Here is a 526,280-nt window from a genome sequence, read left to right on the forward strand (position 1 = left end):
TAAGCAAGTCTTCCTCTCAGGATCACCCTTATATCTGAGTCCCTTAAATGTGTCAAGTTCTGTGTTGGCCCCAGGGTCTTTGCACATACTACTGCCTCTACCTTGACTATTATTTTGTCCCCAGCCTCTTTGTCTGCAACCTATCTTTATTTTTGATTATTATTCAAATACTTCCAATCTCTGCTTAAACATCCAATTCTCAATAAAGTCTTCCCCAACAATGCTACCCATCACTACCAACATCTGTTAGGTGACCCTCTTGTACTTGCACAGTACCCTGTATTTCCCTCTTTATAGCATATACTTATCCATATCCCCCAGTAAGCACTAAGACAACACAGACCAACTCTATCCACTACATAGGAATATTGTGGTATTGCTAATACTTTGCATAGTCCCTGACAAAGATATTCTCAATTACATATTTGAAAATGAATAAATCACCAAAACCTGAAGTAGATGGAGTACTGATTAGTAGAGTATGGCCTGAGAGATAAAAAAAAAAAAAAAAAAGTGGCTCTTAAATACTCCCAGTTTTTATGGAATGGCTTTGATCATTCTGCAGTTCCAAAGTTTCAGGCAAAAGCCCATAGCACCAACTGAGGTACAGTCATTTACATTGCTGAAACTGAGAATAACATTGAGGGCATAATTACCTCTCAGGCTTTCCATGAAGTTATCTCATCCCACACTAAGATCATAAAAATTTTTCCTAACTCAGGTTGAAATAACCTAGGAGTCGCAGAGACATTGGTTTAAATTTCAGCTCCAACACTTCCTAGTTGTGTGCGATTGAACAAGTCACTTAACTTCTCAAATCCCAGATTTACTTGTGCTTTAATACCTACACCTAATGGATGTGGGGGATCAAAAGAGAAACTGTATTCAAAAGGACCTGGTGCATAATCCAGTATATAATACATGCCCAATAAAATTTCCACAATAATTGTTTAGGGAGAAAACATGAGTAAGACTTGGGCCCTTTCTTTGAGAAGCTTATAGGTCAGTGTAAGTAAATCATTACAATTCAATAGAATAAGAGTAAATGATTATACCAAATGATAGGAGATCACAAATAATATATTCATTTGCTGGCAAGAACACATGAAAGAAGAGGTATTTGAGATGGATGATAAAAGATATGAAGATGTTAGCAGATAAATAAAAGAGTTGGAGGGAAATTGGAGGATAAACATTTCAAGAAGTATATCCAGAAACAAAGAGGTATGGCAGAGCATGGCACATTTAAGGAAAGGTAAATTGTTTGATATGATTGAATGTAGTAGGTAGTGAGGATAGGGAAAGGGAATAGCAGATGTGTCATAAATGGTCTTGCATGCTAGGCTAAAGGTCTTAAAATAGGGACAGCATGATCAGATTTGTGTTCTAGTATGTTAATTTACAACGATGTAGATGATGAACCAGAGGAGACAGCTATGAGAGGTATAGAATCAAGTTAGTTTAGAATACATTGCATTAATAGGGGTGATAATTTATAAAGTCTGAACTAATGTAGTAACAGGAAAAACAATAAAAAACAGATTCAGGAGATAGTGAGACAGGATTTGGTGATGTGGTAGAACAGAACGATGGTCCCCCAAAAATGTGTATGTCCTAAGTCCTAGCACCTGTGACTGTGTTATCTTAAATAGCACAAGGGAATTAGGTTGCTGATTGAATGAAGGCTTCAAATCAGCTGAACTTAAAATATGGAGATTATCTTGGATAATCTTGGTGGGCCCAATATAATCAGAGGGGTCCTAAAAAGTAGAAGAGAAAGTCAGAGTCAGAGTTAGAGGGATACATAACTGTGGAAGAGTGTCAAAGTTATGCAATATGAGAAAGACTATGCCAGCCATCACTTGATTTGAAGACCAAAGGAGACCACAAGCCAAGGAACATGAGTAGCACCTAGAAGCTGGAAAAGGCAAGAAAATTGATTCTTCCTTAAATCTTCAAGAAAGAAACACAGTCCTGCCAAAACCTTGATTTGATCACCCAGTAAGGGATTTTAACCTCCAGAACCGTAAGATAATAAACTTGTGTTGTTTTAAACCACTAAATTTGTGCTAATTTGTTACAGGAGCAATGGGAACCAACTAATTGTGAGTGTGAAGAAAAGAACAGGATTGAAGATCAATTCTGAGTTTCCAACCTAGGTGATAAGATGGTGCCATCAATCAAGATAGAAAATACAGAAAGGTAATAAGGTTTGGCAATAAAGGGAATGAAAATAGAAGAGTAGAAAAAAATATAATGAGTTTGGTTAAGGGTATGTTGACAAATATTTATATAACATATAGGAATACTTGTCTAGAGGGTAACTGATGCATGAATCAAGATCACAGAAAAGAGAAATTGCTGGACATACATACTGGGTAATGCTATTATATGAATGGTATGAGAAATCAGGAGGAGTATCACAGGGAGAGAGAAGATAAGTGAGAAGAGAGAGGTGATGATGGAACATTGAAGAACACAGTATTTAAGGGGGGAGGGTGTCAAGGAGTTCAGTTAAAAGAAGCTGAAGAAATGAAAGAAGGTGGCCAAGAATCAGGAGGTAGTGTAATAGAAACACAGGGAAAAGAGTGCTTCAAAAGGAAGTGAGCAAGAAATCCAAAGGACACAGAGAGATCCAATAACATGAGACTGAAAATTGGCCATCTCCAGGACAAAAAGCAACTGTGATCCTAAGGACCAAACTAGGAATATGGACAGTTTGAATCCCTCTGCTGGTTCAGTGTTCCCCAAAATGTTTACAGTTTAAGCCCAGCAAGGGCTTATAACATAGGACGTTATATAGCTGATTATTGTAAAAATTATATGTGACCTATCAAGTTTTCTATAAAACTTCAATCAGGTTCACTTGAAACAAAGCCCTAAGCAAATTTTATTAATTGTTCCTTCCTAAATTAATCATTTGTATACTTGCCTTCACTTTGAAAACATATTAGATGACTATATCACAGATTAACCCATTATTATGATTTATATTTATTTATTATAATTTCCTAATTTCCCTATTTATTTTTTTCTGACTCAAGCTGTATTTGGTCATTCTGTACTCACAGTTTATCTATCATGCTGAATCACTGCACTAAAATATGAAATTTCTTCCTCTCAGGTAAAGAAAAAAGTTACTAGTTTAATTAACTAAACCCAAGCCACCAACATGGCTTAGTAAAGATATGCACAGAAGATAATTTTCTTGTTGCTCCTGGAACAGTGTAGCACACCAAACTGAAGAAAAGCAAAAATTAAAGGGACAGTGATTTATCTTGTTAACATGACTCTTGCTTAGTAAAATCAGTCTTGTATTCCTGGGATTGCAACTTGTGGTGAAAGGCTCTCAGTTATCAAAAAAAAAAAAAAAAAGTACAGATTAATGCACAGTGACTTAAATATTAAAAATAAAACATTTAATGCTCAATTTTTACTAATTCCAGGAGCAATGTGTTTAAATGGTGGCTAATTTATATGCATGGAGAAAAAGCAAATAAAGCCAAAGAAAACATTTAAAAACTGTCCCATAATGGGAAGAATAATCCATATAGTAAATACTCCTGTATAAAAAGATCCAGGTTAAAATTTACAGTGAAAATAATTAAAAGAAAATATGTTTGTGGTTATGTTCACACACCAGAAGTACACATAAACAGAATACATTGCCCGTGTGAAGTATAATTTACTTAAAAGTTTTGTCTAAAATAATCACACATTTGGCAGCATCTAATTGATGGGATTTTTAAAAGGTTTGGCAGCTGTAAACAATAGAATTGAATATAACTCAGATCTACATGGTACTGAACTAAACAAACAAACAAACAAACAAATAAGAACTTCCACCTTTATTTTGGATGCACCTGATGAGATCAGTTTTGGGAAGGTATACTTGAAGAAATTATTCAGAATGCTTCAGAGTGAGAGATGGAAAATAGGAAAGAGTGGTTAAGAGATATGGAGAACAAAATGAGCACTTGTAATATTCCTCCAGCCATCCTTCCCAAAGGAGAAAAGAAGAGTGGGAGAGATAATCAAAAAGCTTTTTGAAAAGATAATGGTTCAGTATTATCCATAAAGAATGAATAATATGAATCCTCACATTCAAAATACCAAATCTCAGGTAGCATAAAAATAAATCCACATCTAGACATATCTTAGTGAAACTGAAGAACACATAAGTGAAAGAGAAGATCTTCAAAGCAACAAGAAAAAGAGAATGTAACACACAAAAGAACAAAACTTAGCATGTCAGTTGACTTTATAGAAACATCAGAAGCTGGAAAGCTGGGGAAATTCTTCAAAGTGGAGAGTAAAATGATCTGTAATAGACTGACTCAAATAATGATCACAATTTTTTATACCACTTTATATCAATTTCCTTTGTGGTACCCTCCCATATTGACTCTGTTTGTATGAGTGGCTTCGGCAAAGGAGTAGTAGCAAACTTTATACAAGCAGAAAATTGATAAAGAATTTCCATGTTTCTTCTCTCTCTCTCTCTCTCTCTCTCTCTCTGTGTCTCCATCACAAGCTCCATAACAAGATGCCTGGTCTGGACTTCTGGACTGATATAGAATGACATGGAACAGAGCCTGTCATCCTAGCTGAAGCTATCTTAGATCAGCCAACAAACATCCAGTGATAAGACATAAATGAACCCAAGTGGAAAAGAGAAGAATTGAGCAGACAAGTTCATCCAAAATAATCCAAACCCTACAAGTGATATGTATAATAATAAATGGTTAGTTTATAGATCACTGTGTCCTGGGTGGCTTGTTATGCAGCATCATTGTGTCAATAGATAATTGATACAGAAAATGGTACCAGATTGATATATTGGTGCTGTTTCAAAAACTTAAAGTAAGGGCTTATCAGTTAAAACAGTGGAATTATGATCTCTGAAAGTGATCTCCTCCATAAAAGCAACAAAAATGCTGAAGAAATTATCAAAATCAATGTTTTTAGAACCATAGAAATTAACCAATGCTTTGTAGAAATTGAGGAATTATTTATTTATTGAGGAAAAAATACCTAAATCATGGAACTAACAGTCAGCTTTGTTGCATTATAACTTTCTCTGTTCCTACCGCCTCTGTTCCAACTCCATAATATTCATAAAAAATAACAGTCCACAATCACAGTGAAAACCAGCATCCTAGCAGGCACTGGAGAGGACAGAACAGAGTTCAAGATCTGTTAAAACCTGAAAGTTTTAAAATTCATATGTTCAAGCCCAAATTGCTAATTTGGCTATACTTAGAGACCAAGCCTTTAAGGAAGAAATTAAGGTTAAACAAAGTTATAAGGATAGGGTCCTGATCCAAGAGGATCAGTGTCCTTTTAAGAAGAGACATCGGAGAGTTCACTCACTTTCACTCTCTACATGCACACAGACAGCAAAGACCATGTAAAAGTCCAGCAAGAAAGCAGCCACCTACAAGCCAGAAAGAGAGTTCTCACCAGAAACCAAAGTTGTCAACACCTTCATCATAGACTTCTAGACTCCAGAGCCATGAGAAAATAAATTTCTATTGTTTCAGGCACCTAGTCTACAGTATTTTGTTATGGCATCCCAAGCAGACTAATACAAGATCCTCCAAAGACTCTTCTCAGAGAATATTCTTATTTGACCTGTCTGGTATTTCCATGAAAGACTACATTCCAAGGATGTCTTTCTTTGACCTGTCTCAAAGATCACCCATAAATATCAGACTTTTCCCCAAGGGTGTCTTTAAAAAATACTTTGAGCAAGTACTGCACATTACAGCTGCCCAAAGTGGAATATAACAATTGGGGCAAGCAAGAGGCTAACCAAAAGGTTGGGAAATGAGATGTTCATAGAGGGTTTTGCAATGTTCCAATGTATTCCAGAGTATCTAGAAATCACATACATGCATAAGGCTACAAACATGCCCATGTCTATGTATCTGTTTGGGAAAGACCTAAGAAGTCTTTAAGCTCTCATCTCTGGCTAATCCTGAGGTAATATATAAGCATTAAGTGAAGGATAATCTTTAGTTGTAAACTACTTGTCTGAATGTTGAAAGCATGTTCCAAGACACACATAGAGCCCTTTGGCAAAGAAAGATTTATTGCTTTCAGGCATTTAAGGAAATAACTGTCCAGTCATTAGTTGACAGGTTAACCTAATCAAACAGAAACTTCAGTGATTACACATGACAAAAAAAAATACAGACTTGACTAAATTCATTCTGGAAAATCATTTAGTCAGTAAATAAACCAACAGCAACAAAGAGAAAAAAAATCTGGGGAGGGGATCTGATTTCCAGAGTTGCCACATTATATTATTTGATATGTTGAGTTCTCAAAAAAAAAAAAAAAACACTTATGAGACATGGAAAGGAATAGGAAAATATGGCCCTTACACACAGGAAAAAAGCAGTCAATATAAACTATCCTTGAGGAAGGCCAGACATTGGACTTAGTGGACAAAACCCTAAATCAGTTATTTTAAATATGGTCAAATAACTAAAGTAAACCATGTCTAAAGAATTAAAAGAAAGTATGAAAACAATGTCTTACCAAATAGAGAACATTCAATAAAGATATATGATATAAAAAAGAATCAAATAAAAATATGGAGTTGAAAAGTACAATATTTGTAGTGTAAAGCTCATTAAAGTATCTCAACAGCAGATTTGAGCAGGAACAAGATAAAATTCATGAACTTGAAGATGTATCAATTGAGATTTTTCTGGTCTGAGGAACAGAAATAATAGATTTAAAAAAATAACAGAGCCTTAGAAATCTGTCAGACATCATAAAGCATACCAATATATCAATAATGGTAGTTCAAGAGAAGAATAGAGAGATGAGGCAGAAAGAATATTTGAAAAAATAATGGCCAAAATCACCCTAAATTTGATGAAAAAAATATTGATCTATATATCAAAGCTCAGTGAATTCTAAATAGGATATATTCAAAGGCATCAACACTAAAACACATTACAACCCAATTATCAAAAGCCAAAGACAAGAATGATCCTTGAAAACAGCAAGAGAAAAAAACTCATCACATACAAAGTATCTTCGATAATATCAACATCCAATTTCTCATCACAAAACACAGTGGACAGAAGGCAATGGGATGCATTAAAAGCAGTCTTCTAGTGTTCAACATCACTTGGCATCAGGGAAATCCAAATCAAAACCTCAGTGAGCCAGTCAGAATGGCTAAAATTAACAAGTCAGGAAACGACAGATGTTGGCGAGGATGCGGAGAAAGGGGAACCCTCCTACACTGTTGGTGGGAATGCAAGCTGATGCAGCCACTCTGGAAAACAGTATGGAGCTTCCTCAAAAAGTTGAAAATAGAGCTACCTTACGACCCAGCAATTGCACTACTGGGTATTTACCCCAAAGATACAAATGTAGTGATTTGAAGGGGTACATGCACCCCGATGTTTATAGCAGCAATGTCCACAATAGCCAAACTATGGAAAGAGCCAAGATGTCCATCGACAGATGAATGGATAAAGAAGATGTGGTATATATATATATATATATATATATATATATATATATATATATACACACAATGGACTATTATGCAGCCATCAAAAAACACGAAATCTTGCCATTTGCAATGACATGGATGGAACTAGAGGGTATTATGCTAAGCAAAATAAGTCAATCAGAGAAAGACAAGTATGATATGATCTCACTGATATGAGGAATTCTTAATCTCAGGAAACAAACTGAGGGTTGCTGGAGTGGTAGGGGGTGGGAGGGATGGGGTGGCTGGGTGATAGATATTGGGGAGGGTATGTGCTATGGTGAGTGCTGTGAAATGTGTAAGACTGATGAATCACAGACCTCTACCTCTGAAACAAATAACACATTATATGTTAAAAAAGAAAAAGATAGTAAAAAGGGAAAATGAAGGGGGGGGAATCAGAGGGGGAGATGAACCATGAGAGACTATGGACTCTGAGAAACTGAGGGTTTTAGAGGGGACGGGGGTGGGGGGAAGGGTTAGCCTGGTGATGGGTATTAAGGAGGGCATGTATTGAATGTTATATGCAAACAATGAATCATGGAACACTACATCAAAAACTAATGATGTAATGTATGGTGACTAACATAACATAAAAAAAGTCCTCTAGGTCAACCAATCCAGTAACTTTTCCTTCCAAAATGAAGGAGAAATTAAGACAAAAACAGAGTATTCTTTTCTAGAAGACCTGCCCTAAAAGAAATCCTAAAGTGAGTTCTTCAGTCTGAAAGGACACAAGACAGTAACCCAAATCCATATAAAGAATAATAAAAAAAAAACACTGATAAAGATAATTACATAGGTAATGTAAATACACTATAACTGTATTTTTTGTAATTCTGTTTTTCTTGTTTCTTATTTTAAAGACAACTGCATAAAGAAATAGCTATAAATCTCTATTGATGGGCATACAATGTGTAAAGTTGTAATTTGAGTGTCAATAATAATACAAAAGAAGGGGGAATGAATGAATCTATACCAGAGCAAAATTTTTGTTTATTACAGAAATTAAGTTGGTATTAATTTGAAATAGATGGTTATAAATTAGGATGATAAATGTTACCCTCAGTACAATACTAGCAAAATAACATTTTAAAATACTACCAGAAAAGATGGCAGAGGAGTAGGAGCCCTATTCCAACTGGTCCCCGGAATTGAGCTGGATATCTACCAGACGATTCTGAGCACACACGAAATCAGCCCGAGATGTAAGAAGATCTGGATCTCTACAAACAGAAGATTTCAGGCAGTGGGTTTTAAGGTACAAAGTGGGGGCCATGATTCTGTGGGCAGATATCAGAGGATAAATGGAAGAGGGAGGGAGCCAGCCACTGGGATCCTACACCGCTGGTGAGCAATAGCCTCCCGCACTGGGGAACTGGCATAGACTCGCAGACCAGTAGTGGCATGGAAAGGACTTTAGAGCAGCCCCCCAGATGGAAACCCAGAGTGGTAGGGCCACAGGTGCGAACTGAGGGTGGCTGGCGATTTTAAAGCACAAAGGGCAGAGACGTGCCTCGCCCCTGGAGGCGAGGACTGGGAATGCTGCTGAAGGGCGCACATCTCAGGACACTGCAGTCTATAGCAGCACAGACAGAAATGGAGATAGTGTGGTCTGGAGAGCTCACTGAAGAACAGACTGAAATCTCTCTGCTCTGAGGCAGAGGGTTGGAAACAGTCTCTTCTGCTCTGACTCTCAGAAGAGACATGGAAAGCCGGAGAGAACAAAAGCCCCCAAAAAACAGTTTTCACTGAGCCCATCCCCTGCCACAGGAGGTGAGCAAATCTGCCCAACCAGGGTTTCCAGAGTAACAGTGCAGCAGGCCCCTCCCCCAGAAGACAGGCTGGGAAAACAAGAGGCCAGCAACCCTAAGGTCCCTAGAAAACAGGTGCATCTTGTTTGGGTTGTGGTCAATAATTTTGACTCTATACACTCCCTCAACCACCCCTCAACAGAATGACTAGGAGGAGGAACACCCAAAATAGGAAAGACTCAGAGATTATGATTTATGCCACAGATTTACAAATGGATTCAGATATAACCAAAATGTCAGAGATGGAATTCAAGCTAGCAATTGTGAAGACAATAGCTAGAATGGAGAAATCAATTAATGGCAACATACAGTCTCTAAGGGCAGAAATGAAAGCTGAATTGGCAGAATTTAAAAATGCTATCAATGAGATCCAATCTAATCTAGATAATCTAACAGCTAGGGTAAGTGAGGCAGAAGAACAAATTAGGAACCTAGAAGACCAATTGATAGACAAAAAGGGAAAAGAGGAGGCCAGGGAAAAACAACCCGGAATCCACAAAAATAGAATCAGAGAAATAAGTGACACCATGAAACGTTCCAATGTCAGAATTATTAGAATCCCTGAGGGGGTGGAGAGAAAGAGAGGACTAGAAGATATATTTGAGAAAATCATAGCTGAGAACTTCCCCAATCTGGGGAATGAAACAAACATTCGTGTCCTAGAGCCAGAGAGGACCCGTCCCAAGATCAAGGAAAACAGGCCAACACCCTGATATGTAACAGTAAAACTCGCAAATCTTAGAACCAAGGAAACCATCTTAAGGGCAGTTAGGGGGAAGAGAGTCCTTACGTACAGAGGGAAGAACATCAGAATAACGTCAGACTTATCCACAGAGACCTGGCAAGCCAGAAAGGCTTGGCAAGACATATTGAGGGTACTAAACAAGAAGAACATGCAGCCAAGAATATTTTATCTGGCAAGGCTGTCATTTAGAATGGATGGAGAGATGCAGAGCTTCCAAGACCAGCAGAAACTGAAAGAATATGGGACCACTAAGCTGGCCCTGCAAGAAATATTAAGGGGGGTTCTAAAAAAGGAGAAAGACCCAAGAGTGATATACAACAGAAATTTACAGGGACAATCTATAAAAACAACATCTTCACAGGCAACATGACGACAATTAATTCATATCTTTCAATAATCACTCTCAATGTTAACGGCCTAAATGCTCCCATAAAACGATTCCATTTCCAATAGCACCAAAAACAATAAGATACCTCGGAATAAACCTAACCAAAGAGGTAAAGGATCTATACTCTAGGAACTACAGAACACTCACGAAAGAAATTAAAGAAGACACAAAAAGATGGTAAAACATTCCATGCTCATGGATTGGAAGAATAAACATTGTTAAAATATCTATGCTACCCAGCGCAATCTATACCTTAAATGCCATCCTGATCAAAATTCCAATGACATTTTTTCAAAGTGCTCAAACAAACAATCCTGAAATTTGTATGGAATCAGAAAAGACCCCGAATCGCCAAGGAAATGTTGAAAAAGAAAAACAAAGCTGGGGGCAGCACGTTGCCCAATTTCAAGCTATATTAGAAAGCAGTGATCACCAAGACAGCATGGTACTGGCACAAAAACAGACATATAGACCAATGGAACAGAATAGAGAGCCCAGATATGGACCCTCAACTCTGTGATCAAATAATCTTCAACAAAGCAGGGGGACAAAATGCAATGGAAAAAAGACAGTCTCTTCAATAAATAGTGCTGGGACAATTGGACAGCCACATGCAGAAAAATGAAACTCGAACATTCTCTAATACCATACACAAAGATAAACTCAAAATGGATAGAAGACCTCAATGTGAGAAAGGAATCCATCCAAATCCTAGAGGAGAACATAGGCAGTAACCTCTTTGACATCGCCCACAGCAACTTCTTTCAAGATACATCTCCAAAGGCTAGTGAAACAAAAGCAAAAATGAACTTTTGGGACTTCATCAAGATAAAAAGCTTCCACACAGCAAAGGAAACAGTCAACAAAACAAAGAGGCAACCCACAGAATGGGAGAAGATATTTGCAAATGACTACAGATAGAGGGCTGATATCCAAGATCTGTAAAGAACTTCTCAAACTCAATACCCAGAAAACAAATAACAAGTCAAAAAATGGGCAGAAGACATGAACAGACACTTCTCCAAAGAAGACATACAAATGGCTAACAGACACATGAAAAAAATGTTCATCATCATTAGCCATCAGGGAAATTGAAATCAAAACCACACTGAGATACCACTTTACACCAGTTAGAATGGCAAAAATGGACAGGGAAAGAAACAACAAATGTTGGAGAGGTTGTGGAAAAAGGGAACCCTCCTACATTGTTGGTAGGAATGCAAGGTGGTACAGCCACTTTGGAAAACAGTGTGGAGGTGCCTCAGAAAATTAAAAATAGAGCTACCCTATGACCCAGCAATTGCACTCCTGGGTATTTACCCCAAAGACACAGATGTAGTGAAAAGAAGGGCCATATGCACCCCAACGTTCATAGCAGCAATGTCTGCAATAGCCAAACTGTGGAAAGAGCTGAGATGCCCTCCAACAGATGTTTGGATAAAGAAGATGTGGTCCATATATACGATGGAGTATTACTCAGCCATCAGAAAGGATGAATATCCAACTTTCCAATCAACATGGATGGGACTGGAGGAGATGATGCTAAGTGAAATAAGTCAAGCAGAGAAAGTCAATTATCATATGGTTTCACTTCTTTGTGGAACATTAGGAATAGCATGGAGGACATTAGGAGAAGGAAGGGAAAATGAAGGGGGGCAGTCGGAGCGGGGTAAATCAGAGGGAGAGATGAACCATGAGAGACTATGGACTCTGAGAAACAAACTGAGGGTTTTAGAGGGGACGGGGGTGGGGGGATGGGTTGGCCCAGTGATGGGTACTGGGGAGGGCACGTACTGCATGGAGCACTGGGTGTTGTGCAAAAACAATGAATCGTGGATCACTACATCAAAAACTAACATGTGACTAACATAACATAATAAAATTTTAAAAAATAAATAAAATACTACCAAAATTATGAGGGAATTAAAAATTGCATACTAGAAAATATCTACCTATAAAAAAAGAAAGCAGTAGAACAGAAACAGAAAGGAAATTACATATAGAAAACAAACAGCAATATGGCAGTGTAAATCCTACTTTATCAGTAATTGCATAAGATGCAAATGGATTAAACACACCAATTAAAAGGCAGAAGTTGGAAGAATTTTTAAAAACCCATAATTGAATCATTTACTGCCTACAAAAGACACTTATTCAATCCAAAGACACAAGTGAGTTGAATGTAAAAATGAAAATATATACAATGCAAAAAGTGACCAGAGAAAGCTGGCATGTATATACTGATGTCAGACAAAATACACTTTAGAAAAAAAATTGTTACTGAAGAATTTCAGGAGGTTAAATGTGGACCTTTCATAATAATAAAAGGGTCAATCTATGAAGAAGATGTAAGAATTATAATTATACATGTACCTAAAAAAAGAACCTTAAAATAGATGAAGCAAAAACTGACAGAATTGAAGGAATAGACAACACAATAGTAGGGACCAAATTCCCTTATATAGTCCCCCAAATCCTCAACAAAATGCTAGAAAACCAAATATATATAAGGATTATACACCATGCCCAAGTGGGATTTATCCAAGGGATAAAAAGTTAAACAAATGAAAATCAGTGACTAAAGTAAAAAAAAAAAAAAAAACAAAAACAAAAACATGATCATCTCAATAAGCAAAAAAAAAAAATTTGACAAAACCTAACACCCTTTCATGATAAAAATATTCAACAAACTAAGGATAGAAGGGAGCTTCCTCAACCTGATAAAAGGCATCTATGAAAATCCCACAGCTAACATCAATCATACTTACCAACAAAAGCCTGAACATTTTCCCCCCAAGATTAGAAACAAAGAAAGGATGTTTGTTCTTTCCACTTGTATTCAGCACTGTAATAGAGGTTCTAGGTATGGCAAATAGGCAAGGAAAAGAAATAAAAGGCATCCAGATATGAAAAAAAAATTAAATTTTCTCTATTTGCAGATGGCATGATCTCGTATATAAAAATTCTAAGGAGCTTGCAAAGAAACTGTTATAGCTAATAATTTCAACAAGTTTTCAGGATACAAGATTAATGCAAAAACCTCAGTAGTATTTCTATACATCAGCAGTGAGCAACCTAAAATGAAAATTAAAAAAACAAGTCTATTTACAATAGCATCAAAAGTAATAAAAAACTTAATAAATGTAACAAAACTGTAAAACTTGAACACTGAAAACTATGAACTATGTTGAAATAAAGAATACCTAGAAGACTGTAAATAAATCCTGTGTTCGTAGATTTGAAAAGTAATCAATTAGATGGCAACTCTTCAAAAATTGATCTATAGATTTACTGCAATCCCTATCAAAAATCCCAGCTGTCTTTTTAACAGAAATTGACAAGCTGATCCTAAAATTCATATGGAAAGACAAAGGAACAAGAAAAAAAACAAAGTTGGAAGAAACACTTTCCCATTTCAAAACTTACTGTAAAGCTACAGTAATCAATACTGTGTGTTATTGGCATAAGTATAGACATAGATAGATAGAATAGAATTGGAAGTCCAAAAATAAACCCATACATTTCTGGTCAATTGCTTTCTGAGTGGCAGGTCAATTCAACTGGGAAAGAATAGTCTCTTCAACAAATGTTCTGAGATGATAGCATATACTATGCAAAATTATTAATTTGGACCAGCTTATAAAAAAGCTTACCAAAAAAACCCCTCATACACATACACACACCTGCGCGCGCACACACACACACACACACATTCTGAATGTTAAGGAAAATCCCTACTATCTTTCAACTCTTCCCCTGAACTCCTCTCATCCAGACAGCCTGCAAATACTTGGTCCAGGAAAAACTTTCTTCATTCAAAATGTGCTCAAAAAATAGCAGGCCCAAACCTATAAAAAGTATACTGTCAGGGAAAAAAAAAAAGAGTAATGGAACAGAAAAAAAAAATACTATCATATGAAGAATACTAACTGCTAAAGGCTGTCACAGAGGAGACAAAAAAAAAATTCACCAACTTCTGTGTTCCATAATGGCATCTGAGGTTATTTGGACCCACTCCTCCAATGAAACAATTCTAGACAGAAGGAACTTTAATAGTATTGAAAACTGGCAGGCTGGGAAGGAATGATCAGCCTCATATATCAAGAGAAACTGTAACCCAAGGCCCAGGGCTTTACCTAAGAAAAGGAGTTTAATAGCAGACTATCTTCAAATGGATCTGGGGTACCAAAGGACCCCATCTTCAAGGTAAAGGTGAAACAAAGTAAACCTATTCCCTTTTCCAATCTCAAGGAACTTCAGCGAAATTTGCCTTGGTGTTGAGCAGAGCAAGCAGGGGAAACGGCAAAAATATGCATCCCTGACGAGTCCTGGCCACAGGCTAATTGTCACATATATTTACAGTACAGTTCCATAGTACTCAAGTACTACAGTAAACCTCAAGATAGGAATTTTTGTTGGATTATCCCAGAATAGCAGTGATCCTGGACGTGTGGCAGAAGCAACCTTCATCTTAAACCTCGAAGAATTCACACAAATGCTTTTACATTTGTAATTTTACTGTTTGTCTCATGGATAAGGATGGAGTATAAGTTTAATATCTTTTTTTGTACTTTGTGTGGTATTGGTATCGAAGTTCTGCTAACCTCATAGAATAAGTTTCAGATTTTCCTTTTTAGAATTTGTCATATAAATTTGAATCCTCTATTTGGAAAAGAAAATCTGTATCTAGTGTTTTATCTGTTGGACCAACTTTAATTAATCCTTCATTCCTTTAATATTTATGACTATTCAGATTATATATTTCTTCTTGCATCAACTTTACTAAGTTACATATTTATAAAACTTTCCATTTGATCTAAGTTTTCAAATTTTTGGTATAAAGTAGTATATTCTCTTATTAGCTTCTTAATCTACACTATAGTTATGTACTCCTTTTCTTTTTTAAAAAAATTTTTATTTATTTTTGAGAGAGAGAAGGCATATGAGTTGGGGGAAGGGGCAGAGGGAAAAGCAGACTCCCTGCTGAGCAGGAAGCCCGATGCAGGACTCCATCCCAGCACCCTGGGGATCATGACCCGAGCTGAAGGCAGATGCTTAACCGACTGAGCCACCCAGGGTCTCCCTTCTTTTAATTCTTAATTTTATTTTTGCTTTCTCTCTTTTCTTAATTCATCTTGCCTGAGATTTGTCCATTTTATTATTTTTTCAAAGAACAAATTTTGGCTCCTGATTCTATTTCATTTTATTAATTTCCACTACATTTTTATTATCTCTTCACTTTAGTTTCTCAGAATTAATTCTGCTGTTTCCTTTCTAATTCTTGAGGTAGATACCTGGCACATTAATTTTCAAGTTTTTTTTTCTTTTCTAGTAAAAACATTTAAGTCTATAAATTCCTAATAAAATACCACTTTTGTTGCCACTCACAAGTTTAGCCTCTAATTCTTTCAAAATCACTAAGTTCTAATTATTCCATTATGATAATCCATGAACTGCTGAGATGTATTTAGTGATTTTGTTATCAAATTCCAACTTAATTGTGCTGTTATTTTCACTAATTCAATCACAAACTTTTTACTAATCATCTAAATCTCTCCCCAAGACTTTCGTTTCATCAATTGTTCTATCAATGTTATTCATCTTGAAGAATACTCCTGAAGGCTCTTGACCTGCAACAGTCTTGATTGGCTTCTCTATGTCAGGTTCAAATTTGTCATCCTAGGATCTCCCTTCACCACCCTTGTAGGGATTTCATTTCTCTCTCTTAGATTATGCCTCATATTTTTTGCATCCCACATCTTCCTCTTTCTTCATTTACTTCTTCCTTTTGGTGGAGAAAAATCTCCTATAGCTTCCTGAAAAAAATGTGCACAGGGAGACAAAATCTTTGAGAGCTCATATATCTGAAAACCTCTGTTTCCTATTTATATATTTATTTGCTCTTGTATGGCCAGAATAATTTTCCTTATGAATTTTCAAAGCATCACTCCATTGCCTGGTGTTGAAAATTCTTAAGTCATACTGATTCTTGACCTATTTTTACCCCTCTAGAAACTTGTACAATTTTCTCTTTGTTTCCAGTGTTCTGCAATTTCACAGTAATGTATCTTGGCATGAGTCTATTTTCATCTGTTTTGCTGGGTGTTGGTCTTTTATTTATTTATTTATTTATTTTTAAAGATTTTTTTTATTAATGAGAGGGAGAGAGCACAAGTGGGGGGGAAGGGCAGAGGGCGAGGGAGGAGTAGGTTCCCCATTGATCAGGGAGCCTGACTTGGGGCTCTATCTCAGGACCTGGAGATCATGACTGGAGCCGAAGGCAGACACTTAACCAACTGAGCCACCCAGGCGCCCCAACTAATCTTTTAATCTATAAATAAACATCTTCAAGTTCTAAGAATTTTTCTTGAGTTATTTTCCAGACAATTTCTTCCCCTCCATTTTATGTATTTTTTTTCTTTTTAGAACTCATATAATTAAAATACCAAAGAAGGGGCACCTGGGTGGCTCAGTTGGTTAAGCATCAACTCTTGGTTTTGGCTCACGTCATGATCTCAGGGTCATGAGATCGAGCCCCAGGTCGGGCTTTATGCTCAGCAGGGAGTCTGTTTGAGAATCTCTTAATCTCCCTCTCCCTCTCCTTCTCCTTCTGCCCTTCCCCTTGCTCATGCTCTCTCTCTCTCAAATAAATAAATAAATCTTTAAAAAATAATAAAAAATAAAAAAAAAATAAAATACCAAAGAAAATATTCTGAGTGGAGAGCCACAGATTGTTATATATATACTTTATATAACATATAGCATATATATATAACTATATATTATATACTGAATATTATATTAACTAATCATTATATGTAATATATGTTAATATATTAACTGTATTAATACTTTATATTTTATATATTAATATTTTAAATTTATATATGTTATATGTCTATAATTATATAACTATGTTATATTATATATTATATACATATATGCATATATTATATTGTATTGCACATATATTGTATATTATATATATGTCAATAATGTTATCTTGTATATGATATATATAAGACATACATGCCCTGGAAATCAATGTATCATAGCTCAAGATTTTCATATTTTATTAAGCAGAAATATTGTATTTCTTGGTGTCCACATTGTGACCTGAAAAAGGAAATGACTGGTCAAAAATTGAACCATATGGGTAACAGTTGGAAGACACAAGCACTAGCTCCTCTTAGAACTTCAGTGTATGAACACTTTAAATTCCAGGCAAGTTAATCTGAGCTTCAACATTATCTCCAGCTGTATACAAATAAATATGTTTGTACTAAGCTTTGGGAGCAAAAATGAATGTCATTTTTCCTGTCTTCAGTGAGCTCCCAGTCCAATGTGAGATAAGTAAAAATGATATAAAAAGAGGGACAATTAAATTGCTATGGGAACCCAGAAGAAGTACAGAGTAACTGTGACAGGGAACTTGGTTGGAACAGTTGGAGACAAGGAAGTCTCAGAATGTGTTTCCACTGTGTCACATCTGAGCACAAGCAAGAGGAATGGATTTTAATCTTTACGAGGTCACAGACCATTTGGGGGATGTAATAAAATCTATAATATCCCTTCCAATAAAAATGCATCTAACACAAATACACAGATATATATTTTGCTTACTAACTCAGAATGTGCACCGTTAAGAACTCTCGGTATAGAAGGATGAGTAGGAAATTTTGGACAGACAAGAAGAGAGAGTCCAAACAGAGGAAACAGCATGAGCAAAAGCCTGCAGACATAAAAAACGTGTGCATTACTGGAGTAGAGGGGACTGTAAAATCATTCAGTGTGATTGCAGCATAAGCTGGAAAGAGAATCAGGCACAGCAAAAGATGAAAACAGAAGATAAGAAGATAAACAGGGATAAAGTATGACGTATCTCAAATGTCAGTCATGCACTTTGTTTACTCAGAGACTAGACCATGATTGAAAGCGATTACATATGGCATGTCAACCCTCTCAACTCTTAAAAAATATAACTGGACAGCTAGTGCCTAATGGAATACTAATTGATATTCTATGAGTGTGGAGTTTCGCTGGCATTCATGGTAGGTGTTGAGTGTGAAGTACTCACATCTCAAGCTTGTAGCTTTATGAGAGAAAAAACAGTGTTAGAATGAAACCAAAAGTCCCTGAATATCAATTATTTTACTCCTTAATAACCTACAGCTGACTGCCAATCTTTAATGAGTTGCAATGGTTCTCAACAATGGCAGCACATTAGATTTACCTAGGGAACTTTCAAAAAGCCTCCCATGCCTGGATCCACCCCAGACCAACTAAATTAGAATATGTAGGGATAGGGCCTGGACATCTGAATTTTTGGAAGCTCTTCAGATAGCTTTAATGTACAGCTAGAATTGAGAACTACTATGTTAAGAAAAATACTCCACAAAGTAAATGCCTACCTACTAATTTAGCCTTAATTCTATTACATTGTTTCCATGCAGCATTATAGAACTCAAAAATAATTTTTAAACAAAATTTAAAAATATATGTTTTGCTATTTGAATTCCTTTGCTAAGCTGTCAAGATTGTCACATGAGGGACTAAGGGGGTGGTGAAGGTAGTCTAAACAGTGTACTTAGGTGTCAATATCAGGACCTGCAGACAGCCAGTCTGTGCTGGAAATGTTCAGAGTGGACTTTTTCACATTTTACAGTCTCACCTCCTGAGTGTGCTGCCTGAGGCTATTGTTCTCTTCATATCTTGCAGATCTGTCTGGCAAAAAGGCTACATGCATCAACAGTTTTTGCTAAGGGTCCTGTGATTAATTGGATAGCCTTTTAGTTGGACAGCTTCTGAGGACAAGTTTTTTTTTTTCCTATTTTGGCTCAGGAAGCCACAAAGATTAGTTGTGCGAATATATTTAACTTTACCGCAGCTAATAAGTCATCCGTTGCTTTAACCAAAATATACAGTACTCATTTTAATCTGTTATACCTAAACATTATATGGGTTTGCAATCAATTATTTCTTATATTCTGTAGTCTGTTTGATCGTGAACATAGAACTGCAAGATGAGGGTCATGCAATGATTTATAAAAACAAATATTTATAAATCTTACTGTGTATCAAGATATTTTATATTAACTATGCTATGAGATTAGAAAATATAACATGTATTGGCCCTCAAGGTGTTCTCATTCTACTAAAATGGCATAGTAACTCCACATTGGTTCATAAAAGTTCCACAAGAACTTCATAAGTACAGTAGTCTCTCCTTATCTGCAGGGGATACATTCCAAGATCCCCCGTGGATGCCTGAGACCATGGATAGTACCGAACCCTATATAGACTCTGGTTTTCCCTAGACATACATACTGTGATATACTTCAATTTATAAATTAGGCACCGGAAGAGATTAACAATAATAAAATAGAACAATTATAACAATATACTGCAATAACAGTTATGTGAATGTGATCTCTCTCTCTCTCAAAATACCTTATTGCGTTGTACTCTCCCTTCTTCTTGTCCTGATGTGAGATGATAAAATGCCTACATGAGGAGATGTAGTGAGGTGAATGACATAGGCATTGTGACATTGTGTTAGGCCACTACTGACCTTCTGATACTGCATCAGAACGGGGATCATCTGCTTCCAGACCAAGGTTGATGGTGTGTAACCATTGATGGTGTGTAACCATTTTCACATTGATGGTGTGAAAAGAGAGACCATGGATAAGGGCAGACTCCTGTATATTAAAAAGAGGTGAACTCACGAGATGTCATGATCACTTACAGCTGAGAGAGGTTAGAGCCAGGTCTTCGAGGGCCATAAATGCCAGGATACAAAGTTTAGAAGAAACTCTCTAGACAAAGGGGAGGCTTTTTTTTTCTGCATAGAAAAATGGTAAAGTCTGAGGTTCAGGAAGGTTATAAGGTTAACTGCAATATATAGTGTGGATTAAAGTTTGGTAAGAGAAGAGGTAAGATGAGTTATATAGGTTTTATTAAATGGTAAAGTAAGAAGTGATGGCGACTTGAGCAAGGGAAGTGGAAGTAAGGATTGAAAGGAAGAGAGAGATGGTAGGATTATTGCAGAGAAAACACAAAGGCCTTCTTATGCATTTTCAAGTGAGACTACTGAACAGACTGTGGGACTATTAGCATTCATCTATCCATCAAATCATTCAACAAGTCTTTATTAAATAACTATTATGCATAAGCATTGTGTTGGGTTCTGGAGGTACAGCAGTGAATATAGCAATGAATGGTCCCTGCCTTCATGTAGCTTCAGTACTGGGAGAAGCAGACAGTAACTAAAAGACACAAATAATTAACAAACACTTATAAGTGCTATGAAGGAAGTTTTGGGATGCTGAGAGAGAATAACAGGCAGCAGTAATGGTTGGAATGGACTGAACTACTTTATTTTTTTTTTTAAAGATTTTATTTATTTATTTGAGAGAGAGAGACTGAGAGAGAGAGCACATGAGAGGGGGGAGGGTCGGGAGGGTCAGAGGGAGAAGCAGACTCCCTGCCGAGCAGGGAGCCCGATGTGGGACTCGATCCAGGGACTCCAGGATCATGACCTGAGCCGAAGGCAGTCGCTTAACCAACTGAGCCACCCAGGCGCCCTGAACTACTTTAAATTGAGCATTAAGTGAAGTCCTCTCTAAGGTATTATTTCAGAGGAGATCTGAAGGATTTATCAGAAAGAGCAAGCACTGAAGAAGAGGGAAAACCTAGTGCAAAGGCTCTGAAATGGGACAATTTTGGTAGATTTCTATGTTTGAAGACGAGGGAACTGCCAATGTGTTAAATGGTGCTGAGAAGTTGAGTAAGATGAAAATGGTAAATTGACCATTGGTTTTAGTAGCACAGATGTTACTGCTGACCTTGCTGAAAGCAGTTCCACTTGAATAAGGACAAAATCAAATTGAGGTGAATTGAAAAGTGAGTGGGAAGAAAGGGAGAAGAGAAGAATGTGTTTAGTAGAGAAAAGAAATGAGCTGGAGGGGGATATAAAACGGGGGATGTTCCAATTCATTAAAGCGATATAAGAATTTAGATCCCACCTATATACTGAGCTGGTAGAGATGGAAAGATCCATGCACGTGAGAGAAGAAAACTGGGAGCAGGAGATGATACCTCCTAACACCTCCAGTTCACTCTCACTTTGCAACTGAGTTAAATAAATGACTCAACGCTAATTCTTTCAAAGTTAGGCTCTATTTAGAGGAAAATGGGGTAGAACATTGTGGACTACACCAGAAAGTAAAGATATTAAGTACTGCAGAGGAAAAGAAGGGTGCAGGAAAGCTGAGATCTCGGTCACCAAACTGAATGCTGTCTAATTTCTAGTGTAGCTTCACATGAGCCCTGCCCCAAATTCCAAAAGAATAGAGATTCTTGACTCCAGGAAACAAACTGAGGGTTGTGGAAAGGGAGGTGGGTGAGGGGGATGGGGTAACTGGGTGATGGGCATTAAAGAGGGCACGTGATATGATGAGCACTGGGTGATATACTCAACTAATGAATCATTGAACATTATACTAAAAACTAATGATGTACTATACCTTGGCTAATTGAATTTAATAAAATAAAATAAAATAAATTAAAATAAATAAAAAAAGTATAGAGATTACTTCATCTGATCTAACCAAGTATTAAGTGGTGAGGTAGAGAGCATATTCTATGTCTCTCTCTCTACGTTTAAAATCCAGTGTAGGGGTGCCTGGGTGGTTCAGTCAGTTAAGTAACTGACTCTTGGTTTCGGCTTAGGTCCTGATCTCATGGTTTGTGAGATCGAGCCCCATGTTGGACTCTGCACCCAGTGGGAATCTGCTTGACTATTCTTTCATTCTGCCCCTTCCCTCCCCCCCTCTCTCAAATGAATAAATCTTGGAAAAAAAAAAAAAAGCCAGTGTAGCAGCCCCAGAATGTTATTTTCACCATTCAATAGAATTTATAAAATATATGGGGGAACCACTAATGTTTCCTTTTGTCAACCAAGGACATTATAAACATCCCACCATGTGCACCCATCATCTCACAAAAGAAATAATATTTTAGGCCCAAGAAGTAGGAAGAACATAATACCAGGATTAAAGACAAATAACAAATCTAGCTTCATAGAAAACCTCTCTACACTGTTTTCTTACTTTATTTCTAAGTCTGTCATGGATTGGTGAAAATACCATCCCAGTCATGTGTCAGTATGGAAATTAGTGTTAGGAAATCACTGGACCAGATGACTTATAAAATCTCTTCCAATTCAAATTCTATGATTCAGTTAGTAGTAACAAAAAAGTATCATATTTGAAGTAAAATAGTTTCCTTTTCATATTCTGTTCAATGATCTTATAAATAACTTTCCCCTGAGTCACCTTTGCAGTTCTCTCAGCCTTAGGGATCTAAAGCAACGCTCCACCATTCGCCTCAGTTTCAGAGGCCTCTTTCCCCAAGTCTTCAGAGAGCCCAGGGCATTACAATAAACACCTCTCTCAGCACAAAAGATAATAGCAGATGCAACTGTTTTCTGTTGGCTTAAATGTTGATGAAGACTTCAGTAACCACTCCACTCTGTACAAATCCAAAATCAAAAATGCAGGTTAATTTTCAAAGAACAGAAAGAACTGAAAGAAGAAAAACCACAAAACTGCCTTGCTGAACAAAAAGAAAATATGAAAGAAAGCTCACCGGCTAGCTTTTTTTTTGGATATTTTTATTTCTAAAGTATTCACATATCCTAGTAGTTTTTGAGCACTCTTAAAGAGACATATTAAAATATTACATCAAAGAGGATATTTTAAAAAATGACTTTAGTTACTAAAGGCGAACTCAGAACACCAGAGTTGTTACTTGCTCAGTGAGAGCTCTGATCTGTGGGCCTGTGCCTGATGACACCTTTCCAATTCCACCAGCAAGGTCCTGGAGCAAAGTTTCTTCCACTGAAGGGTCTGCTTTATTGAATTCCCTACCTGTCCTAATTCTATATATTTCCAATTAGCTACCTTCGAGGCTGACATTGGTGGAAGGGAATTGTTTTCTGACAAGCTAACATTTTAAGGCTAATGTTTTTTTAATAAGCAATTGAATTTGCAGCATTCAGCTCTTGTTATGTTTTATTGGTTTCTGTGCTTTAATTTGGTATGTGTGTTTTGGCATGACTCCATGGCAGGTGCAATTTTAAAAATGGAATCAATAAAATTCACTGTGATGTATGATATGAGCATTCCAAGCTTAGCTTTCAAAACAAAATACTAGGCTTGGCTCTTTCCAGAGCCCTGCAAGGAAAATGTGCTGATTCCTTAGGGCTTTCCTCACTCTAGCTTTTTGAAATCTTGTTCACACTCCTCAAATGTCCAAAAATGCCCTCCTCTAAACAGCTCTTACTCGGAGCCCATGACCTCATCTTCTCGTTCTTGAAGAGATGAAGTTCATCTTAGCAGGAAAGCCTAAGTATAGTTTGTTTTCCTCTTTAAAATCTCTCTATGTGCTTTCTACAGCATTGTCAATCAATAGGGACTTAATAAATCTTTGCTAAATAACTAGTTGAATAAATTTGTCCTCCCTTCCTTCTTCTCTGACTAAAAAGAAGAGAAACTCCTCCTTTCCAAGATTAACACCTCATAATGATGTAGAATTTATCTTATTCTATCCTCCCCTGCCTTCTTCAAGACCTTGTTTCATCATGTCTTCTTTCTCAGTTCTAAGTGTCTTTGATCCTGATTTCTCCATTGGTCACTTTGTGGCTTCCTATAAACACAGATATCTTCATTTTGTTAAAATATGGTCTGAGGGAGGGAGTGGTGATTTGGAGAGGGGGCACGCAGGAGGATATGACATTGGGTGACAATGTTTTACTGCTTGATAGCCGGGTGGTAGAGATAAAGTCATATGCTCATTTTGTACACTTTTTTATCTTTGTTTTATTTGACAACAAAAAGTTCAAGGAAAGAAAAAGAAAACCACCTCAAGGGCAAGAGGATAATTAGAAATATTGATAATGGACTTGAGAAAGTGAACAACTCTAAAGACTATTTAGCAAATCCTTTTTGCAAGTCAGCTAATTTCCAATGTTTTGTTTTCAACAAAATTAAAGAATGCCTTGTTGTAGTCATATAATTATATATAATATATAATTTTAATATATAATGTGTAAAATACATAATTTTGAGTATGTAACTCACAAAAAGTTTAAAGAATTGAGTGAAATGACTATAAAAGGAAAACACCTCCATCCACTCTCATGTACTTATTTATGAGAACAAAATCTCTTTGGTATTTTCATCTAAAAAAGAAAAAAAAGACAGAATTGATAATGAACCCTGTCTCATTCTAGCAATTAGTAATAATCATCTTTGTGTATAAGAATGAATGGGAAGGAGACAGAAAAAATTCCATGCATCTCATTAAGAAATGCATTTTTGGCAAATGTTAACATTTTATATTTAGTAATTATTTTCCAAAGTTTTTAATATATTAATTTCAATCCATTGTATGCTGCTATTACTTGCAAAGCTAATTCAACTCAGAAGAAATTTAACACTTAGAGCATGATGGTCACTTGGTAAAAAAAAATCAATGTGTACACATTTTTCCTGAAATTCATAATACAGTGATCCTTTTGGGCTTTTAAGCATTAGAAAACAATGGCCTGCTGTGGATGAATCTTACAAATAAAATGTTGAAGGGGAAAAAAGCAAGTCACAAAGAGTATATACTGTGTGAGTCTTCTTATACAAGCAAAACTCATCCATATCAGGGATCAGCAAAGCTTGCCTATAAAGGGATAAATAGTAAATAGTTTAGATCAACAACTCTAACAACTCAATTCAGGCACCATGATAGCAAAAATGCCAGAGCCATAATCAAAAGGGTGTGGCTCTGTTCCAATAAAGCTATTTACAAAAAACAAGTGATGGGGGGTGGGAGGATGGGTTAGCCTGGTGATGGATATTAAAGAGGGCACATTTTGCATGGAGCACTGGGTGTTATGCACAAACAATGAATCATGGAACACTACATCTAAAACTAATGATGTAATGTATGGTGATTAACATAACAATAAAAAATTTAAAAAAAAAACAAGTGATAGGCCAGATTTGGTCCATGATCTGCAATATGGTGATCCCTGGTCTATATTGTTCAGGCATTCATACATTCATGTAACACTATCATAAAGCTATGATTACCACTGGGGGAGATGGGCAGAGTTACAATTGGCCAGGGGGTACAGGAGGAAAGTCTTAGGCGAAAGTAATACTTTGTTTCTTAACCTCAGTAGGTTATTATAATGCTGTTCACTATACAAACATTTGCTAAATTTTACATATATGTTTTATGTCTTTTTCTTTGTTTCTTATTTTAAGATAATTCTGTTTTATTACATATTATTAAATAATACTCTATAAAAATTATATTAATTTACTTGTGTGCCAGTAATGAATAAAAATACTTTCTTTACACACTCAGCAAAACATGTTACTAGTTTTCTGACCTCAAAATCTCAAGTCTAGGAATTTATCTCAAGAAACTAATTGCACAAGGGAAAAACTATATGCACAAGGAAATTTCCCCCAATGTTTACTTGTTTACCATGTTGGTAAAAACCTGGAAACACCCACAAGTAGCCACCAATAAAAGGTTTATGAAATGAATTATGGAACACCATGTTCCCACTAAGAGTAATAATGTAAATCTATATTTATTGACGTAGAGATACCATGAAATGAAAATAAGCAGGTTATCAAATAATATACAGTATGATTCTACATGTGTAATAATATATGCATATACTTATATAAAAATATTCCTTAAAGTTCTGTTTGTTATTATCTAACCTCAAGAATTGGAATAAAAACACGGATGTAGGTTCCAGCCTGTATAGGAGCTTCTTTCTCTTCAGTCTAATACAGTCAAAGGCAAGTGTTCAGAGAACAATGATTTGGATCAAAATACTGCACTGTATGTGGTCAAGAGGACCCTGCCAGAAGAATGTTCTGATTTATTAAACTTGTCTCCCCTAAGCATGATGAAGTAGCTAAATCATCAATACATGAAGACACCATCGTCTCTGCCTGGATCTTAGGAGGCAATAAGCCAGTATGTATGGTCCCCACTTTTGATATGGCAGCCTTGGGGAAAAGGACCAGTGAAAAGCTAGTTCTACTCTGAGTACATGAATATGACCCAACACTCACACTGGAAGAACTGCTAAAAATGTTTTGAGTCCCTGGTTACAGCTTGAAGTTTAGAACACACCCATAACCTCAGGATGATCCCCTGAAAGCAAATGCTACTCCTCTTGATCACCCTGAGACAGAAAAAAAAAAAAAAAAAAAAGGCTGGGTTATGGAGATCCATACAACTGAACCATGGTCCAGAGTGAGACAGTGACTTTGTATTAACAATAAATAACATTCATCCCCTTGGAAAGGATTTTCTTTTTTTTTTAAGATTTCATTTATTTATTTGACAGAGAGAGACACACAGAGAGAGGGGACACAAGCAGGGGGAGTGGAAGAGGGAGAAGTAGGCTTCCCACTGAGCAGAGAGCCTGATGCCGGGCTGGATCCCAGGACCCTGGGATCATGACCTGAGCCAAAGGCAGACGCTTAATGACTGAGCCACCCAGGTGCCCCTGGAAAGGATTTTCAACCCATGAGTCTTCTATCAAGGGCCAATAGGTAGGGAGAAAGATGAAAAAATTGTGTGATTGATGCCACTTCTATCTTTCCTTTTTCCCCATATGCATAACAAATGGGATTCTGTTTTCATGTCTGGTGTTAAGATTTGAACCATGCAGATAAGGTATAGTGAACTTAAAAAAATCATAAATATATGCATAGATAATTATCTGCAGGTATGTATATCAAAACAATAATGGTGGTTATTTTTCTGTATTGTTACTTTTCATATTTTTTTATACTTTCTCATCCACACTTTATTTTTTTAATCTTTACAAGAAGTGTGTATCATATTCCCACAAAATAAAACAGTATTTTTAAAATGCTTTCCCCTGAAAATGCCACCCCCTACAGCTATTTCTCTTTTTCGCATATTGACTCATCTCTTTTTCACTAAGACTCTCACCCCTACCACTTCACTGAAAACATACTCCTCAAAGTCAAACTTATCATTGCAAAATCCTCAGTCTTTATTTTCTCTGATAGCTCTAGGCCATCATTCAGCATAGTCAACCCCTCCCTGCTTTTCAAAATGTTTTCTTGGCTATTCATTCTCTTGTTTTTTTGCTTGCTTGTTTGTTTCCCCTACCTTTCTGTGGGCATCTCATCTGTCTCTTTGATTGGCTTAATATCCTCTGCTGGCTGTGAAATATAATCCCCAGCCTCAATCCTTAGAACACTGCTCCTAGCTATGTCTCAGGGCCATTACACTCTGATGAATTACTGTCCAGACTGACTTCACCATTCAGAGTGTTCCCTAAACTCGAGCTCCATCTTCATAACTGTGATTTCCACTGGGATATCTTGACATCACCTTAAACCTAACATGTTTGAAACTACATCTATTGGCCCAAACCAGTTTTCCCTCTAGACCTTCCTCTTTCTGCCCACAGAACTAGGTCATAATTTCATTGCTTTTGCAATACCTTTGGCCAAAAACAAAGAAAAGGCACAAAGGGATCTTTAGCTACAGTAGAAAAATCAAAACAGAACAAAGAGTGAGTCTGAATACAAGAATTTTTTCAGAGCTGATTTCATAAAAGAAATCAGACCAATGTACCATGTCAATTTAAGTGGAGCCATAAGAGTAAATTTAGCTCCAATTTTGAAGTCAGTCAGTCCCTAGAGAGAATGTTTTCATTACCAATATTAACACCTCATCCTCCAAATCATGTGGATTAAGTATCATGAAGAGAGGTACTCTTCTCTGTTCTTATTCAATCACTCACCAACTCTTGGTGTGCCTGGGTGGCTCAGTCATTAAGCGTCTGCCTTCGGCTCAGGTCATGATCCCAGGGTCCTGGGATTGAGCCCCACATGGGGCTCCTTGTTCAGTGGGGAGCCTGCTTCTCCCTCTTCCACTCCCCCTGCTTATGTTCCCTCTCTCGCTGTGTCTCTCTCAAATAAATAAATAAAATCTTTAAAAAAAAAAATCATTCACCAACTCTTGTCAAATCTTCTTTCCTGTCTTTCTTTGTCCATTACTTTGTTATAGTTCCACTCTCACAAAATATCTAATTCAGGTCCTGCTCACCCTGCATCAAGATATTACAATGCTCAACTTCATGACTTTGTAACTGATACGCTTTGCTTCTCATATTCTGTTCCTGTTTTCATAAATTTAACCCGCTGAAAAAATTATCCTTGGTACTTTGCTGACCACAACATAGAGTCCATAAAGCTGAGTATATAAGGCCTGTAAAAGCTGATCAAAAACCGCTTTTCCAATCTTATCCATCACTCCATTCCTTCACAAACAATTTCTGATCAGCTTTTGATAACTGCTATGTATGAAAGAAATAAAAAAAATAGTACATGGATAGGAAAAAATCCTGGGAATCAGAGATTGAGTGAGATCTAATGAATATAGAAAAAGAGTAGAGAGCCTAGGACCAAGGTTTTGGGACTGAATAAAGTAGGAGACAGTAAAGGAGCATAAGAAAGAGAAGTCTGTGAGCTAGAAAAATACCCAGGTTAAATGTGAAGTACAAAAGACAAGGGAAGAAGTTGTTCAAACCAAGACGGAGTGGCCAACTATTTAAGAAAAGACTGATGGTTGATCATTAAATTCGGAACATGGATGGCTAGAGACCTTGATGAAAGCAAAATCAGTGGAGTAGACAGAGTGAAGTCTGGAGTGGGATAAAGAGAGAAAGGAATGCTGGGAGGGAGGAACAGTGAGTATTGACAGCTCTTGCATGGTTTTGCAGTAAGGAGAGCAGAGAAATTGGATTATTCATGGAGAGATAAGTAGCGTGAAGAAAATATAGCATGTGTGTATAACAAATAATCAAATAGAGAAGGAAAAACTGATGTTGCAAGAGAAAGAAGGTATAAGTGAAAGAGCAAAACACTTGGTTAGGTGAAAGAGAATGGGATTCAGTGCAAATGTGAAGGGACTGCTCTTTTTTTTTTTTTTTTTTAAGATTTTACTTATTTATTTGAGAGAGAGAGTGACAGAGAGAGAGAGATCACATGAGTAGGGGCAGAGAGAGAAGCAGACTCCCCACTGAGCAGGGAGCCCAATGCAGGGCTCAATCCCAGGACTCTGGCATCATGACCTGAGCCAAAGGCATATGCTTAACCTACTGAGCCACCCAGGCATCCCGGGACTGCTCTTTGACAGGAATAGGAACACTTCCTTGGTGGTAAGAGAGAGGATATGCAAATGTGAGGTGTAGAGATTTTTCAGTAAAAAGACGGAGCAGGCTCCTCTCCATGGCTTTTTGTTTCTCAGTGAGGTATAGGACTGGAAATATGGGAATGGGGATGGTATATAAAGTTTATGAAGAGAGAAGGCATTAAAATGAGGTCTCAGGGTGCCTGGGCAGCTCAGTTGGTTAGGTGACTGCCTTTGGATCAGGTCATGATCTCAGAATCCTGGGATCGAGTCCCACATCGGGCTCCCAGCCCATCGGGAAGTCTGCTTCTCCCTCTGACCCTCTCCCCTGTCATGCTGTTTCTCTCTCTCTCAAATAATAAAATCTTTCAAAAAAAACGAAGTCTCAGAGGGTAGAAAAATGAGCTTACTATAGAGAAACAGTTGAAATTCCAGGCAGTATTGAGACCTAATTTGAGTTTTGAGAGCATTACTTTAAAGTGAAATTCACTTTAACTTAAAGTGAAATCAGGGTGCCTGATGGGTTAATTTTCTCCAGGTATGAAAAAAGGGTAATTAATGCACAGGACAGAAATAGGACTCAGCCCATGATTTCTGACTCTAAGAACAATGTTCTTTCCATTAAATTATTTTTCCAGTGGTATTTTTTCATAATTTCCTCTAGAAAAACTATAGCTCAGATTATAATTGAGTAAAATATTTTCTTTGAATTAAAAACAAATCTAAGAGGATGGTGAGCAACAATACCTATGGGGAAAAAACTGAAGAGGCTTCCAACATGAAACCATTTGTAACCTCTATGCCAGTCAGCATACATTTCCCCCTGTAAATATTGCAAAATGTCCATATGCTCATGCTGCAAAAACCCTCTTGGATCCTTGTAATCAGGCCAGTGGACCATATTGTTATGCACAATCTAACGTCTTTCCTTCTTGGCCCCCAACAAAGGACAGCAGGCTGACAGGGCTAGAACTAATTAGCACCCTGTTCATCTTGCCTTATGCTTAGAATGCCTAAAGGAAGCTTCTCTTTCCTGGCTGATGATAAAACAGAATCAGTCTCTGCTCTCTGAGCTGGGTCATTTATCAATCATGATTTTGCAGACACATTGAGAAGCAAAGAAGATAGAGACAAAGACATAGAGACATACATTCCTATATTTAAAATGTCTTATGTGGGGCGGCTGGGTGGCTCAGTCGTTAAGCATCTGCCTTCAGCTCAGGTCATGATTGGGATTGAGTCCCGCATTGGGCTCCCTGCTCCGAGGGAAGCCTGCTTCTCCCTCTCCCACTCCCCCTGCTTGTGTTCCCTCTCTCGCTTTGTCTCTCTCTGTCAAATAAAATAATAAAATAAAATAATAAAATGTTCTGTTGTGTATGTATGTGTCTATTTGTACATATGTATATTTAGTAGCACAGTATAATGAAAAAAAGTGGACATAAATGGGGAAAGGTTGAGGGAAGAAAACTCAGGAAACTGTGACTAAGGCTATTCCTGGAGAGGCAGAATAGTATGGCGTTAAAAGCGTAGACTCTCAAGTCAAAACTCTAGGGTCAAATCCTGGCTCTGACACTTATTAGCCACGTGGCCCTGGGCAAGAAACTTACCTTTTCTGGACCTCAGTTTCCTCAGTTGTGAAAGATGAATAACAACAATAGCTAAATTAAAAGGTTATTGGGAGGATTAAATGATAAATTGCTGTTCGCAATTCTAGCACTTCGTAGCTGGTGATCCCGAAGACACCATTCAACCACCTGAAGTTCAATTTCTTTGTGAGTAAACTTATGTGGTTTTGTGCAGTTTTTCCTCTTACAAGATCCTACATTTTCTGGTATTTGGCAATATATTTTGCCAGATTTGTGGGGAAATAAATATTGTATTAGTCATGGAACTTCTTAAAAATTCTCTCTGTTACCTATGCCTATGTTCCCATCAGTGGCCAGATAAATCTATCATTTATATTTGATTGGGGGATGTCATATATGAACCTAGAAAGCAGATATGTCTTCCTAAAAATGCATCTACATTAATATTCAAGTTGGCTTGCATTCCATGAAGACTTATCAAGGGATAGCAGAGGTACACAACTGAGGAAGCTCAATCTGCAAGAAGCACTGCATAGAAAATGCCTCACCTACAAAGCTGAGAGAAGCTATAGAACTCTCAGTACCAAGAGACAGTACTTAGTCTCCTTGCTGTGTCTTCTGGTTCTTACTTCATTAAGAAGCTCTGCTATAGGGGCACCTGGGTGGCTCAGGCGGTTAAGCTGCCAACTCTTGGTTTTGGCTCAGGTCATGATCTCAGGTTCCTGGGATTGAGCCCACCTCGGGCTCCACACTCAGCTGGGAGTCTGCTGGTGGATTCTCCCTCTCCCTCTGCCCCTTCCCCCCCTCAAATAAATACATAAATCCTTAAAAAAAAAGAAGTGTTGCTATAGCTCCATAAAGGCAAACCCATGTCTTCTTCACTCTGTATTCTCAGGTTGAGAACAGTGACTGTCACAAAACAGGTCTCCAAAATATGTGAAAAGTAAGTGTCTCATTTGTCTCATTTTTCATCTGCTTTGAAGTCAGTTCCCATAATCTAAATCCTTTGGGGTTAGGTTATAGTAAGCATTTATTCTAATATGATAGAAGCAGAGTAATAAATATGTTTGTGTAATCAATGCCTGGGCAATGTCTAAAAGGTTCACAAAAAAATTCCCAATTATTTACAATGCCTAGATTACCATCTTTGCCTGCTGCATAAAATGTTGCTTCTTACAATGATTTTGGTACCCCCTCAATCTACTTCACACACACACATACACATACCCCACAATCTCTTTCTATAATAAAGACTTCATGTCAGCAGCAATTAAAAAGACACATACTCAAAATGCTAAGGGGGAAAGCAAAACAACAAAATGTTGGTTCATACTTAAGGCCCTGGGCTTTTGTGTTCCATATGGTTACTGAGCTTGCAACATAGCAAATACAGATTCTGAAAGATCTTTTTATCCCTCTGTTTTGTGATTTGTGCAGTCAAGCATGTTAGAAAGAATAAGTAACCAGAACAAAGAGCTGACTGGCAAAGAGATAGCAATTTGTAATCAGTGAAGAGAATACTTTCCCCAGGTTCCAAGATTATTTTTTTTTCTTTTTTTAAACCTTGTATTGCAAGGCAGAACAAACACAATTGTATAACACCCAGTTATAACCAGGTGAAACCACCATCAAATAAGACCCTGAATCTTGGTTAGACAAAGAGAGTCAATGTATTAAAAAAAAAAAAAAAAAAAAAAAAGGTGGGGGTTAATTCCAAAAGAATCATTTGGATGTGAAAAGATTGGCAATTATTTTTTAAATACATGTTTGTGGCTTAAACATAATCCCATAAATACCCTGAAGCCTCTAATGCTGCAAATTGTTTGGGGGATTCAGAGGAGTTAATCTCAAAGATAGAGTCATCTCAAAAATCATTAGATAGATCAATTTTTGTTATAGAGAAGCAAAGAAAGAAAGAATAAAAAAGAAAAAAATATTTCATTCAATAGAAAGGATGATAGACTCAAAGTTATAAGATCTAGAATCTAATCTCAAGTCATCCCCCAAAGATGCTTTATGATCTAAGGCAAGCCAATTCTCTGTGTTTTTTGTTTCCCATGAATAAAACGAAGCGAAGGGAGATTTGCATGCAATCAGTTCCCTTCCAGCTCTGACATTCAATTTGTTTAAAAGTCCTTCATATTTACAGGACATGTCTTAGCTTACAAAAGCCTCCATATACTTTATATCATTTGATCCTCACAACAACCTTATAAAACTTATTATCTCCATTTGCAGATGAGGAAATCAAAGCTCAGAGAGATTAACAAACTTCCCCCAAACCATCCTGCTAGTATGTTGCAAATTCAGATCTTCTCATATCAAAACCACAGTGCTTTTTCAACCACAGTACACTGACTCCCTGATACTTATTATTTTGCCCTAATGTACATAGTATCTCTGAAAGTTTAAATTATATGACTGAAAAATGACCTTTTCTATTAAAACATAAAGCAGTTAGACTATGAGCCACAACACTTTCATAATTCTTCTTTCAGAGTCCTTTAGCCAAAGACCAACAAGGACACACCACATTTGCCCATGTTGGGCTGATTACTCACTGCAGTGAGCGAGAACAGACGTGACAGGGAACTGGAGCATGTCTCAATAAGATGACAGAAAGTGCTTGTTATAGGATTTGGGCTTACATAAGGTGATTTGGGGGAAATTTTAAGAAGGCCGTGTTTTGGTCTGAATTGGATGCTGTCAGGAAGTAGGGGTAATGGGATGACTAGGTATCTTAATAAATCTTATCTCTAGGGAGGCCAGTCTAAAGCAAAGGTAAAACTGTAACTGGTAAGCGGCATTCACTCCTATCAGCCAGCCAGCACAGGGTAACAGGGTAATGTGGAGTCATTTGTTTGTGACTTGCACAGTGTTCACCATTTCTCTATGTTCAGTCATGATTTTGGAGTGGTCTTTTTGTTGTTGTTGTTGTTGTTCTTGATTCATCAAAGTCACAGAGGGGCCTGGTTTGATGATAATGTTCTATGGAAGTGTTTATGTTCAATACAAGCTATGACTGCCAGGCCAGCTTGTAGCAATACCCAGGCCTAGTTCCTGAATGTCAGAGGCTGCTTTTCTTTTTCTCAAACCCAGTTAACCATTTTAGGGCTTTGCTCTCCAGCTGATGGATGAGGGGGAATTTTCAAAAGAGAAAAAAGAAAGAGGTCTATTCTTTTACAGGAGACATTTTTTTCATATGGCAAATAGTGCTTTATACAAAGTCAAGACATAAACAACAGCCTGAAAGAAAATAATCACAATGTAATAATAGAAAAATAAAAATATAAAATTCTCACATAAATCAAAAAGAAAAAGAAAATAACCTAATTGAAAAAGACAGTGGATAGGAAGAGGCAATTCATAAGTTAATAACCACAAATGGGTAAGAATAGGCATCCAATGTCACTATGCATGAAGTAAATATAAATTAAAACAAAGGGACAATTTTCTTCCATCAGATTGACAAAAAAAAAAAAAAAATGTGGGAATAGGAAGCACTCCTACACTGTTGGTTAGGAATGTACAAAGTACAACTACTTTGTAGGATATTTTATCAAATCCTATCAAACCTTAAAAAGTACATTACATTTTTAGGAGTATTTTCTACAGAAATGATAACACATATACAAAGACATATGGTTCAAAAATGTTCATTGTAACATTTGTGATAGTGAAAATTAGGTAAAAATCCTTATGTATATCATTAAAGGAATAACTAAATTTTAAAAAATGGTGCATCCATACTATAGAGTTCTATGCAGACAATTAAAATAATTAGATGGGTCTGTATGACATATTCCAAAAACCCACAGTTACAGAGCAAGAAATCCAATTTATAAAATAATAACTAATATCTCATTTTTGTCAAAATATCTATGTATAATGTTTGCATATGTATATGGTTATACACATATATGATGTATGCATGTATATATTTTTTTTAAAGATTTATTTATTTATTTGAGAGAGTGAGAATGAGAGAGAGAGAGAGAGTACATGAGAGGGGGGAGGGTCAGAGGGAGAAGCAGGCTCCTCGCTGAGCAGGGAGCCCGATGCGGGACTCGATCCCGGGACTCCGGGATTGCATGTATATATTTTTATATGAATATAAAATTATCCGTAAGTGAACATACCAACTATAAAATGTTTCCTCTGAAGAGCACGAATGCAGTTGTTTTGGGAGAATACAGGGTGGGGAGAATGGTGGAAATGCAAATTTTCCTGTATACATGTCTGTTTTGTTAGAAAAATTTATAAGAAAATATCATTTTCATAATAAAAAGTTAAATAATAAAATAATCTCTTAGGAAACATATAGCTGAAATGGCATAACAGAGAATGGAATTATCCTCCTGGCAGAAACAACTAAAAACACTGGACTATATATGAAACAATGGTTTTCACATATTGGAGATGAGGTATAGCAAGACACAAAACAAGCAAAGTGAAGCCTTATTATCGTCCTAATTACTGCCTGGAAGGAGAGTTTAGGCTGCATCACAGGGAGGGAGAATTCAAGTGGAACCTAGTGGCCTCCCTATGTTAAGAGGACAGAGCTGGGAGTCTAAGGAGGGAAATGCAGCTAGAGTTCTCAGGGCAGAATATAAGAGAGGAGAGACCTGCACAAAAATTTGTAGAGGGTCCACTCAACTCCTTAGCTGAGCACTCATTGGTACATAAATGTGAGGCAACTACCTGAGGGTAGGGAAAGAATCACATAAAAAAAGAAGGAACAATTCTCGGAGCTCAACCAGAACAGGAAACATTTCATATTCCCAAAAGTCAGAATGGAAAACCCTGTATTTCACATGGCATCAGGTAGGATGCTCAGAGGGCCTCTGTAGTGGACAAAAATTAGTCCTACATTAATAGTTAGTCCAGTCCTGTTTAATGAAGATTAAAATCAAGCCTCAAAAAAATCACACTGTTTCCAAATAAGTTAAAAGCATTGCAGATTTAGGTTTGAGAATAATTTTAGGGAAAAAATACACCAAAAAACAATCCAACATTATCTGGCATCAAATAAAAAATTACCAAAAATGCAAGAAAGCAGGAAAATAGGAGCAATAATGAACAGAAAATCCTTTCAACTGAAACAGACCAGAAAATGGCACATATGATCAAATAAGTAGATAAGAACATTAAAATAGCCATTATAACTATATTCTACCTGTTCAAGAAACAAGAGAAAAGATTGAACATGTTATGCAGGCATATGAAACATATAAAAAGTACCCAAATTAAACTTCTAGTACTGTAAATTACAGGTCTGAAATGAAAAATACACTGGATGGTATACATAGCATATTAGACACTGCAGAAGGAAAAAAACAATGTTATAGGTTGAATTGTGTTCCCCCATAATTCATGAGTTGAAGTCCTAACCACCATTAGAATGACCATAGTTCATGAATTGAAGTCCTAACTGCCATTAGAATCACCTTAGAATGTGATCTTATTTGGAAATAATATATATAGATATAATAATTATATATAATTATAATAGATATAATTTGCTAAGATGAAATCATGAGGGTGGGTCTTAATCCAATATGACTGGTATCTTTATAAAAAGGGGAAATTTGGACACAGAGCTATACACACAAGGAGAATACCATGTGAAGATGAAGGAGGAGATTGAAATGATGCTTTCACAAGCCAAAGAATGCCAAAGATTGCCAGAAAATCACCAGAATCTGGTTGAGAGGCATGGAAAAATTTCTTTCTCACAATTCTTAGAAGGATCCAACTCTGTTAACACTTTGATATTAGAATTATAGCCTCCAGAACTGTGAGAGAATAAATTTCTCTTAAGTCCCCCAGTGTGTGGTACTTTGTTATGGCTACTGTAGCAAATTAAAACTACCAGCAGCCTTAAAGACACTGGAATGATAACTACCTGAATTTAGGCAAAGAGGAAATACTGACCAAAAGAAAGCTAGAATACCTACATTAATATCAGATAGATTTCAGAGGCAAGAATATCACCAGGCAAAATGAGGGAAATTATGAACTTTCTAGTTTATAAACTTCCAATTTTCTAAGGCACAACTCATTAAAGGAACATGAGAATTTAAATAGTTAGGCAACCAAAGTAATAGAGATTCAACATCCACAATGTAAGGAACAAATAAATATGCAAGGAGAAATAGACAATTCATAATTATTATTAGATATTTCAAAATCCTTCTTCCAATAATTGGTACAAGAAACAGAAAATCAATAAAATATATCAACCAAATCAATATCAAACTACCACACTTATTTGACTTTCATGGAACACTCAGCCCAAAACAGCAGAACACAGAGTCTTTTCAAGTCCACACAAAACACTTAGCAAGATAGAACTATATACAGTGTCATAAGATGAGTCTGAATAAATATAAAATGATTCAAATCATACAAGGCATGTTCTCTGATCACTGTGGAATTAATTAAATTAGGAATCAATATCAAAAAAATGTCTAGGAAATTCCCAATTAACTGAATATTAGATAACACACTTCTAAAGAGCATATGGGTCAAGAAAGTAATGAAAGGAAATTAGAAAGTATTTTGAACTGAATGGGGATGAAAACTCAATCTTATCAAAATTTGGGGAATTCAGCTTTAGCAATTTTTAGAGGTAAATCTGTAGTACAAAAATTCCTGTATCAAAAAAGAATAATGGTCTTGCGGCACCGGGGTGGTTCAGTCGTTAAGTGTCTGCCTTTGGCTTGGGTCATGATCCTGGGGTCCTGGGATCGGACCCCGCATCGGGCTCCCTGCTCAGCCTGAAGTCTGCTTCTCCCTCTCCCACTCCCCCTGCTTGTGTTCCCTCTCTCGCTGTGTCTCTCTCTGTCAAATAAATAAATAAAATCTTTAAAAAACATAAAAATAAAAAAATAAAAAATAATGGTCTCAATGCAATGGCCTAAGCTTCTACATTTAGAAACTAAGACAAAGAGCAAATTAAATCCAAACTAAATGGAATCAAAAAAATAATAACATTGAAACAGAAATAAATCAAATAGAAAACAAAAATAATATGAAAAATCAGTGAAACAAAAGTTCTTTTAAGAGATCAATATAACTAATACACATCTAGCCAAACCAATCTGGAGAAAAATGGATACTAGGAATGATGGAGATGGCATTACTAAAGGTTCCATAGATTTAATTAGATAATAATTGAATGTTATGAACAACTTTATGGCAATAAATTCAGCAACTTAAATGAAATTATAAATACCTTGAAAACACAAGCTACCCAAGCTCACAAAAGAATAATGTAAAAAGTACTATATTTATAAAAAGAAATGGAAGTTTAAGATAAAAACTTCACACAAAGAAAATTCCTGACCCAACAAACTTCTAATGAGAATTCTAACAAATATCAAAAGAAGAAATGATACCAATTCTACACAAAGTCATCCACAAAATTAACAGGAGAGAATGCTTCCTCATTATATAAGTCCACCATAACTTTGATACAAAAAAACAGACAAAGGTATTACAAGAAAACAAAACTGCAGACCAATGTCCTCCATGAACAAAAATTCAAAAAGTATTAACCAATTTTAAAACAAACAATATACAAAATATATAATATACCATAACCAAGTGGATTTTATGTAATATTAGATAAACATTTAAAAAATAATGTTATTTACCAATTAACAGACTATAAAAGAACAAAACACATGATCATCTCAATAGCAGCAGAAAAAGCACTTGACAAAATCCAACAGATATTCCTGACATTTAAAAAATAACAAAACAAAAGAAAACCTCTCAGCAAATTAGAAATAGAAGGGGACCTCCCCCATCTAATAAAAGACATTTATGAGAAAACTAAAACTAACACAATAAATGACAAAATATTTTCCCTCTAAAATAAAGAAAAGGTAAAGATATTAGTGCTCACCACTTCTCTTCAACATTGTATTAGAGGTTCTAGCCAACATAATAAGGGGAAAAAAGAAAAGTCATCCAGAATAGAAAGAAGAAGTAACAGTTAAGTTTTTACCTAAGTAGAAAATATTTTAAAATCCACAAAAAAGATTCTAGAACTAATAAGTGAGTTTAGCAAGGTTGTGGAATATAAGATCAATATATAAAAATCAATGGTATTTCTATATGCTAACAGTGAAAATTAGAAAAGACTTCTTACATGTCACATCAAAGACACAAGCAACAAAAGAAAAAATAGATCTATTGAGCTTCACCAAAACCTTACACATGAAACCTAAAGCGTAAGTGACAAAAGAAAAAAATATATTAATTAAACTTTATCAAAATTTTAAAAATTTGGGCTTCAATGGATACCATTAAAAAAGTAAAAAATACAAATCACTGAATGGAAAAAATATTTGTAAATCATACATCTAATAAAGACTCACAGAATATAAAAAGAATTATTACAACAATAAAAAACCCAATTAAAAATGGACAGAGAATCTGTAAAAAAATCATTTCTCTAGAAAAAAGATATACAAATAATATGTACATGAAAAGTTGCTCAACATCATTAGTCATTAGGAAAATGCAAATCAAAAGTATGAGATACCACTTCACATCCACTATATGGCTATATTTTTTTTTTTTTAAAAAGCAGACAATAAGAAGTATAATGAGGATATGGAGAATTTGGAACCCTCAAACATTGCTTATGAGAATGTAAAATGGTGCAGCTGCTTTGGAAGACATTTTGGCAGTCTTCAAAATATTAAACATAGAGCTACTATATGACTTAGCAATTCTAGTTCAAATATATACCTCAGAGTATTCATAACATATGTCCACATAAAAATGTGGACATGAATGTCCATTGTAGTATTATTCACAAGATCCAAAAAGTGAAAACAATCCAATGTCTTCAGCCAATGAACAGACAAAACAGGGAAAATCTATATAATGGAATATTATTCAGCCATATAAAGGGATGAATTACTGATGTTACTACTGGATGAACCCTGAAAGCATTATGCTAAGTCAAAGAGTCCAAACACAAAAGCCCACACATTGTCTGAATCCATTTATAAAATGGAATAGGCCAGTCCATAGAGATAAAAAGTAGGTTGGTGGTTGCCAGGAGCTGGGGAAAGAAGCAATGGGGGATGACTTCTAATGGATATGGGGTTGCTTTCTAGAATGATAAAAATGTTCTGGAATTAGATTGTGGTTATGGTTACATAACTTTGTGAATATATTAAAATAAAATACTTCAGTGTACACATCACAGTGTGAACTTCATGGTATGTTAATCATACCTGAATAAAGTTGTTATTTTAAAAATAGCCATCTACAGATGTTTAACAAATTGTGGTATATCCATATAATAGAATACTACTCATTAATAAAAAGGGATTCTATTGATAAACACAAAACATTGAAGAATCTCAAAATAAATTATGCAAACTGAAGAACTCAGACAATAACAAATATATATTGTGTCTTTGTGTTTATGTAAAATTCTGGAAAATAGAAATTATTCTATGGTGCTATAGTGACAGCAGATCTGTGGTTGCTTGGGGACAGGGTGAGGGCAGGGAAGAGTGGAAGGGAAGGATAACAAAGGAATTACCTCACAAGGAATCTTTTGAAGGTAACAAATATGCTCACTTTATTGATTGTGATGCTTTCATGGCTATGTACATTTTTCAAAACATATCAAATCATACACTTAAAAGGTGTGCAGTTTACTGTATGTCAAGTATACTTGAATAAAGCTGTGAGAAGGATACTAGAAGTAAATATAAACTAGATAAAAATCTGTATCTTGTGTTGAGTAGATAATAATCTATACATCGTCAGTCCGTATTTTAAAACTCTTCAATGGCTTCCCTTTATCTTTAGAATCAAATCTAAATTTCTTAACTGGCCTATATTGTCCCACATCCCAGATCTTATTAGCTCTCTGACATCCTCTACTACTCTTTCTCTAGTTTACTCTGCTCCAGAAACCCTGGTCTTCTTTGCCTCTTCCTTTGACATTTCAAACTCTTTCACACTGTTGCACTTGTTATTTCTTTCATCTAGGACACATTCTCCCAGGTATTTACTTACATCATTCCTTATGTCACTCAAATATCACCTCCTTGTAGGGGTATTCTCTACACCAATTCCTTCTTCCAACTCTCTACTTCCTTTATTTTAGTCAAAGAACTACCTGAAATTATATATTTGTTTATGATCTGTAAGCTCTATCAGGACAAAGACATTTGGTTGGTTTTATTCACCCTGAATTACTCAGTGTCTGGAAGGGTACTTCACAAATGGGAATCTCTCATTAAACACCTGTTGAAATGACTCTATGAATAAATGTTGGTTGATTTAATATGCCAAAAAAGTAAAGAAATAAAATATTAGGTGTTAAGGCAAAAAGGCTTTCATATTAGAACTTCATGCAAGAGGGGAGGGCCAGATGGCAGAGGACTAGGAGACTTAAATTTCATCTGGTGACAGGAATCCAGCTAGATAGCTATCAAACCACTCTGAACACCTACAAACTCAACAGGAGATCAAAGAAAAGAATAGCAGCAACTCTTTGAACAGAAAAGCGACCACTTTCTGGAAGGTAGGACGTGCGGAGAAGTGAATCCAAGGTAATATTTTGAGAAAGACCATGGGGGAAGGGAGTCTCAGTCAGCCGCTTCTGGCAAGTGATCGAGCCACGGAGCACAAAATCTGAACTTGTAGAAGTCTGCTCCGCTGAGGGACGTCGCTCCAGTGGCTAAGCGGGTGGTGGAACCCTCGCTGGGACAGTGTGGTCTCGGGACCCTCAGGGTCACAGAAAGACCGGGGGTGCCTGAGTGCGGCAGAGCTCCCAGGTATCGGAGTGGGGAAGCCAGCTGCAGAGACGGAGCCGAGGAGTGGGCTCTCAGCTCAGGGTTGCCACAAACTGTGATCCGTGGCACAGTCAGGCCACTGCTCTTCCAGCAGGGACCCAACAAGCAGCAGATCCAGGGAGACTCCCCTTCCTCCCCCGGGAGGAGTGGCACCGGAGCGCACCACAGGAATCTGCTTCGTTTGGAGACTCCAAAAGGGGTCGGGGGCCGGAGATAGAAACACTCGGTCACAGGCCGGGTGAGCACAGAGTGTGGCCAGAGACTGGGGAGATGGGAGTGATTGACTGCTTTTCTCTGGGGACGCACTGAGGAGTGGGGCCCCAAGTTCTCAGATCATCCAGGGCGGAGATTGGGAGGCCGCCATTTTCACTCTCGTCCTCCAAAGCTATAATGAAAGCTTGCAGGGAACAAAAGCTCCTGAGAGCAAACCCTAGCAGATTACTTAGCCCGCCCCCGACAAGGGTGGGGCAATTCTGCCTCCAGCAAAGACTTTTGGGAACCATGGCAACAGGCCCCTCCCCCAGAAGATCAGCAAGAACAGCCAGCCAAGACCAAGTTGACCAATCAATGAGAACAGCAAAACCCCAGCTCAAGGGGAATACAACACATTGAATTCATGGCCTTTTCCCCATGATTATTTAGTCTTTCAAACTTAATTTTTTAAATTTTCTTTTTCTATTTTTTAGTTGAATTTTTCTTCTTTCCTTTTTCAACTAACATCTTATCAATTCCTTTTTTTAAAATCTTTTTAACTTTCATTTTTACAGTCATATTCTATCCCTTCATTGTAGTTAACCTTATTTTTTGTATATATAAAAGTTTTTCTTTCTTTAAAATTTTGGGATCCAGGGCGCCTGGGTGGCTCAGTTGGTTAAGCGACTGCCTTCGGCTCAGGTCATGATCCTGGAGTCCCTGGATCAAGTCCCGCATTGGGCTCCCTGCTCAGCAGGGAGTCTGCTTCTCCCTCTGACCCTCTTCCCTCTCATGTGCTCTCTCTCATTCTCTCTCTCTAATAAATAAATAAAATTTTAAAAAAAATAAAAATAAAAATAAAATAAAATTTTGGGATCCAATTTCTTCTAACAGACCAAAATATACCCTAAATCTAGTGTATGATGTTGTCCTAGTCTCCTGCCTGATCAAATTCTCTTTTTTAAAAAATTTTTTTCATTCTTTTTTCAACCAACTTATCAATTCCTTTTTAAAAATCTTTAATTTTCATTTTTACAGTCATATTCCATCTCTTCATCGTATTTACCCTTATTTTTGTATATATATAAGGTTTTTTTCTTTAAAATGTTAGGAGGCAATTTCCTCTAACAGACTAAAATACACCCAAAACTAGTGTGTGGCTCTGTTCTATTCATCAGCCTAATCATATTCTTTTTTTTTTTTCTCTTTCTTTTCCTCCCAGTTTCGGGTCTCTTCTGATTTGTTTAGTGTATATTTTTCTGGGGTCATTGTTACCCTGTTAGTATTTTGTTCTCTCATTCATCTATTCTCTGGACAAAATGACAACACAGAAAAACTCACCTCAAAAAAAGAACAAAAGGCAGTACCGACTGTCAGGGACATAATCAATACAAACATTAGTAAGATGTTGGAACTAGAGTTCAGAATGACGATTATAAAGATACTAGCTGGGCTTGAAGAAAGCATAGACAATATTAGAGAATACCTTTCTGGAGAAATAAAAGAACTAAAATCTAACCAAGTCAAAATCAAAAAGGCTATTAATGAGGTGCCATAAAAAATGGAGGTGCTAACTGCTAGGATAAATGAGGCAGAAGAGAGAATTAGTGATATAGAAGACCAAATGGTAGAGAATAAAGAAGCTGAGAAAAAGAGAGATAACTACTGGATCATGAGGGGAGAATTCAAGAGATAAATAATACCATAAAGCAAAACAACATTAGAATAATTGGGATCCCAGAAGAAGAAGAAAGAGAGGGGTAGAAAGTATATTAGAGCAAATTATAGCAGATAACTTCCCTAATTTGGGGAAGGAAACAGGCATCAAAATTCAGGAGGCACAGAGAACGCCCCTCAAAATCAATAAAAATAGGTCAACACCCCAACATCTAATAGTAAAACTCAAAAGTCTCAGAGACAAAGAGAAAATCCTGAAAGCAGCTTTGGACAAGAGGTCTGTAGGCTACAATGGTAGAAATATTAGATTGGCAACAGACCTATCCACAGAGACCTCGCAGGCCAGAAAGGACTGGCACGATATATTCAAGAGCACTAAAGGAGAAAAATATGCAGCCAAGAATACTATATCCAGCTAGGCTGCCATTGAAAATAGAAGGAGAGATAAAAAGGTTCCAGGACAAACAAAAATGAAAAGAATTTGCAGATACCAAACCAGCCCTGCAAAAAATATTGAAAGAGGTCCTCTAAGCAAAGAAAGAGCCTAAAGGTAACATAGACCAGAAAGGAACAGAGACAATATACAGTAACACCTTACAGGCAATACAATGGCACTAAATTCATATCTTTGAATGTAAATGGGCTAAACGACCCAATCAAAAGACACAGGGTATCAGGTTGGATAAAAAAAAAAAAAAAACAAGACCCAGGGGCACCTGGGTGGCTCAGTCATTAAGCGTCTGCCTTCGGCTCAGGTCATAATCCCAGAGTCCTGGGATCGAGCCCCGCATTGGGCTCCCTGCTCAGTGGGTAGCCTGCTTCTCCCTCTCCTACTCCCCCTGCTTGTGTTCCCTCTCTTGCTGTCTCTCTCTGTCAAATAAATACACATAAAATATTTTTAAAAATTAAAAAAAAAGACAAATGGTTCATAAAAAAAAAAAAGACCCATCCATATGCTGTCTGCAAGAGACTCATTTTAGACCCAAAGACACCTCCAGATTGAAAGTGAGGGGGTCGGAAATGATTTACCATGCTAATGGACATCAAAAGAAAGCTGGGGTGGCAATCCTTATATCAGACAAATTCGATTTTAAACCAAAGACTATAATAAGAGATGAAGAAGGACATGATATCCTACTTAAAGGGTCTATCCAACAAGAAGATCTAACAATTTTAAATATCTATGCCCCTAACATGGGAGCAGCCAATTATATAAGGCAATTAATAACAAAAGCAAAGAAACACATGGACAACAATACAATAATAGTAGGGGACTTTAACACCCACCTCAATGACATGGACAGATCATCTAAGCAAAAGAACAGCAAGGAAAAAAAGTCTTTAAATGACACAATGGACTTCACAGATATATTCAGAACATTCCATCCCAAAGCAACAGAATATGCATTCTTCTCTAGTGCACATGGAACATTCTCCAGAATAGATCACATCCTGGGTCACAAATCAGGTCTCAACCAGTACCAAAAGATTGGGATCATTCCCTGCATATTTTCAGACCACAGTGCTTTGAAACAGGAACTTAATCACAAGAGGAAAGTTGGAAGGCTAAAGAGCATTCTACTAAAGAAAGAATGGGTCAACAAGGAAAGTAAAGAAGAATTTAAAAAATTCATGGAAACAAATGAAAATGAAAACACAACTGTTCAAAATCTTTGGGGTTCAGCAAAGGTGGTCCTAAGAGGAAAGTATATAGCAATATAAGCCTTTCTCAAGAAACAAGAAAGGTCTCAAATACACAACTTAACCCTACACCTAAAGGAGCTGGAAAAGAACAGCAAATAAAGCCTAAACCCAGAAGGAGAAGAGAAATAAAAAAGATCAGAGCAGAAATCAATGAAATAGAAACCAAAAGAACAGTAGAACAGATCAATGAAACTAGGAGCTGGCACTGCTGCTATGAACACTGGGGTGCATATGGCTCTTCTTTGCACTGCATCTGTGTCTTTGGGGTAAATACCCAGTAGTGCAACTGCTGGGTCATAGGATAGCTCTATTTTTAATTTTTTGAGGAACCTCCACACTGTTTTCCAAAGAGATGCCCTTCAACAGATGAATGGATAAAGAAGATGTGGTCCATATATACGATGGAGTATTACTCAGCCATCAGAAAGGATGAATACCCAACTTTTACATCAACATGGATGGGACTGGAGGAGATTATGCTAAGTGAAATAAGTCAAGCAGAGAAAGTCAATTATCATATGGTTTCACTTATTTGTGGAACATAAGGAATAGCATGGAGGACATTAGGAGAAGGAAGGGAAAAATGAAGTGGGGGGAATTGGAGGGGCAGACGAACCATGAGAGACTATGGACTCTGGGAAATAAACTGAGGGTTTTAGAGGGGAGGGGGGTGTGGGGATGGGTTAGCCTGGTGATGGGTATTAAGGAGGACGCATATTGCATGGAGCACTGGGTGTTACACGCAAACAATGAATCATGCAACACTACATCAAAAACTAATGATGTACTGTATGGTGACTAACATAATAAAATTTAATTTAATTTAAAAAAAAACTAGGAGCTTGTTCTTTGGAAGAATTAATAAGATTGATAAACCCTTGGTTTAGACTTATCAAAAAGAGAAAGGACCCAAATAAATAAAATCATGAATGAAAGAGGAGAGATCACAACCAACACCAAAGAAATACAAACAATTATAAGAATATATTATGAGCAACTATATGCCCGCAAATTAGAAAATCTGGAAGAAATGGATGCATTCCTAGAGACGTATGAACTACCAAAACTGAACCAGGAAGAAATAGAAAACCTGAACAGACCCATAATCACTAAGTAAATTGAAACAGTAATCAAAAATCTCCCAACAAACAAGAGTCTAGGGCCAGATGTCTTCCCAGGGGAATGCCACCAAACATTTAAAGAATTAATACTAGTCTTCTGAAACTGTTCCAAAAAATATAAATGGAAGGAAAACTTCCAAACTCATTTTATGAGGCCAACATAACCTTGATCCCAAAACCAGACAAAAACCCTGTCAAAAAGGAGAATTATAGACCAATATCCCTGATGAACATGGATGCAAAAATTCTTACCAAAACACTACCCAATAGGATCAAACAGTACATTAAAAGGATTATTCAATGACCAAGTGGGATTTACTCCTGGGCTGTGGGGTGGTTCCACAGCTGCAAGTCAATCGATTTGATACACATTAATCAAAGAAAGGATAAGAACCATATGGTCCCCTCAACAGATGCAGAAAAAGCATTTGACAAAGTACAGCATCCTTTCTTGATTAAAACTCTTCATAGTGTAGGGATAGAGGGTACATACCTCAATTTCATAAAAGCCATCTATGAAAATCCCCACAGCAAGTATCATTCTCAATGGGGAAAAACTGAGAGCTTTTCCCCTAAGGTCAGGAACACTGCAGGGATGTCCACTATCACCACTGCTATTCAACATAGTACTAGAATTCCTAGCCTCAGCAATCAGACAACAAAAAGAAATAAAAGTCATCCGAATCCCAAAGAAGAAGTCAAACTCTCACTCTTTGCAGATGATATGATACTTTATGTGGAAAACCCAAAAGACTCTACCCCAAAACTGCTAGAACTCATACAGGAATTCAGTAAAGTGGCAGGATATAAAAATCAATGCATAGAAATCAGTGACATTCCTATACACCAACAACAAGACAGAAGAAAGAGAAATTAAGGAGTCAATCCCATTTACAATGGCACCCAAAACCATAAGATACCTAGGAATAAATCTAACCAAAGAGGCAATGAATCTGTACTCAGAAAACTATAGAATACTCATGAAAGAAATTGAGGAAGACACAAAGAAATGGAAAAATGTTCCATGCTCATGGAATGGAAGAATAAATATTGTGAAAATGTCTATGCTACCTAGAGCAATCTACACATTTAATGCAATCCCTATCAAAATACCATCCACTTTTTTCAAAGAAATGGAACCAATAATCCTAAAATTTATATGGAACCAGAAAAGACCCCGAATAGCCAGAGGAATGTTGAAAAAGAAAAGCAAAGCCGTTGGCATCACAATTCCAGACTTCAAGCTCTATTACAAAGCTGTCATCATCAAGACAGTATGGTACTGGCACAAAAACAGACACATAGATCAATGGTACAGAACAGACAGCCCAGAAATGGACCCTCAACTCTATGGTCAACTAATCTTCAACAAAGCAGGAAAGAATGTCCAATGGAAAAAAGACAGTCTCTTCAACAAATGGTGTTGGGAAAATTAGATAGCCACATGCAGAAGAATGAAACTAGACCATTTCCTTACACCACACACAAAAATAGACTCAAAATGGATGAAAGACCTAAATGTGAGACAGGAATCCATCCAAATCCTTGAGCAGAACACAGGCAGAAACCTCTTCGACCTCAGTCGCAGAAACTTCTTCATAGAAATATCGCCAAAGGCAAGGGAAGCGAGGGTAAAAATGAACTATTGGGACTTCATCAAGATAAGAAGTTTTTCATAGAAAAAGAAACAGTCAACAAAACCAAGAGACAACCGACAGAATGGGAGAGGATATTTGCAAATGACATATCAGATAAAGGGCTAGTATCCAAAATCTATAAAGAACTTATCAAACTCAACACCCAAAGAACCAATAATCTAATCAAGAAATGGGCAGAAGACATGAACAGACATTTCTGCAAAGAAGACATCCAAATGGCCAACACACACATGAAAAAGTGCTCAACATCACTCGGCATCAGGGAAATACAAATAAAAACCTCAGTGACATACCACCTCATACAAGTCAGAAGGGCTAAAATTAACAAGTCAGGAAACGACAGATGTTGGTGAGGATGCGGAGAAAGGGGAACCCTCCTACACTGTTGGTGGGAATGCAAGGTGGTATAGCCACTCTGAAAAACAGAATGGAGGTTCCTCAAAAAGTTGAAAATAGACCTATGCTATGACCCAGCAATTGCACTACTGGGTATTTACCCCAAAGATACAAATGTTGTGATCTGACGGGGCACTTGCACCCCAGTATTTATAGCAGCAATGTCTACAATAGCCAAACTATGGAAAGAGCCTAGATGTCCTTCAACAGATGAATGGATAAAGAAGATGTGGTATATATATACAATAGTATATCATGCAGCCATTCAAAAAAAAATGAAATATTGCCATTTGCAATGACGTGGATGGAACTAGAGGGTATTATGCTAAGCAAAATAAGTCAGAGAAAGACAAGTATCATATGATCTCACTGATATGAGGAATTTGAGAAACAAGACAGAGGATCATAGGGGAAGGGAGGGAAAAATGAAACAAGACGAAACCAGAGAGGGAGACAAACCATAAGAGACTCTTAATCTCTGGAAACAAACTGAGGGTTGTTGGAGTGGAGAGGGGTGGGAGGGATAGGGTGGCTGGGTGATGGACAATGGGGATGGTATGTGCTATGGTGAGCGCTGTGAATTGTTTAAGACTGATGAATCACAGACCTGTACCCCTGAAACAAGTAATACATTATATGTTAATAAAAAAATAATAAAAAATAAATTCTTATAAAAAAAAAACTTCATGCAAGAAATGCAGAGTGAGTCTGATTACAGAGATATTGAATCCAACAAGGGAGGAGAAACTTGAAAGTTTGAAACTCAGATTAGTAAAATCCAAAGATTCTGAAGATTAGAAATGTGTCTTTTGCCTCCAGTATCTTATGGCTTGAAGGATGTATGAATATTTCCCTTAGGAAAGTATGGGGAGTGGGAAAGTGATGTAATAATTAGATATATCCCATACATATAATTATTATATGTAATTACTGGTATGTCTTAATTTATTCCTTGATATGCCTAGCTTTCACCCATTCTCCATTGATTTACTTCTGAGTTCCCAGTATGCTGGACAGTTGAATAGTTCTGATCTGTTTATTGAAATATGAATACCTTCATTTAATGTAATATACTACATGCATTCCTGCTGAATTTATGTTCAGTTTAACAATAATTTCTTTGTCCACCTCTTTAAAAAGTAATCAATATTTTGAGAAAAACATAATTAAGATATTTATGTCAACTACTGAAATTAACTATTCTAAGTATTACTAAGTGGGTCACTTCATCCTCTCCAAAAAGGGTTTGTTCCAGAAATCACAGGGACAAATAAGCACACATTATTTTCACTTCTGCAATGCTGTATATTGTTGGCATTCATTGGATTCTCTTACAAAGAAATTATTAAGAGAAATTAGCATTAATTATTAATTATATTAAAATACGTATACTTTTATTTTTTATTTTTTTTTAAAGATTTTATTTATTTATTTGAGAGAGAGAGAACGAGAGACAGAGAGCACGAGAGGGAGGAGGGTCAGAGGGAGAAGCAGACTCCCCGCTGAGCAGGGAGTCCGATGCGGGACTCGATCCCGGGACTCCAGGACCATGACCTGAGCCGAAGGCAGTCGCCTAACCAACTGAGCCACCCAGGCGCCCCAAATATGTATACTTTTAAACAGATAAATGTACCCAGAGACTAATGGAAAGAAACAAAAAACAGAAACACTTAAAAACAGTAAATTTTCAAAAAAAAAATAAAAACAGTAAATTCTTCTGAAGCATAGTAAAATATATTCTGAACATAAATTAAAAAAGTCCCTCCCCCCCCAAAAAAAAACCCCAGGAAGGTGGTTATTTTAAGAATTCTCATAAATAAATTTTATCTTCACTAATATCTTCATTTATACCAGTAGGCTATAACAAAGTCATTTCAAAATCTACATTGAAGAAATGAAACAATTCAGCCTGTGTTTTTTTAATCCATGTAAATATATTTACAAATAGATTTGAAGATGCTTCCCAGATGTTTCTCATGTGATTTTTTTTTTTCAGACACAGAAAGCAAATCAGAGTTTTCACAGAAAAGTTGTTTTTTAATAAGTTGGTAGCTGATTGTGCAGGTGTATGAATGAATTTCAAGAGGCTCCCAGCATTCCTTGAGGTCAGTCCTCCAGGGGATATATTGTGGGGTACAAGAACAGGGCTGGGGCCTCTGACTCCCTTTTCAATATCAAAACCTGAAAGTACTTGATCTGCCCACAGCCAGCCACACAAGGCCTTAGCCTATAAAAATAATTCTAAAATGATCCAACTGTGATTGCTATTTTTGTCAGAACCAGCACTAAAGTAATGCTCAGAATGTTTTGTCCTCTAAATTCTAATAGTCAATGTTTCTCGTAGACAAAGCCCCAGAATGTGGTGGGGGTTTTTTTGTTTTGTTTTTTATTTTTTGTTTGTTTGTTTGTTTGTTTTATGAAGCTTGAGTAGAGATTTACAAAGCACCCACACAAAGCTGTTTCAATATTTTGGAAGAATATGAGTTATATTATAAAAAATATATTAAATTCAAGGTAGTTTTTGAGTAATGAAGGGTCTTACCTCACTTGATTCCAGTTACCTCATTTTATAGATTTTACACACAAGAGGAAGGAAATGACTTCTGGAGATTCATCTGCCAAATAGTGAGAATACAACTATAGAAGCCAGGTCTCCTGCCCACACTCCCACTACTACCGCATCCCCTGATCTTTCCACTATACCCCTCCATCTACTTTTGAATTCAAAGTAGAAAAAAATAGCTGAAATGTACCCTAGTTTCTTGATTTTTGAATTAATTATTCAATTTAAGCCTAGGAAGAGTATAAGAAGGGGCATTTTATTTTATAGCTAATACACAAAAAAAATATATTTTTTTCTTAAGTAGAAAGGCAAAAACCAGGTTGACAAGTCTGGTGCACAATATCATTTTCAAGCATATCCCCGATGAAAAAAACTGAAAGGAACATAAACAACACTGACTGTTACATGAAGCATATGACAAGTTGGTAAATGCTTTTGATCCTTCTGGCGGGAAGGAAAAATGGAGTATATGACCTCTATAAAATTGTGGAAATATACCCACCCCCTCCACCGTGGGAACCTGCTTTCTGCATTCAAAGAGAAAAGGAAAGCAAAATAAAGTAAGCAGTTCACCCATGTATAGCTAAGCTGAAAATATGTAGTATATGGTGCTACATATTTTCAGTATGAAGTCAGTGTGAAGTCAGTCACCACAAGAAGAGAGCCAGCTAACTGAATCAGGGAGAAAAATGGAATGAGGATGTCTTGAATAGCACAATTATAATAGACTAAGTGAGCATATATGCAGGTTGACAGAGACAAACATAAGGTCCTGAACTGGGCTCCAAAACTCAACTGTACAAGCGGGAAAGCAGTGCCTTACCACCAGTCCATTCAAATAAGACTTGGGGATTTTAGTTGATAGTTAATATGAATCAATTAGAAATTAAAGAAGAACTAACATGGTCCTAGGTGCATATACTGAAATATGATAGAAATAATAAATAATAAATTCTAGTTCTACTCTGTTCAGTGCAGTCTTGGGTAAATTACTTAACTGCCATGGGCCTCAGTCTCCTCATTAGTCAAATGAGGGAGGAAAAGCCCAACACCTAGTATTGTTATAAGGATTAAATGAATTGACACATGTAAAATGCTTGGCACAGTACTTGATGCTCAAAAAAGGTCAATTTCTATTATTGTAAGCATCACTATTCATTATTATTATTATTATTTAGTAAATTCTAAGGTATTGAATCCAGCAACACATTTTTTGTGTGCTCCAATAAAGCTTTATTTCTAGAAATGAAAATTTGAATGTCATATAAATTTTACTTGTCATAAATACATTATTTTGTTTTCAACCATTTAAAAATGTAGAAAAACATTCTTAGCTTATGTGCCATATAGAAGCAGGTCCAAATTTGGTCTGCCGGCCTTAACATGCCTCTCCCTGAGTTAAGAGAAAAATGTTTGGTTCTCTGAACTTTTTAGATTTTGGAGTTGTGGATGAGGAATTGTGAACTTGAAGTCCCCTCATTTTAGGGTCATCCTCATGATGGAAATTGCTAAGCTTTTAACTAAGTGCCAAATAAATACTACTGCTGGTGTAAAGCATTACTATGTGGGGAATGGTGGCCTGTTGTTATCTTGATGGCTGTTTCCTGCCACGTGTCTGGGGCTAAGCTTTGTGTCCTGCCCTCAAAAGGAGCAACAGCCACACCCCTTGACCTGATGAATCCAGAAATATGCCTGTCTCCCTCCCTGCTCTCAACCCCTTAAGCCTGAGGCTCCCACCCACAAGACTAGAAGTTTTCATGTTGGAAGAGAACGCTCAGTCCAATGACACATTTTTTTTTATAAACGGGACATGGATAAACTAGGAATTGTTCAACAGAAAGTAGCCAAGAAGGTGGGGGGCAAACCCTTAAAAACACATGAAATAAGGATCATATGGGAACTAGTGTGTTTGACATGGAGAAAAGATGACTTGAAGTACTATAGAAACTGTCACCACATATCAGAAAGGCTGTCGTGTGGAAGAGGAGGCAGATTTGTTCTCTGAACTCAAGACAGTGGATAGAAACTACAGGGAGACAATATCTGGTTTAATGCAAGAAAGACTGTTCCAATTAACAGAACCATCCACTGATGGAGTGGGCTGCCTCAAGGGGCACAGTTCAAGCATTAGTTGTACACTTGTTCAGCTAGGAATTTGAAGACAGAGTTTTCACATCAGGTGGTTGGGTAGGACTGAATGACAGCTAAAATTCAGTTCTTTCCAGAATGAGGTTCTGTAATTCCATGTCAGTTCTCCAAGTACACTTCAGTGGACAAGCCAGTCCAATGATATCTAACCCAAAAATTCTCTAAAGGAAGAAGATTCTCATTGTCATGCCACTATTAGCACTCTACAGTGTAACACTGAGACCATGGTCATCCATATTAACCACAGAGCCAAATACTTAGAACTGCAGAATATGGCGATCATGGGGGGGGAAAAATCACAAATATATTAAAAAAAAAAAAAAAACCTGCTCAATATCCCCCCAAATCACAGAAACGTGCATATAAAACAATAATTCAGTTGTTAACTTTTTTAAAGTTTAATGATATTAAGGGCTGACAAGGGATGTGGTGAAATAGGAACCCTCATGCATTGCTGAAAAGCTATAAATTGGAATTCCTTGATATTTTAGAACACTCACACAAAACAAATATAGACAGGACTGTCCACTGTAGTTTGTTTGTCATAATGAAAAACTGCGAACTACCCATCTACATGTTATGGATAAATAAAATATGGTAGGATGATAGCATGGACAAATTGAAAATAAAGTAGATCTATATGCACTTACTTGGTAAATCTACATGACTCATAGTAAAATGATAAAAGTAAGCTGCATGACAATGCATGCAATATGAGACAATTTAAGTTAAAAATACACATAAAGACACAAACTAAATCATTCTACAGAAACATCCATATTTATGTTACATACACATAAAAATTCCTAAAGGATAGACACTAAACTGATGGGAAAGGAAGAGGAATTAGCTCAGTGGTCAAAGGTACTTTAGTTTAATATGTAATGTTTGGGGGGGCACCTGGGTGGCTCAGTTGGTTAAGCGACTGCCTTCGGCTCAGGTCATGATCCTGGAGTCCCGGGATCGAGTCCCGCATCGGGCTCCCTGCTCAGCAGGAAGTCTGCTTCTCCCTCTGACCCTCATGATCTCTCTATCTCATTCTCTCTCTCAAATAAATAAATAAAATCTTTAAAAAAAAAAAATATGTAATGTTTGGAATGTTGACAATGGGAATTTTTCATGGTTTACTTATTTATTTCTTAATTCTTTTAAAATTCTTTTTAGATTTTATTTGTTTATTTGAGAGAGAGAGACAGAGATAGTGAGAGAGAGCACAAGTGGGGAGGAGAGAGAGAAGCAAGCTCCCTGCAGAGCAAGGCGCCCAACGCGGGACTCGATCCCAGGACCCCGGGATCATGACCTGAGCCGAAGGCAGATGCTTAACTGACTGAGCCACCCAGGCACCCGGTTTCCTTATTTAATTAAAATAAATACATAAATTGGAAAATAAGTGAAAACTAGGGCTGCAGAGGAAACTAGACATCATTGATCCAGCTACTTCATTTTAAAAATGAAGAAAACAGAGGCTTAGAATAGCTAAGCAATTTGATCAAAGTCCTACAGGTATTTAAAGATAGAGCCAGAATTATAGAACATTTGTGTAATAAGAAAACAAAGGCTTTCAGTCGAGAAGCCTGGATCTGGGTCCTAACTCTACACACATAGGTATATGACCTTGGGAAGCACACTCATTTTACTCTTCTGTACATTGGGGGCTGTTCATTCAGTTGCAAGGAACAGAAGCCCAACTAACTCTCACATAAAGGAAGTATGTCATCATAAATATAGAAGAATGGAGCAGACCTCAGGCAGGACTGCATTCAGGGATGCAAAGCATGTCCTCAAGACTTCTTCTATCCTTCCTCAAACATTACTAATTACGTGTTTGTTTATTCTCCCCCACTGTAGAACCATGCGGTTCTTGTGGAATGGTCAATCAGGATACCTTGCATCCCTCTAGATACTGGGGATGTGGTATTTCCCCAAAGAAAAAGAGTTGCTATAACAAAAAAATGGGGGAAAATTTTTGGCAGGTATAAACAACAAAAACAAAATCAAGTGTTTTTAGCCACCTCATAGTATTGATGGGAGAAGCAAACAAGAAAACTTAAGAGATGGTATGGCACACACTATATGATGTTATGCAAACAAGAAGGGTTATTAAATCATGTGTCTAACCTCCTAGCAGCCTGTAATTTCCACTCTTCCATGTCGTGTCTTCATTCTAAAACTTTGATAAGTGATCATTACTGATATGCTCACAATGGTCCTCTTCTTCCCCAATGTCTGTGTCTTACGTACAGTACTTTGCCATTGTTCCATAATGGCCACTGTATTTCTATTAAAATAGTCAGAAAACATTCAGTATAAAATGTTCCTACTTCAAAGCTTTGGAAGTGGAGGAGGGAAGACTATGCAAATTCAGTAGCTATTAGCAACAACACTGAGACAAGTTACCAGACTGCAATTTTATTTCTAAAATAACAATGTGGAGGAAAATAATCTTAAAGCTGTACCTTCTCCTGTCTTTGCTGCTCCTGCAATTAGGAGGCCATGCCAATAGCACTATAGCCTTACACTGTCTGGAGGAAATGTCTGAATAAACATCAGCATATGCAATAAACATAAATGTCTTGCAACTTCTCTAAGAAGAAAGCCTGTGAAGACCTAAAAGTTTTGCTTTCCCTTTCCTCCATGTGCACTACACAGTAGTAAAGTTTTCATCTATATTTTTCAAATCATCTCCTTCTTACTGATATTCCTCAGATCTTTACATTTTGAGGGAACATAAAGAGCCCTAAACTAAGGTTCTCTATAACCTTTACAACTCTTAAAAGCCTCAAAACTATCATTTTCTTCAGGCACATTCTAGCATTTTAAAGTGTCAGTCCCAGTCACTATTAGGATAGTATGTTGAAAATATAACAACAGGGGTGCCTGGGTGGCTCAGTTGGTTGAGTGTCAGACTCTTGATTTCAGTTCAGGTCATGATCTCGAGGTCCTGAGATCAAGTACCCACCCCCCCAACACCCGGCACGGGCTCCATGCTCAGTGGGGACTCTGCTTAAGGTTCTCTCTCTCCCTCTCCCTCTGCCCCTCCCCCTGCTCATGATCTGTCTCTTTCTCTCAAATAATCTTTAAAAAATATATAACAACAAATAAAAGATAGCTCAAAAGAAAGCAACCAGAATGATAGAAGATTCAAAGCTAACATGTTAACTTTAATTTCTCAGCCTCATTTCCCATTTTGTGCTACTTCTTCCCTTCCCAATTTAAAAATAACTTTCTAGCGCTTATCTGGTTGGTCAACAATGGCTATAACAGGAATGAGAAAAATTTGCAGTCTTGTATTTACAAAGCTCATTTATCCCCATGGTAAGATTCAATGAACTAGTGAGGCAGAGATTACTGTTCCTACTTTGAGATGAGGAAATTGAAGCTCATATAGATGAAGTGACTTGTGTAAAGTCACAGGGGTAGTAAATACAAGGGCCAGAACTTGGATCCCACTCTAGTATTTTTTTGTATGACATCACTACACCATTGAACAAACATAAGTATCCATTGTGCCCAAAACATGGAGAAGAATAAATGGTATATATATATGAGAAATTGCCATATATTCCTCAGCACCTAGGGGACACAGTTTAAATAGCAGAAAGTTCTGAAAAATTAGCAGTGAAGGAAACCTTATTTACCACAGTATGCCCAGTGCCTAGCATATGCCTGACACACATTAGGTGCTCAATAAATATTTATGAAGTATATGAATATACTAATGAATGAGAGATCACATAAAGGTCAAGGTGACAATAAATACAGAATATTACAGTGTCAAGTATATAAGTGCTTGGGACACTGTCATTCTTCAAAATCTTCCTTAAAACAGACTGTGCAGTATGACACTTAAGAAGTTTAGACTTGGTGTCTCACAGAATGCCACTTAAGATCTATGGGACTTTGGGAAAGTTATTGCAGCTCTTGAACATTAATTAATTCCTCTATTCAACAGATGTTATGTTGTCAGAAACTAATAATAGGCTCAAAGAGTTGTTATGATGATAAAATGAAAGAAGACATAAAAAATGAGTAGCATATATTAAGAATACAATATAGGGTATATTTTATTTTTATTATTATATCTTCCAATAGTCCCTTTCTTGAAACACCCTTAGACAGTTAAACGGTTGAGGTGACAGAATGAGCAGAATACTGTATCTTCTCAATTCCAGAGCAAAATAAGCAAAAATCCATGATCAAAAACCCAACACAGATTTGCACTTGGAAACAAGTGCAACTAACAAACCAGTTCTACTTGTGTGGGATGGGGGACATCTGACCTAGCAGCAGCCACCATTACTGAAGGAGACAGAGTCATAATAAAATGTTTTAGGTAAAAGGAATCAAACACTTCTTGAAGGAAAAGTTTGACAGAAACTAGGGATATTTAGCTTGCAGACGAGAAGACTGCCATGTGGGAGTGGAGAGACATTGGGGCAGACAGAACAGACAACATGTGAGCCCTTCTTAAGCACTTATTAAGGGGAAAGGGACCTCAAGTTGTTCATGATTACCCCCAAGGAGGGCAGATCTAAGTGACAGCTTCATGGAGGAAAAGTTGGATTCATAAAATATGACAAGACTGAATTTTAAGCAGACACATTAAGGAAAGAAAAGGCTGGAAGGGAGGACAGAGTGGCCCACAAAGACAATATTAAAAAAAAAAGTTAGATGTCCTTTGAATAGTGCTGTGGTATTAGAAGGCAGGTGCACTAGGCTGAAATGAGCACCTGGGAGCTGGCCTGGGTCAGATTTTGGTATAACACAGACACTAATAAGAACATGTGACTGCCACAAACTAATTTAAGCAACCAAAGTTAGGTGCTGCTTGAATGAAGAAAAGTTATAAAAACCCAATAAATAGAAGTCAACATCTATAGTCTGTCTTGTCTTAATTTGGGAGGAGGGGGCTGAGGTGGGGAGGAGGTGTGGTGATAGCAGCTTGAATAATGAATAGCTTAATGATGATAATTATGATGACTCACATACACTGGCACTTCGCAGTTTTCTGCATATTCACATATATCTTCTCATTCAGCCTACAGCAAAATGGTTACACTGTAAATATTATTTAACATGAAATGTAACTGCTTCACAAATCTGCTTTTATTAAGCAATCCATAACAACAATTCAGTTACTCTCTTTCACTGCTCCATTAATCCTTCACTTCCCCACCAGGAGAGCAGAGAGTTAAAGTTTTTTCCTACACGTTGCCAAATCTTATCTGAGCATCTCTGTCCTTGGGAATAGGTGCATCATAAAAGCACCTGTAGAAAATTAACAGCTTTAGAAAACTGTAGGGGAAATAAAATCTGAAGGAGAAATAAGATAAAGTCTCCCAATACTGAGGAACATGTCATAAACAAGCCAAATCAATAATCTTCATTAATCATGAGAAAGGACAGATGCCAGTTAAAATGCAGCAGGAAAAGTTGCTTTAAAAATGACTTTCAAATTTATTTTGCTTCATAAAGATGTTCATGAAATTAAAAGAAACGGGCTATATATGATACCCAATGAGAAGAACATTTTGTTTTAAAAAGTATTTTGGTGGAAAGAAAAATCTCAGATTTCTCACGCTCTAGAGATATCTTTCTCAAAAGCATTCTCTTGAGCTAGAAAGAATTTATTTGGTAATAGCAAATTTTCATATGAAATGCAAATCAGAGATCTACTAGTCCTCAAGATTCCAACTTGGAATCTTATGCTAGACATCATTGTATGGAATGTATATATCAATCTTGAGTGTATTCTTTATAGGCAAAAGTCAGATAGAATATGAAAACTTCCTGATGTCAGTGAAACGTCTTGAGATTATGACCAGAAATATCTGCAAGTCCACTCTGTGCCTTTATTCATCTCAACACATATTTGTTGAATTCAAAGGAGATATTAAGGAAGTGGCTTGTGCTTAGTACCAAATACCCCATAGAGATGAATAATTCATGCATCCATCCCTTGAGGAGTGCTAATATAATGTGAAATGGGCACATATTGAGAACCGGTATACTATGGTGAGTTTCATAACGAAGGTACAACAAATTCATATCTGTCAAATGCTACATGAAGGTAAAGTCAAATTATAAACCAATAATTACAAAGTTCATGAAGATGTTGACAAGAAATAGTGTGCTAAGAAATATATAATATCGAATTAGCAAAGAAAAACCATATGCAGAGGTTGAAGTAAAGCATGGATGCTTCTAAATTTTAGCACTGACATCCAACTTACTTTGGGAAATTAAACTGACTTTCTTAAAAATTACATCACCCACAGAGTTGTTAGTTTTAGAAAATGTAAAAAGACAAATGTCACACAATTACTGGAATCTCTGTTACACACATTTCCAAAATATAAAATAGAATTATCTTTGCTTTCAGTCATGGATCATTTGCCTAATGAGGATCATCATGAAAGATGGGTGGTTGTCACATTATATGCACTACCAAAAGAACCAAAAGAATACTTGGACAGTCTAAGGACAGAGATTCTAAAACAGAAACCTAAGATAAAGTAACTGACAATTACCCAGAAAATACATCTTGTTGTTTAACCCTTATTTGATTTTCTTGGATATCACTTTATTACCCTCAGTAACTGTTATACCCATTTCACTTGAACCATGAGAGACTGCTGAGCATAGTGCTTATGAGGATTGGCTTTGGAATCAGACAATCTTAAGTTCCAATCCAGACTCAGACATCTAACAGCTATGTGACCTTTAGAAAAGGAACTTTATTTCTCAGAGCCTTGTTTGCCTTATCTTTAATTGTTTTCTGGATATTTTGTAGTTCCCTCGTTCCTTTATTCCTCTCTTGCTGCCTTAGTTTGTGAATTGAATGGTTTACAGAGTGGTATGCTTAGATTCCCTTCTGGTTATCTTTTGTAAACCTACTGTCGGTTTTTGCTTTGTGGTTACCATGTGGCTTACCTAAAAGTTCTTATTGCAATTTATAGTTGACCCTTGAACAACACGGGTTTCAACTCATTTAATCTTCACAACTCTACTTTGTAGATATTATAGATACATTTTGCAAGTGAGGAGACTAAAGCTCATAGACATAAAGGGACTTGGGAAAAAAATCATATTGCTATGAAATAGTGGGGCCAGAACTTGAAAAGACAGCTGTCTAAATGTAATACCCAAGCTCTTAAATTCTATACCAGTGTTTCCCAACGTGTAATACAAGAAATGACCATGCATATCAGAATCTATGGTGAGGAATGAGAATGGGGTGGCAGGAAAAGTTGCTTTTTTAATGAAGAGGAAGTCTAGGAGAAAAATCCATGTTATCCTGGGTGAAATGATGAGTTTCTAGACACGAACCAAAAGCATAATCCATGAAAGAAAAAAAATTGATAAGTTGGATTTTATTAAAATTTAAACCTTACACTTGCAAACAATACCATTAAGGCCACAGAAAGATAAGCCATAGACTGAAAAAAAAATATTTACAAAACAACTACCTGATAATACATATCTGATAAAGGACTGTTGTCTAAAATATATAATTAATTCTTAAAACTCAACAATAAGAAACAAGCTAATTAAAAATGGACTAAATATCACAATACATCACCAAAGAAAATGAGCACATGAAAATGCTCAAGATCATTTTGCATTAGGGAAATGCAAATTACAATGACATACTACTATACATCCACTAGAATGGATAAAACCTAAACACAATATCAACTGCTGGTGAGGAACTCTTATTCATTGGTATGAATGCAAAATGGTACTTTGGAAGACGGTTTGGCAGTCTCTTACAAAGCTAAACATAGTTTTACCATATGATCTAACAGTTGTGCTCCCAAGTATTTACTCAGTTGATTTGAAAGCCTATGTTCACACTAAAACCTGAATGTAAATGTTCATGGTAGCTGCATTCAGTCACTCAAAACCAGAAGCAACCAAAATGCCCCTTAATGGGTGAACAGAGTTTTAAAAACCGCTGTATTTTTATGCAGTGAAATGTTATTCTGTAATAAAAAGAAATGAGTTATAAAGCCATGAAAAGACATGGGGAAACCTTGAAAGCATACTGGTAAGTGAAAGAAACCAGTCAGAATGGTTACATGCTGTATGATTCAAATTATATGCTGTTCTGAAAAAAGCAAAACTATAGGGACAATAAAAAAGATCAGTGGCCAGAGGTTTGCATGGCATGGGGCTAGGGGAGGAAGGTTAAATGGCGGAAGCACAGAGGATTTTTTAAGGTGGTGAAACTATTCTGTATGATACTGTATTTGTGGATTCATGACACTATACATTTGTCAAAACCCATATAACTTCATAACACAAAGTGCATCTTAATGTATGCAAATTTTAGAAGTCATTTATGAAGTCTAAAATCCCAGGATGGAATACAGAGTATGACAAAACCATCTAACCATATTATACAAGTGTGAAACAACTTCACTGAACGGGACAGTGGGGGAAAAGATGGTAACCTAAGTAACTTTGGAAATGACTTGTTACTGTAAGATTAAAGGCAAAAGGAACTATATATAAAAGTAAAGTTGGTAAAGTCATTTCCCATGATAGTACAAGTTAACAATTCTGAAACACTGAACATGTATACTGGAATTGAAGAGTTAAGTAAATGGATAGAGGATTGTGGGAGCCAGGCTTCTGACTCTCAGAATGAGAGATTACAGCAAGCAAAGGGGAAGGCTAGAATGATCCATGTAATAATGGTTAAAGGTGAAGAATTAGCATGAACTCATGTTTATCTTAATATAGAAAGAGATGTACATATAGACAATATAGACGACATCTATCTAGCCAGCTGGATATACACACATATGTTAGTATACAACATATATTCCCTTGCTCTGTCAGGTGAGAGGATCTGGAAACAATGACACCCCAGTAGCAATAAACGTATCTAATACCCAGATAAGAAGAACAAAGGATCCTTGGAGAAACGGATGATTGTAAGGCTGGGGCCAGAAATATACAAGTGCCTGAAGCACTAGACAGAAAGTGAGGAAGTACTGAAAAGAAAGAAAAGAAGAGGAAAAAACACAATGATGGGGGTACGGCAAAGGGGCATGGGTCCCAATAGTCTAAACTGGAACAATATGAATAAAATAAGGTAGCATTACATTATAGACCAAAGTATAAAATAAGTAACACTGAATCCATACTGATATAAATAAATGATGAAATAAATAAGAATAAAATAAGACAAATCTCCCCTGCAGACAAATTCTAAATACTTTATGCAGATATTCCACCCCCAAAGAGGTGGAGCCTAACTTCCCATTTTTTTTTTTTTTTTTAATTTATTTATTTGACAGAGAGAGCACAAGTAGGCAGAGTGGCAGGCAGAGGGAAAGGGAGAAGCAGGCTCTCTGCTGAGCAGGGAGCCTGATGCGGGGCTTGATCTTTGGACCCTGGGATCATGACCTGAGCCGAAGGCAGCCGCCCAACCGACTGAGGCACCCAGGCGCCCCCTAACTTCCCATTCTTTAAGTGTGGGCTGTACATAGTGACTTCGTACCAAAGAGGACAGTATGGTAAAGGGGAAAGAGGGATAACTTTACAGTGGAGAAACGTGATGAAGACTACCTCTGCCATGTGAGCAAGACTAATGTAAATCATGATAATTCATGTTGATAATATATACCCTTCATATGATGTGATGAGAATGGTAATTCACCTCTGTGGTCTTCTTCCCCCAAACCCATAACTCCAGTCTAATCATGAGAAAAACATCAGAAAAATTCCATTAGACAGGTTTCCTAAAAAAGTATTTGACTAGTACTCCTCAAAATTGTCAAGGTCATAAAAAACATGAGAAATCTGACAAATTGTCATGGTCAAGAAGAGGCTAAGGATATAACAACTAAATGTAATGTAGTACCGTGGATGGGCTCCTGGAACAGAAAAAGGAAATTAGGTAACAACAAAGGAAATCTGAATAAAGTATGGAGTTTAGTTAATAATAATGTATCAATATTAGCTCATTAACTGTGAAAAATGTACCATACTAATGTCAAATGTTAAAAACAGAGGAAATGAAACTGGGTGTGTAATATAAAGAACTCTTATGTTTTATCTTCACAGGTTTTCTGTAAATCAGTGATTCTGTAAAGAATTTCTGTAAAGAAATGATTCTTTTCTTTAAATATTTTATTTATTTATTTGACAGAGAGAGCAGGAGAGCACAAGCAGGGGAAACAGCAGACAGAGGGAGAGGGAGAAGCAGGCTCTCCACTGTGCAGAGAGCCCAATGCAGGGCTCGATCCCAGGACCCTGGGATCATGACCTGAGCCGAAGGCAGAAGCTTAATGACTGAGCCACCCAGGTGCCCCTGAATCAAAATGATTCTAAAATTAAACATTTATTCTTTAAAAAGATACCCAAGGTTAGACCTTGGGTCTTAGACAACTGAAACAGTTTTCAGAGTGGGAACTGGGACTCTGCATACTAATAATTGCTCCTAGATGAGTCTTATGGATACTGGAGTTTGAGAACCACTGCTCACAATTTATGCGTACCTTCTGGGGACGATGGCCAACAACTGTAAATGCAAACTTCCACATTTTTGTGAAGAAATGATATACATTAGAAGAAAGGGAGGAGAACTGGCTGAGATGCTATTCCTTCAGGCAAGGATCCGGGACTTTCACTCGCCAAGAAGTCAGTCAGAAATTTGAGTCAAAACTGTGCCTGGAAGTGTGGTGCCCAGAGAGTAAAAGTTCACTACACTGTATTCCGTATGTGCTAGAGCAAAATTGGTCTACCACATTCCACTCTTCTGGGGCAACATCTTTAGGGTGGGGATATCACAGCCTAAACCAGAAGTTCTTAATCTGGAATCTTCACATATATGTCAAGAGCATCATCAATGACCTGAAAATTTCTGCAAATTTAATGTTTATGTCCATATGTTCATTTTATTTAGGGAGAAAGTCCTTACATTTCCCTGCTCTCCAAAGGATTCCGTACTTTCATGATAGTTGACAACCACTGGTCTATTGTATGTCCTGGGTAGTGCAATCAAGACAGTGACTATCTAGAAATCTTTCTTTGATCAACAATAGGAAGCACACTCCTACTATATGCATTCTACCTTTGTGGAAATTCTAGGTAATATCCAGGACCATCAAGTCCACACCAGACATTCCTCTTCCACTACAGACATTTAATATAACAGAAATAAAAAATATATCAGGAAAACTTATCTGTCAAAAAATGTTCACTAAAAATGCAATACATTATTTGATTATGAAAAAAACATTTAGTGTTTCCTTGATTTGCTTGGTCCTTATAGACATAATTATTCCCAATTTCCCAAAAGTTAATATAAATAATTAGGAGGTTCTGGGATTTGTTTTGCACTTTCAGAGCTAGACAATGGATACTACAGATGCTGGTGGGAATGTAAATTGGCAAACCCTTTAAAAATCAACCTGACAGTAGGCATCAAGAGCCTGAAAACAAACAGGTTTCTCTGCTGGGAATCTATCATATGGGTTGGATATGTTCATCACAAGATTACTGGCTACTTTTAAAAAAACAGAAAAGAAAAATAATTTCAATTCACTTAATTGGAAAGTATTTACAAAAACTGATAAATCCACTTGATGGAAACATATGCAGTCATTAAAATGTTTATAAAGCATTTACAAGCATTAGGATTAAAAAGGCAGATATAAAGACAGACATAATACATCATTATAATTATGTAAAAGTTATATACAATAAAAAGACTAAAAGGATATACACCAAGAATATTTATGAGAGTTGTCATTTTAGTTTTGTGTACTTTCCAAAATGTTCTAGAGTCAGCATGTTATTATGGCTGAAGTCAAATAGAATGTGTGTCTGATTAGCTGCCTTCCTCCAGCAGTACAACCACAACAATGGAATGCCCAAGAGCTTACCAGAAGATATCACCAGGGAAGTATTTTAGTGATATTGCTGACTGCATAAAACTGTTATGGACAAACCACCACTGAGCCCCTTTCATATCATGGAGAAAATGTTGAGAACAATATGGGTTTGATTGTTCTGTTGCATTTTATTCTTACTATTCCTGAATCTCAACTGATTTAGCATTTTGTCAAACAGACTAACAGATAGTAAGGAGATAAAGGGCCCAGATAGATTCAGTTTGTTACCTACATAGACAGCAAAAGCAAGACCAACATGGTGTCACCTTCATGCATCACTTGACTTACAGGATGACAACAAATCAAAGTGGCCAGATGAAAGACCACATGAGCAGAAGGTTGCTCAGCTGCTGGGGAGTCCATCCAGACTTCAGCTAAGTGGTCTGATAGAATGCAGCTCTACTCGAAGGAGAGGGGAGTGAGGTGGAATATCCTATGCCTCATCAAAACCAGGAAGGCAGATGAGAAACTGCCTCCTAGTAGCCTCTCACAAGATAAGGGGTCAAATGAGAAATGCCTTGTGACATCTCTTCACAAGGCTGCCAATTTTGCCCTGTTCCTGGGAGAATCACAGGGCATTCTACTAAGACTCAGGCCAGTCTGTGTTTGAGCCTCACCTATATGGCCCGTGTGGAGGTATGCAAGGTTGTCAGAGTACCAGTGTGGAGCTACTGCCCTACACAGTTGTCCTACCCTCTTTCACTCTTAAAAGTATCCTGGTTTGGACATTAAATTATATGGTCACCCTACATACCTAAAGATGATAATCACTTATCCTTTCCATGACATACAAAACACTGCACACATAACCTTATTTATAGATATAGAGTGAGAACAATTGGAAGAGTGAACACCCACCTTTAATTTATTTGATGTGGTTTTTAGAACAAAAATGATTCTGAGGATTACATACAATAGCTGGACAAGATTAAGTAGAGCAAAAAAAAAGGAGGGGGGACTCACATATTAGTATGCATTATAAAGCTACAATAATTAAACAGTTTAATACTGATAAAGGATTAGGTAGGTGAATAATTGGAACAGAAAGAAGAAATCAAAAAATAAAACTATGTGTCCATGTTTACACCCAGGAGGAGTACATCGTGAAACTGGCATGACAAATAGGTGGCAGAATGGATTCCTTAAATAAGTGGTATTGAAACAACTGGCTAAGTGTTTGAAAAGAAAGAAATTAGGTTCCCTGTCTCACACCAAATATCAAATACATTTCAAGAAGATCAGAGAGATAAATGTAAAAAGTAAAACAATACAAGAACTATAAAAGATAGATTGGGTAAATACTCATTGATCTGATTAGGGCATGGTCTTGCCTGTATGAGACAAAGGCAAAATAGTAGAGGGAGAAAAACTACCAGGTTCAGCTATGCAAATATGAAAAACAGTATGTCAAAATAATAATAATGCCTAATCCACAGCATTATTAATCCCATTTGTCAGATGAGAGAACCGAGAATGTTTAAATTACTATAATTCTAGTACCACGGCACCAATTTGAGGTATAGCAATGTATCTCTTAGTAGACATCATGCCCTGATTTCCCCATGAGTACAGAGGTCATATCTTCTCCAGGAATCCCCAAGTACTTAAATCCACGCTTCTGCTACAACTCTGTGAGTTTAGTTAATAACCACAGGTAATTGGGGTATCAACTAAAATTCCAGGAAGGTTTGATACAGCCAAATGTATCCCAGAGAGAATCTACAGGAAAAAGAAGTAATAAGCATATGTAGCCTCTGTTACTGGCTCAAAGATATGTTATGACTTAGGCTGGAAAAAGATAGCGGAGAAGTAGGGGACCCTATTCCAACTGGTCCCTGGAATTGAGCTGGATATCTACAAGACCACTCTGAACACCCACAAAATCAGCCTGAGATGTAAGAAGACAGATCTGGATGTCTACAAACAGAATATCGAGGTTTCAAGGTATGAAGTGGGGGATAAACGTAAGGGGGAGGGGGCTCGGCCATTGGGATCCTACACCACCGGTAAGCGATAGCCTTCCACGCTGCGGATGGGGCACAGACTCGCAGACCGGTAGCGGCGGGGAAAGGATTTTAGGGCAGCCCCTGGCTGGAAACCCAAAGCGGTGGGGTCACGCATGTGAACTGGGGGTGCCTGGCCGTTTTAGAAGCATAAAGGACAGAGACATGCCCCGACCTGGAGGCGAGGACTGGGAGCCCTGCTGAGGGGCGCACAACCCAGGACTGCAGTTTATAGCAGCACAGACAGAAACAGAGACAGTATGGCCTGGAGAGCTCACTGAAGAACAGACTGTGATCTCTCTGCTCTGAGGCAGAGGGTTGGAAACGGTCTCTTCTGCTCTGACTCTCGGAAGAGATGCAAAGCCAACAGGGAAGGCTGCCAGAGAACAAAAGCCCCCCAAAACCGGTTTCCACTGAGCCCATCCCCCGCCACAGGGGGCAGGGCAACTCTGCCACAGTGCAGCATGTACCTCCCCCAGAAGACAGGCTGGGAGAACAAGAGGCCAGCAACTCTAAGGTCCCTAGAAAACAGGTGCATCTTGCTTGGGTTGTGGTCAGTAATTTGGACTCTATACATTCCCTCAACCACCCATCAACAGAATGACTAGGAGGAGGAACACCCAAAAATAGGAAAGACTCAGAGATTATGATTTATGCCACAGATTTACAAATGGATTCAGATATAACCAAGATGTCGGAGATGGAATTCAGGCTACCAATTGTGAAAACAATAGCTAGAATGGAGAAATCAATTAATGGCAACATACAGTCTCTAAGGGCAGAAATGAAAGCTGAATTGGCAGAACTTAAAAATGCTATCAATGAGATCCAATCCAATCTAGATAATCTAACAGCTAGGGTAAGCGAGGCAGAAGAACGAATTAGTGACCTAGAAGACCAATTGATAGACAAAAAGGGAAAAGAGGAGGCCAGGGAAAAACAACCCGGAATCCATGAAAATAGAATGAGAGAAATAAGTGACACCATGAAATGTTCCAATGTCAGAATTATTGGAATCCCAGAGGGGGTGGAGAGAAAGAGAGGACTAGAAGATATATTTGAGAAAATCATAGCTGAGAACTTCCCTAATCTGGGGAATGAAACAAACATTCGTGTCCTAGAGCCAGAGAGGACCCCTCCCAAGATCAAGGAAAACAGGCCAACACCCTGGCATGTAATAGTAAAACTCACAAATCTTAGAACCAAGGAAACCATCTTAAGGGCAGTTAGGGGGAAGAGACTCCTTACATACAGAGGGAGGAACATCAGAATAACGTCAGACCTATCCACAGAGACCTGGCAAGCCAGAAAGGCCTGGCAAGACATATTCAGGGTACTAAATGAGAAGAACATGCAGCCAAGAATGCTTTAACCAGCAGGGCTGTCATTTAGAATGGATGGAGAGATGCAGAGCTTCCAAGACTGGCAGAAACTGAAAGAATATGAAACCCCTAAGCCGGCCATGCAAGAAATATTAAGGGGGGTTCTATAAAAGAAGAAAGACCCCAAGAGTGATATAGAAAAGAAATATACAAGGACAGTCTATAAAAACAAGGTCTTCACAGGCAACATGATGACAATTAATTCATAACTTTCAATAATCACTCTCAACGTGAATGGCCTAAATGCTCCCATAAAACAGCACAAGACTGCAGATTGGATAAAAAGACAGGACCCATCCATATGCTGTCTACAAGAGACTCATTTTGAACCTAAAGATACATCCAGACTGAAAGTGAAGGTATGGAGATCCATCTTCCATGCCACTGGACCTCAAAAGAAAGCTGGGGTACCAATTCTTATATCAGACAAATTAGATTTTAAACTAAAGTCTGTAATTAAAGACACAGAAGGACACTATATCATTCTTAAAGGGTCTATCCAACAAGAAGATTTAACAATTGTAAATATCTATGCCCCCAACATGGGAGCAGCCATCTACATAAGCCAACTGTTAACCAAAATAAAGAGTCATATTGATAACAATACGTTAATTGTAGGAGACCTCAATACTCCACTCTCAGCAATGGACAGATCATCTAAGCAGAAAATCAACAAAGAAACAGCTTTGAATGACACACTGGACCAGATGGACCTCATAGATATATAGAGTACATTCCACCCTAAAACAACAGAATACTCATTCTTCTTGAGCACACATGGAACTTTCTCCAGAATAGACCACATACTGGGTCACAAATCAGGTCTCAACCGATACCAAAAGACTGAGATTATTCCCTGCATATTCTCAGACCACAATGCTCTAAAACTGGAACTCAATCACAAGAAAAAATTTGGCAGAAATTCAAACACTTGGAAGCTAAAGACCACTCTGCTCAAGAATGTTTGGGTCAACCAGGAAATCAAAGAAGAACTTAAACAATTCATGGAAATCAATGAGAACGAAAACACATCGGTCCAAAACCTATGGGATACTGCAAAGGCGGTCCTAAGGGGGAAATACATAGCCATCCAAGCCTCACTCTAAAAAACAGAAAGATCCCCAATTCACCAACCAACTCTACACCTTAAAGAACTAGAGAAAAAGCAACAAACGATGCCTAAGCCACACATTAGAAAGGAAATAATTAAGATTAGAGCAGAGATCAATGAATTAGAAACCAGAAACACAGATCAGATCAACAAAACTAGAAGTTGGTTCTTTGAAAGAATTAATAAGATTGATAAACCACTGGCCAGACTTATCCAAAAGAAAAGAGAAAGGACCCAAATTAATAAAATTATGAATGAAAGGGGAGAGATCACGACTAACACCAAGGAAATAGAAACAATTATTAGAAATTATTATCAACAACTACATGCCAATAAACTGAGCAATCTGGATGAAATGGAGGCCTTCCTGGAAACCTATAAGCTGCCAAGACTGAAACAGGAAGAAACTGACAACCTGAATAGGCCAATAACCAGTAACGAGACTGAAGCAGTGACCAAAAACCTCCCAAAAAACAGGAGTCCAGGGCCTGATGGATTCCCTGGGGGAATTCTAACAAACATTCAAAGAAATAATTCCTATTCTACTGAAGCTGTTTCAAAAACAGAAACAGAAGGAAAGCTTCCAGACTCATTCTATGAGGCCAGCATTACCTTAATCCCCAAACCAGGCAAAGACCCCATCAAAAAGGAGAATTTCAGACCGATATCCTTGATGAATATGGATTCCAAAATCCTCAACAAAATCCTAGCTAATAGGATCCAACAATACATTAAAAGGATCATCCACCACGACCAAGTGGATTTATCCCCAGGATGCAAGAGTGGTTCAACATTCACAAATCAATCAGTGTGATAGAACACATTAATAAGAGGAGAGAGAAGAACCATATGGTCCTCTCAATTGATGCAGAAAAAGCATTTGACGAAATACAACATCCTTTCCTGATTAAAACTCTCCAGAGTATAGGGATAGAAGGAACATTCCTCACGTTCATAAAATCCATCTATGAAAAACCCACAGCGAATATCATCCTCAATGGGGAAAAGCTGAGAGCCTCTCCCTTAAGATCAGGAACATGTCAAGGGTGCTCACTCTCACCACTACTGTTCAACATAGTACTAGAAGTCCTAGCAACAGCAATCAGACAACAAAAAGAAATAAAAGGTATTCAAATTGGCAAAGAAGAAGTCAAACTCTCTCTTTTCACAGATGACATGATACTTTATATGGAAAACCCAAAAGACTCCACCCCCAAATTACTAGAACTCATCCAGCAATTCAGTAATGTGGCAGGATACAAAATCAATGCACAGAAATCAGTGGCTTTCTTATACACTAACAATGCAACTGTAGAAAGGGAAATTAGAGAAACGATTCCATTTACAATAGCACCAAAACCCATAAGGTGCCTTGGAATAAAGCTAACCAAAGAGGTAAAGGATCTATACTCTAGGAACTACAGAACACTCATGAAAGAAATTGAAGAAGACACAAAAAGATGGAAAAACATTCCATGCTCATGGATCGGAAGAATAAACATTGTTAAAATGTCTATGCTACCCAGAGCAATCTATACCTTCAATGCCATCCTGATCAAAATTCCAATGACATTTTTCAAAGTGCTGGAACAAACAATCCTGAAATTTGTACAGAATCAGAAAAGACCCCGAATCGCCAAGGAAATGTTGAAAAAGAAAAACAAAGCTGGGGGCATCATGTTGCCCGATTTCAAGCTATATTACAAAGCAGTGATCACCAAGACAGCATGGTACTGGCACAAAAACAGACATATAGACCAATGGAACAGAATAGAGAGCCCAGATATGGACCCTCAACTCTGTGATCAAATAATCTTTGACAAAGCAGGGAAAAAATATGCAATGGAAGAAAGACAGTCTCTTCAATAAATGGTGCTGGGAAAATTGGACAGCCACATGCAGAAGAATGAAACTCGACCATTCTCTAACACCATACACAAAGATAAACTCTAAATGGATGAAAGACCTCAATGTGAGAAAGGAATCCATCAAAATCCTAGAGAAGAACATAGGCAGTAACCTCTTTGACATTGGCCACAGCAACTTCTTTCAAGATACATCTCCAAGGGCAAGTGAAACAAAAGCAAAAATGAACTTTGGGACTTCATCAATATAAAAAGCTTCTGCACAGCAAAGGAAACAGCCAAGACAACAAAGAGGCAACCCACAGAATGGGAGAAGATATTTGCAAATGGCACTACAGATAAAGGGCTGGTATCCAAGATCTATAAAGATCTTCTCAAACTCAACACCCAAAAAACAAATAAGTCAAAAAATGGGCAGAAGATATGAACAGACTCTTTTCCAAAGAAGACATACAAATGGCTAACAGACACATGAAAAAATATTCATCATCATTAGCCATCAGGGAAATTCAACTCAAAACCACATTGAGATACCACCTTACACCAGTTAGAATGGCAAAAATTGACAAGGCAAGAAACAACAAATGTTGGAGAGGTTGTGGAGAAAGGGGAACCCTCTTACACCATTGGTGGGAATGCAAGGTGGTACAGCCACTTTGGAAAACAGTGTGGAGGTGCCTCAGAAAATTAAAAATAGATCTACTCTATGACCCAGCAATTGTACTCCTGGGTATTTACCCCAAAGATATAGATGTAGTGAAAAGAAGGGCCATATGCACCCCAGTGTTCATAGCAGCAATGTCCACAATAGCCAAACTGGAAAGAGCCCAGATGTCCTTCAACAGACGAATGGATAAAGAAGATGTGGTCCATATATACGATGGAATATTACTCAGCCATCAGAAAGGATGAATACCCAACTTTCCCATCAACATGGATGGGACTGGAGGAGATGATGCTAAGTGAAATAAGTCAAGCAGAGAAAGTCAATTATCATATGGTTTAACTTATTTGTGGAACATAAGGAATAGCATGGAGGACATTAGGAGAAGGAAGGGGAAAATGAAGGGGGGGAAATTGGAGGGGAAGATGAACCATGAGAGACTATGGACTCTGAGAAACCAACTGAGGGTTTTAGAGGGGAGAGGGATGGGGGGGATGGGTTAGCCCAGTGATGAGTATTAAGGAGGGCACGTACTGCATGGAGCACTGGGTGTTATACAAAAACAATGAATCGTGGATCACTACATCAAAAACTGATATATTGTATGGTGACTAACACAACATAATAAAATAAAATTAAAAAAAATATATATTATGACCTAAACCCAAAGCAAGGGGATTATATATTTCCAGTCTTGGTCTTACATTGCTCATCTCACTGCTACTAATGCCATAACTAATTATAAGGAGAAAATTTAGCAGCAAAGCAATGACCTAGGACATTTTGGGAGGAAAATTTACCTTTGTGATGTTTAAGTGTATTATCTGATATTACTCCTTTGCAAAGACTAAGTGAATCTCAAAGCAAAAAACGATGGCTTGAAGAAGTGACTAGGCTAATTCAAGGTGATAATCACAAAACACTTCTAAGCAACAAAACCCGAGCAACTTGGGGATAAAGATGTAGAATATTATTATGTTGCCTAACAAGAAAACAACTTGAGAAACACAGGCAAAAGATATTAAATTTTTGCAAATAAATATGTCTTTATTCATTCAAACTCTATTGAGGGCCTACAATATGTCAGACATTATGCTAGGTACTAAGCCAAAAAATCATTCAATAAGTCCTCATGAAGGTTGGAAAAGGAAATAAACCTCACTAATACAAAGGAAGAAAATACCCAAAATCACACAAAGCAGATAAGATAATGGAATAAAGTAAACAGCCCAGAAGGACACAGAGAAGTTTGTTAAGACTTTGGTTTTACTGATAACATAATGTCTAGCCAAACAGTGAGAAAGGAGCTTTCATGTTTATGTTTCACAGCAGGTTTCATGGACTTTCCTAAGTAATGTTTATGCTTTGGGAAGCTTTCTTTGGACACTGGGGTAATTACAATACCATGTGCCCTTCAAAACAAATGCTTTCAGACTCTACAGGATGCAGAAAAATCATGTTGATGAAAAGCAAGCAGCTTGTAAAAACTCCTGTATCAGAGAGTGATATTCGGATGTCTTATTCTTTAGTGTGCCCCCTCTTACTTCCTCACATAGGTAGTGCTAAGTGGCCTTCTCTTTTAGGTAAAGAAAACTCAAACTATAACATTTACACCCAAATTAAAGTCATTGAAACAAGTGGATTTTTTAATATAAAAACTTTGAAGGCATCACAGTCAGGAAAAAGCAATTACAGGGCTTGACTTCTATCCATGGTTCCCCAAATCTTCTTCCTTTGAATTCTAAATAATCTTGAGAGTTTTCTCTCATAATTCACTCCTCCATGATGGAATTTTGACCTATGAATATAATTTGGTCATTCATTCAACAAATACTCATGGGACCCCAAATATGTGCCAGGTCCTGTCTTAGGAGGTAGGTAGACAAAAATGCACACCTCATGGAGTTTCTATTTGAGTATGTGTGTTAAGTAGGTACAGTAAGTAAAGCACAATTTTTGTCAGATGGTGATAAGTACTATGGGGAAAAGCAGGGGATGTAAGTAGTGATTGCTGCTAGTGGCATTCAAATTTTAAACAGGATGGTCAGGGAAGACCTAACTGAGAAGGTAACATTTGAGCAGAGTCCTGAAAGAAGTCAGGGAGAGAGAGACACAGCTATCTGGGCAAAGTCCATTCTAGGCACAGTGAAGCAAATGGAAATATATCCTGGTGGAAGCATGTCTGGCGTACTCAAGGAAAAGCAAGGAGGCCAGTCTTGATGAGTATAAGTAAAGGGGACAGTCATAGGAGGAGCCTAAGGAGGTAGGCAAGAGCAAGATCATGAGGACCTTATGGGAAGGCTTTTGGCCTAGTGGAGAGAGGAACCACTAGAAGGTTTTGAGTAGAGAAGTAATATAATCCTTTAGTAATATCACTGTGGCTACTATGTGGAGAACAAACTGTTAAGACAGTCAATTGTGGAAGTGGCGAGTCTAGTTAGAAAGATACAGCTACAATCCAGGCTAGAAACTGTATCTCGGACCAGAGTGGTAGTAATGGGATTGTTGAATAATGAATTCAGAGAAGGCCCAAGGATGGATCCTTGGAGCAGTCCAAAGTTTGCTGGAGATTTATTGTCTCACAGTTTTGGAGGCTAGTAGTCCAAGATCAAGGTGCTGGCAGGTTTGGTTTCTTCTAAAGCCTTTCTCCTTGGCTTGCTGCCTCTCACTGTGTGCCTTTCCTCTGTGCCCATGTGCACCTGGTATCTCTCTATGTGTCCTAATTTTCTCTTTTTATAAAGATACCAGTCCTATTGGATTAGCGCCCACCCCAGTGACCTCATTTTAAATTAATTACCTCTGAAAAGACCCTATCTCCAAATAAGGTCACATTCTGAGGTACTAAGGTTGAAGACTCCTACATATGAATTTGGGGAGGACACAATTCAGTCTACAACAGTAACTTTGTAAAAATCAATTGTGCATGGAGTGGTAAGATTGAAAGCCTTTAAGAACAAGTTGGAGAAGAATCGAAGACAATGACCCTACACTACTCTTTCTCAAAGGCTCTCACTGTAAAAAGGAAGGAGAAAAGGGGCAGGGGCACCTGGGTGGCTCAGTCGATTAACCGAGCCTTCGGCTCAGGTCATGATCCCTGGGTCCCAGGATCAAGTCCCGCTTCTGGCTCCCTGCTCAGTGGGGAGTCTGCTTCTCCTCCCTCTGCCCCTCCCACTGCTCGTGCTTTCTCTCTCTCTCTCTCTCTCTCTCTCTCTCTCTCTCTCACACAAAAATAAATAAAATCTTAAAAAAAAAAGAAACGGGGCAGCAGCCAGAGATGAAAATAAAACCAAGAGAGCTATTTTTTGTTTTATTAAGATGGGAGAAAGATTGGTAGGTTATGTTTATGAGAAAGATCCAGGGAAAAATTAATGGTACAGGAAAGGAAGAAGAGAATTGCAGGAGAGAGATCCTGCAGTCAGTGAGCAGGGATGGGATTAAGTGCAATGGTTTTCGCTGGGAATACAGAGAGTTCATCCCTGGTAACAGAAAAGAAGGCTGAATATATGGGCATAGAAGTTGGTTGGTGGGAACATGTGGTGATAGTAGCTTGAGAAAAATTTCTTCTGATTATTTCTATTTTCACAGTTGAACAGGAAGCAAGTGGAGGGAGTGAATATTTGAGTTTTGAAAAGGGACAAGGCATGAAATAGTCATTGAGAGTGCTAATGGAATGGCAAAGATAGCATAATTGCCAGGCAGCGTTAAGGACCCACTTGAGGCTGGTGATCTTGAATTTAAAGTGAGACCACTTAGCATGATTGTATGGGTTTCTCCAACCACAGTTTGATTTAACTGGGCTTGGGACTTTGTCAAATGAGTATGATTAATAAGAGAAAGGCAAGGGAGTTTAACATAATAAACAATGGGCTCTGAGCCCAATGTGGAGAGAAGTGAGGATATGTTTGCGGGGGGGATGGGAAAAAATTAGTAGAGTCACTATTTTGAAGGCCCCAGTGGGGTAAAATGATTGTCATCAGGTACCAGAGGGAGTGAGTCGATAGTCAAGCGGGATACTTAACACTGAGGTTATGGAGGGGTTGCAGTTATTAATAATGACAAGATAAGTTATGGCCATGGGAACAAGTGACAAACCTGGTGAAGAAAATAAAACTGAAAAAAAAAAAAAGTCATGGAACTGAGAGGCCAGGGTGTTGGAAGGATCCTACACATGGGTATTAAAGTCACCAAGAATTGAAACAGGAATGGTATTGACAAGAGCGATATTGTGCCATGAGGTCAAACATCTTCAATGACTGAAGAGCAAACTAGAAGTCAGGAGATGACTGTAATCAAGTCAGGGTTCTCCAGAGAAACAGAACCAATAAGATTTAAAGAGATTTATTAGAAGGAATTGACTTGCACAGTTATGAAGGCTGTCAAGTACCAAGCTCTACAGTCAGCAAGCTGGATACCCAGGGGAGCTGATGATGCAGTCCTGGTCCAAGTCCAAAGGCCTGAGGACCCAGAGAGGTGAAGGTGTAATCCCAGGCTCAAGGGCCAGCAAGAGCCAGTGCTTCAATTTAAGTAAAAAGGCAGAAAAATACAAAAACAAAAAAACAATGTCCCAGCTCAAAGACGGTTAGGGAGGAGGAATTCTGTTCTATTTAAGGGAGGTCAGCCTTTCTGTTCTATTCAGGCCTTCAACTGATCGGTGAGACATATCCACATTAGGGAGAGCAATCTGCTTTATTCAGGCTATCAATTTTAATGTTAACTCAACTAAAAGCGCCTTACAGACACAGCCAGAATAATGTCTGACCAAATATCTGGGCACCCTATGGCCCAGTCAAACTGATACATAAAATTAACCATCAAAAGCAGTAACAGGAGATCTATAATCTAATGACATAAGACTTCAAGCTGGGAGGAGGAGGAAGAGAGAACAGTCGGTCTTTAGCAAGGAGGAACAAGGAAAATACCTATCCTAACTCCAGGATGAACAGCAGTTGGGCTGTGTTAGAGAAAAAAATAATCAACTATTTAAAAAGGCTGCAGTGACAGCCATTAAGGTAGAGCCAGATTTCAGTTAGAATAAGGAGGTGTAGGAAATATTGAGAGAAGTTATTGAGACTAGGATTTTACTGAACACTGACCCTGATTTTCAGAGGGCATAGGAGCTGAGAAATAGGGTAAAAGTGAAGATGTACAAGGCAAATATGGAGATCAGGGGACCTGGGATACCTGTGGGACCGACATACAAAGGGTAAAAGGGCAAGGTGAAATTAGTCCTCACAGCTCCACAACAAACCAGTGGTGGCAGAACCCTGTTTACTGCTGGCCAGAGAGGAAGGGTGGTAGTTTTGTCTGAGAACAGGCCTGTTCAGCTTTATTCTGCTCTTCATGTTTTTCCCCCAGTATGGTGATTTCTTCACTTAACACTTATTTTTTTGCTGTGGAATTTTATGAAAAAATCCAGCATCTGATGAACCGTTATGATAGACCCACCCTTTATTCAATAAACTGCCATCCTGCCTAGAATTTAAGTCCCTTGAAGACAGGGTCTCCACACTGAACATTCGCTCTAAAACTATTTTATCCCATAGCATCTTCCAACTTTTCTATCAATGATTTCATGTTGGCTGGTTCAAGGCCATAGGAATAATCCTGCTACACTGCTTCAACATTCCCCTGTCTGTTCAATTTATCTGACCTATCCATCTCCTCAGGCCTTTGAGAGGGCTCCAACAATCCCATCTCCTCCAGGAAACCAAAACTGGGAGAAGTGGGGGGAGAAGGCCCTGGTGCAACTCAGTCTGACCACAGAAATCCATTACTCACTGCAGTAAGCCAAATAGTACCCCACCCACCCCCACCCCCCACCAAAAAGCATGTCTACATTCTAATTCCTGGAAACTGTGAAGGTTACTTTATTTGGAAAATGTATATTTGCAGATGTAATCAAGTGAAGAGTCTTTAGACAAGGAGACCATTTTGGCTCATCCTGATGATCCCTAAACCCAATGACAAGTGTTCTTGGAAGAGTAAGGCTGAGGGAAATTTGACAGACAGAAGAGGAGGCAATGTGACTACAGAGGCAAAGATCAGAGTGATACAACCACAAGCCACCAGAAGCTGGAAAAGGAAAAAATGAAACAAAACAGTCTCTCCACTAGAGCCTCTAGAGGCAGCCTTGCAGCCCTGCATACAGTTTAATTTCAGACTTCTGGACTCAAAAACTGCAAGAGAACAAATTTATGCTGCTTTTAGTCACCAAGTTTGTAGTAATTTGTTACAGTAGCCACTCATCTTTCAAATGTCACCTCTCCTTTATACACTCACTACTCTATTACATGATATATTCATTTGATGCATCTGATTATTCATACAGAATCATGGTGTGGTGGTGCCTCTGGGATCACATAAAATTGACTTTAAATCCTGGCTCGGGCACTCACTAGTCATAAAATTTGGGCAAGTATTTATAACTCACTGAGCCTCAATTTCCTGTTAAATAAGAATAATACTATTTTTGAAAGATTGCGATAAAAGTTAGAGATAATGATATGTTGTACGTAGCAGAGTTTGGCATACTGTACGCATTCAGAGATGTTATCAGCTTCAGTACTCCATGGGGCCACATCAGGGATGCCTAACATTAAAATGTCCAAAGGACTGATAACCATATCTACTTAAGCAAGTCCACCCAAGACCCAGCACACACCTCACTTCTTGCAAACTGCCACCATGTACACTTCCCTTTATCCCTATTTTTTAACAAAAGCAAGAACCCAGGGATTCTAAATTCTAATCTCAATTCTGAGGTAGGCTTATGACTGTAATCCTAGGTACTTCCAACAGTCTTTTCCTCAGTGTTGGTGTCTACAAAATGACTTAATATGCCTGAGATACACAAAGATCTATAAACAAATAAAATACCATAAATATTTTCATCCTTCCTTGATGTGAAGTGTGTCATCATTGGGCCATTATCTGCAGTGACACTGGACCTCTATTCAAACAGTTTTTGCAAAAGAGAATTATTTATCCTGAGGATTTAAAAACTACTTTAGCAACAGTTGAAGCACTGTATCAGCAAAACTAAAGCCACATATTGTATGTGTGACCAGAAACCAAAATGGGTTTCAGAATATTGTTGTATTTTTTAAGTGCATCTCCAGGTATTTTTAAAGTATTGAGCAGATACATAATTGACAATGGCCTACCATTCAATGATTTTGAGGAGTTGATTTATGTTCTATAGGCATTTTTCAAGTTCTATCTAGCAATGCCTTGATATAAGAGGATATCAAGACATTATTCACTGAGATGACTACCATGAAGAGCAGGAAATTTTCCAGTATTGTGTTAGCTTCAGGACTACATGTCCACGAAACTGTTTCTCTCAAAGGCAGGGCTGTGTTATTGGTATTATTAGAGAAAGGGCAAAGTAAACCTCAGTAAATACATACTCTCCTCCCTCTTCTGTCCCTAACTCCTAAAAATGTGTTGACTGCCATGCAACTGATCAAAACATTTCCCTCAGGTCCTCTGGAATAATCCAATTTAAGTGCTAAAGGAATATGAGGAAAGGGCAAGATTGATATGTATATATATGAGTTCAGGGGAAAGAGGCAGAGGCTTGGGAAAGCTTCATTGAGGAAGTAAACATTTGAACCAGACCACCAACAGCTATACAGTAGAATATCATGCAAATATAAGATATCAAATAAATATTTCTATCACAATTTCCAACTGCAAATTTAGAAATTACTGTCAATGATGCTTATGTTTTCCACGGGCACTTCTGACAAAAGAAATGTTAAAAATAACCAAAAAGTAGTAAATATGCAATGCTTAACAGATAAGAACACATAAATAAAATATTCTCTCAAATTCTATTGTTCCATTCATATGTATGAGGGTAGCTACCATCCCAGAGGCAATTATACCAAGTTCACTGCAGAGTGGGATGTTGCATCCAGAATTCCTTTTCTTGTACTTTTACAAATCTTAGACCTAAAGGTGTACAGGCTGAGTGTACTTACAAAAACTACATTAACTATTCCACGGTTGACTGATCAGTCAAGGGAAGCGGGAAGTATAGAAAAAAGAAAAGGACATGGAAATAAGAAGGTATGAAAGAAGAAAAGTAACTTCAAAACAGTTAACTGCTGTATGCATACAGACATGGCTCTTGTATTGACATTTTTAAAAACCCATTATCTTTCTTTCTCCGAAAGTGTCCTTTAACCTAAAACTTAAATCTGTGGCATTTTGCAATGTCCCTAGGGTGGCAACATGAATCCAGCATTCTCAATGATGATGACTTTTTTTCCCCAAATGCACTTATATCTCCAGCAGAGCAGCAGAAGCTGTGTACATCATTGATAAAACTCAGAAACATTTCCACTCCCAGCTGTCTTTGCTTACTACTTTTCATTTGTAAATTAAATAAGGAAATGATAATGGCACATAAAGTACTGAAACACTTTCCAAAAAGAGCTCCATGCCGTCCCGCTTTTGCAGAAAGGCTTACTTTCTCTCTTATGGCATGCTCATGCCAGTCTCCTCCTTCCATTCATATTTGCTAAGGTAATGGTACTTGAATTTCTGATTTCCCCAGACCTGTCTCGTATAACAACTTCTTTCACAATTCTTATTTAAAATAATTCATTCATTTATATGACAAATATTTACTAGTGACTACTAGATGACCTAGATACTAGGGATATAGTGGAGAATGAGATAAGCAAGGACCCTGACCTCACAGAGCTTGCATTCTAATAGGGGACACTAAAAAAAAAAATACACAAACAATTATTTAACATATATTTCAAGGGAAAAGGATAGTATATTGAGAGGTTATAACAGGGTAAAATGGTGTGATTTGAGAAGGGGGGGGGCACTGGCCAGCTAAGATCACTCTGAAAAAATTATATTTGAAGTGAGATCAGAAGAATGTTGGCATTAGCTAGGTAAAGAGAGGTAGGAAAAATTGTTCCAGGCAGAGAAACAGCATGTGGATGTCCTTGTGGAAGGAAAAATTGTGGCAGTCCTGAAACTGTAAAAAGCCAGTCAAGCTGGAGCTCTGAATGAAGAATAGAAAGGGAAAGATGAATTCAGAGATGAGAAGTGGGAGGAGGGGGGCATCTTGTGCACAGCCATGGCAAAAAGTTTACATTTGATAAAGTATTCCAGGTGCTGGAGAATTAGATGAAATAAAGACAATCATGTTAACTAACTTGCTAGAACTCTTTGTACAAATGAGTCTGAAGATAAATGTACATCAAAATGAAAATGCTTCACAATCTACACATTCAATGCAATCCCTATTAAAATACCATAGACATTTTTCACAGAGCTGGAACAAACAATCCTAAAATTTGTATGGAACCAGAAGAGACCCCGAATAGCCAAAGTAATGTTGAAAAAGAAAACCAAAGCTGGAGGCATCACAATTCCGGACTTCAAGTTATATTACAAAGCTATAATCATCAAGACAGTATGATACTGGCACAAAAACAGACACACAGATCAATGGAATAGGATAGAGAACCCAGAAATGGACCCTCAACTCTATGGTCAACCAAAGCTGGAGGCATCACAATTCCAGACTTCAAGCTCTATTACAAAGCTATAACCAAGATAGTATGGTACTGGCACAAAAACAGACACACAGAACAATGGAACAGAATAGAGAACCCAGAAATGGACCCTCAACTCTATAGTCAACTAACCTTTGACAAAGCAAGAAAGACTATCCAATGGAAAAAAGACAGTCTCTTCAACAAATGGTATTGGGAAAATTGGATAGCCACATGCAGAAGAATGAAACAGGACCACTTTCTTACACCATACACAAAAATAGACTCAAAATGGATGAAAGACCTAAATGTGAGACAGTAATCCATCAAAATCGTAGAGGAGAACACAGGCAGCAACCTCTTCGACCTCAGCTGCAACAACTTCTTGCTAGACCTGTCTCAAAAGGCAAGGGAAACAAAAGCAAAAATGAACTATTGAGACTTCATCAAGATAAAAATCTTTTGCACAGCAAAGGAAACACTCAACAAAACTAAAAGGCAACCTACGGAATGGGAGAAGATATTTGCAAATGACATATCAGATAAAGGACTAGTATCCAAAAATCTATAAAGAACTTCTCAAACTCAACACCCAAAAAACAAATAATCCAGTCACGGAATGGGAAGAAGACATGAACAGACACTTCTCCAAAGAAGACATACAAATGCCTAACAGACACATGAAAAAATGCTCCACATCACTCGGCATCAGGGAAATACAAATCAAAACCACAATGAGGTATCATCTCACACCAGTCAGAATGGCTAAAATGAACAACTCAGGAAACAACAGGTGTTGGTGAGGATGTGGAGAAAGGGGAACCTTCTTTTACTGTTGGTGGGAATGCAAACTGGTGCAGCCATTCTTGACGACAGTATGGAAGTTCCTCAAAAAGTTAAAAATAGAACTACCCTACCACCCAATAATTGCACTACTAGGTATTTACCCCAAAAGATATAAAAATAGTGATTCAAAGGGGCACCTACACTCCAATGTTTATAGCAGCAATGTCCACAATAGCCAAACTATGGAAAGAGCCCACGTGTCCAACAACAGATGAACAGGTAAAGATGTGGTATATTTATACAATGATATATTACTTAGCCATCAAAAAGAATGAAATCTTGCCATTTGCAACAACGTGGTATTATGTAGTAGGTATTATGCTAAGTGAAATAAGTCAGTCAGAGAAAGACAAATACCATAGGATTTCACTCATGTGGAATTTAAGAAACAAAATCGATATCAAGATAAAATTGAATGAAGTGAAAAACTAGCTAATATGGGGCATAAATCCATAAAACATATATGTGGAAAAAATAAAAGTTGAGAAGTGACTTAAAAACATAGGTTGGGAAATAAGAATCTATTTGAAATGGGAGCAGGGTTAAAAAAAAAAAAGAGTAAGAAAAGAAACTGAAAAAGAAATGTAAAATTTTAGCCTAAAGTATAAGCGAGTCGTGAGAGGGAACACCTGAAGCTCCCTATATTATCTTCCCCTGGTGCTGGAGTTTTACAATCCTGTGGGAAATAAGCATAGCATTCACCTGTTCTTCCAGTCTGTCTTCTGGGAAAGAGGCCTGCTGCTCGGCTTCTCAGGTGTCTTTGCCTGGGTGGAGTTGCCTCCACCCCGCTTGTCAGGGGAATGGGCTTAATGTGAGCTGGTTGGCTGCGTGGCTTTTGTTCCCGGGTGCCTTTCTGCTTCTCTTTAGAAGGTCAGAGCAAACCTGGCCGTGGGGAAATCTCCGGCCCAGAGCTGCAATGTTGCGGCCCACTCCCCTCAACAGATCCTCCAGATCAATCTGTCTCCACCTCTGTGCGTACCAAACTCCACCCACTCACGCATTTTCTGGCGGAGGGGCTTGCGGCGTTGATTCTCAAATGTCTTTGCCCCCTCGCGGAATTACTCCGCCCTTGCCTGGGGCTGGGCTACATAATCTGCTTGGGTTTGCTCTCTGTGGCTTTGGTTCCCTGAAGGCTTTCTGCACAGCTTTAGAGGATGACGATGAGAATGGTGGCCTCCAATCTCCAGCACCGGAGCCAAGAGCTCGGAGCCCCACTCCTCAGTGAGCCCCCAAAGAAAAGCAGTCAATCACTCCCATCTCCCCGGTCTCCGGCTGCACTCCGTGCTCACCAGACCTGTGACTGAGCATTTCTATCTCTGGCACACGACCCCATTTGGAGTCTCCAAACCCAGCAGATTCCTGCGGTACACTCCCACACCGCTCCTCCTGGGGGAGGAAGAGGAGTCTCCCCAGATCTACCACTTGTTGGGTCCCTACTTGAAGAGCAGTGGCCCGACTGTGCCACGGATCACAGTTTGTGGCAACCCCGAGCTGAGAGCCCACTCCTGGGCTCACTCTTTGTGGCTGGCTTCCCTGCTCCGCTTCCCTGCTCTGAAACCACACTCCCTGCTCTGCCACACTCAGGCACCCCCGGTCTTCCTGTGACCCTGGGGATTCTGAGACCACAGTGTCCCTGCGAGGGTTCCACCACCCTCCCGCTTAGCCTCCTGAGCAATGTCCCTCACTGGAGCAGACTTCTAAAAGTTACAATTTTGTGCTCTGCTGCTCTATCACTTGCCGGTAGCCGGCTGGCGGAGGCTTCCTCCCTGTCATGGTCTGTCTTCCCATATATCGCCTTGGATTCACTTCTCCTTTGCAATTTTGAGATATAGTGTCTTCTAACACACAGACCAAAAATCAAGCAGGGACAGGCAGATCACCCTGCTTTGTCCACCCTGAGAGATTATAATGTCTCTCCCCACCCCCCCCTTTTTTTTCTTTCTTTTTTCTTTTTTATTGTTTTGGATCATCTTGGCTTTGGTGGCATATCTGTGGTAGCTTTTGACCACTTCAGATTTTTTCTAAGGTGCATTTTGCTTGGCTCATAGTTGATATTTTAGACTCTGTACATTCCCTCAACCATCCTGCAACAGAATGACTAAGAGGAGGAACTCCCAACAAATAAAAGAACCAGAGACAATGTCCTCTGCCACAGATCTAATGGATATGGATATAAGCAAGATGTCAGAGATAGACTTCAGGGTAGCAATCATGAAGTCAATAGCTAAGCTTGAAAAAACCATTAGTGACAATATAGACTCTCTAAGGGCAGAAATGAGATCTAATCATGCCGAACATAAAAATGCTATGAATGAGATTCAGTCTAAACTGGATACTCTAAAGGCCAGGGTAAATGAGGCAGAAGAAGGAATTAGTGATCTAGAAGATATGGTGATAGAAAGGAAGGAAGCTGAGGAATAGGCAGCTAGTAGCCCATGAGAATAGACTTAGAGAGATGAATGACACCATGAAACGTTCCAATGTCAGAATTATTGGGATCCCCAAGGGGGTGGAGAGAGAGAGAGGACTAGAAGGTATATTTGAGCAGATCATATCTGAGAACTTCCCTAATTTGGGGAAGGAAACAAGCATTCATGTCCAAGAGGCAGAGATGACCCCTCCCAAAAATCAATAAAAATAGATCAACACCCTGACATATAATAATGAAGCTTGCAAATCTTAGAGCCAAGGAAGCTATCCTGAGAGCAATGAGGGGGAAGAGATTTCTTACGTATGGAGGGAGGAACATCAGAATAACCTCAGACCTATCCATAGAGAGCTGGCAAGCCAGAAAGGGCTGACAAGACATATCCAGGGTACTACACGAGAAGAACATGCAGCCAAGAATACTTTATCCAGCAAGGCTGTCACTCAGAATGGAAGGAGAGATAAAGAGCTTCCAGGACAAGCAGAAACTGAAAGAATATGTGACTACCAAGCCAGCCCTGCAAGAATATTAAGGGGGATCTTTCTTCTATAAGAGAAGAAAGACTCCAAAAGTAATACAGACCAGAAATTAACAGAGACAATCTATAGAAATAGGGACTTTACAGGCAATACGATGGCACTAAATTCATATCTTTCAACAGTTACTCTCCATATGAATGGGTTGAATGCTCCCATCAAGAGACACAAGGTTTCAGATGGGATAAAAAAGCAGGACCCATCCATATGGCTGTCTACAAGAGACTCATTTTGAACCTAAAGACACCTCCAGATTGAAAGTGAGGGGATGGAGAACCATTTACCATGCCAACAGACATCAAAAGAAAACTGGAGTAGCAATCCTCATATCAGACAAATTAGATTTTAAACCAAAGACTGTGGTAAGAGATATATAGGGACACTATATCATACTTAAAGGGTCTGTCCAACATGAAGATCTAACAAAGAAACACACTGATAATAATACAATAATAGTAGGGGATGTTAACACCCCACTCACAGCAATGGACAGATCGTCTAAGCAGAAGATCAACAAAGAAACAAGAGCTTTGAAGGACACATTGGACCAGATGGACTTCGTAGATACATACAGAACATTCCATCATAAAACAATAGATTACTCATTCTTCTCGAGTACACACAGAACCTTCTCCAGAATAGATCACATACTGGGTCACAAATCAGGTCTCAACCGACACCAAAAGACTGAGATTATTTCCTGCATATTTTCAGACCACAATGCTTTGAAACAGGAACTCTACCACAATGAAATATTTGGAAGGAACACAAACACTTAGAGGTTAAAAAGCATCCTGCTAAAGAATGAATGGGTCAACTAGGAAATTAAAGAGGAACTTAAACAATTCATGCAAACCAATGAAAATGAAAACATATTGGTTCAGAACCTATGGGATACTGCAAAGGCGGTCCTTAGAGGGAAGGACATAGTCATCCGAGCCTCTCTCAAAAAAATTAGAAAAATCCCAAATGCACAAACTAACCTTACAGCTAAAGAGATCTGGAGAAAGAACAGCAAATAAAACCTAAACCAAGCAGGAGACGAGAAATAATAAAGATTAGAGCAGAAATCAATGAAATAGAAACTAGGAGAACATTAGAACAGATCAATGAAAACAGAAGCTGGTTCTTTGAAAGAAATAATAAGATTGATAAACCACTGGCCAAACTTATCCAAAAGAAAAGAGAAAGGACCTAAATTAATAAAATCATGAATGAAAGGGGAGAAATCATGACCAATACCAAGGATATAGAAACAATTATTAGGACTTATTGCCAGCAGCTATATGCCAACAAACTAGGCAAACTGGAAGAAATGGATGCATTCCTGGACACTTATAGACTACCAAAACTGAAACAGGAAGAACAGACAATCTGAACAGACCAATAGCCAGCAAGGAAATTGAAACAGTAATCAAAAACCTCCCCAAAAATAAGAGTCCAGGGCCAGATGGCATCCCAGGGGAATTCTACCAAACATTTAAAGAAGAAATCATACCTATTCTACTGAAGCTGTTCCAAAAAAATAGAAATGGAAGGAAAACTTCCAAACTCATTCTATGAGGCCAGCATTACCCTGATCCAAAAACCAGACAAAGACCCCATCAAAAAGAATTACAGACCAATATCCCTGATGAACATGGATGCCAAAATACTCAACAAGGTCCTATCCAATAGGATCCAACAGTACATTAAAAGGATTATTCACCATGACCAAATGGGGTTTATTCCTGGGATGCAAGGGTGGTTCAACATTCACAAATCAATCAATATGATAGATCACATTAAAAAAAGGAAGAGACAAAAACCATATGATCTTCTCAATTGAGGCAGAAAAAGCATTTGACAAAATACAGCATCCTTTCCCGGTTAAAACTCTTCAAAATACAGGGATAGAGGGAACATACCTCAATATCATAAAAGCCATCCTTGAAAAGCCCACAGCGAATATCATTCTCAATGGGGAAAAACTGAGAGCTTTTCCCTTAAGGTCAGGAACAAGACAGGGATGCCCACATTCACCACTTTTGTTCAACATAATACTAGAAGTCCTAGCCTCAGCAATCAGACAACAAAAAGAAATTAAATGCATTCAAATTAGCAAAGAAGTCAAACTCTCTCTCTTTGTAGATGACATGATACTTTATGTGGGAAACCCAAAAGACTCCACCTCCAAATTACTAGAACTCATACGGCAATTCAGCAACATGGCAGGACACAAAATCAATGCACAGAAATCACGTTGCATTTCTATACACTAACAATGTGACTGAATAAAGAAATTAAGGAATCAATTCCATTTACAATAGCATCAAAAACTATAAGATACCTTGGAATAAACCTAACCAAAGTGGTAAAGGATCTGTACTCTAGAAACTACAGAACACTTATGAAAGAAATTGAGGAAGACACAAAGAGATGGAAAAACATTCCATGCTCATGGATTGGAAGAATAAACATGGTGAAAATGTGTATGCTGCCCAGAGCAATCTGCACTTTCAATGCCATCCCTATCAAAATACCACCGACATTTTTCACAGAGCTGGAACAAACAATACTAAAATGTGTATGGAACCAGAAAAGACCCCGAATCGCCAGGGGATTGTTGAAAAAGAAAACCAAAAGCTGGGGGCATCACAATGCCTGACTTCAACCTATATTACAAAGCTGTGATCAACAAGACAGCATGGTATTGGAACAAAAACAGACACATAGATCAATGGAACAGGATAGAGAGCCCAGAAATGGATCTTCAACTCTATGGTCAACTAATCTTCAACAAAGCAGGAAAGAATATCCAATGGAAAAAAGACAGTCTCTTCAATAAATGGTGCTGGGAAAATTGGACAGCCACATGCAGAAAAATGAAACTGGACTACTTTCTTACACCATACACAAAGATAAACTTGAAATGGTTGAAAGACCTCAAGGTGAGACAGGAATACATCAAAATCCTAGAGGAGAACAACAGGCAGCAACCTCTTGGACCTCAGCTGCAACAACTTCTTGCTAGATATGTCTCCAAAGGCAAGGGAAAAAAAGCAAAAATAAAAAACTATTGGGATTTCATCAAGATAAAAAGCTTTTGCACAGCAAAGGAAACAGTCAACAAAAGGGCTGGTATCTAAGATCTGTAAAGAACTTCTCAAACTCAACACCCAAAAAAACAAATAACCCAGTCAAGAAATGGGCAGAAGACATGAACAGACACTTCTCCAAAGAAGACATACAAATGGCCAACAGACACATGAAAAAGTGTTCAATATCACTCGGCATCAGATACCACCTTACATCAGTTAGAATGGCCAAAATTAACAAGACAGGAAACACCAAGTGTCAGCGAGGATGTGGAGAAAGGGGACCCCTCTTACACTGTTGGTGGTAATGCAAGCTGGTACAGCCACTCTGGAAAACAGAATGGAGGTTCCTCAAAAAGTTAAAAATAGAGCTACCCTAGGACCCAGCAATTGCACTACTGGGTATTTACCCCAAAGATACAAATGTAGTGATCCGAAGGGACACCTGCACCCCAATGTTCATAGCAGCAATGTCCACAATAGCCAAACTGTGGAAAGAGCCGAGATGCCCTTCAACAGATGAATGGATAAAGAAGATGTGGTTCATATATACAATGGAATATTAGCCATCAGAAAGGATGAAACCCACTATTTGCATTGACATGGATGGAACTGGAGGGGATTATGCTAAGTGAAATAAGTCAAGCAGAGAAAGACAATTATCATATGGCTTCACTCATATGTGGAACATAAAGAATAGCACAGAGGACAACAGGGGAAGGGAGGGAAAACTGAATGGGAAGAAATCAGAGAGGGAGACAAACCATGAAAGATTCTGGACTCTGGGAACCAAACTGAGGGTTACAGAAGGAAGGGGGTATGGGGGATGGGGTAACTGGGTGATGGGCATTAAGGAGGCACATGTGGTGATGAGCACTGGGTGTTATACGCAACTAATGAATCATTGAACACTACATCAAAAACTAATGATGTACTATATGCTAGCGAATTGAACATAATAAAAAATAAATAAAATTAAATGTAAAAAGAACAGTCAAAACTGATGAATATAGGGTAAGGGATGGGAAAAGAAAATAAGAAGAAAACAGAGAGGGAGACAAACCATAAGAGACTCTTAACTATAGGAAATAAACTGAGGGTTGCTGGAGGGGAAGTGGGTGGGGGGACGGGGTAATTGGGTGATGGGCATTAGGAGGGCACTTGATGTAATGAACACTGGGTGTCGCATTCAACTGATGAATCACTAAATTCTACCCCTGAAACTAAAAATACACTATATGTTAACTAAATTGAATTTAAAATTTAAAAAATGAAAATGCTTCATATCAGCAAAATGTATATATTTTTGTATCAATATACTATTGAATTTATTGATTGCAATATATTTTCTTATATTATTTTACACTTATATTTTCCCATTCCTAGTTACTTTAGTACAAGTAGTCGACTTTAAGGTACAAAAGATTACGTATTATGCTTGTTTCTGGAATTTCAATATATTGTAGAAAGTATCTGACATCACATTAAATCTGTTCTTATAGATATTTGGAGTTTTTGTTTGTTTTTATTTTTAATAGGACTGTCTTCAAAATGGCTGGTAACATAGAGCCAATCTAATCTCTTCATTAAGCAGATGAGTAAACTGAGGATATACTATGAAATGAAAGTATGTTCCCTAAATAATAACAACTCTGTATGCCAAAAGCCTATTTGGATTTTATGAATCAGTGGTTTAAGGTAATCTGCTCCCATGATGTCCTTAAAGGTTCTGTGTGTGTGTGTGTGTGTGTGAGAGAGAGAGAGAGAGAGAGAGAGCGAGAAATAATATCCAAATAGACATACATATATTACTACCTTCCATCACCAAGGATACTACTTGTAGCAAGAACTGGTAGTGTCATAGTACAACAAAAATAGATTCAAAACCAAGGATGTTTTCCATTACTAAATACACATGTAAGCTGATTTGTGGGTTAAAATGTTTGGCCAACTACTGACATAAAGACAGTGAACTACATTTCATGGAAGCAGTACAGAATGAACAGAGTATATGGGTTTAAGTTCTTTCATTGCTGCTCACTAAGTATGTGGCTTGCACGAGCTACTAAATCCTTCTGAGCCTCAGTTTTCTTATCCAGAAAACGAGTATAAAACATTCATAAAACTGAAGTGCAGACCAAACTATACAATATAAAATTATTTATTAAACCATGATATTAACTATTATCAAAAATTAACTATGATTAACTATTATTAAACTTTTTTTAAAAAGATTTTATTTATTTATTTGAGAGAGAGAATGAGATAGAGAGAGCATGAGGGGGGGAGGGTCAGAGGGAGAAGCAGACTCCCTGCCGAGCAGGGAGCCCGATGCGGGACTCGATCTCGGGACTCCAGGATCATGACCTGAGCCGAAGGCAGTCGCTTAACCAACTGAGCCACCCAGGCACCCTATTATTAAACTTCTAATAAACTATTTATTAAACAAAGTATGTTCAAATATCACTTTTTTTTCCACTGGAGAATTTCGATGTACTAATCTTCCAATGACTATTTTGTTCATATAGATTTAAATTGAACCTGGATATGACAATCTCACTGCTATTTAAATTGTTCCAGAGCACAGTAAAAAGAAAACTTTCATTTTGTTGATGAATGAAGCATAATGTTGATACATTAACCTGATAAAAACACAAACATGACAACTACAGACCAATCTCATGAATAATGATAGAAAACTTGGAATTATATGTACAAGCAGATTCCAATTACACATTAAAAATAAAAAGATATTATGACCAAATGAGATTCATTCCAGAAATGCAGGGAGGGTTTAAAATGAGAAAATTCCTTATCCATCATTTTAATAAATATAAGGGAAAAAACTATTAGATTTTCTCCATAGATGCTGAAAACAGGCTATACAAAATTTAACACTGTGAGGTAACATGATTCTCTCTCACACACACACACACAATACACAAATATATATTTATGTGTTTATAAATATGGAGGTAGGGAAACACTATGAGCACTGTCACTAAGGAGTAGAACAAGGAAAGAATTCCCTCCACCTCAACTACAATTTCACAAGAGAAAACAATTGTAGGCATGAGAATTGGAAAAGAAGTTTTACATATAATATTAATAATAGTATATATGGAAAAACAAAAAAAATAAATACAAAAATTAAAGTTTTTTTGGCATGACATAAAATTAGCACAGAAAAACAATAGCATACACACACACATACAGAAAGAGAAATCAGTTAGAAGCTACTTAGGAAATACAGTATTCAAAACCTATATAAGAAAATATTAAAACTGGGGCACCTGTGTGGCTCAGTCAGTTAAGCATCTGCCTTCAGCTTAGGTCATAATCCCAGGGTCCTGACATTGAGCCCCATGTCAGGCCCTCTGCTCAGTGGGGAGCCTGCTTCTCCCTCTCCCACTCCCCCTGCTTGTGCTCTCTCTCTCTGTCAAATAAATAAATAAAATCTTAAAAAAAAAGAAAATATTAAAACATTCCTGAAAGGTCTGAAAATAAATCTGAACAACTGAAAAGGCACTCTTGTACTTGGATAGTATAACTCCTTTGTAAAGATGTCTTCCCAATTTAATATACTAATTTAATGCTATCTCATCAAATATAATAAGTTATTTTTTATAAAGCTAGACATGTGGATTCTGAAATTCACATGGAAAAATTAACATGTAAGAACCCTGAGAAAAAAGAGCAATAAAAGGCGGACTAGTGCTACCAGATGTTAAAACATGCTCTACAGTTTCTATAATGAAGATTCTGCGGTAATGGCAGATAAACAGGCCTACAGACTAATTTTACTGAATAGGAAGTCCACAGATAGACAAAATGATATATGGAAATTTAGTATATGATAACTATATCACATAACTGAGAAAAAGATGAATGTTTTAACAAATGGCATGGGACCCCCTATGTAGCTATTTGGGAAAAAAGTTAAATTGGATACATCATACACTAGAATAAACACCAAATAGAACAGAAATGTAAGAGTTCAAAAACTGAAACCACATATATATTAAAAGAAACATTGGGGGGAATTTGTTTACAACCTGGATGTGGGGCAAGTCTTTTAACTATAACTCAAAATCTAGAAGCAACAGAAGAAAAGAATTGTGACTTTATCTACATAAGAATGCAAAACTTCAGCACTGCAGAAAATAGATACCATAAAAAAAGGAAAAAGACAAATGAAAAACTGGAAGAAAATGCATGCAACTTATATCATAAGCAAAGGGCTATTTCCCAAGTATGTAAAGAGCTTTTAAATGATGAGAAAAACAAGATAGGAAGAATGGTCAAAAGACATGAACACACAATTCATAGAAAAAGAAATAAAAATAGCCCTCATCATAGGAAAAAATACATCATTCACAATAAGAGAAGTGCAAATTAAAACTAAACTGGGATGCAATTTTTTAAAAACCTATCAGATAATTCAAAATAGCCCTTATCCTGGTAATGCTACAGGGTAACAGGCAGTCTCATCCATTTCTGATGGGTATGTAAAATGGCAAAACCACAGTAGGAGGGAATTTAGAAATACCTCACAAACTGCATATGAACTTCCTTTTTGATCTAGCAATCCTTCTCCCAGGAACTTACAGTAAAGGTATACCTCCACAAATATAAAAATAAAATATGCACGTTGTCATTAATGGTGAAACTTATTTTTGTCATAACATACATACATACATAGCACCATACATAAAAGAATTATGAATAACTAGAGCAAATCCCCAAAGTTAATTATGCTACTGTACAAAAATGAGGACGGTATCTATGAATTGACAGTTACTTCTGAATTTACAATTAAGTGAAAAAACCAAGTGCAAAGGAAAGTACATAGAAAACTTCCCAACTCATTCTATGAGGCCAATATTATCCTCATACCAAAACTAGACAAAGACATCACAAAAAAATTACATGACATTATTCCATATGAATACAGACAAAAATCATCAAGATATTACCAAACCAAATCTAGAAACATATAAAAAGGGTTATATTACATGACTAAGTGTGATTTATTCCGGGAAGGCAAGATTGATTCAACATATAAAAATCAGTCAGTGTAATACCCCATATTAGCAGAATAAAAAACAGAAACCACATGATCATCTCAATACATACAGAAAGAGCATTTAACAAAATTCAACATCCTTTCATGATAAAAACACAACAAACCAGGAGTAGAAGGGGATTTCCTCATTTTGATAAAGGACATCTATGAAAACCCACAGCTACCCTTAGACTTAATGGTGAAAGACACAAAACTTTCCCTCCAAGATCAAGAGCAAGACAAGGATATCTGTCACCTCTATTCCACATAGTACTAGAGGTTGTAGTCAGAGAAATTAGGCAAGAGGGGTGCCTGGGTGGCTCAGTTGGTTAAGCGACTGCCTTCGGCTCAGGTCATAATCCCAGGGTCCTGGGATCGAGCCCCGCATCAGGCTCCCTGCTAGGCAGGGGGCCTGCTTCTCCCTCTCCCTCTGCCGCTCCCACTGCTTGTGCTCTCCTGCTCTCCCTCTGTCAAATAAATAAAATCTTTAAAAAATTAAAAAAATAAAAAATAAGAAACTAGGCAAGAAATAAAAGGCATCCATATTGGAAAAGAAGTAAAACTATCTCTATTTGCAGATGACATAATCTTGTATAGAGAATCCTATGCAATCTGCAAAATGAACTATTAGAGCTAACAAACAAGTTCAGCAAAGTTGCAGGATACAAGACCAATAAGCAAAAACCAGGTGTATTTCTATACACTTGAAACAATCTGAAAATGAAATTTTATTTTATTTTTTTTAAGATTTTTATTTATTTATTTGATAGAGAGTGAGAATGAGAGAGCACAAGCAGGGGGAGCTGCAGAGGGAGAGGGAGAAGCAGGCTCTCAAGTGAGCAGGGAGCCTGATGCGGGGCTCGATCCCAGGACCCCAGGATCATGACCTGAGCCGAAGGCAGATGCTTAACCAACTGAGCCATCCAGGTGCCCCTGAAAATAAAATTTTAAAAATTCAATTTTGAGTAATAGCAAAAAGAATAAGAAACTAAGGAATAAATTAAAATAAGTGGAAAACATACAAATAAAAAGAGCGAAACATCACTGAAACAAATTAAAGAAGACCTAAATTTAGTGGAAAGATAATGTTCATTAATTGAAAGACTTAATATTGCTAAGATGGCAATACTCCCCAAATTGATCTAGATTCAATAGAATCCCTATTATATCCCAGTGGCCTTTTTTTTTTTTTTTGAAGAAATTGACAATCTGAGCCTAAGATTCATATTAAAATGCAAGGGATCCAGAATAGCCACACACACAAAAAAAAATCTTGGAAGAAGAAAAAAGTTGGAGGACTCACGCTCTGCAATTTTAAAACTTACTACAAACTTACTGTAATCAGGACAGCTTGATACTGGCATAAGGATATACAGCTCCATGAAATAGAATGGAGATTCCAGAAATAAACCTATACATCTATGGTCAATTGATTTTCAGTAAGGGTGCCAAGACAATTCAATGGGGAAATAGTAGTCTTTTCAACAAACAGTGTTGGGACAACTTGGTATCCACATGTAAAAGAATGAATTTATGCTACTATTTCATACCATCTATAAAAATTTAACTCAAAATGGGTCAGAGACCAAAATAAAAGAGATAAACTTAAAACTTTGAGAATTTTGAAAACATAGATGTAAAACATAACTATGAAAACATAGGTGTTAATTGTTGTGACCCTGGGTTAGGAAATGATTTCTTAAATATGACACCAAAAGCAGAAAGAACCAAAGAGAAAACAGATAAATTGGACTTCATCAAAATTAAATACTTCTGTGTACCAAAGGATACTATCAAAAAAATGAAAAGACAACCTACTGAATGGGAGAAAATATTTGTAAATTATATATCCGATAATACTTAGGCCTAGTGTGCATAAGTATTTCTAACAACTCAACAATAAAAAAAATCAACCCAATTAAAAAGTGGGCATTTCTCTAAAAAAAGATACACAAATGGTCAATGAGCACAAGACAGAATACTCACCATCATTAATCATTAGGGAAACACATACCAAAATCACAATGCTATAACACTTCATGCCAACTAGGATGGCTACGGTTAAAAACATGGACAACAATAGGCGTTGCTGAGAAGGTGGAGAAATTGTAAAACCCATATAATACTGGTAGGATTATAAAATGGTAAATCCACTTTGGAAAACAATCTGTCAGTTCCTCAAAATGCTAAACACAGAATTCCATGTGACCTAGTAATCCCAGTCCTAGATATAAACCTAAGAGAATTGAAAACAGGTGTTGAAACAAAAAATTGTACATGAATATTATAGTCAACAGTATTTATAATAGCTGAAATGCGAGATAACCCAAATGTCCATTAACTGATGAATGGATAAACAATATTTGGTACATTCATATAATGGAATATTATTTAGCCATAAAAAGGAATGAAGTACTGATACATGCTGCAACATGATATAATTATATAACATAATATAAGATATTATAGTAAGTGTAAGAAGTCAAACACAAAAGGTCATATATTGTATCATTCCATTTGTATGAAATGTCCACAATACGCAATCAATCCATCGAGACAGAAATTAGTGGTTTCCAGGGATAGGGGGAGGAGACGGAGATGGGGCAATGGGGAATAACTGCTAATGGGTATGGAATATCTTTTTGAGATGACGAAAATGTTCTGGAATTAGATAGCAGTGATGGTTGCACAACTTTGTGAATATTCTAAAAGTACTGAATCAACCACATAAAAGGGTGAATTTTATGGTATAATAATTATAACTCAATAAAATTTAATTTTTAAAAAGAGTAATCCAGACATAAATGTTATGTTAAGGAATTCCAAAATTTTCTGACTGTGGGGATCACTGAAGGATTTTGAATAAAAATATGGTAAATTAGATTTAGGTTTTAAAAAGACAACACTAACAGCAATGAGAAGAACAGGTTAGAAGGAAGAGAGCCAGTAAGAAGAAGGATCATCTAGGAGTCCATTCAAATAAACCTGGCAGGCAATGAGCATCTGAACTAAGGCAACAGTAGCTGAAAAGGAAGGGACAACCTGAAGAGATATTAGGGGAATGTACTGGTATCCAACTGTACTGACCTGAGTTATCACTAAAGTAAATGTTCAAATATAGCTTGTTTTCCTGATAAAACAGAGTTTTATTATCAACTGTTCAGTAGAATTAAAATAACATAACAGAATTTACAAAACCAATTATCTATATTTTCTAACAAGCTGTGAATCAGTTTATGGTTCCTACAATATGAATTGTTGTTTCCAAAAGAGCACTATTTTATAATAGTGCCAACAACTGTTTTTCATTTTCACCATAACTTTTCAAGAATAAGTGCTAATTCTATTTGTTTTCAGTTACATTAGTACTCATTGTAATAAAGATGAGAAATATAGAGTAAAAGAGCAAAAAGATTCCTTTCATGCTACTCCCTTCTCTAAGGTAAACACTTTAAAACTTGGCATTTATCATTCTGTTCTTTTCACCTTTTGTACGTGTATGTATACACACACATGCATACACACATTCATACACATGTAAGTTTTAAAATATTTGTAAATGATGGGGCACCTGGGTGGTGCAGTCAGTTAAGCATCCAACTCTTGGTTTCGGCTCAGGTCGTGATCTCAGGGTCGTGAGATGGAACCCCATGTCGCACTCAACATGGAGTCTGCTTGGGTTTCTCTCTCTCCTCCCTCTGCCCCTCCCCCCTAAAATAAATAAATAAATCTTAAAATATTTGTAAATGGCATCATACTCTACATGTATCTGTGAATTACTTTTATCCTTAACAATTCCTATCAGAACTTCCCCTCATAAATATAAAGAAAATACTAGTTTTACCCCAGCATTGTAGCTCATAGAGGGATGTAATTTATCCTAATTTATCTATCTCCTTTGATAAACATTTTGGCATCGTTGTTGTTGTTGTTGCTGTTAAAAAATAAAAGAATAATCCCAGCGCCTTTTTCAAAGTTCGTACCAGTTCCTGCAAGTACCAGTGTTTGTATAAAATGGGGATGGAATCACAGAAATTCAGAGTTGGAGGGGACAGGGGCTGTTGCTCATTCTAAGGGGTATTTTCTTAAATGAGAGAAGGACCTGCAGAGTTACCAGCTAATGAAAATACTTCAGGTTACAAAGAAGCAAAGATCTATGATAAGCAACTTGAACAAGCATTACTTTCAAAGCTAACATGAAATTATAAAAAGAGCACTGGACTTGGGGTGGAGATTTCTGGCCCAAATTCTGACATTTTCTACCATGAACAAGTCCTTGCTCAAGGACTTTCTATCCCAAACTGTAAAATGTAAATAAAACTCCTTCTCCACTGAGTTGGTGTGAGTCTCAAAGAAGAAAATGAATACAAAAATGACTTTTATAGTGTCAAATGCTGTTCACATGTTAATTAATCTTTAATATCTATTCCTGTGAATTTCCCTCTGGTATTACTGTTGATTTTAATGTGTTAGATAGCTTTTCTCCTGATACTCCACATCTCCCAATATAAGTGTCTCTCTGCCAGAACACGCAAGTCTACCATAACAGTCAATCTTACATTCCTATTTTACTAAATAATATCTATTAAAGAAAAGAAGAATGAAGTTAACATTTACTGACTACCAGATAAGATACTAAGCAGTCTTTTCTTTTTTCTTTTCTTTTCTTTGTTTTCTTTTCTTTTTTTCTTTTCTCTTCCTTTTCTTTTTGAGAGAGAGAGTGGCAGAGAACACAGGTGGGGAGGAGAGGGAGAAGCAGGCTCCCCACTGAGCAGGGAGCCCGACATGGGGCTCGATCCCAGGACCCTGAGACCACAACCCGAGCTGAAGGCAGACACCCAACCGACTGAGCCATCCAGGTGCCTCCTAAGCAGTTTTTCTTATATTAGTCCTGAGATATAATTATTCCCATGATATAGGTACAGAAGTTTAGAATCAAGTAAACTGTCTGGGGTTGGCAGATAAAATCTGTAGCAAAGCCACAACAGGGATCAAAAGTCTGATCACTGACACATTCTCACTGAACTCAAAGTTTAAGAACAATCTATTCACAACTCACAACAAACCGATCTTTCCATATATACTTGTCTATCTCTTCTAAGGTCCATTTTCTGATACTAATTTCAACCTTCCCAACTTTTCTACCAATGAATAACAGATTTCTTTCTTTTTCCCATATACATATTGATCAGATTTCTACACAAAGCAGCTCCTCTACTGCACAGATGTCTAAAACCCTTTCATTTGTCTTCTTGCTACACAGGGGAAGAAAAAGTTGTTCCAAAACTTGATAGTAAAATTGATTTTTGAAACACACACATGAGCGCGAGCACACACACACACACACACACACACACACACACACCATTATAATGAGGAAGTATTCTAAGTCATTAATATTTTAGTTACCTTCCAGGTTCCTCTACTCCCAGAGCGGAATCTTTTTCAATCCCTCTCAAAATTTAGCTTGACACTTCCCAGGAACATAGACTACCTTAGGTGATTGAGATATCAGAACTACTGAGCAGCAGGGGTAAGAACAGAAAGTACAGAATGTTGACTCTGAAAATAATATCAGAAATCATCTAGGTACATTCAAGTACAATGGAAACATGAGAGTGCTATTGAAGTGACCCGTGAAATGTTAAAACAAAGGGGTAGGGGGTCAGATTTGTCTCATCTCTGGAAAGTGGGAAGTATGCAAGGTACAAGCCACTTGACTTATCTGTGCCAGAGAAAATTATTTTGGGACTGGACTGAAGAAGACAAAGAAGGCTGACTATCCTTACTGAGGAAGAGTAGCATTACTAGGAAGTAGACAAGATCCTGAAAGGATTCTTGGAACACTGCCACAGGGGAGAAAATGGCAGATAACACTCCATGGAAAAATATTGCCAGGAAACCGATGTGACTTATCGTATCACTGACATATTGTATCATAATATATCACCATCAACTTTAAAAATAAAAAGGAGTCATAGCTACACAACAAGAGAACAAATCAGAGATATGAGCTTCAGGAATATGCAGGAGTTAATAGAAGCTAAAACATGAGCTGGCAACACCGGGCAAAGAAGTGGAAGAAAAACAAAACTTTCACAGAAATGAAGCCAAATTGGAAGCAACACAAATAATGATAGATACTCTTGAAACCACTGTAAAGCACGCATAAAACAGGATTGATAAAATTAAGCATAATAAAAATAAAGATGAAGAAAACATTTTAAAACCTGAGAACAGGGGCACCTTGGTGGCTCAGTTGATTAAGCGTCTGCCTTTGGCTCAGGTCATGATCTCAGGGTCCTGGGATCGAGCCCCGCATCGGGCTTCCTGTTCAGCAAGGAGTCTGCCTCTTACTCTTACTCTTTCTCTCTCTTTCTCTCTGCTCCTCTCCACCACTAGTTCTCTCTCTCTCTCTCTCTCAAATAAATAAAATCTTAAAAATATTAAAAGCCTGAGAACATTTAAAGTATTGAGGATAGGTAAAAGGGGAAGTCAACATAAATAAATATCAGTATATATTATATGTATTTAAAGAAATAATTCAGACAGCTTTGCATAAATGAATCAGGCCTTGAACCTACGTATTAAGTGGTCATACAAGGTTCCACAAAATATGACAAACAATAAATAACACTCAGATATACCCTATTCAAATGTAAAGAAAAATACCTGGGAACTCAGTAAAAATATCAAATCGATTATGAGTGAAAAATATTAGGGTGACCTCAGACTTCTACAAAATAACAGTCAATGCTAAAAGTTAGTAGAGCAATGAAAGAAAAGAAAGTGTGTTCCATCAACTCTACCCATAACAAAACTGCTCACCTTCAAAAACTCAGAGCACATAGTTCCAGGAGGTTCTTTTTTTAAAGAAACAACTAAAAAAGGCAAAAAAAAAAAAAAAAAAACCTTGGCTAACCAAAAGAGGTTGTGAAAATTGAACAAGATAATAATTATTTCATTTATTAGATATATTAAGATTACAAGTGGGGATGATGATCACAGAAAAATATGTAAATGTTACAAACACAAACAACATAGAAATGACACAACTTACAAAGTTGATAGGGAAATAGAATTAGTGCATATGTTGAGTTCCTCATCTTTCATGGCTGAGAGTCAAAACAGATCATTCATATCTGAAAAATAACAGAGGTATATACACTATTTAAAGGTACAAACACTAAGGGAAAGAAATGTAAGCACATAAACTGGGAAGCACAGAAATGAGAGTGGAAAAAATGGAAATATATTAAACATTTTCATAAAAGCATGAAATATAAAGAAAGTAAAAAGGTAAATGACAAACTGGACATAAATATTTGCAACATATATCACAGATCCCTAACAAATAAGGAGCTTCTAAAAAAACTGAGAAACATCAACAACTCAAGAGAAAATTGGACAAGGATATGAAAAAAATAAAGCAAATCCAGAATATAAAAAATTCCATAGGACAAATGATCCAGTTTCCTCAACAAATAAATTACAGGGGAAAAAAAAGGGTGGAGGGGAATTGTTACCAATTAAAAGAAGGTTAAGAGATATATAAACCAAATGCAATGTGTTGACATTTTTTGAAAACTAATTCAAGCAAATAATTAAAATAAAAAGACATTTTTATTTATAATTTAAAAGATTTGAATATGGATTGAGTACTAAATATTAAGGAATCATTGTTAATTTTAGTACATGTGATGATGATGTTATGGATTGTTTTTAAAACCTTATCTGCTAGAGGAACATACTGAAGTATTGAAGTTACCCTTCAAATTGATGTGTCTGGGATTTGATTTAAAATATTCCAGGGGCGCCTGGGTGGCTCAGTCAGTTACGCATCCAACTCTTGACTTCGGCTCAGGTCATGATCTCAGGTGTGAGATCAAGCCCCCATGTCTGGCTCCGTGCTAGGCGTGGAGCCTGCTTAGGATTCTCTCTCCCCCTCTGCTCTCCCTCTGCCCCTCCCCACTCCCAGTCTAAAAAAATAAAATAAAATAAAATAAAATATTCCATAAAAATTATAAGGAGAAAAGGGATAGATGTAGCAAAAATGTTCATAGGTTTTGAATCTGGAGATGGGTTTAAGGGGCTCATTACACTATTCTTTCTACTTGTGTATATGTTAAAAATTTAACATACATTAGAATGAACATTTCTTTTTTTTCTTCAAATGAACATTTCTAAAAGTCCTGTATGGCAATGCAATTATCTGTGTCTAGAGAACAGACAAATCAGAAATATCATAATTATTTCAGGTACTATTGAAATATAATTCCCTTTGCTTTCCTTTACTGGTATTATTTGTTTTAAAACTAAAGATTTAAAATGAGGCACATAAAAAAATAAATAAATAAAATGAGGCACATAAACAGCCATGTGACAGTTTTTTATTTTGAGCTGACTGGTTGACTCTGAATTGGCTGTTCAATTAAACTAACTGTACAAAGACTTTGGTTAAAATATAAGACATATTACTGCAATTTTGCTGATGAAATAATTTATCATTTAGGGAGGGGAGGAAGTATGTAAATGTTGTGAATAGTATGATAAGAAAAATAAATTTGTTATAGATCACACCTCAGACACCAGCCCAAGGGGATAAAGGGAGATACACAAACACTATTCTATCTGGCTATTCTGAAATCCCCTTTGCAGAACCTCGCCAGCACCCCCCCCCCCCATATACTCATCCCGGGGAGGGCTTCTGCTCTATGAACAAATCTTACTATGATATTCATAATTACTTCAAGCAAGTCTTCCATCCCAGGGTAATTACATCATTAAAAAAAAAAAAAAAGTCTTTGGACAACAGAACATCTGAAGATAAAACAAAACAAAACAAACACACACACAAAAAAAATATCCTAAGAGGAATTTCAGACAGGAGGGGAAAAAAATGCAAGGGCCATGATAGGATTTTCATTAAGGGAAGTACGTGGTTACCAGCACTGTCAAAGGACACCAACCAGTTCATTGTATCTACCTTTAGACCTAAGTAGTCATAAGACTGCAAGGAATATACTTAAACTATTCAGTAATGCAAACTACCATATACTTTAAACACACCTTTAACAAAATTCAGATTTCATAGCAAATAATAAATATGCTCCATGCAATTATCTCACCCTAATCCAGGACCTTGAATTGATGCCCCTTTATTAGCTTTAATTGCTTTAAGAACCTAGAAATTTTCTTGTAATTCATTTGTTAAAAAGCAAATGTTCCACTATTTTCAACAAGACATCTCCCTCTTCTTCCCCCTATTCTGCCTACTTTCAAATTGCTGAGGTTTTTACTACATTGTAATAGCAGAAAATAACCAAACACAATGTACATAATGTACCTCTAACTTAATATACCATCCTGCAAAACACAGCAACACACAAGTAAGGGATAGCAGTGTTTACCTACTCAAATGATTAAAGAACTCCAAAATACGTTGATAAATTTAATATGATTAATTGATTATGACCTTTAATATGATTAATTTCATTTCCTTGATAGCATAATGTCAGCGACCATTTTAAGGCCAGTATGACCAATATGAGAATTCAGGAGTCTGAAGTTCATATTTGCTATTTCAACATTTCTACCTACATTTAACAGTTTGCATCCAAGTGATGCTTTTATCGTTAGGCGTGTTTATTTACTTATGCCACTGCCATGAATTTCATCCTGAGTGGTAGAGTCCTTGCCAAAAAACATGCTTTTTTGCAGAATCTGCACCCGAAGTAGCCAGATTCTCACACTGTCCTCTACAGCTCACAACATAACCTGCTCTTCCATGATACAGGAAGGACATCCCCCCTGCCCCGCCCCACCACACATATCCACACACTCAGAGCAAGGTTATGCACACACACATACACACACACACACGCATGCGCACACCCAGGATTTGTGCATTTCAAATCTCAGAAACTCCTTGGCCTAGCTTTTGTGGATGCTACTCAGATGCTGCCTTGGCATGGCAGCCTCACTGTGCAGAAATCCCTTCCCCACAGAGCATGTGCTCACTTGATTTGGTGGCAGGGAATGAATCTCATCTACTCGTCTTCAACTCCCCCCCACCCCCAGGAAGTTCACTCCCAGATCTAATCACAGTCCAGATTCTCTTTCTGGACCTTACCTGTAGCTAGATACCATCCCAGTTCTGGCTCAAGGCACCATAAAAGCAACAAACTGGAATCACTGTGAGGGCAACCACCTTTCATTCACCACTCTATCTTTAACTCCTCTCAGTATACCTGGACCTCTGGTAATTTTGAATGACTGATTTTTGGTCTTCCTGGGTCCTTTACCTAGCTTTCAGCTTTTGCCTACCACTTTCCCACATCTACCCCTCCTTTGCTAAACCATATCCACCCATCCTTACCCTCCAGAAACAACTTTCCTAGGCCAGAGAAATCACTCCTGCCCTAAACATTTTCCTGTTGACCAAGTAAACTTTCTACGTGACTTTATGTCAGATCCCAGTGAGTAAATGATGTCTCACCGTGCTCTCATTTCCACTCTCCCTGAGCCGGTTCCGTTCCTGTTCACCACTGACATTTTCCTACTGAAGCGAAACTCACAGCAAGATACCTGCTTCCCAAGTTAGACTTCCAATCCCAGTTCTGGGAGTAACAGCCCATGTTTACTGAGTGCTCACCATGGAGTAAGGACAACTGTAAATACCTCATGGGTGTGATCTCAATGAATCTATGCCTGTGAGGTGACCAGTATGATGACCAGTATCTTATTTAAACCACACTGTGAGGTTTACCAGTAAAAATAAAAGAATAACCAGCCTCAAAAGGTCTTATGTAATAGGGAAGTTTATTACCTAAATTAGAGATCTTAAGGTAGGGCTGACTCCAGTTATGGTACAATGAGTACATTTGGGCAGATATAGATGAGAACTCTGAACCCCTCAAATCCTCCTAAATGTTCTTGGTTGGCAGAGGTGGCTCCCATAAATTCCACAACCAAACTTCTCTGATTTAACATTTCAAAGGGTTCTTCTCAGCACCCACCCCATTCCCTCAATGCTTCTAAGCCCTCCAGGCCCACAAAGAGGTCTCAGCATAGCCCAGATAGCAGGACAAGGTCTAATTCAGGAGATAGCCAGGCATCTTGCCAATTTCCATAGGCAGGAATCTGGGACATATGTATGGGTGGGGATTCTAACAGTGTTCACTGGGGGTGACAAAATGTTAAGGTCACTATTTACTATGGGTACACTCACCCAAGAACCAGGATTTAATGTTAACTCAAGCACCTGAAAGGGGCATTAAAACAATATGCTACGTTGTTAATTGAAGTCTGAACTCAATAGCACCCCACAGGCAATAAGAATTAAGGGACAGAATTTCCCTGGCAGTGTTGAGGAAGGAACCAAGAGGCTCAGGAAGATAGTAATATTATATGTGTCCAGATTTATGCCTGTTGTCCCAGTCTAATTTTTAGTAGTGTCCCCTTTCACTCTCTAGTGTCCCAGTTTGGGATGGTGTGCCACCTGCTCTACCACCCCTTACCCATGCCACCCTGGAGGCCCCAGAGGACACTCACTCCTCTTGCCAGGGCTTTAAGAAATGCCTTGGTGAGGAGAGTACCAGAATCCCTATAAAACCCTGTGGTAGCTGTCCTCTGTAGCCCAGAGATGACAGTGGTGAATACTGGGATTGAACTAGGTTCTCTGATCTCAGGGGAAAGAATGGGAGTCAGAGTGAGATTGGTAGAGGCCAACGATAGCACTTAACCATTAAAAGACACTCCTTTCTTCTCTTTTTTTTTTTTTTGTAGTGCTTGATATTTATTGAAAAGAATGTAAATGCTTTTTCCAGGTGGTATTGAGGAGCTGGGCTGAGTGCCTGTTTTTGTTTGTTTGTTTTGTTTTTAGTATTTTTGTCCAAATGCACACATCTGTTGGGACTGCTGCAGTTTTGAAAGAAAAAGGACAGCTGTGCAAAACTGGTGCATAGGAGAAAAGAAATATCAACAATTTGGCTGCCAGGCACTCTAGGCCCCAGCAGCAATCTGGTGGGGAAAGGGAGGACTCTGGGAGTAGGTAGGGAACTAACCAGGTTGAAAGATTGGCCCCTTCAGGGGTTGGTGAGCTGTCCAAATTAATGTCCGAGGAGGAGATACAGCCAACTCAGGCATCTTCTAGGTTGGTCCTTATTTTCAAAGGCTGTGGTCTGTCGCTGGAATGTGGTGGATGGGGTGAAGTGGCGGCGTAGGTCTCTGGGCAGATGGAGGCCTTGCAGTCGGCAGGGCAGGGCTGGCGTAGTCTGATCAGTTTGTAACAGGGACCTGCCCTATAGCTGGGGCTCAGGACACAGTCCAAATTAGCAGGGGAGGGTCCTGGGGCTGGCCAAAGTCGGTGGCGGCGCGCTTCAGAGGGAAGCCCCAGCAGCAGGTAACTGCAGCACTATTCCTGGAACAAAGGCAAGCACTACGGGGGGGATGAGGGAGAGAACCGGAGGGCAGGGGTAGGGAAGGGGATCCGAGGATGAAAGGGAGCTTGGAGGCTCCGGGCCGGGCAGGGGAGGTGGGGAGAGGATGGCGGCGTGCAGGGCCCCCCCCCCCCCGGGCCCAAGGGTCTCCCGGCCTAGTAATCATCATCTTCTTCTTCGTCGTCGTCGTCGTCTTCTTCGTCGTCATCCCAGCCAAAACACTGTTTCATCTCATCGAGGAAGGCCCGGTAATCACCTAGGATGGGGCTATCCATCTCAATGTAGGGCACCACCCACTCCTCGGCTTCCCCGGTGAGCAGGCTGATTAGGAATGCCACCTTCATGGCGTCGTTGCAGAATCGGTTCTCGTTGACGAGCATGTAAGACGCCGTCTGCACGATAAACTCGGGGAGCCGGGAGCTCTCGCCGCTAAACGTTTCGGGGAAGGGCACCGGGCAGCTCGGCGGACGTACCTGGCGCAGCAGGGTGGCCCTCTCGCACACCAGCAACCGTAGCTGTTCCATGAGCTGGCTGTTCTCGATGCTCAGGGCGCGGTGCCGCATCAGGAGCGCGTGCAGCAGCAGCACCAGCTCGTCCACCATGGCGAACGACTTGGAAGTGCAGGGCTGGGTTCGGCTCGGTTCGGCTAAGGTGCACACGGAGGCCTCGCAGGAAGTGCGTGTCCGCGGAGGCTCACGGTGGCCAGGGGCGGAGGGAGGTGCGAGCAGAAGTCCGGCGGCTGCGCAAGCTCCGCCCGCACAGCCACTAGGGCGGCCGGCGCGCCGGCGCGGCCCGGGTCGGGGGGCGTGGCCAGGGTGGCTACCGGCACCGCGTGGGGGCGTGGCCGGCGGGGGCTGGGGCGCGGAGACTTAGTCGGGCGAAGGGGCGGGCAGGGTTTCGGGATGACGGGCCGGTAGTTGTCAAGGCCGGCGCGTGTAAAGGCAGGGGACCGTGGTAGAGCCCCGGATGTGGGCCCAGCTTTAGCCAGGAACGAGTGAGTCTAAAACCCATCTCTCAGAGAGGGACAACCTGCTCAAGTTTAAAGGATTAATCACCCTTCCACTCAGCTGACTCACACAATTCAGTGTTCCTTGGTGGGTCTGTGGCTACTAGATTCCACTTCTGTGTTTTGTTAACACGTTTCTTTGCTTATTTAAATTTCACTTACCCAGAGAACTATTAGCACTGCAGACTGCACCGCGGGAGTCACACATCCTTTCAGAGTTATGAAAGACCCTTAGGGCTCCTCTTTCAAAACAAAACAATATTTAAACGGGGATTTTTCTTTAGTTGGGAAATAATATTGTGTACCTACCTCATTTTTAAAAAATTATTTTTCTCAACAGTGAAGTATAAAAAGTTCTGCAAAATCAACATCGGAGAACCATTTGCAGGCTCTTGCCTATCTTTGGCCCTCTATTTCATGTCCTAAAGTTAGTGTCCCTTGGCCATCATTCATACATTATTTGTTGCTTAACAATGAAGACTTATGTTTTTAAATGGTTTTGGTTTTCTACTTTGAACTTGATTATTCAAATAGTTGCTGACAGCTAAGTTGGGCCCAGGACCTTAGAGCTGACATTATGTTGGCTCTGCTTTTAAAATACATCCCAAGTTCAATCACTTCTTGTCACTTCTACCACTACCACCCTGACCCAGCCTTCCTTTCTCACCCAGACTGATGCAACTGCTTAGCTTTCACTCTTGTCTTCCTACAGTATGCACAGGAGTTTTGCTTTCTGGTGGTTTCAGTTACCTGTGCCAATGGTGGTTTGGCCTGGAATCAGTTGACCCTCCTTCTGACCTACCATCAGAAGTTCAACAGTAGCCTGATGCTGCGTCACAGCGCCTACATCATTCACCTCACTGCGTCTCATCACTAGACATTTTATCATCTCACATCATCACAGGAAGGGTGAGTACAGTACAATAAGATATTTTAAGAGATATTTTGAAACTTGTAGTAAAGTGTTATAAACATTCTATTTTATTATATTAGTTGTTAATGTCTTACTATGCCTAATTTATTGAAACTTTATCATAGGTATGTATGTATAGGAAAAAACACAGTCTATGTAGAATTCAATACTATCCTCAGTTTCAGGCATCTACTGGGGATCTTGGAACGGATCCCCTGTGAATATGGCCAGGGAAGGGGTGGGTGGTGTCTCCGGGCAGTGTCTCGTGTTTCTCAGTGCCCACAGATAAAGGCAGAGGACTTCTCCCCAGAGTAGGCACAGGAATCCTTTAGAACAAAAGTGAGAACTTTTTACTCCCCTGCTCAAAATCCTCCCAACAGGTTTTTCCCTCTCACTTGAAATAAAAGGCGAAGTCTTGGTCATGCCCCGCTGCCTCATCTCCTGTGCCTATTCTCATGGTCACATTATCCTTCTTGCTTATTCTCACCACACATCTGGCCTCTGGATCTTTGCATTTTCTACCTTACGAGGCTCTCTCCCCAGTTAGCTGCCCGACTCCTTCTCCCACTGTTTTCAGAGAAGACTTTCCTGACCACCTCATCTATCAGAGCACCCCACTGTCTATCAGTAATCTCTAACCCCTTACCCTGCTTCATTTTTCTACGTAGCATTTATCATACTAGCAGCCATCATATCCTATAGCACTTTGTTCATCAGTCGGCCTCCACTTTAGAATGTAAAGTGTATGTGAACAAAGACTTTGCTTTGTTAGCTGCTCTATGCTGAATGCCTGGAAAAGTGTCTGGACCACAGAGTAGAAGATCTGGAAATGTTTGGTGGGTGAAAGAATCTCAGGGTGCAGATGTTGGGATAAAAAATAGAAGTGGTGGCTGCACAAAGTGTTCAAAATACTCTTCAAATTGTCCAAAATGATCTCTCTCTGATCATGTAACAGTAAAATGATGACTGACATAATAAAAATGGCAAAATAATTTTTAAAACACCCTATTTAGTATTTTTACAGTAGAATTGAGTGGGCATCTATGGAAGTGAGAGGCTGAGAGGAGAGAAACAGGGCAAGGTCCAAGTGGGAAGAGGGGGACAGATCACATTACTGAGAGAGTGGACAGGGAAGAGAGCATGTAGGAGGGACTGTGAGCCTTGGACTCTCCTGTGACATGAGCTCCCACACTAGATGAGAAGCCCCTGGGGGCCAAGAAGAGACCCTCTCTGTCATCTGTTCATCTTCAGCATCTCAAAGTATTTACCTGGCACCCCATAAGTGTTCAGTGGATGGAATGAAGGGACAGGAAATGTCAGAGGCATGTTTCTGGCCATTCTGCCCATTCACAGCTCTAGGTGGAGTGTGGACTTGCTGGGCTATGGTGAGTGTCCAGCTCTGCTTTCCATGTCCAGACCCTAATACAAGAAGAGATGCCCAGGGTTCTATTCCCAGTAGCAGACGTTCTGTGGCGGGCGCCAGATCTGGTAATTGAAGTGAGCTGCCTCAGTGACACTTGAACAAGGACTCTGCACAAGGACGAGCACTCTAGGAGCCTAAGACCCAGGAGAGCAACACGTTAGTGGCACAGTACCACAGTCTCAGCTTCTTGGACTCTGATGCACATGCCCTTCCGCGGAACAATTGTTATACACTGGACTTCTGTGAATGAGGCAGGTCTGCTGGGGAGCCAGAGATAACTAGGCTCATGCTGCCCTAGTCCTCTTCCTTATAACCCTGTGACAGAGGGAGTCTGGAAGGAAAACAGAGGAGGCAACCACTAGTATCACCTCTGAGGGGGCTCTCAGTTCCGAGAAAACAAGAAGTGTCCTGACCAGAACTGATCACAGAGCTGAGCAGTGACTTTGAGAAGTACTTCCCAACTTGGAGGGATGGGAGGAGAGACAGGCAGTTCATCAGTGACCCAAGGGGGAAGCAGCTGGGAAGAGGTGAGTAGTATCAATAGCTAAAATGTGTAGACTCATAATGTTCATGGTAACCAGCTTCCTGGTACCTATGATGCTCTCCCACCAATGCTAAGGCCTGCTAGCCCTTCCTTCTCCATTCACCTTGCTTAGGGCTGCACGTCACTTTCCTTACTCCCTCTCTCCCCTCAAGTGACCCCTGAATGTTCTTTTCAACTGTGCGAAGATGCTGGGGGCAGAGGCAAAGTACACTGAGTGTCTTATCTCAGGCTCAGGAACTTAATCAGAACAGCTCTGGCTCAGAATGTCCTGTAGTGTGTCAGACCCCAGTATTTAGCAGGAGCAGTGGCCCAAGGCCAAGGGAGTGATCTCTAGTGCTTATCTCTTCCACCAGCTCCCAAGCCTTAAACCCTGCCCTGGTCTAAACTAGCAGCCAGACTTGTAACATTCCCTTGAAACAAACATGAAAGTGTCCCTTGGTTCTTTAGCCTCCAGAGGGGTGTGCACAGCTTGGGTAAACCAACCTGGCACTTGAATATGCAGCCAGGTGCACAAAGCCGCTTTGGGGGGGATGTTTGTGAAAGGGTCACATGGGTACCACTAAGATCCAGGCTTCTGCCCATAGACCTCTCCCCCTTCTTCTCCTTAACCAGGTACACCTTGGACTACTCTTTACAATAACCACATCAAGAGGGCTATGGAGACCTCTGGCCTAGAGAGAGGAATGAAAAGGTATAGCTTCACCCTCTCCAGCTTACCAAATGTCCTAAAACATTTTTACGTGTTTATTTAAGTACTAAATTAATATATTCTCATGGTTAAGAGAAATTAATACTGGTGTGTTAAAATAAAAAGGAAACATTCCTAGTACCTCTCCTTCTCCCTACAAAATCTCACTTGAAAATTCAAAATTCAGTTTGTCTCCTTCCAGAAAGATACATGGGGTTCACAGAATCCAAATACGTATAGTTCGACTAACAAATATGTCGAACGAGTCATGTTGAGTGATCAAGATACATGTCAGGAGACACAGATAGGATACACAGATCTGTCTTCTTCATGATTGCATAATACTCCACCTGAATTTCTCAGGTACACTCCTGCCTCAAAACTAAAGAGACCCAACTTTGTTCAGATTCTCACATGATGCAGGAGAAGGATAGTGCCAAATACACTCACAGTCCCAAAGATACAGAACTAGAAGATCAGATTTCTATAACTAAATGATTTCTATAAATTAATGTCTTATCACTGAGTAATTTGTATTATTCATGTATGTGTTTCCATTGTGCTATAGTCTAGACTTTATCTCCTTCAATATATTGCACTAGATTTTTATTCCCATTTTTTCTTAATCCTAATTATTTTAATATAATTAGTCACCTTGAACATACAAGAACTTATATACTTGGTTTGTTTCCAGCATTTTAATACATTTTAGAAAGTATCTGGCATCATGATAAATCTAAGGAGACTGCATGTGACACATGCGTCATTGTTTGAGCAGTCGTATCCAAGTGGGCATGTGCATATTGCTGCCCTCTACCACCAACAATGCTACTTGTAATGAGAACCGGCAGGGTCACAGTATGGCAAAAATAAAATAAAAACTGGCCGTGTTTTCTCTAAGGGATATATATGTTACGTAAAAGGAGTGAAGCACATTTCAGGGCAGCATCAGGGAAAGAAAAGAATTTTTGAAATTTGGGTTCAAATCGTCATGCTCTTGTTTACTATGTGAATTGAGCAAGTCACTTAATTCTTCTGAGCCTCGGTCTCCTTTTTAATAAATGTGTATAATAATAAGATCTAAATCATAAGACTGCAGTGAAGAGCATGATAAAACATAAAAGTATTTGGCAAACCACAAAGTGCTATACACAGATTGCATATTATTTTTTGCTGGAGAATTGCATTTTAAGTTTAATGTGTAGTTAGTTCACCTCTCCTATTTTATCCTAGTATCTATAAATTTAACGATAAAACTTAAATTAAAAAATGTTTACTCTTGAATAAGAAGTAGTTGGAAGAATAAAATAAGGTTTCATGTTGGTCTTGCTTTCTGTCAGTTCAAAATATGCTACTCTCATAATGATGAGACATGCTTTTTTAGGGAAAAAAGTGTCCATTGTAACATTTTGAGGGCTACCTTGTAACATTTTCTGTTTTCTCTCTCAATCATGGGAGAATTCCTGCTACATCTGGGTTTGGATATATCATGCTCTCCCAGAGTAAAGAGGCAACTGTACTTCCAGAAACCTTCCTTCATCACTGTGCCACCATGGTGGTCCTCCTGGGAGAGACCAACAGTCCTAGGGGCATCTGAGAGAAGAAAACAGCATTTCTCTCAGCTCTAGGAGCATCTCTAGTTGGCCCTTAGCTGAGTTCCAGCACCCTCTCCTCTCAGGTTCCCTAAGCTTTCCTGCTAGCCTCCTTCGGCACCCTTGGCCCCTCCTGTCCACTCAGTGCCTAGTTCTCTCGATATGGAAAATGGGCTCTTTGAGTAAAAATCCTCCCTAGGTAAGAGCAGGTGTATATCTTTCTCAAATCTCATACTGGTTCCCACAAGTACCCCGGTGTTTGTGAAAAATGGGGCTGGAAGCACAGAAGTTCAGAGTTGGAGGGGACAGTGCTAGTTGCTCATTCTAAGGGCTATTCTGTTGTTAAATGAGAGAAGGACCTACAGAGTGGCCTGCTAATGAAAACCAATCATAGATGAGGAAATGAAGTTCCAGAGGAGATGAGTAACTTGCATAAAGCAAAAATAACATGAGCAGGAGGGATAGGGCAGAGTGAGAAGGAGAGAGAGAATCTTAAGCAGGCTCCAGGCCCAGTGTGGAGCCCAATGCGGGGCTCCATCTCATGACCCTGAGATTATGATCTGAGCCAAAGTCGAGTCGGATGCTTAATGATTGAGCCACCCAGGTACCCCCATAGAACATTATCTTTAAAGGCAGCATGGAATTGTAAAAAGAAAGTTGGACTAGGGGTGAGAATACCTGGTCCAGGTTTTACATCTGACATGTTCTTTCATAGATAAGCCATTGAGCATCTCTGAAACCCAATTTCCTTATTTGTAAAAAGTGAATAAAAATGCCCTCTCACAAAGTTGGTGTGAGTCTCAAGTGAGAAAATGAATATGAAAGTAAATTTTAAAGTGTAAAATGTTTTTCACATTAATTCTTTTTTGAATTTAATTTTATTTAAATTCAATTAATTAACATGTAGTGTATTATTACTTTCAGAGGTAGAGTTCAGTGATTCATAAGTTGCGTATAATACCTAGTGCTTATTACATCATGTGCCCTCCTTAATGCCCATCACCCAGTTACCCCATCCCTCACCCACCTCCCCTCCAGCAACCCTGTTTGTTCCCTAGAGTTAAGGATCTCTTATGGTTTGTCTCCCTCTCTGATTTTGTCTTACTTTATTTTTCTCTCCCTTCCCCTGTGATCCTCTGTTTTGTTTCTTAAATTCCATATATGAGTGAAATCATATCATAATTGTCTTTCTCTAATTGACTTATTTTGCTTAGCATAATACCCTCTAGTTCCATACACATCATTGCAAATGGTAAGATTTCATTCTTTTTGATGGCTGAGTAATATTCCTGTCTCTCTCTGTGTGTGTGTGTGTGTGTGTGTGTATCATATATTACATGGATATATATATATGTGTGTGTGTGTGTGTGTATATATATATATATATTCATCTGTTGATGATATATATATCTCGATATGGAAAATGGGCTCTTTGAGTAAAAATCCTCCCTAGGTAAGAGGAGGCGTATATCTTTCTCAAATCTCATACTGGTTCCCACAAGTACCCTGGTGTTTGTGAAAAATGGGGCTGGAAGCACAGAAGTTCAGAGTTGGAGGGGACAGTGCTAGTTGCTCATTCTAAGGGCTATTCTGTTGATATATATCATCTGTTGATGATATATATATCATTCATCTGTTGATGGACCTCTGAGCTCTTTCCATCGTTTGGCTATTGTGGATATTCCTGCTATAAACATTGGGGTGCAGGTGCTCCTTCGAATCACTATGTTTGTATCCTTTGAGTAAATATCTAGTAGTGTAATTGCTGGGTCGTAGGGTAGCTCTATTTTTAACTTTTTGAGGAACCTCCATACTGTTTTCCAGAGTGGCTATACCACCTTGCATTCCCACCAACAGTGTAGGAGGGTTCCCTTTTCTCCGCATCCTCGCCAATATCTGTCGTTTCCTGACTTGTTAATTTTAGCCATTCTGACTGGTGTGAAGTGGTATCTCACTGTGGTTTTGATTTGTATTTCCCTGATGCTGAGTGATGTTGAGCATTTTTTCATGTGTCTGTTGGCCATTTGTATGCCTTCTTTGCAGAAATGTCTGTTCATGTCTTCTGCCCATTTTTTGACTGGATTATTTGTTTTCTGGGTGTTGAGTTTGAGAAGTTCTTTATAGATCTTGGTCACACATTAATTTTTAATTTCCATTCTTTTAAAACTTGTTTTGAAATAATTTCAAATGTATAAAAGACTTTTAAGATTTTTATGAATTCCTAGATATGCTTCCCTCAGGTGGACCAGTTGTTAACATTTTACCCCATTTGGTTTATCTTTTTCTCATAGTCAGTGTGTGTGTCAGAGAGATCTTTTCTCCTAAACTGTTTCAGACTTGCAAACATGAAGACTCATTTCCACTTATTATTACAGCATGCATTTGCTATAAACAAGTACACTGTCCTACAAAACCACAGCCTTATCAAAATCAATGAGATTAACGTTGATATAATGCTACTTTTTAATCCACTGACCCCATTAAGATTTTCTCCAGTTGTCACCAAAAGGAAATTTTTAGGTCGAGCATCCAATCCTGGATCATGTGTTACATTTAGCTGCCATGTCTCTTTAGTCTTCTTCAGTCTGGAACAGTTCTTCAGTCTTTCTTTGACATGACCTTGATAGTTTTGAAAAGTGCAGGCTTTTTAGTAACTTTACGAAGTGTCCCTCAATTGCTAGTGTTTCTCCATCATTAGGTTTATTTTATGCATTTTTGGCAGGAATACCACAGAAGCATCACTGTGTTTTTCTCAGTGCATCATATCAGAAAGCACACAATGTCCTTTTGTTCCATCACTGGTGGTAATAATTTTATCGGTTGGTTAAGAGAGTTCCTGCCAGGTTTCCTCCCTCCAAAGTTAAGATAATTACTTTGTAATTATTAAGAAATAGTTAATATTAGTTTACATTCTACTCTAAAAGAGAGTTTTTCATCTTCTTTTATTCATGTCTTTATTTTTATCAGTATGGACCTTTGAATTCTTATTTTATACAGATCCATTAGTATCTTTATTCATGCTGATGTTCAAATTTCCCAGATTTGAAGTGGGAACCATTTTAAGCTGGCCCCTCTATCCTTTTAACATGCTTACTTTATTCTTTAGCACTTTCTTTCTTTCTGAGACAATAAGATATTCCTGGCTCATCTTGTACTTTTCCTGCCCCAGCTCTGGAATCAGCCATTTTTCAAGGAACCCTCATTACTTGTAGTGGAGAATGGTTTTCAGAAATAAAGATATCGGTTTTAGGAATACAAATTGATATTATAGATTTTTCACTTCTAGAACAACTATATAACCATATGGGAAAGAAAGATGAGCTTCAAATCTTACCTCATTTCTTATATAACCATTAACTTGAGATAGACAGACTTAAAGTAAAAGCTAAAACTAAATGAAGCTTCTATCCATAAAATAAAAACTCATAAATTAGGTTCATAAAAATGAAAAATATATTGCTCATCAAAAGATGCTAAGAAAATGAATAATGCATTAGAACTTAAGAGAGTATCAATTTAAAATTGACTGCTATATACATCAGGTGTTGTATATGAACATCACAGTAACCACAAACCAAAAGCCTATAACAGATACATAAAAAGCAAAGAGAAATGAATTTTAACATAACACTAAGGAAAGTCATCAAATCAGAAGGAAAGAGAGCAAGAGAAGAAGAAAGAAACAGAGAAGAACTACAAAAATAACCAGAAAACAATGAACAAAATAGCATCTTTTCTGACCACAACAGTATGAAACTAGAAATCAAATACAAGAAAAAAAAACTGGAAAAAACACTAACATGTGGAGGCTAAACAACACACTACTAAACAACTAATGGGTCAATGAAGCAATCAAAGAGGAAATCATAAAATATCTTGAGACAAATGAAAATGGAAGCACAATGTTCCAAAATCAATGGGACACAGCAGAAGCAATTCTAAGAAGGAAGTTTATAGTGATACAGGCCTACCTCCAGAAACAAGAAAAATCTCACATAAACAATCTAATTTTATACCTAAAAGAACTAGAAAAAGAGCAAACAAAACCTAAAGTTAGTAGAAGGAAAGAAACAATAAAGATTAAAGCAGAAATAAGTGAAATAGAGACTTTAAAATGGAAAAAAAATAATGAATCTAAGAGGTGGTTCTTTGAAAAGATAAAGAAAATTGATAGAACTGTAGCCAGACTCATCAGTAAAAAAGAGAGAGGGACCAAATAAATAAAATCTGAAATGAAAGAGGAGAAACTACAAATGACACCACAGAAATACAAAAGATTGTAAGAAACTACTATGAACAATTATGTGCCAATAAATTAGACAACCTAGAAGAAATGGATAAATTCCTAGAAGCATAAACTACCAAAACTGAAACTGGAAGAAATAGAAAACTTGAACAGACCAATTACCAGCAAAGAAATTGAATTAGTACTCCAAAACCTTCCAACAAACAAAAACCCAGGACCAGACAGCTTCACAGGTGAATTCTACCAAACATTTAAATAAGAGTTAATACCTATCCTTTTCAAACTATTCCAAAAACTGAAGAGGAAGGAATGCTTCCAAATTCATTCTATGAGGCCCACATTACCTTGATACTCAAACCAAACAAAGACACTACAAAAATTACAGGCCGATATCCATGAAGAATATGGATGCAGAAATCCTTAACAAAGTATTAGCAAACTGAATTCAACAATACATGAAAATGATCATGTACCACAATCAAATGGGATTTATTTCAGGGATGCAGGGATGGTTCAATATCCACAATCAATCAATGTGATAACCCACATTAACAAAATGAAGGATAAAAGTAATACGATCATCTCAATAGATGCAGAAAAAGTATTTGACAATATTCAAAATCCATTCATGATAAAAATTCTTAACAAAGTGGGTATAGAGGGAACATACTTCAACATAATAAAGGCTGCATATGACAAAACCACAGCTAACATCATACTTAATGGTGAATTGCTGAAAGCTTTTTTTCTAAGATAAAAACAAGACAAGGATGCCCACTCTCCACTTTTATTTGACATAGTACTGGAAGCCCTAATGATAGCAATCAGATAAGAATAAGAAATAAATGGCATCCAAATTGGTAAGGAAGAACTAAAACTGTCACTATTTGCAGGTGACATAGTCTATATGGAAAACTGAAGACTCCACAAAAAAATTATTAGAACTAATAAATGAATTCAGTAAAATTGCAGGATACAAACTTAATATACAGAAATATGTTGCATTTCTATATACAAATATCAATCAGAAAGTGAAATTAAGAAAATAATCCCATTTACAATTACATCAAAAAATAAAATCCCCAGGAATAAATTTAACCAAGAGGTAAAAGACCTGTACTCTGAAAACTATAAGACAGTATGAAAGAAATTGAAGATGACACAAATAAATGGGAAGATTTACCATGTTTATTCATGGATTGGAAGAATTAATACTGTTAAAATGTCTATATCACCCAAAGCAAATCTACGGATTCAATGTAGTCCCTATCAAAATACCAATGACATTTTTCACAGAATGTGAACAAATAATCCTAAAATTTGTGTGGAACCACAGAAGACTCCAAGTAGCCAAAGTAATCTTGAAAAAGAACAGAACTGGAAGTATCACATTTCCATTTCAAACTATGCTACAAAGCTATAGTAATCGAAACAGTATGGTACTGGCACAAAAACAGACACATAGATTAATGGGACAAAATAGACAGCCCAGAAATCAACCCATGCTTATATGGTCAATTAATCTACAAGAAAGGAGGCAAAAATATACAATGGGGAAAAGACAGTCTTTTCAATAAATTGTTTTGGGAAAACATGACAGTCACATGCAAAAGAATGAAACTGGACCACTTTCTTGCACCATGTAAAAAATAAACTCAAAATGGATTAAAGACCTAAATTTTGACCTGAAATCATAAAATTCCTAGAAGAAATATGGACAGTAGACTCTTGGACATTGGTCTTTGAAAATATATATATATATATATATATATATATATATATATATATTTATTTATTTATTTATTTTATCTGTCTCCTCAGGCAAAGGCAATAAAAGCAAAAAGAAACAAATAGGCTACTTCAAACTAAAAAGCTTTTGTGCAGCAAAGGAAACCATCAACAAAACAAAAGGCAACCTACTGAATGGGAGAAGAGATTTGCAAATGATATATCTGGTTAATATACAAAATATATAAAGAACTCATACAACTCAACACCAAAAAAAAATCCAATTAAAAAATGGGGAGAGGACCTACATAGACTTTTTTTCAACAAAGACTTACAGATGGCCAACAGACACATGAAAAGATGCTCAACATCATCAGGGAAATGCAAATCAAAACCACAGTTAGATAGGAAAATATAAATTAACATGAATCAGTAAAAAACAAACAAAAAACCTATGATGAGATATTACGTTTCACCTGTCAGAATGGCTATTATCAAAAAGACAAGAAATAAATGTTGGAGTGGATGTGGAGAAAGGGAACCTTTGTGTACTTCTGGTGGGAATGTAAATTAGTGCAGTGGAATATAGTATGGAGGTTCCTCAAAAAATTAGAAATAGAAATACCGTACAAGCTAGCAATTCCACTTCTGGATATTTACCCAAAGAAAATGAAAACACTAATTTGAAAAGATATATCTATCCCTACATTCATTGAAGCATTATTTATAATATCCAATATATGAAAGCAACCTAAGTGTCCATAAATAGATGAATAGATAAAGACATAATATCTCACACACACATACACAGAGTGGAATATTACTATGCAGCCATAAAAAAATAATGAAATCTTATCTTGTCATTTGCAACAACATGGCTGGACCTAAAGAATATTATGCTAAGTGAGATAAGTCAGACAGAGAAAGACAAATACCATATGATTTCACCTATACGTGGAATCAGAAAAACAAAACAAATGAAACAGAAACAGACTCATAAATACAGAGAAAAAACTGGTGGTTGCCAGAGGAAAGGGGGATAAAGAGATGGGCAAAGTAGGTGAGAGGAATTAAGAGGTACAAACTTCCATTTATAAAATAAATAATTCATGAGGATGTAAAGTACAGCATAGGGAATATAACCAATAATATCATCATAACTTTGTATGGTGACAGATGGTAACTAATTGTGATTATTTCATAATTTGTGTACATGTTGAGTCACTATGTTGTATACCTGAAACTAACATAATGTTGCATGTCAACTAAACTACAATAAAAAATGTATATTTTACAAAGCTTGCTTTTATTTGGAAGCTAATATAAATAAATTTCAAATTATCAGAAAAAAATGAATAGACAAGCCACTGAACATATATATACACACATGTACACACCAAGGACTAATATATATAATAGGTAAATATATTTTAGAATATATAAATAGGACATATGTATCAGGAATATATAAGTAAGTAATTCCTAAAAATCAAGAATAAAAAGATAACCCTTAGGAGATGGTTTGATGGTTTCTTATAAAGCTAAACATATTCTTAGTTAATAATAATGTATCACTATTGGCTCATCAATTGTAACAAATATACCACACTAATGCAAGGTGTTAATAATAGGAGGAACTTGTGAGATGATGGTTGAGGGAAAATATGAAACTCTGTACTTTCCATTAAATTTTCTGTAAACCTAAAACTGCTCAAAAAATAATTTACTGAAAACAAAAGGCAAACAACTCAATTTTTCTAAATGGGCAAAAGTCTTGAATAAACTAATTTGCAAAAGAAGACATAGGAATGGCTAATAGGTATATGAAAGGATGCTTATTATCATTAGTATAAGGGAAGTAGAGTAAGATACTCTTTTATACTCATTAGATGACTTTTAAAAAAAAACCTGATAATTCCAAATGATATTGAGAATGTAAAATGATTGCAATTCTTATACACTACTGGTAAGAATGTAAAATGGTACAGCCACTCTTGAAAACTGTACTGTTTGGTAATTACTTATACAGTTAAATGTATATCTGTTCCTAAAATAAAAATATATGCTCACAAAAGATTTCTACTGGAATGCTCATAAAGCATTGGAAACAACCCAAATGTCTATCAACAGAAGAATGGATGAAACAAATTGTGACATATCCCTATAATCAATACCATTCAGCAAAGTACTAAAACACACAGCACAAAGATGAATCCCCAAAGCATTATGTTGAATGAAAGACCAGCCATACTTGTGTGGTTCAATTTATATAGAATTCAAAAACAGAACTGCTCTGTGGTGATAGAAATCAGAACAAAGGTTGCTTGGGGCTAGATGTGCAGGGGAGATTGACTGCAAAGAGACACAAGGGAAATTTTGAGAGTGATTAAAGGGTTCTAATATATTTTTTTGGGGGGGGTGTCCTTGGTAACTCCTTTTCTTTTTTTTTTTTTTTTTGTAGTTTTTAATTTTATTATGTTACGTTAGTCACCATACAATACATCGTTAGTTTTTGATGTAGTGATCCACAATCCATTGTTTTTGTATAACACCCAGTGCTCCATGTAGTACGTGCCCTCCTTAATACCCATCACCGGGCTAACCAATCCCCCCTCTCCCCTCCCCTCTAAAACCCTGTTTGTTTCTCAGAGTCCATAGTCTCTCATGGTTCATCTCTCCCTTCAATTCCCCCCGCCCATTTTTCCCTTCCTTCTCCTAATGTCCTCCATGTTATTCCTTATGTTCCACAAATAAGTGAAACCATATGATAATTGACTTTCTCTGCTTGACTTATTTCACTTAGCATCATCTCCTCCAGTCCCATCCATGTTGATGTAAAAGTTGGTATTCATCCTTTCTGATGGCTGAGTAATATTCCATCATATATATGGACCACATCTTCTTTATCCATTCATCTGTTGAAGGGCATCTCGGCTCTTTCCACAGTTTGGCTATTGCGGACATTGCTGCTGTGAACATTGGGGTGCATATGGCCCTTCTTTTCACTACATCTGTGTCTTTGGGGTAAATACCCAGGAGTGCAATTGCTGGGTCATAGGGTAGCTCTATTTTTAAATTTTTGAGGAAGCTCCACACTGTTTTCCAAAGTGGCTGTACCAACTTGCATTCCCACCAACAGTGTAAGAGGGTTCCCCTTTCTCCACAACCTCTCCAACATTTGTTGTTTCTTTCCCTGTCCATTTTGGCCATTCTAACTGGTGTAAGGTGGTATCTCAGTGTGGTTTTGATTTGGATTTCCCTGATGGCTAATGATGATGAACATTTTTTCATGTGTCTGTTAGCCATTTGTATGTCTTCTTCAGAGAAGTGTCTTTTCATATCTTCTGCCCACTTTTTGACTTGATTATTTGTTTTTTGGGTGTTGAGTTTGAGAAGTTCTTTATAGATCTTGGATACCAGCCCTTTATCTGTAGTGTCATTTGCAAAATCTTCTCCCATTCTGTGGGCTGCCTCTTTGTTTTGTTGACTGTTTCCTTTGCTGTGCAGAAGCTTTTTATCTTGATGAAGTCCCAAAAGTTCATTTTTGCTTTTGTTTCACTAGCTTTTGGAGATGTATCTTGAAAGAAGTTGCTGTGGGCGATGTCAAAGAGGTTGCTGCCTGTGTTCTCCTCTAGGATTTTGATGGATTCCTGTCTCACATTGAGGTCTTTCATCCACTTTGAGTTTATCTTTGTGAATGGTGTTAGAGAATGGTCGAGTTTCATTCTTCTGCATGTGGCTGTCCAATTTTCCCAGCACCATTTATTGAAGAGACTGTCTTTTTTCCATTGCATGTTTTTTCCTGCTTTGTCAAAGATTATTTGACCATAGAGTTGAGGGTCCATATCTGGGTTCTCTATTCTGTTCCATTGGTCTGTATGTCTGTTTTTGTGCCAGTACCATGCTGTCTTGGTGATCACAGCTTTGTAATATAGCTTGAAATCGGGCAACGTGATACCCCCAGCTTTGTTTTTCTTTTTCAACATTTCCTTGGCGATTCGGGGTCTTTTCTGATTCCATACAAATTTCAGGATTGTTTGTTCCAGCACTTTGAAAAATGTCATTGGAATTTTGATCGGGATGGCATTGAAGGTATAGATTGCTCTGGGTAGCATAGACATTTTAACAATGTTTATTCTTCCGATCCATGAGCATGGAATGTTTTTCCATCTTTTTGTGTCTTCTTCAATTTCTTTCATGAGTGTTTTGTAGTTCCTAGAGTATAGATCCTTTACCTCTTTGGTTAGGTTTAATCCGAGGTATCTTATGGTTTTTGGTGCTATTGTAAATGGAATCGTTTCTCTAATTTCTCTTTCTACAGTTGCGTTGTTAGTGTATAAGAAAGCAACTGATTTCTGTGCATTGATTTTGTATCCTGCCACATTACTGAATTGCTGGATGAGTTCTAGTAATTTGGGGGTGGAGTCTTTTGGGTTTTCCACATAAAGTATCATGTCGTCTGCGAAGAGAGAGTTTGACTTCTTCTTTGCCAATTTGAATACCTTTTATTCCTTTTTGTTGTCTGATTGCTGTTGCTAGGACTTCTAGTACTATGTTGAACAACAGTGGTGAGAGTGGGCACCCTTGATGTGTTCCTGATCTTAAGGGAAAGGCTCTCAGCTTTTCCCCATTGAGGATGATATTCGCTGTGGGTTTTTCATAGATGGATTTTATGAGCTTGAGGAATGTTCCCTCTATCCCTATACTCTGGAGAGTTTTAATCAGGAAAGGATGTTGTATTTCGTCAAATGCTTTTTCTACATCAATTGAGAGGACCATATGGTTCTTCTCCCTCCTCTTATTAATGTGTTCTATCACATTGATTGATTTGCGAATGTTGAACCACACTTGCATCCCGGGGATAAATCCCACTTGGTCATTGTGGATGATCCTTTTAATGTATTGTTGGATCCTATTAGCTAGGATTTTGTTGAGGATTTTGGAATCCATATTCATCAGGGATATCGGTCTGAAATTCTCCTTTTTGATGGGGTCTTTGCCTGGTTTGGGGATTAAGGTAATGCTGGCCTCATAGAATGAGTTTGGAAGTTTTCCTTCTGTTTCTATTTTTTGAAACAGCTTCAGTAGAATAGGTATTATTTCTTCTTTGAATGTTTGGTAGAATTCCCCAGGGAATCCATCAGGCCCTGGACTCTTGTTTTTTGGGAGGTTTTTGATCACTGCTTCAATCTCGTTACTGGTTATTGGCCTATTCAGGTTGTCAGTTTCTTCCTGTTTCAGTCTTGGCAGCTTATAGGTTTCCAGGAAGGCCTCCATTTCATCCAGATTGCTCAGTTTATTGGCATATAGTTGTTGATAATAATTTCTAATAATTGTTTCTATTTCCTTGGTGTTAGTCGTGATCTCTCCCCTTTCATTCATAATTTTATTATTTTGGGTCCTTTCTCTTTTCTTTTGGATAAGTCTGGCCAGTGGTTTATCAATCTTATTAATTCTTTCAAAGAACCAACTTCTAGTTTCGTTGATCTGATCTACTGTGTTTCTGGTTTCTAATTCATTGATTTCTGCTCTAATTTTAATTATTTCTCTTCTAATGCGTGGCTTAGGTGTCATTTGTTGCTTTTTCTCTAGTTCTTTAAGGTGTAGAGTTAGTTGGTGAATTCGGGATTTTTCTATATTTTTGAGTGAGGCTTGGATGGCTATGTATTTCCCCCTTAGGACCGCTTTTGCAGTATCCCATAGGTTTTGGACCGATGTGTTTTCGTTCTCATTGATTTCCATGAATTGTTTAAGTTCTTCTTTGATTTCTTGGTTGACCCAAACATTCTTGAGCAGAGTGGTCTTTAGCTTCCAAGTGTTTGAATTTCTGCCAAATTTTTTCTTGTGATTGAGTTTCAGTTTTAGAGCATTGTGGTCTGAGAATATACAGGGAATAATCTCAATCTTTTGGTATCGGTTGAGACCTGATTTGTGACCCAGTATGTGGTCTATTCTGGAGAAAGTTCCATGTATGCTTGAGAAGAATGAGTATTCTGTTGTTTTAGGATGGAGTGTTCTGTAAATATCTATGAGGTCCATCTAGTCCAATGTATCATTCAAAGCTCTTGTTTCCTTGTTGATTTTCTGCTTAGATGATCTGTCCATTGCTGAGAGTGGAGTATTGAGGTCTCCTACAATTAACATATTGTTATCAATATGACTCTTTATTTTGGTTAACAGTTGGCTTATGTAGATGGCTGCTCCCATGTGGGGGGCATAGATATTTACAATTGCTAGATCTTCTTGTTAGATAGACCCTTTAAGAATGATATAGTGTCCTTCTGTGTCTCTTATTACAGACTTTAGTTTAAAATCTAATTTGTCTGATATAAGAATTGCTACCCCAGCTTTCTTTTGAGGTCCGCTGGCATGGAAGATAGATCTCCATCCCTTCACTTTCAGTCTGGATGTATCTTTAGGTTCAAAATGAGTCTCTTGTAGACAGCATATGGATGGGTCCTGTCTTTTTATCCAGTCTGCAACCCTGTGCTGTTTTATGGGAGCGTTTAGGCCATTCACGTTGAGAGTGATTATTGAAAGATATGAATTAATTGTCATCATGTTGCCTGTGAAGACGTTGTTTTTATAGATTGTCCCTGTAAATTTCTGTTGTAGATCACTCTTGGGGTCTTTCTCCTTTTATAGAATCCCCCTTAATATTTATTGCAGGGCTGGCTTAGTGGTCACATATTCTTTCAACTTCTGCCAGTCATGGAAGCTCTGCATCTCTCCATCCATTCTAAATGAAAGCCTTGCCGGATAAAGTATTCTTGGCTGCATGTTCTTCTCATTTAGTACCCTGAATATGTCTTGCCAGGCCTTTCTGGCTTGCCAGGTCTCTGTGGATAGGTCTGACGTTATTCTGATGTTCCTCCCTCTGTACGTAAGGACTCTCTTCCCCCTAACTGCCCTTAAGATGGTTTCCTTGGTTCTAAGATTTGCAAGTTTTACTATTACATGCTGGGGTGTTGGCCTGTTTTCCTTGATCTTAGGAGGGGTCCTCTCCGCCTCTAGGACTCGAATGTTTGTTTCATTCCCCCGATTAGGGAAGTTCTCAGCTACGATTTGCTCAAATACATCTTCTAGCCCCCCCCCCTTCTCCACTCCCTCCGGGATTCCAATTATTCTGACATTGGAACGCCTCATGGTGTCACTTATTTCTCTGATTCTATTTTCATGGATTCTGAGTTGTTTTTCCCTGGCCTCCTCTTTTCCCTTTTTATCTATTATACTGTCTTCCAGATCGCTTATTCTCTCTTCTGTCTCAGTTACCCTAGCTGTTAGATTATCTAGATTGGATTGGATCTCATTGATAGCATTTTTAAGTTCTGCCAAATCACCTTTTATTTCTGCCCTTAGAGACTCTATGTTGCCATTAATTGATTTCTCCATTCTAGCCATTGTCTTCACAATTGCAAGCCTGAATTCCATCTCCAACATCTTGGTTATATCTGCATCCATTTGTAAATCTGCAGCATAAGTCACAATCTCTGAGTCTTTTCTGTTTTGGGGGCTCCTCCTCCTAGTCATTCTGTTGATGGGTGTTTGAGGGAATGTATAGAGTCCAAATTATTGACCAGAACCCAAGCAAGATGCACCTGTTTTCTTGGGACCTTAGGGTTGCTGGCCTCTTGTTTTCCCAGCCTGTCTTCTGCGGGAGGGGCCTGCCGCACTCTTACTCAGGCAACCCTGTTTGGGCGGAGTTGCCCTGCCCCCTGTGGCGGGGGATGGGCTCAGTGGGACTCAGTCTTTGGGGCTTTTGTTCTCTGGCGCCTTTCCCTGGCGGCTTTCCATGTCTCTTCCGCGAGTCAGAGCAGAAGAGACCGTTTCCAACCCTCTGCCTCACCACAGTCTGTTCTTCAGTGAGTTCTCCAGGCCACACCGTCTCCGTTTCTGTCCGTGCTGGTATAAACTGCAGCATCCTGGGTTGTGCGCCCCTCCGCAGCGCTCCCAGTCCTGCCTCCAGGTTGGGGCATGTCTCTGCCCTTTGTGCTTCTAAAACCGCCAGGCGCTCCCAGTTCGTGCGGGCGCGCACCTCTGACGCTTGGGGTTTCCACCCCCGGGGGTTGCAGTTCACCGGTACAACCCCGGCGCACCGGGTTTCCGTCTAGGAGGCTGCAGTTCGCGTGCGCGCGACCGTCGCTCTGGTTTCTGTCGGGGGGGAGGGGGGGGCTGCGGTTCGCGTGCCCGTGAACCCACTGGTCTGGTTTTCCACCCCGGGGGCTGCCCTGAAGTTCTTTCCCGACGCTACCAGTCTGCGAGTCTGTGCCCGTCCGCAGCACGCGAGGCTGTCACTCACCGGCGGTGTAGGATCCCCACAGCCAGGCACCCTCCCGCCGCCGTTTATCCTCCGATATCTGCCCGCAGGATCAGGGCTCCCCGCTTCATACCTCAAAACCAACCGCCTGCGATATTCTGTTTGTAGAGATCCAGATCTTCTTACATCTCAGGCTGGTTTCGTGGGTGCTCAGAGTGGTCTGGTAGATATCCAGCTCAATTCTGGGGACCAGTTGATATAGGGTCCCCTACTCCTCCACCATCTTTCCCCCGTCCCAAGGGTTCTAATATTTTAACTGTGGTGGTTGTTACATGGTTCTATACAATTGTTAAAGCTCATCAAACTGAACACTTGAGATCTTTGCCTCCTAATTTATATAAATTTATATAAATATAACTAAATTTAGGGGCAAAACATTGGAGCGTTCAAAGATCTTAAAAGAAAAGTTGATATAAGAATTCTAAGCATAACAAATCTGACATTCAAATATAAAGACACAGAGTGTTTTTAGCACTTGGGAAAAACTAATGGAACATATTTCCCATGAGTCATTTTTGAAGATATGCTAAAATTCAAAATTTAGCTATATCTCTGTAAGGGTCTGTTCAGGTAAACAAAGGACACTCTCTTTTCATAGTATTTGTATATGCACAAATTTCAGTTACTGTGTGTTGTGGGCTGAATTGTATTGCGCCCCCCCCCCCCACCAAATTCATATGTTGAAGTCCTGAGTCCATACCTCAGATTATGACCTTATTTGGAGATAGGGAATTTAGAGAGGAAATTAAGTTACAATGAGCTTATTAGGGTGGGTCTTAGTCCAATATGACTGGAAAATTTGGTTGCAGACACGTAGAGAGGGAAGATGATGTGAAGACATGGAGAAGATAGCCATCTACAAGCCATGGAGAGAGGTCTGGAACAGATCCTTTCCTCATGGCTCTCAGAAGGAACCAGCCCTGCTAACATCTTAATCTTGGACTTCTAGCCTCCAGAACTGTGAGAAAATAAATTTCTGTTATTTAAGCCACAAATCCGTGGTACTTTGTTATGGTAGCCCCCAAAAAACTAATGGACTGTGATTTAATTAGCACCACCGCTCAAAAAATGGTTCAAATGTTAGTTACCATAGTATATCAATTGAATAATTGCATAAAGTACAGATTTTGCTGCTAACTCTTCAGTCCACATATGACTATGTAAATAACAAGTAGGCATCATGATGAATGACCAGTCATACTACTTCTTACCCAGCTGTCAGTGATTGGTCACTATACACTTGATATTCAGTTCAGACACAGACAGCAAAGCCTGCTAATTGTGTTCATACTTTCCTTCCATTGATAAAGCTATGTGACATTTTACAAAAATGGATAATAGATGGAACTGACCAACAAATGACAGTATATCAAAGAAACAAACAAACAAATAACACTTAGCATGAAATGGGAAAGTGGTTGTAATGAGAAAGATAAAAATGTCATGAAGAAGTGACATGGGCAAAACCCCTCACATTAAAGGAACTCTTAAAGAAATTTCACAATATTGAAAATGCAAAGGATAAAATGTTGGGAGCCAATCCATACTTAGAAAGGAGTATGATAATTTGCCAAGGTATAGAAAAGATATTTGTTTTATATCATCAATTATATTACTCATATGCTGGGAAGTTATTGTGATTTTTCAAGAATCTTGAGGAATCTCCCAGTATCTATCTCTGTCTGCCACTACAAAGCAGATGTCTCTCAAGAGCTTACTAGGAAGCTCCTGTAAATCTCACATCTGCCTGTGCATCTGGCTGCAACTGCTGGTACAGTATAATAAACTGATGTGTTCCACCTTCTAAATCTCATGCAAGTGCCTCTCACAGGCAAACTTTAATACAGAACCATTTAGGAAAGGGAATTCTGGGAAACTTCTCTCTGGCTTCTCTTCTATGATACGAAGAAAACCTTAAAATGGTGTGATGGTTGTAGTAGGCAGAATAATGGCCACCCAAAGATGTCCAGTTCCTGGAACCTGTGAATAGATTACTTTTCATGTGAAAAAGAACTTTGCAGGTGAAATTAGGGTTACCTTAAAATAGGGAGATTATCCTTGATTATCTGTGTGAGCCCAGTGTAATCATATGAGCTCATATTAAAACTGGAAGAAGGAGGTAGAGGAGTAAGTTGGAGAGATATAGGAGAGATTCAGTGTGAGAGGGACTCCAAACCACCATTGCTGGCTTTGAAGATGGAGAAAGGGAACCAGGAGCCAAGGCATGCAGATAGCTCTACAATTTGTCAGCCAACAAGGAAACAGGAACCTCAGCCCTACAATTACAACAACTTGGAGGTACAAGGAAACAATTGTCACTTAGAGCATTCAGCAAGGAATGCAGCTCTTCTGATTCGCTGATTTTTACCTAATGAGAAACTTGTCAGACTTTAGACCTACAGAACTATAGGATAATAAATTTGTGTTGTTCAAGCCACTGAGTCTGGTTATTTGTTACAGCAGATACAGTGGTCATGCTGCATTCATGAGGAGATGAGTGAAAAATCTGGCAAAAAGACTAATAATAAGTATTGAATCCATTGAAATGTAGGGCTAGAAGTAAAACAAATGTGGAAATTATAATTATAGATAAAAAAATACAAATTCCACAAACCCTGATAATGTAGAAAAGAGGTAATTAAGGAAGAGAAGAAAGGACTGGAGTAAAATGGCTTGTGTTCTTTATAGTAGCAGGTTCATCATTCATAACTGAGGTCAAATCATAGTATTCTAATTTGATAAAGTAATTCGTGTATTCAGATATTTTAAAAGATAATGATAAATACTTGGATAAATAAGATAACTAAAATTTGAGTAATAGGTAGAAAAGAAAGATGGAGAAAGTGAAAATACACTAATTCCACCAATGTTCATTATCAGCAATGAATACTACCTGAAATAGCAGAATATTAACTGTATTCTTTATATTTAAGGAAAACTACTAGATTAAAAATGTAATCCTTTGAAAGTATCAGAAGAAATACACAAAAATCAAAGAAAATATATTAAAGGCAGTAAAAATGGAAAGCATAGCATACAATAATTTGACAAAACTAAGTCCATATATGCTTGCCATTTCAATAAATAAAATCGGCTAAATTCACTTATTAAAAGATGAAAGCTTTCTTGGGGCACCTGGGTGGCTCAGTCAGTTAAGTGTCTGCCTTCAGCTCAGGTCATGATCCCAGGGTCCTGGGATCGTGTCCTGCATTGGGCTCTCTGCTCAACAGGAAGTCTGCTTCTCCCTCTCCCTCTCGGTCCCCCTTACTCGTGCGCTCTCTCTTTCTCGTGCGCTCTCTCTCTCGCTCTCTCTCAAATAAATAAATAAAATGTTTAAGAAATGAAAGCTTTCCAATAAGACCATATAGGAAAATCCAATGTACATAAAGTGACTCAGAAACATTGATATTAAATGAGGGGCAGAGTTAAACTATGCAAACACAAGCAAAAGTAAAGCAGGGTTCATAATTTTAAAATCAGGCATGTTGAATTTAGGGCAACAAACATTAAAATAGAAAAATTGTGGGATGCTTTGTAGTGATAAAGGGTGAAATTCTTAACAAAGACCCAACAATTATGAAAATCTGTGTGCCAAATAATACAGCATTAATTTTCATAAAACAAAAAATAGCAGAAAATAAAATGAGAAAGACAAAAACATAAGAGTAGTGCAGGTTTTAATTCATCTCTATCAGACCATGATAGATCTAAGTGGACAAAACAATAAAATCAAACACGTAGAAGACCTTGGTATTATAATAAGTAAAGTATATCTAATTGATAAATATTGAACCAGACATATTAGTGGCAGGAAAAGAACTGAACTTCAGGTTCACAGAGTCCCAATTTGCTGCTTTGTTGCCTTTAAAACTGTGATCTCCCCTAAGACAGTAACATGCAAAAGAATGAAGTTGGACTCCTATACAGATATATACAGATAACTCAAAATGGAACAAAAACCTTAATATAAAACCTAAAACTATAAAACTATTAAGAGAAAACCTAGGTACAAATCTTTATGACCTTGATTTGGCAACAGTTTCTTAGAAGTAACACCATTAAACACACAAGTGACAAAAGGAAAAAAGTTAGATTTCATAAAAATTAAAAATTTTCTATCTCAAAGGACACTATCAATAAAAAGAACAGAGAGCACACAGAGTGGGATAAATTATTTGCAAGTCATGTATCAGATAAGTGATTAATATACAGAATATATAAAGAAATTATACAACTCAACACAGAAAGAAAAAGATCTTAAAAAATGGACTTGAGGGGTGCTTGGCTGGTTCAGCGAGTAGAGCATGTGACTTTTGATCGTGAGTTCAAGCCCCACGTTGGGCATGGAGCCTACTTAAAAAAATAATTTAAAAAAATGGGCTTAAAAAAAGGGGGGGCTTGAATAGACATTTCTCCAAAGAAGATATATAACTAGCCAATAGGCACATGAAGAGATGTTCATCATTAATCATTAGGGAAATGCAAATAAAAATCACAATGAGATACCATGTCACACCAACTAGCATGGCTATAATAATAACAATAATAAAAAACACTAAGTGTTGCTGAGGATGAGGAGAAACTGGAACCCTCATTTATTGCTGGTAAAATTGTAAAGAACAATGTAGCTGCTTTGGAAAATCTGGCATTTCTTCAAATGGTTAACCATAAAGTTACCATTTGATCCAGCAACTGTATTCCTAGGTATATACCTCTGAGAAATGAAAACATATGTCCACACAAAAATATATACACTATTGTTCATAGAAGCATTATTTATAATAGCCAAAAATGGAATTAACTCAAATGCCCACCAACTGATTAGATAAGTAAAATGAGATATAGCCATACGAGGGAATAATATTCTCCAATAAAAAGGAATGCAGTACCGATACATACAACATGGATAAACCTTGAAAATACAACATTAAAGAAAGAAGCCATTCAAAAAAGACCATGTATTATATGATTTCATTTATATTAAATGTCCAAAATAGGCAAATGCATAGATATAGAAAGTAAATTAGTGGTTGCTTAGTGCTGGTGGGATGGCGAGGATGGATGTGACTGCTAGAGGATATGGGGTTTCATTTTGGATGAAAATGTTTTAAAATTGATTGTGGCAATAGTTTCACAACCTTGTGAATATAATAGAAACCATTACATTGTACACTTTTAGAGGGTGAATTTTATGGTATGTAAATCTCTCTCTCCCTCTCCTCTCTCTCCCTCCTTCTCTCATATATATACACTCATAGTTACACTCAGTTTAGTGTAGGATTATGCAGTGTGGCAGTCCATGCACATCGTCACAGATCTACTTCCTCATCTTACTGGCATAGGTATTAGAGTCAGGCTTGTAGCCCCTTCAGCTCCTGCTGGACCTTCAGCTTCAGCTTCTCTGACTTCTGGATCAGGTGTATGTTCAGCTTCCTGATGAAAGACATTGGCTCCTCTTGCAGTTTATCTGCATCATCAAAGAGGTGGAAGGAGACTAGCATGGCTTCTAGCTTATCCTTGCAGATTCTGGTTTCTCCTTTCTTCCTTCCATTTTACATGCATCTTTCCTTCCTAACTACCTGCCCTTCTATCTTCAGGGAAAACACAAGACTCAGAAACAACAGATGAATAGATATCACTTCACCAGTCCCCACATTAACACACAATCAAATAATTCCTATAATGAGTGCTTTATTCTATATCGCTTATAGAGGTTCTGATGCAATTGCCATATAAGTCTGGTTCATAGCATTTGTGTCACTGACATCTCTCGGCCTGAGCAATATGATTGCACGCTTCCCTTACCCACATTGCTAAACTAGGTGGTGGTTCTCTCAGACGGCTTTTATCTTATGACAATATTCTCTCAAAGCAACAGATGATACCCTAGCTGCTCCCTTAAATCACATTTTGCCTCTCTCAGTCTCCTCCACAAGAGAGCAATATGAAAATAATACTTATTATTTTATTGATTTAGATGTACATTATCAGATCATTTTTTTGTACTCCAACTGTTTTCTGCTCTGTCTTATAAGAGTTCCCAATCTATGAACTTTTTTATTTGAAATGAGAATTTTTTATGTCAATTGTTTTTCATTAAAAGACCATGTCCTGAATCAGAGTGGAGGTGGGGGATATTAGTGTCCACACATACAGATTTTCACACCCGTGAAAACCTGATAATTTCTGCTAGTTTTGGACAGATTTATTTTGGCAGCCTGGTAGTGACTCTTAGAAATAACACAAGCCTTTTAGATATGGCAGAAAGTAGAGATAACACTCTGGGGTTTAAGCTAATCTCCTGTGAAATATGGCTTCTTCTTTCATTTAAGAACTGCTATTTTGCTTGGCATCAAAAACAATAGAAAATCATCATTTAGAGGAAGAAATGATCAAAATGAAACAAAAAGCACTCGGTTTCTCTGTATTGAAAAGCCTGGTCTTGCTATTACAAAAAGAATAGCTAATAAACCCTTGAGTTAATTGGCCCCATTTTGTGAGCAAAGTAAAACAGAATTGGAGTGTGGAGAATTCAGGACTACTTGTTCATATAACAAATTAAACTAGATATGCACATTATTTCAGTGAACAACTGCCTTAAGTGATTCTTCAGATGATCAGTTAATTATAAACAAAGAGATAAAATATGAAAGTAGCAGAAACTGATAATGATTTTTCAAAATAACACTAACTCTTATCAGACTTTCAGAAGAAACCACTGCAGACAATGATAAATCATAACTTTTCAATAGCAGGTCCCTAGGCTTTCAGAGAAAACAGGATGGATACACTGAAAGTAAAATTAAAGTTTGCATTGCTGTTAACTTTTTATTAAGCAATTCCGCTACCTACATCTGAAAACATAATAGCACTGTATAGACAAAACCTGTGTGTTACTTCTGTTGTGATGAGACCTGTAATCACATCAGAGCAGCTCAATGCCAAAAGGAGCTTTGTGACTTAACCAGAACTGAGGACAAAGGCATTTAAGTAAACGCTGTGTTTCACTAGGGTTCTAATGAAGGAGTGCTCTTGGGCATTCAGATGATTTGGAAATGCATTGCCTCATTATCTCGTGGAAGCCTATAGTTCTTTTTATTGAAATATATTTGACACAACATTCTGTAAATTTAAGGTGTACAACATGTTGAGTTGATACATTTATATATTGTAATATGACTGCCATTGTAGTGATAGTTAACACTTCTATCATGTCACATAATTATCATTTCTTTTTGGTGATGAGAATAATTAAGATCTAGACTCTTAGCAAGTTTGATGATTATAATACAATATTGTTGTCTGTATTCATTGTGCTATGTGTTAGATATCCAGGATTTATTTGTTTACTAGTTGCAAGTTTATATCTTTAAAGAACATGTCTCCTATTTCCCTACCCTGAGCCCGACATATAAGGGATATCATACAACCTTAGTGCCCATCAATGGATAAAGGATTAAAGAGGATGTGGCATATATGTACAATGGAATATTATTTATTCATCCATAAGGAAAAAGGAAATCCTTCCATTTTTGATGATGTAGATGGACCTTGAGGACATTATGTTAAGTTTCATACATCAGAGAAAGACAGATACTAGAAACCTATAGTTTTAGATCTGGAAGGACCTTGAAGGTCACAAAGTCCAAGGCCTAGAGTTTTTAGATTTGTTCCATTAAGAAAGGTAGAGGGCAAAAATTACTAACATAGTAAGAAGTTGTAGGCACTTGTGAGGAGATAACCACAGGACCAAGTGAAGGTAATTGGAGGATGGTTTTGAGTCTCAGTACTTTCTGACATTGCTGCTATGTACCAGGAAAAATATAGGGTTACCTTATGCACTTGGGCCTAAGCCATCAACATTATGATCACTCTACTTCCAATATACTCAAGATCTATTGGAAAGGACCTTCAGAATGAATGGGAGACTTTTCTGAGCAAGGTTCTTATTTTACATGTGGACCTTCTCAACAAATCCTTATCTATTCAGATCAGAAAACTGTACTTGAGATAAGACTATTTTTCTGATTTTTCCTTTCTTTTAGTTTTTTTTCATTTTTCTTTCTAGTTTTAGTAAAATTGTTTTGTTTTGAAAATCCCAGTTTGTCATACCTTTGTTAAAAGAAGCAAAAAAAAAAAAAAAAAAAAAAAGACAATTTTTGAAAACGCTTTTGTTGTTTATTCTTTGGCCAGAAAGAAAGTGGGTATATCTTTCTCTTGACATGGGGTATAACGAGACAGTAGGAAGAGAGAAATGCCAAGGGGAAGGCACAAACTCAGAGCGAAAGAAGAGAGGCCCACCAGCCCAACCTCTCACAGGGACTTTGTGAAATTGCTTTAGGAGTATCTCTTGGCTCCAGCCATGAAGAGCTTATAAAAGGTGGCAGCAGGGGTGCCTGGGTGGCTCAGTCAGTTGGGTATCTGGCTCTTGATTTCGGCTCAGGTCATGATCTCAGGGTTGTGGGATCAAGCCCTGCACCAGGCTCTGTGCTCAGTGTGTAGTTTGCTTGTCCCTCTCCTTCTGCTCCCCCCCCCCACTCTCTCTCTCTCTCTCAAATAAATAAATAAATAAATAAAATCTTTTTTAAAAAGGTGGCAGCAGTAGAATAATGGTAAGAACCCTGGGGATAAAATAGACAGGTTTAAGTTAAGGCACTGGTGCTGCCATCTGATTTTAGGTAAGCCACTTGACCTATTTACTACAGCTTCCCCTTTGGAAAAATGTAGATAATATTGCCAAACCTGAAAAATTATTATATATGTTAAATAAGATAATATATATTAAAATAGCTTACAGATAATAAGCATTCAGTGGATGTTTATTACTGTCACTATTTGAGTGTGGGTTAAATAGAGTATTTCTTCTGAACATGTTATATTAGTTTCTTGGGCAGGTTGTTCTTTATTTAAAAAAGATTTATTTATTTATTTGAGAAAGAGAGAGAGTGTGAGCATGAGCAGGGTGAGGGGCAGAGGGAGAGGGAGAAAGAATCCTCAAGCAGACTCCCTGCTGAGCACAGAGCCCGACTTGGGGCTCAATCCCAGGACCCCGAGATCATGACCTGAGCTGAAGTGGATGCTTAACCAACTGAGCCACCCAGGAGCCCTGGGCAGATTCTCTTAACACAGAAATGTTTGGGGTTTTTGGATTCTCATTTATGTTTTTAAATATCAATTTTGGACATTGGCCTTCCATCTGATTTTTGTTGCAATGGAAGCAGTCTTCCATTAGATTTTGTAACTCTCTGTGTTCATTAAAATTTGTGACTATTGTAGATATTCACAATATAACTGACATGCCTACTACCCACAGAAATATAATCTGAACTACCCAGTTGAGCTGGAACTAAATCAACTTTTCCAAAAATGAATCATAATCCTTACTAATATGCTTTGACTGCTGTTCATTATGCTTGTAATTGTGGCTGATACATTTATTGAAATATTTCCATCTAATTGGACACTCTCTGAACCAGTTAGCATATGATAGATACTCCTTCCCTATCTACTCTTCTAATACTGAGCAAGAGTGAGGAACTAAATGCCAAGAAAGTTCTAGGTTTAATACTCATGGTCCTTTGTATAAACCACAAAAGAAATTCTCTCTTAGGAAGGAAAGAGTATATTTTCTATCACTTTTGTAAATTAATAGATTTTTTTTTTTATTTTAGAGCAGCTTTATGTTTACAAAAACATTGAGCATAAAATACTTCTCTCTCATTTTTCTATGTTGTGAAAACCTGATGTTGAACCATTTCAGGTGAGAAGTTTATTGTCTGTCCTTTCACTCCTGAAGAATTCAGTTTCAATCCTGCTCCAAAATGAAATGGCATTCAATAATCACATTTTACTTCCTATTATGGGCTCATCAGAAGTGTAACTTTCTACTACTGATGGCTAGTTCCAAAGAAGAAAAAGAATGAAAAATATAGGATTTGCAGTTCTGAATAAGAAAACTATCCAAAAGAGATTTCTGTGAAATCTTCCTGTGCCAATAAAAACACCAACTTCAGTTTGAGGACCATAACTGACCCTGTGAGGGGAAAAAGTCACTTTACCTGGCTGTCTCACTTTCCTCAGCTGCGAAATGAAGTGAGACCAGCTCTGTGGTTCTCAACCTTTGCTGTGGCATATTGTAGCCTTCTAAAATGTTCCTCAGTCTCACTGTGGCTGGGCATCAAAAACAGTTTGTATAATATAGGATCATCTCTTCCTTAAAGGTTTGACAGAACTTGACTGGGATGTGTGCATATGGGTTTGTGTGTATGTGTTGGTGGAGTTTTCACAGGTCGATTTTAATCTACTGATTCAGTTTCTTTAGTGATTATAGGTTTATTCAGTTTTTCAATGCTTTGTGAAATACTTTTGAGAAGTCTTATTTTTCTAAGAAATCATCCATTTCATGCATGTTTACATGTTTTTTGGCATAAAGTTATTAATAGTACTCCCTTATGCTTTTTGAATCTTCTCTATTTTCAGTAATGTTCATATTTTCACTCTTAATATTGTTTATTTGGCCCCTTTGTCATTCTTTTTGAGATGTATTTCCAGAGTTTTATCTGGTATATTTGCTTTTTATTAAAAAAACAACTTTTTGTTGTTCCTCTCTGTTTCTCAGTTTTCTTTTTCTTTGTTTCTGTTTTTATATTTCTTTTCTTCTTTCTTACTTTCTTTACTTTTATTTTGCTGTTCTTTTTATAATTTCTTGTATTGCTAATTTTGCTTACTGATTTGAAGTCCTTTCTCTTTTCTGATATATGCATATGAGTCTACAAATTTTCCTCTTACTACTGCTTTGGCTATATCTCACAACTTTTGATATGAACTGCTTTCATTGTCATTCAGTTTGTCACATGAATTATTAGAAATGTATTTTAATATTTCTAAATATATTGGGAGTTGGTTATCTTTTAGTTACTTATTTCTGTTATTTCATCTCATATTAAGCAAAACAAATACTGTCTGGTCTATATGATATTGGTTGGCATTTATTAACATCTTTCTGGCATAAAACATGGTTAATATTTTTTCTTGACAGAATCCCCTTTATTTATTTATTTATTTATTTATTTATTTATAAATAAGTTTCCATCTTTTATTGAGGTATAATTGATAAATAAAAATTATATATATTTAAGGTATACAACTTGATATTTTGATATACATTGTGAAATCATCAATACGATCAAGCTAATTAACATGCCTACTACCTCACATAATTACCAGTTTCCTTTTTTTCTTTCTTTCTTGCTTTTTTTTTTTTTAACATGGATGAACTTGGAGAACATTAAGCTGAGTAAAATAATCCAATACTGCATGATCTCACTTGTATGTGGAATCTAAAAACAGCAAAACTCATAAAAGCAGAGAGTAGTAGAGTGTTGGTTACCAGGGGCTGGGGTGAGGTGGAGAATGGGGAAATGTTGCCCAAGGAGTACAAAGTTTCAGTGATGCAAGATGAATAAGTTCTAGAGATCTAATGTACAGCAATGTGAATATAGTTAACAATATTTTATTGAATACTTGAAATCTAAGAGGGTAGATATTGTTATCACCAATAAAACTATTTTTTAAAAATAAATGTTCCAGGGGCACCTGGGTGGCTCAGTCAGTTAAGCGGCTGCCTTCGGCTCAGGTCATGATCCCGGGGTCCTGGGATCGAGCCCCACATCGGGTTCCCCGCTCTGCGGAAAGCCTGCTTCTCCCTCCCCCACTCCCCCTGCTTGTGTTCTTTCTCTGTCAAATAAATAAATAAAATATTAAAAAATAAATAAATAAATGTTCCATTTGTGCTCTGAAAAAAGAATTTATTCTCTAATTGTGGGGTGTAAGATTCTAAAAATGTCCATTATGTAAACCTTGCTAATTTTGCTGTACAAAATGTTATAGCCTTAATACTTTCACTGCTTGCTTCATGAATTTCTTAGAGATAAATATTAAAATCTCACTATGGTCATGGATTTGTGATTTTTCTCTTTGTACTTCTGATATTTTTGGTGCAATGTGTTTTGATGCTATGCATTATATGATTATAAATCCCCAATAATATATCTTTAGTATAACTTTTAGCATTATCTTATCCCTAATAATACTTCTTTCACCTTAAAATTTATTTCTTTTTATATTGATATTTCCATGGCATATGAATCCTGATGTATTTTCTTCCATTTCTTTATCTTTAGCCTTTCTACGTCTTTGCATTTTAGGCATATCTCCTATAAACAACATATGGTTAAATGTTTCTATATGCAGTATAAGAACCTTGATTTTAAGCAACAATTATAGACATTTACATTTATTGTGATTACAGATATATTTGGATTTATTTCTATCATATTTTTGCTTTTCTTCTTTTCTGTACTCTTTCTTTGCTTTAGTTTACCTCTCTCTTCTCCTGCATTCTCTTTACTAATCCACTCTTCTTTGTTTACCTTTTCCCCTTCTACTAGTACAGTTGACCTTTGAACAATACAGGGTTAGGTGTGCCGACCCCCTGTGCAGTCAAGAATCTGTGTAACTTTTGATGCCCCAAAAACTTAACTACTGATAGCCTACTGTTGACCAAAAGCCTTACCAATAACACAATTGATTATATGTATTATATACTGTGTTCTTACCATAAAGTAAGCTAGGCAAAAGAATATGTTAAGAAAATCATAAAGAAGGGAAAATATATTTACAGTACTGTACTGTAAAGAAATCCATGTATATATAAACCCGTGCAGTTCAAACTCATGTTAAGGGTCAGCTGTATATAAAGAAATCTTTTTTTTTGTTGTTATTTTAGTTGTTAACCTTAACATTTTAAGGAAATGATTTATTTTTTTAAAAGATTTTATTTATTTGACAGAGAGAGACAGCGAGAAAGGGAACACAAGCAGGGGGAGTGGAAGAAGGAGAAGCAGGCTTCCCGATGAGGAGGGAGCCCGATGCGGGGCTCAATCCCAGGACCCTGGGATCATGATCTGAGCCGAAGACAGATGCTTAACAACTGAGCCACCCAGGCGCCCTTAAGGAAATGATTTAAACTGTAAATTTTAGCAGTATCTCTGCCCACCTTTTGGACAATTCAAAAACCTTAGAACATTCTTACAGAGATCATTTTCTTTCATTCTTAGATGTCTGGTATTTTAACTCCGTTTGGCTTTATACCCCATCTGAAATTAGCCATTGGCTTTATACCCCCTCTGAAATTAGCCATAATTATTATTATATATACTCCTTGCTTAGATTACCCACTTATTTATCACTTTCTTTTTCACCATTGCTCCTTAAATCTTACTCTTTCTGAGTTCAATTTCTATAATATGAAGTACTTCTGTTAATAGTTATTTTAGCAAGTGTCTATGACTGGTGAACCCTCATTCTTTATTTCTTTGAAAGTATGTTCATTTTTACATTACAAATTAGCTAGTTTATAGAATGCTAGGCTGACAGTTACTTTCTTCCTTCTATTACCTGCAGTAATGATTTCATTGTCTTCTGGCCTCTATTACTGCTTTTGAGAAGTTTATTGCGTATCTAATGGTCTGTCATTACTTTGTAGGTAATCCTCCTTCCTCTGGTTGCTCTTAAGATATTTCCCTGTTGTTGGTCTACAGCTTCACTATTATATATCTACAAGTAGTCTCAGTTTTATTTATCTTCTTGTGATTCATTATACTTCCGGAGTCTAAAGATTTATATTCATAAATTCTAGAAAAATATTTGAATATTGCCTCATCCCTATTCTATTTTCTCTTTCTGGAACTTCTGTGAGATATATATTGAAATGTCTCATTCTATCTTCCATGTCTCTTGATATCTCTTTCACATTTTCTATTTCCTTACCTCTCTGAAATGAACTCTAGATAATCTTTAAATGTCTGTATTCTAGTTCCTGAGTTCTAAATGGATTATAGACAGTTAAGCCCAATATATTGTGATTTTGTGTTCAAAGACCATATTATTTATTTCTGGAAGTGCTATTTGGTTATTTTCCAGATATACTCATTCCTTTTCTTTTTCATATCATCTTGTTATTTCTTATGGTTTTTATTCTAACCAGATCTTTAATTACCATAAACATATTTATTTTAGAGTCTTTCAGATTATTTTAAGATCTGAGTGGATGGAGGAATGAAGGAAAAGTAGGAAACCTCTATTTTGCTGTTTCTGCTGATTCTCACTCATGATGAATTATTTCCTCCTGTGTTCTTAAATTTTGGATTGTGAGTTATTTTCTGTAGAGCTCTGTATGAAGAAATTGTGGGTCACTGGGCTGGAGGCATATCCATTCAGGATGGTTTATGTTTGCTAATGTCCAGGGATAGTTGCAGCCCACCCCCAATCTTATGCTTATTTCTTTTCTTGGAGTTTCTTGCATCACACAGGTGGAGCATAGAGCTCTTAACCCAAATCCACATGTGGTACAGACCTAGAGTTTTGAATTATTTTTTTTAAATATTTTATTTATTTATTTGACAGAGAGAGATACAGCGAGAGAGGGAACACAAGCAGGGGGAGTGGGAGAGGGTGAAGCAGGCTTCCCGCCATGCAGGGAGCCCGATGTGGGGCCTGATCCCAGGACCCCAGGATCATGACCTGAGCCAAAGGCAGACGCTTAACGACTGAGCCACCCAGGTGCCCCTAGAGTTTTGAATTATTAAAAGAGATATTTTGATATTTTTCTACCCAGGTATATAGAGACAAAAATTCTTCCTCATCATATCCCTGGGCTGTTGGGAACCTTAATTTGTTTTCCTTCTTTTTTTTCCTCATAATTCATCAGTTAGCTGAAAATGCAGCTCTTCAATGGTCCTAGCTTTCAACCAGCTTTTTACTTTAAATTATTTTTCCTGTGTGGACCCAAGGCCTAATCTCCTGTCCTCAGGTAGATGTTAAAAACCCCAGCCCTTAGATTACTGATACTCACAACCCCTTATCATTTCTATCCCTATAATAGTTAAGGTATTAACTCATGTACTTCCTGCTCTGGTTTTCAGTTTTCACTTCATTTCTGATGCTAGAAACTATGATCTCATCTATGTACATGAAAGAATTTTTATATCCAACTCAGCATTACTAGGTGTTCATTACAGGAGTATTTTTTATTTTCTTTATTTGTCATTTTGCCACAGTCAAAAGACTATTTTGGATTTCTGTCTTCTACAGTAGACTGAGAGCTTCTCCAGGTTACAATTAGAGTCAATACTTCACGGAATGTGTGGCAGGGGCATTCCAAGCAATGATAACAGAATATTCAAAAGCATGGAATTAAAAAGTCTGTGCTGTTTTCTGGGAATAGTCCAGTGTAGTTTATCATTTGGTTATGTGAGGATAGATAGAGGAAGCTATGATAGGTACCAAAGATGGTGGTCATTTCATTTCATAAGAAGAATTTGGATTTATCCAACAGTAAAATTGAAGCCATTAAAGAGATTTAAACAGTGGGATGTCATAATCAGATTTATGTTACAGGTTGATCACTCCAATTTCTCAGGCTGAATTGAGTGTAAGAGACAGTAGATGTGAGGAGACCAATGAGATTACCACTACAGTCCAGGAAAGAGTGAATTTTTAATCAGTTTATTTTCAGTAGCACAGTTTGACCTCTAGATTTCTGGGGAGCAGAGAAGATACTTTATAGAAGTGTATTGTGCACACATATATATCCACCACTTCCAACTTGAAATAAAACTTGGCTTGTTTACACACTCAATAAGTCATTAATTACTAATTGATTTGACAAAGCAATCTATTCCATAGCCTCACCCCAGCTACAATATCAAGCCCTTATGAATCATATTAATCTTCCAAGTAGCATGAAAAGAAACTAAAGTTTAAAATGAATAAAAGATAACGAAATCCCTGAGAAAACCCAAGTCAGAAAAGTGGCTGTATGCTTATCTGTGGGAACAGTGCTTGCTCTATTCTGGAGACGTTCAGCTAAGCTGTATCACTATGCTGGCATACTGTGGCACTAAATCAATTGTTTGTATGGATAATTAGTTCCTTCTATCAGTGAATTAGCAAGGGTGTGAGAGTTCACCCTCCTATAAAGTTACTCTAAGACCTAAAATAAAATCCCTCCTTATATAAAAACTTACTGTCTTCTCTAAGTAACCCACAGTGAATGATTTCTGTAGGAGAGAAGCTGGCTGTCAAGATCGGTCTGTTTTCTGAATCTCCCATCTATCCTCTAGTGAATACCTTTCAGCACATACTCAGGCTTGCCTTTCTCAACCAATTCCCTAGGTTGTCTGATGGCACAGAGATCTAGTGGTGTCTAAACCTGTTTTAGTCTCATCAAACAGCTACTGAAGACAGGTGGAGTCCATACTGGTCAGCCAGAAGGAAAAAAGATGTATAAAAATATACCCAGGTGGGCGCAACATGACATTTTCTTTCAGATATTCTGTACTTGTGGTCTACCAAACATTTCAAGAATATTTTTCTATCTTATTTGGATAAAGTTTTTCTGAGTAAATGAGCCATATAAAAAACACAATGAATAGAATAAGAGATTGATAAGGTATTGAGAATTAGTAAGCAAGCTGTACTCCTAACACTATCCATATACTGTTTACTCAGCTATGAGTAGTGTGACTTTTTTTAATTTTTGATTTTGCTGAGAAGATACCCTTTCTATCTCTCATCCTTATTTATCTCATTCATGATTTTTAAAGTTCATGAGCAATTCATCGTTTTCTGATTTACAATGATGGTCTGTTGCTTTCAGATATGAATACTGTGTCAGGAACAGGAAAGTTTCCTTGAGAATACGCCATCAACAGTGATGCACAGTTCTTCCAGGAAGGAAGAATATGGAGACACACAGCTAGTTGTGATGATCATGGAGAAACATCAGGCATCTGTGGCCGTCTGTATTTTCAGTGGGGGCAGGCATTGCCTGCTGACACAGGGTCTCGTTAGCCTCTCTTGAAGAGGTTCTCTTCCATAAGTGCCATCCACTGAGCCTATGTGTGCCCAATCCTTTGTGCATTCATTTAGCAAACACGTATTGCACTCTTAACATTCGCCATGCTCCAGAGACAGTATAACATGATGGTTTGGAGCAAGAGCTCTGGATCTGGACAGTCAGGTTAGGTTCAAATCTTGGCTCAGGGAATTATTGCTTTGTGACCTTGGGCAATTTGCTTAACATCTGTGCTTGCTCTTTTCATCTGCAAATCAGAGAGTAATAATACCTCTTAGAGTTATTTGTTAGGATTAATCACTTAAGATATAGTCAGTGCTTAGAAAAGTACACCAACACTAAAACACTGGTTATTATTGCCAGACACTGGCCTAAGCACTGAGGATATGCCTAACAGGGTCCCTGTTCTCAGGAACCACAAAATCCACCTGGAGAAACAGATACCTAAACTGGTATAACAAGAGTATGGCAAGTGCTTTAAGGTGGAAGTTCAGGGGGTTATAGAAACTCCTATGAGGAGGACATAACAAATTCTCAGGTGAGTCACAGACAACTTAAGTGGCGCTGAAGCTAAGATCTCTAAAGGATGATTAGAGTTAAAAGACTATGCATGTAGGAGTGTGTGCTCTCTTTGGCTTGAGGGGGGAGTTCAAGCAGACAGAAGCTCATGTATCAAAATCTGAAGGAGGTCTTGATATGGTGCAGAGTAGGAAATGAGAAAGTTTGACTGGGCTAGGCCATAAACTGTGAGTGAGTTTGGGTGCTGGGGAACATGTAGGGGTAAGGGCAAGGAATGAAAACGGAGATGAAAAACAGATAATGCAAAGCCTTATAAATCTTGTAAGACATGCAAACTCCCGATTAGCCATTAAGAGTGCCCTGGGAGCAATGGGGAACCCCTGAAAGATTCTAAGCAAGGAAATTATATAGTTCTTTTTTGAATGATAGGAATATTGTTTTGGCTGAAGTGGCAGGATCCATTCATTTATTCAACAATTTTTTAAATTTAAATCTTCGTGAACATACAGTGCAATATTGGTTTCTGGAGTAGAATTCAGTGATTCATCACTTACATACAACACCCAGTGCTCATCACAAGTGCCCTCCTTAATACCCATCCCCCATCTAGCCCATCCCCTACCCACCTCCCTCCATCAACCCTCAGTTTGTTCTCTGTCTTAAGAGTCACTTACAGCTTGTTTGCCTCTCTCCTTTTTTTCTTTTATCCCTTCCTGTATGTTCACCTGTTTTGTTTCTTAAATTCCACATATGAGTGAAGTCATATGGTATTTGTCTTTCTCTAAATTATTTCACATAGCATAATACACTCTGGCTCCATCCACATTGTTGCAAATGGCAAGATTTCATTCTTTTTGATGGCTGAGTAATACTCTGCGTGCTGTGTGTGTGTGTGTGTGTGTGTGTGTGTGTGTGTGTGTGTGTGTGTATAAAGATAGAAGCACCATGAAATTTTAAATGGGCCTCATTTTACAAAGTGATATTTGAGCAAAGGCTTGATCGTGAAGAGGAAATGAACCATGTGTCTATAGGGGAAGGGTCATTCTAGGCAAAGGAGATAACCAATGAAAAGGCCCTGAGGCAGAAGTGTGCCTTGCATGATAGTGTGAAAGTCTAGAAGACAGTAAGTAAACTAAGAGGGGTCATAGGAGATGAGGGGGAAATATAATGATGGGGTATGGAACCTTCATAGGCCATTGTAAAATTGGCTTTGATGACATAAGGAACCTTTGAAGGGTTTTGAATATAAGAGTGATTCAATCTTACATTTCAACAGAAATGTTATGACTACTTGGTTAAGAGTAAATGGTATGGTGACATGTAAGCAGGGAATCCAGTTAGAATATTACTGCAATAATTCAGGTGAGCAATGAAGGTGGCTTTGAACTCAGTGGGATCAGTCTTAGGCTACCCTAAAATGTGTGGTGCTCAGGGAATGAGTTTAAATGAAAGCCCACATGTGTTAAATATGACATAGTCTATCTTTTTATCTTACAAATATGCCTTCATATTGAGAATTTTTTAATGCATAAATATATGCTTTTTTAAATAACTGAAAGCTGGAAAATGTCAAATATGACCAAAGGTATATATAATTGTGTGTATCTGGGAGTTCTGTTGGTGGACTAACAGTGTATGTGCTTATTAATAGCATAAAACATATATTTCATGGTTTATTATATATCTATTCTATATATATATCTATTCTATGAAATTTTTCTTGTCTTTATTTCAGCAAAATCATGGTTGTTATAATCAAGATTTTAACGTATTTGTTCTGCTCATGACAATGGCAGATATCCTTTTTTGAGTCATTATATTATTAATATATTGTTAATAACTTCAATTTGGGGAAACTTTATCTGTGAGGCAGTAGCAACTGCAATTACAAATAAAATTTTTTGTGTGTGTTTATTTTTATTTTTATTTTTTATTTTATTATGTTAGTCACCATATAGTACATCATTAGTTTTTGATGTAGTGTTCCATGATTCATTGTTTGTGTATAACACCCAGTACTCCATTCAATACATACCCTCCTTAGTACCCATCACTGGGCTAACCCATTTCCCCACCCCTCCCCCCTCTGAAACCCTCAGTTTGTTTCCCGTAGTCCATAGTCTCTCATGGTTTTTCTCCCCCTCTGACTTCCCCCCTTCAGTTTTCCCTTCCTTCTCCTAATGTCCTCCGTGCTATTCCTTATGTTCCACATATAAGTGAAACCATATAATAATTGTCTTTCTCTGCTTGACTTATTTCACTTAGCATAATCCTCTCCAGTTCCATCCATGCTGATGCAAATGGTGGGTATTCATCCTTTCTGATGGCTGAGTAATATTCCATTGTATATATGGACCACATCTTCTTTATCCATTCATCTGTTGAAAGATATCTTGGCTCCTTCCACAGTTTGGCTATTGTGGACGTTGCTGCTATGAACATTGGGGTGCCTGTGGCCCTTCTTTTCACTACATCTGTATCTTTGGGGTAAATGCCCAGTAGTGCAATTGCTGGGTCATAGGGTAGCTCTATTTTTAATGTTCTGAGGCACCTCCACACTGTTTTCCAAAGTGACTGTACCAACTTGCATTCCCACCAACAGTGTAAGAGGGTTCCCCTTTGTCCACATCCTCTCCAACATTTGTTGTTTTTTGCCTTGTCAATTTTGGCCATTCTAACTGGTGTAAGGTGGTATCTCAGTGTGGTTTTGATTTGAATTTCCCTGATGGCTAATGATGTTGAACACTTTTTCATGTGTCTGTTAGCCATTCATATGTCTTTTTGGAGAAGTGTCTGTTCGTCTTCTGCCCATTTTTTGACTTCATTATTTGTTTTTTGGGTGTTGAGTTTGAGAAGTTCTTTATAGATCTTGGATACAAGCCCTTTATCTGTAGTGTCATTTGCAAATATCTTCTCCCATTCTGTGGGTTGCCTCTTTGTTTTGTTGACTGTTTCCTTTGCTGTGCAGAAGCTTTTTATCTTGATGAAGTCCCAAAAGTTCATTTTTGCTTTTGTTTCCCTTGCCTTTGGAGACGTGTCTTGAAGGAAGCTGCTGTGGCCGATGTCGAAGAGGTTACTGCCTATGTTCTCCTCTAGGGTACTGATGGATTCCTGTCTCACATTGAGGTCTTTCATCCATTTAGAGTTTATCTTTGTGTATGGTGTAAGAGAATGGTCGAGTTTCACTCTTCTGTATATAGCTGTCCAATTTTCCCAGCACCATTTATTGAAGAGACTGTCTTTTTTCCATTGGATATTTTTTCCTGCTTTGTAACTGTAGAAAGAGAAATTAGGGAATCGATTCCATTTACAATAGCACCAAAAACCATAAGATACCTTGTAATAAATCTAACCAAAGAGGTAAAGGACCTATACTCTAGAAACTACAGAACACTTATGAAAGAAATTGAAGAAGACCCACAAAAAGATGGAAAAACATTCCATGCTCATGGATCAGAAGAATAAACATTGTGTTTTTTTATTATGTTGTTAATCACCATACATTACATCATTAGTTTTTGATGTAGTGAATCATGGAATGCTACATCAAGAATAAACGTTAAAATGTCTATGCTGCCTAGAGCAATCTACACTTTCAGTGCCATCCCTATCAAAATACCATCGACATTTTTCACAGAGCTGGAACAAACAATCCTAAAATTTGTATAGAACCAGAAAAGACCCCACATCGCCAAGGAAATGTTGAAAAAGAAAAAGCTAGGGGCATCACGTTGCCTGATTTCAAGCTATATTACAAAGCTGTGATCACCAAGACAGCATGGTACTGGCACAAAAACAGACACACAGATCGATGGAACAGAATAGAGAGCCCAGATATGGACCCTCAACTCTGTGGTCAACTAATCTTTGACAATGCAAATAAAATTGTTAAAACAATACTTAGATTCATAAATGAACCATAGATTTTACTTACCACATTCAAATGCTGTAATAGAGTGCATTTGGCAAGTTTTCATTATTGCAGAAAATATTACAATGTATTAAATTTCATAATTTAGTTCTCCAGGACATATACAAATTTCACAAACACTTAAAGTAATATATAGGTGTGTACAGTAATTTTAAAAATTGGTTTCATGCTTCCCACAAGTTAGTGGAAATTTAAATAAATTTACACTTTATATTTAAGCAAATAAGAATTGTTTAATATGAAAAAATATTCCTCAGATGCCATGTCCCATTGTGAATACTGAACTAATTTATAACTCCCTCTGGAACCATGAACTAGAACTCAAAAGAAAGCAAGAAAGTGGACACTTAGCACTGCTGGGAAACCATATTTTCTTACTCAAGATTCTATTGCATTTATGCTATTTGAGAGGGAGGATTTGCTAAGTTAATTCATTCTTTTCATTATTTAAGAGCTTCTGCCTCTCAGATCCTCCCTACACTTTACTGCAGTGTCCATCTTCAATTTCAGCAGCCACACAAATTGTGATTCTTCAGAACATTTATATGCAGTTATTTTTTCAAGAATACAGAGCAAGTATCATAAGTGTTTCTCTGGGTGCCTGAATGATATTAATCATGAAAATAGATATTTAGGGTTACAGATTATATTTTTTCAGTGCTGAATGTTTGTTCTCACATAAAAAAAATTCCCATGTGTTCCTTAATAATTTTGTGTGTTTGGGATAGGGCCCTCTAAAGTAGTAAGCCAAGGGCGCCTGGGTGGCTCAGTTGGTTAAGCGACTGCCTTCGGCTCAGGTCATGATCCTGGAGTCCCGGGATCGAGTCCCACATCAGGCTCCCTGCCCCGCAGGGAGTCTGCTTCTCCCTCTGACCCTCTCATGCTCTCTCTATCTCATTCTCTCTCTCAAATAAATAAATAAAATCTTTTAAAAAAAAAAATAAAGTAGTAAGCCAAGAGAAAAGCCACCTCTTCTCTGGGTCTGAGGGTGACACTTATGGAGGGGTTCAAAAGGAGGCAGATTCTAGATATATTTTAAGGTATAGCCAAAGAATCTGCCACTAACTGAGATGGGCAGGACTGCACTAGGAACAGGTTTAGTGTTGGAAGATCAGGAGCTCTCATTTTGAATCCTGAATTTGCAATATCTATTAGATATTTATTAGACATCCAAGTGGCAATGTCAAGTAGACAGCTGTATACACAAGTCTGGAGTTTAAGAGATAGGTCTAGGTTGGAGATACAGAGTTGGGAGTCATTAGCATATAGGTGGTATATAAAGACATGAGATTGGATGAAATCACCAAGAGAGTAAGTGTATTTTAGAGAAGAGCTATGAGAAGGATCCCTTGGTCCTCCTACTTTAAAGGTTGGGAAGAAAAGGACAAGACAGCAAAGGAGACTCAGAAAGGAAAGCCTATGAGGTGAAAGGAAAAGAATAAAATATATCATAGAAGCCAGATATTTCAGCCATAAACTGTTTAAGGAGCACTGTTCAAATGCTGCTGGTGGATGAGAAGTGAGACTTGACCATTGTCTGTAGTAACATAGTCATCATTGGTGACCATGAGAAAAGCAGTTTGGTATGAAGTGTGGTAATAGTGAAAGCCTGGTTTGAAGATGAGAGAATGGAAGGAAAGGAGTTGGATACAGCAAGTATAGAAAGAAAACTCAAGGAGTTTTGCTGCAAAGGATAAAAAGAAAATATGGTGGTGCCTGGATGGCAAAGTGTGGCCGAGATTATTTTTTAAAGACAAGAGGCATAGCAACATGTTTGTATGCTAATGGGAATGATCTAGTAGAGTGGAGAAAAATGATCATGTAGGAGAGATCAAGAACTGCTAGAGCAATTCAGTGTCTAGTGTAAGTGAGAGGAAATGAGAACTAATGCATAGATCAGAAGGAATGGCTTGTGATAGAAGCATGCATAATTAATCGATGGTACCAGGTGGGAAGGTAGAGTACATGAGGACAGCTGCTGGTAGGTGAATGCCATCAGGTGATGGTACAAGTAGTGGAAATTTGCTTCTGATCACTGCAGATTTCTCAATGATAGAATAAGCAAGCTCATTAGCTGATAGTAAAGGTGTGGTAGGCAGTTGTAGAGGTTTAAAGAGAGAGGACGTAGTAAAATTATGAATGTTGGAGAGTGAGGGAGTGCATGGATTACATTAAATATCCACATGTACTTACTGAGCATGAATTTAAAGTAATTCCAGTAAGCATGGCTGTGTAATTTTATCCAGCCACATTCAGTTGCATAGGTACTGGTGCATAAGAGGAAGAGAGTTGGTTTTAAACAGGTTATTGTTCTTCTAAGAGAGTACAACAAAGCAAGAGAGCAGCAAGGGAGTTGAGGGTCATTGCAAAAGAAGAATTTTAATGTGGGTCTCTAAATTTTAATCTGTTCAAGGAGGTAAGAGAAAACATGAGGATTGAAGGACAGTGGCAAAGCTGGTACAACCACTATGTCAGCATTAGTTGAAGAATCATTTGAGTTGATGTAAGAGAGGGAATCAGATGGACAGACAGGAGGTAGTGGACAGAGAGTGTTTAAAATGGAGATTATGGAAGAGCTGATCATTAGTTATGATAAAATCAAGGTTATGACTATGGGAACGAGTATCCGAGTGAGATTAAAAACAAAATCATTAGAGGAGAAACCTTCAAGGAATTGAGACATTGGAATGTTGGAGTATCACTTATGGCTATTATGAAATTGTTAAAAATTAAGACAGGAATCATTTTAGAGAAAATGTCAATGCACAAGGAAATAACGTCTTTGGGAAATGATTGGAGAATAGCCCAGCAGCCATTAGAAGTCACAACAATGGGGGGCGCCTAGGTGGCTCAGTCAGTTGAGCGTCTAACTCTTGATTTTGGCTCAGGTCATGATCTCAGGGTTGTGAGATCAAGCCCTGCGTGGGGCTACCCACTCAGCGGGGAGTTTGCTTGAGATTCTCTCTCTCCCTGTCCCTCTGCCTCTCCCCCTGCTCATGTGCGCGCTCTCTCTCTCAAATAAGTAAATAAAATCTTTAAAAAATGTCACAACAATGGAGCAGCGTGAGAAATTTAGCCTGGTGACAGGAGAATCAAAACCATTAGTGTTTAGGGAGGAGTAAGAGAGAATGGTCTGGATACAGTAATGAGGATTCAAAGTGGACAGTTCTCTGACCTCCAGATATAGTGTAAAAGGAGACAGTGGGAGAAAAATGAAGCACAGTTTAAGAAGACAGCAGAAAAAGCAATGTGCTCACGGGAGATACAGGTTTTAGTTAAAGAAAGACGGAAAGGGAAATTTCAGAAAAGAGACTAACGTTATGGTGGGTTTTGCTGACGATGGAGTGGTGAGTTTCAGAGGACACAGAGGAAGACTTTGCAGTGTAGGGGAAAGGTCAGAGAAATGGACAGGATGGAGGTGGTGGGTGTGGAATTATATGGAATTTAGACTGGGAGAGATGAACTCTGGGAATCTAGGGCTTCTTATTTGTAACTGACATATCAGGGATAAAGTGACATAGTTCCAGTGGTCTCAGGACAGACTCTGGTGGTGAAGCTGTGAGTGTCGTAGAGTGTGGAATGATGACTCTTGGAGAGTGAGAGAGTGCATGGATTGCTCTAAATGTCTGGGACTAATTCTTGACCCAGGAAATGCAAGAGTATAAATTGGATTAGTTTGGTTTGATTTGCCTCACTATATATATATCTTAAATATATATAAGATTTTCAAGAAGTTCTACTGTAAAACAGATATCAGTTCTTCCTGCCATTGGTTTAGTGACTACCTTTGATTTGTTTGTGTGTGTTTGTGTGTGTATGTATGACCATCAGATGTCATTAAACCAATTGTTTTTTGTTAATACTAATTAATTAATTAATTAATTACTGGTATATTCACAGAGCAACTTCCTTGGACCAGAGTGCCAGCCACTCTGGAATACTGAGAGTGGAATATTGCCCCTACTTTTAAATAGCTCACAGAACATCAAAGTAGAATTGAGTAGAACAATGATTATAGTTATATATAATTAATATTCCTAAATGTGGTATAAAAATAGGCTAATATATTGTCCATCAGACAGATGATTGCTTTTTAAAATTTTCCTTCAATGACTCCATTTATTTTAATTTGTTGATCCATAAAAATAAAAATTACATCTAGACACCAGCTGTCACAAGGCTCTTTTCAGCTTACTGTCCCAAGGAATCTTGGGCTTGAGTGGCAAGGTATTCAATATAATTCCTGCTTCATGTCAGCAGAGCACTTAGTGGGAAAAAGACTGGAATGGGAACAGGGAAGCCTGGCCTATCTTCGTGGCCATATATTGGATGTCAATTTTCTCCCATATAAAATGAGTGCATTGCCACTAACTAAGGTATAAGAGTGGGCTGAGACATTAATTCACAAGGCATTTATTGAGTACTTATTATGTATAAGGATTTCTAGTCGAAAGCCAGATCAGGAAAGATAAGTTTCACCTCATACTCTGTTGCCTAATTATTTCACAAATGCAAAGTGTGCTTTTCATAAGGAAATAGAATTTTCTCATGAAAAAGCTTAAGATAAGAAAAAAAAAAATCCACCCCCCCCCCCGTTTGTTTTGGCAGGCAGGGCAGGAGAACTCATTCTTGCTGATTACCATTTAAATCCCTGACAAAAGCTTGACTGAAGAACTAGATATTAGTTTCCAATTAGCTGATAATTAAGGTGCTAACTGAAAATTAGGGGGTTGGTTGATAATGGGTCAATTTTTTAATACTCCTAACACAATTACATTGTTGAAGGGTGGAAAGTGAACAAAACAACATGCTGCTTTCTTGCATTTCCTGTTACAGCATTTCATTGCTTAGCAATGAAGAAAGTGTTACTTTCCAGGGTTGAGGGGTAGTATCCAACTGGACACCAGCCCTTTATTGGTTTCATGCTTCAGATGCCTTGGCGTATTCCCTTTAAAGGGAATTGAAAAGAGAAAAAAAATACAAGGAAAGAAAAGATGCTAAATCCTGTCCTACAAGAAACATAACTTTACAGAAAACAAAAACAAACAGCAACAGCAAATCACCCTGACAATTTCTATTTCTCCATAGCTTTAATTCAATACCTAAAACATCACATTACCTAATACCGTTGTTCAGGCTATTTAATCAAGAGGGCGACAGAGACACCTGTGAAAATGCCATTGCAGTGCAGGCAGGTATTCTTGAAACCACCTGAATAGTAAAGCTGATTTTTTATGCTGCTTTATCTTATGGTAAAACCAACAGTTTTACGATGCCTATGCCATCACTAACACAATGTAATTTTGGGAGGTGGAGGAAAACCTGTAAGAGAAAGGAGCAGTGATTATCTTTGAACATTAATTGGAAAGAGCTGCTGTTTCAGAGCTCAAATCATGCTCACCTGAGAAAAGCCATAGTCTCTGGGTAGAGGGCCAGCTAATACCCCAGAGGGAAAGGAATTTTTATGTGCACTGAGGCTCAAAGAACAATCTTTACATTCAATATTTGTTCACTTCTAAAGGTTCAGCCCTTTAGGGACAGGATTTTTGGAGCTTGTAGTCTTACCCAGTCTTCCTGGGGGGAAAAGAAGGCCATCGTTCACAGTGACTTTGTCAGCTTTGGCCAGCTTGCAAAGCTCTTTAGTCAGCAAATATAGGTTGTTGGTGGGGAGACGGGATCTGAACTAGAAGTATACTTCTTGGAAAAACATAGCTGGAAAGACTTCTGATTCTTCTAGGAAGAAGACAGTGTCAATATTAACAACATACTGGGTAAGGCAACCTCCAGGACTGACAAGAACCTTTATTCATGGATTTATCCATATATTCAACATACAAACTACCTATTGTTGGCAGGCTCTACTCAATCAATACAAAAGATAAGTAGGTGAATATTAAACCATCTCTACCATGTAGGAGCTGTCTAGTGTGGAAGATTAGTAAATAGATAATTACAATATAGTACAAACAGGGTTTTGATAGGGTAATCACAGCTTGCCATGGAAATACATTGGGGAATCACCTAACAAAGACTTAGCTGGTGTGTGATGGGGTATAGGGAAAGTTTTGTAATATTTAAGCCCTTTTATTTGTACTCAGGTTTCTCCTTCTTGTCTTTGTGTCAGGAGAAATCAATTATTTAATTAATCCATTTTGTAAGTATTGAGCATTCACTATGTTTTAGGTACCATTCTAGATATTGGAATAATGATAAGAAAAAAATTCATATAGTCTAACAAACAGAGTCAGGCAATAAACAATATAAATAAGTAAAACAAATAGTATGTTAGAAAGTTCAAAGTGTTATAGAGAAAGTGCAACAAGGAAGGGAAATAAGGAATGTCAGATGGGCAGAGTGTCAGATGGGGGAAGTTTGTAACATTTAAGTGCTTTTACTATGAGTGAGATATGGAATGAAAAATTATGTTCTAGCAGAGGAGTGACAAGATCTGATTTCTACTTCAACAAGATGATGCTGGTTGATGTGTCAAGAATAGACTTATGGGGCCAAGTTGGGAAATTAGGGAAGCTATTAGAATAATCAAGACAAGAGAAGATGATTGCCTGGATCAGGTTTATAGCAACAGGAATTGTGAGAAATGGATAGATTCTGGATATATCTTGAAGATATTACCTAGGAGCATTTGTGGAGGGTTTGGGATGTGAAAGGAGAAAAAGAAATCAAGGATGGCTCTAAGAATTTTGGACTGAGCAACTAGAAGGATGGAATCACCATTAACTAAAATGGAAAAGAATGAGGAAATAGCAGGTTTATGAGGGGAAGATGGGAGATCAGGAGTTCAATTGTGGACTTAAAAAAGGTTGAGGTGCTTATTAGCCAAGTGAAGATGTTGATTAGGCAATTGGATAGATGAGTCTGGAGCTGAGGGGAGAGCTTGGAGGAGAGATATAAATTTGGAAATCATCAACTTATAGATATTATGTATAGGCCTGAAGCTGCATGAGATCACCTAGGAAGTGGGTGTAGACAGAGAAAAGGCTCAAGGATTGAATGGACCCTATGGCACTGCAATATCAAGAGTTTGGGGAGATAAGGATGAACTAGCAAAGACTGAGAAGTACTGGCCAGTGAGGCAGCAGGAAAATTAGGAGTGTGATGTCAGCAGCTAAACAAACGTAGTGTTTCAAGAAAGAGTCATTAACTATTTCAAATGCTGCTAAAGATTAAATAAGTTGAGGAAGATGGATTGAACACTGGATTTATCAATGTGGAGATGTTCCCTGGCCTCCACAAAAGTAACTGTGGTAGAATGGTGGGGTCAAAAACCTGATCAGAGTGGGTTCAGGAAAGAGTGGAAAATGAAAAATTGGAGACATTACATAGACAACTCTTGGAAACCACTTCTAAAATCCTCTGTTTGATAGGTAAAGGCATCCTCAAGTAACCCTCCATCCTTTTCCTGTACTTTTAAGGACATGGAGTCTAAACTAGGAGCTTTCCTTTACAGCAGAGAGGGAAGCAGGAAGAAACAATTTGGGATGGAATTCAGCAGGAGGTTCTCAAATTCAAAGAAGGCAATAATGTTATTGGAATCTTTCAGTTTGAAAGGAACAGAGATATGTTTGGGTTGATTGAGTTCAAAAGTGCTAATTGGAAAAATATGCAAAATGAAGGACAATAGTAGCCCTTGGAGATCTGGAATATTACTCAAGATACAACAAGCAGGGACCCCGTCTTATTCCCATCCCCTCACCAACAGATGTTCATTGCTCCCTATTTTAACAACTCTACCTTTTTCCTGACTCAGCTTTTCCCTCTCTCTGCTTCCATTTGTTCTACTTGGGCTTCTACTTCTGGGTATCTCTGTACTCTCTTATCTTATGGCTTCTGAATAATTATGAACTCTACTGCCTCGTTCTTCCACTTCCTGTTTTGTCTCATCCAGTTTCTGCCCAACGACCAATCACTAACTTTTTCTCTATCTCCAAATTAAAATTCCCCAATAGAGGGGCACTTGGTGGCTCAGTTGGTTGAGCGTCCGACTCTTGGTTTCGGTTCAGGTCATGATCTCATGGGTTGTGAGACTGAGTCTCGAGTGGAGCTCCCTGCTCAGTGGGGAGTCTGCTTAAGATTCTCTCCGTCTGCCCCTGCCCATCCCCTTTCTCATAAATAAATAAATAAATCTTTAAAATAAAATAAAACTCCCCGAGAGAGAGAGGATTAGATTGGTTTACCTAAGCGAGAGTAACCATTCTAATGGGCAAAGTTCTTTTTTTTTTTTCAAAGTTCTTGTTCTATATATGACTGGCTCTGATCTCTGGTTGGTTGTGGTCAGGGTGTTGGACTCATGCCATTCCTATTCATTAAGAGAGAATCATGGGAGTGGTATCATGGGCATTGGTAGGCATTCAGAGCTTCATAAACTTCTCTTGAATACAGTTGGCTGAAGGCAAAATAAGTTGGAAAAAATGATAAATACATGGAAAATATGGTTAAAATGACTTCAAATTCAATTGTGTAGACCTTTTTTGAAATAAAAAAGCTGTTATACGTAATTGAAGTACCTATATAAACAAGCATGAATGCAGAGCTGGATCATATTCCTATACAGAAATACTCTATATTATAAAGATAATTCCTTCCAATTAAGCCATCAGTTCAATTCAATTCAACTGCAACCAAAAACCCAGTGAAAATTTCTTTTGAAACTTGACAAGTTGATTCTAAAATTCTTATGGAACAGAAAATATGTTGAGGGAATCTTGCCCTACAAATACAAAAATCTATTATAAAGCTACAGCAATAAAAAGAGTATGATCCTGACACTAAATAAAATAGACAAATAGATCAATTAAACAGATGGAGATTCCAGAAACAAAAAAACAATGTATGCATTGTAATTCAATATGTGATAAAGGTTTCATTTTCTGTCATCATTAAATATATAATGATGATACAACAAGCTGGGGGAAAAGGAATGAAACAAAGTTAAACTGTACTTCATACCATACATCAACAAAAAATCCACATAAATTAAAAATATGAACATAAATGTTGAAACTGAAAAATAGAAGAAAACAAAGGAGGCTATTTGTATTATCTTGGAGTAGAGAAGGCCTTCCTAACCATTAGATCAAACATATGTATTAATACATAAGGGATCTTGCTATCTTCTTTTTTTTTTAACATATAATGTATTATTTGTTTCAGAGGTACAGGTCTGTGATTCAACAGTCTTACACAATTCACAGCGCTGAAGGGGGGAAAATCGGAGGGGGAGATGAACCATGAGAGACTATGGACTCTGAGAAACAAACTGAAGGTTCTAGAGGGGAGGGGGGTGGGGGGAATGGGTTAGCCTGGTGATGAGTATTAAAGAGGACATGTACTGAATGGAGCACTGGGTATTATGAGCAAACAATGAATCATGGAACACTACATCAAAAACTAATGATGTAATGTATGGTGATTAACATAACATAATAAAATTTAAAAAATACGTAAGGGAAAAGTTCTTATATTTGACAACGTAGCAATTAAAAACTTAGGCAAAAGGTGCCATAATAAAGTAACAACAGCAAAAAATACTGATGGGAGAAAATATTTGCCATATATATGAAAACCAAAAGGTTAATATACAATATATAATGATACATTAAGAACCCGACAGAAAAATGAGCAGACATTAATTATGTCCCATCCCTTCTCTTTTTGAGGTTCAGAAAAGGGTATGGTGTCCGTAATTAGAAGTTGTATATACAGATACATGTTCTGCTATTGACTGTGGTAAGCAAACCACATCACTTAACCTGAGATACCAATCATACTTAATTCAAGGGGAAGGGGACACTTACTTAATTCAAAGACATGAATCACCAATGATGCCATTTCAACTATCAATGCAGGGTTACTTGTTACCATGGGACTATACCATGACCTTCAAATGACATCTATTCACTCTGTGCATGCAGAGTCTAAAGATCTTAGGAAAGATTTTAACTTCTCTTTTTAGCTGCCTTAGACCCTTCAAAATGGTGAGTAATTTCTGTGGGTAATTTTTTTACTCAAATCCTTACCTTCTAACACTATCAGTTCACCCTGGATGCCTTGCTTACAAATGTTCCTAAGTTGTAGAGTACAGCTCCCAATTGGATCATAAATTTTTCTAGGGCAAGTACCACTTCCTTGGCTTCTTTTGTATTTCCTCCTAGTATTTAGTGATATTTAGTGGAGTTCTCTCCACACAAACAATGAATGGTTTTTGACTACATATATCCACATCTACTTCCAGACACAACTACAAAAGGGAACTTTTGATTGTAATGGAGCGTGGAGTTGCAAATGAATTCCTTATAAGAAATGAGTTTCCCTCTAATTTAGGGCTATATGTGCAAAATCCAAGGAGACTTTGGCTTAATTGATTTTTCACTATAACCATTAAGCCTATATTTTTTTGGATTGATTATTTTTATTACTAATTCTTACTCTACAGAAAACTAAAGTTTGAGTTACCCTTCGACATGTGTGAAAACAAAAGTAAAAATATTAGCCCCAATATGTCTTAACTGTTTTGGGCTTGATTGTTCTTTTCCAGCTGCACAGTGAGGATATTAGGGATGACATCACTATGTATATACAATATATTTCAAATCCCCATTTGGAATGCAGTGACAGTCCTAGTGCCATAGAATTATTATACTACTAAATAATTAACTAAGAAATTATGAAAAACGTAGTGGAGAATAAAAGACAACTGCAAAAGCATCTATCACAACAAAATAGTTGTCTTTTATAGTTTATTCTGTTTATTTTTCTGTGACTGAAGAACAAAATATCAATTATGGGCAGATGGCCATTAGCATAATCCATAATGCCAGAAGACAAAACAATGCTTTCTATCTATCACCTTTGATTATTAGCATAATGTTTTATTAGACTCTATATAAATAACACTGAGTAACAGAATATGGGCCTTGACAAAACAACAGTTTGTTTTCAGTAGTAGCATCTCTGTTAGGAAGTAAAAGAAAGGAAGAAAATACCATCTAAAACCTCAACCATGGATCAAAATGTAGGATGTTCCTGATTTGATCAAACCAAGAACACACACTCAGTATATAGCAGCCACTTAAAAAATTAACATTTTCATAAAAATCTTCTCTAACAAGATGAAAAACAATTTGGGCTTTCTAACATAAACCAAACAGCTTAAGGAATATATCCATGTTCTAACTGTTTGAAGGAAAGTTTATGCTTTCAAACATGGCAGGTTTGGAATTCTTGTCTTAGATTTTACCTAATAGACCTTAGACAGCTTCTACTTTATGTGGTTTCTTTAACCTCCATTGCCCTCCACTCTATTCACACCAGGAGAGAAAGAAATCAAAGGCCACAGACAACAAAGCTTACAGAGCCTACATCCTTAAAATTTAAGATGCTCCCGTGGCTTAGATTGGCTGACTCACAGCTAATAGCAAATTCAGGTGAACATCTTCTCTAAATAAAATCTCAGTAGGAAGAATGGGCAAAGGCTATAAAACATGAGACTGCAAGTTCTTTAATTCTACTTGGGTACAGAAGTTACAACCATTTTATAACCTTCATGAAACAGAGGAAAGCACCAGCAAACCTGCAAAGAGACCAGTTTTAACTGGAACTGTGTCAGCTAAGGGGATGATTGCTGGTAGAGAAAGCATAAAAAGATCTCTGGGGGGAAGGGGACTCTCAAGTGATGGGGGAGGGTCTTTGAGGCAGCACTTAGCAGAAATTCTTTCTTTCCTCTACCTAGGTCCAACAAGGTAGCCATTTCACAAATATATTTTTCAGCAAATGCATTTTGCAGATGGCGTTGACAGAGCCAGTTTGTACTAAAGGAGAGTTGCAGTGCCAGCATTCCATAAATCTGTGATGATAGCAACTAGACTCATAGAAATATAAAGACAGGATGTTGAGCAATTGCCATTATATTAAAAACTCTCTGCAGTTAATATTTTGGAACTTAATGTCTAGACCTTGCAGACCAAGTAAGGAGCCCCTTCTCATTATCTGATAGTACTTCCCCTAAAAATCTCTATCTTGATCTTAATAACATTTGTGGTTTTATTCAGATCATGAGAACTATATGTAGTCAACATGGAAATTATAAAACACGTAAAAATATTTTTTAAAAGGGAAAATTCTATCATCCCATGATAATAATATTTCTATGTTGACATATATTCACCCAGGATTCTTTTTTCATTTTGTATTGTATGTGAGTGTGTGTGTGTTTTACAGCTAGATCATATTCCAGAAATAATTCTGCATCTTTTTAAAATGAGTGCATGAGGTGCATCTCCCTTGTCATTAAGTATTCAGATTTTCCCCCTACATAGTATTCAGTCTAACTATTGAGCATTAGTATAAAAATATTTTACTCTATCTGTAATTATTATTTGGAATATTAGTTAATGCAATAAGACAGCAAAATTAAATATGTATTAAATATATTTTAGAACATGAGACAAAATCAATATTATTTGCAAATATTATGATTGTGTACCTAGAAAACTCAAAATCACCAAGTAAATCAACAATCAGGATAAGAAAATTTAAGAAGTTGGCTAGAAATAAGATGAACCTTATTTTATACTGATAATATACAATTAGAAATTGAAATGGAAAGAATAAGAAATTCTATTCACAATTGCCACAAAATCTATGAAATACCAAGGAAGAAATGTTATAAGAACATATTGAAACCATATAAAAGTACCTTAATAAATAGATAGACATCCCATGGTCCTTAGAAAGGAAGAGAGTACCTTAAAGGTGTAATATATTCCTAAATCTAAATTAAGTTTCTGTTTCAAAATACCATTGAGTATGTTTAATATGTTATGAGATAAAATGTAAACCATGTGGCTTACATGAAAATAATTTTGGAGGGCTCTGGAGATCACCTCCAGGAATAAGGCAAGTGCCCTTCAAAGCAATTGACACTGAAGCACAGGATATCCATGTGACTACTCATCAGTAATGACATGTAGGAGGCTACAGAGACAGAAAACATATGAACAGCAAATCACAGGATCAGACATTATGAATTACAGATTTTGATTTCCAGTTAAAATGATTTTTCCATCTGAATAGCAGTCTTTAAGGTTAAAGAGGTAAGATTTATTTGTTTAGTAATAGTTGATAATAGCAAGGCTGGGCAATGGAGTTAGTATAATAATTTATTTTCAATCAAAATCCAAGTGGATTTTTTTGCAATTATAAAAAATCAATTTAGAGTTCTTGTGACAGAAGAAATGCAAGAAGTGCCAAGATTTTTGTTTTTTTTGTTTTTTTTTAAAGATTTTATTTATTTATTTGAGAGAGAGAATGAGAGAGAGAGAGAGCATGAGAGGGGGAGGGTCAGAGGGAGAAGCAGACTCCCTGCTGAGCAGGGAGCCCGATGTGGGACTTGATCCCGGGACTCCAGGATCATGACCTGAGCCGAAGGCAGTCGCTTAACCAACTGAGCCACCCAGGTGCCCCGAAGTGCCAAGATTTTTGAAGAAGAATACTGTGGAAGGACTAGACCTATCAGATACCAAAATATATCATAAAGCTGCTATGATCAAAGGACTATGCTATTGACAAAAGAATAGACAAATGGATGAATAGAACAAAAAACAGAGTCAAGGAACAGATCCAAACATATACAGGGATGAAATATATTTAAATAGGAGTAATCAAAGATGTGAGGGAATGAAGGATTATTCGATAAATCTAATAGGGCCCATTGGAATATGCTTGGAAGAAAATAAACTTATATGTTCTTTTTTTAATTTAAATTCATATACATATATTTTGGAATGATTAAAACTGAAATGAAAAAAATTCAATGTTGTAAGAAGATAATAATTTGTAAATTCGCATGGGTAAGGATTTCCTAGCGAGATAAAAAAACAATCCAGAAGGAATAAAAACTTGATCACTTTAACCACATAAATATTAAAATTTCCAGTATATCAAAAGATTCAATAAATAAATTCAAACAACAAAAATGAGAATAAAGTATTTTTAAATATAACAAAGTATTCACATCTCTAATACACAAAAAATCTAGCAAATCAATAATTAATAATCTATTATACAGAATACAATTAATACAGTATAAAATAGGCAGAGTGCGAATACAGTATTTACAGAATTAAAAAATAATAAACATGAAAATATGCACAACCTCAGTAGTTTTCAAGGAAATAAAATTGAAATATCAAAAGTATATGATTTTTTGAAAATTAGAGTAGAAAAAATAGGTCTTATGGTACCTACTGCTAGTGCAGGTACAGGAAAAGGGCAATATCTCACAGATGTTGGCAGGAGTATAAATTTTCTCTAAGCATTTTGGAAAGTAATCTGACAGTAACTATGGACATTTTAATAGTGCATACCTTTTGATCCAGCCACATCACTTGTAGGGAAAGACAGAAACCATACCTTTTGATCCAGCCACATCACTTGTAGGTATAAATGGATATGTATGTACATGAATGCTCATTATAGCACCCCTGAGATTCCTAGACATTGCAGAGGCTCTTTATTGTCCAAAATCACTTGAAATAATTTTTCTTTCTGATCCAAGATAATTGACCTTTAAAGTTTTACCCCAAAGGCAGGCATCCAAATAATGCTATCAGGCCGGCACAACTCACCCTTAACTGACCAAGGCAGTCAATCCTTTTGTAAAATGTATTAAAGCACATTGAACTTCATAGAAACACTTTCTTAAAATCCCAGCAGTAGACATGGGCATTAGGAGTAGACAAAAAAAAATTGTTCAGTCTGTACCATTGTTAGATCTTTAACTCTCTCCCTGTATATAAATCTTTAGATGTGGAGTCAAAATTTATGATACCACATGATATAGTGTGATTCCAGTCTTCCACCAATTTTCTTACTTCCCAGTTGACAAAGATATAAGATGAATTCAACTATTAAAGAAGTTTGGTTTAGTAATACATTTAGTAAGTTAGTTTGGGTAGTTATAATATCACCACAAATTAAATCCTCAATACATTTTGTTTTTTTAATTTTTTTATTATGTTATGTTAATCACCATACATTACATCATTAGTTTTTGATGTAGTGTTCCATGATTCATTGTTTGCATATAACACCCAGTGCTCCATGCAGTATGTGCCCTCTTTAATACCCATCACCAGGCTAACCCATCCCTCCACTCCACTGCCCTCTAGAACCCTCAGTTTGTTTCTCAGAGTCCATAGTCTCTCATGGTTTTTCTCCCCCTCCAATTTCCCCCCTTTATTTTTCCCTTCCTACTATCTTCTTTTTTTTTTTAACATATAATGTATTATTTGTTTCAGAGGTACAGGTCTGTGATTCATCAGTCTTACACAGTTCACAGCACTCACCATAGCACATACCCTCCCCAATGTCTATCACCCAGTCACCCCATCCCTCCCACCCCCCCACCACTCCAGCAACCCTCAGTTTGTTTCCTGAGATTAAGAATTCCTCATATCAGTGAGATCATATGATACATGTCTTTCTCTGATTGACTTATTTCGCTTAGCATAATACCCTCTAGTTCCATCCACGTCGTTACAAATGGCAAGAATTCGGGGGTTTTTTGATGGCTGCATAATATTCCTTTGTATATATATACCACGTCTTCTTTATCCATTCATCTGTCAATGGACATCTTGGCTCTTTCCATAGTTTGGCCATTGTGGACATTGCTGCTATAAACATTGGGGTGCATGTACCCCTTCAGATCACTACATTTGTATCTTTGGGGTAAATACCCATAGTGCAATTGCTGGGTTATACGGTAGCTCTATTTTCAACTTTTTGAGGAAACTCCATACTGTTCCCTCAATAAATTTTGATTGAAAGAATGAACAAATAACTTTTATTGAGGGAAAGAAAAATGTGAAACATGGGAGGGGAAAGACAGAAACCATTTACCCAGGTATTTGTGGTATGTCTTAACTTCTTATGTTTTTCTCCAAATATCTGTGATGCACACTTTGTATCAGGCACCAATCATTTATATGATGAATATTTCTTGAACACCTACTATAAGCCAGGCACTGTTCCAGAAACTGAGGACACAGTAATGATTAACAAAAATGATGGAGCTTTCATTGTATGAGAAATCCGAGCCTTATACATACACTACCTACCTAAAGGTTTTTCCAGCATGTTTCAGAACACACACACACACATCTCCCAATAGGAACTTCCTTAAAAATGCAAATTGTTTTAGATTTCATTCATTCAATCAAAACATATCTATTGAATGTCTGCTACTATGAGTCAGGCACTATTCTTGGCACTGGGGAAACATCAGTAAATGAGAAAGACAAAGTCTTTGTCCTTAAGGGGATTGTGTTCTAAAAACAAACAAGGTAATTTCAGATATTGATAAATGGCATGAATAAAATAAAGAGGGCTATATGATAAAAGTAATTGAGGGGAAGGGCTAAAAGCTAGGGTGATCTGTGGAGGTGACTGACATCTGAGCTGAGATCTGAATGACCAGAAGGAGCCAACCATGGGAAGATATAGAGGAAGAGCTAGAGCTAGATCTTTCTAGATGAAGGGAACAGCTTCTGCCAGAATGAATGAACTTGAGGTATTCTAGAAACAGGCACAAAATGGTCAATGGAGAGAGTGGTAAAAGATGATTTCAGAGAGATGTCAGGAGGTCAAATCATGCTGGACCTTGTAGGCTAGGATAAAGAGCATGACTTTTATTTTAATATGTGGTGGAAAGTCATTGGAAGGTATTGAATAGGTAGGGGAATGATGGAATAAGATTTACATTTTTTGAAGATTGCTCTGGCTGCTCTTTAGAAAACTGGATATAGGGATGTAAGAGTGGAATCAGTATTGCATTATCCCAGATGACAGATGATGGTAGTCTGGACCAGAGCAGGAACAGAAAAGATGGTATAAAGTGGTTAACTTCTGGATACAGTTTGAAGGTAGAGTGTTTCAGGGGCCCCAAAACCACCTTCAACTGTTGATTCACTACAGGGACTCACAACATTCAAAAGCAATTCAATGTGAATAGTAAGGTTCATTATAGCAAAGGCTACAGAGCAAAAGCAACAGGAAAAGATATGGATTGGGCCAAGTCCAGAGAGGCTAAACACAGGCTTCGAAATCCCTTCCTATCCAGGGCCACACAGGACGTGCTTTCTATCTAGCAGCAAATGTCAGAGACAGGTGTGCAGTGTGTCAGAGACAGGTGTGCAGTGTATTGGTGTAGGGAAGCCCATTTTAGTCTTTTGGTCTGAGGCTTTTATTAAGATCGGGTAACACGGGCACATCATGCCACACGATGGTTCTCAAGCCACCGTACCTACTTACCCATCTGTCTTGATCCTGAAAAGTAGTCACACCACAGCAAATGGGCAGCAGAATATCATGAAGACCTAAGGTCCTAAAAGCATATTGTGTTAGAACTGAAACAAATGAAACTGTGAAAAGGGAAAATTTAATAGCCCTTCATATTTGAATAGATTTACAGTTTACAAAGCTTTTGTTTTCATGCACAAATTTCCCTGATTTATGTAGCCCAGAGTTTAAAATAGGGGTGCATTCATCATTTCCATGGTCATTGTACTACTAGCCTCTGAAAACTGCCAACTAAGCATGGCTTCTTATCCTGATCTAGAAGCCCTGCACTGAGCACTGCTTCATCCACTGAGCATGCCCACCTTTGGTGGGACCCACTGCCATTTCCATGGGGCTGCCATCCCCCCCAGAAACAACTGGTAAGATCAATTCACTAGGGCCTTCAAGGTGCCAAAGCTTCAGAGTTTTGTGGGAAAATGGGGAAGATTACTTCCTTATCCTTTTCTACCATAATCAGAGAAGTCCCCAAGCAATGCTGCATGGGTCCTAATATATTACAGGCTCTTTAATGAAATACCTATGTCAGTTTTTGCTCCCAGTTCTCTTCTTTCCTGGGACACAGACATAAATCTGTTGGCAGGAATGGATGTGGAGTGATGTCCTCTCCCATGGCATAATGTTCCTAAATGGAGGGACCTGCGCTAGAGTAGCACTCCTGGCCTTTCTCCACGGGAGGAGGAAAATCTTCACTCAGCTCAGCACTTCTTGCTTCTCCCTTTGGGACAGGCCTTCTGTCAGGGAACAAATAGTCTTAGTTCTGCACACCATGAATTTTATAAATGCAAGTCCCCATTGGCAGGGGTGTGCCACATTTGTTAGTGCTGCCTATGACTAGGTAAATCTAGCTAATTCTGGGGTGCAGTCCTAGGAGTATGTTGCTGTACACATAAACTATGTTCTCCAAACCCAGCAGGTTTTAGGAATAAAGATGATATTGTTGATCTTCATCCCTCTGACTCTCTTAGTTCCAAACTCAGGTGGAAAAGAGGTATTCCATTTCTTGGGCCCACCAAATTTCATGGTCTATGGGAACTAAGATGGAGAGAGTTTCCAGTGACAGACTTTCCTTAAAACTACTGTTCTTCTCTTGTCACTGTATTCTTTTCATTGGGCTAATTAGCTGCCTATAATTTCTTAGGGAAATTAAAATGTAATGATATTTGCAGTGTTGTGTTGAGCTCCTCATTTCTTGCTTCCTCCTTGCCTTCAGTAATATTTTATTGGATGCATGTTCTGTTCCAGGCACTGTCCTGAGCTCTGGCAATGCAACAGTGAATAAGAGAGACAGATATAGCACCTGCTCTCATGAAGCTTACAGTCTAGGAGTCCAAAGACATTAATGAAATGATAACCCAAGTCTTTTTTTTTAATAATGTATTTTATTTATTTTTTTAAAGATTTTATTTATTTATTTGACAGAGAGAGAGACAGTGAGAGAAGGAACACAAGCAAGGGGAGTGAGAGGGGAAGCAGGCTTCCTGCTGAGGAGGGAGCCCGATGCGGGGCTCGATCCCAGGACCCTGGGATCATGACCCGAGCCGAAGGCAGACGCTCAAAGACTGAGCCACCCAGGCACCCCAACCCAAGTCTTATAATGTATAATATCAACAAAATAAGTGCTGAAAGTGCCCTGAGCTCTGATACAGTCTGAGGGACCAAGGAAGGCTTCCCCCCAGAAATGATGCTTTAGCTGAGATCTGAAGGATGAGTTGGAGTTCGCAAGACAGAGCGATGGGGTAAGAGCAAGAGTGTATCTTACGGAAGGGTAAAGGAACAAGCCCTATTGTCACAGGGAGGTAGTGTGTTACACATCTGTCATATTAATTCTCTCAACAATCCTTCCTACCAAGTAGCTAAGAACACCATTTTACAGATGAGGAAACTGAAGCACAGTTAGTAGCAGCATGACCTTGGGTAAACGTTAGAGCTAGCATTTAAAGCCAGGATTGAATGCCTCTAAGGTGGTGGTTCTCAACTGGACCCCTTCCCCTAGGGCACATTTGGCAATATCTGGAAACAATTTTAATTGTCACAACCCAAGGGGTGGTGCACTACTGAGGCCAGGGATGCTGCTAGACTCCTACAATGCAAAGACAGCCATCACACTAAACAGTCTAGCCACAAATTTCAGTAGTGCCAGGGTTGAAGAAGCCCTGGCACTATTGAAATTTCAGTTAAGCCCAAACTCAACCCTTCCACACATCTGCCTTTCTCCCTTGAGGCTTCTCAGTCCTTTGTGCAAATAGACTTCTGGTCAGTCAGCTCCAGTTAGCCACACATGCCATGGTGAGCATGGACTGGACTGAGGCAGGGACCTCTGCGACTCAGCAGTTCCCTCAGTGATGCACACCCACTTCGTATTATCAATCCCATCTTGCAGATGAAGAAACAGAGCTGAAATAACATGCCTCAAGTCACAGAATCCACAGTAACAGAGCAAGTGAGTCCAACTCTTTTAAAATTGTCCTGGATACCGTTTTCCCTCCCTAAGGCAGCCCTTCAAAGGACAAATGCTTCCTCTCAGCCTCCTCAAGTAAAATTGGCAAAGACTGGAGATGCGGGTCTGGGTCTGGACTGCCGGAGTGCTATCAAGAGTTTGTCGAGTTGAGTGCCTGCATTATTTTTTTAGGAGCTTGAAAATCAGCCCCATGGTATTCAGCTTGAATTCTCTTGCGAGGCTCAAAGCACACCAGACACACAATCTGCTGTTTGTGTAGAGATGTGTCAGGAGAGAAAAGCATAGCACCCACATGCGAGCATCTGCTCGAAAAATCCATCTCACCATTAACCATACAATTGAGTGAGAAAAACATCTGTGCCTGCTATTGCAGATGTAATCATAAAACCCAAATGTAGCAATGGAACAAACTGGAAGAGGGGCAGAGGACAAGAAACAGGAGAAACACAGAGCTTTAGTGTCAGAAGGGGATAGGTCTGTGTCTGGGCTTCTCCACTGAATACTCTTGCCTTCACTTTTCAAACACAACACCATCTGTAGGAAATAGCAAGATAGTAAGCAGGCAAATTATGCAAGACAGCTCCAAGGAAGCAATAAACAAGGCAGAGGAATCCCAGAGACTGTAAATCAACAGCAGAAAATATACTTAACTATATGTTGGTGGCATTTCAATGTTAAGGCTAATGACTTAGAATCATGGAGCTAGAGAATGTAAAAAATGGCAAAGCCAAAGGCCGTCAGAGATCAACTAATTCAGTGCCCAGTATTAATCATGAGGACACTAAGGCCCAGAGAGGGATGTGACTGCCCAAGGTCACACAGCTAGTTAGTGGCAGATGATTCTGGGTAGTTCTGGGGAAACATTTTTTCCCCCAGACTGGCAAGAGAAGGAACACTTCACAAAACTTTACAAATAACTGAGAACATCAGCCCGAAAGCATAACTGTGTTACAACAATATAAATTTATACCTTGATTCTGGGAGCCAAAGCCAATGCTGATTATCCATCTTTGCCCAAAGTGCTGAGGTGTAATTCTGCCATTCAGAGTGGAATAGAAACACCTACTAGATCTCAGCAAGTGACACTGCACATCTCCTTTGCAAACATCTCAAATGTAAATGTGGCTCTGCATCTGCTGGGCTGCCCGTTTTAAAGTAGCACACAGTGTTAATCTAAAGGTGGGAAGAAAGGGCAACCAACCAGGCCCATGGCACCCCATGAAGAATCTGAATCCAGGAAGTCAGGATGGCTTTAGCTTCCAGTTCTGCCTAGAACCAGCTATATGACTGTGAAGCCAATACAGACCACTGGACTTGAGCCCTCCAAAACCTTTTCTCTTCAGGGAAAAAAAGGATAAGAAGGAGCAAAAGGAATGAAGAAAATAGAGCAATGTATGGGAAGAGATGGTGAGAAGAAGCAGGGCTGTCCTCTCTCCCTGCCCCATGCCCCCAATTATCAGCACGACTAGCAATATTTTATGAAGCCTAGACAATGCCCCTCTTAAATTTGGCCTTGGTTGCATCATTCATTTGATGGCCATTTGTGGCCATCTTCTTTTGTGAAATATCTCTTCAAATTTTTTGCCCATTTTTATAGGTTGGTTGTTTTCTTATTAATGAATTATAAGAGGTATTTATATATTCTGGATACAAGTATTTGTCTGATATAAGTGCTATGAATATTTTCCCCTATTCCAAGGTTTGTCTTTTCATTTTCTCAACAATATCTTTCAAACGGTAGAAGTTTTAAATTTTAATCACATAAAATTTATCACTTTTTTATATTTTTGTGCTTTTTGTGTTCTATCTATGAACTTTTGCCTACCCCAAAGTCACAAAGATTTTCTCCCGTTTTTTTCTAGATGTTTTAGAGTTTGGAGTTTTACATTTAGGTCCATTTAGAATCCATTTACATTTGTTATCTATCTTGAGTTGTTTTACATGTGACGTAAGGTAGAAGTTGGTGTTCACTTTTTTTTTCTGTATTGATATCCAGTTAATTCAGCACTATTTGGTGAAAAGACTATTTTCCCCTCCACTAAACTGCTTTGGCACCTTTGATCAATTGACCACATATGTATGACATCTTTCATTTTTTAGCATATCTATTCTTCAAAGACACAATCAAGGAGAATATAAATCTATGTGTACATTTGCACTAATTATGTCTTATTGGGGCTCAACCCATGAGGTCTGACTGTCTAGGACTTCACAGTTCTGCCCACAGTTGAAGGAGGGTGGAAGGACAGGAGGCCATTCAGAAGAGTAATTAGAATGGACACATACAATTGGAACAGTCCTTTTCTGCATTTTATATGCATCACATCATTGATCCTTCAAAACAACCCTGTGAAAAAACAGTCAATACAATCCCCATGATTTAAAGTGAAGCTCTGAAAGGTTATCTTATCTAAGGTCACACAGAGCTGGAGGAGCTAGAATCTGAACCTAGACTCTGATGCCAGAGCTATGCCTTCAATTACTGTTTCTGTTGCCCCATTACTTTTACCTCCATAATGCTCGGTGATAGTTCTCACCTGAAGCAACCTCATACCATTCCCTTCCATCCCAGCTGTTGAGGGCTAGATAATAAAAATGGTTACTATTTGTTGAATACCAAAGCGTTCAGTCTTTTTACATTTATACTCAACCATCCCAACTGCCCTAAATGAGTTATATACTATTGTCATCTTCATTTTAATGCTGTGGAGACGCAGGCTCAGTAAGTTTATATAACTTACTCTAGATCACACAGCTATTAAATAGCAGAGCCAGGATCTGAAGCCAGATTTACCTTCCGCCCAAATCTCTTCCTCTTAACCATTACAATACACTGCCTTCTAGACTTCAGGTAGATTGTCCGTGCATGGTTGCACAGGATGAGATAAGGACACTGGTCAATCACTAATGTGCTGTCACAGCCCACAACACATTGGGGAAAAAAGGTAATCACCCTTTCCCTGTCAGCACACAATGGCTACTGTGTTTTCCCAATTCTGTCCTGTATATTTTATCAAAGCCATGGAGGGGGGGAGGAATTAGCACTCAGGAAACTACCACAGCAGACTTAGAATTTCCATGGAACTATGTACTCTCAGAAGATCTAAGGCTTCCATCTTATAAAGCTCTATTCTGCTTTGATCTTCAAGAACAATATATGCAAAACAATTCATTTTGAGAAGCCGGTATGACCTAACCTAACAACAAAGAAATCATTCAGGATTTCCAAATAATTTTTTATGTTCTATCTTTATGGTCTTTAAAAACTTTTTCACCAGTGTTCTTTTACCTGGTGTTTCATAACCTAGCAAGACAAGCAGAAGAGATCCTACTATCCCCATTTTACTGATAAAGAAACTGAGAATCCCATGGAGATAAGTGACTTCTCCAAGTTCACACAGCTAGTACACAGTGGAGCTAAGACTGAACCCTAGGTCCTGTGATAACCTGCTACTTATTTTCAAATTAAAAGCCACTGATACAATAATCATCATTTCTTTCTTTTTTTTTTTAAATTTTATTATGTTATGTTAGTCACCATACAATACATCAGTTTTTGATGTGGTGATCCACAATCCATTGTCTTCGTATAACACCCAGTGCTCCATGCAGTACCTGCCCTCCTTAATACTCATCACCGGGCTAACCAATCCCCCCTCCCCCCTCCTCTCTAAAACCCTGTTTGTTTCTCAGAGTCCTTAGTCTCTCATGGTTCATCTCTCCCTCCAATTTCCCCCCCTCATTTTTCCCTTCCTTCTCCTAGTGTCCTCCATGCTATTCCTTATGTTCTACAAATAAGTGAAACCATATGATAATTGACTTTCTCTGCTTGACTTATTTCACTTAGCATAATCTCCTCCAGTCCCATCCATGTTGATGGGAACGTTGGGTATTCATCCTTTCTGATGGCTGCGTAATATTCCATTGTATATATGGACCACATCTTCTTTATCCATTCATCTGTTGAAGGGCATCTCGGGTCTTTCCACAGTTTGGCTATTGTGGACATTGCTGCTCTGAACATTGGGGTGCATATGGCCCTTCTTTTCACTCCATCTGTGTCTTTGGGGTAAATACCTAGTAACCCAGTAGTGCAATTGCTGGGTCATAGGGTAGCTCTATTTTTAAATTTTTGAGGAACCTCCACACTGTTTTCCAAAGTGGCTGTACCAACTTGCATTCCCACCAACAGTGTAAGAGGGTTCCCCTTTCTCCACAACCTCTCCACCATTTGTTGTTTCTTTCCCTGTCCATTTTTGCCATTCTAACTGGTGTAAGGTGGTATCTCAATGTGGTTTTGATTTGAATTTCTTAATATTATGTCTCAGCATGTTCAGATGAAGTGTATAGCAGCACCAAGGTCTCTAAATATTTTCTTTAATAATTCTTTCCCCAAATTGTGAGCATCATAGTATCACTCCCTAGACCACTAGGATAGAAAGAGCTGCTCCCATGACCTTTCAAGTGATGTCACCTTAGCAAGTTTTTAAAACAGAGTGGGCCAAAGGAAAAGATTCCCGAGAGGAAGAACATGTTACCTTGAAGAGTAATCAATTATGTGAATGGTTTCACTGCCTGTTATACCATGGATTATGCTTTCATTTTTCATATTAATGTTCTTTATGTTTTTCAATTAGTCACGGCAAATTACCTGTCCTTCACCTTGGCAAGGGCAGCTCAGTGGTCCTCAGTGGAATATTTTCCAAGTTCTGTCTGGTGAATTCTTGATCAAATTCTTCTTGAGGTATTAACGTGTAATTTTTTGAATGAATGAATGTGTTCCATTTGACACCATCTCATTCATATAGGAAATTGCCTATTGAATAAGGAATTGGAAAAATTTGCCTTTCCTTTTTTTGCAATGGTGCATTGCAAAAAAAATTATTTTAGCTTAAATATAAAAAAATAATTAGAACATTAAAGAAAATTAAAATTCATCTAATACTTCTTAGTCATTCTAACAGAGAGGGCTTGTGGCATGGAGCATACAAAATAGCAGATACTCCAAATTCCTTGTCCACCTCCATTTCCCCCTGCCAGGTCCTGGCAAAGTGCCTGCCCCTCCTCTGCACTCCATTCCACTGCCCCCCATATTTCCCATACCATGATACCTAACTATCTGCATTTTAATAGCCTGTTTAATAGTTCCTGCCCCCCACCCCGAGTATGTGAGACCTTCTAGGACAGGAGTAATGTCTTAATCATGACTGAATCTCTGTCTCTTAGCACACTGCACAGCACAGAAATGCTTAGTAAGTAATGGGTAAACGAAGCCTTTCAAAAACACAAGTACATGCTTATTAGCTATAACCTTATCTCACAAATTAGGCTTTGCTCAGTCTATAATTTAACCATTATGTTGTATTTCCACAATCCTCTCTGGGTGGGAAAACCAAATAACTTCTCTGCCCTTGAGGATCTCACAGTCTAACAAAACTCTGCCAAATGTTACCTTTCTAAAGGCCGTGTGGTAGCCTCCCTTCAAAGTACTTTGTCAGGAGCTGCCATTTTCCTTTTACTTTGATGTGTGGAATGTCCCTTAAAATTAGCAAACTCCTTCAAACACTGCTAGGATGGTACCTCAGAGGTCAAATACTTTGCTCTCACAGGCTGGTCAGTTCTTTGGAAGGACATCCAAATATGGTGGGGGAAAGGGGAGGCCTCTTCCTCAGACTGGTTTTGTTATATTTTGTAGTAATTTTGGCTGGGAGGTTCACTGTAGAAACTCCAACCCAAGGCCTACCCACAATTATATCTTTGGTCTTCAGCAGAGGATAATTTAAATTTCTTTACACTCCAATTCCTTTCCTAGCGTCCTTTTATGACTTTCAGGAGGGGAGGAGAAGAGAGCTTCTGTGGACTCTCTCAGTCTCCCTAAAGAACTCTGAGTTATTCTTAAACCAGTATCTTTACTACTGAAGTCACTTGTTGCTATTAATAATTCTTGCAGTCACCATAGTGGAGAGTTCTAAAAGAAAATGCTATTATTTGTTCAAACTTTAGGTTAATTAAGACAAACCAATGATATAAAAGTAGGTCTGAAAATATATCTAATTTTTGTGCATTATGCAAATGAATGAATACAAATAATATCCACTGAGTGAGTGCTTACTTGACTTGAGATACAACTAAACTTCAAAAGACCTGAAAAAGAGCCTAGGAGGTCTCTTTTTCCAGAAAAGTCTTTAAGTGATACTCGCTCCTAGTGGAATAGCATGTGGAAACCATCAGAGGAATAGTAGAGTTGAAGAGTTGTAAAAAGCTTAAGAGAATGTCTGTTTTCCTGGGCTTCAGTACAATGTACAATCAGTGTAGTTTGGTATGATGTAGGATTATTTGCCCTTCTCTAGAACTCTCCAGGAAGAAGAAATGCCACATAACCCTCAGTTACCCATTCTTGCAACTTACAGCACCAACAAGGAAAGTTCCTTCTTATGACTAAAGAATACTTTTCCTGCTTTGATGTAATTTCACTTCCTTTTATTGATGTTTTGCTGCAAAGAATACAACAGATCCCTATTCCTTTTGTGGTAATTTTTCATGCCCTTTAAAACCATAAATAAGATGACTCTGATCCCCATAGTCTTGACTAGACAAAATCTATCTAGTTCATTCCATTCTCATTCCCTTTAATTTTACTTCTTTAATCCTATTTAAAGACCAAAACAAGAACAGCTCCAGAATCTACTTTCTCTGTTCCTGGTTCTCAGAATTACTGGAAACTGATACAAACTGAATCCTCCACCCACAAAGTCATTATACTGTGTCTACCACTGCACATAAATAATTGCCTGGCTTGAAAAATAAAAACAGATATACAAAGAATCCTGGAGAGAGGCAGGCTGTGTGTATGTGTGTGTGTGTGTTTCATTAAGGGTTAGAGTTGAGTAGACATGCCAGTTTTGTGGCATTAACTCTGAAGTGGACAATTTCAAAAATGAACAAGAAATTAAGGGCAGCTGATTTGGAAATATAAATTTGATGGCCAAAAAATAGGACTTTTCAGATTCCTAGAGAATGGCAAATCACTATCAGTCGAAATGCCCACCAGACAGAAAGTTCAACAGTATAACACAGATGTGGTAGAGAAGAAAAGAGGGAACTAAGGTTTATATTTTGTGTGATGTTGGGTAAGTCTCTTAATCTCTATTATCCTATAGTAAACACCTCTTAGAATGGTGTTCCAGCTGACAATTCTCCTTTCTCTGAGAATGGCCTCAATATGCAGGGATGATAGGCTACCAATGCTCATGTTGATACTTTGAGATCCTGATCCCTTCGCCATGGTTATTGCTCCAGCGGTGGGCACAGGACCCAAACCAAGTAAATAAGATTCTTTCTTTCAGGATTATAAATATTGAACAGAAAGGCACAATGTACTGTTTGCAGTTTGGTGTCAAGTCCTTATTTCATTCTGCCTAGCCCATCCACAGTAAGTTCTTTGCATGTCTTTAACTTGACATTAATTTCCTTCAGGGCAGTATCTTTGTCATGTATCCCTCTACAGGGTAACAGAGAAATTCTTCTATACTGATGTAAATATTCATTAGTTTGATTATGATGGTGAATTCATGAGTGTATACTTATATCAAAAATCATCAATTTTTGCACTTTAAACAAGTACAGAATGTTATATGTCAATTAAAACTCAATAAATCTGTAAAAACTGTTATGGAAGCCCATGGGAAGGAACAATTAATCTTGACTGGTGTGAATATGGGAGAGATTTGTTTCAGATAAGAACATTTTTTGGTTTTCCAGTTAGCTCTGAGGACTTTGTGCCACTCTCACTGTCCTCTTCTAAGGGAAACTGCTCTTTCCATAGTCCCTGCTAATGAAAGCATAATCAGGCTGCTTCTTGAGCAAGGGATAGTACTTACTGTATCATCACTAGACCATCTGACCTAAGGATGGCTAATCCCATTAGGTAATTAGCTAGACCAATCAAACTCTTTCCAGCCAGAAATTGATTGGATAATAAGATAGTCTTGTTGGTAGCAGAAGAAAATGTTTGGAATGAAGAGAGAGAAGTCAAGATGCCATGAGAGAAAGAGAGAGAGCACCCTGCATCAACAATGACACCTTGGTGGCTGAAACAGATCATCAGACCAGTTACTATGGCAGCTTACAGTAACTCCATGATTCAGGGTAACCTGAGTGAGACTATAACTTTCTAATTAAAACATTATCCTAACTTAACATTACATTGTCAAGATGTCCACCTGTGTCAGGAGCAGCATGGGATCTGATTAAACTTCTCCCTCTTGCCGTTCCCACTTCTTGCCAAATAAGAACAATTCTTTAATAGTAGCAAATGTACTGGTGTCTTGCAGCATTAAAGAAATCTGCTCCAAGTGATGCTGTACATCATTAGTTTCAAGTAAGTTGTTTTAAGTTACTTTCAGAGTAGATGTTCTAAATTTACCTGTTTGGATATGAAACAGTTTTATTCCTTTTTTTGGCAGGGGGATGGTGGTGGACAATACTGGATGTTCTCTGTTTGCCCCTCAGGATCCATTTTCTGTCTTTCTCTGCCCTTCTTTAAGCCCTGGTAGACTGACATCATTGAGTGGCTCATCCAAGCTCCCTTATCATCTGGCTTCCATTTGGATGCAGCTCCTGGGAAGCTCTAGCAGAACATTGGAGAGAGGGAGGAGGAAGAGTTAGCATGGGGTGCTGTTGGGCAGGGCCTGTGTTCCTCTACCTAAGGCTACAGCTCCTATATGGCCCCTCTTCTATAACTCTCACTATATTCCAGTAATGGTTGCCTTCCTTGTCCCTTTAGGCTTAGGGAATAATAATGGCTTCCAAGGATTCCACCATTGCTAAAATCTATGATGCTTCACTATTCCTTATTGGTTACCTTGCCTTTAAATAGTTCTTTTATTAAACTCTTTTCAAATACTCTTTTTGAACATGTCATCTATTTCTAGTGGGATCCTGACACAGGGGACTGATCAAATTTAACTGTGTAAGTTTGGAGCACCAATGAAACTTTTCTTTTCTATAAACCTTCTAAGTGACAGTAAGGGCCAATATACACCTCCTATTCTAGACACAAGGAATCTGTTTGCCTTTGTATCTTTTACCCCTAAAACAGTACCTGGCATAGAGCAGGTGCTAATCAAAAGTGTACCAACCAGAAGATATCTGTTAATGAATAAATGAATTTAAATTAATGTGAATTCTGCAATTAATGCTTGGATAAAGGTTTTCTGATATTTTACATGAACTATTCTAATTTGTGACAGAAAACAATGAGCAACCTTGGTAGTAATTTAAGGAATGCAAATTAAAACCACAATGCTGTAACATTCTGTACCTATTAAATAAACAAATTTAAATTATACCACCAAATGCTGGTATTGTAGCAAAGCTATATATTCAAATACTGCTGGTAGCTGTATAAATTGGCATAGCCCGTTTAAAAAACAATATGGCAATATGTATCAAAAGCCATAAAAATGACTCAGTAATCCCAGTCTTGGGGATTCGTCCTAAGGATATAATTGAGGAGAAGCAAAAAGCCATATGCACAAAGATGTTTAATGAAGCAACACATATAACATCAGCAAACTGGAAACCATCTAAAATGCCCAACATACATTCCAGTGCATCAACCTAATGGAACCCTCTGCTCCCCCAAAAAACATGTTTCCTATAGAGGTGTCAACAAAAGAGAAGAGAATTCCACATATAAAAAGAGAGAGGAAATTTGGGCACACAGACACATATAGAAAGAAGACAATGTGAAGACACAGGGAGAAGGTGGCCATCTACAAGCCCTGGAGATAGGCCTGGAATGGATCCTTCCCACATGGCTTTTAGAAGGAACCAACCCTGTCAATACCATGATCTTGGAGAACTATTAGAGAGTAAATTTGTTGTTTAAGTCACCCATTCTATGGTATTTTGTTATGGCAGCCCTAACAAACTAATACAGAAGCAAAATTCAAAATTGTGAGTGTACTATAACTCTTAAAATATAGATATATGTCAACAGACAAAGACAAAAAGTGAATATGCAAAGCCAAAATGCCCTAATTAGTTATGGTAGTGAGATATGTGTGATTCCTTTATCTTGTCAAGTGCTGCAATAGCTACATTTGTCCATTTAAAAAATTCACCACAGGGAGGGAAAAAATGTGTGTCAGAGGTTTATTGTAGCAGCATTTATGAAAAACAGACTTGATGGCAGTAGACTATGTACCTATGATTAAATGTATCCTAATTCTCTCTCTCTCCCTGTCTTTCACACAATTTCAGTAGCTTTGCATGCTGTACTTGTGTAGTTACTTGTAAGTGATGATCTGTTGAATGACTAAAACATGGGAAATTAACTGGGGTGTTGTACTTAATAACTTTTTTCTCCTGAGGCATAAAGCTTTATTCCTTTCTCCTGAGGAATAGGCTGGAAACAGTTGAAAACTTCATGCTGTTGAACCACAGCTCAACAGCTGGACCTCTGTCCCTGCTTAGCAACACTTTTGCCCATCCCTAGAGAATCTTGACTGGCTCTCGGCTTCTTTGGGCCTCTCCTTTCAACACCTGGGGTCATCAGCTTGTGTACCTATAGAGTCAGCCATTGCAAACCAAATCTGACCTTGGGCAGGGGAATGTAAACAAGACTGGGACATTTTGGCAAGGTACCTTATTGTGAGTGCACCCTTAACCTTGTGTCACAGCCCTCTCTCATAATTGGATCTTGTCTTATTTGTGCTTGAAGCTATATATTAATAATGTATCAAGTACTTTGGCCCTCTCAGAGGCCCGTCTTATTCTATCCAATACTCAGAGTTCAATTTCTGAACCTCAATCTAGAGTTTGTAATCCTGCTGCCTGCAGTAATTGCTATCCTATCTGGTCTCCCCAATCCTGGAATTGCCCCTAATTCCAATAACTACCACCAAATCCACATGAGGACCACGTGCATCTGAAAAAAAAAAAAACTTCTCAATTTTTAAAATGCACATGCATGAGTCCCATGCTCTCTTCTCTGGGAGTGGAGCCCATGAATATGCATTTTATAAGCTTCCCAGGTTATTCTGAAAAACACTCAAGTTCAAGAATAATGGTTCTTGGGGCACCTGGGTGGCTCAGATGGTTGAGCGTCTGCCTTCAGCTCAGGTCATGATCCCAGGGTCCTGGGATCGAGCCCCGCATCGGGCTCCCTGCTAAGCGGGGGACCTGCTTCTCCCCCTCCCTCTGCTTCTCCCCCTGCTCATGTTCTCTCTCTCTCTCTATCTCTGTGTCTTGAATGAATAAATAAAAAAATCCTTAAAAAAAAAAAAATAATAATGGTTCTTCACAGCAGCCAGAAAGATGTTCCTAAAATTCAATCTGACAACTTCTCTGCTTTTAAACCTTCACTTTCTTATTACTTCTAAGTTTATGTCCAAAATGCTTAAGACAGCTTTGCGAGATCTTCCAGGACCTGACTCCTGTCTGCTTGTCCACCCTCATGCCTTTCTGCTCCCTGTTGTTCCAGTGATACTCAACTGCTGCAAGTTTTCTGTACCTACCATGATGCTGTAAGCCTCCGTGCCACTGCTTAGGCCATCTGCCTGGTGAATATCCATTCTTCAAAACCCTGCTCCAGGGCCCTGTACCAATACTTTACAAACAACACACAGAGACACACACACAGAGTTAATTGCTCTTTCTCCATCCTTACTGTGTATGTCATTCTGTTTTTGCATTTAACCCAGAGAAACTGCATTTATTTATTTTTACAACTCTTCTACCCATCTCCTGTAACTACTCCACCCAGAGAAACTGCATTTCTTCTGTTTATTTTTACAACTCTTCTACCCATCTCCTGTCACTACTCCACCCTCTACTAGGCTGTGAGTTCTTAGAGGGCAAGGACACTGTCTTAATAATCTCCATCCTCAGAGTGACTTACACATAATAGTTGCCTTAAAAATGTTGACTAGAACTCATTTGCACTTTTTAAACATCCAGATTCCAGATTCCAGTGAAACTCTTTCTGTTATGATAATTTCATGTGTCAATTTGACTAGCCACAGGGTGCCCAGATTAAACATTATTTCTGGGTGTATCTGTGAGGGTGTCTCTGGATGATACTAGAATTTGAATCAGTGGACTCAGTAAAGTAGATCGCCTTTCCCAGTGGGGGTGGGAATCATCCAATCCAATCTATTCAAGACCTGAATAGAACAAAAGGTGGAGGAAGGAGGAATTCAACCCTTTTTCTTTCTGCCTGGTTGCTTGAGCTGGGACATGGATTTTCTTCTGCCTTCAGTGCTCCTGGTTCTCAGGCCTCTAGGCTCAGACTGGAGTCTACAGCATTGGCATCTCTGGTTCTCAGACCTTTAGACTTGGACTGAATTACACCACTGGCTTTCCTGGGTCTCCAGATTACAGATGGCAGATTGTGGGACTTCTTAGCCTTCATAATTACATGAACCAATTCCCTATAATAAATCTCTCCAGATTATCTTTCAGGATATATATCATCCTATTGGGAACCCTGACTAATACATCCATGATGCACTGATCCAGGAATAATTTCTAACTATCTTGCCTCCTGGATTGCTACTTCGATGCATGCCACTTCCTCTCCATAAAGTTCACTTACTCCACATGACAAAATTAGGTTTATTTTTCAAGTCCCACTTTTGGTACACAACATATCTCTTGGCACCTCTATTGTTGTGATTATCATGCTCTGTTTAACATCACAGTTAGTTGAGGACCTATAGTTTTACTCAACATTATGTGTTCAATGACTGCCGCCTATTAGGTGCTCACTAGTTAGCCATCGAATTAATAAAAACTGACCATAGACATGATGTTCTTTTGCAAAGGTCATGAAATCTTATTTGATTAGAAACATAGAAATGGTTTCCTTTATTCAGCAAAGACTGTAAATAGTATGTGAAATTGATTTTTTTTAGATTGAACTGTGACATTGATTTTAAAGTATTTTGCTTCCCTTTGTCAGTTCTTGATTAGATGGTTCAGTGTAATCCATCATTTTAATATTTGATCATTCTCAAAATTAAATAATTAGTTAGTTCCAAGTCTTCATGGCAAACAGGTTACCATTCAGGTAACTCTGATTTGAAAAGTGATGCCTTTAGATGTTATTTTGTGCTCTTTAAAAGATTAAGATAAAATATTAAATTTCATTTAACTTGTTTCACACCGAAAAGTACTTTGGGATGAAAGGAAGAGAGTGGGAAGGAAGATAATTAGCATTCCCTGAGATCCTACTATGTTCTTATTGTAACACAACAATATAGGTGTTACTGTCCCCTTGAATGTTAAGGAAAATGCAGCTATGAAACCAATTCCCATTTTAGAAATGCAAAAAAGGAAGTTAAGGAATATGAAGTATATTTCTATCACTCAACTCAAGCAGAAGAGGAAGGATTCAAATCCAAGTCTGACAGCCACTAAGACTGTACACTTTCCAGTAAACTAACTGCATCATCTGCCTTGGAGCTGTTAAGCCTTTCCCAGTAGCAAGATAAACAATGAAAATAAACCGTTAGATAAAACCTTTGCCACAGAAAGATTAATACCTGATCTTTTGTATGTGTTTTCAACTTTTAGTCTGCACTGTTCATTCAACAAATACCTAAGGTATTGAGGGGTTCTCCTAGTGTAAGCCACTGTGCTGGGAGCTGGTGGTACAGCAAGTTCAGACACTAGCACAGTCTCTGCATTCAAGGAGTATACATTTGAGAGGGAGACTTTAAAAAATAATTAGAAAGCAAATCATTCATTACCATTTTTAGTAAATGCTACAAAGGAGAAGACCAAGGTGCTGTGGATCATAGAAATGGGCCTGACCTTCTCTGGATGTCAGAGAAGGTTTCTCTGAGGATGTATCTTTAGAAATAAGATTTGGTGGGTGGCAAAGAGTTGACCAGGCAAAGGATGGAGAGAGAGTTACAGACAGTGGGAACAGTGTGTGAAGATATTTTGAGGCAAGAAAGAACATAGAGTTTTAGAAAAACTGAAAGAAGATAAAAAGACTGACAAAGGTAGGCATAGAATGAAGATTTGCATCCTCAGCCTCTGCAGAGCTAAGCTTCTCCAAGTCAGCACTGGGTCCAGCCAACGAAGGTGAAGAATATGCCCACACTCAGTTGCAAGGAAAACAGGGACAGCTGGTGAGATGAGCAATAAAGTGGGTACATGCCACAGTTCATTTACCCTGGGAAACAACCCAACATGGCAAAGAATTCCAGGCCCTTCACTCCTGAGTCATCAGCACCATCCTGTGTTCCCACTGAACATCAAGCTCTGCTCTTGTATTTGAGATGAGAGCTGCCCAACTTCCTACTCATGATGCCAATTTTTTAACCTACTCCATGTATCCATCACCTGAACTAAACCTAGAAGGGTCATCCTGCCTAGCTTTGAGCTAAGTAAACTGTTCTTCAGAAGTTTTCTATCCCTATTTTTATTCATGACTATTTTCTAGTCATGAATGGTAGATGCAATCTCTCAGGGCCACATTTAGTGTAAAAAACATAATTCATTGAAGAATTGTATTGTTTTCTGAGTCTCAATGCCCTGAACAATAAGGAAGTCAATAAAGTGCTGGTTTATGAGGATTACAGTATAACCTGAAGTTGATCAAATCCTCAGGGAAGTCATCTAGAAAGAATGCATTTAGATAAATTAAAGTTGTAAGTCAAGGCCCAACAGCAGAACAAACTGTGGAGCCTTTCAGGCCAACCAATTCCCAATTTTTATTCTTGAAAAGTAGTATAAAATGATCATTATAAATGAAAAAACATGACATGAGTAATCATTTTTCTTAAAATTCAAGAGGAAAATTAATTCAAATATTGCTCTACTTGAAGTGCACAATTAGCAAAGTTTTGGAATGGCCCCAAGTGACAGCTTCAATCTTAGCTCTTCAAATAAAAGCCAACATATTTTTAGACAGAAGAACTGACTAAGATATAAGTGGCTTGCAGTTAAAGTAATTGCATATCTGGTGGTGGTAAGTGAATTATAGAAGTGACAAATGCTGTACTTAAATAATTTCAGGCAAACAACATCTCCCTTCTGCACAGAACAGATTCAAAAGAGCAGAAGTCAATAAAAACATCTGCCTCATTTATTCTGTTCTTGCCTACATGGCTGAGGCCCAGTAGTTTGAGCTGGAGTTACCCAAGCACACAATATGGGCAGCAATGCCCTCCAACCACCATCCTGAAAACAGCAGATATGTCAAGACTGATTGCTAGCAGCAGTCAGCTTACTTTTCTTAAAAGTGAAAAAATGATGAAAGTATCTCTAAATGTACAACATTTAACCTTGACAAAAACTTTTCTTCCAGTTTCGATGGAAAAGGACTCCACTGTCCAAGAAATGTGAAGAATACCACTCTGCCTAGAATGCTTGTCATTGCCAACTCTCCATCCTTTCTGTCCTTCAAGCCCCAATCAAATTCTCTTTCTTCCTTCAACCCTGTCATAGTGGATTTCCTCTTCCCTTGCTTTCTATAATCCTGGGTCATATGCTGGTGCTTGTCATTCTGCATTCTTTTAGCTATGCAAGAATCCATCTCTCTTCCTAAATAATTTGCTAAGTTATAAGGTCCTAGAACTCAGGTACCATGATCCCAACTCCACCACAAATATCTGAAAGAGTTCTGAGCACATAGTATTATTTAATAAGGGCTTTTTAAATTAGATACCAGGATTTAAAATCTTCCTTAAGCCAATGATTCTGAGAATTTTGAGGTAATACTTTGAAAACAGGTTGCATCAACATGTGTAGTGAAGAATCTATTTCTGAACTATTCAGCTGACCCTCTTAGTCGGAAACCAATCGGCCATGACACAAGTATGCCACAGTGACAGGGGTGCCTGGGTGGCTCAGTCGTTGAGCGTCTGCCTTCGGCTTGGGTCATGATCCCAGGGTCCTGGGATCGAGCCCTGCATCAGGCTCCCTGCTTGGCAGGGCGCCTGCTTCTCCCTCTCCCACTCCCCCTGCTTGTGTTCCCTCTCTTGCTGTGTCTCTCTCTGTCAAATAAATAAATAAAATCTTAAAAAAAAACAAGTATGCCACAGTGACAACCAAGGGATCTACATCCCTGAGTCTCTGTCAGTTTTGTTCTTCTAGAAGGTTCCTAGCTGCTATGTTTGACAAATTCGTGGTTGGATTGGTTTTGGGGATTGTTATGCCACCCATGTGGTAAACAGCTTCTATGTTGAAAGAAGACAAACTTTAATTTCTGGAGATTTGGGGGGAGGAGGCAGGAGGAGCAAATAACAAAAATTACAAAAGAAAAATTCAATTCTGGTATCTATCTCTTTTCAAGTTCACAAATATTTATTTCCTTTGAAAGTACCAGCCTAAAGAGCACTATCTTGCTCTTTAGAATAATTAAGAATATAAATTTGTTTGATACGTATTTTTTGACTATCATAGTCATTGCATTGTTTCCATTAAAATATGCAAACTGATTATTGATTAAATGCTTGTTTATGCATTCAGCTAAGCTAATAATTTATGTAGCTTCATCATCAACTTCTGCAGCTGGATCTCTGAAATATGAAATTGGATCAGCATGGTGTAACATTTTATTAATAAAATATGCAGAAAAGGTAGCAAAGTGTACACCCTGAGTATTAAACTTGTAGACTCAATCAGCATAAAAGTGTGATTATGTAAGTGCAGGGCAGAAGCGATGAAGTGTGCCATATGAGCCACGCGTTGTGCAGCATAATTCTCAAATTCACACCCCTTTGTCACTAAGCTTATCTGGAACACTACAAAGCTGGATCAAAAAACAGGAACAGATACCTGTCCATATGACATTTATGGGTCTTCCAGAAGAGAAAGTTTTTTCAATCTCATTTCTTTCCTCCTGAGATTTTACTTGGCAAAATACTGACACTTAGTGAAATTGGCAAAGTTGTATCTAAATATATGCACAATTTGGCTAGACTTAGGCATCACTCAAAAAATTCTTAACACCTTTATAAAACTCTTTCTTTTTGATCAAGGGAGATAGGAGCTTTTCACTTCTCCACTTACATAAGGAATTTTTTGAAGGTTATTTTCTCAGTCAACTGGAGGCTTAGGTCTAACCAACTATTCTTAATATAATAGATTTTTTTTTTCTTGAGGTTATGTGATGCAGTGGGACCAAAGTACCTTAACACAGATATTGGTCTTATTTACTCATGGAATGAACTTGGGGACAAAGGAAACAGACTTCCTTCCCTCTCCCATCAAAGATATTACCTTGCCATCACCACCCCTCTTCTGCCTTGTACTGATGTACCCTTAAGATACACAGTTAGAGGGGAAACTAAACATTACCCCAGTCTGGAGAAATTTAGGAGTACAAATAAAATCCAAATATCTAGCACTTTCTTCAGTCTGGACTATCATATTACGACATTCATATCCTAGGATTCACATAATCCTTTTATTTATCTATGTATTTTCCAGTTTCATTGAGATATAGTTGACATTTTGCATTGTGTAAGTTTGAGCTGTGCAGTATGTTGATCTGATACATTAATATATAGCAAAATGATTACCACCATAGCATTAGTTAATACCTCCATCCCATCACATAATTACCATTTCTTTTTTGTAGTGAGAACATTTAAGATCTACTGTCTTGGCAACTTTCAAGTATATAATACAGTATTATTAGCTATAATTACCATGCTGTGCATTAGATCCCCAGAACTCATTAATCTTATAACTGGAAGTTTGTACCCTTTGAGCAATATCTCCCCATTTCCCACACTCCCCAGGCACTGGTAACCACCACTCTACTCTCTGTTTCTCTGAGTTTGGCTTTCCTAGATTCCACATATAAGTGATATCATACAGTATTTGTCTTTCTGTTTGACTTGTTCACTTAGCATAATGCCCTGAAGTTTCATCCAAGTTATCACAAATGGTAGTATTTCTTCTTTTTTATGGCTGAATAATATTTCATTATATAATGAATTGTTCTGGCTAGGACTTCCAGTACTATGTTTAAAAGGAGTGGTGAGAGTGGGCACTCTTGTCTTGTTTCTGATCTTAGAGGAAAAGCTTTCAACCTTTCACCATTGAGTATACTGTTGGCTGTGGGTTTCTCATTTATGGCCTTTATTATGTTGAAGTGTGTTCCTTCTGTACTCCATTTGTTGAGCATTTTTATCATGAAAGGATATTGTATTTTTACAAATGCTTTTTCTATATCTATTGAGATGATCATATGCTTTTTATCTTTTATTCTATTAATGTGGTGTATCCCACTTATTGATTTGCATATGTTGACCCATCCTTGTACCCCATGGATAAATCCCATTTCATCATGGTGTATAATCCTTTTTTTTCCTTAAAGATTTATTTATTTATCTGAAAGAGAGAGAGAGAGAGAACACAAGCAGGGGGAGGGGCAGAGGGGGAGGGAGAAACAGGCTTCCTGCTGAGCAGGGAGCCCAATGCGGGGCTCGATCCCAGGACCCTGGGATCATGACCTGAGCCAAAGGCAGAGGCTTAGCCAACTGAGCCACCCAGGCGCCCCATGGTGTATAATCCTTTCGATGTGCTATTGAATGCAGTTTGCTAATATTTTGTTGAGAATTTTTGCATTTATATTCATCAGAAATATTGGTCTGTAGTTCTTTCTTATCATAGTATTCATATCTGGTTTTGGTATCAGGATAATGCTGTCCTCATAAAATAAGTTTGAGAGTGGGCCCTTCTCTTCAGATTTTTTGGAAGAATTTGAGCATGATTGGCATTAATTCCTCTATAAATGTTTGGGAGAATTCACCAGTGAAACCATCTGGTCTTGGGCTTTTCTGTTTCGGGAGATTTTTGATTACTGATTCAATCACCTTACTCATTATTGGTCTGTTAAGATTTTCTGTTTCTTCATGATTCAGTCTTGGCGAGTTGTATGTTTCTAGGAATTTATCTATTTCTTCTAGGTTATCCAGTTTGTGGCATATAATTGTTCACAGATATTTTTTAAAATCCTTTATAATTCTGTGATATCAGTTACAATGTCTCTCTCCTCTTTCATTTCTGATTTTATTTATTTGAGTCTTCTCTCTTTTTTTCTGAGTTAGTATAGCTAAAGGTTTATCAATTTAGTTTACCTTTTCAAAATACCAGCTCTTAGTTTTGTTGATCTTTACAATTGTTTTTGTGGTCTCTCACTTATTTCTGCTCTTATCTTTTTATTTCCTTCCTTCTGCTAACTTTGGACTTTGTTCTTTTTTCTAGTTTTTTGAGGTGTAAAGTTACGTTGTTTACTTGAGATCTTTCTGAATGTAGGCATTTAGCACTATAAACTCCCCTCTTAGAACTGCCTAGGCAGCATCCAATAGGTTTTGATATGCTGTGCTTCCATTTTCATTTGTTTCATAATATTTTATTTTCCTTTTGATTTCTTCTTTGGCCCTTTGATTTTTCAGGAGTATGTTGTTTAATTTCCACATATTGTGAATTTTCCAGCTTTCTTCCTATTACTGATTTCTAGTTTCATGCCACAATGATTAGAAAAGATACTTGGTGTGAATTCAATTTTCTTAAATTTGCCAAGACTTATTTTGTTATGTTCTATCCTGGAGAATATTCCATGGGCGCTAAAAAGAATGTATATTCTGCTGCTGTTTAATGGAATGTTCCATGTATGTCTGTTGGTGCCATTTGGTCTAAAGTGAGGTTCACATTCAGTGTTTCTTTGTTGGTTTTCTGTCCGGATGACAGATCCATTGTTGAAAGTGGGGTATTGTTGGGTACCTGGGTGGCTTAGTCATTAAACGTCTGCCTTCGGCTCAGGTCATGATCTCAGGGTCCTGGGATCGAGTCACGCATCGGGCTCCCTGCTCAGCAGGAAGCCTGCTTCTCCCTCTCCCACTCCCCCTGCTTGTGTTCCCTCTCTCGCTGTCTCTCTCTGTCAAATAAATAAATAAAATCTTTAAAAAAAAGAAAGTGGGGTATTGTTACTATATTGTTACTAGTTATTATTATATTGCTGTCTATATCTCTCTTTAGATCTGTTAACATTTTCATTATATAGTTAGACACTCTGATGTTGGGTGCATGTATATTTATAATTATTATTTACTCTTGATGGATTAAACTAGGTTTTATCCTCCAAACTGATAATAATTATTGTGTATAGATGTGGTATCCTTCCCTAGCTAAAATGAATTCCAAATGAAGAGAGGAAAAGCTCTACTAATCATTATGTTGTGTGGTGATATAGTTTATAAGGAATGCATATGTGATGATTTGCTTATTGTCACCTATAGGAATCTGTACCTACTATGGCTATGTTGTTATAACATCATGGGGTGGAACCCCAGTGAATTTTGTTTTAGATTCTTTTATATTAGCAATTTATCTATGTTATGTTATACTTCAGGTTTTTTAGTTATGATTTTTTCTTTTTTTCCCCATTGGATTGGGTACATGTAATTCTACTGGTACCTGAATAGCACCATTCTGGAAACAATCTTGTATAAGGATTAATTGAAAGATATAACTATAGATTTGCTGTTCTGTTCCCTACTCCCCTGCTTGGATAGCCTGACCCAGTGTGATGATAGGCATGAAGATCAATGCAAAGAGCAAGCTGTCTAAACTGTTGTAAACTTCGGGGGTGCCTGTGTGGCTCAGTCAGTTAAGCATCTGCCTTCAGCTCAGGTCTTGATCCCGGGGTCCTGGGATCGAGCCCCACGGCGGACCCCCTACTCAGCTGGGAGCCTGCTTCTTCCCTCCCTCTGCTGCTTCCCCTGCTTGTGCTCTCCCTTGCACATGCACTCTCTCTCTCTCTTTCAAATAAATAAATAAAATTTTTAAAAATAAACTGTTGTAAACTTCATACAATGTATCAGGAGAGTGTGTGTCTCTTTTCTCAGTTCAAGTTCCCTAATTCTCAAGTCTCTTCCTAGGTAATGAAGACGGAGTAGACCAGTAACACGATGTGGTATATATAACTTTTCTCTAACACTGATTCCACCAAAATTAGAGAGAGAAGCAACAGTGTAGTAAGTATGTGGAATTATAGGCCCAACTTAACTTTTATATTTAAGTCTCCTTTCTTCATAGCACCATTTTATTTATTTATTTATTTTTTTGCATCATGTATGTTTCTAAAACTTCTTTCCCAAACTTCCCTCAAGGATAAACTAGCTAGGGCATGTCACTCCAGCCCCACTTATTGTTTACTTTATTTACTTGTAGTTTTCCTATTGTAATGCTATTAACATAAAGAAGGAGATTTAGTGCTAAATAGCTAAAAATGGACTCTGGGCAGTGCAGCTTTGACTAAGACCTTGCACTTTATCTGTTAAGATTCTTATTCTGCTCTTGGCCATCAGCATTCTTATCATTAGTAGAACTCAAGCCATTATTCAGCTCTTTTACTCTGTGTGTTTGTCTCTTTCCCTCAAAGGTCTCTCTCTTGCCCCAAGTTCTGGCTGACCTAAATCGCTTGCTTTCACTTTATTAATTTAAGTCCTTCCACTTCTATGAACTAACCCAAATGCCTTTCTTTTCTTTTAGTCAATACTTTTCTTCTCTGATCTATAATTTCCACTTAATATTAAGTACATGTACTGAATGAAGAGAGCTCTGAATTACTAAACCCTGCACATTTTAGTTTTTAATAAGTACAGTTGCAAAATAAGAAGACCAAAAAAATCAAAGGCAGGAGGAAGGATCCAATAATGATAAAAGCAGAGAGTAGTGAATTGGACAACAGTAATTAGTAAATAAAAAAAAATTGGTTATTTCAAAATTCCAGTGACTTAGACAAATCTCTGACAAGTTTAATCTATTCAGCACTAGTAGTAAAATGGTGAGGGGCAGGTTATAACCACTATACCACATTTTAAAAAACACTGCTCATATATAATGTTAAAATGTATAAAGTTCTCGAGGAAATAGATAATTACTTTTAAAAACAAAAATTAACACTGGCTCAAGAAGTAAAAAATCTGCAGTAGACATGGAGAAAATGGAAAAAAGTTGTCAAATAACTATCTCTATATGGATAAATGGATAAAAAAGATGTGATACACACACATACACAATGGAATACTACTCAGCCATAAAAAAGAAAAAAAAATCTTCCCATTTGTGACAACATGGATGGACCTTGAGGGAATTGTGCTAAGTGAAATAAGTCAGACAGAAAAAGACAAATAAGGTATTATTTTACTTATATATGGAATCTGAAAAACAAAAGAAATGAACAGACAGAAGAAAACTCATAGATACAGAGAGCAGAATGGTGGTTGCTAGTGGGGAGGGTGGTTGAGGGGTAGACAAAATTAGTGAAAGGTGTTAAGAGGCACAGACTTCCAATTATAAAATAAGTAAATCAGGGGGATATAATGTACAGCACAGTGACTATAGTCAATTAAAAATCTCTAACAAACCAGGGATTTCTCTTTTTGAAACTCTGTAATTTATTGCACTTAAAATAAAATTTGAAAATTCTTTCCTATTGTAAAAACTTAAAAAAAAACAAAAGAACTACCTCAATAAAAGCCCAAATTCCAATTGTTTTACAGATAATTTCTTTCAAATCTTCAATAAATGTACAATTTCTATGCTATTACATTGTTTCAGAGCATATGAATACATGTATATTTTCTTTTCAAATTTGAGTAGTTTATGTAGTATAATAAAGTCTTGGCTTTGGAGTCAGGCATATCTGGATTCAGTTCCTTGTTCTGCCAGTTACTGAAATTGTGTGCATTTGAACAAGTCAGTTAACTGCTTTGAGTCTTACTTTCCTCATTCTTAAATAGGGATTAAACCTCTCTCTGTCTCTGTCTCTCTCTCTCTCTCTCACACACATTCTTACCTCCTAATGTTATTGTACAAATTAAATATGTAAAACATTTTACATTTTGCCTAGATTTGGTAACAATATAAAAGGGAAGCAATTATTATTAACAATTCCATTTGTTAAGCTAATAAAACCGGATACTGAAACCTGACAATGATAGAAAAAAAAAAAAACTACCCATAGATTGCATTTACAAATTCACATGCAGAATCTCTGGTTATAATAGCAAGTTATATCCAGCATAATATTAAAAAAAGTCTTCCAAGTAGATTTTATTCCAAAAATGGCTCAATATTAAATCATTTAGTATATTTGATACCATTAATAGGTCAAAGGATAAAAGCCACATTATCATATCAATAGATGCCAATATGATAAAAATCCAAATACTGTTTGGTAAAAATCTAACATCCTTTTTTTTTTAAGATTTTATTTATTTATTTGAGAGAGAGAGAGAGAGAGAGAAGGAGAGACAGTGAGAGAGTACAAGTGGGGAGGAGAGGGAGAAGGGGGCTCGATCCCAGGACCCTGGGATCATGACCTGAGCCGAAGGCAGATGCTTAACCTACTGAGCCACCCGAAGGCAGATGCTTAACCTACTGAGCCACACAGGCACCCCAAAATCTAACATCCTTTTCTGATAAGAAGCCTGTTCATAAGTAGTAAAGAAAGATACTCTCTCACCATGTTTTTCTTAAAAATACCTAGATCAGATGGACATTGGGGAGGGTATGTGTTGTGGTGAGCGCTGTGTGTTGTGTAAGACTGATGAATCACAGACCTGTACCCCTGAAACAAATAATACATTATATGTTAATTGAAAAAATACCTAGATCAAACATTTATCTAGCTTCATATTAAATGATCAAACAATTGAGAGATTAATATTAAAGGTATGGTGAGAAAAGACCATCATTATCTCTATTATTGTTTAATACTAGCCTAGAAGTTAAAAGAAGAACCCAACCAACACCATGGTCTTGGTTCCTAGATTCCAGTAACCTTCACATTTACTTCACTCTTTAGACCTTGTCATCATCTGGAATTGGTCCACTGCTGACATCTTATAATTCAAATATGTAATTCTCTAGCTATTATTTTCTACCACTCCTACTCTCTTATTCCATTATTCCCATTCTACTTGTTCCTTAACTTCCTTTCAGTCGCCTCATTCCTAATCCTCTTCCACTTCCTCCAATCCTTTTATCTCTTTGCTGATTGCCCTTTGTTCAGTATCTAACTTAGCTAGACCCCTTTGTGTATCACTGAAGCTGCTGTCTTGCTAATATCCTCACTGCTTTGTTGCTGTGCCTATCCAGCATACTTCCAGCCCAAACCGATTCAACCACCTGCCCTCTTTGCCCCCTACATTCATAAGCCCTGCACTTTATAGTTAGGTGCCACCACAAATCCATGGTCTCCAACCTTAGCTGGACCACCAACCCTGCTTGGAAGCATGTCTACGTGTTCCTGATCAGATTTCTCATTTTCATTGCCTACCTTTCTTTCTCCACAAGTGATCTTATTTCCTACTTCACTGATTAATTAGAAGTAATCAGTAATCAGACATGAAAAGCCCTAAACCTTCCCATGCAAGATAAATTTCTGTATCTGGAATCTTCTGTGTCTTAAGTGTATCATTAATAATAACTAACTAATTGTGTGCCAGGCATGGTGCTAATATATGTGCTTAACATATATTATTTCACATAATCCCTCAACAGCCCTACAGTTTAGGAACTATTATCATGTCCACATTACAGGTAAGGGAAGTGAATCCCAGAATGATCAGGTAAATTGCCCTAGATCACACAGTTAAGAAGTAGTGGAGTCAATGGTGAATGGATAAAGAAGATATGGTATATATATATATTTATATATATGAATATTACTCAGCCATCAAAAAGAGTGAAATCTTGCCATTTACAGCTATGTGGATGGAGCTAGAATGTATTATGCTAAGCAAAATAAATCAATCAGTGAAAGACAAATGCCATATGATTTCACTCATATGTGGAATTTAAGAAAACAGATGAACATCTGGGAGGGGGAGGGAAAGGAGAGAGGGAAACAAACCATAAGAGACTCTTAATGATAGAGAACAAACTGAGGGTTGCTAGAGGGAGGTGGGTGGGGTACAGGCTAGATGGGTGATGGGTATTAAGGAGGGCACATGTGATGAGCACTGGGTGTTGTATGTACGTGATGAATCCCTAAATTCTACTCCAGAAACCAATAAAGCACTGTATGTTAACTAAAATTTAAAGGAAGTTTTAAATGAAGAAGTAGTGGAGTCAGGAATTAAACCTAAGTCTAACGTACTTCCATGCCTGTGCTTTTCAATAACCAGTCTATCATTTACCAATTATGAACTTTCCTCTTTGTCTTTAACATTTTCTCTATTGGCACCTTACCTTTACAAATACATTCAGTCCTCTTCTATCTAAAAATGCTTTCCTACACTGATCTTATATTTCACTCTACTCACTGTATCCACATCCTTGCTTCCTTTTGCTCCAAGCCCAGTTTTCATCTGCTTAGATCAGCACCGTTCAATAGAATTATGTGAGCCATGTGTGAGCCACACATGTACTTTTAAAAAAATTTCTAGTAGCCACATTAAAAAAGTAAGAAGAAATAGGTAAAATTATGGTTAATAATATACTTTAAGATAATATATCCAAAATATTATCATTTGAATATATAATCAATATAGAAATTACTAGAGATATATTTTATATTCTTTCCTTATGCTAAGTCTTCAAAATCCAATATGTGTTTATACTTGCAGATGACTCAGTTCACAGTTGCCATATTTTAAGTGCTCAGTAGCCACATGTGGCTAGTTGCTGTTGTACTGGGTAGTGCAGACCAAGTACACTCCACAGTAACTGTGTTTGAGGTGGTCAACACTAATGATTACTTACATGCTAAATCTAATGAGCATTTTTATTATCTTACTTGACTATTATAGAACAGTTAACACAGTTAACTATTTCCTTCTTAAGCTCTCTGCCTTTAGCTTTTTTTTTTTTAATTTTCCTCCTACCTATCTAGTATTTCTTAATATCTTTTCTCTCCTCTCAAACCTTAGGTTTCAGTCTTCCCTGGGGCTCTGTCCTTATGCAGAGACCTACCACTGGTAGCCCTTGGGCTGAAACTTGCTGGGTACTCCTCAAGTCTACCTTTATGCTTTAGTACCTTGCTGTTCCCAAGACAGATAGCATCAGCATCACCTGGAAAATGATTAGAAATCCACAGTCTCAGGCCCCACACCAGACCTACTCACGCAGAAATCACTTTTTGATAAGCTCCACAGGTGATTCACATGCACATTAGATTTTTTTCTTACTTTATTATTTTTTTAATTTAAATTCAACTTGGCTAACATATAGTGTATTAGTTTCAGGGGTAGAATTTAGTGATTCATCAGTTCCAAATAACACCCAGTGCTTATTACATCACTTGCCGTCCTTAATGCCCACCGCCCAGTTTCCCCATCCTTCCACCCACCTCCCCTCCAGCAACCTTCAATTTGTTACGTGTAGTTAAGAGTCTTTTATGGTTTGCCTCTCTCTGTTTTTATCTTATTTTATTTTTCCTTTCCTTCCCCTATATTCATCAGTTTTGTTTCTTAAATTCATATTCATTAATTCATTAAATTCATAAATACATATGAGTGAAATCATATGATATTTGTCTTTCTCTGATTGATTTATTTCACTTAGCATAATAAACTCTAGTTCCATCCACATCATTGCAAATGGCAAGATTTTGTTCTTTTTGATGGCTGAGTAATATTACGTCTTCTTTACCCATTCGATGGTTATCTGAGCTCTTTCCATAGTTTGGCTATTGTGGACTTTGCTTCTATAAACATTGCGGTGCATGTGCCCCTTTGAATCACTATGTTTGTATCCTTTGGATAAATACCTAGTAGTGCAATTGCTGGGTCATGAAGTAGCTCTATTTTAACTTTTTGAGGAACTTCCATATTGTTTCACAGAGTGGCTATACCAGTTTGCATTCCCACCAACAGTGTAAGAGGGTTCCCCTTTCTCCACATCCTTGCCAACATCTGTTGTTTCCTGACTTATTAATTTAGCCATTTGGACTGGTGTGAGGTGGTATCTCACTGTGGTTTTGATTTGTATTTCCCTGACGTCAAGTGATGTGGAGCATTTTTTCACGTGTCTGTTAACATGCACATTAAAATTTAAGATGCATAGATCTCTATAGCTATTCCCCTCTGATGCCTTTCTGTATTATGTTTTCCTGGAAATTGTATTGTTACTCTCTAAAATTCATCTCAGGTTTTACTTCTGTGAGGTCTTTTTAAAGAACCCTCTACTTTCCCCCTAATGAAGAGCCAAGTACCCCCACTTCTCTTTGCTCCCTGTACATTGTATCTCTATTAGTGCATCTATTGTATTGGAGTTATTTTTCTACTTAAGTGTTTTTCCCAGTAAAAGATGATCTCTTTGAGGAGAAACATTTTAAGCATTTTGTTTAGCCCTTCTGGGATCATTCATCTTCATGCCGTCATTTCAAGTTTCTTGTATATATCAGGGGCTCAAAAATGCTTGTTAAATCAAAGAGCAGTGGGACTTGGGCAAATAACTTGCCTTTTCTGAACTTCAGTTTTTTTCAACTGTAAAATGAATTTATTAATAATACTTCCCTTAATAATAACAAGTTGTTGTGAATATTAAATCAGAACAAATATTAGCTTTCTGTTTCCTAAGTAAGGAGAACCACCTCAAAAGTCAGCAAATAGACAAGTCAAGTCAATCCAAATAAAGATCTCAAAATACTTGCATCTAAGTTGGATTTTATAGATATGTTCACATTTTAAACCCCTTCTGTGATATCTGGTTATTAGGCCAAAATGCAAACTCCATTGAAATTCTGGAGTTCCTTACTTCCAGCCTCCTCCCAAAATATCCTGAATTTCTTGACTGGAAATGAATTTGTTTTGACTTATTAAATTCTTTCATTTTAAAAGTATCTGGTGAGAAAGAACATAATCAAGACCAGTAATATTAGATTGAGTTCCTTTCACTGGTTGCTCTGCTAAATCCTTCCCCTGATTAAAAAAGCCATCTTCAGCCCTAACATTTTCAAAAATTTTAGAAAGAACCATGTCATATTTTTATCATCAGCTCCCTCTGGAACCTTCAGAAAATGAGTAGTGAAGATTTTCATCTGATTTTCTAGCACCTCTGTACTGCAGAGTGCTCAATTATCCCTTAGAAGTCTGTTTTGCACATTAACGGTTTGCCTTATTCCCCACCCCCAGCCCCAGATTTAGAAGCTGGCATCATTTTCCAGCAGTTGTAACTTTATTCCATCCATATTTTGCAGTGGAGTTCTTTCCATCTCATCGGTCTGTTCATTTTGCCTTGACGACTTTGTATTATATGTCTTCCCAGCTTTATCTGCTGTGAAAGCAGAAGGGAGGTAATGATCAGACTGGACAAATATCCTGATCTCTAGAGGGGTCATGCATGCTGGACACTAGCATTATCAAAGCTAGCTTGACTCTTTCCTTGTTCAAGGGCAATCATAACACTACATTCTTCTTTCTGAAGAGAGACCATGGAGTGCATTGAAAAGGCTTCTCTTACTAAAATTTTCAATTGTTCTTATTTGACTACAGCAGCAAACATGCTTCTCCAACACTGCAAACAGGTAGGCTGGTGATCTGGGGGAAGAATGAGCAAATGAAAAAAATACAAAAGAAATTTAGAAAACAAGTCATGTGATATAACATGACCTCTCCCTTGGGTCTTACAGTTTAGACATCATTTGTCTACTCAGAGCAAAAGAAGTAAAGGCTTATTTTAGTTCTTCATTAAAAATTATCTAAGAGTTTGTTAATTTTTAAAACATACACTGCACACTTATTTCAGTAAGAGGTAAAGAAATAAAATATAAAAGTCAAATCTTTATCTGCAAGTTCTGAGTAGTTCTTAGGACCATTGACTGTGTATGTTTTTTCCTCTTTTTTAGTTAGACAATTTTCAGCTCTGCAATTCACTAGCTCTATGAATATGGCCTGTCACTCCACTCTCTGAACCTGAGTGTCCTCTTATGTAATATAGAGAAAACAAGCTGATCTTTTGGCTTTTTGTGAGGATAAAATGGATGTTACATGGTCTAACCCAAAGAGCTACTCAAGTTTTATTAGTAATAACAGGCCCTCATAGAGGAGGTAGCAGTTGAATTAAAAAATGATGGATGGGCCAGATGGGCAGAATGAAGGGAAGAATATTCAGGAACATTCACATAATGCCTACTATGTTCCAGGCACCATGCCAGGCACCTTTCCATGTTACATTTTCAAAAACTATGAGTGAAAGCATGGAGGTAGAATTTTACAAATTGTCACTGAATGAAGGAGATCAGAGAAGCATAGCTAGAAATGTAGGTTGGAGCCAGATAGCTGTGGTCACAAATACCAAGCTCAGGACTTCCGTTTTTCACCTGTTAAGCAACAAAGCCATATCACTGCAATTTGTCTCGGTGGTGTAGCCTCACCACTACTGGTAGTGGCATTGATGAAGGTGAATTTGCTTGTCAGTGGATGGGGAGAGTGGGAGAGATAATGGTACATGTAAGATGCTCTTGAATTAGCCCAGGATTGAAGTATTTTGGCAATCAGAAAAAAAAGGAACCCTGAACAAAAGATGGAATTACTTTAATTTTAATTAGAAATAAAACCTTGAATTTTTTTCACATAGACTTCTTTTTAAAAGCCATGTGTAAATGTCATCATGTGAAGTTTACTTAGACTAGCAAACAGTTGGTCCTGGTTACAGATTTGCCATCTATTCCAGGAGGATTCAGGATACACACCTACCCTACCGTTTCTGTATTGCTCCTCATCTCAGGTTGTCTGGACCCCTGGCTTTGTCACATTGGTAACAAGAAAAGGGAAGTTTCTAGGAGGAATAATCTTTGCACAGCATTTAGGGAAGGGAGTAAAGAATCCACATCAGCATGGGCAAGTTTTATTGATTTTTCAGCTATCCTACCTAAAGCTATGTTTATGGCTTGAGAGTTGTGTGTCACCTTTGCAAATAGGCCACATTTCAAAAGCTTATTTGGAACCCATAGAGTCTTTTTACAGGCCTCAAATGAGCATCCTGAGAGGCCATGGGGAAGCAACAGGACAGAGTCATACCTCAGCAGCTAACTTGGTCCAACATGACCGAAAGTCCCTCAGACAGTCCAATAGCACAGGCACAGCACTCTAATCAGAGAGATGATAAGCCATCATGTAGCTGCCTCCTCACCCCACATCCAAAAATGTACCCAACAGATGGCTGGTTACCAAATAGAGATTGGCACACCTGCCTTCATGAGCTGTACACAGGAACATGTGCTACTGAATATGCAGAATGTTTCAGAGCCAGCCAACTCCACGGCCCAGCAGTTGCTTCCTTCGTGCTCACTTGAAAGGGAGATTCCAAGAAATAAATTCTACATTTCATTAGTGCAAAGATTTTCCCTGTTGCTCCTCTCTATTAGTTTTGTATCCTATACCCTCACCCAGATGTGGACACTTTGGCACCAGTAGTGGAGAAACATTCACTTACAAAGCAAAGTGCTATTTGGAGCTCAGATGCCTCCCTGGAACTACTTTGCCTTGACCCCAGGAAAGTGTTAATGGATGACTTGCTTTTTACTTTAGGATGCTTTATACACTCTTTGCCAAGATCCTTCATGAGTGGCACTTAGTCTTTGCTTTAATGGAAGATCAGTGGAAAGTCTTTGTGTGGTGAATGTCAGCGTTTATATTTCAGTACCTTGAGACTGGGAAATTGCTTTACCAAACTTCTTCATCCTGCCACTGAAGGCAGTGGCAAGGGTAGGTAGTGGTGGGGGGGCTAGCAAATTGGAAAAACTACCCTAATTGTCCCCAGGCATAGCCAATGCAGGCTTTTACTTTGAAGGTCTAAGGTCACTAATTTAAATCCTAGCCCCAAAGAGGTGAAGATTTATGTTGGCTTTTCAGATCATAAAAACAGCTAGAAAACCAAATTTGACATAACCTGCAGTATTCTCCACATAAGAATAAAAATTAGCATTGTGCTTTTTCCTTCTGTTAAGGGCAAAGGGAAGAGCTCTATAGATGCTCAAAGGAAGTGATAAAATAGATGAGCAGGGGAAAACATAGTACACACTCTAGGCATACACAATTTTCCCAAATTCAGCACCAAAGTAACTACATATGGCCCTTTTCTTCTCTGCATCATCCCCTCATGATAACAATTTAAAACTAGGCTTCACATACTTGTATGCCTGGACATGACCCTCAAAGATAAATATGGAGTAACTTTCTAGAATGTTACATTAACTTGAAAGTTTGGGGTGGAAAAGCACTTTATGTCAAAATAAAAATAGGTATATTAGGATTTAGAATTTTTAAATCATATTTTTTAAAATAAAGAGAAGTCTTCAAAAAATTTGGGGCTTATAGTTACTGCATCAGGTCATACAGAAGTCCAAAAGGGCTGCACATTCACATCCCTCTGCCATTAGCAACTTTTGCTTGGGAGAATTTTCAAATTATTGCTATGAATATAATTCTCCAATCCCTGGGAATATTTCTTGGGTCTTTAAACCATACAATTTTTTTCTGATCCAATGACTACCTTTGTAAAAAAAAAAAAAAAATTTTCTCTAAAATGGGATTCCAACTGGGGAATTCGGGAGCTAAAAACAAAATCCTCTGTAAGTAGGTAGGGTAGTTATTTATTCATTATTCTAATTCTACAGATGAGAAAACTGAGGCTTGGAGATATAAAATGGCTTGCCTAAGAACACAGCATGAACTGTGACTAAAACAGGTTGTTTCAGGGAAAGTTGTGCCCCACAGCATGCTACTCCACAGGGAATGGTGCACACCATGTATGCTGCCGCAAGCCAAGGCCACAGCTAGTTAGGAGCCCTTGCAAAGACCTTATTTTTATTCTCAAATGATATGTCACGATGCTGCTTCTGACAAAAGACTGACATGAAGGTCACAGAGATTGTCTCTGAGAGAAAAATCTCCTCAAAGTTTCACCTTGTTCTTGGAGAGTCAGTAGAAAGATAGGATTGAAAAGAAAATCCCTTAGCCCAGTAGATTAAATTTGACCTTCACTTCACTCAAAGCTTTTGCCTCTGGCTTCTCATTAAAAAATAATGAGGACATAATCATAACTGATACTACATCTCCAAAATAACCAACATAACCATAACTGATACTGTAACTACATAAATAATAATAATACTTGCCTTTATGTTCTTTTAGCTTTTTAAAAGATCTTTTTATTTGAGTATAGTTGACACACAATGTTACATTAGTTTCAGGTGTACAACATGGTGATTCAACTTCTCCATATATTATGTGTGCTCACCACAAGTGTAACTACCATCTGTCACCATACAACACTATTACAGTATCATTGACTCTATTCCCCACCCTGTGCCTTTTATCCTCATGACTTATATTCTTAATATATAATGGTTTTGTGCTAAGTGCTAACTAAGCCTGGGAAATTCAGAAAGAGGTTCCTGGAGGAGGTGATATTATATGTACCTCTTAGAGTAAATAAAAGGAATTTGACATAAAAAAAGGGAAAGAACATTCTAGACTGATGAGATAGCATATGCAAAGGCTGGTGTACTGGGAGAAGTTCAGTGTTGGAAAGATTGAAAAGATAAGCTGGGGTCAATTTGTGAAAGGTCCTGAGTTTAGACTTCATCCTGAAGAAAATAGAGAATGATGGACTGTTTTTACGCATGGTGGTGCCATGTTCTGTTTTCCTAGTTCAGAACAGCATCCCATGGGTAAGATGGAAAGTGAAATGGAAGAGTATGTGAATTTAGGGACAAGGGAGCAAGTGGAGGCAGGGAATGAGGTTGAAGGTTACTACAAGAAAAATACTCATAATAATATGAGTAACGATTATACAAATTACTTACCATTTATTGAACCATGGATATAGGCCCCATGCTGTGCTAGGGAAACAGCAGTGAACAAAGCAGACCAGAAATCTCCAGGATTCCTGATGATTCAGATTTTTAAAAGCTTCCCGGGTGAGTTCTTATCTACAGCTAAGTTTGAGAATCACTGGACTAGAGCAATCACTGCTAAATCTAATCTGTGAGTAGCATATATTAATTCATTTAACAGATATTTATGGAGCACCTATTAGCAGAAAGTAGGAACAAAATAAGGGAAAAAGAAGAAAGTCCCTACTTTCTTGGAAGTCGCTTCCTGGAAAGAAGAGAATGGCTCAGGGCACAGGGCAGGGTGTGGGAAGTACTTTAGATCTGGTGACCAGTGATGACTTCTGAAAGGAGGTAACAACTGATCTAAGAAGAGAACTGAAAGACAGTAAGTCATGATCAGAAGGTGGTCGCATATATTACTTGTTTGTAAGCATGTCTTCATAAGTTGGTAATATGTTTTATATGCATGCCTTTATTTGCAAATGGCTGTTTCTCTCAAACTCAAACTGAATGTGTGACTATTCATATAGGCATACTGGAGCACACACACAAATACGCACATACACAAATGCATGCACACACACACACACACACACACACACACACACACGTCTCACATTCATACATTTAAGGTGGCCAAAACTGATTTCTGTGGAACTTATGGAGGTGCTACTTTGACAAACATTTAAGAATTAAAGCTAAATTTTCTTAAAAAAAAAAAAAAAGAGTCTTCCTACAAATAGTCTGGAAAACTAATGCCATTCCTTTTTGTTAACATACAGTTTAATATTAGTTGCAGGTGTACAATATAGTGATAAACACTTCCATATACAATACTTGGTGCTTACCATGGCAAGTATACTCCTTTTTTAATTTTAAAAAATTTTTATTTAAATTCAATTTAGTTATCATATAGTGTATTATTAATATAGACTTTGTAGAACGGACTCCTGCTCATAAACTTCAGGAGGTATATAGCCATGTTATAAAGTTTTAGGGTTATTGTAGAAAAGTCAAATAATCATAATTGTTACTAGAGGTAAAAAACTTAAAATTATTTGTCATGATAAGAAGTGTAATAATCTTTCCATTTAAGTCATATCTATTATGTTAGAGGAGAAACCAAAGTGAAGGTCTGTGATTAACACTGAACCTTCAATTTAGACACAATTGTTAGTTCTTAACAAGCTCTTGTGAAATGTATCGGTAGACCATTTAAAATACATATATTCCATAGTAAAAGGAGTTGCCACTTTTATTTTTTTATTTTTTATTTTTTGGGGTTGTCACTTTTAAATCAATGATACTTTATTAATTACTACGAAGAATAGTTTTTAAAGATGAGGCATAACACAAATGGATTTTATATTTATTTTCAAAGGATATTGTATATAATAAGTAAACTGATACTTTCTAAAGCTTAATGTTATTACAATAAAATAGAATCAGTAATCATGTGATTACCTAATAATATTAGCAATGATGATTATGACAATGAAAGATAAAATTTATGGACTGCCTATTTATAATATAAGATATTATACTAAATATTTCATATGCATGATCACGTATATTCTTCGCTATATCCTTTCAAGGTAGTTACCATTACTTGTCCACATTTTGCAAAGGAGGAAGCTGAGGTTGAATATTTCACACAAAATTATACAGCTACCAAGTGGGATTTAAATCCATGCGATCCATTTCCACCACCTAAATGCTTAACTAGCAGAATGCAATAATTTTCCGAAATGATGCCCTTGTTTTCCTCTAATTGTTCTCTTAGAACAAAAAATGGCTATTCCAGGTAAAACAGATTAAGTTGGACACGTTGCTTCTGACTGGAGAATAAAGGAAGACATGGAGGAAGTGAGATGTAGGTGAGGTTTTATAGAATGGAAAGGACACCCACAGAGGAATGTGAAGGAGAAAGAAATGTCAGGAAAGGGGAACAACCAGAAATAAGACATGGAAATGAAAGTACAGAACAAATTTAAGAAATGTATTAATCATTCTGCAGTTACTGATAACGAGAATGTACTACACACCAGGCACTGTTCTATACCAGGAGGACACAGTTTACAAACAAGTTCTTCAAAGACCTAACCTCATGGAGCTTCATAAATTCTAATTAGAGGAAACATTCAATAAAACAATCAAAACATCTGATAACCATAAATAATGTGGAGAGAATTAAAGTATTGATTTGAGATGGAGGGAGTGCTAGTTAGATTAGGTGGGTACAGAAAGTGTTTCTGAAGACATTGATCTAAATAAAGTAAAAATCTTCCTCCTCTTGCACCCAATGAACCACTACTTTATGTACTTGATCCTGGGAAGGATTAAGCACACAGTAGATGAGATGGATTGATACCCTTGGCGGTTCACTAAACCAGGTTCATGATGTTCTGGGGGTGGTGCTGGTCGAGCCCATGAAGTGCCTTATAGGAGGTATGTTCTGTCCAAGTCAGCCAAGTGTGTAATAGCACAGTCTTACTATATGCCCAGTGTTAAGAAACTAGATTTCCTCTCTGCACCATGAGTCACATTCCGCACTCAATTAATTCTGTTTCTCCTGGCTTCTAATTTTCAGTTTGTTATCATGATGCTTTTGCCTTGCCTATTACACTCTGTACCCCTTTTGTTCTCTCTTTGGCTTATGATCTAGGCTTTCCTTCTGATAATACTCTTCTCTCCGCCGTCATTCAATAACATACTGTAGGTCGTCATTCTTCAGGCTTGATCCATCCCCAAGTGCTCACTTGCTTGCTCACTCACTCTCTCCTCTCTCTCTCTCATATCATACTCCTTGGAAATAGCTTTCCATGCACCCTGTCTGAGCCTTGCTGGTAACTCTGATGATAATTGTGACAATTTAGCTATTAACATTTGTTTCCTGAGCACATACCATGTGCCAATCCTCTCAACAGCCCCATGAGATAGATAATTATTATTACTCCATTTGCATGAGGAAATAAGGCTCAGATTTGCCAAACCTGTTCAAAGATCACAGAAGTTGAAATTGACAGAACTTGGCTTGGGACCTAAGTAGGTCTGAATCCAAGCCTATGTTATTAACCACAGTTATATCAGAGCTTCTCAAACTATAATGTGCTACTTATTCACCTGGGATTCTTATTAAAATGCAGATTCTGATTCAGTAGGTCTGAGATGGGACTTTAGAATTTTTATTTCTAAAAAAGTCCCAGGAGATGCCAATGCTGTTGGTTCCATGCACCTGACTTCATGCAGTAAGGAACTATAAGGGGGTTGGAGCATTTCAAAGAAATGGGAATTAGGAATCTGTTCCACCTGCAGTTTACAGAAGAGATGCTATAAATCCACCCCCCTACACACACACACACACATCTGAGCATTCTTCATGGTAGGTGAGGGATGAGATTGCTGGCTCTTCCAGGCAATACCAAATGCCCCTACTTTCCTAATTTCCAGTCACTATTATAAGTACTTTACATACACTGACTCACTTAATGTCTACAGTATTCCTATGCAGAAAGTCATACACTAGTATAAGCAAAAGAACTGGGATTTATACCTAAAGAATCAAGTTCTAGGGCTCACACATAACCAATATGCTGTCCTTGAGTATGGAGAATAATCTAAGGGCATTTTAGGACAGTGGTTATGAGAGGGGGCTCTGGCACTATGTTTGAGTCTGGATTAATTACTTCTTAGCTATGTTAGTTACCCTGGATATGTTCTTTAACTTTCTGTGTTTGTTTTTCCTTTATACCACTTCCAGTTCCCAGTTCAGCATGTAAGGAACTTAGGAATTGCTACCATGTTTTAAAAATTAGTGTAGGGCGCCTGGGTGGCTCAGATGGTTAAGCGTCTGCCTTCGGCTCAGGTCATGATCCCAGGGTCCTGGGATCGAGTCCCGCATCGGGCTCTCTGCTCCTTGGGAGCCTGCTTCTCCCTCTGCATCTCTCTCTCTCTGTCTCTCATGAATAAATAAATAAAATCTTTAAAAAAAAAAAAAATAAAAATAAAAATTAGTGTAAATCTGAACGAACTTAAAAATCAACAACTCTTCTTAGATCCATAAGAGGAATGAGGTCACAGGATAAATGGCTTTCCCAGGCACTGGAGAGACAGACAGGGAGAAGAACAGATGAGCTATGTAAACAGACATTCTTCTTTTTAAGTTTTTATTTAAATTCCACTTAGTTAACATACAATATAATGTTAACTTCAGGTATACAATTTAGTGATTCAGCAGTTCCATACAATACCCATTGCTCATCACAACAGATGCCCTCCTCAATCTCCATTGCCTATTTTAACCCATCCTCCACCCCCCTCCCATAGCCATCAGTTTGTTCTCTATAGTTAACACTCTGTTCCTTGGTTTGCCTCTCTCTCTTTTTTCCCTATGTTCATTTGTTTTGTTTCTTAAATTCCACATATGAGTCAAATCATATGGTACTTGTCTTTCTCTGACTGATTTATTTTGCTTAGCATAATACTCTCTAGCTCCATCCATGTTGTTGCAAATGGCAAGATTTCATTCTTTTTATGGCTGAGTAATATTCCATTATGTATATATATATATATATATATATATATATATATATATATATACATATATTCCACATCTTCTTTATCCATTCATCAGTTGATGGACACTTGGGCTATTTCCATAGTTTGGCTATTGTAGATAATGCTGCTATAAACATTGGGCTGCATGTATCCCTTGAGTTAGTATTTTTGTATTCTTTGGATAAATACCTAATAGTGCAATTGCTGGGTCATAGGGTAGTTCAATTTTTAACTAATTAGTTAATTTCTAACTCCATGCTGTTTTCCACAGTGGTTACACCAGTTTGTATTCCCACCAACAGTGTAAAAGGGTTCCCCTTTCCCCACATCTTTGCCAATGCCTGTTGTTTCTTGTGTTGTTGATTTTAGCCATTCTGACAGGTATGAGGTGATAACTCATTGTAATTTTGATTTGTATTTCCCTGGTGATGAGTGATGTTAAGCATCTTTTCTTGTGTCTGTTGGCTATCTGGATGTCTTCTTTGGAAAAAATGTCTATTCATGTCTTCTGCCCATTTTTTAATTGGATTTTTCATTTTTTGGGTGTTGGGTTTTATAAGTTCTTTATATATTTGAAATATTAATCCTTATCAGAAATGTCATTTCCAGATATCTTCTCCCATTCCATAGGTTGCCTTTTAGTTTTGTTGATTGTTTCCTTTGCTGTGCAGAAGCTTTTTATTTTGATGAAGTCCCAATAGTTTATTTTTGCTTTTGTTTCCCTTGCCTCAAGAGACCTCTAGAAAGAAGTTGCTATAGCCAATGTCAAAGAGGTTACTGCCTGTGTTCTCTAGGATTTTGATGAGGTTCCTGTCTCACATTTAGGTCCTTAATCCATTTTGAATTTATTTTTGTGTATGGTGTAAGAAAGTGGTCCAGTTTCATTCTTTTGCATGTTTCTGTCCAGTTTTCCCAACACCATTTGTTGAAGAGACTATCTCTTTCCCATTGGATATTCTTTCCTGCTTTGTCAAAGATTAATTGACCATACAGTTGTGGGTTCATTTCTGGGTTTTCTGTTCTGTTCTGTTGATCTATGTGTCTCTTTTTGTGCCAGTACCATACTATTTTGATTACTACCTCTTTGTAATATAACTTGAAGTCTGGAATTGTGATGCTTCCAGCTTTACTTTTCTTTTTCAAAGTTGCTTTGGCTATTCAGGGTCTTTTGTGGTTCCATACACATTTTAGGATTATTTGTTCCAGTTCTATGAAAAATGCTGTTGGTATTTTGATAGGGATTGCATTAAAAGTGTAGATTGCTTTGGGTAGTATAGACATTTTAACAATATTTGTTCTTCTGATCCATGAGCATAGAATGTCTTTCCATTTCTTTGTGTCATCTTCAATTTCTTTCATCAGTGTTTCATAGTTTTCAGAGTACAGGTCTTTTACTTCTTCAGTTAGGTTTATTCCTAGGTATCTTATGGGTTTTTGTGTAATTGTAAATGGGATTCATTCCTTAATTCCCCTTTCTTCTGCTTCATTATTGGTGTATAGAAATGCAACAGATTTCTGTACATTGATTCTGTATCCTGTGGCTTTACTGAATTTGTGTAGAGAGATGGAAATTCTAAGAAAGAACAAAAAGAAATGCTAAAGATAAAAAAACACTAACAGATGAAGTATGCCTTTGTTAGGATTACTAGTAGAGTGGATACAGCTGAGGAAAGAATCTCTGAGCTTGAGGATATCTCAACAGAAACCTCAAAACCTGAAGCAAACAGAACAAAGACTAAAAAAACAAAAACAAAAAAAAACAGAAGGGAACATCCAAGGACTATTGGGACAACTGTAAGAGGTGTGGCATATGCTTAATGGGAATTCCAGGAAAAGAAAGAGAGAAAGAAACAGAAGAAATATTTGGAACAATAATGACTGAGAATTTCTCCAAACTAATGTCAAACACCGAACAACAGATCTAGAAAGCAGGATACATAGCAAAAAACCTACACCTAGGGATATCATATTCAAATTGCTGAAAATCAAAGATAAGAAAAAGTATCTGAAAGAATCTAGAGGAAAAAAATATTACATATAGAGGAGTAATGGTAAGAGTCACATATGACTTCTCAGAAATCATGTAAGCAAGAAATAAGTGAAGTGAATATTGTTGAGAATGTGGGGGAAAAGAGAACATCTGTGTACTGTTGGTAGGAATGTAAATTGGTGGAACCACTATGGAAAATAGTGTGAAGGGTTCTTAAAAAATTAAAAATAGGGACCACAGCAACAAAAAATTAAAAATAGAAATACCATATGATCTAATAATTCCAGTATTGGGTATTTACCCAAAGAAAATGAAAACACTAATTTGAAAACATATATACACCCCTATGTTTATTGCAGCATTATTTACAATAGCCAGGATATGGAAGCAAACCAAGTGTCCATTGATAGATAAATGGACAAAGACGACATGGCATGTATATACATATATATATATATATACACACAATGGAATGTTACTCAGCCATATAAAAGAACAAGATCTTCCATTTGTGACAACATGGGTGGACCTAGAGGGTATTATACTAAGTAAAATAAATCAGACAGATGAAGACAAATACCATATGATTTTACTTATTTGTGGAATCTAAAAAAAACAAAACAAACAAAAAGAAGCAGAAATAGACTCTTAAATACAGAGAACAAACTTGTGATTGTCACAGGGGAGGTGAGTTGGGGGATAGGCAAAATTTGTGAAAAGGAGGAGGTAGTACAGAATTCCAGTTATGGAATATATAACTCATAAGGATGAAAGGTACAGCATAGGGAATATGGTCAGTGGTATTGTAATAGCACTGTATGATGACAGATGCTAGCTACACTTGTGGTGAGCATAGTATAACCTACAGAGTTGTCAAATCAGTATGTTGTACACCTGATCTAATGTATTGTGTCAGCTATACTTTAATTTTTTAAAAAAGAAATTTCTCAAGAGGAGAACAGAGCATCTATTATATGGGTAATATAATAAAAACTACTATTTATTAGGTGTTTTAAGTTGTGATTAAGAAAAGAGAGTCTGGAGTGAAATATTTCAAGTTTTGAGAGGGAAAAAAAAAGCCAACCTAGAATTCTAGACCCCGTGAAGTTATTCTTCAAAAATGTAGGAGAAATAAAGACTTCCTCAGACAAATAAAAATTGAGGGAATTTGTTGCCAACAGTCCTGCCTTGCAAGAAATGTTGAAAGAAGTTTTTCAGAGAGAAGGAAAATGATATGTCAGAAACTTGGATTTATATAAAGGAAGATCATCAGAGAGTGAATAAGTAAAGATAAAATTAAAACTTCTCTTTTTCATAATCTAACAGATTACAGTTTGTTCAAAGTAATAATGGCAACAATGTATTTGATTTTATTTATATAGGTATGTTTATGTATGCTTATATATACATAAAATGAATGATAATAATGATATAAGGGACAGGAGGTAGGAACTAGAATTATTTTGTTATTTTAAGGTATTCATACTACCCATGAAATTGTGTAGTGTTATTCAAAAGTGGACTTAGATTAGTTGTAAATGTATATTTCAAACTCAAAGGCAACCACTAAAAAATTTTTTAAAGATGTATAATTCATGTGCTATAAGAAAGGAGAGAAGATGGAATCATACAAAATGCTTGATTAAAACCACAGAAAGGAGAGAAGATGGAATCATACAAAATGCTTGATTAAAACCACAAAAAGCAGACAAAGTATGGAAGACAAAATAGGTACAAGGGCAACAAATAGAAAACAATAACAAATATGGTACCTATTAATCCAACTATATCAATAATCACTTTAAACATCAGTGGCTTACATATACCAATTAAAAGAGATCATCAAAGTGTCAGAGAAGATCAAAAACAAAACTCAAGGGGCGCCTGGGTGGCTCAGTCAGTTAAATGTCTGCCTTTGGCTCAGGTCATGATCCCAGGGTCCTGGGATGAAGCCCCACGTCGGGCTCCCTGCTCAGTGGGGAGCCTGCTTCTCCCTCTCCCCCCTGCTCATGCTCTCTCTCGTTATCTCTCTTTCTCAGTCTCTCTCTCTCGAATAAATAAAATCTTTAAAAAAAAACAAGATTTTATTTTTCTAAATGTTTTCTATATACTAATTTTAAATATAAGGACACATATAGATTAAAAGTAAAGAGATGAAGAAAGAGATACCATGCTAACACTAATGGGGAAAAAAAAGGGATAGCTACATTAATTTTGAGAAGAGCAAACTTCAGAGCAAGGAATATTATCAGAGATAAAGAGCATTACATAATGATAAGGGGGTCCATTCTTCAAGAAGACATAATAGTCTTCAGTGAGCATGCACCTAACAACAGGGCATCATGACACATGAAGCAAAAACTGATAGAGCCCCAAGGAGAAATAGATGAATTGATTATTATACTTGGGGACATTTTTTCTTTCTGTAAAATAGGAATAATACTATTCAATAGGGCAGGTATGAGGATTCAGTGAATTAACACATACAAAGCCCTTAGAATAGTGTCTGACACATTTTATGAACATGAAAAATTCTAGCTGTTATTATTACTATTATTATTATTAATCTATCCAGAACCATTATTATTTTCTGTGTTTGACACGTAGATTAATATACTAATCTGTCACTTTTGCTTTTCTTCTGGAAACCTGGTAAAAAGGGAGGTGAATATAGGACTATAGAGATTTTTTTTTAAATCATAGAAGCCATGTATTCTTCCACTCTTACCCTCAACATGACTCCTACTGAACTAAAAAGAAAAAGAAAACAAAAATAAAATTTAAAATACTATGGTGTAGTAGGGAAAGTGGCATGTGAATTCATAAAAAAATGGAAACAGAGTAAAGATACATTTGGAACAAAAAAATGTAAGAGAAGAAGGGAACAACATATATTTATAATAAAGGCTAGTAGGCAGTGTTTTTTGGGTTGCTCTTGAAAGAAATTTTTGTTGCATAAAAACTGAAAAATTCAGGCCTAGAGGAACCCTGCTTTGTTGTTGTTGTACTCTAATTCCTGTAGATGCCAGTGCCCTTATGATAAAAGAAGGAAGGAGCTAACTTTTATTGAGTACATACTATGGAAAAGTGCCTAACGAAGTTTATAAAAATCCCTTCAATGGTGTGCCTGGGTGTCTCAGTCGGTTAAGCATCTGCCTTTGGCTCAGGTCACAATCCTGGGGTCCTGGGATTGAGCCCCACATTGAGCTCCCTACTCAGCAGGGAGCCTGCTTCTCCCTCTCCCTCTGCCGCTCCCCTTGCTTGTGCTGTTTTTCTCTCTCTCCATCAAATAAATAAATAAAATCTTTTTTAAATATCCCTTGAACAAACCAGCAAGGTAGATTTTATTCATTCTATATATGAGGAAGCTGAAGTGCAAAGAGATTTAAGTAAATTACTGAAGTTCACATAGCAAGTTAGTTGCATATCTGGAATTCAAACCTACATCTGTCTGATTCCAAAGACTCTTTCTGATGCTCCCATATTATCTTCATTTTTTAAAATGTGCCTAAGAGAGGAATTTAGAGCTCCCCTAGAAAGCCAGTATGTGATATAAAATTGTACTTCTTCATACACGTCTAGCCTTAGAATATAAGTTTTGGTTCCTGAAGCCTGGAAATTTCCATACTGGTCCAAAGTCATCTTCATTCATAACTCTTCAGGTGTATGATGTTGACTCCCCTGAGACCAGGCTTGTCAAGCATGCAGACTGGTATAGCAAAAAGAACCCGGAGTTGGAATCAGGCAGCCCTGAGTTCCAAAATTAGTTTCATAATTTGATTGTAACATTGGGCAAGTTTCTTAGGTTCTCTGAGCTTTGCTGCCCCCCCCCTTTAATTCTCTTTTTCAATCTCCCTTCTTCTTGATCTCATTTGGGATACATAAGAGGCATCTGACTTCTTATCTCTGGTCCATCCCTTGTGTGTATTAAATATTTCCACCCACCGTAATTGTGTGTAACAGTCCTCCTCCAAAATGTGGCTTAAAGTTATCATTTATTTTCAGGAATCTGTAGGTTGGCTGGGTTCAGTGGTATAGCACTCTGCTTCAGTGGTATAGCAACTGGAGAAGTTCTGCACAATGGGTTTCCTCCTAGGGCCCAGGTTGAAGGGTGAACAGCTATCCTGAGGACTTTCTTTTCATGGTCATTGCAGAGGCACAGGAGGGCAAGCAGAAGCATGTGAGAGTCCTCTTAAGTTATAGGGTCAGAACAGGCATACTGTTACTTCTGCCCTATTCTCTTGGCCAAAGCAAATCAAAAAGCCAAGCCCCAAATCAAGGGGCGACAATGCACCTTTTGCATGCATCAATAACAAAAATGTGGATACAGGGGAAGGTGAAGATTTGGGGTTGATGAGTCAATCTGTCATCCTCTTTGAAACTATTTGAAAATTTCTTCATCTTTCTCAGGCCTATTATTCTACTTCATCAGGAATAAACTCTTTCAATTTCCTCATTTCCCACTTACAAGACTTCTGTATCCAAACTTACCAACCATTTTCTCTTTTCTTCCATTCTCAGAATAAAATAATGTCATTCAACCTGTGCTTTGAATTTCCTTCCCTTCTCCTGCCTCTAGGAATCATCAATTATCTTTTCTTTTCCCCACATAACTCAACTTAGACTTTTCTGTTTTCTCCTTCTTTTAAAATGCCAGTTTTCCCACTCTTAAACAAAAAACAAGAACAAAAAAGTTTACTTGACCGAATATTTTCCCTTTCCTTCCCTTCTCATACAAGCTTCTAAAAAGTGTTAATTTCACTTTTTAATTGCATTCACTCCTCGATATACTGCTGGCTTCTGCTCCCATAACTCTACTGATAATGTTCTCTCAAATGTCACTGTGGATTATTCCTTTCCTGAAATACTCTTCCTTTGGCTTACATAAAATTACTCTCTTCCTCTTATATCACTGTATGCTCTTTCTCAATTTCTTTCACTGAATCTTCTTCCTTGCCTCTTTTTAAAATATTATTTCCTAAGTGTCCATCAATGGTTGAACGGATAAAGAAGAGGTGACATACCACCTCTTCTTTACACACACACACACACACATACACACACACACACACACACACACACACACACACACACACACTGGAATATTACTCAGCCATCAAAAAGAATGAAATCCTGCCATTTGCAATGATGTGGATGGAACTAGAGGGAATTATGCTAAAGTGAAATATGCCAGACAGAGAAAGACAAATACTGTATGATTTCATTTATATGTGGAATCTAAAAAACAAAACAAGTGAACAAACTACACCAACAACAATAACAACAAAGAGAGAAACAGACTCATAAAAATAGAAAACAAACTGATGGTTGCCAAAGGAGAGGAAGGTGGGAGGATGGGCCAAATGGGTGAAGGGGATTAAGAGGTACAAACTTCCAATTATAAAATAAGTCACAGGGATAAAAAGTACAGCATAGGGAATATAGTCAATAATATTGTAATATACTTTTTGTGGTGAGTATTTTGTAGTATATATAATTGTTGAAGCAAAAATAAAATAAAATGTTTCCTAGAGGCTGGATCACAGTCCTCATCATATTCATTATCTTTTCAACAAATTATCTAATCTTAATTTAAGAGCACCCTTCTAAATTCCAGTATCTCCAATTGAATATAATATAGGTAAATGAAACCAAATACAACAATTCTGAATGCACTACTTCCTACATAACACGCAGTGACTCTTACAGTTCATAGAGGGTTAATGTTGCCAGTTTTTCTCACTCACTCTTCCAAATAAAACCTAGCACTCATCCTTGCTTTCTCCTTTTTCATCTCTCCATATCCAGCCCATCACCAAGTTAAATCAAACTGAAATCAAACCTTCACTACCCATGCCATAGTTTAGATGCTTGTCATTTTTTTTAAATTTTATTTTATTATGTTAGTCACCATACATTACATCATTAGTTTTTGATGTAGTGTTCCATGATTCATTGTTTGCGTATAACACCCAGTGCTCCATGCAGAATGTGCCCTCCTTAATACCCATCACCAGGCTAGCCCATCCCCCCACCCCCCTCCCCTCTACAACCCTCAGTTTGTTTCTCAGAGTCCATAGTATCTCATGGGTCATCTCCCCCTCCGATTGCCCCCCCTTCATTTTTCCCTTCTTACTATCTTCTTTTTTTTTTTTAACATAAAATATATTATTTGTTTCAGAGTTACAGGTCTGAGATTCATCAGTCTTACACAGTTCACAGTGCTCACCATAGCACATACCCTTCGCAATGTCCATCACCCAGCCACCCCATCCCTCCCACGTCCCTACCAATCCAGCAACCCTCAGTTTGTTTCCTGAGATTGAGTCTCTTTTGGTTTGTCTCCCTCTCTGGTTTCATCTTGTTTCATTTTTTCCTCCCTTCCCCTATGCTCCTCTGTCTTCTTTTTCAAATTCCTCATATCAGTGAGATCATATGATACTTGATAATAGTTTGGCTATTATGGACATTGCTACTCTAAACATTGGGATGCACATACCCCTTCGGATCCCTACATTTGTATCTTTGGGGTAAATACCCAGTAGTGCAATTGCAGGGTCATATGGTAGTTCTATTTTCAACTATTTGAGGAACCTCCATAATGTTTTCCAGAGTGGCTGCACCAGCGTGCATTCCCAACAGTGTAGGAGGGTTCCCCTTTCTCCACATCCTCACCATCTGTCGTTTCCTGACTTGTTAATTTTTGCCATTCTGACTAGTGTAAGGTGGTATCTCATTGAGGTTTTGATTTGGATTTCCCTGATGGTGAGTGATGTTGAACACTTTTTCATGTGTCTGTTGGCCATTTGGATGTCTTCTTGGCAGAAATGTCTGTTCATGTCTTCTGCCCATTTCTTGATTGGATTATTGGTTCTTTGGGTGTTGAGTTTGGTAAGTTCTTTATAGATTTTGGATACTAGCCCTTTATCTGATATGTCCTTTGCAAATATCTTCTCCCATTCTGTTGGTTGTCTTTTGGTTTTGTTGACTGTTTCTTTGGCTGTACAAAAGCTTTTTATCTTGATGAAGTCCCAATGGTTCATTTTTGCCCTTGCTTCCCTTGCCTTTGGCGATGTTTCTAGGAAGAAGTTGCTGTGGCTGAGGTCGAAGAGGTTGCTGCCTGTGTTCTCCTTTAGGATTTTGATGGACTCCTGTCTCACATTGAGGTTTTTCAACCATTTTGAGTCTATTTTTGTGTGTGGTGTAAGGAAATGGTCCAGTTTCATTCTTCTTCATGTGGCTGTCCAATTTTCCCAACACCATTTGTTGAAGAGACTTTTTTCCATTGGACATTCTTTCCTGCTTTGTCAAAGATTAGTTGACCATAAAGTTGAGGGTCCATTTCTGGGCTCTCTATTCTCTTCCATTGATCTATGTGTCTGTTTTTGTGCTAGTACCATACCGTCTTGATGATGACAGCTTTGTAATAGAGCTTGAAGTCCGGAATTGTGATGCCACCAGCTTTGCTTTTCTTTTTCAACATTCCTCTGGCTATTTGGGGTCTTTCGTGGTTCCATACAAATTTTAGGATTCTTTGTTCCATTTCTTTGAAAAAAGTGGATGGTAGTTTGATAGGGATTGCATTGAATGTGTAGATTGCTCTAGGTAGCATTGACATCTTCACAATATTTGTTCTTCCAATCCATGAGCATGGAACGTTTTTCCATTTCTTTGTGTCTTCCTCCATTTCTTTCATGAGTATTTTATAGTTTTCTGAATACAGATTCTTTGCCTCTTTGGTTAGATTTATTCCTAGGTATCTTATGGTTTTGGGTGCAGTTGTAAATGGGATCAACTCCTTCATGTCTCATTCTTCTGTCTTGTTGTTGGTGTATAGGAATGCCACTGATTTCTGTGCATTGATTTTACATCCTGCCACTTTACTGAATTCCTGTATGAGTTCTAGCAGTTTTGGGGTGGAGTCTTTTGGGTTTTCCACATAAAGTATCATATCATCTGCAAAGAGTGAGAGTTTGACTTCTTCTTTGGGATTCGGGTGCCTTTTCTTTTTGTTGTCTGATTGCTGAGGCTAGGACTTCTTGTACTATGTTGAATAGCAGTGGTGATAGTGGACATCCCTGCCGTGTTCCTGACCTTAGGGGGAAAGCTCTCAGTTTTTCCCCATTGAGAATGATATTTGCTGTGGGTTGTTCATAGATGGCTTTTATGATATTGAGGTATGTGCCCTCTATCCCTACACTCTGAAGAGTTTGAATCAAGAAAGAATGCTGTACTTTGTCAAATGTTTTTTCTGCATCTATTGAGAGGATCATATGGTTCTTGTTCTTTCTTTTATTAATGTATTGTATCACATTGATCCATTTGCGGATGTTGAACCAACCTTGCAGCCCAGGAATAACTCCCACTTGGTCATGAATAACACTTTCAATGTACTGCTGGATCCTATTGGCTAGTATTTTGGTGAGAATTTTTGCATCCATGTTCATCAAGGATATTGGTCTGTAATTCTCCTTTTTGATGGGGTCCTTGTCTGGATTTGGGATCAAGATAATGCCAGCAACATAAAATGAGTTTGGAAGTTTTCCTTCCATTTCGATTTTTTGGAACAGTTTCAGAAAACTAGGTATTAATTCTTCTTAAAATGTTTGGTAGCATTCCCCTGGGAAGCCATCTGTCCCTGGGCTCTTGTTTGTTCGGAGATTTTTGATTACTTCTTCAAATTCCTTAGTGGTTATGGGTCTGTTCAGGTTTTCTATTTCTTCCTGGTTCAGTTTTGGTAGTTTATACGTCTCTAGGAATGCATTCATTTCTTCCAGATTGTCTAATTTGCTGGCATATAGTTGCTGTTATAATTGTTTGTATTTATTTGGTGTTGGTTGTGATCTCTCCTCTTTCATTCATGTTTTTATTTATTTGGGTCCTTTCTCTTTTCTTTTTGATAAGTCTAAACCAAGGGTTTATCAATCTTATTAATTCTTTCAAAGAACCAGCTCCTAGTTTTTTTTTAAATTTAATTTAATTTTATTATGTTATGTTAGTCACCATACAATACATCATTAGTTTTTGATGTAGTGTTGCATGATTCATTGTTTGCATGTACCACCCAGTGCTCCATGCAATATGTGCCCTCCTTAATACACATCACCAGACTAACCCATCCCCCCACTCCCCTCCCCTCTAAATCCCTTAGTTTGTTTCCTGGAGTCCATAGTCTCTCATGGTTTGTCTCCCCCTCCGATTCCCCCCCTCATTTTTCCCTTCCTTCTCCTAATGTCCTCCATGCTATTCCTTATGTTCCACAAATAAGTGAAACCATATGATAATTGACTTTCTCTGCTTGACTTATTTCACTTAGCATAATCTCCTCCAGTCCCATCCATGTTGATGTAAAAGTTGGGTATTCATCCTTTCTGATGGCTGAGTAATATTCCATTGTATATATGGACCACATCTTTATCCATTCATCTGTTGAAGGGCGTCTCGGCTCTTTCCACAGTTTGGCTATTGTGGACATTGCTGCTGTGAACATTGGGGTGCATATGGCCCTTCTTTTCACTACATCTGTGTCTTTGGGGTAAATACCCAGCAGTGCAATTGCTGGGTCATAGGTAGCTCTATTTTTAATTTTTTGAGGCACCTCCACACTGTTTTCCAAAGTGGCTGTACCACCTTGCATTCCCACCAACAGTGTAAGAGAGTTTCCCTTTCTCTACAACCTCTCCAACATTTGTTGTTTCTTGCCTTGTCCATTTTTGCCATTCTAACTGGTGTAAGGTGGTATCTCAACGTGGTTTTGAGTTGAATTTCCCTGATGGCTAATGATGATGAACATTTTTTCATGTGTCTGTTAGCCATTTGTATGTCTTCTTTGGAGAAGTGTCTGTTCATGTCTTCTGCCCATTTTTTGACTTATTTGTTTTTTGAGTGTTGAGTTTGAGAAGTTCTTTATAGATCTTGGATACCATCCATTTACTTTCATTCTCTATTTGTCCTTATATGTAAAATGTGTCTCTTTTAGAAAATATGTAAATGTGCCTTTTAAAAAAGAATCTGTTCTCCCAGTTTTCCTTTTAATTGGGGTGTTTAGTCTATGAATATTTAATGTAACTGTTGATATTGGTGAATGTTATAGGCTAAATTTTGTCCCCTCAAAATTCATATATTGAATTCCTAACACCCAGTACCTCAGAATGTGACTGTATTTGGAGATAGGGTCTTCCTAGAGATAACTAAGTTAAAATGACATCATTAGGATGGATTCTAATCTGATATAACTGGTATCCTTATAAGAAGGGGAAATTAGGGGACACCTGGGTGGCTCAGTCGGTTGAGCATCCGACTGTTTCGGCTCAGGTCATGATCTCATGGGTCTTGAGATTAAGTCTGTGTGGGGCTCTGCACTCAGCAAGGAGTCTGCTTGAAGATTCTCTCCCTCTACTCCTCCCCCTGCTTGCACTCTCTCTCTCTCAAATAAATAAATAAATCTTTAAAAAAAAAGGGGGGGAAATTAGGACACAGACATGTACAGAGGGAAGACCACATGAAGACACAGGAAGGAGATGCCATTTGCAAGTGAAGGAGAGAAACCTTAGAATTAACAAACCTGCTGACATCTTGATCTCATACCTCTAGTCTCCAGAACAGTAAGAAAATACACTTCTGTTGTTTTAGCTACTGAGTCTGTGCTACTTTGTTATGGCAGCCCTAGAAAACTGATACAGTGAGTTTGAATCTACCTGTTTACTCTTTTTTTGGTGTTCTTTTGGTGTTATTGTCCTTCAGTTACTCCCTTCCTGCCTTTTAATCAGATTAACTATATTTTCAGGATTGTGTTTTACTATTCTTACTGGGTTGTTAGCTAGACTTCTTTGCATGTTTTTAATTTATTCTAGAAATTTCAGTATACATCCTTCACTTTTCACAGTTCATTTTCAGTTAATATTATATCACTTTATGTAAAATATAAAAACATTCCAACAGTCTGGGGCCACTTACATCACTCCTTCCTTTATTCTAGAATTATTATATGTATTAAATCTACTTAAACCAAACACCACAGGGTAATGCTATATATTTTCCTTTCAATAGTTATATATATCATAAAGAATTAAGAGGGAGAGAAAAGCCAAAATGATAGTCTTTTGCATGTACTTTGACATTTAGCATTAAAGATGTTCTTTACTCTTTTTTTTTTTTTTTTTTTTTTTGAAGTGTTACTTTCCATCTGGGAAAATTTCTCTTCAGCCTGGATAATTTTTACTGGTGTTTCTTTTAGTAGATCTGCTTGTGATGAAATATTTTTGTTTTCTTTTCTTGGAAAATCTCTTTATTTTGCTTTCATTCTTAAAGGATATTTTTGCTGAATATAGAATTTTATACAGACATGTTTTTTCTTTCAGTATTTTAAAGATGTTCCATCTGTTCTAGCCTCCATTGTTTCTGATCAGAAGTCAGTTTTTAATCAGATCATTGTTCCCTTGTATGCAATTCATCATTTTTCTTTTGCTGTTTTCAAGTTTTGTTGTTTGTAATTAGTTTTCAACAGTAAGACTATTATGTGTTTTGACATGGGCTTCTTCATGTTTATTCTGCTTTGTTTTCTTGAAGCATCCTGTATATGTAAAATTTTCCTTGTCAGCCTTTATTTCTATTTTCTTAAAGATTTATTTATTTATTTTAGAGATAAAGAGTGCACACATGGGGGGCACAGAGAGAGAGGGAGAGAGAGTCAAGCACACTCCGTGCTCAGCATGGAGCCCCATGTGGGGCTCCATGTAGGGCTCCACACGAGGCTTAATCTCACAACCCTGAGATCACGACCTGAGCCAAAACCAAGAGTCAGATGCTTAACTGACTGTGCCACCCAGGCGCCCCAGCCTTTATTTCTTCAAGTAATTTTTTCTGTCTCATTCACTGTCCTTTGTTCTAGAGTGTCAATTACACATATGCTGGAAAGTTCATTATTATCCATTAGTTAACTGAGGTTCTATTTGTTTATTTTAAAATCTTTTCTTTCTCTTTATCCACATTGAATACTTTTTTCCTTTTTTGATGGTTAAAATCACATGTATTTTCCTTTGCATATATTTGGAATTTTTAATTATGTCATATTACACATAAAACCCATCATAAAAAAATGAATAAAGAAGAGAAATATTTTACTAAGTATTCTAAGCATTCTATTGTTACACAAGTAATTGTTATTCAGAGCAATCCTTACTAATATATTTTTCTTTTTTCAAGTTTTTTTTCAATTTTTTTAATTGAAGTATAATTAACATAGAGTATTATATTAGTTTCAGGTGTACAATATAATGATTCAACAATTCTGTGCATTACTCAGTTCTCATCATAAGTGGACTCTTAATCCCCATCATCTATTTCACTCATCCCCCCCACCCAGCTCCCCCTGGCAACCACCAGTTTGTTCTCTGTATTTAGGACTCTGTTTTTCTTTGTATGTCTCTTTTTAAATTTTTTTGTTCATTTGTTTCTTCAGTTTCACATATGAGTGAAATATGGTATTTGTCTTTCTCGGACTGACTTATTTCACTTAACATTATACCCTCTAGCTCCATCCATGTTGCAAATGGCAAGATCTCATTCTCTTTTATGGCTGAATAATATTCCATTATATATATACCACATCTTTTTTATCCATTCATCTATGGTGGGCACTAAGGTTGCTTCCATAATTTGATTATTGTAAATAATGCTGCAATAAACATAGGGGTGCATATATCTTTTTGAATTAGTGTTTTTGTATTCTTTGGGTAAATACCCAGTAGTGGAATTACTAGATCATATGGTAATTCTATTTTTAATTTTTGAGGAACCTCCATACTGTTTTCCACCATGGCCACATTGAATAATTTCTGTTGATTTATTTTACAGTTCACATATACCTTTCTGTCATCTCCAATTAGCTGTCAGATCCATCAAGTGAATTTTTTTAAATTTCAGATTCTCTGGCCAGAAAGACTGATTTTTCTACTAGTGCCTCCACCACTTTATGCATCACACATGCAGCTGCACTTAATCTCAGGATAAAATCCACAAAAGGAGGAACTTCATACAGCTACTCATCTCCTCTTTTCTGAGAATATACTCCTTACCAGAATCTGTCTGCTTCTGTTGACACTCCTGTACCTTTATGCAGTTGCTTTCTATATTAGGTCAAGATTTTATAATTATTTTCTGCAGGGGACTTTGGGAGTGTCTGAGTCTGTCATCGGAGAAATCAGAAATCCTCCAAATGGTTTTTATTTGACTAAAGTGTGGTGTTTGAGTGAGTAATGGTGATAAACCTGGGAATATACAGTTGAAGTTTTATTGTGAAAATTCCTTGAATATCAGCTTGAGGAGTTTGTGCTTAATTTCAAAGTTAACAAGGAGTAAACAGAGCATGGGAAGCTGGAGTTAAGTTCTTTAAAAATACCTATCTTAGGGGGCACCTGGGGCTCAGTCAGTTAAGTGTCTGGCTCTTCATTTCAGCTCAGGTCATGATCTCAGGGCTGTGAGATGGAGCCCCACATTGGGCTCTGCCCTGATCGTGGAGCCTGCTTAGGATTCTCCCTCTCCCTCTGCCCCCCCCCCGCCCCCCGTGTGTGTCTAAAAACAAATACCTATCTTAGTAAGCTTGGGCTGATAAAATACCATTGACTGGGTGACTTATAAACAACAGAAATGTATTTCCAACAGTTCTGGAGGCTGGAAGCTCAAGATCAGGTGGCTAGCATGGTCAGGTTCTATAGAGAGCTGCTTACTTCTCGTATTCTTACATGGGGATATCAGAATGAGCTAGCTTTCTAGCCTCTTCTTACAAGGCCACTAATCCCATTCAATTCCACCCCCATGACATAATTCCCTTGCAAAGCACCCCCCCCAAATACCATCACATTGGGAGGGCTTCAAAATATGAATTTGGATGGGTGGGGTGGGCACAAACATTCATTCCATAGCAATAACCTATATGTTGAACTTAAAGTAATGCACAAAAAAATCATCTGTGAGAATAGATATGTTTAGAAAAAGTTTCTGTACTGATATGTGTCTTTTCCCAAAGTCTGTGAAGGGATTTCAAAGAGAGACACAGAGGAATTACAAAACACACTTTTCCTTCCTCCTAGAGTAAGCCACTCTAAGGCGGGAGCAACAGGTAGCCAGCACATTGAAATTCAGGAACTGACTTTCAATTTCACAGACCATAATTCTGAACTGACAGGAAGCAACAGGGCTCAAACTAAGGCCCTTTAGTGGAGATGGACCAGTAATTATGTGGGGTGCTACATGTTCTACTTTTGTTTGCCAAATAATAGGATACTCTAGGGTGCTTTCATAATTACATCATAGTCACTCACTCAATGCACTCTGCTAGCTACCAACCTTGAATATTTCGAGTTGTTTCTAGCCAGGTAAATGAAAATGATGGAAGAAAATAATTACCCTAAATTGTCTGAAACCCTTAGGAAAAATTAGTTTTATTAACCTGATGCCTGAGTCATCACTGGTACTGTTTTTGAAAAATGTCCTGCAGTTTGGTTTTATAAAAGAGCCTTCTTTTTGTTGTTTATTAATTATCAGCAGGGTAACCAATGTTGGGTAGCAAAGGGACACTGAAGAAGGAGGTTTGGGAGAAAGAGTAATTTAAGATTAGCCTTTTATTCTTCCTAATCATCTCTTCCATTAGTAAAACTCCCAAGGATAGCAATGGCACATGAGCGTTTGAAGTGGCAGTGAAAGCTTAAATCAGCTAAAATTGTAGTTTGCTGCATTTAAGATTTAACAGAGGCAGCAGTGCATCGAGGTTAGTGTGAAGGTGAACAAGAAAAAAATAATAGGATACAATTGAAAAATACATTTCTTTGTGGTTACCACCCTGGAATGGGAATAATTACTACCTTGCAATGAGATTTTTACTTTATCACTTCTGCTCGCCTTAGGGAACAATGAAGGTAGGTCAACATGATCTATAGGGCCTTAGGAAAGCATTTATAGTCATGAGATTGCATTTACTTTTATATAAGTTAGACCTTAATTTACTCTGGATTCAGTTATCCTTCGCTATAGCTGGGAAAATCTAAAATGTCTCTCTTGCCTTTGTCTTCCTCTTGAACACTATCACAGTCTTCTATTGGATTTGTACCCGTCTCCCTCTTAAAAATAGCTTTACGATTGCTTGCAAAAGTGGTACATCATAGATTTTATAGGAGACAAATCTTAGTTTGAATGCTGATGCAATATTTATAAACGTTCTCTAATTGTTCTTCTAACAATGAATTGTGTTGAGAAATACCACACATAAAACACAGTACTGATGTTGTGAACCCTAAGTGTGAAGTGTGAATGATGGTGCTGATAACAAGAGTGCTATGATAAATTGAGTGACCAAACATATGCTTCACTGTGCAAGCTGGGACATTTTGGGGAATGAACTGGGGTTACTGATAATTATATGAAGAAATAGGCATAAATTAGGACTAATCACAAGTTGCAGTCAAGCCTATTTATAAACCAAAATAAATGATGATAGGAAGCCAATTAAAACTATTATATGTATATATTAGTTCCAGAATAATGGAACAGAGCCCAGGGAAAGAATTCCCTAATGTGAGACAATGAAAAATTTTAAAATAATGTTTTTATTTGTTACTTGCATGAAAATCATGCATATTAATTGTATAAACCTTTAAAATATAGAAAAGAGAGAAAAATAATTTACCACCATGGATAATGCACTTTATACAATTTTTATGTATTTTTCCAGATATTTTTCTTGTGAATATATATAATGTTATATATTTATTACAAGTAGTATTATTTTTTAATATAATTATCTTTTTATATTTTATTATTTCATCAACATTTTCCCATTCCCCATTCCATTAAATGTTTTTCCACATGATTTTTATTGTATTGATACTAATTTATTTATGAATATTTATTAGTCTACATAATACATTATATGTATGAACCATATTTTATTTAATGAGACACTATCGTTAGACATTTAGATTATCTTACTGTTCAGCTGTTATGAATAAGGCTCACATAAATATCTCTATACGTAAATCTTTAGTTTTCTTTCTGACAATTTTCTTAGAACATACCCTAGAATTGGAAGTCCTAGATCTGATGGTATGTGTATTTGTAAGACTTTTAATATACTTTGTCAAATTGAACTCCAGGAAGAATATATTATTTTTTTGTACAGTGCTTAAGACAGCCATCTTACCCCACACTTATCAGCATTTAAATATTATCCTTTAGAAAATTTTCATCAATTTGAAAGGCAAAAATATATGTTCTGTTTACTGGTGTTGACATGTGTCTTCAATTTGTGCTAGTATCACACTGTTTAAATATTGTCTATTAAAATAAATTTTAATAGCTAGTTGAATTCCTTAACTGTTGTTACTTTGCTTTGAAAATTACATGTAAATCTTGGCCATTTGTTATGCCGAATCAACTTCCATACGTCCATTTCCCTAAACTTACAAATTAATTTGAAAAGGCTTAGACAGATTTACAATATCAAGTCTTGCCATTTGGGAGCATGGTCTAATTTTTCAAGATGTCTCTTATTTTCCTTAGAAAGGATTTGTAGTTCACCTCATATATATCCTGCACATTCTTTTTCATTTTTAGGTACTTTACAGTTTTATTAGGATTGTGAGTTAAATATATTTTTTGTTAACTTTCAAACTCATTTGTGCTGATATATATGAGAGAGAAGGAGGAGCCATGTTTCCTTGTCATCTATAAAATTTGCCAAATTGTTTCCTAAAAATTTCTTAGGATCCTGTACTAGATAATTTTCAGTAGCATGAAAATTATAAAAGCATGTTCTTCTGAGTCTTTATTATTAAATTTCCTTTTTGTTGCTCTTCAATGGTTTTTCATGGGCCTCAATTTTTTCCTTTATCTTCAAGTAAGACATGATCCCTCCAGAATTAGTGTTTACCAAACACAGGCCAGAAGCTACTTCCTCTTTGCTATCAAACAATTTAAGCTGTCTTACGGGGAAGGGTGAGGGGGAAGCATGTGCACACCCCTAACTTCATCCAGATGCACAGACCTTATAGTTATTATGAATTACATTGCATTTTTAAGAATTGTTTATTTTTAATTTTCCTTCTTTCTATGCCTTCCTTAGTATTTTAGTAAGAATTTGGCAGAGACACTTTCAGGAGATTTATAGTCAGGTAACGTTTTGAACAAAAAGTGAGAAATGGGCTGTTAAATGTTTCTCCTCAATTCTCCCATATTTTGCACCCTCAAATAAATGGAACTTTATCCTCTCCTCCAAAGAACTCTGAGAAGAAAATGGGTACATTAAAATTTATGCTTTAGATTAATTTTTAAAAAGAATTAAAAATACATAAAAGAAATATTAAATGAGATCATCTCATTCTGATTTACTTCCTATAAGCATGTGAAATTTACTCATGTGGCTTTTTTATTTGAAATTTTTATAAATGTAATTTGCTCTAGTGAACAGGTTTCATTGAGATCTTTATTGAAAATTCCACTTAAGAGACAGATATACTAATTAAGACTCTGGTTTGTAGATGATGGAAACTCAAATTAGCTTAGACTAAAAAAAGTAATGTACTGGAAGAAAATCGGTTTTTGTTTGTTTGTTTTGTTTTGTTTTTAACAAAGCTAATGAAAGGATATATGTATTAAACCATAGTAGGGACAAGGTTTCAGAACAACTGGAAGCAGAAGTTTCTTTCTTTTTTTTTTGTTTGTTTTTCCTTCCACATGTCTGGTTATTCTCAAGTTTTACATTTTATAATTCCTATTATCAAAGAAGGACTAACAATTCTGGTTGGAAATATTCTAGGGAAGGACTATGGTCTGATCTGGGTTAGTTACTGAACGCTGGAACACTCAACTAAGGGTATATTGTGAGCAAGGTGATTGATGCATCGCCAGTATTGAGCACATAGCCATGTGTACTTGGCATTCTAAGTCAGGCAGCTACAGAAAGAAGTGAGTACTATAGCAGTACTGCAGCATGCCATGGAGGCAAAGGCATTCCCACACTTTTGGTAACTAGACAAATATTACAGCTCGGAGTTTAATAGTAATGTCTTTCCTAGGGTGTTGCGTGCATTTATGAAATTATAAGGCAAAGATCCTAGATGGGTAGATTGTGTTTTGAGTCTTTCAATCAGTTCTCAAGGTGTTAGGCAGAGCTGATCCCTAGAAAATCAAATATTTATTTCTCTTTTAAAATCAATATGACTATGGAACTTCACATGTAATTTTCTCAAGTTCGTATTACAGAATGTTTTTTAAAGAGATTGTTATTATCCTATTTAATTTTAGAAGTTATTTTCTAAACATATGTAGACCATTATAATCCAATTACCCTCTAGTTTTAGAAATACTGAGGAGTTATTTTCCTTTTCCTGTCTTTGTTTTTTCAGATATTTTACAAATCAGGAACATGACCTGTTATTTTAAACATATTTCCTCAGTCAGGCAGATTTTCAAAAGGAGAAATAATCCTGAAATATATGGAATCAATGGGAATGTAGCATCATATTCTCTAAAAAAATTCACACATTCCATTTGTAAATTCACTGGGTGACTTGCAGTGACATTCTGTTTCTTGCACACCATTGTACCAAGGACAAAACACCAAATGACGACACAGCTGTCTCAGCTGGTAGTTAAAGTTTGTAACTTTTGATTATTTCAATTCAATTCAATTTTGCCCATTCTTCTTACTGGATAGGTGGAGGATCTACTAGAAAGATATACAAATTTGAGTTATGTCTGCTTTTGTTGAAGAATACATTTAAGGAAACTTCAGATTTCAGAGGATTTGGTAGAAAAAAACAATATGTAAGGCCAAAAATATAGATATGACTATGTGTGGTGGATTGAAAATTGCACTGGGCGTTAGCCCCAGCTCTACTTCTGATGTGTGACCTTGGGTAAGTTGCTTCCACTCTCTGAGCCTTAGTTTTCTCATCTATAAAGTAAGGTTGGGAACAGATGATCTCTTGTAACAGCTGATGTTTTGGTGAAATGCTTTATTTTAGTGTGCAAAGACACAGGTAGTTTAGAAACAATTGGATACTATCCCTGGCTAATTGTGCAGTTACATATGAGAGAAGCTTCAGGAAACTAAGTGACTTTTTCATTTTCATTTCTTCATATTCTGAGGGAAGATTTGGCTCATAACCCACAAAGACATTATGAAAATGACTCTATTCATTTTGTCTATGCCATGCACTTTTAAATAATGATTACTTTCTACTGTTTCATTATGTAGCTAGGAGAAGTACTTTCAATTGCATGTTAACTCTTTCTTCTCGTGTAATAATTTTCTCTGTAACATTCCTGAACTATATTATGTGTACTTATGGAATAATAAAATTTTCACATATTACTTTTCTCACATAACTGTTTTAAAATGCTTCTTTCAGTCGAAACTCTTCCACAAAGATTTTTTTAATGAGCCAAATGCAATCCTTATTTTTAAATCTTGAATAGCCATTTTGTGGGATATATCTCGTTCATTCTCATTACCCAGGGTTTCAAAAGAAAGAGCACCATAATAGGGTAACTCCTGTGGTGTGAGGCACTAGGCAATGAGGGACAAAAGATAAATCTCTTCCTAATAGACACAGAAAATGGAATACTTTCTATCCTGTGTGACTCCAGAAGGTGTGCTACATTTTGAAGGTTAAGGGCAAAATCAGTTTTGCAATCCAGTGATAGTTCAATTCATATTTCTTGGCCCTGATTTGATTTGTTTCCAAGTTATACCAATAAGGTGGTTATAAAATAAAATGTGTTCCATCACTCATAGTCCCTCTATGTTAACACTCTCAGCTCTTTATTATTTGAGCTGACTTTTTACTTTAGCAGCTGGTCCCCAGTATCCACATACCTATTAGACATCCCTAAACCATGTCAATTACTCCTATATGTATACCATGTTTTTGTTGTAGTTTACAAAGCACTTTCACATCTATCTCCTCAAATCTTCACAGTGACCCTCTGAGAGAGGCTGGACTAGGATTATCAACTCTCTTCAATCACATCTACTTTTATAAAGTTAATTTTAGAAGATATTTTACTTTTATAGATAGGTGAGTTTTTTGAATAATCTGTTAATTTCCTATTCCATTAACTACAAAATAACTGCACATGTAATCAATATACGTATATGTCCAGTACCGATACCTGAAATTCAGCATGTCTAAAACTGAACTCATTGTCTTGCCACCCTTTCCATCTCCTGCTGACCATCTACCTGATGTAGACCAAATGTCATCATCCTCATTTTTAGGTTTACTTCATTTGTCACTGTTTCCCTAATCTTCCAATCTAGAAACCCCTTTCTTTAACTTGCCCTCCTGAGTCAAATCAGTTACCTGGTTTTGTTGCAGCATTATCAGCAACAACTGCTGTACATTTCTCCCCTTCTCCTCCACAGCCACTGCCATAATTCTATTGCAACAGCCTTATAATTTGATTCCCAGTCTCTAGACTAGCTATTCCTCATTTTTCATGCTGCCAAAGATATGCTTTTCTTAAAACCTGGCTTAGAACCTGTTACATCCCTCATCAACTATCCTCAGTGATGAGCAGTACAGATTAACACTTTGAAGTACAGTGGATTTAAATTTAAATTCCTTCTCAATGATTTAAATCTGGGTGTGTCTGAATCCAAAGCATGATTATAATGTGCTGACTTTCTGACCATTAGGGTGGGCAGGGAACATAAAATTGGGCATTCAAGTGATGAACTGAGACCTTAGATTAAGGGACACTAGCTCTTCTTGTTTGAGTCTGGTGGTGCTTGCAAACCTCTGTGAATCCCACAGTCTTATTTAGGCTGTGGCTGGAAGCTCTTGATAGTCAAAATTGGAACTCTTGCTCTAACCATAGTCCTCGTCTTGGTCTCTCTTGCCCCGCCCTGCCCACTTCCTTAGGCCAAGCATGACAAATGTTGCCCAAAATTCTTTTAGTTAGCCTAGTAGAGAGGATGGTGTACAAATGAGATTGCTCAGTGTTCATTATGTTTGTTTTTCACCATCTTTGTTGAACCTCATGAGAAATTATCAGCATTGCTAGCCTAGAAATTGTGTGGCATAGTAGACAAATATTGGCTTTGGGTTCCCACAAACCTAGGTAGGAGTTCTAGATCCTCTACTGGTTAGCTATCTAATTTGGGGACAGGTCATTTGACCTCTCTAAGCTTCAGTTTCCTTTTCATAACATAAAGTAGGTATATGTTAGTATCTACTAACTGGGGTGCAATGATAAAAATACTTTCACAAATTAAAGAACACTTTTAAATACATTTACATTTTATTATCTAACAGTGCATATATCTATGAGGTATATTGTTTGTCCCATTTGCTGTTAATATTTGGTATACACCTGAATTTGTGGTTCCTTTGCTATAATTCTAGGATCACTTGAGCTCCACAGATCACTTGGTTGCTATGACAGGTACTGCTAATTGGCTTCTAATATCTATTCTCATATTCTAATCTGATCAAATAACCTTTAGTTGGCCACATAGCTGCCTAAATAATGATTTTATTCACTGGCCTCTCATGCAACCATGAATGGCCTTGTCACCAAGTTATGACCAATGAGATGTAAGCATAAGTGAAATGTGAAACATCTGGAAATGCTGATAAAGAAAAAACATGACCTCTTCATTTATCATCCCTTTCCTGCTGGCTGGAATGCAGAAATGATGTCTGAAGCTGGAGCAGCCATTCTAGGTCATGAATTGGAAAACTGTGTTGAGAAAGGTAGAGCAATAATACTGTGATCCAGAACCACTGATTGTTGTGGAGCACCCATACTAGCCTGATCCACCACGGTGGACCTTTATGTGAAAGAAACCAATTATTTATTTTATATTTTTCCGTTAAAACAGATGAACAATATTCTAATCAATGCAGTTGGAAACCACTGAAACAATGTATATAAAAGAGCTGATCAGTGTTAGTGACTTCTTGTAATTGCTTAGGTCACTTCCTCCCTTTCTTGAGCTAACTTCCCTTGGGTTTGTCCTATTAACGTGTAATACTGCTGGGTTATGGACTCGTGGGCCTCTGCAAGATCGAGAAAAAAATCTCCCTTCCCTTAGGCAGCACATCCCATGCTATATTAGCTATTTTGACCTTCATGAACAGTTATGCATAGCAGTTCTCTGAGATGCCATCTGAATTCTCTGAAGCTATAATGTGCAGTACTTTTTATAAGAGGCACTTTTGATTATTACCTTCACTGAAAGTAATAGGCAGGCAGATTTGTGGTGCTGTCTGTTTCCATGTGTATTCAAGATTGCATTACTACTTCATAATGTTCCTTGTTATTCACAAGCTGATTAGGTAGAGTGTTGAAACCAAATAGAAAATGACACAATTTATTACCTTTATGGAGTGTATTATAAAAATATTATAAACAATAAAAAATTCTTTGGAATTAATAGAACATAAAGCACTCTTTTTTTCCTAGTGAAATTATAGATGGAATTGGCTCATATCTGGGTGGTAATGAAACATCCTGTTAGCTTTCAATTATGGTCCTGAACACCAACTCTCTCTACCCCACTCTCTCTCACTACCGCCACCACCACCCCAGCCCGACCGGACCCAGTCTGCCTGCCCCTCCTCTCCCTCTCTTTCTCTAATAGATATTATAATCAGGGGTTTAAACTAGAAGATATCCAATTGACTGAACATTAAATGCATTACCTAATAATTGTATTCTCATATATTAATATGTACCACAAATGTACTAAACTACTTAGAAAGCCAAAATCACATTTGAACCAGAAAATTTAATCGTTGTAGGAAGAAGCATATTGGTTGGGCCACAAACAATAAAATATCGCCACATTCACTTGTAAAGTTCCCTCAATTTTATAATGTTAGTTGGAGATATTTAATGCTGTTAACTGCTACAATGAGATATTGAGAAGTTTTGTTCTTTCTTTACTAGAAATGAGGGTATGTGTCTACAACCAAATACTTAAAGAACTCTGTGCTTAATGTTCTGCTCCTAACTGCAACAATGCATCACTGTGGCACCTCCACTAGCTTGTTCAATATTCTAGAGACTGCTGTAGCTGGCAGTTGGAGAGCATCAGGAAGATAAACTCTATGACAGCCATCTATTCATTCATATATGGAGCACATCTGTTGACATCTGAAATGCTAATTAATAAATAAGGGACTCAGGCCTTATGCATAATTAAGACAAGCTGAATTATCTCTTTTTTCTCTCTCCAAAGACAAAACTTGAATGGAAACTGAAGCAGGGTTCTTCCTTCCCTAAGCCAGTGGTGCTTTCAGGGCACAGAGTCAGAAAAACCCTTCTCAAAGCATAGGTTTACTTTCAGAGAAAGAGAGAGAAAGAACTTTTGAAAAGATGTGGTATTTGGCTGTCACTGTAGGCAAATGCATGAATGATTTTATAGGCCATGCCAAGAGAAACACGGATATTTTAAGGACCACCTGGACCCAATTGCTAATTAGGATGCTGGCTGTGAACTATTGCTATAGGTTTCAGAGCCTGTATTGACCAATCGTATCAAAGAACTTTAAGAGAAGGCCATTAGCATGCACATTATAAAAATGTATTTAACCTTATTATCTGCAAGGCTACAGCTTATTTTAAAAAAACACACACCTTTAAATGGCAGCACTGTTATAACCAGAAAGATCTCATTCACCTAGGTGGTAGAAAATACTTCACGGCCATATGTTTTAGTGACACACGCATGTTTCTCTATTTAGAGTTTTGGGATTGAGAAAACTGCTGTTCTACAACAGTTCCTAACTAAGCTGTATTTAGTGTAAAAAGGAAAGAAATCTTAGCCTTCCTTGCGCAGTTGTAGTCACTTGATTGTTATGTTTGGAGTTGAATCTGTAGGTGTACTAATGCATTTGTGGGAAAGAAAAAGTGATTATATATTTTATTAAATTATAAGGTAGTTTGTTCTCTTATCTCAGACTCGCTAGCACTCTAGTCATCCCCCCCCCCTTTTTTTTTTGTTCAGGAGGCCTGATTTGTCAGGGATATAGATTTTTGTCTAGTTAAAGGTCAGGTGCTGAACAATTGATTTGATTGCTGAGCTATTGGGTCATTAAGTTGTCTGAAATAACCTTGTTGCAAATGTTCATTAGTGATCCAATCTGGGACTCTGTACTCAGGGCTTGCATTAGCATCTGTGGAAAATATTCAGTTGAATTTTGTCTTTGGAATTGCAAAAAAAAAAAAAAAAAAGGTAGAGGTGTGTATGTCACAGAAGTAAAATATTTATATATATATGAAACTCCTTGTGATTTGAGCATATACAAATGTCCCCTTCCTTTCCAAGCATTTCTATGGCCTAAAATTCCACTATTAGAGATTTTTTTCTTGCATTCAAAACTGTGGCACCCCTGGGGAGTGAGATGACAAAGATCTGGAATACAAAGCATTGCCCATGAGTGCAGCAGTGCTGACTTGTGAGCAGAATAGGAATGCTTAGCGCCTGGAGGAAGATAGTGAGAAAATGGACAAGGAGGCCAAGGCCAAATTATTCCTTCTTCAAAATTTTGCTAAGGAACAGATTTTTCTGATGCTCTACTATAGAATCCAAAGAAACTTAAAGCTCATAAAAGGAGGAGCACTGGACTTGGAGTCCAGGGTCCTAGTCCCAGCTATGTTCACCCACTATATGCCCAAGGACAAATCAGTGAACTCCTATGAGAAAACTCTGCTTCCGCAGGTAAATTATGGTAATTTGAGCTGATGCTCCAGCATTCTATATTTTATATTTTAGATGGCTAGAATTTGGTCCAGTATCCAGTGAAGGGCATAACATCTAGCAAACTGATGAATTTTGTTCCCTTTTCAATTATTCTTGTCCAGATTAATTGTTTAAACCATAGAATCTTTTTAGTTATTGTTGAGGGCGACTTTCAAGTTATGCTTCTGCTTGGGAATTTTGGAAAGGGTGTTGTATTTCTGCATACATCATAGTGGAAAGGATATCTAGTTTCACCTTTGTCGCTAAGCTTCAAAGAATTCCATTTTACTCCTTCCAGCTTAGTTTCATTATTTCTAAGACTTTTTTTTTTTTTTTAGCTATTCTATTGTATCCTTTTCTAATTGCTCCACATATCAGTCCATTATAGATGTATACATTTTGGCTTTTACATTTTTTTCAGCAAAAGCCTGAATTTAATAATTCTAGCTAGCTGTCATATTGTGATGATTTAAAAGAACAACTTTTTGTAGTCCCTAAAGTATTTCTTTTTTTTTTTTAAGATTTTATTTTTTTATTTGACAGAGAGAGACACAGTGAGAGAGGGAACACAAGCAGGGGGCATGGGAGAGGGAGAAGCACGCTTCCCGCTGAACAGGGAGCCCGATGTGGGGCTCGATCCCAGAACCCTGGGATCATGATCTGAGCCAAAAGCAGATGCTTAATGACTGAGCCACCCAGGCGCCCCTGTAGTCCCTAAAGTATTTCTGATGTAACCGTTTTTGCCAGCTCCCTAACTCCCATTCATAAACTACTTATGGGGGTTTTATAGCCCCTGAGAGTGAGTATCCTCGTGTTAGATAGTTTAAATGCCTACATTATAGCATTTCGGTGACTTAGTCATTTCCCTGTGAGTCAACCATTTCAGGCTGCTTATGTGCTCCTGCTGTTCCAGCTTCCATGCCTAGAGAATTTTTTAAATAGATGATAGATACAGATAGATAGAGATATAGATAGATGTAGAGATAGAGATAGATAGATAGATAGAGATAGTAAGATGACTCACATATGGGGAAACTTGAAAAACATTGGTCTCAACTTGGATCAGTTTAATACCATTTCACATTTTCACATTTCACATTACTATGTCCATTACCCTGTTAGTCTAAGGTAAAAGATTCCTTTTGACCTCAGGGAGATCCTAGTCTAGAAGATATTACAAAGTCTTTCATCTTATCATTCTTGTGGAGATTGATTTTTTTTTTAAAGATTTTATTTATTTATTTGACAGAGAGAGACACAGCAAGAGAGGGAACACAAGCAGGGGGAGTGGGAGAGGGAGAAGCAGGCTTCCCGCTGAGCAGGGAGCCTGATGTGGGGTTCGATCCCAGGACCCTGGGATCATGACCCGAGAGGAAGGCAGACGCCTAACAACTGAACCACCCAGGCACCCCTCTTGTGGAGATTGATTTTAAAGGGAAAACTATTGAGTTTGAAAACTTTCCCAATAGATCTATATTCTCCTGGGTATATATCATGACTTTGCATTTATGCTCAGCTGTTGTGGGGAAAAAATGAGTTGATGCCACCCTCTGGAATCTTATATGATAATCGTTGGTCAAGCAGTTTCATGTAGAACCATATCTCAAAGGACCCCACTTTTTCCTTTCAGTAATGATCATGGACTAATAGTTCAGCTAAAATTTAAAATGGACAAAGGCCCTGGGGCACCTGGGTGGCTCAGTCAGTTAAGCATCCAACTCTTGGTTTCGGCTCCGGTCACGATCTCAGGGTTGTGAGATCGAGCTCTGCATTGGGCTCCACACTCAGTGCAGAGTCTGCTTGGGATTCTCTCCCTCCCTCTCTGCCCCTCTCCCTGCTCACTCTCTCACTCTCTCTCTCTAAATAAGTAAATAAAAATTTTTAAAAAGTGGATGAAGGCCTCACACCTACAAGTTTTAAGGTATCCTCACAGTTTCATTTATTTTATTGATATGTTTGATGTAACTTGAATCAAATCTGGGGCATTTTGCTTCTAGTCTGTGTTAACTACAGCCAAGTACTGCTTTATTCATGTCATTCTCAAGTGTAAATTTTGTCCATAGAATTTATGAAAACATTTACAATAGGGGGATCTAGAGTTAGACTATTACCTCTGTTAAGTACTGCTGTAAACTAGCTATAACTGGCATTACTTATTACTCTTAAACAGGGCCTCTAAAAATATGTTTAAAATTCAAGTTTATCATTGATAATGTACCATTTCGACAACTGTTTTTATGAACTATTTCACACATGTAAAAAATAGATACTATATATAAAGAATAAAAAAATAATGACTGCCCAAGTACTCACTATCCATCTAAAAGGAAAGCACTATCCTAAATTATATATATATTTTAACATATCCATTTCCTTGCTATGTTTTGTTAAACAATGTGCAATTATATTTTGTGTGATCTTGAAGTCTGGTATATATTTGTTTTTTCATTCAGTATTACATTTAGTTCAGTTAGCCAGCATATAGTACATCATAAATTTTTGTTGTAGTGTTCAACGATTCATTAATAGCATTTAATACCCAGTGCTCATCACAACACATACCCACCTTAATACCCATCACCTGGGGGCACCTGGGTGGCTCAGTCGTTAAGCGTCTGCCTTCAGCTCAGATCATGATCCCAGGGTCCTGGGATTGAGCCCCGCATCGGGCTCCCTGCTCCGCGGGAAGCCTGCTTCTCCCTCTCCTGCTCCCCCTGCTTCTGTTCCCTCTCTCGCTGTGTCTCTATCAAATGACTAAATAAAATCTTTAAAAAAAAAATACCCATCACCTGGTTACCACATTTCCCCACCCATCTCCCATCTGTAACCCTCAGTTTGGTTCCTGGAGTCCAAAGTCTCTCATGGTTTGTCTCCCTCTCTGATTTCTTCCCATTCAGTTTTCCCTCCCTTCCCCTGTGATCCTACACTCTATTCCTTATGTTCCACATATGAGTGAAACCATATTATATTTTTATTTTTATTTTTTTAATTTTCTTTTATTATGTTAGTCACCATACAATACATCATTAGTTTTTTTTGTTTTTTTTGTTTTTTTGTTTTTTTATTTTTTTTATTTTATTGTTATGTTAATCACCATACATTACATCATTAGTTTTTGATGTAGCATTCCATGATTCATTGTTTGCGTATAACACCCAGTGCTCCATTCAGTATGTGCCCTCTTTAATAACCATCACCAGGCTAACCCATCCCCCCAGCCCCGCCCCTCTAGAACCCTCTAGAACCCTCAGTTTGTTTCTCAGAGTCCATAGTGTCTCATGGTTTGTCTCTCCCTCCGATTCCCCCACCTTCATTTTTCCCTTCCTTCTCCTAATGTCCTCCATGCTATTCCTTATGTTCCACAAATAAGTGAAACCATATGATAATTGACTTTCTCTGCTTAACTTATTTCACTTAGCATAATCTCCTCCAGTCCCATCCAAGTTGATGTAAAAGTTGGTATTCATCCTTTCTGATGGCTGAGTAATATTCCATCATATATATGGACCACATCTTCTTTATCCGTTCATCTGTTGAAGGGCATCTCGGCTCTTTCCACAGTTTGGCTATTGCGGACATTGCTGCTATGAACATTGGGGTGCATATGGCCCTTCTTTTCACTCCATCTGTGTCTTTGGGGTAAATACCACTAGCCATTTGTATGTCTTCTTTGGAGAAGTGTCTGTTCATGTCTTCTGCCCATTTTTTTGACTTGATTATTTGTTTTTTGGGTGTTGAGTTTGAGAAGTCTTTACAGATCTTGGATACCAGCCCTTTATCTGTAGTGTCATTTGCAAATATCTTCTCCCATTCTGTGGGTTGCCTCTTTGTTTTGTTGACTGTTTCCTTTGCTGTGCAGAAGCTTTTTATCTTGATGAAGTCCCAAAAGTTCATTTTTGCTTTTGTTTCACTAGCTTTTGGAGATGTATCTTGAAAGAAGTTGCTGTGGCCGATGTCAAAGAGGTTATTGCCTATGTTCTCCTCTAGGATTTTGATGGATTCCTTTCTCACATTGAGGTCTTTCATCCGTTTTGAGTTTATCTTTGTGTATGGTGTTAGAGAATGGTCAAGTTTCATTCTTCTGTGTATAGCTGTCCAATTTTCCCAGCACCATTTATTGAAGAGACTGTCTTTTTTCCACTGCATGTTTTTTCCTGCTTTGTCGAAGATTATTTGACCATAGAGTTGAGGGTCCATATCTGGGCTCTCTATTCTGTTCCATTGTCGATATGTCTGTATTGTGCCAGTACCATGCTGTCTTGGTAATCACGGCTTTGTAATATAGCTTGAAATCAGGCAATGTGATGCCCCCAGCTTTGTTTTTCTTTTTCAACATTTCCTTGGCGATTAAGGGTCTTTTCTGATTCCATACAAATTTTAAGATTGTTTGTTCCAGCACTTTGAAAAATGTCATTGGAATTTTGATCAGGATGGCATTGAAGGTATAGATTTTTCTGGGTAGAATAGACATTTTAACAATGTTTATTCTTCCAATCCATGAGCATGGAATGTTTTTCCATCTTTTTATGTCTTCTTCAATTTCTTTCTTGAGTGTTCTGTAGTTCCTAGAGTATAGGTCCTTTACCTCTTTGGTTAGATTTATTCTGAGGTATCTTATGGTTTTTGGTGCTATTGTAAATGGAATCATTTCTCTAATTTCTCTTTCTACAGTTGCATTGTTAGTGTATAAGAAAGCAACTGATTTCTGTGCATTGATATTGTATCCTGTCACATTACTGAATTGCTGTGTGAGTTCTAGTAATTAGGGGGTGGAGTCTTTTGGGTTTTCCACATAAAGTATCATGTCATCTGCAAAAAGAGAGAGTTTGCCTTCTTCTTTGCCAATTTGAATACCTTTTATTTCTTTTTGTTGTCTGATTGCTGTTGCTAGGACTTCTACCACTATGTTGAACAATAGTGGCGAGAGTGGGCATCCTTGACATGTTCCTGATCTTAAAGGAAAGGCTCTCAGCTTTTCCCCATTGGGGATGATATTTGCTGTAGGTTTTTCATAGATGGATTTTATGAACTTGAGGAATGTACCCTGTATCCCTGTACTCTGAAGAGTTTTAATCAGGAAAGGATACTATATTTTGTCAAATGCTTTTTCTGCATCAATTGAGAGGACCATATGGTTCTTCTCTCTCCTCTTATTAATGTGTTCTATCACATTGATTGATTTGCGAATGTTGAACCACACTTGCATCCCGGGGATAAATCCACTTGGTCGTGGTGGATGATCCTTTTAATGTATTGTTGGATCCTATTAGCTAGGATTTTGTTGAGGATTTTGGAATCCATGTTCGTCAGGGATATCGGTCTGAAATTCTCCTTTTTGATGGGGTCTTTGCCTGGTTTGGGGATTAAGGTAATGCTGGCCTCATAGAATGAGTCTGGAAGCTTTCCTTCTGTTTCTATTTTTTGAAACAGCTTCAGTAGAATAGGTATTATTTCTTCTTTGAATGTTTGGTAGAATTTCCCAGGGAATCCATCAGGCCCTGGACTCTTATTTTTAATAAAAATTGTATATATTAAAGTATACAACATGATGTTTTGATATACATATACGTAGTGAAATGTTTGCTATAGTCAAGCTAATTAACATATCCATTTCCTTGCTATGTTTTGTTAAACATTATGCAATTATATTTTGTGTGATCTTGAAGTCTGGTATATATTTGTTTTTTCATTCAGTATTACATTTAGCAGTAGACTTCGCGTGAGTGAAAAAATGAGCCTTTCTTGTTTTAAGCCACTGATATTTTAAAGTTGTATGTTATCACAGCATAACCTAACATATACTGACTGATAAATATTGTCACTTCCATTTTCTTAAGGGCACAAAAGAAAGAGAGCATAGGTGAAGGAAAATGAATTTAAGGCTGCAATTGCCTAAATGATTGTGTTTATACTTGTTAATTATAGTGATGTAACTCAACCAATTTTAGCATTGATTCTCGTATAAATACATGGTGTCAGATTTATAACTGAAACTTCTTTGACTAATGGAAGGGTATACCTATAGGAACTCATGAAAAAGAGACATTCTAAAACTGAATTGAGACTGGATTAGACCACTGAAGAAAAATAGCTTTTAATATCATCAACCTGCAATCTTTTAAGGCATTTGGGTGGGATGGCTACTCTGTAGTGCAGGTACCATCTAATATTCTTTCGGTTTCAGTTGGCCACCCTGAATTACTGATCTAAACCATCTTGGAAGTTCTGTCATAATGCTAAGTCTTCTGGCTTCACAAACCATTTCTTTTATTATATGAGAACTCTGGGGAAGTCTGACAGCCACTTCATTTTATCTCTGATACTAAAGTTGAACACATGGAAGCCATATGATGGCATCTGGTCTATGAAAAACCAAAAAAAAAAAAAACTGATTTCATAAATTATTTTTAAATAAATTGGGAGGATTTCCAAAAACTTCGGCTACAATAGTAATATTGAAAGGGGTACTCCAAACTTCTTGGAAATGATTTTAACTTGAAAGTGTTTTTTTTAAGCACATACCACAAAAGAAAAAATGTTCAAAAAATTAACAGATTACTGGTTGCCAGGAGTTAAGGAAGGTGTACAGTTGGATAAAAATCAGTGTGGCTATAAAAAGACAACATAAGAGATCTTTGTGGTAATAGAAATGTTTTGTTATAAGACTATATCAATGTCAATATCCTTGTTTGTGATATCGTACTATACTTTGCAGGATTTTATCATTGGGGAAACTGGGTAAGGAGCATATGGAATCTTTCTGTATTTCTTAAAATTGCATATGCATCTACAGTTATCGTGAAATAAAACATTTAATTTTTTTTAAAAAACATTTAATTTTAAAAAAGACAAGTGAGGGCACCTGGGTGGTTCAGTTTGTTAAGTGTCCGACTCTTGATTTCAGCTCAGGGCTTGATCTCAGGGTCATGAGTTCAAGCCCTGCATTGGGCTCCCATGGAGCCCATTTAAAAAAAAAAAAAAAGACAAGCAACAGAAAGGGAGAACACATTTGCAAAACATGTATTTGATAGAGGACTTGTATCTGGAATGCACAAAAAACGTTTACACCTTAATAACAAATAAACAATTCTATCAAAAATGGACAAAAGGTTTGAATAGAATCTCACCAAAGAAGATATATGAATGACTAATAAGCATATGAAAAGACACCAAACAGCACCAGTCATTAGGAGAATATAAATAAAAATCCCATAAAACACTCCTATATACCCACTAGGATGACTGTAATCAATAATAACTATTGGAGACATTGGAACCCACATACGTTCCTGGTAGGAATGTAAAATTGCACAGCTACTTTAGAAAAAATATTTGGCAGTTTCTTGAAAAGTTAAACACAGTATTACCATATGAGCCAGAAATTCCATTCTTAAGTATATACCCAATAAAATTGAAAATATGTGTCTACACTCAAAAACACTTGTACACAAATTTTAATAGTAGAATTATTCATAATAATCAAAAGTTACAAACACCTCAATGTCCATTCACTTGTGGATGAATAAACTAAATGTGGTATATCCATTCAGTGGAATATTATTCAGTGATGAAAAGAAATTAAGACATGCTATGACATCTCAAAAATATTTTGCTTAGTGAAAGAAGCCACGCACAAGAGACCACATATTTTATTATTCCAATTATATGAAATATCCAAAATAAGCAAAGTTATAAAGATGGAAAGGTTAGTGGTTTCCTGGTGTGGTGGTGGTGGGTAACAGGGATTAATAGTAAATGTACATGAAGGTTCTTATTGAGGTTATGGAAGTGTTGCAAAACTGATCCATGGTGATGGTTTTGGTAGTTTTACCAAAACTTAGTAAATTTGCCCAAAAATGTCATTGAATTATACATGAAAAGGGAGAATTTTATGATATGCAAAATATGTCTCCATAAAATAATTTCAAAACAACCACAAAAATCTGCATATTGATTATCTATCACAGGTTACTGGGTAGTGTAGGTTTTACTCTTAAGAATACCAGTTACTTGGGTATTTTCTTCCTCATGATTGTTCTGTCTATTGAAGTCTATTGGGAACTCAAATCAGATGCAGAATTTTTAGTGTAACTGGTATAATGAGAATTGTTAGATAATGGACTGTTGCTTACTTTTGTGTAAGTGATGAAAACAAAGTAAGAATATGTCTTTTTTTTCCAATTCAACTCAGTTACTATGTTGTTTTAATTCTATCTCAAAATGATTAATATTATTTCTCAGATGCATTTACCAGGTACAGTGTTTACATTGTTTAAACTGTCTCTTGCAGGAAATCTGTAGAATCTGAGCCAAGCAATTACCTCTATCTAGATAGTTGCAAAGCCCTTTTATAGATGTTTCTTAAGTATTTGGTCATTGCCCACATCCATCAAAAATGACCTTATTTTATGGGGTGCCTGGGTGGCTCAGTTGGTTAAGCATCTGCCTTCCACTCAGGTCATGATCCCAGGATCCTGGAAATCCCTGCACAGCAGGGAGTCTGCTTGTCCTCTCTCCCTCTCCCTCTGCCCCTCCCCCCCTGTTCATGCTCTCTCTCTCTCTCAAATAAATAAGTAAAATCTTTTTTTAAAATCTATTTTTAAAAAATGACTTTATTTTTTGGAGGTAGCCATGATTGTCATTTAAAAATATAACCTAAAGGGATGCCTGGGTGGCTCAGTCATTTAAGCATCTGCCTTCAGGTCAGGTCATGATCCCAGGGTCCTGGGAACAAGTCCCGCATCGGGTTCCTTGCTCAACAGGGAGCCTGCTTCTCCCTCTGCCTGCAGCTCTCCCTGCTTGTGTGCTTACTCTTACTCTCTCTCTCTGACAAATAAATAAATAAAATCTTTTAAGAATAAATAAATAAATCTGAAACAAATAATGCAATATATGTTAAGAAAGAAAAAAAGAAGAAGAAGAATGTAGCAGGAGGGGAAGAATGAAGGGGGGGAAATCGGAGGGGGAGAAGAACCATGAGAGACGATGGACTCTGAAAAACAAACTGAGGGTTCTAGAGGGGAGGGGGTTGGGAGGATGGGTTAGCCTGGTGATGGGTATTGAGGAGGGCACGTTCTGCATGGAGCACTGGGTGTTATGCACAAACAATGAATCATGGAACACTAAATCTAAAACTAATGATGTAATGTATGGGGATTAACATAACAATAAAAAAATTAAAAAAAAAAAAGAATAAATAAATAAAAATATAACTTATAAAAGGAATTCATAGTGACAAAAGTACATTATGCAGATAACATCCAAACATTCTAATATTTGTCATTTAATGAAATATATACATTCCTGCAATGTCTGCCATGAACTGTGTATGTGTATGTGTACATACAGATTGGAAAGGAACAAATAAAATTGTCTCCATTCACAATCAAACAGATTGTGTAGAAAAATCCCAATAAATCTGGAAAAAAAAAAACTTGTGGAAAAATAAGTCAATTTAGCACAATTGTGTGGTGTAAGAGCAACATGCAAGCATATTTCCATATACTGGCAGTGAACAATTAGAAACTGAAATTTAAAACAAAATTAAATTTATAATCACCCCAACAACATAAAATACTTATGGATAAATCTAACAATACATAAAAAAAGATTGTTCTAAAAATTAATAGATTTTATTTCTTAAAGTAATTTTAGATTTACAGAAAAAAATGAGTAGAAAGCACAAATATCCCTCCCTACCCACACAGCTTCCCCTATTATAAACATCTTGCATTATTATGCTAAATTTTTTGAATTGATGAACCAATATGGAAACATTTTATTAAAAAATCCATAGCTTACATTATGGCTTACTCTTTGTGTTGTTTGTTTTATGGGTTTTGACAAATCCATAATGTCATATATCCACCGTTACAATATCATACCAAATAGTTACACTGCCCTAAAAATTCCCCCACCCTCCATCTATCTATCCATCCCTCCCTCCCTCAGCCTGAATCCCTGGTAACCACAGATCTTACTATTACCATCTCTATAGTTTTGTCTTTTCCAGAATGTCATATATTTAGAATCATATAGTATGTACCCTTTATAGACTGGCTCCTTTCATTTAGAAATATGCATTCAAGTTTCCTCCATGTGTTTTTGAGGCTTGATAGCTGAAAGCTTGTGTCTGTTATAGGGACAATTTGAACATCAAAATGGTGATGATTCAACCGAAGAAGAGACTGATAATTTCTAATAGAATTTAGTTACTAGGATTTTATTTCATTCTCTTGATTAATAGATGATCTACCTAAGGAAAGTAATAGATCTTCTGCCTCTGCCATCTCAGAATCAAGAGAATCACTCCATGTGTCCTCTTCATGAACCTATATTCTCTCAATATTGTCTGCCTCTGCCAGCTTCCCAACACATCTGTTTGTCCATTTTTTGAACAATCCATTTGTGATTAATCTCCTCATCTCCTATCTAGAGCCAACTTCGCTTTATTTCACAGAAGCTTGGATGAATCTTTGAAAAATAAATTCATAATATAAATGTATTGGGCTGAATTATTGATAAGTCATGCAAAATTATTGTGCCTTGCTGTAATATGGAGCACTTGCATGAAATAGCAAAATAAAAAGTTCAGTTTTCACATATTCTTTTGATGCCTTATATAGCTAATACACAAAACATAGCCCAGCCATCAGTTTATTTAGCTACATATTTCTTTCATATACAGTGTACTTCAGCTATATTGAGTTAAAAATAAATGCCATTATTATGAGTTCTATATAAATTTCTTTTTGATGTTTGCATCTTACCAATTTTACCAAATAATTTTGTTTTGGGGATCACAAATCAATTCTGTCAGCCATATTCCACCCATTGTTTTAGAAATCTGCTTTACTTGTTCATTTTATTTTTAATCATAGACTGTTTGCTTACCTTATACTTACTACAAAGGTTGAGAGCCTCTCATCTTGTCACAGCTTTCTCCTTTGAATAACTCTTATATTCTTAAATGTCAATTAGAATTTAATAAAACACTTTCAATTCACACTGAAGTTTTTAGCAAATGATTGTTTTCAATGTCCCTGATGTGGGATAAAAATATTTTGGGCGGTGTTTTCTTCTTGATTTCTATCTTGAAGTACCAGAGTGTATTGAAAACATTTGTTGTATTGTGAGAAGCTTGTGTCATTTCTCCACATATTACTAGAAGTCAGTTTTTATTTGACATTTCTGTTAAATCCTTTTCATACTGCTAGTAAAGATGTAGTTCCATTTCCTACATATCATGTACAAGATACAATGTAACATACAAATCAATATGAAATATAATCCTTACCTTCTAATAGCTTATGGTCTAATTAAGGAGGTAAAACAGGTGTGCTTGTGTAACTGTAAATACACATACATGGAGTTAAGTAGAAAAACAAAGCATGATAACCAGTGGCAAAACACAGAACTTGAAGTTGGAGGACTGAAGTTTGATATTTGGATCTGCCTCTTGCTGCATGACTCTGAGCAAATTACTTAACCTTGTCAAGTTCAGTTGGTTCATCTTAAAAATAGGAGTAATAATGCATAGTGATAATGTCAAGATTATACTGAATAACGTATATGAAAGTATACAGGGTCTCATACCCAAATCAATAAAGCCCTTTTGTTCTACTCAAATGTAGCACAGGGCAGTGACTACAGCCATTGTTTAGACCTCCAGTTCAGATAATCTTTTACAGTACTTGAAGGCACCCTGCTATTCAGGAAAGAATATGGGGTTTGGAGTCAAACCGACTGGATTTTGAATCATGGCTTGAGCAATTCATGATTGTATGACATTGTGCACGTGACTTAAACTTTCTAATTCTTAATTTCATCATTTTCAATGGGGATATTATTACCTGCTTACTAAGGAGTTATTATGAAGATTAAAATAATAATATTACTATTTAAGTTAACACCTGATGCCCAGTAGATAATGGAACATATATTTACTAAAGTGGACCATCTTCTCGGCCCTTTACCAGGACCACAGTAGGTTCAGCTGGAAGTATGAAACCTATACTCAGAAAAAGATTATGAAACATTAATGAGTTTATCTGTATGTTAGAGTTATGTGCAATTATAGATTGGTCTATAGAAAATCACAAGAACACAAAAGCATAACTAGGGTGCCCTAGTTATAAACAGGATTGTATCTGTTTGGGTATGAGACCCTGTATACTTTCACATACATTGTTCAATATAATCTTCACAGTATCACTGTGCATTATTACTCCTGTTTTAAACATGAGACAAAAGGGTACCCTTTTGTTGTTAGTCAGCGATCCCTACTCATTAGGGAAGAGAGGGTGTGGATATAGTGGTACTTGTCCCTATCCAGATCTCATTGTTCCATCATACTGGCAGCTGCTGTGGCAGATGGACTGATGGGGGAAGAGAAAATCACCTGTGAAAAGGAGCCATTTAGTGGTCCTTTTTGTCCACTCCCAAATCAAGGTTTTCCCTTTGTAATCTGTTCTCAAGAATATTTAAAACAATGGCCTCTTGTAATTCTGATTTATTACTTTGTCATTTTGAGCTGAATTCCAGTAACTTGCTATTGTTTTTATGTATATCTTTCCTTCTGCTGTTTACAGATTATAAATATTTCTAAATCTTCTTTCTTGCAAGAAAAAGGACAAAATACCAATGGGGAAGGTTGCACTGCATTTGTTATGTAAGCCCTTTGACAGGTACTTGCTAGTGAAGGAGGAAGGCAGAGCCAAGCACTTTATTGGACTTAATAATGTTAGAGTTGCCATGGTTTTGATTTGATTGCTATTTATTGAGCAGTCAAAATGTGTTAGGCAGCATAAAGAACACATTGAAACCATGATCTGGATATTAAGGATTTTATACCCTAAAAAAGGAAGTCCATTAACTCAACTACAGAATGTATCCATTTCTGTAATCACTTGTGAAATCTTGATTGGGGAACTCATTTAGCTAGCCTTATACTTAGAGGGTATTTTTATATCTTTCCAGCTAAAAATTGTGTTGCTTCAAATAACACTTCAAGATACTGTAATGTGATAGTGCTCACATATATGAAATTATTCCTCCTCAATTGTAAGTTAATTAACAAATATCTCATCAAGTGCAAAAAACTTGGCAGATACAGAAGACCCTGAGCGAACTGACTTCTCAAAGAATAAAGCCGTATTCATTTTGGGTTAGTTTTAGGAAAGCGATCATATAAGGAGAATGGATACCCTCAGAATACCAAAGCAGCTGCTCAGTGGGAAATTGAAGGAAGAGAGGTAAATTTGAGGTTGGCAGGACAAAGAGTTTAAAGTTATCCTGCAGCTTGGTCCATAGAAATGTGACAGAGTGTCCATTTCTCACTCTACCAATCCCTAGTGAGCACCCATAGTGTCCAAGTCCCCTGCAAAGAACTGGAGATGTAATGATGAAGACAGGCATTGTTTTTGCCTTTGGAGATATTTGCAGTCTAGCTACACAGACAGGGAAACATAATTTTCATTTGTTCAACAAATATTTATTGAGTGCTTTCTTTAGGCCAGACACTGTTCATGGGGTGGAGAGACAGAGTGAAGGAAAGAGACAGAAATTTCTGTTCTTGTGACCATATTCCAATTGGAATAGACTGATGGCAAATGAGTATGTGTGTGTGTGTGTGTGTGTGTGTGTGTGTGTGTGTGTGTAGACATGTCTATGTCTATCTATCTACATAGATATATCTGTATCTATATCTACATTTATACTCAGTGACAGATGCCATGGAGAACTATAAAGCATGGAAAAGGGGGAGGGCATGCTAGGTAGGAAAGGAAGGTATGGGGAAACCTCACTAGTAAAGTGATATTTCAGTAGAGACCTAATGACATGAAGGAGTAAGCCATGTAGATATGGGAATGGGGTAGGATAGCATTCCAAAGGGAATAGAAAGTTCAAAGACCTTAAAGAACATAGGTGCTTAGTGAGTATACAGATGTAGGAAAGAGTCAGTGGGTCTGCCTAGCGCATTCTGCAGCATGGTTAATATTTGTAAATGCCAACATTTCTGAATCAATTAGCTCCATCCACATTTTACCCTTACTCATTAATTCAGGATCTCAACTTCCTTGGTCTGTGCCCTCCCTATCCTCCTCTGTCACCTCGGCACCTGGTCATATGATTTAGCCTCTCCTGGCTTGTGGCCTTGACTTTCTTCTGGTCCCATTTGGAATGTCCTCCTTGATTGGTGTGTTCCCAGAGGATGTTTGGTTTAATGACCCTTCATGGCCTCTAGCCCCTCTCTACCCACCCATAAGCCTTGTTAGAGGGGCCCAGACAATATTTGCCTCAAGTTTATTATGAGACACAAAGGAGATAATATATGAGCTAGCACTTTATAAGCTCTGAAGTGTTTTATTCTTGTAATGAAATCTTTAGTTCTAAGGCCAGGAGTTCCGTAACAAAAAGATTGCACCAGCAGTAATGTCATTTTACAATACCAAACATAGTAAAAGCAGGGAACAGGGAAAAGAGCAGCTAGGCAGGAGGTCTGTCTCTGTCAAGGGTAAGATGAATCACCAGCAAGAAATAGTGTCCTTTGGAAGAGTCAGGGCAGCTGGGTTGGGTCCTCCCCATCAGTCTGGGAGAGAGTGCTACATAACTCATCTTCCTCTCTGACCCTCTATTTCGAACAATTTGTAGATTCTTCTTTATTTTTCCTCATGCCAGCTGTTTTTCTTCTTCATTTTTCCCCATGCTAGATTTTTTTCTCTCCTTTTTGCTCAGGACTTTGTATCTTTATGTTTCTCCCCTTGTATCACTCTCCTGCCTCCTCTGCCTTACTACTGTTTACTAGTCCTTGTTCCTTAACCCTGACTGGATTTCACAATGGTCCCTGGGAAAGTTGCTCCAGAAGCTTGCAGTGCAGGTGATATCGAGAGTCAGTATGACTACGTTGCCTGCTCTGAGAAGACTATGGCTATGGTGAAGTGACTCCTTGAGAGAGGGGAGCATGTTAACAATGGTGAACAGAGTGATACATGAGGAGTCAGTAAGTCTGGGTCAACTCAGGCAAGTCTCTAGCCTCATGTGGGTCTCAGTTTCCCCGATATATACAATAAAGTTGCTGAACTAGATAAATCTAATTAAAAGTTCTGATATGCTGGATTCTGAAAATGCTATGTCAGTGTGAAACACAAAAAGAATTGCTGTTTGGTTTTGGCAACAGAAAATAATGGGAGGATTGGAGCTGGTGATGGCGCCATTGGAATCATATAGCTCTCTTGTTTCCTAGAACATTATAGCATGTGACAAGCCTCAGGGTCTGTAATAAATGCCTGAAAATACAGACTGGAGACCCTGCTTCCCCAGAAAACTTTCCATTGTGCTCTGCATATAGCATCTGCTCACTGAAAATAACTGAATATATTATGGGCTGACAAACTCTGAATAAACCCTCTTTGTTTCTAAAAGATGGTATTGGCAGATTGCCTGGGATGTGATGAAAGGGGGTAAAGCAACATTAGAGGAAACCCCTAGAAAGAGTTCTTACAGAAGGGAAGTGATGAAGTCAATAAAGCTTTCAGGTTGCTAAGCTAAATGGTCTAAGAGCTCTGTAGTCCACTAAGCCTAAGATTGGTCAGAATCAGACAACATTGATTATACCTTCAACTTCACCAAGAATTAAGGGACCTATGCTTCTGAAGCAAACAATTTTATAGCCACCAGACTAAAACTAAAATCTAGAAAATTTGGAGTTGCTTTTGTGAAATTAGAAGAGTCTCTTTCTGACTTAATTTCCCTAATACCCACTTTGATTAACCCATATTTGGAAAGTTATGAGGAATAAGCTATGTAGGAGTATATGCAACAATGATAGGATTCACACTGAATTATAACCATGAAGTCTGAGTACAGGGAATGTTTGAATTTGTAGAACTGATTGCAAGTATCCTCCATACCCCTAAAGCCATTTTCTTGGTGCAGCTAAATCAGAAATTTCAACATCTTTCCAAACCCAAACTCCCAACCTCCCTGCATCTGTATCCACACTCCTTTACATTCCTCCTGTTACTATGGAAGCAGCACCTCAATTGCTCTCTGAGCCCAACCCCACAACTGTGCTTCTGGTCTCATCCCCTCACCTTCTTGAGGCCATCACTCCAGCAATGGATGTTCCCTTCTCTCTCTGATATCAAGCATTTCTCTTTCTATGTCATTCCCATCAGAAACAAAGAACAAAAAAATAAGGGAGGGGATTGAGAGGTACAAACTTCCAATTGTAAAATAGATAAGTCACAGGGATGAAAGGTACAGCATAGGTCATGTAGTTAATAATATTTTTAATAACTTTGGCGACAGATGGTGACTACACTTGTTGTGAGCATTTCGTAATGTATAGAATTGTTGAATCACTATGTTGTGCACCTGAAACTAATATGATATTGTATGTCAACTATACTTCAATTCAGGGTAAAAATAAAATTTTAAGCCTCTAGTGTCTCTTATGTCAAAGGCAAGAATAAACATTTTTCTTACCCTTCATCACCTTCTAGCTACAGCCCCATTTCTCAGTTCCTTTTCTCAAAGGGCAATACTTTTTGGAAGAGATATCTTTTCATTCTCAAATCCCTCAATTCCCTTTTAGAAGGCTCATTTCATTCTTCTCAAAACATTTTTACTTTCTCTTGGCTTCCAAGATGCCACATTCTCCTGTTTATTTCCTATATTACTGGGTACTCTGTCTCAGTCTCCTTTGATTGTCTGCTAGCTTCTTCTCTGCATTAGCTGAATCCTGGAGTACAGATCTCCCCCACTATCCAAAAGTAGAGCAGTCCTAGGAAACCTTTCATTAGCTGAAATGGTATCAGGTGAAGAAGCAATTACCATTAATTTATATGGAAAATTTTCTGAGTGTTCCCAGACCCAAAAAATAGCCTCTCTTAAGCTTTTCTGATCCCTTAGGACACATCTTGATAACAGATGCACAGAATAATTCAGGATAAAGCACAGACACATTTGAAGGAATGGCACTGTGATGCTGAGATGCCCAGTTAGTTCCTGGTAAGGGGCTGGGCGGCACCACTGTTGCAGCTCCGGGTTGTGTGCTGCCTGTAATAAAACAGCTCGAGGCAAAACAAACCCAACACTCTTTTCACCTGTCACCTTTTTTCAGTAAAGGGAAAATCCTCTTTGGATTTCTTTCAGTTAGCGAAAACAGTTACGAAGGTAGGTCTTTCATAAAAGTTAAGCGGCATACCCTGAACTTTTGAAAAGCAGGGAATACCTGTATCTGCAATCTTGCCACTGGTCCTCTACCCACCTACATTCTTCCCTGAGCAATTCAATCCATTCCTTGGCTCTACGTATGCCCCAAGTGCCAACCTCTCCCTTCAGCTTTGGACTTACATACCAGACGGCCTAATCATCATCTCGACTTAGATGTTCAATAGGCATCTGAAACCTAACATGGTGCAAAGAGAACCCTTGATCTATGCCTACTCCACACCCAAGCTCTCCTTCAGTCTTTTCCTTCACAGTACTGTCCACTCAGCTCCCAGGTTAGACAACTAGGAATCATCCTTTACCTCTTCTATCTTCCTCACTCCCCACATCCAGTCCATCAGCAAGTCCACAGTAGACTCCAAAATATGCTCTGCATTCCACCACTTCCTACTGTGCTCTGTACCACAAACCTAGTACAAACCCCTGTCCTCAGCTCTCTCCTGTGCTCCTGTAATGGCTTCCAGTCTGATCTCCCTGCTCCCCTCCTTGCCACTTTTTAGTCGATTTGCAGCAGGCAGAATGATCCTTTCAGAAGTTAGTCAAACCATTCATTCTCCTGTGCAAAACTTTCCAATGGCTTTTCATTATCCCTAGAATAAAATTTGGACTCTTACCATGGCCTACAAGACTGTAGCATCTGGCCTTTGGTGACCTCTTCTATCTTCAACCCCTTGCCTTCGGTCCTCTGGCTACAATGATATTTTTTTCCTCAAACATATCAAGCTTGTTGCCATTCCTAGGACCTTTGCACTACTTGTTCCCTTTTCATTTGTCATCTATTTTTATCACTCTTAGCCCCATCACATGTGAGGGTAGAGCTGTAATTGACATACGATAGTTCATGAGATCAAACCATAGGCATTGCAGCTGCCACACAAAAGATGCACATAGTGAAACTTGGAGAGAAAAGCAGATCTACCAAACTGCAAATGCACTTACAACTAATCCCCTACTAGTCTTTTTTAAAGAGAAGCTTCTTGAATTATATGTTACTCTTAGTTTTCTATCTTGTAATTACTTTAGAAAAGAATTATGTACTATAATTAAAAACGTGGTAAAAATCATAATGTTTGTAAAAATAATTTCCCTGCATTATGGCACTTAGATTGGCTTTTATTCAACAGAAATGCTATAATATAATTTATGTTTTGTTTGATCCTTGGTTTCTTAAATTAAAATGAAAAAATAATATCAGATAAGAAAGTAACTAGAATAAGGAAGTTATATATCCACAACTTTTGGAAATTTTTATTTTATAAAAATGTTTGCTGAATATTCTTGGGTTAGAATTGATAGTCATGAAAACTGATTTGATTGCTTCACAAAAATCCATTTACCAAGGATCTCTCTTGTTTTTCTTTTTCTTTCTTTCTTTCTTTTTTTCTTTCTTTCTTTCTTTGCTATCAGAATTGATTAAATCAAGCACATTCATTTGGGATGGCTGTTAGGCAAGGAATGAGCCCATTTGTGTGACTAAATTGGGACAACCACAATCAATACATTCAGTGACCTTTCTTAATTCTTTTACTCTGAACAATTGCCTCAATAGAATTATAGCAGGAACTTAAAATCTCAAGATCAATTGTTTTTAAAGTATCCTTTAAGAAAGCTCCAACATCTGTTGACATTGGGTTCTCTAACATTATATTGTGATAACCAGTCATATATCTTAAAATGAGTTTATCCAAGGAACTTTGGGGAACTATATTTAGGATCTGAAATAAAAGTTGACTCATAAGCATATGGGTCATACATTATTGATTTTTGTTTAGAAAAAAATCAACAGTTGTAATATCAGTTTATTCAATTATTCTATATAGAATTTCCCCTTTTTTTGAAAGAAAAGAAATTTCCCAAAGCACTTAGACACCTCTTGTCCTTTACGAATGCATTTCACATACTAAGGCAAACCATCTGTTACCCCGCTAATTTTGCCATGATGAAAATTACTATTATAACGAGACTAGCTTTTTTAAGTATATATGTTTATGTATATGAATACAAATGTGCACAGCAAGATAAACTTTTAGAATTTTTTTCTGGCTTTTGAGGTTGGTGTGGGTTTCCTAAAACTCAGACCTTTTTCTACTGATTATTAGCAAAGTATAAGCTTGGTAGGTTTAGATCCTGGTAACAGCTGGGTTTCAGGCAGCATTATCACCAAAAAAAAAAAAAAGCTGAACTTTGCACTGTGAAGCCGAGGTTGGAATGGAAAGAACACAAAATCTCAAGAAGGTACATACATTTTTTTTTTTCACCCAAACAACTCTTGTAACAAGAATTTATGAAGTGAGGCCAGTCTTGAGAGAGCAAGAATAGAATGAAAAGAAGTCAAATAGAGTGTGAGTTTAAAGAAAAACTGAAACTATATACCATGCTGTATCAAATGCAAAAAAAAAAATGTAATGGGAATAACGAATATATTCTTGCAAGTGCAGTTACTTCTTAGCAATATTTTGAAAATTGAGTCTCAGTTTTCATTAAAATTTTCTCTGAATTATGTGATCATTTGGGCAAAGAAAAGGTCTGAAACATATTTATTTTTGTAAATCACATAGGAGGAAAACAAGAAACTAGGAGCACCAATAATAGCTGTATTTGATTAAAATTTTAAAAACTTTTTACTATTACTTTTTTCTTCTTTTTCTCCATCAGTCCCAGAACCTACCCCTTACACATAAAAATATCATGAAAATAACAATGTCTGACTTGTTTCCCTTTGGTTCTATTTTCAGTTATATTATCAGCTACAGGACTGAGCTACTTATGGTACATACTTAAAGAGACAGGGTGAAATTGAAATCAAATCTAGGTTCAGATCCTATCTTTATAACACTGGGCATCATACCTAATTTCTTTGAGTCTCCATTTTTTTCATCAGTGGAAAGAGGCAATAAATCCTACCTCACAGAAGTGTTGAGGGCTGAATGAGAAAATGCATGGGAGGTGCTTAGTTTATGGTGAGCAATTAACAGATGGTCCCTCCCTCACATTTGTATGCTAAACAGTGAAATAGTCATAATCAATGTGTAGTTCTGTCCGGCACTTTGTACATGAGTCCTCTTATCAACACACAACTTTTTATGCGCCCAAACCACACCTTGTTGCAAATATTTATATAAAACTGACAAATAACTAATTTAATAATCACATCATTCCAGTTTCCAATTGCCATATCTCTCCGAATCTTCTTAAATGTGTTTTTGATGTTTTTATTTTGATGTTGCCAAGTGTACAAGCTAAATTCTAATTAGTCTTTTGAATATATTAGTTGTTTTTTTTTTCTAAGTGATAGTATGCACAGGCCTGGAAGAGGTAATATACTATTATCAGAAGTTTCTAGAAGGTAGAACATACCTTTGGAATGTGCCACTTCTATACCAAAAGCAGTTCCTCCCCAGCAAGCCAGTTCTTTAGGGTGAGGTCCTAGCAGTGTGATCATTTTGACTGTCATGTTAATTTGATGACTTCTTGATGAGACCACCTGCTGTCCAACTCCTGGTTATTCTGCCTACTCCTGGCTTTTAGGGATATTAAATAACATGAATTGGCTTTAAAAAAGTATTTCTCTTTTTTCTTTTTAAATTATTGATCATATTTAAATTTAACAACTTTTAAGACTTTTTTGTTCTTAGATGATACAGAAATCAACCATATATTTATTTATTTATTTACATGTATTCAGTAAAATTTACTCTTTCTAGTATACAATTCTGTGAATTTTGACAAATGCATAGAGTCATGTGGAAATCACCATAATTAAGATACAGAGCAGTTCTGTCATTCCAAAATATTCCCTTGTGCTGCTCTTTTGGAATATAACCCTCTTCCCTAAACTCTGGTAATCACTGATCTGTTCTCCATCCATATAATTTCCTTTTTCCAGAATGTCATATAAATGAGATCATACAGTATGTAGCCTTTTGAATTTGGCTTATTTCACTTAGCACACTCCTTTGGGGTTTCATTCATGTTGTCCCATATATCAATAGTTCATGTCTTTTTATTGCTGAATGGTATTCAATAGTATGGATGTACCACACGTCCTTTCATCAGTTAATGGACATATAGGTTGTTTCCACTTTCTGGCTATTATGAATAATGCTGCCATAAATATTCATATACAATATTTATTTGTGGACATATGTTTTTATTTATCTAGGGTAAATACCTCAGAATAGGATTGCTGGGTTATGTGGTAACTCTATGTTTAGCATTTGGAGGACATACCAAATTATTTTCCAGAATGGCTATATCATTATGCATCCCCATCAGAATTGTATGAAAGCCACAGTTGCTCCACATCCTTGACAATACTTGAATTATTATACACACACATACACACACACCTATGTATATATGTATAGGATTATATATGTGTATATGTGTATATATATATATTCTAATTCATCTATTGACTTTTTGATTGTATCTCTTCATGTTATTTAGTGTTTGCTCAGGGGGTTTCAACATGCATATCTAACCATTCACAGTCAAGTTAGAGTTAACATTTTACCCCCTCAGGTGAAATATAGGAGTCTTACAGCCACATTGGTCTGTTTACATTATCCCCTTTGTGTTATAGTTGTCATATGTATGACACCTACATACACTGAAAATGCCACCAGATAATGTACTTTTTGCTTTCAACAGTGATATATATTTTAAAGAACTTAGGAGAGGGGCGCCTGGGTGGCTCAGTTGGTTAGGCGACTGCCTTCGGCTCGGGTCATGATCCTGGAGTCCCTGGATCGAGTCCCGCATCGGGCTCCCTGCTCAGCAGGGAGTCTGCTTCTCCCTCTGACCCTCCCCCCTCTCATGTGCTTGCTCTCTCTCATTCTCTCTCTCTCAAATAAATAAATAAAATCTTTAAAAAAAAAAAAAAAAAAGAACTTAGGAGAAAAATAGTCTATTATATTTTTGCAGGCATTGGCCATTTCTTTTGTTCTTCCTTCATTCCTGAAGTTCCATATATCCTTCTTTTATCATTTTCCTTTAATCTAAACAACTTAATTTAACATTTCCTTTAGAGAAAATCTGCTGGCAATGAATTCTCTTATTTTTTTCTTCACCTAGGAATGCCTTTATTTTGCTTTCATTTTGAAACAATATTTTCATTGGATATAGAATTCTGGTTTGACTGTTTTCTTCTGCTTTTTTTTCCTTATAGCACTTTAAAGATGTTTAATGTCTTCTGACCATCATGGTTTCTGATGAGGAACATTCAGTCATTTGAATTGTTCTTATTCAAGTAATATGTCATTTTATCTGGCTGCTTTCAAGATTTTTTAAAATTTATCTTTGGTGTTTAGCCCTTTAATTATGCTGGATCTGCTTTTGGTTTTCTTTGAATTTATTTTATTTTTATTTTGCTGAGTTTCTTGAATGTAAATTTATGTCTCCAAACAAATTTGATAAATTATTAGCCATTATTTCTTCAAAATTTTGGGGTATCAATATCTTTCTCGGTCAATCAATATCTTTTTGCAACTCTAATGACATGAATGCTACACCTTATGTTATTGTCCCACAGTTCCTGAGGGTCTTTTCAGTTTTTCATTCCTTTTTCCTCTGTTCTTCAGACTGGATGATTCTTATTGATCACTCCTCAAGCTATCTGAATCTTTCCTCTGTCATTTTAATTCTACTATTAAGCACATTCAATAAGGCTTCTTTAATTTCAGATATTTTATATTTCAGTTATAAAATTTCCACTGGGTTTCTTTTTTATAATTTCCTTCTCTTCTGAGGACTTCTACCTTTCCATTAATTTTAAGAGAGTTCACCCTAATCTTATGTAACATGTTTTTAATAATTGTTTTAAAACCTTTGATAATTCCAACATCTGTGTTTTTTCAGTGTTGGCATCTGTTGATTATAATTTTCTTTGAGACTTGGTCTGATTTTCCTAGTTCTTTATATGTTGAGTAATTTTGGATTGTATCCTGAACATGGTGAATATTATGTTGTAAGACTCTGGGACCTCTGTAGAATGTAGACTTTTGTTTATTTGCTTTAGGAGGCAATCGACATGGTTAGGCTCAAATCACAAGTTCTGCCTCACCTTCTGTGGGCAGTGGTTACAAGGTCAGTTCAGGTTTCAAAACGTTTGCTATGGTATTTGGGTCTGCCTCATGTATGTGCCACTCAGGAGTTAGTCTGAGACTCATGTGGTGGTTTATGTCATAGTTCAATTCTCAAACTATGCCTCTTTGCTTCTGCTTTATGTGTGGGCTGCTCAAGGGCAAGTCTAAGACATGTATTACATCATACACAGAATTAGGGGACCCCTTTCTCTAGTGCTCTCCTCTCCAGGATTTCCCCCCACATTTCATAGCTCTCAAGGGCCCCTTTTTCTATTTCTTTTGGTCAGAATGTTGGGTTTCTCTTAGAGTTGTAGTCCCCCTCAGGTTCTCTTGCAGTTCCATATTACTGGGCCTTCCCTCAAGGCAAGAAAGTGAGAAAAAAATTGTTTCTCTCAGAATTTTTCCTATTCACTCTCACTATGTACCTCTGCAGCATGCCCTACCCTTGGGTCAAAACCTATTATAAAGGAAGAAAATAAAACCAAGCACTTCACTACCATTTTAGTCATTCTTCCAGTTTTTTTTTATAAAGGAAGAAAATAAAACTAAGCACTTCACTACCATTTTAGTCATTCTTCAAGTTTTGACTTCTCCATCCAGTCTTCCTGGTGTTATTTACTTTACTTTTCAGAGTTCTCAGGCAGTTACTTCTTGTATTCTCTTCAGAATTTTTAGCTACAATTAATGGGAGAGACAGGATATAGTGAGCTTACTCCATTTTGGCCAGCATCAGAAGTTCTATCCATTTCCCAGAAACATTTCAACTTTTGATTATCTGGATCACTGATCTTATGGCTATATCTCTGTCCTTTATATACATAGCCTGTACTAGGTATTTTCCTGAGGATGGATAAGGGAGCATCATTCAGATGTCAAAATAATTTCTGTCTTAAGCAATTGCAAATAAGTCATATTTGTCATATAGCTCCTTTCTGCCTTTTCACAAAAAGGAATTCTGCCTACAGGATGATCTCTGTGACAGTGATTCATTGTAACTATCTTTCTTGGTCATTGGTACTTACCAGTCTGTGACAGTTACATGTTATCAACATAGCATCTGTTAAGTGCCAGCTTAAGCGGCACAAGAACCACAATCTTTCCTTGGAAGGACATATGATTTCTGAGATTATTCCTCTACAGGTATGGGTTAGCACTAACCATCCTTCCTCCTACTGCTATTCTTACATTTTGATTGGAGTTGGAAATAGATTTTATGGCTATACATCTATACATATGTATGTATGTATGTATGTATGTGGCTATATATATACATCTATTAATTGGCCTTGATAAAGTATTTTTTGTCCAATACAGTTTTCTGCAAATGTTTCTGACTTTGATATTTTTGCAGGGTTATGGTTTCTTTATACTTTCTTTATACTTTATACTTATTTGATTGAGGAAAATAAATAAGTACTGTGTGGGACACTAAAGGCAAAGCTATTCATTGAACAAATATTTCTTGAATTCTTAGTATGTGTTAGAAATTGTTTTAGATAGATACTGTGTGTGAAGCTCAGTACAAAACAATCAAGATTTCTTTTAGCAGAGCACACATTCTGGTAAGCAGAACAGATAGGAATCACATAAACAAGCAAATATAAATAGTCAAGTAAATCATCAGTATTAAGTACTACATAGACAATTTAAATTGGGTGACGTGAGAGTAAGTGTAGATGATTACTTTAGAATGAGTGGTCAGGGAAGGCCTCTCTGAACAATGATAAGAGGGAGCCAGCCATGGGGCGCCTGGGTGGCTCAGTCGGTTAAGCGACTGCCTTCGGCTCAGGTCATGATCCCAGGGTCCTGGGATCTAGCCCTGTATCAGGCTCCCTGCTCAGGGGAGAGCCTGCTTCTCCCTCTCTCTCTGCCTGCTGCTTTGCCTACTTGTGCTCTCTCCCTGTCTCTCTGTCAAATAAATAAATAAAATCTTAAAAAAAAAGAAGGAGCCAGCCATGAAAAAATCAGGAGTAAGAGCATTGCAGACAGAGAGATAAAATAAATGCAAATAACCTAATACGAAGTTGAATTTGGCATGCATGAGTAACAGAAAGAAGGATAGTATAAGTTAAGTAATAGGCAAAGGGTTAGAGATGACATCAAAGAGAGGGACATGGGCTAGATCACATAGGGCCTTTATAGGCCATTGGATGAGTTTGGATTTCTCTCCAGATGTGATATGAAGTCTTGGGAGAATTTGATTAGGAGGCAGATTTATTATTTCCATATTAAAATCTTCTTTATAGCTCTGTGAGGAAGCAGGGTGACTGGAAGCTGTTGCAGGATCTATCAGTGATGATGGTGATTTAAACAAGGTGTGTAGCAGAGAAAGTGAGAAATAGTTGAATTTGATATGTTTTGGAAATAAAGCTGGCTAGATTTGCTGATGGGTTGGATGTAGAGAGTAAGAGAAATAGAGAAAATGAAATATGGGTTCTAAGTGCCTGGCCTAAGCAATTGGATGACTGTGATAGTTTAATTTATTAAAATGGGGAACACCATAGGAGGAGCAAATTAGACTGAGAGCATGGATGTAAAGATATGTTTTTGTCTTGTTAGGTTTGAGATGCCAGTTAGATACTTAAGTGGAGATTTGAGAATGCAATTGGATATATGAGACTGGAGTTGAGGAAAGATCTATGTTGGAGACATAAATAGTCATCAGGTACTTAGAGACATGAGATTAAATGATATCACCTGTGGATATTGAAGAGGCCTAAGGACTGAACCTGGGCACTCAGCCATTTAGAGGTGAGGTAGAAGAGGGACAACCAAGCAAAGGAAACTGAAAAGGAGTGGGCTATGACATAGAAAGAAAATCAGGAAAGTGGGATTTAGGTACTGAAAAGTAAAAATTTTACACACACACACACATAAAGAAGCACAATGACTCAGTGCTTTGTATCGTTAGACAAATTTCTTATTGCAAACAATGCATCATATGAAGGAAGAAAAAACTCTTCTATTTGGGTAGAGGGGTATTAACAGGAAAGCCCTAACAGAGAGGAAGTATTTTGGCTGAGCCCTGAAAGATTAACAGAATTATGATAGGAACATGAAATGGAATAATTTCCCACACTAAAGAAACAGCATTAACAAAACATCAATAGTAATGAGTTATCAGAATTTGCTAACATTCATGTTTATTGTTTGTCAGATTCTTAGGAAAGTGCTTTTTGATCCTAAAAATATATCTACAAGGTAGGTACAATTTTCATTCCCATTTTTTTAAAAGATTTTATTTATTTATTTGAGAGAGAGAGAATGAGAGAGAGCACATGAGAGGGGGGAGGGTCAGAGGGAGAAACAGACTCCCTGCAGAGCAGGGAATCCGATGTGGGACTTGATCCAGGGACTCCAGGATCATGACCTGAGCCGAAGGCAGTCGCTTAACCAACTGAGCCACCCAGGCGCCCTCATTCCCATTTTTTTAAGGTAAGGAACTGACATTCATAGGAGTTAAGTGACTTACCTTCTAACTAGTTAAACAACTAGGAAGTGGTTGGAGTCTTGATGTGAACCTTGGCGATGATTCCAGAGTCTATGCCTCAGACAGCTATGCTAAGAAAAAGCACACAAGGAATGTACCTAAATAATGGAAGCTCCAAGTGAAGGCCCCATGCTGTAAAATAAAGTGTGGAAACCTCAAAAAGCATAGGCTTAATACTAAGGGTCATGGTTATATTTTCCAAAATCTTATAGAAAATTCATTGAATTCCATCAAATCATAGAGTTGTAACATCCTTAGAGACTATTCAGAATACTCCTTTCTTCGTATTTGGGGAATATATTAGCATAAAGGCTAACAAAAAAAGTCCCTCAAACACATTGGTTTAAATAATACAGAATTTTTTCTTTCTCATGTAACAGGATGAATAGCCAAGGTGGTGGAGCTGTTCTGCTACACAAGGTCATTAGGGACATAGGAACTTTCTGCCTTATTATATTACCAGCTATTGTCTGCATGGTCAAAGTAGGCAGGGGAGGTGGGTAGGGGCATGGATGAAATAGGTGATGGGGATTAAAGAGTCCACTGATCATGATAAGCACTAAGTAATGTATAGAATTGTTGAATTTTTATATTTTATACATGAAATTAATATAATACTGTATGTTAGCTATACTGGAATTAAAATAAAAATAAAAACAGAATTCAATATGATCCAGTAATTCCACACTGCTGGTATTTACCCAAAGAAGAAAAAACATTAATTCAAAAACCTATATGTATCCCTATGTTTATTGCAGCATTTTTTACAATAGCCAAATTATGGAAGCAGTCCAAGTGTCCATAGATAGATGAATGGATAAAGAAGATGTGAGACACACACACACACACACACACACACACACACACACACACTAGAATATTACTCAGCCATAAAAAAGAATGAAATTTTGCCATTTGCAACATGGAACTAAAGTATAATGCTAAGTGAAATAAGTCAGTCAGAGAAAGACAAATACCATAGGATTTCCCTCATATGTGGAATTGAAGAAACAAATTAAATGAACAAAAGGAAAAAAACAGATTTCTGCCTGTATTCTCCTCTAGGATTTTGATGGATTCCTATCTCACATTTAGGTCTTTCATCCATTCTGAATTTCTTTTTGTGTATGGTGTAAGAAAGTGGTCCAATTTCATTCTTCTACATGTTGCTGTCCAGTTTTTCCAACACCACTTGTTAAAGAGACTGTCTTTTTTCCATCGGATATTCTCTCCTGCTTTGTCGAAGATTAGTTGACCATATAGTTGTGGGTCCACTTCTGGGTTCTCTATTCTGTTCCATTGTTCTATGTGTCTGTTTTTGTGCCAGTACCATACTATCTTGATGACTACACCTTTGTAATAGAACTTGAAGTCCGATATCGGTGATGCCTCCAGTTTTGAAACAACAGGTATTGGCGAGGATGCAGAGAAAGGAGGAACCCTGTTGCACTGTTGGTGGAAATGCAAACTGGTGCAGTCACTCTGGAAAACAGTTTGGAGGTTCCTCAGAAAGTTAAAAATAGAACTACCCTACAATCCAGTAATTGCACTACTAGGTATTTACCCAAAGGACACAAAAATACAGATTCAAAGGGGTACATGCACCCCGATGTTTATAAGAGCATTATCAACAATAACCAAATTATGGAGAGAGACCAAATGTCCATCGATTGATGAATGGATAAAGGAGAGATAGTATATGTATACAATGGAATATTACTCAGCCATCAAAAAGATTTGCAATGGTGTGACTGGAGCTAGAGGGTATTATGCTGACTGAAATAAGTCAGAAAAAGACAAATACCATATGATCTCACTCATATGTGGAATTTAAAAAAGAAAAAAGATGAACATATGGGAAGGGGGAAAAGAAAAAAAGGAGAGGAAAACAAGCCAAAGTGACACTTAATGATAGAGAACAATCTGAGGGTTGATGGAGGGGGATGGGGGGGGATGGGCTAGACGGGTGATGAGTATTAAAGAGGGCACTTGTTATGATGAGCACTGGGTGTTCTATGTAAGTGATGAATCACAGAATTCTACTCCAGAAACCAGTACTGCCCTGTATGTTAACTAAGTAAAATTTAAATAAAAAAATAAATAAGGTCAAACCAGTAAGGATAAAGGTCAGGGTTAGAAATTAGACTATTAAAAAAAGTTAAAAAAAAAACCAGAGAAACAAAAAGACAGACTTAACTATAGAAAACAAACTGGGAGTTACCAGACGGGAAGTGGGTAGGGGGATGGGTGAAACAGATGAATGGGATTAAGAGTACATTTATCAGGGCACCTGGGTGGCTCAGTCATTAAGTGTATGCCTTCGGCTCAGGTCATGATCCCAGGGTCCTGGGATCAAGCCCTGCATCAGGCTCCTTGCTCGGCGGGGAGCCTGCTTCTCCCTCTCCCACTCCCCCTGCTTCTGTTCCCTTTCTCACTGTCTCTCTCTCTGTCGAATAAATAAAATCTTTAAAAAAAGAGTACATTTATCATGATGAACACTGAGTAATGTATAGAATTGTTCTATCACTATATTTTTTTTAATTTTTTATTTAAATTCAAGTTGATTAACACATAGTATATATTTTTTATTTTATTATGTTATGTTAAACACCATACATTACATCGTTAGTTTTTGATGTAGTATTCCATGATTCATTGTTTGCATATAACACCCAGTGCTCCATTCAATATGTGCCCTCTTTAATACCCATCACCAGGCTAACCCATCCACCCACCCCCCTCCCCTCTAGAACCCTCAGAATCCATAGGCTCTCGTGGTTCGTCTACCACTCCAATTCCCCCCCCTTCATTGTTCCCTTCCTACTATCTTCTTTTTTTTTTTTTTTTAACATATAAAGTATTATTTGTTTCAGAGGTACAGGTCTGGGATTTAACAGTCTTACACAATTCACAGCACTCACCGTAGCACATACCCTCCCCAATGTCTATCACCCAGCCACCACATCCCTCCCACCCCCCTCTACTCCAGCAGCCCTCAGTTTGTTTCCTGAGATTAAGAATTCCTCATATCAGTGACATCATATGATACATGTCTTTCTCTGATAGACTTACTTCACTCAGCATAATACCCTCCAGTTCCATCCATGTCGTTGCAAATGGCAAGATTTCATTCCTTTTGATGGCTGCATAATATTCCATTGTATATATACACCACATCTTCTTTATCTGTTCATCTGTCGATGGACATCTTGGCTCTTTCCATAGTTTGGCTATTGTGGACATTGCTGCTATAAACATTGGGGTGCATGTACCCCTTCGGATCCCTACATTTGTATATTTGGGGTAAATACCCAGTAGTGCAATTGCTGGGTCGTATGGTAGCTCTATTTTCAACTTTTTGAGGAACCTCCATACTGTTTTCCAGTGTGGGTGCACCAGCTTGCATTCCCATCAACATCTGTCGTTTCCTCACTTGTTAATTTTACCCATTCTGACTGGTGTGAGGTGGTATCTCATTGAGGTTTTGATTTGGATTTCCCTGATGCTGAGCGATGTTGAACACTTTTTCATGTGTCTGTTGGCCATTTGGATGTCTTCTTTGGAAAAATGTCTGTTCATGTCTTCTGCCCATTTTTTGACTTGATTATTTTTTCTTTGGGTGTTGAGTTTGATAAGTTCTTTATAGATTTTGGATACTAGCATTTTATCTGATATCTCATTTGCAAATATCTTCTCCCATCCTGTCAGTTGTCTTTTGGTTTTGTTGACTGTTTCTTTTGCTGTGCGAAAGCTTTTTATCTTGATGAAGTCCCAATAGTTCATTTTTGCCCTTATTTCCCTTGCCTTTGCCGATGTTTCTAGGAAGAAGTTGCTGCGGCTGAGGTCGAAGAGGTTGCTGCCTGAGTTCTCCTTTAGGATTTTGGACTCCTGTCTCACATTTAGGTCTTTCAACCATTTTGAGACTATTTTTGTATGTGGTGTAAGGAAATGATCCAGTTTCATTCTCCTGCATGTAACTGTCCAATTTTCCCAACAACATTTGTGGAAGAGACTGTCTTTTTTCCATTGGACATTCTTTCCTGCTTTGTCAAAGATGAGTTGACCATAGAGTTGAGGGTCCATTTCTGGGCTCTCTATTCTGTTCCATTGATTAATGTGTCTGTTTTTGTGCCAGTACCATACTGTCTTGATGATGACAGCTCTGTAATAGAGCTTGAAGTCCGGAATTGTGATGCCACCAGCTTTGCTTTTCTTCTGGTTCCATACAAATTTTAGGATTATTTATTCCATATCTTTGAAAAAAGTGGATGGTAGTTTGATAGGGATTGCATTGAATGTGTAGATTGCTCTAGGTAGCATTGACATCTTCACAATATTTGTTCTTCCAATCCATGAGCATGGAACGTTTTCCCATTTCTTTGTGTCTTCCTCCATTTCTTTCATGAGTATTTTATAGTTTTCTGAGTGCAGATCCTTTGCCTCTTTGGTTAGATTTATTCCTAGGTATCTTATGGTTTTGGGTGCAGTTGTAAATGGGATCGACTCCTTCATGTCTCATTCTTCTGTCTTGTTGTTGGTGTATAGGAATGCCACTGATTTCTGTGCATTGATTTTACATCCTGCCACTTTACTGAATTCCTGTATGAGTTCTAGCAGTTTTGGGGTGGAGTCTTTTGGGTTTTCCACATAAAGTATCATATCATCTGCAAAGAGTGAGAGTTTGACTTCTTCTTTGCCAATTTGGATGCCTTTTATTTCTTTTTCTTGTCTGATTGCTGTGGGTAGGACTTCTAGTACTATGTTGAATAGCAGTGGTGATAGTGGACATCCCTGCCATGTTCCTGACCTTAGGGAGAAAGCTCTCAGTTTTTCCCCATTGAGAATGATATTTGCTGTGGGTTTTTCATAGATGGCTTTTATGATATTGAGGTATGTACCCTCTATGCCTATACTCTGAAGAGTTTTGATCGAGAAAGGATGCTGTACTTTGTCAAATGCTTTTTCTGCATCTATTGAGAGGATCATATGGTTCTTGTTCTTTCTTTTATTAATGTATTTTATCACATTGACTGATTTGTGGATGTTGAACCAACCTTGCAGCCCAGGGATAAATCCCACTTGGTCATGGAGAATAATCCTTTTAATGTACTGTTGGATCCTATTGGCTAGTATTTTGGTGAGAATTTTTGCATCCATGTTCATCAAGGATGTTAGTCTGTAATTCTCCTTTTTGATGGGGTCTTTGTCTGGTTTGGGGATCAAGGTAATGGGGGCCTCATAAAACGAGTTTGGAAGTTTTCCTTCCATTTCTATTTTTTGGAACAGTTTCAGAAGACTAGGTATTAATTCTTCTTGAAATGTTTGGTAGAATTCCCCTGGGAAGCCATCTGGCCCTGGGCTTTTGTTTTGGGGAGATTTTTGATGACTGCTTCAATTTCCTTAGTGGTTGTAGGTCTGTTCAGGTTTTCTATTTCTTCCTGGTTCAGTTTTGGTAGTTTAAACATCTCTAGGAATGCATCCATTTCTTCCAGATTATCTAATTTGCTGGCATATAGTTGCTCATAATATGTTCTTATAATTATTTGTATTTCTTTGGTGTTGGTTGTGATCTCTCCCCTTTCATTCATGATTTTATTTATTTGGGTCCTTTCTCAATGACCCCAGAAAAATATACACTAAACAAATCAGAAGAGACCTGCAACCAGGGGAAAAGAAAGGGAAAGAAAGAAAAAAGAAAAAAAAGTAAAAGATAAAGATTAAAAAAAAAGAATATGATCACTTATGATCAGGCTGGTGAATAGATCAGTGCCACACACTAGATTTTGGGCATATTTTGGTCTGTTAGAAGAAACTATCTCCCAAAATTTTAAAGAAAGAAAAGCTTATATATTTACAAAAATAAGGGTAAATACGATGAAGGGATGGAATATGACTGTAAAGATGAAAATTATAAAAGATTTTATAAAAGGAATTGATAAGAATTTGGTTGAAAAAAGAAAGAAGAAAAAAAGGGGGGAGAGAATGTGATCAGGCAGGAGACTAGAACAAAGCCATACACTAGAGATTTAGGGTATATTTTGGTCTGTTAGAAGAAACTGTATCCCAAAATTTTAAAGAGAGAACAACTTATATATATATACCAAAAATAAGGTTAACTACTATGAAGGGATAGAATATGACTCTAAAAATAAAAAATAAAAAAGATTTTTAAAAAAGGGATTGATAAGATGTTGGTTGAAAAAGGGAAAAAGAAAAATTTAAAAAAAAGGAAAATAAAATAAAAAAAATTAACTTTGAAAGACTAAAGAATCATGGGGAAAAAAGCAATGAATTCTGTGCTGTATTCCCCTAGCACTGGAGTTCTGCCATTCTCACTGATCGGTAAACTTGGACTTGGCTGGCTGTTCTTGCTGATCTTCTGGGGGCGGGGCTTGTTGCTGTGGTTCCCAAATGTCTTTGCCGGAGGTGGAACTGCCCCATCCTTGCCGGGGGCCGGGCTAAGTCATCTGCTCAGGTTTGCTCTCGGGAGCTTTTGTTCCCTGCAAGCTTTCCATACAGATTTGGAGGATGAGAGTGAAAATGGCGGCCTCCCAATCTCCGCCCAGAAGAGCCGAGAGCTCAGGGCCCCACTCCTCAGTGCGCCCCCAGAGAAAAGCAGTCAATCACTCCTGTCTCCCCCATCTCCGGCCACACTCCGTGCTCACCTGGCCTGTGACCATGCATTTCTATCTCTGGCACACAACCCCGTTTGGAGTCTCCAAACCCAGCAGATTCCTGCAGTGCACTCCCATGCCACTCCTCCCAGGGGAGGAAGGGGAGTCTCCCCGGATCTGCTGCTTGTTGGGTCCCTGCTGGAAAACAGTGGCCCGACTGTGCCATGGATCGCAGTTTATGGCAACCCCGAGCTGAGAGCCCACTCCTCGGCTCCGTCTCTGCAGCCGGCTTCCCCCCTCCGATACCTGGGAGCCCTGCCACACTCAGGCACCCCTGGTCTTTCTGTGACCCCAAGGGTCCTGAGACCACACTGTCCCAGTGAGGGTTACACCCCCCGCTTAGCCACTGGAGCGACGTCCCTCAGCGGAGCAGACTTCTACAAATTCCAATTTTGTGCTCCGCTGCTCTATCACCTGCTGGTAGCGGCTGATGGAGGCTCCCTCCCCCTGCCATCTGTCTTCCTGAATATCGCCTTGGATTCACTTCTCTGCATGTCCTACCTTCCAGAAAGTGGTCACTTTTCTGTTCAGAGAGTTGCTGCTATTCTTTTCTTCGATCACCTGTCAAGTTCATAGGTGTTCAGAATGGTTTGATCCCTATCTAGCTGAGTTCCTGGGACCAGACTAAATTTAGGTCTCCTACTCCTCCACCATCTTGCTCCTCCCCCCAACACATAGTATATTAGTTTCAGGGGTAGAATTTAGTGATTCTTCAGTTCCAAATAACACCCAGTGCTCATTACATCACCTACTGTCCTTAATGCCCATCACCCAGTTACCCCATCCTCCCACCCTCCTCCCCTCCAGCAACCTTCAATTTGTTGCCTATAGTTAAGAGTCTCTTATGGTTTGCCTCTCTCTCTGTTTTTATCTTATTTTATTTTTCCTTCCCATCCCCTATATTCATCAGTTTTGTTTCTTAAGTTCCACATATCAGTGAGATCATATGATAATTGTCTTTCTCTGACTGACTTATTTTGCTTGGCATAGTACCCTCTAGTTCCATCCACATCAGTGTAAATGGCAAGATTTTATATTTTTTGATGGCTGAGTAGTATTCCATTGTATATATATACCACATCTTCTTTATCACTTCATCTGTCATTGGACATCTGGGTTCTTTCCCTTTTTTTGGCTATTGTGGACATTGCTGCTATAAACATTGGGGTGCATGTGCCCCTTTGACTCACTATGTTTGTAGAACTATGTTTGAATCACTATGTTTGGATAAATACCCAACAATTGTACTACTAGTTATGTATCACTATATTTTACACCTGAAACTAATATAACACTGTTTGTTAATTATACTGGGATTAAAATAATTAATTTAAAATATATGACATTTACAAATTAAAAAAATTTAACCTTAGTGAGAAATAATAATTTGCATATGATACAAATATACCCATTTTTAAGTGACCAGTTTTATACACCTATGAACTAACACTGCAATTAAATTACAGTTCCAACACTCCCTCCAAGCTCCCCTACTCCACTTTGAAGCCAGTCACTACCACCACCCCAATGTAGTTCCAGGCAATCTCTGATATACTTTCTGACAAAACTGACTGGGTTTTTTTGTTGTTGTTCAAGAATTTCGTATAAATAGGATCATACAGTAAGTGTTCTTTTGTTTCTGGCTTCTATTGCTCAGTATAATGTTTTTGAGATTCATGCATATTTTTGCATATATCAAGAGTTTATTCATTTTTAATGCTGCTCGTCCTCCATTGTATGGATATACTTCAATTTGTTTGTCTATTCACCAGCTGGTGAATATTTCATTGCTTTTAGTTTGGGGCTCCAATGCATACAGCTATTATTAATGTTTGTGTGCCAGCCCTTTGTGAAGGCATATATTTTTATTTCTTATTGGGTAAATATCTAAGAGTAAACTTCTGGCTCAGAGTGTAAATTCAAGTCTACCTTTAAAAGAGATTATTAAATTGTTTTCCAAATAGTTGTTACATTTACATTCCCACAAGCAAATATTAGTGTTCCCATTGCTGAAAATCCTAGCCAACAGTTGGTATTAGTCTTTATTTTTAATTTTATCCATTCTGGTAGGTGTATAGTGGTATCTCATTATGGTTTTATTTTGTCCTTCCTGATGACTATTTTTTTTTAATAATTATTTTACCATATGTTCATGTACTTACCAGCCATTCACATATTAGCCTTTGTGAAGTGTCTGTTCAAATCGTTTGCACATTTTTATTGGTTTGTCTTTTTATTGTGTTGTAAGAGTTATTTATACATTCTAGACATAAATTATTTTGAAGAGATTATTAAGGAATTTTCTTTCTGTCTGTAACTTGCATTTGTATTTTCTTAACAGTATATCTTTTAAGAGCAAATTTTTTTAGTTTGGTGAAACCCAATTTAGAATTTTCCATAGGATTCATTCTTTGTATAACTCAAATAAAAATTTTGGTATCCTAAGATTTTCTAGAAGTTTCAGACCTTTAGCTTCTATATTCAGGTATATGATACATTGTGATTTTTTTATTTGATAAATTAAATTTTATATATGGTGTGAAGAGTTGAAGTTTATATTTTTTCCATATTCATATCAAGTTGTTTCAGCAATATTTGTAGAAATGACTATCCTTTCCTCCCATTGACTCACCATGGCACTTTTATCAAAAATTAATTACTGGGGTCTAATCCAAGATGGCAGAGGAACAGGAGACCTTAGTCTTATCTGGTCCCAGGAATTCAGCTAGATAGCTATCAAATCATTCTGAACACCTGCGAAATCAACCAGCAATCTAAGAAAAGAATAGTTGCAACTCTGCAAATAGAAAAACGACCACTTTCTGCAAGAATGAGAAGACAGAAAAACTTACCTTAAAAAAGAGAACAAGAGGCAGTACTGACTGCCAAGAACCTAATCAGTATGAACATAAGTAAGATGTCAGAACTAGAGTTCAGAATAATGATTATAAAGATACTAGCTAGGCTTGAAAAAAGCATAGAAGACACTAGAGAATCCCTTTCTAGAGAAATAAAAGAACTAAAATCTAATCAAGTTGAAATCAAAAAGGCTATTAATGAGATGCAATAAAAAATGGAGGCCCTAACTGCTAGGATAAATGAGGCAGAAGAGAGAATTAGTGATATAGAAGACAAAATGATGGAGAATAAAGAAGTTGAAAAAAAGAGAGAGATAAACAACTACTGGACCATGAGGGGAGAACTCGAGAAATAAGTGATACCACAAAAGGAAATAGTATTAGAATAATTGGGATCCCAGAAGAAGAGGAAAGAGAGAGGGGGCAGAAGGTATATAGGAGCAAATTATAGTGGAGAACTTCCCTAATCTGAGGAAGGAAAGAGGCATTCAAGTCCAGGAGGCACAGAGAACCCCCTTCAAAATCAATAAAAATAGGGCAACACCCCGACATCTAATAGTAAAACTTACGAGTCTCAGAGACAAAGAGAAAATCCTGAAAGCAGCTCGGGACAAGAGGTCTGTAACCTACAAGGGTGGAAACATTAGACAGGCAGCAGACCTATCCGCAGAGACCTGGCAGGCCAGAAAGGACTGGCATGATATATTCAAAGCACTAAATGAGAAAAATATGCAGCCAAGAATACTTTATCCAGCAAGGATGTCATTGAAAATAGGAGAGAGAAAAATCTTCCAGGACAAACAGAAACTAAAAGAATTTGTGATCACCAAACCAGCCCTACAAGAAATATTAAAAAGGAATTCTTTAAGTGAAGAGAGAACCCAAAAGTAGCATAGACCAGAAAAGAACAGAGACAATATACAGAAACAGTGACTTTACAGGTAATACAGTGGCACTAAATTCATATCTTTAAATAGTTATTCTGAATGTAAATGGACTAAATGCCCCAATCAAAAGACACAGGGTATCAGATTGGATAAAAAAGCAAGACCCAATAATATGCTCTCTCAAGAGACTCATTTTAGACCCAAAGACACCTCCAGATTTAAAGTGAGGGGGTGGAAAACCATATATCATGCTAATGGACATCAAAAGAAAGCTGGGGGGGCGGCTGGGTGGCTCAGTTGGTTAAGCGACTGCCTTCGGCTCAGGTCATGATCCTGGAGTACTAGGATCGAGTCCCGCATCGGGCTCCCTGCTCAGCAGGGAGTCTGCTTCTCCCTCTGACCTTCCCCCCATCTTGTGCTCTCTCTCACTCTCTCTCTCTCAAATAAATAAATAAAATATATAAAAAAATATTTTAAAAAGAAAGCTGGGGTGGCAATCCCTATATCAGACAAATTAAATTTTAAACCAAAGACTGTAAATAAGAGATGAGGAAGAACAGTATATCATAATTAAGGGGTCTATCCAACAAGAATATCTAACAATTATAAATATTTATAACCCTAACATGAGAGCAGCCAATTATATAAACCAATTAACAAAATTAAAGAAACACATCGATAAAAATACAACAATAGTAGGGGACTTTAACACCCCACTCACTGCACTGGACCGATCATCTAAGCAGAAGTTCTACAAGGAAACAAGGGCTTTGAATGACACATTGGACCAGATGGACTTCACAGATACATTCAGAACATTCCATCCCAAAGCAACAGAACACACATTCTTCTCTAGTGCCCATGGAACATCCTCCAGAATAGATCACATCCTAGGTCACAAATCAGGTCTCAACTGGTACCAAAAGATTGGGATCATTCCCTGCATATTTTCACACCACAATGCTTTGAAACTGTAACTCAATCACAAGAGGAAATTTGGTAAGAACTCAAATACATGGAGGCTAAAGAGCATCCTACTAAAGAATGAATGGGTCAACCAGGCAATTAAAGAAGAATTTAAAAAATTCATGGAAACAAATGAAAATGAAAACACAACTGTTCAAAATCTTTGGGATGCAGCAATGGCAGTCCAAAGAGGAAAGTATATAGCAATAAAAGGCTTTCTCAAGAAACAAGAAAGGTCTCAAATACACAACCTAACCCTACACCTAAAGGAGCTGGAGAAAGAACTGCAAAGAAAGCCTAAACCCAGCAGGAGAAAAGAAATAATAAAGATTAGAGCAGCAATCAATGAAACAGAAACCAAAAGAACAGTAGAACAGATCAATGAAACTAGGAACTGGTTTTTTGAAAGAATTAATAAGATTGATAAACCCCTGGCCAGACTTATCAAAAAGAAAAGAGAAATGACCCAAACAAATAAAATCACGAATGAAAGAGGAGTGATCACAACCAACACTGAAGAAATATAAACAATTATAAGAACATATTATGAGCAACTATATGCCAAAAAATTAGGCAATCTGTAGCAAATGGTTGCATTCCTAGAGATGTATAAAGTACTAAAACTGAATCAGGAAGAAATAGAAAACCTGAACAGACCCAAAACCAGCAAGGAAATTGAAGCAGTAATAAAAAACTTCCAACAAACAAGAGTCCAGGGCCAGATGGCTTCCCAGGGGAATTCTACCAAACATTTCAAGAAGAATTAACACCTATTCTTCTGAAGCTGTTTCAAAAAATAGAAATGGAAGGAAAACTTCCAAACTCTTCCTATGATGCCAGCATTACCTTTATCCCAAAACCAGACAAAGACCCCACCAAAAAGGAGAATTACAGACCAATATCCCTGATGAACATGGATGCAAAGATTCTCACCAAAATACTAGCCAATAGGATCCAGCAGTACATTGAAAGTGTTATTCACCACGACCAAGTGGGATATATTCCTGGGCTGCAAGGATGGTTTAACATCCCCAAATCAATCAGTGATACACTACATAAATAAAGGAAAGGACAAGAAACATATGATCCTCTCAATAGATGCAGAAAAAGCATTTGACAAAGTATAGCATACTCTCTTGATTAAAAGTCTTCACAGTATAGGGATAGAGGGAACATACCTCAATATCATAAAAGCCATATATGAAAAGCCCACAGCAAATATCATTCTCAATGGGGAAAAACTGAGAGCTTTCTCCCTAAGGTCAGGAACACGGCAGGGATGTCCACTATCACTGTTCAACATAGTACTAGAAGTCCTAGCCTCAGCAATCAGAAAACAAAAAGAAATAAAAGACATCCAAATCAGCCAAGAAGAAATCAAACTCACTCTTTGCAGATGACATGATACTCTATATGGAACAACCAAAAGACTCCACCCCAACATTTCTAGAACTCATACAGGAATTCAGTAAATTGGCAGGATATAAAATCAATGCACAGAAATCAGTGCATTTCTATACACTAACAATGAGACAGAATAAAGAGAAATTAAGGAGTCAATCCCATTTACAATTTCATCGAAAACCATAAGATACCTAGGAATAAACCTAACCAAAGAGGCAAAGGATCTGTACTCAGAAAACTATAGAATACTCATGAAAGAAATTGAGGAAGACACAAAGAAATGGAAAAACGTTCCATGCTCATGGACTGGAAGAACAAAATATTGTTAAAATGTCTATGCTACCTAGAGCAATCTATATATTCAGTGAAATCCCTATCAAAATACCATCAACTTTTTTCACAGAGCTGGAACAAATAATCCTAAAATTTGTATGGAACCAGAAAAGACCCCGAATGGCCAAAGGAATATTGAAAAAGAAACCCAAAGATGGTGGCATCACAGTTCCGGACTTCAAGCTCTATTACAAAGCTGTAATCATCAAGACAGTATGGTACTGGCACAAAAACAGACACATAGATCAATGGAACAGAATAGAGAGCCCAGAAATGGACCCTCAACTCTATGGTCAACTCATCTTTGACAAAGCAGGAAAGAATATCCAATGGAATAAAGACAGTCTCTTCAACAAATGGTGTTGGGAAAATTGGACAGCCACATGTAGAAGAATGAAACTGGACCACTTTCTTACACCATACACAAAGATAAACTTAAATGGATGAAAGACCTAAATGTGAGACAGGAATCCATCAAAATCCTAGAGGAGAACACAAGCAGCTACCTCTTCGAGCTCAGCTGCAGCAACTTCTTGCTAGACATGTCTACAAAGGCAAGGGAAACAAAAGCAAAAATGAACTATTGGGACTTCATCAAGATGAAAAGCTTTTGCACAGGAAAGGAAACAGTCGACAAAACCAAAAGACAACTGACAGAATGGGAGAAGATATTTGCAAATGTCTTAGCAGATAAAGGGTTAGTATCCAAAATCTATAAAGAACTTATCAAACTCAACACCCAGAGAACAAATAATCCAATCAAGAATTGGGCAGAAGACATGAACAGACATTTCTCCAAAGAAGACATAAAAATGGCCAACAGACACGTGAAAAAATGCTCCACATCACTTGGCATCAGGGAAATCCAAATCAAAACCTCAATGAGATACCACCTCACACCAGTCAGAATGGCTAAAATTAACCACTCAGGAAACAATAGATGTTGACAAGGATGCAGAGAAAGGGGAACCCTCTTACACTGTTGGTGGGAATGCAAGCTAGTGCAGCCACTCTGGAAGTATGGAGGTTCTCAAACGGTTGAAAATAGAGCTACCCTATGTCCCAGCAATTGCATTATTGGGTATCTACCCCAAAGATACAAATGTAGTGATCCAAAGGGGCACCTGTACCCCAATGTTTATAGTAGCAATGTGCACAGTTGCCAAACTATATAAAGAGCCCAGATGTCCATCGACTGATGAGTTGATAAAGAAGATGTGGTATGTATATATAATGGAATACTACTCAGCCATCAAAAAATGAAATCTTGCCATTTGCAACAACGTGGATGGAACTAGAGGGTGTTATGCTAAGCGAAACAAGTAAATCAGAGAAAGAAAATTATATGATCTTAGTGATATGTGGAATTTAAGAAACAAAACAGTGGATCATAGGGGAAGAGAGGAAAAAATAAAACAAGATGAAATCAGAGAGGGAGACAAACCATAAGAGACTCTTAAGCATATGAAACAAACAGGGTTGCTGGAGAGGAGAGGGGTGAGGGAATGGGGTAACTGGGTGATGGACATTAAGGAGGGCACGTGATGTAATGAGCACTGGGTATTATATAAGACTGATGAATCACTGACCTCTACCTCTGAAACCAATAATGCATTATATGTTAATTGAATTTAAATAAAAATAAATTCATTAAAAAATTACCATAAGGGCACCTGGGTGGCTCAGTCATTAAGCATCTGCCTTCGGCTTGGGTCATAATCCCAGGGTCCTGGGATCGAGCCCCGCATCGGGCTCCCTGCTCAGCAGGCACTCTCCTTCTCCCTCTCCCACTTCCCCTGCTTGTGTTCCCTCTCTCGCTGTCTCTCTCTCTGTCAAATAAATAAATAAAATCTTTTAAAAAAAATTACCATATATGTGTGGGTCCATTTCTGGACTCTCTATTCCTTTCAATTTATTTATATGTCTCCCCTAGAATACCACTCTCTTGAAATCAAATATTGTAAGTCCTCACACTTTGCTCTTCTCTTTCATAATTTTTTGATCCTAAGTCCTTTGCATTTCCAATAAAAATTTTAAAATCAACTTGTCAATTTCTACAAAATAAGCTTTCTGCCATCTTGGAACTGCACTGAATCTGTAGATCAGTTTGGGGAGAATGGACATCTTAACAATATTCAATCTTTTAATCTATGAGCATGACATCTCTCCATTTATTTAGGTCTATTTTATTGCTCTCAGGCATGTATTATATTTGCCAGTGCATAGTTCTTACATCCATGTTTGCAAACTTAATTTCTAAATATTTCCTATTTGTAATGCTATTATAAATAGTAAATTTAAATTTTTTTCTAATCTTCCATTGCTAATATGTTCAAATCAAATAAGTTTTTATATTGTCCTTGGATACTGCAACCTTGCTAAATTTGATTATTCTAGTATTCTTTTGGATTTATTGGAATTTTCTTTGTATATGATCATGTAATTTTCAAATAGAGTTCTACTTATTCCTTACCTATTTGAATGACTTTTTTTCTTACCTTATTTATTAGCTAGAATGGCCAGCAAATTTGTGATTAGAAGTAGTGAGAGAAGATATACTTAATTTGTTTCCAGTCTTAAGGAGAAAGTGTTCAGTCTTTCATCATTAAAGACATTAGGTATTAGCTTTCCATAGATGATGATATATAAAAATTAACTCAAAATGGATGGTAGATTCCACTAGTGGAAATGATTAATAGTGGCCCTAGATTCTTTTTTTTTTTTTTTTTTTTGCATATAGTCCATTTTTCCAGCACCATTTATTAAAAAGCCTATCTCATTTTGTTCCATTGATCTATATAATAATTCAGATCTTGGGGCACCTGGGTTGCTCAGTCGGTTAAGCATCTGCCTTTGGCTCAGGTCATGATCCCTGAGTCCCAGGATAGAGCCCTATATCGGGCTCCCTGCTCAGCGGGGAGTCTCCTTCTCCCTCTGTCCCTCACCCTACTCAATGTCAATATCTCTCTCTCTCTCTCAAATAAATAAAATCTTAAAAAAATAATTTAGATCTCTATTTGCATAAATGCTTCTCTATACTGATAACCAGCCCTATAGTCAGTGTAAATGTTCCAACTTTGTTCTTTTTAAAAACTTTTAGCTACTGCAGGTCCTTTCATTTTTCATATGAATTTCATAAATAGCTTGTCAATTTCTTCAAAATGCCTTCTGGAATTTCTAATTTTCTCTTGCTACTATATAGAAATACAATTCATTTACATATATGGACCTTGCATTTTCCAACTTTGCTATACTTGCTTATTTGTTCTGGAAGCTTTTTTGTGGTAGATTCCTTACAATTTTATACATATATGATCATGTTACCTATGAATGAAGACAGTTTTATATCTCCTTACCAATCTGTATGCCATTTTTTTGCCTTAATGCACCATCTATTTTAGGGGGAAAGTATTCAATCGTTTTGAGTATGCTATTAGCTGTTCTTTGTCAGATTATGCTATGAGTATGCTGTTAGCTGTTCTTTGTCAAATTATGGTATTTCCTTTCCTTTCCATTCCTTTCCATTCCATTTCCAGTGTGCTGTGAGTTTTTGACATGGATGGCTGTTAACTTTTGTCAAATGCTTTTTTGCATCTGTTGCAATTATCATTTTTGCCATTTTTTTTAATTTAAATTCAATTATTTAACATATAGTATATTATTGGTTTCAGAGGTAGAGTTTAGTGATTCATCAGTTGCATATAACACCCAGTGCTCATTACTTCAAGTGTTCAATGTTCATCACCAGGTTACCCCATCCCTCCACCCACCTCCCCTCCAGCAACCCTGTTTGTTTCCTAGAGTTAAGAGTCTCTTATGGTTTGTCTCCCTCTCTGATTTCTTCTTATTTTATTTTTCCCTCCCTTCCCCTATGATCCTCTGTTTCTTAAATTCCACATATGAATGAGATCATATGATAATTGTCTTTCTCTGATTGACTTATTTCACTTAGCATAATACCCTCTAGTTCCATCCACAGAGTTGCAAATGGCAAGATCTCTTTTTTTAAGATTCTTATTTATTTATTTGAGACAGAGAGAGAGAGAGCAAGGGTGGGGAGGGGTAGAGGGAGAGGGAGAAGCAGACTCCCCACTCAGAAGGGAGCCCAATGTGGGGCTCAATCCCAGGACCCTGAGATCATGACCTGAACCAAAGGCAGATGTTTAACCGACTGAGCCACCTAGGCACCCTGGCAAGATCTCTCTCTCTCTTTTTTTTTTTTATGGCTGAGTAATATTCCATTGTGTGTGTGTGTGTGTGTGTGTGTGTGTGTGTATACACCACATCTTTATCCATTCATCTGTCGATGGCATTTTTGCCTGTTAACATGGAAAATTACACCAATTAATTTTCAAATACAAAACAACCTTAAATTCTTGAAATAAATCCCACTTGATCATGATGTGAATTTTTTAATATTGCAGAATTACCTCTGCTAAAATTTTGTTAAGGTTTTTCTATCTATGTTCATGAGGGATATTTGCCTAGTTTTCTTTGGCTGCAATGTCTTTGTATGGTTTTCATATTCAGGTAATGTTGCCCTCATAGAATTAGAGAGTGTTTCCTCCTTTTTTTATTTTCTGTAAGAGCATATGTTGAATTGGCATGGTTTCTTCCTTAAATGTTTGGTAGAATTCACCAGTGTAGCCATATGAGCCTACAGTTTTCTTTGTGCTCAGATTTAATTTCCAAATATTTGGGGATTTTCTAGATATCTTTTTCTTATTGATTTTTTTATGCAGTCCTGTGTGTTCACACAGCATATGGTCTATGATATTATTCTTTAAAATATATTGAGTCTTGTTTATGGCCTATCTAGTTTAATGTTGCAGTGTGCCTTTGAAATAAATCCATGTTCTTTCTTGGTGGTGGAATGTTCTACATATGTCAATTAGGTCAAGTTGGTTGATAGTGCTTTTCCAGTCTTCCATATCTTTACTGATTTTGTGTCTTTCTCTTCTATCAATTAGTGAAGTAAGAGTGGTGATATCTACAACTATTATAGTGGATTTGTCTGTTTCTTTTTTAAGTTCTGTCAGTTTTTGCTTAATCTATTTTGAGGCACATAAACATTTTGAATTTTATGTCATTTCAATAAATCAGTATCATCAAGAGCTATCTCTTTTTTTAAGTTTTTATTCAAATTCCAGTTAGTTAACATACAGTGTAATATTAGTTTCAGGTATATAATATAGTGCTTCAACTCTCCCATACAACACCTGGTGCTCATTACAAGTGTACTCCTTAATCCCCATCACCTATTTCACCCATCCCCACACCCACTTCCCCTCTGGTAACCATCAGTTTGTTCTCTATAGTTAAGAATCTGTTTCTTGGTTTGCCCCTCTCTCTCTCTCTCTCTCTCTCTCTTTCTTTTCCCTTTGCTTATTTGTTTTGTTTCTTAAATTCCACCTATGAGTGACATCATATGGTATTTGTCTTTCTCTGACTTATTTCACTTAGCATAATACTCTCTAGCTCCATCCATTAAATATAAAGTTATAAATACGTTAAAACTGAAAGAATAGAAATATATGTATCACACAAAAACAAATCATAAGAAAACTAAAGTGCCTTTATTAATAACAGAGAAATAGACTTCAGAATAATAAATGCTGTTACATATAAAAAGATAGTTTTTTGCATAGTTTCTTATGATTTGTTTTTTGTATGATATATATATTAATATTCTTTAGGTTTTAACATATTTATATTTTTATATTTAATGTCTGAGTTTTAGTACATGTCCTCCAAGAATGAGATGTCAAGGCAGGACTAGACGGGCAAAAAATGTGTTAGGTGAAACATCTGAGGGAAAATTGTAAGACTGTGGTGCAGATCTGATTCTTCAAATGGGGAAAAAAAACCTCACAATAATATTTTTCATTTTTGTTTTTTTATTTTTTTAAAGATGTATTTATTTGAGAGAGAGAGAGAGAGAGAAAGAGTGTGCGAATGGGGGGGAGGGGCAGAGGGAGAGGAGAAGCAGACTCCCCACTGAGCAGGGAGAGTGATGCAGGGCTGGATCCCAGGACACTGAGATCATAACCTGAGCTGAAACCAAGAGTAGGATGCTTAACTGACTGAGCTGCCCAGGCGCCCCCCACCCAGAATAACATTTTTTAAATTACCACTTCAGTTATATTTACAATCTTCCCATTATCCATAAATATTATATGTATTTAGTAATTTTCTTTATAATCTCCCCCCTTTTATGGATTTTTAAGAAGACTTTATCCATTTGAGAGAGAGCACGAGCAGCGGGAGCTGCAGAGGGAGAGGGAGAAGCAGACTCCCCGCTGAGCAGGGAGCCCAATGCGGGGCTTGATCCCAGGCCAAAGGCAGACACTTAACCGACTGAGCCACCCAGTGCCCCTAATCTCTCCCCTTTAAAATGTATTTTTAAAAGAAACATAACAAGCATAGATAAAAGAGCTTGCCCTAGTTGTTTCACGAGCCAGCTTTATCTATGACTACATTAAGCAAGCTGAAAGCTAGGGCTCCTGAGAACACAGGAATGGGCAGCCAGAACACTGTCCATGTTGGAAGAGGTGTGTGCCCACTCACCAGTCTACTCATCTGCACTTACTAGTCCCTCTGCTTACCTGTTTCTTCCTTCCTTCCTTCCTCCTTTCCTCTGCCAAGCCCAGAGGATATGGATGCCTCTGCCCCAGGTTTAAACCCTGTCAGCTACCCTGGCAGTGGCCAAGAACCAGTTGCCCTTGGATTGTGCTGCCAGACCTGTTTGGGTAGAGAAGGATTATGTACATAGTACTGAAATAATTACACATATGACTAATAGTAATTTTTCCCCAGTCGTGTCACTTCTCTCATTTCCTTTTCATGAATGCTCTCCTGGCACGTAGTACAAAACATCAGGCATGTAGGGAAGACCTTTTCATCATTGGATTCTAATCTCAATTCTCCTCCCACTTAAACATATTATTTATGAGACCATCTTCACCGCATTATTTTTATAAAATCATGTTTACCCTGTTTATTATCTATGCTTGCCATGTTGGTATATACACATCTGAAGCCCTAAATCCCTTCAGGATTTTTTCTTATGTTAATCTCTAACATCCCCCATATTCATTTTTTTAAATGTTGCCTTGTGTTCCCTTTAGTAACTGGTTTCAGAAGTTCATAAGGTCCTGGGGAAGAATGAAGGGGGGGAAATCGGAGGGGGAGAAGAACCATGAGAGACGATGGACTCTGAAAAACAAACTGAGGGTTCTAGAGGGGAGGGGGGTGGGAGGATGGGTTAGCCTGGTGATGGGTATTGAGGAGGGCACGTTCTGCATGGAGCACTGGGTGTTATGCACAAACAATGAATCATGGAACACTATATCTAAAACTAATGATGTAATGTATGGGGATTAACATAATAAAAAAATTAAAAAAAAATAGAGTTTTCTCAAAGGAAAAAAAAAAAAAGAAGTTCATAAGGTCCTATTTTCTACTCTTTCATCATATTTGTTTATTTATCCCTATGCTTTGAGATCCCTTCTAACTTGAACAAAGAACACAATTCATCTGATATCTAAAGCTACAGTTTAGAAATTCATACCCTATTTCCTCAATAGACAAATATCATTGACTGTCCACCAAGCTTGCCAGGTACTTCTGGGCCCTGAGAATACAGTGGTAAATAGGACATATGAAGTCCTTGATCTCACAAAGCTTACATTCTAGATGGGAGAGACCAGCATATAAACAAATAAATGTCACAAATTAATAAATGCCAGACAGAGAGTAAAACAGGGAGATGATATTGTAGTCTGACAGGGCTATTTTATTTCTGGTCAGGGAAGTTATCTCTGAGGAGGTGACATTGGAGCTGGACTTGAATAATAAGGAGCCAGTCACATGAAGTTCTGGGAGAATAGCCTTCCAAAGAGACTGATCATCTAGTACAAATGTCCTCAGGTGGGAATGAGCTTGAACTTGCTTGAGAGCAAGGAAAAAGGACAGTGAAGCAGGAACAGAGTGGGCAATGGGAAGAATGAGAGAAGATGAGTTTCAAGAGGTCAACAGTACACAGATCATAAGCAGGCCATAGCAGTCATCTGGAAGGACTGTGTATTTCATGAGAAGGCATCAGAGAGTTTTAAGTAGGGGTTCCATGTGATCTGATTTTTATTTTTATGAAGGACGATTCCCTTGGAAGCCCTTTACCAACCAGAGCTGCCTTTCTCTTCCCAGTTTTGTTCTGCAACAGCAGGAGGAGGGAGAGAAGAAAACAGTCCCTGTGTTACTAAGTCTTTCCGTTTCTTGTCTAAGTCATAGGCCACGTTGGTCTTTGCTGACAGTCATTGGATGCCATGGGGGTAAGCAGAAGAGAACATTGGGAGGAGTGTTCGGCAAAGCACTGTGTGCCCTTCATCTATGATATCTGCTCCAAAATGATGCCATGGCTTCCCATAAGAAGGCAGGTCTATATTGGTTCTGATCTAAAGAGGTGTGTTCTGAGGAATGCTAGGCAGATTTGCAGCATAACAGCTGAGTACAGAGTTACAGAGATTTAGTGGGAAAGATCGTTTATTCAGGAAAAGGGCATTGAAGTGTAGATCTAAATGTCACCTCCAATTTGTTTGGTGTCTGTGTCACCGACTGCTGTTGTTTTCTGCTATTTCTCTTTGGTTCTGAAGTTTGTGTTTCTAAAATGGTGACCCGAGTTTCACACAACCTGTAATTTAGAAATGTTCTATGCTGTAAATTGTACTTTGCTTTTGGTAAAAGTGTCAAGTGGCAAAACAAGAATGTCATGGAAGAAGGTGAAGTTCCCCATTAAAGAAAGAGAAATTGGGTAAAGACCTGCTAATGTATACCACAGAAAATAAAAGGGATGGTGATATGAACATGCCGATCAACTTAGCGATTTTCAAACGTTAGAGGAGCATTTGTGAGCCTGTGTTGTCATAGTGGAATAATGCCAGAGGGTGCTGTTTTCAGAAGGTCAGAGTTCCACAGCTGCTCAATCAGTATGTTGAGAATTGGTCTTTAATCTTCCGGCTTCTTTGTAGTTCTGACATCATGTCCTTTCTGTTTTTGCTATTATGGAAACATGCCTGCAGCTAATTCTGTTATTTGTTGTACTGTGACATTTCCCCTCTCTTCTTCATAACAACAACAACAGCAATAATAATAACAACAGTAATATCAGGAGCTATAATTTATAGAGTGCTAGGCATTTTGCATCATGATTTTACTTAATTTTCAAGAGGCCTGCAAGTCAGGTGTTGAACCCAATTTCCAGAGAAAGAAATAAGGCTACTTCCGTGGAACTGACAGTAGGGCTGTATTCAGGGAGAAGTCAGGAGATAGGAGCCTTAAGGACGGTACTCTTGCCTCCTTTTCAGCACTGTAGAGCCAGCCAAGTGAGTACAGCTTGGCAGCTTCTACAAGAGCTTTGCTAGTATTAAACAGAAAATTCGATGTTCACTGTCATTTGAAGTAGGGACCTTTAAACTTTCTGGTCCTATTTAGCTTGCCATAGACTGTCTGTCTAATAAGAAAGAGACTTCCAACTTTCAAATAGTCTGTATATAAAAGCTGTGCTATGAACAGAAGATATATAACACCTAATTATTGCCCAACAACTATAATTTGCATAGGATAATATAGTATATTAAGTTCTTCTCTGTTGCCTTCCAACTAGATTAAATTCAGCTTGAAAGTTGCACTTCTGGTAAAAATTACAGGTTTTCTTTCAGCGAAAATGCTCGGTGTCCAAGCACTTATTAAAACTAGAATTCCTAAGAGGCAAATTTGAAAAGAGAGAAGTACAGTTATTGGCACTAATGGGAAGGAACCTGTGCTTTCATCCCCACATTCTTTTCATTTGAAAAGAGGACGGAGAGGATGGGAAGGGTACAAGTCTTTTTTTATTTCTGTGACATTAGAAGATGCTAGAAACACCACGACTGGCTCTCTGAACCGGTTGCAATTGCATCCTGTCACAGATGCATGTGACGACGTCAAAAATACCAATACCTTCCTCTCAAGATAAGATCACATCACTTTCAATTTAATCCTGACTACTTAATCTAAGGCAGCTTCACAAAAACGATTTCTCTCTATTCTGTGTGAGAAAAATGTGCATACCAGCAGTGGGAGTTCTGATTATACTATTTATTTGAAAACCACCAGCCTTAGCACAGCCTCTGCTGTCAGTGGAATCAGTTTCTTCATTCTTGTTGACACAAAATATTCCCTTGGATCTCACTGGATCACAGCTGTTTATTACAATGTCTGCATCTCGTCTATGTGTCTTACTGTTTACATACTATTTTTTTCCAAAGCAACTACGGAGCTTTATACTTAGGTTCCACGCTCTGCCTCCGGTTCGGGAGTGTTCAGCAACACTACAGTGTGGAATAAATAGTATTCATTATGAGAGACTCCTCGGGATTCATTCATCTGATAGACATTACAGTCATTACGTAGAACTAATTTGACACTCTATCTCTAAAACGTGTTAAGACTCTTTGATGCTGAAAATTGCATTTGCAGAAGTGAGTGTCGGGAGTCACTGCAGTGCTCCCAGATGATGCAGCGTCCAGTTCTCAAAGGACAAACAGTTGCAACACCTTCAGGGTCATTACTCAGGCCTCCCTGCCCACGGCTTATTTCCGCCTCAAAGACAGCAAGTCCAGGCTCCTGGGCTCCTGGCTTCTGTCTTCTCCAGTCAGTAACTTCCTGGCTTTCTCTTGGCTCCCTGAGGTACAGAGATGGGCTGGTGGCCAGGAGTCGAACCAGAAACCACCCAGAAGATTATACAGCCATGTCTGCCGGGGAGCGTATGGTCGGCTTACCTGAATAGGGAGCCGTATGGTGTTACGGAGAGAACATGTGCTTTGTTAACAGGCCAGGGTTCAAATCTCAGCTCTGCCACGTAGTGACTGGATTTATTTGTTAACTTATCTGCCCCTCAGTGTCCTCATTTATTAAAAGCGGATAATTACGCATACCTTGTGGGGTTGTAAGAATTAAATGCTGTAACGTGTGAAAGCACTTCACACAGTACCTGGAATATAATAGGCCCTTAATACATGTGAATCTATTCTTCTCACCCAAGAATTAGGAAGAATACGATTTTCCCTGCTTATCTCCAACCAAACAACACAGTGGCTTCTAAACTTTCTTTTGGAGTAGAGCCTTTTATCTTTCCCAAGAGGAGAGTTTACACAGAAACTCACACAATAAAACAAATTAAAGTGGGGCTCTGGAGCTCACCCAGTTGGTCTTTCACTCATTGCCCTCAGTGGCCTCAGAGACATTTCCAGGTAACCCAGTTTGAAACTCACTGAGGGTAGAGTATCCCTGTGAACTGAGTGTTTGTGTCTCCCCAACCCACCACCCAAAATCAAAAGTTGAAGCCCTAATCCCTGAAGAGATGGTGTTTGGAGATATTTGGCCTTTGGGGAGTAATCGGGTTTGGACAAAGTCATAGGGGGAGAGCGCCCATAATGAGATTGTGCCTTTGTAAGGGGATGAAGAGAACAGAGCTCTGTGTCTGCCTTGTGAGGATACAGCAAGTAGGCAGTCATCCGCAAGCCGGGAGAGGGCTCTCAACAGACACTAGCCATGCTGGTACCCAGTCTCTGTTGTTTGCTAGAGCAGCTTAAACTGACTATGGAATATGGGAGAGTGCTATGTAAAGTGCAAAGTGGCACAAAGATGCCAGTTACTTTTATTACAGGTTAATGTGAGTTTGGGAAGGGGGCGGTGGAAGAGTAGTGGAGTGGGGAGGGGCTCTGAAGGAAAATCTGCTGAGATCTGGGCCAGCCAGGCATGCTAAGAGCAGGGCCCACTTTGTGGGTACTTATGTAGTGGCACAGGGTGTGGCACTTAGAATGGTCCCACACACTATGTTACATGTTGCTGTCACCATCCTGAAATTTTAGTAATTTGTGAACAAGGTGCCCTGCATTTTCATTTAGGACTGGCCCCACAAATTCTGCAGCTGGCCCCATCTATGACTGTTCATGCTTCTGTTATAGCCATGAAACTGCAAAATGCCTCCTTTAGGTTTGAGGAGGGTTTGGTTTTTTTTTTTTTTTTTTTTTTTTTCTGTATCTTGATCACTGGGAGTGATCATATAAGTATTCATCTGAGCCAGGTCATTTTTAAGATTGAACAGAGGTGCTGTTATTATTAATAATGACACCATTTCCACAGTTGTAAACCTGGACTGTCCTGGGCAGTTTAAGATTATGGTCACTCTATCAATGTCTTCAATGGTCATTTTTTCTCTCGAGGTTTTCTCGGAGAGAAAATGATGTAGTTAGTTGAAAAATGTTCTTTTGAATCTGGACTTGATTATCAAAGCAAAAAGAACAGCAGTCATTTAAGGAGAGGTAGATTGTGAACATAGCCTGAAACCGATACACTTACAGCTTTTTGGGCAGTGGTCCATGTGGCACATACAACACAGTTTTCTTCTGAGAGACATCAACACACATGGGCCCCAATGGATCAGCTCTCCCATCTGTCAGGAACAACGACTTTACATGTGAAAACATGCATTGATCCATATGACCCATCTTCTACAATATAGATCATACAGTGTGATGCTGGTTTACTATAACGCTGCTTCTTTCAACACTGTTAGCTTATGAAAGTGATGAGTGTTAAGATTTCTTTCATCCTCTGCACCCCGCCCCGCCTCAGTATCTGCCGCTGCCGTGTGGCACGGGCTGTCCTCATGCCTCGCCTAGGATCCTGCAGTACTGGCAGTCCTTTTCTGCACTCCCACTTAACTCCATCCACCCCCATCCTTCCGAAACTATGGCCTTTGTTATGTTTCTGAAATGAAACCACACTGAGTCTTAGTTATCAACCCTTCAGTGGTGTCCCATTATCCTTAGGGTGAAGCCAAAGCTTCTTAGCCTGGCTGGTAAGGATGTTTCTGATCAGACAGGAATCCAGCTCCAGTGTAGACGTATCATAGTGGACAGAGATGAGGGTGATGGAGCGCAAGTGAGAGGGACAAGGTGAGAGTTTATCTGCATTATGGGGGCCCACTTCTCCTCCTCCTTCTTTTGGCATGGGGCTCTTTTTAGGTGCACTTGCCCTTCCTGCTACCAATTGCACTGTCCCTGAGTTTTCTTTTGAAAACTTGTAAGAGCTGGGCATGTTCAGTGGCCACAGGCAGGTTTTGTCTCTGAATTTGCTTTCTGATTTTAAAACACCTCTAAGGCTTTGGTGTGAGGGATAGACAGCCCCGTCTTCACAGTGTGGATCAGTGAGATCCATCAGATGACCAAGAAAGGATCACAACCTTATCACAACTATACAGATATTACTTTGAAAGGGTTTTCCTAAGCAGTAAAAAAATGTAGAATAAGTTAGATAATGTCACTGGACTTCCTGTTGTATTCAGAGAAATAGCCCAAGGGTTAGTGGTGGCCCGCAATCCTTCCGTGACCTGTTTGCTGGCTGTGTCTCTGACCTCATTCCTACTTTTTCCCTCTTTCCCTTCAGTGGTAGGCTGACAATGTCCTCCCCTAGGGGAAAAAAGGTCCTCCCTTAAAGATTTCCCCTGTGAATGGTACCTTCTATGGCAAAAGATGTGATTAAGTTAAGGATCTTGAGAGGAGGAGCTTATCCTGGATTATCCCAATGGGCCCAATAAAATCACAGGGTTCCTTACAGGGGAGATGCACAGAGACATACGAAGCCACAAAAAGTAGAAAGTGATGTAAAGAACAAGGCAGAGGTCAGAGTGATGTGACCACATGGCAAGGAATGTAATCCCAAGAGCAAGGGGATTGGAACAGCAAGGAATAGATCCTCCTCTGGAGCCTCTGCAGGGAGCGTGGCACCACCAACATCTTGATTTTGGACTTCTGGCCTCCAGAGCAGTGAGAGGGTACATTTTTTTTAAGCCACCTAGTTTGTGGCACTTTGTTACAGTAGTCCTGGCAAAATGATCTACCTTCCTTCCAACACCACTGGCTTCCTTGCTGTTCCTCATATAGGCCGAGCAAGCTCCACATTAGGATCTCTGTGCTCACTGCTCTCTTGGACTAGGAAGCTCTCCAGCCATATGGCTCCCTACTGACAGGTAGCTCCGTGGCTTTCTCCTTTACTTCCTTCAGATGTCTGCTCAGATGTTGCTTTTTCAGTAATGCCATCCATGACCACACTGTTTAATATAGGCCCCTTGGCACTCCTTAACATCCTTGCCCTATTTTTTTTTTTTTACTCTTCATAGTACTTATTCCCCATCTGACATATTATCTATTTTATATATTTACTCTTTTATTATCATGTGCATCTGGTTGTCTATATACCCAATAGGAGATAAGCTCCACACATCAGAGCTTTTTGCCTATATTGTTTATTGCTAATTCCCAGTGCATAGAACAGTGCCTCAACACGTAGGACAAGGCCCAGTATATATAAGCATTTAGTCAACATTTGTTAAATGAAGAATCGGGTGCTGGGGTGGCTCAGTTGGTTAAGAGTCTGCCTTTGGCTCAGGTCATGATCCCGGGGTCCTGGGATTGAGTCCCACATCGGGCTCCCTGCTCAGTGGGGAGTCTGCTTTTCCCTCTCCCTCTGCCCCTCTCCCACCCGCCCCCACTGCTCGTGCTCTCTCTCAGCTCTCTCCCTCAAATAAATAAATAAAATCTTCAAAAAAACATGAAGAATCATCTAACATCAGAGACAGAAAGAAGTAACAATAGAGGAAGCATTTATAACGTACCAGTCATGCTCCTCAAACTGTCCTTACCGTTAACAGTGCAACCTCCCTCCCCCCAACAAATTGCTTAATTTCCTTTTTACGAATCTTGGAGTTTTAGGAGAGACTTTGAGACACATTTCATAACTGTAGCTATTTTTTTAGTCACATATTTACTTAACAAGTTTTTAAAAATCAAAGTGCAGTTATCAAGTATTTTCTTCTGTAGCATGCTGAAATCCTAAGCACAGGGCTTCCTAATTAAACAAACACTCTGCAGATATGACAAAAAATTGTGAGTGTATTTATTTTGAAGAGACTGTACCTTTTTTTCTATTTTGGCAGATGTCAGCAAGAAGCACAAAAAGAAATCCCCCAGGATCCCCCCATGTGCTTCTACCTTGCTGAATACATGTGACACAAGGTTAATTTCAGGGCTGTTTACGGTTCAGGTGGATAAAGAGAAAAGATGCAAAGACACAGTATCTACACTGCAGCCAACAAGTTATGCATGCAAAGGTTAGCCAGAGGCAGATTTCCTGAGTCTGTTGGATAGGGAATCCAACAGACTTTTTTGTTTCTATCTGAAAGTAAAGCACAGTATTGTTTGAGTTCCTTGGTTCCATTTTGTGGAGGAGATTTGTGCCAGAGTTACCGAAGGGAGTTGGAGGGCATCCGAGAAAGGATTCCAAGATTGTAAACTACACTCCAGCCCAAGCCAGTATTGCTGCCAATACTAAGAATTTCTTGATGAAGATCAGTCACAGTGCTTAATGTTGTCATTATACAATGTCAAATGGAAGGGTCAGAGACAGACTCTTGATGACTTTGAAGCTTGCTTTGTTGAAATAAAGCCTCTCTCTTAAACTGAAAAGCTGAATCTACTCAAAAGTGAAAAGGGATGGAATAATACGCATAAGTCTTGTGTTGTGATGTTTCAAAAAAGTCTACATAAATTTTTGCCTTAAGTACTAGAAGAATACTTAGAATATTTGGGGCCAATTACTATAAATATTTATGAGGTGCTCAGACTAATTGGGGAAAGAAAATGGTGGAAATAATTGTTTTAATTGTTGAACTATTACTCTATTTTAAGTAAAACTGGTTAATTGAAAAAATGACATACATACAGAAAAGAACACGTATCATAATAGTGCGACTTGATGATTTTTTCCCACAATAAAATTATCCCATAACTACCACTCAGATCAGAAACTAGAGCACTGCTAAAATAAGTACTGTTGGTGCCTCCTCCCAGTAACTACCCTCCCTTCCTCCCTAAAGGTATCTTCTTACTAACTTTTTTTTTTTTAACAACAAAACACTTACATTGTATTTCATAACTACCATTGAAAGCTCCATAGGCATTGACGCCAGGATTTCAACTTACCCACCATCAACTTTTATCAGTCTTTCTATTTTGTTTTTCTTTAAAAATAAGGGCCAAGTTTAGGGAGCCATAAAATTTGATCTGAGAAAACTTCTGTTTCCCTCATCCCTGCTTAATTTATGTCCTCTCATACACATGCTTTCAAATAAAAAACCCCATTCTCCTGTTTCTCAAATTAAAGATGTGCTAGTCGCCAAGTAGCCAGGCACAAAGCAGACCCCAAAAAACAAAACAACACAACACACACAAAAAAAAACAAAAAAAAAACCACACACATTTTAGTTTAGGGTTATGACTTTAGTTGTGTGCTTTAAAACTGTCAGTAAAACAATATTTTCAAAAGGGCAAAAATACCTGAACTGTGTCCTTTTAAAAAAAGAGTGAGTGAGCTTAGATGTTAGGACCCTTGAATTCAAAAGTTCTTGTCCACTTTCCTGTCAGCGACTTTAGTTTTTTTAAGTAATAAAGGGCATTAAGGGTAGGTGCAAGACAGCACTGAGACACCACCTACCTGCCATGGGTTCATTTCAATTATATCCATCAGATCTCCCAAGAACGAGCCTGGGTAGCACCTCCAAGGAGCCCTGGGCAGGCTCTGGCAGCACTGGCAGGATGCGGGGGGACTGGCTCTGTGGGTGGCAGTTTATCACTGTGAGGACATATTCTAGGTGGCTTTATGAAAGGATGAATGTTCAGCAAGTTCCAGCCCAACGTTAATCTCAAAAAACCTAACACTTACATAATGTTCATGGCATCTCTGAGTATCTGCCACTGAGGCAGGACCTGAATACATATACATGAGTGAAAGAAAAACACAGAGGTGCCAGTCCAGCCTATAATTTCCTCTATGAAAAGCAAGGTTTCCAACTGATTGAAAAAAAAAAAGGTTAATCTCGCAGAGGGTTTTACTGAAAAGGCCTTAGAGACAAGGCCTGAGAGGCCCAAAATCATTGCCTTTCATCCTTTTAGAATGGTTTTGAGTTTCCCTTTGCTAGCCACAGAGTAGTTTCCACATGTTGTTTTTATGCCTAAGTACTTGCACATTGACAAAGAAAGTTCTCAGGAAGAGACTAAGTAACCACACTCCAAAGATGTTTGCCACTGAGCAAGGCTGATGGTTTGATTCAGGTAGTGAAAAAGTTCTGGCATCTCCACAGGGAGAGGTGCTGATATACAGATGAAACGGAACATTCTCCTTCAGTTTAAAACCTTCTCACTCGATTTCTGAAAGATGGATCTTTTTTGATCATCTTTGTTATTTAAGTAAAGCTCAACTTGTGTATAAAGAAATCTAAGCAAGGATCTTTGAGATATTCTTTCTGCATGGCAGTCATTTAATGCAATCATTCATGTATTTGCCACTAATACATTTTGTGCCTGTAGAAACACTTATCACCTTGGCATTCTAACATCTGTGCCTGTTGTCATGACAATGCCAGCAAGAACTTTTCAGCCTGTGTGAGGGGAGGAGAAATTGTCAGTCAGATCATCGAATTTATCCAGAACAAGCACAACAACAGCATCTACTAACCTTTCTGTTTTCTTCATCTTCTATATCCACAGCAAAATACTTCTGAGGATTTCTTGACTGGCGGAGACGATTTCTGTCTTGAATTTTTAGTTTTTATGTTTTCTCTGATCCCAAAGTAAAGCTTCCTTCAGTGAAGTTAGATCTGAGATAATATTTCAGTAGGACTGAAATAATAACAAGTAGTATGCACTTTGTCAGTGTGTTTTCTTCAATCACTTCTTAAACGTTCCATGTCCAACTTGAAGGACGTCCCCTATAGCCACAGCCATGCAATGTCGCTCCAGGGCTTAGCCACCACCATGATCACGGCCACCTCAGCACCTCCTAGCTTAACTTCTTTTTGATTAGTTTTGTCTGATTTAGAATTTTACATAGAGTTATACAGTATGTTCTCTTCAGTGTATGATTTCTTTCCATTAAATGTATTTTTGTGAGATTCATCCATGTTGCTACTTATGACAGAAGCTCATTAATTTTCATTTCTGTGTAATTTGTTGTTTTAATAATGTACCATCATTTATTCAGCTATTTCATTATTTATGAACATTTGTGTTGTTTCCAGTCTTTAGATACTACAAATAGTGCTAAATGAACATTCTCGTCCATGTGTTTCAGTAAATATATATATCTACATATATGTTGAGTATATATGTTGGAGTGACATTGAAATTGCTGAGAAATAGGATATGAGTACATTCAGCTTTGACAGATACTGCCAGAGTTTTCCAATGTGGTTGCACAACTTTACATTCATACTAGCAGTGCATGAGAGTTCTAGTTACTCCACATCTTTGTTAACACTTTGTATTGTGATTTGTTTTGAGTCATTCTGGTATCTGTATGATGGTAGTAGGGTGGTATCTCATTGTGGTTTTGTTTTTATTTCTCTCATGATTAATCATGTTGAGCATTTTTACATGTGCCTATTTTTTATTTGTTTATATGCTTTTTTGACCATTTGGATATCCCCTTTTTTGAGCTGCCTTTTCAACTCTTCAGCCCTTTCTACTGGATTGTCTGTCTCTTTTTGTTTATTTAATAAGAGCAGTCTGCAGTCTGGCTGAACCTTTGTCATTTGTGTATGTGTGTGAGATATATATGTATGTGTGTGTGTGTTGTGTGTGTGTGTATATATGTATATATAGAGAGAGAGAGACAGAGACAGAGAGAGCGATTGAGAGAGAGGAAGAAAATGTCAACGAAGAAGATGGCAAGGCTGTAGAGCAACCAAAAGCATTTATTTGGGGTTTTAGGGATTGGGAGACAGAGTGTACCAAAATCAAAGTGTGTACTCAGTTGTGAGAAGAAAAGGCAAAAACCACAAGGTTACATGAGTTGTTTTGAAAGCATTATGATTGGTGCTGGCAGAGTTTAAACCGACTATCTATACATGATTGGTTATTTACCTAACAAGTGTTACATTATCTCTATTTCAGTTCAGTGTAGAAAGATGTGTTTCAGGAGGTGGTAGAGCTGCAGTTGACAAAAGTCAAAAGTTCATGGTGTTCTGAGAATTCAAACAGGAGATATACATAGACTTTACTTCTTCAATATCCTTCTGACTCTATTTTGAGTGACTTTTTTAGCAATGCTTACTCCATTTTGGAATCTTCTTCTACATTTCCCCTTTTGATGGAGATCTTTCTGGCAGGAAAGCACCAATGATCACTTTCATGATTATGCAGTCCCATTTTGTTGACAGAGTGGTTGACAGCCTGCTCCAAGTGGTTGACAGCCTGCTCCAAGTCTATCTTATCCTTCAGAATGGGGAGTTTCATAGTTGGTTGATATTTGATAGATTCAACACGCATGTTAGGTGAGAGTCTTACATTTCAGTAAGGAGGTTTGAGAAAATAAGGTCTAGATAGCAATTAAGTTCTCATTTCTTTTAGTTAAAGAGTAGATCTGGTGAATGGTTTTGAGTCTGTGAGCAACTATCACTATGACATTTTGAGTAGTAGCTTAGCAATGGGAAATATGCAACATAAGCAATTTGAAAATAGCATATAGGGCATAGATTAAAATAATAAGCCAGATAAAAATATCAGAAAACTTAAACCATCCTGGGGTAAAACTTGAATGTCCGTTTAAGGATTTGGCTAGTTTGAATAACTTAGTGGTTTCTAATTCTACTTGCTGTGAGGTGTTTATCCAAGTACAGTAAGAGGTATTAACTATGGCATAAACTCATCCTTGGGCTCCAAGTAAATAATCTAAAGCAATCCTGTTGTCAAGGACTACCTGGGTTAAGGAATTTAAAGAACTTTGTTGGGGCCTGATGGCTCTGGCTATGGAGAGAACTGTTCTGTTAACAGTTCTGGTCAGATTTCTTATCGTAACTTCTAAGTCAGCTGTGTCTGCTCCAACCATGAACCTATGATTCTAAAGTACTAAACTGATCTCCAGAATATACAGCAGGAAGGTCAAAGCCTTGGCTGTAGCCATAGCTGTTGTCCTCATATCTGGAAGGGTCCTCATCAGGGTAATCATATATTTTTGATAAGGCCCCTTTTTCTCTCGAGTGAGATTCAGGAGTAGTGGCTGTAGCTGTTTTAAGAATAGTGAAAAGGGGGCACCTGGGTGGCTCAGTCGGTTAAGCATCTGCCTTCTGCTCAGGTCATGATCCCAGGGTCCTGGGATGGAGCTCCTTGTTGGGCTTCCTGCTCAGCAGGGAGTCCGCTTCTCCCCCTCCCTTTGCCTACCCCCCCTCAACTTGTGCTCTCGTGCTCTCTCTCAAATAAATAAATAAAATCTAAAAAAAAAAAAAAAAATAGTGAAAGAGAATATTAAATGACCCAAAAAACATGAACTGCCAAGGCCTCTCCAACTATCAAGACATTCATAAGCCCAAGATTATTAATTATATTCACAAACAAAAATATATCCCTTAGGTGCACAGAACAAACCAGACATATTGAAAGTATTTATAGATTCATTAATGGACAATGAAGAGGAGGAGAGCTCAAGCCAGGGATCAGAAGTTTTATTAAGTTAGCAAGCTTGAGGAGGAGTGGCCAAGGGAATAGGGTTGGATAAGAAAGTCTTACCAAGTGGTGAATTATTATCAGGAAAAGATGGGTCCATGCATTTGTGTTGCAGATACAAGTAAGAGCCTAGAAATCCACCTTCCAGGAGTCTAATGGTCTTGTACTAGGAAAAAAAAAGGTGGATAAGGTGTAGGGTACCAAGAGAAAGCATGGAATAGGAGTTTGAGGGCTGAAAACTTGCATTTGGTAGGATATAGCAGAAGGCTTCTTACCAAGAGTTACAGTAAAGTTGGGAATATTTGAGAAGTTAGAGATAGGCATAATTACTGGGTCATTATCTTTTGCAAAGCTTCCAGTAGGGGAATGATGATAGATTCTCAGATAAAGCTAGGGATTGAGACATTTGAACAATAACATTATCCTTCCAGGTACTGGAGGTGATAGGAGCAGGGAGAAAAACTAATAGGATTAAAGACTTTATAATGTTGGAAAAACATAAAGGCAGGGAGGGAACAACACTAGGTATACAGAAATCTTTGAGATTTTGGTGACCACCAGTGAAGGAGTCCTACTGAGTGTAAAACAGCAAAAATTATAAGAATTCCTACACAGAAAAAATAGTCCAAAGATCTCGGTGAGTTTAGGAGTTTCCATTAAAATTTTGGCAGTTATGAAAGAGTTATTGCCTGGCCTGGTCCTGACTCTTGGGAAAGCAGTCAACTCAGATGTCGTCTGCTTGTTTTTCCAGGATATAGTCAGTTTGAGGTCTCTGGTTGGTTTAGTAGTTCAGTTGGATGTTGGAGCCTTTTTTCAAAATGAGAAACATGAATCCACGAGCCAATGCCTTCTAATTTAGCGGTGCAAGGATCAGTTAGTAATAACTGGTCTGGTCCCTTCCAGTGAAGCTGGAGGGAGTCTTTGTAAATGTGTCTTTTCTAGTAAACCATGTCTTGATGTTGAAGGCTGTGATGTTTGATGTCTTTGTCTCCCGGGAGCACACCGTGGAAAGACTGTTCTACCAAAGTATAATTATTCTCTATGGATTTTGTTAGGCTTTTGCAAAATTGAAGTATATCCCCTTTTATCAGCTGTGGATCAGAGGAAACAGGAGCTAGGTATATTGGGCATCCTGCCACAAGGAGAACAGATTGTCATCAAACTTATATCAGAATTTTAGGAATTTTATATAATTTTTGAACACTTATAATAACATATGCCTGCGTAAATATACATAAATATAGATAGTATTACTTCTTATTTGGCAATGCTCCCCGTGTAATTTAATATATCAAATAAGCCTAATTAGCTTAATTAATGCTTTGAAATGTTCCAGGGACCCTCTGAAAAAATATCCCAAAGTTTCTTCCAGGTCAAAAGACTTCATTTATAATTTGATTTGGGGAAGTTTGTCCAAAATATTGAAAAGTTTGGACACTTGGCTAAATAGGATCACATAAAATTATGAAATAATAACTATCTATTTAAAACCAAAGTGACAAAAAGATTTAGAGGACAAATATAGAAGATTACATAGCTGTAAAAGCCTTGGCTTTTTTTTTTTTTTTAAAGAGGAGACTCAGTTTTTCTAAGTCATCAAAGATGTGATAAAACAGACTCATTGTTTCCCACACAGATTACATTAATGACAAAGAAACTTTGTTTATCATTTCTTATTCAGAACAGACTGATAATCTAAGAAAATGTTGTTTTAACAGAGAGAAAACCAAACTCTAGTCTTGTATCAGTACACTGTTGAGTTCATTTTTAAAAACCTATAAATAAATCCACTCAATCTTAACCAGCTTTGACCATGCAACATAAAATTCCTTTTCCACAAACTTTCTATAACTTTTTATGTCCATTTTACTTTATCCTTTGTTCTTTCCCTTTCCAAAATAACCAGCTTTACTTTAGGACAAAAATCCCTTTCATTTTACCTCAAAAAAATGCATTTCCATTCCTCATACCTTCTTTTACCAAAAACAACATTCCATTTCCTTGTATACTTTCCATACACAGTCATTTTCTTTCATCCCTACTGTTTTTAGTTGTTTTATTTTTATATGTATATTAATTAGAATTCTTAACACTTAGACTCTTTAATTCCCAGTGAAAACTAAGAAGTAAGCAATTGTGGACTAGCATATTTATAAATACATTTTATAATTTTTAGAAATATGTGATTTCTCAGTGTGGCATAAAACATGTTTACTAATAGACCCAAATATCCTTAGTTTCATGATAATTAAAAGCCAAACATGGATAAACCTATGTTTAGTGATTTATGTTGTAGTATTTCATCTTGTTTAGAAAATACAATGTTATTTTTTTAATTTTATTTTATTATGTTATGTTAATCACCATACATTACATCATTAGTTTTTGATGTAGTGTTCCATGATTCATTGTTTGTGTATAACACCCAGTGCTCCATTCAATATGTGCCCTCTTTAATACCCATCACCAGGCTAACCCATCCCCCCACCCCCATCCCCTCTAGAACCCTCAGTTTGTTTCTCAGAGTCCATAGTCTCTCATGGTTCATCTCCCCCTCCGATTCCCCCCCTTCATTTTACCCTTCCTACTATCTTTTTTTTTTTTAACATATAATGTATTATTTGTTTCAGAGGTATAGGTCTGTGATTCATCATTCTTACACAATTCACAGCACTCAATTGCTCTAAGATCCTGTACAAATCTCCATCCCCTTCCATGTGGCTTGTGGATAGGAGGATGAGGGGATTACAGGGACTAGTACAGGGGGCAATTAATTTCTTTGTAAATAATCTTCAGTGGCAGGTTTGAATCCTTGGATTGCCTCAGTGTTTAAAGGATATTGTTTGACATTTGGCAAAAGCTTTCTTTCATCAATGTGGATTTTAATGGGTGGTGCAGAATTAATGCCCCCAATATCAGAGGCATTTTTTGACCAAAGAGTTTCAGAATAGAATCAAAGAGGGGTTCTGGGTTAGGGTGTTTTAGAGAAAGAGTGTGAATAGATATTAGGATGTCAAGATTTTCTTGAAGGTTTGGATCTGGACGTTCAATATTCAAAAATATTTCCCCTTTTAGGGAATGGAGTTGTGTGCCCAATGAGCTTCAAGAAAATCTTGACCAATAAATGAATAGGAGCTAAAGGGATGAGAAGGAACTGATGGTGTCCCTCAATGGGTCCCAAATGGAATGAGATGGGGAGGGGTTTAAAAACAGTCATAGGGTGATTAGAAACCCCAAACATCTGTACAGCTTGAGTGCCCCAACAAAGGCGATAGCAGAGGCTTTAGCCAATTTTTCTAATTTTGACAGCCTCTCAGAAAGGTTTGAGTTAGCAACTCAGGGCAGCAACCTTTTCAGTGTTTCTTTCTGAGGCCTCCAGGTGCCAATTAAAATAAGATTTCCACTCATTTTGTTTGCTTTCATAACCCCGTGCGTACAAGTAAACAAATTTTGGTATATCAAAAGGGCCCCATCTTGGCCACTGAAGTTTTAAATCATCCTGGGTAATGTGAGTCCAACAGGACCAAAACAATTTACAGCAAGAAGGGCCATATTCCTTAAACATAAATCCTGCAGAAGTTCTAGCAGGGGGCTGATGATCAGAAGTCTCCTTAGAAGAATTATTTCTCATAACTGAGTACTCACCAAGAACCTGAAACCCAAATATTTCACTCAGAATGAGTGAAGATGGAATCTTCCCTTCAGAAATGAATAAGGACAGAAACTGGCAACAAAGGACACTCAGATAAAGGCCTGAACCTCAACCAAGGTGGAAGATTCAGAACCAAGACAGCTAAAGAGCAAATGTCTCCTTTTATGGTGCCTTTTTAAAAACAGCTTCATAAAATTCATAAAATTCACCCATCGTAAGTATATAGTTGAATGTTTTCCAGTAAATTTATGGAGTTGTGTAACTACCAAAATTGAGTTATAGAGCATTTCCATTACCCCAAAGGATCCCTTATGCTGATTTGCAGTTAATCCCCATTATTACCCCTGGCTTCAGGCAACCACTGATCTGATCTGATGTTTTCTCCTGAACTTTGCCTTTTCTAGGATGCCAAGAAAATAGAAACACACATTATGTTGGCTTTTGTTTTCTGGCTTTCTTAACTTACCATAGTGATTTTGAGAGTCCTCCTTATTGTTTAATGTATCCTTAGTGCCTTCTTTTTTATTGCTGAATGTATTCCATTGTATGGATGTACCAAAATATATTAATCCAACCACCAGTTGAGAGGTATTTGGTTTGTTTCCAGTTCTTTTTTTTTTTTTTAAGATTTTATTTATTTATTTGACAGAGAGACAGCGAGAGCAAGAACACAAGCAGGGGGAGTGGGAGAGGGAGAAGCAGGCTTCCCACGGAGGAGGGAGCCCGATGCGGGGCTCGATCCCAGGACCCTAGGATCATGACCTGAGCCAAAGGCAGACGCTCAATGACTGAGCCACCCGGGCACCCCTCTTCTGGTTCATTCCTAATCTTTTTTTTTTTTTTAAGTTGTTTTTTTTTAAAGATTTTATTTATTTATTTGACAGACAGAGACAGCGAGAGAGGGAACACAAGCAGGGGGAGTGGTAGAGGGAGAAGCAGGCTCCCCGCTGAGCAGGGAGCCCGATGTGGGACTCGATCCCAGGACCCTGGGATCATGACCTGAGCCGAAGGCAGACGCTTAACGACTGAGCCACCCACCCAGGCGCCCTTGTTTCCAGTTCTTGGAAGCTACTATAAAATTGTGCATACAGGCTTTGTGTGAATATAGGTTTTCATTTTACTTGGGTGAATACCTTTGAGTGGGCTCACTGGGTTATACAGTAAGTATATGCCTAACTTTTAAAAAAATTAATAAACTGTTTTTTTTAAGTGGCTGATAACATTTTACAGTTGACCAGTAGTATATTGGAGTTCTCATCTTTGCCAGCACTTGGTGGTCTCATATTTTTTCTTATTTTTTAAGTTGTTCTCATAGGGGTATGGTGGTATCTCATTGTGGTTTTAATTTGCTAATGACTAATGATGTTGAGCATCTTTTCCTGTGCTTAATTACCATCCATATATTTTCTTTGTTGAAGTGCTTACTCCAATATTTTGCCCATTTTAAAGCATTTTTGAGTTATTTTCTCATTATTGAGTTATGAGAGTTCTTAATATATTCTAGCTACAAAGCCTTTATCATATATGTGATTTGCAAATATTTTCTGTCTGTGGCCTATCTTTTCATTCTCTTAAGAGTGTCTTTTGAAGAGTAGAAGTCTTAATTTTGATGAAGTCAAATTTATCACTTTTCTTTTTAGGTATTGTGTTTTGGTGTGCATATAAGAAATCTTTGCTTAACCAAGGGCCACAAAATATTCTTCTATGTTTTCTTTGGAAAGATTTATTGTTTTAGGTTTTATATTTAGAACAATGAGCACATTTATACATGGTGCATGGGTTCATTTTCTTCCATATGTATATTCAGTTGTTCCAGCACCACTTGCTAAAAAGCCAATCCTTTCTCTATTGTATTGCCTTTGAAACCTTGTCAAACAATAGTTGAGTATATTTGTGTGAATCTATTTACGGGCTTTCTGCTCTGCTCCACTGATCTATATATCTATCTCTATCTCTACATACCTGTATCATTTTTAGAATACTACACTGTTTTGATATGTGTAGCTTTATTGTAAGTTTGGAAATCAGATCACTTGAGCCCTCCAAATTTGTTGTTCATTTCAAGATTGTTTTTTCTATTCAAGTTCCTCTCTTTATTTAAATAAATTTTAGAATGAGCTTGTCAATTTCTATTTTTAAAAATCTCACCAGGATTTTGATTGGAATTGCATTCAATCTATAGATAATTCAGGGGACATTTCAAATTCTAACAATTAGTCTTCCAATCCATGGACGTATTTCACTAATGTAGATTTCTAGTTTTTAATATGCTGATCCTGCACAAGTTTTGTAAGATTTATACTATGAATTTAATGTTTTCAGTACTACTGTAATTTGTATTATTCCTTTTTAAATTCAGTTTCCAATTATTCATTGCTAATATATAAACAAAATATTTTTATATAATAAATTTATAAATATCCTGCAACCTTGCTAAACTCAGTCATCAGTTCTAACAGCATTTTGAATATTCTTTGAGATTTTCTACATAAACCTGTCATCTGTGAATAAAGACCTTTCTAATTCAAATTTACCTTTCCAAAATGCCTTTCAGTCCTTTTTCTTGATTTATTATGCTGGCTTGATACAATGTTGAATATGGGTGGTGTATGGTAATGGTTATGGATGGTGACAACAGACATCCTTTCCTTCTTCCTGATCTTAGGGGGAAGTATTCAGTCTTTCACTATAAAGTAGGTTAATTGCAGATCTTACTTTAAGGTATTCTTTGTCAGGTTAAATAATCAGTTCTGTCATTTTTTGTTTCATGCATTTTGAAACTCTATTATTAAATGCATACACATTTAAGGTTGTTATGTCATGTTGGAGAAGTGACCCCTTATCATTAATGAGAAAGTAAATGATCTAAACCTGGAATTATATTCTTTTAAATCTTTTGGGGGGAATCTTTCTTGTACTTACTTACATTACTTGCAGAAAAAAACATGTAATTCCAGCTCTAATCTCTTCTTCTTACAATTTATGCCAGATTAGTCTTTTAATATAAATTCTACAAATTCTACAATTTATACCAGACCCCACTTTGATCAAGTCACTTATGAGTTTTAATTAAAAACAGCCAACAAACTTTGACTCCAACCTCACCTATTGAGTCAATATGTAACACCCTCTTCTTTGTGACTCTAAATAGCTTTAGTCTTTCACTACTCACTTATTCTCTATAGTAGATGCACGACTCTTGTCCAGAACATGGTTCACTTACCTAATAACTCAGCATCCATTTGGAGCAAAATTATTTAACTAAATGTCATGAAATTTTTTGTAAAAAAAGTGTTCCCTATTCTCGAGGAGATTATAATCGAATCTAAACAAAAAAATATGGAAATAAGCATAGACTAGAAGGTAAGGCAAGGCTGCATGATGAACAGAATTGAATAGGGCAGAGAGGCAGGATAGCACTCTATAAATAGTGCAATAGCCTCAATGGAAAATGACTCAGGGATATGACTTTTTCAGAATCTAAAATTATTCTGTGATTTGTCAGTTCCAGGATACTAAGGGTCAAGAGCAAACAAAAATCAGAACATATTTGGTTGCCTATAATTCCAGGAACCACAACATCAAAGAACACAGTAATTGGCTTTGGGGGCATTGATCCTGAATATCTGTTCATGGCAGAATAACTTGGATGTTGGTTGACTACAGTTTTAGGGGTTTAAAATGGCATTTCTACTTAACATTCTAGTTCATAGATAAATTTGGCTTAGATTCCAGTCTGTATTAAAGTGAGACTGAATATTAATTGTCTTAAATTATGTATTTGGAGAATAATTTATTCATATGAAATCTAGACCCAAATATGAAATTCATCACAATAATTAAGAATAAGAACCCAAAGAACCTCATGCTTCAGGCATTTAGCATCTGATATAATTTTGCATACTTATAAGGTGCACTGGAATGACCCTGAAAACACAGGGAGTAGGTGCAATATATCACTCTGTAATTAGAAGGAACAGGTCTATAGAAGTATTATTAAAGTAATTTCAAGAAGGAAACTGATTTTTTAAATGCTTGTGTATTTTGGATGTTTTTAATCTTTTATCTTAACCTTTTCAACAATGATTTGATTGACTTCATAACCCATGAGATTACTTATCTGTCAAATGGGCTGTTTTATAAATTATATTATAATTAAAATATGGTCTCTAGAGCCCAGTGTCAAACCAAAGGAGGAAATACAAGGTTTCTCTTGATTTCTGGCAGAAGTGATTTTTTTTTCTCTTTCAAGTTTTTATTTAAATTCCAATTAGTTAGGGGCACCTGGGTGGCTCAGTTGGTTAACTGTCTAACTCTTGATTTCAGCTATGGTCTCAATCTCAGGCTCATGAGTTCAAGCCCAGCATTGGGCTCCACACTGGGTATGGAGCCTGCTTTAAAAAATTCCAGTTAGTTAACATACAGTGTAATATTAGTTTCAGGTGTACAATTTAGTGATTCAGTACTTCCATAATACACTAGGTGCTTATCAAAACAAGTGCCCACCTTAATCCCCATCACCTATTTAACCCGTCCCTCCCAGCCCACCTCTCCTCCAGCAACCCTCAGTTTGTTCTCTATAGTTAAGAGTCTGTTTTCTGGTTTGCCTCTCTTTTTTCCCCCTATGTTCATCTGTTTTGTTTCTTAAATTCCATGTATGAGTGAAATCATATGGTATTTGTCTTTCTCTGACTAGCTTATTTCATTTAGCATAATACTCTCTGGCTCTATCCATGTCATTGCAAATGGCAAGATTTCATTATTTTTGATGGCTGAGTAATATTCTTCTTTATCCATTCATCATCAGATGATGGACATTTGGGCTCTTTCCATAATTTAGCTATTGTTGATAATGCTGCTACAAACATCAGGGTGCCTGTTTCCCTTTGAATCCGTATTTTTGTATCCTTTGGGTAAATACCTAGTAGTGCAATTGCTGGATTATAGAGTAGTTCTATTTTTAACTTTAACAGGAATATCTGTACTGTGTTTCAGAGTGGCTCCACCAGTTTGCATTCCCACCAACAGTGTAAGAGAGTTCCCCTTTCTCCACATCCTCGCCAACATCTGTTGTTCCCTGTGTTGTTAATTTTAGCCATTCTGACAGGTGTGAGGCGATATCTCATTGTGGTTTTGATTTGCATTTCCCTGATGATGAGTGATGTTGAGCATCTTTCCATGTGTCTATTAGCCATCTGTATATCTTTGGAAAAATGTCTATTCATGTCTTCTGCCCATTTTTTAACTGGATTGTTTGGTTTTGGGGTATTGATTGTCATAAGTTCTTTATATATTTTGGATACTAACTCTTTGTCAGATATGTCATTTGCAAATATCTTCTCCTATTTTATAGGCTGCCTTTAAGTTTTGTTAATTGTTTCCTTTGCTGTGCAGAAGTTTTTACCTTGATGAAGTCCCAATAGTTCATTTTTGCTTTGTTTCCCTTACCTTTCGAGACCTCTAGAGAGAAGTTGCTATAACCAGTGTCAAAGAGGTTACTGCCTGTGTTCTCCTCTAGGATTTTGATGGGGTTCCTGTCTCACATTTAGGTCTTTCATCCATTTTGAATTTATTTTTGTGTATGGAATAAGAAGGTAGTCCAGTTTCATTCTTCTGCATGTGGCTGTCCAGTTTTCCCAACACCATTTGTTGAAGAGACTATCTTTTTCCCACTGGATATTCTTTCCTACTTTGTCAAAGATTAGTTGACCATATAGTTGTAGGTTCTGACAAAAGTGATTTGTTAAACCACTGGAGTGGTAGTCTATCTATTCATAATAAAAGGGTGTGTGTGTGTGTGTGTGTGTGTGTGTGCACTCGCATGTGCGCACATGTGGTTTTAGTGTTGATTTTGTGTTTGAATTGGGTAACAAAAGACAACTGGAAACTCTACTGGTTATTTGTTAAATATTTAAGAGAACCAGCAACTAGTAGATTGTTAGCCTTTGTTTTATACTTTGATTCTTTCCAAATATAAGTTGTTTTCCCTTCTTGGAAGCCTTTTTTTAAATTAATAAACTTTATTTTTTGGAGAAGTTTTAGATTGACAGCAAAATTGAGCAGAAAGTACAGAGTTTCCATTTACCCCTTGTTTCCCCCCTTAAACACAACCTTCCTCACTATGGACATCCCACACAATAGTGATACATTTGGTATAACTGGTGAACCTATATTGATACATCATTATCACTCAAAGTCCACAGTTTGCAATAGAGTTCATTCTTGGTGTTGTACAGTCTATGAGTTTTTATAAATGTATAATGACTTGTATCCACTGTTGTAGTATCACACAAAGTAGTTTCACTACCCTAAAAATTTTCTGTGCCCTGCCTATTCATCTCTCCTACTCTCCCCCCAACCCTTGGCAACAACTGATCATTATACTGTCTCCATAGTTTTGCCTTTTCCACAATGTCATTTAGTTGGAATCAAACAGTACATAACCTTTTCAAATTGGTTTCTTTCACTTAGTAATATAAATTTAAGTTTCCTCCATGTCTTTTGATGGCTTGAGAGCTCATTTCTTTTTAGAACTGAATAATATTTCCTTATCTGGATGTACCACAGTTTATTTACTCATTGTCTTACTGAAGGACATCTTGGTTGCTTCCAAGTTTTGGCAGTTATGAATAACGCTGCTAAAAAACATCTGTGTGCAGGTTTTGTATGGACATTAGTTTTCAGTACACCAAGGAGTATGATTGCTGGATTGTATGGTAAGAATATGTTTAGTTTTATAAGAAACTGCCAAACTGTCTTCCAAAGTGGCTGTGCCATTTTGAAGCTCCACCAGCAATAAATGAGAGTTCCTATTTCTTCCACATCCTCATTGGCATTTGGTGTTGTGTTTTGGATGTTAGCCATTCTAATAAGTGTACTGGTATCTCATTGTTGTCCTAATTTTCAATTCGTTAGTGTTATATGATGTTGAATACCTTTTCCTGTGCTCACTTGTCATCTATATATCTTCTTTGATGAGGTGTCTGTTCAGGTTTTTTGTCCACTTTTAATTAAGTTGTTCATTCTCTTATAATTGAATTTTAAGAGTTCTTTGTACATTTTGAATCACGGTCCTTTTTCAGATGAGTTTTTTTGCAAATATTTTCTCCCATTCTGTCACTTATCTTTTCATTCTATCAACATTGTCTTTCACAGAGCACAAGTTTTTAATTTTTGAAGTCTAGTTATTACTTATTTCTTTCACACATCTTGTCTTTGGTGTTGTATCTAAAAAGTCATCACCACACCCGAGGTCAATTAGGTTTTCTTCTGTGTTGTCTTCTAGGAGTTTTATAGTTTTATGCTTTATATTTAGGTCTATGATCAATTTTGAGTTAATTTTTATAAATAGTGTAAGGTCTGTGTCTAGATTCATTTGTCTTGCATGTGGATGTCCAATTGTTTAGCCCCATTTGCTGAAAAGATAATATTTACTCTGTGATCTTTGAGCAGGTTCCTCACTGTCTGAGCCTTATTTCCTCGGCTATAAACATGATCTAATAATAATATCTATTTCACGGGGCTGTTGAGAGGATTGGCACATGGTAGGTGTTCATAAAACAAATGTCAATAGCTGAATTGTTACAGTTATTATCAGAGTTTCCAGCAAGAATCAGACAGACCAGATGGAAAGCTGTCCCCATGGAGTCAGCATATGAGAGAGAGGAGAGCAAGCGAGCGAGGACTTGGGGGTGGATCAAGCCTGAAGCGTCACAACCTACAGTATGTTATTGAACTACAGTAGAGAGAAGAGTATTATCATGAGGAAAGCCTAGATCATAAGCCAAAGAGAGAACAAAAGGGGTGTAGAGTTGAATGGGCAAGGCAAAAACGCCATGATAAGAACAAGTTGAAGATTAGAGGCCAGAAGAAACAGAGAATTGAGTGCAGAGTATGACTCTTGGTACAGACAGGAAATCTAGTCTCTAATGCTGGGCATGTAGTAAGATTTTGCTGTCATACACTTGCCTGATTTGGCCAGAACAAGCGTACCTCCTTCAAGACACTATGTGGGCTCCACCAGTACCACTGCCAGAACATCACATATCTGATTTAGTGAACCCATAAGCACAACAATCCATCTCATCTACTGTGTATTTAATCCTTCCCAGGACCAACCACATAAAGCAGTGGTTCACTGGGTGCAAGAGGAAGAATTTATCTCCTATTTCCACACATTTATCCTTTTCTTTCTGCTTTGGAATGCAAGAGGCTTGGCCATCATTAAGTAGAAATACTATCTTAAATGTGCAATCCAAGGAAATAATTTTTCTCAACCTACTGGACCGAAAAATATTTAGTCTTCCTAAAGGAGAGAATGGTAGCCCCCATGGTTTAGCTTCTTACATTAATACTCCCTATGGGTTAATGTGCTATTAATATGGCAAAAAAGAAAGAAATCCCTTTAAATAGCAGCTTGTGCTTCTTTTTGATTTCTCTCCTGCAAAAGCTGATTTACTGTGTGTTTCTTCCATCTGGCAGGAAGCTAATCTGAATATGAATCAATCCTTGCAAAAATAACTGCAGGAAATTTTAGACATTCATAATTTTCCACAGTTTTTTTTTTTTTCTTTAACAATAGCATTTTTGTCATTCTCTCAGTGGAGCAAAGTTTTTCAATTGAAATTATGTATGACTATTTAAAGAATTGTGCCACCTCACCCTCAATGGCTTCTTTACTGTTATGGATTCACATTGCTCATATTCCAGATATTTGCACATAAATGAGTAATTGCTGTTATCCCCAAAAGTTTTAATCATGAGGGGAAAACAGATTAATGTGATTTTCACAACTTGATAAGCAAAATGATCCAAAAAATCATTCTCAAATATCTGATTCTTCTTCCACTGCAGTATATTTTGTAATAATGCTGGTTTCTTCTAACATTGACTATACAAACTAATATTTCTGGTGCTGTGGGGGAAAAAAAACAGCACCGCCTCATAAAACAAGGCTTTATATTTCTTAGCAAGTAACTCCTAGCTATTTTCAAAATCAGTGCTTCTCGACCATTCCCACATCATGGCACATCAAGAAAATTATGTTTACCCTGGGGTAAGTAGACTGGTCTGCTTGGGCAGAAGGTAACCAGCCCAGGGACTCCAGCTGCCCCAGGCCCCATCAGGCATCCCAAGATGGAGGAGATAAATATCCTGTCACACCCTGTAACCTGTTTCAGCATATAAACACTGCTCAAGAAAACCTGTTCCCAGAAGTAAGAATTAGGGAAGGAAAATGTGTACCATGTGAAAATGGAAGAAACATCATCTAGACTAATGCATGAGTGTCTTTGGCAAAATTTCCAGGCAAGAGTTATGTGGCCAAGTCACTTCATTCCAGTCTGACTTACCATGTATGACTGACTAACCCAGTGTTTTCCAAATTACATTTCAAAGAATGCTAGTTTTCCATGAGATATTAATAGATACTAAACCTATTTTCTACCTGTGGTCAAATAATTTTGAAATTTATTGGGCTAAACAGATTTCATTACTGTGGGACTTTCTGAGTTCTTTCACAAGCTAATGTGATATTTGTGAATCTCCAGGAAAGAGGTAGAGCTGATCTGCAACATATGGTTATGCACACCCTGCACTGGACAACACTAGAGGTCACTATTCATATTGTAGCCTATTGACTCTCACTCATTTAAGCAGTATACAACCCACACATGGCAGCACTAGGATACACCATGCAACATTTTCCACATAGCTTTGACCTCGGGACATTGTTTACCCTGAATACCTGTTAATATCCAGTAGAACATAATTCGTTCTTTATGGACTCCATTGATCCTCTTGTTCATTATGCTACATTTCAGGGATACCACATTCTGAATAACTCTGTTCCTTCCTTTTCCCAAGCAGATTGTGCATTCTCCTGCCTCTGTGAGGGAAGAACAGACTTTGATGTCTGATTGATCTGGGTTCAATATCAGTTCTGCCACTTACTTTACCGACTCTGGGCCTTGATGTTATCTCTAAATGGAAATAGTACCATGGACAGTAGAGGGCAATTGTGCAGATTAAATGAGCAAGCATATGTAAAACCTTTGTACAGTGCCTGACACATAGTAATATACAGCAAGTATTCCTCTTCTCTCTCAGTGCCTTTGCTCATGATGTTTCCACTGCCTGAAATGCTTTTCTATGCTCAATCTGCCCTTCAAGGACTACTTTTACAAAGCCTTCCCTGATGCAAATGTTCTGCAGCACTTTGTGTCTCTTTCAAAAGTACATTTTAGCACATTTTTCTGATACTAGGATAATTGTGGCCAATTTCTCATCCCCACTCCCTGCTTGATTGTGAAATCTTGAAGGCAGCAACATTGTCTTGTTCACCTTGATCCTCGCCAAAATTTAGGCTGTCTTAGGCAATCAATAGATATTTGTAGAATCTAATGGAATCAAAATGGTAGAGTAGCTTGTAGGTACCCACAGTATATTTTTCATTGAGGAGGTGATAATAATAGCAGCTTTTCTGGACTGACTGGATACACATTATCGTCTGCAAATATCTGTCTACTGGTATGCAGAGACAGTCATTGCAAGCCTTGGAGATATATTTTGCACAGCACAAAGAAAATATTCTGAGGTTTAAGTTGCACAAATTGGTTGTACAATCAACACCTTCTGTAAAATAAAGGCCTTTAAACATAGGGATGGTAATAACTAGTCTAATCGTAAACTCAAAAATAAAGCAAATATTTTAGAACAGAGTCCTAGACTCAAAGATCAATATGTATAAAATCCCTGTTCCTGAAGTTCTCTTTAAGTGCAAAACTATACTAAATACTAAGCTAAACCACTTTTGAAGTCTTTGTTAAGATGATGCATTTGCTTATATTACAATATATACTATTTTAAGTATATTTAGACAGCCTGTTTTTGCATTAGTAAGTATGCATGATCTATATCCAGTGTTATATTTTATTCAGGTTCTCATGCTAAAGTATTTTTAAATAAGATGTATATGTGCAAAATAAATTACACATTAGCTTTTCAAATAAGAATTTTGTTATGAAAATTTGACAAATGCAAACAACCTTGTGAAGTTGATCTACACTTATCAACTAGAACTAGATACTTCAGGAAGAAAACCTAGGAATAAGAACCTCTTTTTAAAATAATGTTGGAACCAGGGGCACCTGGGTGGCTCAGTCGTTAAGCGTCTGCCTTCGGCTCAGGTCATGATCCCAGGGTCCTGGGATCGAGTCCCACATCGGGCTCCCTGCTCGGCAGGAAGCCTGCTTCTCCCTCTCCCACTCCCCCTGCTTGTGTTCCTGCTCTCGCTATCTCTCTCTCTGTCAAATAAATAAATAAATAAAAAATCTTTAAAAAAAAAAAAAAATAAAATAAAATAAAATAAAATAATGTTGGAACCAAAGGTTTTTTTTATATAAACTGCCTACTTAAGACCCATAGTTCCATTCCTTAATAGGTACTTCAGCCCTTGACACACTATTTAAAGAGTGATTTATCCAAAAAGCACAAATTATGTTGCTGAAGTTTTTCATAACTACCATAACAACCTATTAACTTCCATAACAACATAATACCAAAATTCCCCAATATAAAGTTCTAATAATAATAATCAGTTATAAGGATTTAAGTTGTTTGTATGTACAATTCCAAAGAGTTGTGGCTTTATGAAATATAATAGTTATATTTGCAAATATCTAGAGTGTGTGGACATAACCATTAAAGCAAGCTAATAACTGATTATTAAAGTAGACTTACTTGGTCAACTAATTTTGGACGAAGCAGGAAAGAATATCCAATGGAAAAAGGACAGTCTCTTCAACAAATGGTGTTGGGAAAATTGGACAGGCACATGTAGAAGAATGAAACTGGACCATTTTCTTACACCATACACCATATCAAAATGGATAAAACTGGACCATTTTCTTACACCATACACCATATCGAAATGGATAAAAGACCTAAATGTGAGACAGGAATCCATCAAAATCCTAGAGGAGAACATAGGCAGCAACCTCTTTGACCTCGGCTGCAGCAACTTCTTACTAGACACATCTCCAAAGGCAAGAGAAACAAAAGAAAAATGAACTATTGGGACTTCATCAAGATAAAAAGCTTCTGCACAGCAAAGGAAACAGTCAACAAAACTAAAAGGCAACCTACAGAATGGGAAGAGATATTTGCAGATGTCATCAGATAAAGGGCTAGTATCCAAGATCTATAAAGACTTCTCAAACTCAACACCCAAAAAACAAATAATCCAGTCAAGGAATGGGCAGAAGACATGAACAGACATTTCTCCAAAGAAGACATAAAATGGCCAACAGACACATGATAAAATGCTCCACATCACTCAGCATTAGGGAAATACAAATCAAAACCACAATGAGATACCACCTCACACCAGTCAGAATGGCTAAAATTAACAAGACAGGAAACAACAAATGTTGGTGAGGATGTGGAGAAAGGGGAATCCTCTTACACTGTTGGTGGGAATGCAAGCTGGTACAGCCCCTCTGGAAAACAGTATGGCGGTTCCTCAAGAAGTTAAAAATAGAGCTACCCTATGACTCAGCAATTGCTCTATTAGGTATTTACCCCAAAGATACAAATGTAATAATCCAAAGAGTCATGTGCACCCCAATGTTTATAGCAGCAATGTCCACAATAGCCAAACTATGGAAAGAGCTGAGATGTCCATTGACAGATGAATGGATAAAGAAGATGTGGTATATATATACAATGGAATATTACTCAGCCATCAGAAAGGATGAATACTTACCATTTACACCTACGTGGATGGAGCTGGAGGGTATCCTGCTGAACGAAATAAATCAATCAGAGAAAGATAATTATCATATGGTTTCACTCATATATGGAATATAAGAAACAGTGCAGAAGATCATAGGGGAAGGGAGGGAAAATGGAATAGAAAGAAATCAGAGAGGGAGACAAACCATGAGAGACTCTTAACTATAGGAAACAAACTGAGGGTTGCTGGAGGTAGGTGGGGGGATGTGGTAATTGGGTGATGAGCATTAAGGAGGGCACATGATGTGATGAGCACTGGGTGTTATATGCAACTGATGAATTACTAAACTGTAGAGTACATCTGAAACTAATGATGTACTATATGTTGGCTAATTGAATTTAAATAAAAAAATAAACTAGACTTACTCTCTTCAGGACACGTATCAAAGATTCTGTTGTAATTGTTGTTGTTTTGTTTTTATTAGCCAACATTTTACAGGGTCTCACTATTTGCCAGCTACTATGCTAAATACTTTATACACATTATCTCCACACTTAAAAAGCAAGCAAATGTTGCGAACCAAGAGGGGGGAAGACAGAGGCGAGAGTGAACTAACATTTTAAAAGACAAGATGTCAAAGGAAAGGCAGATAAAGGTAATTTGACTAGCTGGTGAGAGATACCAAGATGACTCTGACCAGGGTGAATTTCCTACTGCTCTGGGTCTGACCCTCAGCTTCCAAAATCCAGAAATTTTGACCCATATATTCCTTCACGGAAGGCAGATCTATGTAGGTAGCCAAATTCTAATCAGAGGGCTACTAGGTGAACTTGGAAGTAGAGCAAAGGAAAAAGAACAGTCTTTAGGGGTGTTTCATCCAGGCCACAGTGAGGCCCAGAAAAGAGAATAGGTAAAATCATAGGATATAGGAAACAGTATGTACAAAAGCAAAGAGGAGTCAAAAAGTACAGTGTGTTTCTGAAATATCTCATAAGTAAAGACCTTGGGCTGGCTGGAGCAAGGGAACCTGAAGCAGAGGTGTGATGGAACACAGGGCTGCAACAGCAGGCAGGACCAAAATGCAAAAGACCTAGGACTTAACTTTGATTGCAGTGAGGAGCTAGTTACTGTTTTTAACAAAATGACTGACTCATAAGACTCATCTAGAGTCTGGAGAAAAACAGTGAATGCAAGGAAAACAGAAGACTGTTGTAAATGACCCAGGTGAAATGTTATACAAATCTAAATTAAGATATGATTGAGGGATGAAATACCTTCAATATCACTGCTTCCCTGAGAAAATGTGTTCTGAATTGAAAACTACTGACTTCATTAAACATTACATTTGATACTCAATACTTGATATTCAATACATTTGAAAATTAGCATTAGCCCATATTTAAAAACAAGCACTGTAATGCAATTGTTATTATTACATAAAATGTTTAGTGTTAGTGCAAGTCAGAAACAAAATGAGAACGAAATTTAAAATTTAAATGATCAAAATGATTTTTTATAAACTCTGGCAACAAGCATGGGTCACATCCCCTAAGAATAAAAATTAGTGTTGCATTCATTAAAAAATTACCTTATAACTCTACTAAGCTTTTACCCCCTTTTTTATTCTCTATTTCCATGGATACTATTAGCTGATTCATTTTACTTTTTCTCTAAGCCTTTTAACACATTCAATTTTTAATTTATTGAGAGATCACTGATTAATTTCTTTTTTAAAATTTTTTTATTTTGTTATGTTAGTCACCATACAGTACATCATTAGTTTTTGATGTAGTGTTCCGTGATTCATTGTTTGCATATAACACCCAGTGCTCCATGCAACACGGCCCTCCTTAGTACCCATCACTGGGCTAACCCACCCTCCCACCCCCTCCCCTCTAAAACCCTCAGTTTGTTTCCCAGAGTCCATAGTCTTTCATGGTTCACCTCCCCCTCTGAATTCCCCCCCTTCATTTTTCCCTTCCTTCTCCTAATGTCCTCCATGCTATTCCTTATGTTCCACAAATAAGTGAAACCATATGATAATTGTCTTTCTCTGCTTGACTTATTTCACTTAGCATAATCTCCTCCAGTTCTATCTACACTGATTAATTTCTAACAATTAATAAAATAAAGGCAGAAAAAACTTCCCAATTTTTATTTAATTGCCAAATAAAAATGTTTGAGCAGTTACCATATTAATCAAAACTTTAAAACTATCATTATCAAATATTTTTCAATACAAAAAACACTAAAATTAATACTTTAAGAATAAATCCCACCTATTGTTGTGTATGATTATATGAGAATGACTATTAGAATTATTAAAAGAAAGTATGGAGAAAGCTACCAGTGTATATGTCTGTCAATGCATGTTGTGTATGTTTCTTGTAACAGGAAAAATAGACAAACAAATGAGAAGTAATAAGAGATTGAGGCAATGTCTACACATACACATCAGTTTGTGAGGAGGAACATTGATTCAGCCTATCACCATTGACTGTATTCATCTGTTTTCCCCTATCCTGATCTGTAAACATAGATAAAATTTCTGTTCTTTAAATTTTAGAATAGGGATAATGCTCCCTGTGTTAGAATGCAAGTCCCTTTATTCTTACTCACATATAAGATGTTGTGAGAAAGTACACACACACACACACACACACACACACACACACACAGATTTGACCTTGTCTTTAAAATCCAGACAAATTATTTAAGAATGTGCATAGCACTCTATTCACAATAGTTCAAACTGAAAGCAGCCCAGGTGTTCATTAATAAGAGCATGAATAAACAAACTGTGACATATCTATACAATGGAACACTATTATTTAAAAGGGATAAACTATTGATATTGACCAAAGCCACTGACAGATCTCAAAACCATTATACTAAGGAAAAGAACCCAGACACAGGAGAAGAGTACATACTCTATGATTTCATCTTTATGGAGTTCTAGAAAAAGGAAAACTAATGTATGGCACAAAAAAAATTAGAACATTGGTGTCTAGGAGCAGGGGAAGAGTATTGAGTGGGAAAGGGGAATGAGGAAACTTTCTGGGGACAATCAAAATATTTTATATCTTAATAGGGGTTAGGGCTACACAGATGTATGAATTTTTCAAAGATCAGTGAATTTGTGCATGTAATTTAATTTCACATTTGTTTATTTAAAAATTCTACAATTTTTAAAATTGAAAAAACTCAAGTATCAAATTCTAGTTAATGCTATGCATACTGAACTATGTAAGTGGAAGTATACTGATGCCTGCAACCTACAACTTACTTTCTAATACATCAAAACTATGATGAATTGATGAATGAATAAAGGGATGGGCTAGTGGGTAGATAGGTGATAAAACAAGTATAAGAAAATGTTAATGGTAAGATCCAGGAAATGGGTGTGCCAGTAATTTATTGCCTCATATCTCCACCCCAACCCTTCTTGGCCGCATTTTGTGATTCTGGAGCTGGACTCTGCAACTCACTCTTTCCATTGCCAGCTAGTTTCTGGTCTTGCTCTGCCAATAGTGGGTACAAGAGGGTGACAAGCTTGGACATGGAAAAAAAGTACTGCACTAATGTAAGATGATGATACCTCTAACTCAACCAGCCTTTATCCAGTTAACAGTTTTTTATATTAAATTTCCCTGTTCAAAATTCTGATGTAGCTTCTGTCTCTTGACTGGGCATTGACTGATCAAGTGAGTATAGTTCTTTCATCTTTGCTGTATGTTTGAAATTTTAAATATAAAATGATGGGAAAAATCAGACAAACAAGTATTGTGTTCTACTTCCAGATGAGTCCGAAGAATGAAGGAAAATTATTTTATGCAATGAAAAGAGACAGCAATATTTTTAAACAATAAAAATGGGAAGGGTGGTAACTTTACCAGTAGCAAATTAACATAAGGCTATAACCTCATACCAAACACTTCCAAAAAGTCATGGCCAATGGGAAAAAAGAAGATTCTGATATTCTAGAGTGATATATCAAGGGATTTGACCCAACCACAACCTGCAGAGATAGTCCTAAGGGAAAAAGTAGTTAATAAAAACTTGAAAATTCTTTCTAATACCCATCATCTGGTCAGAATCAGACTGATGACATGTATAGACAGCCTAGAGAAAAGTGAAGACTGAACTCTTGAGAGTAAAAGCAATTACTTCCTGCCTTCAGGAATTCTTCAGTCATCCAGACAAGGGGGAAAAAGCACTTACAAAAGAGAAAGATATTAGGCTGGCCTCAGACTTCTCCATAGCAGCATTCAACATGAAGGGATCTTGGGAAAAGAGAACCCTTATAAGAATGATTTGATGATAAAATCTAGCCAAACAAAAGATGAATGGAGAAGTCATGGTAAAGGGAAGCACAACACTCTGGGCAAGAAGATAACAGAGCCATTTCTGCAATCCTGGGGGCGAGGGGTGGGGGGGGAACCATGGCATATAATTTTATAACCAATCAAGTTGTCCTTTGTGTATAATGGTAAAAGGCTTCTTCAAACGTGCACACATTCAGAAACCACCATGAGCCCTACCTGAAAAAATTAGTTGATGATACAGCCAGTCACCTAAAATATTAATCCAAATACAGAATTTAGGGATGGAGAGGTTGTGGCCAAAAAACTAATAGTAAGCACTGAATGCTTTTTTTTTTTTATGTTATGTTAATCACCATACATTACATCATTAGTTTTTGATGTAGTGTTCCATGATTCATTGTTTGCGTATAAGCACTGAATGCTTTTTAACAGAGTTAAAACTGAACAGTTATAGGAATTGGGATTTTTGAAGTCAATTTAAATGCTAATAGCCTTGAAAAAATAAAAATAAGTAACAAGTACTCTCTAAAAAATCTCCCATGAAACTTAAGAACATTTTTAAAATAATACTTATTATAATAATTATTTTTTGCTTAACCTTGACAATGTTTTTCAATTTTACTCTGATTTCTTTTTCTTCTACTAAATTCAAGTTAACTTCAATGTACTCCTTTTAAATTTAAAATTAATACAGTATAATCCTATTTTCTAAAACTACTTCATGATTCTATCTAGTCATCTAGTCACTTGTATATTTGCGTAGAGAGATGAAATGATGGAATGATGTGCACTAATGTTAATGGTGGTTGTTTCTGGGTAATGGGCTTTGAGGTGACTTCCTCCCTTTTTGTATTTTTGTATTGCTTGATTTTTAAAAAATAAACAAGCATTTACTGAGGCACCTGGGTGGCTCAGTCACTTAAGTGTCTTCCTTCGGCTCAGGTCATGATCTCAGGGTCCTGGGATTGAGCCCCAAGGCCCACGTTGGGCTCCCTGCTCAGCGGGGAGCCTGCTTGTCCCTCTCCCTTTGCCCCTCCCCCTGCTCATGCTCCTGCGCGTGCTCTCTAACAAATAAATAAAATCTTTAAAAAAATAAATAAACAAGCATTTACTGATAAAGTCATTTGATAAAAAGGAAAATAAAACACAGAGATAGGATTGCTTAACCAATAGCTTATCAATAAACAAATATGAGAAGGAATGTTCAAACCCCATCAGAGAACCTACTATAATTAAGCATCAATTTACAAACAATTCAGATGTTAATTATAAATCATTCTCATCAATTCACAGAAAATACTGGACCCTATAGGACAAGACAATAGTTAGTTGGCCAATGTAACTACTATGTATATGAAAAAGTAAAGAAACTCTGTTTTTTAAAAAAAACTATCTTCTAAATTAGAGTTTTAACAAATTTAAAACTCCCCTCATCCAAATTGGTGAAAACTTTCTTTATTGCTATCATATTTATTATTTAACAATGCCATTAATCAACATGAAATTTATAACTGTTATCAATTTCCAATCAAAATATCAAATGGATTCTTGAGCCTTAATATATCTTATGTTCCTTTGTAACAGTGTTTTACATTCTATCAAGCAAATATGAGCTTACTCCCTATCCATTTGTCAAAAATCTCATTTTAAATCATTTAAAGATCTGTGGCCTTCACTATTGATGCTGTGCATTTCCATCAACTACACAGGGATTTTTGTCTATGTGTTTTTATTCATTCATTTGCTAAATAATTTCTGTGGAGTCATCTAAATGTGGGCAAATCAGAAAACTTCAGTTCAGGGTGCAATTATGCCCAATTTCATTAAATTACTTTTGGCAAACGGTGCTGGCTTTTTACAATAGTTTTCAAACATCTAATAAGTAATTGCTTGTAATTGTGCCATTGTCTGATAGTGAAATGAAAGAACAGACACTGCAGTTCTGCTGAACCCCTCCATTTGCATTGTACTGCAATGATTTCTGGCCACACGATTCCTCCTGACTGTCATGCTGTGGAAATTGCAGGGGTGGCTGCATAGGCTTTTAACTTAAGAAGAAGAGCCAAGAGGAAAATGGAATGGAATTACATAAATTAGTCCTGGCAGCCAATTTCTGTTTCTCTTCTTACCTGACGCAACAGCTCCTGGCCACCACGGAAGGGCCCAGCCCCTTGTTTGGAATCTTAGTTACTTAGCACCCTTCATTTCAATCCCTTAAATTGGTACACTGCAAGAAGATTCTCTCACCACTAGAGGTGATTGCTCGGCCCAAAGGCCACTTGCCTTCCTGTTCCTTCAGGAAAAGGAAGTAAAAAAAAAAAAAAAAACCAAAAACTAACTAGCTGCTATTTCAAGCTATGCACTGGATAATTCATTTGTTCATTTGTTGATCAAGTATTTATTGAGTACCTACTACATACAAGGCACTGGTCTGGTCACTAGGAATACAGAGGTAGATAAGGTAAACAAGGGTCCTATTTTCAAATAACTTACATTTTGCTAGGGGAAGATAAACAATTAACTCTGTAATATGTCAGATTGTGTGTAGTATCATGAAAACTAAGGCAGGATAAGGAGGTTAGAGAGGGACTGCTGTGGGAACAGGGGTGTTCAGAAATATGACAGCTGTTGAATGGACACAAAAATAATTTATTGCAACCTATTTAAAAATATTTCCTAATGTACACTGAAAATTGTCCTCTGTGTTAGATAACAGGAGCTTCAAATCCTATTCCTTCCATATTCTTTTCATTCAAAGTGGTCTCTCTCCTCAGAGTTGGCATGGTCATTCACTTAAAACCCTTGCCTGATGCTTTGTAGAACAGTTATTTCTGTATAGCTAATCTCCCCTACTAAATAGGAATCACTTTGACATCAAGGACTGTGTTTTATTCATCTTAGCATCTATTATGGGTTGAATTGTATCCCAAAAATGGTATGTTGAAGTCCTAACCCCTACTACCTCAGAATGTACCCTTATTTGGAAACAGAGTCTTCAGAGAGGTAATCAAAATGTGATCATTAGAGTGATCCCTAATCCAATATGACCGATGTTCTTACACAAAGGAGAAATTTGGACACAGAAAGAGATATACACAGAGGGAAGACCCTGTGAAGACACACAGGGAGAACACCATATGAAGATGTAGAATTGCAGTGATGTATCTACAAGCGAAGAATGGCAAAGATTATCAGCCAAATACCAGAAACTAGAGAAAAGCAAAGAAGGATCCTCCCCTAGCACCTTCAGAAGCAGTATAGTTCCATTGACACCTTGATTTTGGACTTCTAGCCTCCAGAACTGTGAAGGAATACATTTCTGTTGTTCTAAACCATACACTTTGTGGTGTGGTACCTTGTTACAGCAGACCAAACAAACTAAAATAGGGTCACCCCAAGGGCTTATGAATGAACAGTAAATATTGGTGAATAAATAAATGAAGTGCTTTATAAGTAAGAAATTTTGTATACACTTTACAAGTGAAGAAATTAAAGCATAAATATAATTGAACTCTGTATGTGACACAGGATTTGGATTTCTATGGCAGAGAAGTAAAGTTTTGTGATAGTGTCCCTTTTCTTTAATAAACACTATTCCTTTAGCTTTCTATAGTTTAGTCCAGTAAGGGGTATGTGTGTAAGACCTCTACCTTGCTGGAAAAGAAGAAATGAAAATCAAAAGGCAGAGTTGATTACTTTGGAGATGACCTCACATGTCAGGCCATATAAGGGAATCAAGCCTCAGAGCCAGGCTGAAAGTGTAATATTGGAAAGTGATTTTGCAAGCTAGAAAGCACTGGTGCAAAACCCGGTCCTAGCCCTGCAACCTTCTCAATGTAGATTATGGGTAATTTACCCAGAAACAAATCGCTTAGGAAAACCCTGTTCTGAATCTGAGCATGTCCTTCTTGTAAAAGGCAAACAATCAATTCATCTAACACTTAGTACCACTTAGATCTTGCTTAGCATCTAGAATAGCAACCGAACACATGCCCAAATGACATTAGGGAATAAGTGTACTGTAATATTAAAAATCATTTTTTAATGATTTAACTAAAGCTAGGATTTTTTCCTAGCTTTAGTGACAATTGACAAAAATTATACATATTTAAGGTACACAACATGACCTTTCAATATATGTATACATTGTGAAATGTTTACCACAATCAAGCTAATTAACATATCAATCACCTCACATAGTTTACTTTTTTGGTGAAAACAATTATCTACTCTCTTAGCAAATTTCAAGTACAAAATACAGTGTTGTTTACTAGAGTCACCATACTGTACATTTAATCTCCATAATTTATTCATCTTGCATATTTGAAACTTTGTACCATTTGACCAACATTTCCTCACATTTTCCAGCCCCCAGCCCCAGGTAACCACTATTCTATGGTTTTAAGAGTTCGGCTTTTTCAGATTCTACATTTAAGTAAGACCAAGCAGTATTTGTCTTTATGTGTCTGCCTTATTTCTCTTAGCATAATGTTCTCCAGGTTCATTCAAGTCACAAATGGAAGGATTTCCTTTGTTTTTATGAATAAATAATATTCTATTGCAAATCTATACCACATTTTCACCTTCCATTCATTATTCGATGGATACTTTGTTTTCATATCTTGGTTACTGTGAATAATGCTGCAATGAACATCAGAGTGCAGATATCTCTTGGAGATACAAATTTTGTATCTCAACCCTACATTGAAAATGTACACCCAGAAGTGGGATTGTGGATCATATGCTAGTTCTATTTTTAATTTTTTGATGAACCTCCATGCTGTTTTCCATAGTGGCTGTACCAATTCACATTCCCACCAACAGTGTATAAGGATTCCCTTTTCACCACATCCTTGACAACACTTACTTTTTATCTTTTAGATAATAGCCATCCTAACAAATGTAAGGTGATATCTCATTGCAGTTTTAGTTTGCATTTCCTTGATGATTAAAGATGGTTAGCACTTTTTCATATACCTGTGGGACATTTGTATGTCTTCTTGGCGAAATGTCTATTCAGGTCCATTGCTCATTTTTTAATTGGGATCTTTTCTTTTCCTTTCTTTTCTCTTTTCTTTCTTTCTTTCTTTCTTTCTTTCTTTCTTTCTTTCTTTCTTCTTTCTCCTCTTTTTGGTACTGAGTTGCTTGAGTTCCTTATATATTTTAGATGTTAACCCGTTATTTTATATGTGGTTTGGGAATATTTTATCCTATTCCCTAGGTTGCCTCTTCACTCTTTTGATTGTTTCCTTTGCTGCGCAAAAGCTTTTTAGTGTGATGCAATTCCATTTGTCTATTTTTGTACTTGTTGCCTTTTAGAATCATATCCAAAAATCATTACCCAGACCAGTGTCAAGAAGCTTTTTCTCTATATTTTCTTCCAATGGTTTTCATTTTGGGTCTTAACATTTAAGTCTTTAATCCATTTTGACCTTATTTGTGTACATGGTATGAGATAAGGGTCCAGTTTAATCCTTCTGCATGTGGATTTACAAATTTTCCAAACCATTTATTGAAGAGATATTCTTTCCCCATTGTGTGTTCTTGGGAGCTATGCTGAAGATCGGTTGATTGAAAATGTGTGGAAATTTTAAAATTGTAAATTTGTCAAAAAAAAAAAAAAAAAAAAGAAAATGTGTGGAGTTCTTTCTGAACTTTCTGTGCTGTTCCATTGGTCTGTGTGTCTGTTTTTATGCCAGTACCATACTATTTAAGTTACTATAGCTTTATAGTATATTTTAAAATTAAGCAATGTGGACTTCTGGGAAAGAGACAGAGTAGGAGGATCCTAGGCTCACATCATCCCATGAATACACCTAGATAACACCCACATCAGAGTAAATAAACCAGAAAATGACTGGAACACTGGCAGAACAGACTCTCTACAGCTAAATATAGAGAAGAGGCCACATAGAAGAGGGTAGGAAGGGCAGAGATGTGGTCAGGAGCCAAACCGACCCATGGGAGAGTCCACAGGAAGGAGGGACACTGAGGGCACAAAGAGGGGAAGGGAGCAAATTGCACCCCAGGCATGGAAAACCTCCACTGGACAGATAAATCCCCATAACATTTGGCCTTCAAAACCCAAGGAACCTACCTTAGCAAGTTCTTACAATCAGTGAGGCTTAACAGCTAAAACTTTAAAAATCAGCCACTCAGCTCTGGGAGAGCTGGAGGGCAATATGAAATTGAGTCCCCACCCTTAAAGAGAAAGCACAACAAACAGCCCTGCTAAGATACAGCATAGAAGCATCAACTTGAAAAATACCTGGGGTATACAGAAAGGAGATTTATTTACTAATCTCAGAGCATGTGCTAAAGGGGCAGGGATCTTTGGTAGAGTTTTCCATGAACAAAAGAGCTGGTAGGCACCATTTCACTCTCTACCACCAGGCTAGATGCACAGACACCTCCAGGAACCACCACAGCACAAATATTCTCCACCTAGTTTGCTAACAGTGCACCCCACCTCTGCACTCTTCTGGGGATCTGTCCCCTCCAACAGATCCCCTGCTCAAACCTTGCTAACCCAACAAACAGTCCACAAAACTAAAAGACAACCTACTATTTGGGAGAAGATATTTGTAAATGACATATCTGATAAAGGGTTAGTATCCAAAATATATAAAGAACTTATACAACTCAACACCAAAGAGAACCAAATCATCCAATTAAAAAATGAGAAGAAGACATGGACATTTCTCCAAAGAAAACATACAGATGGGGCCAACAGATACAAGAAAAGATGTTCAACATCACTCATCATCAAAGAAATTCAAATCGAAACCACAGAGATACCACCTCACACCTGTCAGAATGGCTAAAATCAAAAACACAAGAAACATCAAGTTATGCTAAGTGAAATGTTAGTCAGAAAAAGAGAAATACCGTATGATTTCACTCTTATGTGGAATTTAAGAAACAAAACAAACAAACAAAGGAAAAAGGAGACAAACCAAAAAACAGACTCCTGACTATAGAGAACAAACTGATGGAGGAGGGCAGGTGGAGGGATGCGTGAAATAGATGAAGGGGATTAAGAGTATACTTATCATGATAAGCACTGAATAATGTATAGAATTGTTGAATCACTATATTGTACACCTGAAACTAATACAATATTTTATGTTAAGTATTCTGAAATTAAAATTAAAGAGAGAGATGGCATAAAACAAAAACAATTAAATTAAATTAAATCAGATCAAACAGTGTGATGCCTCCAGTTTTGTTTTTCTTACTCAAGATTGCTTTGGCCATTGAGGGTCTTTTGTAGATCCATATGAATTTTAGGATTGTTTTTTTCTATTTCTATGAAAAATGCCATTGAAATTTGATAGGGATTTCATTGACTCTATAGATTGCTTGGGTAGTATGGACATTTTAAAAATATTCTTCTAATTCATGTACAGGGGTACCTTTCCATTTATTTGTGTCTTATTTCATTTCTTTCATTAATGTGCTATAATTATCAGTATATACATCTTTCACCCCTTGGTTAAATTTATTCCTAATATTTTATTGTTTTCAATGCTATGGTAAGTAGGATTGTTTTCTTAATTTCTTTTTTGGATAGTTCATTGATAGTGTATAGAAATGCAACTGATTTTTGTATGTTGATTTTGTTTCCTGCAACTTTACTGAATTCATTTATTATTTCGAACAAATTTTGGTGATGTCTTTAGGGTTTTCTCTATATAAGATCCTGCCATCTGCAAACAAAGATAATTTTACTTCTTCCTTTATGATTTGGATGTCTTTTCTTTCTTTTTCCTCCCTAATTGATCTGGCCAGTACTGTGTTGAGTAGAAGTGGCAAGAATGGGGATCACTGACTTGTTCTTGATCTTACAGGAAGAGCTTTCAGCTTTTCACCATTGAGTATAATGTTAGCTCTGGACTTGTAATATGTGACCTTTATTATGTTGAGACATTTTCCTTCCATACCTAATTTGTTGAGAATCTCATCATGATAGGATGTTGTGTTGTATTTTATCAAATTTTTTTTCTCTATCTATTGAAATAATCATATGATTTTTATCCTTCATTCTGTTAATGTGATATATCACACTTATTGATTTGCATATTTTGAAACATCCTTCCATCCCAGGGATAAATCTCACTTGATCATGACATATGACCCTTTCAATATACTGTTGAATTCAGTTTGCTAGTATTTTGTTGACAACATTTGCATCTATGTTCATTAGTGATATTGGTCTGCAATTTTCTTGTCTTAAAGTGCCTTGTCTGTCTTTGGTATGAGGCGATGCTGGTCTTTTAAAATTAGTTTGGAAATGTTCCCTCCTCTTCAATTTTTTGGATGAGTTTGCAAAGGATTGACATTAATTTTTACTTAAATATTTAGTAGAATCACCAGTGAAGCCATCTGGTCCTGGTCTTTTATACACATTGGTATGTTTTTTATTACTGATTAAATCTCCTCATAGGTTATTGGGTTGCTCAGACTTTCTATTTATGACTCAGTTTTGATAGGTTATATATTTCTAGTAATTTATTCATTTCTTCTAGGTCATCCAATTTTATAGTATATAATTGTTCATAGTAGTCTTTTTATTTTAAAGAATTTATTTATTTTAGAAAGAGAGAGCATGAGTAGGGGGAAGGGCAGAGGGAAAGGGAGAGAGAACCCCAAGCAGACTCCGTGCTGAGTGTGGAGCCCACCACAGGCCTCAATCCCAGGACCCCAAGATCATGACCTGAACCAAAATCAAGAGTTGGAGGCTCAACAGACTAAGCCACCCATGTGCCCCATAGTAGTCTTTTATAATCCTTTCTTTTTCTATGGTGTTATGGCATTAGATGTAATGTTTCCTCCTTTATTTATAATTTTATCTCTTTGAGTCCTGTCTTTTTTTTTTCCCTTAGTCTGGATAAAATATTGTCAATTTTGTTGATCTTTTCAAAAGAAAAAAAAAACAGCTCTTAGTTTCATTGATATTTTTCCATTTTCTTTCCAGTCTTTACTTCATTTATTTCCACTGTAATCTTTCTTATTTCCTTCTTTTTACCTTCAGGCTAGTTTGTTCTTTTTTTTTTAGTTCCTTGAGGTGTAAAGTTAGGTTGTTTATTTAAGATCTTTCTTCTTTCTTAATATGGGAACATGCCTCCCTCTTTGGTATGTTGTGTTTCCATTTTATGGTTCGAAATTTTTGTATTTCCCTTTTGATTTCTTTGACTCACTGAATGTTTACAAGTGTGTTCTATAATTTCCACATATTTGTGAATTTTCCAATTTCATACCACTGTGGTTAGAAAAGATTCTTGATATGATTTGTCTTCTTAAATTGTTAAGACTTATTCTGTGACCTTATATATGACCTCTCCTGGATAATATTACATATGCCTTTAAGAAGACTGAGTATTCTGCTAAGGTTGAATGCAATATTCTGTTTATGACCATTAGGTTCATTTTGTCAATAGTGTTGTTCAACTCCAGTGTTTCCTTTTTGTTTTTCTGTCTGGACAGTCTATCCTTTGTTGTAGGTGAGGTATTAAAGACCCCTACTATTATTATATTGTTGCTGTTTCTCCCCTTCATATATTTTAATATTGGCTTTATATATTTAGGTGCTCAAATACTGGGTACATACATATCTATAATTGTTATATCATCTTGATTATTTGATCCCTTTATCATTATATAATATCCTTCTTTGTCTCCTGTTACAGTGTTTTACTTAAAGTCTATTTTGTCTAAGAATAGCCACTCCAGTTCTCTTTTGGTTACTATTTGCATGGAATATCTTCATCCAACCCTTCACTTTCAGTCTGTATGTGTCCTTAAAGCTAATTGAGTGTAGGAAGTGTATGGATGGGTCTTCTTTTTTTAATCTATTCATGCACATTATGTCTTTTGTTTGGGGAAATTTAATCTGTTTACATTTAATGTAATTACTAATAGGTGAAGACATTGCCATTTTGTTAATTGTTGTCTAGCTGTTTTGTAATTCCTTTGTTCCTTTCTTCACCTCTTACTGTCTTCTTTTGTAATTTGATGATTTTTTTGTTATAGTATGCTCTGATTCCTTTCTTTATTTTGTATCTGTATTACAGATTCTTTTTGTTTACCATGAGGCTTAAATAAAACAAAGTTTAACTATAATATTAATTTAAGCTGATAACAAAAACTTCACATACATATTAAAATTCTATACTTTATTTCCCCACACACACACTTTATGTTATTGATGTCACAATTTACACCTTTTTATATTGTGTATCCATTAACAAATTATTGTAGTTATGGTTATTTTTTAATACTTTTTTTCAACTTTTATACTGGAGTTGAAAGTGATTTATGCACTATCATTACATTATTAACATAGTCTGAATTTCACTGTATACTTACCTTTACCAGGAAGTTTTATTATTTCATATGTTTCCAGACTACTAATTATTCTTTCATATGTTTTCATACAACTCTGCATCTGTCTCATTTCATATAAAGGGACTTTTGAGGTTTGCAATCTTTCCATGTCAGTTTTATTTCTAAATTCTTGAGTATATGTAATTTCAGGAAGATTTTTTTTAAGGATTTCATTTTATTTTATTTTTAAGTGATCTTGACACTCAATGTGGGGCTTGAACTTACAACCCCAAGATCAAGACTCACGTGCTCTGCTTGACTTACTTCACTTAGCATAATCCCCTCCAGTTCCATCCATGTTGATGCAAATGGTGGGTATTCATCCTTTCTGATGGCTGAATAATATTCCATTGTATATATGTACCACATCTTCTTTATCCGTTCATCTGTTGAAGGGCATCTCAGCTCCCACAGTTTGGCTATTGTGGGCATTGCTGCTATGAACATTGGGGTGCATGTGCCCCTTCTTTTCACTACATCTCTATCTTTGGGGTAAATACCTAGTAGTGCAAGTGCTGGGTCGTAGGGTAGCTCTATTCTTAACATCTTGAGGAACCTCCATACTGTTTTCCAGAGTGGCTGTACCAGCTTGCATTCCCACCAACAGTGTAAGAGGGTTCCCCTTTCTCCACATCCTCGCCAACATCTGTCATTTCCTGACTTGTTAATTTTAGCCATTCTGACTGGTGTAAGGTGGTATCTCATTGTGGTTTTGATTTGTATTTCCCTGATGGCTAGTGATGGAGATGAACCATGAGAGACTATGGACCCCCCAGGAAACACACTGAGGGTTTCATAGGGGAGGGGAGGAGGGGGAGGGGATAACAGGGTGATGGGTATTAAGGAGGGCACATGCTGTGATGAGCACTGGGTGTTATATGTAACTAATGAATCATTGAACACTACATCAAAGACTAATGATGTACTATACAGTGGCTAACTGAACATAATAAAAAAATAAAATAACAGAGTCACATGCTCTACCAACTGAGCTAGCCAGGAGCAAGATTTTTATATTTTCATATAAATAATTTGCTAAGAAGTATCTCTCTTCCAACTATCCTCTGAGATAGTTGTTTCCTATTTCCCGGGGACTGATTTCAGTAAATGAAGGGCAAATTCTCATTGATAGAATGGTTTTCATAGGCAAAGCATAGTGACGTGGAATTCAGGTAGGTACTGTCAAGGATCAGATCTCTCTCATCCAAGGAGAGCAGGCTGCCTATACCTAAAACTGTGTCATAAGTAAGTACTTGGTCTTTAGGAAGAGTGCCAGCAAGGGCAAATATTGTCCATATAATAAAAGTCATAATATGGTTGAATAGAAAAGAACCTTTAGAGGCTGCAAAGGGCATGTGGCAAGGAAAATATTTAATGTTTCATAGGAAGTGCTATGGTGTACATATATCTCCATCTTCAGTTTGCACCTTAATCAAGAAGGATGTTATTTTTCCGACTCAAAGGAGCTAAAAATATTTCTCCTATCACTGTAACGCAGCAGAAAATCTAAATAAAAGAATTAGCACTTGGCAAGATTCAGGACACTGAATGTCAAATTGGAGAGAGACAGATGAAGATAACAAACTGACACAAATAGGAGAAAAGCCATTTCCTAGTAGGCAGTAATGCAGACTGCATTTTTTTTAAATTTTATTATGTTATGTTAGTCACCATACAATACATCATTATTTTTTGATGTGGTGATCCACGATCCATTGTTTTCATATAACACCCAGTGCTCCATGCAGTATGTGCCCTCTTTAATACCCATCACCGAGCTAACCAATTCCCCCTCCCCCCTCCTCTCTAAAAGCTGTTTGTTTCTCAGAGTCCATAGACTCTCATGGTTCGTCTCTCCCTCCAATTCCCCCCTCCTCATTTTTCCCTTCCTTCTCCTAATGTCCTCCATGCTATTCCTTATGTTCCACAAATAAGTGAAACCATATGATAATTGACTTTCTCTGCTTGACTTATTTCACTTAGCATCATCTCCTCCAGTCCCATCCATGTTGATGTAAAAGTTGGGTATTCATCCTTTCTGATGGCTGAGGAATAGTCCATTGTATATATGGACCACATCTTCTTTATGCATTCATCTGTTGAAGAGCATCTCGGCTCTTTACACAGTTTGGCTATTGCAGACATTGCTGCTATGAACATTGGGGTACATATGGCCCTTCTTTTCACTACATCTGTGTCTTTGGGATAAATACCCAGGAGTGCAATTGCTGGGTCATAGGGTAGCTCTATTTTTAAATTTTTGAGGAACCTCCACACTGTTTTCCAAAGTGGCTGTACCAACTTGCATTCCCACCAACAGTGTAAGAGGGTTCCCCTTTCTCCACAACCTCTCCAACATTTGTTGTTTCTTTCCCTGTCCATTTTGGCCATTCTAACTGGTGTAAGGTGGTATCTCAATGTGGTTTTGATTTGAATTTCCCTGATGGCTAGTGATGATGAACATTTTTTCATGTGTCTGTTAGCCATTTGTATGTCTTCTTCAGAGAAGTGTCTTTTCATATCTTCTGCCCACTTTTTGACTTGATTATTTGTTTTTTGGGTGTTGAGTTTGAGAAGTTCTTTATAGATCTTGGATACCAGCCCTTTATCTGTAGTGTCATTTGCAAAATCTTCTCCCATTCTGTGGGTTGCCTCTTTGTTTTGTTGACTGTTTCCTTTGCTGTGCAGAAGCTTTTTATCTTGATGAAGTCCCAAAAGTTCATTTTTGCTTTTGTTTCACTAGCTTTTGGAGATGTGTCTTGAAAGAAGTTGCTGTGGGCGATGTCCAAGAGGTTACTGCCTATGTTCTCCTCTAGGATTTGGATGGATTCCTGTCTCACACTGAGGTCTTTCATCCACTTTGAGTTTATCTTTGTGAATGGTGTGAGAGAATGGTCGAGTTTCATTCTTCTGCATGTAGCTGTCCAATTTTCCCAGCACCATTTTTTGAAGAGACTGTCTTTTTTTCATTGCATGTTTTTTCCTGCTTTGTCAAAGATTATTTGACCATAGAGTTGAGGGTCCATATCTGGGTTCTCTGTTCTGTTCCATTGGTCTATATGTCTGTTTTTGTGCCAGTACCATGCTGTCTTGGTGATCACAGCTTTGTAATATAGCTTGAGATCGGGCAACGTGCTGCCCCCAGCTTTGTTTTTCTTTTTCAACATTTCCTTGGCGATTCAGGGTCTTTTCTGATTCCATACAAATTTTAGGATTGTTTGTAGACTGCATTTTTTAAAAGTACATTACTCAGTGCTCATCATGGTAAGTGTACGCTTAATCTTCTTTATCTATTTCATCCCTCCCCCTACCTACCTCCCCATGGCAATCACCAGTTTATTCTCTGTATTTAAGAGTCTGTTTTTCTGTTTGTCTCTTTTTTGTTTGTTTTGTTTCTTAAATTCCACATATGAGTGAAATCATATGGTATTTGTCTTTCTCTGACTGGCTTATTTCACTTAGCATTATACCCTGTAGGTCCATCCATGATGTTGCAAACAGCAAGATTCCATTCTTTTTAATGGCTGAGTAATATTCCATTGTATTTATATACCATCTCTTCTTTATCCATTCATCTATTGATATACAGTTGGGCTGCTTCCATATCTGGGCTATTGTAAATAATGCTTCAATAATCATAGGAGTGCACATATCTTTTCAAGTTCATATTTTTGTTTTCTTTGGGTCAATACTCAGTAGTGGAATTACTGGATCATATGGTAATTCTATTTAAAATTTTTTGAGAAACTTCCATACTGTTTTCCACAGTGGCTACATCAATTTGCATTCCCACCAACAGTGCACAAGTGTTCCTTTTTCTCCACACCCTCACCAGCACTTGTTATTTCTTGTCTTTTTGATTCAAGTCATTCTGATGGGTGTGAGGTGATATCTCATTGTGGTTTTGATTTGCATTTTCCCTGATGATTAGTGATATTGAGCACCTTCTCATGTATCTATTGGCCATCTGTATGTCTCCTTTGGAAAAATGTCTGTTCATGTCCTCTGCCCATTTATTAATCAGATTGCTTGGGGGTTTTTTTTGGTGTTGAGTTGTATAAGTTCTTTATATATTTTGCATATTAACCCCTTATCGATATATCATTTGCAGTCTCTTTTTCCATTCAATAGGTTGCCTTGTCATTTTGTTGATGGTTTCCTTCATTGTGCAGAATCTTTTTATTTTAATGTAGTCTCAACAGTTTATTTTTTGCTTTCGTTTCCTTTGCCTGAGGAGACATATCTAGAAAAATGTTGCTATGGCCAAAGACAAATTACTGCCTATGTTTTCTTCTAGTAATTTTATGGTTTCAGGTCTCACATATAGGTCTTTAATCCATTTTGAGTTTGTTTTTGTGTATGTTGTAAGAAAGTGGTCCAGTTTCAGTCTTTTGCATGTAGCTTTTGAGCTTGCTGTCTGTATTATGGAGGGGTGGGGGAGCTGCCTTAACAATGCAGTGACAAACATTCTGTGTCCAAAGTGAACTTTGATCAAGATAAAAATGTAAGAATTTTCTGCAAAAAATAACATGGACCCTGAGTGAAAATAATACCCTAACGTGGAAATACATAGAAATTAATTCAATAAAAATTTGTTGAGTGAATGAGTGAGGAAGAAGTGGGAATATCAAGTGCCATCCATTGGGGGAGTTGAAAAGAGTAGAAGCAAGGGAAGTGAGGTGAGAGGAAACAAGTAGGGTTCATTTCTGAAGTGCTTAAGAAGAGCTATTTTTAAAAATTTTATTTACATGCTGGCTGTGGGGCTTGACTCTCCCTCAAAAAACCATACCCTGTGCAGGGTATATAGATTATCTGGTAACAGATTTCCATATGCCCTTTTCACTCAAGTTCCCCAGCAGTATTAAAGGCATGCTTCAGCCTCAAGGTCAACTCCATTAGCCCAGATGGAAAGAATCTTGAATAAACAAAGCAAATGAGCAAACCTTGTACACAACATCAGTCAAATCCTACTATCAAGAAAGACCAATTAACCTGTTTTCTCCATTTTTACTAGGACTAAGAGTGGGACTGGTCATCTATCATGAGAAAGCCAATTTTAACAGTATAGCCAGCCAGATTATAAACGGCTTACAATGTACTAGATGGCCTGTTTTTAAGAGATTGTTCCTAAAATTGTGTATGAATATACTCTGTGACCACGAGATCATACTTTTAGAAAAGACACATTGGTGAATATATGAAAAGATATATACAAGGCTATTCATTGCAATGTTATTTATAATAGCAAAAGGCTGGGCACAACCCAAATGTCCATCAATGGGATACTGTTTGAATAAATTATATTATTTCATGTAAGGTGAAAAATGTGCATATTATGCTATATTTAGCTAAGAAAGTTGGGGGGCATCTTATACCCAAAATCAAAGAAGTTGTCAAAGACAACTGAGGCTGTGCCCAAAAAACGCAGGTGCCAACTTAAAGAGGCTTCTACTGACCAAAGATAGACAAATGTGTACATCAATAAGTATAATAATTTTGATGGATTAAAACACATAAAATATATTTAAATCCATGGCTTCATAGTGGTATTTTTAAACAGCCATTGTTCACCTTTAGAGGATGTTAGGGAACTAACTCATATGTATTGGCTTATAAGCCAAAATGAAAGCATAAACCAAAAACCCAAACAGTGTCGAGGAAGAAAGGAATGGGATACAGACATTTGTGGTATAACTGTCAAGTGATGTAAAAATATAATTAATATGTAATTCAGGATAGTATCCCAGGGTGGGTGTTGGGGGCATATGAGATTGGGAACAGACATGCAAGAGGCTTCAAATGCACTGGTAATTTTTTAATTCTTAAATTAGATGGGGGGCCTATTTGTTTTCATTGTATTGTTGTTGGTTAAATAGTATTTATGTATACTATATATTATATGTGTGTGCATGCATGTGTGGGTCTGTATATAGGCATACACAAAAGTGGTTTATATAATGGCTAGGATATCATTTGTAGAACAAACACATTTGAAAAAGAAAAGAATTTGACTATAAATAATTAAGTAAGGCACATGAAAGTAAATAATTAAATGGAGTTATTATTATGCTGCAGTGGAAATGAATTTGTTCAACTTTGAAACACTGTAAGAGCGATTAATTCATCAAATGTTTTTTAGTCCCTGTGACAGGTACTGTGCTATGTGAGGGGCATGCATTGACAAACAAAATACACACAGTTCCCATTCCGTGGTGGGGGATAGAAACATCGAACAAGTCAATGGCCCATAAATGTGTACATACAACCTGCAGTGAGAGTATTAGTCTAACAACCAACATTTACTGAGCAGGTTTGTGCCAGAAACTGTTGTAAAAGATAGACCACCATTTTGCACAGGAAAAAACTAGTACACATCTATGTTAAGCAACTCATTGAAGGTCAAATAGCTTATAAATGGAGCAACTGTGAATCAAACCCAGGCAGTTTGACTGCAGAGCCCAAGCTCCTATGCTATACTGAGTCGGAAAACACTTGAATTATCAGCGGAACAGAGACGCTTATTTTAGTTTTTATTGGTCAGGGAAGGCCTCTCTGAGCACCTGCATTTATGCTTAGAAATACAAGCATTAGGAAAAGCTAACTTGATCCCTTGTATGTATTAAATGATCTTCTAAGTGGTAGGAAGCCTAGAGGGCAGGTGTAGGCAAAATGAGAATACTGAAGAGGGAGGTCATAATGAGAAGGCTTTCTCCTTCAGCCCCTTCACTCATTCCCTCGGGCCTCAGGGAAGCATGTGGCAAGGGGGACTGTAGTGAAGTATTTGGCCAGGACCTGGCACCAGGGGGCAAAGGACCAAGAAAGGAGTGTCAGTTAATTAAATTACACCTTAATTAAAGCAAGTCTCTCTACTTTGGCTTCCCCTTGGGCCACTCTGGGGTTCCAGATGAGCTCCAGGGCCTTGGGCAGCTGCTTCTTAATGCCTTTCTTTAGTGCTCCTTTGCCTCCTCGCTGAGGCCTGCCCCACACTCTTCTTAGGACCAGGCCTATGTTCAGTGCCTCGACTCAGGCTACTACTTCAAGGCTGCTATACCTTGAGCAAATGGCAAGCCTCTACACTGAGCCAAAAAAAAAAATCAACTATGGGAAGATGATTGCAATGCACTTCAAAAATTCCCTCCAACATTGCCCATTAAATAGCATTCCAGGAGTGAGGTGTCATTTGGCATGATAGCCAGAAAGACTTGTCCATAGCAGTGCAATCACTATTTGACTTGGAGACAACAGGTTTTGCAAATGCCCAGCAAAATGGGCTGCAGGTTAGTAAAGACCATGTAAAGAAAATGCTAGATGATTTTTTTAATTAGGACAAATTTTGAAATCAGAGTTGAAGTCACACATTATTTGCAGAAAATGAAGGATGGTTCTATTGTTTTCATTAGAAAAGACATTCAAAATTACTCGGACTTTAGAGGAAAATACTCTATTGCTCTTAAACCTCACTCAGAACTAAAATTTTCAGGTGTTTTTGAGGCAGATTTTCAAGAGAATACAAAATCCAAGGATACTTTGCTTCCTGATAAGTCTGTGGATTTAACCTGAAGAACTAGACAGATAAGGAATTAGATTTGGTTAATCTGACAGCAAACTCTAAACTATGACTGGAAATGCAGAGAATAGAACTTTTAAAAGAGAAAAAAATTCAAGCATATGTTAATATGATACATCCAGAACTCCTTTTCACATAAGTATTATAAATTCTAAACCACTGGAGAGCCAAAAAAAAAATCCATTAAATGGTTCACAAATGGTTCACAAATGTGTTCATTCTTTCACTGTGAGGATGATGCTGTCAAAAATAAGAAAGATGATGATAATGATTTAAGAGTTGGGGATACTAACAATAGAGTTCCCCAACACTTGTCAGGCTAAATGTATTTTAAAAATATTCACTATTTTAAAATTCAGTGAATGGGGTTAAATATATTGAGAACAGAAGAAGCCTAATGTGAAGAAAAATAGCCCTAGCAATCGCCACTCTACCACCCCTTTGGAGCTTTCGGCCATCCTAAGGTACAGAGTCTATAGATGTTGGATGTTGTAAGTGGAGAAGGTGTCATTTTTAAATCAATTTTGAAGTTGTAACACAGACAGGAACATATGACATGATGATTATGAGAGAAACTCTGATGAGTTTAATGACAGACTAGGAATTGGGGAGAGTATTATTAATGAAGAAGCCATTTGCTATGAAACCTGTGAGTCCATTTTGAAAAGGAAGAAGAAACAAGAAAATCATCAGGGGCAAGTTTAATCCCTTTTGGGAACATTTGAAGCTTTTTCTGAAACTAATAGAAAGAGTTGTTTGGGAATTGTTTTTGTTTTTCTTTCTCTTTCCCTCAACATTGCATGTAGCCATTGCTCATTCCATCCACATACTTTGTGCGGAGCTTCCCTGAAGGGTTGGTGAAAAGTATCAGAAGAAACTACAAAGAAGATTTCAAAATCCAAAGCTAAAAGGCTGAAACAGAGAAACCAGGAACTTCTTCTGAAATGGAAGATTACATCTTAAAACCTGATTATGCTTCTGTTTACAACATATAAAATAAAATATGTTTCATGCATCTTTCAATAAACTTTGCATTCATTTTACAGCATGTTCTTTTGACATTAATGATATTTTAAAAGTAGGTTTTTACATTTTTTAAAAACTGTATTTTATAAGAGTATTTTAGATAGGCCAACACTTAGATACTGCTCATATACATTGGAGGGTGAATGTGTTTCAAATACAGTTTGTGTCAGTAGTGATGTTCCATTTATCATGGACTATTTTAAAGAAACTCTTAAAATGTCAAATAATTCAATAACTATATTTCATTATTTACTTCAGAATTTCTGAAGTTAATTTTTTATGCACTCCTATTGTTTTTGTACCTAGGTGACTGTTATAAGATTCAAGTTTCTTTTTCTCTTATAGTAATCTCTCATAGTGCATTCATCTCTAAGGGAAAAAAAAGATAGCTTTGTTCTCTGCAAAAGGCATATATATATATATATATATATATATATATATATATATGACTTGCTAGAAATATATATATGCATATGCAAAGATGTTTTTCCTTTTACCTATAATAGCAAGGAGGAGCAGAAAGGATATGCAGGAGGAGGTGGAGAAGGAAAAGAACTAGGGGGAAGATGATAAGGAGGAAGAGGGGAAGTAGAAGGAGGAAAAGGAGGAGAGAGGAGGAGAAAAAAAGAGCAGAAAAGATTTTATTAATCAAAAGGGAGCAGCCAAGTATATTGTATGCCTTTTATTGCATGAAATTCTTACAGTTGTTAAATATACCTAGCAATTTGCCAAAATGTTTAAAACATAATATATAGTATAAAAAGCAGAATACACAGTTGTATGCACACAATGCTTATTACAACAATCTAAAAAGATATATGCTTGTGGGCATTACTTGGAGGAGAATATGCAAAAAAGAAAAAAGAAGTTGTTGTGGATAATGGGATTGGGAGTGGGTTTTTTTTATTTTCCAAATGTGTCAGCACTGTTATATTGTTTTTGCAATAAAATAAAAATAAATGAGAAAATGGATCACTGCAGTTAATTAATCAACATGGCCATGATAAAGAAACAAAGATTTATCTGAGAATGATCTTTCAGCTAAAAAATAAATCCCCCATTATTTATCATTTTAAGCATGGATATTCTCACCCACATGCACAATTTAGTGGCAAGGTAAGGAGCATAAGGGAAAGAAAAGCAGTCATAAATATGGGCAAACTGTACTGAGGTAGAGAAGCTGCCAAAAGAGGCTTAAGTGTGCATCTAGGAGTACCAGACTGTGCAGCTGGGAAAACAACATCCACTTCCAAGTCCCATGAAAATGCAATCAGAATCAGAAGCTAAGGTGTGCGGAATATAAAATGAAATAAATAAGCATCCTCCTTAAAGTGCCTAGACTTTCCTTTCTGTGTGCTAGTTATAAATGCATGGATCCCCCAAAATGATTAAACACCTAAAATTAGCATTCTCTATTTTTCAGCTAACTTCTTGGACAAAGATTAGGAATGCTGCATAGGGTGGAATTTTGCACCTGGGTCAGAGGGTATATTCTTGACCAGATGCAACCCATTGGTCATACCTGAAAAAAAGGCTTTAACAGCCCTTTCTTTTCAGGCTACTACTATTCTTAGCATAATTCCTCTGACCTCACTGGGGAGAAGTGCCTCCAGAAGGAGAAAAAAGGGCTGAGATTTAGAGGCAAGTGATTTTTCACCAAGAATACACTACAGGGTTGGAGAGAACAGGCTAATTATCTTTAGCAATGAAATTCTGTTTTGATAAGGCCAGGGCGGGGATAGGCAACATGAAGGAATAAATAGGTCAGTTCATTGTTTTCAGTTGAGTCAGCAGCTCTTTGGCTGCTCTAACACAGGGGAATGGGAGCCCTGACAGCTCATAGGTCAGCAGAGCATATATTGTTTAAATAAAATCTATCAATGCATTGAAATATGGCTGGTCCTCAAAAACCTCTCTTTCCTACAAAAATATCAACATCTCAGCTCCCACCCCTTGGCTGCTTTGCATCTCAGTGCCTGCCTTTCCCTGACTAACCACTTCTTTTCAGAGCTGGTGTACAGAACCTGTAAGCCTTCATAAAATTGCACATCTCCCTCAGCTACAAATATTTTTCAAGCACCAATTGAAAGTAGGGAATAAAAACTGTTAAAATTGCAAGCTTCCCACTGAGCTACAGCCACTGATCTGGACTGTAACAAGGTCTGATGACTTGGGAAGAGTTGAGCAAATCTCCCGTAAGCTTATTAATGCGCAGAATAAAGCAGACTGGAAGCATCGCCCTGCTCATTCACCAGCCTTTTACCTGTGGAAGCCATTGTCCTTAGAGAAAGTCTTCAATCATTTCTGGTCTGATTACCACACTCCAACCCCAGCTCCAGAAATAGATCTGCGTCATCCACAACCTGGAATTCCCTATCAAGAGGAGTTTCACACTCCCAACTAGGGGCATTGAATCCCATCCCCAACCTCTCCCCCCACCTATGTACACACACACACACACACACACACACACACACACACACACTGTGTCTGGACCCCAAACACTGATGTGAAAAATCACAACTTCCAACACATTTCTAAATCTACCACAGGTCAAAGCTGTGTCTGAGTTACTGACCCATTCCATCAAAACATGAACTAGGTTGTAAATCACTGTTGGGACAAAAGGAAGGGAAAGAGTAATGGACATCATGCTAAGTGAAATAAGCCAGACTCATAAAGACAACTACCACATGGTCTCACTTGTATGTGAAATCTAAAAACATCAAACTCATAGAAGCAGAGAGTGGAATGGTAGTTGCCAGGGGCTGAAAGAAGGGGAAAGGGGGAGATGTTGGACAAAAGGTACAAAGTTTCAGTTATAAGGTGGATGAGTTCTGGAGATCTAATGTATTTGTAACTATAGTTAATAATACTGTATTGTATACTTAAAATTTGCCAAGAGAGTTTTTTAACAACCATCTTTTTCCCATGTTGGAAACACTTCTCTACAGGCATGACAGAATGGGCAGCACATCCATTCACTAATATAACACTGTTAAGAGAGTTGAACTTAAGTGTTCTCGCTACAAAAAAATCATTAACTATGTGAGGTGATGGATATGTTCATTAGTTTGATTATGGTAATCATTTTGCAGTGTATACACATATCAGAACATTACCCTTGTACCCCTTAAATATATAAAATTTTATTCGTTAATTATACCTCAATAAAAGCTGGAAAATCTAGTAAATTAGGAAGAGGGCAGGATAAAAGTAGATGCTTTTGCAGCGCAGTCTTGGAAGAGGAACATAAAGACTTCGAATGGCACTCATGGATCTGTTGGTGGGGATGACACATCCAATGCCTGATGGAGATGGTGGGAAGTTTTCATGAGTGGAACCAAGGCTCGCTCTCTGGAGAAATGAAGAGGAAGATAAAAGACAACCAGTAGGCAAACATAAGGGGTTTTTCAGGAAGTGTCCACCAAGAATATAACATGAAATTTTTTCAAGTGCTCTCATCTAATAACTGACATTTACTGAACACATTGTTTCAGACACTGCTTCAATTGTTTTACGTGCTTCAATAATTTAATTATCACAATACCCTATAAGATGGGTCCGATTATATCCCCATTGAAAGATGAGGAAACTGAAGCACAAGTGCATGCTTTTTACTACTCCACTATACTCTGCATCAGGAGTCTGCAAACTTTTTCGGTAAAACCAAATAATAAATATATTTGGCATTCCAGGCCATATACCATCTCTGTCTCAACTACTAAACTCTGCCATCATAGTGTAAACGCAGAAACAGACAATATGCTATGTTCCATGTTGCAATAAAACTTTCTTTACCAATAAAGTGAATGAAAGCTATAGGGGCAGATTTGGCCTTAGGGCCATAGTTTGTAGATCTCTGATCTGTATTTCTGGAGCCACAGGAGAACTTGGTCGGAGACACATAGCATCAGAACACAAAACTGTTGCTTGTAGATAATGGGACTTTTTCTGTCAGGCTTGTTGGTCTTGTGGGTCTGCATCACTGGGGCAGTTTGCTTTAGGTATGCAACATGTCCGAGGAACATAACTGCAATTTATGAGAGCCAACAAGACTCTTTGCCTCCAAAAGGAGCCATTAAGAGGTGATCTCAAACATAACCCACATTCGGATAGAAAAGGAAGTACAGGCCGGCATCTTTAGACATGTTTTGAGACTCCTCTCCCCAAATTATAAAGGCAGAGCCCATCAGAATCACTCATCCTAAAACAAGTGTCATTTTGGTGGATATTTGAGGTAAGGGAAGGGAGAGAAACATTTGTATATTGTTTGTAATTTGATTTTAGGAATTTCAGCATAGACCATGTGTAAATTAATTTTCTCCTACATCCTAGGTTCTATAGTTACCATTGGAAGTGCCCTAATCAGGAATGCATACTCCCAAGTTGGTTAGTTAGCATCTGAGGGACCCTATTTCAGAGGTCCTCATGCCATAGGGTGCTACTACCAACTTTCTGGAATACAGCTATCTAAATCTGCACCAAAGGCTTGACTAGTTGGCATGAGGATATGTGGTTGTCTAGAAAGTGTTGACCTCAAGCTTTTCCTGAAGGAGATTGAACAGTCTGTCAAAGCCAGCAACTTTACACATTCAAAGTAGCACCCTAGATCTAGAACTCTAAATGAGGAATTCTGTCACCTGAGCCTATGAACATGGAAACAGACTCTGCCTTCCTAATCTCCTGTCTTTGCCTCAGAGAGAATCTTTCATGCAAAATACTTTGACTAAGTGCCTAGGGGCCCTAAGGGGACAGAGAATAAGAACTACTTACAGAAATAGATTGTGCAACTGTGTTTAGGCCTGCTCATTAATAAACGTTTGCACATGTACCAGAATGTGGTCTGAGACTTGCTTTCATTATAACATACCACCTGGTAGCAAGGTTAGAGGTGAGGAGATATATAGCTCCCATGCACCTCTAATTTTCTAAAGCTACTCAGATCTACCAAGAAACCCTGACAATTGTTTGACCAACAGATCGACTTAGGTCAGGTTGCACAGATGCATCCATTTGTTATCTAAAGGATCTTTTGTGCAAATTGTTTTATTCAGTGCCCCTGTGGGTTCCAAAGACACAGAAAACATGGACCCTATTCTCCAGGAAATCACAGTTTGGTATTGTAGGGAAAAGAAAATGTAGTGAGCATATTTTAATATTTTCTAAGGATTGCTATTTTCAGGCTTTGCATTAGCTTTTAACTCAATTTATAAAGCATTTATCAGCCACATTGATATACATGCATTTTCACCAATCTTGTTTTACAGCTGAGGAAACTGGAAAATGAAAAATTACAAATACAGCTCAACAAAAATCTGATATTTCCCTAAAGCCTTCAAGTACTTATTAGTAAGAATGATTAAAGAGGTAAGTGGGAGGGCATACAGAGGATTGCAAGCAAGTTGTAGTTGAATGGCAGAATAGAGAATTAATTCAAAGAGCAAGATTCTTATCCAAATTGAGCTTGAATTCCCTACTACATAACCAATCACAAACAAAAGTGTATTCAAATGCATTGAGTCAATTCTCTCCAAAGAAAATCCACTCAAGTACAGAGCGCAAGCTGTAAACATTTGAGCTGCCACAATAAATCAGTCTCCTGAGATCTTTGCACAAGTGTACACATCTGGCTTTCATGTGGCACATATTGAAACCAGAAACTGACTACAAGATAATCATATTTGTAATTATGCTCCTGAAATAAAATAGTGTAATTCAAAGGGGTTTTAATTCTGAGCCCAGTCTTGCATTTTAATCCAATCTTGTGTTATCTGAAAGGACCACAGTGGCCACCAGTAATGGAGTCATAGACGCAAAGACCAGAGAGCACAGAAAAAGACATCTAGTCTTTGTTTTCTTTTCTTTTCTTTTATATTGGCCAAAATATAGAACACGTTAACATTAAGCAGTATTCCCGGAATCCTCTGTCATCTCTTAAAATATAGCTGGGAAAGATAGTGGCATTGATTACGCAGTGACAATAATGTTGTAATTCTCCAGATCCCTTGAAACACTGAGGAAGGTACAGTTGCCTGGCTTTGACACAGTCCTCCTATCTTAATGAAAATCAAAACTAAGCAGCTCTGCCATGATGGCCATTATGCTCAGGAAGAATCTCATGATAACCTACTCAGATTCTTCCCAAGTCTCAAAAAAGAAAGTTAATTCTCCAGCTTCACACTCACACACAAACACACACACACACACACACACACACAAACACACACACAGATTTCTAGCTACGGAGTCAGACTTTGGAGTTACATGATGACTTCCAGTGCACATAGTAAACAAAATCACAGACTTGTGTCTGGGAGTCAGGACGTCCAGCTACTAGAATGCCAGTAGATCTCAAAGTCTCATTGGCAGCTCTCCAAACCAGGGGTGCCACCACATCTCCTCACTTGGGTTTTCAAGAATCCCTAGCAGTTGGAGAGCAACTGCACCAGCATCCCCTCCCTGACCCCACTCTGGGACTGGAGTCAGCTGTCTCCCCACCTGTCCCCTTATTGCCTCCTGCATCCAGATTCCTAATATACACTCCCTACCCCTCCCTTCCTCTATCTCCACACCCCAACACACACAGGCATACTCTCTTGTTATCTTAAAGCTTCTGAGAAAAGTCATTCTTTCCTACAAAATTATTTAGGAATCCCTAGAATAGAATATAAAAAGATTACAGAGAAACTGTAGACACACTTTCATGGATCAACATAGAATATGTGCACTGACAGATTCAATAAAATTCTAAGGATAATTGCCAACTGAAATTCTTCAAATAATTTGGAATGGAGCTTTTGGATATGAATTTTATTTAACAGTGAATGATGAGGCTGCCGGGGGTGAGAGGGCAGGAGCTGAATTATATTAAATACATACTTACACCCTCTCACTTAAGCAATCAAACAAGCTGAAGAGAAATGAAGATGAAGTTATAGAAAATACAAGAATAAAAAGTAAGGAATAGTAAGTATTGAGCTGACAGCTTATTCAAGTAGTAGATGGGAAGTTACGGGTTCAAATAATGAACCAGAAAGAGAAAACAAAGCAATCTATTGGAAAGATAGCCTTCTAGCTAATAATTTTGGTCAAAGAATATAAAAAAGCCTCCATTTAGGAATTCTGTACTCACCAACCAATAAATGGACTTCATATTTTTAACTCTGAGGTGATCACACAAGATTCTTTGTTTTGCAAAGAAGCAGTATACCATAGTCAAGTGCACATGCTCTTAGAATGAAATTCTGGGTTCCTTTATTATAAAGCAGGAGTTTTCAACCTCGTTGCATATTGTAATCACCTAAGAGGTTTTAAAGCTCCAGATGCCTGGACCCCATCTCTAGATATTCTGATTCATTGGGAGAGGCCTGGGCATCTAGGTCTTTTTTTTAAACTCTCTGATTCTAATGAACGGTCATATTTGAAAACCACTATCTTAGAGCAGTATTTTTTAAAATGTGGTCCCTCTCCCAACAGCATCAGCATCATCTGGGAACTTGTTAGAAATGCAAATTCTCCAGCCCCACTCCAGATTCACTGATTCAGAAACTCTGTAGGTGGAGCCCAGCAAAAGTTAAGCTGCCATAGAACAATGGTTCTCAAATTTTGATTTGCATAAAAATAACCTGGAGATCTTGTTAAAATGCAAATTTGATTGAGTAATTGTGAGGTGGGGCCTGAGATTCTGCATTTCCAACATCCTATCAGTCACTACCTAAAAATTTTGAGTAGCTAGGCTATATAAAATGGGTTGTTCTCCAATTTTGATGTCCACAAGAATAAGTAGAATGCTTTATATAATGCAGATTTTCTGGTCCATAAATGATGGAGTTAGCATATGGGAGGTGAGGCCTTGGATTTTTTTTTCATCATGATAAGTGCACCCCTTAATCCCCATCCCCTATTTCCCCCATCCCCACCCACCTCCCCTCTGGTAACCATCAGTTTGTTCTCTATAGCTAAGAGTATGTTTCTTGGTTTGTCTCTCTTTTTTTCCTTTGATCATTTTGTTTCTTAAATTCCATATATGAGTGAGATCATATGGTATTTGTCTTTCTCTGACTGACTTATTTTGCTCAGCATTGTACTCCCTAGCTCTATCCACGTTGTTGCAAATGGCAAGATTTCATTTCATTTCAAAGAAGAGGTAGTATATATATACCATCTTTATCCATTCATCAATCGATGGACACTTGCACTGCTTCCATAGTTTGGCTATTGTGAATAATGATGCAATAAACATAGGGGTGCATGTATCCCTTTGAATTAGTGCTTTTTGTATTTTGGAGGTAAATACCTAGTAGTGTGATTCCTGGATTGTAGGATAGTTCTATTTTTAATTTTTTGAGGAAGCTCCATGTTTTCCACAATGACTGCAACAGTTTGCATTCCCACCAACAGTGCATGAGTGTTCCTTTTTCTCCACATCCTTGCCAACACCTGTTGTTTCTTGTGTTGTTGATTTTAGCCATTCTGACAGGTGTGAGGTGATACCTCATTGTAGTTTTGATTGCATTTCCCTGATGATCAGTGATGTTGAGCATCTTTTCATGTGTCTGTTGGCCATCTGGATGTCTTCTTTGGACAAATGTCTGTTCATGTCTTCTGCCCATTTTTTAATTAGATTATTTGGTTTTTGGGTATTGAGTTTTATCAGTCTAACAAGAAGCTGTTGGAGAAGAAAAACTTTCTTTACCCGTTAAGTGTCTTCTAGCTGATCTAAGGATTAAATTGACATGAGACAGTAACAGGAGGAAAAGAAAAGTTTACTTACATGCACACAGAGGCCCAATAATGAAATGGAGACCCAAAGAAATGACGAAGGCAAGCAGTTTTTATACTTTGTAAACAAAGAAATAATAAATCTTTAAGGAATTGACAGGATAAAGAACACATGTTCAGGAGCACCAAATAGTAAGGAATTCTAAGCAGAATTTGGCCTGGGGTAGTAAATTAGTAAAAAGTAACATGGGTTGTTTATACAGCCTTCTTGGCTCTAAATTTCCTACCTCTGGCAATAAGGATGTCTCTTTACCTCCTGGTACAGGGAGGGTAAGTTTCACATGGGAGATTTACATCTCACTTTCTGGAGACAAAGTGGATAGGGTAGTCAGAATGTTCTTCTTGCACTGGGTGTTTCTTAAGTAACTTCCAATTTAAAATAATTAATATGCCAAAGTGGCACATTTTGGGGTGGCCTGCCATTGGTTCCTACAAAGCCCAGGCAATTCACATGCAGATGTTCCAAACCACACTTTGGAACATTGACTTAAAAGCAAACTTTGAGCCTTAACCTGGGAAAATTATTTAGCTTCTCAGTCCTTATTCCCCCATCTGCAGAATAAGGGTAATAATTCATACCCTAACTATCCCATAGAATTGTTGCCAAAATCAATGGAGATAACACAGATAAATTAGCCAAGTAATCCACACCAAAGATCAAAGACAAAATCAGAGTTTGGGACTTAGATACCAGAGTTGTGAAAATGTAAGCGGGGATATGAAGTAGGAATGCCAGTATCCAATTCCTTGTGGAATGGCCCCTGAGATTAAGAAGAGTTAAGCATCTGCCTTCAGCTCGGGTCATGATCTCAGGGTCCTGGGATCGAGCCCCATATCAGGCTCCCTTCTCAGCAGGAAGCCTGCTTCTTCCTCTCCCACTCCCCCTGCTTGTGTTCCCTCTCTCACTGTCTCTCTCTCTGTCAAATAAATAAATAAAATCTTTATTTTTATTTTTTAATTTTATTTTATTATGTTAATCGCCATACATTACATCATTAGTTTTTGATGTAGTGTTCCATGATTCATTGTTTGTGTATAACACCCAGTGCTCCATTCAATACGTGCCCTCTTTAATACCCATCACCAGGCTAACCCATCCCTCCACCCCCCTAATAAATAAAATCTTTTAAAAATAAAAAAAAACTCAGAACCACACAGAAAGCTATGTCATCTTGATTACACAGATGGAAGGAAAAACTCTTCTTAAAATTGCACACACACACAAACACACACACTGATGTACTGTATATTGACGTGCTATGCTGGTTACTTTGGTGGATACTGTGGTGCTCCACTCAGATCTTTTAGAGTCCTTACACGTTGCCAGAGGAAAGGGGGTTGGAGGAATGGTTAAAATGGGTGAAGGAGAGTGGGGGAGACAGGCTTCCAGTTATGGAATTAATAAATCATGGGAATAAAGGGCACAGCATAGGAAATATAGTCAGTGATATTGTAATAGTATTATATGGTGACAGATCGTAGCTATACTTGTGGTGAGCATAGCATAATGTATAGAGAAGTTGAATCACTATTTTTTACACCTGAAACTAATTGTGCAACATTGTATGTCAATGATATGCAAATAAAAAATTAATTATGTGAGTATCCTACAACTACTGAGAACATCAATTACAGATGGTTGACAACTACATCACTCATTGCTAATTGTCCCCCATCACCACAACACATCTGCCAAATAGTAAGTCAATAGCAATTCTTCATGTTGCATGAGAAATAGTAGAGATTGGTGCCATCCTCAAAGACTTAAAGAAAGCAGGGGTAGTCATCTCCATCATATCCTCATTTAATTCACCAGTACAGCACCTATAAAAACTGGATGGATCATGATAAATGACAACGGACTACACAAACTTAGCCAAGTGGTAGTCCTAAGTGTAGTTGTTGTGCCATAGGACACGTCTATGTTGATGCAAACTAACTGTGATCTGGAATTTTTTCCCTTCTGGAATACTAATGATACCATGGCTGACACAATAGCTGTAATCTAGATTACTTGGTTTGAATTTGCAGTGATCTTCAGTCATTGTCCAGGATCTATGTGGTTTCTACAGGCCATACTGCCAAATTAAATGGAGCTATGACAGATACCACTACTCCTGTGTCTTTTTTTTTTAAGATTTATTTATTTATTTGAGAGAGAGAGAGAGAGAGAGAGCATGAGCAGGAAGGGCAGAAGGAGAGGGAGAGAGAATCTCAAGCAGACTCCCTGCTGAGTGCAGAGCCCAACACAGGCTCAATCTCACAACCCTGAGATCATGGCCTGAGCCAAAACCAAGAGTCAGATGCTTAACCAACTGCACCAGCCAGATGCCCCACTCCTGTGTCTTTTAGATCTCTAAGTGTGGCACTAATCTTTACTATCCCTTACCATGGGGTGTAATATTATTTTTTATCTACTACATTGGATGAAAATAAGGCAGTTTCAGAGGCTTACATTTGGCCTTGGCCACTGTATCTTTAACCCCATAGACTAGTGACCCAATATAGGGGGCTATTCCAATACTAAGTATCTCATTACTAAGTATATCTTTGGGGACTGCAGAAATAACCGCTGGAAGGGTCTGTGGCCTATTGGACCCATTGTAAGCCAGACTTCGAACAGTACTCTATTTATCACCTGGCTTCATGTGCCCCCTCTTTAACAGGGGGTCATGATGATGTTTTGGATCTCTGGATATCGATGTCAAATCAGAGACTATGCCCAGTATTCCTTCAAGTGTATGGTTATTTCCTCTTTCCCAGTGTAAAATCACCAGAGTAAATGACCAGAAGTCCCTTTAAGAAAGAACCAGAGGAAACATCACAGTACATGCTTGCCATAGTATTGCAGGTTTCTTCTTGCCAGAGACCTCACCATCTCTGCAGTCAATGGGTCTGAAATCTGGCTCTGGTTCAAGAACTGTACACAAGGTATCATGACTTTTTATTGAGGTGATATTCTTAGTCTCCTGCTAATCAATTCTGGCTGTTTTTATTATATGTATGAAATAGTGCTCTCATTGGTGGCCCATCTATTCTGTCCCTAGGAACACTCTGTTCTATTAATCATTTCCATAACTCTCTGAGGATCAAGTCCCCTTGGCTGCCCCTCTGACCTGGCTGGTCATTACAATTATTGTGACTCCCTGGCTTCTGGCTATTAAGCCTCACATTAAGCCTCATTTAACCACTACTGCTTCATGTCTCCATCTTCCCCATCACTATCAACAAGCTCTATGATAGCCTCTCCCACCATCAGCCATAGCCTGCAGAGGAAAACTACCACTGAACTTCTGAGACATGCTGTTACTCCTCGTACCAGCATATTCCTGTTAGCCTTGCTGTGGAATATAATCCTCTGGTGGCCCATTTTGTCCAGTCCTGCATTCCCACTTTCTTAAGCCTATTAATTTTTGTCCACTGCTTACCATGACATTTCAACACTGTTCAGTATGGGACATTGCTTTCTCCTAACCTTTGGGATGCATCCTAGCAGTAAGTTTGCACCATTCCCTGGAGTTCTTGATGCAATATTAAATCCAGTATTCTGGGAGAGTGCTCCCAAGTCGGTAACTCTTCCTTATCTAGTCTTAGGATCCAGTCTCCTTGGTCAGACACCCTCAAAATCTAGTTACACAGGTAAATATTCCCTCAACTCCTACTAGTACATGATGGCTAATTCTTATAACTCCTTTGAAGTATAATATCATGCTCAGTATGTCTCCAGATGGATTATTCTGTGACATAAACCTACTTATCCTCCTGGTAGCCAGGAGAAATGGTTTTGGCAATTTTTGATTGGATCCCTATTGTTCTGTGTAGAAAGGCTTCTGTGGTGTCTTCTGGAACAGGAATGGTTGGGCAAAAAGTGCTAGCTCTTAATAGAGAATGATGGGTCACCTCTGCTGTTTATGAAGTTTCCGTGGAGTCTGGGGATCCAAAATATCTAGAATATATAACCATATGTACCCATATCTTGTGTCAGAGTCCCAGGCTTTCCTAATTTCCTAATTAAGTCCCTGGGCTTGGCGTAACAGGTATACCTAGATTGAACATTCAATTATCTTTGAAGCTTTGTGACTCTGACTCAGCAGTTCTTAATGGGAGGCAATCTTACCCTGTAGGGTATATCTGGCAACCTCTGGAGTCAATTTTTATTGTCATGATGGGGTGGGGGTACTGCTGATATCTAGTGGGTAAACACTAGGGTGCCACTCAATGTTCTACAATATTTAGGACAACAAGGAACTATTCAGCTCAAAATGTCAGTAGTGCCAAGGAGAAGCCCTGTCACTACTGTGTCCTCAGTTTGCTTTTCAGTTTCTTGTCCCCCATTGTAAAATATAAATGCCTCTTTGTAAGCTACCAAAGAGCTCCTCTGATCTTCATACTTAGTTCCCCACTGTTAGTTAACTGCTCTTATCTTTTTATTATCCCTCTCTAGGGCACCAGCACATCTTAACAGCAAATGTCCTTGTCCTTCTATACATTTTTGCTTCAAACATTTTAAATACCTGGATCATTGCAACTGCCATGGCATTCATACCACTAAAAAATTCTCCCAAGTTGCCACTGGTGAGTTTTAGCAGTTGATCCCCAACTAGTGGCAGAGATTATCCTCCAACACATCCCAGGGTGGTGCCCTCACTGCAAGCCATACATTGATTCAGTCCCCAAACCACATCTCACTGCCTGCTTTCTTAGACCACTTCTGTTACCACTATGTCAGTTGTGTTAGTTGGGTCCTCCAGGCATCTGATGCCAAGATAGTTAGGAGTACCAAAGATGTATTGGGGAGTAACACTTGTGGAGGAAAAAGGAGGAAGTAGGATTGGGTAGAGGGAACCCTCAGACCATGATACAGACCTGACACAGTGCTGTCAGCACAACATTTTGCTCCAGAGCAAAGTTTGACCTTCAGAAGAGTCTGACTTGGGGCAGAAATAGCTAGACTCTTATACTACAGTCTTGTTCTGTCATTGGCTGGGACCACTGTAGAAGCAGATGATTTCTACCCAAAAGCCTAACAAGTCTTAATAGAAATAGAAATAGAATAGAAAATGTTGGTTTACCACATTACTCATGTCTGGGTAATGTGTCCTTTATTGAGGCAGGATCTGAGTGGCAGATCTCTACATCTCCCAACATGGTAACCAGGGGCTCGGGGATGAGAATATGCATCGCTTCACCCGGCAAGATACTTAGGCCAACAAAGGTGCTAGCTGAGGGTGAGAGGAATATACAATATGTGGTTGAGAAAAAAGATTATATGCATCATCTGTAGTCTCAAGATCAAATGCAGCAAGCATCGGAGCTGTTGTTTGTCCTTTTAATCCTGTTCCTAAAAAGTTCTCCAGGAAATAAAACTAATGAGACCAACCAGACTTCTGTACAAACTGTTCCAGGTGGGACGAACTTACTATAAGGAACAAATAGTTCTGAGCAATGTAGACAGTGGATAGTGTTTTGCTCCACCTATATCTTGGCTGGTATATTATAAGGGGGAAGGGAGGTGGACTTATCAAATGCTAATGGCTGACAGCTTAGTCCCTCACTGGACATTCTCCTTGCCTGAAAGGAATTGCTTCAACCTAAGCTCATGTTCCATCCCAGGGGTTGTCCTATGGCTAATGACTGGCTCAGAAAGAGATGCAAAGTTCCAGCCTCTCACCTCAATTTGAGACAACTCTGAAGGACCATCTTTGCTCCAAAACTCCTCTTAAGGTTGCATGCAGTCTCAGTTATAATCTTATATGTCAGCGTCTCCCTTTGTTCAACCTTGCCTTCCTCACTTCCTTGCAAGTAAATCTCCCAAGGGCACTCAACAATAAACCTGCACCCAACTCTCCATCTCAGATTCTGTTTCCGTAGAACACAATCTATAACATTTCCTTATTTGGATGTCAGCCGCTGTACTTAATTTACTCTGATAAACTATTGTTTTTATATGAAATGTGTATGCAATCAAAACAATGCTACCTTCTTTTCTCCATTCTTGGGCCAAAGTGCTATGAAGTAATATGAAGATATCAGATATGTTATACAAGTATGTTATCACAGACTTGCTGTGAGTTGAGTGTTTTTGTCCCTCCCAAAAATCCTGTGGGAAATCCTAATGCCCAAAGGAATGGTATTAGGAGGTGAGGCCTTTGGGAGGTGATTAGGTCGTGAGGGTGGGGCCCTTACACATGAGATTAGTGTTATTTTAAAGGGACCCCCAAAGAACTCCTTAGCCCCTTCAGCATGTGAGGACATAGAGAGAAGTTGGCAGTCCTGCCATAAGAAGAAGCCCTTCACAAGAATCATGCTGGCACCCTGATCTTGGACTTCCAGCCTCCAAGAGAAATAAATTTCTGAGAAATAAATTTCTGTTATCTTTAAGCCATCCAGTCTGTGGTATTTTGTTATTTTAGTAATCCAAATGGACTAAAACAAGACTTAAATATGATTTTTAATCTATCCTCTCTTTAAGAAGGGAATTTTATTCCTAGGGAGCCTTTCCTTTCTCTACTGTAAAAATATGTGTTAGTGGACATGTTTAGAGAAGAGAAGTTCTACAAATGCCTGAAAAATTCATCTAGGCAGAACCCGTCCTCCTAAATACTTATATTTTTTATCTTATCTTTGGAGCATGCAGTAATTATGGGTGTAAATTCCATGAAGCAGAATATTCACCTGTTTTTATTTAGAAGTGGGGTGGAGAGTGGGGGTTTCCCAGGACAACAGAAGAACTGGGAAGCTTCATCAATGAGGATACAATAATAAGGGGGAAGAAAAACTGTAGTGCTGCATGGTTTTTATGTGGTCTATAATTTACATTAAAATACTTAACACAAACAGTGTGACATATGTGTATGACTCAGTTTTAATCTATATCTTTAGGAGGACTTAATATTCTAAATGCCCTAATCAAGGATGTACACTATTCTGTAGCTGGCTTTGAAAGACCCTAATCAGGACCAACTCTCATTTTAAAAATTTAAACAAGAGGCTTCTTTCATTAGCTTAAGGGGCATTAGAAATAGGTTTTTGTGATGGTCAATATATGTGGATTGGCTGGAAATATTATAATCCCACCTCCATTCTTGCTCTAACTGGGTATAATTACTGGTGAGTATAGCATCCTAGTATCCTTCAGCATTGTGCTCTATGCCTACCATTTTTTTCTGTCCTTATATCCCACCCCTTAATGGAGAAGCCTTGTCACCAGATCCAAACAAAAGATTAAAGGAATCCTACCACTGGATTACAACAACTGCCTGGAGTGAACCACTAATGCAAGGCTCTTGTCAAAATGCTTAAACAACAGAGAGCTGGAACTTCACCAAGACTGGGTGCACACTTGCTAATAATGTTTGTTCACTGGCAGAATTTGTTATGAAATTTACTTTTATTACAGTATAGAACCAAGAAGAAACATAGGTTTGCTGTACCCAACCATTGAAAGCTACCAATGAACTCTGACAATTAAGAATGGCCAAATTGGGGGAAAAAAAAAAAGAAGAATGGCCAAATTGGTTTAATTTTATCATAAATTCTAATTCCTACATGAAGGAGTAAGCATGTAACAAACTGCCCCTCCTGAAGATTATAACTAGGGAAAAAACAAAACATCAAAGATATCCATAACTTTTACAAGCATTGTATACAAGAAAACAAAAATTTGATAACTGTTGACTTTTGTTCAGAAAGCATGTAGTTCAGACTACATTTTTACAGTGGAACAACATCTTTAATGTCCTGGGAAAAAATTGAAAAACTGTCAACCCAGAATTCTATATCCAATGAAATATTTTTCAAGTGTGAAAGCAAAATAATGACACTTTTTGTCTTCTTTATATTCTTCTGTATTTTTCCTTTTTTTATAAGCATAACTTTTTAAAATTTTTTATAATGTACAGTATAGTGATTCAACATTTTGATACATCACCGGATGCTCATCATGACAAGAGCATACCTTAATTCCTGTCATGTATTTCACCCAACCCCCACACCAACCCCTCTGGTAACCATCAGTTCTCTATAATTGGGTCTCTTTTTGGTTTTTCTCTCTCTCTCTTTTCCCCTTTGTTCATTTGTTTTGTTTCTTAAATTCCACATATGAGTGAAATCATATGGTATTTGTCTTTCTCTGACTGACTTGTTTCACCTAGCATTATACTCTTTAGCTCCATCCATGTCATTACAAATGGCAAGGTTTCATTCTTTTTTATGGCTGAATAATATTCCATTATATATGTCTGTATATATATATTCCAAAAATATTCCATTATATGTGTGTGTGTGTGTGTGTGTGTGTACCACCTCTCTTTATCCATTCATTAATCAGTGGACACTTGGGCTGCTTCCATGTCTTGGCTATTGTAAAAGAATGCTGCAATAAACATAGGGGTGGTGCATGTATCCCTTTGAATTAGTGTTTTTGTATTCTTTGGGTAAATACCTGGTAGTGTGATTGCTGTATCATAGGGTAGTTCTGTTATTCTTGAGGAACCTCTGGCTGCACCAGTTTGCAATCCCACCAACAGTGCATGAGTGTTCCTTTCTCTCCACATCCTCACCAATACCTGTTGTTTCTTGTGTTGTTGATTCTAGTCATTCTGACAGGTGTGAGGTGATATCTCATTGTAGTTTTGATTTGTGTTTCCCTGATGATGAATGATGTTGAGCATTTTTCATGTGTCTATTAGCCATCTGGATGTCTTCTTTGGAAAAATTTCTATTCATATCTTTTGCCCATTTCTTAACTGGATCATTTGTTTTTTGGGGTGCTGAGTTTGGTAAGTTCTTTCTAGATTTCGGATACCAACCTTTAACAGATACGTCATTTGCAAATATCTTCCCCCATTCTGAAGGTTGTCTTTTAGTTTTGTTGACTGTTTTCTTCACTGTGCAGAAGCTTTTTATTTTGATATAGTCTCAATAGTTTATGTTTGCTTTTGTTTCCCTTGCTTCAGGAGACATATCTAGAAAAAAGTTGTTATGGGTGATGTCAAAGAGATTACTGCCTGTGTTTTCTTCTAGGATTTTTATGGTTTCAGGTCTCACATTTAGGTCTTTAATCCATTTTGAGTTCATTTTTGTGTACAGTCTAAGAAAATGGTCTAGTTTCATTCTTTTGCATGTTGCTGTCCAGATTTCCCAATATCATTTGTTGAAAAGACTCTTTTTTCCACTGGATATTCTTTCCTGTATTGTCAGAGATTAACTGACCATATAGTTGTGGGTTTATTTCAAGATCTCTTTTTTTTTATTTAAATTCAATTAGCCAAGGTATAGTACATCATTGGTTTTTGATATAATGTTCAATGATTCATCAGTTCAGTATTTCAGGGATTTATACTCTGATCTATTCATCTATTTGTCTATTTTTGTGCCAGTACTAGGCTGTTTTGATTACTACAGCTTTGTAATATAACTTCAGGTCCAGAATTGTGATGCCTCCCGCTTTGCTTTTCTTTTTCAAAGTTGCTTTGGCTATTTGAGGTCTTTTGTAGTTCCATGCAAGTTTTGGAATTGTTTGTTCTATCTCTGTGAAAAATTCTGTTGGTATTTTGATAGGGATTGCATTAAATGTGTAGATTGCTTTGGGTGGTATAGACATGTTAACAATAGGTGTTCTTCTGATCCATGAGCATGAAATGTCTTTCCATTTCTTTGTGTCATCTTCAATTTCTTTCATCAGTGTTTTATAGTTTTCAGAGTACAAGTCTTTTGCCTCTTTGGTTATGTTTATTCCTATGTATCTTATTATTTTTGGTACAGCTGTAAATGGGATTGTTTTCTTAATTTCTCTTTCTGCTGCTTCATTATTGGTGAATAGAAATGCAGATTTCTATAGATTGATTTTGTATCCTGTGATTTTACTGAATTTGTGTATCAATTCTAGCAGTTTTTTGGTAGTCTTTCAGATTTTGTATGTATAGTATCATGTCATCTGCAAATAGTGCAAGTTTTACTTCTTCCTTACCAATTTGGATGCCTTTTATTGCTTTTTGTTTTCTGATTGCTGTTGGCTAGGACTTCCAATACTATATTAAATAGAAATGGTGAGAGTGGACATCCCTGTCTCCTTCCTTACCTTAGGGGAAAAGTTATTATTTTTCCCCATTGAGGATGATGTTAGCTGGGAGGCTTTCCTATATGGCCTTTATGGTGTTGAGGTATGTTCCCTCTAACCCTACTTGGTTGAAGGTTTTTATCATGAATGGATGTTGTACTTTGTCAAATGCTTTTTCTGCATCTATTGAAATGATCATATGGTTCTTATCCTTTCTTTTATTGATGTGGTGTATCACACTGATTGATTTGCAAATATTGAGCCACTCTTGCAACCCAGGAATATATCCTATTTGATCATGGGGAATGATTCTTTTAATGTACTGTTGAATTCAGCTTGCTAGGATTTTATTGAGGATTTTTGCATCCATGTTCATCAGGGATATTGGCATGTAATTTTTTTTTTTTTAGTGGGGTCTTTGGTTCTGGATTCAAGGTAATGCTGGCCTTGTAGAATGAGTTTGAAAGTGTTCCTTCCATTTCTATTTTTTGGAATAGTTTGAGAAGAATAGGTATTAACTCTTCTTTAAATGTTTCATAGAATTCCCCTGACAAGCCATCTGGTCCTGGACTTTTGTTTGTTGGGGGATTTTTGATTATTCATTCAAATTCTTTGCTGGTTATAGGTCTGCTTAAGTTTTCTATTTCTTCCTGTTTTAGTTTTGGTAGTTTATATGTTTCTAGGAATTTATCCATTTCTTCCAGATGGCCCAGTTTGTTGGCATATAATTTTTCATAATATTCTCTTATAAATGTTTGTATTTCTATGATGTTGGTTGTGATCTCTACTCTTTGATTCATGATTTTATTTATTTGGGTCCTTTCTCTTTTCTTTTTGGTAAGTCTGGCTAGGGGTTTATCAATTTTATTAATTCTTTCAAAGAACCAGTTCCTGGTTTCATTGACCTGTTCTACTGTGGATTTTTTGTTTCTATATCATTTATTTCTGCTCTAATCTTTTTTTCAAGATTTTATTTTATTTCTTTATTTGAGAAAGAGAGAGCAGGAGGAGGAGCAGGGGGAGAGGCACAAGCAGACTCTGCACTGAGCACAGAGCCTGATGCAGGGCTCAATCTCATGATACTGAGATCATGACCTGAGCTGAAATCAAGAGTTGGACACTAAACTGACTGAGGTTAACCCAGGTGCCCCATATTTCTGCTCTAATCTTTACTATTTCTCTTCTTCTGCTGGCTTTAGACTTCATTTGTTGTTCTTTTTCTAGTTCCTTTAGGTGGAAGATTAGGTTGCATATTTGAGATTTTTCTTGCTTCTTGAGGTAGTCCTGTATTGCTATATACTCCCTTCATAGGACCGCTTTTGTTGCATCCCAAAGGTTTTAGCTTGTCATGTTTTCATTCTCATTTGTTTCTATGTATTTTTTATTTCTTCTTTAATTTCCTGGTTGACCCATTCATTCTTTAGTAGGATGTTCTTTAACCTCCATGTATTTGTGCTTTTTCCAAATTTTTTCTTGTGGTTGACTTCAAGTTTCATAGTGTTGTGGTCTGAAATTATGCATGGTATGATCTCAATCTTTTTGTACTTGTTGAGGCATGTTTTATGACCTCATATGTGATCTATTCTGGAGCTGGAAAAGAATGTGTATTCTGCTGCTTTAGGATGAAATGTTCTGAATATATCTGTTAAGTCCATCTGGTCCAGTGTGTCAGTCAAGGCCATTGTTTCCTTGTTGATCTTCTGCTTAGATGATCTGTCCATTGAAGCAAGTGGGGTGTTAAGTCCCCTACTATTATTGTATTATTATTAATGAGTTCCTTTATGTTTGTTATTAATAGTTTTATATGTTTGGGTGCTCCCATGTTGGATGCACAAATATTTACACTTGTCAGATCTTCTTGTTGGATAATCCCCTTTATTATGATATAGTGCCCATCCTCATCCCTTGTTATAGTCTATGGTTTAAAATGTAGTTTGTCTGATTAAGTATTGCTGCCCTGGCTTTCTTTAATGACCATTAACATGATAAATGTTTCTCCATCCCCTCACTGTCAATCGGCTGGTATCTTTAGGTCTAAAGTGAGTCTCTTGTAGGGAGCATATAGATGGGTCTTTTTTTTTTTTTCTATCCATTCTGATACCCTATGTCTTTTGATTGGGGCATTAAGTCCATTTACATTCAGAATAATTATTGATGGATATGAACATAGTGCCATTTTATTACTTGTTTTATCGTTTTTTCTGGAGATTTTCTCTGTTCCTTTCTAGTCTGTCACTTTTAGTCTTTCTTTCCCACTTAAACAGTCCCCTCTAATATTTCTTGCTGGTTTGGTGGTCACGAACTCCTTTAGTGTTTGTTTGTCTGGGTCTTTATTTCTCCGTCTATTCTGAATGACAGCCTTGCTGGATGAAGTATTCTTGGCTGCATATTTTTGCCACATCAACACATTGAATATATCATGCCACTCTCTACTGGCATGCCAAGTTTCTGTGGAGAAATCTGCTGCTAACCTTATTGGTCTTTCCTTGTAAGTTAGGGACTTCTTTTATCTTGTTGCTTTTAGGATTTTTTTCTTTATCACTATATTTTGCAAATTTAATTTAACTATCTCTTGGTGTTGGCCTGTTTTTGATTTTGATGGGAGTTCTCTGTGCCTCCTGTATTTGGATGTCTGTTTTCTTTTCCAGATAGGGAAGTTTCAGCTATAATTCCCTCAAATAAACCTTCTGCCCCCTTTTCCCTCTCTTCTTCTTCTGGGACTTCTGTGATATGAGTGTTATTATGCTTTATGGAGTTACTGAGTTCCCTAAGTCTACATTTGTGATCTAATATGTTTCTTTCTCTCTTCTTTTTGGCTTCATTACTTCCCATAATTTTGTCTTCTATATCACTTTTTCATTCCTCTGCTTCTTCTATCCTTTTGGTCATTACATCCAGTCAGTTTTGAATCTCAGTTACTACATTTTTCATATTGGCCTGACTAGCTTTTAGGTCTTTTACCTCTGTGGTAAGGGACTCCCTGGCGTCTTCTATGCTTTTCTAAAACCCAGCTAGAATCCTTAGGATTGTTGCCTTAAACTCTGGATCAGGCATATTACTTATATCTGTTTCAATTAGATCCCTGGCTGTGACCTTTTCTTGTTCTTTCTTTGGGAAGAATTCTTCCATCTTGGCATTTTTCTAGGTCTCTGTCTTCTTCTGTGTGTTAGGAAACCCTTTATGTTGCCTGCTCCTGAGAGTAAGGCTTTATAAAGAAGTGGTCATTTACTGTCCAGGGCCTGGTGCTTCAGGAAGTGTCTCTGGTGTATGCTGCATGCACTCTACTGCTGTGTTTTGGCTGCTCTATCCCTCAGGTCAGTCTTTTGCAGAGTTTCCCCTTGCCTGCAGTGGTGGGGGGCATTTGGACCTTGGCCAGAATGTGGTGAGTTCTAACTAGGTGTGTTCTGGTCTGCTTGTTAAAAGAGACCTGATGCTCTTTCCACTAGAGCTGAAGCTTTGTAGAACTCTATGGTCAGTAGATGTGGTGCGTGTGGAGGGTTTGTCCTGGTCGACCCACTGCTCTGGTTTCCAGGCACACTTGCCAGAGAAAAGCAGCACCTGCAGAGCATGGAGGGGGGGAGGATGGGGGAGGCTTGGTGTAGGTGGTTTAGGCTACACTATTGGTGCTGTGCTGCTTACTGAAATTAGGTTATGCCAAGGGTCAGGGGAGAGAAATGGCACCAGCTCCTCCCTCCTCCCCTGAGAGGGGAGTTCATGCCTTCCTGGGAAGCCCTCCTAGAAGAGTGAACAATCTCCCCTCATGTGTCCCAGACATCCCTCAGATCCCTGCCTTCACCCTGTCTGTGTTCCAGCTATCTGCCACTCAGTAGCACAGTGCACCTGTGTTCTATCCCAGGCAGACCAGCTGAGTTTTAGAACTCCAACTTTAGGGACCTGGTGTGGTACAGAAACACACTGGTTCTCTGGGGGAGGGTCTTGCCACACTGGGACTGATGCAGGTTTATCCCAGAAGAGCAGTTGTACCAAAGTGCAGGGGCTTGGAGTTTGGAATAAAGCACAGCAAAGAGTTGGTGTCCTGGTTAGCTGCCCTCAGCAAGTGTCTCTGCATCTATGCTGAGGAGCAGGGGAGGGAAATGGCACCTGCTGGCTCTTTTATCCCCAGACAGGCAACGCCACCTCTGCCAGATGTGCTCCAAGAAGGGGGAGCCATCTCTCCTGGTGGGTCCCAGGGGATCCTCAGATCACGCTGTCTGCCCCCAGACTATCTGACTATCTGCCCACCTTCTCCACAGCACTGCAGTGCCCTCGGGACTCCACATCAGCCACTCCACAGACCTCTCAAACTCCAGTCTTTCAGCCCCACTGCTTGTAAAAACTCACGAAAATCAGCCCCTCTCATTTTTCCTGTCAATGGTTTTGGGGAGGTGTTTTCCTTGTGCGATCTCTCTCTCTCTCTCTCTCTCTCTCTCTCTCTCCTCACCTCTCCTCTCCTCTCCTCTCCTTCCTCCTCTCTCTGTGACCAGGGTTCCTCCCCTCTGCAGCACCCATGATCTGTTTCTCCCCAAAATCACATCTCCATACTTCCTACCTTCCATGATGTGGCCTCTTCTCTCCTTCTAGTTGTGCAGTTTGTTTGGTCAGTCCTCAGATCAATTTCTTGGGTATTCAGAATGATTTGATGTTTATCTAATGTTCCAGGGATGAGACAAGCCTAGGGTCCTCCTATTACTCTACCATCTTAGCCAAAATAATGACACTTTAAAATAAAAGAACACTAAGAGAATTTGTTGCCACCTACCTCCATTAAAAGAAATGATAAAGCAAAGTTCTTTGTGCTGAAGGGAAATGATAATAGAGGGAAACTCAGATTTTTAGGAATGAAGGAAGAAAAATGGAAATGGTAAATAGATGAAAAAAATAAAAATACTATTTTTCTCCTAATTTAAAATAATGCATAACATTGTCAAAGCAAAAATTATGACCTTGTCAACTGGGGTTTATAATGTATACAGATGTAATATATATGACAACTATAGCATAAAGGTCATGGAAAGGAGATAAATGTTTCCATATGGTTGCAGGGTTTCTACATTTTATGTGAAGTAGCATGAAGTAGTATGCACTTCAAGTAGACTGAAAGTTAAGAATGTAAATTGTAATTCCTAGAGAAACTACTAAAAAATATAAAGACATATAAAATCCATGAAAAATCCAGTAGATAAATTAAAATGGAATTCAAAATATATTTAAATACTCCAAAAGAAAAGAGAGAACAGATGAATAAGAACCAGAAAACAAATAATAAACGAACAAATAACAAAATTGCCAATGTAAATACAACCATATCAGTAATTACATTAAATGTTAATAGACTAGCCATTCCAGTTAAAACTCAAAGATTATCAGAATGAATGAAAAAAACAAGACCCAATTATGTGCTATTCACAGGAGATAAATGTTAAACATAAAGACAAAGATAGGCTGAATATAAATGGACTGATAAGATACACCCATGCAAATAGTCAGCATAAGAAGATGGAATGGTTATATTAATAGATAAAATAAACTTTACAAAAAGAGTATTAACAATGCTAAAGAGTGATATTTCCTTGTAATAAAAGAAATAAGGAAGACATAACAATCATAAATCCATCTATATATAATAATAGCAACTCAAAATACATGAAAACTAAATTGATAAAAATAAGTAGACAATTCCAATTATAGGGGGAGATTTTACCAACCCTTTCTCATGAAATGACAGAACTGAACAAAAATTTATTAAAATTATAGTTTATCTGACCAACACTATAAACCTTTATCTATTTGTAGAACAAAACCTGTAATTGCTATAGAATATAATTTCTTTTCCAGGAGATGTGTTATATTCAACAAAATAGAACCTATGACAGGCTATAAAATAAGTCTCAAATAAATTCAAAGTGATTGAAATCATACAGATTATATTATCTGAACAAAAAAATTATAAATCAGTAATAATATGTTGAGAATAATTTGGAAATTAAATAACATATTTCAAAATAATCAATGGGTCAAAGAAGAAATCAAAAAACAAATTGGAACCATTTGAAAATTATTTTTTTTATTATTATGTTATGTTAATCACCATACATTACATCATTAGTTTTGATGTAGTGTTCCATGATTCATGGTTTGCATATAACACCCAGTGCTCCATGCAGAATGTGCCCTCTTTAATACCCATCACCAGGCTAACCCATCCTCCCACCCCCCTCCCCTCTAGAACCCTCAGTTTGTTTCTCAGAGTCCATAGTCTCTCATGGTTCATCTCCCCCTCCGATTTCCCCCCCTTCATTCTTCCCTTCCTGCTATCTTCTTTTTTTTTTTTTTTAACATATAGTGTATTATTTGTTTCAGAGGTACAGGTCTGTGATTCAAAAGTCTTACACAATTCACAGCGCCCACCATAGCACATACCCTCCTCAGTGTCTCTCACCCAGCCACCCCATCCCTCCCACCCCCCACCACTCCAGCAACCCTCCATTTGTTTCCTGAGATTAAGAATTCCTCATATCAGTGAGGTCATATGATACATGTCCTTCTCTGATTGACTTATTTCGCTCAGCATAATACCCTCCAGTTCCATCCATGTCGTTGCAAATGGCAAGATTTCATTCCTTTTGATGGCTGCATAATATTCCATTGTATACCTATACCACATCTTCTTTATCCATTCATCTGTTCATGGATATCTTGGCTCTTTCCACCGTTTGGCTATTGTGGACATTGCTGCTATAAACATCGGGTGCACATACCCCTTCGGATCCCTGCATTTGTATCTTTGGGGTAATCACCCAGTAGTGCAATTGCTGGATCATAGGGTAGCTCTATTTTCAACTTTTTGAGGAAGCTCCATACTGTTTTCCAGAGTGGCTGCACCAGCTTGCATTCCCACCAACAGTGTAGGAGGGTTCCCCTTTCTCCGCATCCTCGCCAACATCTGTCATTTCCTGACTTGTTAATTTTAGCCATTCTGACTGGTGTGAGGTGGTATCTCATTTAGGTTTTGATTTGGATTTCCCTGATGCTGAGCGATGTTGAGCACTTTTTCATGTGTCTGTTAGCCATTTGGATGTCTTTGGAAAAATGTCTGTTCATGTCTTTTACCCATTTCTTGATTGGATTATTTGTTCTTTGGGTGTTGAGTTAGATAAGTTCTTTATAGATTTTGGATACTAGCCCTATATCTGATATGTCATTTGCAAATATCTTCTCCCATTCTGTCAGTTGTCTTTTGGTTTTGTTGACTGTTTCTTTTGCTGTGCAAAAGCTTTTTATCTTGATGAAGTCCCAAAAGTTCATTTTTGCCCTTGCTTCCCTTGCCTTTGGTGATGTTTCTAGGAAGAAGTTGCTGCGGCTGAGGTCGAAGAGGTTGCTGCCTGTGTTCCCCTTTAGGATTTTGATGGACTCCTGTCTCACATTGAGGTCTTTCAACCGTTTTGAGTCTATTTTTGTGTGTGGTGTAAGGAAATGGTCCAGTTTCATTCTTCTGCATGTGGCTGTCCAATTTTCCCAACACCATTTGTTGAAGAGACTGTCTTTTTTCCATTGGACGTTCTTTCCTGCTGAAAATTAATAACAATGCAACATAAAAGTTTGTGTAATACAGCCAAAGAGGTACTTTGAGAGAAATTTTAACTTTAAATAGTTACATGAGAAAAGAAATACCTAATGAATTAATGTTTTCATCATGAATCTAGAAAAAGAAGAGCGAAGTAAATCCAAGCAGATAGAAGGAAGGTAAAATAAAGATAAGAGCAGGAAGCAACAAAATAGAAAATAGGCAAACACTATGGAAAATTAACAAAACCAAAAGCTAGTTCTTTCAAGAAATAAAATTGATCAATCTCTTACTAGGGAAAAAAAAGAAAAAAGGGAATACCAAGCAAAAAACAACAACAACAAAAAAATTAGGAATGAGAGGACCTTTAAGTAGAGATTCTACTGACAATAAAAAAGATGATAGAAGGCTATTTTAAGTAACTTTATGCCAATGGCATGAAATAGACAAATTTCTTGAAAATATAACTTAATATCTTAATATTATTTAATATCTATTAGATAAATTTATTTTTATCAAAAACCCTCCCACCCATACATACATGGTTTCACTGGTGAATTCTATCAAACCTTCAACAAAAAAGTAACAGCAGTCTTATATACAGTTCTTCAGAAAACAGAGGGAAAAGAAACACTTTCCAACACATCCTGAAGCCAATGAAGCCACATGAAGCCAATGGAACCCTGATATCAAAACCTAACAAAGACATTACTGAAAAAGAGGATGGAGGCAAAAATTTTTAACAAAATAATGGCAGAGAGTCAAGATGCCCTTCAACAGATGAATGGATAAAGAAGATGTGGTCCATATATATAATGGAATATTACTCAGCCATCAGAAACGGTGAATACCCAACTTTTACATCAACATGGATGGGACTGGAGGAGATTATGCTACGTGAAATAAGTCAAGCAGAGAAAGTCAATTATCACATGGTTTCACTTATTTGTGGAACATAAGGAATAGCATGGTGGACATTAGGAGAAGGAAGGGAAAAATGAAGTGAGGGAATCGGAGGGGGAGATGAACCATGAGAGACTATGGACTCCGAGAAACAAACTGGGGGTTTTGGAGAGGAGGGGGTGGGGGGATGTGTTGGCCCAGTGATGGGTACTGGGGAGGGTGCGTACTGCATGGAGCACTGGGTGTTGTGCAAAAACAATGTATCATGGATCACTACATCAAAAACTAATGATGCACTGTATGGTGACTAACATAACATAATAAAATTAAATTAAAAAAAAAGAAAAGAAATCTTGAGGGTTCTTAGCACAAAAATAAATAAATAAATAAATAAATAATTCTACAATTTATAAAAAGGCTAATGCATACTGACCAGTTAGTATATATCCCAATAATGCAAAATTGGTTTAACATTTGAAAATCAAATAATGTAATTCACCATATTAACAGCCTAAAAATAAACAAAACATATGATTAAATAGATGTTGAAAAAGCATCTGGCAAAATTCAATACCCATTTGTGATTAAGAAAAAAAACCTCTTAGCCAAATAGGCATAGAAGGAAACTTCCTCAACCTGATAAAGGGCATCTCTGAAGCTCCTTCAGTTAACATCATACTTAATTGATGAAGTATTAAATGCCTTCCCCTAATCTGATGATAAATGCAAGCATGTCTGGTCTTACCACTTCTATTCAACATGGTGTTGGAAGTCCAAGCCAGAACATTAAGGCAAGAATGAAAGGCATAAGGACTGGAAATAAATCAAATTACTTCTGTTTGCAGATGACACGATTATTTACATAGAAAATTCCAATGTATCAACAAAACAACTAGAACTAATAAGAACATTAGAAAAGTTATAGGGTATAAAATTAATATACAAGAAGTAATTGTATTTCTTATACTAGTGGCAAGCATCTGGAGAACTAATTTTTTTTTTTAATTTTTATTTTATTTGAGAGAGAGAGAGAGTGAAAGAGAGAGCACAAGAGGGGGTAGGGTCAGAGGGAGAAGCAGACTCCCCACCGAGCAGGGAGCCTGATGCGGGACTCGATCCCGGGAGTCCAGGATTATGACCCGAGCCGAAGGCAGCCGCCCAACAAACTGAGCCACCCAGGCGCCCCTTAATTTTTTTAATTCAATTTACAATAACATCAAAAATTATAAAATACTTAGGAATAAGTTTAATAAAATATGTGTAAACCTTTCACTGAAAACTGTGTAACATTACTGAGAGATTTTTTTTTAAATCTAAATAAATGGGGGGATATACCTTGTTCATGGATTGGAAGACTCAATATTTTTACAATGTCACTGTGCCCCAAATTGATCTATAGATTCACAAAAAACCCAAGCAAGATCTCAGCAAGCTTTTCTGTAGAAATTGACAAGGTGTTTCTAAAATTGATATGAAAATTAAAACCTAGGATAGCCAAAGCAATTTTTAAAAACAGTTGGAGGATTTACACTATCTGACTTTAAGACTTACTATAAAGCTACAACAAACAAGACAGCATGATTTTAGCAAAAGGATAAACATATAAATCAATAAAACAGGATAAAGATTCTAGAAATAGGCTCCAAAAAAATCAATAGATTTTCATCAAAGTTTCCAAGGCAATTAAATGGAAAAAGCAGAGTCTTTTCAACAAATAGTTGAATAACTGGATATCTGTTTTTTTAAAAAAAAAGAACATTGTCTCTTACTTAATTAATTTGAAATGGACCATAGACCTACTTGTAAAAGCTCACACTATAAAACTTATACAAGGAAACACAAGAGAAAATATTTGCAACTCTGTGGTAAACAGTTTCTTAGGACATAAAAATTATGAAACAATAGAAAAATAATTGATAAATTGAATTTAATCAAAATAAAAAACTTTCACTCTTCGAAAGACACTATTTTAAAAGCAAAAAACACATCAGAGAATTGTAGAAAATATCTGCGATGCATATAACTGACAAATTATTTGTATCCATATTTTATAAAGAACTCTTACAAATAATAATAACCAGACAAACTACCCAACAAAAGAGCAAAAGATTTGTACAGGCACCAAGAAAATATATAAATAGCAAGTCAGTTCATGAAAAGATGATTAATGCCATCAGTCATCAAAAGAAATACAAATTAGGATGGCTGGGTGGCTCAGTTGGTTAAGTGTCTGCCTTCAGCTCAGGTCATGATCCCAGGGTCCTGGGATCCAGCCCTGCATCGGGCTCCTTGCTCAGCGGGGAGTCTGCTCCTCCCTCTCCCTCTGCCTGCTGCTCCTTCTGTTTGTGCTCTCTCTCTCTCTCTCAAATAAATAAATAAAATCTTAAAAAAAAGAAATGCAAATTAAGACCATGAGATACCACTATACACTCATTAGAATGATTAACTAAAGACTGATCTTACAAATATTGGTATGGTTTGGAGCAACTAGAACATTCATACACTACTATGGAGATATAACATGATATAGCCCAAGCATTTGACAGTTTCTTAAAATTTTAGACATATGCCTGCCATAAAACCCACACTCCTAGGTATTTACTCAAGAGAAATTTAAACATATGTTTGCACCAATGTTCATAACAACTTTATTCACAACAGCCAAAACCTAGAAACAATTGTAAAGTCCATCAATTGGTAAATAAACCAACAAAACTGGAAAACATACAATGGAATACCAGTATGCAATTTAAAAAAGGAACTTCTGGGGCGCCTGGGTGGCTCAGTCGGTTAATCGTCTGCCTATGGCTCAGGGTCCTGGGATCCAGCCCTGCTCAGGGCTTCCTGCTCAGTGGGGAGTCTGCTTCTCCCTCTCCCTCTGCCTCTCCCCTCCACTTGTGCTTTCTCTCTCTCTCTCTCAAATAAATAAAATCTAAAAGAAAAAATAAATAAAAAAGGAACTTCTGATACATACAACAACATGGATGAATCTTAAAATAATTATGCTGGTAAAAGAAGCCATAGAGAAGAAAAAGTACATACTGTGTGATTCCATTCATATAAAACTCTAGAAAATGCAAATTAATCTGTAGTGAAAAAATACAGACCATTTGTTGTGCCAGAGGCAGAGGGAAGAACAGACTGCAAAGGTACATGAGGAATATTTTCCAGGATGATGGAAATGTTCTGTGCCTTGATTGTGGTGGTGGTTTTATGTATGTATACAACTACCAAACTCATCAAATTGTACAGTTTAAATTGATGCGATTTATTGTACATAAAGTGTAGCTGAACAAAGTAGACATTTATTAAAGTCCATTTCAACAGTAGAGCAGAAATAATCCATTTTAGCAAGGTTTGAACGAATAGGTTTGTCTGCTTGCTGTTTAAATGCGTATCCTAACTGCTCTGATGTAAACCTGTCCAGGGCTCGCTGTGCTTTAAACTAGAACCTGAAGCAAAATCAACTTGTTAGATCCCAGAGGACCAACTGAGACCCAGTGAGATGAAAGGACTTACCCAAAGTCACAGATCCAGTCATTAGCAGAGCCAGGTCAATAATTTGGGCCCCATACTATCCAGTGCTTTCTGCCATATTACAGAAACTGCTCACAAAGTTTTGACTTACCAAATTGCAAAGATACCAAGAAGTCATAAGCCAGAACAAATAGGCAATACTGCATTCCACCAATAAAAGTCATTAGCAGTCATTCTTATAGTGCAACTTAGAATTTAGAAACAAATGGCCTTTGGGCGCCTGGGTGGCTCAGTCGTTAAGCGTCTGCCTTCGGCTCAGGTCATGATCCCAGGGTCCTGGGATCGAGCCCCGTATCGGGCTCCCTGCTCCGCGGGAAGCCTGCTTCTCCCTCTCCCACTCCCCCTGCTTGTGTTCCCTCTGTCGCTGTGTCTCTCTCTGTCAAATAAATAAATAAAATCTTAAAAAAAAGAGAGAGAAACAAATGGCCTTGAGAATAGCATTTAGGAACCTGGAACAACCTGTTCATAAGTAAGATAGCTGCTGTATATTCTATGTGATAGATAGTTGTGGTTCTTATTTTAATGCTTTTGACTCCCAAGAGCCATGGGGGTCATTAAACCCATAACTCATGCACGTATCAATGGCACAGGCAAGTATCCATAATGTAAATCTTGAAAACCAATTTTTAAAATAAGAAAATTAGTTACTAAGAAAGTATAAGTGCAAGAAAGTTAACTGCAAGAATTTACCATTAAAATAGATCATTCTTCTATGCTGATTTTATCAGCACTAACAATTATCACATCGAACCCCAGCCCTTTATCATATTACTTTGGACAAGAGGAATTTGCCTAGCAGCATTTCATGCAGTCACTCCAGATCTTGCATTTCCTTTGTTGCAATACCTAAATCTAAGCCATGTTTTCCTTTATTCTATTAAGGTGTCTAATATTTTTCTGGGCTAAGTTAACTTTTGTATACAATGTTAGCAATTTAATCATGTATTTCCTATAAAGCAAAATTTAAAACATTTTTCATGTAATAATCCTCCCTCAACCCAATTTTTTTTCTTTCCTGTTCTGTAGCAGTAACCCAAGCAGTGTTTTTCAAGGTAAACAGGTTTCATTTAGGCCAAACATGCTTCATCCTCGCAAACTCAGAACAATGTCTGACTACTTGTCATTGCATCGGTGGAAAATTACTCTTGCCTTTGCTACCACACAGCCACCTGTTTCCCCTTATGTTTTAGTTATACTCCCTTTCCTACCAAAGCTGAACTTGGCTGATGAGAAGCTCTGATAACTGTCTCAGAGCAGACTTGACCAGGAAACATGTTACTTCTAACCTTGCTCAGTGGAGTTTAGGGCATGGTAAGCTGTGACTGCAACATGTCTAGCTCTTCTTTCTCTTGGGGGAAAGAGTGAAGCCACAAATGAGAAGAGAACTTCTAAATCTAACAATAATCCATTTCACTTCTTACAAGTCACTCTTAGATTTCTCCCTCTAAATTATTCTCTTGCCACAAATACCTGAGAAAATACTCACTGACATCTACTTTTATGAAATATACACTTTAATACTGAGGAAAAAAAACTTGTTATTCCAAGGCTAGAGTGATATCAGCCCATGATTCATATACATGCTTGGTTGAGGAGTTATGTGTGGGAAAAATATAGTATCTAATCAAATGGCAAACATTTTCTCAGAAATGTTCTGTGAGGTGCACAATGTTCTTTTCTCAAACATATGCCTATACTCTTTTCCCAAGGACATTACTGTTTTTTAACAAAGAAATTATTATGAATGTTAAATGTGGCCAAAACATTCAGACAAGTACTGCTGTTTCCAAAATACGAGACAGAAGAACTTGGCAAGGCGGTACAACTCTGCTTTCTGTAATATATTAATATTGTGTACAAAAGCATAAAGAATAGACAAATAGCAAGTCAGCATGGTTAGGGCCAAGGTGGGGCCTTCTTGTTTCTGCCTCACCAACTTCTATCATCCCCTGCACAGAAAATATAGGAAAAGGACAACACAAGGTTGAATTCAGGATAACTATTTGAGAGATGACTCCATGAAATGAGAATCTCATAATAAACATTTGGTGCTGAAGCCAGACTCCTTCTCAGAACATTTCTTGCCTGGAAGAATGAAGGGGGGACTCAATGAGAGCAGAATCTCACATAGCAGAATTCTTATAGAGTATGTAATAGGCTATCCTATCTGAGTGCCTGGAACAACAGAAATTCTTCACTTTGGCCTCAGCAATGCTATGATATATGAACACGGAATTTCTGTAAAGAAAAAAGTTCCCTGTTATCCATTGTTTGTAAAAAAAAAAAAAAAAAAACTGTTCAGTGGCTTCTAGGACAGCTGTGTCAAGCAGCAGCATCCCTTGAGTATAGAAAAGCAACTGTAACAACAACAAGGAACTGGGTCATATATAGACTATAAGAAGCTTCTAGAAAAAAAAAAAGACACGAGTTCTAGCCCTGACTGCCACTTACCTATTGCATCTTGAACCCCAACTTCTTGAGCTGTAAAACCTGGCCTACATAAATAGGCCTCAGGGTAGCTATAAGATCAAATGAGATGATCTACATGAAGATATTCTTTATAAAACTCTTTGTAAACTTTGTTAAAAGGTAGAAAAATATGTTATCATAATGTTTGTATTATACTTACTGCATTAGTTCCTCTACTTAATTTTTCTCTAACTCCCATGTAGGTGTTATCAATGGTATGCAAGACCTAGATGACTTATTTCTGAAGTATGGATTGATTAGGCTGCAGTATTCACCAGCATTTATATAATCTTACACTTTTAATTTCTTTCTTTCATTTTCAACCAGAAAGAGCCATTCTGAAAATACTCCTGGACCTCTGACATACTTAAGGAATTATCTTTGGGGTTCAGGTAAACAGTCAATGCTAAAGACGCAGTTCTTCAGTGAAGACCCAATGGTTCTTAACTGGTGGGCCTCACTCTCAGAGAGCCAGTGAGGCCCAGGAATCTGTATATTTAACAGGAAACCATGCCTTTTTTATGCAGGCAGCTCCTTACCAATCTTTAGCATATTTATTTGCTGGTAACAATTACTCAGAGTGCCTAATAAATATACAGATACCAGGCCTCTTCCTTGAAAATCTTACTCAGTAGGTTTGAGTTAGGACCCAGGAATTTGTGTTTTGAACAGGCACCCCAAGTGATTGTTACTATGGACCCAATTCTTTATACCACCTTTACACCTTGAGAAACACTGGTAGAGGGAAACCATTGTTCATTCCAAAAGTAGGGGCACAGTTTGGGACCCTTGTCAGCATTAACCTTTACCAAACAGAGTCAGTATAATTATATATCATTCTTACATGGGTGGTTCAGGAAGAAATAATTTTCCATGAAATGCTTCTTGGCCACTGAAAGACACTGTATACTTAATAGTAGATGATACAAAAACTAGGATTAGATACTGTCCTCAACTTTAGGCAGCTCTGTCTTATACCAGCATTTTACCTGATACTATCTTTCCTATTGCTGGTGGACTCATCCTAATTTTTATTTATCCCATACAAAAATCTCACAAGATCTGGCCTGGTTAGCAATCATTACCTCACAAGGAAGGTCACATTTTACTTTGGCTTAAATTAAAAATGTGGTCCTTTTTGGGGTTCATAGTGGCTTATTTGAATGAACCAGGTATGAAAAAAGGGTCAAGAGATAAGAATCTCTTTAAGTGATGCAGGCTAGGTGATAAAGCTATAAAAGAAGTTCAGCTGCTTCCGGCAGAGGAGGTAGAACTGTTGAAAGGAACTGTAACTCTGAGTCGTAGAATGGCTAAATATATTTTGTGCTACAGGAGAAGGAAATGTCTTTCTGAATGGTATGAAAGGCTCCGATTGGTATAAAAAGACAGCGTATGCTGTAGGTGCATGTCTCCAACAACTGTGTGAAAGCATATGAGAATAAAAGTATTCTATGAGAGTCTCTAACAGTTGTTCCATGGATGCCTTAAAAACCATCATCTCCTTATGTGTTTTTTGCTTTTAGCAAACCCTCCCACACCTCTGCAGGATCAGGGAGCTATCCCTGATTAACAGGTAGGATCTGCACCAGAGAGGTAGCCAAATCAGATAGGAAAAGTCACAGCCAGAAGAAAAATTGAGAAGCTTCAGCTGGCACTACAGGTCTTATTCTTATCTCTAGAGATAGTACTGATTTCTAAAGAACTGGAGGTTGTAAATGGGTCAGCTGACAGATAACAGCTGATAGGCTAGCTCCTGCAGAGTAGCAAATCATGCTGCGACCTAACATTTTAACCCTTGTATTTCCTTAATATATATTTTATATTGTTTTGTCCTATTATAAAAGCAATATGTAGGTATTGTAAGAAATTTGGAGAACTAGGAGAAAAATAACACCACTGTAATCATTTATTTTAGACCAACAGCTAAAAACACCTGTGTTCAGTGAACTGACAGGGGAAAGATCCACCACATTCTGAGAGCTGGAGGAAGGAGGGGAGATTGAAAGGTAGTCTGAAGGGGTAAAAGAAATTGTATTCTTAATGTGTTCCTGTCCCCATATTTCTCTTTTCAACTTCCCTGCTCACTCAACCCTTCCTGCCTCTATTCCCACCCCAAAGCCATCCACTACATCCTTCAGAATTCCTAGTCTACATATAGCATTCTCCTCTAAATCCTAAACCAGTGCTTCACCAGCATTATTGTGCATCTGCATCACTTGGAGATCTTGTTAAAATGCAGATTCTGATGCAGTAGGAGGGATGCAATCTGCCCTCCTCCTCCAACTCTCAGAATGTGGTGGATCTTTCCCATGTCACTTCACCGAGCACAGTTGTTTTTAGCCATTTGTCTGAGATTCTGCACTTCTAACAAGCTCCCAGATGATGATGCTGGTCAGTGGGACAAATTTTGAGTAGAAAGTCCTAAACCACTTCTCAAGTGATCACTTCATCACCTGAACTTCATTTGAATCTTCAGCTGTCCTCTGAGGACACAGTCTTCCTTTCAGCCCTCTCAAGTGGGGGCTACTTTGGCTTTCACACCCCACATATCTCAAGTGCCACTTTGTCTTACAGTTATCTCCATTTACTTCTTTAGTGGAAAAAAAAAAACACCAAAATCTGGCTCCTTTGGGGCTTATGTCTTCCAGTTATGCCAGGCCCTCCTCCTCATGGCAATCATCACCAACTTCTTGTCACTCTTCCTAACTGATTATAGACATTGGCACAAAGCATGAGGTATAATATAGAAAGACACAATGAGGAATTTTAGAAGAATAGCCGAGAGTTACTGGAGAAATTCACAATGTTTGGTGCCAAATGTACATCATTATAAATTCCTAGTCACTAAAGGAGCACATGGGTAGCTCAGTCAATTGAGCGTCCGACTCTTGGTTTCAGCTCAGGTCATGATTTCAGGGTCAAGGCTGTGTCAAGCCCATGTCAGGCTCCGTGCTCATTGGGGAGTCTGCCTGAGATTCTTTCTCTGCCCCTCCCCCCACTTGCATGCTCGCTCTCTCTCAAATAAATAATCTTTATAAATAAATAAATATTTCCTTGGCAATTCGGGGTCTTTTCTGATTCCATACAAATTTTAGGATTGTTTGTTCCAGCACTTTGAAAAATGTCATTGGAATTGTGATCGGGATGGCATTGAAGGTATAGATTGCTCTGGGTTGCATAGACATTTTAACAATGTTTATTCTTCCAATCCATGAGCATGGAATGTTTTTCCATCTTTTTGTGTCTTCTTCAATTTCTTTCATGAGTGTTCTGTAGTTCCTAGAGTATAGGTCCTTTACCTCTTTGGTTAGGTTTATTCCGAGATATCTTATGGTTTTTGGTGCTATTGTAAATGGAATCATTTCTCTAATTTCTCTTTCTACAGATGCATTGTTAGTATATAAGAAAGCAACTGATTTCTGTGCATTGATTTTGTATCCTGCCACATTACTGAATTGCTGGATGAGTTCTAGTAATTTGGGGGTGGAGTCTTTTGGGTTTTCCACATAAAGTATCACGTCATCTGCGAAGAGAGAGAGAGTTTGACTTCTTCTTTGCCAATTTGAATACCTTTTATTTCTTTTTGTTGTCTGATTGCTGTTGCTAGGACTTCTAGTACTATGTTGAACAATAGTGGTGAGAGTGGGCATCCTTGACGTGTTCCTGATCTTAAGAGAAAGGCTCTCAGCTTTTCCCCGTTGAGGATGAACTTCTGGGACTTCATCAAGATAAAAAGCTTCTGCACAGCAAAGGAAACAGTCAACAAAACAAAGAGGCAACCCACAGAATGGGAGAAGATATTTGCAAATGACACTACAGATAAAGGGCTGGTATCCAAGATCTGTAAAGAACTTCTCAAACTCAACACCCAAAAAACAAATAATCAAGTCAAAAAATGGGCAGAAGACATGAACAGACACTTCTCCAAAGAAGACATACAAATGGCTAACAGACACATGAAAAAAATGTTCATCATCATTAGCCATCAGGGAAATTCAAATCAAAACCACACTGAGATACCACTTTACACCAGTTAGAATGGCAAAAATTGACAAGGCAAGAAACAACAAATGTTGGAGAGGTTGTGGAGAAAGGGGAACCCTCTTACACTGTTGGTAGGAATGCAAGTTGGTACAGCCACTTTGGAAAACAGTGTGGAGGTACCTCAGAACATTAAAAATAGAGCTACCCTATGACCCAGCAATTGCACTACTGGGTATTTACCCCAAAGACACAGATGTAGTGAAAAGAAGGGCCATATGTACCCCAATGTTCATAGCAGCAATATCCGCAATAGCCAAACTGTGGAAAGAGCCGAGATGCCCTTCAACAGATGAATGGATAAAGAAGATGTGATCCATATATATGATGGAATATTACTCAGCCATCAGAAAGGATGAATACCCAGCTTTTACATCAACATGGATGGGACTGGAGGAGATTATGCTAAGTGAAATAAATCAAGCAGAGAAAGTCAATTATCATATGGTTTCACTTATTTGTGGAACATAAGGAATAGCATGGTGGACATTAGGAGAAGAAAAGGAAAAATGAAGGGGGGGAAATCAGAGGGAGAGATGAACCATGAGAGACTATGGACTCTGAGAAACAAACTGAGGGTTTTAGAGGGGAGGGGGTGGGGGGATGGGTTAGCCTGGTGATGGGTATTAAGGAGGGCATGTACTGCATGGAGCACTGGGTGTTATACGAAAACAATGAATCGTGGATCACTACATCAAAAACTAATGATGTATGGTGACTAACATAACATAATAAAATAAAATTAAAAATAAAATAAAATAAATAAATAAATAAATAAATAAATAAATAAATTCCTAGTCACTGTGTAAAAGATGAATAGCTGTTCACTAAAATTTGTTCTGTCCTTTATTGTACAGAGTTTGAGAAAGAGAAAATCAGCTCTGACATCAGAGAGCTGGCCTGGTGCTATTAAGTAGGCCTGAGTATTGTGAGGAGCTGGCCTGGCATCACAGCAAGATCTTGATAGTCTCCTGTTGAACATGAACAATTTCACAGAACATCAACATCAAACAAGGCTACTCTGTGACCATGATAGGTCAAGACAAAAATACGATCACTCCATAGTTACGTGTGAGCACAGACAAGATGTGAACACTGTGCAAGCCACAAAAATGACCAAACATCCTTTAACTTGGCTAATGTGAGTTACTGCTGCTTCTATACCAATTACAGCTTTACTCTGTGTTTGTTTTCACTCCTAGATATGATTTACTAAAATACCCAATCATAAAATTACCCCTGGCTTCCTGACAGTACCTAACCCAGAGCAAAGCCTTGCTTTCTTAAATTGTCTCTCAAATCACCTAATTCAATCCCAAAACCTACAATAAGCCATATCTAACACTATCTTCCTGAGAGGCTCTATGGTTCCCCATGGTGTGTGTTCTCCCCTGCTGCATGAATAATAAATAAACCCAACTTGTTCAAACTACAGGTGTGTTCCTGGTGGTCTTTGGCATTGGCAAGTTGTATCCTAGAAGATGCTGCCCTTATTAGGTAAGTGTGACCGTGTAATTAGTTCTTGCCGGAATCACATTCACTCAAATGTAAGTGGAAACAATATATGGCACTTCTGGGCTAAAGATTTTGAAGAGGTGATATGCCAACTCCATGCTGTTTCTACTTTCCTTGGCTGGATGAAAATAAACATGGAGAATGGCAAGTCACACAGTGGAAGAGAGGCCATGTGGAGGGGAGCTGCCCATTAAATTGGAACACCTGTCATGAGCAAGAAGTATGGCCTTTCAGTTGTTATATATTTGAGGATCTATCATAACAATAACAGCATTGGGGCACCTGGGTGGCTCGCTCGGTGAAGCGTCTGCCTTCAGCTCAGTTCATGATCCCAGGGTCCTGGGATCCAGCCCCACATCAGGCTCCCTGCTCAGCAGGGAGTCTGCTTCTCCCTCTCCCTCTGCCCCTCTCTCTGCTCATGCTCTCTCTCTCCCATCCTTTCTTCTTAGCCACTGTCTCTGCTCCTTAAATTACCTCACATCCCTCATGCTTCTTTATCCTGTATCTCTTTCAACTCTTTCAACTTTCAACTCCAGTACTTCTCATTTTAAAAAACCCTCCCTCTACTACCAATTTCTCAGCTCCACTTCATGGAAAAAGTTTCTGATTTGACTTATCTCTTATTGCTGTCATTCCCTTCCAGTTCACTTTCAAACTCTCTTCACTTAGACTTTTGCCTCTACCCCTCCATTTCAACATATTTGGTACATGTCACCAACTACTTTATTTTGGACAAATCTAGTGATTACTTCTCTATTCTCACTTTAGTTGACTTCTCAGGAGCATTCATGTGGTTTTCTAGTCCTCTTGTTCTGAAATACTTTCTTCCCGTGGCTTTCTTGATACCACACTTTCCTTGTCCTCCTACATGACCACTCCTCAGTCTCCTTTGAGATTTATTGAAAAGACTGTTCTTTCCCCCATTGAATGGTCTGGGGGTATTCCTATATTTAGAGTTGAGAAGAATATGATGAAGAACAAGTAAAGAAGAAAAGATATACTGTGTGCATAAAACACTCAATATCAGAATGATGTCAAATCTCTACAAATTAAGCTATATAGTCCATGCAATTTCAGTTGAAATCCCAAAAGAATGTTTTTCTGTGGAATGTGCCAAACTAGCTCTAATATTTATGTGGAAGAGTAAAGATTAACTCAGAAGGAAAGAATAAAATGAAAGTTCCCTTCAGGACTTTAAGACTTACTACTAAACTATACAAAATAAGAAAATTTGCTACCAGTACAGGAGTAGACAAATTAATAGAGAAATCATAAATAGTGTTTTCCACATACATACACATCTTGAAACTTAATTGATATGATAGAAATGGCCCTGAAGATCTTTTGGGAAGGGATAAAATGTTTACTAATGATGCTGGAACAATTTCCTTTCCATATGAAAAAAAATTGTGTTTCTAGGTCACATCCTACAAAAAATCAATTGCAGATAGTAAAGAATTAAATGTAGAAAGCAAAGCTTTAAAATATATGGAAGATGACATTAGCAAGATAGTAGAGAAAGAGGTAAGAGGTCCCCCACTCATATCTTCCCTAAGCAATAACAGTTTAACAGCCATCCACAGACAAAAATACCTTGGTGAAAGCTTTGGGATCCAGGTAGGAACTTGTGAAATCCTGGTGGAGCCTAAGACCAAAGAAGGCTGTTTTGTTTTTTTTTTTTTTTTTTTCCAGTTTTCAATGATAAGTGCTTCACTTTTATTTATGCGAACTTTAGCTACGGGAAAATGCCAGAACAATTTGGAATTGAAACAGTGCAGAGGCCAAAAACAAAATTAGTTATCTGGACACTTACAGGCTAAGAAGCCACTCTCCCCACTTCTTCAGGGCCTCTGAGAAGGGGATTAGTAGCCAATTAAGTAATGACATCTTTCAAAGAAGGCTGTTTTGAGAAGGCAGGCCCATGCCCAGGCATCAGGCTTGCTAACTGTGGTCCCATCTAGGAGACCTGAAAACCACTTCATCCCCCTGTAGATTCAACTACAGTCTTGTTTGGCCTTGGTATTGCCACTAGCACTACCCACATAGGGACCTGGTTGGAGTCATGCCCTCCTTTAACTTGGGTAACAGGCCCACCAAACTCTATCTCAACTGCAGAACATATGATGGTTCCAGCCAGGGACCTGCCAGGAGACATGTACATCCATGCCCCCAGAGGGAGACCTGCCAACCTCAGTCCATCTGTAGATCCAGAAGTAGCCCTGTAAACTGGCTCCAGTCTCTTTCAGCGAGTCCAGGAGTGATACTACCCACCCATGGAACCTGAAGGGAGACATACCTGTCCATGCCCCCAGAGGCAAGCCTGTGATTTGGTTTCAACCCCACTTAGTTGCACTCCGGGGCCAGTACTGCCTGCCCAGAGACACATCCAGCAGAACCAGCAGAAGCCTTCCTAGGGATCCAATGGGACCCCATACCCATCCATGCACCTGGGAACAGGCCCACTGTCTGCAGACCTTGAAATGGATCCTTGTCCCAGCAACAGCCCTATAGACCAGTTCTAGATGTAGTCCTGCCCACCCAGGGACCAGACAGGATCCACACCTGCATGAGCCCCTAGTAACAAGACCACCAACTATGGACCCCACTGCATAGCCAGCAGTAGTCATGTAAGCCAACTCCCAACACCACGCAACTGCAATCCAGAAGATAATATTATCAGCCCAGGGATGCAACAGAAGGTCCTTATCTGCCAAAACCTGCCTTCTAAATACTAGAGAAAGGGTTTTCTCCTTCAAATGTACAGAATCTGATGTACTATACAGTGGCTAACTGAACATAATAAAAAAAACCAAATGTACAGAATCATTGCAAGACTACACAGATTGCAAAGAATCAGACGTGACACCAAGAAAAGAAACTGATAAACTTCTAGTAACAAACACCGAAGAAATGGAGACATATGAATTGCCTGAAAAGGATTCAAAATAATCATTTTCTAAAAGCTCAATGAGATGCAGGAGAACACATACAGACAACTAAATAAAATCGGGGTGAAAAAAAAGCATGAACAAAATGAGAAGTTTACTCAAGAGATAGAAACCATAAAAAAATATAAACAGAAATTCTGGAGCTGAATACAATGACCAAACTGAAAAATTCAATAGAAACTTCAGTAGCAGACCTGATCTTTTAGAAGGGAAAATCAGCAAACTCAAAAACAGCTCATTTTTGAAATTAGCCAGTTAGAGGAACAAAAAGAAAAGAGACTGAAAAGGAGTAAAGAAAACATATAGGATATCATTTAAAAAAAAAAAAAGAATTTACACATTGTGGGAGCCCCAGAAGGTGAAGAGAGAGAGAAAAGGGCAGAAAGTTTATTTAAAGAAATAATGACTAAAAACTTCCTAAATCTTGGGAGGGATTTGGACATACAGATTCATGAAGCTCAAAGGACCCCAAGCAGGTCCACCAAAAAAACTATTGGAACTTATAAACAAATTCAGAAAAGTTGCAGGATACAAAATCAGCATACAAAAATTAGTTCATACACTAACAATAAACTATCTGAAAAAGAAATTAAGAAAATCCCATTTACAATAGCATAAAAAGCAATAAAATGTTAGAAATAAATTTAACCAAGGAAACAAAAGATCTGTACACTGAAATCTATAACATATTGATAAAAGAAATTGAAAAAGGCACAAATAAAAGAAAAGCTATCCCATGCTCATGGATTGGAAGAAGGAATACTGTTAAGATGTCCACACTACCCAAAGCCATCTATAGATTCAATGCAACCCTATAAAAATTCCAATGGCATTTTCATAGAAATATCAAAAACAATCCTAAAATTCATGTGAAACCACAAGAGACCCTGAATAGCCAAAGAATCTTGAGAAAGAAGAACAAAACTAGAGGCATTATACTTCCTGATTTCAAGCTATATTACAAAGCTATAGAAATCAAAACAGCATGGTACTGTCATAAAAATAGTCATATAGACCAACAGAACAGCATAGAGAACCGAGAAACAAACCCATGCATATATGGTCAACTAATCTTTGACAATGGTACCAAGAACACACAATGAGGAAAGGATAGTTTCTTCAATAAATGGTGCTGGGAAAATGAGATCTCCACATGCAAAAAGATAAAATTAGACACCTATCTTACACTGCAACAAAAATAAACTCAAAATGGATTAAGGACTTAAATGTAAGACCTAAAACTATAGTCCTAGAAGAAAACATAGGGGGAAATCTTCATGACATTGGTCTTGGCAATAATTTCTTAGATATGACACCAGAAGTACAAGAAAAAAAAAAAACAAAAATATAAAAATGGGATCGCATCAAACTAAAAAGCTATGCACAGCAGAAGTAATCAAAAGAGTAAAAAGTCAACCTACAGAGTGGGAGAAAATATCTGCAAAACATACATCTGATAAGTTAATATCCAAAACATAGAAGGAACTCATACAATTCAATAGCAAAACAAGTAACAAATAACACAATTTTAAAATGGGCAAAACACTTGAATAGACATTTCTCCAAAGAAGACATACAAATGGCCAATGAAAAGGTGTGCAGAATCCATAATCATCAGGGAAATTCAAATCAAAACCACAGTGAGATATTGCCCCATACCTGTTAGAATGGCTATTATCAGAAAGATGAAAGATAAGAAGCGTTGGCAAGGACGTGGAGAAAAGGGAATCCTCGCACATTGTTGGTGGGAATGTAAGTTGGTATAGCCACTACAGAAAACATTATGGAGGTTCCTCGAAAAAGTAAAATTGGAACTACTATATGATCCAGCAATCCCACTTCAGCGTATATATCCTAAGGAAGTGAAATCAGTATCTTGAAGAGATATCTACACTGCCATGTTTATTTAGCAATATTTACAAGAACCAAGATATGGAAACAACCTAAGTATCTGTGATAACAAATTTGAACCCAGAGGACATTATGCTAAGTGAAATAAGCCAGACACAGCAAGACAAATACTGTTATGATCTCACTTATACATGGAATCTAAAAAAAATCAAACTCACAGAAGCAGAAGGTAGAATGGTGGTTGCCAGGGGATAGTGGAGAAATGTTGGTCAAAAGATACAAACTTTCCATTATAAGATGAAGAAATTCTGGGGATCTAATGTAAAGCATGGTGACTATAGTTAATAATACTGTGTTGTATACTTGGAATTTGTTAAGAAACTGGATCTTAAGTATTCTCACTGCACACACAAAAAATTGGTTACTATGTGAGGTGATGGCTGTGTTAATTAGCTTGATTGTGGTAATTATTTTGTAATGTATACATATATCAAATCATCACATTGTACACTTCATATATATATAATTTTTATTTGACCATTATACCTTAATAAAGCTGGAAAATAAAAATAATAAAACTTATAGAAGGAAATACAGGAGACTGTTTTTGTGACCCTGGGGAGAGTAGGGATTTGTTGAAATCACATACACACACACACACACACCATAAAATAGAACATTGAAAAATTCAACTACCTTAATGTTGATTATTTTTGGTCCTCAAAATAGCCATGATAAAGAAAGTGAAAAAATGAGATATAAACTAAAAAATATCTTTACTAGTATCCAAAATATATAAGGAACTACAAAATCAATGACATAAACAAAAATAAATAACATTTTTTTTAATGAGCACAAACCAAAGAGATACTGCACAAAAGAGAGTGAGCATGGCCAATAATCATGAAATCCACTGGACCTCATTAATAATCATGAATATGCAAAATAAGCTCAAGATGAAATAGCATTTTATCCCCACAATATGAGCAAAAATTAAAAAGTCTGACAATCCCAATTGTGGGTTAAAGTCTGATGGCAAGAGGAACTAGTACAATACTAGTGGAAGTGTTATATGGAAAACAATATGGCATTGTTTTATAAAACTAAACATGCTCACAGAGCATGACCTAGCAATTCAATTCTTAAGCATACACCCTAGAAAAACTCTTGACTGTGTTAACCTAGAGACATGTATAAGAGGGTTCATAAACAAGAAAATTATAAACAACTCAAATTTCCATCAACAGTAAAATGGATAAATTGTGAAATATTCACACAACAAAATATTATTAGCATGGTAGAAATGTATGACTGCAGCCAAATCATCAGCAGATATGCATCCTACAAACATAATGTTGAGGTTTTTCTTTAATGAGTTGTATAATGACTACATAGGTAGTATAATGTCATTTTTTATGAAGCTCAAAACAAAAATATATATTGTTTAGAGATTATACATATATGATCATGCTACTGTAAAAAAAGAAAGAACAAAGGAATATTAAAAACAAAATTTAGGGGCACCTGGGTGGCTCAGTCGGTTTAAGTGTCTGCCTTCAGCTCAGGTCAGAATCCCAGAGTCCTGGGATCGAGTCCCATGTCGGGCTCCCTGCTCAGTGGGGAGCCTGCTTCTCCGTCTCCTGCTCCCCCTGCTTGTGCTTACCCTTGCTCGCTTGCGCGCACTCTCTCTCTCTCTGTCAAATAAATAAATAAAATCTTTTAAAAAAATTTAGAATAGTAATGTAGGGAAATGATAGGGGAAGGGCATTGGGGAAGAACTTGTAGGTAACATCAAAACTAAAGGATATTGGTCATCTTCTAGTTTTTAAATTGGGTAGTAGGTTTAGAGGTATTCATTATTCATTTTATTATCATTATTCCTAACTTACAAATAAGTTACATATATTTTTGAAATGTAATACATAAATTAAAATTTTAAAGTATATATGTATAATATGTATATATACATATACATAAATTCAAATCATGCCACTCTTCTACTTGAAACCTTTCAATGGCTCCCCATTTTGGTCTACACAGCCCCGAATTATCTAGCTATCTATCCTCCTCCTGCACTTCCAGCTTTATTTCATTTCCCCTCCCTTTTTACTACACACTAGCCATCCTGGCTTTCTTTTGTGTCTTCAAAGAGGCAAGCTCTTTCCTGCCTCAGAGCCTTTGTGCTTACTATTCCCTCTGCATGGAAGACCCTTCCCAACCATCTACCACATCACTTTTTGGTTTCAACTTAAACTTATTTTTTCTTAAAGAGGTCTTACCTAACAAGTCCCCTCCATCTTCTGTCTTGGATTTATAAGTCCTTTGTTATTTTGAACTTATATATTTATTCAATAATTCCTTTAACATTTGCCTGCTCCACTAGATGCTAACTAAGTTCTATGAAGAGAGCAACCACATTAATTTTTATTCATCCCTGTGTTCACCAGCATGTGAACATTCTGTCTAGAGTAGGCATTCAAAAAATATTTGTTGGATAAAATAAATAAATGAACAGAAAATGAATGATTATGAATAAATAGCATGAATATTCATTTGCAAGATGGGAGAAATAATCGTTGAAGCTGGTGTGTGTGTGTGTGTGAGTGCATGCGTGCACACTCAAATTTATGTTGCATCACGGAAGTGACTACTAAAAGGTGAATTTAAGGTATAAGGAAAATGATTACAGAAGATCTGAGATGTGAGAAGATAGAGTGGGCATATGTTAAACATGAGATCAATCTAAACACACATTATATAAAATAACAATAATGATGATGATTAAATTAATAGTCAAAAAAAGAGGATGAGGGCGCCTGGGTGGCTCAGTCGTTAAGCGTCTGCCTTCGGCTCAGGTCATGATCCCAGGGTCCTGGGATCGAGTCCCACATCGGGCTTCCTGCTCGGCAGGAAGCCTGCTTCTCCCTCTCCCACTCCCCCTGCTTGTGTTCCTGCTCTCGCTATCTCTCTCTCTGTCAAATAAATAAATAAAATCTTTAAAAAAAAAAAAAAAAGAGGATGAAACAGAAATACAAAATACCGGTAAACAGTGGCATAAAAGTTTACATACACAAATAAAAGAGGGAAATATGGGCCTGATTGTATCAACTTGGCAAATCATTAACCTTTTTGAGCTTTAGTTTGTTTATTATAAGCACTCAATAAATGTTGAAAAAAACTTAACCTGTAAAGTGGGAGACCTTTCCTTTCCAGGTTGAATGTTCTATGCCTTCTTAAATGAAACTGAATAGTTAGAAATGCTTATCTCTCAGACAGTCAGCCTCAAGATTTTCAAATCATTTTTATAACAAAAATTATTTTCCAATACTCTTCTCTCAAAGTGTATATAAAAGCATGGAAAAGACCCTGTAACGGGGAAAAAGTGTAGAGAAATATTAGCATGGCTAAGGCATCGCATCTTTCAAAATTAAAATCTGTTCAGATTTTAAAAGCATTTTTTCCATCTTTAAGGAATCACCAAATTTTTCCTTTAATGAAGAGTGATAATCCTAGATGTTAGCACCTACTGCATTGCCACTTGCAAACAATCATTTCTCTCCCATTTTATTTTCTATGGCCGGACACTAAGCAAGCATATCCCCAAGATGGAAGCCTCAGAAATACTTAATGAGCTTACATGCCCTATTCTGAGTCAAGTGTACTTACTACTACCAAGCCATGGCCATCTTTCATAATTACCATCCCTTCTGACCAATCTGTCAGGAGCACCACTATTTACTCCCTGGCCTCAGCAGAAGGACACAACTTTTTGTTTTGCATGTTTTACTTTCTATTCTCTGTGGTTAAAGACTATTATACTATTATTGTGTCTGACAAATATAACCCAGCAGGTATCATGACACCACTTCTGGAGAGGAACATTTTTGAAGGATTTATGTCATAAGAAAACACACTAACAAATATAGCTGAACAGATGGATCCTGATCACAGATTCAGAAAGGTTGAACACAGCAAGTAGTGAAGATTGATACCTACCTACAAAGCAGCAATCTGGGCTAAGAGAACAGCAGGCTGCCACAGATATTTGGCATATTTATTGAAGCATTAAAAGAGTTTCGCAGTCCTCCTAATTATTATACCTACCTCTGGTTACATAGAGCTAGTCTATAGTGAGTTTTCCACTGATTTATTTAACTCTTAAATACCATAAACTTCTAAGCAATACCTATGTTCATGCAGAGGCAATAAATTTTCTGCCATGCTATTAAACATTGTTTGCACTTTCAAAATGTCAGTGATATTTGCGTTCTAAACACTGTGTTCTATGCCATTTTAAAGGTGCAGTTGTTAGAGCCAAAAATATTCATGTTGTAAAAACCTCTCTCATATAAATGGCTCAGGGTCAAAAGACATGAAAAAATCTCTGTTTCATCTTAAGTCTGTTCAAATGTGTTATATAAAAGAATGTCAGGAAGAAAATAAATCCTGGAAGATTTGGCTGCTTTGCAAAATGAAAGGAAGCTTTAGATTCATCTGAATTCCCATTTACAGTTCGGAAGTGTTTCTCGACTAACAAATTTCAACACATCACTAAAATCACTCCATTCACTCTATTTAGCTAAACACTGAAGATAACATTGTGGTTTTGATTAATGGCAATAGGAAAATGTCCTCTTGCTGGAACCTGAAGATGCCATTTTGTGTATGCTAAGACATGCCCTCACTTACTGAATTTGTGCCTTCCACTTAAATCCCACAACCTTTGAAGAAATCGTGAAAATCAAAGCTGTTCAGCCAGTCCAAAAATCCAAGGTGGTGACCAGAAGCCCCACTGCCCAAACTCATGCATTCAAGAGATGCCAAGTCACTGGAGCCTAGCCTCTTGTCAATGTTTACTGCATTTCACTAACCAAAATAATTAAAAACAATTATTCATTCATTCAATATTTTTTGAGCAGCTACTCAGTGCCAAACATAACATTAGGCACTGGTGAGAGAGCTATGAAGAAGAGGGGCCAGACACCAGCACCCACAAAGCTCACAGTCTACTGGTTAGGGTAAACATTAAACGAAAATGTTAAGTGGGATTCATGCTAAGAAACAAATCAAGATCATTTTGAGAGTATATTATAGAGAAGCCTTGCCTGGCCTGAGGGGTCAGAGAAGGCCTCCTCAAGGCAGTAGCATTTAAATGGAGAGCTCATGGAAGAAAAGGAATCAGCCACATTTAGAGAAGCCACTGGCCTTGGTTCCAATAAATTTGCAAGCTACTCTCATCCTAGAGGATAAGATCCCCCCTTGTAGCTGTTCCAATTACTAAACCACAGGCTGATTTAGAAGAGAAGGTAACAAATTCTTCTATCCCCTGGGTGAGATACTATGGCTCGCCAAATAATGATTTGTATCTTTAACTGAGAAGTCCTTTTCTTCTCCCATGTGACCTATCTTATTTCTGCTGTGATAAATGGAGCTAAATTTAACCCAGGAGGAAGGTGCCATATTGGCCCAGGGAAACAAAGGAGCCAAAATGTCTGGCCTATAAGTTCAAAAACCAGGGGTTCAAGTGTAATGCAGCAAGATGCAGACACACTCTGGGACAATCCATTCTCTTCAACCCTTCACCCTCACCAGAAAAACCCTTTGAGAAGTATTGCAGTGTGACAGAATACCAAGGAAGTCATGCCTATGGGTGACATAGGCAAAAAGAGGGTTTAAGAACACTCCTGAAGTTTCTGCATCTCCAAAATTTCCATAGGTGCCCAGTGGGGGTATAGAAGTTGTCAGAGAGAGCCAGTGGGTATGCCCATTGTCTCAGGGTTATGATGTAAGAACAGGTAAAAAAGGATAGAGTAGCAAGGACAGCTCCACCCATCCCACCACCCAAGACCATTCTCTAGAAACAGGAGATGTAGTTGCCTAATAGTTATGTGCCACTGTGAGAATTGACATTAGCAGTTTAAACCATGGAAACAACTGCATAAGGGATATGCAGAATCCAACCAGATGTCATTACAGTATAAGAATCGTGGCTCAGAAGGGAACATACAAAAAGAATCCTGAATTCACTCAGGCAGTAGGCATTCATTCAAGGAAGTCAGCTATGAACTTGGGTGAGGGGGTAGATTGAAGACTATTCTTCTATTGACTATTGACTGACTATTTCATGTATTCAAATTAGGTAATGATGATGGAAGACTGATTTCAAGGTGTAACCTGAATTTATAAGAACAACCCCAGCTGAAGGATGTGGATCTAGAGTTCCCTGTGGCCACAGTGATTTAGAAAGGAGCCCAGTTTACACAACTGCACACAATAGAATCTTCGTGGAACATCGTTGCTCCTGGTACTGCATCCCACTCCCACATCTCTGACTCGTAAGTGATCTCAGTTCACTTGTAATGGCAAGCACAGCTTACCTGACCTGAGGTGATGCACTACTCTCCTTAGGACTAAGTCTCTTTAAAATCTTAGGGAGGTTTGTAATAAAATATAGAGAAAAAAAGTGAACCACATCCATAGTATTAATACCAATATGTGAAGTTCAGAATAATGTGTTTGCACTTGGTATTTAGTGTGCTATGTGGAAGAGAATGTGGCATATTTTAGAATGACAGTTTAAGCAGAGAACAGATTCCAATTTTAAAATTTCATTGATTTGTGATTTTTATTAAAGTATGTAAGTTATGCTCGTATTTATTTTTTAAGGTACTAGAATGATTAAAAGAACTTGATATTCTTTATATTTACAAGTTTAACTTATTAAATATATAAAAGTTGTTCAAGCAGTTAGTAAGATTTTGCATTTTGGGATCATAAATTCACCTGGTCAGGTGGAACGCCTGGGTGGCTCAGACAGTTAAGTGTCTGCCTTCTGGTCAGGGCATGATCCCGGAGTCCTGGGATCAAGCCCGGCATTGGGCTCCCTGCTCAGGGGACAGCCTGCTTCTTCCTCTACCCCTCACCTGCCTCGTACTCTCTCTGTCTCTTTTTCTCTCCCCCTCTCTTTTGCTCTCTCAAATAAATAAATAAAATCTTTTTTAAAAAATTAATAAATTCACCTGGTCAGGTATTTGAAGTGCTTAAAAAGAAAATCAGATATATTAGACTTAAATATGCACTTTGAAATGTTGAAGAGAATTGAGGCACCTAAGTTCACAAACTATTATTCACTTAATTAAGCGGAATTTAGCCTGTTCAGTCTGAGTTGATCTAACATTAATCGAAGGCTTCTTGCAAGTGATTGAAAAAATATACTAGATTTATGGAATTGACTAATATTTTTAAATTGAATTTAAAGGCCAGGAGAAAATTACTTTTTAATTTGTAATTTTAATAAATTGCTATAAAACCAAGTAACTGCAAAAATAGTGTTTCCCACACACAAAAGGCCCCCTTCAACAGCAAAAAATTCCGTGATGGAACCTAGTCATTCTCCCACAGACCATCTCAGTCATGATCTCAGGGAGCACTGTGTATTTCTTGTATCAAGAACCAGACTAGTAGTGGTAGAAACTGAAGGCTGGCCACTCAAGGTGCCATTCAACTCCATCTCCCTTGCTTGTCTCCCGTGACAGAAGTGGAAACCCAGAAAGTCACTTTCCCTGCCTTCTTCACAGCAAGTGGTAGCCTGTGACTCATTTCTAAGAGCAAGTTTTTGAGGACCTTCTGCTTTCCTGATAAAAGAGGTATATACAAGTTGCATCTACTGATTAATGATGGTTCTCCCCTCCTTTTTTCTGCCTTGGAAAGCTTATATGATGTCAGGATGTGCAGTGGCCATTTTGTGACCATGAGGTAAAAAGCACAAAATTGAAAAGCCAACATGCAAAGAATGGCAGAGCAGAAAGATAGCAAAAGCCTGGATCACTGAACTGTCAGAACAACTTTGAGGCCACTTGCAGCTGGATTTTCTTATTACTAAATAATAAATAGCCTTGGGTTTTAAGGCACTGTTAGTTGATTTTCTGTTACTTTCAGGCAGAAGCCTTCCTAATGGTACCAGAGATCAACTGGAGTAGGAGGATTTCATAGGATCAAGACAGAAGAGGTTCAAGAAGAGAGCCTTTTTGAGACTCCCTTCTCAAAAATGCCATGGAACAGCTGCATAAAGCCAAGTCCCCACAAACATCACCATGCACAGAAGCTTAAAAGAAACTGCAAGGAAATAGAGATAAGAGAGAAAAAGTGAAATGTTTTAAATCTGAATGTGGCTGAATTATTAACTTGTATTAACTGTGACATCACAAATTTGGACTGAGTTACCTGGCAGCAATTAGATTAAGGTTATTATTGCTATTGTTATGGTTGTTGTTGCTGCTACTTCCTACTACTATAAGATAGACGAGGCATTGGAGAAAGAAAATGAATTCACTAACAGAAAAATGAAGTAAGCTGTTTTTGCATATTTAAGCCTGTGGCTATGAAATTCATACATCTATATCTCCTCTCTAGCTGCTCAGATCTTAGGGGGCTACCTGGCATCAAACAGGAGAGATGAATTGGCAAATAAAAATGCTTACAAGGGGCGCATGGGTGGCTCAGTCGTTAAGCGTCTGCCTTCGGCTCAGGTCATGATCCCAGGGTCCTGGGATGGAGCCCTGCATCGGGCTCCCTGCTCCACGGGGAGCCTGCTTCTCCCTCTCCCACTCCCCCTGCTTGTGTTCCCTCTCTCACTGTGTCTCTCTCTGTCAAATAAATAAATAAATAAATAAATAAATATGCTTACAAAAGATATCTACCCTATTACATTAAATTAAAACATAAATTGAGTCCTTACTATATGTCTGGCTCTGCTCAAGTTTGCTTTTGCTAATTTAAGTACCTTCTAATATTTAAACAGTTGACTTTGCAAGCTTCAGTGATACAAACCACAAAAGATGCATCTGAACTAGAGGCTTCCCAATGCTATCAGAAGGCTGAAAGCTCTGAAAAGAAGTCAAGCGCTGGTCCAAAAAGCAGATGAAAAACAGATACTCTCCTTTCTCTCTTTTCCGTTATTGGAATTGTAAAGATTCTACCTCTTTTCATATTGATCTCACCTATGATTTCTTAAATGCCTAAAAAGAAGATCAAATGTTGAAATATTGTCTTTTTTCATGATCCAGCTGAACCCAGTGAACTTTTCTGCCTGTGTTCTGTGATACACACTTGGAATATAAGAAAGTACTATGGATGGAAAAGTTATTTCAGATGTTGTAGGACTAGGAAGCATGAGAAGCCAACTCAACCAAATCTGATTTACTAAAAGGGAGAAGAAGATAGAAGCCCACAAAGTCTAGCCCAATGAGGCCTTATTGTTTTTAAATTTGACGAAAAGAAAATTATCTGACTTAATCATCCTCATCAATATCATCATCTATTGATTTTGCTTTGGCTTTATAAGTAAATTGCACACTGTTGTTTATCTAAGCATTTCCAAAACTATAGAGTAAGCAAAATGGAATATAAACCATTTCACATTTGGATTCAGTTCATTCATTAACTTTGGTAAGAGTATATTGTATTTTGGTTTCTGCCAGAAATTCATTCAAGAGCAGGTCAATAAATAGAGCAGACAGAGCAATGAATGGCTGCATATTGTTGTAAAAATAAATAAATGGCTACTTCCAGTTGTTGCCAAGCACTTTATATAGCCTGGTGTGGGCTAAGTCACATTTCAACCATTAATTTAACCCTTATCTGTTGTCTCCTTACCAGACGTCACCTCTGGCCCATCTTTTGCAAGAGCTCACTCCACTCCATCATCCATGCCTCCTACCTATTCCTCCATCAACAGATGCTGTCTTTTCTCTTCTGTAGGAACGGAGGTTGCCTGGCCTTCCTGCACAGCCCGCATCAAACTAATTTTCAGTCAATACACATCAACAAGTCCTCGAGGCGACTGTCAGTGTCTGTAAGCCCTCAGCAGAGAGACGTGCCCTCAGGGGAAAAAGTCTTTTTAATAAACAGCATCTTTCAACCCCCTTATAATAATTTTCCCTACATCATGTTTATCTTTCAAATCACTCTTTAGCATTTTTAAAGTACATATAAAATATATGGCAAAACTTATCTTTTACTCTATCCTGGGGAATAAAAGGGGTAATGTGGTAGGGGAGCCTGCTGACATTAAATACATGTTTAGTATATAGGTGGAAATATACAGATATAGATGTATTTTACATAATATATATATCTAGATACATATATACAGATAGAAAAAATAGTATACACATCTACTGTACTTTATATCTTTAAAACATCTTTCAAATGTATTATTCATTCATTTACTCAAAGTATGTATTGATAACCTACTATGTCAGGCACTGTTATTGATAAGTGAGATAAATAAGTAAACAACAAAACATTCAAAGATCCCTATCCCTGTAAAGCCCAGCAAAGGGAGACATATAGATTTTTTTAATCATCATAAATTACTAAGTCTCAGTTTATACCTGCTACTGGTATACTTTAATAGCACTCACTTCCACTCTCAAAAATTCCCCAGTTGGTACAGAATTATATGGCCACTGTATAAACAAGTATGTATAGGGGCGCCTGGGTGGCTCAGTCGGTTCAACAAGTATGTATTATATTAAACAATGAATAGTGATATGGAAAAGAAAAAATAAAAAGTTGAGCAGAGTAAGGGGGGCTGAAATGTGAGAAAGGTGGTTGCCATTTTGAATAGGATGGGCACAGTAGGCTCCATTAAGAAAGTGGCATTTGAGCAGAGTCTTGAAGAAAAAATGAGCATTAGCCATGTAGCTCTCTGCCAAAATAGTGTTCCTGAAAGAGGCAAAAACAAGCAAAAACCTGAGTTGAGATTGTAGATTGAGGAATACCAAGTAAACCAGTGTGGCTGGAGCAGAGTGAAAGAGAGCACTAGATGAGAAGAAGAGGTCAGCATGGTAATATAGGTGGGCAAACCATGGAGGGATATGTAAGCCAATATTAGGACTTTGGCTTTAATTCTAAGTGAATTATTGAACCACTGGAGAATTTGGAACAGAACAGTGAGCCCCACTGTGATCGAACTTGCTTTTAGCAGGATCACTCTTGCTCCATTCAGAATGGGGTTGACAGGTGGAGTGGAACAAGGAAGACCAGTTGGTCTGCCATTACAGTAATCCAGGAAAGAAATATTGGTGGTTGCGGCGCCTGGGTGGCTCAGTTGGTTAAGCGACTGCCTTCGGCTCAGGTCATGATCCTGGAGTCCCGGGATCGAGTCCCGCATCGGGCTCCCTGCTCAGCAGGGAGTCTGCTTCTCCCTCTCCCGCTCCCCCCTCTTGTGCTCTCTCTCTCTCTCAAATAAATAAATAAAAATCTTTAAAAAAGAAAAAAAGAAAAAAGAAATATTGGTGGTTGGACCAGAGTGGTAGCAGTGAAGATAGTGAGAAATAGTTGGATTCAGGGTATATTTTGAAGGTAGAGATATTTAAATTATATATTCACAATAACTCTGAGATACAAACAAGAAAGATATTATTATCCCCATTTTACAGATGAAGAAACTGGAACTCAGGTTGTAGCTTGCCTAAGTTTACACAACTAATTGAATGGAAGAAATGGCATAGAAACTAAGTCTCCTATTAGTCTCAGACTTTGTGTATGTTACACAATGATTTCCAAACATACCACAGACTATACAATAAGCATGCATTTTCCTCATAACAGGCCCCAAAGGAGTATTCTCCAGCACAAAAGGATGAAAATGCCTGCATCAGCATCAGCTTGGGGTTCTATCTGGAACACGTGTTAAGGATTATGTCCCCTCTCAGATGTGATAACTTTGAAATGATTAATGACTTGTGCATATGAACCCTCTAAAGAAGCAGTATTACATAATGGGAAGAGGAAAGGAATAGATAGATTTGGTTTTAAATCCTACCTGGACATGTATAAGCTATAAATTTAGCACAAGTTACCCAGTATATGCCTCCTGAAATTGTTGAGAACATTAAATTTTAAAAAGTCTAAAAAACACACCAACCATGTTCTCATGGGCTGATTCCACTGCCTGGAATTCTCCTCCTACAGGTATTTATCTAACCATCTCTTATTTGCTCAAGTGGTACATCCTCCAAGAGCCCTTCCCTGCACCACCCAGCTTCATTTTCTTAAGAACACTTATTACTATAGGATATTAAATTAATATTGAGTTATGCATTTATAGTCTCTCTTACCAACTAGAAAGTAGTTCCATAAGGGGAGGGACTTTTTTCATTATCATAACCCCAATACCTAGAACAGTGCCTTATATGCAATGGGCCCCAGAATATTTGATGCAGAAATGAGTCTTGTGTCTCTTTCCTGCTCACTCCTTCAGTCATTGGGAGACATTGATCTACTTTCAATGCTCTGGGCTCTTTCTGATTTCAAGGGCTTTGCATCTAGAGTTCTCTGCCTGGCACACTCTTTCTCCCACTCTGTGTCTATTGAACCTCTACTCATTCTTCCAATCTTGGCCAAATGGATATTTCCTTAGAGTGGGCTTCCCTGATCCTGGACTAGGTCAGTTCTCCCTATTATAAGCTCTAAGAGCACGATGTACTTTTCCTTCACAGCACTTATCACAGTTCTTAATTATTTATTTACTTGGGTGATTAATTATTTAAGATCTGTCCCCACCACTAGGGGATCTATGAGTTCATTGCTGTTTATATCTGGCACCTAACACATAGTAGACATTCAATAAGTATATACAAAATGGATAAAGGAAGAAAGGCAAGCATGTGCATGAAACTCAGCAATCCTATAGAACATTTGCTTGTTTATTAAAAACCCGAAGGATTGGTTTTGGAGAAAAAAGGATCCATTTCAGGAAAATTATAAATGTGAGACTATAAATTGGGGCCATGCCTCCCCTTGCACAAGCAGGAAGGATTCACTGACAAGAAGGCAAAGGTGTTCCAGTCACATGAGTAAGTAGCTAATCCAAAGGTCATTTCAAAATATTGTCCAATGGGCACACAAGCAATTTCCCCTGAAATTGTTTTTTTTCTGTTGATCCTATTTTCTTTCAAAATATCAACCAAGAGGACTTGCACTCTCTATGTAACTTCTTATAAACAAGTATGTGGTTCATTGACTCCAACTCTGAAAACCATTCCAATTTCATTGTGAGGCTGCAGAGTGAATATAACGGTTAACTAGATAGCTATGCCTCCAGCACAAGAACAAACTTCATTAAGAATTGGAATCTTTTCGTCATGGGTCTTCTGTGTAGTGCCTTCTACCCTTCAATAGGAGAGGATATGAAGAACCACATAGTTCACTTGACATTTATATGTGCACTTGACATTTGTAAGTATACTTGACATTTAAGATTAAAATCTAGCCCTTGGCACTAAATTGACTTAAAAATGAGAGATACTGAGAGAGGGGAGCATTTTCCAAAGTAAGGAGTAAGTCAACACAATCAAACTTTATAATCCAAATGCTTGCTTTCTTTAGAAGAAAAAGAACAGAACTCAGTGTTTGCTGGATTCCACTCTCCAAGGCGAAAAGTGATGGAGGCAACATATGTCCATTTTGTCTTGGTTACGTAACTTGTCCTTTGTTAAAGAGTAAAAAATATAACTATTGGATAATTCATTCCTATGTACATAAGTCAAGTTGTACCAAGCCATCCTATCTCCTTCAAACATCTCATACCCCCTAATCTATGACTTACCCACTCCCCATTTTTTCTCCTATGGCATCCTAGCACAGTGGAGAATATCAGGGGAGACAAAAGGAAGACATTAAAAAAATCAGGATCATTGAAAATGTAGAGGAGACAATGATTTGGACAGCTGTTCCCATCCTGCAAGGTTGGATGACTGATCTACTTTATTACTCTGATTTTTACAGCTTATTAACAGATCAAGCTAGTCAATTGAGTTTATTTCTTGTCTCCTAGACTAGGGGTAAACAAACTACAACTTGCCCACAGGACAGATCTGGCCCTCCAGCTATTTTTGTTAATAAAGTTTGTTGGAACATGGCCATGCCCATCCATTTATGCAGTGTCTATGGCTGTTTTTATGATACAATGGTAGAGTCAAGTAGGTTTCCCTCACTATCCAAAAGTAGAGAAAAAAGAAAAAATCGAGCAGAGTAAGGGGAGACTGAAATGTGAGAAAGGTGGTTGCCATTTTAAATAGGATGGGTACAATGGGCTCCATTAAGAAAGCAGCATTTGAACAGAGACTTGAAGGAAATGTGAGCATTAGCCATGTAGCTCTGAAAACTTTCATAAGCCAAAGTGGCATAAAGCAGAGCAAAGAGGCAATTACTATTAATTTACATGGAAACATTTGTGAGCGTTCCCAGACCCCCAAAAATAATCTCTGTTGGGCTTTTCTGATACTTTAGAAAGCACAGATGCTCACAGACCCGGTTTAAGTCCTGGCGCCTTGATGTTGAGATGGTGAGTGCGGTTCCTGGAGAAGGAGCTGGGCGGCGCAGTTCTCACTGCTCAGGGTGCGCAACTGCCCAACCTCTAGCTGGCGGCAAAACAAATGCTCAGTGCTCTTTTTGCTTTTGGCCTTTTTTCATAAAAGCCAAAACCCTCTTCGAATTTCTTCCAGTTAGCGAAAACAGGTACTCATGTAGGTCTTTCCTAAAAGCTAAGCGGGTTAATGGGAACTTTCTTTTTTTTTTTTTTTTTAAAGATTTTATTTATTTGACAGAGAGACACAGCGAGAGAGGGAACGCGAGCAGGGAGAGTGGGAGAGGGAGAAGCAGGTCTCCCGCGGAGCAGGGCCCCGATGCGGGGCTCGATCCCAGGACCCTGGGATCATGACCCCAGCCGAAGGCAGACGCTCAAAGACTGAGCCACCCCAGCGCCCTTAATGGGAACTTTCAAAAAGTAGGGGCTATCTAGAGTTGCAACAGAGACCATCTATCTGTCCCACAATGCCTAAAATATTCACTCTCTTGCTTTTTGCAGAAAAGGTTTATTGACCCCTTGCCTTAGACTATGGTTACCTGACCACTGAAAAAAAATCTGGACAGTTTAGGATATCAAATTGTGTTAATAAACGAAATATAGTAATGTCTTCTCTCTGTTGGTCAGTCTTTCAACAACCAAACGCCTTTAACCTTTAAGCAATAAATTGTTTTGTTTTTTTTTGCTTCAGATCATTATAAAATTTAACCAGATTGCCCTCATTCCACTCTAAAATGTATTACACATTAAACAGAAGATACTGAACATAATTTAATAATGCAGTATAACTGCCCGGGATAAGCCTGGGCTCTGGAGTCCAACCAGAGATTTGACAGGATTTGTGCTAATTCCATTAACAAATAGCCCAATGGGCGTTTAGATAAGGACTTAGGAGTTCCAAGGCCTGTCAGATATTTCCCTTTTGTATTCCTCTATTTTGAACAGCTATATGTTCCCAAGAACTTGTCAGCCATCGGTCCTTTCTGCAAAAGGAAAAATTGAGGTCACATCCTCCATTTGGTGGCAATTTGCTCACCTAGCCTGCTGACCTTTCTCCGTATTCTCCATGCTCACCAGCACTGATTTAATCTAGATCAAATTTCCTAGTGTCTAATAAAAGCCAATCAACATCAAAACCAGAAGTATTGCCCTTCTCTGAGCAATAGTAGGACAGAAACAGAAGTTGCAGGAGATGTTACAAAGAACTAAGTAGTGATTATGAACTAACAGCAGTGGGGTGCCTGAGTGGCTCAGTCGGTTAGGTGTCCAACTCTTACCTTTGGTTCAGGCCATGATCTCAGGGTGGTGAGATCGAGCCCCGCATTGTGTTCCATGCTGGGCATGGAGCCTGCTTGAGATTCTCTCTCTCCCTCTGCCCCTCCCTGCACTCACTCACTCTCTCTCTCTCAAAAAATAAAAGTTAATTAATTAACTAACTAACAACAGAATTTTACCAATTTGCTTAACTGTCTCCAGTAATGACTCTCTTTACAACAATGAAACATCTAGAGTGTGGCGATTTACTATAGGAATTCGAAGGTTCGGGAGATAGAGTTTTGCCTCAATGAGCTTTTGCAAATGATGATAAATGAGATTTTTCACTTTGCCACAAAAGAGGGATCCTTTACTCCTAGATCTGCGGAAACAGTTTGAATTAATGGCCCTGGAACATTTGGAAAAGACTTTTTTTTTCTTTCTTTTTTTAATTTAAATTCAATTTGTGAACATATAATACATCCTTAGTTTTTGTTGTATTTTCTTTTTTTTATTATTATTATGTTCAGTTAGCCAACATATAGTACATCATTAGTTTTTGATGTAGTGTTCAACGATTCATTAGTTGTGTATAATACCCAGTGCTCATCACAACACGTGCCCTCCTTAATACCCATTACCCGGCTACCCCATCCCCCCATCCTCCTCCCTTCTGTAACCCTCAGTTTGTTTCCTGGAGTCCAGAGTCTCTCATGGTTTGTCTCCCTCTTTGATTTCTTCCCAATCAGTTTTCCCTCCCTTCCCCTGTGGTCCTCTGCACTATTTCTTATGTTCCACATATGAGTGAAACCATATGATAGACTTTCTGATTTTTCTCTCCTGTTTTACTTCTGTTCCGAGCTTTGTTTAGGGAGAGGGGAATAGAGCAAGTTGTAAAGGTACATCTGTCTGCTGACTTGAGCATTTAGAAGGTATTTGGCTTCTCTGTCATCTAAGCAAAACCAGTAAAAATATAAGCTACTCTAGCAATTTCTTGGTTCTCCTGAAAAAAAAAAAAAACAATGCTCTTCTGCAGAAAGATCTATCAGGCTCCATAGCTATTGAGATTATATCTTTACCCACTCAACCACACCCAACCCAAAAATTCCCTGCCTCAGATGCTGGACTGGTAGCAGTTCCTTTGGAACCTTTCACCAGGCTTCCCATAATCAAGAACACAGTTTTCCCCTCTTCTCTGCCACAAAATATCCAGAGTTATCTGAAGGAGGCAATCCTGTTTGAGTTTTGGAAGCCTACTAGAAACCATCCTGGCTTGGTCCTGAAGAAGACTTTGAACTGAAAACCTAACTGTGCTCCTGCACGTCACAGGGTGGGTGATTCCCTAGGGACCCTGGCTCCATCTCAGTTCTTATGGAACTAGCGGATATGTTTATGCAGAAGCCATCATCACCATGTTTTCCAGAGGATGAGCCTGGAAAAAGTTTTACTATACTTTCTCCCTGGTAGGGTATGTGCAATGGCTTTTTTTAGGCAAGTGGGCTCTGGAAAAGGAACTCCACTTTGCATCACTTCAGAGGGCACTATTGAAATTGCAATCTATGTGAGTGCTTTCCTCTTGGAACTGTGTTGTGCACAACTTACACAACCACACTGTGGTAGGCAAAATAATGGTCCTAAAGATATCCATGAACTAATCCCTGGTAATGACAATATGTTAAGTTACCTGGCAAGGTAAAATTAGGTTGAAGATGGAAAGGCCACTAATCTACTGACCCGGAGAGGGGAAATTAGCCTATGTGATGGGTAATTTTAAGTGTCAACATGTCTGGGCCACAATGCCTAGTTATTTGATCACACGTTATTTTGGATTTTTCTGTAGAGGTGTTTTGGGGTGAGAAGAACATTTAAATCAGTGGACTTTCAGTAAGGCAGATTGCCCACCAAAATGTGGGCAGGCCTCATCCAATCAGCTGAAGGCCTTAATAGAACAAAAGACTGACCTCTTCTAAGCAAGAAGGAATCCTCTAGCAGATGGCCTTTGGACTTGAACTGTAACATTGGTGCTTCCCTGGTCCCCAGCCTGTTGGCCCACCCTGCAGATTTTGGACTTGCTGGCCTCTATATTTGCATCAGCCAATTCCTTAAGTCAATCTCTCTCTCTCTCTCTCTCTCTCTCTCTCTCTACACACACACACACACACACACACACACACACACACACACACACACTATGGGTTCTGTTTCTCTGGAGAACCCTGGTGAGTACACCTTGCTTTATCCTGTTGGACCTAAGGTAATCACAAGGGCCCTTTAAATGGAAGAGGGTGGCAGAAGAGAAGGTCCGAGTGATGGGATGTAAGAACTTAACCTGCGATTGCTGGCTTTAAAGATAGAGGAAGGGACATGAGCCAAGGATGTGGGCAGTCTCTAGGAGCTGGAAAAGGCAAGAAAATAGATTCTCCCTTAGAGTCTCCAGAAGAAACACAGCCCTCCTGACCCCTTGATTTTAACCAGAGGAGATCCACTTTGGACTTACGATCTCCAGAACTGTAAGAGAGCACATCTGCATTGCTAAGCTGCTCGCTTTGTAGTAACTTGTTCAACAGCAACGGGGAATTCCTACGGCAAGGAAGTGGCCCTTTGCTGGAGTCTGACACCCCTGGGTTCTCACTCGTCTCTACTACCCACCACAGGCCTGCAATCCCTTATCTGAAATTCCAAAATCAAAAAAGCTCTGAAAAATATGTTCTGTAACTTATTTGGCAGCAATACCTGGCTTGATCTGGACTAATATGGAGCTACTTGTAGTCTTTATTTCTATCGCTAGGTGTGACTATTCATATACTTCAATGCATAAATATTAGTGCATTTGACTATGTGGCGTTACCGCTAGAGTTACCTGTGGAAGATGTTATGTAATCTATGGGATACATACCATATATCTTTCTAAAATCCAGAGGTTTCTGAATTTTGAAACATGTCTGACCAGATAAGACTGCAGATCTGAGTATGATCTCAGCATCCTCATCTGCATGTACTAAACATTCAGTAATTGTAATAGGCGTTCGCCAACATTACCTCCTTCTCTTTTTGCCTCATTCCTGTTCCCTTCTGCTTATGTGTGCACCCACCTGCACCTAATATATTCTACGAATATTTGAATGCCTGCTCTGTATTAGGCCTTGCTCCCTCTCTCCTCTTCTTCAGTGCTTGTACTGAAATAAATCCCTCACAAGCAACCATTAAAAAACAACAACAACAACAACAACCTGGCCCAAATTGTCTGCAACAGATAATCTCTGAAACTGACAGACAAACGATGCTGAGGAACGTACTGGTCAAAGGATCAGAGGGATAAGTAGGAAGAAGAAACTTGTTTGCTGAGCAGAGGCAAGCAAAAATTGTTTATTAAAAACCCAATGCATACTACAGAGCTGAGAACAAAGAATCCCACAGATACGGTCCCTGGTCTCAGAAGCTTATAGAAAAGCCACTCTACACTAGAGCAGAGACATCACAGTGACATTAGGATGTTATTGAGAAGACAAACTTTTACAAATATCAGTTGTCTCAAATCATTCAACAAACGTTTCTTAATCACCTATTAAGTGCCAGGACTTTCACATACATGACTTCACTGAACCCTCGTATCAGTGTGACATACCTTCCTATGACAATATTTAATTGCTGAGAAACTGGTACAGAGAGAGATGAAGTGATTTGCTCAGGGTGATATGGTGGCAGAGTCAGGATCTGAAGACAATCCCTCCGTTCACATTTGCCTATGCTACACTGCTGCTTACTTTTTAAAAACGCCTCTTGATTTCGATAAATTGGCTGAGGTAGTAGATATGAGAAAACAAAGATTTCCACAGGAGGGATTAGGGAAGAGTTCAAAACATAGTTGAATTCTTTGCTTCGCTAAGGGTTACAGATAGGATCCCTCGAATTTTTTAAAAAAGTGTTCGTCTTCCAATTCTTAGAAAGAAAAGCCTCACTATCCTTGGGCCAAAATGCATTGTTAGAAGACCTTCTTTTTAACCTTCCAACGACTGGAAAACAAGCAAAAGCTCCTTTCCTTTGAGGGTTTTTTTTTCCTCCTCTCCTTACACATGCAGATCACATTCCTTTGAGATGCTGATCTTTTCCCATGATGCACTTGGCTGACAGAAAGACAAGCTTACCTCACAGAAATGCCAGTCGAGTTGACAAGCAAACTCCATCAGTATGCAATGTTTACACAGTACAGTTTAGCAACAGCAGTTCACACAGTCTGCTGTCTTGGATCAGAATTCTAATTAAGCCTTAAATCTTCTGAGTTCAGATTAATTCTTATCACCGAGGTCTTAGACTTTGTGTTGTAGAAATCTGAAGCTTTGTTTGTCTGCAAAGAAAACAGCTTGGTCTGAGCAGTTATGTATAAACATCCTGGAGCACTGTTTGGGGTGTGAATGCAATTCGCTTTGGTCCACCTCGATTCTTTTTCTCATTAATTACCACCTTCAGTGGTTGCTGAGGATCAGAGAACTGTACTTTTCTGGAGTTGCCTATCCTCCAACTAACACACAAAATAAGTGGGTTTGTGAGACAGATTTCTGGTTGTTGGCAGTAATGACTACTCAGCATCAGGGTACAAGCATCTCTATACCACATAAAAAAAAGACTGTATCGGTAAGCTTACAGCAAATAGTATCTTAATTCAAACAGTTTCTACTTACTAAACCTTCTGAAGTATACTTCAAAAGAGACAGCTGGAAAGCCAAATGCCAATTCCATCTCTTTGAGCTTTTATCTCTTCGACAAATTTCACCATCTCTGTCACAAATGAAGCTTATGAAGTACCAATTACTGTGGAGAAGCCCCACTGAAGTCAATACTTTCCCCTCCCTTAGTTCAGACTACATTTCATCAACATTTTCACCTAAAATGCTTTATTGGAAATTAAAAAGAAGTGATTAGCGCTAATCCTTTTCCAGAATTAGAAAGTGGCAGAAAAATAACACATTTTAGAACTTCAGTCTTTAAAAAAACAATTTTGTTTCCATTGCTATTCCTGAACAATGCACTCTGATGGCAGTTTCAAAGGTGTGGGGGTGGGGAGAGCGATTATCCAGCTAACAAAAGGCTCGTGATTCTCTCTGAGACCAAAATGAAGGATTCCAAATGCTCGACCACATGCAGGACTTAGCTCCTGGTATTGCCCGAGACACCCCACCCAGGATGTTCTACAGGGTCAACAGGACATTCTACAATTTGAGATCCAATTGAGTGACATTGCCATCTGGTAGGAGCACCACTAAAGGGAGGCAGAAATTGCTAGCCTGGACAAGAGACCACATCAATCTGCAAACGGGTGGGGAAAGCTAGTTGTGCTCAAATGTTAGGCTGACAGTGTCAGAAAGAGGCATAATTTCCTTTCTGCAAATATTGAGTTAAGAGAACATTTCAGGGGGCGCCTGGGTGGCTCAGTCGTTGGGCGTCTGCCTTCGGCTCAGGTCATGATCCTGGAATTCTGGGATCGAGCTCCACATCGGGCTCCCTGCGCAGCGGGAGGCCTGCTTCTCCCTCTCCCACTCCCCCTGCTTCTGTTCCCTCTCTCGCTGTGTCTCTCTCTGTCAAATAAATAAAATCTTTAAAAAAAAAAAAAGAGAGAACATTTCAGAATCATTCCCATTTTTTTGGATATGGCCATGCATTTCACATCTCAGCAAAAATGAGCTTGGATTCCACAGACCTGAAGTATGGAGAGGACCATTCCAAAGTTATTTAAAAAGAGGGAGGTTTCAAGGATTCTGGACTTGGGGGCTAGTTGCACAACTCAGGGAAGGGATGGAGAGTGAAGAGAGAACAGCTTCCTGAACTAGGAGACAGATTATTGGTCGTGAACCATCACTGCCCCTCCCTGTGAGCCTGGCACAGGTCATGGCCCATAACAGGACCTCAATAAATATCTGATGGATTGAAGAGAAGATTTTTGATCAGGAAAGTAAAGTGATGAGAACTAACTTTAGGAAAATTCACTTGGTAGCATTATGCAGGCTGACCTAGATCTGGAAGAAACTGGAGAAGGGGAGAACCACCAAGAGGCAGAATGATATACGAATGGAAATTATGAATTAAAAATAAAGCAACAGGTCAACCTAATTAGTAATCAGGAAAATACAAATTAAAATAACAATGAAATAATTTTCCCCTGTCAGATTTGCAATGAATAAGAAGTCTAGCAATATCAAGTGTTAGCAAGGTTTTGAGAAAAGAGACCTTTTGGAGAACAACTTGACAGTATCTCATAGGATTTAAAATGTACAAATCCTTTGACTCAGGAATTTTACCTAAAGAAATAATATCACTTATTATTAAGAGTTCATTATTATTATAAGAGTGAGCAAGGCCTAGGTATACTGACATGAAGTGATCATCACAATATGCTACTAGGGGGAAAAAAACAAGTTAACATACTAATGTATATAGCATGATCCCATTTCTATAAAAATAACCAAAACCAACGAAATATGTGTATATATGTATAGAAAAAAGTCTGGAAGGATACACACCAAACTATTATTAACTGAAGCTATCTTTTTGTTTTGATTATTGAGTTGGAAGTATGCCTAAGACATACTGTTAAGTGAAAAAAGCATGTCATAGTGAAATATGTATAGTATGAATCTATGTAGGTATTTGTGTATGTACATTTCAGTCAGTTTCTACTGTTACAACAAATACCATAGACTGGGTGGTTTAAATGATAGAAATTTATTTCTCACAGTTCTGGAGGCTGGAAAATCTGAGATCAAGGTGCTGGCAGCTTCAGTGTCTGGTCAGAGCCTCCTTCCTGATTTGTAGACAGCCACCTTCTTACTGTACCCTTACATGGCCAAGAGAGAACCTCTCTCTTGTGTCTTATAAGGGCATTAACCCCATTCACGAGGGCTCTATTGTCATGACCTAATTACCTCCCAAAGGCCCCAGCTCCAAATACCACCACATTGGAGACTAGGGCTTCAACATATGAATTTGGGGAAGGGGGTCACCTTGTTATGCTCACATATAAATAGAAAATGGCCTGGGAGCACTCATACCAATGATTCCAAGCAGACATCTGTGGTTACCTCTGAGCAAAAAAGTAGGATGTGTGTGGGGTGGAGGGTACTGTAAGGATAAGGTTGATGGAGCTGGTTGATGAAAGGACATTTTCATTGTTTATTATATATAATTTTGCATTAGTTATATTTTTATAATAGCCATGTATAAATTTAGAAAATTTTGCTTGTTTTGAGAAAAATATATCAAAAAAACAACCCCAGGTTTGTATGGTGTTCATTCTGAACCCATCTATGGGCCACTTAGAAGCCACCCCAGAGCCATTCAGCTGCAGATCACCACTTGAAATACAAGTTGGCTCATTCTCCCCGGGGCCAAGTCCACCCACTGAGGCAGTTAATCACAGCCTTCTGATACTCTCACATATGGAAGCTCAAAAGGGAGATTCATCAGATGAAGCTCCAGTGATAGGTGCTGCCCAGAATCCCCATCCCCACCACACACACACACACACACACACACACACACACACACACACACACTGCAACAGTTATCTTGGTCCTTGGGAAATTCTGTACAAAATCACTGTGGCATGACTTTGGTGCCCTAGTCTACTGATGCTCTGGATGACTCGTTAAACTGCAAATCGATCTGTTCTCATCCTAGGCAATGTCTCACTACAATACACACTGTAGATCAAATGGCACATTGCTTACACATCTAGCTAAAGCACAAGGTAGGGTTTCCTTCAAGCAACTGTAATTTATACCTCTTCTTCTTAAATAGAGAGCCCCTGTGTTTCCTACAGGCACACAATTCTTCCAAACTGGGCATACTTCTTGTGGAGCTGTCCATATCTGGGGCACTGGTGTCTCCTGGGGATAATTGTAAGTCAGCATCTGTACTGAGTGAAGACGGCTTTAGCACCACCGTCGGCTCCAGTTGTTTTATGATGTGTCACATTTTCAGACAATACAGTTCTGGGGAATTGGTATAAGCAAAGTGAAACTTACACTTAATAGAGACTTTTTTTAAAGGACACCTAGGAAGCTTCCATTAGGATTCTTTGTGAAGTTTTGATTTAGCTGTTTTTTAAATTATTTGAAGGCAGAAAATGAAACCACTAATCCTCATTCTATCATATGACATTCATTCATTCATTCATTTCACTTCATTCATTCATTCAACTAATATTTTCTGAGTACCATTTATTTAACAAACATTTACTGCAACCTACCATGTTCCAGAAACTGTGCCAGGCACTGAAATGCAGCATTCTCTGTGGATGACAGTCCTGGGTGACAAATGCTGGCATGGAAGGAAAAGAATCATCTCTGCCTTCACTGCTGTCAGAGATATTGACACTCAACTAACTTGGTTCAATTAGCTCTTCTTTTTTTTAAGATCTGATTTATTTATTTATTTATTTGAGAGAGAGAGAATGCACGTATGAGCGGGGCAGAAGAAGGAGAGAGAGAATCTCAAGTAGACTCCGTGCTCAGTATGGAGCCCAACATGGAACTCGATCTCACGACCCTGAGATCGTGATCTGAGCCAAAACCAAGAGTCGGATGCTTAACTGACTGAGCCACCCAGGCACCCCCCCCAATTAGCTGTTCTTAGCTTCCCCACCATCTATTCATTCATCAACACATGTATATATTGAGTTCCAGGCATTGTATTAGGCATTAGGGATGCAACTATGAGTAAAATGAAACAAAGCCCCAGCCTGGAGTGTTCTCTGTTCATCACATAATCACACACGTAGCACAAAATTGCAACAATGACACATACACCAAGATATCCATTGTGCCCCTCATTCCTGCCCCCCACCCTCATAAAATCCAACTAAAGCAGCTTCACTTTAATCTGTTTTATGTATTGGACTTTCAGGTAAGATTTATTTAGGGCAAAAATGAGGTTTGATTGTTTAAAGTTGGAAAATTAACTTTATGTTATTACATTAGCTATGAATTTTCTTTCTACTGAATCTTCACAACTATATGTCTCAAATCTGGGAAGATGGGCTTTCTCAAAAATTATTTCTTAATCTCACGGACAGGTTCTTATTTCCCTAGGATTTTACATTCCCTCATTTCATAATCATTTCCTCTGAGATTTTCATCTATCTTTACATCCCAAATGAATTCTTATCAGTGCACAAAAATCAAGCAATAAGGAATTAATCTTGCTGACTCACCTACTTCCTATATAAGGAGATTTGTCTCTAACGCAAACTCAATTCATCCTTCATGATGAGTATAACCTGTTAAATTGATTTAAGAGCAGACACTAAACTCCCATGACTACCCCCACTAGGTACAAACCTGTTTGATGTGTTGAACAAAAATGTCCTTACCTTCTACTTAGCAGGCATTATTTGATAGTGTCCAACTATGATATTGTACTTGTTCCCACCCCTGCACAAATAACAATGATCATTTCCTTACACTAGAATGATATAACACGATCTATAAAGGACTTCAAATGTACCACCTTATTTGATCCTTCAACACCTTAGGAACTTACAAATAGTATTTGAAAATGGCACGACACAACGAGTCAGCCACATTTGTCAATGCTTTACTTTTGAGTTTGAGGAATGCCTGTTTTCCAGTGATATTATCCATGCTTATTAAAGTTCTGGGCTACTAACAAACCAAAAAAAAAAAAAAAGAGGAAGAAGTATTTACATATTTTCTGTTGTATGAAATTTCAATTATGCCCTTACTTCCAATTTCCCATTTATAGGTTGTTAAGTTATGGGATTATGCTGATTACAGGCAAACCTTAAAGATGTGGAAGTTGATTAGTTAAACATTGTGTTTTGGTCAAACATGCTACCATTGCTAACCAAACTACATCCAGATCTTCATTATGCAAATACGATATTGACATATTTCTATGCTTCTCCTAATTATTTGAATGTTTCTGAGCAGATGGTACAGCCTGAACCCACTAAAAGAAACTGGAGTAGGTTGAATGGTAACCTCCCAAAAGATACGTACATATACATCCAAATACTTGGAACCTGTGAATGTTGCCTTATTTAGGGAAGAAAAAGGGTCTTTGCAGATATAATTAAAGATCTTGAGATGAGATCATCCTGCATTATCCAGATTGGCCCCCCACGCAATGACAAGTTTCCTAAGAAGAAAACATAAGGGGACACAAACCTACGGAGGAGAAGGTAAGAATGTGAAGATAGAGGCAGAGATTGAAGAGATGCTGCCATAGCCAAGGAAGCCTGGAGCCACCAGAAGCTGCAAAAGTAAAGGAAGAAACTCCTCTAGAGCCTCCAGAGGGAGTGTGGCCCTGCAGATACCTTGATTTCAGACTTCTAACCCTCAGAGCCGTGAGAGAATAAATTTCTGTTATTTTAAACCACCCACTTTGTGGTGATGTGTTAAAATCACTGGAAACAAATACACCAACCAAGTGAAAAGTTCAAGTACTTGTAGCCATTCCTCACATTAAAGTCTGGACATTGACTCTGTTCTTATTCAGTCAGATTCCTCGTATGACTAACCAGGTTTTATCACCATTGAGCAAGGGTAAACTTCTAGCCTTTCTAAAATTATAATTCTACTTCAGAAGCCTTTTAAAAATTAATATTTTTAAATTCAAGCAAAAAAAAAAAAAAGAGCTGAATTTTCTACTATGAAATCACCACAAAGAAATTACTTATTTCAAAGTCCTCAATTAAACCTTGTATTTTGGGGGCACCTGTGTGGCTCAGTCGGTTAAGCGTCTGACTCGATTTTGGCTCAGGTCAGGATCTCAGGATTGTGAGATGGAGCCCTGTGTCCGGCTCCACGCTGGACATGGAGCCTGCTTGAGATTCTCTCTCTCCCTCTCTCTTTGCTCCTCCCCCACTCCCTCTCCTAAAAAAAAAAAAGAAAAAGTTTAAACTTTGTTATTTTGGTTTACTGTTGTAGAAAATCTACAATGCTGTGTCTATAAACATCTAAAGAGAAACTTCTAAAATCATTGCAATTAAATCTTAGTGCAATATGATTTTTGCTTGCTTCTGAAATATTCTCTATTTTTATTGCTCTAATTCAGTTAGCTAGAATGTTTTATATTTAGAAACTCAGTATGTGTGTGTGGGGCGGGGGGGGGGGGGGGGGGGATGGGTGTTTCAATAGACCACTAAGCTATTCAAGGGTATGCTTCTGCTCTAGCTGGGCTTCTCATATGACATTATTTACTGTATTCACTGCACATTAGGTAAAATAACAGTGGAAAAATAAAAATCATTTTTACTTAGCATTGCTAGCATAAATTTAAAAAAACAAATGGCCAAATCTATCAGAGTTTACTAAATATTATGCCTTTTATCATATTTGTGCCATAAAACACTTACTCCAAACAAAAACTCTTTTCATATAGCTTCTAATTATAATCCAGATCATAGAAAACAGTTCTCATTATGGAAAGAATATGAATGTAAATTTGATCTGCATGAAAAAGGTCACAGTGTTATTTTACTTCAAAAGTTACACAAAATGTGTGACTATTTTTACTCTGAAAAGATGTAGCGGATTTCTTTGAACTCTTGTTAATTACTTCAATCCTTCTTAGTTTTGACAGCCTGGAGTTGTAGAAAAGGCCATTGTCTCTGATGTTAGAAGACTTGGCCATTATCCCTGCCCTGATGGTGTGAATGTAGCCTCTGGAAACCCCCGATTGTTCATCTGAAAACACCAAGGTAAAAGCATCCGCGCCACCTACCTCAGAGTCGTTACCAGCATCTCTACTGAAATTTCACTCATCCTTGGGTAAGACCATCACACCTCCCTGTAAAGTGGTTCCTATAGCTGCACATTGGAATCTCCTGGGAGGCTGGGACCACTCGCAGAGATCCCAAATTGACTGGTTTAGGGTTCGATGTCTATACTAAAACATTTTTAAAGTCCTCTAGATGATTTTAACGTATAGCCAGAGTTTAGAACTACTGCTGTAAAGCCTTTTTTCAATCTACCCCTGCAGAATTCATCCGTATCTCACTGATACTCTTAACTTAATCAAACTCTATTTAAGTGACTTGCTCAAACAACTGAAATGCTTCCTTCCCCCTGTAAAACATACTAACTAGTGACCTCAGGAAATTCACAGATGATCGATTACTCCCTAAAAATGGCAACAGCTAAAGTTTATGTAAGGTACTGCTCCAAGAATTCTACAAGTACTAACTCATACAATCTTCACAATAACACCAATATCATCCCCCATTTAATTGATGAGAACACTGGGCCCAGAGAAATTAAGTAAATGGCTCACAGTCAGCATGCAATACCCTGAGCCGTGGTTTGAACCAGGGTAGTCACTAGGCAACACTGCAGCCCCGTGGAATGACTGCTCACTTTTGCTCCCACCAAGTGGGCTATATGCCTAAGGAAAATCGGTATTGTTTGTTCCCAAACCTGCTTATGCCTGTTGTGTTATAATTCCATAATTTAGTTAACTGGTATGTCAATACCACCCCCCAAAAACCAGATGAGTGCAAAAACAAAGAGTTGCTATGTCTATGAAAACTGAGATGATTGTTTTAGAAGGAAACTCACTAAAAAATCGCTATCAAATTTAAGTGTGGGAGAGGCAACTATAAATTATTTGTGAAAAATCATTAAAATCTAAGATTCTGTGCCCTGATTGCTTTCCAAATATTTTTTATTTAATTTTGTGTTCCAATTCAAAGAAGCTGACACTGTAAACCACAAGTAAAACATTATGGATATAGTTAAGCAACAAAGAGGAGGGAAACTTCACTCAGCAGATCCATAATCAAAGAAAAGGTCTTAGACCTGTATCAAAATATAAGCAAGTATATACATGTATGTATTTAAATTAAAATAGAATATTTCAGGTATGTATATATAATTTTTTATAATTATCCAATTTAATCAATTTTTAAATTGACCAACCACTAATACCCATCATGTTGGCTAAAAGTCTAAAGAAATAGAATACTCTTTATTGTTTGGTATGCTGACTATCTATTTACAAGTCTGTTTCCCTCACCTTATTATGAGTACCTTGAGGACAGGGACACCATCTGATTCATCATTTCATGTTCAGGCCTAAAACAGTGCCTAGCACAGAATAGAAACTCAATTAATATAAAATTAAAGGAGATCATGTTTGTGAAAGTACTTTAAAGCTATAAAGGGCTGTGGGACTGTGGGCTGTGAATGGGCACACACATGAGTTTGTTATGGTTTCTCAAGGTAGACACTCAGGAATACAACCACTCCCAGGGTTAATCAGAAATGTCAGTAGAACCTGTTGGCTCAAAGAGTGGGTTCTAGAGTCAGACTTAGTTTTGAATCCTGGCTTCCCAATTTTCTAGCTGGGTGACCATGGAAGATGGTAGATGCTTAGCACTAAGACTATCAGTCAGAGTGACTTCAAGTATGTTATTCTAAGAAAACCAAAAGAGTTACAGCTCCAGTCTTTCCTATCTGAAATTAAAATCTCCACAGAAATAGCATCATAATGAACATTCCCACTTAATAATCTGGCATTTCTTTAACACTTTTACAATCAGTACATTTTTATATCAATATGATTGGCAGTTTGGTTTTGTCTTGGGCCCACCACCTTGTGAGCTAGGTAGTGCAGATGTTATTAGATTCTACTGTGTCAGTAAATCCCCCTGGTTGCTGAGCAATGAAGGGGCTTGCCTGGGATCACACAACAGGCCAGCGGTGGCATTGAACTAGGATCCTGGGTTCCTGACAATCAATCTAGGGCTCTCTCCTTAAATGTCAATTTAAGTGAAGGACAGTTGACTGGTGAGCCAAGCTAGGAGAGCAATGAGTGAGGGAAATATAGGTTATTATAGTGATGTGATCTATTTTGTATGCATTGGCTCATGGATTCTGAGGATCATCTAGATATGATAGGAACTGATCAAGCACCAACTATGTACCAGGCACTGTGCTGAGCAGTTTGCGTTTATTGTCTCATTGAAGTTTTCTGTTGCTCAGACCAAAAAACATGAAGTCTCCTCAACTCCACTCTTTCTCTCTGACCCCACACTTCATCTGTCAGAAAATCCTGTCATGCTGCTATCAAAATCTACCCAGGGTAGGCCCACTTTTAACCCCCTTCAATACTATTTCTCATCATCTCTCACTCAATTATGGCAATCACTTCCCCCACTAGCCTCCCTCCTTCCACCTTTTTCCTACCTCAATTTATTCTCAACACAGCAGCCCTAGTGATCCTTTGAAAACCTGGATTACACTATGCCACCACTCTGCTCAAAGCCCTGCCATGTCTCCCAGTTTCACTCAGAGTAAAAACCAAAGTCTTGACAGCAGGCTATGAGGCCTGCATGATCTTCCAAACTGCCCTCCGTATGGTTCCCTTCCTCTTCCTGGTCTTTGCACTTGCTGTGCTTTCTCCTTGGAATGCTCTTTTCCAAGAATCTGCAAGGCCTTTCCCCTCACCTTCAGATTTCTGCTCAAATACTATCTAATCAGAGAAGCCTTCCCTGACCACTCTAGTTAAAATGATTTTCTTCTCCCTACCCCAGTAGTCCCTAACCTTTCATGCTTTTCTTTCTACAGCACTTATTCCATATGATATACTAAAATTTTCTCTTACATATTTTATTTATCTTGTGTGTTCCCTTACAAGAATGTAGGCCCATGAGGGGCCTCCAGCACCTAGAACAGTGCCAGATGCAGAATATGTTCTCAAGAAGTATTTGTTGATTAATACAAAAAAAGAGTCATGTACCATAATTATTCTCATTTTCCAGAGAAGAAAATGTAGGGCCACAGAGTTTAAGTGATTTGGTTAGGGTCACTCATCTAGTAAGAGAGGAGTCAGGAGTTGAATGCAGGCCTACCTCTGTAAAGATAGAATTCTGCATATGTGTGCCTCTCTCTCATTTTTCTTTCTCCCTCTATCTTTTGTATGATAAGTTGAATCTTTTTAGAAAAACTTCTTTCATGAGACTCATCAGCTCAGAATGCACTAAAATTTGTATTTCAAAATGATTCATTAAAAATTTATTCCAATGTTGTCACAGCCTAAAAAATACTCTTAACATCTCTAGTAACAGTTGCATCAGCAGAAAGATCCTTCTCAAAATTAAAAATCATCGAAACTTACTTGCAATCTTGCATTTGCCAAGAACAATTGATGATTCTTTCAATTTTATCGATTGAAAATAAACTTGTTTAGGAGCGCCTGGGTGGCTCAGTAGGTTAAGCAGCCGACTCTGGATTCCAGCTCAGGTCATGATCTCAGGGCCCTAGGATTGAGCCCCATGTTGGGCTCTGTGCTCAGTGGGGATTCTGCTTGAGATTCTCTCTCTCCCTCTGCCCCTTCCCCCACTTGTGCACGCAAGTGCTCTCTCTCTCTCTCTCTAAAATAAATAAATCTTTAAAAAAAAAAGAAAAGAGATTTGTTATAAGTATAAATTTGGATTATATAATTAATAAGTTTGCAGAAACGTGAACCAGAAGTCCTGTGATATGCTGATAAGTATTATCATTATCATTTATTGTATTTATCAAATTATGACACCAAAATATTATTATTTGCATTTTCAAAGGTTATATTCTTACTCATATATCACTATTACTCCTAATATATTTCATAAGTAATCAATTATTTTTAAAAGGAAAAGCTTTATATTTTTGTTCCTTTAATGTTACTTTTTTCTGCCTTTTAAACAAGGGGCTCTGTATTTTCATTTTGTACTGGTTCTTTGAAAAGAAATACATGGAGATAATACCCTAAGAAGATATTTCCCCTTCCAAGTTTGATATGTAGCCTGCCATGCTTTAGGACTGTACCATCCCCCTACCTCCTACCTGACTCTGCTGCCATATACACACAGCTAATAAAGTGAACTTGCCCTTGTCTTATATATAATTTAATTAGGGCCCAGCATTAGCCAGGGATTAATTACCTGATTAATGTTGAAATGCTCTAAATTGATAGTAAACATATTCTCCAACCTAGATAATACATGGGTTTTAATAGAGGCCTCCACTGGTAAGTCTCAAAGAACTTAGTCATCTAGATCTCTAGTTCCTAGCACAGGGCCTAACACAGCTGACACTTGATAAATGCTGAACTAAATGTATAATAGGAGAATTTGGGGCTCCTTAGCTGGCTGTTAGTGGTACTATTCTTAGCCAAGGGTACTTTTCTTGGTGCTCCTTTGCTCAGATGATAATATGTAAATCAAAGTAAAATAACTTATTATTGTCTATGAGGGCAAGGACTGCCTGTCTCATTTCCCATTATCCCTTCACCCTAAAACAGTACCTGGCACTCAGTTAATACTTGGTATATGATAAATGAGTAAATTGAGTGCATGTAGATCACTGATCTACTCTGGTCCCAAAGTATAATTGAAGTCCAACCTGGGCTTTCCTGTGTTACTGGAGCCTAGTGGAAGAGATAACTTGCACTCCCTACCCAAGAACACTGTATCACAAATAAGGGATGGCCTTCCTTTTTAAACAAAGCACCAAGATGTCCCTGAATTCCAAAGCAAAAGGCCCCAAAGAGTTCACAGAATAAAAGGGTTGACTCTACTGTCAGCCCCTAATGCCTTCCTTCTTCTATTTCCCAACAAGACTCCCTTATTAAAATGCCAGTCTACATTTAGACAAGAATCCATTTTGAAGAGTGGAGCAGAGTGACATTAACCAAGAGTTTTACTACATGCCATGGAAATATAAAAATTAAATTGACATAAAATACAAATACAAAATACAAATGGGGATAAACAATGTTTCCAGGACACCTGGATGGCTCAGTCAGTTAAGCATCTGCCTTTAGTTCAGGTCATGATCCCAGGGTTCGTGGGATCGAGCCCCACATCAGTCTCCCTGCTCACCTCTCTTGCTCTCTCTCTTTCAAATAAATAAATAAAATCTTAAAAAAAATATTTCCAGAGTACAGATTTTCAATTCTAAGAATGTCAGTAAATGAATCAGTTTGACTTTCTCAAATCATCTGACAAAAATTTACCTTCCTAATCTATGCAATGAGCCTCTTTCCCTCCCACACCATGCGTATCTCTCAGCTTTCCTGCATCATATTGTCCCTCAACCTGAGACCCACACCCCAACTTCCACCACCAAAGACTTGCCAAATCCTCAGGTGCTTCCCAGTCCTTTCTAGAGCTTGAGATAAGCTAGATTATTGACTTGGGTGCAAAACAGGACTACTTTACAAATCTGCTGGATTGGGTGTTTGCCCTAGTTTTAAACTCCATTCTATCACTCAGAAACAATTTTACCAAAGAACATTAGCTTTTTGCAAAATTCTGTAATAGCACTTTAAACCTATAGCACTTGAAGTACAAACAGGTTAGCACATATACACAAGTGATAGGGGTGTCAGAATTAAAATGATTCAGATCAAGGTACACACTGAGTACTAAAGTATGATGAAATAAGTCCCACTTCTGATACCTATAGAGATAGATGTGTGTCTGTAATATGCCATGGTTCATACTTCATTGCCTCTCCCATAGAACCCTGCACCTACCATATGTTTTCCAACAATGGAGTGCTCCATAAAGGTCTAATAAGGATTGACTGGTTGCTGGTCCTTCAACAGAGGAAAAAAATCACTTTCTAGAGAGGTTTGTATTTAAGATCCAAATCAGATAGCTAGATTATTTTTCTTCAAAAATGGCAATTATTTACCATATTGTAAATAAATATAGAATGCAATGTCATCAAGGAAATATTTCTGGATGTAGGGGTATGAAGTCAAAAGGAATACATTGAAAGAATACCCAAGGGAGGAGCTAAGATAGCAGTGTGGTAGGAGGACCCTAGGCTTGCCTCATCCCTTGGACACAGCTAGATAACTATCAAATCATTCTGAATACCCAAGAAATCAACCTGGGGACTGACAGAAAAAACTGCACAACTAGAGGGAGAGAAGAGGCCACATCGAGGAAGGTAGGAAGTGTGGACACATGGTTTGAGAGAGAAATGGATCGAGTGTGCTGCCTGTGGAGGGGAGGGAGCCCCAGTCTCAGAGAAAGGCAACAAAGAGAGGAGCACATGGGGAATCACAAAGGGATCATACTTCCCTAAAGCCACTGGTGGGGAAAATTAGGGGGCTGAATTTTGTGAGTTCTTGCAACCAGCAGGGCTTGAAGACTGGAGTTTTACTTTTTAAAATATTTTTTTAAGATTTTATTTATTTGTCAGAGAGAGAGAGAGAGCACAAGCGGGGGGAGTGGCAGGCAGAGGAAGAAGCAGACTCCCCACTGAGCAGGGAGCCTGATGTGGGACTCAATCCCAGGACCCTGGGATTGTGACCTGAGCCAAAAGCAGATGCTTAACCGACTGAGCCACCCAGGCATCCCAAGACTGGAGTTTTAAAGGTTGGCAGGCTTGGCTAGAATAGAGCCTGAAGAGTGCTGCCCTATTCCTGGAGAGAAGGCAGGCAAGCAACCTGGGGGGAGGATGGCCCAATCTGAGGAACACCTAAGGCTCCCAAGGGAGAGATTGTTGGCTCTTCTTGGAGCACATCTGTGAAAAGTGGCATTCACAGAGATCCTTCTCTGGGGACAAAAAGCCAGCGGGTGCCATTCTCCTCCCCCACTGCTCAGCATAGGCACAGATCCACCTGCTGAAGGTGGCTTGCCCAGACACTGGCTGCCTTGCTTGTTTGCTACAGGTCCCACCCCACTGTGCTCTGGCACAACTGCCCTTCTCAGTCAAACCTGCATCTGTCCCAGTGTGGCAAGACCCTCCCCTAGAACACCAGTGCAGGCCCCCACCACACCATGTCCTTAAATTTTGGAGTTTTAGAAGTCAGCAAGCTTGGCTGAGATACAGCCCAACATGCACTGTGCTGCTCCAGGCAAGCAAGCAACCTGGAGACAAGATGAAAATGGCAATCTGAAAAATGCCAGGGATGTACGGGGGAGATAATTTGCTCTTCTGGGAGGGATTGCCTGAAAGCAGCAAGCACAGAGGCTCCTCTCCCAGGACAAAGGAGCTGGCTGGCACCATTTCCCTCCCCAACCCTTAAGCATAAACACAGAATCAGCTTCAGTAAACAGCACAGTGCCAACACTGGCTGCCTAACCTGTTTATACCAAGTCCCACCCCATGTGCTCTGCTGATACTGCCCTTCTTGGGCAAGTGTGCCCAAGTCCCAGCACAGTGGACCCCTTCCCAGAAGACCAGCAGAAACACCACATACACCACGTCTCCCAACCAGAGAATTCTGCAAGGATTCAGTTCTAGTGGAAGTAGCATCAGGTCTCATTTAACAAGCAGACCAGAGCATGCCTAGTTAGAACTTGCCACACTCTGGCCAAGGTCCAAACACTTCCCAAAGCAGGCAAGGGGAGCCTCTGCAGACCACTGACCTGAAGGATAGAGCAGCCAAAACACAGCAGCAGAGTGCACACAGCACACCCAGACACACTTCCTGAAGCTCCAGGCCCTGGACACTATATGACCTCTTCTTCATAAAGCCACTACTCTCAAGATCAGGGAACATAGCAGGGTTTTCTAACACAGAGAAGAAGACACTTAGACAAAATGCCAAGACAGCGGAATTCATCACAAATGAAACAATGAGAAAAGGTCATGGACAGAAAGCTAATCAAAACAGATATAAGTAATATGCCCGATAGAGAATTTAAAGCAACAGTCATTAAGGATACTCGCTGGGCTTGAGAAAGGAATGGAAGACTTCAGAGAGGTCCTTACCACAGAGATAAAAGAGTTAAAAAACAGAAATGAAAAATGCAATAGCTGAGATACGAAATAGACTGGATGTAATGAATACAAGGATGGAAGAAACAGAAGAGTGAATAAGTGATATAGAAGCTAGAATAATGGAAAATAATGAAGCTGAAAAGAAGAGGGAAAGAAAAACATTAAACCATGAATGTAGAATTAGGAAGCTCAGTGACTTCATAAAGCATAATAGCATTCATATCATAGGAGTCCCAGAAGAAGAAGAGAGAGAAAAGGGGGCAGAAAATTTATTTGAGGAAATTATAGCTGAAAACTTCTCTATCTGGAAAAGGAAACAGACATCCAAATCCAGGAGGTACGGAGGACTCTCATCAAATTCAACAAAAGCAGGCCAACACCAGGATATATTGTAATTAAATTTAAAATATAGTGATAAAGAAAAAATCCTAAAAGGAGCAAGACAAAAGAAGTCCCTAACTTACAAAGAAAGACCCATAAGGCTAGCTGAAGATCAATCCACAGAAACTTGGCAACAAAGAAGAAAGTGGCATAATATATTTAACGTGCTGAATGGGAAAAATCTGCAGCCAAAAAAGGCTGCAACAAGACTATCATTCAGAGTAGAAGGAGGGATAGTTTCTCAAACAAAAACTAAGGGAGTTCATAACCACTAAATCAGCCCTGCAAGAAATATTAAAGGGGACTCTTTGAGTGGAAAGAACAAAAGTGACAAAGACTAGAAAGGAACAGAGAAAATCTCCAGAAACAACAACAAACAAGTAATAAAATGGCACCAAATTTATATCTATCAATAATTACTCTGAATGTAAATGGACTAAACACTCCAATCAAAAGATAGAGGGTGTCAGAATGGATAAAAAACAAGACCCATCTATATGCTGCCTACAAGATTCATTTTAGACCTAAAGACAACTGAAGATTAAAAGTGAGGGGATGGAGAACCATCTATCATGCTAATGGATGTCAAAAAAAAAGCCAGAGTAGCAATACTTATATCAGAAAAACCACATTTTAATTTTTTTAAAGATTTTATTTATTTATTTGACAGAGAGATAGAGCCAGAGAGCACAAGTAGAGAGAATGGCAGAGGGAGAGGGAGAAGCAGGCTCCCCACTTGAGCAGGGAGCCCGATGTGGGGCTCGATCCCAGGACCCTGGGATCATGACCTGAGCCGAAGGCAGACGCTTAACCATCTGAGCCACCCAGGCGCCCCGGAAAAACCACATTTTAAACCAAAGACTGTAACAGGGGATGAAGAAGGGCACTCTATCACAATAAAAGGGACTATCTGACAAGAATATCTATCAATTGTAAGTATTTCTACACCAAACACGGGAGCACCCAAACATATAAAACAATTAATAACAAACATAAAGGAACTCATTGATAATAATACAATAATAGTGGGGGACTCCCCACTTACATCAATGAACAGATCATCTAAGCAGAAAATCAACAAGGAAACAATGGCTTTGAATGACACACTGGACCAGATGGCCTTAACAGATATATTCAGAACATTTCATCCTAAAGCAGCAGAATACATATTCTTTTCCAGAGCACATGGGACATTCTCCAGAATAGATCACATACTGGGTCACAAAAAGATTGTGATCATACCATGCATAATTTCAGACCACAACACTATGAAACTTGAAGTCAACCACAAGAAAAAATTTGGAAAGACCACACATACATGGAGGTTAAACAACACGCTACTAAAGAATGAACCAGAAAATCAAAGAAGAAATTTAAAAAATACATGGAAACAAATGATAATGAAAATACAATAGTCCAAAACCTTTGGGATGCAGCAAAAGCAGTCCTAAGAGGGAAGTAAATAACAATACAGGCCTACCTCAAGAAGCAAGAAAAATCTCAAATATGCAACCTCACCTTACACCTAAAGGAGCTAGAAAAAGGACAATAAATGAAGCCTAAAGCCAGCTGAAGGGAATAATAAAGATTAGAGCAAAAACAAATGATCTAGAAACAAACAAGCAAAAAAAAAAAAAAAAAAAAACCAATAGAACAGATCAATGAAACCAGGAGCTGGTTCTTCACAGAATTAATAAAATTGATAAACCACTAGCCAGTCTTATCAAAAAGAAAAAGCACCCAAATAAATAAAATCATGAATGAGAAAGGAGAAATACCAACCAACACCACAGAAATACAATTACAAGAGAATATTTTGAAAAATTATATGCCAACAAATTGGACAACCTAGGAGAAATGGGTAAATTCCTAGAAACATATAAACTACTAAAGCTGAAACAGGAAGAAATAGAAAACTTGAACAGACCAATAAGCAACAAAGAAATTGAATCAGTAATCAAAAATCTCCCAACAAACAAAAGTCCAGGACCAGATGGCTTCCCAGGGGAATTTTACCAAACATTTAAAGAAAAGTTAATACCTATTCTTCTCAAACTATTCCAAAAAATAGAAATGGAAGTAAAACTTCCAAATTCATTCTATGAGGCCAGCATCACCCTAATACCAAAACCAAAGACTCCACTAAAAAAGAGAACTACAAGCCCATATCCCTGATGAACATGGTTGCAAAAATTCTCAATAAATACTAGTAAATAGAATCCAACAGTATGTTAAAAGAATCATATGTCTCTTGAGGCAAGGGAAACAAAGCAAAAATGAACTATTGGGACTTCATCAAGATAAAAACTTCTGCACAGCAAAAGAAACAATCAACAAAACTAAAAGGCAACCTATGGAGTGGGAGAAGATATTTGCAAATGACATATGATAAAGGGTTAGTATCCAAAATATATAAAGAACTTATACAACTCAAAACCCCCAAAACAAATAATCCAGTTAAAAAATGGGCGAAGACATGAATAGACATTTTTTCCAAAGAAGACATCCTGATGGCTAATAGACACATGAAAAGATGCTCAATATCACTCATTATCAGGGAAATACAAAGGAAAATACACTGAGATATCACCTCACGCCAGTCAGAATGGCCAAAATTAACAACACAGGAAACAACATGTGTTGGGAAGGATGTAGAGAAAGGGGAACCTCTTGCACTTTTGGTGGGAATGCAAACTGGGGCATCCATTCTGGAAAACAGTGTGGATGGTCCTCAAGAAGTTAAAAATAGAACTACCCTGCAATCCAGCAATTGCACTACTAGGTATTTACCCAAAGGATAAAAAAATACTGATTCGAGGGGATCCATGCACCCCAATGTTTATAGTAGCATTATCAACAATAGCCAAATTATGGAAAGAGCCCAAATGTCCATTGACTGATGAGTGGATAAAGAAGTTGTGGTATATATATATGTAATGGAATATTACTCAGCCATGAAAAGAAAGAAATCTTGCCATTTGCAATGACGTGGATGGAGCTACAGAGTATTATGCTAAGCAAAATAAGTCAGTCCGAAAAAGGCAAATACCATATAATTTCATTCATATATAGAATTTAAGAAAAAAACAGTTGGGCACCTGACTTGGTTTCAGATCAGGTCATGATCTCAGGGTTCTGGGATCAGGGCTCAAGTAAGGCTCCATGCTCGGTGGGGAGTCTGCTTGAGGATTTTCTCTCCCTCTGCCCCTCTCCCCACTCCCATTCTCTCTCTCTCAAATAAATGGATACATTTTAAAAAAAAAAGAAAAAATGTATAAGTTGTTGCCATTAAAAGATAAGAAAAAGGATCTTTTTTAAAAAAGAAACAAAACAAATGAATATGGGGGGGGAGAGGCAAACCAAGAAACAGACTCTTAAATAGAACAAACTGATAGTTACTGCAGGGGAGGTCAGTGGGGAGATGGATTAAATAGGTGATAGGTATTAAGAAGGGCACTTGTTGTGATGAGCACCGGGTGTTGTATGTAAATGATGAATCACTAAATTCTACACCTGAAACTAATATTGCACTGTATATCAACTAGCTGGAATTTAAGTAAAAACTTCGAAGGGGAAAAAATAATAGAACTAGGAAAAGAATACCCTAAGAAGATATTCCCCTGTCCAAGTTTAATAAATGACCATTTTTTTTAAATCTTTTTTTTTTAAGATTTTTTATTTGTTTATTTGGGAGAAAGAGAGACAGAGATAGTGAGAGAGAGCACAAGCAAGGAGGAGAAGGAGAAGTAGGCTCCCCGCTGTGCAGGGAGCCCAACGTGGGGCTTGATCCCAGGACCCTGAGATCATGACCTGAGCCGAAGGCAGACGCTCAACCGACTGAGCCACCCAGGTGCCCCAATAAATGACCATTTTAACAAAAGCTTATGAAATGAAATTGCTGTATGAATGAAACATTTTATGTCAAGTTCCAGCCAGTAGCCAATAACATTTTCAATGCAATGTTAATAATTTGAAATATATTGAAATAATTTTATAAATTAATATTTGTAGCTTTGGAAAGTTCAACCCCATAATCACTCACCTCTGGAAACACTCTATTCCATCTTATTTTTATAAGCACTTTATATGGAAATATGATACGTTGTTCCTGTTAAGCAAACTACTTTAGGAGGCAATAAATGGATTTATTAAATAATTAGCATGCAGATAGAGGAAAGCTATGTGCCTTGCAGAAGATCTAAAATTGTTACTGGGAGCAAAGGGATATTCATATTTTTAAACTATATCAGAAATTGCAGATGCCAAGCACATTCACAATAACAGTCAATTCAGTCATGGATTAGATATGGACACAGTGCTAGCATTTTAGTGTGAGAATAATTTTGTTAATAGAAATGTGAGCAAACCTATGAGGATCTAGAAAGGCCAGATAAGGCATAAAATATATCCTGGCTGCAGCAGGGTGACAGAGTCATTCTAGGAGGAGGGTATATGACGTATATTATTCAAAACTTAAGAGAAGACTTAGCAATACACAGAAGACTCTTACTAATAGAAATAGAGATGATAATACACACATTTTTTTAAATGCCCAGAGGGTAGCAAGTGTGGTATTGGACATATAAAAAGGCCAAGTGTTTCTCTCTCAGCACTACAAAAGAAATATCAGAATGTCCCCAAAGATAGGTAAAGCATAAGCCAGTGAGTTTTGTTTTAATAAAAGATGTAGTTGGCAGAGACGATGGAAATTAATGACCAAATAAGTAAGTGACATTTGTGCCTTTGCTATAACCACAGACAAACTCCATCTCTCTGTCAAAGAAAACAAACAAATAAATAAACAAAAAGAAAACCCTAAAGATTTAGGATGACAAACAAATTATTCTTTGTTTATATTCTCCTTCAGAATAGGCATGAGGGAGGAACATGAAAATATGACAATAAGGTGAAGTTTTAGAGATTAAGAAAATAATTACCTCAAAGTGCTTTTGTAGTTAGTAAATAACCAATGAAAAATAGTTATGATTTGTAATACAGTCTTGTGATTTCCAGTATGTTTTCAGATTCCTGTTCTGATTTAGGCAGGTGCTTTCACATATCTATTTCCTTTACTACTCAAAATGTTAATGATTCCCATGGAAAACAGAGATTCCAAAAAAAAAATAAGTGACTTGCCTCTGGTCAGGCAAGCCAGGTAGATCTGGGGGGTCAAACTCAAATTTTTTCATGTTCCTATGACCCATTTAATTAATTTTTTGCCTTTATTCTAAATAGTATAAATCTTTTTTTAAATCACAAGAACAGTCACCCAATAACATTGATGAAATTCTGACTTGAAAATCCAGCATCATTTCAGCCAATACAACAAACAGAAACTAGTTGACTTATGAAGCAATGTTTAGCTCTTAATGTTTCTTCCCTGAGGATTCAGAGTTGCTGGCAGTAGAAACCAATGCAAATAAAAAATGCCTCTAAGAAAAGGAGATGCTTGACTTTATTGAGCATCTGCCATGTTAAATTGAACTGCAACTTTAGTGATAACAACTGCTAACCAGATCATTCCTTTAAGTAATTTAAATGCATCTAATTCTTCAACTTAAAATTTGCTATTGTGTGATTTTCCAGTTTCCACATTCCATGTTCAACTTAGTATGAAATATTTGCTATATACAAATAGGAAGAGAGGTATATTATTATTTTAAGGCTTTTTGGTATGCTGTTAAAGTTTGGAAATATGCTGATTAGCATAAAAAACAATTCCCCTAGTAGCTGAAGGAAGTATCAGGTTTATAGAAACATATCTCCCAGCCCTGCTGAGAATGAGAGCCAGTAAAACTTTGGGATTTCCCACAGGTTGGCCTTGGCATTCAGAAATAGCCTGGGAATGAGCAAATGACAAGTAGGCTGAAAGGGTAATTCTTTCGCTTCCTTTACTGAAAGACAGGAAGCTGAACTTCTCTAAAGTTTGCTCATGACTTAACAAATTAAATGTTTATAACAATAAATCTGAATCATTGGCCTCTACTCTTCCTCCTTGATACTCATACAAAACAACTCCATAAAAGACAGCACAGAGAAATGAGATGCAAACATAGGCATAGCTTTATCAGATCTTCTGGGGAAAGTAAAACAAACAAAAGGAACAAAAGGTAGAAAGCGAGTCTGAGTGATGTCTTGTGGTATAAGCTATAAAAGTATGACAATCCAAAATGCTTGTGCCATATCCTGAAGGGTCATTCATATGTTTCCTTGTCCTCAAGGTGAAGGTCCTGGCTTCTGTCTCCCATGTAAGCCAATTGGGTTTTACTCACCTTCCAGGTTTCTAACTGTGCCTCTAACCCCAGGTGACCCTATTGCAAAAGTGTGCAACCATGAGAAAAGCAATCAAAAGCACAAGTTACCAGCCATTTAAACAAATTACTGTGGTGAAACAGAGCCTACAGAAAATTGGTAGACATAAGTTCTATCCTTGAACCACTTAGAAATAAGCTGGAGGAGGTAACAGATTTGAAACAATAAAGGGGGAACCTCAAAAAGACTCTTGGCACAATTCAACCTCAAAGAAGAAAAAGATCAGGGCATACCGGATTTGTCCAGAAAGTCCACATGGAGAACACAGGTATTGAATTGCATCTTAAAGACTGGGTAGGATTTAACTGGGAAGAGAATGACAGTATCCATGGCTTGAGCATTTATTCTGTGCCAAGCACTAGGCTAGGTCCTTTTCATACATTATGTGATTGACTTCTTATCTACCCCCATGTTACAAATCAGGAAAAAGAGGCTCAGGAAGATTAAGTGACTTTCCCAAGACCAGACTGCTACAACGTTCCTTCAGGAAAATGTCACAATCATGACTTACACGGTTTTGCATAGTTGACCCCTGCTTGACTCTCCAGCCTCATATTACACCACTCACCTGCTCATTCAACACGCTCCAACCATAAATTAACCAATCTCTTTCATCACAGAATGTTCACATTTTGAGTTACTTCTCCTTTCACAAATCTGTCTTCTTTGTTTGCAAAACTTCTATGTATCTAGCAAATTTTTAAAAAAGGTACTTCTTTAAAGAGGCATCCTCTGACTGCTGATTTACATTAGGTCCCACTTATAGACATACAATTCATAGCACTTATCATAATCTATATCTAAATAATTACATACATGTTGTGCTAGAGTTCTCCAGTCCAGCAAGCTGGAAATTCAGTAAGAGGTGATATTGGAGTCTTGAGTCTGAATTCTGCAGGTTGGAAACACAGACAAGATATCTTTGTCACAATCTTGAGATTAATTCCTTCTCCTTGGGGAACCATCAGTCTTTGTCTTCTCAAGGCCTTCAGTTGATTTGATGAGGCCCACCCACACCATGGAAAGCAATCTGCTTTACTCAAGGTATACTAAGTTATATGGGTTTTTTGTTTGTTTGTTTGTTTGTTTGTTTGTTTGTTTTTAGAGAGAGAAAGAACGCACACAAGTGGCAGGGGAGGGGCAGAGGGAGAAGGAGAGAGAGAATCTTAAGCAGGCTCCATGCCCAGCATGGAGCCTGTCGTGGGGCTTGATCTCACAACCCTGAGATCATAATCTGAGCTGAAATCAAGAGTAAGATGCTTAACCAACTGAGCCACCCGGGCACCCCTACTAAGTTATATGTTAATCACATCTTCTTAAAAAAACTTCCATAGCAACATCTATACTGGTGTTTGACTGGACTGCACTATAGCCTAGCCAAGTTGACATACAAAATTGAACATCATACATGTCTATTTAAGGACTGTTGTCCCTACTTGACTGTAAGCTCCATGAGGATAGAGATCCAGGCCATATTTTTTCTTTTTTTTTTTTTTTAATTATGTTCAGTTAGCCAACATATAGTACATCATTAATTTTTTATGTAGTGTTCAATGATTCATTATTTGCATATAACACCCAGTACTCATCACAACACATGCCCTCCTTAATACCCATCACCTGGTTACCCCATCCTCCCACCTGCCTCCCTTCTGTAACCTTCAGTTTGTTTCCCAGAGTCCAGAGTCTCTCATGGTTTGTCTCCCTCTCTGATTTCTTCCCATTCAGTTTTTCCTCCCTCCCTGCTATTCCTTATGTTCCACATAGGAGTGCACCTATCCACAGTGCCTAGAACAGTGTTTGACATATAACATATGCTCAAAATTTATTTACTGCTGAATGAAAGAAATATCCCCCAAGTCTTGATGACTGGTTGATCTACCACTGGCAGCAAATGGAAAACAGCAAGTGGTAACTGACTACAGGACAGCAAGCATTTCTAGGTAGTTGGATTTAATTCTATGTAACCAACAATTATGTACTGGCTTTCATCAGCACAAAACCGCCTTAGGTATACAAGGAATACCAAAATTAATATAACAGAAGTCAAACAAAGATTATAATACAAAGATGCGTATTGCTGCACTATTTATAGCATCAAAGATTGAAAGCAATCTCTATATCCAACAACAGGGACCTGAATAAATGATTATTGGTGTTACAGTGAGCACCAATAACTAGGTTTGAAGAATTTATGTATAGCATACTTTTTCTACTATGGACTGGTAATTACTCATTCATTTATATGCAAAACTAGGTGCCATGAAGCAGCACTGGATGGCAGTTCTAGTAGATCATCATATTAGTATTTGTTGTCAGCCTGGGCTCAGTTAGAGATAACGTTGCTTCAACAGGGTGATCCCATCTTCAGATATTGATATTTACTATGTGCCAAGCACTGTTCTAGGTGTTACACATACAGTGATGAACAAAACAGATGAACAAATATTCATGCACTCATGGAGAGAAAAATAAAGCATGGATAGGGAAAATAAAATGTCTGGAATGAGGATTAACATATTAGATAGAAACATTCAAAAAAGTCTTCACAGAGAAAGTGACAATTAATTTAAAAATTTAAAGAAACGTAGGGGTGAGCTATTTGTATAGCTATAGGGGAGAATTCCATGCAGAAGGAACAGCAAGTGCAAAGATCCAAGATGGGAGCTGTCCTGGCATGTTTGAGGTGTGAGCAGGGTAAAAAAGAGGGAGAGCAATAGGACATGAGATCAGAGATGTAATGGTAGGGGTGAGGGGGAGATGAGAGGGAAACATAGTATCATGTGTGAATGTGAGAAGAAAAGTAATTTTGGAACTGATTGGAGCATGAGGTACAAGATGGTGGAGAATGTTAAATCCAAATGTAATATCTATACCTATTAAGCACAAAAGTATAAGCATACCTTGTCCCCATAAGCAACTTATCTAGACCCTAGTCAAACTAGAAAACCCTTGAAATTAGCTTATATAACATTTTAAGCCAGACTGTAGATAGTTGGACAATTCTTGTAGTAACACACCATTTTGGTAACCATGCCTAAACATATCCCACCAACACCAGAATGTCTCTCTTGCTGCCCAAGCATTATGGGAGAAATTCATCTTATTTTTATAGGTTTCATAATTGGATTCATTCAAATTAAGAAAGAATATTGACTTTGAGTTGCTGGATGAAGTGCTTCAAATATCCAAAATCAGAAAGTCTACAATATAGTCTTGCTTTCCGTAAGGAGACTGCAAATTGGGTAGACATAACCAACCTTCTTTAAGTCTACTGAGAAGGCTGGGAGTGGAGCAAAAAAGACTCTGAGAGTAGTATAAAATTCAGGATGGTAGTTACTTTGGTAGGAGGGGCATAGTGACAGGGAAGGACCATAAAGAGGGCCTGAGGGGTGCTTGATATGATTGATGCATAAATAAGTGTATTTACATTGTAAAAATTTATGGAATTGCATGCTTATGATTTGTGCACCTTTTTTTTTATTCATGCCTACTTAAAAGAAGTGTACTTAAATATACGTCAGAATGGAAACCAGGGATAGAGCTGTCAAGGTAAAGGAATGATCACAGTCAGCAAATACTGTCCCGGAGCTGGTGGAGACAGATCCAATCCTGCCCTAGGAAACCTGGCAGAGTTAAAAGAAAGTACCTCTAATATGGGCCAAAACAAAAGCCTTTCCCAGTTCTAGAGGAGGAATGTGAGGCTAAAGGTAGGATGGGAAAATAAGTAGAGGGAAGAATGAGGGTAGTTGGCTCCCTAGAATGGAAAGTGAGAATCCTACCATGAAGGGTGGTATAATAATTGCCATCCAGCCATAAGGTGATGGAGGGTAAGATGTAACCCAACTTCCTTGTTATCCCAAAGCAACACTCATGTGTCCTTGCAGTATACTTCTGAAGCACCAAAGATAACTCTATCAGAGCAGAGTTTGGCTGTATTTCTGAAGGAGTGGAGTCAATGCCTGAAAGCAGAACGTTTACCTTATATCTCTTTGGCTTATGAGAGGTCATACATTCTCAGTAGAAAACACATTCCATGTGGTGTAGAGCTCAGTGGCAATACATCAGGCACCACCATTTCTCCATACTCATAAGCACAAAGAGAACATCTCCCAGTCTATTTTTTTGGAAAGATTCAATTATTTCACTAGGGGAAGAGAGTGTCCATCATATGACTTCCTGCTCCGGATAGGTACAAAATGATAAGCTGCAGGACTGCCTACTCACCCACAAGGCCATCAAATCGCATACAGACAACTATCAAACCATTGAACTAAGTATAATATTTGGATCTGGAACTTGAACATATTGCCCACCTGTCCATAAAAAATTATGACTGGTTTCATAATACTTCACATCCCTGTTTACCTCTCTCACCTAGACTTTCCTCCCTATACTCCTTTCTATATTTCTTAATCTGACTCAGTCTCCTGCCTGTCCTTTCTAAATTCTTGGGAACTTGTTTCCTATTTAATCTATTCTCTTATATCTTCAACCCCTTCCTAGAACCATCTCTCCATCCCCTTACCTTTATTGAGACCTGGCTGTCCCATGAGAACATGCAGCTGTCAAAGGTGAATATTTTTCTCTCATAATCCTAGAATCCAGAGCCATGCGCAGACTTAGTCCTCACTGCTACTTCAAAATCATGTCTTTTCTTCAAAATCCCAAGCTCCATTAAAGCCCAGGGCATCAGACAAAACCACCTGCTACCCTTCCTAGTTGCTGCCAACTACTGACCTCTCAGTGCCTCTTTTTCATTCATTAAAGACTTGGGCTATGGTTCATTGACACCATTTCCAACTCTGCCAGTCATAATGTTTAGTGATGTCAATAACCACATACATGGAATGTCCAATACTGTATATTCACAGCTTCTTAACTTTCTCCAGTTCTTTTCTCCCTCCACCTCACCTAAGTCACTTACTCTCATGTACACATACTCAAGTTTAGCATTATAAATAACTGCACCACTTCTGAAATTTTGATTTCAACCTCTCATCTTCCTCCTGTACCCCCACTCCAACAATTTTTCAACCAACTTACAGTCTCCAATCCATTGACCCCATTGCATTTTCAAGTCCCATCACCATTTTTACATCCTCCTTTCTTTATCCAAATTAGATTCCATTATCACTCTCTTTCTTAGACCCTAGCCCTTCTATCCCTCTAAGCAAGGAGTAAAATCTCAACCTCAGTTGAACACAAAAATATCACTTCCTCACATGTAAAACTTAACAGCTGAATATTGCTTGGGAAAATTCTCTTTAAATCCATTGTCATAAGCCTCACATGGGCAATCTACAGTGCCCAGCAATCCTACATTTCCCTAGCAAATTTGCTTTCACCATATCCATTTTGTACCTTTCCTTCTTTCCTCAAACCTACTATAGCCTCACTCACATACTCTCAGCAGATAGCTTCACCTTATTCTTCTTTGAGAAATTAGAAGTAACTGACTTGAATTTCTAATCTTCTTCTTAAGGTAACCAATGATCCCCATGCTTCCAAATCCAGTGGACCCTTCTTTGTTTCTGTCTTAAACACTCCTTCTTTAAACCCTCTCATCTCTCAACACTCAAGACATTACACTCTTCTGATTTTCTTCACACCCAACTGGCCAAACCTCAGTATCATCTTCCTTTTCTTGGCCTTTCATTGTTGAAGAGCCCCAGTATTGAGGAGCACTCTCCTCTAAAACTACTTTATCTCTAAAACAAATCTCACCCAAGCATATGGCTTTAATTATCATCCATATACCAAATTTATAGCTTCAGCTTTGACCTTTTCTATGAACTTCAGATTGCTTTATTCTTAATATCTCCACACAGTTCTCTATTACAATTTAAATTCAATATAACCCAAGACCCTGATTTTTCACTCCAAAATTAATGCTTACTCATTCCTCAGTCTTTGTGTTCTAGTAAATGGCACTACCATCCATCCAGTTGCTCAAACCAAGAATCAAGAGACCATCCTTGATTCTTTCCATTCTCTAATCATTTATATCCAATCCAACAAGTTTTGTTAATTTACCTTCAAAATATATCCCTGAACCCATGCACTTCTCTCCATCCTTACTGCTGTCACGATAATGCAAATCACTATTAGTCCTCACCAGCTTGCTTTCACTCTTGCCCCTCACACCTGAGTCTAATCACCAAACAGTTAATTCCCAAACATAAATCAGATCATATCATTCTCCTGCTTAAATCCCCTCAGTGGTTTCCCATCACATTCAGAGTACAGTTCCCAGTCTTTCTCATGGGTTACATGGTCTCAGAGGATCTGCCCCTGCTAGTTTTCCAATCTTGCCTTATCCCTCTCTTCTCATTTTAACTACGCTGGCCTCCTTTTTGTTCCTCAAAGCAGCAAAGTTCTTTCTTACCTCAGGAATCTTTGTGCTTGCTGATTCCTCTACCTGGAGTGTTCTTTTCTCAGCTTTTCATGTGACTGGCCTTTTTCTGATCATTTAAATCTCAGGACAAATGTCATGTATTCAGAGAGGTCTTTCCTGAGAAGTCTTTCCACCCCTCTTCCCCACCACACTCTAATACACCACCCTGTTCATTCTTTCATATCAAAACAACCTGTAATTATGTTTTTGTTTGTTTGTTTGTTTATTGGGTTATTTTCTTATAATCCATCTAGAATACAAGCTTTTAGAAGGCCTATCTTGTCTTTCACATTGTGGGCATATGGAGCACATTGACTATATGGTCCAATGAGTTGTAAGGAGTATGCCCCAACAAGAGACAACTTAACTGGAAAAAATGACAATTCCAACTTTTCTCCTCCTAATAGGGTCGCTAGAAACATTGCCTAGAGGTATCTGCCACCCAAGTCTCATACTATCCTCTGCTTCACTATGCAGAAAACAAGTCTAATAATGAAACTAACTTGAAAGGATATTTTGTTGCTGCATATATCTAGAACCAAAAAACTACTCTTCAATTCCATTAAGCAAATATTTATTCAGTGCCCACACTGGTTCCGAACCCCTTCCCTCAACATATGTGATACAGTGATCAATAAGACAGGGACCCTGTCCTCAAGAAACACACAGCCTGGTGGGCAAGGGAGGGAGAAGCTGTAAAACCAAAATATCTCTACTACAACTCCTTTATAAAGGAGTGAGAAATGCTGTCCTAAAGGTGCAAAAGGAAGACAGAACACAAAATAGTAGGATCTGTGAAGGCTTTTTCCAAAAAGAGACATACTTGGACTACTATTTGAAGCCAAGATCACTGAAACAAAGACATAAATCATACACAAACTAACCCAGAGTGCATCTGGAGGTTTCCTGAATGGAAATGGAAACACACTAACTGAGGCATTTTCTATACCTGTTAGCAAGATCAAGTCCAACCCTGGGGTCCCTAGACTCTGTTTGAAAGCTTCATGCATCAGAAGCACTTCTGTGTCCTTGAACTTTCTTTGCAGTCAGAACCACAGAGTGTCGGGGCAGGGGAATAACTTAGTGGAAATCATTTATCTGCTCAGCTATCAAAGAATCAGGTACTCACCGTGTCGTGTCTAAAGGGTCAAGATGTCAGAAAAAGTACAACTCCCTGATGTGCAATTGATTACATAAAAGCAAGAGAACAGTTTGTCAGAAACTTCTATTCTAACTCTTGCAAACCAGTAGGACAATATATAAAACTACCACATAATATAGACTGGTCCTAGCACTTACAGAAGAGGCCAGGGCTTCCCCAACTCATAAATCAGGATTTCTAAATAGATCAGTGATTCTTAGAGCATTGAATGAAAACTCATAGGTACTTGTAAGCTTAGGTAGAATCTTCTATTGTCTGAATTTTAGTTTTCCCATATGTAAAAAGAAGTTAATAATACCAAAATCTGTGAGTTATTCCAAGCATCAAATGAAATAATAGATGTTCTGCAATATCAGTTGATGTATTTACAAGTACAATATTACTTGCATGCCACACTACCTTCTGAAAAAATTGCCAGTTTTTCTCTTCAATTCAGGGGATGGACTTTACTATTGACTCCTGCCTCAGTGAAGAACATCAATGGTTTTACCCTCATTCCATCAACGCAATGGAACCTCCTCCAAGAAATGTTGGAGTCCCTTTGAATAATCAGTCTCATCACTCAGTAAGTAATTTCTAGAAACCCTATCAATGTATCATTGAAAAATGATCCCAGAACCCTTAATAAAATATTTTTTTACTTAAAAATAAAAGTAAGACCTAGCCAGTGCAATAAGGCAAGAAAAAGTAATAAAATGCATACATATTGGAGAGGAAAAAATAAAACTATCTCTATTCACAGATGACTTGAATGTCTCCACAGAAAATCCCAAGGAATCTAAATATACACAAAAACCCTAGAACTAAGTGAGTTCAGCAATGTTGTGGGATACAAAGTGATGTAAGGACAATATACAAAAGTCAATTGCATTCTTATATACCAGCAAAGAAAAACTGGAAATTAAAATTTGAAATAAAAAATACCATTTGCAATAGCACTAAAATGTGAAGTATTTAGATATGAATCTATCAAAATACATTCATGATCTGTACATAGAAATCTACAAGGCACTGATGAAAGAAATTTTTTTTTTAATATTTTTATTTATTTATTTGAGAGAGAGAATGAGAGAGAGAGAGCATGAGAGGGGGAGGGTCAGAGGAAGAAGCAGACTCCCTGCCAAGCAGGGAGCCCGATGTGGGACTCGATCCCGGGACTCCAGGATCATGACCTGAGCCGAAGGCAGTCGCTTAACCAACTGAGCCACCCAGGCGTCCCTGAAAGAAATTTTTAAAAAGCTATATAAGTAGATACGTATTCCATATTCATGGATTAGAAGACTCAATATTGTTAAGATGTTGATTCTTCCTCACTTCCTCTATAGACTCAATGCAAACCCATTCAATTCCCAATAAAAATTTTGTAGCTATTGACAAGCCGACTATAAGATTTATGTGGCAATATAAAGGATTTGGAGCAGCCAAAACAACTTTGAACAAGAACAAAGTTGTAAGGTGTACTGCCTGATATTATGGTTTTTTATAAAACTATATTAAGCAATACAGCATGGCATTGGCATAATAATAGACAGGTAGTTCAATGGAAGAAAACAGAGTCCAGAAATAAACCCATACATATACGGACAACTAATTTTTAACAAATACACAAAGGCAATACTGCTGTGACGGAATGTTTTTTTTTTTCCATAAATGGCACTGGAACAATTGGATATCCAAGTGCAAAAAAGTTAAAAATAAATAAATAAATAAATCTATATCTCACACCATATACAAAATTTAATTCAATATGAAACATAGACCTAAATGTAAATTTTAAACTATGAAACTTCTAGACCAAAGCATGGAAAAAAATCTTTGTGAGCCTAGGTTAGACAAGAATTTCTTAGATATGATACCGAAACACCAAATTCACAAAAAATAAATTGATAAATTGGACTTCAATAAAATTTTAAAAATCTTCTCTTAAATGTGAAGAAGAAGAAAAATCTTCTCTTAAATGGTTAAGAAAATGTTAAGCCAAAGCCTGGGAGAAAATACTGGAAAATCACATATCTAATCAAAGACATATATCCAGTATATAGAGAGAATTTTCAAAACTCAACAATAAGAAAGCTAATAATCCAATAAAAATAGGTTAAAAAATTTGAACAGACATATCAACAAATAAGAGTCAAAAATGGCCAATAAGCACATAAAAAGATGCTCAACGTGGTAATTTGGAAAACACAGATTAAAACCACAATGTTACACCATTACACACCTAACAAATGGCTGAAATTAAAAGGCTGACCATACAAAGTGTTGGTGAGTGTACACTAATCTTTCCACTCTCCCATTCCCGCTATCACTCTAGGTCAAATTCTTATGAATGCTTGTCTTTACTGTTCAAATAGTTTCCCAACAGGTCTCCCCATTTTTACTACTGCCACCCTCCAGTTGTTCACACTGCAAACAGTGTGCTGTGATCTGAATGTTTGTGTCCCCCCCAAAATTTATATGTTGAAATCCTAATGTCCAATGTGATGGTATTAATAGGTGTAGCCTTTGGGGGGTGATTAGGTCATGTGAACAGAGCCCTCATGAATGAGACTAATGCCCTTATAAAATTATGAGACCCAAGAGAGCTCTCTTGCCCCTTTTCACCATGTAAGGAGATGTCTGTGTGTCTGTGACCCAGAAGAGGACTTTCATCCAACTGTGCTGCTGCCCTAATCTCAGACTTCCAGCCTCCAGAACTGTGAGAAATAAATTTGTTATTTATAAGCTATCCAGTGTGGTATTTTGTTATAGTAGCCTGAACAAACTAAAACAGAAAATTGGTACTGGAAGTGAGGTTGCTGCTATAACAAATAGCTAAAATGAGGAAACAACTTTGGAACTGGGCAATGGGCAGGGGCTGGAAGAGTTTGGAGGTACATTCTAGAAAAAAATCTACATTTCAGTGAATAGACTGTTTAGGGCAATTCTCACTGAAGACTCAGAAGGAGAAGAGAAAGAATAGAGAAAGCCTCAATCTTTTCTTTTTCTGTTTTCTTCAATTGTTTTTTTCTTTTCTTTTCTTTTCTTTTAAATTGAAGTATAGTTGATGCACAATGTTACATTAGTTTCAGTGCACAACATAGTGATGTGGCAAGTTTATATGTTATGCTATGCTCTCCACAAGTGTAGCTACCATTTGTCACCATACAACGCTATTACAATACCAATGACTATATTCCCTATGCTGTACCTTTCATCCCCATGACTTATTTATTCCGTAACTGGAAGGATGCCCCTCCCACTCCTCTTCACTCATTGTGCCAATCCCCCACCCCCACCCCTGGCCCTTCTGGCAATCATCAATTTGTTCTCTGTGTTTATGGGTCTGTTTCTGGAGAAAGCCTCAATCTTCTCCTGTGCCTTCTCTCTTCTTGCTTGTATCTTATGCCTCCTTCCGCTTGTGTATCTTATATATCCCGTCAGACAAAACCACATGTTATATTTCCTGAGCACATTATTTTATTTCAGACTGCTGTGCCCTTTACAAATCTCTTCTTTTTACATGGAATGTCTTCTCTTATCCTGGCCAACTTGTAACCATTTGTCAAGATTCTGCAACAACATCACTTCTGTGATGCCATCCTCCAAGCATCATGTCTTCTGTGTTCTCATAACACTTTATGTTTCATCAGTCTCTAAAAACTCTCTTGGTGTATTATAAGAACTAATTTACATCTGCCTCTTCTATGCTGTGAGCCCTTTAATGGTATGAATTGTGACTTTATATATTTAGTACTACCATAGCACTTAATTCATGGTAGGTGCTCAGTAAATGTTTGAGAAAGATGAAATATTCTTAAACATAATTTAATTTATATCTACTCTAAAGCATTCTTTCTTTTTTATGCCTAAGCTGTCCTTAGTGTGGGAATGATTTGCAATTTAGAGAGACACTTGCCTGAAGTACAAGTTTAATTCTTTTTTTTTTTTTTTTTTTTTTTGTCTACAAATAGGAGAGGATCATTAAATGTCATCTGGGGACTTCCACACTCCCTGGGCCTTTGTACCAAGCAAGATGGTCCTTTTCAAAAATTGCAAATTTAATGAAAACAAATGAGCTCTCAGATCTGGAAGAGATTCCTGACTTTAGGCTCCTTCACAGGAGGTGAAAGGCAAGTCAGTGATTGTTTCAAGGTAAAGTTTTTGGATTTTTGGTTTTCCTTCACTTTCTTTTTGCCTAAATTGCTTTTCTTTTTGATGCTCACTGGTATCAATACAGGCAGGTTCACACAGGTAAAAATTGAAGTTTAAACCATCTTTTTCTTATTTGTGTGTGTTGGTAGAGTCCTGGTTTTCAGTTCCTTTTGCTGCCTGTTTTGAATGTATCAGCCATTTACAAAATGTCTGAACATTCATGTGGAGGAAGTTACATAAGAAGGGAGGCTGGATACTGGAAATCCAAGAAATTTTTTTGGACTCAGCATGATGTTATAAAATATTTATAGCTTCACTGTAGTCCTGAACTGATGATCGTTTTTTCCATCGATTTCTGAGGGGTTTTGTCATAGTCATATATTACCTTCAAACAACTACCTTAATAGTCCTCCAAGGAGATTAACCTTACTCTCCTTAACATGTTTGTAGAGTTGTTCACAGCTTCATGATCTGTGTTTTTAACATGAATCTGGCCCCTGGAGCATTGCATTTTCGATTTTCTTGCTGCAATGGATGATTCTCTCAGAAGTTTATATTATTAACTTAATTGTTCCCAGCCCCATTGGGAGCTTCATTTTTGTGGGGAATGGTTACAAGAAGTGTGGCCCAACCTTAAACCAATTAGGCAATAAATAAGTAACCTCTGCCCAAACTTGCCATTTCTTGCAGACTTCTCAGGGACACTTAAAATTCTTTGAAACACACATGAGAGTTGAACTTTAGATATGTCAAGATTTTGGGGGGCAGAAAGTCAGTTTATTTGTTCCCAGCAGTCCTGATATGGGTAGAAAACTAGGACTAGGGGCAGAATTAAGAGTGAAATAAACTTTGGCTCAGTGTCAGAATATGTATTCTAATAGTCAAACTGGATGAGACCTAGTACTCTTTCTTACTGAGACCCAGTATGCTTTCTTAAGAATAATGACAACTCCATAATTTTCACCTAGAAGAGATTTAGAGATGGCACTCTAGTCACAAGTGGATCCTAAGGAATTAGATTGGAAGCTACTTTTGCATAGCAATTTATATAAGATTGTGAAAATATCATTTGCCCATATCAATGAATAGAGGAAAAGTGATAAATGTTTGGGGGGAAGTGAAAGGGCCCCGAGCCACTTCCACTGCTGCTGCTCAGGGAAGAGGTAGTGCATTCTCTATAATGGAAAATGTTTAACTTCTTGGTGCAATTATTGGAGAAAGAATACTTGCTTAGAATAGATTCTATTTTTCTCTGTTTCCATGAATTGACTTTTTTAGAAAGCAATTTGATCTCTGTCACTTTGTGATATAAATTCTAGTGTAATTCTTGGATAATTCTGCTATTTTAAGGAGGAATAGATGTGGCATTTCACTTTCTGGTGGTTGTAAATATACACACACAAAAAAATGATAAGGTAGATAAGCAGGAAGTTTTGGTCCTATCTTATATAAGGAAAAATGGAAGGTTGCTAACTAACTTTAATATTTAGCACAGGTAATACTTTATAAGAGGAGGAAGCAAAGTTTAAGGTGGCCTCAAGTTTCATGTTTGACATACTGGTAGACCCAACTAAGGTACTGATCCCTTTTTCCATTTTTCTTCCACCAGCTAACTTTGATACCTATAAAGAGGTGAGTTTATAGATTTATAGGTAGAGTTCTGGAATTTTAACTATCTAAACAATGCCTGAAGTTAAAAACAATTTCTATTTCTACTTTGTTAAGTTTTTTATTTTACTGGTTTATTCATCAGTTTCATACATACACATATACACACACATATGCCCATACTCATATATACACATGTACACACTTACCCTCCCATATCAAAACTTTACAGTTACTGTAGGCTGGAAAAGAGCTAAAGAATGACCAACAAGGCAGCAGGCAAGATGAGTTTTAGCTGAGAACACCAGGTTTGCTTCTTTTTTTAATTGAAGTATAGTTGACACACAATGTCACATTAGTTTCAAGTGTACAACATAGTGATTCAACAAGTTTATACATTATGCCGTGCTCATCACAAATGTAGCTACCATCCGTCACCATACAATGTTATTACAGTATCATTAACCATATTCCCTATGCTGTACCTTTTATTACTGGGAATTATTCATTTCATAAATGGAAGACAGTATCTACCACTCCCTTTCACCCATTTTGCCCACCCACCCCCCAATCCTCCCCTCTGGCAACCATCAGTTTGTGCTCTGTGTTTATGGGTCTGTTTCTGCTTTGTGCTTGTTTAGTCATTTGTTTTGTTTTTTAGATTCCACATATAAGTAAAATCATACGGCATTTGTCTTTCTCTTTCTGACTTATTTCACTTAGCTTAATACCCTCTAGACCCATCCATGTTGTCACAAACGGCAAGATCTCATCCTTTTTATGACTGAATATTATTCCATTTTATATATATATCATATATGTATGTAATATATATGATACATATATATATCACCTCTTCTTTATTTATCAATGGACAATTGGGCTGCTTCCCTAATTTGACTTTGGAAATAATGCTGCAATAAACATAGGGGTGCATATATTTTTTTGAATTAGTGTTTTCATATTCTTTGGATAAATACCCAGTAGTGGAACTAATGGATCATATGGTAGATATATTTCCATTTTTTTGAGGAAACTCCATACCGTTTTTCAGAATGGCTACACCAGTTTGCATTCCCTCCAACAGTGCACAAGGATTCCTTTTTCTCCTCATCCTCATCAACACTTGTTGTTTCTTGTGTTGTTGATTTTAGCCATTCTGACAGGTGTGAGATGATATCTCATCGCAGTTTTGATTTGCATTTCCCTGATGATGAATTATGTTGAGCATCTTTTCATGTGTCTGTTGGCCATCTGGATGCCTTCTTTGGAGAAATGTCTGTTCATGTCTTCTGTTCATTTTTAATTGGATTGTTTTGGGGGTTTTTTGGTGTGTTGAGTTGTCTAAGTTTTTTATATATTTTGGATACTAACCCTTTATTGGATATGTCATTTGCAAATATCTTCTCCCATTCCATAGGTTGCCTTTTAGTTTTGTTGGTTGTTTCCTTTGCTGTGCAGGAAGTCTTTATTTTGATATAGTCCCAATAGTTTATTTTTGCTTTTGTTTCCCTTGCCTCTGGAAACATATCTAGAAAAAGGTTGTTAGAGCCAATATCAGAGAAATTACTGCCTGTGCTCTCTATGATTTTTATGGTTTCAGGTCTCATGTTTAGGTCTTTAATCCATTTTGAGTTTATTTTTGTGTATGGTGTAAGAAACTGATCCAGTTTCATTCTTTTGCATGTAGTTGTCCAGTTTTCCCAATACCGTTTGTTGAAGAGACTTTTTCCCATTGGATATTCTTTCTTGCTGTGTTGAAGATTAATTGACCATATAATTGTGGGTTTATTTCTGGATTTTCTATTCTGTCCTATTGATCTATGTGTTTATTTTTGTGCTAGTGCCATACTGTTTTGATTACTACAGCTTTGTAGTACATCTTGAAATCTGGAATTGTGATACCTCCAGTTTTGTTCTTTTTTCAAGATTTCTTTGTATATTTGGGGTCTTCTGTGGTTCCATACATGTTTTAGGATCATTTGTTCTAGTTTTGTGAAAAATGCTGTTGGTATTTTGATAGGACTTGCAATAAGTGTGTAGATTGCTTTGGGTAGTATAGATATTTTGAAAATATTTGTTCTTCCAATCCATGAGCATGGAATATCCTTCCATTTATTTGTGTCCTCTTCAATTTCTTTCATCAGCGCTTTATAGTTTTTAGAGTACAGGTCTTTCACCTCCTTGGTTAAGTTTATTCCTAGGTATCTTACTATTTTTGGTGCAATTGTAAATGAGATTGTATTCTTAATTTTTCCTTGTGCTATTTTATTATTAGTGTATAGAAATGCAACAAATTTCTGCATATTGATTTTGTATCCTGAGAACTTACTGAATACATTTATCAATTCTAGTAGCTTTTTGGTGGAGTCTTTAGGGTTTTCTATATATAATATCATGTCATCTGCAAATAAGGAAAGTTTTACTTCTTCCTTACCAATTTGGATGCCTTTTATTTCTTTTTCTTGTCTGATTGCTGTGGCTAGGACTTCCAGTAATGTGTTGAAAGAAGTGGTGAGATTGGACATCCTTTTTTTGTTCCTGATCTTAGGAGAAAAGCTCTCAGTTTTTCACCATTGAGAATGATGTTAGCAGTGGGTTTTCCATATATGGCTTTTATTATGTTGAGATATGTTCCCCCTAAACTTACTTTGCTGAGGGTAGATTTTTATCATGAATGGATGTTTTACTTTGTCACATGCTTTTTCTGCTTCTACGGAAATGATCATATGGTTTGTATCCTTTCTCTTATTGATATGATATATCACATTGATTGATTTGTAAAAACTGAACCATCCTTGCAGCCCAGGAATAAATCCCACTTGATTTTGGTGAATGATTTTTTTAATGTATTGATAGATTTGGCTTGCTAATTTTTTGTTGGGATTTTCTGTCTATGTTCATTAGAGATATTGGCCTGTAGTTCTCTTCTTTGTACTATCTTTATCTGGTTTTAGTATCAGGGTAATCCTGGCCTCATCAGTTGAATTTGGAAGCTTTCTTTCCTCTTCTATTTTTTGGAATAGTTTGACAAGAATGAGTATTAACTCTTCTGCAAATGTTTGGTAGAATTCACCTGTGAAGCTATCTGGTCCTGTACTTTGTTGGCAGTTTTTTGATTACTGATTCCATTTCATTGCTGATAATCAGACTGTTCAAATTTTCTATTTCTTTCTGCCTCAGTTTTGGTAGGTTATGTGTTTCTAGGAATTTATCCATTTCTTCTAGGTTGTCCAATTTTTTGACATAATTTCTCATAATATTCTTTTATAGTCCTTTGTATTTCTCTGGTGTTGGTTGTTATTTCTCTTCTGACACTTCTGATTTTGTTTGAGTCCTCTCTCTCTCTCCTTCTTTCGATGAATCTGGCTAAAGCTTTATCAATGTAATTGATTTTTTTCAAAGAACCAGCTCCTGGTTTCATTGATCTATTCTATTATTTTTTAGTTTCTATTTCATTTATTTTTGCTCTAATCTTTATTATTTCCTTCCTTCTACTGGTTTGGGGTTTTGTTTGTTCTTCTTTTTCTAGCTCTTTAGAAGTGTAAGCTTAGGTTGTTATTTGGGACTTTTCTTGCTTCTGGAGGTAAGCCTGTATTTCTATAAACTTCCCTCTGAGAACAGCTTTTGCTACATCCCAGTGATTTTTGGACCATTGTTTTTTCATTTTCATTTGTCTCCATGTATTTTTTTTATTTCCTCTGTGATTTCTTGGTTGATCCACGCATTATTTACTAGAATGTTATTTAACTTCCATGTGTTTGTGTATTTTCCAAATTTTTTCTTGTAGCTGATTTCTAGCTTCATAGCATTGTGGTCAGAAAAGATGCATGGAATGACTTCAATCTTTTTTAAAAAATTTTATTTATTTACTTGACAGAGAGAGAGAAAGAAAGAGAGAGAGAACACAAGCAGGAGGAGTGGCAGGCAAAGGGAGATGGAGAAGTAAGCTCCCCACTGAGTAGGGAGCCCGATGTGGGGCTTGATTCCAGGATCCTGGGATCATGATCTGAGCCAAAGGCAGATGCTTAACTGACTGAGCCACCCAGGCACCCCTGACTTCAATCCTTTTTAATTTGTTGACACTTGTTTTGTGGGCTAACATATGGTTTATTCTGAAGAATGTTCCATGTGAACTTGAAAAAAATATGTATTCTGCTATTTTAGGATGGAATGTTCTAAATATATCTGTTAGATCTATCTGGTCCAATGTTTCATTGAAAGCCACTGTTTCCTTGTTGATTTTTTAAAAGATTTTATTTATTTATTTATTTATTTATTTGAGAGACAGAAAGAGAGAGAGAGTAGGGGGAGGGGCAGAGGAAGAAAATCTCAAGCAGGCTCCTTGTTGAGCGTGGAGCCTGATGTGGGGCTCGATCTCAGGACTCTGAGATATGACCTGAGCTGAAATCAAGAATCAGAGGCTTAACCAACTGAACCACCCAGGTGCCCCTCCTTGTTGATTTTCCATTTGGATGATGTATCCTTTGATGTAAGTGGGGTATTAAAGTCCCCTAATATTATTGCATTACTATTGATTACTTCCTTTATGCTTGTTATTATCTGCTTTATGTATTTGAGTGCTCCCATGTTGAATGCACAAATATTTACAATTGTTATATGTTCTTGTTGGATGTTCCCTTTATGATCATATAGTGTCCTTCTTTGTCTCTTCTAACAGCCTTTTTTTTAAGTTTATTTTGTCCTATATAAGTATTGCTACCCTAGTTTTCTTTTTACTTCCATTTGCATAAATACTTTTTCATCCTTTCATTTTCAATCTGCATGTGTCTTTAGGTCTGAAATGAGTCTCTTATAGGCAACATATAGATAGGTCTTGTTTATTTATCCATTCTGTCACCTTATGTTTTTTGATTGGAGTGTTTACTCCATTTATTTTCAAAGTAATTATTGATAGGTGTGTACTTATAGCCATCTTGTTCCTTGTTTTGTGGTTGTTTTTGTAGTTATTCTCCATTCCTTTTTTCTCTTGCTCTCTTCTCTCACGATTTGCTGGCTTTCTTTAGTGGTATACTTGGATTCCTTTCTCATAATTTTTTGCATATCTATTACTGGTTTTTGATTTACATTTACCACTAGGTTTATATATTCACATCTTATGCTCATAGCAGTCTATATTAAGGTGATGGTCGCTTAAGTTTGAACCCATCTTAAAGCACTGAATTTTTACTCATACCCCCCACCATGTTTTAGGTATATGGTGTCATACTTTACACCCTTTTATTTCATGAATCCCTTGACTGGTTTGTACAGATATACTTAATTTTACTCCTTTTGTGCTTTCTACTTTTTTTACTCCTGTTTATGGTCTTTCCTTTCCACTCACAGAGTCCCCTTTAACATTTCTTGTAAGGTTGGCTTGGTAGTGATGAATTCCTTTACTTTTGTTTGTCTGGGAAACTCTTTATCTCTCCTATTCTGAATGATAGCCTTGCTGAATAGGGTATTCTTGGTTGCAGTATTTTTTTTCTTTCAGCACTTTGACTATATCATGTCACTCCTTTTGGCCTACAAAGTTTCTGCTGAAAAATCAGCTGATAGCCTTATGGCGTCCCTTGTATGTAACTGTCTTCTTTTCACTTGTTGCTTTTAAATTGCTCTCTTTATCAGTACTTTTTGCCATTTTAATTACTATTTTTCTTGGTATCCTCCTTGGGTTGATTTTGTTGGAGGCTCTCTGTGCCTCCTGAATCTAAATTTCTGTTTCCTTCCCCAGATTTGGAAAGTTTTCAGCTATTATTTTTTCAAATAAATTTTCTGCCCCCTTTTCTCTCTCTTCTTCTGGGATCCCTATAATGCAAATGTTATTATGCTTGATGGTGTTACTGAGTTCCCTAAGTTTATTTTCATATTTTATTTTTTTCTGTTCAGCTTGATTGCTTTCTATTACTTGGCCCTCCAAGTCACTGATCCATTCTTCTGCTTCTTCTAGTCTACCTAGTCTCCCTCCAGTGTATTTTTCATATCAATCATTGAGTTCTTCTTCTCTGATTGGTTTTTTATGTTTTCTATATCTTTGTTGATGGCCTCACTGAGATCCTCCATTCTTCTCAAGTCCAGTGAGTATCTTTATGACCGTTACTTTAAATTCTCTATTAGGTATATTACTTATCTCTGTTTTGTTTAGGTCTCTTGCTGTGATTTTGTCCTGTTCTTTCATTTGGGACATATTCCTCCATCTCCTCATTTTGTCTAAATCTCTGTGTCTGTTTCTGTTTGTTAGTAATATCAGCTACATATCCTGCTCTTGAAAGTAGTAGCCTTATGAAGAAGAGGTCCTGTGGTGCCCTGCAGTGCAATGTTCCTTGTCCACCAGAACTTGGCACTTCAAGGGTATCTCCTAAGTGTGTTGCATGTTCCCCATTGTGGCTGAGCCACATTTGCCTTCAGTCCAGTTGTCTGCAATGGCTCTCTTTGCCTGTTTGTGGGCATGGTTTGGGCCCAGTGTTGTTAGTGGGCCAGTCTACAGCCACCTAGGGCTTGAGTTGGGTCAGACCAGGCTTTTGCCAGAGCTGCGGTCCCATCAAACTGCAGGGTGCTCTCCCTGTGCTGTCCCTTGAGAAACTTTCATTGGTGGGTGGGGCCTTTAGTCAAACTCAAGGTCTGCCCTCAGCCCACTGCTGGGGCCTACGGTCAGACTGGTGTGTGTGGTCATCTTCCCCTATCCCAGGGGCAGGAGTCACTTTGGAGTGCCGCTGACCCTTGTTGGGGCTGCTTGCACACTACTAGACTTGTGGTACCACTTTGGATGGGCTCCAGTCAAGGGCATATTGGAAGGGGCAGGTCCACAGGAGAGCACAGTGCCAGCAAGATCTGTGCTGGTCCACTGCAGAAGGGGAGCTGCAGCCACCCAGGAAATCTGCTGAGTCTGGCCAGGTTGGATGGGGCAGATCCACAGAAGCATACAGGGGCAGGGCGCACTGTTAGCAAGATAAGTGAAGTGTGTTGGTGCTGCGCTGATTCCTGCAGGTGTCTATGTATCTAGAATGGGGGACAGGGGAGGGAAATGGCACCCACTGGCTCTTTTGTTCTTGAAGAAGTCTCCCAAAGTTCCCTGAGCCTCCAGCACATACTCTGATATTATTAAATAAATCTCCTTCCTGTGCACCCCAAATATTTTTCAAACTGCTGTTTCTAAGCTATATCTCAGTGGGGCTGTTTGTTGTGCTATCTCTTTAAGGGCAGGGACTCCATTTCTTTTCACCCTCCCGGCTCTCTCAGAGCCAAGCCCACTGATTTTTAAAGTTCCAGGTGTTAAGCCCCACTGATTGTCAAAAACTCACAAAGTCAGGCCCTTCTGGCCTTCAAAGCCAAATTTTATGACGATTCATCTTCCCAATGCTTCCGGTGCCTAGGGTGCCTGGTGCAGGTTCTCTCCTCTCCTCTCTCCACACCTGTGGTGTCCCTCCCTCCTGAGGACTCTCCCATGGGTCAGTTTGACTCCCAACCTTGTTCTGCCCTTCCTACTCTCTACATTTAGATGTGGACGGTCTGTTCTTCTGGTCTTCAGGTCCTTTTCTGGGTTATTTACACTGATGTGGGTGTTATCTAGGTCTATCAGTGGGATGAGATGAGCTCAGGATCCTCCTACTCTGTCCTCTTTCCCAGAAGTCCCAGGTCCACTTCTTTTTAATGAAGTGTGGGGATTGGGGCTCAGGTTCTACCCTCTCAAAGAAGGCAATAAACCATACAGATCATGCCATCTCTGCCAATTCCCACAAGTCAAATATTCAGGCTATAAAACACCATGAGAATGTTAAAAAGTGGTTATTGAAGAAAATGTCAAAAACATATAAAAGTAGGGAGAACAGTATAATGCAAACCATGTATTCATCACCCAGTTTCGACTATTACTAACTCTCGGCCAATTTTGTTTTATCTATACTCTTCTGCATTAGTTTTCTATTGCTGCATAGCAAATTATCAACATTCTTAGAGGCTTCAAGCAACATTAATTTATTATCTAACAGAAAGTCAGAAGTCTAGGAATAGTGTAACTGGTTTCTCTGCTCATGGTCTTACCAAGTTGCAAAGTATTGCCTGGAGTTACAGTCTCATGTGGGGCTTGGGACTCTCTGCCAAGCTTATGTGATTGCTGGCACATTTCAATTCCTTGTGGTTATAGGACTGAAGTCCCTGTTTTCTTGCTGGCTATTAGCCAGCAGCTTCTCTCATCTCCTAGAGAGTGCTCTCAAATCTGTGGCATGTGGCCCTCTGCATAAGCAGTTTACAACATTGTTATTTGCTTCTTCAAGGACAGCAGAAAAGCATTTGCTGCTGCTTTTTGTCTCTTTTCATGACTATCCTCATTAGGTCAGACCCAACTAGGAAAATCTTCCTTTTTATTAACTCAAAGTCAGCCTATTAGGTATCTTAATTAAATCTGGAAAAGGTCTTATGCCATATAGCATAACATAATCATGGGAGCAATATCTTATCATATTCACAGTCTTACCCATATTCAAGGGGAAGAGTTTATAGAGCGCTTGTCATCAGGGGTGGGATTCATGGGGGCCATCTGAGAATTTTGTCCACCTTAATCACCCAAATTATTTTGAAGCAAACACTTGAAAGAGTACCAATTAATATTTGTGTGTATCTCTAAAATATAAAGACTGATTTTTAAACATAACCACTATGCCATTATCACACTTAAAATAAAAATAATTCATTAATATCATCTGATATACAGTAAACATTCAAATTTTTCCTATTTTTATTATTTTTAAAGTTTGTTTGCTCATATCAGGATCTTAATGAGTTTCAAGTATTGAAGTTGGCTGATATGTCTCTTAAATTTCTTTAAATATATAGTTTCCTTCTCCATCTTCTTTTTCCTTTGTAATTTATTTGTTGAAGAAACAGGGCCATTTTTCATATAAATTTCTTAGAATGGATTTTGTTTTTACTATTAAACTTTTTATTTTGAGATAACTATAGATTCACATGAAATTATAAGAAATAATGCAGAGATATCACGTTTACATTTACCCAGTTTCTCCAAGAGTACCAATTTGCAAAACTTTATTACAATATATAGTGAAAATGCAGAATATTTCCAACATCACAAGAATTCTTCATGTGCCTTTTAAAAGCTACATCGACTTTCCTCCTGCCCCAACCCTCCTTAATCCCTATCAACCAATAATCTGATCTCCATTTCTATACATTTGCCATTTCAAGAATGATATATACATGGAATCATACAGTATGTAACCATTTAAAATTGGCTGTCACTCAGCAAAATTCTCTAAAGGCCCATCCAAGTTGTTGTGTTTATCAACAGTTCATTCCTTTTTATTGCTGAGTACTGTTTCATGGTATGCATATACCACAGTTTGTTTAACCAATCTAGGATATATAGATTATTTCCTGTTTGGAGCTTTTATTAATAAAGTTACTATAAACTTTCATGTACAGGTTTCCATGAACATCATTTTTCATTTCTCTGGGATAAATGCCCAGAAGTGCAATTTCTGGGTCATGTGGTAAGTGTATGCTTGGGTTTGTTTTTTTTTTTAACTTAAGAAACTGTCAACTGTTTTCTAGACTAACTATACCATTCTACATTCCCATCAACAATTTTATACATGATTGGTAGGTGTGTAATAATGTCTTAATATGGCTTTAAACTGAATTTCCCTAATAGCACATCTTTTCAGGTGCTTTTTGGCCATCTGTATATACATGGTAAAATGTTTTTCATGTTGTTTGCCCACTTTCTAACTGGATGTTTGTTTTTTGATGTTAAATTTTAAATTATTTATTTAGTCTAGATACGAGTTCCTTATCACATGTGTGGTTTGCAAATATTTCTCCCAGTCTGTGGCTTATGTTTTCATCTTCTTAACAGGACCATTCACAGAGCAAGAGTTTTAATTTTGAGAAGATCCAATTTATGAATTCCTTTTATGCATCATGCTTCTGGTGTCAAGGCTAAGAACTCATTGCCAAGCCCTAGATCCCAAAGATCTTCTATTTCTTTTCTAATAGTTTTATAGTTTTTCATCTTACATTTGTGTTCATGATCTGTTTTAAGTTGATTTTTGTATAAGTTGTGATGTTTAGGTCAAGGTTCCCTTTTTTGCCTATGGATTTCAGTTCTATTTGTTGAAAAGGCTCTTCATCCTCCATTAAATTGCTTTTGCACCTTTGTCAAAAATCATCTTGGTATACTTATATGGGTCTATTTTTGAGTAGTATATTCTATTCCATTGATCTATGTGTCTATCCCTCCAACAGTATCATGCAATGTTTATTACTGTAGCTATAAAATAATTATAGTATTATTATTATTATGTTCAGTTAGCCAAAAAAATAATTCTTGAAAATGGGGTTGACTGATTCCCACCAGTTTACTTTTTTCCAAAGTTGTTTTACTTATTCTACCTCCTTTGCCATTCCATATAAATTTTACAATAATCTTGTCTATATCTATAAAAAATCTTGCTGAGATTTTTATGGTAATTATATTAAACATGTATATCAATTTGGTGGAGAACTGGCATCTTGACTATGTTGAGTCTTTTGATCAATAAGTATGGTGTGTATTTATTTAGATCTTTGGGATTAACTCAGCTTTTTTAATCTGTAGGATTATGTCTTTTACCAAATTTGGAAAATTTTTAGTCATTATTTCTTGAAGTATTTTTTTCAGCCCCTTCTTTCTCCTCTTATTCTGAGACTCCAGTGACATGGATTTAGATCCTTTGTTATATTTCCACAAGTCATTTAGTCTTTCTTTTTAGTCTATTTTTCCTTTGTGTTCAGATTGGATAATTTCTACTGCTCTATCTTTTTTTTTTTTCAAGTTTGTTCTTTTAGTTCACTGATTGTTTCCTCTGTCTCCTACATTTTGCTGTTATCCCAGTCACTGGATTTTTATTTTTGTATTTGCATTTTTTCAGTTATAAAATTTCTGCTTGTTTTTTTTACATCATTTATTTCTTTGCTGAAACTATGTTTTTTTCTGAGGCTATTTTTAATTTGTTTTAATCATGCTCATAATTTCTCATTGAAACATTATTATGATGGCTGCTTTAAATTCTTTGTCAGATAATTCTAATATTTTTATCCTCTTGTTGTTAGCCTCCATTCATTGCCTTTCTCATTCAGTTTCAGATCTTCACAGTTCTTGGTATGATGATTTTCAGTGGAAATCTGGACATTTTGTGTATTATGTTATGACACTCTGAATCTTGTTTAAACCTTATTTTAGCTGGCTTTCTCTGACACTGCTCTGGCAAGGTAAAAGGGGGTGTGACCACCTTGTTACTGACAGGTGGGAGTAGAAGTCTAGGTTGCCAATTTGGCTTCTATTCATATCCAAGGGTTGAAGGTTACCTCAGATCCTCTCACTGGATGGCGTAAAATTCCAGGCCCCCAAGTGGTCTCCACTATCACTGCTGATGCTCAGTGGTGATGACAGCTGCCATTTGGCCTTCTCTGACACCACTCTGGCAAGGGGGTTGGAGTGCCTCATTACAGCCTGGTGAAGGTGAAGTCTCTGTTCCCACTCAGCCTTGACTGGTGTTTGTGGGGATGGGGTTGCAATTATTTCTGTGGTATTGGACTGGAGTAGAGCAGTTATTGTCTAAAAGGTTTCTGTCTTGCTAGGCTGCCCCTTTCCTGGTCCTTTAGTTAGAGGGAGCAGGCTTTTGCTGGGACTTCTTTTGTCTGCATCCATTGGCATTTCCTGATTGCTGGCTTCTTCAGATCCAAGTCTGGGATATATGATGCAAGACAAAAAGAAACTCAGAGAACTCACCATTTTGCTGTTCCTCAGATCCCTAGGCCCCTAGCCAATCTGGCTTCTTCTTTCCAATTTTCAGTGTATTTTTACATTTGTTTTAAATATAATATCTAGTATTTTTAGTTGTTCTTAGCAAGAATAATAGGTAAAATACATTTACTCCATATTCTCAAAAGCAAAAGTCTCCTGACTGGATTTTGATGATTATATCTATAAGGTCAATCTATTTTCCCTCTGCTTTTCATATCAGTAAATTCTATTGATCTCTTCAAGTTCACTGATTCTATCCTCTGTCTTCTCCACTCTACTACTAAGCCCATACAGCAAGATTCTTCAGTTATTATATTTTCAATTTTATATTTTCTATCTGCTACTTTTTTCATAATTTCTATTTCTTCCCTGAAATCTTCTTTTATTTTGTTTGCAGAAAATTTGTAGTTGCCTGTTGAACCAGTTTTATGAAGTCTTCTTTAAAATCCTTGTCAGATATTCCAGCATTTTTTTCACCTAGTGTTGGCATCTCCCAATTCTTTTCTCACTCAAATTTTTATTTTCTTGGTTCTTCGTATGAAAGGTGACTTCCAATAGTATCCTGCACATTGTGGACCTTATATTTTGAACTCAAGATCCTATTACTTTTTCTTTTTAGGAAGCAATTCCCCTGTTGAAATGTACAGCAAGGCCCTGTGGGTGTCCATGTTCAGCTTCCCTCTGGTCCCCTCCAATATCGCCCCAGCAAAAGTAGGATCCTGACTACACAGCCTTATTCCAGACAGATAGAGTGGAAGTTCAGCTCCCTCTTTCACTGAGCTGACACCTTCCTGGCAAATGTGAAAAAGTAACTAATACTTCACACTGGTTTAGTTTATTTTTTTTTCCCCAAAATTGATTTAGTTATTCTATTTCCTGTTTTATTGCTGTAGGATAGGGTAGGTTCTCAGCTCACCACTGGCCCCAATGATACAAGGAAAGTGGAGGGAAGAGGGGAAGTAGAGTACCAAATAGCCCTGCTTCAGACTGCCTAGTTCAACACCATGCAGGAGAGAAGAGGTTAAGTAGCCCCAGCATCATGTTCATGTTCATGTTACCTTTGAAGGGGAATCAGAGCACCTCCTGGGAGATGGAAAATCAGCTCTCTACTATCTACAGCACCTTGTAGGGGAATTAGAATGTTGCCTGACTTTTCCAGGCAGGGAATGTGAAGGCTAATTCCCTGATAATCCCTGTCAACATTACCCTGGCAGGGGAGTCCTAGGACTACCAGTTTCAACCTGGTTGGAAATGGAAGATCAGTTCCCAGCTCCAGAGAAAGTCTTCCCCATGACCCAAAATTAGGGAAAGAAGTCTTAAACATGACACCAAAAGCATGACTTACAAAAGAAAAAAATGATAAATTGGCATCTTCAAAATTAAAATTTTTGCTCTGAGGAACTCACTTGTTAGGAGAATAGAAATCAAGCTACAGTCTGGAAGAAAATATTTTCAAATTAATATTTTATAAAGGACTTGTATCAAGAATACATAGAGGTCTCAAAATTCAAATATGAGAAAACAACCCAATTTTTAAAATGGGCAAAAGCATCAATTGACACTTCATTAAAATGGACATACAGATGGCAAATGAATAAATGAAAACTTGTTATACATCATTAGGCATTAGAGAAATGCAAATTAAAACCACAATTTTATACCATGATATAACTAAAATTTTTAAATATAAGTAAATATTTAAAATAGTTAAATAACTTTTGAAAATAACTAAAATTTTAAATATATATATGTACATTACTAAGTGCTATAGTGCAATCAGGTATGAAGAATAACTTAAACTCTCATACATTACTAGTGGGAATGTAGAATGGTACAGCCATTGTGGAAAATGATTTGGTAATTTCTTTTCTTTTCTTTTTATTATGTTATGTTAATCACCATACATTACATCATTAGTTTTTGATGTAGTGTTCCATGATTCATTGTTTGCATATAACACCCAGTGCCCCATGCAGTACATGCCCTCTTTAATACCCATCACCAGGCTGAACCATCCCCCAACCCCCCTCCCCTCTAGAACCCTTAGATTCTTTGTCAGAGTCCATAGTCTCTCATGGTTCATCTCCCCCTCCGATTTCCCCCCCTTCATTCTTCCCTCCTGCTATCTTCTTTTTTTTTTTTAACATATAATGTATTATTTGTTTCAGAGGTACAGGTCTGTGATTCAAAAGTCTTACACAATTCACAGGGCTCACCATAGCACATACCCACCCCAACGTCTATCACCCAGCCACCCCATCCCTCCCACCCCCCAACACTCCAGCAACCCTCAGTTTGTTTCCCGAGATTAAGAATTCCTCATATCAGTGAGGTCATATGATACATGTCTTTCTCTGATAGACTTATTTCACTCAGCATAATACCCTCTAGTTCCATCCACGTCGTTGCAAATGGGAAGATTTCATTCCTTTTGATGGCTGCATAATATTCCATTGTATATATATACCACATCTTCTTTATTCATTCATCTGTCGATGGACATCTTGGCTCTTTCCACCGTTTGGCTATTGTGGACACTGCTGCTATAAACATCGGGGTACACGTACCCCTTCGGATCCCTACATTTGTATCTTTGGAGTAAATACCCAGTAGTGCAATTGCTGGGTCGTAAAGTAGCTTTATGTTCAACTTTTTGAGGAAGCTCCATACTGTTTTCCAGAGTGGCTGCACCAGTTTGCATTCCCACCAACAGTGTAGGAGGGTTCCCCTTTCTCCGCATCCTCGCCAACATCTGTCGTTTCCTGACTTGTTAATTTTAGCCATTCTGACTGGTGTGAGGTGGTATCTCACTGAGGTTTTGATTTGGATTTCCCTGATGCCGAGTGATGTTGAGCACTTTTTCATGTGTCTGTTGCCCATTTGGATGTCTTCTTTGAAAAAATGTCTGTTCATGTCTTCTGCCCATTTCTTGATTTGTTTGTTCTTTGGGTGTTGAGTTTGATAAGTTCTTTATAGATTTTTGATACTAGCCCTTTATCTGATATGTCATTTGCAAATATCTTCTCCCATTCTGTCGGTTGTCTTCTGGTTTTGTTGACTGTTTCTTTTGCTGTGCAAAAGCTTTTTATCTTGATGAAGTCCCAATAGTTCATTTTTGCCCTTGCTTCCCTTGCCTTTGGCGATGTTTCTAGGAAGAAGTTGCTGTGGCTGAGGTCGAAGAGGTTGCTGCCTGTGTTCTCCTTTAGGATTTTGATGGACTCCTGTCTCACATTGAGGTCTTTCAACCATTTTGAGTCTATTTTTGTGTGTGGTGTAAGGAAATGGTCCAGTTTCATTCTTCTGCATGTGGCTGTCCAATTTTCCCAACACCATTTGTTGAAGAGACTGTCTTTATTCCAATGGACATTCTTTCCTGCTTTGTCGAAGATTAGTTGACCATAGAGTTGAGGGTCCATTTCTGGGCTCTCTATTCTCTTCCATTGATCTATGTGTCTGTTTTTGTGCCAGTACCATACTGTCTTGATGATGACAGCTTTGTAATAGAGCTTGAAGTCTCGAATTGGGATGCCACCAGCTTTGCTTTTCTCTCTCAACATTCCTCTGGCTATTCACAGTCTTTTCTGGTTCCATACAAATTTTAGGATTATTTGCTCCATTTCTTTGAAAAAAGTGGATGGTATTTTGATAGGGATTGCATTGAATGTGTAGATTGCTCTAGGTAGCATTGACATCTTCACAATATTTGTTCTTCCAATCCATGAGCATGGAACGTTTTCCCATTTCTTTGTGTCTTCCTCCATTTCTTTCATGAGTATTTTATAGTTTTCTGAGTACAGATTCTTTGCCTCTTTGGTTAGATTTATTCCTAGGTATCTTATGGTTTTGGGTGCCATTGTAAATGGGATCGACTCCTTAATTTCTCTTTCTTCTGTCTTGTTGGTGGTGTATAAGAATGTCACTGATTTCTCTGCATCAATTTTATATCCTGCCACTTTACTGAATTCCTGTATGAGTTCTAGCAGTTTTGGGGTGGCGTCTTTTGGGTTTTCCACATAAAGTATCATATCATCTGAAAAATGAGTGAGAGTTTGACTTCTTCTTTGCCAATTTGGATGCTTTTATTTCTTTTTGTTGTCTGATTGCTATGGCTAGGACTTCTAATACTATGTTGAATAGCAGTGGTGATAGTGGACATCCCTGCCGTGTTCCTGACCTTAGAGGGAAAGCTCTCAGTTTTTCCCCATTGAGAATGATATTTGCTGTGGGTTTTTCATAGATGGCTTTTATGAAATTGAGGTATGTACCCTCCATCCCTATACTCTGAAGAGTTTTGATCAAGAAAGGATACTGTACTTTGTCAAATGCATTTTCTGCATCTATTGAGAGGATCATATGGTTCTTGTTCTTTCTTTGATTAATGTACTGTATCACATTGATTGATTTGCGGATGTTGAACCAACCTTGCGGCCCAGGGCTAAATCTCACTTGGTCGTGGTGAATAATCCTTTTAATGTACTGTTGGATCCTATTGGCTAGTATTTTGGTGAGAATTTTTGCATCCATGTTCATCAAGGATATTGGTCTGTAATTCTCCTTTTTGATGGGGTCTTTGTCTGGTTTGGGGATCAAGGTAATGGTGGCCTCATAAAACGAATTTGGAAGTTTTCCTTCCATTTCTATTTTTTGGAACAGTTTCAGAAGAGTAGGTATTAATTCTTCTTTAAATGTTTGGTAGAATTCCCCTGGGAAGCCATCTGGCCCTGGGCTTTTGTGTTTTGGGAGATTTTTGATGACTGCTTCAATTTCCTTAGTAGTTATAGGTCTGTTCAGGTTTTCTATTTCTTCCTGGTTCAGTTTTGGTAGTTGATACATCTCTAGGAATGCATCCATTTCTTCCAGATTATCTAATTTGCTGGCATATAGTTGCTCATAATATGTTCTTATAATTGTTTGTATTTCTTTGGTGTTGGTTGTGATCTCTCCTCTTTCATTCATGATTTTAATTATTTGGGTCCTTTCTCTTTTCTTTTTGATAAGTCTGGCCAGGGGTTTATCAATCTTGTTAATTCTTTCAAAGAACCAGCTCCTAGTTTCATTGATTTGTTCTACTGTTCTTTTGGTTTCTATTTCATTGATTTCTGCTCTGATCTTTATTATTTCTCTTCTCCTGCTGGGTTTAGGCTTTATTTGCTGTTCTTTCTCCACCTCCTTTAGGTGTGCAGTTAGGTTGTGTATTTGACACCTTTCTTGTTTCTTGAGAAAGACTTGTATTGCTATATACTTTCCTCTTAGGACTGCCTTTGCTGCATCCCAAAGATTTTGAACAGTTGTGTTTTCATTTTCATTTATTTCCATGAATTTTTAAAAATCTTCTTTAATTTCCTGGTTGACCCATTCATTCTTTATTAGGATGCCCTTTAGCTTCCATGTATTTGAGTTCTTTCCAACTTTCCTCTTGTGATTGAGTTCTAGTTTCAAAGCATTGTGGTCTGAAAATAGGCAGGGAATGATCCCAATCTTTTGGTACCAGTTGAGACCTGATTTGTGACCTAGGATGTGATCTATTCTGAAGAATGTTCCATGGGCACTAGAGAAGAATGTGTATTCTGTTGCTCTGGGATGGAATGTTCTGAATATATCTGTGAAGTCCATTTGGTCCAGTGTGTCATTTAAAGTCTTTATTTCCTTGTTGATCTTTTGCTTAGATGATCTGTCCATTTCAGTGAGGGGGGTGTTAAAGTCCCCCACTATTATTGTATTGTTGTCGATGTGTTTCTTTGCTTTTGTTATTAATTGGCTTATGTAATTGGCTGCTCCCATGTTAAGGGCATAGATATTTATAATTGTTAGATCTTCTTGTTGGATAGAATAGATGAATAGGTGAATAGATGAATGAGAGAACAAAATGCTAACAGGGTAACAACGACCCCAGAAAAATATACACTAAACAAGTCAGAAGAGACCTGAAACTGGGGGAAAGAAAGGGAAAGAAAGAAAAAAGAAAAAAAAGAAGAAAGAGAAAAATATAAAAACAAACAAACTAACTAAAAACAGAATATGATCAAATATGATCAGGATGGTGCATAGATCAGTGCCACACACTAGATTTTGGGCATATTTTGGTCTGTTAGAAGAAAGTGCCTCCCAAAATTTTAAAGAAAGAAAAACATGTATGTACAAAAATAAGGGTAAATACGATGAAGGGATGGAATATGACTGTAAAGATGAAAATTATAAAAGAGTTTATAAATGGAATTGATAAGAAGTTGGTTGCAAAAAGAAAGAAGAGGATTTTTTAAAAAAAGGGAGAGAATGTGATCAGGCAGGAGACTAGAACAAAGCCATACACTAGAGATTTAGGGTATATTTTGGTCTGTTAGAAGAAACTGTATCCCAAAATTTTAAAGAGAGAACAACTTTTATATATATACCAAAAATAAGGTTAACTACTATGAAGGGATAGAATATGACTCTAAAAATGAAAAATAAAAAAGATTTTTTAAAAAAAAAAGATTGCTAAGATGTTGGTTGAAAAATGGAAAAAGAAAAATTCCAAAAAAGAAAAAGAAAAAGAAAGTTAAAAAAACTTAACTTTAAAGACTAAAGAATCATGGGAAAAAAGCCATGAATTCTATATGCAGTATTCCCCTAGCGCTGGAGTTCTGCTGTTCTCACTGATCGGTAAACTTGGTCTTGGCTGGCTGTTCTCGCTGATCTTCTGGGGGAGGGGCCTGTTGCCGTGGTTCCCAAATGTCTTTGCAGGAGGTGGAATTGCCCCACCCTTGTCGGTCCGGGCTAAGTCATCTGCTGGGGTTTGCGCTCGGGAGCTTTTGTTCCCTGCAAGCTTTTGGTGCAGCTTTGGACGCGGAGAGTGAAAATGGCGGCCTCCCAATCTCCGCCCCGGAGGAGCCGAGAACTCGGGGCCCCACTCCTCAGTGCGCCCCCAGAGAAAAGCAGTCAATCACTCCCATCTCCCCGGTCTCTGGCCGCACTCCGTGCTCACCTGGCCTGTGACCGAGCGTTTCTATCTCTGGCACCCAACCCTGTGTGGAGTCTCCAAACCCAGCAGATCCCTGCAGTGTGCTCTGGCGCCGCTTCTCCCGGGAGATGAAGGGGAGTCTCCCCGGATCTGCCGCTTGTTGGGTCCCTGCTGGAGGAGCAGTGGCCCGACTGTGCCGCGGATCACGGTTTATGGCAACCCCGAGCTGAGAGCCCGCACCTCAGCTCCGTCTCTGCAGCGGGCTTCCCTGCTCCAATACCTGGGAGCTCTGCCGCACTCAGGCACCCCTGGTCTTTCTGTGACCCCAAGGGTCTGAGAGGGTTCCACCCCCTGCTTATCCACTGGAGCGACATCCCTCAGCAGAGCTGGCTTCTAAAAGTTCCGATTTTGTGCTCCCCTGTTCTATCACTTGCCAGTAGTGGCTGACGGAGGCCCCCTCCCCTGCCGTCTATCCTCCCGAATATTGCCTCGGATTCACTTCTCCGCACGTCCTACCTTCCAGAAAGTGGTTGCTTTTCTGTTCAGAGAGTTGCTGCTCTTCTTTTCTTTGATCGACTGTTGAGTTCATAGGTGTTCAGAATGGTTTGATCCCTATCCAGCTGAATTACTGAGACCAGATGAAATTCAGGTCTCCTACTCCTCTGCCATCTTGCTCCTCCCCCCAATTTGGTAATTTCTTATAAACTCACATTTACCATATGATTCAGAAATCACATTCTTGGGAGAAATAAAAACTTATGCTCAAACAAAACCTATACATGAATGTTTATAACAGCTCTATTCATGTTTTTCAAAGCCTGAAAACAACCAAAGTATATCCCTCTACAGGTGAATGGATAAACAAACTATGGTGCATCCACATAAGGGAATACTACTCAGCAATAAGAAGGAATGAACCACTGATACACAAAACCAATTGAATGATTCTCAAAAGCATTTTACTGAGTGGGAAAAGCCAGCCTCAACAAGTTACATACTTTATTACTCCATTGTTTTTAGAAAATATGAATCCACATTTTAAAAAAGAAAAAATAAAAATATTAAGTTTATTCCAGTAAAAAAATAATGTGCATATATTTTACAACTGAATATCTATAGAAACACCTTTATATATAAATCATTTGGTAGAACTCAGGGATTGATGAGCTTTAGAAGGAGGGCCTTGAGCCAAAATATAAAGAAAGAAAAATGCTCAGAGGAGGAAAGAGGATGTGTGGTTCTTCTAACATAAAAGAAAAGAATAAAAAACAAATAATACAGTGGTGAGAACATTTCTGAGACACAAAAATAAAAATCAATGTGAAAGAAAACATTAATAATTTTGTTAGGACAATGTGTAAATGAAATTATTAAAATGGAAGAATGGTAAATGCAAAAATATATAGCTAACAACCAAGCAAATAATCTCTCCAATAGAGAAATATTAACAAAACCATGAATCATAGTTCTTTTTACATCAAATTTATTTTGTGAAAGGTAGTCATGTGTTAGCTTAAGTAACTGTGTTGAATAATAATCTGAAGGAATATGGTGATTGTTCTTATGTAAATCTTATGAAAATCAAGGAATGTTTAAATAAAAATACATTTTCAGGCATGACTTGGACTTAATGGTAGTTATGACCAAGAAAATATTTTCAAATAACATAATTTGTTTATTATAATCATTGACAAGATACATATAAACAACATTCATAATAATTAATATGATTATAATTCCTCTTACCAATATTGCCTACATGCAGTCCTTCATATCAGAATTGAATCCAATCATGTCATGGAGAATATGGTTTATATATAAATATAATTTTCCTTTTTAAAATATAAGTTAACAATTTTCCTGGAAGGAAGACTTAAAAAACAAGACAGAGTACTACCTGTGTATTGTTATACTTGAAAGTGTGAAGGAAATTGGATGACTCACATAGTGTACTCATTGGACTTCAGAGTTTTTTTCCTTCTAGTTATGCGAGTGGTAAGTATGCCAGAGGCTAAATAGAATCCAGCAAGAATATGATCAATATTGCAAACAAAAAACAAAAAACCAAAAAACCAAACATGTAGAGAATATGTGTTTACTTCTGGTAGTCTATATCACATTTTAAAAGATTTATATTTTATAATTATGAAGGTAATTTTTATGTGTTCAGAAGTGTTGGAAAATATTCAAGCCATCAATAAGAAAATAAAAATATCACATAATTTCAACAGCAAGAGGAAAACTTTGTTGCTAGTTGCTGTGCATTCTCCCCATTGTTTGTGTGTCTATATGAATAGTCTTTCAATCTTGGTTTTAACTTGAGTAAGTTTGAATTGTTAGGATATTCGTCATGCCAGATATTTTAGGTTTTAAATTGGTATTATAGGACTTCTCTTTCTGCCCAAGATTGAATAACAGAGACCAAATTGATATTCTTATCTGAAACAGCTAAGGAATGATAAGACAGATGAAACAATGATTTTCAATTTATTGGACGTTGGGCAACAAAGGACCATGATCTCAGAGATGGAAACAAATGAAGTGAGGCTGACAATTGCTGCAGCTTATTGTCTGGAGAGAGACTGCAGGTCACAGTGCAAAGAGGGGGAGCCTGGCAGTCACCTTGAGTTGACGAGATGGAGCTGGGTGTCCAAGGAGTCCAGGGAGGCCAGAATTTGAAGGACAGAATACCATAGAAGAGAGAGCTGCACAGAGAGAAAACTCCAGAGCTCAAACAGGGCTAGGAATTGTTCTTGGTCCCATGAAAGTGGTAAAATGACTAATTCATAGAGCACTGATCAAGATATTCAAAGGGTTTTGCCTTAGGAATGAGGCAATATTGGCAATATTAACTATAGATTAAACACTACTCTGATCTTTTCCAGCTGAGTTTAAAAACTAAGCATGTGTTGTGGGTTGAATTGTGTCCCTTAAAAGGATAGGTTCAAATACTAACCACAATTATCTGCAAATGTGACCTTATTGGAAATAGTCTTCACAGGTGTAATTAATTGAGTCAAGATCAGGTCATAGTGAAGTGCGGTGGGCATGAGTCACATATGACTGGTGTCCTTCCAAGAGGAGAAGACAGAGACACAATGGGAGAACACCATGGGAAGATGGAGGCAGGAACTGGAGTGATGCACTTACAAGCCAAGGAACACCAAGGATTGCTGGCTGTCACCAGAAGATAGGAGAGAGCCATGGAACAGATTCACCCTCAGAACTCTCAGAAGGAACCCACCCTGCTGACACCTTAATTTCAAACTTCTAGCCTCCAGAACTGTAAGACAATAAATTTCTGTTGTTTTAAGCCACCCGGTTTGTGGTACTTTGTTGTGGCAGCCCTAGGAAACAAATACAACCCAAAGGATCATACTATTTCCAAGTAATGTAAGTGTGTTTCAGGACAAAGCTCAAGGATAATTATTGATAGAAATACAAAAATACCCAGCACTCAGTAAGGTAAAACTCACATGGTCTAGCATCCAATTAAAATTACCAGGCATGCAAAGAAGCCAGAAAGTAGGATTCATAACGAGGAGAAAATTCAATTGATTGAAACTGGCCTAGAAATGACACATATTGATAGAGTTAGTAGGTAAGGGCATTAAAACAGTTGTTAAAGCTATATTCCATATTTTCAAGAAACAAGAGGAGAGTTTAAGCCTATTAAATATAGACATGGAAGACAAATGCACTTTGAGAGATGAAAATGAAAATGTCTGAGTTGAAAAAATACACTGGTTTGGATTAAAGGCAGATGAAATGATTCGTGAACTTGAATATAAAGCAATAGAAAGTTTTGATAACAAATCAGAGAAAAAAATGAAACTAATAAATAGAGCACTATTAAGCACCGAGACAACTTCCAGTGGCCTAATATACATACATTTGAAGATCCCAAAAGAGGAAAAAGGTTGGGGAGAGAAAATTCATATCTTCAGGATATGAATGAAAAATTATCAAATTTTATGAAAGTTATAAGCACACAATCCAAGAAACTAAAAGAATCCCCCAAATAAGAAAACTATGAAGGGAACCCTTTCATAATGTATACATATATCAAATCATCATGATGTAAACATGAAATATCTTACAATTTTGTCAATTTTACTTCAATACAGCTGAAAAATAGAAAAAAGAAGAAAACTATGTCAATTCACATAATAATCAAATTGCTTAAAACTAGTGCTAAAATGAAAATCTTTTAAGGAGTCGTGCAGGAGGGACTCACTTTACCTACAAAGGAACAAAGATGACAGTCGTTTTTGTGAAAACAGTGATATCCCAGACACGAAAGTTCAAATAGTGTATGATTCCATTTATATGAGATATCCAGAGTAAGAAAACCCATTAGGATAGGTAGCAGATTAGTGGTTGCCAGGGACTGGGGAAAGGAAGGAATTGGAAGCAATTGCTTAATGAGGATGGGGATTCCAGTATGGGGTCATGAAGAAGTTCCAAAAATAGATAGTAGTGATGATTGTACTTCAAGTGCCACTGACTTGTACACCTTAAAACCATTGAAATGGTTAGTTTTATTATGTGAATTTTACCACACAAAAAAAAAGAAAACCAGAGAAAGTGGAACAATATCTTTAAAGTACTAAAAGGAAAAAAAAATTCTACCTAGATTTCTGTACCCAGTTAAAATATATTTCAAAAACAAAAGTGAAATAGGTCTTTTCAGAACTATATAACCTGAAATCATGTATTACCAACAGATGTGCACTATGAGAAATGTTGAGGGAAGTCCTCCAAGCAGACAGAAAATGATACCAGATAGAAATCTGGATCTACAGGGCCGCCTCGGTGGCTCAGTCAGTTGAGCGTCTGCCTTCGACTCAGGTCATGATTCCAGGGTCCTGGGATCGAGTCCCGCATCGGGCTCACTGCTCCTTGGAGAGCCTGCTTCTCCCTCTGCCTGCAGCTCCCCCTGCTTGTGGGCCTTCTCTCTCTCTCTCACACACACACACACAAATAAATAAATAAAATCTTTTTTAAAAAAATCTGGATCTACAAAGGAATGAAGGGCAACTACATGGAAATTGCAACCATGTGGTATAATATAACTGCAATTACCTGAGTAAATATGAGCTATTTTCCATATTGTGTAAATGTCTTTAATAAAAGATAATTGATAGTTTAAAGGAAAATGGCAATGTATGGAGTGGTTTATAACATATATAAAAGTAAAATTTATGACAATTTTATATGAAGACTGAGAAGGGAGAAGTTTATACTGTTGGGTTTTGTGTACCTGACTATTCTGGGATACAATGGATAAGGCTGGCTCTTCTCTTCTTTGTACATAAAGACCCTGGCACAGTGACCAGGTGAGCCCACACATAGCAGGCATTTCAAAGACATTCATCATTTAAAGTGTGAACACAATGTGACTAGAGGGAATGCTGTAAACCCCAGAAAAAATTATTTTTCTCAGTTCCTTGAATAAAGAACTCAAGGAATCACTTCACCTTCTGTCAAAGGGTATCAAGCTACACATTTTTTATTGATTTGGTTGAGATTAGGCAACCTGAACATCAGTCAAGGGGACTGTGGGCCATGTTGGGGGAGCAGAGGCGACAGATGAAAGTAAAATGAGCAAAATTCCCTGCTCTTGTTGAGGGGGCTGGAACATGAACTGAAAATACTTTCAAAAGAAGGAAGCATGAGTACAAAGTCAGGGGAGGCCCTCTATGCTATTTGGTGCTGAGAAGCAACCAGGAAAAGGCACTAGCAGGGGCCTCTTTGCAGAATAGAGTTCGAAGCAAAGCTAGGAAGAAGGAAGGAAGGAAGGAAGGAAGGAAGGAGGGAGGAAGGAAGGAAGGAAGGAAGGACGAGACAAGGACTGGCATCAGCAGGAAGGAAGAGCCTGTGAAAAATCCTAACAGAATCCTAGGGGGGATAGTGGGTTACGGGGAAGGCAGCTGGTCCCATGCTGAAAATCGAGACTGGATGAGTGGGTAGGACAGCATGTGCCAGTGTGTGTCTAGGTCAGGGGTGCGGCAGTGAGGAGTTGGGAACGAGAAATGGGGTGGTGAGATACGCTGGAGACACAGAAACTGGGGCTCACAAGTTGTTGATGATGCTGGAGAGCCAGGCAGCAAAACTGGGATTCAGTGCATTGGGCCGAATGGAGTCCACACAGATTCATGCCTGTGAGGGGCGTGACAGTCCATGGCCCGGGAAGGGGCTTCTAGCACAGGGATTTCCCCGCAGTGCTCAGAGGGAACCTAGAGTTCTATGGTTGGGTGACAGGGCCACTGTCCCCAAGGAAGAGGTAAGGGTGCTGAGTGGGCAGGACTCGGGGATTATAGTCCTCACTTCAGTCAGACTGATCTGCCTTCCTCATTGTAGTGTTTTGTTTTGTTTTCTTTTTAAGATTTTATTTATTCATTTGAGAGAGAAAGTGAGAGCATGAGCAGAGAGAGGGGCAGAGGGAGAGGGAGCAGAGCAGGGAGCCCGACGTGGGGCTCCATCCCAGGACCCTGAGATCAGAACCTGAGTCGAAGGCAGACGCTTTACTGACTGAGCCACCCAGGCACCTGGTCATTGTAGTGTTAAGACCCAAAATTAAGGCTCAGTATTATGTGCTGCCTTGACATCTGGGAAATTGGGAGGGACTTGGATAATCTAACTTCCAGTTTCCCTCTTCACTCTGCTCTTGCAGATAAGGTCTCCTAGCCAAATAATCCTCCTTACAAGGAAAACCGAGCTCAGTTCTCACTTATCCTTGAGTAGGTTTCAGTTCCTGCCAGCCTGCAAAACTATTCAAGCAAACCAATCTCATCCTGCTGCAGGAACCAGGGGTCATCCTGTTGTCTTGATTCTTCAAAGTCCATCTACCTCCCACAGTCTGGGTTGTTCGCTGTTCCCGAGTGCAACCCCTGTGTGGCCCTGCATGGCATGCTGTGTCCTCCTCCCCTGAGCTGTAAGTACATGTAATTAATAAACTGTCAATCTCATCATACTGTCAGATGTCATATGCTCAACCATCCCCATAGACCTAAGGCAGGAGTCCTTCACTCACCAATAGGGAGACTAGAAGATGATTAAAACACTTGTATTTGTGGATTGGACTTCTGTAGAGGGCTTCAGTTGAAATGAGAATTCTCATGTCTAAAATTTTGATGACCACTGTCCACCAGTTAGATATAGAATGGCTCATGGAGAAATGGCCTCCAGGGACCCTGATCCAAGATCAACTTCCAGTCCCTTGCTCTGTTTGCCATGAAAAACTTTAGTTACTGCAGAGCCACCAGCTTCCTAAAACAGACACACTTGATTAGAGGAGTGTCTGGGTAATCGGTGTGTGTAAGCTTAAACTTGTTCAAACAGTACCAAGAGCAGAGCCTTAAAAGTGACCTGAAATAGCAGATGTGTGACTGCAAACTCATATCACTGCATATATAATATTAGCCACAAATACACAGGTATATATATATGCATACATATGCACATATATATGTGTGTGTATGTGTATGTAATATACAAAAGTATATACATAAGTATAGTTACACATAAAAGTATATATATATATATGTATATATGTAAGTATATATATGTATATATATAAGTATATATAGTTATACATATTTTTAAAAGTACTCACCCAGAAATCCACCAGAAAATGTTTTCCTGTTTCCTTAAACTGGGTGAGTACTTTTTCCCTTTCAAGTCTTCCCTGGATTTATTAAACTTTGATTTTAGCTGCTAACTCTGTGACCCTATTGATGTGGCCTAATCTAGTCTCCAACCCAAGTCCCTCTCCTGATAGTCCAACCCATGTTTCCTGTTGCCCACTGGACAGCTTCACCTGGACAGCCCTCTCAACCTCACCGTTGACATGACCCACACTTACCTCATCTGCCACACCCTTCCTCATTTATACCCCTAACTCCAATCACCACAAACTTTCCTCTATCCTTGATCTCAGGTAAGAGGAACAGCTTCTACCTAGTCAACAACCTTCAGAACTCAGAATCATTATACACTCTCCAACACCCTTTCACAAGATTACCCTAAAATCTGTCTCTTCACCTTCTCCCACCCACAGCCTGAATTACAGTGCCTTGTCATTTTCATTTGCTCTGTTTACTTGGTGTTTTTAACTCATTACGTTTTCAAAAAATACTTGTTGAAGCAATAAATGAAAATAATGAATGAATTAATCAAGGTGCAAGAGGGTCACATTCGATGATTCAAAATGTGGAGCCTGCCCCCTGCCTGGGCCCTCTGACTGCATGGAAGAAGCCCAAAGTGCTACAGCTGCTCACAGAACTTTCAAATTCCTGTGGGAAACTTTCACTGAGAGTGTCATTTGGGACATCTCCTCCGTACATACAAACATCATCTCTGAGGTGGAGATACCCTCAACAAGTAGTACACTGTGCTTCCTGCATTGGACCCCACAAATCCCCTTATCCCCAGTCAGTTTAAGAAGGAAGAGTGCCATTTCCATGGGTTTCCATCCACCCTGCAAATGTCTGCACCTTGGGCCATTCCTCTGTCTGGTGGCAATGTAGACCAACAGTCATAGCCATAGGACATCTGCCCTCTACTGCACCAACAGCTCAGAATCTGGGGGAGGCAGCCTGAACCAGGGATAACACCCAGACCTATTTCAAGGCATGCCCACACCCAGCCCTTTACCTGCAGAGTCACTGAAGTGATTAGTCCCAAGGCATTGCTCCTCCAACCCACCCCTTCCTTGCTGGTGCACACTCTCTTCCCCTACTCACTAGTGTTTCTGGTCTGTCTCAACTGTCAGACATCAGCCACCACCCCCACTCACACACATAGCCCCAGCCTCTATAGAGGGGTCCACTGTGCACAGAGGAGACACATCCCAGCCTCCAGCAGGCACTAAGGCATCTCTCAGCCCTGGGACACTGGCAAGGGTGCACTGGACCCTTGTACTCAAGAGTACTCAAGAGTGTTGCTCAGCCAGATGATGCAGGGAGCAGCTGTGCTCTTCCTGAGAGAACTTAGCATGGTCCGAATGTAAGGGCTGGTATCTGGCATGCTGCAGGGCCACTCCTCCAGTTCACCTGTTTACTCAGACCACACTGAGACTTCCAGCTGGTAATGATGATTCCACGATTTCCCAAACTTATTCATGTAAGGTGTCCAATACTAACCACCCAGATTCCCCACCATCTTTCCTTCTGGACTCTTCTCCCTACACTGTATTCTGCACTCAGAGCCCTGACTGCCAGCCTGCCAGGGGCTCTCTGGACTTGGTTTTGCATGTGGTCTCTCTTGTGGACTCTGGCAATTGCTCTGCCCAGGATGCTTTCAATGCCCCTCACTGATGAAGGGTGTCTTGTCTGGTCCCCTTCCCTGGCTCCTGGTCATTCTGGCTGAATCCTTTCTTCTCAAATAAAGGAAAAATGTCCTGATGACATTTCGGGGTTCTAATCATGCCCAGGTTCTCTTTACTCAGGACATAACTGCATAAATCCAACTTCATATGGGTGAGAGATTAAGTTAATTTTTTGCTTAACCTAATGAGAAAATGGGAGACACAAATTAAAATAACATTGGTACAATGTTTTCACTCATAATTTTGACCAAAATTTAAAAGATTAGTAAAATGTTTGTGAGAGTATACAATATTCACATATAGCAATTTGTAAGAAAACATATTGGAACACAGTTTTGGTAATGTTTATTAAAAATTTTAAATATTCATATCCTTTGCATGTTACCAAGTATGTTAAAAGGAAAGGAAACTGGAAGGTTAATATATACATCATTACCAAGAATGTTAAAAGGAAATATACATATATGCCTAGAATAAGCTTTAAAATAATACACACCAGATTGTTAATTGTGGTGAACTCTGAGAAGAGCGCTGAATTTTGGAGGAACTTTGTAAAAGGGAGAATTGTGATTGATTTGTATTTTTAGATTTTTTTACAAGACTGTATGAACCTTTGTAAGTAAAATATTTTAAAAGCCTAAAACCAGAAATAGGAGGTGTGTGTTAATCAGTTAAAATAACTGCTAGCTGATGCAATAGACAAAACCTGAAATATACGTGGCTTAACACGACAAAATTTTTGTTGTTATCATTCACATAAATTCCGACGTGGGTTGGCAGGGACTTTCTGCTCTCAGGTAACTCAGAATCCAGGCTGCTTCCATCTTGTAGCTCTACATCTCAACATGGGGTCCAAATGTTTGCTGCTGATGAACAAAAGAAGCATGGAAATGGCATACTGGCTCCTACCTACAAGTGGGCCACCCAAGAAGAAGAGAGAGACAGATGTGGATGAGCACTTAAAATCTCTCCCAGAAACTGTCATCCAGTAGGTGCTTAAGAAAAAGTTATTATAACTTGTGATGACTGCAGCCCTCTTCATTCTTGGAGGAGTTTCTGAGAAAACCAAATTTGCCTTGAAATTCATCAACTTTTTAAAGAGCCTGCTATGCAACAGGTGCTCTCAAATACAGGATCACATCTAATTTTCAAGGCGTGCTCTGAATCTTAGCAGGGAGAACTCACCTTTCTTCACTCAATAGCACTTTTCCGCACTGCCTTTTGCAATAACCTCTATCATCTCAGCACACAGAATTTTCTCCTTCTTTGTGATGCATGGTCAAAATATTAATTTATGAGCCTCTGCTACCTTCCACATAACTGTACATTCGTGAACACCTTTTGGCACACAGCAAACCAGGATTTTCCTGTGGGGCAGGTACATAGACAAGAACAGTGGAAAGATGGTTGTTTTAATTAGCTTGGGCTGCTATACTAAGATTCCATAGACTGGGTGGTTTAAACAACAGAAACTTCTCACCGTTGTAGGGTCTACAAAGTCCAAGATCACGGTGCTGGCAGATTCTGTGTCTGGCAAGGACCTTCTTCCTGGTTTGCAGCCAGCCAGCCATTTTCTCCTTTTATCATCACATGGCCAAGAGGTCTCGAGTCTCTCTTCTTATAAGGACACTAATCTCATCATGGAGGCTCCACCTTCATGACTTCATTGAAACCTAATTACCTCCCTAAGGCCTCCTAATACTACCCCATTGGGGGTTATGGTTTCAATAGATGAATTTGGAAAGAACACAAACATATAGTCCATAACAATGAGTGTTTTTTTCTTTTATAATCAGAGCTGGCATGTCTGCTAAGGAACCATTCTTCATCTCCTAGAAGGACTCCAAAGATTTTAAGAATTCAGCCTCTGAGGAAAGATGGCGGAGGAGTAGGGGACCCTATATCAACTGGTCCCCGGAATTGAGCTGGATATCTACCAGACCACTCTAAGCACCCACGAAACCAGCCTGAGATGTAAGAAGATCTGGATCTCTACAAACAGAATATCACAGGAGGTTGGTTTTGAGGTACGAAGCCAGGAGCCGTGATTCCTCAGGCAGATATCAGAGGATAAACGGCAGCGGGAGGGAGCCTGGCCGTGGGGACACTACACCGCCGGTGAGCGACAGCCTCGCGTGCTGCGGATGGGGCACAGACTCGCAGACCGGTAGTGGCGGGGAAAGGACTTTAGGGCAGCCCCCGGGGTGGAAACCTGGAGTGGCGGGGTTGTGCCTGCGAACTGCAGCCCCCGGGGCGGAAACCCAGAGCGGCAGGGTCGCGAGCGCGAACTGGGAGCGGCTGGTGGTTTTAGAAGCACAAAGGGCAGAGACGTGCCCCGACCTGGAGGCAGGACTGGGAGCACTGCGGGGGGCGCACAACCCAGGCCGCTGCAGTTTATAGCAGCACGGACAGAAACGGAGACAGTGTGGCCTGGAGAGCTCACTGAAGAACAGACTGCGGTCTCTCTGCTCTGAGGCAGAGGGTTGGAAACGGTCTCTTCTGCTCTGACTCGTGGAAGAGACGCGGAGCCGCCAAGGAAAGGTGCCAGAGAACAAAAGCCCCAAAGACTGATTCCCGCTGAGCCCATCCCCCGCCACAGGGGGGCAGGGCAACTCGGCCCAAACAGGGTTGCCTGAGTAACAGCGCGGCAGGCCCCTCCCCCAGAAGACAGGCTGGGAAAACAAGAGGCCAGCAACCCTAAGGTCCCAAGAAAACAGGTGCATCTTGCTTGGGTTCTGGTCAATAATTTGGACTCTATACATTCCCTCAAACACCCATCAACAGAATGACTAGGAGGAGGAGCCCCCAAAATAGAAAAGACTCAGAGATTATGAGTTATGCTGCAGATTTACAAATGGATACAGATATAACCAAGATGTCGGAGATGGAATTCAGGCTAGCAATTGTGAAGACAATGGCTAAATGGAGAAATCAATTAATGGCAACATAGAGTCTCTAAGGGCAGAAATGAAAGCTGAATTGGCAGAACTAAAAAATACTATCAATGAGATCCAATCCAATCTAGATAATCTGACACCTAGGGTAACTCAGGCAGAAGAGAGAATAAGCGACCTGGAAGACAATATAATAGATAAAAAGGGAAAAGAGGAGGCCAGGGAAAAACAACCCAGAATCCATGAAAATAGAATCAGAGAAATAAGTGACACCATGAAGCGTTCCAATGTCAGAATTATTGGAATCCCGGAGGGAGGGGAGAGAGGACTAGAAGATGTATTTGAGCAAATTGTAGCTGAAAACTTCCCTAATCTGGGGAATGAAACAAACATTCACATCCTAGAGGCAGAGAGGACCCCTCCCAAGATCAAGGAAAACAGGCCAACACCCCGGCATGTAATAGTAAAACTTGCAAATCTTAGAACCAAGGAAACCATCTTAAGGGCAGTTAGGGGGAAGAGATTCCTTACGTACAGAGGGAGGAACATCAGAATAACGTCAGACCTATCCACAGAGACCTGGCAAGCCAGAAAGGCCTGGCAAAACATATTCAGGGTACTAAAAGAGAAGAACATGCAGCCAAGAATACTTTATCCTGGGTGGCTCAGTCGTTAAGCGTCTGCCTTCGGCTCAGGTCGTGATCCCAGGGTCCTGGGATCGAGCCCCACATTGGGCTCCCTGCTCCGCAGGGAAAGCCTGCTTCTCCCTCTCTTACTCCCCCTGCTTGTGTTCCCTCTCTCGCTATGTCTTTCTCTGTCAAATAAATAAATAAATAAAATCTTAAAAAAAAAAAAAAGAAGACTTTATCCGGCAAGGCTTTCATTTAGAATGGATGGAGAGATGCAGAGCTTCCACGACCGGCAGAAACTGAAAGAATATGTGACCACTAATCTGGCCCTGCAAGAAATATGAAGGGGGGTTCTATAAAAGGAGAAAGACCCCAAGAGTGATATACAACAGACATTTACAGGGACGATCTATAAAAACAACATCTTCACAGGCAACATGATGACAATTCATTCATATCTTTCAATAATCACTCTCAACGTGAATGGCCTAAACGCTCCCATAAAACAGCACAGGGTTGCAGATTGGATAAAAAGACAGGACCCATCCATATCCTACAAGAGACTCATTTTGAACTTAAAGATACATCTAGACTGAAAGTGAAGGGATGGAGATCCATCTTCCATGCCAGCGGACCTCAAAAGAAAGCTGGGGTAGCAATTCTTATATCAGACAAATTAGATTTTAAACTAAACTCTGTAATTAGAGACACAGAAGGACACTATATCATTCTTAAAGGGTCTATCCAACAAGAAGATCTAACAATTGTAAATATCTATGCCCCCAACATGGGAGCAGCCATCTACATAAGCCAACTGTTAACCAAAATAGAGTCATATTGATAACAATACGTTAATTGTAGGAGACCTCAATACTCCACACTCAGCAATGGACAGATCATGTAAGCAGAAAATCAACAAGGAAACAAGAGCTTTGAATGATACACTGGATCAGATGGACCTCATAGATATTTACAGAACATTCCACACTAAAACAACAGAATACTCACTCTTCTCGAGCATACATGGAACTTTCTCCAGAATAGACCACATACTGGGTCACAAATCAGGTCTCAACCGATACCTAAAGATTGAGATTATTCCCTGCATATTCTCAAACCACAATGCTTTAAAACTGGAACTCAATCACAGGAAAAAATTTGGCAGAAATTCAAACACTTGGAAGCTAAAGACCACTCTGCTCAAGAATGTTTGGGCCAACCAGGAAATAAAAGAAGAACTTAAACAATTCATGGAAATCAATGAGAATGAAAACATATCAGTCCAAAACCTATGGGATACTGCAAAGGCAGTCCTAAGGGGGAAATACATAGCCATCCAAGCCTCACTCAAAAAAATAGAAAAATCCCGAATTCACCAACTAACTCTACACCTTAAAGAACTAGAGAAAAAGCAACAAACGATGCCTAAGCCACACATTAGAAGAGAAATAATTAAAATTAAAGCAGAGATCGATGAATTAGAAACCAGAAACACAGTAGATCAGATCAACGAAACTAGAAGTTGGTTCTTTGAAAGAATTAATAAGATTGATAAACCACTGGCCAGACTTATCCAAAAGAAAAGAGAAAGGATGCAAATTAATAAAATTATGAATGAAAGAGGAGAGATCATGACTAACACCAAGGAAATAGAAACAATTATTAGAAATTATTATCAACAACTCTATGCCAATAAACTGAGCAATCTGGATGAAATGGAGGTCTTCCTGGAAACCTATAAGCTGCCAAGACTGAAACAGGAAGAAACTGACAACCTGAATAGGCCAATAACCAGTAACGAGACTGAAGCAGTGATCAAAAACCTCCCAAAAAACAAGAGTCCAGGGCCTGATGGATTCCCTGGGGAATTCTACCAAACATTCAAAGAAGAAACAATACCTATTCTACTGAAGCTGTTTCAAAAAACAGAAACAGAAGGAAAACTTCCAAACTCATTCTATGAGGCCAGCATTACCTTAATCCCCAAACCAGGCAAAGACCCCATCAAAAAGGAGAATTTCAGACCAATATCCCTGATGAATATGGATTCCAAAATCCTCAACAAAATCCTAGCTGATAGGATCCAACAATACATTAAAAGGATCATCCACCACGACCAAGTGGGATTTATCCCCAAGATGCAAGGGTGGTTCAACATTCGGGAATCAGTCAATGTGATGGATCACATTAATAAGAGGAGAGAGAAGAACCATATGGTCCTCTCAATTGATGCAGAAAAAGCATTTGACAAAATATAGCATCCTTTCCTGATTAAAACTCTTCAGAGTATAGGGATAGAGGGAACAGTTCTCAAGTTCATAAAATCCATCTATGAAAAACCCACAGTGAATATCATCCTCAATGGGGAAAAGCTGAGAACGTTTCCCTTAAGATCAGGAACACGTCAAGGATGCCCACTCTCACCACTATTGTTCAACATAGTACTAGAAGTCCTAGCCACAGCAATCAGATAACAAAAAGAAATAAAAGGTATTCAAATTGGCAAAGAAGAAGTCAAACTCTCTCTCTTCGCAGACGACATGATACTTTATGTGGAAAACCCAAAATACTCCACCCCCAAATTACTAGAACTCATCCAGCAATTCAGTAATGTGGCAGGATACAAAATCAATGTTCAGAAATCAGTTGCTTTCTTATACACTAACAACGCAACTGTAGAAAGAGAAATTAGAGAAATGATTCCATTTACAATAGCAACAAAAACCATAAGATACCTCGGAATAAACCTAACCAAAGAGGTAAAGGATCTATACTCTAGGAACTACAAAACACTCATGAAAGAAATTGAAGAAGACACAAAGAGATGGAAAAATATTCCATGCTCATGGATCGGAAGAATAAACATTGTTAAAATGTCTATGCTACCCAGAGCAATCTATATCTTCAATGCCATCCCGATCAAAATTCCAATGACATTTTTCAAAGTGCTGGGACAAACAATCCTAAAATTTGTATAGAATCACAAAAGACCCCGAATCTCCAAGGAAATGTTGAAAAAGAAAAACAAAGCTGGGGGTATCATGTTGCCCGATTTCAAGCTATATTACAAAGCAGTGATCACCAAGACAGCATGGTACTGGCACAAAAACAGACACATAGACCAATGGAACAGAATAGAGAACCCAGATATGGACCCTCAACTCTATGGTCAAATAATCTTTGACAAAGCAGGAAAAAACATGCAATGGAAAAAAGACAGTCTCTTCAATAAATGGTGCTGGGAAAATTGGACAGCCACATGCAGAAGAATGAAACTCGACCATTCTCTAACACCATTCACAAAGATAAACTCAAAGTGGATGAAAGACCTCAATGCGAGACAGGAATCCATCAAAATCCTAGAGGAGAACATAGGCAGTAACCTCTTTGACATCGCCCACAGCAACTTCTTTCAAGATACATCTCCAAAAGCTAGTGAAACAAAAGCAAAAATGAACTTTTGGGACTTCATCAAGATAAAAAGCTTCTGCACAGCAAAGGAAACAGTCAAGAAAACAAAGAGGCAACCCACAGAATGGGAGAAGATATTTGCAAATGACACTACAGATAAAGGGCTGGTATCCAAGATCTATAAAGATGGCTAAAAGACACATGAAAAAAATGTTCATCATCATTAGCCATCAGGGAAATTCAAATCAAAACCACATTGAGATACCACCTTACACCAGTTAGAATGGCCAAAATGGACAGGGAAAGAAACAACAAATGTTGGAGAGGTTGTGGAGAAAGGGGAACTCTCTTACACTGTTGGTGGGAATGCAAGTTGGTACAGCCACTTTGGAAAACAGTGTGGAGGTTCCTCAAAAAGTTAAAAATAGAGCTACCCTATGACCCAGCAATTGCACTCCTGGGTATTTACCCCAAAGACACAGATGTAGTGAAAAGAAGGGCCATATGCACCCCAATGTTCATAGCAGCAATGTCCTCAATAGCCAAACTGTGGAAAGAGCCTAGATGCCCTTCAACAGATGAATGGATAAAGAAGATGTGGTCCATATATACAGTGGAATATTACTCAGCCATCAGAAAGGATGAATACCCAACTTTTACATCAACATGGATGGGACTGGAGGAGATGATGCTAAGTGAAATAAGTCAAGCAGAGAAAGTCAATTATCATATGGTTTCACTTATTTGTGGAACATAAGGAATAGCATGGAGGACACCAGGAGAAGGAAGGGAAAAATGGGGGGCGGGAATTGGAGGGAGAGATGAACCATGAGAGTCTATGGACTCTGAGAAATAAACAGGGTTTTAGAGGGGAGGGGGGAGGGAGGATTGGATAGCCTGGTGATGGGTATTAAGGAGGGCACGTACTGCATGGAGCACTGGGTGTTATACGAAAACAATGGATCGTGGATCACCACATCAAAAACTAATGATGTATGGTGACTAACATAACATAATAAAATTAAAACAAAAAACAAAAAAGAATTCAGCCTCTGTAGATGTTTGCTTACACAGAGCTTTCCATGACCTTTCCTATCTACCATTTATGAGGGAGGTTTTGGGATGTGTTGGTTTATTTTTTTGTTTGTTTCATTTTGTTTATTTAAATTCAAGTTAGTTGACATAGTGTATTATTAGTTCCAGGGGGAGAATTTAGTGATTCATCAGTTGCGTATAACACCTAGTGCTCATTACGTCAAGTGCCTTCCTTAATGCCCATCACCCAGTTACCCCATCCCCCCACCCACTTCCCCTTCAGCAACCCTCAATTTGTTCCCTAGAGTTAAGCGTCTCTTATGATATGCCTCCCTCTCTATTTTCATTTTATTTTATTTTTCCTTTTTAATGTTAAAAATTTGAGCCTTTTGTGTCCTTTGGATAAATACTTAGTAGTGCAACTGCTGGGTAATAGGGTAGTTCTATTTGTAACTTTTTGAGGAACCTCCATACTGTTTTCCATAGTGGCTGCACCATCTTGCATTCTACCAACAGTGTAAGAAAGATCCCCTTTCTCTGCATCTTTGCCAACATCTGTTGTCTCCTGAGTTGTTAATTTTAGCCATTCTGACTGGTGTGAGGTGGTAACTCATTGTGGTTTTGTTTTGTATTTCCCTGATGATGCGTGATGTTGAGCATTTTTTCATATGTCTGTTAGCCATTTGTATGTCTTCTTTGCAGAAATGTCTGTTCATGTCTTCTACCCATTTGTTGACTGGATTTTTTTTTTCGGGGGGGGGGTGTTGAGTTTGATAAGTTCTTTATAGATCTTGGATACTAGCCCTTTATCTGATATGTCATTTGCAAATATCCTCCCATTCTGTAGTTTGCCTTTTAGTTTTATTGAGTGTTTCCTTTGCTGTGCAAAAGCTTTTTATCCTAATGAAGTCCCAATAGTTCATTTTTTTAAAGATTTTATTTATTTGACAGAGAGAGATAGGGAGAGGGAACACAAGCACAGGGAGCTGGAGAGGGAGAAGCAGGCTCCCCGCTGAGCAGGGAGCCTGACGCAGGGCTCGATCCCAGGATGCTGGGACCATGACCTGAGGCAAAGGCAGACACCTAATGACTGAGCCACACAGGCGCCCCCCAATAGATCATTTTTGCTTGTTTCCCTTGCCTCTGGAGCCATTTCTAGGAAGATGTTTTGCAGCCAAGGTCAAAGAGGTTGCTGCCTGTGTTCTCCTCTAGGATTTGGATGGACTCCTGTCTCACATTTATGTCTTTCATCTATTTTGAATTTATTTTTGTGTATGATGTAAGAAAGTGGTCCTGTTTCATTCTTCTGCATGTGGCTGTCCAATTTTCCCAACAGCATATGTTGAAGAGACTGTCTTTTTTCCATTGGATGTTCTTTCCTGCTTTGTCGAAGATTAGTTGACCATAGAGTTGAGAGTCCATTTCTGGGTTCTCTATTCTGTTCCATTGATCTATGTGTCTGTTTTTGTGCTAGTGCCATACTGTCTTGAGGAGTACAGCTTTGTAATACAGCTTGAAGTCTGGAATTGTGATGCCTCTAGTTTTGGTTTTCTTTTGCAACATTACTTTATCTATTCGGGTTTTTTTCTGGTCCCATACAAATTTTAGAACTGTTTGTTCCAGCTTTGTGAAAAATGCTGGTGGTATTTTGATAGGGATTGCATTGAATGTGTAGATTGCTTTGGGTAGCATAGACATTTTAACAATATTTGTTCTTCCAATCCATGAGCATGGAATGTTTTTCCATTTCTTTGTGTCTTCCTCAATTTCTTTTTTTTTTTTTTTTTAGATTTTATTTATTTATTTGAGACAGAATGAGAGAGAGAGAGAGAGAGAGCACATGAGAGGGGGGAGGGTCAGAGGTAGAAGCAGGCTCCCCGCCGAGCAGGGAGCCCGATGCGGGACTCGATCCAGGGACTCCAGGATCATGACCTGAGCCGAAGGCAGTCGCCCAACCAACTGAGCCACCCAGGCGCCCCTCTCAATTTCTTTCATAAGTGTTCTATAGTTTTCAGAGTACAGATCTTTTACCTCTTTGGTTAGGTTTATTCCCAGTTATCTTACAGTTTTTGGTGCAGTTGTAAATGGGATCGATTCCTTGATTTCTCTTTCTGCTGCTTCATTGTTGGTTATAAAAATGCAACAGACTTCTGTGCATCGATTTTATATACTGTGACTTTGCTAAATTCATGTGGCAGTTCTAGCAATTTTTTGGTAGTGTTTTGGGTTTTCTACATACTATATCATGTCTTCTGTGAAGAAAAAAAGTTTGACTTCTTCTTTGCCAATTTGGATGCGTTTTATTTCTTTTTGTTGCCTGATTGCTTAGGTTGGGACCTCCAGTACTATGTTGAACAACAGTGGTGAGAGTGGACATCCCTGTCGTGTTCCTGATCTTAGGGGAAAAGCTCTCAGTTTTTCCCCATTAAGGACAATATTAGCTGTGGGTCTTCCACATATGGCTTTTATGATGTTGAGGTATGTTTCATGTATCCTTACTTTGTTGAGGGTTTTTGTCAAGAAAAGATGCTGTATTTTGTCTAATGATTTTTTCTGCATCTATTGAGAGGATCATATGGTTCTTATCCTTCCTTTTATTAATGTGGTGTATCACGATTGATTCGCAGATGTTGAACTAACCCTGTAGCCCAGGAATATATCTCACTTGGTCCTGGTGAATAATCCTTTTAATGTACTGTTGGATCCAATTAACTAGTATCTGGGTGAGAATTTTTACATCCATGTTCATCAGGGATATTGGTCTGTAATTCTCCCTTTTGGTGGGGTCTTTGTCTGATTTTGAGATAAAGGTATAATGTTGGCTTCATAGAATGAGTTTGGAAGTTTTCCTTCCATTTCTATTTTTTGGAGTAGTTTGAGAAGAATAGGTATTATCTCTACTTTAAATGTTTGGTAGAATTCCCAGGGAGGCCATCCAGCCCTGGATTTTTGTTTGTTGGGAGATTTTTGATGACTAATTCAATTTCTTGGCTGGTTATGGGTCTGATCAGATTTTCTATTTATTCCTGTTTTAGTTTTTCTCTTTTTTAAAAAATTTTATTTATTTTTTTGACAGAGAGAGAGAGAGCACAAACAGGGGGAGTGGCAAGCAGAGGGAGGGGGAGAAGCAGGCTCCCTGCTGAGCAGGGATTCCAATGTGGGGTTCAATCCTGGGACCCAGGGATCATGACCTGAGCTGAAGGCAGATGCTTAACCAACTGAGCCACTCAGGAGCCCCAGCCTGTTTCAGTTTTGATAGTTTGTATGTTTCTTGGAATTTATCCATTTCTTCCAGATTGCCTAATTTGTTGGCATATAATTGCTCATAATATTCCCTTATAATGGTTTGTATTTTTGTGGTGTTGGTTATGATCTCTCCTTTTTCATTCATGATTTTGTGTCTTTTTTCTTTTTGATAAGTCTGGCTAGGGGTTTATCAATCTTGTCAATTCTTTCAAAGAACACAGTCCTGGTTTCATTGATGTGTTCTACTTTTTTTTTTTAATTTCTATATCATTGATTTCTGCTCTAAACTTTATTTCTCTTCTCCTGCTAGATTTAGGCTTTATTTGCTGTTCTTTTTCCAGCTCTTTTAGGTGTAAGGTTAAGTTGTGTATTTGAGACTTTTCTTGCTTCTTGTGAAAGACCTGTATTGCTATATACTTCCTTTTTAGGACTGCCTTTGCTGCATCCCAAAGGTTTTGGACTATTGTATTTTCATTATCATTTGTTCCCATGTATTTTTTAAATTTCTTCTTTGATTTTCTAGTTGACCATTCATTCTTTAGTAGGATGCTCTTTAGCCTCCATATATTTGTGGTCCTTCCAAATTTTTTCTTGTGGTTGACTTCAAGTTTTGTAGCACTGTGGTCTGAAAATATGCATGGCATGATTTCAGTCTTTTTGTACAGGTTGAGTCCTGATTTGTGACCCAGTATGTGATCTATTCTGGAGAAAGTTCCATGTGCACTTGAAAAAAAAAGGTGTGTTCTGCTGCTTTAGGATGAAATGCTCTGAATATATCTGTTAAGTCCATCTGGTCCAGTGTGTCATTCAAAGCCCTTGTTTCCTAGTTGATCTTCTGCTTAGAAATGATCTGTCCATTGCTGTGAGTAGGTTGTTAAAGTCCCCTACTATTATTGTATTATTATCAATGAGTTTCTTAAGTTTGTTATTAATTGATTTAGATATTTGGCTGCTCCCAAGTTAGGGGCATAAATATTTACAATTGTTAGATCTTCTTGTGGGATAGACCCCTTTATTATGATATAGTGTCCTTCTTCATCTCTTATTACAGACTTTGTTTTAAAATCTAGTAATAAAAACTTAAAAAGAATAAGAAAATAAGTGAAAAATAATAATAAAATAAAGAATAAAAGTACAAAGGAGGCTAGATCCTATTTTCCCCTAGAGCTGAAGCTTTGCAGCACTGTATGATCAGTAAACTTGGTGTGAACTAGTTATTTGTGCTGGTCTTCTGGGGCAGGAGTCTGCTGCTCTGATTCTCAGGGGGACTGGCGCTATTGGAAATGTGCCTCGAGAGCGCAGGGAGGTGGGGCTTGGTGTAAGCAGCTCTGGACTCCACTAGGTGGCGCTGTTTTGCCCCCTCGTGTCTTTCAGCGCTGATGGGCCAGATGACTATGGCGGCACCCAGCTCTCTAGCCCTGGAGCTGAAAATTCACACCCCCCACTCTGCAGTGAGCCCTCACAGAAGAGCAATCAATCACTCTTGGTTCCCCGGTTTCCATCAGAACCCTGTGTTCACCCTGCCTGGGTCCGAGCTTTTTTTTATCTCAGGCACACAACTGAGTTTCAAAACTCCAAATTTTAGGGACTCTTGCTGTGCAGACCTGCTGTTCCTCCTGAGGAGGGTCTCACCATGCTTCTGCCTTTTGCTGACCAGTCCCAGGAAAGTGGTTGGTACAACCATGCAGTTGTTCACAGTTTATGGCAATACAGGGCAGAAAGCCAACACCTAGACTCTTTGCTTTCAGCCAGCTACCACACTCCTATGCCTGGGAACAGTGCAACACTTAAGCACCACCTGTTCTTCTTGTGACCCAGGGAATCCTCAGACCACAGTGTCACACCTGGGATTCTGCCCCACCTCGCCACCTGAGCACCTTTGAGCCAAGCACGTCCGCCACTGTAACAGACTTCTAAAAGTTCCGATTTTGCACTCCACTGCTTATAATACTTTGCAGTAGCCTCCTTAAGTAGGTTCTGTCCCCACCACCATATCCACAGCAATATCACACCAGATTCAAGTCTCCACACCTCCTACCTTCCAAAAGGTGGTCATTTTTCTACTTGTAGACTTGCAGTATTTGTTTTCCCAGACCTCTGATTGATTTCTTGGGTGTTCAGAATGATTGATAACTAGCTGTATTTGAGAGACCAAACTTAGGGTCCCTCTACTCCTCCGCCATCTCAACTCCTCCTGTTTTGTTTTTTATTTTGTTTTGACGCTTTGGGTTTTAACCACATGGTAAACTCATTCATCTGTGTATGTGTTCAGTGGACAATTCCAAAAAATACATCCCATTAAAATCCTACTACAAATATCAGGGTGGTTTCAAAAACAATCTGACTTCAGAATTATATCCCAATAACCAGTACATTACACATCACATCAGACCCTACTCACAAGCCCATCTGGAAAACACTGAGAGGTTTTTAAATACACCCAGGGGGGATGACCATATATTAGCTTCCTAGGGCTGCCGTAACAAATTACCACAAACTGACTGGATTAAAACAATAGAAATTTATTCTTTCACAGTTCTGGAGGCCAGCGGTCCAAAATGAAGGTGCCAGCAAGTTGGTGCCTTCTGCAGACTTTGAAGAAGAACTCGATCTCATGGCTTTCTCCTAGCTTCTGGAGATTGCCAACAAACCTTGACATTCCTTCCCTTTCAGATGCATCACTCCAATCTCTGATTCCATTCTTCACATCCCCTTCTCTATGTCTGTGTGTATTTTTTTTTTTAAAGATTTTATTTATTTGACAGAGAGAGAGGAACAGCGAGAGAGGGAACACAAGCAGGGGGAGTAGGAGAGGGAGAAGCAGGCTTCCTGCCGAGCAGAGAGCCCGATGCAGGGCTCGATCCCAGGACCCTGGGATCATGACCTGAGCCGAAGGCAGACATTTAACTGACTGAGCCACCCAGGCGCCCCTGTGTGTGTGTTTAAATCTCCATCTCCTTTTTCTTATTATACCATTCATTGTTTTTAGGGCCCACCCTAAATCCAAGATAATCACAACTCTAGCTTCCTAAAGTAATTACATTTGCAAAACCTCTACCCCCTAATCAGGCCACATACACACATACAGGTATGCCCCATTTTTAGAAAGTTTGCATTACGCCACTTCATTTTTATGAAAGATCTATGTTGGTACCTGTTTTCACTAACTGAAAGAAATTCCAAGAGGATTTTTGCTTTTAAGAAAAAAAGGTGAAAAACAAAAATATAGAGTTCAGCATTTGTTTTGCAGTGAGCCCTATAAAGAGGCAGCCTCTATAAAGTGCCTCTATAAAGAGGCAGCACACACCCCAAGCAGAGAGGGTGGCACCACCAAGCTCTTTCCCCCGGAACTACATTCGGCATCTCAGCATCAAGCTGCCATACCTTTGAAGTTATCTTTGAGCATCTGTACTTTATCTTGATTCATTTTGTACATCTGTTACCAAGATGTGTCCTAAGGTATCAGAAGAGCCTAAGAGAGGTTATTTTTGGGGTCTGGGAATGCTAAAAACATTTTCCTTATAAATTAATGGTAATTGCTTCTCCATGCTATGCCATTTAGGCTTACAAAAGTTTTCATAGGAATGCTCTACTTTCAGATAGAGAGGGAAATCTATACTGGAAATTAGGCCTTGGACATATCTTTTGAAGGGTCACCGTTCCACTTACTATGGATCAACAGAAACAGCACTTGTCCAAATCAAACGTTTAAGCTCACGGGACTGTTGCTATCAGGTTTCCAGAGTGATGTTTGGGAGAGGCAGGGGACTTTTGCAAGGGTAGGAATATTCTATGTTAGGGGGACGGCAAGTGGTTCTGGGTTGCCCATTGGGAGCAAAGCACAGACTTCAGAGAAGACAGTGAAGAGCTGGTCAGTCAGCCAGGTTCCAGAATTGGACAGGAGGGCACACTGGGGAAGATAAGGAGGAAGATGCTGTAATTCAGGAATTTGCTAGGACTGGACACAAATGCCAGCAGCTGGTTAGAATCAGCTATTAAGGTATTATAGGGTTAAGAGCAGGAGGACCCTAGATAAATAAAGTTTAGTCAATTCCCAAATTATGTTTTATTCTCATTTCTTCTTCTTTCTTTAGGGGTCTGCTTTTAGTACCTTGTCACATGGTCCTTCTTTTTGCTGCCTGAGAGACATTACCGAGTATTTGACAGAGAGAGAGGGACAGCGAGAGAGGGAACACAAGCAGGGGGAGTAGGAGAGGGAGAAGCAGGCTTCCTGCCAAGCCAGGAAGAATTGGCTAAGCGACAGAAGACCTGCCTCAGGCTGTGAGTGGAACCAACATGGATCCTAGATGAATTCAGACCAGGGTTCTAGTCCCAGCCCCATCACTTACTAGCAGTATAATCTTGGGGAAATTACCAGTCGCTGTGAGTCTTAGATTCATCATCTGTAAAATGGGTTTGATGAGCCCTGTCTTCTAAGACAGCTGGAATGTATGTAAAGTATCTGGTACAGTGCCTGACATTTATCAGATCTTTAGTAAATAGCAGTTATTTCTAATATTATTTTGTCCCCAGCCCCTACTGCCCTCTCCTCTGGGATTTTGTGCTCATCCAGGACATCTCAGATAATATGTAGCTCAAGAGGAGTCAGAATGCCAAATTAGGCAAAAATGTTGCTTCACAAATAAAATTCATTAAATTTTCCCTCTTAGAGGATATATAATTTGGCTATGTGTCAGTCTTTCTCAGCTGATATAACTAAAAGGTTCCCAAAATTTGAGTCAAAGACCAACTCCTTCCTTCCCTCCTAGCTGTTCATCCATCCAAAACACTATTTTCAATCATTTTACTCCCACCAAAATCTAGATCTGCTTAGATTTAGCCAAATTACACTCAAGATAACCTACCTTTAATGTTATTCTAATGGAGTGGGCTCTGGCTCTCTCTGGCTAGGGAAGAGTGCTAGCTTAGTGGCTTCTGGATACCACCTCAAGGGAATATCACTCTATTCTCAAGAAATCATTGCAGATGATGTATATAGGACACCTAGTTAAGTGCGCTGTGTTAACTACACTGAGACAAGAGTTCAGAATATCTTCCATACTTGTTCCAGGTGGAGATTTCTCCAGCTTATCCATGATACAAAAAGAACTAGTAAGCGGTTTTCTATTCCAGGCTTTTCTGTCACTTCTAGAACACACCACCTGACAGACTGGCCCCTGCTACCACCCACAGCAGGAATTGCAGTTTCCCCAAGCCCTAAACTGCCTCAGCTTTGGGCATTTCTACTTGACTGCTCGCATCTGGAGATCTACCTCATCACTCCTTGTTTTTACTTGTTCTTTAGGTATTAGAAGACATCTCACCATCTTCCTGATGATTGCTGCTCCTAGCACCTACCATTTTATGATTAGGGGTGTGTCTTGTTTATCCTAGTATTTCCACTATTAACACAGTGCTTTCCAAGGAGAAAATATCCAATTAATGTTTGGTGAATAAATGAATCAGTAAGCAGGGTTTTTTAAAATAAGATTTATTAAGATTATGCCTATTTTCTTCAGTAAGCCAAGCAAATCCAGGTATGTATCTTTTAATTTTACAGAATAAACTGAAGTGGTTAAGGGAATCCAAAAATTAACCACATTTTACATTTTTTCTCCATTTTCTTTCACATTTCCAAGGAAATTCCTATTCCAGTATCATGTTATCTTGTTCCAGATCACAAAATAAGAGGGAAGGTTCCCCAGTTTGTTTTGTAAAATATCAAAACTCACATTCTTAAATCTGATAAACAGAAACAGGTGTGTGACAAATTCATTTACATACTTAGATTCTAAAGCTAATAAACATTTTATTTAAAAAACAGCATTTGAAGAATACCAAAAGGAAAAAAAAGATAAACTTCCAAATCATCCATATAGAAGAAGAACACAAAGTTGTATACTGTGTTCTCCCTAGCCTGACCCTGACCCTCCTCTACTCAGAGCCAGGACTGACCTCTTCAAATACAGCATATCTGGGCTCACTCTTCAGTTGGGGCAGGAGAAGCTGCTGACCAATGCTATGCAATGAACATGGAAGTAGTATTATCCACAGAACCAATTCTGCGCTGGGCTCTCTCTTCCTCATCTCTTAAAGCCTCCTCATACCAGTATGAGAAGGAAATGGGGTCAGTCCCTTTGATCTTAGCCAAAAACTCCAGAACTTTCATCTTACTGGTTTCAGCATGAGCCCTGGGACCCCACAGGAATTCACAGCATGGAGGATCACTGTTAGGCACCTGCCGGTACTCCAGATAATTCTCCTGCACCCAATCTCTGGTGATGAGCTTCCTGGGCTCCCCATAAATGAAATGATCCCTCCCAGCATACACTCCCATCATATTCAGGAAATCCCAGATGTCTTCTTCAGGGGCACAATTGCCCTCTATGAAGATCACACCCAGGATGATTATCAGGAGACCATTTTTAGGCATGCTCTGGTTGTCGCTAAGCATCTCATCATGGGTGAGGTCCAGGGAGTTGACAAGGACATAGGAGTGGGTGGTGGGGTCCACTTCCTTCACATCAATGCCAGAGATCACCTCCAAACACTTAGACGCTTTCTTGAAGATCACAGGGAATTGTTTCTTGTACCTTTTGATGACAAACTTTACCATTTCTGCCTTTGTGATGCGCTCCTTCAGTCGATACTTGAGGATCATGAAATGTACCAAATCAGCCACCTTCTCATCTAGTGGGTCTCTGGGCAAAGATTCAGTGTCTGTTAAGGTGTAAGGGGAACCTGTATCTTCTTCTTGGCTGTTGGAGACTCCTTCTGATGTGCTCCATGATGCAGAGAAGGAGCAGGAGCTCTGAGGACTCTGGGGAGGACTCAGGGTTGCAGCAGGCTCCTCTTCCTCCTCCTCCTCTAGAGAGACTGGGATCACAGGAGAGGAAGGCGGGGAGGCGGAGGTGGAGGGGTAAGAGAAGTTGAAAGAGCAACTGGAAATAGAGGAAGTCTCCTCCTCGTCCTCAGCTACAAGAACATCTGCCACTTCTAGGCCTTGTATCTCACTTTGGGCTTGAAAGTCTGGCTCAAATGTGAGGCGTAGACGCTTTGGAGAGCAAGGCATGATGACTCTTGTTGGCAGTAGCAAGAAGTATGAGCAAGACAATGGGAGATGGGGTACCACCGGCCTATGGGAGGAAGGAAGAGGGTTAGCAGTCTCAGCAGAGAAACACCCTTGGCAGCTCTGACAAAGGCCAACTTACAGGCTCTTTGGGGGGTGGTCTAGGGCCTCACAGAACTTCTGTCTTCCTGGACAGTTTGTTTCCTAGAAACCTATAGGAGGATATAAGAAAGCGCTTCAGGGTGCAGCCAGCCAGCACAGCTCAAGTCTTCCAGAGCTGACTGTGGGCAGGTGAAGTTGGGCACTCTGGGGTCCCTTCTGTTCTGACATGGGTGGAGTCTTTAGTAGACATTCAAGGTGTGTACCTCACCTTGGCTCCTAGCACTGCCTAGGCCTCCTCTGCTCTGCTGACCTGAGGACATGTGCCTCACACCAAGACCTCACCTCATAATTCTGGAGCCCTGAACAGGGGAGGAGGGGCCAGGCTCTGGGAGATCCCTACTATCCTGCAGTGGATGATCCCCTCTGTGCTCACTAAGGTTCTCACCTTTCCCCTGACAAGGCCTGCCCACTACCCCACCACCACCACACCACTGCGGCCAATCCCTCCCCAACATCCCTGCCTCTGCTAGTGTAAGGTAAAATTTTCAGAACAGGAGCTCACATTCCTGAGACCAATGAGAAGGAAGTGAAAGAGCAACACATTTGACCATACAAGCCCAGGGCTTCCCTGGATGACAGCAAGGGTGGCCAAAGTCTGTGAGAATCCCTCTCTCCTAGCTGAGGGTTACCCTCATTCCTCACATTGATGCCTGGTAGAGCCTGGGACTCCTCCCTCTGTTTTCCTAAGTCTGGCCCCTTCAGAACAAGCCTTCACCTCCCTGAGACCACCAAGAAAGGACTGAGAGCACACCATATCTGTTCACTATGCCCCAGGACCTCCCAGAGCTGACAGCAGGGGCAGGGTAGGGCTGTGTATGCCTTCAGTCCTCACTCAGGGTCTCTATCTTAAAACCTGGCAGAGACTGGGACTCCTCCCTCTGCTGTCCTGATGTGTCTCCTCCTCAGAGCAAGACCCGCACCTTCCTGAGAACCCCTGCACAAAAATGAAGAGGCACCACATCTTGCCACCTTTGCTAGATCCTTCCAGTGCTAACAAGGGGAGGGCCCCACCTGTTCTGTGGTGGGACTATCCTCAATCCTCCCTTCATGGCATTCATCTTTACTCTTGGCACAACCCGGGCTACTCCCTGCTGACTGAATATCACCCCTCAGGCCATGACCGCACCTCTCTGGGACACCTCCCTCACCTGGGGAAAGTGAGGGCATACTATATCCAGGCAACCCTGCTTGGGTTGTCCCAGGGCTGAGAAAAGAAGTGAGCCAGTCTCTATGGGGTCTCTTCTTTCTGGGGTGGGAAGTACCTTTGTTCCTCACCAAAGGTCCTTACCTTGACTCCTGGTAGAGCTTGGGACTCCTTCCTCTTCTGACCTGATGTGGCTTCTCAGCTGACCTGCCTTCACATTTAGACTAAAGACCTCAGCTCCAAGTCCCTCAAGACAAAAGTGAAGAGACATCACAGCCAGCCACTACTTCCCAGGGTCTCCCAGGGCTGACAGCAGAGGCTACACCCCATCTGTCCCAGATTGGGGGAGGGGTTCCCTCTGTCTTCCCTCAAGGCATTCTTTACTTGTGGCAGGACCTGGGCCCACTTCCTCTGGTGACCTGAAATCACCCTCTCAGGCCAAGGTCTCACTTCCCAGAGATACCTCCACCTACCCCATGCAGGAAGTGAGGATGTACCACATCTGGGCATTCCTACCCAGATCCTCCCAGGGTGGACAGTGGGGACAGGGTGAAGTTTCTGTGAGGCTCCATCTGTCTGGGTTGGGGTGCCCTTAGTCTTCCTTCAAGGTCCTTACCTCACCTTGACTTGTCACAGATCCTGGGATTCCTCCCTCTGTTGATGTCACCAGCTCAGACCAAGCCCTTCAACTCCCTGGGATACTCCAAACAAAAGTAAAAAGACACCAAATCCAGCCACTCCTGCCTGTACTCCTGGCAAGGCCTATCCTACCCTCTGCTGACCTGAAGTCTCCCCCTCCAACCCAGACCTCACCTCCATGAGCCCCTCTATCCCCTTGATTCTTGGTAGAGTCTATAGCAGAAGTTAGAGTTCCTCCCACCCAGCCACCCTGCTCAGATCCTCCCAGGGCTGAGATTCTGTGATGTCCTTCTTTTCAGGGAGGGGGAGTGGTTTCAGGCTTCACCAAGGGTCCTTACCTTGATTCCTGACAGAGCCCGGGACTCCTCCTTCTTCTGAACTGATGTGTCACCTCCTCAGACCAAGGTCCTCACCTCTCTAAGACTCTCCCCCAGACAAAAGTAAGGAAATATCACATCTAGCCAACCTTGCCTGTGGACTCCTGGGGTTGACAGGAGGGGCAGGGCATGGCTGGGGCCTCCTCTCTCTTGGGGTATTTTCAAGGTAGACCAAGACCACATCTACCTGGGTTGGAAGGTCCTCTCAATCCTCCCTCATGGTCCTCTCCTTGATGCCTGGCAGGGCCTGGACTGTACCCTCTATTAACCTGAGGTTACAACCCTCAGAAACAGCCTCACCTCCCTCAGACTCCCAAAGTGGAAATCAAGAAGCACTGTATTTGGCAACCCTGCTGTGTGGCCTCCCAGGGCCCATTAGGCAGGGGCAAGTTTCTGTAAGACCTCTCTCTATAGGATGAGAGGTCATCTAAATCCTCCCTCAGAGTCCTCATCTTGACACCTGACAGAGCACAGTATTCCTCCCTCTGCTGCACTCAGGCTACATCCATTAAACCAAGGTTTTCACTTCTCTGGGACCCTTGACAGCAAGGGTGGAGAAGCACTGGGTCCCATCTGCTCTGATGAAGGGGGTGCCCTGAGTCCTTAAACTGAACCCTGGTGGGGCCTGGGATTCCTCCCTTTATGAAGCTGCCCTTGCCCCTTCAGACCTAGGTCCTCATTCCCTTGAGAACCTCCAAACAAAAGTAAAGAGAAGCCACATCCTGTCACCTCCTAGGGCTCACAGCAGGGGCTGAATCCTGTCTGTTCTGCAGTGGGAGGATATCTTCTGTCTTCCCTTAAGGTATTCATATTGCCCCCTCAGACAAAGGCCTCGCTGCCATGAGACGAGCCCCACCACTCCCTGGAAGAACTGAGGGCACACCACATCTGACCACCATTGCTGAGTCCTCCTGTGGCTGACAGCAGGGGCAGAGTAGACTCCCTCTGTCTGCAGTAGAAGGTCCCATTATCCATCCTAAAAGTATTCATATTTATTCTTGACAGGGTCTGCATACCCTCCCTTCTGCTAACCTGAGGATGGTCCCTCAATCCATGGCCACCATCTCCTTGAGATGCCAGAGAAGTAAGTCAGGGATAAAGAACTGCCCCTGTGCTCCACAGCCCTGTTCAAGTCTTCTCAGGGCTGACACAAGGGGCAGGTTCATAAGGGGCCCCCACAGTCTGGACTGGGAGGTCCCTGCACTTTTCCCTCAGGGTCCTCAACTTGATGCCTGACAGGGCCTAGGACTCCTCCCTCTACTGACGTGAGCCTGCACCCCCTCAGGAAAAGCCTCATTCCCTCAGGCTCCAAAGATGAACGTCCAGATACACCACACCTGGATACATCACACCGGCGCCTGCGTGGAGCCTTCCGGGCAAACAACAGGGACAGGCGAGAAGGGTTGCGGCACCCCTCTGCAGTGAGAGCTCCTCTCAGTCCTTTCTCAGAGTCCTCACTTTAATGCCTGCCACGGCCTGGGACTTCTCCCTCTGGCAACCTGAATCTGCTTCGATCAAAAAAAGCCTCACGTCTCTCAAACTCCCAAGATGGGGGTCTGGATACAACACATCCAGGGCCCTGAGAGGGGCCTCCGGGGCTGACAAAAGGGGCGGGGTGGGGGCAGCGCACCCACTCTGTGGTGAGAGGTCTCCTCCCTCGGGGTCCTACCTTGTGCGGGCAAGACCTGGGAGGCGTCCCTCCGCTGAGCCGAGTGCAGCTCTAACAAGTCTCACGTCCCTCAGACTCCCAAAATGGAAATCGAGACAAAATATTCGGGACCCGTGCCTGTGGTTTCTCAGCGCTACCAGCAAGTGCATGGCGGGGCTTGCCGCCCCCCGCCACCACACACACCTCCATCTGCAGTGAGCAGAGCCTCCACTCTCCTTCAGGGTCCTCACCCTGTGCCCGGAAATGCCTGAGGCCGTCCCTCTGCTGACCTGAGTCGGAAGCACCTCAGACAAAGTGTCATGTCCCCCAGACTCCCGCAATGTAAGTCACGACATGCCATATCTGACCACCTCTGTTTGGGGTTTCCCAGAGTTGATGGCTGGGCGAGCCTCAGCCCCCATCTCAGTGGAGGGACGTCTCCACCTCCTCCCTCAGGGTTCTCACCTCGAAGCCTCGCAGAGCCTGGGATTCCTCCCTCTTTTGACCTAAATCTGCACCCCTCAAAGAAAGCCCCAGGTGCCCCAGGATCCCAAGACGAAAGTCACAGAACGCCACATCCGACCACCCGTGCCCGCGGCTTTCTAGGACTGATGGCACCGGCAGGGCAGAGCCCAGCCCCCACCCCCTGCCAGGGGAAGCCTCCCCATCCTCCCTCAGGGTCCTCACCTTGGAGGCCGGCGGAGCCTAGGACTCCTCTCTCTTCTGACCTAAGTCGGTTCCACTCACAGCTAGCCTCCACTTCCCTGACACAAAAGTCCAGACACGCCTGGACACAAAAGTCCAGACACGCCCCATACGGGAACTCTGCCCGGGGTCTCCCCGGGTGACTGCAGGGGTAGGGTGGAGCTAGAGGCCCTCTATACGTAGTGGGTGGTGCCTTCACGCCTTCCCCCAGGGTCTTCACCTCAATGATTGGCTAGACCTACAACTTCTCCCTCCGGTGATCTGAAGCCCCGCCCCTCAGGCCCTCAGATACAGGACAGGAACCCGAACATCCGGGGACCCAGCCTGGTCTTCTCAGGGTTGACAGTAAGGGCAAGGTGGCAGTGGGGGCCCCTTTATCTGTGGTGGGGGCTCCCCTCGCTCCCCCTCAGGGTCCTCATCTAGTGCCGACAAGGCCTGGGACTCGTCCCTCCCCTGACAGTCAGGCCCCCTCAGAAGCAGCCTCACATCCCCCGAGTCCCAAGACGAAAGTCACAGAACGCCACATCCGACCACCCGTGCCCGCGGCTTTCTAGGACTGATGGCACCGGCAGGGCAGAGCCCGGCCCCCACCCCCTGCCAGGGGAAGCCTCCCCCTTCTCCCTCAGGGTCCTCACCTCGAAGCCTGGCAGAGCCTAGGACTCCTCTCTCTTCTGACCTAAGTCGGTTCCACTCACAGCTAGCCTCCACTTCCCTGACACAAAAGTCCAGACACGCCCCATACGGGAACTCTGCCCGGGGCCCCGGGTGACTGCAGGGGTAGGGTGGAGCTAGAGGCCCTCTATACGTAGTGGGTGGTGCCTTCACGCCTTCCCCCAGGGTCTTCACCTCAATGATTGGCTAGACCTACAACTCCTCCCTCCGGTGATCTGAAGCCCCGCCCCTCAGGCCCTCAGATACAGGACAGGAACCCGAACATCCGGGGACCCAGCCTGGTCTTCTCAGGGTTGACAGTAAGGGCAAGGTGGCAGTGGGGGTCCCTTTATCTGTGGTGGGGGCTCCCCTCGCTCCCCCTCAGGGTCCTCATCTAGTGCCGACAAGGCCTGGGACTCGTCCCTCCCCTGACAGTCAGGCCCCCTCAGAAGCAGCCTCACATCCCCCGAGTCCCAAGACGAAAGTCACAGAACGCCACATCCGACCACCCGTGCCCGCGGCTTTCTAGGACTGATGGCACCCGCAGGGCGGAGCCCGGCCCCCACCCCCTGCCAGGGGAAGCCTCCCCTTCTCCCTCAGGGTCCTCACCTCGAAGCCTGGCAGAGCCTAGGATTCCTCTCTCTTCTGACCTAAGCCTGCTCCTCTCAGAGCTAGCCCCAAGTCCCTCACACTTCTCACACGAAAGTCCAGATACGCCACATACGGGAACTCTGCCCGGGGTCTCCCCGGGTGACTACAGGGGTAGGGCGGAGCTAGAGGCCCTCTATACGTAGTGGGTGGTGCCTTCACGCCTTCCCCCAGGGTCTTCACCTCAATGATTGTTTAGACCTACAACTCCTCCCACTGGTGATCTGAAGCCCCGCCCCTCAGGCCCTCAGATACAGGACAGGAACCCGAACATCCGGGGACCCAGCCTGGTCTTCTCAGGGTTGACAGTAAGGGCAAGGTGGCAGTGGGGGTCCCTTTATCTGTGGTGGGGGCTCCCCTCGCTCCCCCTCAGGGTCCTCATCTAGTGCCGACAAGGCCTGGGACTCGTCCCTCCCCTGACGGAGTCAGGCCCCCTCAGAAGAAGCCTCACGTCCCCCGAGTCCCAAGACGAAAGTCACAGAACGCCACATCCGACCACCCGTGCCCGCGGCTTTCTAGGACTGATGGCGCCGGCAGGGCAGAGCCCGGCCCCCACCCCCTGCCAGGGGAAGCCTCCCCCTTCTCCCTCAGGGTCCTCACCTCGAAGCCTGGCAGAGCCTAGGATTCCTCTCTCTTCTGACCTGTCTGCTCCGCTCAGAGAAAGCCTCAAGTCCCTCACTCCTGACACGGAAGTCCAGACACGCCCCATACGGGAACTCTGCCCGGGGTCTCCCCGGGATAACTGCATGGGTAGGGCGATGTCTGGGGCGGAAAAACCCCTCAGTCCTAGCTCAGGGTCCTCATCTTGACTCCTGGCACAGCCTGAGCCACTTCCCTCTCTGGAGCTGAGCTCACCAGCCCCAGAAGAAGCCCTTCCCCTTCCCAAGAACATCAAGGTGGAAGTGAGGGAGCATCTTATGGGCCATTCTGCACCAGGGCAACTGAGGGTTGACGTCAGGTGCAGGGCAAGCTCCCTGTCACCATCCTCCCATCTGAGATTGTAGGCATATCCTGGGACGTGTCCAGGGCATTTATATTTACTAAGGACAGGGCTTGCATGTCCTCCCTTTTGCAGATCTGATGCACCCCTCAGTCCAAGGCCCTCATTTCCGAGACTCCCTCTGTCGAAAGAGGGGGCACTTCTGCCTGACTGACCTGCCTGGGATCCCCCATTCTCATTACATGAGCAGCTTTCTGTGGGTTCCCCTTAGTCTGGGGAGTCTTCACAGTCCTCCCTCAAGATCCTCCTCTGGATGCCTGGCAGAGCCTGAGTCCCCTCCCTTCTGCCGACATGAAACTGGGCCCCTCACATCAAAGTTCTCACCTCTCCCTGATGCCCTAGTGAGACGTCAGGGGACACCCCATTTGGCCACCATGCTCTAGGGCCTCCCAGGGCTGAAAGCAGGTAAAAGGCTAGATTCTGTGGCACTTCCTCTATCTGGGTTTTGGGTCTATTTAGTCCTCCCTCAGGATCCTCACCTTGATGTTTGGCAGGGACCAGCCCCTCCCTTCTTTTGAGCACATCCAGTCCCAGGGCTAACCACAGAAACAGGGCAGGTTTCTTCAGGCCCTCAAATACTCCTGCAGGTCCTCACCTTGTCAACTAGCAAGGTCTGGATTCCTCCATTTGCTGACCTGTCTGCCACTCTCAGACCAAAGCCCCCAGCTTCCTGAGACCACCAAGCTGGAAATGAGGGAGGGCTGCTCAGCCTGGGACCCCTGCCTGCAGTCTCCCAGAACTAACACCAGCAGTGAGGCAGGATTCTGTGGGATACCCTCTGTTCTGGAATGGGTGGACCCCTTAGTTCTCTCTTGACGGTCCTCATCTTGTATCCTGGCTTCTCTATTAAATACCATGTAGGAAATTACCCCTTCCTGCCAGCTCTGACCATTTGTTCAAGTGCAACTCTTACAGAGAATAGTTTCAGGTTCCAGGCTAGATGCCAGGTGGGGTAGTAGCAGCACCCATGACAGAGAAGCCCAACTTCCCATAAGGTTTCTTCACCAGCCAGACTTAAACTTTGGAAACTTTTTATTCTAAAAAATTTACTTTCTACATAGAAGAGGCTGAACAGCATGATTTGGGAAGGTCCTACCTCTTTTGAGTTTATCTGATATTGCATTGTCCAGTGCAGTGATTTTCTTTTTTATAACCTTCATTCATAGTGAGAAATATATTATACATTGTACATCTCTCCAAAGTGTACATGTAATATATTTTTTTCATGAAAAAATACCTATCCTTACTATGGGTGATTCATTGTGATACCCACTATTCCGTTTTTAGTTCATACTTTATATTCTGCTAAAATATTTTTAAAACCAGTCCTTACTCACTAGTATGGTTTCAGATGATTATTAGCAGACTGGAGTCACACTGCCTCAATCAACCCCATCTTCCCTGCTGTCCTGACATTACCCCAGGGCTCCTGGCATCTGTGCTCTGAGGTGCAGTCTCAGATTTCTGCAATGAAGCAGAAGTTTAAAAAGGCTTGCTCCTCCCTATCCTGCCATCTGCCTTCTATTATTACAAGCTACAGAGTCCCCCCAACTTCTCTTAGGCCCAGAACTCCCTCGCCCCAAACACAAGTACTAGTTCAACACAGTCCTCAGTCTCCCCTAGGGGTTTCTCATGCTTTGTTGTTTAAATTTTATTATTGATATTTGTTTTTATTCTCCCTTCTATAGTTTTCTGGGCCTAATTCTGGGAGAAGACAGTAACTGAAGCTCTATTGTCATCTTGATATCTACAGGTAAGACATTAAGTCTGTAAATAAGAATTGACATCTTTACGATGATGTGTATTCCGTCAATGAATATGATATACTGCTCTGTTTGGGACTTATTTTATCTGAATCTGTTAGTAAATTTTTTTTAAAAGACTTTATTTATTTATTGTTGAGAGAGAGAGAGCACGAGCGGGGGAGAGGGGCAGAGGGAGAAGAAGACTCCCCGAGGAGCAGGGAGCCCGATGCAGGACTCGATCCTAGGGCCCTGGGATCATGACCTGAGCCAAAGGCAGATGCTTAACCGACTGAGCCACCCAGGTGCCCTGTTAGTAAACTTTTATAGTTGCTTCCATAAAGATCTCATACATTTTTGTAATGATTCATTTAAGATAATTTTTGGATTTTGTTGCTGTTGTGAATGAGATATTTTCTATCACATGCTCTAATTGATTATTGCTTTTGTGTGGCAAGGCTCTTGCTTTTGCTATAGTGAACTTACACTATCTTTTGAAGTTTCTTATTCATTTGAATATTCCACATGCTTATTCCTTAGAATTTTCTACATAGGTGATCATATCACCAAATAGTATCTTTCTTTTCAATATTCATACCTCTTACTTAGATATCCACAGCTCTGGCTTTGTGTTCCAGTGTAGTTTTGAATAGTAGAGGTGATAACATATATCTGTGTCTTTTCCTAGATTTTAATGGAAATGCTTCTAACATTTCACATTAACGCATGATGCTGTAGATTTCAGGCAATGGAAATCCCCTTGTGATCTTAGCTTGCTAAAAGATTTCCCATGAACTTGTGCTGAGTTTCTAAGTTTTTTATTTCTGTACCCATTAATGTAATCAAATGGTTTTTTTCTTCTGTTATGGGCTGAATTGTGTACCCCCAAATTCATATGTTGAATTCCTAAATCCTAGTAGCTCAGAATGTGACCGAGTTTGGAGACAGGAGCTTTAAAGACGTAATTAAGGTAAAACGAGGTCATAGGGTGGGCCCAAATCCAGAATGATTGGTGTCCTTATGAGAAGAGATTAGAACACAGTTAACACATAAAGGAAAGAGCTTGTGAAGATAGAGGGAGAAAACAGCCATCTGCAAGCCAAGAAAAGAGGCCTCAGAAAAAAACCAACCCTGCCATTGCATTGATCTTGGACCGCTAGCCTCCAGAATTATAAAGAAATAAAGTTCTATTGTTTAAGTCACCCAGTCTGCTGTGGTAATTTGTTAGGGCAGCCCTAGCAAACTAATAGACTCCTTTGATTTGTTAATGTAGGGAATTACAATGGAAAGTATTTTCTAATGTTAAGTCGTGTTTTCATTCCTAAAATATAGTCTGCTCATTTAATTCACTGCTGTGTTGAATATGCTATTAATCTATTTAAGATATTTACTGCTATGTGAGCAAGCTTAGCTCAAGTGTTATTTTCATGGGGAGTCCTCACCCGGCTTTTCAATCAGGGAGAGCCAGCCTGGGAGAAATAGCTGAATACTTGCCCATCATTTTGTATGCTTTAGAAGAGATTACATGAGATGGTGACTTACTTCTCCCTGACCATCTGGAAGAATTGGCCTTCAAAACTGCTTGACCTGGAACACGTAAGGGTTACTTGAGCTTTGAATACAGTTTCAGTTCATTTCATTAGAATTCTCTATTTCTTTATGAACCAATTTGGCCATTTTTTTTCCCTAAAAAGTGGTCCATTTCACTTAGGATTTCAAGTTTAATGGCATATTTATAATAAAATTTATAATAAAATTAATTACAGAAATCCTAAAACATACACACCAGTAGAAAGAATAGTATACTGTACCCAATATGCCTGATACTCAGCATCAACAATCATCAATGCATGGCCAATCTGGCTCTAATTATACCCCCATCTACCACCCCCTTTTTCTGCTGCTAGAATAATGTGAAGCAAACCCAAGACATCACACCATTCCTTCTCTAAGTATTTCAGTTTACATTTTTAAAAGATAAGGACTCTTTTATAAAATATCAACCCAATACAATAATCCTAAAAAATTAAGTCATTGATATAAAAGATGCAGTTATCTTTCACATTTAACTGATGGCCTTACATGTTTTTTTAAAACCAGTTTCCTTGAATTGGTGCTCAATTGGTGCCCTAAATCATTTATAATCTACAGTTTCCCCCACACATCACCTCTTTTTCACTGCAGTTTTTATTGTTACACAATAATAATACAAGTCTTATGTTCTGTCCTGGTTCCCATAGTCCGGATTTTGCAGACTACAACACTTTGGTGTCCTTTAATGTGTTCCTCGGCCCCCTGTATTTCTTTACATTGCTATTTAGAGGTAGAAGCTTGATCAGATTTTTTTTTTTTTTTTGTATTTTTGGTTTATGTTTTGCAAGATTACTCCATAGGTGATGCTGTGCACTTCCGTTAGGAGGTGCAACATGTCTGTTTATCTCTCTTTGTGCTGATGCTTGCAGTAATTGATGATCATCGTGTTTATCCATTAATCCCTTAGGGGTTGAAAAATGATCATTCTCTCATTCTTTCTTAGTTTATTATCTATATGTAGAAACTGTTCCTTGTCCACCATTTGGTTATCCTGAGGGAAAGATATTTGTTGTGTTCTTTTATAATATTTAAATCTTTCTGCATCTATATTTTGTACAATTTAAGTTATAGTTTATTTCTACCTTTCTCTTTAGTAATTGATCATATTTATAAAACTTGTCTAATTTTATATGTATTTTCAAAGAACTGGCTTTATTATTTGGGTCTATTTTCTATTCTATTACTTATGCATTTAACTTCATTATTTCCTAACTTTTTAATTCTTTAGATTTAATGGTATTTTTTCCCTAGCTTCTTGAATGGTTTGGATGTTTAAAATTTATTTCTAATACATCTATTTCATGCTATATTTCCCTCTAAGTAGCACGTGGGCTGCATCACACAGGTAAAGTTAAATATATCACCCTATTATTGGAATTTTTCAATATATACAAAAACTAGGCAATGTAAAAATTGTTTTTGAGTAGGATACGAAGAGGATGAGAGATATAGAATGTTATTTAGAAGAGGTTTCAAGATCCAAGGGTATTTTGGGTTTTGTTTTCATTTAGCTATTAAAGATTTTATTTATTTATTTGATAGAGACACAGCGAGAGAGGGAACACAATCAGGGGGAGTGGGAGAGAGAGAAGCAGGCTTCCCGCTGAGCGGGGAGCCCGATGTGGGGCTCGATCCCAGGACCCTGGGACCATGACCTGAGCCGAAGGCAGACGCTTAACGACTGAGCCACCCAGGCGCCCCTCATTTAGCTATTAATTAGAGGAGAAACTTAAACATATTTGACTGCTGGTAAAAGAACGGAGCTTATCCCAGGAATGTGATGAAGTTTAATACTAGAAAATCTGTCACTATAAGTGGCCACACATGTGACAGTCAGGAGTCATCCAGGAAAATAGAAACCATGGTAAATCTTTAACAGAGACGATTTAATTCAGGGAATTAGTTACATAAGTGATGAAGAAGCTAAACCGGCAAGTCAAGGAATCCAATAATTAGCAACAAAAAGAAGTCATTCCCACTTCTAGGTTGGAAGGACGGAGAGGAGATAGTGTTTCTGGAGCCTAGGTGTTGGGTTCAACAGGATCTGGAGCCATGGTGAATTAACCTGCTGGGCTGGAGCCATGGAAAATATGAAGCCATTGAAGAGGAAACCACCTAATGCAGAGGAAGAAGAAAAACTCTGGCTGCTCCATCCTCCTAGGTTCTAATCTCCAATTGGTTTCCCTGTTGGCAGAAGCCAGATAGCAAAGTGTCGGCCAACCCAAGAGCTGCAGCTAGTAGGATTCAGCCTGTGTATATTATAAGGCAGACCAGAGGACAAGTGAGGGATGGATCTAAGGGCAGGTAAGTCCAGGACAAGCATTCCACATTGACAGATTAAATGAGAAAAATCGTATCTAAACTGTTACAGAAAAGTATTCAATAATGTATCCTGTCCCCATCCCCTACCTTCCTCAGTCCAGGCTTGTTTAGGTGCCCTTCTTTATCCTTCCATACCCCTTCTATGGGCACCCACTATCATCATGCATTAATATCCAAGCTGTAATTGATAGTTTACTTGTCTATCTCCCGCCGGACTATAGGCTCTATGAGTGTAAAGACCATGCCAGGTCTCCCACTATATCCACTGTTTGCATATTGCTTGGATCAGAGTATGCACCGTAAATATCTCTTGTTAGATCATTTGATTTGCCAATGCTTTTTAATTGTTAAATATGTAATTATTTTAACTTCGTAATTTTTCCAAAGTTGAGTATCACACAAAAGGCATGATTGCACAAACACAAACACAGAAATTGATTATGGTAACTGCTTCCATCTAGTCAGATTACACTCTTACTTCAAGTAATGAGCACCAACCATTACCTAACCTAGGAATTGGATCATTCTAAATGTTTACCTGTCAATGTTTTAGAGACATAATCTTAGATACCTATGAAGGCTGAGAAGTGAAGAAATCATGGAATGTATATGTTGATAGCCTCAAGAAAAAGGTCTTGAAAAGTTAGTTCTTTTTCCCCCCACAAATTACTTTAGTAATGGAATTTTCTCAAAAACAGTGAGTAGAAAATAGAACTATTAATCTCAGAGATTGACAGAATATATTTCACCCAGAATTTAATAGAAAAATAGACAAGGCTACCTAGCCTGGGTGTCCTAAAGGACCTTAGTAATACATGGATATCTGGCTGGAAACAGAATTCTCTCCATAATACATCATTTCCAACCTTTAGATCATATCATCATAGAGTCACAGCATAGGAAAGGGACCTTGAAGGGCATCTAGTCTAGTCACCCATTGCAGTTTTAGACACACTAGCTGTTAGAAAATTCTTTATATAAAGTTCATAACTGGTCCCTGTGTAACAATTTATTCATTAGTTCTATTTCTGCTTTGTGAAATCACAATGAGGGTACCTAAGCAACCACATGACAACCCTTCAGATGTTTAAAAATAGCCAACATGTTCTCCTCAAGTTTTTCTTACCCATAGTAAACATTTCTTTTTTTTTTTTTTTCAGGAGATTCCCATACATCATAGTGTCTAGACCTTTGCTGTCCATTACGTTAGCCACTCACCACATGTAGTTATTTAAATTTAATTTAACATATTTACTTCTTCAGTCGTATTAGCCACATTTCAAGTGCTCAGTAGCCACACGTGGCTAGTAGCTACCGTACTGGAAAGCGCTGATAAACATTTCCATCATCGCTATCTTTGCAAAAAGTACTATTGTTCAGCACTGGTCTATATCTTTCATTATCTTAGTATCTGCCTTCTGGAAACACTTATAGTTTTTGGCTTTTCCCCATAGATCACTGTATTCTTCACTGTTCAACCAGAGAAACAGATACATTAAGATCCAAGTCTTCATATGGAAATATTATTCCTTTCTGTGAAATATGATCTAGAAATTTGATTTCTATTTCCAAGCCTGTGGATATTTGCTTTGCAATGCTGCAGCTTTCAAAACCAGAAATTCTAAACTCCTTGAAGAACTCTAATAACTTCCTGAAATGGTTATTACAATATCCATTTATACGCTTTTATTTTATAATAATTTACTATCAAATTTGCTGCTAAAGCACAGGCAGCTCCTGTCCTGGCATTCAGGCCAGAGAATTAATATTTGTGCCTATGCTACAGGGACAGGCTATGACGACAGATGGGCAAACTGAACTCCCACTTCTGGTCCCAGCACTTCCCCCCCATGTGGAATACTTCTCTCCCTGATTCACATCTGCTGCCATCACTGTTACTGCTATTGCTGCTACCATCACTACCCCCAGTATGAGCTCAGATTCCAGCTGTTACCCTGTTGAGGACCCATGGCACCCTGGACTGCACCAGGTGTGTGTGTATGCACAAGGCAGCCATGCCAACTGCTTGGCATGGACACTGCCTGCCACCCATTGAGCCTGTAGTTCTGAGCTCATGCCTAGCATATCTCCACAAGCTTCATTGTCCCATCACACTTCATTTACAGAAAACAAGATCAAAGATAGAATTAAGATGTTTAAGATATTAGCAGCAGAGCATTAAACCAGGAACAAGGCCCTTCCAAGAATGGGGCTCTATGCATCTGCACAGGTCACACATCCATGAAGATAAACCTGCAATAAAATGAAATACAATTAGGGGCGCCTGGGTGGCTCAGTCGATTAAGCGTCTGCCTTCGGCTCAGCTCATGATCCCGGGGTCCTGGGATCGAGCCCTGCATCGGGCTCCCTGCTCAGCAGGAAGCCTGCTTCTCCCTCTGCCTCTGCTGCTCCCCCTGCTTGTGCTCTCTCTCTCTCTCTCTCTGTCAAATAAATAAATAAATAAATGAAATATAATTAAATATTCACTTTTCCAGTGAACATGGGGAGGCTTGTCAGGAAACTATTTTAGCAGTAGAAGCAAGAAATCATAATATTAACTGGGGCAGTTGAGGAATGGAAAAGAGTGACAGATTAAGAGCGTTTTTCTTCTTCTAAGAGTGATTCTTCTTATAAGTAACAAACTCAAGTCTAACCTTATACAAAAGGAAAAGTTAATGGTTCACATAACCAAATCAGAGGGTGTGTCTAGCCTCAGAACAGTTGGAACTGAGACCTCAACTGCCACTTGGCTGCCCTAATGTTCCCATTCTCTCTCATGTGACTACCGCTGTGACCAAGGACACTTGGACACTCTACTGAGACTATTTGGTTTGACGAGGGAGGCAGCAATATCCTTCCAAGAAGTTAGAGATGTTCCCTAGAGGGAAAGAGATGCTGAGGCCAGGCAATATAAACTGCAGAGACAGTCTCTAAACAAATGCATACTTTTCCCAACATTTTATAAATCTAGATGGAGGCTAGAGGGCAGTACCTTATTCCTAGGTACTTGTTGTACCTAGGGGAAGAAGGCAAATTTATATCTTGCTTTTCCTGTGCTCATGCTATTCTTCTGATATGAGGAAGGGATGTGTCAAGAATGATTCTCAAAGTCAGAATAACAGAAGTTTGTTAATTATGTCTCTTTGTTCACCTCTATTAAATCTAATAACATAAAGTTAACTACAGATGCCAAAAAAATCCATAAAACAGAAAACAGTAGAAACTCCACACTCAGAAAGTCCACATAAACTATATTTTCCATAATTCTTCATACTTTATTAATGTATTATAGATAAGGAAGATGAAGGCTAGAATCAGAAACTTTGATCTCCCTGATACTTTTGTAATATTACATGATTGTATTTTATCTTCTTGGACCCACAGGATCCAGGAAAATGAGAAACTGAAAAATGTTCTAATGTGAGCATCTAATCAAAGATCAGATGCTAGCTGGAGCAGAGTTAAGTGCTTTATGATTTTTCTACTTGTTCAGAAAGTAAGCCAAATGGAGGTATACTGGGGCATGATAAGGTTGGAGGGTTAACAGAAAAAGGAGATTTCTCTAGTCTTACCCTTTCCCCGGTGCACTTCACCCTCAAGAGCAGAGCATTCTTCTTAAAGCACAGCTCTTGCAGCTCTAACCTTGTCTCAAAAATCAAACTTCTTGGTCTGGTGGGATAATCAAGCCTCAGGAAGCCAAAATGCCAAACGAAATGGGCTTGTCACCAGACCTTCAGTGCCTGTTGTCCAAGGATCAGCTCAGATGCCACTACTCCCCTCTCCATTCTCCAAACTGTATTTTCTCTTTACCCACATGTACCGGCAGTACTTTGCCTTCTATTGCCAATCAGTTTGCCTGGGCTTGGCATAATTTTGTATATGTGAGTCTTCCCTTCTAGACTGTACATTCCAGAATTCAGTGCACAGATTGACATATAAGTAGTCAAGGGTAGAAATAAACGGTGATGGGGGCACTGAGGGTTGCTTTCAGCATCAGAATACCCATGCCTCTCCTCACCAAAGGAATCATTGTGCTAGAAGTCTGAATTGCATGGTGGCAGCCAAAGGTGACCTGACTAGGACAAGCCAACTGAGGACAAGGCAACTTAGGAAAGACCACATCCTAGCTTCATTCTGGCACTAACTGGTATTTTATTAGAAGCAAGTAGATGCTTAAAAGTTGCACCCCTTGGTTGTTACAGCTTTTGAACACTCCACTCATTTTCTCTCTATACTAAAATGTGACATTTTCTGTTTCCTTTGGAGCATCTTGTGAGAAATCTACTCTTTTCTTCCCCCAAGTTCAGTTTCTGTAGTACACATACATGATTATACTCAATACATTTCACTTGAATGTACTCCTATCTCCTCTTATATCTGATATTTTATGGAAAATTACTTAAGTGATGAAAACAATCTATTTCCAAGTGTATCTTCAGGCAAAAGAGGAAGGAGTGGATTTAGACAGTGCATAAACCCAACATTATGAATATCTCCCAGCAAACAGATATTTACAAGTAAGCAATTTTTGCCATACTTACAAGACATAAAATTTTCTAGAACCCATAACACAACATATGGATAACAGAAAGGAACTCCTTTTAGCAGAAGCAAGAAATCATAAGAATATTAACTGGGGCAGTTGAGGTAGGAATGGAAGAGTGACAGATTAAGAGCATTTTTCTTCTTCTAAGAGTGATTCTTCTTATAAGTAACAAACTCAAGTCTAACCAGCTATTCAGGCAGCTATTTCCTCATGGCAAAAGGACAAAAAACAGACCAAAAACCTGCTGGGATATCAAAGTATTTACACCAGGACAGGATATTAATTTCAAATATAGCTTAAATGTTACAACTGTCAGAATAATAGAAAGATTCTGGAGGTAAATACTAAAGAATTACCCTGTAGTCTAGGCTACTTTTACTCGTCCATGTTATTTTCAACATTTTTAAGATAACCTTTAAGTTATAAATATTTATAGAAAATATGAAAAATGAAAAAAACGTGTAAAGAAAATAAAAATTCACCTATAATATACCCCACAGGGATAAGGGTCTTTAAAATATTGATATATTTCTTCTCAGTCTTTTTTTCTATGTAAATTTAGAAGACCTTGTAATGCAAATAGTCTAAAAAGTCAGTTAAAACAGGAATCAAAAATTATACTAAATATTTTTAATAGACTTTATTTTTTAGAGCATACAGTATGTAGCCTTTTCAGATTGGCTTCTTTCACTTAGTAATATGCACTTAAGATTCCTCCATGACTTTTCGTGGCTTGATAGCTCATTTCTTTTCAGCTCTACATAATATTTCATTGTCTGGAAGTACCAGAGTTTATCCATTTACTTACTGAAAGACATCTTGGTTGATTTCAAGTTTGGGCAATTATGAATAGAGTTGCTGTAAATATCCATGTGCAGTTTTTTGTGTGGACATAAATTTTCAACTCTTTTGGGTAAATACCGAGGAGCATGATTCCTGGATCATATGATGAGAGTATATTTAGTTTTGTAAGAAACTGCCAAACAGTCTTCCTAAGTGGCTGTACCATCTTGCATTCCCACCAGCAATGAATGAGCATTCCTGTTGTTCCACATCCTTGTCAGCATCTGGTGTTGTCAGTCTTCTGGATTTTGGCTAACACTTGTGTAGTGGTATCTCAATGGTAACTATCAGTTTGTTCTCTATAGTTAAGAGTCTGTTTCTTGGTTTTCCTCTCTTTTTTTCCCCCTTTGATCATTTGTTTTGTTTCTTAAATTCCATATGTGAAATCACATGGTATTTGTCTTTCTCTGACTTACTTCATTTAGCATAATATTCTCTAGCTCCATCCATGTTGCAAATGGCAAGATTTCATTCTTTTCTTCATGACCAAGTAATATTTCAGTGTGTGTGTCTTTTTTTTTTTTTAAGATTTTTTTATTTATTTGACAGAGAGAGACACAGCGAGAGAGGGAACACAAGCAGGGGGAGTGGGAGAGAGAGAAGCAGGCTTCCCGCAGAGCAGGGAGCCCGATGCGGGGCTCGATCCCAGGACCCTGGGATCATGACCTGAGCCGAAGGCAGATGCTCAATGACTGAGCCACCCAGGCACCCCTCAGTGTGTATGTCTTTACAACCTCTTCTTTATCCATTCATCAGTCGATAGTTGGGCTCTTTCCATAATTTGGCTATTGTTGATAATTCTGCTATAAACATTGGGGTGCATATATCACTTTTTGTTGGAACTTTTCTCCATCGTATTACTTTTGATTCTTTGCCAAAGGTCAGTTGACTCTATTTAATTAAGTCTGTTTCTGGGCTCTTTATTCTGTTCCATTGATAAATTTTCTGTTCACTTACCATACCATGCTGTCTTAATTACTGTAGCTTTATGGTAAATCTTGAAGTTGAGTAGTATCAGTCCTCCAATTTTATTCTTCTCTTTCAGCATTGTGTTCAGTATTGTGTTAGTATTCTGGGTTTTTGACTTTCCATATAAACTTTATAATCACTTTGTTGATGTATACAAAATAACTTCCTGGGATTTTACTTAGGATTGCATTGAATCTATAGATGAAATTGGAAAGAACTGATATCTTGACAATATTGAGTCTTCCTATTCATGCACATAAAATAGCTCCATTTAGATCTTTAAAAATTTTTTTCATCAGAGTTTTATAGCTGTCTTCATATTTTTAACATAAAACATGAAAGTGTACATTCTCTTATCAGTCCTTTGCTGTGAAGCCAAGGTCTCCTCTTTGAGATGCAACCAGTGATTGGAATTCTGTTCATCTTTCTTATGAAATGCATGCTCATAGCAAATACACTATAATTTCTAGTTACATTTATTTGAATTGGCGCAATAACTTAAAAAAATTACTTGCCAAACAATCTGAGAGAAGGCTTCTATTTTTTATAATTTTTTTCCAAATCTTTTCATTTTCCTGCTCACACCTCATTAATACAGATTTATTTTAGAGGCTCACTTTAATTGTGTCTTTCCAAGGCTTTTATCTGAGGATTCCTACAAGAAAAAAACTTTCTCTTTACAGTTATATTTCATTGGTTTTCATATTTAATTAAATAATTAGGAGATCAAGCCTAGGAGATCAATTAACATATAAAAAGATTTGTGAACACATACATACAAATGATTCTTGATACAATTCAACTGGTAGGAAAAGGGCCAACTGGTAGGTACACAGGGAGATAGATGCCTATTGGCCATGAGTTTTACATGTGTTACAAGTATTACATGTTTCATAGAGTAACCAGAAACTACTCAGAGGTAACCTAACAGAATTCCAACTATGTATTTTTTTATGAAACTAAGAAAAATCACAAAGGAAAAGGGAATAAAAACCAAGTTTGATCACCATGCTGAAGAAACTGTCCATAGAATGGTCTTTATTAAAAAAGGAGGGGGGCATTTTAAAGGGTTGGGGGGCATTGTGATGTCTACAGTGTTTTGACATAATTTTTACAGTGTTTTTTAAAGATTTTATTTATTCATTTGAGAGAGAGGAAGAGAGTGCATGCATGCACAAATGGGGGGGGGGGGGCAGAGGGAGAAGCAGGCTCCCCACTGAGCAGGGAGCAGACACAGGGCCGGATCCCAGGATCATGAACTGAACCTAAGGCAGACGATAAACTGGCTGGGCCACCAGGTGCCCCTACAGTTTGTTTTTTAATTATGAAATATTTTATACATACAAAAAGCAGAGACTATTATAATGAACGTCTATGTGCTAACAACTTACCACATTAATATGTGATATGGGCTATATGTAATACATATGACAGATATAAATGAAACCTACTTATTTTTATGTATCCATCTGGGTCCCAACAAAAAACATGATGATAACACTCAGTATGGGATCATTCCAGGAGAGTTTGATGGAAAGGGGACTATTTATGAAGGTGTGGGGAGTAAAAGAACCACAGTGGATCCTATAGAAAGTTGGGACTGGCAGCAACTAAGTTGTTACCACCCCTAGGCCCAAAGGATAAGAAAGGGAGAGGTGCCTAGAATCCAAAGAATAATCATGTAGAATTGGCCTCTTTAAGAGTTATGGAGACCTCTGGTCAAGGATATAGTATGAAGTGACCTCACGGAGAGGGAGCCAGGAGAATACTCTCCTCCCTTTCTGATCTCCTACTGGCTTTCCCATTGTCTAAATGGAGAACCCACTGATGCAGTCCACACAGGTCAGCCTCTCCAGGCAGACAGCAGAGTGGAGAAGGGTAGAGAGTTAACTGAAGTGGCAGACACCGGTTATCCAGCTTTCTCATCCCACCCCATTTCTCTCCTTTCCTCCCTCCACAGAGGTATCACTCAACTAAATTTGGTGTTCAATATTTTCATTCAAATCTGTATACTTTTTTGCTATACTTGTGTATCCATATGCATTATAGAGCTTTTTAGCTTGGTAGTTATTGGAGTTATTCACCAAACATTTGGGGTGATTTTCTCCTCAAAGCACACGGTGAGATTTGACTTCCCAGTCCCCTTAAAGTTCAATGAGGCTATGTGACTTACTTTGGAACAATGAAATATGAGTGAAAATGAAATGTATCATTTCCAGACAGAAGCCTTAAGAACTACCATGCAAGACACTTGATTTGCTTCCCACTGGTGAAGTGATCAATGAAGCATTGATAAGGTGAAGGTTATATCAGCCTGGGACTCTGAGTTACCCATGAACAGAGGCCCCAGATAAGCTGTGCTGGACATATGATGGCTTTAAGCCACTGAGATTTGGAAATGTTTGTTAAAGCAGCATAACCTAGCTTATCCAAATACATTTGGCATGGTTTTAAACTCTGTAGAAATGGCATCCTACCATATTTATCATTCAGCAGTTTTTTGCTTGACAGTTTTGAAATTCACCCATGCTGATGGATGTAGCTGTAGTTCATTACCTATACAAATATATGTAATTTATTTATTTGTTCTCCCATTGACAGAACACTGATACAATTTTTAGCTATTACTAAAAATGCTACAATGAACATTCTGGTACATGTCTTCTGTGCAGATGTGCAACAGTTTCTCTAGGGGATACACTCAGGAGGAACAATGTGCTTTTAAGCTTTTCAAAGAAAGTAACAGATTGGGAGGAGACTTTGATCATTGTGAACCATAGTTTCCATCAAAGGAGCTTTCAGAAATCTTTGCCCCTCAGGAGTGTGAATCCTGCCTCTCTCAGAACACTAAAATATATTATTCAGGAAAACTGTATTTTAAAATTGGCTTGACCTTGAGAAGACCAAAGGCATCCTTAAAATTTAAAAAGACCCACCTTAGAGAACAAGGACTACACAAAATAACACCAATTACTCCTTTAAAAATCTCTCAGGATAGAAGGCAAATTGAGATAAAGGAAAAAAGAAGAGTAAAATTTGGAGTAGCTCCTTCTCATAGATGTAATGAGAAATAAAACTACATAATCAGTCACTAACAGATTCAAAAGTATTATCAACAAAGACAGCTGGTGAGTAAACAGTGAGCTGCCAGTCATAGGTCAGAGACCAATAATGTAGAATTATCCATATTATCTTTTCCATTTTCAGTCTAGATAACTAATATCAAACGATCATCATATAAAAGAGCAATCTGAATAATGGGATTGGGTCTCCCACCCCCACCCCACTCTTGTCCAAAACTGCTGAGAAATAGAAAAACCTTCTGGAATATTTGAATGAGAAAGGAAACTGCCTCAGAATATGTTGCATATATTTCTTTGGAACCCACCATTAGAATATCTGTAGTAGAATTTGTTATTTGTGTAAATAACAAGTATTCTAGACTGGAATATCAAGGACATAGGTGTAGTATGTACCCCTATGGCACTCAAGGCCCTAGAACACAGTTATAAAGATGATCAGAAAGGTTTCCTCAAATGGGAAAAGCAGATTATGAAATGCTGTAGTGATAGCCTGATTATTTTTATCTGGACATTGAGTCTGGAACAATATACACAAAAATATTGAGAGCTGTTCTCTAAGCACTGGGATTGTGGATGCTTTTATTTTTTGTTTTTTACATGTATAATTTTTCTACAAAACTAAAGATACATTATATATTAAATTACTTACGTTGAGAATTTGTCAATTGCTGGAGAAAAAGGAAGAAAGGAAATATTTTGTCTCCACGTCAGCATTTCTCAACTGCCAGTTTCTTGACTCTCAGTGTAGGGCTTTCTCCTGGTCTTCATTCCTTCAGATCCAGACCATTTGGATGTGCTCACCTCCAGAGGCTACTGTGCTAATAAGAGGAAAAGCCAAAGGAGAGCCTTCTCTCCTCATGTCCAGATACTCTTCTCCCTCCCTTTACGGCTTTCTGAAGCCCAGAACAAAGAAGGCTGGTGAGAAAGGTACAAACTGACCCAAAGTAGAAGAGGGGCTCACATCACAGAGCAAGAGTGCCTATCCTAGTGCTGAGTTCCTATGTAGTCTGCACACCCTTTTCACACCAGCTCCTCCCATTTCTCTACAACACTTTACCCCATTCAAGAGTCTATATACCCATTCTTTCTTAAAAGACTAGAGATAGGAACACCCACAGTCAAGCCCCCTCATTTAATAGGTGGAGAAATTCTCAGAGAGAGAAAGTGTCTTCTCCAGGGTCACACAGCAGTAAATGTCAGATCTGCCTCAAGACCCATGTAGTAGGTGAAGGGTTAGAAAACTGGGCTCTGGAACATAATAAACAGGAGTTCAGATCCCAGCTTTTCACTCTCTGAGCCTTTGTTTGCTCAGTAGCAAATGGAGCAACACAAGGTTGAGCTGAGGACAAATGAGATAATTCAGGTTATAATTTAGTGTAAAGTGCCTGGCACGTAGTATGCACCAAATCAATGGTAGTTGCTTTATTATTACTAACACCATTATGATAAAATTTTGCTGCTCTTTAAACTATACCAGCTTCTTCTAGACTCTTGTTTTAACTAGCCTTTTCTAAGATAAGCTCACATCTCTGAAGTTTTCTGGTTACTCTGGCCAAATGAAAGATCACTCATTAACCCTAAGTGCCTTGTGTAAGACCTGTCACTTCGCAGCTGACATATTGACACTTGCTCTAATTTCAGTTGTGATGCACCCAATGCAGTTCTTCTCTCTCAAGGCATTTCATTTGTAGTCACTTGAGTACATTCTGACACACTGTGATTTTTGAAGTCAAATAAATAATTGCTCCATTTCCTCCTGAGCTTTGATGAAATGTCAAAATCATTATAGAAATTGATGAGAATTGTGTGAAGGACTTGTCAGTAGCCCATCACCACTATACTCATTCCTAGTCAAACTCTAGGGGGATTTAAGGAGCACGTTTTGACTTAAATTCAGATTTTAATTATAATAATTAGGGTGCAGTGTTTTTTTATGACTGTTTACTTTTGTTTGGGATTAATTTGGATGGCACAGTCAGTACTAAATTAGGACCAGGAGAACGTGGAGGGGAAAAATTTCTAGATAAGTTAAAAATGCATTCTTGTCCAATAACTTCAACATTTTTTTCAAAGATTTTATTTATTCATTTTGAGAGAGAGAGAGAGAGAGCAGGGGGAGAGGCAGAGGGAGAAAGAATCCCAAGCAGACTCCACGCTGAGCATGGAGCCCAAAGCGGGGCTCGACCCCACAACCATGAGATCATGATGTGAGCCAAATCCAGAGTCAGATGCTTAACCAACTGAGCCACCCAGGTGCCCCTCAACTTCTTTAAAACATTTTGTGCAGGGTGGTGAAAAAGTATCACATTTTGGACTAAAACCAGTCACCCTCTCTCACCCTTGTTTACCTTCTGACTGGAATTCTAGTTCATGCTATACAAAAAGTAGGCAGCAGCAGGAAAAACAAAAAACAAAAAACAGCCCAATAGAGACCTTGGAAAATCCACAATCTCAAAAATTAAGAATTAGCTGCGTTGAAATGGAGAAGCCCCAAACCATGCATCACTCTGTGCATGTGCCATACACTAACTACCCTTGCTGTTATAATGAAAGAAAATAAAGCTGTCAAAGGCACAGGTGCAGCCAGCTGTAGAAAATCAATAATGTCACTCTCAGAGGACTTACATGGTTTACAAAGTCAAATTCCTTCTATAACCAGAACTTCATGAACTACCTAGAATAAAGTACCTCTTCGGTAGTAGCCAGGTTTCAGAAGGTATAGTCACACGGTGAAAAAAGCCATAGACTACAAATCTGCAGACCCATATGACAGGTCCAGGAACCCTACTACCTGTGTGGCCTTGGGAAAGTCACTGTGACTCCTGAAACCTCAGTCTTCTGGCATATAAAAATGGAGGTACACCATAGATTATAAGGTATGTGAAAATGCTTTGGCAACTATGAAGCACTATTTATATGTACATGATAATTGTAAAAACAATAAATGCTCTAAATATTGTCATATATACAGCACTACAAAGAGATAAAGAAAAAACATTAAAGTTGATCTCTGTCCTCAAGATGCTTATAATCATGTCAGGTAGACAAAACTGCTGATGTCAATGAAAAAACTAAACTTAACACTGGTTTCCAAAATATATTTGTAAGAATCATATTTTACCCTCACAACAGTCCAGTGAGGCAGGTAGAATTACTATGCTCATTTAACAGATGGGAATCAAAGTAACTGAGTTACTTGCCCACTGGGGGCACATGGGCACAAACCAAAAACCCATGTCTTCTAACTCTTAGTAAAGTGCACTTTATCATACTATTCAGTTTACTCACTCAGCCAGGTTAAATGGTATGGGCTCTATAGCTTCTGTAGAAGTTCAGAGAAGGGATGAATGGTTGACAAATAAGAGTAAGAAAGGTCAGAGAAGTCTTTCCAGAGGCACACTCCAGAAAGCTAAAGTAGGATTTCAGAAGGCTGAGAATCAATGAGAGAACATTCATATTAAAATTCCCTGAGGAGGAATGGGGATCTTTTGGAGCTACACACACAAGGCCTTTCAGAATTTTATATGGCCCCATTCCCCCTCTGAGAATCACTGTATTGTGAACCACCATTACTAGGAGGTGTTGTACCTCAGGTCTGTCAAGGCAGGAAAAGGCAAACCACCTAATTACAGTTCAACTCCTTTGTTTGTCTCCCTCACGCATTTACCCTTCCCCACAGAATAGGTTTGACTCCCTTTCCTTGTAAACCAGAACTTGTACATTTTACAACAGTAAAAACAGCTTTATTTTATTGAAAAAATATTAATATAAAGGCTAATAAGCATTAGTGACAAATCTTTCTGAGAAATTATTTATGCAGTATTAAGTTAATGAAACCAGATGACCTAATTTGATCACACAACTTTCAACTCTTGAAGTTCCAGAATCTCTCTTTACAAATCGATGATAAACTAACTGGAAAGGGAAAGAACATTAACAACACTATAAAAATTCAAATATTCCTTCAGTTCCCCCACTAAATTTTGATAGACAGAGCAATTACATTTCAACTGGAGAACAAAAGGCTATTGCTTTGTTTCTAGGGGCTATGCCTGAGAGAGTTGGCAAAAATGCACATCCATGCTTTGAACACTGCAGGAAAATTCTCCATTATCTCCTCATTGCTAGTGCTAGTCACACCATATCTGCCTACTCCACGATAGTTTGAGGTAGTTTAGGGTAAAGCATAGTGCTACAGGGCCTGGATTATGGAATTCTTCAGAACTCTTGGATTGCTTTGAAGTGCTTCAAGGGTACAAATATATTGGATTGAATTTAATTTTAGAAAAACACTCTAAACTCTTTGTTAAAACTGCAGTAAACATAATATGCTAACTCAAACATACCATGTTTGGTCACACTGAAAGCCATAGATGTATTTCTTTATGTAGTACACAAGAGGTATGGGGACCCATCTCAAAATACAGTTCTTACTGTCAGATCAGGTATGGATTTGAACCTCTTGAACATATGTCATTGGTTGGAAAAATTCTAGGTTTTCACTCACCATTTTAATTTAGGACTATACAGGTCCACTCATATAAAATTGTGCAAAAGAAAAGAGGATCACAGGGACGCCTGGGTGGCTCAATTGGTTAAGCAACTGCCTTCGGCTCAGGTCATGATCCTGGAGTCCTGGGATCAAGTCCCACATCGGGCTCCCTGCTCGGCAGGAAGTCTGCTTCTCCCTCTGATCCTCCCCCCTCTCATACTCTCTCTCTCTCATTCTCTCTCTCAAATAAATAAATAAAAATATTAAAAAAAAAAAAGAGGATCACAGAATGCAAGTAGTGGGCCCAGTGAAATGCAAGACAAGGCACAGTCACATGATCAATGCTTGTTCTCGATTTCTACATTATAGCCAGTCATACAATTACAAAGGTACATATAATATGTTGCATTATAAGACTATTACTATACTGTAAAGTACTGCAGCAGGCTTTCCGTAGGGGCTTCTTGTCAGACCCTATTAACGATATTAATCAACGAATTAATAGATTTTGTTAATGATTCAAATTTAAAATAAAGATGTCCTCTCCTAATCTTCTTTCATGTTTCAGAATCAGTCAAGTTTAAGTATCCAGAGATTGTTGGCACGCTATTTAACACCTGTGACCATTTGCAACACTTCTAATGATTCATCTGGATGTTTCCTCAACACTGGGCATTCCAAACAAAATCCATTAATAAAGTTGGATGACAAGACTGTCCTATGAATGCCACGGTCAGCCAGATGCCTGATGCCTAATTTCTGTGTCCATCAAAACAACTTTCATCATTCTCAGCAATGAACATTATAAATCCTATGACACTGAAATTATAAAATATATATAATGCATTTATAACTGACATTTTTGTCTGTTTTCCACATCCATATGAATAAAATTTTGTTTAAAAACAAAGGGTTCTGCTACTTGAAGGAAGAAAGGAAGGAAAAGAAGGAAGGAAGAAAAGGGGAGGAGAGAAAGAAAAGAAAGGAGATTTGAGATTTGAAAATCACTGGTCAAGTTATAATACTGGCCTGGGAAACTAGAGCCATGAATTCTAGTTGATTCTGTCACAGACATGCTGTGTTCCCTTGAACATTTAAGTCCTTTTCCCTCAAAGCCCTGAGTCTCCAATCTGTGAAACACATGGATTTAACAAAGATTTACTGAGTACTTCTCTTAACAGAGCTGTGCCTAGTGCCGGGGGTACAGTGGTAGGAGAACAGGTATGGCCCTTGCCCTCATAAGGCTTATCATCAGAGGGAAGAGAGAGAATAGCCAGGTTAATTAAGCAAAGCAGCACTAATTCTACCTGCTACATCAGGCTATTGTGAGGGTCAAATAAGAAGATTCATGCACATGTGATTTGAAAACTCAAAGCATTGGCCAACTAAATGCTGTCTAATGTTGATGTTTAGTTGTTTTATTGACCTTAGTAGTTTTGTCTCCCCGATATAAGCTCCTTGAAGATAGAGATCGACGTTAATGCTTTTTCTTTAGCTTTGTAGAGGTAGTATAAAATAAATGTTAGGGCATTTATTGTTTTACTATAAATCTGCTCCCTTGCCCATTAATAAATTCCACATTTGGTCTCCTCTCATTTCCTGGAAAACACCAGGCTCATTTCTGCCTGAGTGTCTGGCCATGATGCTCCCAAAGCCTGGAATTCTGTTTCTTCCTGCTTCCAGCCTTCACAGGGCTTCTTCCTTCTCAACCTTTAGATTTCAGCCTGCTGTTGGGCAGAAACCTGAAAATGGGAATCTCAGCCCATGCCATTGCTTTAACCCCTCCATGTCCCCCAATCCCCTGCTTTTGTTTACTTTCCTGCTTGCCTTCCATTTTTTCCAGAGTTTATAGTTGTTATGGAAAACCAGGTCCAGTAGGAATTACTCAGACATACCAGAAGTGGAATTCCCAGGGTGATTTTTTTATTTTTTTATTTAGAGGAAAAGGGAGAGGGACAGAGGAAGAGGGAGAGAGAGAGAATCCCACACTGGGTGGAGCCTGACGCGGAGCTCAATCTTGTAACGTGAGATCATGACCTGAACTGAAATAAAAAATTGGATGCTTAACGCACTGAGCCACCCAGGTGCCCTGGGTGATTCTTTTAAATACAAATCTGGTCATGAAGCACCTCTACTCAAAAACCTTCACTGGCTCCCCAAATTATTCCTAATAACAGCCAAGTGACCTACATAACTCTATAATCCGGCCCTTTATTGCCTTCTGACATTATATATTATTGAGTTATTGTGTTTATTTCCTTTTGTCTGTCTCCCCTCTCCTGGCTATAAGTTACAGGAAGGCATAAACTTTTTTTGGCTTACTCCTACATCCTCAGCCTCTAGAGGGAATCTACCTGGAGAGTAGGTATCAGTATTTTGACAATTTTGTCAAATGACTAAGTGGATAAATAAATAAATATTACAAATTTCTTCCATGAGGAAGCTACAAACATTTCAGGGAAGCAACCATTGCACAAAATATTTGGAGGTGGGGAGAAAAACTAAAAAAAAAAAAGTACTTTGGGGGAGCTATCCATTAGGATCATCTTCAAATACTGGTAATATAGTCTGACAATCTTTGGTTCCTAAGGATGAATTTACCTCTTGGAAACTACCAGAAGTCTCTCAGGGCCAAGGATAGTCAAAAAAGAAGGTGAATAAACTGGACATTATCATTTTAGGTTGAAAAATACATTATGGTATTATAAGATTATGTGTGATTCTTTGGCTCAGAGGCATGCTATGAAGCAGTTCTTGGGAAAGACTTCCAAAAACATTTCATTTGCCTGCTGCAAAGTTTAAATTGGTATGTGGTTTTCTAATGGAACGTTTTTGAAGTTAAGGGTTCTGATTTTTTTTTAAGCACCATATTCATCCTTCGTAACATTGCCAAGATAAAGACGTCCACTGAATTTAGATAGGAATCAAGAGCTGAATTTTGCTAGACTATCAGATGTGAGCAGTATAGAAAGCTTTCTCCTTTCAGAAAGTGTGGGACTATTAAGTCTGGTGGAGCTGGAAAAAACAACTGGGTCTGAAGAGTCTTGATTCCATTGATGCTGATGGTTAGTGGCACGGTTGCTGTAGCTCAGTAAGGGGAGAATCAAGTTTAGTTAGGATTAACATTAAAGGGAATTTGTTGAGGTTTTTTCTGGCTTCTAGTATTCTTAATAGTGTGTTTTTATTATTGCCTGTATTATAATCCCATAGTATAATTGAACTACTTTCTAAGCATGCTGTAGTAGGTTTTCTTCTTTGCGTGTAATCACCTTACCTCTTCTCTGGGTGATGAGTGGCCATATAAGTGCACTTCCTGGTACTCTTTAATTGGTCACTGTTATCAAATGGGTGATAAGCTATTGATTTAACACCATGGGTGCTTTTTAAGCAGTCCTTCCTAATACTGGGTGAATTAGGAAAAATACTGTCCTCGTTTAGTTAATGGCTTATTTTGCCCTCTGCTCTACTGCCCTCACTCTGCATGTTTTTCTTTTCCCTCCTAGCGTTAGAATATATAGACACAACTGTTTAACCTTATACTTTTAACTGTCAGCAGACTAAGAAATCAGTGAGCAGGTGATCAGGCATTCCTACAGTTGGTTGATTCTTTTTCCTGGTGCTATAGACCCAAGACATCAAATAGGTTTCATCTCAAGTTCCAAGACAAACAATTTATAGTAGCTATCTGGAACACTGTGTTGAGGAATGTATAACCAGTCTATCTCAATGGGAAAGCATGTCATAATTGATTAGTGATGTCTGCCATCAGCTTATGATAGGAGAGATTCGAGACACATGCTACCATGATAGGCCATGGGATCAGAAACAAAAGACCTCAGGAGAGGGATAGAGAGTGAGGTTTAAGGGGTGAGAACAACTATTTCCTTAATGTGCATTCTGCATTCAAGTGCTTTTGGAGGACTGTATTCTTTCCCCAACACACCACATGGATCTGAACAAAGTGACAAGAGTTGGGGGTGAGGAAGAGACAGGAATTTATATCCACTTTGGCTGGAAGTCTCTTCCTACTTGGAATCCAAATTTAAAAGATTTTCCTTTTGTAAAGTGCTCTGATACTTCCTGGGTAACAGGATAAAATACAGTCACCACCAACCAAGGCAAACTAGTTTGGGAAATTACTATTTAAACACCTCATGCTCAATATTGTTTGCATTAAGTATGCATAAAATATATAATTCATAAGACTTTATAAACACCATTTTTTCTGGCACCTATCAATACCCTTGGGTAGGCAGCTATTTGCTATTTAATATGTTTACCTGAGTGGTATGATCCAGTTTTCAGTCCTGAGGGATCTGAGCTCTCAGTCGCCTTACTTGTATAGTTTTAGTAATAGACCATTATGCTTTATCTCTGGGCACTATAGAACAGGACAACCCAGGAGATTCCCCCAGGCTCCCTTCATACGCTTCTCTGCCCCACTACATGTTGCAGCTCCCTTATTCTCCTATATAAGGTCAGTCACCCCCCCCCAAAAAAAATAGCCTAATTTTTTGCCTGGTTGCCTAGTGGGCCCCAAATGCCTGGGTGTCAAACGTAACTTCCAGCCACTGAAGGCACAGGTTGCATGAGCAGAGTGGTAACTATCTTGATCTGCCTCCTGTCATACTGCTATACTTCCCTCAACCTGCACCCATGATCTCTTGGGGATTTTTCTATGACCAGGGGAGTAAAGGGAAACTTTAAGCCTAAAATGTACATGCTGGCCCCAGTCAAAGTGGTCTCTTACAGTATTACAGCTTCACTCGGACCTGCCCCCCTTCTTCCTGAGACCTCCCTGGTATTGTTTGCATCTCACATGTTGTCTCTCCCACTGGATTTTAGCCTCTGGATTGCTGTTCTCAACACCTGCTTTTTTTCATTTTTCTTCTGGCTCTGATCCCAACTCCGACCCCTCTCTGGCTTGATTCTTTGCAGATCATTAGAACTTGATGGGAATCATCTTACCCCTGATCCTGCTCTAGCCAACAGCATACTCTAAAATCTAACCACAAGGTTGGAAAGGCTCCTTGCTGTACTCTCCTGGTTCCTTAAAACTGTATCACAACTAATTTGATTAACTGTTTGATGATATCATGGATTATCTTTCATTTGGGAAAAGAAGAACTCAGGTTACCAGACACTGAATACTTATTCAACATCTATCATCAGTGAGCCATTTACTCTCAAGATGTTTTGTTGAGGTCCAGACAAGCTATGGAACCAAGCCTGCAAAGAATTTCTATGTTAAGAAGTCTAAAAGTGTTCTTGTCCTCTTTCCAAATATAGAGACAAACATTCTTGATAATATGGGCATACATTCTAATTAATTAGTCAAAAGTTGTATAGAAATAGCAATACTTTGTATTCCAGAAAAAGTACTGGTGGTAGTTAATAAATAATAATTATATCCTCATTTTCAGTAATCAGAAAAATAGTTTGAATAGAACAGATGAATGGTTTCCCACAGCTGAATAAAAATCAAAATGATTAGCATAGTATCATAAAAGTTCACTTTAGAGACAAGTTATTTTTAGGACTCTATCCTTGCAAATATCCTAAGATTTCCTACACAAAATAAATAAAAGAAGAAAGAATGAAAACTGCCATGAACAACTCCAATGACTTATTCTGAATAAGAATGAAAGATGCTTGGACTTGGAGAAACAAAGTGAGAAATAGACCAAAATGTCGCTCAAGCCACTGTCTACATGAAACATACTAGCAAAGTGTACAAACCACAAACCTATGTCCTGAAGAGCCAGGATCCACTACCTGATGCCTAAAAACATCGTCAGGAAGTCCTGGCTAATTGAAAAAGGTACACGAATTGTTCACAACAACTTGAAAATAACTGAGTAAAATCTGTTGTCACAGAAAGGATAGAGTTCATTAATTTCCCATCTCCTGAAGGTAGAAGTCAATTGACTGTGAACAGGTCATTCAAGCTTAAAGATTTATTATTTACCTGCTTCTTCTAAATAGTTTAGCACCATTAAACAGAGTAACAAGGCACAAAATTCAAGACTAAATTAAGTCATGTAAATAGTGTTCTTCTGAATACTGGTTCAAGTAAATACATGTAATTCCCAAAATATGGGTACTACCCTGGATCTACTGATGGAGTGACATTTTTTTTAAAATATCATCACCAAATTAACAAGAGAGAAGAATGTTCAAGGTCAGAACAGCAGTTCTAATGCTGAAATTTATTTTGGACACATTGTACATCACAGGTTTCTTTTGTGAAATATGGGCGTAGTAGAAAGCCTTTGAAAGCATGGACTATAATTACATTGCCATGGGAAGTTCTGGATTCTATAGCCAAAGTTGGATGATCGAGAAATGCATTTCCAGATGTTCGCTGACCGTCTCCACTATGTGCCCCATATGTATCTTCGATTCAGTATGCCCAAACTAGACTCCTGTTTCTCCCCTACCTTGCCAAAAACAAACAAAAATTTAACTGCTCTTCTCCTCCTTGTTTTCTTATCTGAGAATGGTGTCACTGTTCATCCAGTCACTCACACCAGACACTTGGGAGCCATGCTAACTTAATAACCTCCCTCTCACTGCCTATATTCAATCCATCACCATGTCCTATTGATTTGGCCTACAAAATAGCTCAAATTTCACCTGTTTCTCCATCAGCATCAACCAAGTTCATCATTAGCTCTCAGTTCCTTTACTGCAAAAGCCTCCTGAGTGGTCTCTGTCACTCACTTCAAACCCCTCCTATTTATTCTCCATGCAGTAACCAGACTGATTTTTCCCCCAAAAATGAAAATCTGGTCACACTGTTCCTTACACTCCTTGATGACTCCCCATTGCTCTTAGGGGGGAAAAAAAGCGCCAGATTATTCCAGTGGCCTCTAAGGTCTTGAATGGTCATATTTGGGACAGAGTGGGTCTGAGCCATACAGAATTAATTCCATCACTTCGAATCATATGATTCCACCAACTCAAAGGATATTAAAAGTTTAACCCAGTTACAATAAAAATTAGGTAATGTTGAAACCTAGAAAACATCCAAATAATCTATGACGTCCAGGGCCGCAAAGCTATATCTCAGTTAAAATGCGTGGGCTTGGGGCCACCAGGGACATAGCAGGGTCACATCAGGTAATTAGAAATAGCTCAGCATGTTAAACTGTGACTCGGGTAGAATCATCTATGAAATAGCAGCCAGTTCTTGAATTTCTGACTAAGATCCCTAAATCTGTACCCATATTATGGTTACAAATCTTTGACCCTGTAACAATATTATGGGCAAAATCTTTGAGCAAGTAAGTACAGACCATCAGAGATGGTAACTCTGCTCTCCTAGTTGTATAAGTAATTTTGCAAACACAGTAGAGTTGCCAGATAAAATACAGGATGCCCAGTTAAATTTCAGTTTCTAAAATGTTATTTGTTGTTCATCTGAAATTCAAACCTAACGAGGTATCTCATATTTTATCAGCTAAATCTGGCAATCCAAGTAGTAAAATATAGCATTAACTATATAAATATCGAAGCAAATCAAACCCTCAGTAAATAACTTTTCATTTTAGTAATACATTTTGTTATTATGATAATTTGTGTATGTGTTTGTAATTTAAGGTATTTGAAACATTTAATAGAAATGGACCTATTAGAGATTCTAAAAATGATAGATTTAATTTGAATGTTTAATTATCATTAAACGACTGAAAAGGGTAAGATAATTGTGTTATGTGTACATAAACTCGAAAGCTTATCAGAATGTGACTTATTACCATTATAATTGTGACTAAATTTGTAAGCATTAATATAGGGCTTAGAAACATTTTCCTTATTAGGTATGTAAGATTACCCTGTCAAGCACTGGGAAGGGTTACGGGAATCAAATTTATTAAATTTTAAATGTATTTAGGGTAGAAATTTAAGGGAAAGTCTATTAAGAGTTACTCAAAGAGTAAGTGAAGTGATTTTTTAAATTTTTGTACAAATATTTATGACTAGAATGGTGAATGTAAAGGCGTAAAGAAAAATTTGATTTTCAATTTAGAGCTTTGATTAGTGAACATTAATATGATCACAACTGAATGCAGCTTCACCCACACCACACCGCAGTCACCGTGGACGTTTTTCAGGCCTTTCTAGGCTGCTTCCCACCACAGGTATTTGCCCCAAGTTGTTCCCTCTTCCTTGAGGCTCCCTCTTCCTTGATACTCCCACACCCCACTGGCCCCTGATTAATTCCTCTCCTTTCAGATCTCAGCTAAAGCTTCAGAACTCCCTAACTAGGTCAAATCTCAGTACACACTCCAACAGTATAGGGATAAGAGGCTATTAGTGTTTATGGTTTATTATTTGCTGTTATTTCTGGATTTCTCACCTCTTCCTTTTCCTTCTTGGCACTTGTCTTAGTTATAATTAGGGTCTCTTTCTCCATAAGTTCCACAAGGGCAAAGACTACATTTGTCCTTAGTCACCATTTTATTCTAGGTGGATGGTAGCATCTGTAACATACTAGCCACTCAATAAATATTTGTGGAACCAAGAGGCGGAGGTCAGCAAAGACTGTTCTGTTTCAGGAGGTAACTGTGGGGCTGAAAACCTGCATAAGCACCTACACTCACAGATCTCCTTTCCCTCCTGGCAAATCCTGGCTCTCTCCCCTCTGTCTAGACAGAAGGGAAGTTTATATTTATACTCTGGAGAAAATCAACAACTTAGGGACACAAGGCTGAAAACAAAGGACACATGAAAGTCTAAATACTGAATGGCAAGGGGCCTCAATAGACCCCTTTCCTTGCTTGACTCCCAAAATGCTGTTAGCTAAATTCCTATCACCCAGGAAGAATGCAGCATTTCTCTCCAGAGTGAGAGATACCGATAGTCCCTTATTAATTGCCCTACAATGCTACCAGTCAAAAACCCCCACTCATAAACAAAAGCTAATCAGGTTTTTGTGCATAGCCATTAAATACAATGGACAGCAAATCTAAAGAAAGTCTCCAACATGAAAGAAAAGACCAAAATAAACAACCCAGTGGAACTAGACAATCCATAAAGTAGGGAAAAAAACTTTAGAATATTTATAATTAATAGCTCTAAGATTAGAAATACTGAATCTATGAAAATATTAAATCGATGCTATTTTTCCAAAGGAACACCAACAATACTGGAGAATAAGAAAGAGCTCCTGGAAATTTAAAGCATACTGGCCAAATTTTAAAATCCATTAGAGGTGGGAGGAGATGAAGTCGAGACTATTTCCCCAAAGTAGAACTAAAGACAAAGAGAATAAAGTGACTAAATGTAAGAAAATTAAGGAATCAACTGAGGAGCACCCACACCCCAATAAGAGAAGTTTCAGAAATAGAGAATGAGGAAAGCAAAGGGGTAGGAAATGAAAGAAATAAAGCAAGAAAACTTCCCAAAACAGAAGGGCATGTTTCCATATTAAGCGGACGCACTGAGTGCTCCGCACAAACTATCATTATCAAGTGTTAAATCAGAATAAAGACTCTTTCAAGATTCAAGATTCAAGGTATTGGAAACAGTTATTACCCCCATGAATCTTCCCAAGTTGGGAGAACCTCAGTCTCTTCCCTCCTGTGTTTCTCCTTTACTCTCCCACTACTAACCACCCTCACACTCGGGACCCCAGATGTGTGGCTTTTCCCCCACACGACCAAGCAGTTCCCCTACACGAGCTGGATGTCCTACACTTCAACCCCATTCTGACACCATCCATCTGGAGATGGTGTCAGACACCACAGGTTAAGGGCCCCCAAGACTGCCCTCCACCCCCTACTTCAGATGCCAGTTGCCAAGTCCAGGCTGTCACCTGAACCTCTGACTGCCTAGCTATAGATCAGAGGTTTCAATGACCGCGGCTTGAATTAACTTGCTACAGCGGCTCACAGAACTCAGAGAAACATTTTACTTACTAGATTACTGCTTTATTACAAAGGATATTAGAAGATACGAATCAACAGGGCGTATCTTGAATCAAGAGGGCGAGGTCCCGAACAAAGAAGCTTCTGTCCCCGTGGAGGTTGGGGCCCGGCAAGGCGGCACGTGGATGCATCCTGGTTCACTAACCCGGAAGCTCTCCGAACCCGTCCTTTTTGGATTTTTATGGAGGCTTCATTACACGGGCGTGATTGATTAAATCATTGGCCATTGGTGATTGAACTCAATCTTCAGGCCCTCTCCCCTCCCCGGAGGTCAGGGGGTGGGACTGAAAGCTCCAACCCTTTATTCACGGGGTTGGTTCCCCTGGCAACCAGCCCCCATCCTTAGATTACCTAGGGGCTTTTCCAAAAGTCACCTCATTAACATAACAAAAGACACCTTTGTTGCTCTCATCACTTAGGAAATTTCAAGGGTTTTTAGGAGTTCTGTGCTTGGGACAAGACCAAATCTAAATTTCTTACAATAAATTGCAATATCACACCTTCCTGGCAAGTTCTTTGCAGATGGTCTGCACCCAAACAAAGAAGTAAACCAAGAATGAATAAGAGGTGGAGCTCAGGAAGCTGGGGATCAACATAAGAAAGACGTGAAGACAATCCCCCCAGGCAATGGTGATGGAAAACCCCCAGGAGGGCAGTTGTAGAACTGGCTTAGAGAGCAAGCAGTCCAGATTGGAGTGGGGAAGGTGGGGTGCAGGACAGGAAAAGGTGGGGGGAAGAGTGAAGGAAGGGAGAGTAGGGACTGGAAGAACACCTGATATGTGTGACTGTAACAAGCGGTTTTTGTGGTCTGGTAGGGAGTCTAGGGAAATTGTAGGGAGTAGTATATAAATAAAACAAAGAAAGAGAAAACAAGGGAATTATGAACTCTATGGAAAGTAAACTTGTACAGTTTTTAATAGTTACAGCACACTATATGGCTCAGCTATGTACAATATTTACATCATCAAAATAACGTTTGCACAGATAATGTTGATTTTTTAAATTATAACTATAGACAGAATGGGGGTGTAGGTGTAGGGGGCCATAAGTAAAATAAATCCTGTTTCCATAGTTGCAACTTAATGAATGATGTGTAAAATGTACAAAACAAGAAATAACTGTAGAAGCGTATGACTAAGGAATATGAAAATAGTCCGTATTCCAGACCAGTAAAAAAGCTGAAAAAGATCAAAGTGGTTGCCTCTGGAGAAGAGGAGAACAGGACAGGAGTTAGGGGTGAGGGTAAGGGACTCCTGTTTTTCTTTTCAAGATTTGTAATACACTTTAACTTTTTAAACTCTGTAATCTGATTTTTTTAAAATTTATGAAACAAACTGGAGTGCCTAACATTGTATACAACAACCTTTTATCACACGATGAATAATGGACGTGTTCCCCATTGCGGTGAGCAGCACCCACACTGCCTGTTACGTGTACCTCCAAAAGAACCACCTAATGACTGTGGTTAGGAACTTGAGTTTGAATTCCCACTGCCACGTACTGGCTCCGAGACCGCAGACAAGGGACTATCTCTCTGAGCCTCAGTTTCTTCAGCTGTAAAAGGGGGGTAAGAGTATCAATCTTAAACGGTTGTTCTAAGGAATTAAGGAGTTACTAGTGAAAGCTAAGGTAATGAATGATGCCATGCTCCTCCATAAAAGACCTCAAAGGCTCCCTTTGTCTTTATAATGAAGTCAGACTCCTCTGGGGCACCTGGTTGGCTCAGTCAGCAGGGCGAGGGACTCTTGAGCTTGGGGTCATGGGCTCAAGCCCCACCTTGCCAGTAGAGTTGACTTAAAAAATTTTGTTTTAAATTTAAAACTTAAAAAATTTTGTTCTAAATTTAAAACTTAAAAAACATTTGTTTTAAATTTAAAACTTAAAAAACATTTGTTTTAAATTTTTTTAAGTCAACTCTACGGGCAAGGTGGGGCTTGAGCCTATGACCCCAAGCTCAAGAGTCCCTCGCCCTGCTGACTGAGCCAACCTGGGGTTATAAATAAATAAAATGAAGTCAGAATCCCTCAAAGAACTCCACAGTTCTCGGTCCGCTTTCTTCTATCTTCCACCTCTATCCTATAGGCATTTCACAATCAGCTTTACCAGATTATTTGCCATTCCCCAAGTGCTTTCACATCCGTAGATTTTTGCTTGCTAACCCTCCACCTGGAATGCCTCCTCTGGCCTCCTCTCTGATTCTCCCTGCCCCCACCTCATGACATCCACCTGCAGCACTCCTGCCCACTCCTCATCGCCCAGCTCAAACCACACTTCCTTTTGCAGACTTCCCTAGCTTTCACCAGTGACAAGTCATCTCCCCATTCCCTCTACTCCCACTAGGCTCTAAATTTCTATTTTACCACAATTCTTTGTACACATCTGCTGCTCCCTGCAGACCACTGCTTTTTAGAGCGTGGATCAGAATCACCTGGAGTTTTTGGTAGCAATTCAGACTCCAGGGCTCCACTTCAGCCCTATGGAATCAGAAACTCTGCAGATGATGGCTTAAAAATCTGCATTTTCACAAGCTCACCAGGTAAAGTTCTGGAATATTTGCCCAAGACTGAGACACCCCTCGGAAAGAATCATACCTCATTCCTCTGTGGATTCGTTCTCTCTTCATATCTGTGGCCCAGGACATAGGCATCATTCAATAAAGGTTTTAAACAGTAATTTAATGTGGTCACAAGAGGATCTTGGCATGGACACCATAGGTGCAAATTTCAAGAATTCTACAACACCTTCTACAACTTAATTCTCAGTGAATTTTCCTTTGAAGACAAGGGAAAGCACTCAAAGATCTCAAGGATATCAAAATGCATCATTCTCCTTTCTCTCCACATTTCCAAATCCACTCTTGAGTTTTCAGAAATGTATAATAAATGGTACAGCTTTTAATATCTACTACACAAGAAAAAGAACTCTGTGTAGCAGTTCTTAATCAGAATGAGAATAATGTTCTTGCCCTTCATCCCTGCAGCTTTTAATATCTGTACACTATATTTAATCATCTGGGCCCCTTAATTTACTGACATTTAAATGATCTCAAATTAGATTTCCTGGAGCACTGTTCCAAATAAGTAACTTTTTCAGATAATGCAAGGTCTTATTAGTTGCAAATCATGACATTGGTTGCCACTTGCAGCTTCTACACCTTCCTGAAAAATTGCCCTATTTCATTTAAAGATTTTTTTTTTTAAAGATTTTATTTATTTATTCATGAGAGACAGAGAGAGAGAGAGAGAGAGAAGCAGAGGGAGAAACAGGCTCCCAAGGAGCAGGGAGCCCGATGCGAGACTCGATCCCAGGACCCTGGGATCATGACCTGAGCCGAAGGCAGACGCTTAACCATCTGAGCCACCCAGGCGCCCTAAAGATTTTTTTTCAATGTGGTCAGAGTGTATAACTATGTAACCATCTGAGTTTTTACACTTTAGCCAGAATAACATCAAAAAAGTATAACATAATCAGAGGCTTCTTTCTCATCCTTAGTGCAAAGCAGGTTCAAACACTTTAAATTTAAATTTATATAATATTTTTTATATTTCTACTGTATTACTTTCACATGTGTCATTACATTTGGTCCTCAGAACATCCCTGTGAGGCTTAATAGAGTTGCTATTATTTATTCAGCTTTAGAGATGAAGAAAATGGGTTTCAGCGAAGTCATGTGATTTAGCCCAAAGCATAACCATTGGAGCTGAAACCCAATTCTTCTGACACTAAAAAGCATATTCATTTAACTATAGCGGAGTTTCTCAAACTTTTTGGACTGCCACAATTAGGACACATATCCCTAAGGTGTAACTACTCACTTATCCTCACCAACTCAAGACACCCCTGATCATGTACTAACAAACTGTAGCCAATCCAACTCCCTACAAGTGCCTTTCAGAGATGGTGAGATCACATAGTCCAGGCAGCACCTACTCCACACACATACAAAGCCAGAGCATCCTAGACTCCCTATTGGAAATGCATGGCAGAGGACAAGCGCCCTCTTTGTGATACGCCAAGCCTACAGCCTTATCCCTATTCCTATAAAGGTAGCATACACAAGCCCTGGCTTGCATAGAAGGGTAGGTACCTCCAGTGGGGATGGTGCTCAATTATTTAAGAAATGCAGTAGAGATCACAAGTTCCCTCAAAACTTGCAGATTTCACTGAATTGACAGCTCATTAGGATTTAATGCCTTAACTATTCAAAAGGAAACACCAGGTCATCCTGTATTACTCCAAGCACAGGGACCAGAACCAAGAAGGTAGTAGTCTCAAGCCAAGTAGGGAGACTTCAAGAAAACCACCTGGAGAGCTTGGCATATATCCCCTCGAGTTTGGAGAATATATGAGCTGGTTCCTACTGTCACCTGGAAGTCTAAAGATGACAGGCAGGGTAGGGTGGGCTAAAAGTGGAGAGCAGAAGGCATGGCCAGAGTTTAATGGGAAAAAGTGTTTTCTGAGGGCAACAGTAAACACTGAGGAAGGTTGATGAGTGTGAGCCATCCTGAAAGGACCCAACCCAAGAGATCTGGCTACCAAGGCAGTGATATCTCCAAAGAAAATGTCCTGTCAGAAGCAGGAGGAGAGTGGTGGGAGGAGTCAAAAGTAGTCAGTTCTGAGGATGTATCACCCCTGGTAAAGATGGTGCAGTGGAATGTCCCCATGGGGGGTGACTCCAGAGAATCCTTAAAAGCACTTCACAAGAAAAAGAGGCAGCACTGGGGCATGCAGCACCCCCAGAGCTATGCCAACGTAGGATTAACACTGCACCAGTCAAGGAAGGTCTTGTCCATTTCCTTCTATCCATTGGATCTGGACGATCTGAGTGAAGCCAGAAATACTATCATGGGTGGAAGAATAGGAGGGCAAGAGCTAAGAGGAATGGAAGACTGACTATGCCCCTTTGGTGGACTCCATGATGTGCTGCACAGCTCCTCATTCAGGAAGGAAGGACTCATTCCCCTATCTCCTGGAGTGCTGTGAGTTGACAGCCCTCAGCTCTCAGCCCCTTATAGGAGATTGCCTTATAGGAGATTGTCATGCAACGACTGATCAATGCAAGGTGTAAAGGCCTGGTCCCCTCACTCAACTCAGGACAACTCTAAAGGGTCATCTCAGCTTCAGAGCTCCCCATAGGGTTGACCAAGACCACTGAGATGCATTGCAGTTCAATTTCTTCCCCTATCCAATCCTGCATCTTTCCCCTCCCTTCCTACCTACAGGTGTTGATCCCAAGAGCACTCTCTAATGAACGGCCTGCTCACTCATCTCCATCTCAGAGTCTGCTTCCCGGGAACACAACCTGCAACAGCTCCAACTTCCCTACTGGATACTTCTGAGTCCAGGTTGGGTGGGGAGCTGTAAGATAAGAGAGTAGCTTTAAATCAAAAAAGACTTAAGTTCTCGTTTTTACCTGACTGAGCTTTTTAGTCCTTAAGATTGCGACTGTGCATTAAAAACTCTACAGGACTGAAAAACTGATGGAACCTGCCTGAGATTCTGTACAAGAGCAAGAAGGGAGATGTTATGGGATGGATTTGAAAGTCACTCGTGACAAATTAAAGTAATTGCATGATTTCACCCCACTGAGTCCAGCCTGGGCAATAAGCTAGTTATGTAGATCATGCCCCAGTTTTCCTGGTGTCAGAGGTTCATTCTTCCCTAGTATTCAGTTTGGGACATGACTGTTGTTACCTTCAAATTTGTCTCCATAAGAAGCCGTGCAGTGATTCCAGGGATGCTGCCAGAACTCCAAGGGTGTTTGTCACTCATTTAGATGAGACTTCAGAGGGTTTGTTGTTTGGCTCTTTTGTTTCTCCTCAATGGTGGCAACTCTTTCTTCTATGAACCCATTTTTTAAAAATTTTTGGATATATTTAAAAGTGACCCAATCAAACCGCTGAATCAGGTAGGTAATAATGTCCTCAGTCCAACATATATTTTAAAGTAGTTATAAGAAAAATGCCTTCATTTGGCTGGATGACTGCCTTTAAAAGCAAGAAGAATTCTGAACATAGTTTGAGCAATGGCAGGATCTTTTGGACAAAATGAATATCCTTATATGTCTAAGTTCTAGTATGTTTGTTTTCTGGGCATCATCTACCTTGAATTGTCAGTTGCACTACTATTTGATAGATAACTCAGGAAGGCTCGGAAGATGGGAGGGGATCCACTGGTGCCAGGCACTGGCAATGAGGCCAGAAGAAAAATAGCAAAGAAAGTATTCAAGGCAAAGAGCCTCACACCAGGTTCTATATCAGGCAGCCTCTGTTAGTTAACAAACTGCCAAAAACAGACATGTGGGAAACTGTTACACTTCTGATATTGGAACACATCAAATATCACCCATTCCCACTCTCATCACATATACTTGTATTACAAAATATAGAAAAACTTTGTCTAAGGCACAACCGATGTTTGATTCACAAATTAACAAAATGGGATTTGGGCTGGAAATCATTTTTACGCTCATTGGCAAGGGTAGATCACAAGCCTCAATAAACCAGCGGCCTTGAGCTCTGAGGCCCAAAAGGAGCAGGAAGAATTTGATGAGCTAACAACTGGTTGCTTTCACAGTTCTTTCCCATGGAAGACCTAGAAGACCTGAACGTCCTCCATCTTATCATTGCCCGCAAATATCAGCCCAATATACAGAGAAGTTAAAAGTGTGTACAATCCTGAGCACATAAAGTTTACAATAGGATGGATCCCCTAGCTGAAATCAAGGGTATGCATCTACTAGGAAAAGAAAATAGGCATGGGGGAAAGAAGAGGGTACAAATTTTTTTTTAAGATTTTATTTATTTGACAGAGACACAGAGAGAGAGGGAACACAAGCAGGGGAAGTGGGAGAGGAAGAAGCAGGCCTCCTGCGGAGCAGGGAGCCTGATGCAATGCGGGCCTCGGGGCTCAATCCCAGGACCTGGGATCATGACCCAAGCTGAAGGCAGAGGCTTAACGATTGAGCCAGCCAGGCGCCCCGAGGGTACAAATTTTTAATACCTCAGTCTTAGTGTGGAGCCTGCGGTTTGAAAACTCTGACATCACAATAAGAAAAATCGATACAGTTCTATTTTCCTCTACAAAGCAAACAACAAGCATTTACAGAGCAACTGTGTTAGGCCTGGCACAGAGCTGACCACTTCAGGGAATAGAGAAATGAATAAGACATGGACCATGGCCTTGAAAAGCTCACACTGCAGAGAGAGATGTAGACACATAAATAATCACAGAACAGTGTGCTACATGGACTAATGGCCCCACAATAGCAGTTATCACCACTATCACCGCTAGGCTTAGCAAAGAATTTGTGGGACCATGTCGTAGATACACCATTGACATCACCAACTCATAATAACTATGTTCTATTTTGTGTCTATCCATTCCCATCCCAAATTGCCCCTAAATAAACCACTCCTAGACTCTGGAAGTGTTCTGTTTCATTAGAGGACTACGTTGTTTTATAAAGCAAAGTACAGTATAATATTATTTTTTAAATCTCTATTTTGTATACAAAGCTTCATAAGCGACTTCAAAGATACTCTTACATTAGCTAGATGTAGAAACTTCTGAAACAAACTACAGTAGAAACGAATAGCTTTTGACAAAGAAATAACAGGAAGGAAATGTTTGTTTCTAACAAAAATGTGACACTGTTACGTCAGCGCACCCGGTCTCCCAGGGATTCCAAAAAGCAGCCATTACCTCTTGCTATTTCTGTATCAAAGAAATGAATTCAATATTTCAATTATATTCTTCCCTGTGGGGCAGGATAGCTAATGTATTATTTATTTAACAGAGGAATTAAAATCAAAATGCTAGCACTTCCATAATTTTGTCTAATTAGACATCAATGAAAATAAAAGATAAAATTTGCAGAAAGTGAAACACATATAGGTCTTAACTGTTAAACTCCCTCAATTCAAATATCAAACTTTTGAACAAAATGTCCCTTTGGAAGTCCAGTTCTAAATGACAGATTTATTTGATTGCACCATTCTTAAAGAAAATCACCGTCTTAATCAAAAATTCATTTCCTGACATTTCTGAAAGATAAATCTTATTGGATATTTCAACAGAAAAATTTGGAGGGAGGACGATCTCCTGAACATTCCTGTAGGTTGTTGCGCATAAACCTGAGTGAACAATTTTACCAGAAACTCACTAGGGTAGAAGTGTTGGGCACTTTTTGCAAACTCACCTACGTGCCTTTTTTGATATGATATGTAATGACTGTAAAAACTATGTGAGCCTGTATAGAGTTGTTGAATCACTATGTTGTATACCTGAAACTAATGTAACATTGTATATCGATTATACTCAAATTTAAAAAACAAACAAACAAAAAACCCCCAAAATGTGAGCCTTATTTCCAAGCCCTCAGTATGCAGAGAGACTCAAAGAATCTTCTTATCCCTTCCCATACAATTCTAGAGCCCAGTCTGAACAAGATGCTGATACAGGTAACCTAGAAACCTCCAAGGCAACACTGCTTTCCATAGCTCCCAACGTGGTTGTAGAAACTGTTTAGAAGCTTGCTCTAACCAGCATAGCATGTGAGCAATCCATTTCCTACCCAACTCTACATACACTTGACTTAGACAATACAAGGGAGTGTGGAAGGATGATCAATCCACTACTTCCCAAGATTTCACAGAGTATGTGTTGAATACATTTGACATCTAGCCCTGCAAAGCTCCTTCGAGAAATCATGTCCACAGCATGGATTCAGGCCACCTCCACATTCACTCACAATGTACGGGCATCCTTACTTACATTTATCTACAGTCTCTGTTCGGTTCTGCTTCACAACCTTTATTCAGTGTCCTAACCAATCCTTTTCATCCTAGCATTGACCCTTGTGACTTGTTACCCTATTTATAAACTCACATCTTGGACCTGAAACTTGATACCATTTTTTCCAACACTGCAGTCTTGCTTTTCTCAACCAAGATTTAGCTATACCCTCTGATTCTGCTACTTCAGAAACTCTGAGAACAACCTGGTCTATCTTGGCCCAAACTGTCACACGTGGAAGCCCCATATGTGAAACATGTGAGAGAGAACAAATTGCTGGGGGCCAAGAAAAATTGTATGATTGGTATATAACATGCACACTTTGTGCAAACAAAATACGCTTATATCATGCACTGGTTCACACTCTATTACAGTACGCCTTTATGTAACAAGTTTTTCTAGAAAGCATTTCTAAAACATTATTTTCCAAAGCCTTCTCAGGATGAAAGAAAAACACTGTGGCCCACCTACCTTACCTAATCCATTTTCCAATGGAAGAGAAATTCAAAAAGAATTAGGTAAGCTCTGTTAAAGGGGGAATACCTTTTCCCCACTTCTGATTTCAGGTTGGAAGGATTTTCCCTAAGTACATTCCTGGTCACCTGGTCTCTCTCCATTCCTTTACTCGGTCTACCCTTGGGGAAGGGGAGTGATTTATCCAGTTGGTAAATTTGGGAAGATCAAGCTCTGCGCTGGCCTCCTTCTCCTTGCTTCTAGCTTCTGTCTGCTACTCCAGGAATTCTGCCTCTTTAAGAGGTTCGGGGAAGCTTTTTTGCTTAGTGCAGCTGCGCCTGGGTGGGCAAACTTGCCTATTTCAGGGTTCCGTATTAGCAAGCTCCGTTCACTAACAGATCTAAGGCCACATCCTCCAAGCTGGCCTCTGAAGGTTATAAAGATGATATTCGACTCCATGTGCCATTTCTTTTCTTTCTCAAATTGTTCCAAACCTGGTTGGGAAGAAGGGCATCTCCTCAGTAACCCCAGTAAACACGACTACATAAGACTAAGGATTTTGCTTGTTTTCATGGCTATGTATATCTACCATAGTAGGTCAGTCAATAAATTTATTGGCCAGTGAAATGTGAGGGGAAGGATGCTGGGAGGCTTTTGGGAAATATTTCCTCAGCCTTGAAAAGAGACTTAAGGAAGGGAGGTTGTCTCCTCAGGCTTCTGGGTGGTGCCTCTTGAGGCTGCTTTTCTTAGAGCCACTGAAGCCATCTTTCCACCCTGAGAGGGTAGGTCTGAGGCTGAAGATGGTCAAATGTATGTGGGTAGAAAGAACCTGGGTCCTTGGTAGTATTGCTAAATCGGTGATCTCGCCAATGCTGTAATCACTCAGCTCTGGACTTCGTGTAATGTGCAATGGGAAATCTCCTTATGGCTTAAGTCAGTTTGAATTGGACCTTCTGTTGCTTGAATTAAAAGCCCCCTAAGTGATAGAGCAGTGAAAAGGACAGTTGCTGCTTAGACTCCAGTGAGGAGAGACAGGAATACACATGTCTACGTGAATAGATCAGATAATTTCAGGTATCGATGCGTGCTGTGGAGATGAAAACAGGGTGATGCAGAGAGTGACTGGAAGAGCTGCTTTAGCTTATGTGGTCAGGGAAGGCTTCTCTAAGGAGGAGAAAATGCTTGTCTTGAGACCTGAATGATAAGAAGGAGTCACCCATTTGCAAAAATGAAGAAAAAGCATGCCGAGTAGAAAGAACGGCAAGTTAAAAGGCCCTAAGATGGGAATATTGGCATGTTCAACTATGAAGGAGAAAGCCAGTGTGGCTAAAACAGGAAATGTGGAGCAGAGTAGAAGATGAAGTTAGCATGATAGGCAAAGGCCAGATCGTGGAAAGCCTTACAGGCCAGAAAGAGAGAATGAATGTTCCTCTGGTTGTGAATGGGAAGTGCTGAAAAGATTTTAAGTGGTAGAGTGGTATGTCTGATTTATGTTTTAAGACATTCAGTTTGTCTGCTATGGGTAGGATGAACTTCATGGGAGGGACAGTCCTGTGAGGAGACAAGGACACTAATTTTGAGGCTATTGCAATAACTCAGGCAAGAGACACTGTTGGCTCAGATTATGGGACTAAGAGTGGAGATGATGAGAAGTGATTAGATATATTTTGCAGACAGAGAGGTCACAAGACTTACTTAGAAGGGGTGAATGTGACCTATAAGGAGAAAAGAGGTATCAAGGCTGATTCCTAAGTTTTTAGCCTGAGCAATTGAGTAGATTGTGAAGTCATTTCCTGAGATGAGAAAGGCTTGCTGTGGCGCATTGGTGCTGAGGGGAACAACAGTAGGGTTTCAATAAGTATTTACAGAATGAAAGGTCAAATATTGGAACAATGAAGCTTTATTGTATGAACACATTTGGGAGGAAGTCATGTATACACTTACCATGACACTTAGAGTATGAGTAATCATATTTAGATTGTATCACACGCATGTTTTAAAGTCTAGTTATTGCAAAAAGTTGGGACAAACACTTAATGCAACCATGTGCCATTAACACACTTCAAAGATTAACAAAAACATGCATGACAAATAGATAATTATGGGGCTAAACCAATAGCACTTTAAAATTAAAAGGCAAGAAAACAGCCACAGAAAACTACAATCAACTCAGACAATAATGAAAATGCAGATGGATCGCTGACCGGGTATACTCCTGAGAGCCATGGGGACTCCAACATCTATGTGTGAGCATGCCCAGGGGGGTGCTTGACAATGTTGCTTAACACCTATCAGGCTTCTTGATAGAATCCCAAATTTAAGTCTGCAAGACACATCAGCAATGTGCTCATTTTAGTTTATGAATACCAAGCTTTGATAATCTTTTAGTATCTTACTTAGGAAGTTAGTATAGTTTGCCTCTGGTTATTCATAAAATGAAAGTTTTGGAATTTGGTATCATTTGTCTACAGCAATCAAAGGAAGAATCTGCAATGAGAAATCGTTCAGATCCTATCAGAAGGATCCTTATGGCCCAATGTTGGTCCTGGGGTTCTACTCTTGAGAACTTCTATCCTGATGCAGCACCTTCCATAGGCTTAGGTAGGAGAAGCAGGAAAAATTCAGCATCTATTTTAAGGGTTACCTCCTTCTCATAGCCATTCTTATGTGCCCATCCCCAACAACCAGTCA

The 526,280-nt window shown here is 38.3% G+C and overlaps 2 protein-coding genes and 2 long non-coding RNA genes across 4 annotated transcripts; 1 reads left to right on the plus strand and 3 right to left on the minus strand.

Annotated features, from left to right (window-relative positions):
* Positions 1-104,821: 104,821 nt before the first annotated feature.
* LDOC1 (LDOC1 regulator of NFKB signaling) lies at positions 104,822-107,232 on the minus strand. Its single transcript, XM_036073934.2, has one exon. It carries the CDS (start codon positions 107,059-107,061, stop codon positions 106,615-106,617), a length of 447 nt encoding a protein of 148 aa, XP_035929827.1. The 5' UTR covers positions 107,062-107,232; the 3' UTR covers positions 104,822-106,614.
* Positions 107,233-107,365: 133 nt separating this feature from the next.
* On the plus strand, positions 107,366-453,508 carry LOC144380443 (uncharacterized). The gene is made up of 8 exons (XR_013444596.1): positions 107,366-107,453; positions 108,178-108,374; positions 382,271-382,466; positions 383,667-383,777; positions 403,349-403,475; positions 426,184-426,312; positions 429,701-429,881; positions 452,619-453,508. It is a non-coding gene; the product is annotated as an uncharacterized LOC144380443 (long non-coding RNA).
* A 23,266-nt stretch (positions 453,509-476,774) lies between these two features.
* On the minus strand, positions 476,775-477,850 carry LOC144378712 (melanoma-associated antigen 10-like). The gene has a single exon (XM_078064163.1). It carries the CDS (start codon positions 477,848-477,850, stop codon positions 476,798-476,800), a length of 1,053 nt encoding a protein of 350 aa, XP_077920289.1. The 3' UTR covers positions 476,775-476,797.
* Positions 477,851-477,988: 138 nt separating this feature from the next.
* LOC118545005 (uncharacterized) lies at positions 477,989-480,216 on the minus strand. Its single transcript, XR_013444618.1, has 4 exons — positions 480,131-480,216; positions 479,770-479,846; positions 479,298-479,400; positions 477,989-478,059 (listed from the first exon to the last, which is right to left on the minus strand). It is a non-coding gene; the product is annotated as an uncharacterized LOC118545005 (long non-coding RNA).
* Positions 480,217-526,280: the final 46,064 nt, after the last annotated feature.

This window comes from Halichoerus grypus, chromosome X, assembly GCF_964656455.1.
Source record: "Halichoerus grypus chromosome X, mHalGry1.hap1.1, whole genome shotgun sequence".
In the NCBI taxonomy this organism is placed as follows: Eukaryota; Metazoa; Chordata; class Mammalia; order Carnivora; family Phocidae; genus Halichoerus; species Halichoerus grypus.

What these genes read in the sequence shown, in the direction of transcription:
- LDOC1 (XM_036073934.2), bottom strand. Translation starts at nt 107,061, where the DNA reads ATGGTGGACGAGCTGGTGCTGCTGCTGCACGCGCTCCTGATGCGGCAC.
- LOC144378712 (XM_078064163.1), bottom strand. Translation starts at nt 477,850, where the DNA reads ATGCCTTGCTCTCCAAAGCGTCTACGCCTCACATTTGAGCCAGACTTT.